The following is a 525,415-nucleotide window of genomic DNA, read 5'->3' on the forward strand; positions in this document are numbered from 1 at the left end:
AGAGAAAGTCCTTTAGGAGTGTAGTTTCTAAAATGGGGTCAGATCTCTGGAGTTAAATTTATTTTTTTTTATTGCATCTTGGAGCAAATGTCCTCAAATGTAGTGTAAATGACCAAATAATGGTGGAAACTCACATGGTGCCCTTTCATTTCTGAACCCTGCTGTATATTCAGGGAAAAGGGAATTAAATCTTGACATGCATCTCTGGGATCAAAATGCCAATTGATAAGTGTCAAAGGTTGAAGTTTCTATAATGGGGGTCACTTCGTAATTTTCACTGCACTGGCACCTTAGATGCAAAAATATTGTGACTGAAAAAAATTCTAGTAAAATCTTCCCTTTAAAAGCCTTCTCCTCTGCACCCTGTCATGTGCAGTTTTCATACATATTTCGGTATTTCAAAGAAGTTACATATATATAGTTACATAGTAGATGAGGTTGGATAAAGACATTAGTCCATAAAGTCCAACCTATAACCCTACAGTGTTCTGTATCACATTATGCGGTGCATTTTCTCCTTTAACTTTAGCCCCAAATAGTTAAAGGGTTTGGCCACTTTCAGACTAATATTGACAAACAAATGTACAATAAAAAGATATACAATTTTCCAATATACTTTCTGTATCAATTCCTCAGTTTTCTAGATCTCTGCTCACTGTCCTTCATTCTGTTACTTCTAGAGGATAAAACTCTGACCATGGTCATGTGATTTACGGTCTATGGTCATGTGATGAGTACACAGGTGCCACGCGTTATAATCACAGCAAAATAATCAGACATCTGCCTGGTAATCAGCTGTGCACCTGTGTGCTGATCACATGACCATGGACCGTAAATCACATGACCATGGTCAGACTTTTATCCTCTAGAAGTAACAGAATGAATGACAGCAAGCCAAAATCTAGAAAACAGTGAGAAATTGATACAGAAAGTATATTGGAAAATTGTATATCTTTTTATTGTACATTTGTCTGTCAATATTGGTCTGAAAGTGGCCAACCCCTTTAATTTTACAAGGTTACACTTTATTGGAATTTTTTTTTCCCATGCCTCGCCTGTGTGGCCAAGGCACTCACTATACCTCTTGATAAGTTCCTTGTTGGAAATGGAGCTATTCAAGCCAGTATGCTGAACCCATACAGTAACTGGTCTGAATACAGCCTTGTAAAACGAGCCTCACCGAGAACATGGAGGAGACTCATACAATGGACATACTTAAACTTTTGTACACAAGTCATGAACTTGGATTCTTCAGCCCAATAAGTGGGAGTCTCTCCACTAACCATTATAGCTACTAAGAAGATTAACTTATTTTTCTGTATATTACTTGTCTTGCTTATTTACACTATGCCATGGCTCTGGAGATACGTAGAACTAAAGACTTCCTTTTCTATGCACAGGTGTACATACACTCTCCTGTCTACTGTCATACACTCTCCTGTCTGCTAAACAGAGCAAAATTCTTAATTGATACAGCATATGAAGAGTTATTTCTTCACTTAAAAGGGAAGTGCTAACCAATATGTGTACACTGCTGTGATATAGTTAGCACTAACTATGAATTTACTATATCACTAGTGTAACTTAGTACTTTTGCTGCAGCACAGTCATTGCTATGAAGAATAAGAATAAAATGACGTCTACAAACTCACGAAATTTATCTTTTTAATAGGGTGGAGTATAAATAGGTTTAGTGTGTTATAAACCTTGTTTTACACATTTCTGGTTTGTTATTAAAGAAAACAAAGGTGAAAGTATCAAACATATAAAGAGAGTATTTGAGAAATATTAGTACAGTGTTTCTTTATATAATAGAGTTATATGGAATTTTATTTAGCAGCTGTTCTGTAGAACACAATACTTAAATATATCTTTCATAGTTGAAGTTCTCCATCTTCACCTTGGTAATTTTCTTCATTTCAGTCATCACCTCCGCAGAGCTTTAACAGGGCTGCTCCATAATCCCCTGAGGTATCAGACTGCAACACAAGAAATGTAGAAGTGACTTAGACCTTAATGATCCAGGCACTATGCCCACCATTCTTAGGTAAACTATCAAAGCCGATTCAGGGAGTGTCATAAGTCATCTATCTTGTATATAAGAGGGCAGACATCCATCTACTCTTTCAATGTGGAAAGAGCCAGTTAATTCTGTTTTACCGTACAATTAAATGGTGTATAAGGGCGGAGGTTGCCCCCCAAAATTTCCAAAAAGTCTGGGGTTCCTAGTGTAATACACCATTGACTGCTTAGTCCTTCTGTATGGCCCTTATGTATAATTATTGCTTAGATGAGGGACTGCCACAACCTCTACTAGGCTATTGAGCTCTGATAATTCTGTAACCATTGAATATTGCATTGGGTGGAACTGTGATATTTTCTTGCTTGTTCTTTTCTTTATGCTCTCTTACTCTACAGGTAACACTAGATATTCTCTTTTACTTGGTTCTCCAGCCTGGACTTCCTCTTGGGATATCTGCTTGTCACTGTTTTTGATACAGATACAGACTTTACTGCATAGTTTTGATTGGTTGTTTTATTTTGATTGTTTTTAGTGTATATTGTACAACCTACTGCTTGAGATCACATTGTTGTCTGCTACCCAGTATTGTATAACCTGTTCCATAATTTTTGAAGGACCCCCCTACTTCAGTTTATTCCATGAAGAGTCGCCTGAGGCCACTGCTTCATGGAAGATGCGCCGCTGCACAAATGCAGTACTGAAACTCATGTGGGTATTAGTGCCCACCACTAGCCCTTTACCCAGGCATTATTACCAAACCACACAAAACTAATGATGGCACCCAACATGATGCCAGTGCCTCCTAACAGAGGTATAAGTGCCACTTACCCCCAGTCACCACTCTACTGCCATTGTCTGTACTAAAATTCTGGAACAGACTTTCCTCTATAGCGCTTAAGCTGCTGTAAGACAATGTGTGTTCTTTTATTATCCTCCCTTCTCTTTGGTCTCCTAATCTGTGATACCAGGACAGAAGATGCACATGCTGCTGCTGCATGCATCATCAGTACACAGAATTTATAAGGATGAGCAGCAGTACTGTTGTGAGGGGAGACTGTGGCGCCATCTGGCTTAGGGGGCCTGGTGTCAAGCTCAACTGCTGCATCCCATGTACCTATGCCACTGAAAACTCTAAACTGACTTACTGATGCACATGCATGACTTGGGCAAACAGTGCATGTATACTGAATAAGAGACAGAAAGCCTATGTCAGACTGAAAGGAACAAAAGGAAGAAATACAACTGTCTGATCTTATCAACATCTGCCATTGAGTCATATATATTAGATGGTCAGCCAAACTTGCTAAAAATTGGCAGCTTTGGCTGATATACATCTAAGGTTGCTGCTTCTATTTGATGGATAGAGGTACCTTGATAGCAGAGTGTAAAGACTCCCCAGTAAGCTTCTTGTACTCCGCACAAACATCCAAAAGATCAATGTCTGACCTGGAGACCATTATCCTTGTCAAAGTGAATTCATCTGTCCCAGCACCCTTTATATTAAAAAAAATAATAATTAAAAAAAATAAAAATAAATCACAAGCATGGAGTGTGGAACAAGTTCAGCAGCAGGACAGTTTGAGAGCTGCCGAAACGCTGAAGCAGGCGAATCATCGACGGCAGCAATTTGCTGAATATAGGCAGATCATCAATTCCAACAACCCGCAGATGAAGTCGTGGGCAGAGGCTAGTATATAATATATCTATCGCTCTCTGTCTATACCAATACTTGGGCACCTACATGACCACATTCTCCTAAAATTTGGAAAACACAAAACTAATGAAAAGCAAAGAAAAATGACAAACCATAAAAAGGAACCAGTCACAAAAAAGGCATTCTAATCTGCAGGCAGCAAGTTATAAAGCAGGAGGAGCTGAACAGATTGCTGTTTATTTTTTAATTTATTGATCTAAATCTCTGCCCGTTCTGGTCTATAGGGGTCCAGTGAACTGCACCAGAAAGTCATATTAAACCCTTTAAAGCACCACCTCTGCCCAGCTCTTAATTTAATATTTATTTGCATAATTTAATAACCAATCCTCCACTGATATCGGTACAGTTGCAATTTTCTCTCTAGCCCTGAACCATTTCTGAGCAATCAGTGCTGTTAATTTTACGGCCTCATATGCCATTTTGGTTCTCTACTGTAAGCTGGAAGGTGTCAGGCAGGAGCAGGCAAGGGCTGTAATGAAGAGCTCTGACATAATCCATCTCCGAATGGAGCTCTACTCCCAAGTGACAGTAGTGAGTCTAAGCAACATATAAGGAACCAAAAGAAACCTCAGTGATTGCCCAAGAACGGAGGGAGCTACAGAGAAAATTCCAACTGCACTGGAATCCATAGAACATCACCTGTTAACAAATGCTAAGACCTGAAGCCTCTTTAGAGCCGCCTGCTTTATAACATGATGCCTGTAGAGAAGACTGCAATTTTAAATGTGCAGAACCATATTTTATACTCCTACAGTTCTCAAAATTTACAAAAATGTCAGCATGCTTTCTGAAATCAATAAATTACATATAAGATTTACATAAAATACTATTAACGTATATCTAAAGGTTACAGTAAAGGAGCTCCTAAAAACATTCACCTTTATAGCTTTGTGCAGCCTTTCAGCAAAGAAAGCAGGAGTGTTTCTTGCACATTTCACTAGAACAGAAAAGAAACAATGTTTGATCACAATATAGAACGTACCAAGAAAAGACTAATAGAAAGCACATAATGGTACTTCCCACCATTATCTATTGCTCATCATGTCATTTTTTTTCCTATGATTGCTTAGACTGGATACACTGCACATTTCAGCTGCAAGAATCATTTCTATTACACATTGTAAGACTGTGGAGAATTATGATATTTAATGCACTAAATACTAATTTGTATTAGAAATTGTCGTTTTATGCACATGAACATGGAGAACCCCTTTTAAAATCAACTGTATGCAGAGGGTGAGCAGCATTGTTCTTACATTAATGAAAGATTCAATCCCTTCATACTACATTAGTGGACCATAGTGCTCCCAAATTTTGACCCACTTGGAAAAATTTTCACGTTTGGCATACACAGAAAAATAAATAACTCCATACCCATACATTTTAACAGTTACAAGTTCATTCATGCAACTTTGCAATTAAACTTTACAAATGTACATAATTCATATTTGTGGCCCAAAGTCTGATCTGAAGTGCTGTTCTAGGCAGCCCCCAGCACTAAAACTTGCACGCAGGACAAAGCAGAAAGTTCCATTCACTCTATAGCAGCAGTGTCCGAAGATAGCTCATCAGTATCAAATGCCAGTCAGCCCAGATAATTCTTTAAAAGAGGACCTTTCATCAGTTGGGGCACATGCGGTTTTATACACCACTAGAAAGCAGACACTTCGCTGACTTTCACGATCTGTGTCCCTTGGTGAAGAGCTAGGAGTGCCGGTACCGTAGCTCTTCACCGTCAGAAGGGCGTTCCTGACAGTCAGTCAGAAACACCCTTCCTCACAGCAGCGCCTATAGCGCTATACTATGAGAGCAGTGAGGACGCCCCCTCCCTCTCCTCACAGTACTTGTCCATAGATTAGTACTGGGGGGGGGGGGGGGGGCGTTCCTCCCGATCTCACAGTACAGCGCTATAGCTGAGAAGAGCTACGGTACCGGCACCGATAGCTCTTCACCTGGGGCACAGATCGTGAAAGCGCACGGTCAGCTTTCTAGTGGTATATAAAACTGCATGTGCCCCAATTGATGAAAAGTCCTCTAACACAAAGTTCATGATGTAGTGAGGTGATACAGGGCAGCTTTAAACACATTTGTGGACCCAGTGCAAAAGTTTCATTAATGGCATCCCCATCACCACCACCACCACTTACCTGACCCTCACAAATAACGCCCCTTAAAGGCCCGCACATAGTATAATGCCTCCTTAGTTGCCCTATACAATATAATGCCCTTCAGTAGCCCATCACACATTCAAATGTCCCTGCAGTCGCCCCATACAATATAATGGCCCATCATACATTTATTTGCCCCCTCAGTAGTCACCCTTAGACATTGTATTACATCCAGTTGCTATCACAGCATAAAGTCCCCCTGCTAGTAGCCCCCAGTTTCCTGTCCCTCAGGGCTCGTTCACATCTGCGCCCTCGGTCTCCGCTTTCAGGTTTCCGTTTCCTGCCCGAAACTGGGCAGGAGACAGAAACCTGCAGCCATTTTTCAAACAAATGGGTTTGAAAAGTGTCCGGCCGTGAGTGCCAGTGAGTGTTTTGTGCTCTCCGCGGCGAAACAGTTTTTTCTTTTTAACCGGACACAAAGTCGGACACGCAGGACTTTGTGTCCGGTTTTAAAAAAAAAAACACGTTTCGCCGTGGAGAGCATAAATCGCTCATGGCCGGACACGGTCTGACAGGTTTCCGTCTTCTGCCTGCAGAAGACAGAAACCTGAGAACGAAGACCGGCTGCTGGTGTGAACCCAGCGTCACCAGTTACAAGTGTACTGTTTGCCCTATAGTTAAAGCAGCCTTGATTTGATACATACTACTTCACAAAATCAACAAACGTCAATAGACCAAAACATTTGTCATTCTTATTCCTTTCACCTGCATTTCCGTACCCTTTCAAAAGCATGAAAACGTGAAGTAAAACTTAAGTCTGCTCCCAGACTACAGAAAAGTTTTGCCCTCTGAATGTTGCAGCTATGACTGTAAAAGGATACTACACAGTTCTCTGTTCTGAGGTCCCCGCTGATCAGGAAGGCATTTGACAGTTACATCTACTCATACTGTGCATCCCAATGTATAACCTCATGCCTGATGAAGGATTAGTACCCAAACCCTTGCTATTGGATATACTTTGGTGACATTCCTGATGTGATTCTCTGATATTCATATGAAATAAAACTACAAACATATACTCCTGAGTAGGTCCATCCTTCTTTGATATTTATCAGCTCTGTAGTCACACAGATAGTATACGCTCATCTCACACAAGCTATGTTGCTTAGAAGTAGCTGTTAAGCCAATTATCCATTATCTCCAAGCATAAGCAGGTATTGCATTTCATACTGACAGCGTGAGCCTTGATATTGAAAACATGTTTGTCAACAATTAATATGCAGACAAAAAAAAAAAAAAAAAAAAAACAACTGCTTTTATGTTTCAATTTCAGAGGCAGAGCTTCACATTCTATGTACTATAGTAATCATAGCAATCATAGCTATGTAAACTTCTTATTCATAGTGCAGTAATCTTAGTACAGGTTGGTGTTCAGAAAAATGTGTAGAATGGTGCACTATGCTGTTGGTGCCTGGCGTGGCTGTTATATATCCATTATATACAATTACCATTAGCACCACTTCCTTTCAAACGTATTACCTATTGCAATGAAGAGATCTTCCAGGTGACCAGACATCTCACTCTTAATACTCTCCTCAATAGTTTTATTGCAGATGTTCTTATATTCGTCAAATGCTGTAGATTAATAAACATATAGAGGTTTCATTTAACCTTTCTCTCTTACATGTCAGACTTCATTAAAAATCAAGATAACCAGTAAATATATAAAACCTTGTAATATATCTTACAGAAAAAATGCTTCTCTCCTTAGCATAAATCACTTTAGTTGGAGCCACATCTGCCATGAGGTTGTTTTTTTTTTTTTTTTTTTTTTACCAGCTGCTACCTATTGTTTGTTTTTGTTTTTTTACGCAACAGATAGCGTTCAATATTTTACTTACTGATCCCTGCTTCTGTCCAGTCTGGCCTCCACTTCTTCCTCTAGAGGGTACTGACTGCATCAATCTTCAGCATCTACACCCCAGAGTCAGAGGCCAAAAGTAAAACATTGGCTGCTAACTGTTGGAATTCTTGCATAGGTAGTGGCTGAACTTGTGCAGCTCCAGTTGAAAAAAAACAACAAACATCTATACTCACCTCTTCTGTATATCATGACGCTTTGCATGCCGCATGTGACTGCAGAGGCCCAATCACAGGGCCCTGCTACATGTGACGTCATACAGAAACTTGAAGACATTGGGTACCAGTGGCTAATGAAGGGCGAAGCAAGGCGAGTATAAGTATTTGTTTTTCTTCACCTCCCGCATGCCTATCATTATATTCTAGGGCAGGGGTAGGCATTGTTCGGTGTGGCAATTTAAATTTGGGGAAAAAAAAAATAAATAAAAAAATATATATATATATATATATATATATATATATATATATATATATATATATATATATATATATATATATATATATATATATATATATATATATATATATATATATATATATATATATATATATCTCTATCAGGGACCGTAACAGTAGTGCTGCTGTGAGATGCTTTAGGGCAACTGTGTTTAGTGCAGTTTCCTGGAACTGGAACTTTTACTTCAATGTAAAAGTGGATGCACACTGTATTGTGTCGCATAGTGGCCCCTGCACATGGTATTATATTCCAGCTTTTATGATATTTACATTTTTTTTTTACACTGGCTAGCTATTATACTGTGGCATCACTTCAGACACAGAGGTAACGAACAAAACATAAGGTACTAAACACTTCCTGCGCTCTGCAGCGGCTCTGTTCTCTCTGGCGCTTTTGCCTGAAGTCCGCGACTACGGATTGGGTCGCAGGAGTCATGTCCAGCGTCATTTGTGCAATGACGCTGGACGTGACCCCTGTGACACCATTAGCGGTCTCTTAGTTCAAGCAGAAGCACTGAAGAGAATAGAGATGCTGTGGAGCGCAGGGAATGTGAGTAACGGTTTTTTAAGTTTGCTCACTTCCCCTGAGGCTCCACTTATTATACTGTGGGATCTCTTCAGGCCCCAGAATAATAGTTTTGTTTCGGCCGTGTTTGGTCCAATTGAAACAGCTGGGCGGGGACTCTGGTGGCCCGTTCCATGAAACCGAGCCTCGGGTGCCACTCTTGGCATGTGTGCTGGGGGATACTGACCCCTGCTCTAGGGTATCAGGAGAACCCAAGGCAGAACATTGTGTCTGTGTCTCTGCTCCTTTTCCTCTTTCCCCTCCAATGACTTCTATTAGCAGCCTGTATTTACTAAAGAAGGGTTTCAGCAGATAATGGTGAAGGTTATATTAAACTGAATTGACGGTCAAAATACTTATTTAAGTTATCATTAAAGAAAAGTTATATGCCTGCAGTTTTGGTGATCCAGGCTGGATACTATCGTTCACTTCCATTTCTCTCTCCATAGTTAACAGACAAAGTCCTTTTCCAAGTCATAATTTACAAACTGAACCCACTAAGCAAATTTGAGCACAGGACATTCAGACTGTATATATAAAAAAAAAAAAAAAAAAAAAAAAAAAAAAAAAAAAACACTTTAGGTAAAATTCCGTAAAACAAAATGCCATACTTAGCCTAAGCTGTGGAAAGCTTCTCAAACAAAGTACTTCAATAAATTTATCTTCATCTGTCCCCCATTTTTTTTCTCCAGCATTATACAGGATCTAGAATGGTGCAAAATATATAAATATATAATTTTATACAAACACTACCACCACATAGGGCTAGGCGATTAGGAAATAAATCAAAATCACCATTAACTGAATATTTATCTTCATCATCATCAGGACCTGGCAGTCTTTGGTCTGACTCCCATTTCGTGACCAAACGCCACCAGGTCACCTCGTGACTTCTTTACTAATGTAAGTGAATAGAGTCATAATGCAACCCAACTTCTAGGTGCAAAAGAATCAAACATTATTCAACTAGAAGTCACAGTCCTGGCACTATATTCGTGACATATCCTTTAGCCAATGGCAGTGTATGAATGCAAAATAAATCGGTGTACAAGTACATAAGGATTAACAGAGTTTCGGTTATTATGAGATTAATGGCCCAGCCCTATTATCATATGCTGCATCGTCATTATTTTAAGTGAATATATCATGTGAAAATGCAATTAAATCTGTGGGCAGCATGTTATAAAGTAGGAAAAGCCAAGCGGGTTGGTATAGAATTTTATGGGGAAAGTGTGCACACAAAGTAGTCATTAGCAAAGGGCCCACGACAGTCAGAAGCCAACTTATCCTAAAGAAAACAAGCCCCCATATGATAAGCAGTCTATAGATTGCTTTAACAAAAAACTTGCTCAAATTTGTCACTATGAAAGTGAAGGGCAAAGTATGTCTTTCTAATACACCATTAATCCAAATCAACAGAGATTTCATTCTTCTAGAGCCGGATGAAAGTAGGCTGGGATGGAGCAGAGGAAATTTAGATTTAAATAACATCCCAGAATGCTATATAGAATGTGAGAATGTTAGAAATGGACCTATGGACTAATGCCTTAACTAAGAATTGTTTTACAGTCTCCATGTGTTAAGTTCAAGACTCATAGCTGTGAAGGGAAATAATTTTACTTTCAGTAGTTTGCTTTAATTAAGTATATCGGTGATACAATTTATTTTTTTTTAAATGGTTTTAATGTTGTATACATTTGATTCTGGCACACACCCTGAAGACTACCATATTAAAGACACAAACTTAAGTGAGCTGTTTGGATCCAACACCCGGCCCACACTCAAGTGAGCTCAGCTGTTCCTGCAGCCTCTGGGTTCCAAAATCTGCTAGTGGACAGGGAGCGCATTGCATATAACAGTTGAATAGGAGCAGGCTGCATGTGCTCCCTTGTTCACTAGCTTCTGATACCTGAATGCTACTAGAACAGCTGAAAAAGCAATCATTTTGGGACCAGAAAACCCCTTTACTGGGAACCAGCTGACAGAACTCTTGGACTGTTAGTGTGATGACATACAGCCAATCTCCCCAACACCAGTGGAGATACATTCATATTGTGTATGCAGTATATAGTGCTGATAACCTAATAAGATGATTTTTCCCCATACTGTTGAAAATCGGGAAGATTTTGAAATTTTGAAAACCCCTCTAAATGCTTCTAACAATATATCTATAATAAACATCTGGTGTAAAATATTATAGTTTCTGATAATACATTCCCTTTCAGGCTAGAATTCAGTGCCAAACATCTGCCATTCTTTGTACCAAGTGATAAAATATTCTTTCACCTTATCAGATGGAGTGAAAAATGACTGTTTGATAAATAGGACTGTTTAAGGAGGAGAAATTACAAGTCATTAGTATGCTAAGTGAGGTCGGTAAGATGTATATATCATTATCACATGTCAGGAGCTGGGAGCTGCAGGGGAGGTATGTCTAGCTTAATTTACCTCAGCATCCTTTTTAGCAAGATGTTCATCCACTTTTGAACTTTCATCACGTCTGGCCTGGAGAGAGAAAAAAAAAAAATGAATCAATTTTTATGGATTAAGTATATAGAGATTGATTGTGTTTTTGTAAGCAAAGCTAAAGACCTCAATTCATCTACCACGGTAAATTTAGAACAACATCTGCTCAAGACTTGTGTGACTTGGAATGTCGAGCACCACAACATCTTCATTAGCTATTTAGAACACGAACACCATTCTAAATCCATATCCAAATGAACAACTCCCCCCAAAAAACAGTGAAGGCTGATGCCAAACAACTGAATACGGCAAACCCTTTGCATTTGGTGCAATTTAATGTAGCACTGGAGAAGGGTTTATAATGCACCAAATAAAAGCGCTTTATAAACAGTTTGGTTCAATAGTGAATATCAGAAAAAAAAATATATCACAGTTATCAACTGTTCAGGTACATCATATTTAAGCTAATATAAAGACATATCCTGATATTCATATGAACACATTCGACTTATTCAAGAAAATAGCGCATGGTTTGGACTATCTAAAAGCATGAGAAAGCTCAGCAAAATGTACCATGGACTGTGGCTGGATTGACAGAGCTTCCTGATGACAGACTCCTTTTAAGTAACTTTGCACATTACATTTTATTATAGTGGAGGAAAGTAAGTGTGTGATATTAACTAGCAAAAGGCTCTATAAGAAGTTTATTTTGGATATTAATTACAGCTTGGAGATTCACACACTGGTAGCGCCCATCTAGCATGTGGGTTTTGTTCATGTAATTTTCAGCACATTAGCAGAAGATGTGGAAAATAAACTAGCTTTCATATGCTGCCAAGATTAAAGAACTAACAAAAAGAATTCGATATATCATTTGTTAACATAGTCAGGAATGAGATTTTACATGCAGCATGAACTGGTGCATATTAAAAGGGTTGTCCGGGCAAAGCTGAATATTAAATTTAATCTTAAAATAGGCCGGGGCAGTGAAAAAAAAAAATAAAAAATAAAATTTAACCACCATTCCCCTATGTTTCAGTGGCTCCCAGTGTGGTCCAATCTACTCGGTCCAGCGTTAACATATGGCAGAACTCCCAGCCACACATGACTGCTGAGGTCAATCAGCAGCCTCAGCAAAAGGCATGAGATGTCAGTACCCGTGACATCATGGGTCTCTTCCTGAGGCTGCTGATTGGATATGTGACAGGCGGCAAGCAGTTTTGCCTTGAGAAGACACTGGATCAGCAGGACTGGACTGCACTCCACTGGGAGGACACTGGAGCACCAGGGGCAGGTGAGTGATTTTTTTTCCCCACTTCCCCCCAACCTATATAAAAATTATCATTCCCCAGCATTTTCTTTCAACCAATTTTTTTACCTTTTAGAAGCAGCCCTCATCGGTAATATACACTAAAATAGCTCCAATAGAGTCTCTGTAGTAGATTGGGCCAAGTGTGTGGAATCTTTCTTGACCAGCAGTATCCCAAATTATCAATTTGCCTGGACAACCTCTAACTTCAAATTACCGACAATTTTTTTTTAAACTGGTGATATCTCTAATTCTTTTCTAGCTCATACTTCAATAACAGCAGAGAAGCTCAGCTTTCTTAGGGAGCCTTCACACGGAGTTTATGCTCACTCAGTATGAACGTAAATTTGTTCAGAGTGAGCGGCGTTAAAAAAACAGATCCCATTGACTTGAATGGGTGCCGGCATACATGAAATCAATGGGAGGCTTTTTACCTATTACTTACAATGTGATACGCGCATATCACATTGAAAGCAATAAGTAAAAAAGCCTCCCATTGATTACAATGGGAAGCGGGCGTATGCCGGCACCCATTCAAGTCAATGGGATCTGGGTTTTTTTACGCCACTCACTCTGAACGAGTTTTACGTTCAGAATGAGCGAGCGTAAACTCCGTGTCAAGGCTCCCTTAGGATGCCAGAACCACTTTTCCAGGTGGCATAAAACCAAAGATACAGCCATGTGAAGAGCCACAAAAAAAATGAAGGAAAACAATTTTTTTTTTTTTTTTCATGCAGTTTTTTGCATTGGTGGGTTTTTTGGTCAGGCATTGTCTGACATGCGTTGTACACTGTTTTGTTTTCCCTATAGTGAAGTACAATATTGTGCAAGCGGCCATTTTCTCGTGGACTGTGGGCATGCACAGTCTGCTCTGCCCAAGGACTAGAAGTTACAAGCCACCGCCGGATGAAGAGGACGCTGCTGAAGAAGATGGAGGTGGCGCTGGAGTGAGTTCTCTCACAGCATTGGGGGCCCGCCCCCAGTACTGTGAAAAAGCTATTTTGCATACCAAGAGAAACCAGGATTGTAGGCGAACGGCGGGATGGAGAAGACGACGAAAGGTAGGAGACGAATAGTCTTAAGGCTATTCTGACATGGTACCTAGAAAAACTTGTGTGATTGATAGGATCCCTTTAAGAAACCAAAAATACTTGCGTATACAACTACACAAACTCCTCTCTAGAAATTATGCAGTAAAAATCTTACATTGGACAAGAACAGCAACGCTTTCCTGAAGTCACCTGATGTCTCAGAACTGATGCTATCTCCAAGGCTTTTACCATAAGCTGCAAGAAAAAAAAAAAAAAAAAAAAAAAAAAAAAAAATTATTCCCTTTTGATCTTTTTTTTTTTCCAGACACAAAAGAATGCTTTACTACACTTTTCTGTCGATGCAAAAACAATGGACAGAGTTTTTTTTTTTTTATATACATTGATAGCTAACTGGTTGTAACCATTTGCTTCCATTCTTCTCCATCCAATTTGCTGATTGGCTGTAATAAGCCTGATATGAAGAGAATATACACACACCAAAAATAAACAGTTAAAAGGGTTCTGCCATTATGTATACTTGTGATTCTAGCCACAGGACGGGGATAAAGTTATGTTATTACTGGAGCAAATGTCAAAAATTGCAGGATCTGGTACAAAACAGAATAGTCCAATAGGCTAAGTCACACATAGCAGTGAATAAATCCTCAGTCACCCGAATATCTTCACCAGTGCCAGCCACGAAAGCAGATGGACTTGAGTTGAATTTGGACCCAAGTTACCACAGAAACTAGTTTAAGAAATAAACACTCTACAAACTGAGATCTAACCAGAACCCATAAGAAAACTCACAAGGCAGATCTAAACCAGAGGAATGAATAAGAACAGTTAATGTGTCTAAGCCAAAAGGTCAATCTTAGAGGTATCATCAGAGTAAAAAAAAAAATCAGAAGACAAGTGAATTTTACAGTAGCAAGCCAATGGTCAGCAATAGAGATGAGTGAGTACTGTTCGGATCAGCCGATCCGAACAGCACGCTCGCATAAAAATGAACGGACGTAGCCGGCACGCGGGGGGGTTAAGCGGACGGCCGCCGTCAAAGCGGAAGTACCAGGTGCATTCATTCATTTCTATGGAGCGTGCTGTTCGGATTGGCTGATCTGAACAGTACTCGCTCATCTCTAGACTCAGCAATACAGCAATTGAGCACAATTGATGGGAGTTCAAAGCCTCACTAAAGTACAAACTAATATAAGGCACCTAGATTGGCAGGAACAGAGTTTAAATATCCTTCCTCAGCTGCCGATTGGATCAGCATAACAAAGCTCTGAAAACTGAAGAATCTATCTAGCTGTTTAATACAACAAGATTTCTAACAATAAGTGTCCGATCGTTGGGGGCCCAATCACTGGCAGCACCAGTGATCAGGAAGATCCGGGGAATAGAGCACCAGTGTGCTTACATGACTGGCACTCCAATCACTACTATCTCCGTAAACTGTAATTTACGGCAATGCCTGTAGCCCCAAGGAAATTTGGGGGAGGCGACTCTTGTTCCCCCATCCTCTCAATTGCTGAGGGACACAGACAGGCTTCCAGCAATCGGATGCTTATCTCGTCCTGTGGATGTCCATAATGGCACAACCCCTTTAAAGAACATGTTTTTTTATCCATTATTTTGCGCATTATAACTGCCTTTTCAATATACATAAAATGATACATATAATAGAAGGAAGTAGAGGAGATATGGAAGATATAAGGATCAGACTATATGGTGTATATTTGTAGTCTGTAATAAAGACAATGCAGACAAAATAATATGATATGAATGCTTATATTTCATATGAATTGCTGGATAGAACATCCAATGTAAATACAGGCAGGGCTACCAGGCAGTTCAAATTAATTTCCTGTGGAACGAGTCAACATCACAGCGAGTCACACTAATACAATCCACCTGTAATGTTAATGGTTGATCTATCTGCTCTCTTCCACTGGTTATCTACCTGAATAAAAAGCATCTCCAACTTCTTTCATCTGTTTGCTGGTTCGTGATGCCAGGATTTCTATTAGTATGTTTTCAGATGTTCCTGTGCCCTTGAAATGAGAGAAAAAAAAGAAAATTTACATTTTATAGTGTTTCCTCTCTGTACATACAGGCCAGACATACTAAATGAATATTCTTATTTTTAAAGATTCAGCACAGGAAAAAAAAAAAAAGATATTTTAATAATTCTTAGTCTGAAATTAAAAAAAAAAAAAAAAAAAAAAAAAAAAAAAAAAAAAAGTGTGCCTGTCCACTATTGCCCTCTGACACATACATAGACATGCGAGTTCCCCGTCATGACACTCTGGTGGGAAGATGGACAGACATCTTCCTTCAACTAGATCTACGTCCTAAGGAGAACTACTAGATTCCTACTCCATCATTCAGATCCATGGGAATGGGGCATGGCAAGTCAAAATATTTGTATGGGACACCTATGTGTGGGTTCACTGAAAACTGTTAAACACATGTAGGGACCACTGTGGACTACTGTAACACAGGTAGGGGCCAATGGGGACCATTATGTGTAAGTGAACCTAAAGAATCATGGTGAATTTACTTTTGGTGGTAGAAGATGGGAATAGTAGAATTTCAGTAAGTGCTGGGTGGTGGCAATTGGACGAGACGTATAAAATGGTGTAGCTTTGAGAAAGACCAGGTCTTGAACTATAGTACCGCTTCTCACCATCGTAGCATGGAAATGCAATTTTAACTGCAGGTCGTCTGTTATTGGGATTAGGGGCTGCAATCTTTCATAGGGTTAATTTAGTTGTATATCGACTCCTGATGAACCTGCATATCGCTATACAGGGGGAAACGTGTAGAGCCTTTACGTGATGGTGAATCTCATCTTGTATGGGTCACAAGTCACAGTCCCTCCTCCTGTTGAGGGAAACCCTGTATTTGACTGCAAAAATCTGAGTATTTAGCATGTGGGTAAAACACACTGGATATCCCACAGCCTGAGACCAGTCTTGCAATCATAAGGTGTGGGAGTTAGTTTGAGTGATGGTTTTTCCTCCTAGGGGCATGATAAAATAGGGGCATCCCATTGCTTAAAGGGTCACATATAGGAGATAAATTGTGACTGACAGTGGGGTTCATAGCCTCTTGGTACAACCTATGGCAATTAGGCGATATCCCATTTAGCTCTGTGGTGATACAACCCTTAAATTGCTTGTGTTTCTTTAGTGACGTCCTATTGACAGTTTTATATGTATTAAAAATTATGTTTTAATACATGTAGTTTACACACCACTTTACTGTGTAGCATATTATTCTGGACCAAAATCTAATGTAATGAAATTAAAACCATTGCTGTTTTCTGCCTGAAAAACCTCTCTGAGGCCAAGGCCCCACTAGGCGGAAACGCAGCGTTTTTGGGCATTGTGGAAACACAGCAGGAAAAAAAAAAGCTGCGTTTTACAGTACCAGCATAGTGAATGCAATTGTCTAATCCTAGCCCCACACTGCGGGAAAAAAAGATGCTGCGAAAAAGTTGCGTTTTTCGAAAAAGCAGCAGGTAAATTATAGTTGCGGAAACAGCAGAGTTTTTCCCTCCATACATTTCTATGGAGAGTGTGAAAACCGCAGCATGATAAATGTGTTGCGGAAAGTCCACGGAAAAGCATCAAAATCCGCAGACAAAAATTCAAAGTTTTGCTTGGTTGAGGCTAAGGCCCCGCAGCGCTAAAGCACGGTGGCAACAACCACGGCGTGAACACATTTCAAAACCGCAACTGTTGTGGAAATCACAGCATGTCCGCGCTGCGATTTTTTCCGCAAAGTGGGTATGGGATTCGCAAGTACTGTAAAATGCCGTGATTTTTCCATAGGGCCCCGGCCTAAATAGCAGAGGACCACAATTCCTTAGGATTTTCAACATGGCCTTTCAATTACCTTTATTGCACATGAGAAACTAGCAAAAATGCAATGAAAAACTCAACAGAAATCTCATATGAATTGCCGCAGAACAAAACTGAAAAACGCGATGAAAAATGCACGTACACGCTCGCTTTATTTCTGTGTCAGAAAACACAGCGTTCTCTGCGGGTTTTTACGCTGTGTTTCCGCCCAGTGGGGCCTTAGCCTAAAGTTACTGCCACTAATTGAATCTGTCTAATTTGCAGTTCACTCAGTTACTAGGCAAGCCCCATTCATAGCTACCAGATGGTCTGTTCTACCATCACACAGTGAACGCAGATGAGAGTGGTCAAGTTTCCTCACAGCTTCCACAGACGTCTGCAAACTGCTTTCTTTTACAGTGGACAAAACATTCTGCACATCTCACAGCTAACAATGGAAGAAAAGTCTTCTGTGTACTTGTATCTACTTCCATTGTCTTTTCTTCCTGTGTTAGGGATATCTTTATATGCCTGCATAGATTTACCCTGTATTTGCAGTTGAGTATTCCTGGGTGTCTTGTAATATGGTCACTTGGGCTTCTCAGCTACAGTTAGGGCCAGAAATATTTGGACAGTGACACAAGTTTTGTTATTTTAGCTGTTTACTAAAACATGTTCAGAAATACAATTATATATATAATATGGGCTGAAAGTGCACACTCCCAGCTGCAATATGAGAGTTTCCACATCCAAATCGGAGAAAGGGTTTAGGAATCATAGCTCTGTAATGCATAGCCTCCTCTTTTTCAAGGGACCAAAAGTAATTGGACAATGGACTCTAAGGGCTGCAATTAACTCTGAAGGCGTCTCCCTCGTAAACCTGTAATCAATGAAGTAGTTAAAAGGTCTGGGGTTGATTCCAGGTGTGTGGTTTTGCATTTGGAAGCTGTTGCTGTGACCAGACAACATGCGCTCAAAGGAACTCTCAATTGAGGTGAAGCAGAACATCCTGAGGCTGAAAAAAAAGAAAAAATCCATCAGAGAGATAGACATGCTTGGAGTAGCAAAATCAACAGTCGGGTACATTCTAAGAAAAAAGGAATTGACTGGTGAGCTTGGGAACTCAAAAAGGCCTGGGCGTCCACGGATGACAACAATGGTGGATGATCGCCGCATACTTTCTTTGGTCAAGAAGAACCCGTTCACAACATCAACTGAAGTCCAGAACACTCTCAGTGAAGTAGGTGTATCTGTCTCTAAGTCAACAGTAAAGAGAAGACTCCATGAAAGTAAATACAAAGGGTTCACATCTAGATGCAAACCATTCATCAATTCCAAAAATAGACAGGCCAGAGTTAAATTTGCTGAAAAACACCTCAAGAAGCCAGCTCAGTTCTGGAAAAGTATTCTATGGACAGATGAGACAAAGATCAACCTGTACCAGAATGATGGGAAGAAAAAAGTTTGGAGAAGAAAGGGAACGTCACATGATCCAAGGCACACCACATCCTCTGTAAAACATGGTGGAGGCAACGTGATGGCATGGGCATGCATGGCTTTCAATGGCACTGGGTCACTTGTGTTTATTGATGACATAACAGCAGACAAGAGTAGCCGGATGAATTCTGAAGTGTACCGGGATATACTTTCAGCCCAGATTCAGCCAAATGCTGCCAAGTTGATCGGACGGTGCTTCATAGTACAGATGGACAATGACCCCAAGCATACAGCCAAAGCTACCCAGGAGTTCATGAGTGCAAAAAAGTGGAACATTCTGCAATGGCCAAGTCAATCACCAGATCTTAACCCAATTGAGCATGCATTTCACTTGCTCAAATCCAGACTTAAGGCGGAAAGACCCACAAACAAGCAAGACCTGAAGGCTGCGGCTGTAAAGGCCTGGCAAAGCATTAAGAAGGAGGAAACCCAGCGTTTGGTGATGTCCATGGGTTCCAGACTTAAGGCAGTGATTGCCTCCAAAGGATTCGCAACAAAATATTGAAAATAAAAATATTTTGTTTGGGTTATGTCTATTAGTCCAATTACTTTTGAGCTCCTAAAATGTGGAGTGTTTGTAAAGAAATGTGTACAATTCCTACATTTTCTATCAGATATTTTTGTTCAACCCTTCAAATTAAACGTTACAATCTGCACTTGAATTCTGTTATAGAGGTTTCATTTCAAAACCAATGTGGTGGCATGCAGAGCCCAACTCGCGAAAATTGTGCCACTGTCCAAATATTTCTGGCCCTAACTGTATTTGTTTGCTATTGTACAGTTACTCCTCACAGAATTGCATGTAAACAAACTGGTAGTATTTATAACAGATAGGGGAGGGGGCAGATTCCTCCTTATTGTAACCATCTGCCTTGCAAGCAAATGTAAAATGTGCTTCAGCCTTATTATTGTTAGCAGCAGAAAAACCTGATACACCACCATTTTAGGCTTATAAAGTCATAGAACAAATTGCCCAGCAAGACTGCACATATTTCAACTTTTCAAGAAAAATACCCTTTAAATGAACACAACATAATCTGCGGCAAAAAATATAGTTTAAAACTTTATATTGACATATACAAATTTACCATAACTAGTCACAGGAGCCAGCTTCATCTAGTTATAAAGCCATTGCATTAGATCACAGTACAGTACAGTGTGACAGACATGTCCCTCACTGCCTCATTAGATGAAGCTGTTCCCAATCCTGTAACTAGTTAAGATAGTTTGCATATGAAGATCAAAAGTTTTAAAAGCTTATAACTTGACTTTTCAGCAACAGAAACCTTAAAGGGGTTGTCCCATCACAAGGATCCTATCTATACTGCTTGTTTATGTGGCTTTAAGACTTTTCCTAAATGCATTGCTTTCTCAAAACTGCTTTGTTTGGCCGCTATCTTAATTTATTCACTTCATTGTTTACACTCCGTTTCCATGGCCCTTGGCATTATCTGCTCATTTGTCAAGTGATGTAGCTGCCTGCACTCAGAGGGGGAGGGAGGGTCTGGGAACAGCTCTGAGCTGTTTGGGTCTTTTAAGTAGCGGAGATTCTCATATAGGGAGACGAGAGCTCCCTATATGAGAAGAGGGGATTTCTGAGGTCTTATCAGTCGGTTTAATTTAATTTGGCTGATAAAGGCTGAGATAGGGAGTCTGTTACCTCTGTATGTAACGCAAACTGACTCAAATCCAGCTCTGCTACATCAGCTTCACACTGTGGTAATTCATTTACAACTGATCCTGTGCAAGTGAAACCCTGCCCACCTATGTGCCGAGAGTAGCAGGAAGTGAAGAGAGCACAACAGCCTGCAAGCTAGTGAACAAGCGTCATGGGAATACCCCTTTAATAAGGGGCAACATAAGGAAGGTCAATACTTGATGCTGCAATTGGTGAATTAAGGATGGAAAGACAACCGTTTGCCTTTAAAATGTTTTATCGCTTACTAGTACCTACCTTCATTGCCTTTTTTAGCTGTTTTGCATCAAATACAGCAGGAGGAAATATGAGAGACACCATAAGATGTTCAAAATTGCCCGAAAGATCACCTTTCAAGTCATCCTTCAGTTCCTAATTATGAAATAAAATGGCAAAATAATCAAAAGTTAGTACTACCAGTTTAGGTCAATGATACAACTACAACATTGGAGTGTCCATGCAGATTATTTGCAGCAAGGTAACAAGACCTTTCATCTGTTCAAAAGGGATTCACAGTATATCCATATGCGTTCTGAATTATAAAAGTGCACCATGTCAGGTTTGTCATATACGTGTTTGGGTGTTGTGTTAAAGTCTCACCCAATGTTGACACTCTGATGAAGTCCTTCAGGGTACATTGATATAGCTATTACTGTGTATTTTTACAGTATGCCAATGCTTGAATTGAAAATAAAATAAAAATCGGAAGACCCTATGACCAGTATAAAGGGGAAGTTCACATCAAATTCTTTTACATTTAATCGCCTCTAGTCACAGCCATTTTTGAAATTTTTATTTTTTACTCCCTGCCTTCCGAAAGCCATCAGTTTTTCATTTTTCTGTACAGACCCGCAGGAGGGCGTAATTTTACGGGCAAACGTGCTTTGTTTGAATATTCTGTACAATGTTCTTGGAAGCTGGTAAAAAAAATTCAGAATGAGGTGGAAATGAGGTGGTCAACACAATTATAGGAATTCTTAGTGAATGTATTTTTTACGCAGGTCTATACTATATAACGTCAGAAAGGGGTGGGGGAGTTAACATTCAGACCATTAACTTCCAGTAGCCCAAAACCATGTCAAGCTAAGGCTGGGTACATAACTGTGTTGGACACACTGTTGCATAAACTGCCAAAAAATCAGTGGAAAGAAAAAGTTTTGCTGAGGCCACAGATTAGCCTCAGCATTGGCCAATCAGCGGAACTCAGAAAGAGACCCAAGAAAAGACGCTGGAGCAGGAGGACCAAACCAAGCTTGGAGGACACCATAGCACCCGGGACAGGAGAGTATGAAGTTACTGCCCGAAAGTTACACTGTGCTAAGAGAAGCTTTTAGGACTTTCATAATATTTAAAATAAGCAAAATGTAACCCTTTATAGTGATCACAGTAAAGTGAAACTGCCTTCCCATTCATACTGTGCAAGCAGATCTTGATCCCCTGCCACCCCCACCATCAAATACTTCCTGGATGTTTGCTATGTCTTAGCAGGGAGTGTAGATATAGATAAACACAAGCAGTTTACAGCCCTCTACTATACTAAACTAGTGGGTTATTTACACATGGACCAGGGGTCAAGAAAATAAGCCATGCTGAAAAACTATAGCTACCTCGTATAGAAAACTACATTACCCAAGTGCACCTTGCACGAATAGGAAAAATTCATGCACTGCACATGCTCACTGTCAGGATGAAACATGTATGGTTATGTAGAACTGGTCTACTAAAACAGCTTAGGCATAAGGCCCTAGTTGTGGAACAACTAAAACGCAGTGGAAAGGCACCACTTTTTTATTGCATTTTTCTTAGTGGTTTTCTTCCCTTATTAAACTTATTGGGAAAATGCAAGCATTTCTGCAGGTAAAATTGACATGCCGCATTTTTTAAAAAGAGAAACAGAATGCAACAGTGCTCGAACAGTGGTAGGGGAAGGAGGATTACTTTTACTCTAGTTACATATACAGTTTGACCAATTACAAAACATCTTACACTGTACTTTTATATGAAATATGACTGTTGTGGAAATACCCCTTTGAAAAAGTCACACCCTTGTAGTGTCCAGCTGCAACCTATTTCTGTGAAAGGTATCTATTGTCAGACTCAGAAGTAGATCTAATCCTAGAACACAGACATCCCACAACTTTACCTTCCCACATGCTGACAAATACTCTTTTGCAATAAGCTGTCTCTGTGAATTTGATCTTTGTGTAAGAATATTGATTAAGGAATCTTCATCAGTCCCTGGTTAAAAAGAAAATGTAATTATTGTTTTACAATTACCAGATCTATGTAAAAGGGTATACAAAAGATACAGTACTAGTAAAAAAAACAAAAACTACTAAAGTACATGCATAATTGGTTACAGACATCTGTCAGTTTTCTTGAAGCCTGTCTTGCTGTGATTTACACAAAAGTCTTGCAACTTTTTCCTGCAGTACAGGTCTTGATGGATCCCCAGATGGCGGCTGCCAAAGCATTGAAAAGGACATTTGTAGATGTAGTTGGGGCTGTCGCTTGAGTAGTTAAAGGAGCAACAATGGCAGACTCAAAATACAAAGTTAAACCAAAGCATTTACCAGAAGTATGTGCATTGTATGCAATTCTATAAATAAAGCAAGAGAGGTTACTAGAATCTATTTGGAATTCAGAACAAATGCTAACTGCGCCAGAACGTTAGCGATTTCTTTGGAACATTGGATTCATCATATAGAATACATGAAAGTACTCACCAAGGCCTTTGATTGCTTTCCTAACTGCATCAGCATCTCTGCCTGCGCTGAAACCTGGGAAGTCTTTCACTGTTCCTCTGTTACCAACCTGAAGATTGAGTACAGTGTCTTAAGTGACTTTACAGGCTACAATCTGCAAAAATTGTATTGATATTGTCTCTGTGGCCACACGTTATCAGAATAGAACTACATATTGTTCCTATTATGACAGCTCTTAACTTGAATTCATGTTTCAGTATTGTAAGCTATGAAACAATAGCTGACATCACTACCCACATGAACATGTTCCAGGAAATGCCGATAATGGCTTTCACAAAAGATTTCCAGTGCTGTTACATTCCAGACTCTTCTACTTCCCCCCACCAAGACTGCTGGCCAGAATATTACTAGATCAGCTATGAAATCTATTATCTTAACATTTCTGCATTATTTTGTGCAAAAAATGAACAAAATTGATTCACTATTTCACAGACTGCAAAACTTGAGGAATACAAAATTCCTGTACTCATCCTCCCATGAAAAAAAAAAGCAAAATTACAATGTAAACATATGCCAAGAAGTCCACAAACAAGGAGGACCAAGAGAGTTTCCCCCAATCTGATGGTAACTGCACATATATTTGCATAGATAGTTATTGTTCTGTCTAACATACCCTCTGCCGAGGCCTTACACCTATAAGGAAATGTACGCCAGCTCCTAATACCTGCATCATTTACCTGATTTGCGCAAAATATGCAACTTTTTGCCTTGTACAAGACATAAAATATCTACCTGATTGTCTTCACAATACCTCATCTAGAGTTGCAGTACATACTTCTTTATACTTGAAGTTCACTTACACAGCAAAAGGGATAAGCATATTATATTCCAGTGTTTATCCACTTGAAAAAGCCCAAAATATGGCACCTTACTTTGTTTCCAGAAATATGACTAACCAGAAACTCTGAATAAAGGTAGAATTCTATTTCTAAAATAAAGTCAAATTAAGCATGTGAAAACATCCAGGGAATATGCAGATCAGCGGGTGTCTGCGTGCCTACATTAAGTTTCCTCCTGTACGCAGTCACATGGATTGCTAGGGATTGGTGGTTCGTGAAAGGAAGGAGTTTGAGAGGTAGATGTCTCGTACATATGTTAAATGCAAAAGTAAGAAAATCTCAGTAAGGTATTTTCTTTAAAGAATTTTATTTAATAGCCACAGGATATGCAATAAACATCAGAGTGATGGGATCCCATTCCCTTCTCCACAAGAGAGGTCTCTTTTCTCCATCGTTCCATCTGGAGCTGTGACTGCAGTGAACAGAAAAGTGGCCATGTACGCAGGGAATGAGCCTGTCCTGCCTACAGACAGCTGTGATGTAGACAGCAGCAGAAAATGTCACTGACAGAGGCTGACAGTCATTCACAGCTAAAGGGGAGGAGTTTCCAGAAGACAATGTTTGTACTTAAATCTGCATATTCATACAAAGAGGTCTCTGCACTGCTTTTATGGGTTATGGCCACTAAGGGCTCGTTCACATCTGCGGCCCGGTCTCCGTACTTAGGTTTCCGTTTCCTGCCTAAAACACAGGCAGGATACGGAAACCTGCAGGAGTCTCTCTCACCCATTCATTTGAATGGGTGAGAGAGATGTCCGGCGGTGAGCGTTTTAGGCTCTCCGCCGCGAAACCGGGTTTTATAATCCGGACACAGAGTCGGACATGCAGTACTCTGTCCGGATAAAAAAATCCGGTTTCGCGGCGGAGAGCCTAAACGGACCCGGTCTATGGTTTCCGTCTTCTGGCATGCAGAAGACGGAAACCATAGAACGGAGACCCCAAACGCAGGTGTGAACCCAGCGTAAGGCACATTTCTTATCCTATTAAAGATCAATACACTGCACTATTATAGATTTTGGCCCTGATTAACTGCCAGAAACTGTCCAACAGTTAAAAAGAAAAAGAATACATAGAACTTCTCTGTAATAGAATATAAACCACAGTGACTAAACCACATTAAAAACAAGAGCCAAAATAAGCAAAGGAGGAGACCAAGATCCGGGAAGGTTTATATGAAGTTCTATTTAATCAATCCTTTTCTCACACATCTCAAGGACAATAGACATTTTAATGGGAGAGCTCTCTGTATTTGTCTATACACTGTTGCAGTTTTATACACACAAAGATTCTAAAATTATATATTACGCGCATGATACATTGAAAACATAGGGAAAAAAGCCTCCCATTGATTTCAATGGGGAGCGGACGTATGCCAGCTCCCATTCAAGTCAATGGGAGCTGCTTTTTACGCGCTCATTCTGAACGTGTTTTTGCGATCAGAATGAGCGCAGCGTTACATCATGTGAAGGCTCCCTTAGGATTGCCATCAATGTTAGGATCAGTGAACACAGTTTTTTGCCGAGGATTTTGACGCTGAATCCACCTCAAAATCAGCCAAAAAAAAAACAAAAAAAAAAACAACCCTCCCAATAGAGTTCATAGTTATCCACGTAGATCTGTAGGGGCCCAATTGGTCAGACCCAGCTGATCAGAACAAGGGATTTTCACTATCATTTCTGAATGGAGTGCTTGCCAATCAGCACACGTACCACTTTATTCATTTCAACTGGAGCACCAGAGATAGCTGAAGTTTTACTAAACATTCTAACTTACCCATATGGACGACATATTGAACTGCAGAGGACCTAGAAAAAAAGCAAGACAAAAGTCAGAGAAACAATGGTTTACGTATACTGCACAAACATTTACAGAAGTGTCCATCTTTACCTTACATTTTAAGGGGCTCTATCAGCAAAATCATGCTGATAGAGCACCACATATGCGTGAATAGCCTTTAAAAAGGCTATTTTACCGGCACAGATGCACAGACAACGGCACAGGTGCCTGCAACATCGCTATGCTTCTGCCCTGCATGAAGCCAGCAGCGGCAGGGGCGATGCTGCTATTCCGAGGGGCGGAGGAGCAGAACAACAGCATCGCTTCTGCCGCTGCTGGCTTCATGCAGGGCAGGAGTGTAGCGATGTTGCAGGCATCTGTGCCGGCGTCTACACTCCCCGGCATCTGCCTCTCTATTACAGCATTCACATATGCACAGCCAGCCTTCACAATGCCAATACAGACCCGACATCCGCTGTAATAGAGAGAGGCGGATGTCGGGTCTGTATTCGCATTGTGAAGGCTAGACTGGTCTATGGTCCCCGGACCGATCGGAGGCATTAACCCCTCCGGTGCCGCGATCAAAGGCGCCATTTTCCCGGCAGCGCATGGGCGCCGCCATTTTGCCCGGGATCGCCGGCTCCTGGAGCATGCTCCAGGGCCGACGTCCCGTTGCCATGACAGCTGGGAGCCTGTACAAGGCTCCCAGGCTTGTCTGCAAATCCTCTCTTTTGCAGGCTGGTCTATGCAGCCTGCAAAAGGATGATTTTTTGCAATGCATTAGCATTGTAATGCATTGCATTAGTGATCAGACCCCCTGGGGTTCAACACCCCTAGGGGGTCTAATAAATGCAAAAAAAATATAAAAAGTATTAAAAGTTCAAATCACCCCCCTTTCCCTAGAATACATATAAAAGTAGTTAACTGTGAAACATATACATGTTAGGTATCCCCGCGTCCGAAATCGCCCGCTCTACAAATTTATAAAAATATTTTTCCTGTTCGGTAAACGCCATAGCGGGAAAAATAGTCGAAAGTGCCAAACCGCCGTTTTTTCACTGTTTTGATTCCGATAAAAATAATAAAAAGTGATCAAAGCAATAACATTTCCCGAAAATGGTAGACCTAAAAAGAACACCCGGCCCCGCAAAAAAAGACGCCCTATGCATCCCCGTACACTCACGTATAAAAAAAGTTACTGCCGTCGGAATATGGCGACTTTTAGAAAAAAAAAATTTTAACACAGTTTTGGAATTTTTTTTAGGGGTCAAAATGTAAATAAAACCATATAAATTTGGTATCCCTGGAACCGTACTGAAACACAATACAGGGGACATGTCATTTTGGCTGCACAGTGAACGCCGTAAAACCAAAGCCTGTCAGAAAGTCGCAGAAATGCATTTTTTTCTTCAAATCCACCCCATTCTGAATTTTTTTCCTGCTTCCCAGTACATTATATAGAATAATTAATGGTAGCATCATGAAGAAAAATTTGTCCCGCAAAAATTAAGACCTCATATGGCTCTGGGAGCGGAGAAATAAAAAAAGTTATGGGGTTTAGAAGGAGGTGAGTCAAAAACGAAAATCAAAAAATGCCATCGGCGGGAAGGGGTTAAAGGGGCTCCATCAGCAAAATTATGCTGTATGAGCCCCACATATGTCTGAATAGCCTTTAAAAAGGACATTCAGGCACCGCTAATCTTATTTTAAACCCCCCTCTAGGTTTAAAATAAAACTATAAAAACATATATGCAAATTATACTTATCGTGGGCAGTCCTCCACGGTCCGACATCTTCTGGCACACCTTCCTCTTCTTTCAGCGACACCCTTCAGTCCTGGCTCTTCCCCGGCTTCATCGTCGTGTTCTTTCGGCGGCTCAAATCCAGCCAGATTTGATCCAATCGGATTTGAACCGCCATTAGAAGATGACGAAGCCGGGGAAGAGCCAGGAAAGGAGGGCGTCGCCGAAAGAAAAAGAAAGAGGAAGGTGTGCCAGAAGATGACGTCGGATTGTGCACGACCGCCCAGCGTGCATGTTAAGGTATGATTTACATATATGTTTTTATGGTTTTATTTTAAAACGGGAAGGGGTTTAAAATAAGATTAGCGGTGCTTGAATAGCTTTTTTAAAGGCTATTCAGGCATATGTGGAGCTCATACAGCAAAATTTTGCTGATAGAGCCCCTTTAAATCTCTGGCACTGTACATCACAGAGGGTACTAATTTATTTGGTTGGAAAAAACACACAAACTAGTAGGAATTCTAGCAACCTGTCGTCATTATGAGGGCAGAACTGCACAGAAAATCTGAGCCAAGACCAGGATTTTCAGCGCCATGCCCTGGAACATAAATCCTTCCTGTCAACTGTGTTAGCATTCCTTTCAGGATGTGATGCAAGAATTTAACCTCTCCCACACTCCTGGAGATGATACACTGCACACACCCTGAGTGATCTGACTTTATTCAAAACTACAGTTTCGTTTTGTTTTTTTTTTACTCTGCATTATGTTTACTTATATTATTATTATTATCTTGTGGTAGGTAATCCAGCGCACTGTCAGCTTTCCAGCAGTATATAGAACTGCCTGTGCCCAAACCCATGAAAGGTCCTCTTTAAATCAATGGGAGCCACTCAGATCTTTTTGCCAGGAGCCAGCTCCCGGAAAAAGCAGCGAGATGCTCATTCTTCTGACCGTTTTGCCTCACGATTTGGCCTGAAGACGCACCCTCCTCCTCATTGGGCCTAATCCGGAGCAGAGCATGCGGCTGGATGCTGGTGCCTCAGGTTCTGGTCCAAAACCCCCCGTGTGAACTTACCCTAAGGGCAGTGTCAGGCAGGGGGTTTGATTCAGTTCTCCAATCAAGGACAGCCAATGTCAGAGCTCAGAATCATACCCCTTGTCTGCTCCTGCCTGACACCACCCTCCTGACAGTATAGAGCATATCAAGCACCACAACTAACAGCAGATAGCCAAGGTATGGTTGAGCTACAGAAAAAACAAACCACCACAACACTGCCAGAATCAGTGGAGTAGCACCTACTATAGAACGCAGAGAGCTGGACTTGTTGGAAGTGGTGAAAGGTCCTCTTTAAGTTCATCTTCACACAAGAGAAAAATATGCCATGGAATCTGTGGCAGAAACCCCAAGTTTTACCCCCCCCCCAGATTTCTGCTAGTGTACAGGTCAGATTTTCTCATAAACATCAATGAAATTGTGGGAATCATCAATTTCATAAAAAGTTGTTCAAACCTGCAAATTTCAGCCAAGTATATAATGTTTATGAGGGTCCTTGTGCTCCCCATGTGGCAACAGAAAGAATGATTGGACAGTTTTCCACATGCTGTATTCTTTGTACCGGCAGGAGATAAGCTGCTGCCTGAAGGGTCTAACAGAGGCTTATTCTTCTCTGAATGAATTATACAGGGGTATTCCCATCTCAAACATCCATATTGCTAGCTTATGTATATTCAAGAGTCTTCCTAAATACATTGCTTTAGCAGTGCTGCTTGCTATGTGAAATTATACCTTCGCTCTTTAGAGCAGTGACTGTGTTCCTGCTTACCTCCTTGGACAAACAGCAGCATCCTCCTTGCTGCAAAGAGCTAATTTGCATATTGACAAAAACAAACCAGGAACAGGTCACGGTGGGAAAACACCGATTCAGGTCAACTGGTAGGGTTGATATGCTAGGTTCTGGTGAGACTAGGGCTGGACAATTAATTGCATAATTAGTAAAGACACAAGTCCGCTCAATTGATATGAACTTTCACACATTATATCAGTCATTTTGCATCCAGGCCTTCCTATGTCATACTGCCATTGGCTAAAAGATCTGTTACTAACTGGAACCCAAATTCAGTGGCATAGCATATACATAGGAGGTGTGGCACATGAAGAGGGGAGTGTCCTAAAATAGTTGTCGAGGTAAAATGCACAATTAAACAGAATTTTGATTTAGGTCATTATCGCCTAGTCCTATGACAGTTCCTTTGATACATAATTCTGATGCTTTTTCTTTTTTTTCAGTCAAGACCAGGACTAGCGACAAAATGAATGGGAAATATAAGGCAAGCTCTTATACTTCTCCTTTCTGCTTAATCCACTCCTGAATTTGGAGTAGGACCTTAGCCTAACGGTGTTGTCCAAGACTGATAGTAATCTGTCCATAGGATTGGTCACTCATACACTGAAATATGTTTAAGGCTAAGGCCCTGTGTGGGATTTTCCATTCACAAAGCTATATTTTCACTGTGTAACCACCGCTCACACTTTTCTAAGAAGTGAGCAGGAGCGTGGGAATGGGGCTGCCACATCTATTGTAATGTACAATAAATTTACACCAGCGACTAGCTCATGGACAGGCCACAATTCCTAAGGTATCTACACCTTTTCAATAGAAATGTCAGTCTTCTTGCCTATATGGCTCCATGTGCCTCTATTTCTACAGAAACATATAGACACAAAGAGGCTCTCTCAGGGTACATGAAAGAAAAAAGGCATTCCCCACGCATGCCATTAAGGCTAAGCCACAAGCTGCGACTTTGTAGTGAGATGTCTGTAGCAGCCCCACCCACAGCGAAAACCAGATGAAATCAATATGGTTGGCATTGACTGTTTCACAAGCAGCTTCCCCATCTAACTAGGCCCTGGACTAAACCTTTGCATAACCCTCAGCCAAACATGCAGCAATAAATGATTAGGGCGGGTTCAAGTCTGCACCCATGTGCGCTTTAAGCAATCCAGCTGGGTTTCTGTTTTCTGCCCCAAGAAACTAGACGGGACGGAAACCCGGTAGTCTGTTTTCAAACCCATTCAAGTGAATGGGTTTGAAAAGTAGCGGCCGTGAGTGTTTTGTACCTGTCTGCGGTGACACTTTTTTTTTTTTTAACCGGACAAAGTCCTACATGTCCAGTTTAAAAAAAAAAAAAAAAACCACACGTTTTCGCTGCGGACAGGTACAAAACGGTCACTCGCACTCATTTTTCAAACCTTGAATGGGTTTGAAAACTGACTGCCGGGTTTCCGTCCCCTGTCCAGTTTCTCGGGGCAGAAGATGGAAACCCAGCAGGATTGTTTCAAGAGCGTACTGAACTGTGCTGAAAAATTCGGTTTATACAGTATATATTAATGAGGATTTTCACAGGATTTAGCTGCAGCTTTTTGTGAAGCCAGCAAAAAAGTATCCATGTACTTAGTAAGAATCTATCAGCATGCCTTACATGCTTGTTTTACTACTCACCTCTCTGGAGAACAATCTGGATCATATTTATATATAAGGCTATGTTCCCCTCTCCACTGGAGTCTCCATCTGAAAATCAGTGGAGGAAAAACTCCCGCACAGAATACTTTTTCCGCTGCTGGTTTCAGTTTTAAAAGGAAGGACACACAATCAAGCATAATTATGATTTAATTAAGAATTATGATTAATCAGGCATTATAATTAATGCTGATTATTTAGATCACGCCCCTTTTTAAACCCTTTTAAAGTAGGGGTAAATGTTTGGATGAAGGTCACGAGATTCATCTTGTAAGGTTCACAAAGGTGGTTTCGTTCAGACTGAACATATCTGAATTAAAACAGCCATTATACTCTGGGAAAGAGACCCATATAATAGTATAATGGCAGCAGTTTTGGTTCAGACCTCAATGAAACTGCAGGTGGATCCTTTCGGATATTGTAATAATCGAACCTAAATAACAGAAGTGAACAAAATTATGTCGGTTATTGGGGTTGACGTTCCGTTTCGGTTATTTGTCAATCAATTGCCCAGGCCTACAATGGATCCCGTTATAATCAATTACTATTTTAGCAATCTGCCTCTACCTTGTTCTGGTCAGCTGATGAATCAGAACAATTAACGCTAGTGTGAACGCTATGCAAGCGCATTGATCTGTTTCTGTAACTCATTCTGGAAATGTATTACTGAATGGACAACTGGGTGTTACCATTCACCTTATCAAAGGGACATGTCAGTGCACAGTCAGCTCTGATTAGACAGGGTCAGTTTGCAGCAACATCCCCCAGCCCCCCCCCCCCCCCCAAAAAAAAAAAAAAAAAAAAACTTAAAGGGATCCTATCATACATTTTTTTCTTAACACCACTTCGGAATAGCCTTAAGAAAGGCTATTCGTCTCCTACCTTTCGTTGTCTTCTCCGCGCCACGCCCAGAAGACAACGGAAGGTAGGAGACGAATAGCCTTTCTTAAAGAGGACCTTTCATCAGATTCGGCACAGGCAGTTTTATATGCTGCTGGAATGCTGAGAGTGGCTTTCCCGATCTGTGCCCTGGGTAAAGAGCTATCGGTCCCGGTACCGTAGCTCTTTACAGTCAGAAGGGCGTCTCTGACACTCTGTCAGGAACGTCCTTCTGCCCAGCAGCGCCTATCGCGCTGTACAGTGTGAGCGGGGAGGAACGCCCTCTCCCCTTCTGATAATACTGGTCTATGGACGAGTACTGTGAGCAGAGGGAGGGGGCTTTCCTCCCCGCTCACACTGTACAGTGCGATAGGCGCTGCTGTGGAGAAGGACGTCCCTGGCTAAGTGTCAGGAACGCCCTTCTGACTGTAAAGCCCTACGGTACCGGGACTGATAGCGCTTTACCCAGGGCACAGAATTCAGCGCACTGTCCGCTTTCCAGCAGTATATAACACTGCATGTGCCCGATCTGATGAAAGGTCCTCTTTAAGGCTATTCCAACGTGTTACTAAGAAAAATGTGTCTGTATGATAGGATCCCTTTAAAACATCCAAGTATCAATTCATTCAAAAATGTCTGGCAGTAGCAAGTAAGAATATGCCTCAGAATTCTTACCTTATAGAGAATACAAGCATTTACACCCATAGACATAACAGAAGAGCAGACACATCCCCTTTAAGGCAGACATCAGTCAAACAATCCCTTCCGACCCCAGAAAGGTGTAGTCTCAGTCTATGAAACAAGTGCTCTGAGTGGGGAGAGGGAGACAAAACACTGCAGGTCTTTATGGCAGCAGCTGACCCCTGCCACAAACTAACAATCAGGCATGTTAAAATCCAACATGCCCACTCCTTATTCCCCATAGAGACTGAATACATAGTAGATGGCCCCCACCTACCACATATGTGCATTGGTTAGGAGAAGACTAGACTATGCCAGTATTAGTAAGGGCCCCTACACATTCAGGAAATGTACATTCAGCTACATGGTAATGCCTGCCACACCTAGCCATGGCATCTGTGGTTTGGTCTAATATGCTAAGTTTTCTAGTTCATGGATGCCACCACATAGGCGAGAACAAGTGTTTATAGTGGAGAACTCCATCCACTGGTCGCAACTTTTTCCTCACAGTAACAGGACGACTGACGGGACTCTAAAAAGTTCATGTAGTGTCCTAAAAGTAAGAACTCACCAGAGACAGCAGAGACAAGCAGCAGCAGACAGCCGCACCCGAGCGTCCACAGCCCCTGTATATAGCATAGGAGGGAGGACTAGCGGGCCGGCACCACACCTCCACTCTACCCAGCGTGCACTGCGCACACCTCAGGGAGGAGAGTGCTGGAGGGAAATGCGGAGTGATGGAGCCGGGGTGTACAGTGCGCGAGGCACACAAGGGACGTCTATGGGGGGGACATGTCCATGCTGACGGTGTCCACCTGTTATATACAGTACTAGGGAAGGTTGGGAGAATTGGAAGGAACAAATTAACCACATTGTAGTTCGTCATACTTGGCACTAATGTGTGTGACGGGCTGTAATCCTTCAGAGCATATCTTTCACCACATACGGTACCTCCCAATATATGCAGAGCAGAAAGAGGGACAAAATGTGCGGCGTGCTGCAAGTTTAGCCCCGCCCTCTTTTATGTTGGACTCCGCCCATTCTCGTTTATTTTATTTTTTTTCCTGTAACCCCACCCAGTGTAATCCTCCTACAGTCACCTGTAAATTATATGTCTCCCTCAGTTTAATGTCCCCCTCCATCTCTCCCTCCAGATTCATGTCCCTCCATCTCTGCCCCCAGATTCATGTCCCCCCGCCATCTCTGCCCACAGATTCATGTCCCCCCTCCATTTCTGCCCCCAGATTCATGTCCCCCATCTCTGCCCCCAGATTCATGTCCCCATCTCTGCCCCCAGATTCATGTCCTCTCCATCTCTGCCCCCAGATTCATGTCCCTCCATCTCTGCCCCCAGATTCATGTCCCCCATCTCTGTCCCCAGATTCATGTCCCTCCCATCTCTGCCCCAGATTCATGTCCCCTCATCTCTGCCCCCAGATTCATGTCCCCTCATCTCTGCCCCCAGATTCATGTCCCCCCATCTCTTCCCCCAGATTCATGTCCTCTCCATCTCTGCCCCCAGATTCATGTCCCCTCCATCTCTGCCCCCAGATTCATGTCCTCTCTATCTCTGCCCCCAGATTCATGTCCCCCCCATCTCTGCCCCCAGATTCATGTCCCTCCATCTCTGCCCCCAGATTCATGTCCCCATCTCTGTCCCCAGATTCATGTCCCCCATCTCTGCCCCAGATTCATGTCCTCTCCATCTCTACCCCCACATTCATGTCCCCCCATCTCTACCCCCACATTCATGTCCCCCTATCTCTGTCCCCAGATTCATGTCCCCCATCTCTGCCCACAGTTTCATGTCTCCCCCCCCTTCATCTGCTCACAGTTTCATGGACTCTTCATTATGTTCCCCTCAATGTTTAACACAAAAAAACACTTATACTCACCATTCCAACGCTCCCCTGCCGCTCTCTCCGCAGTCACTCACATAGTTGTAGGCATGATGTGACGTCATCATATCGCCTCTACACATGCAGAAGCCGGAGCGCAGCAGTAAGGCAGGAGCTGAGCTGTGACAGCCCCTGCTTTACTCACTTATGTGTTCAACTCATCGGCGTCCGAAACCGGGACATACCTCCCGCTGACCAGGACCGTGGGACAGGACACCAAATTCGTGAATGTCCCGCGGAAATCGGGATGGTTGGGAGGTATGTCAATGGTCTGTATACAATGCATAAAACCCAGGTCTATAGGTGCAACCACCAGGGGCGCTATTACAATTAAATGGTTAATCCCTCTCTATCCCGGATACACTAAATCTAGAGTAAAGCTCATTGTAAGAGGGGGAAAAATTTTCACATGATCATTTTCTGTACCCTTAGTGCCAGAGTGCCCCCTAAAGATTAGAGTATCCCTAAAGAAAATTAGAGTGCTCCCATAAAGATTAGTGTGCCCCTAAAGAATATTACAGTGTCCCATAAAGAAGATTACAGTGCCCCCATAAAGAAGAGTAGAGTGCCCCAATAACCATTGTCCGAGCCCTTTCAAATGATTGTTTTTTTTATAGACACCCAGGAACATGTATTACACCTATATTCTTTCCATACATATTAGTAGTAACACTTTCTATAATAATGGACTATGGGCACGGCCGGCCCTAATATAGCGGTTACTTCTTCCCCATCTACTAATAATGCAGCACTAGAAGTTGCCATAAAGGTCTCTCCCAATCTTCAGGACACTGGACTGTCCCCCATGATGCCAACCCCACAGTGTACTGTATATGGCAGTGCAGGGCAATGGAACACTGCCAGGCAGGAGCTACCTGAGGGTCTCACGGCCATGACATCACGTCACCTGCGCACGGCCAATTGACATTCAGTTCTTAACTGTCGACGGTGGAGAGAAGAAGAGTTTCTACGGATTTCTTCATATTTTATTTAGCCCTTTGGATATTTTTGGATTGTGAGAGACGACCAGAATGACGTCCATTGGAAGAGGAGAGGAGAAGAAGAGGGAAGAGGAGAGTGACGGAGAGGAGAAGAAAAGAGAAGAGGAAGAGGGAAGAGGAGAGTGATGATGGACAAAAGGAGAAGAACAAGAAAAGAAGAAGACCCCAGGATAAAGGATCGGAGGACCTGGAGCTGACCCCTGGCAGAAGCCAAGACGCTGAAACATCAGGCCCCTACCCCGGCCTTACCATCAGCCGCTTCATCCTCCACAAGATGTTGGGTAGGGGCAGCTTTGGCAAAGTAAGTTTTATCACTGCTTATTCATTTTGACCCCCATTTTATTTCCTGTTGTCAACATTGCGGGCTGGGTAGATATTAACCCCTTAACCACTTCAGTACCGGGCCAATTTGTGGTCCAGGACCAGACACATTTTAGGTTTATTTTGTATGTGCGGTTTTGAAGGCTGTAACATTTTTCTCGTATGCCTCACTCAACTAATTTTTGCGTCTTTTTTCGGGGACACATAGGGCTTTATTTTTACGTTTTTATTTTCAAATGTGTTATAATTTTTTTTATATCCGGGAAAATATAAACATAATAGGAGGGAAATTGTGTCTGGTTTTCAATTTATTATTATTATTTTTATTTAATAATACAAAGTGTCACTGAAAAACTTTATAAAATAGTTTTCCTCTCCATTATGGTAATTTTTATTTTGTATGGTGTCGTCGGGGGTGGGGCTATAACTTTTAATAACGGTGTTTTATTAGCGTATTATTTTTTTATTATTATTATTAGTTTATTTACATTTTTTAAAAAACTTTTTTTATTATATTTTTATTTTATTTTTTCAGAATGTGTCCCCATAAGGTGATAAGAGACCTTTGGGGACATCTGATCACTATTTTTTGTATTGGAGGCTGATTTCCCCTGCAAGTGAGGCTAGTACATTTAGCCTCAGTTGCAGGAGGAATACAGCCTCCTGCACGCTGTATATACAGTATACAGAGCTGATCTGGGTCCCGTAGGACCCAGAAGCTCTTGCAAGACGCTGCTCCTGGCGGATCATGTGACCGCTGGGTCAGAGGGCGGCCACATCATGGCGGTACCCATAGCCGTGTATACAGCGCTCATTGAGCGCTGTATGCACAGTGATCAAGATGGCAGGGAAGGGAATAAACCTGCCATCTCTCTGGGAGCTCCGGCTGAAGTTACAGCCGGCTCCCAGCTTCAGCAGCTGCACAATCTCCGTGCAGCTAATGTGTTCTGAATGGACGTATCAGTACGTCCTGTCAGAACTAGGCAACCACTATCCGGACGTTTATAGTCTATGGGCGGTCCGGAAGTGGTTAACCCCTTAAGGACGCAGGGTACTTTGGGCCTTAAGGCTCAGACCCTGTTTTTCAAATATGACGTCTTTTACTTTACCTATCCAGGTGATTCCAAGATTGTTTTTTTCGTGACACATTGTAGTTTATGTTGGTGGTAAATTTTGGTCATTATACTTTGCGTTTGTTTGTTAAAAAAAGGACAATGTACTGAAAATTTCATAAAATTATCAATTTTGAAAGTTTCTGTTATTCTCGTGAAAACACAGACAGTCATAACACACAAAATTCCTCCTCAGGGCTCGTTCACATCTGCGTTGTGCTCTCCGTACTGCAGTTTTCCGTTTCCTGCATAAAACAGAGCAGGAGACGGAAACCTGCAGGAGTCAAATGAATGGGTGAGAAAGCTGTCCGGTCGTGAGCGGCGGTGAGCGTTTTGCGCTCTCCACCGCGAAACCGGGTTTTTTAATCCAGACACAGAGTCGGACATGCAGTACTCTGTGTCCAGATTAAAAAATCCGGTTTCACGGCGGAGAGCATAAAACGCTCACCGCCGCTCATGGCCGGACCCGGTCTGTGCTTTCCGTCTTCTGGCATGCAGAAGACGGAAAGCACAGAACGGACAGATGAACGCAGGTGTGAACCTAGCGTAATGAACATTTCCCATATGTCTACTTCATATTGGCATTGTTTCTTCAATGTCCTTTTACTTTTCTAGGAAGTTGGAAGGCTTATAACTTTAGTAGCAAATTGTCAGATTTTCAAGAAAATTTCAAGATTTTGTTTTCTAGGGACCTATTTAGTTGTGAAGTGACTTTGAGGGGCCTATATAATAGAAAACACCCATAAATGACTCCATTTTTGAAACGGTAGTCTTCAAACTATTCATAATTGTATATAGGAACTTTATTAGCCCTTTAGGTGTTCCACAGGAATTAATGCAAAATGAAGGTGAAATTTCCAAATGTCGCTTTTGTATGCACATTTTGCATTTCAAACCACATTTTTCTGTAACAAAGAAGGGGTTAACAGCAAAACATACCATAAAATTTATTTCTCTGATTCTGCAGTTTGTAGAAATATCTCATATGTGGCCCTTCTGTGCAAAGTGACTCAATACGTGTCCTCAGAAATCAAAGGGCACCTTTAAGGATTTTGGGCAGCAATTTCATTAGGATAGTTTTTAGATACCATGTTGCATTTACAGAGCCCTAGAACAGTGGCGTAACTACCGCCATAGCAGCAGAGGCAGCTGCCACAGGGCCCGGGACATTAGGGGCCCGGTGACAGCCGTTACCGCTGCTATCATTATACTCGGGGGGTCTTTTCGGACCCCCGAGTATAATGATCGGCGGCCCGGGAGAGGTAAGAAACGTAAAAACACTGTTACTTACCTCTCCATGATCTGGGCAGGCTTCGGCCTAGTCGTCTGACGTCTCATGAGCCCGGCCTGCGTCCCAGGTCATGTGATGTCTGACGTCATTGAAGATGGACCACTCCGGAGGCCGACAGCGTAGGAGACGGGAGATAGGTGAGTAACAGAGGGGTTTTTTATGTTTTTCTCCCCCTGGGTCTCCGATTATTATACTCCGGGGTCTGAAATGACCCCGGAGTATAATAAATGTTTATGGGTGTCCACAGTGGGACATAATACTGTGTGCAGGGGCCACTATGGGGTACAATACTGTGTGCAGGGGCCACTATGGGGGATAATACTGTGTGCAGGGGCCACTATGGGGGATAATACTGTGTGCAGAGGCCACTAAGGGACATAATACTGTGTGCAGGGGCCACTAAGGGACATAATACTGTGTGCAGGGGCCACTATGGGGTATAATACTGTGTGCAGGGGCCACTATGGGGATAATACTGTATGCAGGGGCCACTATGGGGGATAATACTGTGTGCAGAGGCCACTAAGGGACATAATACTGTGTGCAGGAGCCACTATGGGAGATAATACTGTGTGCAGGGGACACTATGGTGCATAATAGAGCGCGCAGGAATGCGTAGGAGGGGGTCGGTTGAGGTCTTCATCGTCGGTGGCGGTTGGGGGGGGGGGGCATGTTCCCACAATAGTGGGAAACCCCCACAAGTGACCCCATTTTGGAAACTGCACCCCTCAAAGAATTTATCAGGGGGTGTAGTGAGTATTAGTATCCCAGACGTGAATGCACAGTGGATGGTGAAGAGGTAATATGTAAGCTGTGCGGAGGACAGTAGCTCCTATGATTGGGGGGGGGGGGGGTCATTTTGGGGGTCTCTTCTATTGTTTTTTTCTCTTGTAAGCTGCAAAACTGGTCTGTACCCTGATATACGCTTGCACCGCTTATATATTCCCCTCCTGACACATTTGGCGATTTGGGGGTTTTTTTGTCTTCAATTTATTCAAGCTATATTTCTTTATTTTTGAGTTGATGTGGCCATATGAGTGCTTGTATTTTTCCGGGATATGATGCATTTTGTAATGACACCATTTTTGGGTGCCTATAACTTATTGACTATTTTTTATTAACTCTTTAAAAAAAAAAAAAAAAATCAATCAATTCTGGCATTGCATTTTACTTTTTAAATGTTTTTCCACATGGCGTACAGCATAAGTATCATGTGAACTTTATTCTGCGGGTCGGTACTAGAGATGAGCGAACAGTGTTCTATCGAACACATGTTCGATCGGATATCAGGGTGTTCGCCATGTTCGAATCGAATCGAACACCGCGTGGTAAAGTGCGCCAAAATTCGATTCCCCTCCCACCTTCCCTGGCGCCTTTTTTGCACCAATAACAGCGCAGGGGAGGTGGGACAGGAACTACGACACTGGGGGCATTGAAAAAAATTGGAAAAAGTCATTGGCTGCCGAAATCAGGTGACCTCCATTTTAGACGAATAGTGGATTTCAAATCCGGGTCATATGAGAATGTGAACTTTGTGACTATGAGACAGGGATAGCTGTACAGGCAGGGATAGCTAGGGATAACCTTTATTTAGGGGGGAATGTTATTAAAAATAACTTTTTGGGGCTCTATCGGGTGTGTAATTGTGATTTTTGTGAGATAAACTTTTTCCCATAGGGATGCATTGGCCAGCGCTGATTGGCCGAATTCCGTACTCTGGCCAATCAGTGCTGGCCAATGCATTCTATTAGCTTGATGAAGCAGAGTGTGCACAAGGGTTCAAGCGCACCCTCGGCTCTGATGTAGCAGAGCCGAGGCTGCACAAGGGTTCAAGCGCACCCTCGGCTCTGATGTAGGAGAGCCGAGGGTGCACTTGAACCCTTGTGCACCCTCGGCTCTGCTACATCAGAGCCGAGGGTGCGCTTGAACCCTTGTGCACACTCTGCTTCATCAAGCTAATAGAATGCATTGGCCAGCGCTGATTGGCCAATGCATTCTATTAGCCCGATGACGTAGAGCTGAATGTGTGTGCTAAGCACACACATTCAGCTCTACTTCATCGGGCTAATAGAATGCATTGGCCAGCGCTGATTGGCCAGAGTACGGAATTCGGCCAATCAGCGCTGGCTCTGCTGGAGGAGGCGGAGTCTAAGATCGCTCCACACCAGTCTCCATTCAGGTCCGACCTTAGACTCCGCCTCCTCCAGCAGAGCCAGCGCTGATTGGCCGAATTCCGTACTCTGGCCAATCAGCACTGGCTAATGCATTGTATTGGCGTGATGAAGCAGTGCTGAATGTGTGTGCTTAAAACACACATTCAGCTCTACTTCATCGGGCTAATAGAATGCATTGGCCAATCAGCGCTGGCCAATGCATTCTATTAGCGTGAACTGAGTTTGCACAGGGGTTCTAGTGCACCCTCGGCTCTGCTACATCAGATTGCTACATCTGATGTAGCAGTGCCGAGTGTGCATCAGATGTGTAGTTGAGCAAAACTGACTCAGCACTGCTAAGTCTCTGCATTCGCATAGGAATGCATTGGCCAGCCTTCGGCCAATCAGCGCTGGCTCTGCCGGAGGAGGCGGAGTCTAAGGTCGGACCTGAATGGAGACTGGTGTGGAGCGATCTTAGACTCCGCCTCCTCCAGCAGAGCCAGCGCTGATTGGTCGAGTTCCGTACTCTGGCCAATGCATTTCTATGGGGAAAAGTTAGCTTGCGAAAATCGCAAACTGACAGGGATTTCCATGAAATAAAGTGACTTTTATGCCCCCAGACATGCTTCCCCTGCTGTCCCAGTGTCATTCCAGGGTGTTGGTATCATTTCCTGGGGTGTCATAGTGGACTTGGTGACCCTCCAGACACGAATTTGGGTTTCCCCCTTAACGAGTTTATGTTCCCCATAGACTATAATGGGGTTCGAAACCCATTCGAACACTCGAACAGTGAGCGGCTGTTCGAATCGAATTTCGAACCTCGAACATTTTAGTGTTCGCTCATCTCTAGTCGGTACGGTTACGGTGATACATCATTCATAGGTTTTTTTTATGCATTAGTAATTTTGCCGAACAAAAACTCATTTGGGGACATAAATCAATGTATCAATGTTTTTGCATCGCCATCTTCTGAGATGCGTAACATTTTTATTTTTCAATTGACAGAGTTGGTTGAGGGCTTATTTTTTTGTGAGACAACCTGTGCTTTTCATTGGTACTGTTTTGGTGTACATACGACTTTTTGATCACTTTTTATAGCATATTTTTTAAGGTGAGATGGCAAAAAATCATTATTTCCCATTTTTTTCCTCGACGTTTACCATACTGGTAAAATAATGTTTTAGTTTTATGGTATAAGTTAGGGGGCCACTATGGGGGATAATACTGTGTGCAGGGGCCACTTAGGTTTTTTTTTTTTTTTTTTTAATAACTCATCTGATATAGAAAAAGGGAATTTTGGGGCTTTATTAATTTATTTATTTCACACACTATTTTTTTTTTTTTACACTTTTTAAATTTTTTTTACTTGCCCTATAATTATACTTGGACCAGCAATACTCTGATTGCTGGTCCAGTACTATAGCCTACAATAGATGTGTATTGCAGACACACTTCCGGCATCACAGCAGGATCAAGCAGGTAAGCGGGGGTCACTAACCAGACCCCGGGCTACATAAAATTCATCAGGGCACCCTCTGATCTCGCCATGGGGGGTGCCCGGGGGGGGCAGACTTAGCAGGCATTGAGAGGGTTAATACCGCCGATCGGAGCGGAGCTCTGACCAGCAATTCACCAGGGCAGCTCGTCCTGGCTCTCGGCTGTGTAATGCAGCTGGGTGTAATGGCGCGGGCACAGCTTCTGTGCCCACGCCATTACTGGTCAGTAATAGTACTGACCTGAGCGCGAACGTGCTACTTGCAAGGACATATTATTACTGACCAGAGCGTTAAGGGGTTAAGGACCAGACCATTTTTTTGGTTTTGCATTTTCGTTTTTCCCTCCTCACATTTCAAGAGCCATAACTTTATCATTTTTCAGTTCACAGAGTCGCATGATGGCTTATTGTTTGCGGGATAAATTGTACTTTGTAATGGCACCGTTCAATATGCTGTGCAATGTACTGGGAAGCTGGAAAAAAATTCAGAATGAGGTGCAATTGGAGAAACAATGCATTTGCGCCATTTTCATATGGGATTAATTTTTACAGCATTCACTGTTTGGTACAAATGACATGTTACCTGTGTTCTACGTGTCTGTACAAACACGGTGATACCAAATTTATATAGTATTTTTCATGTTTTAATACTTTAAAACCTTGCAAAATAGTAAAAAAAAAAATTGTGTCGTCATGTTCTGACACCTGTAACTTTTTCATATTTACATGTATGGAGCTGGTTGTGGTGTCTTTTTATGCAGGACAAGATGACGTTTTTATTGATACCATTTGGGGAAAGATCTGATGGGATGATCACTTTTTATTCAATTTTTTATAGGAGGCAAAATGCTATTTGGCTATTTTTATTTTTTTTGCCGCTACGCCATTTGCAGTATGGGATGTTTTAATATTCTAATAGTTCGGGCATTTTGGAGCGCGGGGATACCTAATATGTTTAATCCCTTAGCGACCCTTGACGTAACTGTACGTCATGGGTCGCATGGGGATGTATAGAGCGAGCTCACACGCTGAGCTCGCTCCATACACGGCAGATGCCGGCTGTATAATACAGCCAGGACCTGCCAATAACAGCAGCGGTCGGTGCCCGAGCCGATCGCTGCTGTTAACCCTTTACACACTGCGGTCAAACGTGACCGCAGTGTGTAAACGGCGCCGGCGGCATGGGCGCCGCCATGTTTTGCCGATCGCCGCCCTCCTGAACGTCACATGAGGGCAGTGATCGGTTGCTATGACAGCCGGAAGCCTATTGAAGGCTTCCAGGCTTGTCTCTGCATGAGATCTATTAGACGATGCCAGAGGCATCGTCTAATAGAAGTGCTGCGATTTTGCTATTCACTGCAATACTGTAGTATTGCAGTGAATAGTATGAGCGATCAGACCCCCTAGGTTTCAAGGTACCTAAGGGGTCTGATCATAAATGTAACAGAAGAAAAAAAAAAGTTTTTAAAAGTATTAAAAAAATAAAAAAAATATAAAAGTTCAAATCACCCCCCTTTCCCTAGATTAGCTATAAAAGTAATTAAAGAACATTAAACATAAACATATTAGGTATCCCCGCGCTCCAAAATGCCCGAACTATTAGAATATTAAAACATTTATCCCGTACTGCGAACGGCGTAGCAGCAAAAAAAATAAAAACAGCCAAAAAGCATTTTTTTCAACACTTTGCCTCCTATAAAAAATTGAATAAAAAGTGATCAAACCATCAGATCTTTCCCCAAATGGTATCAATAGAAACGTCATCTTGTCCCGCATAAAAAGACACCACAACCAGATCCATACATGGAAATATGAAAAAGTTACAGGTGTTAGAACATGATGACACAAATTTTTTTTTCTATTTTGCAAAGTTTATCATTTTTTTAAAAGTATCAAAACATTTCAAATACTATATAAATTTGGTATCACCGCGTTCGTACTGATACGTAGAACACAGGTAACATGTCATTTGTACCAAACAGTGAACGCTGTAAAAATTAAACCCATAAGAAAATGGCGCAAATGCATTGTTTCTCCAATTGCACCTCATTCTGAATTTTTTTCCAGCTTCCCAGTACATTGCACAGCATATTGAATGGTGCCATTACAAAGTACAATTTGTCCCGCAAACAATAAGCCATCATGTGACTCTGTGAACTGAAAAATGAAAAAGTTATGGCTCTTGAAATGTGAGGAGGGAAAAACGAAAATGCGAAACCAAAAAATGGCCTGGTCCTTAAGGGGTTAATGTTCTTTATTTACTTTTATATCTGATCTAGGGAAACGGGGGGTGATTTGAACTTTTATATATTTTTTAAATTTTTTAAATACTTTTTAAAAACTTTTTTTGTCTTCTTTTACATTTATGATCAGACCCCTTAGGTACCTTGAAACCTAGGGGGTCTGATCGCTCATACTATTCACTGCAATACTACAGTATTGCAGTGAATAGTAAAATCACAGCAGTTCTATTATACGATGCCTCTGGCATCGTGCAATAGAACCAATGCTATGACAAGCCTGGAAGCCTTCAATAGGCTTCCGGCTGTCATAGCAACCGATCGTCGCCCTCTGGAAAATGGCGGAGCCCATACCGCCTGCACAGTTTTACACGCTGCGGTCGCGTTTGACCTCAGTTTGTAAAGGGTTAATAGCAGTGATCGGTGCGGGCACCGACTGCTGCTGTTAGTGGCATGTCCTGGCTGTATTATACAGCTGGCATCTGCCGTGTATGGAGAGAGCTCAGCTCGTGAGCTCTCTCCATACATCCCCATGCGACCCATGACGTAATACTACGTCAAAGGTCGCTAAGGGGTTAATTGTAGTCTAGATATATGGGGCGACTGTAAGGACACCCACAGATTTTCCTGCCCCCATGACCACTGTTGTAGGCCCCATATCTCATCCGCTCTGTGTATCACCATAGTTAGGTTTAGTGTTAATATAAAGGGGTACTCTGACTCATGGAGAATCTCAGGATCAGAGCTGTGGTGTCAGTCTGTTTATATCCATGTCCTGGTCTATGCTATACAATACATGCATCCAATGTGAATAAGGCTCTATTCTGATCATGTAATCCATATCTTGCAGTTTTTTATTTGCACAGATCTGTTGGCATCCATTAAACGGATCAGAAAAACAGATGAAAAAAAAAAACGTGATCTAAATTGAGCCGAATGCTGATGCCAAACCGATCCACCCCGCCATCTTGTGCCTATTCTGTTCATTCCCATATGGTAATAGTAGAGACCCCCTTTATGGCCTTTGCATACAGAATCCCAGAGCTGACACTACATGATGCGTATGAGCCCCTTTTCCTTTTCGATGTAACAACCATTTTCTATTTTTCTCCTTTAGGTTTTCCTGGCATCAGTCCCTGGCCAACAGACCTTCATGGCCATCAAGACCATCGAGAAAAGAGAGGACGATATGGAGACCATCCTGAGGGAGCAGCAGATACTCGCCGCTGCCAGAGAATGCCCCTTCATATGCCACCTCTATGCCGCACACCACTCTGAGCAGCGGGCATACTTCATCACTGAGTATCTGTCTGGAGGCAGCCTGATCAAGATGTGCGGCTGCCTGAACATCGGCAACGTAAGGTAAGAAAAAGGGGTAAATACCAGGGGGGCAGAAGATAAAAGCTGAGGTCGAGGGTTGTAGTCAGGGATATGCTAACACTGAGATTTCTCTTTGTTCTTCCCATGAGATTCTACACAGCAGAGATTGTTTGCGGACTTCAGTTCCTCCATGGACAAGGCATCGTCCACCGGTAAGAACTTTCTTCCATCTATGTCTCTCCTTTACATTCTGGATTTCATGCACCCAGCTTTCCTAGGGTCCTGCCTGGCTATTCTGCCTGGTCTTGTATTTACCCATCCCCCGTCTCCATTGTCACTGGGCAGATCGTCATTTTCTTCTCTTATTTCATTACAGTGATATCAAGCCAGCGAACATCATGTTGGATGCAGAAGGCCACACCCTCATCATCGACCTGGGGCTGGCTCTAGATGGAATCACCGCCTCCACCAAAATCTGTGGCATGACGGGCACCTTCAACTATATGGCCCCAGAGGTGCATTTCAAACCAGGATATGGCATAGCAGTGGAATGGTGGAGCTTGGGAATCGTGGTGTCCAAGATGGCAACAGGACGCCACCCGTTGTATGAGGGTTCAATCCGACGAGAAGCAAAAATATAAAGATTAGATAAATGTATAAGAAGAAACATAAATAGTGGAATAGAAATCTAGGAAAAAACTAAATAAAAAAAAAAAACCTAAAAAAAATAAGATAGCTTATAGTTCACACATAATCACACATATAGAATATATATACATATATGTACATGCTAGCTTAGTATAGAAAAAAATAGGATAATATGTAATTTTAATATTATAGTATAAAAAAAATTATACGGTAAGTTATAGCTCATATATGTATATATATATATATATATATATATATATATATATATATATATATATATATATATATATGCTAGCTTAGTATAGAAAAAAATAGGATAATATGTACCGTATTTTTCGGACTATAAGACGCACTTTTTTTCCCCAAAATTTTTGGGGAAAAGAAGGGTGCGTCTTATAGTCTGAAGGTGGCGCCTGGCATCCGCTGTAAGAGAGGCGGAAGCCGGCAAGTGATAGACGCCATTACAGGTGCCGGGGCCTGAGACATCGCTGCGCTCCTCTGCCTGCATAAAGCCAGCAGCGGATGCCGGGTCAGTATCCGTGGCCCCTTCTCCCCCGGGGCCGGTCCCCACCGGCCCCGTACCTGTAAAGTTGCAGGCCGGCTCCTGCGCGGCGATATCGCAGGAGCCGACCTGTTCGGGTGACAGCCGGGAGCCTAATGAGGCTCCCCGGCCTGTCACGGTTGTATTAGTATTGCGGCTGGTCTCTGTGACCAGCCGCCGTAATACTAATATACAGAATGTCCCATAGACGGCAATACAGTTGTATTGCCGTCTATGGGACTTGCGATCAAGTGACCGCAGGTTCAAGCCCCCGGGGGGAATAAAGTAGTAAAAAAAAAAAAAAAAAAAAGCTTTAAAAATATGAAATAAATAAAAGTTCTAAATCACCTCCTGTTTTTTTTTTTCAATACAAGGTGATCTAAGCAATAGATATCCCCCAAAATGGTATAACTAAAAAGTACAGCTGGCCCCGCAAAAAAAAACACTCTATGCATCCCCGTACAGCTGCAGGGTCACCTGTCAATGTGGCCTTGCAGCTGTTGCAAAACTACAACTTCCATATATTAAATATTTTACCATTTTTTGCTTCAAAATTTTTTTTCCCTATTTTCCTCCTCTAAAACCTAGGTGCGTCTTATAGTCCGAAAAATACGGTAATTTTAATATTATAGTATAAAAAAAAATTATACGGTAGGTTATAGCTCACACATGTGTATATATATATATATATATATATATATATACGCTAGCTTAGTATAGAAAAAAATAGGATAATATGTAGTTTTAATATTATAGTATAAAAGAAAAATTTTTTAAAAATAAAGTATAGGTTATAGTTCACACACACATATAGAATATCCTATTAATATTATAAAGGTGAAAGTTTGTGAGTTTGGATGTTTGTGGGTTTGTGACTTTGTATGTTTGGATGTTTGTTCCTCAATCACACAAAACCCGCTCCACCCACCGATTTGGCTGAAATTTTCCACAAACATAGTTACTACACTGGATTGCGCAATAGGCTACTTTTCGTCACAATAGCGCACATACGTTTTTCCCAGGACCCCCACAAAAACCAAACTCACATCACTATCTCTGCAATCTCACACACTTTGGACCATAGCAAGCCACAAAATTCATATTACCCTCTACAGCAGAGGTCAGCAACCCCTGGCACACATGCTAAGAGTGGCACTCCTGCCATATTTCACTGGCATGCCAGCAGCACAGGACGTGCAAGAGTTAAATGAAGTCCGAGCGTCCCTTCAGTGCTCTGCTAGAGCTGAGGCACTCCCCTTCTCTCACTGCCCTCCAATGAGAGGAGTGCAGGAAACCCAGGGGTGGAGCTTAATTGCTCAGGTCTCTGCCTGCTATAGTGATAGCTATAAAGTGAAAGTAAGAAACACACAGCTCCCTTCCTTTAGTTCCTATTCTCATTAATGTCAGGCATTTGGGGTTATTAGTTTAGTGTTAGTAACTCCATGTGCCTCACATTAATAGGAATAAACCTCATCATGTCCCTCATATTAACCCCTGTGTGCCTCACATTAATAGGAATAAACCCCATCATGTCCCTCATATTAACCCCTGTGTGCCTCATATAAGGGTTACTAATATGTGACACATACGGAGGTACTAATAAAAGACCTCAATAATGAAGATACTTAATTGTTACCTCCAAGTCTCTCACATATCAGTAACTCTTACACAAGGGTTAATGTGAGGGACATGATGGGGTTAATTGCTATTAATAAGAGGCGCATGGAGTTACTAAACTGTCATGCACAGGGCCAGACTTTTATCTACAATTGGTCCTGTACATTTCAATGGACCCATACATATAGATCCTGTTTTTGCGGCTGTGTATCCGGGACAAATTGAGCTGTAAAATATAGAGCAGGTCCTATATTTGTCCTGTACCTTTCCTACACCTGTCCGTATTTGCAGACCTGTCAATTTATTTTTAATCTATAGGTCAGTGAAAACCATATCTGTGCCATTTCTGTGCAGGAGGCCTAAGGCTGAAGCACCACGTTGCGTTAACACAGCGTTTTGGTTGAAAATTTTGCTGCGGTTTTATGAGCAAAAGTCACCGATGTACCGTTTCAACACACCACGAACACGTAACGGTCGATAATAATGTCACCAATCTGCCTTACTGTCCACCTTAGAATTACCTGGCGTCCCTTCACATAAACTAGAACTGAAGATTGGCGTCCCTGTTCTACTCATGCGTAGAGATGAGCGAACAGTGTTCTATCGAACTCATGTTCGATCGGATATTAGGCTGTTCGGCATGTTCGAATCGAATCGAACACCGCGTGGTAAAGTGCGCCATTACTCGATTCCCCTCCCACCTTCCCTGGCGCCTTTTTTGCTCCAATAACAGCGCTGGGTAGGTGGGACAGGAACTACGACACCGGTGACGTTGAAAAAAGTAGGCAAAACCCATTGGCTGCCGAAAACATGTGACCTCTAATTTAAAAGAACAGCGACGCCCAGCTTCGCGTCATTCTGAGCTTGCAATTCACCGAGGACGGAGGTTTCCGTCCAGCTAGCTAGGGCTTAGATTCTGGGTAGGCAGGGACAGGCTAGGATAGGAAGGAGAAGACAACCAACAGCTCTTGTAAGAGCTAAATTCCAGGGAGAAGCTTGTCAGTGTAACGTGGCACTGACGGGCTCAATCGCCGCAACCCAGCTTTCCCAGGATCCTGAATGGAATACACTGTCAGTGTATTCCCGTATACCCGATATATACCCCGATACCCGTTCCAACGGTGTGCCCCCCCACCTTCACCCCAGAAATACCCTGCAAGTCCCCTAGCAATAGAATTGGGGCTATATACACCCACAATTTTTACTACTGGTATACAGTGCCATTGTCTGACTGGGAATTCAAAGAATATATTGGGAATACAAATACCCTCATTTCTTGCTACTGCCATATAGTGCCAGTTTCTGACTGGTAATTCAAAGAATATATTGGGGTTACGTGCACCCACAATTTTTACTACTGGTATACAGTGCCATTGTCTGACTGGGAATTCAAAGAATATATTGGGAATACAAATACCCTCATTTCTTGCTACTGCCATATAGTGCCAGTGTCTGACTGGGAATTCAAAGAATATATTGGGGTTACGTGCACCCACAATTTTTACTACTGGTATACAGTGCCATTGTCTGACTGGGAATTCAAAGAGTATATTGGGAATACAAATACCCTCATTTCTTGCTACTGCCATATAGTGCCAGTTTCTGACTGGGAATTCAAAGAATATATTGGGGTTACGTGCACCCACAATTTTTACTACTGGTATACAGTGCCATTGTCTGACTGGGAATTCAAAGAGTATATTGGGAATACAAATACCCTCATTTCTTGCTACTGCCATATAGTGCCAGTGTCTGACTGGGAATTCAAAGAATATATTGGGGTTACGTGCACCCACAATTTTTACTACTGGTATACAGTGCCATTGTCTGACTGGGAATTCAAAGAGTATATTGGGAATACAAATACCCTCATTTCTTGCTACTGCCATATAGTGCCAGTTTCTGACTGGGAATTCAAAGAATATATTGGGGTTACGTGCACCCACAATTTTTACTACTGGTATACAGTGCCATTGTCTGACTGGGAATTCAAAGAATATATTGGGGTTATAAATACCCTCATTTCTTGCTACTGCCATATAGTGCCAGTTTCTGACTGGGAATTCAAAGAATATATTGGGGTTACGTGCACCCACAATTTTTACTACTGGTATACAGTGCCATTGTCTGACTGGGAATTCAAAGAATATATTGGGGTTATAAATACCCTCATTTCTTGCTACTGCCATATAGTGCCAGTTTCTGACTGGGAATTCAAAGAATATATTGGGGTTACGTGCACCCACAATTTTTACTACTGGTATACAGTGCCATTGTCTGACTGGGAATTCAAAGAGTATATTGGGAATACAAATACCCTCATTTCTTGCTACTGCCATATAGTGCCAGTGTCTGACTGGGAATTCAAAGAATATATTGGGGTTACGTGCACCCACAATTTTTACTACTGGTATACAGTGCCATTGTCTGACTGGGAATTCAAAGAGTATATTGGGAATACAAATACCCTCATTTCTTGCTACTGCCATATAGTGCCAGTTTCTGACTGGGAATTCAAAGAATATATTGGGGTTACGTGCACCCACAATTTTTACTACTGGTATACAGTGCCATTGTCTGACTGGGAATTCAAAGAATATATTGGGGTTATAAATACCCTCATTTCTTGCTACTGCCATATAGTGCCAGTTTCTGACTGGGAATTCAAAGAATATATTGGGGTTACGTGCACCCACAATTTTTACTACTGGTATACAGTGCCATTGTCTGACTGGGAATTCAAAGAATATATTGGGGTTATAAATACCCTCATTTCTTGCTACTGCCATATAGTGCCAGTTTCTGACTGGTAATTCAAAGAATATATTGGGGTTACGTGCACCCACAATTTTTACTACTGGTATACAGTGCCATTGTCTGACTGGGAATTCAAAGAGTATATTGGGAATACAAATACCCTCATTTCTTGCTACTGCCATATAGTGCCAGTGTCTGACTGGGAATTCAAAGAATATATTGGGGTTACGTGCACCCACAATTTTTACTACTGGTATACAGTGCCATTGTCTGACTGGGAATTCAAAGAGTATATTGGGAATACAAATACCCTCATTTCTTGCTACTGCCATATAGTGCCAGTTTCTGACTGGGAATTCAAAGAATATATTGGGGTTACGTGCACCCACAATTTTTACTACTGGTATACAGTGCCATTGTCTGACTGGGAATTCAAAGAATATATTGGGGTTATAAATACCCTCATTTCTTGCTACTGCCATATAGTGCCAGTTTCTGACTGGGAATTCAAAGAATATATTGGGGTTACGTGCACCCACAATTTTTACTACTGGTATACAGTGCCATTGTCTGACTGGGAATTCAAAGAATATATTGGGGTTATAAATACCCTCATTTCTTGCTACTGCCATATAGTGCCAGTTTCTGACTGGGAATTCAAAGAATATATTGGGGTTACGTGCACCCACAATTTTTACTACTGGTATACAGTGCCATTGTCTGACTGGGAATTCAAAGAGTATATTGGGAATACAAATACCCTCATTTCTTGCTACTGCCATATAGTGCCAGTGTCTGACTGGGAATTCAAAGAATATATTGGGGTTACGTGCACCCACAATTTTTACTACTGGTATACAGTGCCATTGTCTGACTGGGAATTCAAAGAGTATATTGGGAATACAAATACCCTCATTTCTTGCTACTGCCATATAGTGCCAGTTTCTGACTGGGAATTCAAAGAATATATTGGGGTTACGTGCACCCACAATTTTTACTACTGGTATACAGTGCCATTGTCTGACTGGGAATTCAAAGAATATATTGGGGTTATAAATACCCTCATTTCTTGCTACTGCCATATAGTGCCAGTTTCTGACTGGGAATTCAAAGAATATATTGGGGTTACGTGCACCCACAATTTTTACTACTGGTATACAGTGCCATTGTCTGACTGGGAATTCAAAGAATATATTGGGGTTATAAATACCCTCATTTCTTGCTACTGCCATATAGTGCCAGTTTCTGACTGGTAATTCAAAGAATATATTGGGGTTACGTGCACCCACAATTTTTACTACTGGTATACAGTGCCATTGTCTGACTGGGAATTCAAAGAGTATATTGGGAATACAAATACCCTCATTTCTTGCTACTGCCATATAGTGCCAGTGTCTGACTGGGAATTCAAAGAATATATTGGGGTTACGTGCACCCACAATTTTTACTACTGGTATACAGTGCCATTGTCTGACTGGGAATTCAAAGAGTATATTGGGAATACAAATACCCTCATTTCTTGCTACTGCCATATAGTGCCAGTGTCTGACTGGGAATTCAAAGAATATATTGGGGTTACGTGCACCCACAATTTTTACTACTGGTATACAGTGCCATTGTCTGACTGGGAATTCAAAGAGTATATTGGGAATACAAATACCCTCATTTCTTGCTACTGCCATATAGTGCCAGTTTCTGACTGGGAATTCAAAGAATATATTGGGGTTACGTGCACCCACAATTTTTACTACTGGTATACAGTGCCATTGTCTGACTGGGAATTCAAAGAGTATATTGGGAATACAAATACCCTCATTTCTTGCTACTGCCATATAGTGCCAGTGTCTGACTGGGAATTCAAAGAATATATTGGGGTTACGTGCACCCACAATTTTTACTACTGGTATACAGTGCCAATTTCTAACTAGGAATTCAAAATGCGCAAGGCTCCCGGAAAGGGACGTGGACGAGGCCGTGGGCGAGGTCGGGGGAATGGTTCTGGGGAGCAAGGTAGCAGTGAAGCCACAGGGCGTCCCGTGCCTACTCCTGTGGGGCAGCAAGCATTGCGCCACTCCACAGTGCCAGGGTTGCTTGCCACATTAACTAAACTGCAGGGTACAAACCTTAGTAGGCCCGAGAACCAGGAACAGGTCTTGCAATGGCTGTCAGAGAACGCTTACAGCACATTGTCCAGCAGCCAGTCAGACTCTGCCTCCTCTCCTCCTATTACCCAACAGTCTTGTCTTCCTTCCTCCCAAAATTCCGAAGCTTTACAGAACAATAACCCAAACTGTCCCTGCTCCCCAGAGCTGTTCTCCGCTCCTTTCATTGTCCCTCAACCTGCCTCTCCACGTCACGATTCCACGAACCTAACAGAGGAGCATCTGTATCCAGATGCTCAAACACTAGAGTCTCCTCCATCTCCGTTCGATTTGGTGGTGGATGACCAGCAACCCACCCTCATCGACGATGATGTGACGCAGTTGCCGTCAGGGCATCCAGTTGACCGGCGCATTGTGCGGGAGGAGGAGATGAGACAGGAGTTGGAAGAGGAAGTGGTGGATGATGAGGACACTGACCCGACCTGGACAGGGGGGATGTCAAGCGGGGAAAGTAGTGTGGATGTTGAGGCAGGTGCAGCACCAAAAAGGGTAGCTAGAGGCAGAGGCAGAGGTCAGCAGCTTAGGCGAAGCCAGGCCACACCCGGAATCTCCCAAGATGTTCCAGTTCGTACCCAGCCCCGAAAAACTCCCACCTCGAGGGCACGTTTCTCGAAGGTGTGGAGTTTTTTCAAGGAATGCGCCGAGGACAGATATAGTGTTGTCTGCACAATTTGCCTCTCGAAATTGATTAGGGGCTCTGAGAAGAGCAACCTGTCCACCACTTCAATGCGCCGTCATTTGGAATCCAAGCACTGGAATCAGTGGCAGGCAGCAACGGCAGGACAAAGGCCGACTGCCGTTCACGCCACTGCCACTGCCTCTGCCTCTGCCTCTGCCACTGCCACTGCTGACTGTGCTGGCGATGCACTCCAGAGGACGAGCCAGGACACCACTTCATCTGCCTCCGCCACTTTGTTGACTTCTACCTCATCCTCCCCTGGTCCTGTCTTATCTCCTTCTCCTGCACCATCAAAGGCACCATCAGGCGTTTCTTTACAACAACCCACCATCTCTCAGACATTGGAGCGGCGGCAGAAATACACTGCTAACCACCCACACGCGCAAGCCTTGAACGCCAACATCGCTAAACTGCTGGCCCAGGAGATGTTGGCGTTCCGGCTTGTTGAAACTCCCGCCTTCCTGGACCTGATGGCAACTGCGGCACCTCGCTATGCCGTCCCTAGCCGTCACTACTTCTCCCGGTGTGCCGTCCCCGCCTTGCACCAGCACGTGTCACTCAACATCAGGCGGGCCCTTAGTTCCGCGCTTTGCACAAAGGTCCACTTGACCACCGACGCGTGGACAAGTGCATGCGGACAGGGACGCTACATTTCACTGACGGCACACTGGGTGAATGTAGTTGAGGCTGGGACTGCTTCCCAAACTGGCCCGGTGTACCTCGTCTCCCCGCCTAACATTCCTGGCAGGGACACGAGAAGAACACCCCCCTCCTCCTCCTCCTCCTCTACCGCCTCCTCCTCCGCCACCGCCTCCTCCTCCGCCACCGCCTCCTCCTCCGCTGTTAGATTGACCCCAGCTACGAGTTGGAAACGTTGCAGCACTGGCGTTGGTAGACGTCAGCAGGCTGTGCTGAAGCTGATCAGCTTGGGGGACAGACAGCACACTGCCTCCGAGGTGAGGGATGCCCTCCTCGATGAGACGGCAATATGGTTTGAGCCGCTGCACCTGGGCCCAGGCATGGTCGTTTGTGATAACGGCCGGAACCTGGTAGCAGCTCTGGAGCTTGCCGGACTCCAACATGTTCCATGCCTGGCCCACGTCTTCAACCTAGTGGTGCAACGTTTCCTAAAGAGCTACCCCAATGTTCCAGAGCTACTGGTGAAAGTGCGGCGCATGTGCGCCCACTTTCGCAAGTCGACAGTAGCCGCTGCTAGCTTAAAATCTCTCCAGCAACGCCTGCATGTGCCACAACACCGGCTTTTGTGCGACGTCCCCACACGCTGGAACTCAACGTTTCAGATGTTGAATAGAGTGGTTGAGCAGCAGAGACCTTTGATGGAATACCAGCTACAAAACCCTAGGGTGCCACAAAGTCAGCTGCCTCAGTTTCACATCCATGAGTGGCCATGGATGAGAGACCTTTGTGACATCCTACGGGTCTTTGAGGAGTCCACAAGGAGGGTGAGCTCTGAGGATGCGATGGTGAGCCTTACAATCCCGCTCTTGTGTGTTCTGAGAGAATCCCTGATTGACATCAGGGATAACTCAGATCACACAGAGGAGTTAGGGATAGCATCCGATCCGTCACAGCTGGAGAGTAGGTCCACACATCTGTCCGCTTCACTGCGTTTAATGGAGGAGGAGGAGGAGGAGGAGGAGGAAGAAGAGTTGTCCGATGATGTGATGGTGATACAGGAGGCTTCCGGGCAACTTCGAATCGTCCCATTGTTGCAGCGCGGATGGGTAGACATGGAGGATGAGGAGGAAATGGAGATTGAACTTTCCGGTGGGGCCAGAGGAGTCATGCCAACTAACACTGTGGCAGACATGGCTGAGTTCATGTTGGGGTGCTTTACAACCGACAAGCGTATTGTCAAAATCATGGAGGACAACCAGTACTGGATCTTTGCTATCCTTGACCCCCGGTATAAAAACAACATCTCGTCTTTTATTCCGGTAGAGGGGAGGGCCAATCGCATCAATGCTTGCCACAGGCAATTGGTGCAGAATATGATGGAGATGTTTCCAGCATGTGACGTTGGCGGCAGGGAGGGCAGTTCCTCCAGTAGGCAACCAAGTTCTCACCGGTCCACACAAACGAGGGGCACACTGTCTAAGGTCTGGGACACCTTGATGGCACCCCCTCGCCAAAGTGCCGCCACGGAGGGTCCTAGTGTCACCAGGCGTGAGAAGTATAGGCGCATGTTGCGGGAATACCTTTCCGACCACAGCCCTGTCCTCTCCGACCCCTCTGCGCCCTACACGTATTGGGTGTCGAAGTTGGACCTGTGGCTTGAACTTGCCCTATATGCCTTGGAGGTGCTGTCCTGTCCTGCCGCCAGCGTCCTATCTGAGAGGGTGTTCAGTGCAGCCGGTGGCATCATCACTGACAAGCGCACCCGTCTGTCAGCTGAGAGTGCCGACCGGCTCACTTTGATAAAAATGAACCACCACTGGGTAGAGCCGTCATTTTTGTGCCCACCTGTGTAAAGCACCCCAACATGAAACTCCATGTCTGTACTCAACCTCTCCAATTCCTCCGCATCCTCATACTCATCCACCATAAGCGTTGCACAATTCTGCTAATACTAGGCTCCCTCCACCCTGATTTCCCCCAACTCTGCTGGTTAGAGGCTCCCTCCACCATGAATTTGCCCAAACTGGGCTGTTTAGAGGCTCCCTCCACCATGAATTGGTCCAAACTGGGTTTTTTAGAGGCTCCCTCCACCATGAATTTGCCCAAACTGGGCTGTTTAGAGGCTCCCTCCACCATGAATTGGTCCAAACTGGGCTGGTTAGAGGCTCCCTCCACCATGAATTTCCCAAAACTTGGCTGTTTAGAGGCTCCCTCCACCATGAATTTGCCCAAACTGGGCTGTTTAGAGGCTCCCTCCACCATTAATTGGTCCAAACTGGGCTGGTTAGAGGCTCCCTCCACCATGAATTTGCCCAAACTGGGGTGGTTAGAGGCTCCCTCCACCATTAATTGGTCCAAACTGGGCTGGTTAGAGGCTCCCTCCACCATGAATTTGCCCAAACTGGGCTGTTTAGAGGCTCCCTCCACCATTAATTGGTCCAAACTGGGCTGGTTAGAGGCTCCCTCCACCATGAATTTGCCCAAACTGGGCTGTTTAGAGGCTCCCTCCACCATGAATTGGTCCAAACTGGGGTGGTTAGAGGCTCCCTCCACCATGAATTGGTCCAAACTGGGGTGGTTAGAGGCTCCCTCCACCATTAATTGGTCCAAACTGGGCTGGTTAGAGGCTCCCTCCACCATGAATTTGCCCAAACTGGGCTGTTTAGAGGCTCCCTCCACCATTAATTGGTCCAAACTGGGCTGGTTAGAGGCTCCCTCCACCATGAATTTGCCCAAACTGGGCTGTTTAGAGGCTCCCTCCACCATGAATTGGTCCAAACTGGGGTGGTTAGAGGCTCCCTCCACCATGAATTGGTCCAAACTGGGGTGGTTAGAGGCTCCCTCCACCATTAATTGGTCCAAACTGGGCTGGTTAGAGGCTCCCTCCACCATTAATTGGTCCAAACTGGGCTGGTTAGAGGCTCCCTCCACCATGAATTTGCCCAAACTGGGGTGGTTAGAGGCTCCCTCCACCATTAATTGGTCCAAACTGGGCTGGTTAGAGGCTCCCTCCACAATTAATTGGTCCAAACTGGGCTAATTAGAGGCTCCCTCCACCATGAATTGGTCCAAACTGGGTTTTTTAGAGGCTCCCTCCACCATGAATTTGCCCAAACTGGGCTGTTTAGAGGCTCCCTCCACCATGAATTGGTCCAAACTGGGCTGGTTAGAGGCTCCCTCCACCATGAATTGGTCCAAACTGGGGTGGTTAGAGGCTCCCTCCACCATTAATTGGTCCAAACTGGGCTGGTTAGAGGCTCCCTCCACCATTAATTGGTCCAAACTGGGCTGGTTAGAGGCTCCCTCCACCATGAATTTGCCCAAACTGGGGTGGTTAGAGGCTCCCTCCACCATTAATTGGTCCAAACTGGGCTGGTTAGAGGCTCCCTCCACAATTAATTGGTCCAAACTGGGCTAATTAGAGGCTCCCTCCACCATGAATTGGTCCAAACTGGGTTTTTTAGAGGCTCCCTCCACCATGAATTTGCCCAAACTGGGCTGTTTAGAGGCTCCCTCCACCATGAATTGGTCCAAACTGGGCTGGTTAGAGGCTCCCTCCACCATGAATTGGTCCAAACTGGGGTGGTTAGAGGCTCCCTCCACCATTAATTGGTCCAAACTGGGCTGGTTAGAGGCTCCCTCCACAATTAATTGGTCCAAACTGGGCTAATTAGAGGCTCCCTCCACCATGAATTGGTCCAAACTGGGTTTTTTAGAGGCTCCCTCCACCATGAATTTGCCCAAACTGGGCTGTTTAGAGGCTCCCTCCACCATGAATTGGTCCAAACTGGGCTGGTTAGAGGCTCCCTCCACCATGAATTTCCCAAAACTTGGCTGTTTAGAGGCTCCCTCCACCATTAATTGGTCCAAACTGGGCTGGTTAGAGGCTCCCTCCACCATTAATTGGTCCAAACTGGGCTGGTTAGAGGCTCCCTCCACCATGAATTTCCCAAAACTTGGCTGTTTAGAGGCTCCCTCCACCATTAATTGGTCCAAACTGGGCTGGTTAGAGGCTCCCTCCACCATGAATTTGCCCAAACTGGGCTGTTTAGAGGCTCCCTCCACCATGAATTGGTCCAAACTGGGTTTTTTAGAGGCTCCCTCCACCATTAATTGGTCCAAACTGGGCTGGTTAGAGGCTCCCTCCACAATTAATTGGTCCAAACTGGGCTAATTAGAGGCTCCCTCCACCATGAATTGGTCCAAACTGGGTTTTTTAGAGGCTCCCTCCACCATGAATTTGCCCAAACTGGGCTGTTTAGAGGCTCCCTCCACCATGAATTGGTCCAAACTGGGCTGGTTAGAGGCTCCCTCCACCATGAATTGGTCCAAACTGGGGTGGTTAGAGGCTCCCTCCACCATTAATTGGTCCAAACTGGGCTGGTTAGAGGCTCCCTCCACCATTAATTGGTCCAAACTGGGCTGGTTAGAGGCTCCCTCCACCATGAATTTGCCCAAACTGGGGTGGTTAGAGGCTCCCTCCACCATTAATTGGTCCAAACTGGGCTGGTTAGAGGCTCCCTCCACAATTAATTGGTCCAAACTGGGCTAATTAGAGGCTCCCTCCACCATGAATTGGTCCAAACTGGGTTTTTTAGAGGCTCCCTCCACCATGAATTTGCCCAAACTGGGCTGTTTAGAGGCTCCCTCCACCATGAATTGGTCCAAACTGGGCTGGTTAGAGGCTCCCTCCACCATGAATTTCCCAAAACTTGGCTGTTTAGAGGCTCCCTCCACCATGAATTTGCCCAAACTGGGCTGTTTAGAGGCTCCCTCCACCATTAATTGGTCCAAACTGGGCTGGTTAGAGGCTCCCTCCACCATGAATTTGCCCAAACTGGGGTGGTTAGAGGCTCCCTCCACCATTAATTGGTCCAAACTGGGCTGGTTAGAGGCTCCCTCCACCATGAATTTCCCAAAACTTGGCTGTTTAGAGGCTCCCTCCACCATTAATTGGTCCAAACTGGGCTGGTTAGAGGCTCCCTCCACCATGAATTTGCCCAAACTGGGCTGTTTAGAGGCTCCCTCCACCATTAATTGGTCCAAACTGGGCTGGTTAGAGGCTCCCTCCACCATGAATTTGCCCAAACTGGGCTGTTTAGAGGCTCCCTCCACCATGAATTGGTCCAAACTGGGGTGGTTAGAGGCTCCCTCCACCATGAATTGGTCCAAACTGGGGTGGTTAGAGGCTCCCTCCACCATTAATTGGTCCAAACTGGGCTGGTTAGAGGCTCCCTCCACAATTAATTGGTCCAAACTGGGCTAATTAGAGGCTCCCTCCACCATGAATTGGTCCAAACTGGGTTTTTTAGAGGCTCCCTCCACCATTAATTGGTCCAAACTGGGCTGGTTAGAGGCTCCCTCCACAATTAATTGGTCCAAACTGGGCTAATTAGAGGCTCCCTCCACCATGAATTGGTCCAAACTGGGTTTTTTAGAGGCTCCCTCCACCATGAATTTGCCCAAACTGGGCTGTTTAGAGGCTCCCTCCACCATTAATTGGTCCAAACTTGGCTGTTTAGAGGCTCCCTCCACCATGAATTTGCCCAAACTGGGCTGTTTAGAGGCTCCCTCCACCATTAATTGGTCCAAACTGGGCTGGTTAGAGGCTCCCTCCACCATGAATTTGCCCAAACTGGGGTGGTTAGAGGCTCCCTCCACCATTAATTGGTCCAAACTGGGCTGGTTAGAGGCTCCCTCCACCATTAATTGGTCCAAACTGGGCTGGTTAGAGGCTCCCTCCACCATGAATTTGCCCAAACTGGGCTGTTTAGAGGCTCCCTCCACCATGAATTGGTCCAAACTGGGCTGGTTAGAGGCTCCCTCCACCATGAATTTCCCAAAACTTGGCTGTTTAGAGGCTCCCTCCACCATTAATTGGTCCAAACTGGGCTGGTTAGAGGCTCCCTCCACCATGAATTGGTCCAAACTGGGGTTTTTAGAGGCTCCCTCCACCATGAATTGGTCCAAACTGGGGTTTTTAGAGTCTCCCTCCACCATGAATTGGTCCAAACTGGGGTTTTTAGAGTCTCCCTCCACCATGAATTGGTCCAAACTGGGGTTTTTAGAGGCTCCCTCCACCATGAATTTGCCCAAACTCTGCTGGTTAGAGGCTCAATCCACCCTGATTTTCAAAACAAATGTTGGTGCCAACCTCAACTTACTACAAGGGCCAAATTCACTGCTGGTGACAAGCTCTCCTCACTGCAAGTGCCAAATACACATGTTTCAAGGTGTTTTCCTACTGTCAGAGAGGTGGTATTGAGTGTGTAAAGTGTGTAGTTGTTAGGCTGTGATGTTGGGGTAATAGAGGGTCTTTGGTGTGTTAGATGCCCCCAGACATGCTTCCCCTGCTGTCCCAGTGTCATTCCAGAGGTGTTGGCATCATTTCCTGGGGTGTCATAGTGGACTTGGTGACCCTCCAGACACGGATTTGGGTTTCCCCCTTAACGAGTATCTGTTCCCCATAGACTATAATGGGGTTCGAAACCCGTTCGAACACACGAACATTGAGCGGCTGTTCGAATCGAATTTCGAACCTCGAACATTTTAGTGTTCGCTCATCTCTACTCATGCGTAATCTGGATGCACCCCGATTGTGTAATGGCACGAGACTACGTGTCACACTACTAGGAACAAATATCATTGAAGCCACTATTCTTACAGGAGCAGCTACAGGTGATAGAGTGTTAATCCCACACATTCCAATTATACCAAATAATTTCCCTTTACAATTCACACGACTACAATTTCCCCTTAAGTTGGCTATTACAATGACCATTAATAAATCCCTAGGACAAACGCTGAAAGTAGCAGGAATACATTTGGCCACAGCATGCTTCTCACATGGACAACTTTATGTGGCTTGCTCAAGAGTATCCTGTGCCCAAAACTTACATGTACTGGCAGAAAATAACAAATCATACAATGTCGTATACCGAAGTATATTCACTTGAAATTCCTCTGTCCCAAAGACACTATGTACAATTTCTCAGAACAGCGTATAGCAGCTGAAATACAAATTACATCCAACACAAAAGTCTCACGTATTCTCAGAATTACAGCAAAAACAAGATACACAGTTACATTTCATATCCCATACCTTATACACTGTACTAAAACCTTACCCGCGCCTGTATAAACCCACTTCTACAATCACCGCAGACGAAGTTGCGGGTACCAGCTAGTATACATATATACGCTAGCTTAGTATAGAAAAATTGGATAATATGTACCGGTAGTTTTGATATTATAGTATAAAAAAAAAAATGGAAAAAAATTTAATAAAATATAATTTATAGATCTCATACAAATATACATTAGGTTAGTAGACATAGCTAAAAATAAAACATGGTTTAAAGATTATAGATTGGAGGGAAACATAGAAAAATTTAAATAAAATATGTTAGACAGAACACACACACATATATATAGTGGCTCAGTAAGTAAAAAAAAAAAATAGCATAATAGATTGTTTTAATGCATGGTAATAAATAGTACAATATAATAAATATATAATAATAAGATTAGTATCATACACATACATATAGACATAGTATATATAATAGGAATATAATAATATAATATGACCCCGCCCCATCTATAAATAAAATTCTCCCCTTTACCTCTAACATCTTTGTCCTTGTCTTTATTCTCATTGGATGTCCTTGTAGTAATTCTTGTACAGGCCTCAATGTCCTTTCCCTAGCACTCGGGATCTTCAGGGGTTTCCAATCTCACTTAAGTCATTTTACCTATAGATGTCTATAGGTGGTGTGAACAGAGCCCCAAAGGGTTATCAGCTCTTTACCATCCCTTCCTGTAACCTGTGGTCGGACCTGACTGCAGGCGTTCACATTCCCTACAGCGCCTCTAGAGGTAATGAAGTATAACACACTTCTCACTAACATCGCTGGGTTGTGCATGGACATGTTGGGACTTCTAGAACAAGAGGCTCTGCTTTTAATCTTTTTCCATTCTCGGTAATAGTTGGGGGTCCTGGCTGGAGGACCCCCCTCTATTACCGCAGAATTCCCTGGGTCAGTATGAAAATGGGTTTTCTACGAGAGACAGTAACTTTATTGGTTATATCATATACAGTGAGGGTTTGTTACAGCGTATAAACCCAGAAGTCACGCTGGTTCACACCAACGTCCGGTCTCCGCACTCCGGTTTCCGTCTTCTGCCAGCGGACCATGTGGACCCCATAGACTGTAAAGCCGTGACAGACTTTTCTGTAATGCAAATGTAAACCTCACCTAAAACACTTTCACCTGTAAACATACCTCCCAACTTTTGAAGAACAGAAAGAGGGGCAAAATGTGCTGCGTGAATAGCGCGCTGTGGCAAATTTAGCTCTGCCCACTTTTATGTCGACTCCGCCCATTTTTATTCATTTTTCATGTGCCCCCACACAATATAATCCTCCTACAGTCACCCATACATTATATGATCCCACATTAAACAGTGGGAGTAGTTGGTGGGGCAATAAATTAATGGCAGATGAAGTGGGACATTAAACTGGGGGCAACTAGAGGCAGACATATCCAGCTACCTTCACGATTTAATGGCCCCTCCAGTTGTCCCCAGTTTAATGTCCCTACAAGGTTAAGTACCCCATTCATCTACCCCCAGTTTCATGTCTCCCCCCCTCCATTTCACCCTCAGTTTCATATCCCCCTTCATCTGCCCCATTTCATGTCCCCCCTCCATCTGCCCCCAGTTACATCTCCCCTCTCCATTTCTCCCCATTCTGCTTAAAAAACAGTGAGACAAAAGGGTTTCCGTTTTTTAAGTGGATTGGGTTTCTGTTTTTCAAGTCCACAAGTGGACCCGAAGAACGGAAACCCGATCACAGATGTGAAGCTAGTGTTCCTTGTACACCACATCCATACATCTAATTCCCCTACCTTTCACCTGCCTATACACATACTCCAATGTAAGGGGGCATTCACACAAAATAAAGTGGTGCTGATACTGCCATGATAACTCGTGGCAGAATCAGCACTGATAAAAAGACTCCCCTTGACTTCAATGGGTTCCGTTTTCCACGTGGCTTCCCGCAGCAAAAAAGCGCTGTGGAAAAAAACGCAGCAGTAACACATCGCCGTTCTTCCCTCAGCACTTTTGACAGAAAGTTCACAGAGGTTTCTTTTGCGGACTTTCTGCGTCAATTATACCTATGGGGAAACCGCTGGCGTTTCCGTAGATATAATTGACATGCTGCGATTTCCAAAACCACAACGATTTTGGAAATTGCCACCTGTCCGCACTGCGTATTTTAACACAAAGTGGGGATGGGATACACTAGAATCCCATCCACTTTGCTATGATTATAAAACACCACATTTTCTTTCCATGGCATTTCCATCACAGGCGGATCCAAGGCCGGCTCCAGGTTTTTATGGGCCCTTGGGCGACAGAGCCTCAGTGGGCCCCCTTGTAAAGGAGGCGGGGGAGTCGAGACACTGTGCGTCGCAGATGAAGCGAGTGACATCACGCAGGAGTGTGGCGTCACCAACGCCATACCTCACCCACTTTTATGTTGACTCCGCCCATTCTCATTCATTTATCATGTGCTCCCACACAGTATAATCCTCCTACAGTCACTTGTAAATTATGTACCCCCCTCCAACTCTCCCCCAGTTTCATATACAGCCTTCCTCTGCCCTCAGTTTCATGTCCGCCTCCATCTCTGTCCCCAGTTTCATCACGTTCTCCCCCTTCATCTGCCCACAGTTTCATTTCCCCGTCTCTGCCCCAGTGTCATGCTGTTCCACCCCCCCATCTTCCCCAGTGTCATGTCGTTCCCCCCCTCCCCTTCATTTGCTCCCCCCAGTTTCATTGGGCCCCCTCCATCTCTGTCCCCAGTTTCATGCCGTTCTCTCCCCACCCCCTTCATCTTCCCCAGTGTCATGCTGTTCCCCCCTCCCCTTCATTTGCCCCCCAGTTTCATTGGGCCCCCTCCATCTCTGTCCCCAGTTTCATGCCGTTCTCTCCCCACCCCCTTCATCTTCCCCAGTGTCATGCCGTTCCCCCCCTCCCCTTCATTTTCCCCCCAGTTTCATTGGGCCCCCTCCATCTCTGTCCCCAGTGTCATGCCGTTCTCTCCTCACCCCCTTCATCTTCCCCAGTGTCCTGCCATTCCCCCCTCCCCTTCATTTGCCCCCCCAGTTTCATTGGGCCCCCTCCATCTCTGTCCCCAGTTTCATGCCGTTCTCTCCCCACCCCCTTCATCTTCCCCAGTGTCATGCCGTTCCCCCCCTCCCCTTCATTTGCCCCCCCAGTTTCATGGGCCCCCTTTATTATGTTCCACCTTAATATTTAATACAAAACAAACACTCACACTCACCTTCCATCGTTCCCCCGACGCTCCTCTCTCCGCTCTCACTCCATTCACATAGGCGATTAAAGCAGGAGCTGTGAGCTCAGCTCCTGCTTTAAAGCTGCGGCCTGGCTTGCGTGTGTAGGCGCGATGTGATGACGTCATCGCGCCTACACACGCAAGCTGGGCCGCAGCGTTAAAGCAGGAGCTGAGCTCACATCTCCCATTTAATCGCCTATGTAGTCAGCTCATCGGCGTCCGACGGACGCCGATGAGCTGAAATCGGGACAGGCAAGTGCTGGGGCGGGCAAGTGCCGGGGGGGCCCCCAGAGGCTCTGAGGGCCCCGGCACTTGCCCGACTATGCCGTGCGCTGACGCAGGCCCTGGGCGGATCGCTACGTTTATGCCACCTGGGGCAACACCAAAGGCTAAAGCCCAACACTGCAGAAAGGCAGCAGAAAAAAACAGGGCGTTTTACAATGAACATCCATATTACAGCTACAAGATCTGGACCAATCTGTACTGAACTACTGAGATCTCTATAGGGATCTATGTGAACATGTTAGGTTTAGCAGAAGCCTTGGTTGACCAGATGTCTTACCCCTCGTTCACATCTGCGTTGGTATTCCATCCAGGGGAGTCCGCATGGGGACCCCTGAACGAAATATCAAACGTAAGTACAAGCGCGGGTGCAATAGAAGCACACGGACCCCACTGTAATGGGGTCCATGTGCTTATTGCCAGATCTCCGCAGGGAACATGCAGACAGGAAAGTAGTTCATCATCTACTTTCCTGTCCAAATGATTCGTGTGGGCAGTGCGCGGCAAACACATGGACCCCATTATAGTCTATAAGGTCCGTGTGCTTTTACTGTACCAGCCCTTGCATTTGTATTCCGTTCGGGGGATCCCTATGTCGACTTCCCCGGACGGAATACCAACGCAGATGTGAACGAGGGCTTAGACTAGCCTTACCCACAATGCATCAAGGTTTTTGGCTTTATTACATTTCCAATGAACTACGACTCAATCCGTAGAGGTTTCCATATTGTGTAAGTGTCACCCTATTAGATTTGCACGGGTATTTAGCATGTGACCTCCTGCCTACATGTAATGTTTAACAATCTCCTGCTGGCTTAGGAGTTTTTTGTGCAAACAAACCAGACATGGACACCGAATGATACTAAGTAGGCGTCTGCACAGAGGTGACATAAGAAATGTGGTTATAGTGCTTACACCACAACATAACCTCCTCAGATCAGCCATATCTTTACATAGCAATAAAGTAACTTTACAGTAAGTACTCAATGTGGCCCCCAACCTCATCTAAGCTACAACCACCGTGTATCAGGCGGTATATGCATATGTATCATATAGTTCCAGAAGGGGATAATTCCCAGTGACACTATTGGCAGACACTCAGACCATCGGCTTCCACATCGCTTGTATACTACTCCAATGACTGTCTACTGAATATTCATGCAGCTTATTTTCTACACCGCAGCACTTTCTGGTTTTCATGATATTGGTAAACAATGTATTGGATGGATTTAGATGACTCAGAAACAGATTCACTCAGCAAATGTCAATCTCAATTTATGGAAAATAAGAAATTAATAAACAAGAAAAAAAAAAAAAAACAAGCCTAAAATTGTTAAAGTAGAATAAATTTCCTCTGACTTCTATAGGTAAGCCGAATTTCAATGAACCTTTAAAATGTACTTACTGCACTGGGTATTGTTCAGGTACCGTTTGGCAACAAGTGAGATTCTATCCGAAAAGGGAAAATACGGACCATTGTACTTCATATGATTTCCACGCAGAATTTTCCAGAAAGGAACTAAAATCTGTAAATAAAGTATACGACAATATTTCTTAATGTCACAAATGCTATAAAAATCAGAAGCTGGTAGAATGTTTATTATGCTTTTAAGAGGACCTTTCACCACCTCCAAAGAGTCAAATTCTTTACATCATTTAATAGCTGTTGCTTCACTGATTCTGGCAAAGTTTTTCTCTAGCCCCCACCATTCCAGAGCTATCAATGCTGTTAGTTTTGGTGGCTGATATGGTATTTAGATTCTGTACAGTCAGGGGGCGGTGTCAGGCAGGAGCAGACAAGGGGTGTGATCCTGAGCACTGACACTGGCTGCCTCTGATTGGAGCTCTGAATCACGCCCCCTGCCTGACACCACTCTCCTGCCATTACAGAGTTTAAAGGGGTTGTCCCATCACAAGGATCCTATCTATACTGCTAGTTTATGTGGATATAAGACTTTTCCTAAATACATTGCTTTATCAAAACTGCTTTGTTTGGCCGCTATCTTAATTTATTCACTTCACTGGCCCTGGGATTATCTGCTCATTTGTCAACTGACATAGCTGCCTGCTCTCAGGGGGGGACGGAGGGGCTGACAAACAACGGAGCTCCTCATATAGGGGAGGGGGAGGTGAGAGTTCCAGGATTACTGTGCTGTCTATCTTCAGCTTTTCCACTTATCAGCCGGTTTAATTGAATTTGGCTGATAAGAGCTGAGATAAGGAGTCCGTTACCTCTGTATGTAATGCAAGCTGACTCAAATCCAGCCTGCTACATCGCTTTCCACACCCGTGTCATACTGTGGATCATAGCAGATAGCAGAGCAGGTGAAACCCCGCCCGCCAATGTACGAGAAATCCAGGAAGTGAAGAGAGCACGGAGCCTTCAGGCTGCAGAACAAGAGTTATGGGAATACCCCTTTAAATATCACATAAGGCAGCAAAACTAACTGCACTTGTTACTCAGGAATGGCTGGGGGTAGAAAGAAAATTCCAACTGTGCTGGGATCAGTGGAGCGGCGCTTATTAACAGATGCTTAGAACTTGAATTTCTGGAGGTGGTGAAAAGTCCTCTTTTAAGTCTGCCATACACATAAGACATCTGTTGCCTGAACCATCACACCATCATCCCCTTTAAACTCTACAGAAAGAGGGATGAAATGTGCGGCTCCGCCCACTTTTACATTGACTCCGCCCATTCTCTTTCATTTTTCATGTGCCCCACACAGTATAATCCTCCTACAGTCACCCGCATTATATGTCCCCTCATTATAATGTTCCCTCCAACTGCCCCACAGTATTAAGTCCCTCTTTTGGTGCCCCAGTTTAAACATGAAACTGGAGCAGCTGGAGGGGGACATTAGCAGTGGGGGTAGTTGGAGGGGGACAATAAATTAATGGCAACTGATGTGGGACATTAAACTCAGGCAGCTGGAAGCAGACATTAAACTGGGGGCAACTAGAGGCAGATAGGTCCCCCTCCAGCTACTCCCATGGTTTAATGCCCCCTCCAGTTGTTCCCAGTTTAATGTCACCCCAGTTTAAGTGCCTCCTTCATCTGCCCTATTTCATGTCCCCTCCTTCATCTCTGCCCCCAGTTTCATCCCCCTCCCTCCATTTCTCCCCCAGTTTCATATCCCCTTTCATCTGCCCCAGTTTCATGTCCTCCTCTCCATCTCTGCCCCCAGTATAATGATAAACATAGACAGACAGACACACACTCACACTGTCTCCATCCTGCATCTCACCCCCCCCCCCTCCCCCCTGTCTGCACCTTAGGCTGCATTCACACGGAGTAACGCTGGCCGTAATTTAAGCTTATTTTTCCAGGCGTAGAAATCCGAGGGTCGCGTTAACGTTGCATTTATGCGGCGTTTTTTTTACTATGAGCGCATACGCGGCGTTCTTTACTCGCGTACACGCTCCGTGTTTTTTAACGGAGCGTGTACGCGAGCAAAAAACGCTGCGTATGCACTCATAGTAAAAAAAAACGCCGCGTAAATGCAACGTTAACGCGACCCTCGGATTTCTACGCCTGTAAAAATTAACTCAAATTACGGCCGGCGTTACTCCGTGTGAATGCAGCCTTAACACAGGTCTCTTCGTCTCTTCACTGCACGGGACACGGTTGTGACTAAATACTAGATGCCGTAGGGACCTGGTCCTTACCAGGTCTAGTATTTAGCCGGCTCAGTGTGAGTTGTCTCTTTCCCATTACTTATAAGGACTAGAGATGAGCGAACAGTGTTCTATCGAACTCATGTTCGATCGGATATTAGGCTGTTCGGCATGTTCGAATCGAATCGAACACCGCGTGGTAAAGTGCGCCATTACTCGATTCCCCTCCCACCTTCCCTGGCGCCTTTTTTGCTCCAATAACAGCGCAGGGTAGGTGGGACAGGAACTACGACACCGGTGACGTTGAAAAAAGTAGGCAAAACCCATTGGCTGCCGAAAACATGTGACCTCTAATTTAAAAGAACAGCGACGCCCAGCTTTGCGTCATTCTGAGCTTGCAATTCACCGGGGACGGAGGTTTCCGTCCAGTTAGCTAGGGGTTAGATTCTGGGTAGGCAGGGACAGGCTAGGATAGGAAGGAGAAGACAACCAACAGCTCTTATAAGAGCTAAATTCCAGGGAGAAGCTTGTCAGTGTAACGTGGCACTGACGGGCTCAATCGCCGCAACCCAGCTTTCCCCGGATCCTGAATGGAATACACTGACAGTGTATTCCATTATACCCTATATATACACCCCCGATCCCCATTCCAACGGTGTGCCCCCCCACCTTCACCCCAGAAATACCCTGCAAGTCCCCTAGCAATAGAATTGGGGCTATATACACCCACTATTTTTGCTACTGCCATATAGTGCCATTGTCTCACTGGGAATTCAAAGAATATATTGTGGTTACAAATACAGTGGAACCTCGACATACGAGTTGCTCCGCATACGAGTAATCCAAGTTACGAGCCTCGATGCGAGCAAAATTTCTGTTCAACACACGAGCTCAAATTCGGGATACGAGCCCAGCTTGTGTGTCACCTGACCCAGAATCCCCTTGCATCCGGTGATGTCGGCCATTTTCTTTTGCATCATGGGTCCCAAGAAGAAAGTAAGCGCTGACAAGAAGAAAAGGATGATGTCCATAGAAATGAAGCAGGAGCTGATAAAGTTACATGAGAAAGGGACTCGTGTTATAGAACTTGCTCAGATGTACGAACGGAGTACTTCCACTATTTGTACGATCCTAAAGCAGAAGGACATCATTAAAAGTGCTAAACCAGCGAAAGGCACGACGGTATTATCCCAACTTAGGACATCAGTACATGAGGAAATGGAGAGGTTATTGCTGATATGGATCAAAGAAAAGGAGCTCGCAGGAGATACAGTAACCGAAGCAATCATCAGCGCTAAAGCTCGTGCGATATTCTCAGACCTAAAAAACAATCAACCTTCATCATCGGAAGATCAAAATGAGTTCAAGGGAAGTCATGGCTGGTTTGAAAAATTTCAAAAGAGAACTGGAATTCATTCGGTGGTAAGGCATGGGGAGGCATCAAGTGCAGACACGAAACCAGCGGAAAAGTTCATAACGCATTTCGCTAAGCTAGTGGAAGAAGAGGGCTACGTCTCGCAGCAAATATTTAACTGTGATGAAACGGGCCTATTTTGGAAAAAAACGCCCCGTAGGACTTACATCACTGCCGAGGAAAAACACATGCCAGGACATAAGCCCATGAAGGACCGTCTAACCCTTGCATTGTGTGCAAACGCATCTGGTGACTACAAAGTGAAGCCACTTCCCATTTACCATTCAGAGAATCCTCGAGCATTCAAGACCCACAAGATCTTGAAGGAAAAACTGCATGTTATGTGGCGCTCCAATGCAAGGGCATGGGTAACAAGGCAGTTTTTCGTTGACTGGGTAAATCTTGCTTTTGGTCCTACAGTCAAGCAGTATCTGTTGAGTAATAATCTCCCCCTACGTGCCTTACTGCTCCTCGACAATACTCCAGGCCACCCGCCCGCTCTTCAAGATGACATCCTTGAAGAGTTTCAATTTATCAAGGTTGTCTTTCTCCCACCCAACACAACTTCAATCTTGCAACCAATGGATCAGCAGGTTATATCCAATTTCAAGAAACTGTACACAAAGCATTTATTCCGCCGATGTTTTGATGTGACAGAAAATACCAATTTGCCATTGCGTGAGTTTTGGAAGGATCATTTTAACATTGTTTCATGCCTTAACATGATTGACCTTGCTTGGCAAGAAGTGTCAAGACGGACACTGAACTCGGCGTGGAAGAAGCTGTGGCCTGCTGCGGTTGAACCAAGTGACTCTGGTGGGGTCGGGGAAGAGACCGACATGCCATTGGAGGAGATTGTGTCACTCGGCAAGTCGATGAGTCTGGAGGTAGACGAGGGCGATATCATGGAGCTTGTCGAGGAGCATGAAGAACCACTCTCTACAGAGGATCTGAAGGCGCTGCATGAGATGCAACAGACTGAGATGAGTCAAGAGATGAGCGGTAGTGAGGAAGAGGTACAGGAGCCGCAGGAATCTATTCCTACAAGTGAAATAAAATCAATGCTAGCACAATGGGAGAGTGTTGCACGATTCATTGAAAAGAATCATCCTGAGAAAGTTGCTACGAGTCGTTCAGCAGCACTGTTCAATGACACTTCATTGACTCATTTCCGCAACATTTTGAAGAGCAGACAAAAGCAAATGTCACTGGATACATTTCTGAAGAAAAGAACTGCTCCAAGTGAAGATGCTGAAAGTGCAGGCAAAAAGGCAAACACAAATGATTAGTGTAGTGATAACGTAGGCTACACATGTAAAGTTAAGCATAACTTCAGTTTAAAGTTTGGAATCATTCCCACGGAGTAACGCCGAGCGTGTATCCCAGCCATACACGCCGGAGCTACGGCAGGCTGCCGAACACTTCCCATTCACTTCAATGGGAGTGCTCGTAACACCACTGTTACGAGCACTCCCATTGAAGTGAATGGGAAGTGTTCGGCAGCCTGCCGTAGCTCCGGCGTGTATGGCTGTGATACTGTACAGCACACGCCGGCGTTACTCCGTGTGAATGCTGCCTTTAAAAGTTTTAAAGTTAGGAAAGTGTACGTTCAATATTTCTACAATTTTATTGTCATTTGTATGCAACTGTTGTTTTGTTTTGTTGACAGTTTAAGAAAGTGTTTACGTAGCCTAAGGGAGCGAGGGGGAGGAAGGACGAGTTGACTGCACAGGACAAAGGGAGCGTTCACACTAGCGTCGGTGTCCGACAGCTAGTGTCCACTGCTAATGTCCGCACAAGATTTTGCACGGACATTAGCAGTGGACACTGACGCTAGTGTGAACGCTCCCTTTGTCCTGTGCAGTCAACTCGTCCTTCCTCCTCCTCGCTCGTCCTTCCTCCCCTCCCTGACTGGGAATTCAAAGAATATATTGGGGTTACAAATACCCTCATTTCTTGCTACTGCCATATAGTGCCATTGTCTGACTGGGAATTCAAAGAATATATTGGGGTTACAAATACCTTCAAGTCCTGCCACTGACATATAGTGCCAGTTTTTGACTGGGAATTCAAAGAATATATTGGGGTTACAAATACCCTCATTTCTTGCTACTGCCATATAGTGCCATTGTCTGACTGGGAATTCCAAGAATATATTGGGGTTACAAATACCCTCATTTCTTGCTACTGCCATATAGTGCCAGTTTCTGACTGGGAATTCAAAATGCGCAAGGCTCCCGGAAAGGGACGTGGACGAGGCCGTGGGCGAGGTCGGGGGAATGGTTCTGGGGAGCAAGGTAGCAGTGAAGCCACAGGGCGTCCCGTGCCTACTCCTGTGGGGCAGCAAGCATTGCGCCGCTCCACAGTGCCAGGGTTGCTTGCCACATTAACTAAACTGCAGGGTACAAACCTTAGTAGGCCCGAGAACCAGGAACAGGTCTTGCAATGGCTGTCGGATAACACTTACAGCACATTGTCCAGCAGCCAGTCAGGCTCTGCCTCCTCTCCTCCTATTACCCAACCGTCTTGTCCTCCTTCCTCCCAAAATTCCCAAGCTTCACAGAACAATAACCCCAACTGTCCCTGCTCCCCAGAGCTGTTCTCCGCTCCTTTCATTGTCCCTCAACTTGCCCCTCCATTTCGCGATTCCACGGACCTAACAGAGGAGCATCTGTGTCCAGATGCTCAAACACTAGAGTCTCCTCCATCTCCGTTCGATTTGGTGGTGGATGACCAGCAACCCACCCTCATCGACGACGATGTGACGCAGTTGCCGTCAGGGCATCCAGTTGACATGCGCATTGTGCGGGAGGAGGAGATGAGACAGGAGTTGGAAGAGGAAGTGGTGGATGATGAGGACATTGACCCGACCTGGACAGGGGGGATGTCAAGCGGGGAAAGTAGTGTGGATGTTGAGGCAGGTGCAGCACCAAAAAGGGTAGCTAGAGGCAGAGGCAGAGCTTAGGCGAAGCCAGGCCACACCCGGAATCTCCCAAGATGTTCCAGTTCGTACCCAGCCCCGAAAAACTCCCACCTCGAGGGCACGTTTCTCGAAGGTGTGGAGTTTTTTCAAGGAATGCGCCGAGGACTGATATAGTGTTGTCTGCACAATTTGCCTCTCAAAATTGATTAGGGGCTCTGAGAAGAGCAACCTGTCCACCACTTCAATGCGCCGTCATTTGGAATCCAAGCACTGGAATCAGTGGCAGGCAGCAACGGCAGGACAAAGGCCGCCTGCCGTTCACGCCACTGCCTCTGCCACTGCTCACTGTGCTGGCGATGCACTCCAGAGGATGAGCCAGGACACCATTTCATCTGCCTCCGCCACTTTGTTGACTTCTTCCTCATCCTCCCCTGTTCCTGTCTTATCTCCTTCTCCTGCACCATCAAAGGCACCATCAGGCGCTTCTTTACAACAACCCACCATCTCTCAGACATTGGAGCGGCGGCAGAAATACACCGCTAACCACCCACACGCGCAAGCCTTGAACGCCAACATCGCTAAACTGCTGGCCCAGGAGATGTTGGCGTTCCGGTTTGTTGAAACTCCCGCCTTCCTGGACCTGATGGCAACTGCGGCACCTCGCTATGTCGTCCCTAGCCATCACTACTTCTCCCGGTGTGCCATCCCCGCCTTGCACCAGCACGTGTCACTCAACATCAGGCGGGCCCTTAGTTCCGCGCTTTGCACAAAGGTCCACTTGACCACCGATGCGTGGACAAGTGCATGCGGACAGGGACGCTACATTTCACTGACGGCACACTGGGTGAATGTAGTTGAGGCTGGGACAGCTTCCCAAACTGGCCCGGTGTACCTCGTCTCCCCGCCTAACATTCCTGGCAGGGACACGAGAAGAACACCCCCCTCCTCCTCCGCCGCCTCCTCCTCCGCCACCGCCTCCTCCTCCGCTGTTAAATTGACCCCAGCTACGAGTTGGAAACGTTGCAGCACTGGCGTTGGTAGACGTCAGCAGGCCGTGCTGAAGCTGATCAGCTTGGGGGACAGACAGCATACTGCCTCCGAGGTAAGGGATGCCCTCCTCGATGAGACGGCAATATGGTTTGAGCCGCTGCACCTGGGCCCAGGCATGGTCGTTTGTGATAACGGCCGGAACCTGGTAGCAGCTCTGGAGCTTGCCGGACTCCAACATGTTCCATGCCTGGCCCACGTCTTCAACCTAGTGGTGCAACGTTTCCTAAAGAGCTACCCCAATGTTCCAGAGCTACTGGTGAAAGTGCGGCGCATGTGCGCCCACTTTCGCAAGTTGACAGTAGCCGCTGCTAGCTTAAAATCTCTCCAGCAACGCCTGCATGTGCCACAACACCGGCTTTTGTGCGACGTCCCCACACGCTGGAACTCAACGTTTCAGATGTTGAATAGAGTGGTTGAGCAGCAGAGACCTTTGATGAAATACCAGCTACAAAACCCTAGGGTGCCACAAAGTCAGCTGCCTCAGTTTCTCATCCATGAGTGGCCATGGATGAGAGACCTTTGTGACATCCCTTAGGGTGTTTGAGGAGTCCACAAGGAGGGTGAGCTCTGAGGATGCGATGGTGAGCCTTACAATCCCGCTCTTGTGTGTTCTGAGAGAATCCCTGATTGACATCAGGGATAACTCAGATCACACAGAGGAGTCAGGGATAGCATCCGATCCGTCACAGCTGGAGAGTAGGTCCACACATCTGTCCGCTTCATCGCGTTTAATGGAGGAGGAGGAGGAGGAGGAGGAGGAAGAAGAGTTGTCCGATGATGTGATGGTGATACAGGAGGCTTCCGGGCAACTTCGAATCGTCCCATTGTTGCAGCGCGGATGGGTAGACATGGACGATGAGGAGGAAATGGAGATTGAACTTTCCGGTGGGGCCAGAGGAGTCATGCCAACTAACACTATGGCAGACATGGCTGAGTTCATGTTGGGGTGCTTTACAACCGACAAGCATATTGTCAAAATCATGGAGGACAACCAGTACTGGATCTTTGCTATCCTTGACCCCCCGTATAAAAACAACATCTCCTCTTTTATTCCGGTAGAGGGGAGGGCCAATCGCATCAATGCTTGCCACAAGCAATTGGTGCAGAATATGATGGAGATGTTTCCAGCATGTGACGTTGGCGGCAGGGAGGACAGTTCCTCCAGTAGGCGACCAAGTTCTCACCGGTCCACACAAACAAGGGGCACACTGTCTAAGGTCTGGGACACCTTGATGGCACCCCCTCGCCAAAGTGCCACCACAGAGGGTCCTAGTGTCACCAGGCGTGAGAAGTATAGGCGCATGTTGCGGGCATACCTTTCCAACCACAGCCCTGTCCTCTCCGATCCCTCTGCGCCCTACACGTATTGGGTGTCGAAGTTGGACCTGTGGCTTGAATTTGCCCTATATGCCTTGGAGGTGCTGTCCTGTCCTGCCGCCAGCGTCCTATCTGAGAGGGTGTTCAGTGTAGCCGGTGGCATCATCACTGACAAGCGCACCCGTCTGTCAGCTGAGAGTGCCGACCGGCTCACTTTGATAAAAATGAACCACCACTGGATAGAGCCTTCATTTTCGTGCCCACCTGTGTAAAGCACCCCAACATGAAACTCCATGTCTGTGCTCAACCTCTCCAATTCCTCCGCATCCTCATACTCATCCACCATAAGCGTTGCACAATTCTGCTAATACTAGGCTCCCTCCACCCTGATTTCCCCCAACTCTGCTGGTTAGAGGCTCCCTCCACCCTGATTTCCCCCAACTCTGCTGGTTAGAGGCTCCCTCCACCCTGATTTCCCCCAACTCTGCTGGTTAGAGGCTCCCTCCACCCTGATTTCCCCCAACTCTGCTAGTTAGAAGCTCCCTCCACCCTGATTTCCCACAACTCTGCTGGTTAGAGGCTCCCTCCACCCTGATTTCCCACAACTCTGCTGGTTAGAGGCTCCCTCCACCATGAATTTGCCCAAACTGGGGTTTTTAGAGGCTCCCTCCACCATGAATTTCCCAAAACTTGGCTGTTTAGAGGCTCCCTCCACCATGAATTGGTCCAAACTGGGCTGGTTAGAGGCTCCCTCCACCATGAATTGGTCCAAACTGGGCTGGTTAGAGGCTCCCTCCACCATGAACTTCCCATAGTTTGGCTGTTTAGAGGCTCCCTCCACCATGAATTGGTCCAAACTGGGCTGGTTAGAGGCTCCCTCCACCATGAACTTCCGAAAACTTGGCTGTTTAGAGGCTCCCTCCACCATGAATTGGTCCAAATTGGGCTGGTTAGAGGCTCCCTCCACCATGAACTTCCCATAGCTTGGCTGTTTAGAGGCTCCCTCCACCATGAATTGGTCCATACTGGGCTGGTTAGAGGCTCCCTCCACCATGAATTGGTCCAAACTGGGTTGGTTAGAGGCTCCCTCCACCATGAACTTCCCATAGCTTGGCTGTTTAGAGGCTCCCTCCACCATGAATTGGTCCAAACTGGGCTGGTTAGAGGCTCCCTCCACCATGAATTTCCCAAAACTTGGCTGTTTAGAGGCTCCCTCCACCATGAATTGGTCCAAACTGGGCTGGTTAGAGGCTCCCTCCACCATGAACTTCCCATAGCTTGGCTGTTTAGAGGCTCCCTCCACCATGAATTGGTCCAAACTGGGCTGGTTAGAGGCTCCCTCCACCATGAATTGGTCCAAACTGGGCTGGTTAGAGGCTCCCTCCACCATGAACTTCCCATAGCTTGGCTGTTTAGAGGCTCCCTCCACCACGAATTGGTCCAAACTGGGCTGGTTAGAGGCTCCCTCCACCATGAATTGGTCCAAACTGGGCTGGTTAGAGGCTCCCTCCACCATGAACTTCCCATAGCTTGGCTGTTTAGAAGCTCCCTCCACCATGAATTGGTCCAAACTGGGCTGGTTAGAGGCTCCCTCCACCATGAATTTCCCAAAACTTGGCTGTTTAGAGGCTCCCTCCACCATGAATTGGTCCAAACTGGGCTGGTTAGAGGCTCCCTCCACCATGAATTGGTCCAAACTGGGCTGGTTAGAGGCTCCCTCCACCATGAATTTGGCCAAACTGGGGTTTTTAGAGGCTCCCTCCACCATGAATTGGTCCAAACTGGGGTTTTTAGAGGCTCTCTCCACCATGAACTTCCCATAGCTTGGCTGTTTAGAGGCTCCCTCCACCATGAATTGGTCCAAACTGGGCTGGTTAGAGGCTCCCTCCACCATGAACTTCCCATAGCTTGGCTGTTTAGAGGCTCCCTCCACCATGAATTGGTCCAAACTGGGCTGTTAGAGGCTCCCTCCACCATGAATTTCCCAAAACTTGGCTGTTTAGAGGCTTCCTCCACCATGAATTGGTCCAAACTGGGCTGGTTAGAGGCTCCCTCCACCATGAATTGGTCGAAACTGGGCTGGTTAGAGGCTCCCTCCACCATGAACTTCCCATAGCTTGGCTGTTTAGAGGCTCCCTCCACCATGAATTGGTCCAAACTGGGCTGGTTAGAAGCTCCCTCCACCATGAATTTGGCCAAACTGGGGTTTTTAGAGGCTCCCTCCACCATGAATTTGCCCAAACTGGGGTTTTTAGAGGCTCCCTCCACCATGAATTTGGCCAAACTGGGGTTTTTAGAGGCTCCCTCCACCATGAACTTCCCATAGCTTGGCTGTTTAGAGGCTCCCTCCACCATGAATTGGTCCAAACTGGGCTGGTTAGAGGCTCCCTCCACCATGAATTTCCCAGAACTTGGCTGTTTAGAGGCTCCCTTCACCATGAATTGGTCCAAACTGGGCTGGTTAGAGGCTCCCTCCACCATGAATTGGTCCAAACTGGGCTGGTTAGAGGCTCCCTCCACCATGAATTTGGCCAAACTGGGGTTTTTAGAGGCTCCCTCCACCATGAATTGGTCCAAACTGGGCTGGTTAGAGGCTCCCTCCACCATGAACTTCCCATAGCTTGGCTGTTTAGAGGCTCCCTCCACCATGAATTGGTCCAAACTGGGCTGGTTAGAGGCTCCCTCCACCATGAATTGGTCCAAACTGGGCTGGTTAGAGGCTCCCTCCACCATGAATTGGTCCAAACTGGGCTGGTTAGAGGCTCCCTCCACCATGAATTTGCCCAAACTGGGCTGTTTAGAGGCTCCCTCCACCATGAATTGGTCCAAACTGGGGTTTTTAGAGGCTCCCTCCACCATGAATTGGTCCAAACTGGGCTGGTTAGAGGCTCCCTCCACCATGAATTTGCCCAAACTCTGCTGGTTAGAGGCTCAATCCACCCTGATTTTCAAAACAAATGTTGGTGCCAACCTCAACTTACTACAAGGGCCAAATTCACTGCTGGTGACAAGCTCTCCTCACTGCAAGTGCCAAATACACATGTTTCAAGGTGCTTTCCTACTGTCAGAGAGGTGGTATTGAGTGTGTAAAGTGTGTAGTTGTTAGGCTGTGATGTTGGGGTAATAGAGGGTCTTTGGTGTGTTAGATGCCCCCAGACATGCTTCCCCTGCTGTCCCAGTGTCATTCCAGAGGTGTTGGCATCATTTCCTGGGGTGTCATAGTGGACTTGGTGACCCTCCAGACACGGATTTGGGTTTCCCCCTTAACGAGTATCTGTTCCCCATAGACTATAATGGGGTTCGAAACCCGTTCGAACACACGAACAGTGAGCGGCTGTTCGAATCGAATTTCGAACTTCGAACATTTTAGTGTTCGCTCATCTCTAATAAGGACCTTTTTGCCCCCTAGTGGTCAGGTCCTTAACTGAGATAGTATTTAGCCAGCTAAGGGCTCGTTCACATCTGCGCCCAGGTGTCCGTTATGCAGGTTTCCGTTTCCTGCATAAAACAGAGCAGGATATGGAAACCTGCAGGACTCTCTCACCCATTCATTTGAATGGGTGAGAAATCTGTCCGGCTGTGAGCGGCGGTGAGCGTTTTATGCTCTTCGCCGCGAAACCGTGTTTTTTAATCCGGACACAGAGTCGGACATGCAGTACTCTGTGTCCGGATTAAAAAAAACGGTTTTGCAGCGGAGATCATAAAACGCTCACCGCCGGACCTGGTCTGTGGTTTCTGTCTTCTTGCATGCAGAAAACGGAAACCACAGAATGGAGTGCCGAACGCAGGTGTGAACCTAGCATCACAGTGAATTGGCTAAATCCCGTACTCCAGAGGGACCAGGTCCTCACCAGTGATAGTATTTAGCCAACTCTATGTGAGCCGTCTATTTCCCATCATTTGTAGGGACCATTTTTGCCCCTATTGGTCGGTCCTGATCTCTTATAGTATTTAGCTGCTTCACTGTGAATTGACTAAACCCGGCTCTCTGTAAGGACCTTTATAATAACTGGGCTCCGGCTTCAGTAATGTATGTAAAGCTGACTGAGAATGGGCGGAGTCAACATAAAAGTGGGTGGAGCTAAATTTGCTGTAGCACGCTAAGTGTGCCGCACATTTTGTCCCTCTTTCAGTTCTTCGAAAGTTGGGCGGTATGGCTATATATTATACTCCGTAAGGACCTCTTCTATGTATCATGTACTTACAAGGTTTCATACTGGTGAGGTCCTTTCCAGTGATAGTATTTAGCCGTCTCACACTGTATCCATGTATCATATACTGTACTTAGAAAGTTTCAGATTGTATAAGATAGTATATGGTCAGTGTATGACGAAATCTGTGAGGAAAGAGAACATGTTGTATTGTTTGACGGTCCGTGACCCGGATATGTAAATCCCCTCATTGAATGTAAGGTTGCGATGTGATGACATGACCATTATTCAGTGTGGTGTGAATGCAGGCTTATAATATGAGTACTGTATACTGCTTATATATAGTAGATAACTGCTGTATTACCTAGAAGCTGCACGGCTTGTAACATCAGCAGTAGTTTTGTGAGTGAAGTCGTTGTTTTCTGGTAATATCCAATATTCACTATACAATTGTATAGTAAACTGTGCTGAATGTATCTTAGAGCGGGTTCACATCTGCGCCCGCTCTCCGCTTTGCAGGTTTCCATCCTCTGCCCGAGAAACTGCACAGAAGAGGAAAACTGGCAGTCACTTTTCATTTGAATGGGTTTGCAAAGTGTCCGCCCGTGAGCGTCTTCTGGTCTCCATGGCTAAACTGTTTTTTTTTTAACTGGGCACAAAGTCGGACATGCGGGACATTGTGTCTGGTTAAAAAAAAAAAAAACAGTTTCGCCGCAGAGATCAGAAGATGCTCACCAGCGGACACTGACTACCGGGTTTCCATCAGGGTTTCTCGGGCACAAGATGGAAACTCACAAAGCAGAGACCGGGCACAAGTGTGGAGCCATCCTTAGATCAGTCCTATTTTGTGTGGCCTCAGCCTAGAGTTACATGAAGGTATTAATTAAAGGGATTATTGGGACTATGATATTGATTGCTGCAGTCTCTTCTCTACTTACCAAGCACAGCGCCATACACTGTACAGAGGCCGTGCTTAGTATTGCAGCTCATCCCTATTAATTTCAATTAGATTGAACGACAGCAGGCCGTGTGACGTACAGATTCTACCTGAGTAGAAGTGGAGCTCAACAGCATATTCCTAGAATACTCCTTTAGGCTAAGGCCCCACGTTGCGGAAATGCAGCTTTATTTGTTGCAGTTTTTTGACCCAAAGCCAGGAGTGGATTGTGCAAAAGGTAGAAGTATAAGAACTTCCTATATATTTCCCATTCCTCTTGTAGCCATTCTTGGCTTTGGCTTAAAAAACTGCAACAAAAAAAAGCTGCGTTTCTGCAACGTGGGGCCTCAGCCTTAAGGATCTCCATAGTAGAGTTACTTAATTACTGCTTCCAGGCACCTCACATATTAGTAACCCTTAGGCCGGCTTCACACGGACATTACAGTATGGAACGCTGAAGCTGCGAGGAAGCCGGAACTCCTAGCATCATAAACAACTATACTGCTGGGAGTCCGGGTCCTGGTCTGGGAACCACAGCTGACAACCAAATGTGTCCATGTGAAGCCGGCCTTAGGGTGCCATTACACATGTGGTCTTTATTCACGTTAGCGCATGTGCTGTTGTTTCTACTATGATCATAAACCCACCTGTGTAATAGCAGCCCTAGAGCGGGTTCAGGCTGCCCTTGTTAATGTCCGTTGATGGATGACAGCAACGAACATTAACTGTATCAGAGAAATGGACAGAGACAGTCAGTGACCATTCCCATTAACACTAATGTAAACAACATGATGGACGCTGTCTCCCGTCTGTCTTCCGTCTCCCGTCTGTCCTCCATCTCCCGTCTCTCCTCCGTCTCCCGTCTGTCCTCCATCTCCCGTCTCTCCTCCGTCTCCCGTCTGTCCTCCATCTCCCGTCTCTCCTCCGTCTCCCGTCTCTCCTCCGCCTCCCGTCTGTCCTCCGTCTTCCATCATTTATGTTTAGTTTTCTGACTGAAGAATAAGTTGTGCGCGCCGGACATTTTCCTTCCTTTACAAAAATAATGGAAGAAATACAAGAGAAAGAAAAAGAGAGACAGAAGACTTTTCAAGCGGACAGCAAAACCCGACATGTAGTTTTTTTCTGTCTGCTTGAAAAGTCGGACATCTTTACGAACAGACACTTAAGGACAGGCACGGAGTGTAAAACAACGCACCCGATCGCCATTTAAATGAATGACAAGTGTCACGGACACAGCTAGTGTCCGCTCCTAATGTCCGTGCAAGATTTTGAATGGACACTAGCAGCGGACACTAGCTGTCAGACACAGACGGTAGTGTGAATGCCCCCTAACACGTCGGAATAGCCTTAAGAAAAGCTACTCTTCTCCTTCGTTTCCTTGTCTTCTCCGTTCTGCCGTTCGCCTGAAAACCCAGCTATGATTTTCTTATTGTAGCTGGGATATTAGGTAGGGATACTACATGTCTCAGAAGACATCTCGGCCACAATAAGGACATCATGGCTGATTTTCTGACCTTAGAAAGTTTCTGCATTAGTGGTTGTATCCATGGCAACCGTTCAAGATAACAGACTCTCACCACTAAGAAAGTTAGAGAAAATCTTTAAAACTCTGCAGAATTTTTAATTACTTATATTTGCAAAAATGTTTAACTTTTAATTATCTACAAATATAGATATGATTATGTACATGGGAATACCCCTTTAAGTCACTGAGGCAACACCAAATGGCTATTTTGTGTCTTAATAAGTCCTGGTTAACCCCTTATACCACTCTGTCTACTCTACCCCCTTCCAGTGCCTATCTACCTCAGAGGGCTGCTATGTGGGTTTATACTGTAGAATACATAATGCACTCCTTGTCTTTGTGGCTTTGTACTGCCCTCCCCCATACTTTGGTGATATTTTAAAGAAGGATCCTTTGTCGCTGCGTTCCCTGGCACCCCAATACTTATTATGGGTGTTTTTAATAACTGTATAAACATTTACAGGCAATAAACAACAATGGAGCGTATAGCCCCTTTGCCCCACGTATTGCGCTTCTTTCAAAAAACTGGATATAACACACCTTGAAGTGAATCAACAGGCTTTTATTCGTGTATAGATAACACATTTCGAGGTATGATTGCCAACATGCAATGTGTACCCCTTCATCAGATCCTTGTGCCTGACGATATGAGCTCGGTATGAAACATTTCATACTGAGCTCATATATTCTCCTTATGTAAATGAGTTTTCTCGTAGCACTGGGGGTGTTCCCCTGCACTCAAACAGCACTGGGGCGACCCAAGTGCTGCTTGAAAACTCTCCAGTGATGCCTCTGTCTTCTTCTCCTTCTCTTGCCTCTTCTCTCTTAATCCTCTTCTCTTCTTCAAAAAACGCCTAATGCGGATGTCCGTCGGCCATTTTCCTGTGGCCGAAGGGGAGAGGCCACAGAAAAACGGCCCACAGACTTGCACAGTCAGCCCTTTGGAACGAAGAGAAGAGGAGCGCGAGGAGAAGGCGGAGGTGGAGAAGAAGACACAGGCCATTGCTGGAGAGTTTTGAGTGCAGGGGAACACCCCCAGTGCTACGAGAAAACGTATTTACATCAGGAAGAAAGAAGATATTTCTAAGGAACGGCAGCGCGGATCAGAATAATAAAAGGCTTAAGGCTATTCCTACATGTATTTAGTTTATAAAGGGATTCTAGTGATACAATTCCTTTAAGTATATTATTTGATGTGAGCTAGGGAGAATTATTACTTGTGAGGGTCACCAATATCTATGTGGTTGCAGTATGACCTAAGTGGAGGATAATAAAGGCACTAAGGCCTATGGGGGGACTATCACCTGTAGAGCAGGATAATTGAGACATTATTACTTATTGGGAACTATTACCTGTAGGCGACTATAATTAGGACACCATTACCAATGGTAATACCTTATGGTTACCTACAACGAGCTATAAATGTAACTACACCTAACTGGCACAGCTACATCTATACAGTTACAGAATTACTAACAGCCCTTTGAAGACTATAACTATAAGGGCTAGTTCACATGGGGATATGGAGGTGGATTTTGACAGCGGAATCCACGTCATAATCCTCCTCCATACAATGTTAGTCTATGTAGACTGCTAGCTTTGTTTTTTTCTGCTAGCAAAGAAAAAGAAGCGACATGACCTTTCTTCAGGTTTTCCGCCTGAAGAAAGCAATAGAAGTAAATGGGAAGCATTTTTTTACTGTGAGTTTTTTTGCAAAAAAACACGCGGTAAAAAACACGACGCGTTTTTTGCGGCCCGTTCTCTTAAAGGATGGGAAAACCGCCTGGAAGCGGTTTTTACATAAAAAAAAGCTCCACAAAAACTGTGCCAAGGTCAAAAAAAGCTTCCTAATTAGGAAGCATTTTTTTCCGGTGCCAAAATAAGCCACACGTTATTTACGTGTGAACTAAGCCTTAGGGTGCATTCACACTACGTAAACGGCAGCTTATTCTGACCATAAAACACGTTCAGAATAAGCAGCGTATAAAGCAGTTCCATTCATTTCTATGGGAGCCGGCATACATCTTGCGTGGTACCAGTCCCAAAGAAAGCCAACCCAATGGACTACAATGACTACCGACCTGTAGCACTGACATCCCACCTGATGAAGGTCCTAGAGAGACTGGTCCTGACACACCTATGCCCTCTAGTGTGCTCCGCTCTGGACCCCCTCCAGTTTGCCTATCGGCCGGGCATTGGGGTAGATGACGCCATCATCCACCTTCACAAAGCTCACTCTCACCTGGAGAAACCCAGGAACACTGTGAGAATAATGTTCTTTGATTTCTCCAGTGCTTTCAACACCATTCAGCCAGGACTATTGAGGGAGAAGCTGAACCTTGGTGGAGTGGACCACCACCTGTCCAACTGGATCCTAGACTACCTGACAAACCGCCCTCAGTATGTGAGAGCCCAGGACTGTGTGTCTGACACTGTGATCTGTAGTACGGGGGCACCTCAAGGTACAGTTCTTGCCCCATTCCTCTTCACACTGTACACTGCTGACTTCAGGCACAACTCATCCAGCTGTTACTTACAGAAGTACTCCGATGACTCTGCTATAGTCGGCCTTATCACTGATGGTGACGATAGGGAATACAGAGACTTAAACCGGGACTTTGTTGAATGGTGCAAGCAGAACCATCTCAGGATTAATGCTGGAAAGACCAAGGAGATGGTGGTGGACTTTAGTAAACGGAGAGGTGCTCCGACCCCGGTGGAGATCCAAGGAACATGTATTGAGATAGTCAGGACCTATAAGTACCTGGGCGTGCTCCTCAATAATAAACTAGACTGGGCTGATCACCTGGAGGCGCTGCACAGAAAGGGCCACAGCAGACTCTACCTGCTTAGGAGGCTGAGAGCCTTCGGAGTCCAGGGGACACTTCTTAGGGCCTTCTTCAACTCTGTGGTTGCTTCAGCCATCTTTTTCGGTGTGGCCTGCTGGGGGAGCAGTATATCAACCAGGGACAGAAATAGACTTGACATGCTGATCAGGAGGGCCAGCTCTGTCCTGGGGAGCCCCCTGGACCCAGTACAGGTGGTGGGTGACAGAAGGATACTGTCTGTGGTGACCTCCATGCGGGAGAACAAATCCCACCCCATGTATGGGACCCTGATGGGACTTGGCAGCACTGTAAGTGACCTCCTGCTTCACCCCAAGTATGAGAAGGAGCGCTATCGCAAGTCCTTCCTTCCACCCACAATCAGGCTGTATAATCTACATCAGACCAAGCGAAGATCACTCCGCACAGAGAACTAAATGACTATGAATGTCCTCCTTCTTTCTTCTCTGTTCCCTAGCTGCTATGGACTCCTAGTATATCTTTCTCAGCATTTGTGTGTCTACTACTTCTGTAATATATTACTGTGTATTATCCTGTATCTGTATTACTATGCAGCTGTAACATACTGAAATTTCCCCACTGTGGGACTATTAAAGGATTATCTTATCTTATCTATACGAGCGCTCCCCATAGAAATGAATGGGCTGCTTTTTCACTACAAGCAGTCCCATTGAAGTGAATGGAAAGTGCCCGCGTGTACGGCTAGCTCTGCTCATGCCGAGCCGTACACGCCAGCACTTCCCATTCACTTCAATGGGCGTGCTCGTAGTGAAAGAAGCAGCCCATTCATTTCTATGGGGAGCGCTCGTATGCCGGCTTCCATAGAAACGAATGGAACTGCTTTATACGCCGCTGATTCTGAATGTGTTTTACGTTCAGAATAAGCTGCCGTTTACGTAGTGTGAATGCACCCTAAGGCTGATTTCGAGTGTGAATGCACCCTAAGGCTGATTTCGCCCACAGCGAAAATTAATTTGACACCCTTGCTCTGGAACTATGATCACTGAAGCTTTGCTGCCACCCACAGACGCTTTTGATAATTGCAGATGTTATATAATGTGTAAGGTATTCAACGTTACCCTAGTTTACTGTTTTACTCATGTAAATGACCAGTAAGATAGTATCCTTAAAGTTAAAAGTCTTAACCGTCCAGCTAAAAGAGCTTTCTTATGGTAGAAGCTTCCGCTAGTAAAGGAGATATTCTCTGCATTCAAGAGATACATAGAATTTCAAAAGATGCAGATACAATAAGAAATCTTACATTTGACAAATCTTGTACTTAAATAAAACAGTCGAAAAACATGCTAAACATACAAAAAGGACATGTTCTTATATCCAGATATCTACATATTATATCTGACCCTTCTTTGACACTTCTTTCACATATAGAAGATATTCAGGGGATATACCATTTATTCTACACCTAACCAAACACATTTAAGAATCAAATATTGTCTTCCAGATGATTGGACTTTACAAGTATGTAAGGACACATACGGTATATTAGCCAGATAACATGGTCAGACCGTGTGCCATTGCATATTACTCTAATAGAATCTAATATCCCAGATAAAGAGTTTATATGGAAAATTATCAACTTTTTTACCAAATCAGAAGTACAGGAATCCACCTCCAAGAAGTTTAGAGAGTAATGAACAGTATTTAGACTATACTAAATTGGTCCAAGATCTACAGCCTGCTGAGATAACTGACAATCCTGTAGTAACATTTGTCACTTAAGGAAAGACCTGAGGAATCTTTTGCTATATAAATACGGAAAAAAAAAAATCTCACTAAGCTGAGAATGAAATACTACTCTTTAACCCCTTCCCGCCACAGGCATTTTTGAATTTCATTTTGACTCCCTTTCTTCCAAATCCCATAGCTTTGTTATTTTTCTATTTACAGAGCCATATGAAGGCTTATTCCCATAACTCTTGTTCTGGCGCCTGCAGGCTGTGTGCTCTCTTCACTTCCTGGTTTTCTTGGCACATTGGTGGGCGGGGTTTCACTTGCTCTGCTATCTACTATGTTTGCAGTCATTAATGAGGGATTGGTTGCACATGCATTACCACAGTATGAAGCTGATGTAGAAGCTGATGTAGCAGAGCTGGATTTGAATCAGCTTGCATTACATACAGAGGTACTGGACTCCTTATCTCAGCCCTTATCAGCCAAATTCAATTAAACCGACTGATAAGTGGAAGAGCTGAAGACAGCACAGTAATCCCGGAGATCTCACCTCCCCCCTCCCCTCTCTGAGGAGCTCCATTACTTTTCAGACATACACAGCTCAGAGCTGCTCCCAGCACTCAGCCCCTCCCCCCCTGAGAGCAGGCATCTATGTCACTGAGGGACTGAGAAGATAAGCCCGTGGTCATACAGTCCTATGAAAAAGTTTGGGCACCCCTATTAATCTTAATCATTTTTAGTTCTAAATATTTTGGTATTTGCAACAGCCATTTCAGTTTGATATATCTAATAACTGATGGACACAGTAATATTTCAGGATTGAAATGAGGTTTATTGTACTAACAGAAAATGTGCAATATGCATTAAACCAAAATTTGACTGGTGCAAAAGTATGGGCACCTCAACAGAAAAGTGACATTAATATTTAGTAGATCCTCCTTTTGCAAAGATAACAGCCTCTAGTCGCTTCCTGTAGCTTTTAATCAGTTCCTGGATCCTGGATAAAGGTATTTTGGACAAACAATTCAAGTTCAGTTAAGTTAGATGGTCGCCGAGCATGGACAGCCCGCTTCAAATCATCCCACAGATGTTCAATGATATTCAGGTCTGGGGACTGGGATGGCCATTCCAGAACATTGTAATTGTTCCTCTGCATGAATGCCTGAGTTGATTTGGAGCAGTGTTTTGGATCATTGTCTTGCTGAAATATCCATCTCCGACGTAACTTCAACTTCGTCACTGATTCTTGAACATTATTCTCAAGAATCTGCTGATACTGAGTGGAATCCATGCGACCCTCAACTTTAACAAGATTCCCAGTGCCGGCATTGGCCACACAGCCCCAAAGCATGATGGAACCTCCACCAAATTTTACAGTGGGTAGCAAGTGTTTTTCTTGGAATGCTGTTTCTTTTTGGACGCCATGCATAACGCCTTTTTTTATTACCAAACAACTCAATCTTTGTTTCCAAAATGAAGCTGGCTTCTCCAAATGTGCTTTTGCATACCTCAGGCAACTCTATTTGTGGCGTACGTGCAGAAACGGCTTCTTTCTCATCACTCTCCCATACAGCTTCTCCTTGTGCAAAGTGCTCTGTATTGCTGACTGATGCACAGTGACACCATCTGCAGCAAGATGATGCTGCAGCTCTTTGGAGGTGGTCTGTGGATTGTCCTTTACTGTTCTCACCATTCTTCTTCTCTGCCTTTCTGATATTTTTCTTGGCCTCCCACTTCTGGGCTTAACAAGAACTGTCCCTGTGGTCTTCCATTTCCTTACTATGTTCCTCACAGTGGAAACTGACAGGTTAAATCTCTGAGACAACGTTTTGTATCCTTCCCCTGAACAACTATGTTGAACAATCTTTGTTTTCAGATCATTTGAGAGCGGGCTGTCCATGTTCGGCGACCATCAAACTTAACTGAACTTGAATTGTTTTGTAGAAAGAAATGGTCCAAAATACCTTCATCCAGGATCCAGGAACTGATTAAAAGCTACAGGAAGCAACTAGAGGCTGTTATCTTTGCAAAAGGAGGATGTACTAAATATTAATGTCACTTTTCTGTTGAGGTGCCCATATTTTTGCACCGGTCAAATTTTGGTTTAATGCATATTGCGCATTTTCTGTTAGTACAATAAACCTCATTTCAATCCTGAAATATTACTGTGTCCATCAGTTATTAGATATATCAAACTGAAATGGCTGTTGCAAACACCAAAATATTTAGAACTAAAAATGATTAAGATTAATAGGGGTGCCCAAACTTTTTCATAGGACTGTATAAACGCATGTAAACAATGAAGTGAATAAATTAAGATAGCGGCCAAGCAAAGCAAAGTTTTGATAAAGCAATGTATTTAGAAAAAGTCTTAAATCCACATAAACTAGCAGTATAATAGGATCCTTGTTATGGGACAACCCCTTTAATGTTTGTGGGAGAAATTTTACTTTGTATTGGTACAATTTAATATTCTGTACAATATACTGGGAAGCTGGGAAAAAAATCTGAATGGTTTGGAATGGGGAAAAACTGCATTTGTGTGACTTTCTTACAGGCTTTATTTTTACAGCGTTCACTGTGCAGCCAACATTACATGTCACCTGTATTCTATGGGATTCCGGGGATACCAGATTAATATAGTTTTTTTTTTAATTTATTTCACTCCTTAAAAAAAATCCAAAACTTTGCAAAAAAAAAAAACAACATTTCTGGGACTCACCATATTCTGACATCCCAATCTTTTTTTTTCATATTTCCGTGTATAGGGATGCATAAAGCAGGGCCAGATGTACTCTTTAGTAATACCATTTTTGGAGAATGTGTGATCTTTTGATCACTTTTTATTCAAAATTTTATGGGAAGCAATACAGCAAACATTTTTTAATTCTTTTGTCCTGCAACTGCATTTGCTGTATGGGAACAGACCAGCCTCAATAGCCATGTTGCTATGACAGGCCTGGGAGCCTTCATGAGGCTTCTGACTGTCATAGAAACAGGATGGTTACACAGGGCAACACGGTGACTCACTGGTTAGCCCTGCAGCCTTGCAGCACTGGAGTCCTGGGTTTGAATCCCACCAGGAACAACATCTGCAAGGAGTTTGTATGTTCTCCCTGTGTTTGTATGGATTTACTCCCATTCTACAAAAACATACTTAAATAGAAAAAAAAAAGTACATTGTGATCTCTATATGGGGCTCACAATCTACATTTAAAAAAAGAAAAGAGAAACAGGTTGGTTCCAGTCCTACACCGTGGTACAGGGACAGTAGGGATCATCTCCATGGGGCATTTTTGTACTTTGGGAGTTTGCTCTGATGGCGGGCATTAGCTCTGGATCTAAACTGCCAGTGTCCATATGCAGCCTCTCTGCGGTGAAACATTTTTTTTTTTTTTTTTTGCGTGGACACAAAGTCAGTTTCTCCGCGGAGAGGCTGCATACAGACAACGGTGGTTCCCTGTCGTCCGTACCAGCGGCACAATGTGGGGTATTTCTGCCCCTGTGTGCTGGTAGGACAGGCGGATTTTTAATTAGCCAATCAAAATGCGTGGCTGGCCCTATAAGAGGGCACAAGAACCTCCCCTCTGCGTGTTTTTTTCTGTCCTGTGTGGACAGAGGACAGGTGGGAGGACTTGTGTCCTCTTATTGGGCTCTATAGAGTTACTTACCCTTTTGAGCTCAGTTCTTAGTTTTTTCCTTCAGGGCCCTTCTTGATTGGAGTCTATCCTCTGACCCTGTTGAAGGAAATAGGTGTCATTAGCCTGCGTTGGCTTTTTTACCCTTCTCTCCCTCCCCCCTCCCTTCTTCCTCCCTCCCCTCCTCTAGGCTTACCTGTCAGCCTGCTTGCGAACCTGCGAGGTTCGTCTCACGCCGCATCCCCGTCCTCCGGCTGCTCCGCTACACTTAGCTGCTCAGGGGCGCAGCGGCAGCCAGAACTAAGTTCCCGGCAGGCCGGGCTGGATGCTAGAGGTCGAGAGCCCTCTCTTACCTGCTGCTAAACTCTGTTAGCACGATAGGTCACGTTTCAAGGCAAGCGACAGCCACGTAAAAAAGTTGTGTTGCTGCGTCCGCGCTGGCCGGGTGCACACTTCCGGTTGGAGCCGGAAGTCTAGCGGCGCCATTACAAGTGCTGGCGCTGACACAGGCAGGCCCCGGCAGCGCTCTGGCAGCGTATTCGGGCCAGGAATTGGCCTCAGGAGGTGGAGGTAGGTGCCCCTTGTTGGGGCTTGCTAAGGAGGGGGACTCTTTTTTGCCAAACCCCTTTGGGATTTAACTTGGGGTTAAACTTTGGGAGCTGTAGCTCCTCCCATTTCCGGCCGGCGGGGTTAAAAGTCTGGCCGGCCAGTTATTTGATACCTTCGGTTCCTAAGTGCACTGAAGGCTGTGCATTGTGGTTGCTTAATCCCGAAAGCTCCAGTTTTGCGCTTCTAACCTTGGTTTTGTCACCTTGCTGTCCGGTCTCTGGACCTGGTAAGATCTACCCTTTTATATTTGGTAGGATGTCGTGGTGACAAGGTTGCATGGTCTATTGTCTCTCTCTAGGATATGTCATCCTCTACTACCCCCCCGGGGGATTATAGGAGGAAAACTACCGCTAAAAGGAAGCATCTTTCCTGTTTTGACTGCGACACGCCGCTCCCTGATGGTAGGTAGCGGCTTAAAGGGTTATCCCCTTCGGGGTACTACCGGTCCTATAACCCGCCTATTATTTTTAGGCTACGAATGGGCCCGTTGTCGCGGTTGCAGAGGCCCTCCACCTGAGGAGCCCTCTCCTAGAGATATGATGGCCTGGGTCAAGGAGATGGTGAGTTTGGGCATCGCTCGGGTAAATATAATTCCCTTGCTTGTACTCTCCTTTTATTTTTTGCAGGATGATTCCCTTAAAGGCATACAGTCTACCTTGTCTCAGCTCACCAAGAGACCATGCACTGAGCATCGTTCCTCGTCCCTCCCTCCCCTGGAACATCTACGGGTGGCAGAGGATGATTCCTCCGAGGACGACTCAGTAGTTTCCAGCAGACCTGTGTTCCACTATGAACAAACAGGCAGGCTGCTGAAGTCCATCCGGTTAACAGTGGGCCGAGATGTTGACGGGGAAGCCTCCACGTCTGCCTCTGGGGGACATATTGCCTTCCATGTGGACGCCACGCTGACCGACCTCATGGGGCAGCAGTGGAAGCAGCCAGAAAAGGGACATTCACTGTCCAGGATCTTTAAGACCTTGTTCCCTATGGATTCGGCTCAATGGGATTCCTGGGGGCCTCCCCCGAAGGTGGATCTAGCTGTGGCGAAATTGTCTCGTAGAACCTTGGTGCCCCTTGAAGATGGATCAAATCTTCAGGATCCTCTGGATTGTAGGGCTGACGCCACATTGAAGAAGGTTTACTCTGCTTCCTCTGCCCAGGCTTCTGTAGCCATAGCCTCTACCACTGTGGGCGATTTTCTACGTAACCGCCTAGCCACCTTGGAGCGGGATATTGATTCCGGCGTGGACAGGGATGACATCTTGGCTTCCATGAAGAATATTCATAGGGCTGCAGATTTTTTGGCAGAGTCTTCCCGCCATCAGTTAAAAATTTCAGCCAAATCGATGGCATTGTCTACTGCGGCCCGTAGACCCCTGTGGCTAAAGCCTTGGCGGGCAGACTTCGCATCCAAAGCAGCTCTCTGCGCTCTCCCCTTTGAGCCAGGAAGAGTGTTTGGCCAAGGCTTAGATACCATCATGGAGGGATTAGCAGAAGGTAAGGGGAAGTCCTTACCTCAAGCATCCAGGGGCAGACGTGCCCCCTCTAGAGGCAGGGGTTCTGCCTCTAATTATAGACGCCCGGCTCAGCAAAGGCGTCCCAGATATCGTCCTAGGGGAACTGGACGAGGCGCTTCCAGGGGGGACGCCAAGAGGAAGCCGGAGTTTTGACGCGGGGCAGCTCCCTGTGGCCCCCCTTCCTGTGGGAGGACGTCTGTCTGCTTTCTTCAGAGCATGGGTCACCCATATTCAAGATCCATGGGTGTTAAAAATTATACAGCACGGGTATCTTATCGATTTTCACCTTCCACCTCCAGATCGGTTTGTTGCCACCAGAACCCTTCCACCTTCTCAACAGGCCAGTCTAGAGGCCTCGGTCGCCGAGTATGTTATCAAAGGCGCCCTAGAGAAGGTCCCAGCCTCAGACCTCGGTCGGGGAATTTACTCCCCCGTCTTTCTGGTCCCCAAAGTCACCGGGGGCTGGAGAATGATAATAGACCTGAGGTACCTCAATCGCTTTATCAGGAAGAGGTCATTTCGTATGGAAACCGTGGATTCCGTGACTGCTTTTCTCCAGCCAGGAGACGTGATGGTTACCCTCGACCTGAAGGACGCCTACCTTCATGTCCCTATTGCTCGTTCCCACAGAAAATTCCTCAGGATTGCCGTTTCTATGGCTGGCCACAGGGAGCACTTTCAATTTACAGCTCTGCCGTTCGGCATCACTTCCGCCCCCCTGGTATTTACCAAGGTGATCGCTCCGGTCGCCGCGGCCCTCAGACTGCAGGGTCTCTTCATCGTTCCTTACCTAGACGACTGGCTACTGAAAGCGCAGTCTCCTGCTGCTCTCCTCCAGCAGCTCAACCTTGCCATCAGCTTCCTACAAGAGTTAGGATGGATCATCAACTGGGAGAAGTCCGAAATCGTTCCATCCACACGGAGGAAATTCCTCGGGTTCATAGTGGATTCAGAAGCGATGCAGATCTTCCTCTCCAGCCCAAGGAGGGAAAGGATCCAGGCCAGTGCACGTGTTCTATTGCACACCCGGCGGGTAACTATCCGCACCGCCATGAGAGTCCTCGGCCTAATGTCATCCTCGGCCAGAGCAGTCCCTTGGGCTTTATGGCATTTGCGTCCCCTGCAGATGGAAGTGTTGAGAACCTGGAACAGGTCTCCGCGGGGACTGCACAAGAAGATCTGCCTTTCTCCCGCTACCCGTCTTTCCCTCAGATGGTGGATACACCTGAAAGACGGAAGGTCCACGGTCCCGACATTGTGGACCCTGTTGACAACAGAAGCATCCCAGTGGGGATGGGGAGCCCATTGCCAGGACAAGACTGTACAAGGACGATGGAGATGTCCGGAGCTGGGGTCTTCCAATCTCAAGGAACTCAGAGCTGTGTACCTGGCCCTAGTACACTTTGCCCCGGAATTGAAAGGCAAGTCTGTCAAGATCAGGTCAGACAACATGACGGTGGTAGTCTACATAAACAAGCAAGGGGGCACCAGGTCACCAACCTTACTGAGAGAGACGAATCTCATATTCACCTGGGCAGAGAAGAATCTGGTCCAGTTATCCGCTGTTCACATAAAGGGCTCCCTGAACATAGTAGCGGATCATCTGAGTCGGGGTATTACCGTATCAGGAGAATGGTCTCTCAATCCAGACGTATTCCAACAGATCGTCCAGAGATGGGGTCTCCCGGAGGTCGATCTTATGGCTACCCAACTCAATGCCAAGGTAGGGACCTTCTGCTCTCTATACCAGGAGGACAATCCCTTGGCAGTGGATGCCCTGTCCATCCCATGGAGGTTCAGGCTGTTTTACATATTCCCTCCAATTTCAATCATACCGAAGGTATTGATCAAAATAAGACAGGACCAAGCCTCGGGAATAGCCATAATCCCGTTCTGGCCAAAAAGGGCTTGGTTTGCTCAGCTCATACAAATGAGTCAGGGCATATATTGGAGGCTTCCCCCTCTCCCAGACCTGGTAACCCAAGGAGAGCTGAGATGCCAGGTTCTGAGGAGACTCAACCTGACAGCCTGGAGGTTGACCAGTCCCTATTGAGGAATAGAGGACTGTCACAAGCCGTCTTGAAGACCCTATCCAGTGCCAGAGCGGATTCGACTAACAGGAATTACCGTCGAATTGGTAACATCTTTAATGCCTGGTGTCTGCAGCATCAAGTGGACTCCACTGATCCCCCGACGGAGGCGATCCTGGACTTCCTTCAAGACGGACTAGACAGAGGTCTTGCTGCGGCCACACTCAAAGTACACGTAGCGGCCCTGTCCGCCTATCTGGGGAGGCGTTTGTCTCAGGATCCTTTAGTGAGCACCTTTATTAAAGGAGCAACTAGGCTGAGACCGGTGGTGAACACCCCTGTCCACCAATGGGACCTTATTCCGGTCCTGAACGCTCTTTGTGACCAACCATTCGAACCCCTGGAGGAAATCTCCCTTAAGTTACTGACCGGCAAAATGGCACTGCTATTGGCAGTTACGACTGCCAAAAGAGTTAGTGAACTACAGGCCTTATCTGCTGAAGAGCCATATACTATTTTCTTTTCGGACCATGTGCAGCTTAGGTTCCTCCCAGGGTTTCGTCCCAAGATTCCATCCGCTGCAAATAGGAACCAAACAATTTCCCTTTCAGTATTTTGTCCTTCCCCCTCTTCACCTGAAGAGGAAAGATGGCACAAGCTGGATGTAGTCAGATGCCTGCAAATTTACCTGCAGCGCACTCGCCCTTTTAGGCAGGCCGAAAACCTGTTAATCAGCTATACAGGGAAAAATAAGGGCGCCAAAGCCGCTAAGGCTACGATATCCCGCTGGGTTTCCGAGACTATAAAGGTCGCCTACACCGCCCAAGGGCTGCCGGCCCCATCTTTTCTTCATGCTCACTCAACCAGGGCAGTGTCCACCTCTCGGGCAGAGAGGTCTGCGTTGTCTTTAGATCAAATATGTGCAGCTGCCTCCTGGGCATCTGAGTCCACCTTCATTCGGCATTACCGCCTGAAGGACCGGGTGGCAGATTCCTCTGCCTTTGCCCAGACCATTCTAAGCTCGGTCATGGAATAATCCCGCCCATCTTGGGGCCTACTTGCTATATCCCCACATTGTGCCGCTGGTACGGACGACAGGGAACAAGTGATTATGAAGATAATCTTGTTTCCCTTAGTCCTAACAGCGGCACAAGATTTCCCACCCTGGGAATCATATCTTATGTATAAAATTGTGTATAAATATGGAGGTACTTTTGTATCAACACGCAGAGGGGAGGTTCTTGTGCCCTCTTATAGGGCCAGCCACGCATTTTGATTGGCTAATTAAAAATCCGCCTGTCCTACCAGCACACAGGGGCAGAAATACCCCACATTGTGCCGCTGTTAGGACTAAGGGAAACAAGATTATCTTCATAATCACTTGTTTCCTTTAAAAATCCATTCAAATGAATGGGTTTTTAAACTGACCTCCGGCAAGCCGTCCCCTATCCAGTTTTTCCAGGGATTAGGACAAAAACCCAATGGGCGGACAGCGGCGCAAGTGTGAACACCGCATAAATCTGCCTTGGTGAATTTACCAGGATCTAGGTTGGTGTTCACTATTGTAGTATTTGCCGAGAATCTCAAGATCAATGTACCGTATTTTACGGACTATAAGGCGCATTGGACTATAAGCCGCATTGCCCATGAGCGCCTTATAGTCCGTCTCGGTTCATATATAAGGCGCACCGGACTATAAGCCGCAGTCCGGTGCGCATTATATGTTATTGAAAGCGGCGGCAGGCAGACTTTGCCAGCGGCCGCTTAAACCCCCGCGTGCCAGCCGCTTCTATTGGAAGCGCTCGGCAGGCGAGGAGGGGCATGATTTTGCTGATAGAGCCCAACCGTAAAAGTTATATCAAACTACCCCCCCGTTTTAAAATAAAAGCCTGAAACAGAATGTGAAACTTACCGAGCGGTGCAGGGTGGGCGGGCATTCAGGCCTCCTCTTCCTCCGATGTTCCGTCCTCCTCCTCCGGCGCTCGCTAACTGATAATTGCATGGGCGCATGCGCAGTAGTAGAAGCATTATGATATTGCGCATGCGCCCAGGCCATTATCAGTTCGCGAGCGCCGGAGGAAGTGGTCAGGACATCGGAGGAAGAGGAGGCCTGAATGCCCGCCCGCCCGCCCTGCACCGCTCGGTAAGTTTCACGTTCTGTTTCAGGCCGGCGTGACAGCAGGGCTGCCGGACACTTCCCATTCATTTCTATGGGAGCTGGCATGCGAGCGCTCCCCATAGAAATGAATGGACTGCTTTTTTCCATTCATTTCTATGGGGAGCGCTCGCATGCCGGCTCCCATAGAAATGAATGGGAAGTGTCTGTCCATTCATTTCTATGGGGAGCGCTCGCATGCCGGCTCCCATAGAAATGAATAGGAAGTGTCCAGCAGCCCTGCTGTCACGCTGGCGTGTACGGCTGTGATACACGCCGGCGTTCCGCAGTGTGAATGCACCCTTACGGTGCCTTTTATGTATGTATGGAAGCGGCACGCAGACTTTGCCGCCGCTTCCATCCATATATAAGGCGCACTGGACTATAAGCCGCACTTACGATTTCTGAGGAAATCGTAGGTTTTTATGTGCGCCTTATAGTCCGGAAAATTCGGTATAAGATTGGGATGTGCAGTCCATGTCTTTTTTTTCTTTTTGGACATATCTAGGTTGGTTTTGCCTAACAATTGTTGCAATGGCATGACTATATGTGACTGTCGGTAGGAGAGTTTTCACGCTGATTTCCTATCGAGCACAAATAAAACTATGATTGTGTAAAAATAACATTTTTACGAACCAAGTAACCAAAAATCTTTTATTAATATAAATGTGTTCAATGGCACATATCTCTCAGATACAATACATGTGTATATAAAATAACAATATATACGTTGTATATAGTATACATTGGTTTTCCTATTATGTTTACAGCACCATAAAAGGGCTACAGAGTCATCTCAAATATAGACCTGTCTGACGCACAGGACAATAAGAGAAGCTGTACATACCTCGCGTGAGCATTTTCTATTTCTACAACATCTGACAGCAGCAGCCTGCCCAACAAGTAAAGGCAACATTACATCCACAGAAGCAGATGTGGTCACTGTGAAGACTACGGTACAAATGGCAACATACAGTTTGCATGTTGTGTTGGTAGTCTCACAATGTAAGGCATTAAAATGGTTCCATCTACTCATAAAATGGAAAATATAGAATTATAAGTTCTTGTAAATAAGTACATGTGGTCATCTGTACCACATGGATCTCTTATCATGACACATGCTCTGCCACCTAATAATGACATACTGGCATATGTTCTCATGTGTGCTTTACAAAATATATATTTATTCAGTAGTTTCTGCCTTTATCATTGTAGTCACCCTCAAGCAGAGAGGTTTAAGGGGTTATATGAGAAAAAATGTTTTTCTTTCTTAGAAACGACTCTTATATATGGCCTGAACCAGTTCAGGTCCATTTAATTGAACCTCTACATTGTACTATTGAATACTTCCAGAAGAACCTTAACGTATCCTATTTCAAGTCAGTAGTAGATGGGGCAGATACATAATGCTGCACATGATATGAAGGTGGACAGTCGATGGAAATATCACTGACTCTAGAGAGCCAGCAGTTTTTACCACCCATCTGTGTATAAGCATGAATCCAGTGCATAAGGATACATACACATCTTCCTAAGAAGGTGCTAGAATTGCATAGGACAACTATAAAAATACTTTCATATCCACATAATTGTGCTCCAATTAAAAAATACAATACTGACATCTATTTGCCATAATAAAAATAGCTTTCTAGCTTAAGGGCACTAGGTGGACCTTCTCAGGACATAGGGTCTATAACAATCCATGTAGTAATCGCTTCTACTCATTAGCACTTTGCTTACTGAATTTGGTAGCTCTGTAAGTCTGCCCTGGGGAATCACTTACTGCAAGTTCTTCATTTGTACACGACAACGTGGTGAAATTTACTGGAACAATGTGATAAAAGAATACTACTCCTACCGAGATGCCCTCTCCCACATATCCTATGTCCAGTGTTGATGCTTCATTCCTAGCCTGCGATATATGCTCCCATGAGTCCCTACTTGCTATCCCAGATACAATGACATCTACTTGCTTCTTCTTTCCCTCTGTTCTACATGTTAACAATGCAGTTTACAGTATTATACCTAAACCTAAGGCCAGTAGTAGTTGCTGCCTGACAGCAGCATATCTACCTTCCATGCATATATGGTAGTTAAATATTTAATGCTATACCAGTACAAAGGAGCCTTTGTGATTTTGGTGACTTGTTTTGTTATACATGGTTAGTCTACTATTGTACAGTAACAGGGTACTGCATTGGATTTGAAGGATTCTGGCCCCTGCATTGCTTTTCCCACTATGATGTTACACATAATTTCTTAAAGAGGTTTTCCTGGGACATAAGATTGACGACCAAAAAGCTGTTTGTAGCTCAGTCCCATTCAAGTGACTGGGGTTGAGCTACAATACCGCGTACAACCAGAGTACTATGTGCAGTGCTGTGTCTGCTGTCTACAAACAGCTCATCCAGAGGTGTCCCTGGTGTTGGACCTATAAAAATCAATCTTCTAGGTCTGGAAACTCCTTTAAGCTTCCTCATGAACAAGGCAGGTGAGAAATATTATTTGTACATTGGAGATACATGGGTCACTTTCTGTAACACTATGTATCTACAATGCAGTCCTTTCAGTCTGTGCTTTAATTCTTCACACTCTTTTCATTGACATACACATTTGTCCAAAAGTAAAATGGGGTTCCACTTTATCTACTAGCAACGTTCTATTCTCTTTCTTTTATCCCAACATAGCAAACTTAAGTTACAGATATTACCAAATATTGTATGGGATTCTGACCTAGCAGTATTTCTACTACCCGGCTTGTTTGGATGTGTTGGAATGCAATAAATATGGACTGCTTATTTTCTCCTACTACTAATATATATATCTCCAATGAGTATGTAACTACAATGTACACAATGTGAGTATCATTTCTCTACTCTCTTACCCCAGAAATCTAGATAGTAGTCTCCGTATTATCATTTTGATGATACCTGTCGTATCTAAGATACAGTAGATTAAATAAAAGTATGAAAATATAAATTTAAGGACACTAAGTAAAATCATAAAACTTCTATCTGCAGTGATTTGACTGATAATTCTAATACAAATACAGTGCATGTAAAGCTAATATGTAGAATGCTACTATAGTATAGCTCTTGACCTTTGGTGGCAGTGGTTAAACTATGTGCAGTGCATCGCTGCAGGCAAATGGAGAGACCTAATATTTGCCATGTGTTTTAGCCCCTTGTATGTCACACGCGTGCGAGCATAGCGAGGTAGCTCAGTCATGAGTCACAGTAGGTACTGCACATCTGTCTGTCATTCGTTACCGTTCCCTTTACTTTCAGTGTAGAAAAATAGTGTAGTGCTGCTCCTTTCCTTTTTTACATCTTATAAAATGGTAGAACCTTTTTTGTTTTATCAAAATAAACCTAGTATGTGCTGATGTGTCATCAAACTTCTGTTCCATCATGTAGGTTATTGTGAACTTTGACTTCAAGGTTCATCTGCTTAATCCTGACACTCTTAACCTCGTAGTCTTCTTTTCCGTCATTGAGCAGGTTGATGTTTCTTACAGTGCAGTGCTGCCTGTTAAAGTTCTTTTCCATTCTGTCTAGATTTTTCCTTGAAGCATCGACCTTGGTGTTCAATGGATATTCCTCAGCAGCATCCTTAGGTGGCTTCTGCTTTCTATTTCTCCTGCACTTCTGTGTGATAAGGCACACAGACAGAAGAACAAGCATGAGTAGCATTATGGCCGCAAAGGCACTTCCAATGGAAGCTCCAGTTTGCGATGCCGCAGTTGCAGCACTTTCCATTTCCAAGTTCAAAGTCTTCATGTTAGTGCCATTCTTAACCTGATCTCCTTCATTGTCGTAAATCAAAGAATCATCCAGAGTAAGCCTGCCATTCTTGTCAACCAGATCCCTGCGGCTACGCCTCAGCTGATAGGTGAGTGAACGCTGAACTCTAGGTCCTGCCATTGTCTCGGGACCAATGATGTATATAACTTGAAGATACCACTGGTGCCCAGTTTCAACCTTTACAAAAGAAAATGATACAAAATTCATGAAAATGTCACATTGTCTATAAGGCAGAGATTTTTGCTTTAGCAATGTGCTGTACATATTAAAAAGTGAGAGTACAGGATATGATTGGTCATATAACTATGAACAGAAGTAACCCAGACATCATTGTAACAAACCTTGTAGAGAGCGTCAACTTTCATGGTAAAGCCATCTACTCCAGGCATGCTGCTCATGGCAAAGAAATCTGCTGACTCTGTAGCAAAGGCTGCATCAAATGGGACATCATGGAAGAATTTATCAGTTACTTCCGGCTGATTTCGATCCTGCGTAGTTTAAAGAAAACAAGAACAACATATGGAAGGTATTGTGAAAAACATGATTAATAATAACAGAGTAACTTAGCATAAACAGGGATAACCATCATAGGTTCATTCAGTGAACAAGGCTAAGTTAGTCTCTGCTATTTGCCACAAGATGGCATCCTTACTTTCTGTAAGGAAATTCCATGGGATTTGCATTTGCAAAAATAATATTTTTAATTTTATTTGATGGAAATAGATGTGGCTTAATTTATTTATTAGAAGATTGGTTTATGCAGAAAAATAAATCATGTCAAAATTGTATCCAGGGCTTGGTGGGTATGGTACAGGAACAGCCCAATCCCATTAGCGACAACATAAACACCATGCAGTATTTATTAAGTCCTCCTGTCACTTTTTTTTTTTTTTGCTCCAAACCATTTTTTTTAAAGGGTAATGTAAGTGCCATTGTCTAGCAGTATACTAGGTACCTGAACAGACATGCTCATGCTGGGCGATGAAGAACATAGTCACAGCACAAAATAGTGAAATACATGTTAATATAAGTGCCAGACTGTACATGCTTATTTCACTTTGTACCACCAGTAACAAAAAGACATTCAGTGTGGCAAAAAAATTAGAACAAAAAAACTTACCAAAAGGAGAAACCGATGCTTTAGGTTCTTATTAGGCTGGATACAACCATACTGAGGTCCCTCATTATAAATGGTTCCTGTGGGATCGAAGAAAGGAACATATCCATCCTTTCCAGTGCAAAGGTAAACCTTCTCCAGCTGCAGCTTGTAAGCGGAATTCAGGTTCTGGTCTGGATTCCAGAGTACCCTTCCATAAAGGGTTTGGCCTATAAAAAGATTGGATACTTAAAACCAGCTCTGGTCAAGATATGGTACCTATTTAATATACTTTACACTAAATGAACATTTACTTCTGAATTCATGATATCCCGACTCTTAGACTTGGACCAACTTTTGTCTTGTGGTTGAAAAATATCAATATTTCCTTCAAGAAGCCTTTACCTCCAGTGACAGGCTACAGTGTTTATTGGTATCATTTTTTGGTATGTACAACTTTTTTTATCTATTTTTTTGCCTTTTGAGCATTGCAGTATTTTTTATACTGTTTACCATATGGGACATATGTCATTATACTGGGATAGTCCAGCAGTTATTTTGCTCAGTAGTTTGCCAAGTACAGCACAGAAGGGGTTAAAGGGCCTAACCATTTTATTTGTTGGGTTACCAAAACAATTTTGCAGCATTTTGTTCACGACACAATAAACTGTGCAAACAGTTAAAAAAAAATAATCTTTTAATTATAGTTTTTTATTCTTTAAAGCGCAGCTCTAGTTATCAGCAACTTTTCATAAATGAATAGGGAGTTTTCATAGAAGAAACTTTGTAATAAATCTTAGTAAGGAAATCTGTTCCCATCATTATTAAGCTGTTCTCCTGCTCCTTATCTTTAAAGGGGTTGTCCCATCACAAGGATCCTATCTATACTGCTTGTTAATGTGGATGTAAGACTTTTCCTAAATACACTGCTTCAGCAAAACTGCTTTGTTTGTCCACTATCTTACTTTATTCAATTCTTTGTGGCCACAGCCCTGACCTAGCTGCTCCTGAGTCAAGTGATGTATCTGCCTGCTCTGAGGGGTAGGGAGGAGGGGCTAAGTGCAGGGAGCGAGCCTGTGTATCTAGCTATTCCTGTGTCTACACCACGTGACCTAGCTTCCTGTTAGCAGATAGAGGAGAGGAGCTGCTTTCATTTCTTCTGTTCTCCCAGTTATCAGGCTAGCTAATTCAGTTGTGTTCATTATGGCAGAGACAGGCAGTCTCTGTATGTAACACAGAATGGAGTTGCTGTTTCCTGTACTTCATAGTCCAATATGGGTGGGCGGAGCTACACACTAATTTTGGGGTGGAGCTAAACAGCAGGTTGCATGTGAAACCCCGCCCACCAAATGATGCAAGTATCCAGGATGAAAGAAGATTTTACAGCAGTCAAGACTGGTGAGTATGTGAGGTGGGAATACCCCTTTAACCTTCTTGTTTACATTATATCTGTTACTGAGCTTCACACAGGGAAGGGTAGAGCACTGATAAGAAAACAAGAAATAGCAGAGTGTAACAGCAGCAATTATATGAGTGTCTTTTCAAGTACCTGCCTAACAAAGTGGAAAAGAAAACCTATTTCTTTAATAAGATAAATTGCAAAGTTTAATATATGAACTTGTATTGTTCATTCATGACAAGTTATTTTTTTTATTTATTTTTTATAACTGGTTTTAAATTTGCAAATTGACACCAAAATTATTAGAGAGTGGGGTCCCTTTTTTGTATCAGTCGTTTTGATGCCCATGATAAATGGAGCATTCATAGGAACCCCATTAACAAAGGAAAACAACTTCGGACGGTAGATCGGATATGGGTCTGCTCAGAAGACTTGAAGGGCGCCTGCTGGACATGTGGTCACTGTGATCTGTGGAGGCAGAGGCTTCGGCGCTTCCTTTGGTCATTGCATGGAGCTCATTGAGGGATATGTACAGTGAAAATGAAGATGGCTGCTATTATAAACCACTTCTGTCTCAAGGTGTCAGGAACATTAAACCCACACTTTAAATTTACAATGGAGCAGGTTTAAAGTCCAGAACCAAGTGCCATAGATTTACAGCGAATGCTTCTTATTTGCGGAAAATATAAACATTTAAACAGAAATAAAAATACTGAACTTTACCTTTGGAGAAGGCTCCTTTATAATCCATTTCTGCCAGTGACATCTCAGTCTTTGTTGGGTCCATCAAGAAGATCTTGTCATTGTTACACAGCTGAAATTCAGTATTTAAAGAATATACAACAGGCACTGGACGGTTAGTCTGCTGAAAGGCGATGGGAATAAGAAACCTGAGAAGAGAAATATTGTGTAAGGTCTATTGTTATTGAAAAATATATATCCTACTAGTTAAAACCAAGTTTAAGTTTTGATAATGTGGAACCACAGCAAGGTAGGCAGCTTGATGCTACATAGGTAAGAGGATGGTAGCCATAATGTATCTGATGGCACTTCCAACTAAATACATAGCAAATGCTGCAAATGCACTCAGGTTTTGTGAAGACACCCACATTATCTGTTCCATCTCAAGACAAACTCAGAAGCACCTTACTGACCTTTCTGGAGCATGGGCTGTGCAGGCCAGAGGTTTATCTCCAGGGTCTACCCATGACTGAGTTGGCTGCACAGTGCAGGGAATCAAGTAGATGGTATACTCTCCAGAATAGTCTTTTCTGAAAGGAAACACAGAATGCATTAAACAAAAGCAGTCCAGCACCGATGGCTTCGATTTAGGACAGATCATAAAACATCCTAGTGACATATATGATGAAACCTTCAGCTAATATTTTTATAGCAAGAATAGTTCTGCAGAGTACAATATTTTTTTCTGCCATAAATACCAGATTCCTTGGCAGAAAGCAAATAGTTGAAATAGAACCGTATGCTAGTTATGTTCTACCTGCTGTAAGAGCTTGTTGCTCTCCACAACTGGTATGGAGAGTCAAATGTCTGTGCACTCCACAAAGGTTGAAGGTCAAACTCAATGCCACCCAAGTGGTCAGGTGCCATAATACGAGACTTCATATCTGGAAGAGTGTGATGTTCCATGACAAACTGACCTGGAAAAAATCAAAAGGGCAAATTTATTTATTTATTTTATACCTGTCCCATAAAATACCATAAAAGCATTTTTTTTTTTTAACCTTAAACAGTTAAAGACTAAATTGTAAAACAGCACTGATTCTATTACCGATTACATCCATGCACTACCAGGAAATTGGCGCCTCAGTCAGATTTGACTGAGGCATCAGGGGATTAATGCTTGCAATGAGTACACGCACTATTTGAGGCCACTACCATTGGATCTCCTGAGTTGCTGCTATATTTAAATACCTGACATCCGCTGTAATAGTATGGCAGATTTTGGGATAGGGGTTAAACATTGACATTTCAATATTTAAGAGGTGGAAAAGAAAAAAATGAGGCAGTTTCGCACAGCAACCAATCCAGCTGTGATCTGTCCAAGGTCCCTTTGAAAATGAAAGTACTAATTTGATTGTTTCATATTGATAATTGCTAATAACAGAGAATAACTGAGCAAGACAGAACAAGTCATGTAATATGATAGGGAGTAAGGTCTTTGTGGAAGCCCGCAGTGCTAGATTTGCTTTTTGTTGTTCTAGAGAGCTGAAACCTGTTCAAAAATCTTTCGTGCCTGATTTATCTGTGCCAAATTGGTCCAGTCATTTGGTCGTACATAAAGAACAGACAACAGAAATGTATTTGATAGCCGGTTGTGGGTAGGTTCAGATCGGGTTTTCTGTAACAATTTACATGTGACTACTTTCATGCAGTTTAACAGAAATAGCCTAGGCTTTTGGAATTTGGGTGTATTTGATTTTACCTGATGGTATATTAGAGTTGTTGAAGCACATCTTGTGTCTAACAAGGCGAAATCTTAGTACACTCAAAAAGTTTGCTGGATCGTGACAAGTAGCAGAACTATTAATGGTCTGGTATTGAGTGATAGGCGGAGGATGTTTAGTGCATTGACAGTTTAAGGCCAGGGCCCCATGTTGTGTAAAAGCTGTGATTTGGCTGTGGTGTAATGCAGCATTAAAAAAAAAAACCTATATGTTTTACAGTACCTGCAAAGTGGATGGGATTCTGGCTAATCCCATCCACACATTACAGAAAAACATCTTCCATGGAAAAGCTGCGATTTCAAAAACACTTGTGTTTTTGAAAATCGCAGCATGTGAATTATACTTGCAGAAATGCTGCTGTTTTTCATACAGGTATAATAGGAAAAGAAAGTCCAAGGAGGAAAACTCTGTGGACTTCCTGTAAAAAACACTGCAGAAAAAAAGGTGATGAGTTTCCGCCGCTGTCTTTTTCACAGCATTTTTTTTGTTGTAGCTCATTACGTGGGGCCTTAGCCCTAATGTGGGTAAAGAAGTGTGTGTCCCTCAAAACGGTGCAGAAGAGCTGCTGTAACAAGTCTTTTTGCCCCAAATGTTACTGGATAAATTAGATTACACTCAACTGAATCCAAAGATGGCTATATACAACTATGTGTTGACGAAGATGTGGTGATGTATATCATAAATAACTGATAACCCATTGTTGTTTTAAATCAATTGATATCACCAATGAGGTTTATGAATTGCTTAGCAACTGTCGTGTGGTCAGGCAGTCATTATGGACTCAAATATACATCTCTGGACCAGACATTACCTCTCTGCTGGCCAGAGTTCCAGATTGTTTAATGGCTGTAGCCTCCTTCCTCTCCTCCCGCTTTCTCAAACTCAATGGAGAAAACGGAGTTCATCATCTTTGCCCCACCCCGTATGGCGCCTCCACGTGACCCATCTATCAAAATCAACGGAATCACACTTACCCCTGTCCCACAGGCCCGATGCCTTGGGGTAACCCTGGACTCCGACCTATCCTTCAAGTCACACGTTCAAACCCTCAACACCTCCTGCCGCCTCCAGCTCAAGAACATCCACCGAATCCGCTCCTTCCTCCCCCTGAAACTACCAAGATGCTCACCCAGGCCCTCATAATCTCCCGCATAGATTACTACAACACCCTTCTCCATGGACTCCCAGCAAACACCCTCACCCCCCTCCAGTCCACCTTAAACTGCGCTGCTCGCTTAATTCACCTCATCCCCCGATCTTCATCGGCCTCTCCCCTCTGCCAGTCCCTCCACTGGCTACCTATAGCCCAGCGAATTGAGTTCAAGCTACTAACATTAACATACAAAGCCATCCAAAACCTGTCCCCTCCATATATTTCCAACCTAATATCCCGCTACCTGCCCACATGTAACCTCAGATCCTCCAAGGACCTCCTACTCCGCTCTGCTCTCATCCACTCCTCACACAACCGTCTCCAAGATTTCTCCCGTGCATCTCCCATACTCTGGAACTCCCTACCAAGACACATAAGACTGATCCCCACAATCACAGGCTTCAAGAAGGCCCTGAAGACTCACCTATTCAGGAAGGCCTACAACCTCCAATAACACTATCACCACACCACCATCTGTACAGTCTCCCCCTCTCCTTCTGTCTCTACCCCCTTCCCCCATAGATTGTAAGCCCTCGCGGGCAGGGCCCTCTACCCCACTGTGCCAGTCGGTCATAGTTAGTATTATATCTACCTGTATATTTTGTGTACTGTATGTAACCCCCAAATGTAAAGCACCATGGAATTAATGGTGCTATATAAATAAATAATAATAATAATAATAATAATTATTATTATTATTATGGTAACCACGGGGAACTATCGCTTTACAGGTTGTCTTACATAGATAAATTTACAATCTGCTTTGCGTCAAAAAATGTAAACATTACCTCTGAATTTAGCATGGGTTTTAAACTCAATGACCAGACGACCATCCTCCCGAATATATATTCTTATGATCTGAAGTCTGGCAGACAGGACACTGTCTGTCTGAATTCCTGCATTAAAACACACAAGAACTTGTTTCCAAAATCATATCATTCAATAATTTCAATAGACTTGAACAAAACATTACAAGTAGAAAATGTCTGGCATCTTTAGTAATGTCACTTAAAGGGACTTGGTACTTCAAAAGTTTAGGGAGGAGGCCGGGGAAGGTAAAACATTAAAACAAAAAAATCATGTCTGGCAGAGGACTTCTGCCGGCAAAGGTATGGCACGTGCTAGACTGGACAGCGGACACTGGTGCTCCTGGGAAAGTGAGTATGATTTTTTTTATGTTTCACATTCCCTAGCTTCCTTCCAGAGTTATGAAATACCCAGACAACCCCTTTAACAATATTCCAAAAGTAATGAATAGCAGAGTATCTTACCAGTTCTCCAGAGAACGGTATCATAGAAGAATGAGAATTCCATCTCTGTGTGGTGCTCCAAAGAAGCCCATCCCCTTGGTGCAGTAACATAAATGTAGGAGACATACAGAGGAACATGGACTGTCAGGAAGGACTGGGCTGAGTCTCGAACCTGCCAAAGATTAACATGTTAATAAAATGTGAATTACATATAAATACAGGGTGTCCGGAAAGTAAGTACACAAAATGAAAGGGTGGACTTTAACCGGTATATGAAGTGTTTTTTATTAATGAACATGTGACCGGAAATGCACCGTTGTGGCGCTGCAGGTAGACCGAGATGTCAGTTTCCTATCCTTCGCTGTGCCATGTGAAAGGAGAAACGAAGATTTTTTCTTGTGGAGACATATTCAAGTCCATTGTGTGCGCAACACCTGTGCCAAACCACGAAGAGCTCGTGAACCGCATCCAGGCTGTGTTTGTCACGGTGAGGGCCATGTCCACCTGTGAACAGGTGCATAAGTCCATCTCAAACAGCACTGGAGGCGTCCCCAATGCTGCAAGAGAAATCTCCAGCGTCGCCTCTATCTTCTTCTGGAACTCCCTCTCCCCTTATCTTCCTCCGTCCTGGGCTTCAATCTTCTAGGCCTCAGGCAGAGCCGACTGCGCATGCCTGGGCCACAAGAAAATGGGCGCTTACACCAGTTAATTGTGTAAGCAGCCACAAGAAAATGGCCGTTTACACAGCTTGCTGTGTAAGCAGCCATTTTCTTGTGGCCGCGGGGCATGTGCAGTCGGCTCTGCCTGAGGCCCGATGGCAGAGCCGACTGCGCATGCCTAGAAGATTGAAACCCAGGACGGAAGAAGACACAGGGAGAGGCCGTTCCAGAAGAAGATGGAGGCGATGCTGGAGATGTCTTTCGCAGCATTGGGGATACCCCCTGTGCTGTTTCAACGCTGGGACCCACCCCCAGTGCTGTGAGAGAACTCATTTGCAAATAGAAGAAAACCCGGATTTCTACAGAACGGCGGGGCGAAGAAGACATCTAAAGGTAGGAGAAGAATAGCCTTTCTTAAGGCTATTCCTATGTATTAGTCAGAAAAAAGGATATCCAATGATAGGATCCCTTTAAAGCGCTTTCTCTTGGGATAGGAAACGACATCTTGGTCTACCTGCAGCGCCACAACGGTGCATTTCCGGTCACATGTTCATTAATAAAAAACGTTTCATATACCGGCTAAAGACCTGCCTTTCATTTTGTGTACTTACTTTCCAGACACCCTGTATAACAAATTGTAGACAAGTATTTCATATTACACACAAACACAACTATAAATGCCCTTTAAAGTCCAGCCATTATTTGCATTCTTCAAGCATCCCATAGGAAGTGATTGATAAACTTACAACCTTAATTCAAGTAGCTTCTATTGCATATACACTGAACAACAGGACTAAAGGACCGGAGATTTTCTGCAGCAAAAATTTACAGGTTTTTTTTCTGTAAATTCACAACTAGAAAAAAGAAACACAACAAACGATGCCTTTGTAGAGAAGCTCGGAAAATTCTGTAGATTTTCTACAAAAAAGAAACCCATCCGAATTTGACATCTGCTTTACCGCTAATGTAAACTGCTGTATATTTGCTGGATGGAAATTCTACAGTGCATTTCAGTCCTGTGGGCACATATCCTAAAACCACCTCCCTAATAATATATAGGCTGTGCAGACCTCAGCGCACTGTAGGCTTTCTAGCGGTATATAAAACCTCTTTAAATTAGCTTAAGCTACCTAGCTTAAGTCTGAATATGATCCTTGAGATGGGAATAACCCTATAATGTATCATTTCAGCTATTCTGTGTCAACTATGATTTAACCTTAAAGCTTCATGTGTCACCTTCAGTACTAAACCAGTATACTACTATCTACCATCAAGAGAGCTTATACATTTCATTCACCTGAAAATCTGCCGTCACAGCTCCACCACAGACATCAATGAGTTCTGTCATGTCATAATATGCATCAAATGTCCATATGCAACTCTTCAGGTTGAGATGTTTGTACAATTGAACTGTCTTTGGTTCCCTGATATTGGGATCAAACTGGTAGGGACGATCATAACCTGGACCAACAGCAATACTATCATAGGTCACCTCATCCAGAAATCCAGCTTCTGTAAAGAAACCCAAAAAAATTTAAGTGTAATGTAAATGTAAAATAAAAAAGTCATTGCAGACTAGTAACCAGCCATTTGTACAAAATTTGGGTTAGTATAAAATCCATCCACCCTCTATTTGTAAATTAGATTCCAATATACCATTTTAACAACATGAAATGTAAAATAACATCATATAACAGTACTGAGTATGATCAAATCTACAGTATAAGAAAGAGTACCCGAAATGCCTTTCAGATCGCGGATAGTGACAAGATTGGAGCATACATGTTGATGGCGATAAACAGACTCGGACAGCAGGAAGTGAAGGTTATGCAATGGCATGGTAGAGATAAGGGGCAGCATGCCATCTTGATGTGGAATCTGCACTGAGATGTGAATCCTGAAAGTAGAAAAATATTGTATTTCATGCAACTACAATGTACAGAGAATCAGTACAATAACACATCAGAGTCCATGCTATTTTTTACATTTACAGAGCATTTAGAAGTTCATGTATCTTTTCACACCACATATTGCTGTTTTTTTTATATAAATTATATAGAAATAAATAATGTGCATTATTATTTAACCAACTTCACATGGGACAATATACCACACCAAAACATGACTATTTCTATGACTTTATTTTACCTACCCACTATAACATGACTATTTTTGTTTACCGAACTCACAAAGGACAATGTATCACACTATAAGATGATTAATATGACTGACGTAATATATATGGCGCACAGTTTACATCATCACACAAGACTTACCTATTTGGATGTTCTTTGTGTTTAACATCCAGATACTTCAGAGTTGCAATGAAAGATTGAGCTTGGAAGCCTCTTGCAGTGCCGGCTACGACTGGAGTGTGACATATGGCACTGTCAGTCCCTATTGTCACTATATTACTTCGCAGTGGTGTTCCCACATGTCCAACTTTATCCACTGCTTTGGCAACACAGCGTACATGGAAACGTCTGCTGAAATAAATGCTATCCAGCACCTAGACAGCACAGATGGAAAGCAATGAATATTCTTGACTAATCTATTAATGATCAGTTAAAGAGGCTATCCAGGATAAGAGAAAAATTTCGTATTAGGCCGAGGAAGATGAAAGAAAAAAATGATCTCATATTTCCCTGATGCTTTGGTCTGGTCCTGCTGCCTTGTTTTGCCAGAAGTCCCCACCGCACTGTGACGTCTAATGTCCCTTTTCTTAGGCCCCTGATTGGCCTCAGTGGTCAGATGTGGTGGGGACTTCTTCTGAAAGAACACTGGAGCAGCACGACTGGACCACACTGGGAGACATCAGGGCACCGGGGACAGGTGAATATGTTTTTTTTTTTCACATCCCCCAGCCTACTAAAAAAATATATATATCGTGGACAACCCATTTAAATGTGAAATCTGTTCCTAAATTTTAGATTTTTTTTTAACTAATGCAGTAGACATATGTTTATCTGTTAAATTATTTTCATAGGGATAACATCTGTCACTGGTTTCATTATTTGGCCATTTCAAACTTGGCTCCAGGTTTATAGCAAGTACTCACCATGTGATTGACACCAGTGAAAGGAGTGGTATCCGTTATAGTCTCAAAGGGAGACCTTGCCCCATTAGAATCTGTTGGCGCTGCGACTTCCCAGCTGAATACTATAGTGGACTGGTTAATGCCGGCCTCCTCACATCGTTCCTTCATTACAGAGTATTTTGGAAAGTGCGGATCACATGGAGTGACACAAATAAGTGGGTATCCTGGAGAAGGAGACTTCTTTGTACTCTCCGTAGTAACTTCCTCCACATGGTCATAGTCAGCCAGGGATACGACCTAAAATACAAAAAGGAAAACACAAAACCATATTTTAATGCTTCTGTTAGATATAATTGACATGGACACTTTCTCTCACGTTAAGCTGATATTTTACAAATTACAAATGGAATCAAACTTAGATTTAACTTAAATATAGAATCTGGGACAATTAAAGATTAATACAGATTGCTACACTCTGATCTACTCCACTACACACTCTGTTAGAAGGAACGACAACCATTGAGAGGAGGGTTGAGGTATGTTGTGGATCCAGTAGGTGGCGCTGCTTCGGCTTCTGCACTGACATACAGAAGACCATTCTTTGCTGGAAGAGCAGCAAGACTATGGAAATCTGCAAGTGGAAGTTATCACGGGGAATTCATTAAAAGTCGTCTCTGGATACTTTCCTTTACAGATTTCTGAAGATTGGTCATTGATCCAGGAGTTTATTCTGATGTGGAGTTGGGAAGAAATCTTTTCCCACATAAAAAGAACAATTGCCTTTTATTTCATGGGGTTTTTTCTTTCCTCTGCTGGATAATAGGCTGAACCAGACCTACATATGTACAACCTTACAAACTATGTTAGTGAATGATCTATTATGTATAGTATGTATAGTATATTATACACCACTTACTATAGGTGGCGATGGTAATATTAGACTTCCTGCTGCCTCCTGGTCCAAAATGGTCACTGTTGCAGTTGTTATATCTCCAAGCACAGCTTCAACAGGGTCATCAGGGCCAAGTACCAGTGAAAAGGATTCATGCCATTCTCTGTCCTCATTTGACAAGATTTCCACTTTGAAAAAGATGTGATTGACGCCTGCGGATAGCAATGGATGAAATCAGAACCTGTTTCATGATGTTAAAACTATTAGAAAGCCTATCACTAAGAAAATAATCAAGAAAACTTAAAACGGAGAAGCCAGTCTTAAATAAACTGGCTGTATTTCATGTTGCTAGTTTTGCAAAAACGCATTGTTAAAACAAGGCACAAACTTTTGTAATACCTTATTCACACAGTTGTCAAAATTTGTAATTCTTGCCCTTTTTTTAATAGTCATCAAATGCCTGTGTCAAAATGAATACATTTGTGTGGACCTATTCACATGTCCACCTTTTGATGGACTGTAGGAAAGGTCTGTCAAACAATAGAACATGTTTTATTTGTGGTCATTTTTATAGATCACTGAATGGACTCAAGTCTGTGAGGGAGTGACTAAGAAAATGGGTGCATGCAAATCAACCATGAAAAATGATATCTTGTCACAGAAGATAATTACTTACCAGGGCTAAATTTAAGAACTCTGCTTTTTGGATAGTAGTCAACTCCTGACTGGGCAGAACCATCTCGTGTGCTACAGCGGACTTTTGATGTCCTGTTCTGGTCTCCTCTTCTTATTATTTTGATATTTAAAATGGCTACTCCATCTAGTTCCTGGGGCTCTCTAATTTGATATGTAGACTCTTCAAATTCAATGGTGGGTGCTGTGGGGGAAGCATGACATATTATTGCTAAATCTTTATCATACAGCTAGATAAAACAAGGTTAAATATGCACTTTCTATATTACCCTGAAATATCTGTGACAGTGATAGTTTTTCAGTAACAATAGCACTTACCATCCTCGTCATTTGTAATGGTAATGCTAGCCATATCTATTTTGCCAATTCTTGCTCCACTCCAGTGATTGCCGAGAGGATTACTTAGATAGACCTTAAACTGCTCTTCTGGCTCAAACACTGAGTCGTCATTGATGTAGAGGGTACAGTTTTTCAGCTATAATGGGAGATAAGGAATAATGGGTTTAGGGATTATGAATGTAAAATGGTTTGATTTTGCATTGTTTTATACACTGTCTACCAATAAGTATTTGGACACCTGGGGTAGAATAGAAAAACAACATTTCTTCATATTCAGTAGTTGGTAGAACCCAGCAGATGCTTCCTTACAGATGGTATTGATAGACACAATACTACCGGATGCCTGTTGGTACTCCTGGTGTATATCAGCCATCAGTTGGGTGCGGTTTCTCTGGCCAGCACTCGTCGGTCTCTATCTCCCAGTTTCGGGGGTCTACCGACTTGGGGCACATTCTGACAATCACCATTCAACTTCCACTTCATAATCCCATAGATCACTGTCGATTTTGGGTAATTCAGTTCCCTTGCTATGTCCCTTAAGGATCGACCATTTCTATGGTACCCCATAATTACACCTTTCTCGAAATCAGACAACTCTACACTTCGTGGCATCTTGCATGTGACTAATGCCAATGCACTAATGCCAATGGTGTTTCCTATTTAATGGCGGAAGGGGGGACGTACATCATGACCGCAGATATCGCATTTGCATGGGTGTACAAATACTTATTGGTAGACAGTGTATTATGGGTTATACTGTATATATATAATTTGCTATATGCTATATACTATCTGACTAACCCCTACTTGCCATTTCTGGTAAAAACTTCAGACAAAATTTTGTGGCAAATCCATGATGAATTCACAGCAAAAGCTGCATACGTTAAGTATGAAATGGATCAATTCCACAGTAATTTCCATCCAAATTTTTTCCAGTATATGTGGATAGGTTATTATACAGTAAATCACTGGGGATTTACGAAGTACAGTCAGCACACGAGCACATGAATTCCAATGTGTTTGCTTCCAATCAGTAGTCCTTTAGGGACATCTGAATATGACACAAAAATCCATGACATATAGATACAGCAGGAATCTATTGTTTCTGTTGAGAATTATGTAGTATCTGAACCCTCCATCTTGCAAATTACTAATAGCACCATCCCCATCACACCTGCCAGTGGCAGTTCAGCCAAACACCACACATGCTTTTACTTTTCCGATGCAAATAATGTTGGGGACACCTTACCGCTTTCCACACATAAACCAATAGAATTACTGATTTCTTTAGTTTTAAGCCTACCCTAGGAAAATTCTGGATGTAACGTGATTGGTTGATATGAGAAGACTAGTCTCATTCATGCTAGCTTTTATAAATCGGCAGCTATGGAACATTACATAAATGAGCAAAAATGAAACCCTTTTAGTATTCTTTACAAAAACATAACCAATAAAGAAACATACTTTTTCTCCCTTAAAAAATATAACACGGGAATCATCAGAATTTCTTCTTTCTTCAAAGTCATCCATCACTTGAGCAGATTGAGACTGTGTGTAACAACGTACTGAAGACTCATAACTTAAATCTCCACTACGTATGACAGGAACATGCAGCAATCCATCCTTCTCCTTTACCGTGAATATGTCTTTACCAAACTGCATGCTGGGAACTATAGGGAAATATTAAACAGTCAAATATTTCATAAGAACAGAAGACGACATCAAATGAAATGCTTCTCAAATGTATCTAAGAAGAATTTGTCAGCACCAAACAGATGGTGCAAAGTCTATGTAGGCTTGGCCATTTAATCTCTACAACCGATTCTACTCATTGTGTGGAAAATAAGTTAGAGATAGAGAAGTAAACTTTTATTTATTTTTCCAGACAATACAATATACAATATACTTCACTAAAGAAAAGTGCTTGGTTCTTTAAGAAGCACTCCTGTAATAGGACTTTAGAGCAATGCCAGGACTGTATGTGTGATCACATGGGCGCATACAGTTCCAAGTCAGCAACACAACCTTGGAGCACCTCTTATTCTAGATAAAGGATGAATTTAAATGACAATCAAGGGAATCTCTGAACCTAAGTCAGCGTTTTTGTATAGACATTTAGCGCAGAAGATATGTTGCTTGTATCTGTCATATGAGCATGGACTACTAAATTCCAATTTTGGAATTCTTATATATTTTGTTATGGCCATCTTTTTTTTAATTTATAGTATACTAGCATCTGCCCGCGACTTCGTCTGCGGTGGCGCTGAGCCACTTATATTTAGCAAATTGTTGTTGTGGATGATCCGCCTGCTCCCGCGTCTCGGCTCTGCTACATTGCTGCCTAAGCGCAGCCTACTCAGTTGTATGTACATCTCTGTATATGGAGAGCGTACTCAGCTGTGTTACAGTGCTGCCTAAGCTCTACTACATCTGGCCATTTGGATTAGAGAGGTGTTCTTATGTCAGTGTCTGAGCAGCTTCTGTGTTGGAAACGGCTGAACGGATTTTGCAGAAATTTGCCACAGTTCGATCAGCCTGCTCCTGCGTCTTGGCTCTACTACATCGCTGCATATGCATAGGATACCCAGCTGTATGTACATGTTTGCATATGGAGAGCCTATAGAGGTGTGCTACAGCGCTGCCTGAACACTGCTGCATTGGGCAATTGTGATTACAGGGCTTTGGTTATGTGACTGTCTGAGCAGCTTCTGTGTTACAAAGGGCTGAACGGATGTTGCTGAAATGTGCCAGAGTTCGATCAGACTGCTCTGCTACATCGCTGCATATGTGTCGGATAGCCAGCTGAATGTACACGTTTGCATATGGAGAGCATACAGAGGTGTACTACAGTGCTGCCTAAGCTCTGCTACATCGGGCAATTGTGATTACAGGGCTTTGGTTATGTGACTGTCTGAGCAGCTTCTGTGTTACAAAGGGCTGAACGGATGTTGCTGAAATGTGCCAAAGTTCCCCCCCTCCCCCATCAGAGGCAGAAGAACACATTCCCCATCGTACTCAATGACACTCTACACCTGATATACTCCTCTTGCCCACACACAGCCTCCATGTTCTGTACTCTCCTGATCTTCCATGAGACTCCATTTTCTTCAGCTTTCAAACTGTCCAGCTTCATCCTATATAGCTCTGCCCACAAAATAGTGTGTAGCTCCGCCCACTGCCTAGCATGATCCTATCTGAGAATGGCTCAAGGACCTGTGATGACGTCATCACAGGTGCGTTAGTGTTTTGTGAACCTAAATTCCTTCACTTCAGTCGTGTAGTGACGTCATTTACCGGGATAAAAAGTAGCCTATGTTTTAATCGGGGTTCCTATCTATGTATGTGGCAAATTTCATGCAAATCCGTTCAGCCGTTTTTGCGTGATTGAGGAACAACTATCCAAACATCCAAACACACATAATATTAGTAGGATTTACCAAATTTACAGATAGTCATGTCACTTTTATACATATGATACCTGATCAACAAAACTGTAACAGTGGGGCAAGATATAGCTCCAGTCTCACTGATATATAACATAAAAATTAAGTTACTTTTGTACAGAAAGCATGTTGTTTAGTTCGATATCTTACATACTAGTCATGAGAATCTACAGAAGCCCACACAAAGAAATCTCATCCTCATGTATGGATTGCAAAGCCCATCTTACCATCCTGATAAGTATCGTTGATGGTGACTGTTGCCTGAAACGGTTTTATGAGTTCAGCTCCTTGTGCGGAACTAAGGAACACCACAAATGTCTCCAGTCCCTCAATGACTGGATGCTGTATATCATCAAGTATAGACAGAGTGCAGTGCTGCAACATACAGACAAATAACCTGTTAGGTAATACATCTAGTTTATTTCATTCAGTATATAACATTCATTTGAGATACTTATTAAGAGAGGTAACATATACTAGACATCAGTGACATGATTGCATTACACAAATAGCATTTGTGTGTCATATTGATCATAAATACATTGATCCATGATCCACCTCTACTGTGCAGGCATGGGAGCTGCTCGCACACCTATGCAGTAGATGTGGATTGTCAGCTGCAGAGCACAAAGCAGCGCTGGGACTATTGCACGCAGCAGCAGTCAGAAAAGAGGGAGGGGCGGTCCCGCAGGAGGATGTCTGGAAGGAAGAGAGGTAAGTATAATGGAGTGGGGTAGTAGCGACGTTCCATTTCCCCGGAAACAGATAGTCACCAGATAACCAAAAGAAGGTCCATGGGGAGGTCACATGGCCGCCACAGGGATATGGGTAAATATACATTTTTTGATAAATTATATAATTTAGAAAAAAGGCAAGGGGAGAGTGTTTAGATTAGTGTAGGAATTAGATTTTATCCTGGACAAACCCTTTAAGAAAAGTTTTTTTATATAGTGGAGACACACTGGGTGGCTGAGAAGACAATTAGGTGCAAGGGCAGTCCAACTATCCATCTGCTCTGGGCCCATCTTCTCATCCACATAGAGGCCCAAACACCAATAATCCTGCAGTGTCTTTCTGCTGCCAGAGACCTGCTACTGTGTGGGCATAGACATAAGAGGACGTTAGTGCCAGGCTGCAGACTATTGACAGAGCCCCTAGGATAGAAACTATCAGAGATAAGGGCTTGGTGACATTTTAGAGTGCAAATATATATTGAGTGTATACTGGGCCTCCAGAATGAATTTTACTGATTAGCTCTAAACACCCGAGTCTGACGCTGCCTGTACAACCCCTAAAATGACTGATTATGGTTGCCACTTAGGCTTGGTTTACGGTACATCTGTGTTGCAGCATCTAATAGGAATATACATCACAGATGAAGACAAGGTTGCTATCAATATTTGTGCAGTATGCTGCACTATTTTTTTCTGGTAAAATGATGATCACTATGATATAAACCTGAAGGACCCTATTAAAAGTCAAGTGGGTCCCTTGGCACTGTTTTCTAACCACGACACTAAATTCCAGAAAACCTGTATTCTTAATGCTTCCAAGTACAGACTCTCAGGACTTCATAAGATTTATAATTTAAAGGAAGATCGCTTCTTTATTGAGGTGGCGATACAGTCTGACAGTGCTATTATTTTTTGTTCAGATCACGTTCAGAATGCAGTTATGATCTGATCAATGAACACTTGTACGTTAAACAACTAGATCTGTCTGTTATTGTCATGTCTGTCATGTTATTCCGGTCATTAACATGCTTGCGTCATATCATAAACCTGTATTATGTATAGTATCAGTGGGAAATGAATCACAAAAGAGGAAGGGATACATTTATAGATATCTGTATTCATAGAAATGTAGCTATACTTACAGAGCATTAGCGCTAAATTAAATAGCACATATAGAAATCTGTTACTGTTATACTAATAGGCCCAGTATTTTCCTTAGCAGCATCTTAATTAGAATAATAAGGAGGATTATGGAGAGTTTCATTAACGATGGCGCAGCGTAAGAAAATGAAAAATGTCTCTAGAGGTCTTGGTAAATGTTCTCATAAAATGAAGGTTTACTAGTTGGAGAATGATTTGTAGGGGATACAAAGACTGAATGTTCAATCCTTTACATGAGCTTAATACTTTAATAGCAGCTCTGTCTTATTCAATACTGGTAGTGGTAATAATTTATTTTACAACTGCCCCTAACAGTGACAGAAATGTGCACAAGTATCTAGAGCTTGGTCAAGCATCTGCAGCCGGAGAACATCTTGGTACTTCGCAGATGGCTAGCTGGCCTCATTTACCAAACTAAAATAAAGCAGTATTTTTATATCGTTGTTCTATTGTTAGTGTCCTAACAGCTTTAAAGGGTTTGGAAATATCTTACAAAATAAAGATTATTAACTGGAAGTACCTCTGTGTAGTAGTCTGTAGCAAAAATCAAAACACCTTGCCCTGGAGTTCATAAGTCCCTCATCTTGGAACCAGTACTCTTGGTACCAATTGTGCCCCCTGTCACCCCATTCCTTGAATGTAAGGACAAATGTGTTTCCTCTTGGACAATTCCACCATTTCTGGACTGGTAATTTTGCAGTTGTAGAAAAAGAGAATTATGCTCTGGGTCACATACTCTATGAGAAAAAGTAATGGGGCTATCCTCATGCGGGGCCCTCAATGGTACCTTGGTGTGTCAGGAATATACAGTAATAATAATAATATACTCACAGTAATATACTCACCATAACATATAACATCAAGAAATAACACTGTATTGATTACTTGCCTCTACTGTTTTTCCGGCTCTAAATTCTATTTTTTTTGAGCTGGGAATGTAGTCGATTCCTGGTGTGGCAGAAGGTGGATCAGAAGGACGAGTGGCACACCATACAGATGTTGGCACTGAAAGATCTGGACCACTTCGCATTACAGGTATTTCTACAGAGCCTGTTGGACAGTATAGTACATTATTATATGGGTATAAAATGATCAATTATGTTACTGAATAATGGTGTACTAACATAATCCAACAGAAGGATCTACACAATGAAATGGTCACTAACATTTTACGGTGGACAGGGTGTTCTCCCTAGGAACTAAATGTTTAATAATGCATCAGTTCCCATAGTTAACACCCTGTCCAGTAAGGGTATATTAGAGGGAAGATGAGGAGTATCTAACCAAGATTCCATATTGCATCATATCTATGAGGGATCTTTCTTTTCAAATAGATATCACATTGAAGGTGAATAGTGTGGTTCATTTTAGTTTTCAATTCTGCAATGGATGGGGGGGGGGGGGGGGGGGCTAGTATAAAGCCAGTCAGATGGCAGCAGGTTTCTAGCCTAAATATGAATGTAATAACCGGAGGCGTGAGTGTAAATACTTTGTCATACCACTATAAGTATACTGTGCATCTATATAAGACAATAAGGAGAACACCGTACTATGTATAATTTATACCTGCATCTTCGCTGACTGTAAAGGTGGCATTGCCCAAGAAAACCGTGGAAGCATCATTGGGTCCTTCAATCACAACCCTGGCAGTAGCAATGCTTCCAAGTCTAGCATTCTCTGAAGTGTCCGCAAGAGCAATCTCAAATTCTTCCTCTTCTTCGTATTCACTGTCATCAATTACTTTAATGTCACATGTGGACATAGTGACTCCAGGTCCAAATATGATGCGATTTTCATTGGTCATTCCCCTGGACTTAAAGTCAGACCCTGATTCCAATGCGTAAAGACTGCTGCCTCTAGCTGATTTTGGGACTGTGTAGCAAATAGTAGAAACAATGCTACCTGGGTCACCTGTTAAAATAAAGCAGTGATTACAATGATGTCAATAAATGTACTTACTATCACCGTTTCTAATATTAAAGAGGATGTCTACCCAAAATGTAAGATTGTCTATACAGTATACGCATACAGCATGCAGATGCTAGCTCCACAGTGGCAGTGATAGAGAGGTATTATATGGGTGAAGTCTTTGGGTGTGTTTCTTGATTAGATTGGGCTAAGCCTTTAGACCAGGGTGGAAATGTGTGGCAAAAAAACATTGTATTTTACGGTACCTGCAAAGTGGATGGGATTCTGGCTAATCCCATCCACACACTTCAGAAAAAAAATCTGCAGCAGAAAAACTCCGTTTTCAAAGTACCCACGTTTTTAAAAAACTTGCAGCATGTGAATAATACATATGGAAATGCTTATGTTTTCCGTATAAGAATAATAGGGGCAGAAAGTCTGTGGAAAATGCTGCAGAAAAAATACATTTCCACCACGGTTTTTTCAGTAGCGTGGGTTTTTTTTGTTGCAGCGATTCACTACAAGTGAGAACTATAGTAGCTGCACTTTCTGTTTTCACTTTTGCAAAAATACCCAGTAAAACAAGAAAATAAAATGGACTGTGAATATTATTATATTATAGTTTGGCCACTTCTATAATATCAGAACTTTTACACTGTGGGAGGAAATTCTTTTTAATCTTCATATTAACATTTATAGAATATTTCAATTTTGTCTCCCTAAATAAAACTTTCTATATCATATTGTTCAGCTGTGCTTCCTATCACACTATAGAAGGTTGAAAACAAATGTGTAGAAATGAAATAAGCACAACAATGCAATGTAATTTAGAAGCAGGGCCAGATAAGAAGCTACAAGGACATAAAAGAAATTGCAAAGAAAAAAAATCATAACAAAAGCTAAACCAGTAAATATAAAGTCGTGTTTCAAGTGCCAGATATTACTGTCTAAGACCAAAGAGCGTTGTTAAATGAAAAGGGTCTCTAGCAGCAGTGCAGATATCTATAATGGGTTGTGGCTTCGAGCTGCTGCCATTTAGGTATTTCCATTAGATGTGACAGTCACTGGGATACAGATAATGGAAAAATCACACAAATAAGAAACCCAGCCAAAGCAATCACAGGACTGTTTATTAATGAGAGCTTAGCAGAAAGCGAAATTCTTGCATCTCCTTTGTCTAAAACTTTAAAGAAAATTCCACAGGAGAATTCGGAATGTCATGTCGTCCTGTTTTTATTCCTTCAGCTGGGGCATATTGTAATATCAAGTTCTGTATGTTCTGTAGCTTTTGCAGTACGTGCAACTCTGAATCGAGAGGGATTGAGTTGTGTACAAGGTCCAGCATGAGGATATATATATATATATATATATATATATATATATTTATATATATTTATGTTTTTGTGGGCTAGTAGGGCATAAAACACCAACGGAGCAAATTATTTAAAATGTTTTTTGACCCATTAGTTCATATACCGAATCATCTGTTTATTCAACCACCAAATCTACGCTAACACATAAATTTGTGGGATAAAATGTAGTTTTAACCCCCAATTCTCTCCAGGAAAAATTGTATTCAGTGTTGGACAGAAGGGATTCTTTCTCCCCACTGGTATTTCCCTTAAAGGGGTTGTCATATCACCACATCATGGCAGCCCCATTTAAGGACAAGAATGATCCTGCATCCACTTACTGTAGTATAACTTGTTATCTGAGCCCAGGAATTGTCACCTAATTGTATCTTGCCCACTACTGCAGCAAAGTAAAGTACCAGTCATTAGACTGTAAATGTTACCGAGAAACATTTAGCAAATCTAGTCATTTACATGCATAATAATGAATTTAATATGGCCATTATGGAAAATATATAACTACATCATTGGTTTCTTTAACTCACACAACACTGCACTCATTTCAGAGACTGCTAGCAAGGGAGAGCAGAAGAAATTATTTTTCTTAACTATACATTTTCTTACAATGTATTTCAAATCATACCGTGACTCTAAGAAGTAACAAGACTAATATGAACTGTGCTTATGCTGGATCATCAGATTCTAGCAGCATATCTGTGCTCATATTCTTAGAATGTGCTGACACTGAAACAAGATATTAACCATGGCCGCTATATTTCAAACTAATGTCCCTGGAACATATATTTACTCAGCATCCTAACTTAATGAATAACACTGCTGTCTTTTGTGATAGCAATGCCCTCAAACTGGTGGAGGATTAGACCACATAAACATATGCTATTTCTCCTCCAGAGCGTGTCTTGGAGAGGGTATATGAAATACTTATCAGGAGGGCTCATTTGTTACTTGTGTAGACTGCCATATGGGCATAGGGAAACTTACTGCATTCTCCACTGGGAATTCTGGGAAAATGTATATAAATTAGTTCTGCTTCCTACAAAATGGAAATTTGTGCTACTCATGCGACCACTTGGAAGGAAGCAACCCTCTAGGCTAAGACTCCACGTTGCATGTCTGACTTTGTGTCCATGAAAAAAAAAAATGGTTTCACGGCGGAGAGGCTGCATATGGACACCGGTGGTTTGCTTTAAAATCACATTGAAATGAATGGGTTTTTAAACCGACTGCCGGCAAGCTGTCCTTATGCAGTTTTTCCAAGGATTTAGACGGAATCATGGCAGACAGGTCAAGCCACAAGTGTGAAAGTGTGTCACTTCCAATGAACTATGTCGCTGAAACTGTGTGATTTTTTACAAATAAGTCAGGATTTAACCCAAATAGAAAGTAAAGTAAAGACTTCTACAGCTCCTTGTTTTAATGGCTGAAAAAACTTTAATCAGAAACAGCCACCAAAAATGGCAGATGTGCTTCCAGCCTTACAAAGCATTACACTGAGGCCTACAGTCATATCAAATTCGACTTTAATTTCTGCCATAGAATCAAAACCACATAACACACCTTTTCTTTCAATGGGTACAGACAGGACATCAGCACTCTCATTGGCACGGTAGATCTTTTTATCAAACTGAAGAGTTGGCTCATCTTCTGTGTCATTAATGTTGACCATGGCCTTTGTAATCTGTCCGAGAAGGGCATAGGCTGGCATGCTGAGCTCCACCATGAACTGTTCAAGGTTCTCATATACTTGATCATCATTAATGATGATAGTACAGGCTTTACTGTCTTCCCTCTCATCAAACTGCACCTGATTAGGAATATATAAGATACATGTTTATATGCATACAGCATTTCTCTGAAAATCAATATGCTGACGCTGAAGTGCCTCTCTAAGCCAAACTCATATCTTAAGTGTTCCTTTGCTTCCACCATGATTGTTAAGTATTCTAATTACTCCCACACAAAACCTATTATTTTCCTAGGCAACCTTCAAGGTGACTGTGTAGATGTCATATAACAGAGACAGAAAGAAAATTATAAAACATAAGATAAATCAGCAATAACTTCTAGAACTGTACGCTACATGTTATAGTAAAATTCTGTCTTTCTGTGATGGAAACACATGTGCAAGGCCATTCTTGTTCTTGAGACAGAATAGCATGCGCCAGGTACTCCACAGGCAGAATAAACACAGCTGTAAACAGTGCCTTGTATTCTGCATAGACAGCCATCACTGACAAACAGTGCAATGGCAACATGTTGTATATTCGAGATTTGCTATGTACAATCCAGAACATATAATAGAAGGTTGGACTATGATTTCATGAGAATATCTTTCCTGAAGCAGCAATATATACATATATATTTATTATAGTACATACAGTATATATAGTATACACACACACAATATATATATATATATATATATATATATATATATATATATTATATAGGTTTAAAATAAATGGACACCATTTTTTGTAATAAATTTAAAATTCTGCGGAGATAAATTTCTTAACATACTGTTATGCCTCCACCTCTAGGAATGTAGGAAGTTACTGTATCATTACTGTATATAAGACTTTGTACTACGTGTTATCTTATAAATCATTGCCTATGCTCTATAAGAAAAATGGGAGTTCCAAATATTAAAAAATGAATTTGCACATAATTTTGGACCAACAAATGACATTTTTATTACAGTGTTGGGAATAAAGATATTTACCTGCCCAGCATATTCCACATAGTCCTGCTGTCCTGGTCTAGAGCCCATACTGGAGCTTGATGTAGCAGTTCCCTGTTCTGTCCGGCATAGCACTATTGCATACTGATTCAGGTTTCCAGTCCTTTTCACAGTAACACTTATAGTTCCTGCTTTCTCACTTATGTTGTAACTGTAAAAAATATACATATACACATTGTTCATTGACATAAAAAAAATTGCAATCATTCATTAGTATGTTGTGAACACATTACATTTAGCAGTTGGTGGAACTAATTCAATGGTTACAAAAAGTCCACAAAATTATCTAGCAAATTCGCTCTGTGATAATAAAACTGTAACATTGTCTAAGACCGCCGGTTTCAGTATAAAAATGGCAGAAACCCAATGGATCCCATTATGAAGTCCATGGGGTCTGCAGTTAACTGCTGTTTTAATGGATGGTCTCTTCCTTGATCAGGTTCCCCCTGCGGACCCGAGCAATGGAGAGCCTGGCACAAGTGTGAACCTAGTCTAAGGCATTGGTAAATTCTGAATATGCCAAGCAACAATGAATGGCACTGTCCATTAAACTGATGGGAGTCAAAGAAGAGAACTATACATATGCTCACCACCTAAAGGACATCACACTTATATTTTGGGTTGGAATCTCTCTGTAGTCTTTTTAACTCCTTCACTTGTTTTATTGTCAGGTAATTAATATATCAAATATTGTTGGAATAGCTAAAATTACTTTTTATTTTTCTCAGCATACCTAGTCTAGACCAAAAATAATATAAGCATCGTCTTGAAAAAGAAATTGTTTTCATCGTACATTGCAAAGTAAACACGGGCAGCCGTACTGCATGATAAAACAAGCAGTTCTATTAAATTGTTAGTTTCTCCTCTGCATTGTCTTATCTCTTTCACAGATGACTGATGAAAGCATCAAAAACACATATTGTGATGTTGGGCTTATCAGACAAAAATGAATATTTTGGAGAGTTAGATGAAGGAGAATGAAAACAGTAATGTCCTATATTACCATAGTCATAGGGTGTTCAATAATTTGTTGACCTTTGTTAAATAAAAATCCATTCAAGTATGCATATTTTTGTATTGATGTCTCAAAGTACTGGGTGGGGTATTTATTGTGTAAAGAACTTGAACGGACAGAGAAAGAGAAGGAGACCGGCTTAGCCAATGTAATGAACCAGCCAGTCCTTCAAGTGTATCACCTACACAGCCTGTGTCAGAACAAACACAGAACTGCTGAAAAGGGAGCTCAGATAAGGGATTCTGAGCAGATCTGATAAAGTGTATTGGTAAGTCATTTTAGTTTTACATTTCAGCAACAATAAACAGATTTTGCTGTTGCTGGACATACCCCTTAACATGTTCCAGTTTGTTCTAGTCAGATGCTTCCCATTTAGTTTTAAATGGGTATTTATTGCATCACAAGCAAGTGTACATAGAGGCAAAGGAGCAAGTATTCATCACCAAAGAAATCCATACATGCAAATAGAAACCGTTACATAATGGAATTTATCATTATACAGTGCAATAGAGAAAAATTCAGAAAACCTACAACATCATCAACACAAAAGATGTGTACACATAGGGAAGGCTGAAGTCATGCTTCACATTCATACACTCCTCCCAACATTGAAATTGCAACACGCCAAAAAGGACAAGCAAGATGGTTATGTAAATCGAGAAAGTAGCAGGTGTCACTAAAATCTGCAAATGGTCACATTTTCAAGTGCCTGGCTCCAACCTGTGACATTTGGGAGGGACATAAGAGCCAGATTGAAAGGTTTGAACCTTCAAAAAATGTAATCAATTGCTGTATGATACATGTGCGATGTCTCCTGTTTGTCAACGTATCAGTTATCACCAGTGAGAGGAACAAAATCCTTGACCTGAGACACCTTGGCTTGTCACTCGAGCAGATCCCTACATGCTGAGGCTGAGGTGTCAGAAGTGTTCAATATTGTGTTTCCTAATGGCTGGCTCTTCTTTTGTCTTGGACACAATGATAGCTGGAGATAGGTCTGGAAATCATGTGGGCTGTGCAATAAAGAGTCCTTCACAAGGAAATGTCACACCAATCCTACTACTGAAATTATGGGGTAGGGATGGAATAATGTACAGTAGCCGGACCCCTGTAGTATTCACTAACAGCTCCCTGTTACATTGATTTGGACATGGAATCTTTCCAAAACGTTCTAGGAGATAATTTTCCATAAAACGACACCAGGCTGCATGTTGCTCATGCTACTGTGGGCAGACTGCATAGCTTAAAAATGCTACCATGGCCTCCTCTCGCGTCTCTGAACTTGTCTCCCATCAAGCACATCTGGGACGTCATTCATCAGCAATTGCAGAGGGATCTGTCAGCAGCCAGTGTTTGCATGTCCAAGTACATTCAGTGTGGCATAACATACCTCAGAGAGCCATAAATAACCTCACTGGTAGCATGCCAAAGAGTGTAAGTGCATGTATTTGTGCATGTGTTATTCTTTGAATATTTTGTATCTATTTTTTACCATTTGTATGTTATTATCATATCTATTGATCCTGTGATTTACATAATTTCAAGACTTTTCCTTCTTGGTGTTGCAATTTCAGTGTTGAGGAGTGTATGTAGGAAAATGAAATGAAAGGATATTTCACATTCACTGACTTACCTAACATGGGTAAAACTGATCAGTGACCACTGGATGTGAAACATGTTGTCACTGACCACATTGGGCTTACTGTCTTTTACAAGAAACTTAAAGTTATCCATGGTTTCCTTGTACTTGGCTTCATTCAAAATATAACGTATCAAGCCCAGGTTTATGTCCTCTGGTAGGTGAAAAAGAAAAGCATTTTGAATGATACAAAAAGTATGTGAATTTAAGCAAACTTATATCAAATGGAAATTATTAAAGGGGTTGTCCCATCCAGGGGTGAACCTACCCCTTTTGCCACCCAAGGCGAACTACAGAAAGCCGCCCCCCCCCCCCCCGGGAGGAGGGGGTGGAGCGAAGGGGCATGGCCGAGCGAAGGGGGTGGGGCTTAGCACCGTTCGCAGGCAGAGAGCAAGCATGGAGATGACCTGCTCTCTGCCTGAGCGTGAGGGGAGGCTGCTGGAGCAGTGCTGCTCCAGTGGCCTCCCCAAACCACCGCTCGGTGCTAAGCCAGTCCAGGACAGCTTGTCCTGGACTGGCTTAGATAATCAAAAATGCCGCCCTCCCTGGGGTCCCATCTCAAGGATCCTATCTATACTGCTGGCTTATGTGGATTGAAGACTTTTCCTAAATACATTGCTTCAGTAAAACTGCTTTTTTTCCGTTCCAAAACGAACCTTTGGTTCTTGGTTTCCATCCACTCTTCCTCCGGGTATCCAGTGTACTGTTGGTTCTGCTGCCACTCCCACCTGGATTATCAACCTCAAAAGCTAATACTTGGGGTTGTGACAATTCACAACCCCATCATGTGAGAGGCCAACCGGTCAATTTATTTATTAGAAATACCTCTTTGAAAAATGTCACGTAATACTACGCTTAGAGCGCTCGGTGTCTCTTTTTTGTGTTCTACTACAGTAAAATTGCCTATTGTATTGCCTATAGTAAAATTAAAAGATATCGGCGTATAGCTCTCGTATAAGGCATAATGAGGATTGTATTTAAACCATTTTTCAAGAGAATTAAAAATTCAATAAAAACTATTCAGGGAATGTTTATATTTTTCTATTACTTTTTTTCCCTCAGAATCCCAGATATCTTTTTTTTGCTTTTTTTTAGGGTAAGGCCGGGTTCACACGGAGTATTCTGGCTCGTCATTTGGTACGTAGATGCCGCGGGAGGATTTGCGGGCCGTATACTCTCCCATTGTTTTCAATGGGAGTCGGTACCATACACGCGGCTCTATTTTGCAGCCGTGATTTAGCGTCTACGTACCAAATGACGAGCCAGAATACTCTGTGTGAACCCGGCCTAAGAATTCAGGGAAGCCAGTTTTCCATCACTAATGTCACCATTACATATGTTTTGCAGCATTCCTACAGGATGTACAGTTTATTTAATTATTTATTTTACTCGCTTATATAGCGCAACACATATTTTGCAGTGTTTTACAGATATTTATCACAATCTAAATTCTCTATCAGTATATCTTTAGTGTGTGGGAAGAAAATAGAGTACTTGGAAGAAAGCCACACAAATACGGAGAGAACGTACAAACTCCATGCAGGTATTTTCCTTGATTTGAATAAAGCCAAAGACTCCAACGCTGCAAGTGCTAAGACATTGCTAACTAAGCCATTAACATTGAGCCACTCTACTTTTAATAATGCTTTGATGCTCTATATAACTGTGTTGGTGAACCTACAGCATGCGTGCCAGAGGTCTGCTCAGAGTCCTCTCTGTTGGCACGCGAAGCCGTTTCTCTGATCGCTCACTAACGTGGAATCTGGTTCAGGATTCCCTGTTAGTGAGTGATCGCTTCACAGAAAGTGAATCGCTTTATTGAACAACAGAATACCTTGTGTAAATGATGTGAGGAATACTCCAGGTTTTAGCTTGTTTTCCAAATAGCCATGTGTGGGCCCACTTAAAATTTCATAGGTAAGTTGCTTGTCGTCTGTGTCTGGGTCTACAGTCAATAGTTCCTTCTTTGTAATGTAATTAGAAGCCTGTAAATATTCCACAAGTGAACTTATGTTAAAGAAAAAAAATAAAAAATATTAGCTAAAACTATACAAAGCTTTCTAAGGCCCGGTTCACATTTTTGTTCGGTATAGGCAGAAGCCTATATGCATTAAAAAGCGGTTAGCTAAGAAACCACACGGACCCCATAGACTATAATGGGGTCCACGTGGTTTCTGCTCGGTATCCACACAAACCATGCGGAGACAAAAGTACTTCAAGCAGTGAAAGGATAAAATCACATGAGACAGAGTCTGTCTCTAAGAGACTGGTCAGTTTAGCTAACATTACCTTTCCATCCATGTACTCCAACCACTGAAGTCCTAAATTAGTAATGATTCTGGGTGTTCCATCATCAACTGGAAGGATGTCTACTTTAAATCTCTGAGGAGCTGCAGTTACAGTCTGAAACCAAGTAAATATATTTATTAAAAACTGCACAAATCAGCTGTTCTAGCAGGTTCTGGGCACTGGACGCTATTATAGTGGAAGGGGAGTACATGCGGGCTCTCCTATTCAAATAATAGGTGTGTTGCTGCACTTCCCTAGAATCACCAGTATAGGTGCTACTGCTATTGATCCCAGCTCCCAGACACTTACAGGGGGAGTCTGAGACCCACAGATCAAATACTATTGACCTATCTTGTAGGTAGGTCATCAGTATAAAAAATTCATTTGTTACTGAAAACCTATTTATTGTCAGTAATATATTGCAGTATCAGATAGTCATCCTTAGGCTGGGTTCACACTAGCATCGGTCTCCGACAGCTAGTGTCCGATGCTAATGTCCGTGCAAGATTTTAGCATCAGACACTAGCTGTGTCCGTTACAATTTGCATTATTTTAAATGGGATATTATGTAGTGTCCTTTAGTGTCCGTGGGTGTCCTTAAGTGTCCGTTTACAAAGATGTCTGATTCATCAAGCGGACAGCTAAATCCTACAAGTCTTTCCCATTATGGATTGCTACCAAGATGTGATGCTTGTCTGCTCTAAATACAATCATACATATGAGATGGCTGGCAGCCAAAGGCTATTTCTGCATAATATTTCAATGGGAAGAAGTGATAACACTTATTTCTAACCAATAAAAAACATAGGCATGTTTAAAATGCCTGATCCCTCTTTTCCCCGGCATCTGCTATGATACAAATTATTTCCAATACACATTAGATTGCTAACTAATCCCGTTTATCTGCAGATTTGACAGACTTTTCTCTGATGTGTTTGGTCAGCTTATTATAGATGCAATATTGTACTTTCATATTTTACCATCCTGCTATATACTGGCTTTTTCACTATTGAGGCTGAACAGAGAGAACTGCCCAGTAGATTGGGCTGATAACATTAAAGGGGTTGTCCCACGAAAAGCATCCTATCTATACTGCTAGTTTGTGTGGATTTAAGACTCTTCCTAAATACACTGCTTTATCAAAAATGCTTTGTTTGGCAGGTATCTTAATTTCATTGTTGACACTGTTGACACTGTGTTTCTATGGCCACGGGGCTTATCTGCTCAGCTCCTGAGTAGCTGCCTGCTCTTGGAGGGGGGGGGGGGGGGACTGAGTGCTTGGCAGCAGCTCTGAGCTGTGTAAGTCTGACAAATAATGAAGCTCCTCAGATAGGGGAGGGGGGAGGTGAGTGCTCCGAGATTTCTGAGCTGTCTATCTTCAGCTTTTCCACTTATCAGCCGGTTTAATTGAATTTGGCTGATAAGGGCTGAGATAAGGAGTCCTTTACCTCTGTATGTAATGCAAGCTGACTCAAATTTAGCTCTGCTACATCAGTTTCCACATCAGCTTTATACTGTGGTAATGCATTTACAACCAATCCCCCATTACTGCAAACATAGCAGATAGCAGAGCAAGTGAAACCCCGCCCACCAATGTGCCAAGAAAACCAGGAAGTGAAGAGAGCACACAGCCTGCAGGCTGCAGAACAAGAGTTATGGGAATACCCCTTTAATGCTATATTCATGTTTCTTAGACTACACAGTAGGACGGTTTGTAACCACTACTGAGACATTTTCTTCACTTTCTACTGCAATAAAAAGCAGGCCAAACAAGCGGTAGACTGTAAACCTCTGAAATCTTCAGCAGTGACAGATATGAAAGTAAATTTTAGATGGCTTACTTACTGTTAATAACAAATAATTTAAAAAAAAAATAAAAAAATCACATTCTATCAAGACAAACCTCTTTCCCGCCATCTTCTATAATAAAGAATGGGTTGGTTCCATCTGACACAGTGAAGGAAAATCGGTCCTTTAGAGTATTACTTCCGTCATGATTGTAGCTGATACGATTCTGGTAGATGTCATCCATTGTGAAGGTAGATGTCTGGCGGTAACTCTGACCATTGGTGCTACGTTCAATCACTCCATAGCGAGGTGGCTGGACAATAGTGAATGTAACGGATTCTGCCTGTTTCATAGATGAAAGACCAACTTACTTACATCACAAACAATAGCAATGCTGTTCCTTCATTAAATCATTGCCAAAAGCCTTCAATGTTATACAGGCTGTTGTATTAAAATGTCTAAGAAAATTATTTAAAAAAATAATAATAATGGTAATGCCACTGGCTGAAGAGTCATACTTTTTCTAATCATCCCAACACAAATACATTATTGAAAATGAAAGCTTGTAAATTCAAGATCCTTATACCTCAGTATCAGCATCGATAGCCTTCAGCTCAAATTCTGTAATAGTTTTTCGAACACCTTCTTGTACCCTCATTCCTAAATTCTGCACCACTGGTAAAGAGTCGTCCACTTTATTGATTGTGATGTAAAAGGTTTGAGACACCTATAATAAACAAGATATCATACACAAGACATCACCACTAGCCGATAACAAAGAGAAACTCATACAAGTTTATAAGCAAGGGAAAATTACACAAGTAATAGGAGAAAAAAGATTTGGGGAAATTTTGTTTCTTTCCAAATCCAGGTCATGTTCAGATGTGAAATGGCAATGAGTGTCATATAAACCTGGTGTAAAATATCTCTAAATATCTCTAAGGCTGCATTCACACTGAGTAACGCTGGCGTTTTTTGTGCTTATTTTTGCACATAGTGCCGCGTTAACGCCACATATACGTAACGCGGCGCTATGTGCAAAAATAAGCACAAAAAACGCCAGCGTTACTCAGTGTGAATGCAGCCTTAGGGCTTGGAGACATGGGATCAAAAAACATTCTTCAAAGATTGCTTGCCAATGCTATCATTTGACACTTAAGACCAGTTCGGGTTTTATCATAAAAATAACCAGTACTATGGAAAGTGGTGTAACTAAGAATGGTGGGGCCCTGTGGTGAACTTTTGACATGGCCTCCCCCCGAAGACCCCGACCGACCTGCCTTCCAGCACTCCTGCACACAGTATTATGCCCCATAGTGGCCCATGCACATAGTATGATTCCCCATAGTCACTATGGGGAATCATACTGTGTGCAGGGGCCACTATGGAGTATCATACTGTGTGCAGGAGGCACTATGGGGCATCATACTGTGCGCAAAGGCCACTATGGGGCATAATAGGGGGTATGTAGTGCCGTACTGCCAGAGCGTAGCAGAGATAAGTAACAGGGATTTTTATGTTCCCTCACCTCTCCTAGCTCTCCAATCATCATACTCGGGGGGTCTGAAAAGACCCCCCTGAGTATATTGATAATGTTTGTGGGGCCTGCAGCTTCACTTACCAATATCGGCTCCTGCTCACAAGTAGAAGAAGATGCGCTGGCAGCCGTGAGCAGGAACCGGGATCGGTAAGTAAATAGGGCCCGTTACCTGCTGGAATGACTATTTTAAAAGATAAATAAATCTGCAGTGGTAATGGCTGCTGCCGGGCCCCCTAATGTTTCAGGCCCTATGGTAGCCGCTACTGCAGCCACCATGGTAGTTACGCCCCTGACTATGGACAAAAGGAGGGACTTTCATAAATGACCACAAGTGTATATGTAGTTAGAGCTTCTTGCTATACTATGTTATCTCCTGCTCATATTTCAAATGGACAAGTTCTTATTACCGAAAAAAGGCTCAAAATACAAAAATAGTAACAAAGGAATATATAGCTGAAAAAGACACATTAAAATGTGGTTTATAATCTCAATATATTGTAAAAAAAAACCAAACCAACAAACGAAAAAAACAACTCCTGACTATAGGCATTAGAAAAAAAATGTGAATTGAATGAGGTTAACCTGTGCAGCCAAATAAACAATGATGAGAGCCAGCAAAATTGAAACTGTGAAGGAAATAATATGTGTGCTTTGGGAAATCTACCTCAGGCCTATTGTTTACCTCAAGACAAGCACAAATGTCTTGTAAACTGAGAATCTAAGAAAACAAAAAATTCTTCTACCTCATTGACACCATCTGAGACGGTAAAGGTGAAGTCATCGGCATGCTTTTCCTCAGCACTAGTGTGAATGTATTGGATACTTCTGGACTCCAGATCTGCCTGACTGAAGCTGCTAATTTTTATCCCTGGAAAAAAAGAAGTAAAAAAAAATCAGTCATAAAAATTCCTGCTGTCATTCTTTATTCCTTACTAGAGATGAGCGAACAGTGTTCTATCGAACTCATGTTCGATCGGATATTAGGCTGTTCGGCATGTTCGAATCGAATCGAACACCGCGTGGTAAAGTGCGCCATTACTCGATTCCCCTCCCACCTTCCCTGGCGCCTTTTTTGCTCCAATAACAGCGCAGGGTAGGTGGGACAGGAACTACGACACCGGTGACGTTGAAAAAAGTAGGCAAAACCCATTGGCTGCCGAAAACATGTGACCTCTAATTTAAAAGAACAGCGCCGCCCAGCTTCGCGTCATTCTGAGCTTGCAATTCACCGAGGACGGAGGTTTCCGTCCAGTTAGCTAGGGGTTAGATTCTGGGTAGGCAGGGACAGGCTAGGATAGGAAGGAGAAGACAACCAACAGCTCTTATAAGAGCTAAATTCCAGGGAGAAGCTTGTCAGTGTAACGTGGCACTGACGGGCTCAATCGCCGCAACCCAGCTTTCCCAGGATCCTGAATGGAATACACTGTCAGTGTATTCCCGTATACCCGATATATACCCCCGATACCCGTTCCAACGGTGTGCCCCCCCACCTTCACCCCAGAAATACCCTGCAAGTCCCCTAGCAATAGAATTGGGGCTATATACACCCACTATTTTTGCTACTGCCATATAGTGCCATTGTCTCACTGGGAATTCAAAGAATATATTGGGCTTACATATAACTTCAATTCCAGGGAGAAGCTTGTCAGTGTAACGTGGCACTGACGGGCTCAATCGCCGCAACCCAGCTTTCCCAGGATCCTGAATGGAACACACTGACAGTGTATTCCCGTATACCCCATATATACACCCCAAATCCCCGTTCCAACGGTGTGCCCCCCCACCTTCACCTCAGAAATACCCTGCAAGTCCCCTAGCAATAGAATTGGGGCTATATACACCCACAATTTTTGCTACTGGTATACAGTGCCATTGTCTCACTGGGAATTCAAAGAATATATGGGGGTTATGTGCACCCACAATTTTTAATACTGCTATACAGTGCCATTGTCTGACTGGGAATTCAAAGAATATATGGGGGTTATGTGCACCCACAATTTTTAATACTGGTATATAGTGCCATTGTCTGACTGGGAATTCAAAGAATATATGGGGGTTACGTGCACCCACAATTTTTAATACTGCTATACAGTGCCATTGTCTGACTGGGAATTCAAAGAATATATGGGGGTTATGTGCACCCACAATTTTTACTACTGGTATACAGTGCCATTGTCTGACTGGGAATTCAAAGAATATATTGGGGTGACGTGCACCCACAATTTTTGCTACTGCTATACAGTTCCATTGTCTCACTGGGAATTCAAAGAATATATGGGGGTTATGTGCACCCACAATTTTTAATACTGGTATACAGTGCCATTGTCTGACTGGGAATTCAAAGAATATATGGGGGTTATGTGCACCCACAATTTTTAATACTGGTATACAGTGCCATTGTCTGACTGGGAATTCAAAGAATATATGGGGGTTATGTGCACCCACAATTTTTAATACTGGTATACAGTGCCATTGTCTGACTGGGAATTCAAAGAATATATGGGGGTTACGTGCACCCACAATTTTTAATACTGCTATACAGTGCCATTGTCTGACTGGGAATTCAAAGAATATATGGGGGTTACGTGCACCCACAATTTTTAATACTGGTATACAGTGCCATTGTCTGACTGGCAATTCAAAGAATATATGGGGGTTATGTGCACCCACAATTTTTAATACTGGTATACAGTGCCATTGTCTGACTGGGAATTCAAAGAATATATGGGGGTTATGTGCACCCACAATTTTTAATACTGGTATACAGTGCCATTGTCTGACTGGGAATTCAAAGAATATATGGGGGTTATGTGCACCCACAATTTTTACTACTGGTATACAGTGCCATTGTCTAACTGGGAATTCAAAGAATATATTGGGGTGACGTGCACCCACAATTTTTGCTACTGCTATACAGTTCCATTGTCTCACTGGGAATTCAAAGAATATATGGGGGTTATGTGCACCCACAATTTTTAATACTGGTATACAGTGCCATTGTCTGACTGGGAATTCAAAGAATATATGGGGGTTATGTGCACCCACAATTTTTAATACTGGTATACAGTGCCATTGTCTGACTGGGAATTCAAAGAATATATGGGGGTTATGTGCACCCACAATTTTTACTACTGGTATACAGTGCCATTGTCTAACTGGGAATTCAAAGAATATATTGGGGTGACGTGCACCCACAATTTTTGCTACTGCTATACAGTTCCATTGTCTCACTGGGAATTCAAAGAATATATGGGGGTTATGTGCACCCACAATTTTTAATACTGGTATACAGTGCCATTGTCTGACTGGGAATTCAAAGAATATATGGGGGTTATGTGCACCCACAATTTTTACTACTGGTATACAGTGCCATTGTCTGACTGGGAATTCAAAGAATATATGGGGGTTATGTGCACCCACAATTTTTAATACTGGTATACAGTGCCATTGTCTGACTGGGAATTCAAAGAATATATGGGGGTTACGTGCACCCACAATTTTTAATACTGCTATACAGTGCCATTGTCTGACTGGGAATTCAAAGAATATATGGGGGTTACGTGCACCCACAATTTTTAATACTGGTATACAGTGCCATTGTCTGACTGGGAATTCAAAGAATATATGGGGGTTACGTGCACCCACAATTTTTAATACTGGTATACAGTGCCATTGTCTGACTGGGAATTCAAAGAATATATGGGGGTTACGTGCACCCACAATTTTTAATACTGGTATACAGTGCCATTGTCTGACTGGGAATTCAAAGAATATATGGGGGTTATGTGCACCCACAATTTTTACTACTGGTATACAGTGCCATTGTCTAACTGGGAATTCAAAGAATATATTGGGGTGACGTGCACCCACAATTTTTGCTACTGCTATACAGTTCCATTGTCTGACTGGGAATTCAAAGAATATATGGGGGTTATGTGCACCCACAATTTTTACTACTGGTATACAGTGCCATTGTCTAACTGGGAATTCAAAGAATATATTGGGGTGACGTGCACCCACAATTTTTGCTACTGCTATACAGTTCCATTGTCTCACTGGGAATTCAAAGAATATATGGGGGTTATGTGCACCCACAATTTTTAATACTGGTATACAGTGCCATTGTCTGACTGGGAATTCAAAGAATATATGGGGGTTATGTGCACCCACAATTTTTAATACTGGTATACAGTGCCATTGTCTGACTGGGAATTCAAAGAATATATGGGGGTTATGTGCACCCACAATTTTTAATACTGGTATACAGTGCCATTGTCTGACTGGGAATTCAAAGAATATATGGGGGTTACGTGCACCCACAATTTTTAATACTGCTATACAGTGCCATTGTCTGACTGGGAATTCAAAGAATATATGGGGGTTACGTGCACCCACAATTTTTAATACTGGTATACAGTGCCATTGTCTGACTGGCAATTCAAAGAATATATGGGGGTTATGTGCACCCACAATTTTTAATACTGGTATACAGTGCCATTGTCTGACTGGGAATTCAAAGAATATATGGGGGTTATGTGCACCCACAATTTTTAATACTGGTATATAGTGCCATTGTCTGACTGGGAATTCAAAGAATATATGGGGGTTACGTGCACCCACAATTTTTAATACTGCTATACAGTGCCATTGTCTGAGTGGGAATTCAAAGAATATATGGGGGTTATGTGCACCCACAATTTTTAATACTGGTATATAGTGCCATTGTCTGACTGGGAATTCAAAGAATATATGGGGGTTATGTGCACCCACAATTTTTAATACTGGTATACAGTGCCATTGTCTCACTGGGAATTCCACAAATAATTTGGGGATTCATTCACCCTACATCTCAGGCTCTTGCCATATTCACCCAGGTTGTCAGTGCTGCACCAGCTCGTTCCCAGACAGCTCGGCCCGAAAAACGCGTTACCTATATAGAGGATTTGGACAATGAAGACAACATGTTCTAAATCTAATGTCTGCACCTTCTCCAGAATTAAAATAAAGGCAGCGTTTAACTTTCAAATAGCACTGCACAAAGGAAGAGCTTATCAGCTTGTCTCATGACATGCTACTGAAAAGTTTCATTTGTGTATCTTAATGTAAATATAGTTGTATAAGCTTTTTGGGTTTTAGGCACTGCCAAGTTATTTATTACCACCCACTCCCTTATAATGATGATGACGCCAAAGTCACTGTGGGTGTTCAGAGCTCACAGCTTTGGGTGACATTTGTCTTGCTCTCTGTCGGTACCAGCTGTCTTTTTGGATACCGTAAAGTTATGTTGACTTTATTAACAGCTATAGAAGCTTTAGCCAGGTTGTGACGGTGTGTAACCCTAACAACACTAAGTGGGATACACATTAATAGTCAGTCTATGTACGCTAAACGTATCACTGAAGTAATTTTTTTTCCCTCTCCCCTAATATAAGAAAGGAACAGACATTAGACCTAGACCGGGGTTCGAGGCTTGAAAAAATCCAGTATTATTTGTTCTTCATGATGTGAAATATGTGTTGAAAAGCAACCCAAGATGAAGTCAGCCATGTGTGCCAGTGTGTTACTTGGCATGCCTTTGCTGGCCCCAACTGTAAGGGTCACTCTCCATTTCCTCCATTTTCCACTCCCCTTCACACCATTTGTGGTGAAGCAATGGGATGCACTGAAGTGCACCCTCTAGCCTCGTGTGGGATAGGGACATCAGATGCCACTCCAACCCCCTCGTCTTCCTCCGCCAGCCAACGGTGCGAAGATGAGAGGAGTGTGCTCTGAATGTTTTCTGCCTAGCAGAGGCTAGTTCTCACTTACGAAAATGGCCCCACTTTGACCTGTATATCAGGCACAATGGTGTAGGTTTCAAAGAAACATGGCACCAACAAGTTGGAAAACGTGGGCCATGCGTGGACCGTGTTTGAGTCTGGCAAGCTCCAGATCTGCTACCAGGTTCCAGCCATTATCACAGGCGCAAAAATGCCAGGCCCCAGGTGTAGCAGGGAAAAAAAAATGCCATCTCAGCCAGGATGGCATCCCTGACCTCGGAGGCACTGTGCTGTCTGTCCCCCAAGCTGATCAGTTTCAGCACGGCCTACTGACATCTCCCCATGCCAGTGTTACAGTGTTTTCCGCTAGTAGCTGGGGTGGAGGTTGCAGCTTCGTAGGGTTTCAGTCTACTCCTGCCATGAATTTTGGCCTGGGAGAGGAGATAGGCCACCCCAGTTTGCACCCGGGGAACAGACTCCACCACATTCACCCTGCCTGTCATTAAAGATAAGCACTGCAGCATCCCTGACCACAGGCGCTTGTCCATGTGTCGGTGGTCAAGTGGACCTTGCAGCAAAGCGCAGAGCTCTGGGCCCGACTGATGTTATGGGACACATGCAGGCGCAAGGCAGAGACAGCACACCAAGAGAAGTAGTAACGGCTAGGCCCAGCATAGGGAGGTGCCCCAGCTGCCATCTGCTGACGGAAGGCCTGGGTCTCCAGAAGCATAAACAAACACCAACATCTCCAGGGCCAGCAGTTTATCGATGAGGCTGTTACAGGCTTGGGCATGGGGGTGGGTTGTATTGTACTTCTGCCTGCAATGAAAAGCTTGGGAAATGTGGAGTGGCTGGGAAGAGGCGCATGATGGTGCAGGCCAAAAGGGCGCATGAGGGTGAACTCCCCAATGTGTCAGAGATAGGTGTGTAGGTGTCCTTGCATCATATACTTGCACCATATTTGGCTTTGGAAGTTAATTTTGTGCCAAAAAGTGGTTAAGACAGCGATCCCTCAGCTACTCCCGTTACACTGTCTATTGAAGTTACCATCTGTGGAAGTGGACCACCATTTCTAAGATCCCAAAGGAAGCAGGCAAGAGATGTGCAGTTCAGAAAAAAAGATGAGAAAATAAGTTTAGGCTGTAGAGCACAGAGGGATCGGAGAGGACAGAGCTGGTGTCGGCCAGGTATTCCCACAACATGCGCCTATACTTGTCCCTCCTGGTGACACTAGGCCCCTGAGTGGCAGTAATTTGTCCAGGGGGGCCATTAACGTGTTCCAGACCTAGGAATAAGTCTTCCAACAGGGTAGAGTTTTGCATGCCTTTGCTTCTACCCACTGTTTTTGCTGCTTAGCTTCCCTCCACATCTACTCTGCTTTCACCCCTAAACATCACCCCAGTTTATGCCTTTGCTTCTACCCAGGTTTTTTGTTGATTTAGCTTCCCTCTACATCTACACTGCTTTAGCCCCTAGACATCACCCCTGTCCATGTGGGGTCGGTGGCCTCGTCATCCACCAACTCCTCTTCCAATTGCGCACTGCCCCCTTACTGCAAACCGCACATGACCACAGCTTGCCTTGATGGCAACTGTGTCTCATGATCCCCACTTAGGTCCAGACAAGTCGGTGGCGGGTCCAAAACCCCAAAATTGGAAGGAAATGGCAGATGCTGCAGTATTTCTAACACCTGTTCCTGGTGCTCGGGCCTGGTCTGTGTTGTACCCTGCACCCTGCTTAACGCATCTGCCATATCCGAAGTTGTGCTGAGCGCATGCTAATGTTTCGTGTCCAGTGCAATGGATGGGATGGGATTTCACATAAGTCTGCCACCCATGGCCACTCATGGTTGAGCAACTGAGGGAGTTGACTTTGACGAACCCGAGGGTTTTGGAGTTGGAACTACATCAAAGGTCTGTGCTGCTCACACACTCTGCTCAACACATGATATGTTTAGTGCCAGCAGTGTGGAGACGTCGCACAACAGCCGTTGTTCCAGCAGGTACAGGCGTTGTAGGAGTGCATAGAGGCTAGCAGCGGCAACTATACACTTTAAAAACTATCCGCACAAGCGCCACACTTTCACCAGTAGCTCAGGAACATTGGGGTACCTTTTTCAAAAGATTAGCAGCAATGAGTTAAAAACGTGGCCCAGGCATGGAATATGTTGCAGGCTGCCAAGCTACAGAGCCAATCCCAGGTTACGGCCATTATCACACATGACAACATGCCTGGGCCCAGGTGCAGTGGCAAAAACCACATTGCCGTCTCATCGAGGATGGCATGACTCACTTTGTAGGCAGTGTGCTGTCTGGCCCCCAAGCTGATGAGCTTCAGCACGGCCCGCTGACGTCTCCCCACACCAGTGTTGCAGCGTTTCCAGCTCGTAGCTGGGGTCAATTTAACAGCGGAGGAGGGTGGTGTTTCAGCCCTCCTCCCAGGAATGTTGTGTGGGGAGACAAGTCAGGCCACCACATTTTGCGACCCGGTCCACGCCTCAACTACATTCAACCACTGTGCCCAAATTGAAAGGTAGCGTCCCTGTCCGCATGCACTTGTCCATTCGTAACTGGTCACATGGAACTTTAGGGCTAAGCGCTGAATTTAGGGACCGCCTCATGTTTGGGGGAAAGTGCTGGTGTGGACGGCACAGTGCGGTGGCGCAGTAGACACTCTGCCCAAAAAGGGCAGAGTGTCCCCCAGCCGGGATTCCAACATCTCCTGGGCCAGATTTCTTGAGATGAGGCCGTTGAAGCCTTGGGCATGTGGGTGGGTTGCGCTGTACTTTAGCATGAAATGAAAGGCTTGGGAGATGGGGAGTTGATGGGAAGAGGCGCATGATGGCGCGGGCAAAAGGAGAAATGGCAGGAAAAGGTGAGGATAAGGGTGAACTCCCCAAAGTGTCAGAGGCAGATGTGGAGGTGTCCTGGCTCCTGGTCTGGACTGCAGCGCCAGCCCTGTCAACAGTGGAAGAGGCAGTGGCCGCCAGGCCAAACGACGATTATCCTGCGCTTGCTCTCACCCACTGAGCCCAGGGCTTGCCTTCCAAATGATGGCACCCGCAAGAGGTGGTGAGATTCCTCTCCGCAGATCTCCAAACCATCTTGGACTTGCAAATTGCACTAAATTTGTCATGTAACTGACATGTATATGATGAGTCTATCCATTGTCTGTTCATTTTGGTGAAAGTCAGCCTGTCAGCTGACAGACAGCTGTGCTTGTCAGTGATGATGTCACCGGCTGCTTGTACCCCCAGTTTTTGCTGCTTAGCTTGCCTCCACATCCACACTGCTTTTGCCCCTACACATCACCCCTATCCATGCCTGTGCCTCTAGCCATAAGTCTGCCACCCATGGAAACTCATGGTGCAGAAAGTGAGGGAGCTGACTCTGAGGAACCCTTGGGTTTTGTAGCTGGTACTCCATCAAAGGTCTCTGCTGCTCACACACCCTGCTGAACATACGGTATCTAGGGTTAGAGCGTGTGGTGACCTCGCACAACAGTAGGTGCTTCAGGCAGATGTAGGCCTTGCTGGAGTGTATTGCGGCTAGCTCCAGGTACTGTAGACTTGGGAAAGTGGGTGTCCAAGTGCCGCACTTTCACCCTTAGCTCAGCTAATTTGGGGTATGTTTTTAAAGATCATTGCACCACTACATTGAACATGTGGGCCAGGCATGGAACGTGTTGGAGGCTGGCAAGCTCCAGAGCCCTCCAACAAGCTAAAAAACCTGGCCCCAGGGGCAGCGGGGATAAACAAATTGCCATCTCATCCAGGATGGCATCCCTGACCTCAGAGGCAGTGTGCTGTCCGTCTCCCAAGCTGATGAGCTTCAGCCCAGCCTGCTGACGTCTCCCCACACCAGTGTTGCAGCGTTTTCAGCTCGTAGCTGGGGTAAATCTAACAGCGGAGGAGGAGGAGGGTGGTGTTTCAGCCCTCCTCCCAGGAATGTTTTGTGGGGAAACAAGTCAGGAAAATTCTTGAAACGGGAGAGTTTTGCATCTTTGCCCTTGCTGCCTATGGACATCCCTTTGCCTCTAGCCACCATTTTCCCTGCTTTGCTTGCCTCCAAATCCACACTGCTTTTGCCCCTAGACATCACCCCAGTCCATGCCTTAGCTTGTACCCCCAGTTTTTCCTGCTTAGCTTGCCTCCACATCCACACTGCTTTTGCCCCTAGACATCACCCCAGTCCATGCCTTAGCTTGTATCCCCAGTTTTTCCTGCTTAGCTTGCCTCCACATCCACACTGCTTTTGCCCCTAGACATCACCCCAGTCCATGCCTTAGCTTGTACCCCCAGTTTTTCCTGCTTAGCTTGCCTCCACATCCACACTGCTTTTGCCCCTAGACATCATCCCTATCCATGCCTCTTCCCCTAGCCATAACTCTGCCACCCCTGGAAACTCATGGTGCAGAAACTTTGGTTGCTGACTTTGAGGAACCCTTGGGTTTTGTAGATGGAACTCCATCAAAGGTCTGTGCAGCTCACACACCCTGCTCAAGATATGGTATTGTAGGGTTTCAGCGTGTGTGAATGACGGACAACAGCCTGTGTTTGGACAGATGTAGGCCTTGCTAGAGTGTTTTTAGGCTAGCAGCGACTCCTGTGCACTTGCAAAAGTGGGCGCACAAGCGCCGCATTTTCAACAGTAGCTTCGGTACATTTGGGTATGTTTTTAAAAAACTTTGCACCACTAGGTTAGACGTGGGCCAAACATGGAACGTGTTGGAGGCTGGCAAGCTCCAGAGCCGCTACCAGGTTCCAGCCATTATCACAGGCGTAAAAATGCCAGGCCCCAGGTGTAGCAGGGAAAAAAAAATGCCATCTCAGCCAGGATGGCATCCCTGACCTCGGAGGCACTGTGCTGTCTGTCCCCCAAGCTGATGAGCTTCAGCACCGCCTGCTGACGTCTCCCCACACCAGTGTTTTAGCGTTTGCCGCTAGTAGCTGTGGTGGAGGTTGCAGCGTCGTAGGGTTTCAGTCTACTCCTGCCATGAATTTTGGCCTGGGAGAGGAGATAGGCCACCCCAGTTTGCACCCGGGGAACAGACTCCACCACATTCACCCTGCCTGTCATTAAAGATAAGCACTGCAGCATCCCTGACCACAGGCGCTTGTCCAAGTGTCGGTGGTCAAGTGGACCTTGCAGCAAAGCGCGGAACTAAGGGCCCACCTGATGTTGAGTGACACGTGCTGGTGCAAGGCGGGGACGCCACACCGGGAGAAGTTGAGACGGCTAGGGACGGCATAGTGAGGTGCCACAGTTGCCATCAGGTCCGGGAAGGCGGGAGTTTCAACAAGCCGGAACGCCAACCTCTCCTGGGCCAGCAGTTTAGCGATGTTGGCGTTCTAGGCTTGCGTGGGTGGGTGGTTAGCAGTGTATTTCTGCCGGCGCTCCAATGTATGAGAGATGGTGGGTTGTTGTAAAGAAGCGCCTGATGGTGCCTTTGATGGTGCAGGAGAAGGAGATAAGACAGAAACAGGGGAGGATGAGGGAGAAGTCAACAAAGTGGCGGAGGCAGATGAAGTGATGTCCTGGCTCGTCCTCTGGAGTGCATCGCCAGCACTGTGAGCAGAGGCAGTGGCATGAACGGCGGGCGACGTTTGTCCTGCCGTTGCTGCCTGCCACTGATTCCATTGCTTGGATTCCAAATGACGGTGCATTGAAGTGGTGGACAGGTTGCTCTTCTCAGGGCCCCTACTCGATTTCGAGAGGCAAATTGTGTAGACGACACTATATCTGTCCTCGGCGCATTCCTTGAAAAAACTCTACACCTTCAAGAAACGTGCCCTCGATGGGGGAGTTTTTCTGGGCTGGGTACAAAAGGGAACATCTTCGGACATTCCGGGTCTGGCCTGGCTTCGGCAAAGCAGCTGACCTCTGCCTCTGGACATGTCTCTGCCTCTAGCTACCCTTTTTGGTGCTGCACCTGCCTCAACATCCACACTACTTTCCCAGCTTGACATCTGCCTTGTCCAGGTGGGGTCGGTGTCCTCGTCGTCCACCACCTCCTCTTCCAACTCCTGTCTCGCCTCCTCCTCCTGCACAATGCGCATGTCAACTGGCTGCCCTGACAGCAACTGCGTCTCATCGTCGTCGATGAGGGTGGGTTGCTGGTCATCCGCCACCAAATCGACCGGAGATGGAATGGAGGAGACTCTAGTGTTTGAGCATCTGGACACAGATACTCGTCTGTTAGGTCCGTGGAATCGCGAAATGGAGGGGCAGGTTGCGGTACAGTCAAAGGAAGGGAGAACAGCTCTGGGGAGCAGGGACAGTTGGGGTTATTGTTCTGAGAAGATTGGGAATTTTGGGTGGAAGGAGGACAAGACTGTTGGGTAAGAGGAGGTAGAGGCTGACTGGCTGGTGGACAATGTGCTTTAAGCGTTATCCGACAGCCATTGCAAGACCTGTTCCTGGTTCTCGGGCCTACTAATCTTTGTACCATTCAGCCTAGTTAATGTGGAACTTTTGTGCAAAGCGCAGAACTTAGGGCCCGCCTGATGTTAAGGGACACACGCTGGTACAAGGCTCAACTCACCCTAAGTGCCAAAAACACTGCTGGTGCAAGGCTCTACTCATGCCAAGGGCCTCAATCTCTGCTGGTAGCTCAGCTTAAGGTCATGTAACTTTGTTTGGAAGGGCTCATGTTAAGGGCTAGAAAAGTGAATTTTGGAAGGTCTTACCACATCACACACACACACACACACACACACACACACACACACACACACACACACACACACTCAAAATGACAGTTAAGGGTGAGGGCTTTTGGAATTCCCATTGCCTATTCCATTTGTGGTTGTCATGGGGAACGTGATTTAAAGGGGTGGTTGTTACTGTTTGTTGAGCTTAAATTGGGGTTTGTGTCCATCCATTTGGGGAGTAAAGAAGGTTTCCAGGTATTTTCCCACTTTGATAGAGGTTTTTTTGAATGTGGAAAGTGTGTAGTTGTTAGGCAGTGATGTTGGGGTAATAGAGGGTCTTTGGTGTGTTAGATGCCCCCAGGCATGCTTCCCCTGCTGTCCCAGTGTCATTCCAGAGGTGTTGGCATCATTTCCTGGGGTGTCATAGTGGACTTGGTGACCCTCCAGACACGGATTTGGGTTTCCCCCTTAACGAGTATCTGTTCCCCATAGACTATAATGGGGTTCGAAACCCGTTCGAACACACGAACATTGAGCGGCTGTTCGAATCGAATTTCGAACCTCGAACATTTTAGTGTTCGCTCATCTCTATTCCTTACCACGTATATAAGGAACAAGAAATCAAACTGTGTTAACTTTAAGGCTATTGAAGTTGGGATATATGTATATATGTGCAGCACTTACAATAGAGTTGGCCATATATGTTACATTCATATGGGTCATACTTACCAGGGACCAGCCAACCATGTAATGTATATGCGAGCCTTTAAAATCTCGCCCTATGCTTTTGTTCACAGAGAATTTAATCTGCTCACAGAGAGAGCATGCACGAGTATGGCGGACAGACATTGAAAGGAACAGATTCATTTACATGAATCAATTAATGGAGATATTATCAAAAATAATTAACTTCAATCCCTCTATGACTTTGCAGTGAATTAGTCGTCTATACAGAATATTTATTCGGTCCTGCAAGTATTTTGCATACTCAAAAATCATAGACAAACATTCTGTCCAATGTCACAGACAATCTGGAGAGGTTATGGGCGATCCAATACCTGGGGAGCTTATGTGTTCCAGGTGCCCGAGGCTAGGCTGCCTAGTGATGTGGAACATTAGTTCTCTGGGCTCGCTGTCTCGATCCGTAGCTGACAGTTGCTGTGTAGTGATTTTTTTCCAAGTATTCTCATCCAAGGTGAGACCACTGTTGGCAGTAATTGATGGCGGCAGTCTGTCTTCTAAATGCAAAGTAGAATAATACTGCCTTAATGGTAATTTTTACAGCCATTTGTTTGACATCTGTAAAGACATGCAGTATATACTTACCTAACACACTAATATAGAATGATTGATCGATCAATGAGTTGTCTTCTGAATCAACTACATCAAATTTGAAAGAAAAACTTCCTCCCGATTCCCCTTTACTGTGCTTATACTGAATGTGTCCTAAAACAGAGCAAGATTATAGGAGTACTACCATATCTCATATACTTTGTTATACTTCAATAAGGCAAAACAATGAGCAGGTTAACATTGTTGTAATAAATAGACTAATAACCAGCAATGTTACCATCTAGGCATGCCCTCTAGGCATACTCTCCCACCTGACCGGACTCTGGGCATGGAGGGATACAACTGACATTGTGTGGTATTGCCGAGGCATCATAAATCTTAAAGTTATGCTAAAGTTATGATTTACCTTTATTAACATCCATCTGAGTAAAGCTGGTGACTGGTCCTCTAACAGAAATTGGGACCAGGTTATTATTCTTAGATATTTGTAATTGCCCCACAGCCGGATCTCTCTTAATGACATAACTCAGCTTGGCGTCATCTGAATCTATGTCTGTTCCCTTTAAATGCTGATCAGTGATTGTAGCTGTTGAGCCTAGATAGGAAAAGATAAAGAAGTGTCACTTGGAAACAGCTATGACAAGGTCCACACAACAAGAAATTACATAGTACTGACAAATACACACAGATGCTGCCTAGTGGTTTCTTATTATAAGGCATAGCAAAACAGCCACATAACGACAAATACTGTTCCTGCTGGTTCAGGCCACCATATTCCCTGGCTTTAGGGTATGTAACTCTGCACAGATCACCACCAGTACTATAGGGGCTGTTTCTACAGCATATACCGTACATCATAACCTATACCTAATCTGTGCTAGGTTTACAAAGATCGGTCCAGTGTATCTCTGTATTTTAAGTATAAAGGACTCAAATTGGTATCTAAAGATATTTTTTATTTACGTTTTATATTACTTTAGTTATGATGGTCTACCAAAAGAAATCAATAAGCACAATAAACTTATTATACAGGGTGGGCCATAAGTCCCGCAACACCCCTATAAAATGAGAACCGCATGAAATTTAGTAACCAAATGTCATGATATATGGTTTGTCAGTGGGGAAAAACTTTCAGGCTATGTTACCGAGTTGGTGGCCATCTTGAAATCCGCCATCTTGGATGCAACTTTACTTTTTCAAATGGGAAGGGGGTGTTGTGATACATCACATCGATAGAGAATTTGATGAGGAATTCAAAGGTGTGCTTGGTTTTGACATATCTTTATTCCCTGACATGTTATTGACATTTTTGTGTGGTACGTCTCTCATTCACGCAGCTCACAGAATGTGCTCAAAATGTTGTCCATTGTTTTGAATCAGGTGAACGTGGGGGCCACTCCACTGGCCCACGACGACCGATCCATTTCCCAGGGAATTGTTCGTCCAGGAATTCACGAACGTTACATCCATAATGGGGAGGTCCACCATCTTGTTGGTAAAATTCAGGAAAGGTGCCTTGTTCTGTGCACAGTGAAGGAAACACATCATCCCAGAGCAATTCCAGATACCCCGCAGAATTAAGATTACCCCTGATGACGAATGGGCCCACTATCTTTGTAGCCCAAATACCACACCACACCATGATTTTCTGTTTACCAACTAACTTTTAGGGATCTGTCCAATGTGGGTTACTATCCGACCAATAGCGGTGGTTTTGCTTGTTCACTTCCCCATTCACATAAAAGTTCGCCTCATCACTGAAAAGGACCTTGTGGATGAACTCTGGATCGTGCTGCAATTTCTGGGTCACCCATTGCGCAAATTCAACTCGCCGGTCAGGGTCATCTTCATTCAGATGCTGCAGCAACTGGATCTTGTAAGGATGCCAGTGCTCTGTGCTCATTTTGAGCACATTCTGTGAGCTACGTGAGTGAGAGTCATACCACACAAAAACATCAATAACATGTCAAGGAATAAAGATATGTCAAAACCAAGCACACCTTTGAATTCCTCATCAAATTCTCTATTGATTTGATGTATCACAACACCCCCTTCCCATTTGAAAATGTAAAGTTGCATCCAAGATGGCGGATTTCAAGATGGCCGCCAACTCGGTAACATAGCCTAAAAGTTTTTCCCCCACTGCCAAACCATATATCATGACATTTGGTTACTAAATTTCACGCGGTTCTCATTTTATAGGGGTGGTGTGGGACTTATGGCCCACCCTGTAGACAACACAGGAGCAGTTTTCCAATACCGTAGAAAGCTACATGCACACAACCTGTTCTGAGTTTTGCCCTGGGCTCATAGCCGATGATAATAAGCATTGGGGCCCTAGAAATGAATGTTAGCTGGATAGCACACTGACAAAACACATGGTCTTGTGCATGGAGCCTTAGAATGCCGATGATAAAACAGGTAATTCATCCATGTGCATATTACACAACCAAGTATGACACTATTAAGTGCAAAGAAAAGCAGAGATGCAGACTGATGTCTATATAACACATGATACATACATTACTACTACTAACTACAAGATTAATACCCAGTATAAACATTCCTTTGACCCACCTACCTCTTATTTTACTTTAGTTCTACATAATAGTCATACCTGCTGAGATTTGCAGGCCTCTGTTTACAGCTAACCGTGGTGGTTCCTTTCTCTGTGGCTCAATAGTAAATTGTAATCTTCCAGTATCTGTGTATCGACCGTCCGAAAGAGAGAATCTGAATTCATCCGATTGTGTTGCCCCAGTCGTTGGAACATATACAATTAACTCATCTAAAATGTCCTGATACGTAAATGATGAGCCTTGGGACAAGATCCTTCCATTTTCCAATGGTTCAGAGTAGAATTGCCTTCTGCGTAAATGACCTAAGGGCAAATACTTAAAATATTATCTACCAGCAAACACACATTTGTTGAAAACATTGTCAATGAATGCAACAATGAAAACAATGTTTATATATTAAAGTTTTTCTAATGCAACAATTTTGGACAACTGTTACTCACTCAACATGACATAATAGCAATGGATGATATATATGTGAATGATGTAAAATTAATCCTACATCTCATTTTCTTGTCTGACCCAGCACTGTGGCAATCTGCTGCTATTTGTAGGAAAATGGCAGAGGTTGATAGGACAGGGGTAAGTGAATAATAGATAAGAATGTGTCTCGTTTTTCACTTAACATGGTTTAAAAATAAATGGACTTCCATTCATATACCTCTCAGGTATAACATTCTCTTTTTTTCCTTTCCAACAGAAGCAGATTCCACTAAAATAGTGAACAAAAAAATGCAAGGATAAATGGGTTCTTATATTGTCATTCTTGATGTAGCCTAAAGCTGGCCAAACATTATTCATCATGTTTACCAGTTCGCATGATCTTGTGATGGTAGTGTAAGCTGATGGCTGGTCAGATAATGGAGGGGGTGTACATCTCACCCAGGCTACTAAGTTGGGTGAGATGAGAAAACTCCAGAAAGAATGTTTCTCAGCAGATAACTATTATCTGCTGAGGGTTATTTCAGAGTTCCGGTTACTGGGATGGATTTTTAGGAATGGCAGGTAGGTTGGTAGTGGGACCTGTTATTCCACCCCCTCCAGTCCACACTTTGGGGATGTTTCTGCAGTGACTCAGCTGTTGACAGTCTCCTCATCAAGGAGGCTTAAGAAGTCAGCTCCAGCAGCAGACTGAGGGCAACAGAGTTTGGCTGGAGTGCCAAACAGAGAGGTCATATTTTTGGAGCTGTGTCCTGAGTGATTCTACTGGCTTTTGGATTTCTGTTATTCTAGGTGAGGTAACCTATTCTATGTTTAGTTAGAGCCTAGCCGGGTGGGTATATATATTTGTATTGTTTCCTTTTGTTGCTGCACTACCCTTTTGAGTGAAAATAAACTCTACCTTTGTTTTGGACTAAAGAATCTGGACTTGTGAGTCTATGCCACCCCACCTAGCAACCCCAGACCCTGACAGTAGGAATATATGCAGTGTTAGTAAAGAGAACTTCTGATAACTAAAAGCAATTGTCTTATATTCTTATAGCTTTGTAACAAAGAGAAGTTTGCCACCGTACTTTGCTGATGGCAGACTTGTGTCCCCAGTAAAAGTCGCAAGACACTTTGGCAATCTGTTGTACTTATCTGTCCACACGACATATGATACATACTGTACTATGAAAAGTCTTTAGCATCACAAAAGATAAAAGAATTGTAGCTTCGTTATTGTTTAATTTTCAAGCTAGCAACTTTTCTGTGTATATATAGACAATTCATCCCGTCACACACAGCAGCGGCTCTACATGCATGTCTGGCCAGGACACCAGTGATTTCACTTAAGAAAGTGAAACATTAAGGGCGTTGCCAGAAACAACGGCTCTGTCTGCACGCCCTACCAGGCCAACAATGGTTTCACTTAAGAAAGTGAAACACTAAAGGTGCTGCTACAAACAACAGCTCTGGCTGTACACATGGCCAAGCCACCAGTGATTCCACTTAAAGTGTAACATTTATTGATATTGACTCATTTATGAAACACTTACCATGAGCAGGTGCTTTTGTGACAATGAAAACGAGTTCATTATCTGGTGTATCAATATCCTGGACACTTAAGGAGGAATTCCTTATAACTGCTCCTGCAGTTTCATGAACACGTACAGGCAATACAAATATTTTGGGAGGTTCATCATTTTTCCCCTGTTATAAGAAATGGAAAAAGAGCTCTTTTACTACATTCATACATGTGTACATAATAGTTTTATGCCACAAAAGGGACACCGCGACAAAAGCAAATGTCATGGACTTACAAAATCTGTGTTTTAATATATTTTATTGAATTGTTAATTTTCAACAACATAAATTCATGAATACAACAGAAAGCTATATTAGTGTTTTATGCTTTTCTAGAAACCAACTTCTTTTTCCTCTAATATTCTCATTTCACATTTTTTTATACCAGTTGTCCTGGTACACTACTGTTACTTTTCTTGTACAGTGTAGAAGGAAAACTCATGTACAACCCTATCCACCATTGCATGTTTAGGAAGCCTGCATGGAAGATAGTACAATAATAGCTGGCCATACAAATGGGATAGCTGGTTTGGGTGACAGCTATTTTTCATGACTCCCCCATAAACATGTATACTTGGCCAAGCATACATGATTATTTCAGTGTGGAGAGGAGAATAAGATGGCAGTAGTTGTTTTTTTCTGGGAACGAAGGACATGCCAACATCCAGCATACCCAATTTTTCTTTCTGAAAGTTATGGAAAAGACGAAGGTGCAATAGACAGTTAGCAAGTCCTGCCAGAAACAACATCTGCAAGGAGTTTGTATGTTCTCCCCGTGTTTGCATGGATTTCCTCCCCTTCGACAAAGAGATACTGATAGGAAAAACTAAATTTACATTGTGATCCCTAAATGGGGCTCGCAATCGACATTTACAAAAAAGAAAAAAAGAAAAAAAAGAAATTGGAAACAGAACACAAAAGCATGCACCCTCTTACAATTGAGCACCACCTCAATTGGAATACCAACCTCTATGGTGATGGTAATATTGTGTATTTCAGACTGGCTTGATCCATCGGTCATAAAGAAACTAAAGTAGTCAACACTTGGCTCCACACTGTCGTGGACGCTCTGCACATAGTAGATATAATTCTCTATGATGTCCTGAATAGAAAACGATGATTCTGAGCCCACTTGACCTCCCAGAGAAGTTCGGCCTCCTGTTTCAAAGTTTTGCAAAGAATATTTAATTTAATAGTATACCACTGTCATATACATTTATTTACTATTTAAACATATTGTGCAGCACTTTCCATGTATCTACGAAAACTGGGAGTTCGCACAACAGTAAGTGCTGGTTTATCACTAAAACATGCCCTTACTTGCTAATCAATGGTCGTTTGACCTCTGAAATTGCCACCAATCAATAGAATGAATGTGTGATATCCTTTGGCTTATCTAGACCTCTAGACATGAACTACTACACTGCTAGGTTCAAGTGAATGTGACTGAATTGCAGAATTTGCACAGCTCTTGGTCTTGGATGAAGCTGCTGTGCTTAAAGTGGTATTCCCAGCTCAAGGATCTGATCTATACTGCTAGCTTACGTAAATTCAAGACTTTCCTAAATACATATTTATAAGGCTTTATAAGGGTCCCTTCACACTACTGATACGCTGCCTGATTCTGAACGTTAAAACACGGTCAGAATCAACGCGTATAAAGCAGATCCCATTCATTTCAATGGGGAGCCGGCATACAAGCGCTCCCCATTGAAATGAATGGGCTGCTTTTCACTCTACGAGCGCTCCCATTGAAGTGAATGGGAAGCGCTCACGTGTACGGCTCGCCGTGTGAAGGGGCCCGGAGCTCGGCTCAGTCCGAGCCGTACACGTGAGCGCTTCCCATTCACTTCAATGGGAGCACTCGTAGAGTAAAAAGCAGCCCATTCATTTCAATGGGGAGCGCTCGTACGCCGGCTCCCCATTGAAATGAATGGGATCTGCTTTATACGTGCTGATTCTGACCGTGTTTTAACGTTCAGAAGCAGGCAGCGTATCAGTAGTGTGAAGGGGCCCTAAAAGCTGCTTTGTTTGACTGCTATATGAAATTATTTCTTCCGTTGTTTACACATGGTTGTCAAGACACCCAGCTTGTATCTGATAAGACAGGACAGAGGAATGACTCACTGCTCTCTGGAGAACTGAGTTGTCTTGATGTTATATAAATCTCTGTGGTCAGGAAAATCACATCAGTTATTTGCAGTTTGATGACACAGGCACAGACAATGTCCATTATATATGTCTATGTAAAACATAAGTACTGAGTAGAAACGTTGTAAGTGTTCTCTCTTACCTCATGTATTATAATATGCATGTACTGTGCATATTATTTGAAATGAATTTACACTAGATATCTATTAATCATAATAAATCTATTATGGAAAATTTCTATATCTACTGAGGTATGTCATAGCGTCCTGTTCATTAAACAGTCAAAGCTGCCCACCAGCTTGTGGAAGAATAAAGGAAGTGAGAAGAAGAGACAGCAGGCAAACTGCTCAGACAGGGAGATTGGAAAACCCCTTAAGTACTGCTGTAACCTCTTTTTTTCTATTGAACTTTGTGGTTTAGAGTTTGGACCTCACTGGTCAGTGAATGCATAATGGAGCAATAAGCCATTGTCTAATGTGTTGGGAAAATTCCTGTAACTGAAAAACCCATATGTGAAAATCTTGACTATCCCCTGGATATAAAAACAATCATTTGTTAAAGAATTTTCATTCATTTCGAGGAACACAGACCAAAGAGTTACAAAGTGAGAAGGTACAGCTGACTTCACAGAGAAACACCTATGCAGCAATATAAAGTTCTTCATCACACAGCACATTCATCTATGCGCAGCTCATTCTGAACATTAGCACATGTCACAAAAGGAATGTATAGCCTGCAGCAAGTTTGAAGCAATCTGACAGAAGAGATATGGTTTGCTTTCCAGAACTGCTACTACATCAAAAACAGACAACAGATACTAGATACAACTAAGCATCGAGAAAATCATTCAAGACTTACCGTTTTTCAAGTTCTCAAGATAACCAAACCGTGGTCCACTGGTGATATGTATTTTTAGCTGAGGTACAAATGTTATAGTCTCAAGGGGCAATACATCACGTGCTGATAGAAGGATCCTCCCTCCTTCTTCCACCTATGAATTTATCAGACTTTTAAAATGTATTTAAACATATGCACTAGTGTTTTCTTTGTCATGCATAGTATAGCAAGTAACGAAGGTTACCGTCTATTAAAAACAGTCAAATTAAATTTATAGATTAGATAAAAAAGGATTACTCCCATCCTAACAAAAGTTTGTTGAGGTGACTTCTGGTTCTAGTGTTAACACGTCATGAGAATGAAGAGGGAACTCTTGTCCTTCCTTGTTAAATATCTGGCACTATTGCTATGCATATGGCAGAGAACAGACAATAATCCCCCCCCAGCCTCTGGACCTTACTAGTCCATGGAACGATACCTACTGTTAAGAAGCCATAAAGTTTCACCACCCTATAAGAAACCAGGCCAGATACCACAATGCAGGCCTTAGGCAAAATAGCACCCGGCCTGAGGGAACCATCACTGCTTAGCTCTCAGAAGGCTCCGCTAAACCCTGAGCTTAACCCTAACATCCAATTAGATTATTAGAGGTAAGCAACAGAAGTCACAAAAAGGCTGGCACCCGGTATCCAATGTACTTTGGAAGCAACAGTCCAGGCCTCCCTAGATCAATATCAGGCAAAGTTACAACTGCATGCCACAAGATTAATTGACTTGGATACCAGGTGGCAGAAATTATGAGAAAGCACAATTGAACTGAGCACTAACAGAGAATAAGGTACTGACCGAGCACTTTGAGGACCAAGAAAATCTCATCAAGAAAAATAATATAAGAGTGATGGACCTGACACTGATTACGAAGCCAGGAGAACTGCAGATTGTGTGTGAACGAGATTTGCTCATATGAGAAGTGCTCGGTATTAATCCCCCTGCCGTATGTAAAGAGAATACAACATAAAGAACCGGAGACACCAGTAGCTCAGCATAGGGACCTACAAACCTGCTGACCTCTACAGGTTATGCTTTCTGGACTATAATGACAAAGTTCTGAGAGCTTATTGTCAGCAAATTCATCCACTCAACTTCAAAGGAGACAAAATATTGCATTGTGCTCTGTATAGGCATGTGCTGCTTAACCCTATCATATTGTTGGACCCACAAATGTTTCAGCAGTAGGAAGGCTGACTACCACAGGAGACTTAAGTTAGGGGGTATGTTTAAGGACAGTGAGTGATTCCTTGTTATTGGGTTCTGATACCTCCAATCCAATCCTTGCAGTCATAAAAAAAAAAAGTCCACAACTCACTGCAGAGTGGTACCGTTTCCGCAGTCTCAATGGCGTGTATAATTTTAGTATGATGGTGTACTCTTCTTTTGGACAGTTTACAGTTTTGTTTGGAAAGAGTGTCTGACACAACCTATGGCTTCCTGTATGTCTTATGCCTGAGTGGGTGGAAGATGTGTTTCAGACTATATGGCCAAACCCAACCCAAATGATGAAGTCCAAGCTACAATCTAATTTTCTTGCTCCTGTGATATGAAATTTAATACATGGAGTATAAAGGGACTGCATTCTCATATGTAGAAAGCAAAAGTTGTGGGTTGGTCATGTTTTTGTGTCCCCAGTCTTGGGGGTAAGGCGTGAATAATGACCTAAATTTATAAATGTTTTCTTTTCCAGGTACTATCCCACACAAATGATGTGGAGGGTATAATGTCTTATTTTCTCCAGTACAGTACTCGGGGGATATGGGGTATATCTATAATACCTATGACCTTAATGGTGAAAAAAACATTTTTTCTAAGAATTGGGCATGCATCTACATCATCAGTCATCATTGACACTGGTTGGGGGAGTTCTAAATATTGTTCTGGAAGTGGGAAAAGACCGGAAATAGATAAATCAGGTTAGAAGTAGAATCAGGACAAGTGACAGGGGCTTCCAAGCATGTGTACTCGGTGACATAAAAAAACAATACCCGCGAGAACCTTAAAAAGGTAACAGAAAAGTTTAGGAGCAGGGTAACACAGTCGCTCAGTGGTTAGCACAGTAGCCTTGCAGCGCTGGAGTCCTGGGTTTGAATCCTGCCAAGGACAAAACATCTACAAGGAGTTTGTATGTTTTTCCTGTGTTTGCGTGGATTTCCTCCCATACTCCAAAGGCATACTGATAGGGAAAAACATACATTGTGAGCCCTATGTGGGGCTCACAATCTACATAAAAAAAAAGTTTAGGAGCTCTTATGTCTAATTTCAATTATTCATTTCATTCCATTGATGACACCTATGCAACATAATGCTTGGATAATGGCAAAGCAGGACTTTAAGAGCAGAGAAAAGCAAACAGCCCCAAGTAAAGCAGGACTTTGACTTATGAGCCGAGAGAAAACAGCACCTCTCGACTACACATATCACTGCCTTACAGGATCAGATGGGCTTGATTCAGACAAAGCCAAATACATTTTTTGTGATTTCTATGAGTCTCTGTACTCAGATTCTTGGGATCAGTGTTAGAAACCTGTTGAGAACAAAACAAAACTTGATCCTTGAAGTTTACTCCATAAGTCATGGGGCTAGAGCTGCAATCTGCTTCAATGTTGGCTGAAAACCAACTAGCTATATATTTCTCATTTTTAAAGTGGATTATTCAGGGTAGAGGGAGAAGGGGTTTGGGAACTTAATGTGAATTTCTGTGTTTAAGGTTCTTTAAATGACTATGAGATTACATTTTTCACTCTTGTCAGAGGACACTTACTGTTATGTGCTCTCCAGACTGAATGATGGTAAGACCCCTGCTGGCGGGTGTAATAGTGATAGTGAATATTTGATTATCCAGACGTTCATTGTCTTCATTGTACACAGTGAAGTGGAAGAGATCAGTAAGCGGCCGGTTATCTATCTCTGACATTGTGGAATACCTACATTACAAAATAGGAAGCATGTTACAAGACATTATACAACATGTAAGAAAAAAAAAAGATAGGTCAGAGAGTTGTTATGATGTAAAGTTCTCAATTGCACTACTTGTAAATGCGATATTACAGTGCTCTGACTTTAGTCTGGTCTCACATGGCACAATGTGGCTGGTAAGGTACAGATTGGGGGTTGTCGTGCATGTTTGGTCCATGAAAGGGTGAAGCAGATGTACACCACAATATCGTCCCTCTTCACCAGAAAACTGGTGTATAGCAATTGATAAATTTCCTCCAATGTGACACTGAAGTCAACGTGAGCACCATAGATAGCCGACGTATACAGCTCACTCCTGCGATAACACTGAAGTGAATGGGAGCGCCAATGACCACCAGTCCCACCCACATTCAGCCTGGCTGTGCTCAGGTTGAAGATGGAGCTGGAAAGATCCTGCAGTCTTCTCTTCATGAGAAAACCCCCTTTAAATGGTTCAATTCAGAAGAATATAATCCAATATATTTCTACTTATTAAGGTCAAAACAAACATTCAAGTTTTGTTGATGCAGTATAGTATTTACCTTCATAATTGTGCAATTGTTGATGGTGGGGTTTTATCTGTATGCATCTGCTGCAATTTTAGAATGTTGCCTAAGAAGTTCTCCCTCTACATAATCCACATTAGGTATTGGCTTCAACCATCGCATCAGCAAACCTGAGCATATGCCCTTGCCCTATGGGTTCTGCCACCTGGTGTTACAGGGCAGAGCACAGCCACACTCCAGGCTGGAGCCGCTGGTATTTTCACTTATAAGTAAAACATTGATTAATTACACTCTCATTACTGGCTGTGCAAATTTACTGTTACCACATGGAAAGTGATGAGAAATAGCCCATAACTCATAAGTGCTCTACTTACTTATAAGTGAAAGCATCAGTGGCTCCAGCTGGGAGTGCAGCTATGCTGGAACCAGCAGCACCATGTGGCAGCACCCTTAGGCCAGTTTCACATGGGCAGTCTGTGAACTACAAACTGTATATTGGATATATTTCCCAGAATGAACATTTTGTTCAGGACTGTAGTTTTGCTGTATTATTGTCACCACTGGACTAATATTCCATACTAAAAGCATGATCACTAAGGTGAGACAGTGACTCTCAGCATCAAAAATTGACTACAATGTCAAAAAACTGGATTACCAGACCCTGTACACTCTGGAAAATACAGACAACATACTGGATGTATACAATTGTCTACTATAAGTCTATAGCTGCATTCACAAGTGCAGTTGTGGTGCAGTTAAATCTGCAAAAAAAAAAAAACTACATCAGAAAAAACTGCATGCACTTTTAATGAGGTGCTAGGTTCCATTTTTTATTTTAAAGATGAAACATGTTAAATAAAAAAAATGCACCAAAAACAGCATAAGTCCGAGCTCCATGTAGTGTAAATGCTGCTGCGGAAATACTGTGATTTAAAAAACGCTCTCGTTTTTGTAAATTGTAACATGTCAGTTATACCTACAGAAAAGCTGGCAATTTCCGTATAGTTATAGAAGAAGCAGAAAGTCCATAAGAAAACTCTGGGCCACAGTTTTTCCTGCAGCGCTTTTTGTCTGTGGCTCACTATGTGAGGCCTTAGCCTTAAAGGGGCTTTATCATTGGTAAAAGTCATTTTTAGCTAATCACATATTTACATAGCCTTTAGAAAGGCTATTCCACACATACCTTTTGTATGTAAATTGCCTCAGTAGTCCGTTTTTATTCATATGCTAATTAGCCTTCTCTGTGCACTCCGGAAGTGTCTGTGTGCACTGTCTGCTCTATATGGAGATGAGTCATCAGCACAGCAGCCTCTCTGCTCTCATACACATAGAGAATAGCAGAGAGGAGTGCACGGTGAGACTTCCAATGCACGGAGGAGGCTAATTAGCATATGAATAAAAACAGACTTGGTCAAAAACTACTGCGGCAATTTACATACAAAAAGTAGGTGTGGAATAGATTTTCTAAAGGCTATGCAAGTATGTGCTTAGATAAAAATGGCTTTTCCCAATGATAGAGCCCTTTTAAAACTGTATTCAGCTTTTTTCCCATTGAAGTTTTTAATGCACCCCCAACTGCATCTTGTAAATGTATCCTAAGAATGTTTCTCTAGTCATTCCAATATACTGTAGATGTCAAGATGTGAAGCTCATGATCATAATAAATGTTTTATGCTAAAAACAAATGGGATTTGTCAAAAGGTATACATGTTTCATTAATCTCTGCTACAGAGTGCAACTTACTTAATCTTTCTCTTGTTGATATCTTCCATGGTGAAAAGAGAGAACTCTGATAGCTCTTCGGCCACTTCTCCAAACTTGGTCTTTGTTAGAACACCATACATTGGCAGAGAGACTAGCTGGATTCTGATTTTAGAGTCCTGGGAATGACTATCCTTGTTAGGAAGAATAAAATATGTTATGTTGTGTTTGGATCATACAAGAAAGCTTGTACATGACAATGAGTCCTGGACACCTACAATATGAAACATCTACAATGATTAAGTGGAACAACATGATCTGCTTCAACCAGGAGAGATCAAAGTCTTCCTTTCTAAACCACATATGCAGTTCCATAGAATTCATCAACTTCATGAATAAATCAGTCTATTAGGTATGAACTGTAAAAAAAACCCCAATGAAATCCTCCTGCGTCATTGATATAGAAGTCATCTGAGTCAGTCCATTAACCACTGAGTATTCATTAAGTGAAGGAGAAGTGCGGATTCAGATTTTTACTCTTTCTTATGCAGCTTTGTACGCTGAGAAAAATCCCGACAACTGAAATTGATTTATACAATAGTCTGTTTTTCTATGGAACTATCTGCACTTGCCTGTGTCAAAGTATGGAAAGCAGAAGGTACTGCATTGATTAGAATGTAATTGGCAATCTCACAAGTGACAGCTGCTGTAATTGTGAGGATTATTTGCATACAACGTTACAATGATTGCATTACTTAGCAAGAAAATACGGAGCGTTCATTGTCAAACCACATTACTAAACTCCTTTTCTTCAAAGCCACTGTCAATGAATAATGACACAACCTCTAAAACACCATCATCATCAGGCTGAGCTGCCAATTTTCTCTTCTATGGCCCCTTTACTAATAACAAAATGTACTTATGTTAGGAATCAAAGATACATTTCCTGTATGCCTACCACATGCTAATGATGCACACTTCCACAATTGCTGCTAATAGGTTCTAGGCTGCCATTGTTTCACCTAGCTAGAAGGTTCATGTATATACAGTACTGTAAAACCTGGCAACTGGCTTAGAACAACTCAATAACTACCAATAGATAATACTTTTGTATAACCAGAGGTGCAGATATAGAAGAGTCTGTATACCATAGCAAAAACAGGCGCTCTTCTATGTGCTTATTCCAGCTAGCATACACCTAACCAGCAATCCAAGATAGCCTGACAGTGCTGACTCTTACACTTGTACCACCCACATTCTTTGTGAATGCTGTTTTATTTGTAGACAAACCACTAGGATCTCCTGTCTCTTGAGATCTAATTACAGATCTTACATATACTATAAGATACTAATATTGCTGAACATCTCATAATACATCACCTATTCCACCGCATGATAAATGGTAGTGTCTACACAGTATATGTCCCTCATGTCACAATGATCTTTCTCATTTCCTACCAGCTTAATATTAAAAGTATCTGGGAATGTATTTTCAAATTAAAAATATTATTACATATTAGGCCTAGAACTATTGAACTATTAGCTTAGGATAACGGCATAAAAATGTCTGCCTAATATGTGACAGTATGATTAGTTTTTATAAGAATACAATTATAAATTACTATGTAAGAATCAGATCTGCTTAAAGGGACTCTATCATTGGGAAAAGTCATTTTTAACTAAGTACATCCTTGCATAGCCTTTAGAAATGCTATTCCACACCTACCTTTTGTATGTAAATCGCCTCAGTAGTTTTTGAATGAGCCCGTTTTTATTCATATGCTAATTAGCCTCCAGCATGTGCCTGAAATTCTCATTGAGCACTGTCTCTCTCCTGTGTATACAGCACAGGCTGCTGATGCTGATGACTCATCTCCCTACTCGCACACACATAGGAGATAATAGCAGAGAGGAGTGCAGCAGCACTTCTGGTGCTTGCTGGAAACTAATTAGCATATGAATAAAAACTGACTTATTCAAAAACTACTGAGGCAATTTACATACAAAAGGTATGTGTGGAATCGCCTTTCTAAAGGCTTTGCAAGTATGTGCTTAGCTAAAAATGACTTTTCCCCATGATAGAGCCTCTTTAATAAACACTGAAAGGCTAAATGACGTAGTGTTTGTAAGGATTGCTTAAAATGCACCTATGCAGTCATCTATCACAACTAATGACCTGGGAGTGGTAACCAATGCTGTCTGCAGACTGGCTTATTCTCAGACTTTTTCCTGATAGCTTCCAGGATTGTTGTCACGGGTCCGTGAAAATCAAATGGACGGCAAACAGATGGGTCATAAAAAAATTATGTGCTAGCCATTTTACAAACAAAAATAAAAAACATACTGATAACACACTGATTACAAATATGTTTGCATACGTGAAGCCTTAGAAACATCAAAACACGAAGGAAAAATATGGCAATGCTAAAAACGTACTGGTTTCAAAATATTCACAAAAAAATAGACTTCTATATTCTTCACTTATTAATAATAAAACCTAATTCATAAAGTAAAAAAAAAAAAACTAAAAAAGAAATTACGTACTGTGTAAGCGAGATTTGAGCTTGTTAAGACAACAGAGCTTTTGCTGGGCACTGTTACGGACAATAGAGAACCTGGGACAAGACGTGGACCATTATCATTTGCCAACGTGACTACTACTTTCAGAAGAGTTGTGGTGGAAGTAACTCCATCAGTCACTGCAATCTCCATACTATCTTCTGTTGTTGCAGAACCATCATGCACGTAATGTACAGCATTTCTGTTGATATCTTCATATGTAAATGTGTCATCTGCCAAAAATTTTAAGCAAGTGTTAACAGTTTAAAATTTCTACTAAATACTCATTCACATGACAGGATTCATAGGCCTTGCGCTAGACTTTAATGGATCTATTGACACAACTGTTGTTTTAACAGTTCATGTGACCGATATGGGAGAAAAACAGAACATGGCATTTTTCTAGCTGATTTCACAGATCCCTCAAGAGACTCATGTTTATATGGGATCTGTGAAAACAGACTACTCTCGAATGGACAGCACGCTGCATGAATGAGGTATAACAGTTACAAATCCTAAACCTATTATTGTGGGTTTGTGTGTTTGGATGTTTGTTCCTCAATCACACCCGAATGGCTGAATGGATTGCTTTGAAATTTCACACACACCTACATATTGGCCAGGAAGGATACATAGGCTACTTTGAAAGTGTCTCACTCACCCCAAATCGCCACCGTGACCCTCAAAAGTTGGCTCGGGCTCCGCTGTCAGCCCTGCCATCACGTCAGCGCAGGTAGTGACACGCAGCTCCGATTGGTGCATGGCGGTGTGGGGGCGGGATAGGGAGACAGCACAGTGGACCCATAGGATACCGCCGAAATGTGGGCATGGCCAGCACGCAAGGACACTTGCCTGAACATGGAGGCTGCCTGCATGTTCCCAATGCTGCTCACATGCCGGCCGCCCACACATTACCTAATGGTGGCATTACATGCAGCAGCGCAAGCAGGACGCAACCGCACAGCCGCCTGTACCCACTGTTACCACCACTGCTGACATGCCGGCCACACATTGCCTCCTGCCGGTATAACATGCAGCAGCGCAACCAGGCCTCAAGCCCACAGCCGCCCGTACCAGCGTACTGTGCGGACAGAAACAGACAGCACTCATGCCGTCTTATGTCGCGGTCACTACAGACAGACCTCCCCAGCATATACAAGGTGAGTGCTGGGGGGTTCTGTGATTGCCAGCTTCCTTAGTGTGTGTGTGTGGGGGGTTACAAGAGTTGGTGTGTAGGGGGCTGGGGGGGGGGGAGACGTGGTGGGTAGGGGCCAGAGGGGGGGGGGGGGTGAGGTTGGTGGTTTGGAGGAGGTGCTGGGGGTTAGCGAGGGGTCCTGGGGGGTTGTTTGGTTAGGGGATTGGGACCAGAGGGCTGCGGGTGAGTAGGAGGGAGGCCGATTGCTCAGGTTGAAGGGGGAGGTGGGATGGTGACTGGGGTCACGGGTGGGTGGTGGTGGGGGCAGGGGGGAGATGTGGAAGGTCACTGTAGGCTCGAAAGGGGGGGGGCGCAGATGGGAGGTAAGGGGAGAGCCGGGGGCGTGGGTGGGTGCTAGGGGGGAGCAGGGGCCACAGCAGTGGGGCTGTGGGGTCCTGCCACACGAGGGTGTGGGAGGGACCCACGGCGGCCACAAGAAAAGGGGCGTGGGGGCCAACGGGCCGCGCTGCACATGGTTCGCGCAAGGATGGGGGGTTCGCGGACGAAGTCGCGGGTCAGATAGTAATGCAATAATGGAAACTTTATAAGAAAGGGCTGGGCACAAAGATGCACCACATTACTAGACAACTGCTATAGATGGGTTGATATATACGCTGGACACATTGAGGGGGGATTCCTTTCTTGATATTTCACAGTATATGTATGGGGTTTTTTTTTTAAATTTTACATATGCTATTATATCAAGTTTAGTTTGCCTTTACAATTTGCCATGTTTTAAATTACTTGAAGTAATTTAATACAGTAATATCTGATGGAGTAACTATTCAACAGTGTAGGGCTGCCATGGTGCCACTGGGATCCAAAGGGTTTATAAAAAAAATTGGGCTGAGGAGGCTAAAAAAAAATGCCATTGTACATGAATGGGTCAGTGTGCACATGTACAGTCACATACAGACTATTCAACACTATGAAAGAATGCTGATGACCCTTGGTTTGTCTGAAAAGGCCCTCAAAATATGGTACGCAATAGGAATGTTGTATGTAAAAGTATACATTCTGCCTGTCTACCTGCAGTCATAGGTGTCTGGATGCCATCCTCAGATTTCATAAGGACACCAAAACGAGGTGCTTCCACCACTTCATATAACAGATCTTCTGGAGCTGTGTCTGTATCGCTCACTGTCAGCTGCATTCCTATAAGTTACAAATAAAGGTGATCAGAAATCTCCGCTCTCAGGCTCACAACCTGTGATAAAATGTACAGCAACATACCTTAGTATGAGAACAGCATGTACAGAAGACTCTAACTTGACACTTAGCAACAGAATTATCAGTTTTGCCAGATTCTGTACTGCCATTATTCCCCCCCAAATGTATCACTTTATAGAATCTTCAATAAATTTGTTGCTGCACATCTAACACTTGTAGACACATGAATAACATTGCCACAGTTTATTGATGACATGAATGTGCTGTACATCAGCTAACCACGTCCACCTTCCGCAAAGTGGGGCAAACTGCATAAAAATGTAAAATGTTGAAAAATCTATTGGCAAATAACCCTCCAAAATGCAAAGCTCTATTTTACGACATTCTGATGCTAGACTTCTGTAGTGCGGGACTTGATAAATTACTCCCATAAAGTGCTTAATGTATGCTGTAGCAAATGCATGAATAGAACAAGTTTATGAGACATGTATGCTGCATGTAAAAAATGTCACATATGAACCAGTAACAAATGCAAAAGTGACCCACCACTCTTCAATAGTCAATTCCTTTGGCGGTTTTACCTGATTGTTGGGCGGTGGCACAACATATTTTTTATGTTCAATCTAAGGATTGGTCATCAATATTAGACAGTGGGAGTCTGACACCTGACACCCCTCCTGATCAGCTGTTCTAAGCAGTTGATACACAGAAAGCAGAGAAGGAAGCACAAAGTGCTGTTCTCTGTGTGGTTTACTAGAGGATGCTACTGCAGAAAAGCTAACATTCACAAGAATGAGAGCTAAGTTGCCTGGCTGGGCTTGGGGTTATTTGCTCCCTGCTGCATTTTATGTGCAAGGATAGCAGGTATGTTAGGTGTCAGACCCTTACCAATGTTATAAGGATGACCTATCCTAGGTATAGGTCATCAATATCTTTACTCCAAAAACCCCCTTATTGATATAATTTGATGGAGTCTAAGTGGTAGAATTTGATTCCCTCACTGTCTGAAGATGGCTAGGTTACTTTCAGTTGACCCTGGTGAACAACTGTAGGTTGGTGCAATTCTATATCATACATCAGCAGATCTGAACTGGCCCACCAAGGTACTGCTGGGTCCTGCACCGTTAGGGGACTCGCTTCCCTTCCTGCTTTTTTAATAGGCTGTTACCTGCTGGATTACTTCAGGCTGTAAAAACTGCTATTAACTCACTGATACCTGCTTCTGCCCACAGAAGCTTCCTCCAACTCCTCTTCAGCCTCTAGTAGGCCCTTAGTGGTAGAGGAAAACAAAAGAGACACCGAGCACACTATATAGTGTAGAATGTCTGATAAATTTTGGTGGAAATAACCAGAAGATGTAATTTAAAAGGACCAAATGGCCTCTCACCTGATGAGGTTGTGACAATCGCTCACAACTACGTTTGGTGTTTACCGTCAGGTGGAGGAGGCAGCACGTCTGATGGACACCGGCCAAGGCCGGGGAAGATAGCGTTTTCAATTAAATGGAAAGACGGTGCTCTCAGGTCACAACAGGATTTTATTGAATAAGACAATGATGCACTTAGTGGTAGAGGAGGCTTTATACGGAAGCCAGTAACGTGCTGATCAGAAGGTGAAGCAAAGCTGGAGTGTTGGAAAGAGGACTCAGAGGTTGAAGTCTGCCTCAACACTTCTTCATTTTCTGCTGCCTCAACAGGCCCTTACTGTTCCCTGATCCTGTGAAAACTACAACATCCACCAGCCACAGATCCTCAGGGTGTTTAGCTTTATTCTTGGCAACCATTGTACCAGTATGCTGCAGTGATAGTGCCTGTTCTAATGGCTGAGACTACAGCCAATAACTACAACAACTCTGAGCAACATAGAAAATACAGGGCTGGTTTATCAAGAACAACGCTTTCTAGCTGCGGCAGTTTGTACCTCATTTATAATGAAGTACAAACCTTGTCATAAATTACATCCTTCAGGGTCCATGCGCCTAAACAGAACTCCACACCAGATCCTTGCAGGCATCATTGAAGAAAACTGGTGTAAATGATTATAAATCTAACAGGGCTGCTGAGAAAGGAAGACACCTGACAATTCTTATGTAATATTTAATCTTTAGCTCCATAATAGTATACAGAATATATAGCTATGTGTAATGCTAAAGCTTAGGTAAGGAGAAGATGAGAAGAACACTTTAAAGTGTGAGCTTAGAGATAAAGGTAAGTCTTTCTATGGAATTTCTACACGTATAACTGATTTTTTTTTTTTTGTAGAAGTGAAGAGTCATCTTCTCCCATTACTTTAATTGCTCACCTATCACATGTACATCACAGACGTACCAAAATACACCCGAATGGTCATTAGAAGTAACTTGCTGATGATATCTGTAATGTATCAGACCTTAATGCCTTTAGTCGGAGGCCATTGATTTCCTCTATTGTTTGACATCCTACTTCCTATATTACACATGAAAGTGTCTGAGAAGCGAATGCTAGCTACTAACCAATAGGAACTCTTCCACCTTGTGTGACCTCAAGGAATGGTGCAGTGATCTGGAACACAGGAGGCTGCTGTTCACTTGAAAGCAAATGGATGGTAAATGGCATCTCGGCTGTGGTGAACTCCCCATCTGAAACTGCGAGCAAGAACACAGAGTAGCAGTTGGATCATTTATTTCCACAAGACAACCTGCAGACTGCAGTTTTATTTCACATACTATATCGTGTCACAACACAGTGAAGTATAAATTATTCGGCTTAAATGCAGACCAGCATCTATTAACAAAAGCAATCTCCAGTATATAGCACATCTGGCAAATGTGTAACTGACACCTTTGCATAATCCTAATTAAATGCATAATTACTGTAATGATACTTACTGTGTGCATTAATAATTTAACCCCATGTGACTGTGATATGTTAGACCTTATAACCAGAAACAATTCATTGATTTGCTGCAAGCTAGCATAATAGCTGCAAATGCTGTATACTTTTTGTGTGACGTCCAGTTGTGCACTTCTTGTGGGAGACTGTTGCAGTCACTCAACAGGAATCAATTGCAGATTTAGGCAACTACATAGGTTGCATATGTATGGTGCGTACCTTTAGCACCATGATTCACATATACAGGCCACATGTAGTGCATAAATATAAAGTGAACAGAACCTAATCTATATGTTTGGGACCTTTTAAGGTGACAATTTGCAAGTTTCACCTTATAAAAAGGATAGGTTCCAGTTGAGGTGCAATTACCATTAATAAAGGTTATCTCTGAGAGCGTAGAGATCAAGTAAAAGTGCATGTCCACTGTACTCACGCTTACAGGACTGCTTAGAACAGGGATGATTCTAAGCTATCTGCTGCCTAAGGCAAAAGTTTTAAGTACACCCCCCTCCCCATTAGAATGTTCACTTCACTAGGAAAAAACAAGTGTCCTGCTCGATATTCCTGCTGCTGATCAGCCGCACAACTCGCAGCACAAGCCTTTCCCCCACAGGTAATAGGAGGATTATAACCTTTGTAGGGGGACTATTACCTGTGGGGGTCCCTATTACTATAATAGCGTTCTAATAAAGCCGCCCATAGATAAAAGCCCTTACCACATAAGCAGTGCTATTACATGTGGGAGGCACTATTACGGTAGTGGTGCCCTAATAATGCCCCCACATAAGTAACATTATTAACTGTGGATGGGTTATATTATAGTTATAGTGCCCCTCCCACAAAAATAATGCTATTAGCCGAGGTTGGCACTATTACTGTAATACTGCCCTAATAGAGCACCCCCAACGGTAATAGTTTCCTTCCATAACATAAACAATATAATTAACTGTGGAGGGGCACTATTACAATAAGTGCCCCCCACATAAATTATTTTATTACCTTTGTGGAGCAACTATTACTTTAATAATACTCTAATAGTGCATCTGCCCCAACAGGTTGTAGTCTCCCCCAACATAAGTCATGTTATTAACTAGGGAGGGGGCAATATTCCAGTAGTAGTTCCCCACTATAGCTAATAATTCCCCCTACCTCTTCCCACATACTAATCTGTGTACTCAGGAACTATAATTATATCCTACTTACAGTTACATATGGCACACAGGATGTGAGCGTCTCTTGTACTGTCTTTGGAACCATGACTCCAGCTCTATGTACTGCTGGGACTTGGGATCCGAATAGAAGATGCATATATCCTGTGTGCCACAAATGGTTCTTGGCGCCGCATAAGTGAACTTTAAGTAGGATATAGTTATAGTTAGAAGCAGAGGAGGGGAGGGCCACCCAAGGCGTCTCTAGCACTGTGGGGATGGCAGCGGGGTACTGGTGTGCTGGTCACGGCTCAGATGCAGACAGTGATGCAGCATGCATATTCATATTGGGACTTCTAGATCTAAAAACTTTTATTTCTGAAATCATTTGTGTTACATTGATATATTTTTGTGTTGTTTTACCATTTTCTAATTTGTAAACTGGTGAAAAACAATATTTGTACATTACCTGTAAAGAAGAAATTAACTGATTCAGGGAGACCTAGAATAGATATATAATCTACATTAGCAAATGCCTGACCAAAGTATACATGTACAAGTGGTACAAGTATAAATTAAAGGGGTTCTCTAAGAATGGATACTGAGGGCCTATCCTTACGTTAAGTTATCAATATCAGATCACCTCAGTTTCTCAGTCCCTCCAGTGATCAGCTCTTCACAGCACAATGTACGGAGATGAAGGTAAATAGTGCCTTACACTATATTCTGAACAGCTAATTGTCAGGGGTGCTGGTTTTCGTCACCATACCAGTCTGATATTGATGGATATTCCAAGGATACGCCATTAATATCCAGTCTTGGAAAACACATTTAATAACTGTTAAGGACTTTTCATCACCAATAGACACATTGGAGACTACACATACCTGTAAAAGAGAAGTCCATGATCTCACTTAAGTGAGGTGCTGCTCTCGGTGGACGATAGAGAATATTTCCAGCACTGATATCAGCTTGTGTAAAGTACCTTACAGGGATACGGGGCCTGTCTTTGTGTTCTAAAGTACCTGCAATTTAAACAAAAACATAAAATCTGTTAAAACTCAATCATAGTCATTTTTTTTTTATAGTAACCTGAAATATATCTCTACTGCCCCTATCTACAATCTGGGCTGCATCTTCCTTGCAGCGACCTAAGGCCACTACTTATTGTGTTATTGCAATAGGTAGTTGCTGATAACTTTTACTCATCTTTCCATGCTCCAGTGCAGGCTGCCTTACACTGCTGCTTCTAGGTGGTGCTGCACTTACAGTATTGGCACCGCTGCAATTCTGTCAGATAATACTCATTTTCTTCCAGAAAATGATTGCAATCACAAATTCTTTGGTATTATTATCTTCATTTAATTTGTCTTCAATGGAAAACCACAAAAAGAATTGTCAAAAAGCAAAATTGGATATAATTCCACACCAAACATAAAAAAGGGGGTGGACAAAAGTATTGGCACTGTTTGAAAAATCATGTGATGCTTCTCTAATTTGTGTAATTAACAGCACCTATTACTTACCTGAGGCACCTAACAGGTGGTGGCAATAACTAAATCACACTTGCAGCCAGTTGAAATGGACTAAAGTTGACTCAACCTCTGCATTGTGTCCTTGTGTGTACCACATTGAGCACGGAGAAAAGAAAGAAGACCAAAGAACTGTCTGAGGACTTGAGAAGCAAAATTGTGAGGAAGCATGAGCAATCTCAAGGCTACAAGTCCATCTTCAAAGCACTAGAAAATAGTTTGAGAGAAAGCACTGGAGACTTCTAAAGTGGCCAGCAATGAGTCCAGACCTGAATCCCATAGAACACCTGTGGAGAGATCTCAAAATGGCAGTTTGGAGGAGGCACCCTTCACATCTCAGGGACCCGGAGCAGTTTGGCAAAGAAGAATGGTCTAAAATTCCAGCAGAGCATTGTAAGAAACTCATTGATGATTACTGGAAGCGGTTGTTCAGTTATTTTGTCTAAAGGTTGCGCTACCGAGTATTAGGCTGAGGGTGCCAATACTTTTGTCCGGCCCATTTTTGGAGTTTTGTGTAAAATGATCAATGATTTGACTTTTTTTTTTTCATTCTCTTTTGTGTTTTTTTTCATTGCAAGCAAAATAAATGAAGATATTAATACCAAAGAGTTTGTGCTAGCAATCATTTTCTGGAAGAAAAGGAGTATTATCTGACAGAATTGCAGGGGTGCCAATACTTTTGGCCAGCACTGTATGTCATGACACTGAAGTAGGGAAAAAATGTGGATCATGGGAGGCCATAAGAAAGAGGTCATATATTCTGGGGGATCATAAGAAAGGGGTTGTATACTGTGGGAGTGGCATAAAAAATGGGTCATATACCATGTGGTGGTCCAGAAAAAGGGGACTATATACCATGAGGAGTGTCAAAAAAGGTTATATACCATATGCAAAGCCAGAAAAAGCAGGTCATATATTGTGTGGTGGGCCAGGAAAAGGGGTCATAAACCTTGTGGGAGGCCAGAAAAAGGGGGTCATGTATCATGTGGTTAGCTAAAAAAAAGAGGGTTGTGTCGGGGACAAAAAAGAGGGGTGTTATACTATATGGTGACAAAATAAGGGATTTTGTGATCTCACTGGGGGCGGGTCCTAATTAGCACAGCCCCAGCATGCAAATCAAAAATAGATGGGTTGGATATCTTTTTCTATTTTTTTTTTTCAGGACGGGGGTGGGGGGTGTGTGGAATCTTTCTATAGTTAGTCTCAGGCAGCAGAGAGGTTAGGTTCGCTGCTCCCACAAAACTTGACTTGTACTTATCACTGCTATTAGCTCTAGAAGAACAGCACTGTGCTCAGTGGTGCAACTACCGCCATAGTCGGTATGACATGTGGTGAAGGGGGGGCCCAAGTCAAAAGTTTGCGAAGGGGCCCGGTCTTTGCTAGTTACACCCCTGACTGCACTATTTCATACTTTACTGACATCACTGTTCACATTACATTACTATACATCTACAAGGTAATGAAGATACACTAGATTTGTAAGTAATACATTTCACATATATCATTACTATAGTGAAGCAACAAATAAAATGCTTCTTCCTTAAAGCTAGCATTTATATCGCAGAAGAGGTATTATCTGTCTGGAATAAACTTACAATAACTATGATTAATAACCAATAGGACTGCTCTGTTTTAGGCACAGCTTGTGATACTAAATGACATTTTTCTGAATTTTCCAACAATGCACGCCTCATGTGACGTTTAGCTCAGGAGGTTCGCAACAACCAATCCATCAAGTTAAAGGCAATATTGTTTTGTTAAAGGCTGACTGCAACAGTAAAGTGTGAGGAGAATGTAATTCCGCTGACACTTGAATGACTTATCTGGTAAGCTTCCTGCTGTGATTCCCCATAACTTTATTAATCTCTAACATTTTAGGCAGCTACTTAATTAACTTCAATAAAGAATGATTTACCATAAATCCTTGTTATTAGATGGCGCTTACAGCCAGCAAGTACTGCACAACTGCAAGAAAACCTTGAGAAATGTGCTGTGCCTTAAGTTAAATTGTACATTATAAAACCCACATAATCTGGCCTTCTACATAACAAAAATGTTGTTGTAAACCATTTATTTCTTCTTCTGACAGTAAAAAGAGAAGTGTTACTTTAAAAAAAAGTTAAAAAATGCAACAAAATTTTTTTAAAGTAAAAAAATATAAATAAAAGACCCACAAAACCCCCATTTTCCCCATTAGCATGTTTAAAAAAATATAAAAATGAAAAAAAACTTACACATACTTGGTATCAGGACATCCGTCACAACCTGACATGTAATATTACAATTTTTATTTATCCCAACATCCAAAATACAGAATACAAAATAATCAATAAATTCCTTGAATCCCAAAATGATACCAATGAAAACTTTACGTTATTCCGCAAAAACAAAAAACCCCCCATCACACGGGATTGATGGAAAAAGCATTTATCAAGGAGAATAGTGTGAGCGTAGGTCTCAAAATTTGCATGCATAGCGGATGGTGTAAAGTAACTACATAAGCCGTGTGGAGTACCTTGGGTACACTAGTTCCTAGGGTTAGGAAGGATTCTGAGGGGTCAATTCTGGTGTCTTTTCTTAGTAATGTCTAAATCTGTGTACCCTGACATACGCTAACAAATTTTCCTACCTTCCACAGTCCATTTTGCCTAAAGATGTGGTGAATTTTTCAGGTTTTTGTTGTTGCATTGTACAAGCTATATATAATTTTTTGGGGGTGATAAAACAATAGCTTGATTTTTTGCAGTATGAGATGCGTTTTGTAATGACACTAATTCTGAGATGCCTCGAACTTATTGACTAAATGTTATTAACTCTTTCTGGCTGGATTAAAAATAAAATATCTTGGAATTGCTTTTTAACATTTAAAACTTTAATCCATTAACTGTTCAGTATAAGTAATAAGGTACTTTTATTCTATGGGTCGATACGATTATGGAATTACCCATTTTATATAGTTTTTTTATGCATTACTAATTTTGGCAGAATAAAAACCAATTTAGGAGAAAAAATCAATAGTTATTGCACTGCTATCTTCTGAGAGGCATAACATTTTTATTTTTCTGTTAATAGAGCTGGTTGAGGACTTATTTTTTTGCAGGACCAGATGTGCTTTGCAATGATACTATATTGGGGTATACATGACCTTTTGATCAGTTTGTACGCCATATTTTGTGAGGTGAGATGGCAAAAATTTTTAGGAGTATATTTATAAGGTATCACATCTGTTCATTTACAGTCACAAACTGAGGGTGAATTCACACTGAGTAAACGCTAGCTTATTCTGAACGTAAAACACGTTCAGAATAAGCGGCGTCTAAAGCAGCTCCATTCATTTCTATGGGAGCGGGGATACGAGCGCTCCCCATAGAAATGAATGGGCTGCTTCTTTCACTCCGTGCAGTCCCATTGAAGTGAATGGGGAGTGCCGGCGTATACGGCAAGCTCTGCTCATGCCGGAGCGTACACGCCGGCACTCCCCATTCACTTCAATGGGACTGCACGGAGTGAAAGAAGCAGCCCATTCATTTCTATGGGGAGCGCTCGTATCCCCGCTCCCATAGAAATGAATGGAGCTGCTTTAGACGCCGCTTATTCTGAACGTGTTTTACGTTCAGAATAAGCTAGCGTTTACTCAGTGTGAATGCACCCTAAGGCTGCCTTCACACGGAGTAACGCCGGGCTTGTAAAAATCCTCATTCACAGCCGTACACGCGAGCGCTGCGGAAGGCTCCCAAACACTTCCCATTCACTTCAATAGGAGCGCTCGTAAAGCCGGCGTTACGGCTGTGAATGAGGATTTTTACAAGCCCGGCGTTACTCCGTGTGAAGGCAGCCTAAGCAGTATTAAAATGACATTTAGAGTAAGGACCCACATAGTGGGCTGCAGCAAAAAAGCGGTGCAGGAAAATCCCCGGCAGCAACGCATCACGGTTTTTCCCGCAGCGGTTTTCACAGAAAGTCCACAGAGCTTTTCTCTGTACACTTTCTGCTTCTATTATACCTATAGGGAAACTACTGGTGTTTCTGTAGGTATAATTGACATACTGCAATCCAAAATTGCAACAGTTTTCGAAATCGCGGTGTTTGTACTGTGTGAATTTTATCAGAATATGTGGATGAGATTCACTACTTTACAAGGACTCCGGCTTTAAAAGGTAACAAGATGACTGAAAATAAAACAAATAGTGTTCATTTGAGGCACATCCCTTGCTATATTTGTCATTTCAAGAAATAAAATGATTTCTGGCAGCTAAGCAATGGTTCCCCAGAGCTCACATAAATAAAGGAAAACTTCCCATGACCACCAGATTATTTCCTTACCTTCATGTGTTTGTAAAGGAACAGTTACATTGTAAACTATTTTTTCACTAGGGCTTTCAGAATCAACAAAGGACAGATAATGGGATCCAATCACAGTTATTCGGTCTTCAAGAGCCTGAAAAATATGTGCATTTATTTCATGAGCATGGCACTCACTTTACCTCTTACAGACAACAGTGCTTTTTCACTAACAGGTCCAATATAAAAGGTGCACATTGTAGGTCAGTGCATAACTACAAAAGTATAACATTTATTGGTACTTAATACAGTGTTACTGTATCATTCCTGTCCCTGTATCTATAGAGATTAATCAATCAAAACAGGAGGGCATATATAACACATTATGGGACAATAGTGCAATGAGTGGACACAGACCTGAATAAACGTGCAGTAAACTATGGCTGTTTTCTTCATAAAATATACTGATCGTCTATTCCTTACCGTCATGTGGAGAGAGGATCCTGGAGAAAGTTGTGGTGCCTCTGGATGGTTAGGTAAAATGCCAACACTGAACACGTGTCTGTCCTGAGGGGCCTGATTTGTTGACGCACTAGAAATCTGTACACAAAAAGAAAACATATGTGTAATTTTTTTTATTTGTTTCATATAACATTCATAATACATTCATATTTAATAGTTTTATTTATTCATATAAATATTGTATAGTCAGTGGAATTTAACTCTTCACTTCATACAGAACAATGGCTTACATGTTCTGTGTATTACTTATTTAAAGGCCCTTTTATGCAAGTCCAGCTCTTTACATCAATTAATAGGGGTTGCTCCACTGATTCCGACACAGTTGGAATTTTTTCTCAGTTCCCACTGTTCTCAAGCAATCAATGATGTTAGTTTTTGTGCCCGATTTCATATTTAGTCTCTGTACTGTCTGTACGGCGGTGTCAGGCAGGAGAAGGCAAAGACTGCAATTCTGAATGCTGACACTGGCTGCCTCTGTTTGGAGATCTGAATCACACCCCCTGCCTGACACTGCCCACCTGACATTACAGAGCTTAAAAGGGTTTTCCGGGCGAAAAAAAAGTTTGTTGATGCTATTAATAGGTTAATAAGTGCACCCAAATACCTTTAGCAGTTTAAGTGATTTCTGAGTTTCTCTGTGAGCCACTGGCACCTTATGCATTTGTTTACATGGGAATCTTCCTGTTCGGTGTTTTACTACAAATATCATGATGCCTTGAGTTTCTTTCTGAGCTGACTCAAACCCCCTCCCTCTCTCACTCCCTCCCGCTCCCTTTATCACTCACACCCCCTCCCCGTTTCCCTATCTAGCCCGCCCACTACTAGCCCTTCCTGGGTTATTATAGCTGACATTCTGTTTCCCCCTTTTCGAAAACGGGGCGTCAACAGAAAATTGGAAAATGACTGCCCTGGCGATCTAGAAAATATAGATTTTTGGAACAATGAGTAATTTAGAAGGTAGAATGGAGGGGGGTGTTTGGCTTAATTTTAGTTATTAAAATTATTTTGGTCACACGGGTGGTCACACGATGGAGATGGACTCCCATACAACAGATACTGATACTGTCCAATCAGTGTTGGTGGTCCCAATTGACAAGAGAAATGATATCTTCCATTTATTGATTTATTTATAACTAGAGGGAGGACCCGGCTTCGCACGGGTATATTACATTTTATGTTTGTGTAGTGGCCCCATAAGAATTGTCCAGTTTTGCACTGATGTATTTTGTATGTTGTTTGTGTGTATGTCCATAAGCGTCATGTGATTATGTGTATTTCATTTTGGATGTCAGTGAAAAACCTGTGATCAGTTGTTATGGATACCTGGAGTAAAGCTGTATCTAATCCTTCCCCGTGTAGTACTGTGTTTAGATGCAAGTATCCAATCCTTGTTGGTGTGGTACTTTGTGCAGATGCACATATCTAATCCTCCCCGTGTGGTATTGTGTGAAGAGGCGCGTATCTAATTCTCCAGTAAGTGAAACTGTGTGCAGACGCGCATATCTAATGACTCTGGCTTGCGGTACTGTGTGCAGATGCGCGTATCTAATACTCTGGCGTGTGGTACTGTGTGCAGATGCACGTATCTAATCCTCCCCTGTGCGGTATTGTGTGAAGAGGTGCGTATCTAATCCTACGGCATGTGGAACTGTGTGTAGACGTGGGTATCTAATCCTATGGCATGTGGTACTGTGTGCAGACGTGCGTATCTAATCCTACGGAATTTGGTACTGTGTGCAGACACGCTTATCTAATCCTCTGGTGTGTGGTACTGTGTGCAGACGCACGTATTTAATCCTCCCCTGTGTGGTATTGTGTGAAGAGGCACGTATCTAATCCTACGGCATGTGGTACGGTGTGCAGACACGTGTATCTAATCCTACGGCATGTGGTACTGTGTGTAGACGCGCGTATCTAATCCTACGGCATGTGGTAATGTGTGCAGACGCGTGTATCTAATCCTACGGCATGTGGTACTGTGTGTAGACGTGCGTATCTAATCCTACGGCATGTGGTACTGTGTGCAGACGCGTGTATCTAATCCTATGGTGTGTACAACTGTGTGAAGACACATGTATCTAATCCTCCCCTGTGTGGTATTGTGTGAAGAGGCGCGTATCTAAACCTACGGCGTGTGGAACTGTGTGTAGACGCGTGTATCCAATCCCCCGGCATGTGGTACTGTGTGCAGATGTGCGTATCTAATCCTATGGCATGTGGTACTGTGTGTAGACGCGCGTAGCTAATCCTCCCCCGTGTGGTACTGTGTGCAAACACGCGTATCTAATCCTCCCCCGTGTGATACTGTGTGCTGAGACGCGTATCTAATTCTCTGGTTTGTAGTACTGTGTGCAGAGGCATGTATCTAATCCTCCAAAGTGTGGTACTGTGTGCACACACACGTATCTAATCCTCCACTGTGTGGTATTGTGTGAAGAGGCGCGTATCTAATCCTTTGGCGTGTGGAACTATGTGTAGACACGCGTATCTAATCCTACTGCATGTGGTACTGTGTGCAGACGTGTGTATCTAATCCTATGGCGTGTACAACTGTGTGCAGACGCGCGTATCTAATCCTCTGGAATGTGGAACTGTGTGTAGACGCGTGTATCTAATCCTACGGCATGTGGTACTCTGTGCAGACGCGTGTATCTATTCCTATGGCGTGTACAAATGTGTGCAGACGCACGTATCTAATCCTCTGGAGTGTGGAACTGTGTGTAGACGCCTGTATCTAATCCTTCGGCATGTGGAACCGTGTGCAGACACACGTATCAAATCCTTCAGTGTGTGGAACTGTGTGCAGAAATGCGTATTTAATCCTCTGGTGTGTGGGACTGTGTGGAGACCCGTGTATCTAATCCTCTGGCGTGTGATACTGTGTGCTGATCTGTGTATCTAATCCTCTGGAGTGTGGAACTGTGTGTAGATGCCTGTATCTAATCCTTCGGCATGTGGTACTGTGTGTAGACGCGCGTATCTAATCCTATGGCATGTGGTACTGTGTGCAGACGCGTGTATCTAATCCTATGGCGTGTACAACTGTGTGAAGACATGTGTATCTAATCCTCCCCTGTATGGTATTGTGTGAAGAGGCGCATATCTAATCCTACGGCATGTGGAACTGTGTGTAGACGCGCGTATCCAATCCCCCGGCATGTGGTACTGTGTGCAGATGCGCATATCTAATCCTATGGCATGTGGTACTGTGTGTAAACGCGCGTATCTAATCCTCCCCCGAGTGGTACTGTGTGCAGACGCGCGTATCTAATCCTCCCCCGTGTGATACTGTGTGCTGAGACTCGTATCTAATTCTCTGGCTTGTGGTACTGTGTGCAGAGGCATGTATCTAATCCTCCAAAGTGTGGTACTGTGTGCACTCACATGTATCTAATCCTCCCCTGTGTGGTATTGTGTGAAGAGGCGTGTATCTAATCCTTCGGCGTGAGGAACTTTGTGTAGACGCACGTATCTAATCCTAATGCATGTGGTATTGTGTGCAGACGCGTGTATCTAATCCTATGGCATGTACAACTGTGTGCAGACGCACGTATCTAATCTTCTGGAGTGTGGAACTGTGTGTAGACGCGTGTATCTAATTCTACGGCATGTGGTACTGTGTGTAGATGCGCGGATCTAATCCTATGGCATGTGGTACTGTGTGTAGACACGTGTATCTAATCCTATGGCGTGTACAACTGTGTGAAGACACGTGTATCTAATCCTCCCCTGTGTGGTATTGTGTGAAGAGGCGCGTATCTAATCCTACGGCGTGTGGAACTGTGTGTAGACGCGCGTATCTAATCCTCCCCTGTGTGGTACTGTGTGCAGACGTGCATATCTAATCCTCCCCCGTGTGATACTGTGTGCTGAGACGCGTATCTAATTCTCTGGCTTGTGGTACTGTGTGCAGAGGCATGTATCTAATCCTCCAAAGTGTGGTACTGTGTGCACACACGTATCTAATCCTTTGGCATGTGGAACTATGTGTAGACGCGCGTATCTAATCCTACTGCATGTGGTACTGTGTGCAGACGCGTGTATCTAATCCTATGGCATGTACAACTGTGTGCAGAGGTGCGTATCTAATCCTCTGGAATGTGGAACTGTGTGCAGACGCGCATATCTAATCCTCTGGAATGTGGAACTGTGTGCAGACGCGTGTATCTAATCCTATGGCGTGTACAAATGTGTGCAGACGCACGTATCTAATCCTCTGGAGTGTGGAACTGTGTGTAGACGCCTGTATCTAATCCTTCGGCATGTGAAACCGTGTGCAGATGCACGTATCAAATCCTTCAGTGTGTGGAACTGTGTGCAGAAGTGCGTATTTAATCCTCTGGTGTGTGGGACTGTTTGCAGACCCGTGTATCTAATCCTCTAGCGTGTGATACTGTGTGCTGATCTGTGTATCTAATCCTCTGATGCGTGTATCTCAGTTTGGATATGAGTATTGTATTGTGCATTTGGAGTGACCGTGTGTATTGCAGTTGGAATATGAGTGAAAGACTTGCAGGTTTGTATTGGCTAAGGCGGGGGGGGGGCACTGTGTTTGGAATGCTGTATCTCAGCAACGGTATGTCCGAGCGAGTTGGAGTCTCGTCATAAACCTTCCCTGAAATCTGAAGTATCTCTGTACCAAATTTGGTGAAGATCGGTCCAGTCGTTTGGTTCGCATTAGTGTACAGACAGACGGACAGACAGACGGACAGACAGACAGACAGACAAGAATTCATTTTTATAAGATAGGGAGATTATTCAGGAGGAGTTACAGAGAAATTGCACAATGTAGAAATAAAGTTGCTTCAGAATTATTATATATAGACTAAAATATTTACTAAAGCAGACATGTCAGGAGAAGTGGAAAGTCCTCTTCAAATAGGGAAGTAATAATGTGTGAGTTGTTTAGCAAATACTGTACCAGGTGTGTAATACAAGTTGATTTTATGTTCTTAGTTAGACATATAATTTTCCTTTGAGACTTGTGGGTAGTAAGTTCATTAACAGACAAGACAGTAGTAATTTAGCAGAGCGTTAAAAAGATTTGCTTACATCTGCATCAAATGTTCCCAGGTCACTCCTTATCTGTCTGCATTGTCTAGTGAGTTACTCTGCAAATTGCTTTAATCACCTGTACTGATGGATTGCGAGAGCACAATCATCAAGAGGTCCTTGTAATAATGACTGGGATGAACTCTGCACGCTCAGATTTCTGAAATAAACAGATGCTCATCTCCTTGGCAAAGAAACAGGCCAAGAATATCACTGTGTGAATTAATCCTTTGCCATCCTTGTAAATAGGTATACAAATACAAGTATGTGTGTGTCTGTGCATGCATAGTTAAAGAGGATGTCAACCTAAAATGTAACTTTGCCATATATTAGAACTTCTAGCAGTAGTCAACAGGCTCCAACTGAATTGAGGCTGAGCAAGTGAATTCCCTTGTGGGGCCCTGAGCTAGGTGGGCTTCCAGCTCAAACAGGCTGTGCATCAGTATAATACTGGATACATTATTTAAGAAACTACCCAGTTTATTTTAGGTAATTATGTATATCTTTACCTACAGAAATCTGACAACAGGAAGTGTATCCATAAAAGCTGGCACCTTGGATTATGTTTTTAGAAAGTCAATCAACAATATATAGTCAACTTTATCTTCAGTTTTTGAGAAGCTAAATCCATTTGAAAATGGTAAACCTCCTCCTGTCACCTGGTTGCCCACAACTACCAGATAAATTACAAAATGGCTCTTAAACCTCTAATTTACCACTACATGACTACTTTTACACTTTGGAAGGAAATCTTCAATCTAAAAATATAAAATATTAAGGGACTACAACTGCTTAATTTATTGTCATTGACAGATTAGCTCTTAGCCGCAGTAGGAGCAATCAGAAAATAGAGCATCATGCTACAAAAGCAGTCAATAGGTTTCATTAAGGGAATCCATAGCAACTGATATTCCCCCAGGTACGTATCGCAGCTCATTTTCAGCATAGAAGCATCCATACCACATTATATAATCACTGTGCAGAAAGAATTTGTTACATCAACTCAGGAGAACACGCACAACATGTCCTTAAATTCCACCATTTATGGTTGCATTGAACCCCAGGATCAAATGTTATAGAGAAAGCTACTTTCTGCTCATAAAGGAAAAAAGAACTTAAAGAGGTTTTCTGGGACTAAAAAAAAAAGTCAAAAAAGCTGAAAATACTAGTTATATGAAAGAATAAATGTAACCGAGTACCTTTTATGTGTGTTTTAGTTTTTAACATTTTTGTTTTCCTCAGGCTATCAGACTCATACTGTTTTTCCTCCTTTCTACTTCATGGTTGTGGCAGCGACAGAGTTTTTCCTATCCTATGCCTGCATTGGCTCCACATCCTAGCAAGTTTCATGCACATCCAGTAAACCCTCCTTGAATTCCCGTGTCCCTGCTCAATGCACCCCTCTGATGATAAGTAACACTCTCTCTGTGCACTTCTTCCCTTGCTACATATTATATTACATACTAGCATCTGCCTGCGACTTCGTCTGCGTGTTGTTGTTGGCGCTGATCCACTTATAAGTAGTTAATTGCTGTTGTCGATGATCAGCCTGCTCCCGCGTCTCGGCTCTGCTACATCACTTCATATGCACAGCATACCAAGCTGTATGTACATCTCTGCATATGGAGAGCCTACTCAGCTGTGCTACAGCACTGCCTAAGCTGTGCTACATCTGGCCATTTGGATTATAGGGGTGTTCTTATGTCAGTGTCTGAGCAGCTGCTGTGTTAGAAACGGCTGAATGGATGTTGCTGAAATTTGCCACAGTTCGATCCGCCTGCTCCCGCGTTTCGGCTCTGCTACATCACTGCATATGCCCAGCATACCCAGCTGTATGTACATCATTGTATATGGAAAGCCTACTCAGTTGTGCTACAGCGCTGCCTAAGCTCTGCTACATCCTGCAATGTGGATTACAGGGGTTTGGTTATGTGACTGTCTGAGCAGCTTCTGTGTTAGAAATGGCTGAAGTGATGTTGATGAAATTTGCCACAGTTCTCCCCCTCCCTCATCAGAGGCTGAACACCACATTCCTCCGTCGTCCTCACACAAACTGTACACCCGATATAGTCCTCTTGCCCACACATAGCCTACATGTTCTCTACTCTCCTGACCTTCCATTATACTCCATTTTCTGCAGCTTTTACACAGTGTCCGGTTTCATCCTATATAGCTCCGCCCACACAATAGCGTGATCCTATCAGAGAACAGCTCAAGGACCTGTGATGACGTCATCAAGGGTCCTTCAGTGTAGTCTGAACAGAAATTTGTTCATAGCGGTCGTGAAATGATCTCATTTACCAGGATAAAAAGTAGCCTGTGTTAATCGGGGTTCCAGTCTGTGTATATGGCAAATTTCAGGCAAATCCGTTCAGCGTTTTTTGCGTGATTGAGGAACAAACACACAAACATCCAAACTTTCACATTTATAATATTAGTAGGATAGGATTAGCTGAAAAATAACAGGAGGCAGAATCAGGATGGAATGTGCTGCTAATTTGGGGATGGAATCTTCCTTGAAGTCAGTGAAAGATTCCGCTGTGAGGACAAACCCTAATTAGCTACTGTGTACAAAGAAACCAATTAGAATAACAATGCCCCTGTGTACAGGTTTAACTGTTCAAATACATTGATATCAAGCAGTGAAGCTGCATGTGACTTCACCTGACTTGAACTAGATTGTAGGCCCTTGCGGGAAGGCCCTTCATCCAACTGTACCAATTGGTCACTGTTAATATTGTATTTGTTGGTATAATTTGTGTACAGTATGTAAATCTTCAAATGTACAACCATGGAATTAATGGTGCTAGATAAATAAATAATCATCATCATCATCGGGGATCCCAGGTTCCCAGCACTTTTCCCCTCCCTTACTCTCCAACGAGTATGCTCACCTCTTTCTTGAGCATCTTATGGTCACCTATATGGCCTCCCTACAGCTCCAGATATCTAGTTAAACATTATTTAGCTGTGCACCAGCGCTGATCACATTGAGCGTATGTGAAACACCTGGCGAGAGGACCATATACTAATGCGGCTTGTCAGGTGTGGTAGGAGTGCATCGCTGACATCATTAATCGCCATATTGACACTGTCCATGGTATTGACCCACCTGCTTACACACAGTTAATGTGGAGGGAAGTATAGGTTTGTCTGATGTCAAAACCTTCTGTAAATCAGCTACTATGCTGAAAACACATCAGGTGCTTGCCATGAAGCAAATTCTCCACAGTTTTGCTGAATTTACAAAATTATGACAAATGTTGATAAATCTCAATCTCATACCCATTAGAGTCTAAGGCAGGGGTGGGCAATTAATTTTCCCATGGGACCGCATAAGAAATTGAAACTATACTAAAGGGCCGTGCCATGGCAAATTTAGCTCCACCCACTTCTATGTTGACTCCGCCCATTCCCAATAATCTTTCCATGTGCCCCTACACAGTATTATCCTCCTACAGTCACCCGTACATTATATGCCCCCACATTATAATGTTCCCTTCCAACTGCCCCACAGTATTAAGTCCCTCTCCTGGTGCCCCAGTATAAACTGGTGGAAACTAGAGGGGACACGAAACTGGAGCAGCTGGAGGGGGACATTAAACAGTGGGGGTAGTTGGAGGGGGGCAATAAATTGACAGCTGGAGCGGGACATGAAACTGGGGGCAACTAGAGGGAGACATTAAAATTGGGAAGCTGGAAGCAGACATTAAACCGTAGGGGTAGCTGGAGGGTGACATTAAACTGGGGGCAACTAGAGGCAGACAGGTCCCCCTACAGCTTCCTCCACGGTTTAATGTCCCCCCAGTTTAAATGCCCTCTTCATCTACCCCCAGTTTCATGTCCCCCCCTCCATTTCTCCCTCAGTTTCATATCTCCCTTTATTTTCCCCATTTCATGTCCCCCTTCCATCTTTCCCCCAGTTTCATGTCCCCCCTCCATCTGCCATCTCTGCCCTAGTATAACATTCCCCTTCCATCTCTGCCCCTAGGTTACTGAGACACACACAGAAAGACAGACACATATAGACACACACACACAGACACACACATACAGACAGACAGACACACACACACATACAGACACACACACACACACACACATACAGACACACACACACATACAGATATATATACACACACACACACACACACTCCACCCTGCATCTTACCTTACATCTCTCAGTACCTTATGACATACACCACATGTCTCCATTTTCTGCCGGCAGTAAGACACGCCCCCTAGACACACCTCCCTAGTCAAGCTGTGCGGGCCGGTCTGAATCAGTCAGAAGGCCGGATATGGCCCGGGGGCTGGACTTTGAAACCCCCATCAATCTTCGACTGATGACATATACAAAGGTTATATACAGAAACTCTTTAACTGGATAACACTGTACCTGAAAACTGAATGAGTCTCTCCCTTGAGAATGCGAACCAGAATGTCTATACCAAAGAAGGCCCTCGTTGATGTCCTGCTGTGTGAAAGAAGTGGCTGGTGTGGCAAATCGCCCATCAGGCAGTCGCTGCCAGCTATTTGGTGGACCATCAGCAGGCATAGGAACCAAAAGAACAACGTCTCCTGCAATGCAAACCATTCACATCAAATGGATTGAAAAATTGAGATACTCCCCAGAAACGAGTCCCTAGTATTAACCCCAAAATTCCAGTGTATTAAAATATTATTAGGTATTACAAAAACAACTGCTAAGACTTAAAAGGGTTTTCTGGGCAAAAAAAAATAAAAATCCTTTTTTATTTAAATGGTCTGTTAGTGCTGTTAATGGGTTAAAAGTACACCTATATACTTTTAGCAGTGTTTTGAGTGATTTCTGGGTGTCTGTGGGAGCTCCTGGCATCTTCTGCATTTGTTTACATGGTGTTAGATTCATGCTATGTAGTTTCCTGTGTACCTTCCACACTACCTCCCTCTCACTGCCCCCTTCTGTCTCACTCCGTTACACCCCCCTCCCTGTCTCCCGAGCTAAGCTATCCTGCCCACTACTAGGCCCCCCTCCCTGTTTCCCTAGCTAAGCTATCCTGCCTAGTACTAGCCCATCACAAGTAAATAACTAAGCTGACCCCTAATGCATCATACTTACCTAGTTTTCCATCTGGGATATGGCTCCTCCTTTCTTCTTCATTGTACGCAGGCTGAAGAAGCTTCTCTTCTTCTCTCCTAGTCCGTGCAAAGACCAGAAGAACCTGTGAGGCGCAGTAGAGATGGAGTGCCATCTTTATTGCGCACGTCTTGCAGCCACCTCCAGACTGCGCAAACGTTGGAGAGAGGATAAGAGGAGGAGCCATTCCAGACAGGAAGGCTTTTGATGGGTTTGGGGAGGGGGGGGGGTGTTACTGGTGACATCCCGTTCTGGAAGCGGTGAAACGGAACATCAACCGAATTTTCAGAAAGTGTCACATGACCTCCCTAGGGACATGGGTAATTATCCATTCTGTTAATACAAGTAAATTAGAAGTTGGCGGGGGGGGGGGGGGGTAGTTTAGGGGAAGATTTGTATTTTATCCCGGACAACCCCTTTAATATATATCATAGATGAATGTGTTTTCTACATAAGAATACAAATGAATCATACTGTACTGAAAAAAAGAGACAAAACAGGCCATACAAACTAGTGCAGGGCATGCTGCATAATAAGGAGACAGAATAGAGAAGGATATTTAATAATTACCGAACTTTGGATGTTCACTTGTAATAGTGTACAGGATATCAGAGTCAGTCACACCAAAGGCCCTAGCTTGCAGGAGTCTGTTTGATATTTGAAGCATTCCTCCTTCTGGAACCCAAACAGCTGAGTTTAAAACAAGTTGTATCCCGCTGTTTTTCTGTAGTTAAAGGAAGAAAGAGGTTAAATGTGTTAGAGTACGAATCAGTACATCAATTTTTAGCACAACAAATGTGCTGATTCAGAGTATTTATATCCAAAAAAATGTAAATCATTAAAATGTTAATTACATAATCCCTGCTAAAGTAGTCAGCACATTTCCCAATATTGTATATTAATGGCCTAGTTGATTTGAAGTTGTATAGCTTTTAGATATAGAATGAGGAGATACAGTGCTTCCCTTTACTGGGACACCTCAAGCCACAAGGGAAAGCAACAGAGCCCCATGCAATTTGTCCTGTTAGGGGTTTTCAATGGTCTTACCCACACTATCTAGAATGTTAAACTAGAACTTTTGTTATTGGTCATAGTACATGAGACACCACCAGCAATTCCCTAAGAAATATGCAGTATAATATGCAGTTCTTCTCCTTCCAAGCAGAAGTTTTTCAGGGCTGCATATCATGTCTGTATACTCTGACTCAATGGGACCAAGTGCCTGTTTGTTGTAATGCTCAACAGCACATTATCAGAAGTCATCTGACAGAATATAGGCATCATAGATATAGCTTTGCATTAAGGAATTGCTAAATTGCAGACATTTTCAATGTTTCAATAATGCTTTCTAGTTGTTTAAGGAGTTCAGAGTAAATAATATTGATCTAGGAGCTGCACTGAGATCCTTGACAGTTCTGAGCAAGGGAGTTGCTGGCACTTATCTTAATAAATGCTGTAGCTAGTAAACAACACAACTTATCCTTCCTTAAGATCCACCTGAGAATTCTCTACTGTAAATAACTGCAGCTAACTTCTACAAATAATAAAAACACCAACCAAAAGTACCAAAACTGATAAAGATATGATCACATACAATTCTAATTATATATTATCCTACCTTAACTGCACCAATCTGCCCACTTTCGCAGAAAGTGGTGAGCAAGGCACAAAATGGGGATGTAGTGCAACTTTGGTAGAAGAAGGAGCTGTGCTACAAAGATGCATCATATAAATTTCCATCTAAGGCAGAAATTTGCCTCGCTATTTGTGCTTGCTTAGCAAAATTTAGATATGTTAACATGCAACAGAACCACCTTGAGATAATAAGTCTTCCCGTGTTATCGGACAGTCACCCATCAGAGGACAATGTGTATCATTTGAAGATAAGTATATACACTTTTTAAATAAATACCTTCTCACCAACTTTGACATGAAACAGAATGTTTTGGAAATAGTATCCATCATTTGCCTGGAAAACAATTATGTCCGCTTGACTTTCAGAGCCATCATGGATATAGTGAAGTGCTCCATTTGTAATGTCATCCAGTCGGAATTTGTGGATGGGTGTATTTCCAGGGGGAATCACCAGCTGTCCGCACTTTGGAGCAGTCAGAACAATAACTGTAACATCCTGTGGGTTATCATCATCTCTTAGATCAAGGACAGAGCCAGTGATAGCTCCAATTTCACCTTTGCCAACCACTAGTTCTTCATTCCTTAGGATGTATGGTGCCTGACACAGACAAAATAATAAGATACCTAACAAGGAATATCATTGGACTAAACAAAAAACTAGAGTACATCTATTGTACACATTACACCTGCTATTTTCACGATCTGCACATTTTTATGGCTTGTCCTTCTTGGAGTAAAAATAACAAAACAAAGCAAAAAAAAACAAACAACAAACCCATAGTAAAATCTGCAACAAAAAACACAACTTTCTGCAACATATGGCCAACAACTATATTTGTGTGTTATTTTTTTCTTTTTTTTTCAATAAGTGTATTTTGATGACTATGATATGAAGTGTATATAGGATTAAAAGCTATTACCTTTGTAGACACTGCTTGTATGTTGATTGTCTTTGGCTGAGAGTAGAGTTGGCCATCACTGACTTTTAGTGAAAAGAATCCTTTCCTACATAAAAATAAGAAATAAACATAAATCACATTAATTGTAAATGTTCAAGTCATTGTTATCATTTGGAATACAGTTAAATGTTGTTCAATGTGTATTTTTATTAAAGGATCTGCAATCATTATATAGAAACAGAACCTTGTTTCTTATTCGGACATTCTATTATGGGTCGGGGGGGGGGGGGGGTGGCATTTTATTAGAGACTATATAAAATCATTGGGCAAGTCTACATAACAATACAATGTATATTAACTGAGTGAGGAATGTAACGCTTTTATTTCAATTTCAGCAGAGACATTCTGCACGCTTCATAAAACAGGGGCACTGTGAAAGCTTCCTTAATTCTTTTGTTGAGTAATATTATGATAAAAGTAAAGCGCAATTAAGTAAATGTAGATTTGACAGCAATTACCGTAACATGATTAGTCATGTGCGGCCTACATCCTGCCAAACAAAATGCACGTCTCACTAGAGTCTCATTGAAGACACCTTCATGAAATACATAGGCTAATGAATGAAATTCTACAATTTAATGAGTTTCTATCATCACCTATGACATGTCTGTTTTGGATGGCTTTCTTGCTACCCCCTGTTTTCATTGAGATGTATTTTACAATATACAGGATTCATAAATAGGATCCTATTCTTAAATATGGCAAAATAGACCGTCATCATTGTTGTGTCCCTTTGCATTTTTTTAATTCTGTTTATTCAATTATTTGCTGTTTCTCTTCTTCCATTGTATATAAACTGAACTTGCATCTACATTCATTACACATAACGTTAATGTTAAGCTTAGCTTGTTTATTAGACTGTCAGAGTAAAAAGGTATCTAAAGCTGTTCAAATTCTCGCTTTTGAATATAATTGTAATTATAAATAAATAAATACAATTGTAACTATAATTTTGAATATAATTGAATACAATTATTTTTCTAGAGTTTCATATGTCAGAAACTTGCTCAGAACACTCCCTCACACAAGGAAAACATTGCAAACACTATTAAAGAAGACCTGTCACCAGTTCTGACATGTCTGTTGTTTAATCTTTTGGTGGTTACGGGTGCTAAGGAGTTTAATCCACCTTAGTGTGGTTAAGGTAATCTATGGGTCTCTTTGGCTTATGGGCCAGATGGAAGCTGCAGTCTCTATACCACCAGCGTATCCATAGGTAAAACTGACATACTTCTATTTCCAAAACCACAATGATTTTGGAAATCACAGCGTGTCTGCTGTGTGTATTTTTCCACAATGTGTAAATGGGTTTTGCTAGAATCCAATCCACTTTGAAGGAACTGTATTTTTTTCTGCCACAGTAAAAGCTCAGCTTTAGGGCCCGGCCTAAATTTTCATACCTTGATTTCTCCTTGCTGTGCTTAAATCTCACTCTTTGCTCAATCAGATCCTTCCAGCTGAAGTGTGTATCCTTGTTGAGATGGACCTCCTTGCCATGTACTATTTTCACAAGCCGACCATTGGTTGGAGCAGTCACAACATGAAATGTAAGACTAGCCTCTTCAGTATCCAAATCTTGAACAATCATAAAAGTAAGATCCAATGGTCTCATTGTGCCTATGCCCACAGTAAAAGAGCTGTTCACCAGGAGAGCAGGGGGATGTACGTTATCTGAAATGTAAAAAAAAAACAATTTAAATAATGTGTTTAAAAGAGGTTGTCTGAGATATTTTAGCACTTGTGCAGGAGGCCGAGGAAGATGAAACCTAAAAAATGATACTTCTCCCTGGTATCCCCCACCACTGTTCAGACCAGTGTCTCCATGGGCTTTTTACGGCCATTGAGGCAACAGAAAAAGACATGAGACGTCATTCACATACATCACCAGTGACGTCCTGGGCTTCAGAGGTCACATTCAGCGAGGACATCCTGTCGCTGGACTCTGACAACATAGGGTACACTGCAGAGCCAGTGACAGGTGAGTGGATTTTTTTTTTCAGGTTTCACCTTCTGAGGCCTCCTGCCCCAGTACTAAAATATCCTGGACAACCCTATTAAGGCCAAGGCTGCAAAAGACTTAGAAGAAAGGAGAAAAACAAACTCTGCAACTCAAAACTCAACTTTTCTGTAATGTGTGGTCTCAGATATGATATACAATGTTGTATCCTTAGACTATGCCATTGAGGTTAGATTGTCCAACACTAACCAGTGTAAGGTGCTGTGCTTTGTAAGATGTGTGGAGGACACAGCAATCAGTATCATAGTCCTGGAAAAGTATGCAAAAGTAGAGAGCAAAATTTTGCCTAAAACAAAGTTACATACAGAAAAAAATACCTACATTTCAGCTAGTGTTAAAGGGGTTTTCCCATCTCACTGCTTTAGAAGTTTGCCCGCTGTCCCTTCTTCTCACTTCCTGTATTTTTTCCCCCCTTCCCAGCTTGCTGAACTCGACACTATACTTATGCAGATCAGATAATATGCACATGCTTGTACAGAATGGACTCAGTGTTATCTGTGTGTTTACATAGATAGATAACACACTGGACTTTATCAGAAAACTGCAATTAACTGAACTAATTGTCCTGCTGCAGAGCTGTAGATAACAGTGAGAGCAGTGAGTGACATCACTTGTCAAAGTACACAGGTCTATGGTTATGGGAACGCGGTGTAAACAATGGGAGGGATAAGTTCAATAGCAGGAAAACAGAGCAGCATTGCAAAAGCAATATTTTAAGGAAAAGTCTTCAATTTACATAAGCTACCAATCTAGATAAAATCCTTGAGATGGGAATATGCCTTTAAGCTCACCATATACATTAATTGAAAATTGAGTCTCAGTGAGAAAAAAAATGCATTACAAATATTTGTCATCATACCCATGGTTTGGTCTTCTATTGTATTTTTTACAATGTTTATTTAAGGTTGTAGCATTAATGTCAATTTCTGCTGTGTCTTAGAATACTACTACAAAATTACTGACAAAATGATGTATATAACATTATTATATTGTGAAGCAATAAATCAAAGGCTTATGTGACACTACAATAGTTGAAGGAATGATGAAGTGAGGAAAACCCCATAGGACAGGGCCATGTTTCCCTAGTTATGCGGCCTTCATGCTTTGCTTAGGCATGTGAACTTGCATTTAAAGCAGTGTGTGCTGATACCATAAATTAAGCTAGCTCTTCAGGTATATCATCTTCTGCACTTCTGCTTTATATCAGTAAGCTTCTCAGGAACATTAACAATGCAATTAAACTAGATCGAAAACCATTAACGCTAAGGGATGTAACCGTCTATGATCTGTATATTATCTCAATTGAGTGTTCAATATTACCCCAAACAAGTGTTCAATTAGGAGAATTTCTAATTATTGCAAAACTCATTACTTTTTGATTGAAGCAACAACATTTCCTATACATGCTACTTGTCTATCTTTATCTTTCTCACATTATTCATATACTACACACATTATGGCATTTTCACCACCCATCTTCTTCAGTACATTAAAGGGGTTATCCAGCCTCCAAAAGTTATCTGAAATTAAATCCATGGCAGAGCTAAATATTCAGGTCCCTTGTGTAGCCTTCTCTTGGCTTCATTTTACTTGAGACTCCTTGAATCACTGTTCTTTACATGTAGTGAATCTCTGAAGAAAATACATTTCCCATGATGCATCTGCCTGCTCTGCCCTCTAATGAAATCACTGGTAATAAATCACTTCCACATCCGAAGTCACATGATGCTGTGATGTTTTATTTGGAAGCTCACTCGCCCTGTGAGTAGCAAACACAGGGAGTGAGAGCAGGCAGATGCACCATGGGAATTGTAGTTTGTTCACAGATTCACTGTATGTAAATAACAGTGATACAATGAGCCTCAAAGTAAAATAAAGCCAAAGGCTGTAAGGAAGTAATTGCAGATAATTTTTGGAAACTGGATAAGCCCTTTTAATAGTAGGGTTACAAATTAAAATAGAAATAAAGCCACTGGTGCCTGGGTCAAACAAATGCCCATAAGTGGATAAGTCATACAATAAGTTTCTTCTAGGAATAGCTCCATCTGCTGTGCTATTTCATAGTTAGAAACAGCTAATTTCTGGGTGGATTTAGCAGACAGCAGAAGTATAAGTACTTTCTATATATTTGGCACTTCTGTTGAAGCCACTCTTAGTTTTGGCTCAAAAAAACAGAGCAAAATTTGTAGCAGAAAAATCCAGCTTCTGCACATGTTGTCTCAGGCTAAGGTTATGGGTCTATGGTTATGCAGTTTATCTTCCCTTATTAAATCTATAAGGAAAATGCTTGCAAGAACCCAGCAGATCAACTAAGTGATTAAATGACAATTACAATATGCAAATGAGCTCTTTGGAGCAACAAGGGTGCTGTCGCTTACCTATTTGGAGAAATGGCAATGTTCTCATTGCTCCAAAGAGCTTGTTTGCAAGTTGACAAAAAGAGCAATATCTCAGCAACAGAGGCAATGAAGGATAAAATGCCATATGACTCAAGTGGCCTTAAAGAGGACCTTTCAGGTCCTCAGGCACCTGTGGTTTTATATACTGCTAGAAAGCCGACAGTGCTCTGAATTCAGTGCACCATCGGCTTTCCCATTGCTTCCCTGCAGAACAGCTATTAGCGCCGTTACCGTAGCTCTTCACTGTCAGAAGTGATGACGCTGAGCGGTGAGGAATGCTGGGTGGTAAGGAACACCCCCTCTGACAGTATAATGCTATGGACCCTACTGTCAGGAGGGGCGTTCCTCACAGACTTCTGACAGTGAAGAGCTATCGGTAACGGCACCAATAGCTCTTCCCCTGAGGCACATAACGGGAAAGCTGATAGGAATTCAGCGCACTGTTGGCTTTCTAGTGGTATATAAAACCGCAGGTGCCCGAGGACATGATGGGTCCTCTTTAAAGGGGTTCTCTGGGCAAAAGACCTCTTTTTTTTTTTTTTTTTTAAAAAAAAGGTATTTTGGTGCTTTTAATGGATCAATAAGCGCACTAAAATATCTTTAGCAGTGTTTTGAATGATTTCTCAGTTTTCCTAGAAGTTCCTGACATCTTCAGCATTTGTTTATGAGTAGCCAACTACGAGATGTCTTAGCTCTCCCTCTCTCACATCCCTTCCATGTTTTCGTAGCTAACCCATGGACTATTAGCCCTACCTACCTATCTACAGTCCTATGAAAAAGTTTGGGCACCCCTATTAATCTTAATCATTTTTAGTTCTAAATATTTTGGTGTTTGCAACAGCCATTTCAGTTTGATATATCTAATAACTGATGGACACAGTAATATTTCAGGATTGAAATGAGGTTTATTGTACTAACAGAAAATGTGCAATATGCATTAAACCAAAATTTGACCGGTGCAAAAGTATGGGCACCTCAACAGAAAAGTGACATTAATATTTAGTAGATCCTCCTTTTGCAAAGATTAACAGCCTCTAGTTGCTTCCTGTAGCTTTTAATCAGTTCCTGGATCCTGGATAAAGGTATTTTGGACAAACAATTCAAGTTCAGTTAAGTTAGATGGTCGCCGAGCATGGACAGCCCGCTTCAAATCATCCCACAGATGTTCAATGATATTCAGGTCTGGGGACTGGGATGGCCATTCCAGAACATTGTAATTGTTCCTCTGCATGAATGCCTGAGTTGATTTGGAGCAGTGTTTTGGATCATTGTCTTGCTGAAATATCCATCCCCGGCGTAACTTCAACTTCGTCACTGATTCTTGAACATTATTCTCAAGAATCTGCTGATACTGAGTGGAATCCATGCGACTCTCAACTTTAACAAGATTCCCGATGCCGGCATTGGCCACACAGCCCCAAAGCATGATGGAACCTCCACCAAATTTTACAGTGGGTAGCATGTGTTTTTCTTGGAATGCTGTTTCTTTTTGGACGCCATGCATAACGCCTTTTTTTTTATAACCAAACAACTCAATTTTTGTTTCCAAAATGAAGCTGCCTTGTCCAAATGTGCTTTTTCATACCTCAGGCAACTCTATTTGTGGCGTACGTGCGGAAACGGCTTCTTTCTCATCACTCTCCCATACAGCTTCTATTTGTGCAAAGTGCGCTGTATAGTTGACCGATGCACAGTGACACCATCTGCAGCAAGATGATGCTGCAGCTCTTTGGAGGTGGTCTGTGGATTGTCCTTGACTGTTCTCACCATTCTTCTTCTCTGCCTTTCTGATATTTTTCTTGGCCTGCCACTTCTGGGCTTAACAAGAACTGTCCCTGTGCTCTTCCATTTCCTTACTATGTTCCTCACAGTGGAAACTGACAGGTTAAATCTCTGAGACAACTTTTTGTATCATTCCCCTGAACAACTATGTTGAACAATCTTTGTTTTCAGATCATTTGAGAGTTGTTTTGAGTAGCCCATGATGCCACTCTTCAGAGGAGATTCAAATAGGAGATCAACTTGCAATTGGCCACCTTAAATACCTTTTCTTATGATTGGATACATCTGGCTATGAAGTTCAAAGCTCACTGAGGTTACAAAACCAATTTTGTGCTTCAGTAAGTCAGTAAAAAGTAGTTAGGGGAATTCAAATCAATAAAATGATAAGGGTGCCCATACTTTTGCACCGGTCAAATTTTGGTTTAATGCATATTGCACATTTTCTGTTAGTACAATAAACCTCATTTCAATCCTGAAATATTACTGTGTCCATCAGTTATTAGATATATCAAACTGAAATGGCTGTTGCAAACACCAAAATATTTAGAACAAAAAATGATTAAGATTAATAGGGGTGCCCAAACTTTTTCATAGGACTGTACCTACCTACCTACCTCAGCCCACTCCATTATACTTACCTGTCTTCTTTGTCCTGTCTTCTGTCCTGTCCACTCCTTCTGTGGACCTGTGGTGCCTGTGCAATAGAGCCAACAGAGCTCTATTGCACATACCTTGAAACCCGGCTTCTTCTCTTCGTCTGCCAGTGATTGTGCAATAGGCTCTACTGTGCAGGCAGAGAAGATAGTAGTGACGCCTTGTTCCCAGGAGAATGAAGACAGGTATGTATGATGGGGATCGGGGAGGAAGCATTGGTGACGTTCCTTTTCTGGAAGTGGGAAAACTGAAATTCTCTGGAATATCAGAAAGTATTCCTAGGGCGGTCACATGCAGGGTCGGACTGGCCCGCCGGGGTACCGGGGAATCCCCCGGTAGGCCCCAGCCTGGACTATTAAGACCTCATTATGGGGCCCTACTGGACCTCCACTGCCTTTTTTTAATAGACATTGGAGGTTCGGTAAGGCGTCTGCCCAGGGCTGCTGTCATCACCCGGGCAAGTCACTGTGAGGTATGAAGGGAGAGAGACGTGCTGCAGAAGGGCTGAAGGACCTGTGATGATGTCATATGTGGGCGGAGCTACACAGATCGTACAGAACAGTGTTACACAGGAAGATGAATCGGCCGTGAACAGACTGATGGAAGGAGGAGAGAAGAGACAGCATGGGTGGTGAGTAAGAAGGAGACATGGAGGTGCAGGCTGTGTGAGCAAGAGGGGAGACATGGAGGTGCAGGTTGTGTGAGTAATAGGGGACACATGGAGGTGCAGGCTGTGTGAGCAAGAAGGGGGGAATGGGGGGGTTCAGGCTCTGGGGGGATGGGCACTGTGAGCACATAATACTGTTTGGGGGCCCCTATGGAGCACATAATAATGTTTGGGGGTCACTATGGAGTACCTAATTCTGTTTGGGGGCCTCTGTGGTGCACATAATACTGTTTGGGGGTCACTATGGAGCACATAATACTGTTTGGGGGCCCCTGTGGTTCACATAATAATGTTTGGGGGCCCCTGTGGAGCACGTTGTACTGTCCCAGTATTGCTTACATGTGGGGCGTTGCGCTGCTTTCTCACCGTATTCTTGATAGCTGCAGTTGTGGGTACTAAAGCTGTATCTCTTTCAGGTATCTGAGATATTGCTTTAGCGCTCATAACCACCACTATCAAGAATTCGCCCTAGTAAGGGGATAGGGGACCACGGACAAAAGTTTGTACCCAGGCCCACAAAACTTTAGTTACACCAATGGCGGCTGCTCTGGGCTCAGGCATCGCCATTAATATACCTTATTTTTAACTAGATGGACTGTGCTGATACACAGACGTCCTGCGCTTGGATGTAAAGTGGGCACCTCCGTTCATCAGGAACCCAGGTAGGTGAGTATAACTCTTTTTTTAAGCTTAGGTGTGAGTATTTTAATAGTACAAGGGGTTGTTTGGAGGGGGAAATTATAAGGAGGGGGCATTATGGACATAAGGGGGGTCACTTATATAAGGGTTATTAGGGGACATTAGGAATACAAGGGGAGGTTATATTAGGAGGCATTATGAACATAAGGGGGTGGTCATTGATATTAGGGGTTATTAGGGGTGCAGTATTTGTCAGGGGGAATCAGGGGCATACTATGCGGGGCAATTAATTTAATGAAAGTGGCACTTAGGCTTTATTAAGACTAATGCCTGACGCTGCAAACTGCAACAAAATAGCGCTGCAGGAAAAACCGCAGCAGCAACGCATTGTGTTTTTTTCCCGTAGCCCTTTTCACTTTCTGCTTCCATTACACCTATAGGGAAACCATCAATGTTTTCGTAGGTATAAGTGATATTCCAGCGATTTCCAAAACCCCAACGGTTTTGGAAATCGCAGCATGTTCACTGCACATAATTTTCCACAATGTGTGGATTTGATTTGCTAGAATCCCATTCACATTGCAGGAACTGTCGTGTTTTCCCGTGGTGTTTTCGCCACATGAGGCCCCATTCACACTTTGCGGTAAAATAAGGTACATGCTGTAATTTCCAAAGCAGTCTTGGTTTTAGAGTTAGACATTGCAGCATGCCTATGGAAATTCTGGCGGTTTCAATATAATTGAAGCAGGAAATAGAGAGGAAAGCTCTGCAAACTTTCTGTGCAAAGGGCTGCAGGAAGAAACGTGATGCGTCATGGACGCGTTTTTTCCCGCAGCGCTTTTTTGCTGCAGGACACCACGTGGGGCCTTAAGCTTTAGGAGTTTTCCAGTTCATTTATATTGATAAACTTCCGAATCGAAAACTCCAGCATCTAAGTTCCTTTGATTAAAACTTAACTTTTATTGTGAAAAGTTTTTTTCTGAACATAAATGTTCAATAAAACATCAACAAGTGTTCATAATGGCAGAGTTAGATACAGCAGAAACGTCTGACTGACGCGTTTCGGGGCGTTATATTTGCCCCTTCCTCATAGTCAGACTTAACTTTTCAGAATAAAAGTTAAGTTTTAATCAAAGGAACTTGGATGCTGGAGTTTTCGATTCGGAAGTTTGTGTTTGTACCTCGGGCTGAGAGGCTGGATCTCCGTGCATCTCCCATTTTCTCAGGATTTTCCACTGATATCGCATGCGGCGGCACCCGCAGACTCTTGCATCAAAGGATACGTGAGTGAGCTGACACATTTATGTTTATTTAAGTCATTTATATTGATGATCTATTCTCAGAATAAATCATCAATAAGAGATAAGTGACCCCCTGATCAGCTGTATGAGGGGGCCATGGTGCCTGTGTATATCACACGCTATCTGTTTATAGTGACCGTGTGGTGTAATTAGAGCCTTGTCACATAGACGTGCATAGAGCGAGCCTATAGCTACATTACATGTTTACACATTATCGTACATCTCACTATGAGATGTACGATACTGTGTAAACAGAGAAGGGGTCACGGCGCTTGCACAGATGCCACGATTCACTCAAACAGCTGATTCATCCCTCATTATTACACCTCAGCCACGGAGGTGTAAAAATAAAAAAAACACACTCACCTGTCCCCAGCACCCTGTTGTCCTCCGCCTCTGTCTGTTCGGTCTCATGGCAACACCTCATTTCTGGAAATTCTGTACCCAATTCCTCTTAGCGGTCACATGAGGTGCAGGACTCCCAGCAAGAAGGTGCCGGCACGAGACTGAATGGACACTGGTGGCGGACAACGGGATGCTGAGGACAGGTGAGTATGCTTTTTATTTTAAACCTCCCGTCCGGCACATGAGTTGCTCCAATTCCTGGACAATATCTTTAAAGAATGTATCCATGTTTCTAATATTTATGGCCTGTCCTTAGGATAAGCCATCAATATTACATCTGTGGGAATCTGACAGCCAGGACCTCTGCAGATGAGTTTTTTCATTAAAGTGCGGCTACAGGTAATGGTGACAATTCTAGGAGCCACGCTGCTCTCTTGCCATACAGGATGTAGCAGTGGGTTTAGGTAGTGCAGTGGTACACATCGTATGGCAGGCGAGCAGCTGGCTCTTGATATTACCTTTAGCCATCCTGTATCTGTACAGCTCATCTACAGGGGTCCTGGCGGTGGGCCCCTAAAAACAATTCCACTGGTGGGCCCTAGACACCCCAGTCCGACCCTGGTCACATGACCACCCCCGGGATCTTCGTAATTATAGATTCATAGGTTATAGTAAGTACACAGACAATAATATCATTATACATTTCAAATGAGTCCTCAGAAGACACATGGCCTGTTAAAGAAGAGGTCCATACTGAAGAAGAAACATATTGTTGAAACTCATACAACTACGTATTTGTCTTCATACGGTAACCATAAAGTAGAGTGGGAGGAAGGGAGGGGGGGAAAACTGTGTGGGGGTAGGGGGTCCTTGATGTACTGTGCGACTCATCTCAATTATCCCTTCAAATTGTTTTTAAAAGCTTTCATGTTGGACTTTAATGTCATATTCATAGAGTATACCATAAATGTCAGGTCACCTCAGTCACCTACACTAATCGTTAGAATGGTGGTCCTCTGAGTGGAAATATGGGACTCACATTAATTTGACATTTACAATATATTCTATGGGTATGCTTCAAATGTAAGGGAGGGAAAGACACCTTTAAAGAAACACTAAGCCCTTAAATGGGTGACTGAAGATGGCTCTACATAGTGTCCCCAAGACATGTTAACAGCTCTTTAGTAACAATGTTTATTTAAAATTTTGTATGATTGTAAATGTTGTCAGGATATGTTGTTGGCTACAAAGTGCATAAAGTTGTATTTCCTTTGCAGGTGGAACATACAGAGGTGGTTCCGTCAGTTATACCTATGACACATCTGGCTTTGTAGGAGATAGGGCCATTATTACAGTAACATGGCAGAGCATTAGAGCATTGTACCAGAAAATGCAGTGATCTTGTCCACGGGCAATGTCTGAAATTCAAGTTCAGCCACATTCACTTGCACAGGGCTAAGCTGCAGTATCACAAATAGCTCATGCACAACTGTGCTACAGCTTTAGGAAGAAGGCAGACATATTTTTCTAGTCTCAAACAATCCATTTTCAAAAAAAGCAACTAGCTGATAAACAAAACATTTTATTGTGACTGCTATAGAGTATAATGTGCCGCACACAGACACAAAAGTTCTTGAACATTGTTTGCAGTAAGATCATTTCGGAAATATCTAAGCACACACAACAAAGGACTAGTAGACTTTCTTCCTACCATGTTTGGTAAGTGACCTTGTTATTGAGAATTACATAAAAAATTTTCCTACAAGCTTATGTGCTTCTTTATTACACGTGTGAATACTATTTATAGTTATGGAGCTTTGTGCATAAAACCAGTGGCACTCTATAAGTGTAGTGAAGAACATTTCATTTTATTACACAGGATGATTTATCCCTCCATGCACAAAAACAAATCACAACTACATAAATGTGGGAGTAAGTGACAAGTTAAAGAAAATGACATGGCCACTCACCATGCCATTCAATTACACAAGAACTAAATATGTATTTGTTACTCACCTTCACATGTCCTTGTCTTAGTGTTGCCTGTTAGTCCATGTCCACAATGATGCACACAGCGATAATTCTTTAAAAATGTCCGACTGTCACATCTTCTGCAATGCTGGGAATTGTCACATTCCAAACATCCAGAATGGCAGGCTACAAAGGTAATACAGTGTATCAGGCTTATGCTAATATGTATGAAAAGTTAAAGGGGTTGGCCACTATATAGGTAAAAGTCTGCAATGTGTAGCACAAACATAAATAATTAACTTACTCATAGACATTCATTAGCATTTTTGCTTCTGTCTCTTTATTTTTAAAGCCACGCCCCCACTAACATGGCTCTGCCGGCTCCCTGACATGCCTGCCTTGACCACCGTGCGCGTGACATGGAGGGACATGTGACACAGTCTGACCATGTCACGTGACTGTGTGCGCGCCTGCGCTGCTCTTATGATATGTGTTAAGGGGGGGTTCTCTATGTATCCATGTGTCCCTACACGTACCTGGTCGATCCTGCCAGGAATGGAGGCTGCCAGCCCATGTGTGTACACGGGCTGACAGCCTCCTATACACTGCAATACATGTGTATTGTATCGTATACTGCTGTGTCCTGTCCCTGTCCGGTCTCTGCGAAGCAAAAGAAGAGCAGCGTTGTCTGGCCCGCCCCTCCTTCCCTCCTGTGTTGCTTCATTGCCGGAGTGAGATATGAGAGGCATGGAAGGAGGGGCGGGCCAGATGGGTGAAGGAGGCGTGGTTTCAAGCATGCCGCGAAAACCACGCCTCCTTCCCTCCTCTGTCCCTCCATCGCTGCCTCTCAGATCTAGCTCCTGCAATGAAGCCACACAGGCAGGGAAAGAGGGGCGGGCCAGATGGGTGAGGGAGGTGTGTTTTCAAGTTTGCTTACAAAACCACGCCTCCTTCACCCGTCTGGCCCGCCCCTTTTTCTCTTCTTGCATAGCTTCACTGCAGGAGTGAGATCTCACTGAGTGAGATCTCACTGAATATATATATATATATATATATATATATATATATATATATATATATATATATATATATATATATATATATATATATATATATATATGGCATTCAGGGTCTAAACTAATGTGGTGGATCCCAGAAGAAATACTGTAGACTCAAATGTGGTCAACTCTAATTTCAGATTTCACTGAGTGAAATATATATATATATATATATACACATGCATGTTCAAATCACCCCCATATCCCTAGATTACATATAAAACAAAAACATTACTGTTGAAACACATACACATTTGGTATCCCTGTGTCCAACCCCCCCCCCCCCCCCCCGTTCTATTTACATTGGTGAAATATTATATTTTTATGTTATTAAATTTTTTACAAATTTTTTTGCTTCAAATTTTGATCACTGATTCAAAAGATCACTGCTTCAAACCCCCATGGGGACAGAAAATTAAAAAAAAACAAAAAAAAAACCAAAAACTTAAAAATATAAAAAAAATGTTAAAAAAAATAATAAAAGTCCCAAAAATCCAATTTTCCCATATAAAATGTTTTATTATGAAAAATAAAGATATATTTTCTTAAAATACATACTTGGTATCACCACGTCCCTAAAAACCCGAACAATAAAAATAAAACATTATTTAACCTGCACGCTAAACGACATTAAAAAAACGTAGAAAAAACACATAAATAATGATTATTCACCACCTAATCAGGTTATAATTGTCAGATGAAAACCAAAATGCCCTTCAACAGCTCTTTTTTTAAACAGAAAAATAAAAATGTTATGCCTTTCAGAAGATGGCGATGCAAAAATAATAGATTTTTTCCCTGAATTGAATTTTATTCTGCACAATTAGCAGCGAATGGAAAAAGAATATAAATGAGGTATCGCCGTAATTGTACCGACCCGCAGAATAAAGGTCACATGTTACTTATGTTGTATGCAGCACGGGGAAAAAAATTAAATGCTAAAACGCAATGTCAGAAATTAAAAATTTAGAAAATAAGTTACAGGCACCCCAAAATGGTGGCATTGAAAAGTACACTTCATATCGCAAACATATATGGCGACATTGCCAGGAAACAAACAAAAATTTAGCTTATACAATGTGAAGACAAAAAAACCAAAAATCGCCTAATCATTAGAACACAACTGGCTGTGTCAGGAAGGGAACGTATAAGCTGTGCGAGCGAATATCAGCGGACAACCCAGATTTACAGTTTATGAGAGAGAATACACAAGTGCTCCCCACCCCCCATCAGTGTTATAGCTAGTGGGAAATTGGGTTCAATGTCTTGTCACAGTAAGGACACATGCATTTTTATGGGCCCAGGCACACAATCGCATTTTTTGCAGCTGTGTGTCCTTGCAATCTACATGCATGTGCTATAATTGTCTGCATTTACGCATTGTCAGCACTGACGCTCCTATTCATTCGGGCCTAATCAGGATGCTGCGACGGAATGCCAGTGCTGCACCTTTTCCGCCATGTGAACATACCCTTAGGGTTCTCCGTGGGCCTCCGTGTTTTTGTAATAGGCCATCACCTGCTGGAGTAACCCAGCAGGTAACTGGCCCTATTTACTTTCCGATCCCCGTTCCTCTTCACAGCCACCTCTACTTCCTCTTGTTCCCTCCATGGGGCCCTGTGAGCTTCATATCATGTGCTGACAGCAACATGATATGGGACACACAGGGCCCCGAAGGGAACAAGGGGAAGCAGAGGCGGGCAGAAGTAGGAGTGGGGATCAGTGAGTAAGGTCATGAGCCCACAGCATGAGAATATGTTTGGAAACCCCATGAGATGCATTTTATAAGATTTGCCTGGTGGTTCTGTTTGGACCAAAGACGTTCAAACTGAAACTTCTATTATTATGCTCGTAAATATAATGATCCCTCTGGAATCCTGTATGTCTTCAGAGCTCTTTAATAATTTTACGTGGGTCAGGCCGACGTCAAAATGCATAATTATACCAGCATAACCATCCTCTGCTGGAATCCAGGAGAGGTAAGTAGCACTGTTTTATATTTTTGTCACATTCCCTGGGCCTCCAATTATTATACTCTGGGGTCTGAAAAGTTCATGGGTGGTGTACTCCAAATATCTGACATTATACTGTGTGGAAGCGCCACTATGGCCATTATATTGTGTGCAGAGGCCACTATGGAACATTATGCTGTATGGGGAGGCCATAACGGAACATTTTACTGTCTACAGTGTTTATTATGGAACATCATACTGTGTGGAGGGACTGCTATGGAACATTATACCATGTTGAGGGGTCGCTATGGTACATTAAACTGTGTGGAAGGGCCACTTTATGACGGTATACTGTGTGGAGGGGCCGCTATGACATTATACTATCTGGAGTTTGGCCACGGGAGAGGGGGGGTTGGGTGGGCTGCGGGGGGGGGGCAAGGGGCACTGGTTGCGGAAGCGAACGCAAGGAGACTTAGTGGAGGGGGGGGGAGTGCAACACAGGGTGGATTGGGCGGGGGGTGCCTTGAGAGGGGGGGGCCATGGGCCCGCGGGAGGAAGGTGCGGGGGCCACGGGAGGGGGGGTTGGGACGCGGGCAGGGAGCCCAGGGATCCGTGAGATAGGGGTGGGGCCGCTGAGGGAAATGGCGCCTGTGAAGGGGGTGCCCCAGGATGAGAGGTTGGGGGCCAGAGGCACGCGACAGTATGAAGCAGGGCCATAGGCGCGGGGACAGGAAGGGGCAGATGCGCGGGTGACAGGGGGGAAGGCAGGAGCAGGTGGTAGATATGCCGCGCGGCCCGACGAGGGCCAAGGGAGGTGAGGGTGCATGGCGGATTGTAACCAACACAACTTGGCTAAATAGAAGTGGCTCAGCATCAATGCCAACCCGCAGACGAAGTTGCAGGCAGATGCTAGTACAGATATATATATATATATATATATATATATATATATATATATATATATTTCTGTATACATTACACAGTATATGTTTGAATGTATACATATAGCTTCAGATGTGTAATAAACATTATCTAGTGTTTAGATTGGAGGCATCTGACCATTTTCAGTGTTTCTGTCACTGTCTGTGGAGGAGCTGAAGTGAATAAAGCTGTGTGATAACGTCCTATGTGTGGAAAGATGCAGAGCTGTCATGTGACCTCAGCTCCACCAATGGAATGCAGGCAGGAGCTTTACTTTCAGTTTGTTGATTGTCCCGCCCACACAAGCTGGCTGAGCTTACACTGCAAAATCTAATTTTAATGAGGAACAGGTAAGATAAAAATTAGAGATGAGCGAACAGTGTTCTATCGAACTCATGTTCGATCGGATATTAGGCTGTTCGGCATGTTCGAATCGAATCGAACACCGCGTGGTAAAGTGCGCCATTACTCGATTCCCCTCCCACCTTCCCTGGCGCCTTTTTTGCTCCAATAACAGCGCTGGGTAGGTGGGACAGGAACTACGACACCGGTGACGTTGAAAAAAGTAGGCAAAACCCATTGGCTGCCGAAAACATGTGACCTCTAATTTAAAAGAACAGCGACGCCCAGCTTCGCGTCATTCTGAGCTTGCAATTCACCGAGGACGGAGGTTTCCGTCCAGCTAGCTAGGGCTTAGATTCTGGGTAGGCAGGGACAGGCTAGGATAGGAAGGAGAAGACAACCAACAGCTCTTGTAAGAGCTAAATTCCAGGGAGAAGCTTGTCAGTGTAACGTGGCACTGACGGGCTCAATCGCCGCAACCCAGCTTTCCCAGGATCCTGAATGGAATACACTGTCAGTGTATTCCCGTATACCCGATATATACCCCGATACCCGTTCCAACGGTGTGCCCCCCCACCTTCACCCCAGAAATACCCTGCAAGTCCCCTAGCAATAGAATTGGGGCTATATACACCCACAATTTTTACTACTGGTATACAGTGCCATTGTCTGACTGGGAATTCAAAGAATATATTGGGAATACAAATACCCTCATTTCTTGCTACTGCCATATAGTGCCAGTTTCTGACTGGTAATTCAAAGAATATATTGGGGTTACGTGCACCCACAATTTTTACTACTGGTATACAGTGCCATTGTCTGACTGGGAATTCAAAGAATATATTGGGAATACAAATACCCTCATTTCTTGCTACTGCCATATAGTGCCAGTGTCTGACTGGGAATTCAAAGAATATATTGGGGTTACGTGCACCCACAATTTTTACTACTGGTATACAGTGCCATTGTCTGACTGGGAATTCAAAGAGTATATTGGGAATACAAATACCCTCATTTCTTGCTACTGCCATATAGTGCCAGTTTCTGACTGGGAATTCAAAGAATATATTGGGGTTACGTGCACCCACAATTTTTACTACTGGTATACAGTGCCATTGTCTGACTGGGAATTCAAAGAATATATTGGGAATACAAATACCCTCATTTCTTGCTACTGCCATATAGTGCCAGTTTCTGACTGGTAATTCAAAGAATATATTGGGGTTACGTGCACCCACAATTTTTACTACTGGTATACAGTGCCATTGTCTGACTGGGAATTCAAAGAGTATATTGGGAATACAAATACCCTCATTTCTTGCTACTGCCATATAGTGCCAGTTTCTGACTGGGAATTCAAAGAATATATTGGGGTTACGTGCACCCACAATTTTTACTACTGGTATACAGTGCCATTGTCTGACTGGGAATTCAAAGAATATATTGGGGTTATAAATACCCTCATTTCTTGCTACTGCCATATAGTGCCAGTTTCTGACTGGTAATTCAAAGAATATATTGGGGTTACGTGCACCCACAATTTTTACTACTGGTATACAGTGCCATTGTCTGACTGGGAATTCAAAGAGTATATTGGGAATACAAATACCCTCATTTCTTGCTACTGCCATATAGTGCCAGTTTCTGACTGGTAATTCAAAGAATATATTGGGGTTACGTGCACCCACAATTTTTACTACTGGTATACAGTGCCATTGTCTGACTGGGAATTCAAAGAGTATATTGGGAATACAAATACCCTCATTTCTTGCTACTGCCATATAGTGCCAGTTTCTGACTGGGAATTCAAAGAATATATTGGGGTTACGTGCACCCACAATTTTTACTACTGGTATACAGTGCCATTGTCTGACTGGGAATTCAAAGAATATATTGGGGTTATAAATACCCTCATTTCTTGCTACTGCCATATAGTGCCAGTTTCTGACTGGTAATTCAAAGAATATATTGGGGTTACGTGCACCCACAATTTTTACTACTGGTATACAGTGCCATTGTCTGACTGGGAATTCAAAGAGTATATTGGGAATACAAATACCCTCATTTCTTGCTACTGCCATATAGTGCCAGTTTCTGACTGGGAATTCAAAGAATATATTGGGGTTACGTGCACCCACAATTTTTACTACTGGTATACAGTGCCATTGTCTGACTGGGAATTCAAAGAGTATATTGGGAATACAAATACCCTCATTTCTTGCTACTGCCATATAGTGCCAGTTTCTGACTGGGAATTCAAAGAATATATTGGGGTTACGTGCACCCACAATTTTTACTACTGGTATACAGTGCCATTGTCTGACTGGGAATTCAAAGAATATATTGGGGTTATAAATACCCTCATTTCTTGCTACTGCCATATAGTGCCAGTTTCTGACTGGTAATTCAAAGAATATATTGGGGTTACGTGCACCCACAATTTTTACTACTGGTATACAGTGCCATTGTCTGACTGGGAATTCAAAGAGTATATTGGGAATACAAATACCCTCATTTCTTGCTACTGCCATATAGTGCCAGTTTCTGACTGGGAATTCAAAGAATATATTGGGGTTACGTGCACCCACAATTTTTACTACTGGTATACAGTGCCATTGTCTGACTGGGAATTCAAAGAATATATTGGGGTTATAAATACCCTCATTTCTTGCTACTGCCATATAGTGCCAGTTTCTGACTGGTAATTCAAAGAATATATTGGGGTTACGTGCACCCACAATTTTTACTACTGGTATACAGTGCCATTGTCTGACTGGGAATTCAAAGAGTATATTGGGAATACAAATACCCTCATTTCTTGCTACTGCCATATAGTGCCAGTTTCTGACTGGTAATTCAAAGAATATATTGGGGTTACGTGCACCCACAATTTTTACTACTGGTATACAGTGCCATTGTCTGACTGGGAATTCAAAGAGTATATTGGGAATACAAATACCCTCATTTCTTGCTACTGCCATATAGTGCCAGTTTCTGACTGGGAATTCAAAGAATATATTGGGGTTACGTGCACCCACAATTTTTACTACTGGTATACAGTGCCATTGTCTGACTGGGAATTCAAAGAATATATTGGGGTTATAAATACCCTCATTTCTTGCTACTGCCATATAGTGCCAGTTTCTGACTGGGAATTCAAAGAATATATTGGGGTTACGTGCACCCACAATTTTTACTACTGGTATACAGTGCCATTGTCTGACTGGGAATTCAAAGAGTATATTGGGAATACAAATACCCTCATTTCTTGCTACTGCCATATAGTGCCAGTTTCTGACTGGTAATTCAAAGAATATATTGGGGTTACGTGCACCCACAATTTTTACTACTGGTATACAGTGCCATTGTCTGACTGGGAATTCAAAGAGTATATTGGGAATACAAATACCCTCATTTCTTGCTACTGCCATATAGTGCCAGTTTCTGACTGGGAATTCAAAGAATATATTGGGGTTACGTGCACCCACAATTTTTACTACTGGTATACAGTGCCATTGTCTGACTGGGAATTCAAAGAATATATTGGGGTTATAAATACCCTCATTTCTTGCTACTGCCATATAGTGCCAGTTTCTGACTGGTAATTCAAAGAATATATTGGGGTTACGTGCACCCACAATTTTTACTACTGGTATACAGTGCCATTGTCTGACTGGGAATTCAAAGAGTATATTGGGAATACAAATACCCTCATTTCTTGCTACTGCCATATAGTGCCAGTTTCTGACTGGTAATTCAAAGAATATATTGGGGTTACGTGCACCCACAATTTTTACTACTGGTATACAGTGCCATTGTCTGACTGGGAATTCAAAGAGTATATTGGGAATACAAATACCCTCATTTCTTGCTACTGCCATATAGTGCCAGTTTCTGACTGGTAATTCAAAGAATATATTGGGGTTACGTGCACCCACAATTTTTACTACTGGTATACAGTGCCAATTTCTAACTAGGAATTCAAAATGCGCAAGGCTCCCGGAAAGGGACGTGGACGAGGCCGTGGGCGAGGTCGGGGGAATGGTTCTGGGGAGCAAGGTAGCAGTGAAGCCACAGGGCGTCCCGTGCCTACTCCTGTGGGGCAGCAAGCATTGCGCCACTCCACAGTGCCAGGGTTGCTTGCCACATTAACTAAACTGCAGGGTACAAACCTTAGTAGGCCCGAGAACCAGGAACAGGTCTTGCAATGGCTGTCAGAGAACGCTTACAGCACATTGTCCAGCAGCCAGTCAGACTCTGCCTCCTCTCCTCCTATTACCCAACAGTCTTGTCTTCCTTCCTCCCAAAATTCCGAAGCTTTACAGAACAATAACCCAAACTGTCCCTGCTCCCCAGAGCTGTTCTCCGCTCCTTTCATTGTCCCTCAACCTGCCTCTCCACGTCACGATTCCACGAACCTAACAGAGGAGCATCTGTGTCCAGATGCTCAAACACTAGAGTCTCCTCCATCTCCGTTCGATTTGGTGGTGGATGACCAGCAACCCACCCTCATCGACGATGATGTGACGCAGTTGCCGTCAGGGCATCCAGTTGACCGGCGCATTGTGCGGGAGGAGGAGATGAGACAGGAGTTGGAAGAGGAAGTGGTGGATGATGAGGACACTGACCCGACCTGGACAGGGGGGATGTCAAGCGGGGAAAGTAGTGTGGATGTTGAGGCAGGTGCAGCACCAAAAAGGGTAGCTAGAGGCAGAGGCAGAGGTCAGCAGCTTAGGCGAAGCCAGGCCACACCCGGAATCTCCCAAGATGTTCCAGTTCGTACCCAGCCCCGAAAAACTCCCACCTTGAGGGCACGTTTCTCGAAGGTGTGGAGTTTTTTCAAGGAATGCGCCGAGGACAGATATAGTGTTGTCTGCACAATTTGCCTCTCGAAATTGATTAGGGGCTCTGAGAAGAGCAACCTGTCCACCACTTCAATGCGCCGTCATTTGGAATCCAAGCACTGGAATCAGTGGCAGGCAGCAACGGCAGGACAAAGGCCGCCTGCCGTTCACGCCACTGCCACTGCCTCTGCCTCTGCCTCTGCCACTGCCACTGCTGACTGTGCTGGCGATGCACTCCAGAGGACGAGCCAGGACACCACTTCATCTGCCTCCGCCACTTTGTTGACTTCTACCTCATCCTCCCCTGGTCCTGTCTTATCTCCTTCTCCTGCACCATCAAAGGCACCATCAGGCGTTTCTTTACAACAACCCACCATCTCTCAGACATTGGAGCGGCGGCAGAAATACACTGCTAACCACCCACACGCGCAAGCCTTGAACGCCAACATCGCTAAACTGCTGGCCCAGGAGATGTTGGCGTTCCGGCTTGTTGAAACTCCCGCCTTCCTGGACCTGATGGCAACTGCGGCACCTCGCTATGCCGTCCCTAGCCGTCACTACTTCTCCCGGTGTGGCGTCCCCGCCTTGCACCAGCACGTGTCACTCAACATCAGGCGGGCCCTTAGTTCCGCGCTTTGCACAAAGGTCCACTTGACCACCGACGCGTGGACAAGTGCATGCGGACAGGGACGCTACATTTCACTGACGGCACACTGGGTGAATGTAGTTGAGGCTGGGACTGCTTCCCAAACTGGCCCGGTGTACCTCGTCTCCCCGCCTAACATTCCTGGCAGGGACACGAGAAGAACACCCCCCTCCTCCTCCTCCTCTACCGCCTCCTCCTCCGCCACCGCCTCCTCCTCCGCCACCGCCTCCTCCTCCGCTGTTAGATTGACCCCAGCTACGAGTTGGAAACGTTGCAGCACTGGCGTTGGTAGACGTCAGCAGGCTGTGCTGAAGCTGATCAGCTTGGGGGACAGACAGCACACTGCCTCCGAGGTGAGGGATGCCCTCCTCGATGAGACGGCAATATGGTTTGAGCCGCTGCACCTGGGCCCAGGCATGGTCGTTTGTGATAACGGCCGGAACCTGGTAGCAGCTCTGGAGCTTGCCGGACTCCAACATGTTCCATGCCTGGCCCACGTCTTCAACCTAGTGGTGCAACGTTTCCTAAAGAGCTACCCCAATGTTCCAGAGCTACTGGTGAAAGTGCGGCGCATGTGCGCCCACTTTCGCAAGTCGACAGTAGCCGCTGCTAGCTTAAAATCTCTCCAGCAACGCCTGCATGTGCCACAACACCGGCTTTTGTGCGACGTCCCCACACGCTGGAACTCAACGTTTCAGATGTTGAATAGAGTGGTTGAGCAGCAGAGACCTTTGATGGAATACCAGCTACAAAACCCTAGGGTGCCACAAAGTCAGCTGCCTCAGTTTCACATCCATGAGTGGCCATGGATGAGAGACCTTTGTGACATCCTACGGGTCTTTGAGGAGTCCACAAGGAGGGTGAGCTCTGAGGATGCGATGGTGAGCCTTACAATCCCGCTCTTGTGTGTTCTGAGAGAATCCCTGATTGACATCAGGGATAACTCAGATCACACAGAGGAGTTAGGGATAGCATCCGATCCGTCACAGCTGGAGAGTAGGTCCACACATCTGTCCGCTTCACTGCGTTTAATGGAGGAGGAGGAGGAGGAGGAGGAGGAAGAAGAGTTGTCCGATGATGTGATGGTGATACAGGAGGCTTCCGGGCAACTTCGAATCGTCCCATTGTTGCAGCGCGGATGGGTAGACATGGAGGATGAGGAGGAAATGGAGATTGAACTTTCCGGTGGGGCCAGAGGAGTCATGCCAATTAACACTGTGGCAGACATGGCTGAGTTCATGTTGGGGTGCTTTACAACCGACAAGCGTATTGTCAAAATCATGGAGGACAACCAGTACTGGATCTTTGCTATCCTTGACCCCCGGTATAAAAACAACATCTCGTCTTTTATTCCGGTAGAGGGGAGGGCCAATCGCATCAATGCTTGCCACAGGCAATTGGTGCAGAATATGATGGAGATGTTTCCAGCATGTGACGTTGGCGGCAGGGAGGGCAGTTCCTCCAGTAGGCAACCAAGTTCTCACCGGTCCACACAAACGAGGGGCACACTGTCTAAGGTCTGGGACACCTTGATGGCACCCCCTCGCCAAAGTGCCGCCACGGAGGGTCCTAGTGTCACCAGGCGTGAGAAGTATAGGCGCATGTTGCGGGAATACCTTTCCGACCACAGCCCTGTCCTCTCCGACCCCTCTGCGCCCTACACGTATTGGGTGTCGAAGTTGGACCTGTGGCTTGAACTTGCCCTATATGCCTTGGAGGTGCTGTCCTGTCCTGCCGCCAGCGTCCTATCTGAGAGGGTGTTCAGTGCAGCCGGTGGCATCATCACTGACAAGCGCACCCGTCTGTCAGCTGAGAGTGCCGACCGGCTCACTTTGATAAAAATGAACCACCACTGGGTAGAGCCGTCATTTTTGTGCCCACCTGTGTAAAGCACCCCAACATGAAACTCCATGTCTGTACTCAACCTCTCCAATTCCTCCGCATCCTCATACTCATCCACCATAAGCGTTGCACAATTCTGCTAATACTAGGCTCCCTCCACCCTGATTTCCCCCAACTCTGCTGGTTAGAGGCTCCCTCCACCCTGATTTCCACCAACTCTGCTGGTTAGAGGCTCCCTCCACCATGAATTTGCCCAAACTGGGCTGTTTAGAGGCTCCCTCCACCATGAATTGGTCCAAACTGGGGTTTTTAGAGGCTCCCTCCACCATGAATTGGTCCAAACTGGGCTGGTTAGAGGCTCCCTCCACCATGAATTTCCCAAAACTTGGCTGTTTAGAGGCTCCCTCCACCATTAATTGGTCCAAACTGGGCTGGTTAGAGGCTCCCTCCACCATGAATTTGCCCAAACTGGGGTGGTTAGAGGCTCCCTCCACCATTAATTGGTCCAAACTGGGCTGGTTAGAGGCTCCCTCCACAATTAATTGGTCCAAACTGGGCTAATTAGAGGCTCCCTCCACCATGAATTGGTCCAAACTGGGTTTTTTAGAGGCTCCCTCCACCATGAATTTGCCCAAACTGGGCTGTTTAGAGGCTCCCTCCACCATTAATTGGTCCAAACTGGGCTGGTTAGAGGCTCCCTCCACCATGAATTTGCCCAAACTGGGGTGGTTAGAGGCTCCCTCCACCATTAATTGGTCCAAACTGGGCTGGTTAGAGGCTCCCTCCACAATTAATTGGTCCAAACTGGGCTAATTAGAGGCTCCCTCCACCATGAATTGGTCCAAACTGGGTTTTTTAGAGGCTCCCTCCACCATGAATTTGCCCAAACTGGGCTGGTTAGAGGCTCCCTCCACCATGAATTGGTCCAAACTGGGGTTTTTAGAGGCTCCCTCCACCATGAATTGGTCCAAACTTGGCTGTTTAGAGGCTCCCTCCACCATGAATTGGTCCAAACTGGGGTGGTTAGAGGCTCCCTCCACCATTAATTGGTCCAAACTGGGCTGGTTAGAGGCTCCCTCCACCATGAATTTCCCAAAACTTGGCTGTTTAGAGGCTCCCTCCACCATTAATTGGTCCAAACTGGGCTGGTTAGAGGCTCCCTCCACCATGAATTTGCCCAAACTGGGCTGTTTAGAGGCTCCCTCCACCATGAATTTGCCCAAACTGGGCTGTTTAGAGGCTCCCTCCACCATGAATTGGTCCAAACTGGGCTGGTTAGAGGCTCCCTCCACCATGAATTTGCCCAAACTGGGCTGGTTAGAGGCTCCCTCCACCATGAATTGGTCCAAACTGGGTTTTTTAGAGGCTCCCTCCACCATGAATTGGTCCAAACTGGGCTGGTTAGAGGCTCCCTCCACCATGAATTGGTCCAAACTGGGCTAATTAGAGGCTCCCTCCACCATTAATTGGTCCAAACTGGGCTGGTTAGAGGCTCCCTCCACCATGAATTTGCCCAAACTGGGCTGTTTAGAGGCTCCCTCCACCATGAATTTGCCCAAACTGGGCTGGTTAGAGGCTCCCTCCACCATGAATTGGTCCAAACTGGGGTTTTTAGAGGCTCCCTCCACCATGAATTGGTCCAAACTTGGCTGTTTAGAGGCTCCCTCCACCATTAATTGGTCCAAACTGGGCTGGTTAGAGGCTCCCTCCACCATGAATTTCCCAAAACTTGGCTGTGTAGAGGCTCCCTCCACCATTAATTGGTCCAAACTGGGCTGGTTAGAGGCTCCCTCCACCATGAATTTGCCCAAACTGGGCTGTTTAGAGGCTCCCTCCACCATGAATTTGCCCAAACTCTGCTGGTTAGAGGCTCAATCCACCCTGATTTTCAAAACAAATGTTGGTGCCAACCTCAACTTACTACAAGGGCCAAATTCACTGCTGGTGACAAGCTCTCCTCACTGCAAGTGCCAAATACACATGTTTCAAGGTGTTTTCCTACTGTCAGAGAGGTGGTATTGAGTGTGTAAAGTGTGTAGTTGTTAGGCTGTGATGTTGGGGTAATAGAGGGTCTTTGGTGTGTTAGATGCCCCCAGACATGCTTCCCCTGCTGTCCCAGTGTCATTCCAGAGGTGTTGGCATCATTTCCTGGGGTGTCATAGTGGACTTGGTGACCCTCCAGACACGGATTTGGGTTTCCCCCTTAACGAGTATCTGTTCCCCATAGACTATAATGGGGTTTGAAACCCGTTCGAACACACGAACATTGAGCGGCTGTTCGAATCGAATTTCGAACCTCGAACATTTTAGTGTTCGCTCATCTCTAATAAAAATCATTTTTATAGCACATTTGTCCTATAACCATCTTTCTGAATTGTCTGGGGCACTTTGATTTTTCCAACACTTAATCAGAAAGTACCAGAATAAAACTGAATTTTTAAATCATATAGCAGGACACTCTTAAACGTTAGCAAGGAACTATTGTGTCTGTTGTCTTAGGTCTACTTACAGTGACATGTCCGGTCAGCGTGGGACACATGGTCCTGCTGATCACACTCCTTGACGCACTGTCCATCCGACAAGTAAAATGGGGCTTTGCACTGAGTACAGTGTTTGAGATCAATACAGAATTGACAGTGTATTCCACATTCTGCAATATAAAAAAGACATTGCTATTTATGGTCCAGTCTACAAAGCTGGAAATAACATAAATATTACTTTAACCCAAAAATTGTTATGTGGTCATATAATCTGTACAGCATGTCCACCTGGACTACCCCAGATACTACTAGAAAAGTGCATGACAAATTATCAACTGAGCCGTTAAAGCTTTTAATAAACGGCATAAGGCTTCGTGGCATTGTGCCGTGGCATTGGCAGTTGAGAAGATGTGATTACATTGTTGGAAGGCTCTAAAGTATGCTACTATATACCTATACAATTGCAACGGTCACCTAAATGGTTGCATTGTAAAAAAAAAAAAAAATCAAATATGTTTTCTTGCTTTTCCTGTGGTGAATCTCTGTATAGGAAAGCTCAGCCTATACACACCAACCAGCAGAAACCAAAAAGTCACCATTTGGGCTCCACTGTGTGAATGGAGCACTACAGAAATAATGAGCGTATATGTCCAGTGCTTTTCCCAGCATAAACTCTAAACATATAGCTCTACAGTGTGCCTTATGTGCTCCTCAAAATGGAAAACGCAACACCAAGAAAGAAAAGACTTGGCATTGTGGACTTGACAGACGTGTTAATGATATGCAAATGATAAAAAAAAAATGGATAGCATACTTTAATCACTATTATGTACAAGCACCACACACATAAATGCCCTAGCATGCTATCAATGAGGTTATTAATGGTTGTCTAAAGAAGGTTATCCCACACTAAATAAATTTGACCATGCAGATCATTGAGACTGGTAGCTGCCAGCTCCCTTTATAATTTTCAACCAATGACATCCCTGATGCGCTCGATGGAAGGCAAGTCCAGAGTAGCTGCAAGCTACAACAGCATGTTTAGGCCACTCAGGGTTCTCACAACAGCAAAGCAATATGTGGCCTACTTTATCATGTGAAAATTGGCTCTTGGGACACCATGACCAAATGTAATGCTCAACTGTTATTGTAACTGAAGACTAGAGGGGTCTGGCTACTGTATATTATGCCACCTCAAACTATAATCCTGGAAGTAGGACTGGTGCGACATTCCCTTGTGGAGGTCTCTCCATGGCATTGCCCATGACAGAGGTCTCCACAATCTGGGGAGACTGTGCCTATCGTTCTAGTTTGTTTTGTTGTTTCATCCACCAGGACATGCAACGTTGAACATCTCTGTTCAGGAAAGTAGTGCTTTGCAGGCATCTTAGTACAAGGTTTCTGTATCTCTCAGTCACAATTGGTAATAACAGGCACATTGATAAATAGACATCGTACAATCATCCCACACCACTTGATAGTTGATGTTTCAGATGGCTGAAAATCTTAGCTTTCTATCTGGCTTTAATGCCACAGATTGGAGCTAAGTGCTTGAAAATTTAATCTGCAATCTTGACACTTTAATTTGCATAACCTCAGGGCTTCTTGATTTCGCAATTTCAATGCTGAGGAGTGTATGATATACATTTCCAAAACTCCTTGCTTTTCTTCACACTAAAGATATTGTGAGAGAGTAAAGGGTGTGGTCTGGGAAGACAGGTATGTCCCAGCCAGGCAGCTAAAGGGTGTTTGATAAAGATTCACACCAGGGAGGTTAGCTGACTAATCAAAGTCTGATATTAGTCTGTGTGTGAAGACTAGCAGGGTGGCACCACACTGACAGAGCTGATCTCTCCATACCAAACCTACAAAGCAGGTACTATGGCACCCGTTGTTGTTGCCAAGATGGGAGCCTGGTTTGCCAGGCTTCTGTATAGTCAGGGAACAGTTTTCCTATGTTTAGTGAGTTCTCAGCCGAGAAGGCTTTTGTTTTGTTTATTTTGTGCCTTTGAAAAGGCAGTGTATGCACTACAAGTGAATAAAGCCTGAACTTGTGTGCAATCCAGTGTCTGTGTCCCTGTTTCCTGCACTGCTACAAGCATCTACCTGAGTGATTCCCCACAATATCTTTAGGGCATTGTTGCCTTACTACAGTATCAATTTGGAACCAATCATACACCCCAATGATGGAAATCCTAGAAGTGATGATATGGCCCTTACACAGCCCAGAGCGCTGATATCAGCATCAAGTCTGTCTAGGATTTGAGCAACATGGACAGAAGATCTGAGATGATTAGAACAACCTTCCTGCTGAGTTCCTTCAAAAACTGTGTACAATTGTCCATAGACGTGATGCAATAAAGCAAAGGATGGTCACACTAAATATTGATGTGATTTCTCTTTTGTTCATTCACTTCATTTTGCTAATTGACAAAAACTAAAACTATTAACACTTCTATTTCTGAAAGCATTCTTAGGCCAGGTTCACACGATGTCTTTTGGCACGTAATGTGCTACGTAGACGCCGCGGGAGCTTTTACGGGCCGTATACGCTCCCATTGTTTTCAATGGGAGCCGGTACCGTATACGCGGCGCTATTTTGCGGCAGCCGCAAAATAGCGCCGCGTATACGGCACTGGCTCCCATTGAAAACAATGGGAGCGTATATGGTCCGCAAAAGCTCCCGCGGCGTCTACGTGGCACATTACGTGCCAAAAGACATCGTATGAACCCGGCCTTACTTTGCAGTATTTTTCTCCCACACCTGGCTACAAACAAAGAATGTGAAACCAGGACTAGGGTGAAAAACATTCATTTAATGGGACTCAAGCTATTTAGTTAAATGCTTAGCAGAATGAAGTTTGTTCTAGGACGTTCTTTATATTAGACACTTGCTGAGTCCATACAGAGTACATTGCCTGTACAAGTTTAAGCACTGTTTAGCATGGATTTCACTATGACATAACAAGATGACAGAATATTATTATTATTATCAGGGCACACAAGGGATGTATTCACAGCCAACACAAAATACAACTTGGGGTAGAGGCAGAGCTAAAGCATATTATAAAATGATAAATATACAAAGAAGCAATAACCGTATGAGTATGATGTTAAGATGAATGAAAACAATAGAGAAGGAGAGGAGAAATGAGAATTTAGATGACAGTAGGATGCATTAATATTTATATAAGAGATAGTGATGACCTGATTATCTCATGGCCAGGCAGGAAGCGGAGAAGGAAGAAGTACATTGTAAAAGGTCATCAGTGAGGAGTTAATAAATAATGGATTGCCAGTCAGTCTGCATTATATCCGCAGGAGGTAAAAATGTCCATGAATCTAGTATTTCATGTTTATTTCTATAAAGGGATCACCATAACTTCTCAGTGCAGTAAATAAATGTATGCAAATTCAATTTCACAGCGTTCAGGGCTGTATAGAGGAGGTTGCTCTAGTAGTGAAATATACAGCGGGCAATGAAGGAGAAGGCTATGAAATGATGCACAAACTGCTGAAACTAAAAATTCATGTAATATTTAAACTTATTAAAGCAACACCAATTATTTTTATCTGTGTCTTTACTATAAGTATCAGTATATGTCCAAGTAGTCTGAGGCTGTTGGGCTTTAGTCACATGAATGTGAAAAATGGCTGCATGATGGATGGCTTTTAAATAGGATCTTTCTCCACCTAGTTGTAGAAATAGTAGTAGTCTCATGGTGCGGTGGCATACTCTCTACCAAATTCCCTGGCATTCCTCAGTGGCTGGTACAGTGAAGAGAGGGCCTGAACTGTGAAAGTTGATGTTCGTAATTAGAGATAAGCGAGTATATTCTATCGAATATCTCCCCTGCATAGTTTTTGGTGTAAAAAAAGCACCAGGGAAGGTGGGAGTGGAATCGAATGTTTACTACGTGGTATTCGACCGAATACACCAATAACTATGCAAAGGGAGGTATTCGATCGAATACTACTATTCGATCGAATACTATTCGCTCATCTCTATTAGTAACAGATCCCACTGGGCACCCCCTGTTCTCAAGGGTGGCTGGTGCGCCCTCGATGTAGATTACTGTCGGAATGAAGACTTAAAGGGATCGAATCATTGGAATCCCATTTTTTCTCCCTAATACGTACGAATAGCTTTAAGAAAGGCTATTCTTCTCCTACCTTTATAAGTCTTCTCTGCGTTGCCGTTCGGTAGAAATCCTGGTTTTCTTCTGTATGCAAATGAGTTCTCTCGCAGCACTGGGGGCGTCCCCAATGCTGCAAAGAGAACTCTCCAGTGACGCCTCTATCTTCATCTGGAATGCCTCTCTCTGCTTCTTCTTCTGGCCGCGGGCATGCGCAGTCAGTTCTGCCCATACCCCATGGTAGAGCCGAATGCGCATGCCTAGAAGGTTGAAGCCCAATGCCGGAAGAAGAAGCGGAGAGAGGCGTTCCAGATGAAGATAGAAGAGGCACTGGAGAGTTCTCTTTGTAGCATTGGGGATGCCCCCAGTGCTGCGAGAGAACTCATTTGCATACAGAAGAAAACCGGAATTTCTACCAAACGGCAGCGCGGAGAAGTCTTCTAAAGGTAGTTGAAGAATAGCCTTTCTTAAGGCTATTCCTACGTGTTAGGGAGAAAAATTGGGATTCCAATGAATTGATCCCTTTAAGAGACAATGAACAATGCAAATATCAGTTTTATTATATATTTGGCAGATGACCAATTAAATAACAGATCTTTGAAAACAATGGAGACACAAGCTCAGGGCTTCATTTCAGCTAGAACTGAGGCTGGTTGATACTTCCTGGGGTTGGTCTCTCATGCTAGGGTAGACTTCATTCTGTCAGTGTGCTGTATTCACTAAAACCACAAAGTGTGGAGGTGTGTGGCCTGTGACTGATGTGAACAGATGCACACAGCCCGTGCTCTGAGCTGACATCCTGATTTATATCCTGCTGATCTTTCTTAAATTGCCAAAATTCCTTATAACAGGAGTCGGCAACCACCAGCACACATGCCAAGAGTGGCACGCGAGGCTTATTTCCCTGGCAGGGGCAGCCACAGTCCTCACCCAGCTGTTTCGATCAGCCGAAATGAAACTTCTATTGTTGCTCCCTGTTAATCCCTGAAATTTTTTTCAAATATTTTTTTAAATACACAGGGATACTGAATGTGTACGTGTTTCTCATCACTTTTTTAATTATTAGACTTACTAAGAGTCTTGAATGCTAATGCATTACAGGCTGCATAGAGCAGTCGTTCCCAAAATGGCAATTGAAAATTGGCGCTCATTCAGCTTTAATCGAGGTGCCGGGGTTCTTAGTGCTTGATCAGTGTGGCCATATGTAAATGACATGCTATCTGTCATACTATTACAGCGGATGTTGCGAATGGGTTAAAACATGCTAATGTCCTATATAGTGAAGAAGTTTTGGCAATGAAAATGATTGCTATATTAGTAACTTATTTTACTACTTTTGCCACAGACAACTCACCCATAAAAACTGAACTGTTCTCTTATATGGTCCCTAGCTGTACATTATCTACAGATAATTAAACTTAACTTATGTTCTTTGCTCTAATTCCATTCAGTACGTAAAAAAGCTACATGGGAACTCTAATTCTCAAATCTACAATAAAACCACTAACAGAGGTAACCTGACAGCTGTACTCGGGAAGGAATCAAGCTGAGGGGCTGTTAACACAATAGGTGCTGACTCTCAAGCCACACTGAAGACTCAGCATGAGTAAAAACAAACAAATTACTAAAACACACACATTGCACATAAAGACCTGGAAAAAAGAAGGCACATTTTTTTATAGTCCATTACTGTGCCAGACAGACAGAGATAATAAAACCAGTAAAGAAAAGATATTTACATGTAATGTCATGAATCAATCCACACACTCTGAATAATACTGGAATAAAATATTTTTCTACACACACTCACTGCCGAAAGGCTAGTACCCTGGGGCATCCCCAATGCTGTGAGAGAACTCTCCAGCGCTGCCTCCATCTTCTTCAGGAACGTCTAGGGCATGCCGTGGCCACAAGAAAAATGGCCGCTTACACAGTAAGTAAGCGGCCATCTTCTTGTTCCCTGTGGGCATGCGCAGTCATCTCTGCCCGAGGCCTACAAGTTTGACCGCCAGCGCAGGAAGAAGATGCGTGAAGAGGACATTCCTGAAGAAGACGGAGGCGGTGCTGGAGAGTTCTCTCGCAGCATTGGGGACGCCCCCAGTGCTGTTTGAGCACTGGGGCCTGCCCCCAGTGCTGCGAGGGAACTCATTTGCATACTGAAGAAAACCGGGATTTCTACCGAACGGCAGCCCTGAGAGGACATCTAAAGGTAGGAAAAGAATAGCCTTTCTTAAGGCTAACAATTGATTTTAATGGTAGAATCCCTTTAATGGATCTGGTATATGGATTTTCTACATAACTGAATTTTGGACGGATAAGCATATACTTACATGCTTTGTTCACATGTATATTCTTTAATAAACCACATATGATTCAAGTCTTCACAAGTGTGTGCAGGGCCGGCTCCAGGTTTTTATGGGCCCTTGGGTGACAGAGCCTCAGTGGGCCCCCTTGTAAAGTAGGCGAGGGAGTCGAGACACTGTGCGTCACAGATGAAGCGAGTGACGTAACACAGGAGTGTGGCGTCACCAACGCCATACCTCCCAATTTTTAAAGAGTAGAAAGAGCGGCAAATTTGGCTCACCCACTTTTATGTTGACTCCGCCCATTCTCATTCATTTATCATGTGCTCCCACAAAGTATAATCCTCCTACAGTCACCCGTAAATTATATGCCCCCCCTCCATCTCTCCCCCAGTTTCATATACACCCTTACTCTGCCCCCAGTTTCATATCCCCCCTCCATCTCTGTCCCCAGTTTCATCACATTCTTCCCCTTCATCTGCCCAGTTTCATGTCCCCCGTCTCTGCCCCAGTGTCATGCTGTTCCACCCCCCCATCTGCCCCAGTGTCATGCCGTTCCCCCACTCCCCTTCATTTGCCCCCCAGTTTCATTGGGCCCCCTCCATCTCTGTCCCCAGTTTCATGCCGTTCTCTCCCCACCCCCTTCATCTTCCCCAGTGTCATGCTGTTCCCCCCCCTCCCCTTCATTTGCCCCCCCAGTTTCATTGGGCCCCCTCCATCTCTGTCCCCAGTTTCATGCCGCCCCCCCCCCCCCCAGTTTCATGGGCCCCCTTCATTATGTTCCACCTTAATATTTAATACAAAAACAAACATTTACACTCACCTTCCATCGTTCCCCTGACGCTCCTCTCTCCGCTCTCTCACTCCATTTACATGGGCGATTATAGCAGGAGCTGTGAGCTCAGCTCCTGCTTTAAAGCTGCGGTCCGGCTTGCGTGTGTAGGCGCGATGTGATGACGTCATCGCACCTACACGCAAGCCGGGCCGCAGCTTTAAAGCAGGAGCTGAGCTCACAGCTCCTGCTTTAATCACCTATGTATTCAGCTCATCGGCGTCCAATCGGGACAGGCAAGTGCTGGGGCGGGCAAGTGCCGGGGGGCCCCCAGAGGCTCTGTGGGCCCCGGCACTTGCCCGACTATGCCGTGTGCTGACGCCGGCCCTGAGTGTGTGCCATGATTTTTTTTAAATATATTAAATGCAAAGCAATAACACAATGAAAAATCTAATGAATGATCACCAACCTCTACATGTGTCCCCGTGCTTGTAATATGAAGCAGGACAATGCTCGACACAAGCACCGTTATGTAAACTGTAGTGTTCCATACATTGCAAGCAGTCTGTGTTCAAGGGGCCCTTGCATGCATTGCAGCTCCAGTCACATTCTGAAAGGATAAATATATGAGTCACAAAGAAATTGGAAAATACTAGAGACACAAATAACAAGAAAGAAAACAAGACAGGCTGAGGTCATATTCCAATGGTGTGCAGAATAAATGAATGGCACATAATCGGTACTGTATTAAAACTTACTGTTGGAGTAAGGGAATGCGCATAAACAACATGTGACATCTGCCTACTGAATAAACTGAAAGCTACAGCTGCATTTTTTAGGCAAACTGCAACATTCCCAAATGGTTCCCACATTTAGTCTTTTGTTTTGTTAATGAAATGTGCAGCTAAAAATGATATCATCATAACATCAACGTCAGTAATGACTGGCTCTTATAATTTTTTGGAACAGAGCAGAGAACATGGTCTATTTGGCACAGCCTCATTATTTCTTGGCTGTGATGTAATACCAACCTGTTCCCCAAGATGACACCGTTATCTATACAAACTATTGGCAGCCTGCAGGAGCAGGCTTGAGTACTACATCAGCTCATGGACAAATACGTGAAGGAATTCTGTACATCTAATCCTTGTACCAGCAAACCAACAATTAGCGAGCCCTTGTCCATGTAAGTAACAAAAGCAATACCAATGATTTCCCCAGAAAGGAATCTAAGGAAGATTGTTTGTCTTTAATAATACAAGAAATGAACTGAAGAAAGTTTTATAAGAAAAAGGTATAAAGAATTGAAATGTGCACTCTAGGGCTTTGCTCATCCTTACAGCGGTATCCTGATCGTGTCTGTGTGTTCGAGTTCAGTAGTATTCCCTACATGCAGGGCTGAATAAGACTAGCTTTTGGTCTACTGTTTGATGAACTCTGCTCATGGTGGGAAGACTTAGTCAAACTTCTAACTTTGACAGATAAGTGAGCCTAACTAGCAAGCGCTTCATAACCATCAATATAAATAGTTACACCATTGTGCTCTACAGAGTAGCACCCTGTACCTTTTGCTAGTATATTTCAGGTAAAAAAAAAAAAGTCAACCATTCACTTGGAGGGAGATGTGTTGCAGTTTACTTGCACAATGGATGTCCAGGAGAGCTGCTCCACAAAGATAATCAGTCATTATACCACAGGAAGAAAGACCAACCCGATCGGATAGGGCCAAAGGACAGCACTCATCCAGAGATTTCAGAGAACCTTCTTTATTGAACGACAATAGGTAGATAAAACACAACGCATTTCAAACCCATAGGTCCTTTGTCAAGTGCAAATGTATTTTGCCTTCTGCACCATTTACTTGGCTTTATTTTACTTGCTGCTCCTTGTATCACTTATTTATTGGCAGTGAACTGGACAAGCCACATTTCCAATGATTCATCTGTCTGCTCTCACTCTCTGTATCCCCCTCCTTTCTCCACTCTCCCCTGAGTAGAAGCTGCAGTAGAAAGGGTTTCTTGTGCCTTATAGACACTATAAAAGGCACACAAAACCCTTTCTTGTGCCTTATAGACAGCTTCTGCAGCTTCTACTCAGGGGAGAGTGGAGAAAGGAGGGGGAAACAGAGAGTGAGAGCAGGCAGATGAATCATGGAAAATGTGGTTTGTCCAGTTCACTGCACATAAATAACAGTGAGCAGCAAGTAAAATAAAGCCAAGCAAAGGGTGCATAAGGCAAAATACGTTTGCACTAGACAAAGGACCTATGTGTTTGAAACGTGTTGTGCTTTAGCTACCTATTGTCGTTCAATAAAGAAGGTTCTCTGAAATCTCTGGTTGAGTGCTATCCTTTGGCCCTATCCGGTCGGGTTGGTCTTTCTTCCTGTGGCATTCAATACGTCTGTGGGACGTCCATCAGCTGCTGCCCCCTCCCCTGGTCTACCTTCCCAGGATCATCTATGTGGTGTTACCTTTGGGTTGTTGTGACGTCCTCACAACCCCCCCCCCCACCACCACCACCCAGGTGAGCAGACATCTATCTGACTGAATTATCTCCAATATCATCTTAACATATTACACGAGGATCGGCTCGGTATCCCTTTTGTTCAATCAGCCATTATTGTCTGAGGATTGGTGGAGATCTCAGTAGTCATATCCTTACTTATAAGCAACAATTGGGTGTATTTACTATGGAAAATGTATCAAATCCTTAGCACCACATATTACAATTGATTTGACACTTACTTATCCCAGAATGGAATAAAACAGGCATGATCTAAGTTGTACCAAAAGTTTGGCACAAACTTTTAGACTAATAGTAAATCTGACAATGAGTAAAACTGTGAACTCCACATAATTTTGCTAAAAAAAGGCTTTTTTTCCCTTAAAGTTATCTTATATAATATGTTTTGGGGCCTAGAACCTTAGAACAGTGGTCCAAGATCTTCAAACTGAGTCCACAAGAATAGGCATTAAGGTCAGGAAAACTAATCTTGTGGCATTTCATCAAATTCTATTTTGGTGTCCCTGCAATTAATTTACTGTACAAACGAGTGATTATGAAGATAATCTTGTTTCCCTTAGTCCTAACAGCGGCACAATGTGGGGTATTTCTGCCCCTGTGTGCTGGTAGGACAGGCGGATATTTAATTAGCCAATCAAATGCGTGGCAGGCCCTATAAGAGGGCACAAGAACCTCCCCTCTGCGTGTAAATACAAAAGTACCTCCATTACATTTATATACAGTTTTATACATAAGATATGATTCCCAGGGTGGGAAATCTTGTGCCGCTGTTAGGACTAAGGGAAACAAGATTATCTTCATAATCACTCGTTCCCTGTCGTCCTCAACAGCGGCACAATGTGGGGATATAGCAAGCAGGTCCCCAAGATGGGTGGGACAAACCCATGACCGAACTTAAACTGGTCTGGGCAAAGGCAGTGGAATCTGCCACTTGGTCCTTCAGGCGGTAATGCCAAATGAAGGTGGATTCAGATGCCCAAGAGGCAGCTGCATATATTTGGTCCACAGACAAAGCACTTCTTTCTGCCCGTGAAGTGGACACTGCCCTGGTTGAATGGGCATGAAGGAAAGATGGAGCCGACAGCCCTTGGGCGGTATAGGCGACTCTAATAGTCTCGGTAACCCACCGGGATATTGTAGCTTTGGCGGCTTTGGCGCCCTTGTTTTTCCCCGTGTAGCTGACCAACAGGTTTTCAGTCCACCTAAAGGGGCGAGTGCGCTGCAAGTAGATCTGCAGGCATCTAACCACATCCAGCTTGTGCCATCTTTCTTCTTCAGCAGAAGAAGGGAACGGAAAAAATACTGGAAGGGAAATCAGTTGGTTCCTGTTTACAGCAGATGGCACCTTGGGACGAAACCCAGGGAGGAACCTAAGCTGTACATGGTCAGAGAAAAAGGTGGTATATGGCTCCTCAGCGGACAAAGCTTGTAGTTCACTAACGCGTTTGGCAGGTGTGACTGCCAATAGCAGCGCCATTTTGCCGGTTAGCGACTTGAGGGAGACCTCTTCCAGAGGTTCAAATGGCTGGCCACATAGGGCGTTCAGGACCGGAATAAGGTCCCATTGGTGGACAGGGGTGTTTACCACCGATCTCAGCCTAGTTGCCCCTTTAATAAAGGTGCTCACTAAAGGATCCTGAGACAAACGCCTCCCCAGATAGGCGGACAGGGCCGCTACGTGTACCTTGAGTGTGGCCGCAGCAAGACCTCTGTCTAGTCCGTCTTGAAGGAAGTCCAGGATCGCCTCCGTAGGGGGATCGGTGGAGTCCACTTGATGCTGCAGACACCAGGCATTAAAGATGTTACCTATTCGACGGTAGTTCCTGTTAGTCGAATCTGCTCTGGCGCTGGATAGGGTCTTCAAGACGGCTTGTGACAGTCCTCTATTTCTCAATAGGGACTGGTCAACCTCCAGGCTGTCAGGTTGAGTCTCCTCAGATCCTGGCATCTCAGCTCTCCTTGGGTTACCAGGTCTGGGAGTGGGGGAAGCCTCCAATATATGCCGTGACTCATTTGTATGAGCTGAGCAAACCAAGCCCTTTTTGGCCAGAACGGGATTATGGCTATTCCCGAGGCTTGGTCCTGTCTTATTTTTATCAATACCTTCGGTTTGATTGGAATTGGAGGGAATATGTAAAACAGCCTGAACCTCCATGGGATGGACAGGGCATCCACCGCCAAGGGATTGTCCTCCTGGTACAGAGAGCAGAAGGTCCCCACCTTGGCGTTGAGTCGGGTAGCCATAAGATCGACCTCCGGGAGACCCCATCTCTGGACGATCTGTTGAAATACGTCTGGATTGAGAGACCATTCTCCTGATACGGTAATACCCTGACTCAGCTGATCCGCTACTATGTTCAGGGAGCCCTTTATGTGAACAGCGGATAACTGGACCAGATTCTTCTCCGCCTAGGCAAATATGAGATTCGTCTCTCTCAGCAAGGTTGGTGACCTGGTGCCCCCTTGTTTGTTTATATAGACTACCACCGTCATATTGTCTGACCGGTTTTTGACAGACTTGCCTTTCAATTCTGGGGCAAAGTGTACTAGGGCCAGGTACACTGCTCTGAGTTCCTTGAGATTGGATGACCCCAGCTCCGGACATCTCCATCGTCCTTGTACAGTTTTGTCTTGACAATGGGCTCCCCATCCCCACTGGGATGCATCTGTTGTCAACAGGGTCCACACTGTCGGGACCGTGGACCTTCCGTCTTTCAGGTGTATCCACCATCTGAGGGAAAGACGGGTAGCGGGAGAAAGGCAGATCTTCTTGTGCAATCCCCGTGGAGACCTGTTCCAGGTTCTCAACACTTCCATCTGCAGGGGACGCAAATGCCATAAAGTCCAAGGCACCGCCCTGGCCGAGGATGACATCAGGCCCAGGACTCTCATGGCGGTCCGGATGGTTACCTGCCAAGTGCGCAATAGGAATCGTGCACTGGCTTGGATTCTTTCCTTCCTTGGACTGGAGAGGAAGATCTGCATCGCTTCTGAATCCACTATAAATCCGAGGAATTTTCTTCAGGTGGATGGAACGATTTCGGACTTCTCCCAATTGATAATCCTAACTCCTGTAGGAAGTTGATGGCAAGGTTGAGCTGCTGGAGGAGGGCAGCAGGAGACTGAGCTTTCAGTAGCCAGTCGTCTAGATAAGGGACGATGAAAAGACCCTGAAGTCTGAGGGCCGCGGCGACCGGAGAAATCACCTTGGTGAATACCAGTGGGGCGGATGTGATGCCGAATGGCAGAGCTGTGAATTGATAGTGCTCCCTGTGGCCGGCCATAGCGACGGCAATCCTGAGGAACTTCCTGTGGAAATGAGCAATGGGGACATGTAGATAGGCGTCCCTCAAATCGAGGGTAACCATCACCTCTCCTGGCTGAAGAAACACAGCCACGGAATCCACGGTTTCCATTCGAAATGACCTCTTCCTGATAAACCGATTGAGGTACCTCAGATCTATTATCATCCTCCAGCCCCCGGTGAACTTGGGGACCAGAAAGACGGGGGAGTAGACTCCCAGACCGAGGTCTGAGGCTGGTACCTTCTCCAGGGCGCCCTTGGTAACATATTCGGCAACCAAGGCTTCTAGACTGGCCTGCTGAGAAGGTGGAAGAGTTTGGGTGGAAACGAACCGATCTGGAGGTGGAAGATGAAAGTCGATGTGATACCCGTGTTGTATGATCTTCAACACCCATGGGTCTTGGATATGGGTGAACCATGCTCTGGAAAAGGAGGAAAGACGTCCTCCCAGGAAGGGGGGCCACAGGGAGCTGCCCCACGTCAAAACTCAGGCTTCCTCTTGGTGTCCTCCTTGGAAGCGCCACGACCAGCTCCCCTAGGGCGATATCTAAAACGCCGTTGTTGGGAAGGGCGTCTATAATTAGAGGAAGAACCTCTGCCTCTAGAGGGAGCACGTCTGCCCCTGGATGCTTGAGGTAGGGACCTTCCCCTACCTTCAGCTAATCCCTCCATAATGGCGTCTAAGCTTTGGCCAGACACCCTTCCCGGCTCAAAGGGGAGAGCACAGAGTGCTGCTTTAGACGCAAAATCTGCCCGCCAAGGCTTTAGCCAAAGGGGTCTACGGGCCGCAGTAGACAACGCCATAGATTTGGCGGAGATTTTTAATTGATGGCAGGAGGATTCCGCCAAATAATCTGCAGCCCTATGAACTCTTTTCATAGAGGCCAGAATCTCATCTCTGTCTACGCCCAAGTCTATATCCCGCTCCAAGGCGGCTAAGCGGTTGCACAAAAAGTCACCAACCATAGAGGAGGCTATGGCCACAGAGGCTTGCGCGGAGGAAGCTGAGTAGACCTTCTTCAGAACGGAGTCCGCCCTACGATCCAGAGGGTCCTGAAGATTTGAACCATCTTCCAAGGGCACCAGGGTTCTGCGGCACAGCTTTGCTACGGCCAAATCCACCTTCGGGGGAGGCCCCCAGGAATCCCACTGGGTAGTGTTAATAGGAAACAAACTCTTGAAGATCCTGGAAAGCGAATGTCCTTTCTCTGGCTGTTTCCACTGCTGCGCCATAAGGTCGGTCAGCGTGGCGTCCGCATGGAAGGCAATATGTCCCCCAGAGGCAGACGTGGAGGCTTCCCCGTCAACATCTCGGCCCACTGTAGACCGGATGGACTTCAGCAGCCTGCCCGTTTGTTCATAATGGAACGCAGTTCTGCTGGAATAACTGAGTCGTCCTCGGAGGAATCATCCTCTGCCACCCGCAGGTGTTACAAGGGGGGGGGGGAGACGAGGAACGGAGCTCAGAGCATGGTCTCCTGGTGAGCTGAGACAAGGTGCAATGGATCCCTTTGAGGGAATCATCCTGCAAAACAAAAAGGAGAGTACAAGCAAGGGAAAAACTATTTACCCAAGCGATGCCCAAACTCACCATCTCCTTGACCCAGGCCATCATATCTCTGGGAGAGGGCTCCACAGGTGGAGGACCTCTGCACCCGCGACAACGGGCCCACTCATAGCCTGAAAATAGGCAAGTTATAGGACCAGTAGTACCCCGCAGGGCACAACCTTTCAAGCCGCTACCTACCATCAGGGAGCGGTGTGTCGCAATCGAAGCAGGAAAGATGTTTCCTCTTGGAAGAGGTTTTCCTCCTACCATCCCCAGGAGGGGTAGTAGAGGATGACATATCCTACAGAGAGAGATAATAGACCATGCAACACTGTCACCATGACATCATACCAGCTTTTAAAAAAAGGGTAAATCTTACCAGGTCCAGTAGACCGGACAGCGAGGTGACTTGGCGCCCAACGTGCGACTCGAACCCACGACCTTGAGATTAAGAGTCTCATGCTCTACCGACTGAGCTAGCCGGGCTGGCGCTGTGAACAGGATCTGAACCTGTGCGGGGAGAAACCCTTGGATTTCGAGTCCAAAACCTTAACCACTCGGCCATCACAGCCGGTTCCCAATAAAGTTTGCAAACTGGAAAAGAGTTCAAGATCAATGAACACCACAATCGCACGCCTTCAGCAGATACTGCAGGAAGGTCTCTGACACCAGGCCAGCCAGCCTCTTAATTCTGGCCGGCTGGAAGTGGGCGGAGCCACAATCAAAGCAGGTGAGGCAACCTGCCCAGACAACTAACCCTGTAATCAGGGGTCTGCAAAGATATACATTCCCCCCCACCAAGAGGCCCTTAACACGGGCACTTACCCCCACATCTCCCCGTCTTTTCCGGCCTTTAATAAGGCCTGAATCTTCCCTGAGTGAGCGGCCGCCAGCGCCAGGCCGTTGCCATGGCGCTATGATACTTCCGGCGAAACCGGAAGTGCGCGCTTACAGCGGCCGGCGGGGAAAGGATACACAACAGTGTGGTTCCACCCGCCGGCAGTCCGTGCGGCCACCAGAGGCGGCATGCGGAGTCCCCGGACTCTCACCAAAATGTCAGGTAAGTCACAAGGAGCAGGGGAAGCGGAGGAGAGGGGGGGCAGGGGGGATAGAGGGGGGTAGCCACACATGGCTAACAAGCACCTTCTCCCCGCAGGGCACAGAAGGTGACAAGAAGAAAACAACCGCTCAGGAGGTGAGTGATCCTGCTGAGCTTCTCAAAGAGGACACAAGTCCTCCCACCTGTCCTCTGTCCACACAGGACAGAAAAAAACACGCAGAGGGGAGGTTCTTGTGCCCTCTTATAGGGCCTGCCACGCATTTGATTGGCTAATTAAATATCCGCCTGTCCTACCAGCACACAGGGGCAGAAATACCCCACATTGTGCCGCTGTTGAGGACGACAGGGAACTGATTTTTCCTCTTAGATAGTTGACAAGTTGGAAATTCTTCAATGCGCTATAATGTGTTTTACCTTCATTTAATTAAAACTGCCAACTTGTGTTATACAGCATTAATCTCATGTCAGTGCAAGGTCAGCACATCTCAACTTGCTATCGAAAAAAAAATTACAAGAAATGTGTTGCACCTTTATTAAACTAAATTTACAGGCATTAGATGGATAATCAGACAGATAGAAAGTGTTACAGATCAGTCAGCCTAACAAGCAATAGTCCGTTTCTTTCTGTGTTTAGTGAACATTGGGCAGCATGGGGCCTGTTGATTAGCACTGTAGACTCGCAACGCTGGAGTCCTAGGCTTAAATCCAACAACATCTCTATGGAGTTTGTATGTTCTCCACATGATTGTGTGGGCTTCCTCACACACTCCAAAGGCTAGGAAATTTAGACTGTGAGCCCTATATGTGACCAAAATGTCTGTAAAGTGTTGCAGAACATGGTGCTGCTATACATGCAAGAGAAATAAATAATAACATTGCCCTATATGCTTTAGTGTTTCTTTCTACCTTCTACCTGTACATGAATTTCTTTAAACTAGTTTACTGCAGATGTTTTATTCCTGCAGCTTTTGGTTCTACATATGAGACTCTTCACAGAATCTGAACACCTAAGTGCACGTTCAATGCTGCACTTTAATAAATTCCATCATCTGCTACCTTTCCCTTGCCAATGCCATAACTGTCAGGTCTCCGCTGTTTCACAAAGCAGAGATTCGTCACTAATGTCCATGATCAGGAGTCCTCCTTGACCACGGCATTTATTACATCATCATAGGGTCCCGATCTTCCCACTACGCTGACCCCCACTCTCCCACTCTATGCTGCCGACACAGCTCCTGCACAATATGATTGCTTAACCCTAAATGCTCTATTTACACATGGATAATAGTTATAGCAATGGTTTCCCTGCTTATTATTAGGCCTACATATTATTTATTTTCATAACTGCAAACTTTGTACTTATCAGTATTAAAAATATTTCTCAGTGTTAAAAATTATAAGAGCATATTTTCACTCTTAGGTAAAAATTATAATGTGACCTTTACTTCCGCAGCAACAGTGATGCACTAGCAATGACACAAACTTTGGGGTGCATGGATGAGCCACAATGATTAATAATTCACGGTAATAAATATGTCTAAGGCCACCTTCACATATTGACAGAGTCTCCAAAAATCAGCAGAGGAATGAGGTCAGTTTAAAAAAAGACAGACATCCGACAGACCCCATTATAGTCAATGGGGTGCGCCAGGCTCCACATGTAACTGTTGTTTCAAAGGTCTGCCTCTCTGTTGTCCCCCAACGTGCCCGAACAACGGAGATGAAACCTTAATGTGAACCTAGCATAGTCTTAAGAACTGCATTCTTAAAATGATATATTGTTAATAAATATTGATAACATAGACTGTATTGATAAATATGCCTCATGCACTCTGTGGTTTTTCATTGATCTAAGATTCAGCTTCTTACCTTTGCATGTACCACTGCTGTAATCCAGATAATACTGCTGGGTGCAGCTTTCATATTGGCACTCTCCAAACAGCAGAACTTTCTTTGGGTCTTTACATGCGGTACACCTTTCCGCTGAGTCACATGTTAAACACTGGCTATTGCATGCTACACAAAGGAAAATATACAAACATTGTGAGATGGACACAATATATAAAAACACACACTATCGTAAGGGATGCATATGAAGCCTATCTGGCAAACATCTAGAACTCAATGGTTATAATAAAGGCCCAACTCCATTTTGTATAAGTATATACAAAAAATAATGCACATGAGAATATCATAACTTTGTCTATCTGAAAATGGGGTACAAGCTAGACAGGTTTAAGTGTGTTAGCACTCCAGATGTAGATGTTGCATGATGTAGATGTTTTGTCTGTAGAGGATTGCTCCTGGTTCAGATTATTACAGCACTTGTAAAAGAATTGCCTTCACTTCAAGTTAAGAGTTTTCATTTTAAGAAGAGAGCTAATAGATCAGCCAAAAGGATAACTTCCTTTCTACTGTAGCCAAGAAACGCACTTAACAATTATCGCCAGTCACATAGCAAATACAATTACTGAAATCCTTTATAAGTCATCCATTGGTAATCTCAATCACGGAAACTGGCTCTGTGTGATGAAATTCACCGCAGTAAGACCTGGCAGTTCCTTTGGTATTCATACTCCATATTTCTGAATGCCAATCTAGAGTTGTTTCAGAATGAATGGTTCATGGAAGGACACCGCAGTTTAGAGAACAAACCTAAAAAAGCTTGCTCAGTAATAAATAAGTCCTTATTTCTGACAATAGACTGCACTATTCTGGGAAGGAAAAAATGTTCTCAGCACAAATCAATTTCTAGCTAACAATACTGTGTCCTTTATTGAAGTCAACTAAAGTAAAAGTTTAGGAATTTTTTTTTTACCTTTTTCTCTCTGTGTCGTGTAGTTTTATTTAGGATTGGTAGGTGGGATAGTGAAACATGGGATTAATTTGGGATTATGATTATTAATGTATTATTTTTGAAAAACTTTGACCCAATGCTTTTTTTTATTACCATCTAAAAGAAACCCTACCTTGCAAAATCATATCCCTCTCAACGGACTTTGTGCTAAAGCATAAAACCCACTAAAATGTCATTGACTGTAGCATAACAGGGGTCTCAGTGATGCACATTAGTCCTTACTGTAACATCTTAAGACTGTGATTGCATAGGGAGAAATACACAAGTTTTCTTTGACAGATTCCATATAAATGTGGCATGCTCCATTAGAGAACATATTATGGAGGCATTATCCTTTAGAAGGATCTTATTGTGCATGAATCCATATACTGCAGTTAAGCCTCCTGTATAAGAAGCTTTATCTTTAGGAAAGAATGCCTTAACAACTTTTAAAGAAAGACAAATCCCATCACATTATTTGCCACTACAAATTGCTCACACTATAGTAATAGGCACTATGTAATATATTATATATGTAGAATTTTTGGCATAACAGGGATGCAGAAATAAATGCTTACTACAAAAACAAGTACCATTGTTAGGGTTTGAGGGATGGGATTGAGGGTGGCTGGGCACCCAGTGGGGGTAGCTAATATATTATTTGAGTTACCAGGTCATGTAGAAAGGGTAGGTCACTATGTCTTATGTTTGAGAGGTCTGGGCGACGAGCATGGTGTACTCTGTGGCATTTTGCAATTCTATCCAGTTACACCAGGTCTTGGCGATTTTTTTGTATGAATCAGTAATAGAGGAGGTAAGATTTTCTTTGAGATCCAGAGAGCCATCAATGAGGAACTAGTCTGTTTCTATTTCAGGGGTATACTATATCTAGTATAGAGTTTCTCTAGAATTTCTTTCTCTCCCTACTAGCTATATAAAGTCACAATATAACAATCAAATAAAAATGTATCCATTACCTATTTATTTATAGAGTCTAAAACCAGCCCTTGGTTGCCACTGTAGGCTAATCTCATCTTTCCGAGAGTCGCAGCGCACTCCATTCATTTCAGTGGGAGCTGAAAGATGAGATTAGTTTATAGTAGCAACTGGGCACTGCCTGTGCTGCATTTTTGTTGGCTGGGATGTAAAACACCTCAGTTCTTGTGATCAGTGGTGGTCCCAGCAGGAGGAACCCACTGTTCTGCAAGTCATCCCTTATTCTGTGCATCAAAAAACTGCAGCAAAATCTGAAACCAAAAAAAGCTGCATTTCCACAATGTGGAACATCAGCCTAAAGGAGTTATGTATGAATCAGAATATTCTGTACAGTACTCAATGCATAATAGGAGAATACTAACACTGCAAGGATTTGCAGCCCCCTACTCCTCTGCTGTCATGTCACCAAGTGCTGGCTCTCAGCAGCAGAGGCAGAGCCCAGGGACTTCCAGCCACTGCAGCTCCCAATAAATCTCGGTAAGTATATTGTAAGTGGACTGAACAAAAGCGTAATTGCTAACATAACCCTTTTAACTGTACTTTCACATACTTCCCAGGTAACTGAAATATTACATTACTGTATGAATAAGCTGCCAATGTATTCTCATGGCAAGATTCACAATGACCTCCATACATACCTCTACATACATTTCCATCACGATAATATCCTTGAACACACGCCTGTGTACAAATCCCATTGTGAGACAAAACAAGACCATCCTCACAAGAGGTACATAAATTCAGACCTGGGCCACTGCAGGTTTTACAAGACAGGTGACAACCTGCAGGAAACACTTAGATTTTACCACAAGAATCTCAAGACACAGAAAGACAAAACAGTAACTTAAAATAATTCTGGAATGTTTTTCCAGTGTGATAACTAAGATTAGTTTGCTGTCAAATTCATGGATCCCTCTCTCTGTTTGTATAATGCAATATATATTTATATTACACTGATTCAGATAGTAAATTCTTGTTCTTATGCTAGAATAATTTAAGACATTTGACAGCATACTTGTCTGATCCTCAGTCATGAATACTCATATTTGTTTTATATATATTTATATATATATTATAATACATATTATACTTATATTTGTTACTGTAGCATATTGCAATGAAAAATGACTATAAAATATTACTCAGTTCAATGCAAACCACCATTATAGGTGGTTATGTATTATATTATTATTATTATTATTATTATTATTATTATCATATTCTTGTCACAAGATATGTCAGTGTTTACTTATTAAGGTGTAAGTTAAGACAATAGTCTTAAAGAAGTTATCAAGTACGATATTGATGACCTACCCTTCGTATAGGACATCAATATTAGCAGAATTGCCGAACACCTGTACAAAGAGCACTGTAGCCACTTCATTGGATACCAAGCACAGAGCCATACACTGTATGGTAGCTATGCTTAGTATTGCAGCTTAGTTCCATTAGCTTAAATGGGACTGAGCTGCAAACACACCATGTGAATGATCAAAGTGATTTCACTGGCCTGTGAAGTGAAGTGTTGTGGCCGCTTCAAACAGCTGATCGGTGGGGGTTGGACCTCCTCCGATCTGATCCTAAGTTTAGGTCATCCATATGTATGTCTCAGAACACTCCTTTAATGGCCCAATTTATTAGAAAAATAAAATAAAATCATATTTAAGAAATTAAAGTGAATGTGTATTACCTTTACAGGTTCTACCCTCTACATAAAATCCTACTGGACACTCTGGAAGGCAACGATCCCCAAGAAAATAGTATCTGGAGTACTGGCACTTTAAACACGCACTGCCTGTATCATGTAGGTTTGCTACACAATACTGACACTGGGGATGACAATCTAAGAAATAGAGGGAAACAAGAAAACATGAAATCTCTATTAAAGTAAACTGAGAACTAAACTTTGCTTCAAAAAAGTAATTTATGATTATAAAAGATAAAACTTGGGTGAATGTTCAAGGAAAATCTGATTAAATATACAATTGTAAAACTATACATAGCTAACTTTTCTAAAGACAAGCACAGTTCATGTAGTACACAACATTATTTTGCTGGTAAGATGATAACGGCTGTAGGTAATTACAGTGAGCATGAGCATGATTATGCTCATTACTTGATTGCTGCATTCTTAAGATGTCATTCTGTTGGTTACAATACATCAATGTAGAAAATATCATCTCAAGAGTTAATAAGCTGAGTACTGCATCACTACATTACCATAAAGTTCTAGTATGGAACTGCTTTATGAATTCCTTGTCCGGAGTGTAGCTAAAGGCTCACGGGCTCTGGTGCAAAAGTTTAACTTATGTTGACCCTGCACAACTTTACCTCACACCTGCCATTTGTGGCCCATTTCATTACCCTCACTGGATCCCTTAGGCTAAGGCCCCACGGGCCGTAATCGCAGCACTAAAGCGCAGCGGAAAGAACCGCTGCGGGAACGCATTGCGGTTCTTTCCGCAGCGCTTTTAAGAGAAAGTTCAGAGTTTTCCTCTGCGGACTTTCTCTTAACATTATATCTACGGGAAAGCCGCTGGCGTTTCCGTAGATATAATTGACATGCTGTGATTTGCAAAGCCGCAATGGCTTTGCAAATTGCAGCGTGTGAGCGCCGCGATTTCTTCCGCAAAGTGGGGATGGGATTCACATGAAAATATAGTAGAGGCCGCGTGCTACTGCGCATGCGCCCGGGCTATTTTTTTTTATCAGTGTCCGCGAGCAAGCGCCGGAGGAGGACGGGACCCGAAGACGTCAGATGAAGAAGAGGCGGGGAAGAAGATGAAGACACACCCAGATGCCCGCCCAGGGTGCACGTTCCGTAAGTAGAGAACATTCTTTTTTAAGTTATTATTTTCAAACGGGGGGGTAGTTTAATTTAACATTTACGGTGCCTGAATAGCCTTTTTAAAGGCTATGCACGCATATGTGGGGCTCTAGCAGCATGATTTTGCTGATAGAGCCCCTTTAATTTTTACAAAGTCTACTGCTTCAGTTTTTCTAATGGCAATTTGCATATACTCCAGAATGTTATAAAGAGTGATCAGCTTAACAACAATTACTTGCAAAGTCAATATTTGCCTGGAAAATGAACTTTATCCCCCAAAACACATTTCAACATCATTGCAGCCCTGCCTTAAAAGGACCAGGTAACATCGTTTCAGTGATTGCTCCATTAACACAGGTGTGGGTGTTGATGAGGACAGGGCTGGAGATCAATCTGTCATGATTAAGTAAGAATGACACCACTGGACACTTTAAAAGGAGCTTGGCATCATTGTTTCTCTTCTGTTAACCATGGTTATCTCTAAAGAAACATGTGCAGTCACCATTGCACTGCACAAAAATGGCCTAACAGGAAAGAGTATCGCAGCTAGAAAGATTGCACCTCAGTCAACAATCTATCGCATCATCAAGAACTTCAAGGAGAGAGGTTCCATTGTTGGCAAAAAGGCTCCAGGGCGCCCAAGAAAGACCAGCAAGCGCCAGGACCGTCTCTTAAAAGTGTTTCAAGCAAGGCCTGGTCTCAAGGAGAGCAGCAAAGAAGCCACTTCTCTCCAGAAAAAACATCAGGGACAGACTGATATTCTGAAAAAGGTACAGGGAGTGGACTGCTGAGGACTGGGGTAAAGTCATTTTCTCTGATGAATCCCCTTATCGATTGTTTGGGACATCTGGAAAACAGCTTATTCAGAAAAGACGAGGTGAACGCTACAACCAGTCTTGTCTCATGCCAACGGTAAAGCATCCTGAAACCATTCATGTGTGGGATTGCTTCTCAGCCAAGGGAATCGTCTCTCTCACAGTCTTGCCTAAAAACACAGCCATGAATAAAGAATGGTACCAGAATGTCCTCCAAGATCAACTTCTCCCAACCGTCCAAGAGCGATCAACAATGCCTTTTCCAGCATGATGGAGCACCTTGCCATAAAGCAAAGGTGATAACTAAATGGCTCAGGGAACAAAACATAGAGATTTTGGGTCCATGGCCTGGAAACTCCCCAGATCTTAATCTCATTGAGAACTTGTGGTCAATCATCAAGAGTCGGGTGGACAAACAAAAACCTACAAATTCTGACAAAATGCAAGCATTGATTGTGCAAGAATGGACTGCTATCAGTCAGGATTTGGTCCAGAAGTTGATTGAGAGCATGCCAGGGAGAATTGCAGAGGTCCTGAAGAAGAAGGGTCAACACTGCAAATATTGACTTGCTGCATTAACTCATTCTAACTGTCAATATAAGCTTTTGTTACTCATAATATGATTGCAATTCTATTTCTGTATGTGATAAAAACATCTGACAAACACACATAAAAACCAGAGGGCAGCACATCATGTGAAAATATAATATTTGTGTCATTTTCAAAACTTTTGGCCATGACTGTATATATACATATATAATTTACGTGTGTATGTGGTGAAACAGCATATCTTTATGTGATGATGTGTATAGATTCGTCTATCTGCAGGTGACTATATCAATGTGAATTTATTACACCTATATAAATAGGTTTGTGTGGTACAGATGTAGAGAAGTTTATTTTGACCCTTAATCATTTGTAGTTACTAACATATGGACCTGAGTCATAACTGCATGCTGAGTTTTTCAGCAATCCAACATTTCTATCTGGATAAGTTACTTTTTTCATCAATGAGTATATTGTTTCCAGCAATTGCAGCTCTCTATATATAAATTGCTTCAAAGCTGTTACATAACCAGTGTTAAAGGGGTTATCAAGACCTCATATCAATGACTTAAAGAGGACCTTTCATCAGATTGGGCACATGCAGTTTTATATACTGCTGGAAAGCTGACAGTGCGCTGAATTCAGCGCACTGTCGGCTTTCCCGATCTGTGCCCGGTGTAAAGCGCTATCGGTCCCGTTACCGTAGCGCTTTAGTGTCAGAAGGGCGTTTCTGACAGTTAGCCAGGGACGCCCTTCTGCCCAGCAGCGCCTATCGCGTTGCACAGTGTGAGTGGGGAGGAACGCCCCTTCCCTCTGCTCACACAGCTCGTCCATAGGCGAGTATTATCAGGAGGGAAGGGGGCGTTCCTCCCCAGTCTTAGAGCACAGCACGATAGGCGCCGTGAGGCAGAAGGACGTTCCTGGCTAACTGTCATATACGCCCTTCTGACTGTAAAGCGCTACTTTACGGGGACCGATAGCGCTTTACACCGGGCACAGATCGGGAATTCAGTGCACTGTCAGCTTTCCAGCAGTATATAGAACTGCATGTGCCCGATCTGATGAAAGGCCCTCTTTAAGGATAGGTAACTAATGTGAGCTTGGTGAGAGCCTGACACCCCTAACATTTAGATGTTCATTTATATGATATTACACTGCTTTCAGTGTCAAGATAAATCTTGCTATAACTGTACCGTACTACATACTATTATTCCTCTAATTGTACCAGCACAGAACAGTAGAGTAAAGCAATAACTTGCTCACAGCAACAATACGTATAAGCACATATATTAGTCATAGTTATATCCTTTGCCCAGAGAAAGTGTGCCACAATTCATCGTAATGCAAAGCTCACATTAGCATCATCTCTCGGTTGTTCTTCCTCCACTGGAGGATCAAAACAACTGATAATTGGGCCGCTAAAATAGCAGCTACATACAATATAATATAGTCCTTTGTTTTAAACTGAAAGTGAACATTGTGACAGAGTTGAATAATGTTACAAACTGAATGTATGATAGGTCACAGCAGGTTTACATTGTGTGCTAACAACTACTGCATTGAGTATTTTCACAGAAGCATCGCAGAAAGATCTTGATATACACTAGGTCTTAAAATATTAATAGGCAGATGACAATGTGACTACCATTGTATAAGAATGGTACACATATGATTAATTCTAAATATCCGGAAACAAAGAATACATTTATGATTAAATGGCTGACTGCAGATGCAGAGAAGAGTAATTGAATTCTGGTAATAAGTGCTACATTGTGACCTCAATATTGGAATACTGCGAGCTGAAATACTTCATCCTAGAATATTTAGCCATGTCCGTAACCACTAATATTCTTACCTAGGACTTTTAAAATTATAGCCTGTATTGATAACTTTCCATTAAAAAAACATATCAGAATTGGTTAATAAAACTTATCAGATTAGAATTATTGTGTTCGGTTGTATTCTTTTTTCCCTCCTACAGATCTAGACTGGAATAGGAATTGAGCATTTCCATTTCCTTCTAAGCCGGCATGTATTTGCAGTAATGCTGCTTATCACTAGAGGCGTAATGACAAATTTCAGAGCAGTAATGTGCAGGCATAAAATGTAAGTCAATATGCAGCCATTTAAATGTACAGTGTATTAGCAGATTGCTCATACTGGCATGTGTTGGTTTATACCCCTAGACAACTACATCAAATTAATGAAATGAAATACAAACATAGACGTTCACAAATCGGCTCCATTTGTTGTATAGAACATAAGGAATAAAGTTGAGATGGGATCCAAAGCTAAAAAATAATAGCAGTAACAAAATCTGGTTTGCCTTGAAGCATGAAATGCAATTTAGGAATTTAAACAGTGTAATTGATATATTTAATATGTAATTCAACCTATATCCAGAATTATAATCCTCTAATCTTAAAGTAGGAACTCAATTCAGAACTCAAAGAGAAATTAAACCTCTAAATCTATAGTGAATATGCGCCACCACTTCATAAAATATTAAGGGATAAATAAATAGAGAACTCTGGGTATACATAAGTACGTGACACTTCTTTTTTAAGTTTCAAGTAGAGGGTTTTTAAGGGATAGATGGACTTGGAATAAGACTTAGTAGAAAATCTATATTTAAATATATATGGCAATCAAATTCATATATATATAATTCATTCCTATATATAAATATAATTATTTATTTATGGATTATTTTGTTTTAGTTTTTTTAAAAAAAGGAAAATTACATTTTTATTTTTACTATTTCATTGAAAATTACACGGGCCTTACTTTTTTACATTCAGAAACCCAACATATTTGATCCTAATCGATGCATATTGAATGTTCATCAGAGTAGATGTCAGTTTAGAAGGTTGACGAGGAAAATCGTCAAAAAAATTTGAGAAAAAAAAATATTTTTTTTTCTAAAATGCGATATCACAGAGATTATTACTTAAGCCTGCACTGTTAACTTATACATAATTTGTTGAAAAGCAAGTGACCATTTCATCATAATTTGTAGTAATAATAAGTAATAGTCCTTTGAAAATAAAGAGCATAGTTTTAAGTCAGGATTGTAAATGGGTTTTGTACATGAGAATAAGCAGACTCATATAACATTAAGTGACTTGCTTTAAACAAGTATCATTGACAAAGCACTGGATATACTTTTAGGCTTCAATTTACACAATAAAATAAGTTACATACAAAACATCTTTTCAGATTTGTCTCGGAAAGGTTTGTCAAACTCAGAGACCGCAAAAACAAAAATGTGAATTTATGCCGCTTATTTCAAAAGAGAATGGTACTTGAAAAAACACAATAAGCAAGCTCATCTAAAAATAACAAAGAATAGGGCAAACCATTGGACAGTCTCTCTGTAGTCAGCCCCTTTAAGAACAGAAGTAAAATTAGGATTACATTTGACTCTACATTTCCGAAACACATGCTTAGCAAGCCATATAAATTGACACATAGGTAGCAATTCCGAGTGGTTGTCCATTCTGATAAAGTGCATGCTGTGACATGGATGGATATAGATTAGTGTAATACAATACATGTACCACTGCGTGCCTCTGGAGAACAAGGAGAAAGCAATACAATCAATACTTGCTGAGACAACTAGGAACTAATGCTTTACCACAATACTTGTGTATGAATACACCGGGTGCAGCGCGCAATACTGATTTATGATTTAGGTTCATTTTCATTTCCACAAAAAACCCCAAACTATTATCTGACATAATGGTGGTCACATTAGGGGCCACAATATATTAGATAATACTTCATAGTGTAAATCTGTCAAGCATTTAGTAGCAACAAAATACATTTTTAATAAGGCTACATTCACATTGTCAGAGTCTGCTGAAAATCAGTGGAGTAAAAAGTCCAGAATGGAGGACTTTTTTTCCCCCACCGTGTTCAGTATGGACCCCATTATAGTCAACGGGGTTTGCCAGGCTCCTTGTGTAACCGCTGTTTTAGCGGTCCACCTCTCATATGGACTTGAACAATGAAGACCGAGGTACTATGAACCTAGTGTCAGGAAAACGTCTTAGATCATTTTAATAGTGAAAGTAAATGTTATAGTTTAATACACTTTCTTCATAATGGTTATAAGGTAGTTGACTGTATTATATTAGTCAAAGCTGAATGGTGCAATAGCTGTGGGCTAACCTATTGAGTACCATACAGTGTAAATGTATAATTTGTCATCTTGTGCATTAAACCAAAGACATGCATTTGGAGATCTTGCAGTCTTCCCTTTTCAAAATACACACATATTTAACCTCTATTTACAGCAAATATTAAACACTGGAAGTTTCATTGCGTTGTCACACTTACATATCACTTACATAACACACTTACCAACACAATAACCCACTAAATTTAGGTATTGTCCATCAGGGCAGGAAGTCTTGCAGACTCCAGTAGTTAGAGTTGCATGAGGGTGGCATGTTAAGCAATGTGCCTCAGAAGGTCCGCTGCATTCTTTACAAGATGAGTGGCAAGCTGCAACAGAAAAGAAGGAAAAATATAATACTTAGTATATACAGGTATGCTTCATTGATAGAAACCTATGTGGCTCAAGTCATTAGAAGGAGTCTTCCCATCCTCCCTCATCTCCAGCTTATTTTGAAATATGTCATGCTGCACCCGCTACCACATGTTTAGTACAGTGATTTTTTCTAGTGGTATCACAGATAACTGTATCAAACATGCATCAGTGATGTTGAAGTCTTCCGGATTTAGAAGACTGGATGGAGGTGGGGAGGATTGCTTTCAGAGTAAGAAGGGGATCCTATCTATACATAGATAACCCGGGTTTTTCCATGCACTATAGTTGATAGCCACAGCTTGCATACTCCCTTCTATGCACATTCACCTTACACAAGTCACAGAGCATGCCTAGTATACTCTTCCATAGAAGTTGAAGAGTCATCTCTAGACTACATACTACTATGGGCCATGTGGCTGCTGTAAAGTATATCACTGAAAGCTGTTAACAGCAGCTTAAGAAAGATGGCTCCAAGCATAAACATGTGCACAAAATGTCCACCGTTAAAAAACAAATGAGGGAAAGTTCAAATTAGCATCCTTCTTATAAGGGTTACCGCTATATAGTAGAATGAGCTGCTGTACCATTTCTATTACTTGAATAGCATTAGTCTGTGGACTCCCCCATTCACTACTTTAACGACTGACACCTAGACACTGTCATCACAGATGATCTGTGCAAGGTACTGGTTTTGGGCCTCCACATCATCACTGATGACCTACCCTGTAAATAAGTCATTAGTATGAATACTCTATTTGGGGCTGATAAACACCTTTAGGTTGATGTCCCACATTGTGAAAATATAGTTTTGTTTTTTCAGATTTTGCTGCGGTTTTGAGCCTAATCTAGTAATGGCTGCAGAAGAAATGGGAAATATTTAGGAAGTACTCATATTTCCTCCTTCTGCTTAATCTAGTCCTTGCTTTAGATCACAAAACTGCAGCAGAATTGGCAACAAAATCTGCAGCTTTTACACAACATGGGGCTTTAGACTTAAATTGTTCTGTACAGTTATCGGAAAAGAGAAATGGAACGAACGGAAAAGAGGGAACTATCCAATGATAGGCACCAATCGACACCGGCAGATCCTATTCACTGTGGTGGTGTCCACCAGTTATCCAATCTGTCATTTCACCAGATACAATTTTGAAAGGACTCTGTCCTAAGAGGCTCCTGATGGAGCATCAGAGAAAGATGCGAGTGTAAAAATAATATTTGTTTATATCTGGGTTTAATATAGTGGCTTACAAAAGTATTCATACCTCTTGAACTTTTTCTCATTTTGTCACCTTACAACCACACTCTTAAATGTATTTTATTGGGATTTTAAGTGATAAACCAACACAAAGTAGCTGATAATTGTGAAGTGGAACGAAAATGATACATGTTTTTCCAAATTTTAATCATAGAAAAATCTGAAAAGTGTGACATGGAGAATTTTAAAGCAGGATTAGGTTATAAAAACATATCCCAAGGAGCACTGTTCAGCCAAAAATGGAAAAAGTATTCTACAACTGCAAACCAAGAGGTGCATGGCCGTCCACCTAAAATGAGATGGAGCAAGGAGGGCACTGGTCAGAGAAGCAGCCAAGAGGCCCATGGTCACTCTGGAGGAGCTGCAGAAATATACAGCTCAGGACAACTGTCAGTTGTACACTCCACAAATCTGGCCTTTATGGAAGAGTGGCAAGGAAAAAACCATTGTTGAAAGAAAGACATAAGACGTGCCATTTGCAGTTTGACACAAGCCATATAGAGGATACAGCCAACATGTGGAAGAAGGTGCTCTAGACAGAAGAGACCAAAGTTGAACTTTCTGACCAAAATGGAAAGCGCTATGTTTTGGTGGAATAGTAACACTGCTCATAACCATGGACATACCATCCCCACTGTGAAACATGGTAGTGGCAGCATCATGCTGTGGGAAGGCTTTTCTTCAGTAGGGAAAGGGAAGATGGTCAGAGTTGATGGGAAGATGGATGGAGCTAAATACAGGGGAATCCTGGAAGAAAACCTGTTGGAAATTGCAAAAGACTTGAGACTGGGAAGGAGATTCACCTTCCAGCAAGACAATGATCCTAAACATACAGCCTGAGCTAAAGTGGGATGGCAAAAATCTCAGTCTCTAGATGTGCCAAGCTGGTAGAGACATACTCCAAAAGATTTGCAGCGGTAATTGCAGCGAAAGCTGGCTCTACAAAGTATTGATATAGGGAGGGGGGCTGAATAGTTTTGCATGTCACACTTTTCAGATTTTTATTTGATTAAAATTTTGAAAAAACATGTATCATTTTCCTTCCACTTCACAATTATCTGCTACTTTGTGTTGGTCTGTCACTTAAAATCTCAATAAAATACATTTAAGTTTGTGGTTGTAAGGTAACCAAATGTGAAAAAAGTCAAGAGGTTTGAATACTTTTACAAAACAATCTAAGTAAAAAAAAAACAAGGCTTACATTCTCAATAAGCTAATAAAGCAGCTCTTAACTGTCCGACCCCTATGCAGTAGCAAATCCTGTTCTGTCTAGTAGCTCAAAGTGGGTATCTAACAAAGTTTTATAGTTTCAATATTTACTCACCTTGACAGACTGAATCCTTGCTAAAGAATCCTTCTGGACATTGTGGCAAGCATGCTCCATAATGCAGAACACTGGGAGCAGTGCAACCTGTGCAGTTTGAATAGTTCTTCCCAATACAACTTCCACATGTGGAATGGCATTCTGTAACCAAAGATATGCATTAAGTAACTTAAAACATAGAACACATAGGTTCAAGCTTAAAGGGGTTTTCCAGGCAAAAAAATTATTTTTTACAAAAGGTCTGTTCGTGCTATTAATGGATTAATAAGCACACCCAAATACCTTTAGCAGTGTTGCAAGTGATTTCTGGCTTTCTCTGGGAGCTCCTGGTATCCTCTGCATTTGTTTACATGCTTAGCTTCCTGCTGGCTTATCCTACAACAACCATGATGCATTACAATTCACTCAAATCCCCCCTCTCTCTTCCTCCCTCACCCCCTTCCTGTTTCCCTAGCTAGCCCGCGGACTACTAGCCCTTCCTGCCTAGCTAACTAACTCAGGATGACTTTGAGGTGCCGCTGTCCCCTCTTCTGTCTGCACCAGGGAGCCGGAGCTGGCGCCTGCACAATAGAACGCCAGGAGAAGTGTTATATTGAACAGGCGCCAGCTCTGGCTACCTTGTGAAGGAAGCAGCGCCCAGCATTAGAAGAGTATGTGAGAACTAGCAAGTATGATCAAGACGGAGGAGAAAAAAGTACTGGCGATATTCCATCTCCGGAAACAGTGAAACGGAACGTCACCAGCAAATCAGAAAATGTGCATATGGGTAAATATACATTTTTTTAAAGGGAGTAAATTAGAAGTTAGACGGGGGAGGGGGTTTAGCTTAGTGTTAAAGTTTTAGTTTATGCTGGACAAACCCTTTAAGCAGTATCGAAATAATGAGTTATTGTTCTGGTCAACTGCAGAAAATTGTTAATCAATTATTCATTACAGCAAAGTAAGACACATGATCTAGAGATGCTTTCATTCTTCCTAAAAGGGAGACGGTTAACATAATATAGCATATCAACCCAGCCCCAAGGGCACCTGTTATCTTTCCATTGGCTTACTTTTCTACCCCCAAAATTTAAACAGTCCATCTGGTCTAAAAATGTAATTATTGACAGATCTCCCACCTTTTACTATTTTAAAGGTAGTCAGTCAGAACCATCCCTGCAGATAGATACTGTAGGTTAGAGACACCTGAATCAAAAGATATTTTCCACTTGTGAATTGGTGCCTGTGTTACTGAGATATTGCCATTATTCTCAACATGTGAAAGAGCTCTTTGGAGCAATGAAAGAGTTGCCACTTACCGCTATGGAGCAATGGCAACGTCCTCATTGCTCCAAACAGCTTGTGTGCACATAGACAAAAACAGAAATACCGGAGACACCTATATAGATGAGAGAAGTACTGATTGATTCAGGTTACCCTAACCTATCTATCTACAAGGCTTGGCTCTGGTGACAATCTCCCTTTAAAGAGGAGCTTTCATATCCTCATCAATGTGAATTCAGCGCTCTGTCGGTTTTCCTAGTCTGCACCTCGATGCTGGAGATATTGGTGCCATTAGGTCCGCCTTTCTGACCTTGGAGAGATATTCGTACCAAATGGCATTAATATCTCCACCACAGGCACGTTCGAGGAAAGCCAACTGCGCTGAATTCAACACACTGTGGCTTTCTAGCGGTATATAATACCGCACATCGCTGTGGACATAAAGGTCCTCTTTAGATCAGTAAAATGTGGGAGATATGACAATAATTATATTTTGCAAGCCAGGTGAGCTTACAAAATGGGCTAAAAAGGTAATCCAATGCATAGATGTCTGGAGCACTCAAAGATAAAGGTTTAAGCGGCAAGAATCAAACTGCAAACAATGACAGAACAGATGTTTTTCCCATAACTCATGCTTTTACTATTATAAGACATAATACGCCTGTTTTAATAATAGCCATTGAATCCTCACCTGATAATATTACAAGATGTATATTGCATACTTAGCAGTACATCAGTGTTTTATAGATCACTATTTGTTCAGTAGAACATAGCCTGGAGTATAATTTCTTGCCCGTTCTGAAGATAAGACTCGCTGAGACATATTTATGAAATATACGAAACACAGCTATTTTAGTAAATGTTCCTTTCTGTTGTATCATTTTTCTGCTCTACAAGCAAGCTGCAATTAATCAAAAATGCTAATTTTATAAACTTCCATAAAGACTCAGTCATTTCCCATTTTGGAAAAGACATCCACAGATGTGTCCCTATATACAGTTCAGAAGTTTTATGGCTTTTACCATCTTTTCATTCCTGCGCACTGAAGTCAAATGAGGCGTTCAGGGTATAATTATTTCGCCTAGTATAACATTATGGTGCAGAATGTGTTGTCGTCGACCTATCATTCCCATCCTGCCATTTTTACAGTGCACCAAAATCTGTATTTCGTCAGGGTTGAGAGATTTGGACAGTTGCTCTTTTGCTCTAGTCATATAGTGTGTGTTCATTAAACTGCCAAGGCATGAACTAGCCTGCATGATATCTATTAAACTCTATACAATGCAAAACAAAACATACTTATCAAAGATGACTCATGAAAGAGTCGCTAAACGCAAGTTCTGCAGCTCATAAAAGTGCAGTGTTATAAATCAAACACCTAATATCACATACTAATATGTATGTATAGTTCTAGGAATGACATGAGATAAAGTGGTCACCATGGACCAGACCTGTCAGTGATACCTCTTAAAACACAGCAGACATTCACCAGGCTGAAATGGCAGTCCCTCCATAGTGTAACTAAGGACATAATCAGAATTACCCACATCTACCCAGGACTTGGTTAAACATTTCCATTGACTCTATGGAGTTATATCATATATATTATTTGTAGGAGGTTTTTTTAGACCCCATCCTATTAATGTGAAAGTTTGTGAGTTTGGATGTTTGTGGGTTTGTGTGTTTGGATGTTTGTTCCTCAATCACGCAAAACCCGCTCCACCGATTTGGCTGAAACTTTCCACAAACATAGTTACTACAAAGGATTGCGCAATAGGCTACTTTTCGTCACAATAGCACACATACGTTTTTCCCAGGACCCCCACAAAACCCAAACTCACATCACCATCTCTGCAATCTCACAAACTTTGGAGCATAGCAAGCCCCAAAATTCATATTTCCCTCTACAGCCTAGCCCCTAACCCCACACAATCACATTTACATACACTTTACCACTTTCACCCTCACCTTAACGATACTCCAGGAGGCTACCTCTTTAACCCTCCGGACCAGCCATGTTTGCCGACCCCCACCGCTCTGACGATCCGCGACACCGCCCACTCAGCCACTCCACTGTGTTGCCAGGAGCATGCACATCTTAGCCACCTACAGGACGTGTTTCCAGCATGCCACCATTTTGCGCCTCCACCGTAACCCGCAGCACCAGAACTACTCTCTCCAGCCCGCCACACTCCCCAATGGCACTCTCACCTCACTGCTGTTTCGTCTTCACTATCCATCCACCTTCCCTAGATCTCCACGCCAACGACACTGGTAAGTTCCGATAGCATGTTTGCATTGGGACCACTTCTGGCCTGTATACTCCGATGTACCCTTTCAACACACCACGGACACGTAACGGTCGATAATAATGTCACCAATCTGCCTTACTGCCCACCTTAGAATTACCCGGCGTCCTTTCACATAAACTAGAACTGAAGATTGGCGTCCCTGTCCTACTTATGCGTAATCTCGATGCACCCCGATTGTGTAATGGCACGAGGCTATGTGTCACACAACTAGGAACAAATATCATTGAAGCCACTATTCTTACATGAGCAGCTAAAGGTGATAGTGTGTTAACCCCACGCATTCCAATTATACCAAATAATTTCACATTTCAATTCAAACAAGTACAATTTCCCCTTAAGTTGGCTTTTACAATGACCATTAATAAATCGCAAAGACAAACGCTGCAAGTAGCAGGAATACATTTGGCCACACCATGCTTCTCACATGGACAACTTTATGTTGCTTGCTCAAGAGTATCCTGTGCCCAAAACTTACATGTACTGGTGGAAAATAACAAATCATACAATGTCGTATATCAAAGTATATTAACTTGTAATACCTCTGTCCCAAAGACACTATGTACAGTTTATAACAACACCGTATAGCAGCTGAAATAAAAATTACGTTCAACACAAAAGTCTCATGTATTCTCAGAATTACAGCAAAAACAAGATACAAAGTTACATTTCATATCACATACCTTTTACACACTACTAAAACCTTACCCGCGCCTGTATGTACCCACTTCTACAATCACCACAGACGAAGTTGTGGGTACCACCTAGTTTTTTTTTATATTTAAAGGAAACAAACAAAAAAAAAGATAAAAGTAAGCAAGAAAAATATTCCCCCCCCCCCCATTTGTCAGTCTCTACCATTTTCTATGTTCATGTTGTTCTATCATGATGTAAACAGTAAAAGTGCAATGGATAGCAATCTTTAGTTCGACTGCAGACAGGGCAGGGCATGGAAACTGCTGCTCCAACCAGTTGTTTTGCAGCTACAAATGACATAGCCAGAAGGAATGCATTATGGATGAGCTCCCAGAATACATAGACAATCATTTTAAATATTCCTCAGCTTTAATATGCATCAAAATAGGGCGAAGTATTGGGTAAGGCCACACTTACCCAATACCAGACAATACATGGCTGTGCGGGATACCAGCTAGCCTCCATTGCAAGATATGAGATAATACAAGTGGTACATGCTAATGGAACATCCACTTTCACACCAACAATTCATGATGATTGGAGGGGGTAGAGGAGGTGGAAGCCAGCCACTTCAAACGTATGAAACTTATACAAGGCACAGTCACATGATAATATGATGGAGTGGGTGGATGTGAGTAGGTACAATAGGTGTGTGAGTGGATGTTTCATTAGCATGTTGCACCTGTGCTTTTTCTATCATATCTTGCAATCAGGGTTTGGTAGCATCCCGCACAGCCATATATCATCTGGTATATGGCTGTGAAGTTTCTGTATATTATGTCTTTTTTAGTAATATGAAAATTAAATGTTAGACTGATGCATTCGCTGCTACAGTCAAATCGGCTGAAAGATGATGTGCCCTTTCATGATCAAATGGTCGACCCTTATAAACTGCCGGAGGCTTTAAACAAAGAATACAAGCATATCAAATCATCTATTTATGACAAAAATCGATTCATATTCACCTTGAGCAAACATCCTAGATAAAATAATGTAGATGGAGAATTCTATGGGTATTACTTTACAAAAAACTGACATGAAGAAAATGATTTAAAATATTGCATGTACCTGGTATTAGCCTTTAGGGAATGACATAGGGAATGACATATAGCTATCTAAATTCATGAAGAACATCTGTGATTTAAATTGATATCTCACCTTTGAATGTCTTAGTGGTATATGGGATGCCTCCTTCCAAGAAATAGCTGGTTAATACATGCACTGTATACTGAATTTACAGACTTAAGAAAAGGGAAGGAGGTGCATCTGATCAGTAAGTCCCCTATAGTTCTCCTTTAGACAAATAAGACACATATGCAAGGAAATGAGTCCAAAGTAGCCAATTCGTACACTTTTGCTATATTGTGTCCAGATTATGTCTGCTCATTTTGTGTCCATGGATTAAAACGGTTGTGTAATTTTTAGAATCCACGTTAGATGGGTCCTCTGCAAATAATATGATCACTGGGAACCCTCCAGTGATCATCGGGGACAAGCAACTGAAAGTTATCAATTGTGATGTGACCAATATCCCTACAGAGCCTCTATGGAGAAAAGAAGCATTGCATGTTTCCCACCAAAGTATTCTGCATATGTGCCTGACCTTAGAGGCAGCCTCTGGAAAAGCTATCCACCCCAGCTTAGTAGTAGATAGATGATCCCAATAATCCCCACAAACAATTTGAAAAACAATCCCTTTAAAGGCAGATACATAACTTTTAGCTCTTGGGTCCCAATGCGAAATCTATTGAATACCTTGCAAACCAGATTTGGAGCCAGACTGGGCCAAAGGATAAGTTTGGTGCCCTAACCCTGTAATTAAATACTCCGACCGAGGCAAAGTTACGTGTTGGTGCCCCCTCTAGCTTTCAGCCCGTAGTGCCCCACCAGCTACACTCCTGTTTATAATATTAGTGTTTGCTCATGTTACAAAGAGACCTCACAGAAGGCACTAGTATGACTGCTACCACTGCATCCTTATATCTATGCCTCAAGATTTGGTTAATATACAAAATTTGAGCACTCTATCATAAAGTAATATTCTTTTGCCAATATCTTCTATTTCTTCTTTATATCATGAGGTTGTCCTGGTAATTGATATTCTTTTTGCAATTTTATGCATTAAACTAGTTTGAGCAACTCCAATGGAAAAGTAGAGCTCCATTTCTGCACACTCTATAAGTGGTTGTCAAACCAAATCAGAAAATCATTAAAAATATGGCAAATTACAAAGTAACGCTTTTCGTTCTTATTCTCTATTACATTACTGATTTTCTTCATATGAACAATCACCAGAATTTATTGCTCTACATATCGACTTGGAAATCGGAGTAATTGAATAAAGTTTAAAGCTGCAAAGGAAACTTTTATAATTACTGCAGCATCGCTCTTCATTACACTTCATACCCAGGGCCTGTAAATGTGTCCGCCAAGTGTTAAATATTTGTAAATTGTTTGCCGAGTACAATTTGGCTTTTCTTCATATAGCTGTCAAACAATATCCCAGAGAAGCAGATCTTGGCTGACATACATCTCACTTGCAAACTAAACAGTGAATATACAATGTAACATTTTGTAGTAAGATAGATGCTGATACAGCGGTCCTGCAAGTTACAATAGTATTGGTTCTACTAGTGTAAGCTGAAACTATTGTAACTTGAGAACATATCTCTATGGAAAACTAGGTTCTGGGTATATTATCACTCCTTAAGGAGAGATCACCTTCACAGACGTATGGAGACTTACAAAAGCCTTTTTCACTCCACTGAGGGATTATGGGAAAAATATGCAAATCTATCTCCAAAGATGTAAATAGGAAAACTGTTTTCCTATTTACATCTTGAGAAACAGATTTGCATATTTTTCTTTCGGAAAATTAGTAATTTATTACAAAACCCCCCAAAATGTCACCAAAATATGTTGGTAGCTATAAATGACTTTCTATTATGGTGACAGGAGCTTTTCCAGAGGCCTGATAGATATACTGCACCTGAAAAATAGTATGGAGTCGCTGAACCTGGGGCAGGTAAGAGAAGTACAGCACATGTAGTATTGTAATATATTGTCAGTCATTGCCTGCACTTCACTAAGAAGTTTTACCAGTGAAATGTCCACTTTGATTTGTTGGAACCTCCAGCCAAGCATTCTATGTTGTGTCTGGTTTCAAGTTACTATGGTCCAGGAAAGACTATGGTATATTTTATAATATTGTACCATGATGCCATCACAACTTGGGGTTCACTGTGTATTCAAATATAATGAGTCATTTTACATTGGCTACGAATGTAATGTTTTGTATAAATAATGTTCATGTATGATGAAATGTTAGGCAACTTTCAAATATGTCTGTTTTTAATTCGCTGGCCACATTTCTGTTATTTTGTGCCCTGCCTTTGTCTTTGTCAACCAGAGCCATTAATGCGGATCAGTTTGGACAGCCCCATTGGCATCACCAGCATAATTTACACTTCGGGATTTACACTTATCAGCATTTCTAAAGAATTTGTGCCTTTGAACATTGTTATTTATGGAGATGTTTGATTATGTGGTAGGTTGTACTAAAAAAGTTGTATGACATTGGGGAAGGAAACGGCCAAGCTTTCCTCAAGAGCACCAGTTTTCTTAATAGGTTGTGTCCGATAGCGCAGTTTAGTCCCATTTACTTCAATAGGACTGAGCTGCAATACCACACCCAGCCCAAGAAATAGAGTTGCACTGTTTCTATAAGAAAGTAGCCATGATTTTTTAAATATTCTTTTACATGTTATTCTGTTATAAACTATATAGAAAGTTTTACACTAGCCAGACAATCTCAATAGCTGGCAGTCAATAGCTCGCTCATCAGACAGCTATTTATCCCGCTCTCTCATATATGTGTTTTCAAAGGGAGGGGTTAAACATAGAGATGAGCGAACAGTGTTCTATCGAACACATGTTCGATCGGATATCAGGGTGTTCGCCATGTTCGAATCGAATCGAACACCACGTGGTAAAGTGCGCCAAAATTCCATTCCCCTCCCACCTTCCCTGGCGCCTTTTTTGCACCAATAACAGCGCAGGGGAGGTGGGACAGGAACTACGACACCGGGGGCATTGAAAAAAATTGGAAAAAGTCATTGGCTGCCGAAATCAGGTGACCTCCATTTTAGACGAATAGTGGATTTCAAATCCGGGTCATATGAGAATGTGAACTTTGTGACTATGAGACAGGGATAGCTGTACAGGCAGGGATAGCTAGGGATAACCTTTATTTAGGGGGGAATGTTATTAAAAATAACTTTTTGGGGCTCTATCGGGTGTGTAATTGTGATTTTTGTGAGATAAACTTTTTCCCATAGGGATGCATTGGCCAGCGCTGATTGGCCGAATTCCGTACTCTGGCCAATCAGTGCTGGCCAATGCATTCTATTAGCTTGATGAAGCAGAGTGTGCACAAGGGTTCAAGCGCACCCTCGGCTCTGATGTAGCAGAGCCGAGGCTGCACAAGGGTTCAAGCGCACCCTCGGCTCTGATGTAGGAGAGCCGAGGGTGCACTTGAACCCTTGTGCACCCTCAGCTCTGCTACATCAGAGCCGAGGGTGCGCTTGAACCCTTGTGCACCCTCAGCTCTGCTACATCAGAGCCGAGGGTGCGCTTGAACCCTTGTGCACACTCTGCTTCATCAAGCTAATAGAATGCATTGGCCAGCGCTGATTGGCCAATGTATTCTATTAGCCTGATGAAGTAGAGCTGAATGTGTGTGCTAAGCACACACATTCAGCTCTACTTCATCGGGCTAATAGAATGCATTGGCCAGCGCTGATTGGCCAGAGTACGGAACTCGACCAATCAGCGCTGGCTCTGCTGGAGGAGGCGGAGTCTAAGATCGCTCCACACCAGTCTCCATTCAGGTCCGACCTTAGACTCCGCCTCCTCCGGCAGAGCCAGCGCTGATTGGCCGAAGGCTGGCCAATGCATTCCTATGCGAATGCAGACTTAGCAGTGCTGAGTCAGTTTTGCTCAACTACACATCTGATGCACACTCGGCACTGCTACATCAGATGTAGCAATCTGATGTAGCAGAGCCGAGGGTGCACTAGAACCCCTGTGCAAACTCAGTTCACGCTAATAGAATGCATTGGCCAGCGCTGATTGGCCAATGCATTCTATTAGCCCGATGAAGTAGAGCTGAATGTGTGTGCTAAGCACACACATTCAGCACTGCTTCATCACGCCAATACAATGCATTAGCCAGTGCTGATTGGCCAGAGTACGGAATTCGGCCAATCAGCGCTGGCTCTGCTGGAGGAGGCGGAGTCTAATGTCGGACCTGAATGGAGACTGGTGTGGAGCGATCTTAGACTCCGCCTCCTCCAGCAGAGCCAGCGCTGATTGGTCGAGTTCCGTACTCTGGCCAATCAGCGTTGGCCAATGCATTCTATTAGCCCGATGAAGTAGAGCTGAATGTGTGTGCTTAGCACACACATTCAGCTCTACTTCATCAGGCTAATAGAATACATTGGCCAATCAGCGCTGGCCAATGCATTCTATTAGCTTGATGAAGCAGAGTGTGCACAAGGGTTCAAGCGCACCCTCGGCTCTGATGTAGCAGAGCTGAGGGTGCACAAGGGTTCAAGTGCACCCTCGGCTCTCCTACATCAGAGCCGAGGGTGCGCTTGAACCCTTGTGCAGCCTCAGCTCTGCTACATCAGAGCCGAGGGTGCGCTTGAACCCTTGTGCACACTCTGCTTCATCAAGCTAATAGAATGCATTGGCCAGCGCTGATTGGCCAGAGTACGGAATTCGGCCAATCAGCGCTGGCTCTGCTGGAGGAGGCGGAGTCTAAGATCGCTCCACACCAGTCTCCATTCAGGTCCGACCTTAGACTCCGCCTCCTCCAGCAGAGCCAGCGCTGATTGGCCGAATTCCGTACTCTGGCCAATCAGCACTGGCTAATGCATTGTATTGGCGTGATGAAGCAGTGCTGAATGTGTGTGCTTAGCACACACATTCAGCTCTACTTCATCGGGCTAATAGAATGCATTGGCCAGCGCTGATTGGCCGAATTCCGTACTCTGGCCAATCAGCACTGGCTAATGCATTGTATTGGCGTGATGAAGCAGTGCTGAATGAGTGTGCTTAGCACACACATTCAGCTCTACTTCATCGGGCTAATAGAATGCATTGGCCAGCGCTGATTGGCCGAATTCCGTACTCTGGCCAATCAGCACTGGCTAATGCATTGTATTGGCGTGATGAAGCAGTGCTGAATGAGTGTGCTTAGCACACACATTCAGCTCTACTTCATCGGGCTAATAGAATGCATTGGCCAATCAGCGCTGGCCAATGCATTCTATTAGCGTGAACTGAGTTTGCACAGGGGTTCTAGTGCACCCTCGGCTCTGCTACATCAGATTGCTACATCTGATGTAGCAGTGCCGAGTGTGCATCAGATGTGTAGTTGAGCAAAACTGACTCAGCACTGCTAAGTCTGCATTCGCATAGGAATGCATTGGCCAGCCTTCGGCCAATCAGCGCTGGCTCTGCCGGAGGAGGCGGAGTCTAAGGTCGGACCTGAATGGAGACTGGTGTGGAGCGATCTTAGACTCCGCCTCCTCCAGCAGAGCCAGCGCTGATTGGCCGAATTCCGTACTCTGGCCAATCAGCACTGGCTAATGCATTGTATTGGCGTGATGAAGCAGTGCTGAATGTGTGTGCTTAGCACACACATTCAGCTCTACTTCATCGGGCTAATAGAATGCATTGGCCAGCGCTGATTGGCCGAATTCCGTACTCTGGCCAATCAGCACTGGCTAATGCATTGTATTGGCGTGATGAAGCAGTGCTGAATGAGTGTGCTTAGCACACACATTCAGCTCTACTTCATCGGGCTAATAGAATGCATTGGCCAGCGCTGATTGGCCGAATTCCGTACTCTGGCCAATCAGCACTGGCTAATGCATTGTATTGGCGTGATGAAGCAGTGCTGAATGAGTGTGCTTAGCACACACATTCAGCTCTACTTCATCGGGCTAATAGAATGCATTGGCCAATCAGCGCTGGCCAATGCATTCTATTAGCGTGAACTGAGTTTGCACAGGGGTTCTAGTGCACCCTCGGCTCTGCTACATCAGATTGCTACATCTGATGTAGCAGTGCCGAGTGTGCATCAGATGTGTAGTTGAGCAAAACTGACTCAGCACTGCTAAGTCTGCATTCGCATAGGAATGCATTGGCCAGCCTTCGGCCAATCAGCGCTGGCTCTGCCGGAGGAGGCGGAGTCTAAGGTCGGACCTGAATGGAGACTGGTGTGGAGCGATCTTAGACTCCGCCTCCTCCAGCAGAGCCAGCGCTGATTGGCCGAATTCCGTACTCTGGCCAATCAGCACTGGCTAATGCATTGTATTGGCGTGATGAAGCAGTGCTGAATGTGTGTGCTTAGCACACACATTCAGCTCTACTTCATCGGGCTAATAGAATGCATTGGCCAGCGCTGATTGGCCAGAGTACGGAATTCGGCCAATCAGCGCTGGCTCTGCTGGAGGAGGCGGAGTCTAAGATCGCTCCACACCAGTCTCCATTCAGGTCCGACCTTAGACTCCGCCTCCTCCAGCAGAGCCAGCGCTGATTGGCCGAATTCCGTACTCTGGCCAATCAGCACTGGCTAATGCATTGTATTGGCGTGATGAAGCAGTGCTGAATGTGTGTGCTTAGCACACACATTCAGCTCTACTTCATCGGGCTAATAGAATGCATTGGCCAGCGCTGATTGGCCGAATTCCGTACTCTGGCCAATCAGCACTGGCTAATGCATTGTATTGGCGTGATGAAGCAGTGCTGAATGAGTGTGCTTAGCACACACATTCAGCTCTACTTCATCGGGCTAATAGAATGCATTGGCCAATCAGCGCTGGCCAATGCATTCTATTAGCGTGAACTGAGTTTGCACAGGGGTTCTAGTGCACCCTCGGCTCTGCTACATCAGATTGCTACATCTGATGTAGCAGTGCCGAGTGTGCATCAGATGTGTAGTTGAGCAAAACTGACTCAGCACTGCTAAGTCTGCATTCGCATAGGAATGCATTGGCCAGCCTTCGGCCAATCAGCGCTGGCTCTGCCGGAGGAGGCGGAGTCTAAGGTCGGACCTGAATGGAGACTGGTGTGGAGCTATCTTAGACTCCGCCTCCTCCAGCAGAGCCAGCGCTGATTGGTCGAGTTCCGTACTCTGGCCAATCAGCACTGGCCAATGCATTTCTATGGGGAAAAGTTAGCTTGCGAAAATCGCAAACTGACAGGGATTTCCATGAAATAAAGTGACTTTTATGCCCCCAGACATGCTTCCCCTGCTGTCCCAGTGTCATTCCAGGGTGTTGGTATCATTTCCTGGGGTGTCATAGTGGACTTGGTGACCCTCCAGACACGAATTTGGGTTTCCCCCTTAACGAGTTTATGTTCCCCATAGACTATAATGGGGTTCGAAACCCATTCGAACACTCGAACAGTGAGCGGCTGTTCGAATCGAATTTCGAACCTCGAACATTTTAGTGTTCGCTCATCTCTAGTTAAACATAGACTCTTATGATAGTGGAGAACAAAGATATTTGGCATATTAAAATTCAACATGTCCGACTCTTTCTTCCACTGAAATCTGAGGTTAGGGAAAAGTATGCAAATTCATTAGATGACAAATGGTTCCAACAAAATTAACAGGTTCATGTGAAATTAATCTAATGGGTATGACCTTTCCTAGAGCTTAAACAAACATGGTTAAATACAATTTTTTTCTGCAAGTCTGGCATGAACTAAAAAAAGGTCCTCAGCTAGATCTCTTGAATAATCTATCTGACAAGCTAATACACTGTCTACCAATAAGTATTTGGACACCCATGCAAATGAAGATCTCTGCGGTCGTGATGTACGTCCCACCTTCCACCATTAAATAGGAAACACCATTGGCATTAGTGCATTGGCATTAGTCGCATGCAAGATGCCACGCAGTGCAGAGTTGTCCGATTTTGAGAAAGGGGTAATTGTGGGGTACCATAGAAATGGTCGATCCTTAAGGGACATAGCAAGCAAACTGAATCACCCAAAATCGACAGTGGCCTATGTGACTACGAAGTGGAAGGTGAATGGTGATTGTTGGAATGTGCTCCGAGTCAGTAGACCCCCAAAACTGGGAGATAGAGACCGACAAGTGCTGGCCAGAGAAACCGCACCTAACTGATGGCTCACATACACCAGGAGTTTCAACAGACATCCGGTAGTATTGTATCGATCAATACCATCTGTAAGGAAGCATCTGCTGGGTTCTACCAACTATTGAATATGAAGAAACGTTGTTTTGCTATTCTACCACAGGTGTCCAAATACTTATTGGTAGGCAGTGTAAAGAGCCTTTTAAAAATGATGATAAAAACAGAATTCACACCTATATAAAATGTAAAGTATCGGGAGTTTCTGCTAACATGTAAGATAAAACTGTGATTATAATACTATAATATTATAGTAAATGTGACTTAAGTAGCAGATTGTTACGCTGGGTTCACACTAGTGCCCGGACTCCGTTTTCAGGTTTCCGTCTTCTGCATGCAGAAGACGCAAACCTATCAGACCAGGTCCAGCCGTGAGCGCCGGTGAGCATTTTATGCTCTCCGCCACGAAACCATTTTTTTAAAAACCGGATACAGAGTACTGCATGTCCGACTCTGTGTCAAGTTTAAAAAAAAAACGGTTTTGCGGCGGAGAGCATAAAACACTCACCGGCGCTCACGGTTGGACATCTTTCAAACCCATTCAAATGAATGGGTATCAAAGAGTCCTGCAGGTTTCCGTCTCCTGCTCTGTTTTGTGCAGGAAACGGAAACCTGTATGAACGGAGACCGGGCGCAGATGTAAACGAGAACTTACTTGTATTATTCTATATGCATACTGATACCCTGGTTTAGTAAAAGCTGAGCAATTTTTGTGTTTTATTGGCTGTATTATATTAACAAATTGCTTTATGGTAGCAGCAAATTAAGAAAGCAAAGCATTTAAATGGCCGGAATACATTAACATTGACAAAGTGACAAGTTAGTGTGGTTATTGATGCAGCCTCTAGCACCTACCAATTATATTTCCAATCACACTTTCCAGTATACGGCTTACCCTGACATATTCCAGTAGTGTCCACATAAAAGTGTTGCCTGCACTCTGGCACACAACTCCCATAAGGCTTTCCTCTGTACTCTTGAACTGCCTGTAGTGAGTGCTCTGGATTTGTACACTGTGTGCAATGAGAGTCTTCTGGTCCCAGGCAGACACGACAAGATGGATGACAGGCTGAAGATGTGAAGGGAGGCAGAGAACAGATGGCATTATTTTTCAGGATCATTTTGTAGAAACAGCAAACGCATAGTTGAAATAACCGCATACTTTATGTAACGACATTGCAAATATCCATTTTGTTACAGCTCTGGAAGGAGCACATTTAATTTAAAGGGATAACTCAATTTTCTTTAAATATCATACAAATTCATGTATGAAATAGTAAGCCATTTTATGGTGTTTAAAGTGCATAAGTATATGTTCATATTCATTTGCATAAACAATTATTTTACATTAGATATTTCTTAACTATGTAACAAGATAACAACGTCCAAGCTCTAGTGCCTCTTATTCTTAACTCCAAGGACCAAAACTGTAGAAATGGAACAAAGATATCACAGTACTGTATGTCATAAGTGGAAATACAACTATTTCAAGGAAAAGTCCAGTTAGGATTTCAGGATTGTTTTTAAAATCCGATTTCCGATCATTTTCCATTCAAACCAGATCCCAATCCAAATTCCAATCCCAATGCAAGTCAATGGGATTTTTTTAATAATCGAAGATCGGATTTTAAAAACGATCCTATTCACTACACACCATAGAGTCTAAAAATTGAAGGCTTTAATTTTTAGACTTTAATTTTTAGACTCCACGCTGTGTAGTGATTAAAAATAAATCCTCCCCTCTGGTGTCCACTTACCTGCACAAATCGCTGCCGCTCCCCACTGTTCTTGCTTCTCTTCTCGCCTCGCTGTCCCCGCCTCCTAGGTTAGTGTTACAGACCTATTAAGAAGGTGGGGCTTGTGGCTTAGGAAAGTGTGGGCGGGTACAGGGTCACTCACGTCTCCCCTCCCAGTACCCGCCCACACTCTCCTAAGCCACAAGCCCCGCCTTCTTCCTAGGTCTGTAACACTGACCTGGGAGGCGGGGGCAGTGAGGCGAGAAGAGGAGCAAGAACAGCGGGTAGCGGCAGCGATCTGTGAAGGTAAGTGTTAGCTACTAGAGATGCTAGCTATTAACTGGTTAACGCTAGTCACTAGCTAACATTGTTAGCTTTTCCCACAATGCTTGGCCAGTAGCAAAGCATTGTGGGAAACGACCTCTGACCTCGATCCCGCCTAAAAAGATCGGGATCGGAATTTCGATCGCAATCGTGAAATTTACTCGATCGCCGATCAGAATCCCATCTTTTCCGATCCTGATCGCTCAACCCTAATACCCGGACTTTGCACAAATCAGCTGTTTCAGCAACCTCCAGGTGCCAGAAGCTGCAAGAGAATGGAAAATACATGCAGTGCTGCTCCTATACATGTAATAGGAGAGGCTCAACAGCCCTGTCCACTACATAATGGTCTTTCTGGGTAATTGCAGGGCCACTCCTATAACTAGTGTCTGGTACTCCGAAGCTGCAGGGCATGGGTGTCGGACCCTCACAGATAACATACTGATGCCTTATCCTATGCATAGGTCATTAGCTTGAAAACCCCTTTAACAATTCCAGCTTTGGTGCAAAACCAGTTTGCATTGGACAGCTTAAGGGTACATTCACACGGAGGAAAAAGGTGAGTAATTTTGTGTGGAATTTCAGGGCTGAAAAAAAGCCTCGCATTGACTTTATTGGGTTCCAACAGAAAAAGGAACCCTTAGAAGTCAATGGGAGGCTGAAATTCCACACCAAATTCCTCACCATTTTCCTCCGAGTGAATGCACCCTTAAAATCCAGCCCTAGAATAACCACACACATTAGATAGGCCAACTTTCCATGCATGCTTGGGTGAGCATGAACATGTTCTGAATGGGGAGAGAGGAGAAAGTCTCTGACAGAAAGACAAAAGGATTGGGCATGTTATATCCCAACAGCCTGAGTCTTATTATCTCCTCTGATATCAGCCATCTGGGAAAAGATGGAAGGGATCCCAGTCACATTAGATGGTCATGCCAAAATTGAAAGGTTTAGCTGACATCAATGTTTATGGCTAGCTTAAGATTTCCACAAGTTTCGAATGACATTAAAAAGAAAAATATTTTTGGTAAGTTTTAGGCATCTCATATTGTAGGATAAGCAATACAAACTTCTTTTGAAAGGTGTCCTGCTACAAGACATTTCAGGCTGCCCATAACAGCCACGTCCCTTCTTCCTCGCAGCCAACCTCATTAATTAGAAGGCGACTGATAAATGTATACCATAGTGCATTTTAATTATGTATCTCAGACTCACCTACTTTTGATAAATGGGATTCTCTGATGCTGCCAACTCATTTTCTAATCATTCCATGGGTCAGTAAAGCTAAATAGAGTCTGTCACTTTTCTTGCACAAATTGTTATCTAGGTATAGGAAATTCAATCTTTACAAGACAACTAGCAATTAAAAAATATGTAGTTTTTGGGACTTGTATTGGTTTAGGGACAATCTTCGTTACATGTTAGATGGATACGTTTATTTCACAATGTAATAGTTTTTAGTGTTACTTAGGCTTTTTAGTGCCACTTAATGTATTCATCAAGCACTTGAAGAAATTCATCTACTGATAAATGAGGCTTAATTCCTTAAATGAAGAGAAGTGTCGCTTGCCATATTCTTTATTCACACTGATTCAATAATTACTAGAAAACTCGTAGAAATGAGGAAGAGATAGGAAACAGTTTCCAAGCAAACATATTCAGAGAATTCATTGTAATGTGGAGAGTGAATTAATAATTATACTAAAAATCACAATGTTTCTTTAAAACAAATGAAATGTTATGTTTTGTTTAATATTTAGATAAAATCAATTGTGTAATAACAATGTTTAGCGCTAGTATAAAGTCATTATCATAGATGCTTCAACATGATAAAAATGAAAACTTTTTATACTCAAACAACACGACAGCAAGATAACACTACAAATGGAGGGAATTTAGGATCAATTTCTCGAATGGCATAAAATGCATAAGAATTATTAGGAAGGTCTGGTTCCTTAATAATTCTTCTGCATATTTCTGGCTCCTGTGTGTTAGAATTGAAATATACTCTAGTCAGGGTATAGATTTAAGATATAACATAGCAGTATTCTAACATGAGTTATAGGAAATCTGACAAACTGAGGCATCCCCGCCACAGGCTGTCCACCTTGTACCGCTCTCTTTCGCCAAAACGTGGTCCAGAAAAGAACAAGTGGGGAACATAAGTTTGTTGCAAATTGCTGGTGCAAAATAAAGTTGTAAAATGCCATTATAGTGGGTACTGCCTGATATTGAATTGGTGATGAAGAGGATGCAGGCAAGAACTACTTCCCTCTCTCCACGCTGATAGATTTCTCTCAAGGAACTGCCCATAATTGCCGATTATAATTAGTCAAATGACATGCATCATTGCAATATGTAAAGCATATTTCTGTTGATCGAATATGGCACTTGGATTTTTCAGTTATGTTGGTTGTCACTTTTGGAATCTTTCATTCTATCACTAACAAAGTTCCTGGAAATAATTACAAATAGAGATGAGCGAGTACTATTCGAAACGGCTGTTTCGAATAGCACGCGCCCATAGGAATGAATAGAAGTGACCGGCACGCAGGGGGTTAAGCGGTCAGCCGCCGGCAAAGTCTGCGTCCATTCATTCCTATGGGTGCGTGCTATTCGAAACGGGAGTTTCGAATAGCACTCGCTGATCTCTAATTACCAACAGTTTCTGAGAAGTTCATTGACAATCAAATTGTAAAATGGCCACCACAATAAAACAGGGAAATGTCAGTGAAGACAATATGTTTACCAAAGCTTGACTTCTACTTTATAGGGTCAGTTAGATGACAGCCAATGATGACTGAAACTCAATTGATTTAGGATGTTTTGTCTCCAATTGCAGTATGTGTAGGCTGCATTCTTAAGCCAGCTTATTAAACAAATGGCACAATATTTGTTTCTGTTTGGGCTCATAGTAGACCTTTCCTCACAATGTGCCGATCATCAGTCTCAAGGTTTTTCCATGTGCAATTTGGTAACATATTAAAAATGTTATGAACGTGTTTGGCTGCACAAGAAATCATTAAAACCTTGAAGTCAAACAGTTAGTTGCTTTCAGGGCTCAGAAGTCATAAAAATATTTGATTACTAACATATATACGAAAAAATGAAATACCATTGCAGTGATTTCCATCAAAATAATATCCTATGCCGCAGTCACTGATGCATTGTCCTTTCAGCAAGGCCAACGGAGGTGAGCAGGATGTGCACTGGTTGGCTAGTGGTCCGGAACATGATGCACAACCTCTGTGACAAGCTGGGGAAACAAAGAATAAAACAACAGATGCTTCATGGACGAAACAGCATTTCCACGAACTAAAATACAATTCTCAATGATCAAATCACATGATGCTTTAAAGATATGTTATAATAAGATATATTCCTTCATTATTCTTTTTTTTTTTTTAAATGTAGATTGTGAGCCCCACATACAGCACACAATGTACATTTTTTCCCTAACAGTATGTCTTTTTTGGAATATGGGATGAAAATCCATGCAAACACGGGGAGAACATACAAACTCCTTGCAGATGTTTTTTTTGCCCTTGGTGGGGTTTGAACACCAGGACTCCAGCGCTGCAAGGCTGCAGTGCTAACCACTGAGCCACCGTGTGGCCCTATTCCTTCATTATTCTGATATGTGAAATACATGTATAATATACAGTCAGGTAAAGGACCAGGTCACACTAGACTTGACCTGATGTATAACTGAAAGTGTTACTAATATATATATATATTAGATATAAGATATATTCAGTATACGGACACAGATCTTGTTTCTAACTAGACTGCATAGTGTATCCCAAAGAAGATCACTGCACAACTTTACAAGGCTGGACCATTAAGTGCAGCACAGAAAATCTTCTCATGTAAGACTTGCCGTTCTGCTAACTGCACATTGTCACTTACAATGTGACAAATGACATTACATTAGTGGTAATAGCTGCTGTTTATGGTTTGTCATTCATAATCATATCTCTACTGCTTTGATTTCTTCTTGCCACTTTTTCACCAGGAATGTAACAAGATGACTGTAATTGAGATGCCTTGAAAATCCGCAATTTAGCAGGATAAATAATACCACTATATAATCCCAATATGGGTTATCTGTCTGTTGGGGATACATCACAGTGAAGCCACTGTTGCTCAGTTTATAGAGTAGTTCTGCAAAATATATACACATTGTTAACATGTTGTTCCCGCTAACCCGTTGTTCTAATGAGATGCCAAAAAACCAGAAGTCTACAAATAGGCACAATTAGAAAAAGGTACGGTATTTTCACGGTCTTATGTTAGTCTTATGGAGAGTCTACTCATTAACTGCTGAAAGCTCTACAATATAGAAAGTATTTTACTTGACAACTTGTCGTTGTTATTTCCTGCTTGCTGCGTGAGAAGTGAAAATCCCACTCATACTGTACAAGAGTTCAATGTGTAATCATGGCGTACATCATAATAACCGCCATTCTGAGTGGGAAGTATGAAGGGGGATAGAAGGGTTACCATCTTAAAAATAATGATAGGATAGATCAAGGAAAGGAAAGATAGAAAAGTTATATATTCTCATTAGAAGAATGGCTCTTGGAATAAAAAGTAGAGACTGTCAAAAGGTTATAGGTCATTTTATAATGATCTATAGCTTGCTCCCATAAGCAGACTTCAAAGTAGTGTATATTTTACTAAACTGTTTTGAAGGATCTTGTTATTATTCCTGCAGGCAAATAAAACTATACTGGGAAATTGCTCATGCTGCAGATCCTCTGTATATTAGATAAAGCAGACAATATGTCAGGTGGACAGTACCTTACTGTTAGCAAATTTGTTACTATTATATATTAAGACTGACAGAGCACTGTACTCAGCTATCTCAGTCAGTCTCACAGCAGTGAATGAAATGCCTGCAAGCTACTGCTCCACTCACACAGAAGACTCAGGCCCCCATGTTCTGAGGATCACTGGGTGTCACATCAGTCAATCCCCAGGGTTCAGACTCTCTACAGTACCCTCTGTGTTAATATGGGACAAGGATTGTTAATAAGGAAAACCGTTTTAGGCTAAAGCATCACGTCGCAGAAATGAACCTTTTTTATTGCAGATTTTACAGCATTTTTTTGAGCCAAAGCCAGGACTGGATTGAGCAGAAAATACAATTATAAGAATTTCCTATACATTTCCCATTCCATTTGTAGCCATTCTTGGCTTTGACTCAAAAAAACGCGGCAAAATCTGCAACAAAAAAAAATTGCGTTTCTGCAATGTGGAGCCTTAGCCTTAAAGGGATTTTCCCCGTTCTTCTTCTCTCAGCAGTTTGCCTTCTTCTCACTTCCTGTACTCTTCCATAAGCTGGTGGGTGGGTTTTGACGGTTTGATGGACAGGACACTAAGAAATACCTCAAAAGATATAGACATTGCCTTTACCATGAGAATTATTTACTATGCTTACTAGAAATCTAATATAAATGCTGATCAAATAATATGCACAGTAAATGTATATTACATTATACAGGTTTGAAGTGAAAAAAAAAATAAAAACTTACATCAGAGAATGGACTTGCAGTAAACTCAATCTTTCTTTACTTTTGATGAGATAACAGACACAGAGCCTTTATCCATAAGCTGCAATTAGCTGACGCTAGGTTCACACTAGTGTTCGAGCCGCCATTGTTTGGGTCTACATGGGAACCCAAAAGATGAAGACCCAGTCTGCTTAAAAAGTGGTTACTGGGGTCTGCTGGATTTTTGCCAGGTTTTATACTAAAAACATTTTATACCGAAACACCGATTTTAAATGAAGGTTCCAACTCAGATGTCAATCTAGTTTGAACTTATTGTCCTGACTGCAGAGATGTACATAAGAGCAAGAGAACTCAGCTCCCCCAGAGAGCAGTGAATCATCCTCTGAATTGTGTTATCAGATATAGGCCACACACCAAGGAAATGCTGTGTAAATAATGGACAGAATAATCTAACATAGCAGGCAAACAAAGCAGCATTGTTAAAGCGATGTATTTAGGAAAACTTTTGAATTTACATAAACTAGCAGTATAGATAGAATTCTTGAGATGGGAATACCCCTTTAATGTATCTCTTGTTATGTGTTATTAAATCTGGACATCATAATAATCTATCATTGCTACTGCACACATTGTTGCATTACTAGCCTCAAACATAACATTTTCAGCCCATCATTATCGTTATTATATCAGTGATAATGCTTTTGACATAAGGAAAATAATCATTTAATTTAATTTAACATTTTCCAGGTCAAAGACAAAAACATTTCCCACCTATACACACTCCATCAGAGTCAGCATAATAACCCACTGGACACTGCAGCACACATCTGCCATGATGAAAGATTCTGCCTTTGGCACAGCTTAAGCATCTGTTGTTGTCTGAAGAACATGTTTGGCACGATGGATCACACTCTTAAAGAAGAAGACAGAGGACATTAAAAGTCAACAAGATGACTGGCACACAAATAACACACATATCTGAATGAATTAATCTATACATAATACAGTGCATAGATGTGGTATTTAATGTCCACAGGTGGAAGCCAGTATGCACTCAGAGTTCGGACTAAACTTGGCACTAAGAAACAGTGAAGCAGATGGCCGTCCCGAGAAATAGCGGGAGTAAGCCAGGTCACTGTGAAATTGAGTCATAACAGTTGTAATCCCTTTATTTTCTGTGTTTTCAAATAGGCCAAGTACCTTTCACTGTAAAAAGAAATTGTACATTTCATAAAAATGTTAAGTTCGGTTATTTGACAATATCAGTTGTACAATAATTCACAGACAACATAAGCCTAAGAAGTAGTTGCAAATCTGAGGATGAGCAATCTATGCATAGTACACCCAAAAGTAACACCAAGCGCACCAGAAGTCAAATGAACACATGTACATAGGTTCACTTAGGTAAGGTGATGAAAAGCAAGTGTCTTATTTACATTATGCACCAAAATAGTATTCCTTCGTGTTACGAAACACTGTAAGCCGATGGCTGGTCAGGTAACAGAGGGGGTGTACCCAGACTACTAAGGTGGGTGAGATGAGAAAACTCCAGAAAGAATGTTTCTCAGCAGATAATTTTGTCTGCTGAGTGTTATTTCAAAGTTCCGATCACTGGGCTGGATTTTTAGGAATGACAGGTAGGTTGGTAGTGGGACCTGTCATTCCACCCCCCTCCAGTCCACACTTTGGGTATGTTCCGGCAGCGACTCAGCTGCAGAGAGGCTCCTCGTCAAGGAGGCTTATGAAGTCAGCTCCAGCAGCAGACCTTTGGCAGAGCTTGGCTGGAGTGCCAAACAGAGAGGTCATATTTTTGGACCCTTTTCCTGAATGATTCTACTGGCTTTTGGATTGCTGGTATTCTAGGTGAGGTAACCTATTCTATGTTTAGTTAGAGCCTAGCCGGGCAGGTATTTATTTTTGTATTATTTCCTTTTGTTGCTGCACTACCTTTTTGAGTGAAAATAAACTCTACCTTTTTTTGGACTAAAGAAACTGGACTTTTGTGTCTATACCCCCCACCTAGCAACCCCAGACCCTGACAACACTGGAGTGACATGGTATTACTGATTCATGACAAGGTACTGGAGTGACATGTTATTATTGCTCCGTGACAAGGTACTGGAGTGACATGGTATTACTGATTCATGACAAGGTACTGGAGTGTCATGGTATTATTGCTTTGTGACAAGGTACTGGAGTGACATGGTATTATTGCTTTGTGACAAGGTACTGGAGTGACATGGTATTACTGATTGGTGACAAGGTACTGGAGTGACATTGTATTATTGCTCCGTGACAAGGTACTGGAGTGACATGGTATTATTGCTCCGTGACAAGGTACTGGAGTGACATGGTATTACTGATTCGTGACAAGGTACTGGAGTGACACGGTATTATTGCTCCGTGACAAGGTACTGGAGTGACACGGTATTATTGCTCTGTGACAAGGTACTGGAGTGACATGGTATTATTGCTCTGTGACAAGGTACTGGAGTGACATGGTATTACTGATTCTTGACAAGGTACTGGAGTGACACGGTATTATTGCTCCGTGACAAGATACTGGAGTGACATGGTATTACTGATTTTTGACAAGATACTGGAGTGACATGGTATTACTGATTTTTGACAAGGTACTGGAGTGACATGGTATTACTGATCCGTGACAAGGTACTGGAGTGACATGGTATTACTGATCAATGACAAGGCACTGGTGTGACATGGTTTTGGTGCTCCATGTGATGGTACTGGAGCGATGATGTTATAGTACTCCATGGTGAGAGCTGCAGTCCTACTAAAGCATTATAAGACAAAGTAGATGAAAAAAAAAAATCACACAATTTTGCTTGTCTTCATAATGTTAGCCTGCCCATTCACATAAAATAATCGCATTAACCAGCAGTAGGGATCGGCAATGGTCCTTGTTAACTGCACAGGGTGTGAAGGCATCAAGGATGATTACTAGAGATGAGAGGGCAGTATTTGATCGAGTAGGTATACGATAGAATACTGCGGTATTTGAAATACTCATACTGGATCGAATACCACTCGATATTCGCAGTATAAATTCGACTCTGAACCAGCGTTGATTGGCCGAATGCTATAGCATTCGGCCAATCAACGCTGGTTCTGCAGGAGGGATGCTGGGGATTGCTACTCAAAGGTAAAATACTATCCTGCGGGTCTATCATTCTCCCTGCGCCATGTATTGCTCTGTACGGTTCTTTATTCTGTATGTGGGCCCGGACTCCTTCCGCTTTGCTTTTACTCGCCCTAGATAGTTCCCGGTGCTGACTGCCCAAGTCACGCACTCTCCTTCGCTCCTCAACACTCTACTTCTGCTACTCGTAGACTTGGTGACTCCCATTTGTCGGATTTTGGTTTCCCTGAAACGAGCATTTTATTCCCATAGACTATAATGGGATTCAATATTCGATTGAGTAGTCGAATATTGAATCTCGAGCACTTCACTACTCACTTATCTCTAATGATGATTACCAACCCACCAATTGAGGATCTGTGGTCTAGTCATTAAAATCCAACTAGGCCTTAGGAAAACCTTTCATGGCTCCAGGTTTAGCCATGGCTTGGCTTGGATCTTTGACTAGTTTTTCAGTTATACTCTGGGCACTTCTTGAATATATGCTTTGTTTTAGCATAGACTCTCAGAGGCCTGTATTTAGCAGGTTGATATGTTTACGCCTATATATATAGTTAAATAGATTATTGTGAACATCTATTGTAAATCTCCATTAGGTTTATTTCTTCAACCTTTCATTCAGTTTTGAAAGACACGTGGCAACCTTAAAATCACCATTGCTACTTGAAAAGAAACCTAAGCATTTCTGCATTTGAGCGTCTTATAAATAGAATACAAAGCAAACTTCACTAGTATTATACAGTAATACTCAAAAGCATTTATTACACCCACAAACAAGCAGTTACAAAGGCATATAAACCTAAACACATCAGGACTGTCCAACTCGAGTTAATAAAAAAATCTGCATGTTATTGCTACATAATTGTGTTATTTCATGCAGAATAGCTCCACCCCATTGACAGAAATGTGACCACATGGATAAGTTTCAGCTATATCACAGTCTGAGCCCCCACAATGCACTTCTCTCTACGTAAGATAAAAATAAATAAATAAATAAAAATCATGGAATTTAACATTATTACTGCATATGTCATAAAAAAGACTTGACCACTATAGAGAGTCTGACACCAGAAGTAGCAGGTCAGCCTGCAGGTAGGTTAGGGTCACCTGAATAAAATAGTGCTTTTTGATCTTGTGAATTAGTGCCTCCATTGTCAAGATATCGCTGTTTTTATCAATATGCAAATGAGCTATTAGGAATAATGAGGGTGTTGCCATTGCTCCAAAAAGGTAAGCAGCAACGCCCTTGTCGCTCCAAAGAGCATATTGTCAAAAACAGCAATGGTGGCAACAATTCAAAAAAGGGAAAACTCTGTTTTATTCATGTGACCCTAACCAGTCTGTCTGTGGTGTTCTGTTGATGTAACACAAAGAATTTCCACATAGTGGGACTATTAAAGGATTATCTTATCTTATCTTATATGCTAGGTTCTGGAGACAGACTCCCTTTAAGTTACCAATTGTTGTATTTTTTGGATAACATTAATGCACGGATATGCAATGAATTTCTTGCATAAAATTTGCCAGTGATACTTATTTTAATGCCTTTCTACCTTTTACCGAGAAAGTGTGAAGAAGATTGTAACGAAGACTGATTAGAGAGCGGGACATTTTCTCTTCTTTATGGTCATTATTTGGCTCAGTAAGCAGCACGGTGTAAAACTGAAAAGATCCAGAGGTCTGACACAGCCACTTGTCTGCAGTAAAGGAGGTAGCGTGTGCTGCTTGGTTGCTTACAGCCGAGCTGTAGTCCATCAGGCGAGCGAATGAACCATGCTGCCAAAACAATAATGTCTCATACAACTACTCCATTTCTTTCTCTGTGACTAGAGATGACAGGGAAATCTCTCCAAAGTTTACAGACACAGAAAATACTTTCATAGGGATGTAATTCTGCAAATAATAAATGTTCTTGTCTCTTTCTATTGACAGTAATGAAAATGTCCAGGAAAGCATGCTATAGGCAGTAGGTTTTCTATATGAATTGCCCATGGTTATTGCATATTTGACAGGCTTACTCAATCATTGCATTAATATGCTGATTGTCTGTCTGTTCACATGTTGTTTGAGGACAAAATCAGAAGCCTGATTGACCCAATTTTAAGACAATCAGATCCACCACAATTTATTAACAGATTACTATTGCAAATTCTATTAACAAGACAAACAGAAATAAAATAAAAATGATTTGGGACACTGACTTAGCCCATCAAATAACTAAAGAGCTTTATGTCTATACATTCTATACATATAGAAATATTGGGAAAGCTGGATTTTAACCAGCTTAATGTATTTCTAAGGGATATATTGGTCCAGAGCTTTCTCATTGCCACTTGTTCCTCTGCCCCTGTTGAAATAAATGTTCTGGTTTATGGGCTCATCAGGCAGCATAGCTATACAGTTACATTAGACCTGTGACTAACTAAGCCAATGATGGTTCAGCAATCCATATTGGTTTTAGTCTGTCTAGAAATTTCACTCGTAAGTCTTTACTGCATATTTACTGCAATAATGATTTGGTTATAACCCCGCATTATGCAGTAAAGACTTGTGGGAAAGTCTGTACAATGATCCTTAGGGTCCCCAGCCACCATTTAATGCTCCTTAGTGCCTCTATGCAATGTATAATACTTTTTATTGCCCCCACCCACTGTATAGTGCATCTTAATACCAGAACACACTGTATAATGCTCCTTAGTGCCCCCACCCACAATATAAAGCTCCATGGTGACCCCCCACCCACAGTATAAAGCTCTATAGTGACCCCATTCACAGTATAATGCTCCCTGGTGTCTCCATGCACAGTATAAAGCTCCTTAGTGCCTCCGCCCATGGTAAAATTCTTCTTAATGCCTTAGCCCACCGTATAATGCTCCTTAATGCCCTCATCCATCGCATAATGCTCCAATAGAACAGTATTATGCCACATTAATATTTTTTCCCAATTTTTCTTGTATGTGTTATAGTCAGAGACATCTTTTTATCTCAAAAATACCGTAAACACTGGACATGTTGAACTGCTTTTACTTGATGGCAGACCCCGACCAATGGACCTTTAGTAAAAGTTGAGCACCCCTGGTCTAAACTGCTCAGGCAGTGAAAAAATCATTCTGGGATGAGGTATTGGAGATCACTAACACTGCCTAGGCATCTAGTAAAACAATATATGGGACACTTAGTCTTTTCCTTTCAAAAGGCAGAAGGAGAAACAGAAAATGTTTTCTATGAAAAAAAATCCTCCAAGAAGCACTTTAGTACATAATTGCTGCATCTGCTGGAAGCTCTATGGTAACACAGAGTGTAATGTTCATGTGTGATAAAATAACACCTATATTTCAAGGAAACAGCTGTACTCACTCAGACCGTAAATACATTATTTCTTAAAGGTTTGTAAGACTGAATGTGTGAAGAATAGAAATCTGCAGTTAATGGGAAATAAAACCCCACTGCCATGCCTGACTTACTGTTATACATAGCAGAGTTAAAAAGGACCATTTTGCTGGTAAAGCACTTTTTATGTCTAGTGGATTTTTAATTCAAAAATTTGTAAATACCTGTCCAGTATGGCAAAGTTTGTATATTGCAGAAGGGAAATTATAAACTGTGCTGGAATCAGTAGAATAGCTCCTATTAAACGATGCAAAGAGCTGGAGTTGGCAGAGGCTTTAAAAGGTCCTCTTTAACCCTTTCCTGAGCATCTGTCATGGCTACCAGGTCAAACATAGCTGAGGCGGCTTTGACCTGGCAGCACCACCATTTTGGGGTGGATCGAAGGACTCAAGAATGTGATCCGAGGTCAGTGATCCAATACTATCACTGTTGGAAGCCATTTGAAGGCTCCCACTCTTTTCATTAGATAGATTATATTATAGGCTGCGCTATAGATATTTCGCAGTGCATTACAATGCATTACCAATGTAGTGTATTAAATTAGTGATCGGACCTTCTGGAGCTCAAGATCCAAAGAAAAAAAAAGTAAATAACACTGTAGTGAGAGAAAAAAAAATCAAAAGAGCCAAAATGTTTTGCCTCCCATACAAATTTGGATAAAAAGAAAATCAAGACATTTCCCAAAATGGTATAAATAAAAAGTACAACTGGCCCTACACCAGGTGTAGGGAACGTACGGCTCTCCAGCTGTTGCAAGACTACAACTCCCAGCATGCATACTTGCTCTGCTGTTCTTGGAACTCCTATGGAAGCGAATGGAGCATGCTGGGAGTTGTAGTTTCACAGCAGCTGGAGAGCCAAAGATTCCCTACCCCTGCCCTACACAAAAGAAGCCTTATGCATCTCTGTGCAAGGAAATATAAAAAGTTACAGGTGACAGCATATGGTGACATGGATTTTGGATTTTTATAAGGGGTTAAAAAAAAAAAAATGCACAAAATTTAGTTTTGCCATAATCGTACTATGCTTCAGAATACAGATGACATATTATTTTGGCTACACAGTGAACTCTCCCCAGTATATCATATGTAATATTAAATGGTACCATAAGGGTCCATTCACACGAAGTAAACTATTTTGCTCATTTTGGCAAAATACACGTGTAAAAATAAGAGTCCCATTGACATTTTACATGTGTATTTTGATGTGTTTTTTTTACACGTGTAAAAAAATGTCATTACAGTCAATAGGAGTCTTATTTTTACACGTGTATTTTGTCAACATGAGTGCGCGTTTACTCCGTGTGAATGGACCCTTACTAAGTGCAATTGTTTCAGCAAAAATTATGATGTCAATAGGTTCCTTTTTCCACTAGCAGAAAAAGGAACCCATTGAAGTCAATGGGAGGCTTTTTTCCCACGTGGATTCTGACACGGATTCAGCATCAAAATCAGCGCCAAAAAACTCTGTGTGAATGGACCCCAAGCCATTACCACTAGCTTTGGGACAGGATTCCAAAGCTTCGAACTAAACTAACTTATCTGCCTCAACTCTCAGGATCCCACAAGGCATATAAACACTCCTATTTTTAGTGAGTATCCAGAACTCAGAATGATGGAGAACCTCATGCCGCAGTGTGCACAGGCTGTATCACAGGATGAGCGTAAAACACAACCCAAAGAACAAACTATAGGTGCAATAAAGTTCCGCCTGTGGAGTCATCATTGCACCGCTTCTCTTCTCAAACACGGTAGAATAAGTGATGACGACGCAGTAGCGATTTTTAAAATGACAGCAGCAGAATATACTAATACAGCTTTTAGGGTGCATTCACACTACGGATACGCTGACTGATTCTGAACGTTAAAACACGTTCAGAATCTGCGCGTATAAAGCAGATCCCATTCATTTCAATGGGAGCCGGCATACGAGCGCTCCCCATGGAAATGAATGGGCTGCGTTTTTCTCTACGAGTGCTCCCATTGAAGTGAATTGGAAGCGCTTGCGCGTACGGGTCGCCGAGTGAAGGGGCCCGGCGCTCGGCTCATTCCGAGCCGTACATGCGAGCGCTTCCCATTCACTTCAATGGGAGCGCTCGTAGAGAAAAAAGCAGCCTATTCATTTCAATGGGGAGCGCTCGTATGCCGGCTCCCATTGAAATGAATGGGATCTGCTTTATACGCGCTGATTCTGAACGTGTTTTAACGTTCGGAATCAGGCAGCGTATCCATAGTGTGAATGCACCCTTACAGTGCAAATATATAAATCATCAGAAACACATTTCCTTCAGTCACACCTAACTGGTAATGAAAAAGAACTGCATAGAAACTAGTACCATTTTTACTCTGAAATAATTTCCAAAAACGTCCACCAAGATGAGTAGTGAAGATGTAATTGTAATATAATGGTATTAAGATATAACAATTATGTAGATTGTGCAATACTCTACAAAATAAGACTCTTATTTTTTTTCTGGCCTCCATAAATCTTCTACTTAATATCTAGTTTAGTCATTCTGGCTCTACAAGACTGCAGGTCTCATATTTCAGATTTCAACTGTGGTTAGCAAAACTGTTGAGCACTACATGAAGGATCCTCAATTAATGCCAACTAAAGATAAATCAGTAGATATTTTTTTGATCCCGGCACATTAGTTTAGCTTTAATATGTTGCAACACGCTCTACTAATGCAGTTATTTATTCTTAGGATATAATCAGTTCTTGCTCAGACATACACATTTGTTGTTACTGAGGTCACACAAGGTAACTGATAACAGCTCCGTACAAGAATTACCTGCACAGGTTCTATTCTGTACATAGAATCCTGGACCGCAGCTGTCTACACAGCGGCCGGCACGATTCACTTGGAACGGATCCTTGCATGTTGTACATTCACTATCTGAAGGTCCACGACACTCTGAGCATGATTCATGGCAAACTAAAAGACAAAAAACAAGAAGTTGAAATCCATTTATAGAGACTTTAGTATAAATCAATGGACAGTTAAAAGTTGTAGAAGTGTAAGATCTTTCTCAGACCTCTACTATATTAACAAAATGCAATTACCCAAAATATTCTTGACATTTGTATAGTCCCAATGTCATGGTAGATAATTCTCATAACAGGGATACAATAAGAGTGGGTATCCTACAGCGGCAGTCCATATGAGTAAAATGAGGCCATAAATTCTCTCCATTTTGCAACTAGATGGTTCGAACCTGTGCAGGGAATCAACACCTAAACAGGCATGAGGGGGGCAATTTTATACTTTGCCAAGTGACCTCTTTTCTTCTACATACACTATTTGGACATAGTTGGGAACATGAATTTGAAATTACAAGTACCAACTAGGGCTAAAACAAAAACATAATCTCTGCCGTACTATTGATTTTCAATTGTTATATCCTAAATTATTGTAACTTAATCCTAATATTCAAACTCCAAGTCATCTTCACATGGAATATAGTTTTTTAGATGTTCTGCTTCAAATAGATTCAAAATACTAAATTAATAACCCCCCCCCTTCTTACTATCCAAGGACTTAAGCCGGGTTCACACAGGGTTTTTTTAATCGGATTTTGAGGCGGAGGCCGCCTCAGAATCCAGTCCAAAAAACGGCTAACCGAGACTAGATGCCAATGCAGTGCATACAGTGCACTGGCATACAATCGCGCCATTCCACTCCAGATCAGGCCCAAATGAATGGGCCTAGTCGGGAGGGAGTGTCGTGCCGCGGACATCAGCGGCTGAATCAGCCTGAAGAAAGGGCATGTTCTTTTTTCCGCAAACTGGAACAAACCACTCATGGAAAAAGGAACCCATTGAATTAAATGGGAGACAGTTTTTTCGCCGGATTCCATGTCAAAATCCAGCCCAAAAAAACCCAGTGTGAACCCAGCCTAAGAGGACTTACCTGCAAAGTGGATGGGAAACTAGCTAATCCCATCCACACATTGCAGAAAAATCGCAGCATGTCAATTATACGTATGGAAATGCTGAGGTTTTCCGTATAGCTATAACAGAAGCAGAAAGCCAGCAGAGGAAAACTGTGGACTTTCTGTGAAAAATGGTGTAGACAAAATGGTGATGCGTTTCTGCCGCAGTCTTTTCCGCAGTGTTTTTCTTTGCTGTGGCTTGCTACTTGGAACCTTAGCCAAATATCTGCTCTGCCTTTGTTGCCAATATGCTTAAGACACTTTGCTATTCAGAACATAAACCTTTTCATTAACCCGGGATTTGTAACCAGTTCTCGTGTCTATAATTGTAAATGAGATAAATATATTTCACTAGTTTATCCTTGTATGACCCTGTTTCAATTTTATATACAGGACATGCATACTCTTGTCATGACCCTGATGAGTAACACAAGATGGCATGTTTAAGAGGAATCAGATTGTTAAGAATTTTACACATGTATGACATAATGTAACAATTAAATACTTTGGATCAAAATTCTTAAAGAAGACCTTTCACCATCTCCAACTCTTTGCATCTTTCTGTAGCTCCACTGATTCAAGCACAATTGGAATTGTTTTCTCTAGTCCCCACCATTCTAGGTAATCAAGTCAAGTCAATTATCACCCAATATGCTAATTAGGCTCTCTACTATCAGGTACATAGAATACCTGTTGCAGCCCAGAACCAACCACCTGACAGTGGAGAGTCTAGATAGCATACTGATTTTTCAGGAATGGAGGGGAAAAAATTCCACTGTGCCAGAATCAGTGGAGCGAGGATAGAGATGGTAGAGATGATGAGGGTCTTCTTTAAAGAGGACCTTTCATCAGATTGTGACAGGCAGTTCCATATACTATATCACTCACTATAGTGAATTCAGCGCACTATCGGCTTTCCCGTTCTGTGCCCCGGGTAAAGAGCTTTCAGTCCCGGTACCATAGCTCTTTACAGTCAGAAGGTCGTTCCTGACAGTTAGTCAGGAACGTCCTTCTCCACAGCAGCGCCTATCGTGCTGTACAGTGTGAGCGGGGAGGAATGCTCCCTCCCTCTGCTCACAGTGCTCGTCTATAGACGAGTATTATCAGGAGGGGAGGGGGCGTTAGGCGCTGCTGTGGAGAAGGATGTTCCTGACAGACAGCACACTGTCGGCTTTCCAGCAGTATATAGAACTGCCTGTGCCCAATCTGATGGAAGGTCCTCTTTAAACAGATGATACCCTTCTTTCACATTCCTAAGGCAAAGTTAAAATAAATTTTTCATAATACTTAGACATCTTTGCTATATTTTATATGCCAATGTGCTCTACCCTCTGCAAGCATGGACTGACTCCAGATTTGCTTTTGACCACAAAATATAATGGATTCTTCAACTATGAATGATGCCTTCCCATGAGGAAAATTTATTTTGATGTAGGCTAAAGATTAAAGGGGCACTATCATTGGGAAAAGTCATTTTGAACTAAACAAATAGAAAGGCTATTCCACACCTACCTTTTGTATGTAAATTGCCAAAGTAGTTTTTAAATGAGCCTGTTTTTATACATATGCTTGCGTTGTAGAAGCATGCGGCTTCTACAACGACTACTGCGCATGCGCCCAGGTCATTTCTTTTTTTATCAAAGTCCATTCGCGAGCACCGGAGGAGGACGGGACCAGAGGACATCGGAGGAAGAAGAGGCGTGGATGAAGATGAAGACACACCCTGAATGCCCGCCCAGTGTGTACGTTCGGTAAGTAGAGCACATTCTTTTTTAGGTTATTATTTTAAAATGGGGGGGTAGTTTAATATAACTTTTACGGTGCCTGAATAGCCTTTTTAAAGGCTACTCACGCATACGTGGGGCTCTATCAGCATGATTTTGCTGATAGAGCCCCTTTAAATATGGGGTTAGTGGGCTTAAAAAAACCTGAAGGAGTAAATCTTGGAGATGTATACATTTTTTAATTAATATTTATGGTTACATGGTCACAAAAGTTTTCCTTTTACTATTTACGTTATTTTATTTTCTAATATCTAATGGATTATTGTCATACCTTAAAAGTGGTTGTCTAAGATATACCGTTTTTTCACATGGAGGCCAAGGGAGGTGAAAATTAAAAAAAAAAAGCATCATAATCACCTGCCCCCAGCTCTCTGGTGTCCCCTGCCGATGTCCGGTCCAGTGGTGCCCTGATGCTTCTTCCGGCAGACGTCACTCACATACATCACCTGTGTCCTGTTTTAGGCCACTGAAGCTGCTGATTGGTGGTGACATGCAGTGAGGACTTCTGCTGGAAAAAGACCCCGGAAGCAGCAGGACTGGACCGCAGTGGGAGACACTGGAGCCCGGTTTCTGTATGTCCTGGACAACCTCTAGTTTTTTTTTCTCATGACAACTACATGGATATTTGCAAGTCCCATTCAAACAAATGGGACCATAACAAAAATATATCTGTGGGATATGAATATGCCTTTATAATGTCAGTATACTGCATTATATTATTACTTTAGGGTAGTGAAATTCTCTAATTTCCTAATTTTCAGAATATAAATGAAAGTGATCTATCAAACCATTAATAATGTAACATTTTCTTATGAAATCTGCTCAGTGACACCATGTATTGTATAGACCATAAGGATCACTGCAAACAAAGATTACTTGGAATGTAGAAATAAATCAGGATGATTTGGGCTATTTTTTCTATCGTTATTGATCTAGCTGACAAGATGACCCACACTCAACTTAAAGAACACCAAGTACAATACAGTACGCTATGAGGCAGTAGTCAGAGGTCTTTTGGTAAGGATTGTTAGAAATGAATTATGGGCACTGTGAAATGTGGAGCTTTCTCCGCAAGTTCTATATTATGCAATCAGAGCAGCCAGGCTGAACTAAAGCAAATTGAATTCATTCCCATGAGAACCAATGAAGAAAATTTCCCAGAATCTTACTGTAACAGGAACATTTACCTACATAAATATATATAGTCATAAAGATTCAGTAACTCAAGTGGATTGTCCGTGTAACAAGAACAGGTTGCTTTCCTGTTATTAAAACGTAATACGTATACAACCTGCGAGGGGTGTACCAGTTCCAATAGCTAAAAAAATCACAATAAACCATGTCGAACAACAATGGGGCCAATTGATCATGGCTATTGTGCCAGAATTCTAGTGTATTCAGTATGTGACATTTTGATAACTTTGTTGTAAAACCACACTAGGAGAAAAAAAAACAAGTCAGAAAAGCGTCTTCAATAAATATCCTGAAGATAAATCGGCTCAAATGTCTAACCATTTTCCATCTACCTCACATACACCAATATACATAAGGCAGAAATGTTACGGTGGTGACTGGTAGTGTCATTTCCACATAAGAGACACGTAAGCCAATTACATAAAGGCATGACCTCATAATCTTAAATTGCCAATGTCCTTTCTCCAAGAGGTTAGCTTTTAATAAAGCATAATGAATTCCAAGCTATAATCCCATGAGTTCCCGGAAATCCAATGAAGGATGAAAGTAAATCAATAGCTATCTAGTAATTATTGGAAAACACAAATGTTAGGATTAGAGATGAGCGAACACTAAAATGTTCGAGGTTCGAAATTCGATTCGAACAGCCGCTCACTGTTCGAGTGTTCGAATGGGTTTCGAACCCCATTATAGTCTATGGGGAACATAAACTCGTTAAGGGGGAAACCCAAATTCGTGTCTGGAGGGTCACCAAGTCCACTATGACACCCCAGGAAATGATACCAACACCCTGGAATGACACTGGGACAGCAGGGGAAGCATGTCTGGGGGCATAAAAGTCACTTTATTTCATGGAAATCCCTGTCAGTTTGCGATTTTCGCAAGCTAACTTTTCCCCATAGAAATGCATTGGCCAGTGCTGATTGGCCAGAGTACGGAACTCGACCAATCAGCGCTGGCTCTGCTGGAGGAGGCGGAGTCTAAGATAGCTCCACACCAGTCTCCATTCAGGTCCGACCTTAGACTCCGCCTCCTCCGGCAGAGCCAGCGCTGATTGGCCGAAGGCTGGCCAATGCATTCCTATGCGAATGCAGACTTAGCAGTGCTGAGTCAGTTTTGCTCAACTACACATCTGATGCACACTCGGCACTGCTACATCAGATGTAGCAATCTGATGTAGCAGAGCCGAGGGTGCACTAGAACCCCTGTGCAAACTCAGTTCACGCTAATAGAATGCATTGGCCAGCGCTGATTGGCCAATGCATTCTATTAGCCCGATGAAGTAGAGCTGAATGTGTGTGCTAAGCACACTCATTCAGCACTGCTTCATCACGCCAATACAATGCATTAGCCAGTGCTGATTGGCCAGAGTACGGAATTCGGCCAATCAGCGCTGGCCAATGCATTCTATTAGCCCGATGAAGTAGAGCTGAATGTGTGTGCTAAGCACACACATTCAGCACTGCTTCATCACGCCAATACAATGCATTAGCCAGTGCTGATTGGCCAGAGTACGGAATTCGGCCAATCAGCGCTGGCTCTGCTGGAGGAGGCGGAGTCTAAGATCGCTCCACACCAGTCTCCATTCAGGTCCGACCTTAGACTCCGCCTCCTCCGGCAGAGCCAGCGCTGATTGGCCGAAGGCTGGCCAATGCATTCCTATGCGAATGCAGACTTAGCAGTGCTGAGTCAGTTTTGCTCAACTACACATCTGATGCACACTCGGCACTGCTACATCAGATGTAGCAATCTGATGTAGCAGAGCCGAGGGTGCACTAGAACCCCTGTGCAAACTCAGTTCACGCTAATAGAATGCATTGGCCAGCGCTGATTGGCCAATGCATTCTATTAGCCCGATGAAGTAGAGCTGAATGTGTGTGCTAAGCACACACATTCAGCACTGCTTCATCACGCCAATACAATGCATTAGCCAGTGCTGATTGGCCAGAGTACGGAATTCGGCCAATCAGCGCTGGCTCTGCTGGAGGAGGCGGAGTCTAAGGTCGGACCTGAATGGAGACTGGTGTGGAGCGATCTTAGACTCCGCCTCCTCCAGCAGAGCCAGCGCTGATTGGCCGAATTCCGTACTCTGGCCAATCAGCGCTGGCCAATGCATTCTATTAGCTTGATGAAGCAGAGTGTGCACAAGGGTTCAAGCGCACCCTCGGCTCTGATGTAGCAGAGCTGAGGCTGCACAAGGGTTCAAGCGCACCCTCGGCTCTGATGTAGGAGAGCCGAGGGTGCACTTGAACCCTTGTGCACCCTCAGCTCTGCTACATCAGAGCCGAGGGTGCGCTTGAACCCTTGTGCACACTCTGCTTCATCAAGCTAATAGAATGCATTGGCCAGCGCTGATTGGCCAATGTATTCTATTAGCCTGATGAAGTAGAGCTGAATGTGTGTGCTAAGCACACACATTCAGCTCTACTTCATCGGGCTAATAGAATGCATTGGCCAGCGCTGATTGGCCAGAGTACGGAACTCGACCAATCAGCGCTGGCTCTGCTGGAGGAGGCGGAGTCTAAGATCGCTCCACACCAGTCTCCATTCAGGTCCGACCTTAGACTCCGCCTCCTCCAGCAGAGCCAGCGCTGATTGGCCGAATTCCGTACTCTGGCCAATCAGCACTGGCTAATGCATTGTATTGGCATGATGAAGCAGTGCTGAATGTGTGTGCTTAGCACACACATTCAGCTCTACTTCATCGGGCTAATAGAATGCATTGGCCAATCAGCGCTGGCCAATGCATTCTATTAGCGTGAACTGAGTTTGCACAGGGGTTCTAGTGCACCCTCGGCTCTGCTACATCAGATTGCTACATCTGATGTAGCAGTGCCGAGTGTGCATCAGATGTGTAGTTGAGCAAAACTGACTCAGCACTGCTAAGTCTGCATTCGCATAGGAATGCATTGGCCAGCCTTCGGCCAATCAGCGCTGGATCTGCCGGAGGAGGCGGAGTCTAAGGTCGGACCTGAATGGAGACTGGTGTGGAGCTATCTTAGACTCCGCCTCCTCCAGCAGAGCCAGCGCTGATTGGTCGAGTTCCGTACTCTGGCCAATCAGCGCTGGCCAATGCATTCTATTAGCCCGATGAAGTAGAGCTGAATGTGTGTGCTTAGCACACACATTCAGCTCTACTTCATCAGGCTAATAGAATACATTGGCCAATCAGCGCTGGCCAATGCATTCTATTAGCTTGATGAAGCAGAGTGTGCACAAGGGTTCAAGCGCACCCTCGGCTCTGATGTAGCAGAGCTGAGGGTGCACAAGGGTTCAAGTGCACCCTCGGCTCTCCTACATCAGAGCCGAGGGTGCGCTTGAACCCTTGTGCAGCCTCGGCTCTGCTACATCAGAGCCGAGGGTGCGCTTGAACCCTTGTGCACACTCTGCTTCATCAAGCTAATAGAATGCATTGGCCAGCACTGATTGGCCAGAGTACGGAATTCGGCCAATCAGCGCTGGCCAATGCATCCCTATGGGAAAAAGTTTATCTCACAAAAATCACAATTACACACCCGATAGAGCCCCAAAAAGTTATTTTTAATAACATTCCCCCCTAAATGAAGGTTATCCCTAGCTATCCCTGCCTGTACAGCTATCCCTGTCTCATAGTCACAAAGTTCACATTCTCATATGACCCGGATTTGAAATCCACTATTCGTCTAAAATGGAGGTCACCTGATTTCGGCAGCCAATGACTTTTTCCAATTTTTTTCAATGCCCCCGGTGTCGTAGTTCCTGTCCCACCTCCCCTGCGCTGTTATTGGTGCAAAAAAGGCGCCAGGGAAGGTGGGAGGGGAATCGAATTTTGGCGCACTTTACCACGTGGTGTTCGATTCGATTCGAACATGGCGAACACCCTGATATCCGATCGAACATGTGTTCGATAGAACACTGTTCGCTCATCTCTAGTTAGGATGGAATCACATCTGCAGGTTGACTTCAAAAATAGTATCAAAGACTGCAACTAAAAGTGCAACAGAAATTGTATATATGATTCCAGCCATAAGGATGGATTCATACACAGAAATTTGCCTAGTTTCCCATGGAGTTTTTCTGTAGCATTTCTCAAAAGGTTTATTGATTAAAGTCTATATTAAGATATTGTACATTGTGTTTGGTGATTGTACAAATTCTGCGGATTGTCGAACATTTTTCCAAAATCCAGTTTTTTCTAGACATGGTGTTATTTCTTGCCTTTGGTCCCTAATCCTAGCGGCTTAATCCATTACATGCTGGCATTAACAGTAACCACCCTGTCACTCTGCATATAACTCATCTGCCCTACCACCCCTAGGCAGATCAGATCACAACCTGGTACATCTGCGACCCACATACATTCCACTGGTGCGCAGAGAACCGGCGGTTACCCGTACCGTGAAGATTTGGTCAGAGGGAAGTGTCGAGTCTCTAAGGGACTGCTTTGATATAACTTTATGGGAAGTGTTTCAAGACTCATTTCCAGAGGACATTGAGGGACTCACACATTGCATAACGGACTACATTAATTTCTGTGTGGACAGCACGGTACCAACTAGGAAGGTGAGGTGTTTCTCCAATAACAAACCATGGATTAACTCTGAGATTAAAACTCTCCTCAAGCAAAAAAAGAGAATTTTTAGGTCTGGGGACAAAGATGGCCTGGGGGCGGTTGAGAAACAGCTGAGACAATTGATCAGAGAAGGGAAAGCCAACTACAGACGGAAGATGGAGCTACAGATGGGGGAGGGTAGAATCTCTGAGGTGTGGGACAGCCTTAAGGCAATTTCAGGACACAAGGAAAAGACAGGGCACCGAACAGTAGGGGACAGGAAGTGGCTTAACGAGCTTAATCTATTCTTCAATAGATTCGACTCCAAGCAAATGCTCCCTCCACCAGCATGTCAGCCAACCGCCCTCCCCTCACACACCAAGACCCAACCCCCACCGACCTGCGGTCAACTGCAATCTGACTATCTGATCCTGCAGGAGTCTCAGGTGTGTAAGGAAATGAAGAACATTAGAGCGAACAAAGCGGGGGGACCAGATGGTATAAGCGCAAGAGTTCTTAAAATGTGCAGTGACCAGCTGTGTGGTATTATAACGCACATGTACAATATGAGCCTGAAGCTGGGGGTGGTACCTCAACTGTGGAAAACATCTTGCGTGGTACCAGTCCCAAAGAAACCCAACCCGATGGGCTACAATGACTACCGACCTGTAGCACTGACATCCCACCTGATGAAGGTCCTAGAGAGACTGGTCCTGACACACCTACGCCCCCTAGTGAGCTTCGCTCTGGACCCCCTCCAGTTTGCCTACCGGCCAGGCATTGGGGTAGATGATGCCATCATCCACCTTCTTCATAGAGCTCTCTCTCACCTGGAGAAACCCGGGAACACTGTGAGAATAATGTTCTTTGATTTCTCCAGTGCGTTCAACACCATTCAGCCAGGGCTACTGAGGGAGAAGCTGAACCTTGGTGGTGTGGACCATCACCTGTCCAACTGGATCCTAGACTACCTGACAAACCGCCCTCAGTATGTGAGAGCCCAGGACTGTGTGTCTGACACTGTGATCTGTAGTACGGGGGCACCTCAAGGTACAGTTCTTGCCCCATTCCTCTTCACACTGTACACTGCTGACTTCAGGCACAACTCATCCAGCTGTTACTTACAGAAGTACTCCGATGACTCTGCTATAGTCGGCCTTATCATTGATGGCGATGATAGGGAATACAGAGACTTAAACCGGGATTTTGTTGAATGGTGCCAGCAGAACCAGCTCAGGATTAATGCTGGGAAGACCAAGGAGATGGTGGTGGACTTTAGTAAACGGAGAGGTGCTCCGACCCCGGTGGAGATCCAAGGAACATGTATTGAGATAGTCAGGACCTATAAGTACCTGGGCGTGCTCCTCAATAATAAACTAGACTGGGCTGATCACCTGGAGGCGCTGCACAGAAAGGGCCACAGCAGACTCTACCTGCTCAGGAGGCTGAGGGCCTTCGGAGTCCGGGGGACACTTCTTAGGGCCTTCTTCAACTCTGTGGTTGCCTCAGCCATCTTTTTCGGTGTGGCCTGCTGGGGAAGCAGTATATCAACCAGGGACAGAAATAGACTTGACAGGCTGATCAGGAGGGCCAGCTCTGTCCTGGGGAGCCCCTTGGACCCAGTACAGGTGGTGGGTGACAGAAGGATACTGTCTGTGGTGACCTCCATGCGGGAGAACAAATCCCACCCCATGTATGGGACCCTGATGGGACTTGGCAGCACTGTAAGCGACCGTCTGCTTCACCCCAAGTGTGAGAAGGAGCGCTATCGCAGGTCCTTCCTTCCAACCGCGACCAGGCTGTATAATCTACATCAGACCAAACGAAGAGCTCTCCGCACAGAGAACTAATGATTATGAGGATGACCATGAGGTCTTCCTCTTTCTCTTCTGTTTTTCCTTAGCTGCCATGGACTCCTAGTATATCTTCTCTTCTCAGCTTATCTGTGTCTACTTCTGTAACATATTACTCTGTATTATCCTGTATCTGTATTACTATGCTGCTGTAACACGCTGAAATTTCCCCAAGGTGGGACTATTAAAGGATTATCTTATCTCTTTTGGTGCCCCTATGACACAATTGTAAGGCACCAAGGTCTGCTGCAATCATTAATGACCGATTGAATAATATGAATTTATTATTTATACCACATGGCACATAAAGGGGGTACAATAATGCTGTTATTCTGGATGCACACTTGGCTCCAATAAATCAATTTTCATGAGTTACCACTGTTACCACCTTCTTTGTTCTAATCTTTTGGATTGAGAAGATGAAAAAACAGCAAAACTGCCATGTTCATCAATAGGAGCTGCCTTAAAAGGTGTTTTCTGGCCCCAAATTCAATGTTTATACTTATGACCTATACGATGGGGACAGGAGCTTATGCAGCATCCCTATTATTCAAGTAATAGGATTGGCACTGCAATTCCTTGCAGTAGAAGGGGCTTCTTTGTTGTTCCTAATTCTTGGATCCTGCTGCTAGAACAGCTGATCTGTTGGGCTTCGACAGATCACATACTGGTAACCTATCCTGTGGAAAGGTCATCAATAGAAAAAATTAATTTGGGTCCAGAAAACCCCTTTAGGCTAAGGCCACATGAAGTGAAACAAAAAAATCAGCACAATAAACTGTGATGAAAACTTGCCGTGTTCTTCACAGCGGCATGTTTCACTGTAAATTTGCAGAGTTTTCCTCTGTGGCCTTTCTTCCCCTATTATACACGTACAAAAAAATGCCAGCTTTTCCGCAGGTGTAATTAACATGCTACAATTTTCAAAAACACAAGCAGATTATTTTTTGCAATGTGCGGATGGGATTAGCCAAAATCTCATGCGCTTTGCAGTTACTGTTAAATTACATGTTCAACTGTGGATACATTTGACTGCTTTATTATTTTTAAAGGAAAAAAGCATAATCTTTGTAAAATACACATTAAAAACTGAAAGACTATTTGGAGAACACGTTGCACATAGATATATGTACCTGAACAGACTAAATTGCTCTGGAAGTATCCTGGTCGACAAGATGTCACACACTGTCCTTCTTTCAACAGCAGAGATCCAATACATGTTGTACACTCAAACCCATTGTTACAAGTTATGCAGGTTTCTTTACAAACTGTTCCAAAATAAACAAAAACACAAGGTAAGTAATGTAAAAAATACTAAATTCCAAAGGCTTAGGGCTAGGGTTAAACAGAGACTTTGCCTGTGACATATATCCTACAGTGAAAGATCACAGTTTAGTAGTGCCTTCATTGCAAATAATGACCATGAAGTTTGGATTTTTTAGAACTATCATGTCATGGTTGCACCTTGAGGGTAAGTTCAGATGGGGTTTTTTGGTCCGGAACCTGAGGTGGAGGCCGCCTCAGGTTCCAGACCATAAACCGGGTAGCTGCGACTGAAAGCCGGTGCCCTGCACCAGCATCTAGTCGGGCACTCTGCTCCGGATTAGGCCCAATGAATGGGCCTGGTCCGGAGGAGGGGAGTGTCTTCAGGCCGAATCGCGAGATGACTCTGCCTGAAGAATGAGCACCTCGCTTCTTTTTTCCGGGAGCCAGAAGAAGCATTTCCAGGAAAAAAAAATCCTGAGCGGCTCCCACTGATTTCAATGGGAGCCGTCTTTTTGGTCAGGATTTTGAGGTGGATACGGCCTCAAAATCCTGACCAAAAAACTCAGTGTGAACCCTGAGAGTTACAGCATGACCACATTCACTTTCATTAATGAACTGAGGGCAGCATTGTTGTGTAGACTTTGTGTAGTAAATGCTTCTACAGTATGTAGAAATATTGGCTAGACTACTCAGGCAGGAACCTAGACATGCGACTTAGTTGCCCTGTTTTAAACACTTCTAGGAAGCAGAAATGCTGAGAAACGGTGATCCAGTGTTATGTATTATCAGGGGTGGATTTAGCCATAACACAACCCATCCAATTTGTCCAGGTCTGTCCCCACTTCAGCTCCGAGGGACATCACACATTATGTCCAGACTCTGAACAAAGTCAAGAGCTCATATGGAAGGACGCAGCATAGGCAGCCTGGCATTTTGCTGGACTAGATAGCACAGTGTGCTGCACTATTTTGGCCAGATTATTTCTACCGCACAAACGAGGGCAGTTCCAGTAAAGAGGGGGATTAGTGAGGCCTCCAAAATGCTAATTTTGCCCCTCATCACTATAGTCTTGCAAAGCTGGGTACTTTGAATCATGCCATTACCAACCACTGCATGACATTTGTATACTATCACCATATTTACATGCTCTTCCACTGAGTATTCTGGTTTTCTCTTGCACTCCAAAAAACATACTAATAAATTAATTTGGAATTTAAGAGGGACAAAGAGGAAAGTGAGTAATGTTAATCTCTGTACATTGCTGTGGAATATGTTGGTGTGATACAATATATTACATTTACTTACAAAATTAAGCACCTTATTAAGATAAGATATATTCATAAAAAAGTTGTACAATAATACTGCGTGGGTATTTTTGGAGATAAAGTACTGTATCTTTTAAACATTGTACAATGTATTGTACAACACAAGATCCTGGCAAGTTTTAAAGAGATCTCAGCCACACGCAGCTCCTGTAATAGAAAACATAAAAAAGACTCTGTTCTTTTCAGCAGTCACAACATGAATTACCTAAACATGTTCTGCCATCCAGATAGAAGCCAGGGTCACAGCTGTACACACAGCGTCCCATCTGCAACAAGCGAGCTTCATCACGGCAGATGTCACAGTGGTCAATAGACTGAGAGCAGGTTAAGCAGTCTGGGTTACACTGCTCTAGAATTGGAATAAAACAAAAAGAACAGATAAGATGTTTCATATTCTATAGTGTGAAAAATAAGACTATAGCTTCCAAGTAAATAGATCTATCCTTGTTTATTCTTATGTATTTTTCTATTATCACTGCTTCAAATGACCCATTTATACTTCAATTTAGATTCAGGACAACTTAGGCAATAAAAAAAAATTACAGAGGTTCTCCGGAAAAGTCGGGGGTATTCATATAGTAATACATGCCTGCATGAAGTTGTGCAAACAGGAAGCAGACGCACAAGTGGAAACTGAAATGGGGGCACAAGAGCCAAGAGATGTGATATTAACAGTTACCTGTGTAGGACTCCTTTTAAGGGAAATGCGCGCCTTTTTTATTACATTTTATGTTAATTTTTTTTTTAAAGAATGTATGTCATATTTTTAGAGAATTTTTTGTGAGGTTTTTAAAAACATTAATGCTAAAAAATACTACAAATTCCGCAATTCTGAATCTCAGTATGTTAAGACTTCCTGTTTCTGTAGATTTCTTTGCAGCAGCCACCTCACTTATCAGCACATCAATGTTCACAGCTATTATGAATAAATAGACAGCACAGAATCCACCAGTCACAACAGACGATTTTACAATTTATCTACACAATGATCTTTGCAGATACTTAGAAAAACACCCCCATTGAAGTCAATAGGGTCTGCTACAGACCATAGTTTTTATGGGCCATTGTCCATCTCCAGGAGACAGAGTCACAAAATACTTTAGGCTTAGTGGCAAGAATTGGAATTGCAGCATTTTTAGGATTTTTTTTTAAATATGAACGACACCATGGAAAATTTAAAAAGTCACCAAAAATTCTTTAAAAATATATGTATAATGTAAAAGTGTGATTTAAATAATAGGTCATTTCCTGGCGACACTTTCCCTTTAAGGTTGAGAAGAAGCTAAGTACTGTGTTCTCCAGTGGGATTATCGAGTATCCAAAGAAGACTAGCAGCATTATAATACGAGTATGTATATATATTTTGATAAAATATTTAAAATAATAATAATAATAATAATAATAATAATAATAATAATAATAATATAATACATATTTGTACATTGTCAAAAACACACATAATAATAGTACCTTGTCTGCACTCAGGACAGCATGCTCCACCTTCATTTACTGCCAACGTTCCGACTGGACATGATGGACAGGATGGAGAGAAACATGTGATATAGCCATTCTGGCACTCGCATTCAGTACATTCATCTTCTTTCCATTTTTCTCCATTCTTCAATGATTAGATTTATGTTGACAAAAAAAAATATTTTGTAAGTCCTGATACTTGGCTGATATCTATATTTCAGCATAACCAATACAAAGACACACTATCAATACAGCTATACTTTAAACACTTTAGACAATGAAATAAAAAAATGCAATTCTCACGTAGAAAGATGTATAATGTCGACAAGAGAGATAGCAAAAGAGTGATGTGCCCATATATCAAGACCCCTGACATCAGTCTAACAGCTTTCAAACATTATACAGTAGCTTTCAGGAGGAATGGGTAACTCCTTTGTCCTTAATCATGTTATCTGCTCTACCTAGGCTCATTTATTGTATGTAGTCAGCTGGGCCATAACTTCTCCAGGTTTCTAAAGCTATCACTCTAGTAATGTTCTTCCATAAACACTCAGAAGTTATACTGCGCACCTACGGGATTAGCAGATCATTGCTTTTCACTATAACAATGTACATAACAAAATATCGCATGTTTGTATATTGTCTCATGTTCCCTGGCAAAGTAATATACATTATCACACATATACAATGGTATTACACATGTAGAATATAGATAAATTAGGAACCTATGAAGCCCTCAACAAACTATGGTTTAATGAACTCACTCTATTAGTAACCAAAATAGGTAGGACATAGTAGTGACTAACAACTGTTAGCAACGTGTTATTGTTTTTTTCTATGCCTTTAATTTAAAGTCCTCTCTTCTTTGAGTCATTCAGTGACAAAACACAATGTGATTTATGTAACAGATGTAACATGCTGTGTAGCTGCAGTCACTATCCTCCTGTCTTTGTCTGTCAATCTCTGTCTTTCTACAGGAGCATGGAGTCCAGTCTCCTAAGGCAAGCCATACACATCAGAAACCTGTCACCAAACATTCATTCAGTCAACAGCTTTCTGCCTTGAACCCCCTTTCACATGCACACTTAATTTGGCTGGGGGAATATGTGTGCTAAATAAGGACAGTGAAGCTAAGCTAATTATTATTATTATTATTATTAACAGTGACTTTTTCCCCCAAGAACAAAAGGATCTGGCTTGTTGAAATACAACATGGCCTTGTCTCTTATACTCAACTTTTCTGGTGTGGGAGGAAAGAAATGTCAAGCACATTGTATTTCTAATTTAGAAATAAAAGCCATCCCAATTATATTAGGCTTTCGGTGACATCTACAGTGTTGGTCAAAAGTATTGGCCCCCCTGCAATTCTGTCAGATAATACTCATTTTCTTCCAGAAAATGATTGCAAGCACAAACTCTTTGGTATTAATATCTTAATTTATTTTGCTTGCAATGAAAAAACACAAAAGAGAATGAAAAAAAGTCAAATCATTGATCATTTTACACAAAACTCCAAAAATGGGCCGGACAAAAGTATTGGCCCCCTCAGCCTAATACTTGGTAGCACAACCTTTAGACAAAATAACTGCGAACAACCGTTTCTGGTAACCATCAATGAGTTTCTTGACAATGCTCTGCTGGAATTTTAGACCATTCTTCTTTGGCAAACTGCTCCAGGTCCCTGAGATGTGAAGGGTGCCTTCTCCAAACTGCCATTTGAGATCTCTCCACAGGTGTTCTATGGGATTCAGGTCTGGACTCATTGCTGGCCACTTTAGAAGTCTCCAGTGCTCTTTCTCTCAAACCATTTTCTAGTGCTTTTTGAAGTGTGTTTTGGGTCATTGTCCTGCTGGAAGACCCATGACCTCTGAGGGAGACCCAGCTTTCTCACACTGGGCCCTACATTATGCCGCTAAATTTGTTGGTAGTCTTCAGACTTCATAATGCCATACACGACGGTCAAGCAGTCCAGTGCAAGAGGCAGCAAAGCAACCCCAAAACATCAGGGAACCCCCGCCATGTTCGACTGTAGAGACCGTGTTCTTCTCTTTGAAGGCCTCTTTTTTTCCCCTGTAAACTCTATGTTGATGCCTTCTCCCAAAAAGCTCTACTTTTGTCTCATCTGACCAGAGAACATTCTTCCAAAACGTTTTTGGCTTTCTCAGGTAAGTTTTGACAAACTCCAGCCTGGCTTTTTTATGTCTCTGGGTAAAAAGTGGGGTCTTCCTGGGTATCCTACCATACAGTCCCTTTTCATTCAGACGCCGACGGATAGTACGGGTTGACACTGTTGTACCCTCGGACTGCAGGTCAGCTTGAACTTGTTTGGATGTTAGTCGAGGTTCTTTATCCACCATCCGCACAATCTTGCGTTGAAATCTCTCTTCAATTTTTCTTTTCCGTCCACATCTAGGGAGGTTAGCCACAGTGCCATGGGCTTTAAACTTCTTGATGACACTGCGCACGGTAGACACAGGAACATTCAGGTCTTTGAAGATGGACTTGTACCCTTGAGATTGCTCATGCTTCCTCACAATTTTGCTTCTCAAGTCCTCAGACAGTTCTTTGGTCTTCTTTCTTTTCTCCATGCTCAATGTGGTACACACAAGGACACAGGACAGAGGTTGAGTCAACTTTAATCTATTTCAACTGGCTGCAAGTGTTATTTAGTTATTGCCACCACCTGTTAGGTGCCTCAAGTAAGTAACAGGTGCTGTTAATTACACAAATTAGAGAAGCATCACATGATTTTTCAAACAGTGCCAATACTTTTGTCCACCCTCTTTTTTATGTTTGCTGTGGAATTATATCCAATTTGGCTTTTTGACAATTCTTTTTGTGGTTTTCCATCGAAGACAAATTAAATGAAGATAATACCAAAGAATGTGTGATTGTAATCATTTTCTGGAAGAAAATGAGTATTATCTGACAGAATTGCAGGGGTGTCAATACTTTTGGCCAACACTGTATCTTATGTGTTCAACCAGCTAAAATGCATATTCCGGTAACAAGAAGTTATGGCCATCCAACCACTTAAACTCCAGAGTGAATGAAGCGGCAGATCAGAAATACACGCAGGGCTTTTTGAATTTTAATGTGGATCACCAGAGAGTGTCAAAATACAGCGCTCTGGTATCTCCAGTATTCTCCACTGAGATGGATGGAACATGGGCATACATCTACAATTGACGGCGCCATTGAAACTGGGGTACCAAACACTCACGTTATTGTGATCATGGAGATCCTTGTAGTTGGCACCCCATTTTTTTTAAGGAGAACCTTTCATATCTTCACCAATTCCAATTGCTTGCATCACTCAATAGGCTCTGCTGCAATGATTCCAGTGCAGGTAGACTTTTTTCTATATCATCAACTGTTTCTGAGTAATCAGTGCTGTTATTTTCTGCAGTCAATAAGCTAATTAGGCCCTCTACTTTCAGATGGGCAGTCCTGGACTGGGGCAGAAAACCTGGGACCACCCACCTGACAGTAGAAAGCCTAATTACCATAATATGTGTTGAAACAAACAACACTGATTCCTCAGGAATGGTGGAGGCTAGACAAAAATTTTCAACTGCACCGAAATCAGTGGAGTGGCTTCTATTGAAGGATGTACAAGGTTTGAGTTGCTGGAGGGGGTGAAAGGTCCTCTTCAATGTTTATCATACCTACGATCTATGATAACTCTGATGATCACTAGTCTTTCCTACTTTGTACTTTTTTTCATAGCTGGTGCTTATTTATACGTGAATTTTTCAAGACAACAAGCAATGTGTTGTATGCCTATGCAATAGATCCAATCAACCAAAAATAACAATCTTTTCCTAGTCTTACAGTCATTGCACAAGTCTACACAATGATTACAAACTTTCTGATGAAAGTATGGTTACTTGCACAATAATCGCCCTATGTAAAAAAGCTCTAGCTTATTTTTGCACATAGCGCCGCGTTAACGCCGCGTTAACGCCGGGCAACGCCACCGCAAAATAGTGTGGCGTTAACGCGGCGCTACGCGGCGTTAACGCGACGCTATGTGCAAAAATAAGCACAAAAAAACGCCAGCGTTACTCAGTGTGAATACAGCCATAGGTTTGAAAACACAGATTATTTTTCCTTCAATCTTTCTTTCAATCTTCTTGATGAACAGAAAAAAATTCTGGCACCTGTGTTACATAATATATATTTTTTTCATGTGGACATATAGAAAATTGATATGTAACCAGCATTAAAATAACACCTCAATTACAGCTCTAATGGCTGTGTGTACCTTGGTGTTTCTAATAGTCCCATTTGCTCTATGCTATTTAACCAAATGTTAATTAACTCTCCTTCCCTGACTGCCCAGAACACTTTGTGACTGTCAAGAGGCAAGCAGAAAAGCTGTTAAATAAAGGAGAAAATCCCTATCAACATAATTTACAAAAAAGGAACAAAAAAAGAATATAACCGAATTAACCTCTCAGAACAAAGCTCATTTGTTTTTGATCACTTCTAAGGTTAAATGCTCCATAATGTATCAGTGTTTCTGCTGACCATATGATGTTGTACAGAATGCATTGGATTATGTATACCCATCCTGTTGTCTGCGTTATTTTCTCATGACTATAGATGGATAGAAACATAACAGCACATTGTGAGAATTGCTTGTACATTCACTTACTTACACTTTCTTATCACTAACACACAACAAAATCACTATGTGATTTATTTTTCCAATACATTTTTATACATGTGAACAGGGCCACATCCAGGACATCTGATGCCTACAGCGCTGTTTTTCTCTAAGAATCAGGAAAAGTCTAAGTCCAGTCTAATAGCAATATTTCACAAAGTTTTCTAAATAATATACAGTTAATATTCAGTATTAATGGCACAACCTCTGAGTAGCATCCTGCTCCTCTGCCATCACATTGAGTTTGGGAGCTGGTCATACAGCATCTCTATAGTGGCGCCTTATGAACTCTATTTGGTTGCCAGGACATTTTGCACTATTATTGTTTATCTGAAAAACTGGAGGAATGCTCTAATATGGTGAATAAGGGGGAAATAGCAGCCTCGTTTGTTTCATGCTTGTATTGTGTTCTCATTTGATACTTGCATAACTTACAGATAAATGTATCCAAGAAGTATCTGCACTTACCATCAAATGTTTGACGCCAGTTAAATCTGAATGAGAATCCTGCAAACAAATAGAAATACCTCTATGAGAAGAGTGTGTTCACAAAGCAAAGTTATCAGGAGTATCACAAGCATTCCAATAAAGCACATTCCAGCGTTATCTACGTCTCATTTCCATGAGTTACCAAACCCTGCAATGTCCATAACATTTAAAGCCTTGCTCTGCTAATGTTTATACAATATTCATTTCTCAGGGGTTTAACTGAATGTCATCCAATGTCAATCACATATACACACATATACACAATGTGTTCCTTCCATTTCAAGCAAATCTTAGCCAGTGTGGTAAACCTGAAATATACTTTATTAACCTCAGTCCATTCTATAAAGACATCCGATCACCTGGTCAGTTAACTAATCCCCTACACTCATTTATTTCAGATTGTACAGACAGCCTATTGTACTAGAAAGTAATACACTTGCAAACCTGTCCCCACTTCCCCAACCTGTCTGCTGCATAATGATTTACAGAAGATTCACACGTTGGAGAAGGATTTTGTATCATTTTTAGATTGCTGGTAGCGCTTCCCGATACAGTAGCACCAAAAAATGCACCAAAGAAATGGCCAATGATCGGGAATGAGAGCCCCAAGGAATGACCATTCTTGATCATTGGCCGCAGTTAAAAAAATAAAAAAAAGGTCTTAAGTTATGTTTGATATTTTTTTTTGTTAAACTAGTCATCTTAGATATGCTAATACCTAAAGGGACCTTTTAGGAGGTCAATATTGCCCCTTCTCTGCGCAGCAGGCAGTAATATCAGGCCTGCTGCCATGTGTCTTGCCAGCACTGTGAGCAACATAAAAAGATGACAATCTATTCATAAAATGTAGGTACCCCTTGACCCCTGGCCACTGGGGTTGAGCCGCTCTTGACTTTTCAGGATCGATTTTGAAATCCAATTTCTGATCATTTTTCATTCGAACCCGATCTCGATCCCAATTCAGATTCCAATGCAAGTCAATGGGATTTTTTTACTAATCAGAGATCGGATTTTAAAAACAATCCTATTCACTATATGAATGGAATGGAATCTAACAATTGAACGCTTTGTTAAAATCCACGCTGTGTAGTGATTTTTTTTAATCACTAAGTAGCCAAAGGATTTTTTATGAATCCTCTGGCTACTTAGTCTCCCCTGGTGTCCACTTACCGACAGAGATGGCTGGTCCAGCTGCCCCCTGCCTCCCAGGTTAGGAGAATGTGGGCGGGTTAGGAGTGTGTGGGCGGGTACTGAGAGGGGAGAAGTCATGTCTCCCCACCCCTTACACGCCCACACTCTCCTAAGCCACGAGCCCCCCTTCTTCCTAGCCAGTAGCAAACCATTGTGGGAAATAATCACCGATCTCAATCCCACCTAAAAAGCGTTCGGAAATTTTCCCGATCGCTGATCGGAATCCGATCTTTTCCGAACACGATTGCTCAACCCTACTGGCCACTTATTGACAGTTTTCTCCCTACTACAGTGCATAAGGAGAAACTGGACAAACAGAGGTGAGAGAGTGATTGTACATTCAACCTATGAATACAGATACTCTTACATAAATTTGGATGAATCTGGCCAAATTACATTTCATTGAATTATTTGAGACATCCCTAAATCAGGTGGTGTTTTGTAAGAGTGTCAGTGTATATTAGAAATCTGATAAAGGGAAATCTAGGGTGAAAACATAAGTCCATCTTACCTCATTGTCATAGTCTTTGTGGAGACAGTAGCTGGTACTTAGAACACACTCGGGACAGCACTTCCCCTCAAAATGTACTAATTCTTCACCCTGATAAAGAAAGGCAGGTTGCTGCAGTTAAGAAGAATACAATTTTTCTGCGGTCATGTCAGTTTTTGAGTAAACAGAAACCACACTGTGGAATTTAAAGATCTGACTTTATTCATCTTAAGGAGTAGCATTTAGAGGCTCTTCATAAAGAAGAGCAAACTCAGCACATTACTGGAGAGCCTGTTCTGTTCACTTAAGCCTGATATCTACACCAAAGGTTAATGCAAACTGCGTGTTTGATAATGAGCACCAATCCCACTAAGGAAAAAAACTTCACAAATTGCTGGATACAAGACTGTACTCATATATTTATAGAAAAACAGGATTTGTAGTATATAGAATACTGTTTAGAAATTCCAGATTAGAATGCCACACCTGACTCAATTATTGACATAAAGAAAAAGTTCTGTTTTCTGTTTTTAACATTATTTTCACCCTCAACTTAATATTTGGTTGCGCAAAACAACCCAAAACATCTTTGATCCTCCCCCATATGTGACTGTTGGTACTGTGTTCTTTTCTGTGTAGGCCGCTTTCCATTTTTGGTAAACAGTAAAATGATGGGCTTTACCAAAAAGTTCTATCTTGGTTTCATCTGCCCACAAGACATTTTCCTAGAAGTACTTTGGCTTATTCAGTACATTTTGGCAAACTGAAGTCTAGCTTGTTTATGCCTCTGTGTCAGCAGCGGGGTCCTCCTGGGGCTCCTGTCATAGCGTTTCATCTCATTAAAATATCACTGGATAGTTTGCCTTGAAACTGATGCACCCTGAGCCTGCAGGACAGCTTGAATTTCTTTGGAACCTATTTGGGGCTGTTTATCGACTTTCCAGACTATCCTGTGTTGCAACCTTTCATCAATTTTTCTCTTCCATCCACAACCAGGGACATTAGTTACAGTGCCATGAGTTGTAAACGTCTTGATTATGTTGCACACCAATGACAAAGGAACAATAAGATCTTTGGAAATTGAATTGTAACCTTGAGATTGTTGATATTTTTCCACAATTTTCATTCTCAAATCCTCGGACAGTTTTCTTCTCCTTTTTCTGTTCTCCATGTTTAGTGTGGCACACACGGACACATAGTGCAAAGATTCAACTTCTCTCCTATTTATCTGGTTTCAAGTGTAATTTTTATATTGCCCACACCTGTTACTTGCCACAGGTGGGTTTGAACAAGCAACACACACATGAAACAAAGGCTAAAAGGCTAAACTCTCCTGATGAACCCAGCATAATGTGTAATGCTGGGGGAAACGCGTAGAGAGACAGGTTACTTACTATCAGGGATTGCAGGAGCCATAGAGCAGAAGGCTGTAACAGCAGTAGCCGATGCTACATATGGGGCTGTGCGATTCCGACAGGTGTATGTAGGAATACAGACTAACGGACATCGTAATATCGTCTCTATTTAACCCCTATGTGTGTATATCACATTGCATCTTAGCAATAGTGGCCATACATGTATCGTTGTGGCTACTATACTAGAGGTTAGGAGAGGAGATGTAATAGTGCAAGGTGGACACAAGATACAATGTTACTCTTCCTTTGAAGAAAATAATAACTATTTACCAGTTGATGTATAATTGGGAACTATGAGTCTCCCTTAGAACAAATATAGCCAGATGAAATATACTACGGCTATGAAAACTAAGTGGGGGAACTAGTAGAGCTGTATCGCTGGCCTAATTATTGTTGGCCAAATATACAAAAATCATTATGATTTTTGTATATTTGCTGTCTATTTTTAAACGAAATATGGATTAAAAGTGAAGTTTTAAAGAGCACTCAAGTGTTGCGGACCCATCTATCCTACTCTATAACTATATTAGTTTATTCTCCTAAATATATTTCAGTATGTATAGTAAGTAGTAAAAAACTAGCAATACACTCACTGGAAGTGAGAATACATTTTTTATTCACTAACCTGATCACAAATCGATCAAATTGTGTATTTAAGTAAGTGATACCAACAGCTGGAACCCCTCATTATTTCCCTTAAACATTTTTTGGCATATGGGAAATTTGTGGTGTGAAAATCTCATTCTTTTTCACTACTAATACTTCTCTCTTACTAGAACTTTGCTAAAGAAATAATACACTGCACAGCATCAAGATAAACTCAAGTCTGATGCCAAGCATAATCTATGATGTTGTCTATACTAAGTTGTAACCACAATCTTACAAGATGCAAGCACTGTCTTATAAGAGAAATGAAACCTGTCAGGTGAAAAAAGTATCACACAAAAGATCAAAAAATATATATACGAAGGTCGGACACTAAAAAGACACAGTAAATTGGTAATATGTAAGATAAAAGTAATTCCGTAGAAGAGTGGGATGTGGAATGAGATAGTGGAAGTTTTCTATGTGAGCCACTTTCATTATATTCTACCAAAAGAATGTTTGTAGGAGGATGAAGAAAAGAGCTGTAGCCATAAATACTTATCGAATCCCACCATTACCATGGCACTTAATTTATACACATGTATGAGAGCCAATAACTCTGCATAATGTGTTTGACACTCCCACTATATGAACATTTATGGCATTACAAGACGTTTTCCCAGCAAGAACTTTTGAATGCAACATGGTACTTACAAGCCATAGAAAGGGAATTTACTACTTTAAGTGCATCCATTTCTCGGTTTCTGGTAGAACCCATTATGCTGGAAATAAACATAATGTAGTATATATCCTGGCTACCTACTAAATGCAGCCATCATCTAGAACAGCTCTGAGTCTGTAATCATATCACTGATATACATGATTGAATTAAGGCTTGTAAGCTCATTACTAGAATGACATATAGAGTGGCACACCAGCACTCTTCTATTATTCACTAAACCACAGCGCACTCTAGAAATATGACCATTAGCATACAGCAGATACAGTACAACTTGTGAGAGTCTGTGATTAATCATTGTGAACTACTTTCCTGTCCACATGATCCCTTCGGAGATATGGCGGCAAGCACACGGACCCCATTATAGGCTATGTAGTCCATGTGCTTTCACTGCACAGCACTTGCAATTGCGGTTGGTATTCCGTTCGGGGGGGGCGATCCCCATGCGGACTCCTTCGGATAGAATATCAACGCAGATGTGAACGAGGGGTCAGTGCAAAAGTTTCCTAAGTGGGTCCTCTACCCCCTACCCATGACCATTTGATCAATGTATTACATACAAAAAATGAAGTTATACTCAGCGAAAGGCTGAACTGTAACATCATAAGTAAACTGCACAATGTTCTGGGAAGCTAAAAAACATTCAAAATGGCAGGAATTTGAAATAAAAGCTACTGCGCCATTTTCTGAAATATTTTGGGGGTACTGCAGGGTATGATAAAAGGGCACAATTCAGGGCAAATAAATGTGAAATATGAAAGTGCAAGCTATAAAACCAAATAGTACGCTAGTACCAGATCTTGATACATGACTCATGTCACATGAGTGTCCCATTTCTCATAATGAAGGTGTCACTTTATGTAGTAATAACTTTAAAACAGTTCAACCAAATGATTTTGAGATTGTTTTATTTGTACAATGTTTTTGACACACATTGTACCTCATGTTAGTGGAAAACTTTGGTTGATATTTCTTGCATTTATTTATAATTAAAAAAAACAAAATTCACAATTTTTAATATCTGAAATGATCAACTTTTGAGACCGTCATACCACCCAAATTAGTTAACAAATATTATTTACCATATCTTTCATATTGTTGGCACAATCTTTTATAAAGGTTGTCTAGGATCAGTCATCAGTGTAAGATAGGCAGGGGTCAGACGCCAAAACCAATCAGCTGATGCGGCCACTGGAAGCCACATCCCAAGTGTATGCCCAAAACTTGCCCTTGTTCAAGTGAATGGGAGCAGGGCTGCAGTTCCAGGTACCACTGCTACTCTGTACAGAGCTCCAGAAACTGTAGCTGTGATACATGGAACTGCATACCTGCTCCCATTCACTTGAATAACAGCAGGGCTGTTTTTGGTTGTATATTTGGTATATGGCTTCCATATATATATTTATTTTTTTCCTTTTCATTCAAACCTAAAATGTACACATTCCCAAGGTCTATCGGTCCAGCACATTTTTTATTACGATTGGGCCACTCACCTGCAATACATTTCTTTCTCGTTCGCATCTCAGGCCTTTATGAATTTAGTGGAGATTGAGAAGTTGTGGCTCACTCCCGTGCACCCTAAATGCTTTCTTGTGGGTTCAACCCAACCCCCAAGACCACCCTCTCTCCATGTTAGGCCCCATATGCTTTACAAAAGCGATCTGGCTTGATTGCATTAAATTGTTCCCTCTTGCCTCACAGAATTCTTCCATGATCTCCTTTTTGTATAACCCGCTCCTCCCGAAGGGACTGTCGTCTCCTACGGTCCATGCTTGTTCTGGGGCTGGCCTCTTTGGACTAGTGGACATTGTTGACCTTGTGTCATTGCAGCTCAGGTCCTTTGAATACTTAACCACAACACTGCAACTCCGAGTCTGAGTGGTTCCATTACCGCCAAATAGTTCACTTTACTTTCTCATTATTCCACTCACTTAAGGATACGCCTCCTATGGCTTTTGAAAAGCTGTGTCGGTCAGGTACATCCATTAAAGGTCTGATCACTAAGATCTTCTATTTCTTATCCTCCCTTGAGGGCCGACCATACACCCTGGTCATAAAAGGTATATGACCCGATAAGCGGAGGATTTGGAAAGACAGATCTCATATGCTCAATGGCAGACTATTAGATAATGTCCAGCTAAATTCTCTATATGTGTAACATTTAAAGAAGGACAGTTTAAACTCCTGATGCATCGGTACCATAGGACAGCCCTCTTGCACTCTTTACATGCCACAATAACCTCAGTTTGCTGGAGGTGCAACTCGGCTGTGGGAACGCATACCACGTGTTTTGGAACTTTCCTCTGATAAGAGGTTTCTGGACTGGGGTCAAGTACATCGCCAGTAATCTTTTTCTACAGGAAGTCCCCCTTGACCATTTAACCCACCTACTTAACCTCCCGCCACAACGTGTGGAAAGGAATTCTCCAAACTCCTTCTAACACTGAAACTACAGCGTAGTATTTTAGATGTCAACAACCTTCCCATCACGATTTACATTGACTTTTTTTTTTTCATTTTAATTAATTTAACATCTGTTAAATAACACTTGTAACCCCAGTGAGAACATAATATGGTTTCAATTCATGGACTTGTAAAATCTAAAGAACAGAAAACCCAAAGACATTTAATAAAATTCCATATACTTACAACTGCATATCTTTACACATATCCATAAATATCAATAGCATTTGTCCTGTTATTCATTTGACCACCGTCATAAATAGAAGATCCTTGTCGACAGCTGGGTGGAAGTGAGTATTTTTTTTCTGTTTGCCCAAAATATATCATGGAAAGTGGTTCCAAGGGTCATTTTTCATTTTTAGAGTTACAGAAAAGGAAAGTCATGCATGTTATCCATGAAATGCCGCGTTTAGCATTAGCCGCACATGTCAGTGAAGTTTTGTGGGACAGCTAAGAAGTCTTAACATAAGTTACTGAGACAACATTTACAGAGAGTCAGAAAGCTATGCTAGAGACGTAGATATAATTATAACTACAGATTTATAACTAGCACATTCACCGTTATTTTGATGAAAAGCCTCTACAACCTAACAAGTCAAGAATGGTAGGAATCTTCTTACCCATGAACACTCTATTTGGGAGCACTGCACTGGGTGGCACAGGACTTTCCCTCTGTCACACAAACAGAATTCACAGAGACTTCCATTCCAGAGCTCTCCATGGTACTTGATGGACCCATCAACCATACAACTGTCTTTAGAGGACACACACTCTTCACAGCAATGACCATGGCGCTTGATTTTGCTGAGACCCTACAAAGAAAAAAATAACACAATTTATAACTATTGCAGTCTTCTTTAAAGCGATGCTATCATTGGATACCCCTTTTTTCTGACTAGCACGTAGGAATAGCCTTAAGAAAGGCTATTCTTCTCCTACTTTTAGAAGTGTTCTCCGTTCCATAGAAATCCGGGTTTTCTTCGGTATGCAAATGAGTTCTCTCGCAGCACTGGGGTGGTACCCAAAGCTCAAACAGCACTGGGGTTTTCCCCAATGCTATGAGAGAAATGTCCTGCAACGCCTCTATCTTCTTCTGGAACACCCTCTCCCTGTGTCTTCTTCCGTCCTGGGTTTCAATCTTCTAGGCATGCACAGTCGGCTCTGCCATCGGGCCTCAGGCAGAGCCGACTGCACATGCCAGCGGCCGCGATAAAATGGGCGATTTTCTTGCGGCCGCCGGTATGCGCAGTCGTCTTTGCCTGAATGCATGCCTAGAAGATTGAAACCCAAGACAGAAGAAGACACAGGTAGAGGTGTTCCAGAAGAAGATAGAGGCGGCGCTATAGATTTCTCTCGCAGCATTAGAGACGCCTCCAGTGCTGCAAGCGAACTCATTTGCATACTGAAGAAAACCCGGATTTCTACCGAACAGTGGTGCAGAGAAGACTTCTAAAGGTAGGAGGAGAATAGCCTTTTCTAAGGCTATTCCTACGTGTTAGTAAGAAAAAAAAGGGTATTCAACGATAGGATCCCTTTAATTTAGTTCAGAGGTCATAATTTTTCTGAAACATCCCACCTACTCTGTTTGCCAGTGATTCTGTTGGGGTCTGGGGTTGTTTACATTGTGTGATATGTTTGTTATTTTGTATTTTGTGTTAATGAAATTGATACAATTTTGATATGGTGGTTAGTTAAAGAGGACCTTTCACCACTTTTGGGCACATGCAGTGTTATATACTGCCAGAAAGCCGACAGTGCGCTGAATTCAGCGCACTGTCGGCTTTCCCGATCTGTGCCCGGTGTAAAGAGCTTACGGTGCCGGTACCGTAGTGCTCTATGGTCAGAAGGGCGTTTCTGACAGTCAGTCAGAGAGGTCCTTCTGCCTCGCGGCGCCTATCGCGCTGTGCTGTGGAGCAGGGAGGAACGCCCCCCTCCCTCTGCTGCTAATAGTCGTCTATGGACGAGCTGTGTGAGCAGAGGGAGGGGGCGTTCCTCCCGGCTCCACAACACAGCACGATTGGCGCCGCGAGGCAGAAGGACGTCTCTGGCTAATGGTCAGAAACGCCCTTCTGACCATAGAGCACTACGGTACCGGCACCGTTAGCTCTTTACACCGGGCACAGATCGGGAAAGCCGACAGTGCGCTGAATTCAGTGCACTGTCGGCTTTCTGGCAGTATATAACACTGCATGTGCCCAAAAGAGGTGAAAGGTCCTCTTTAAGGAAAAATCTTACAGAAAAACAGCTACAGTCATCTTATAGATCATCGATTCCCAACAGGGGTGCTGCGGAACCCAGAGGTGCCATGGAGACCCCCCAGGGGTGCCGTGAGAATCCAGAGCAGAAATGGTCACATGCCTCTATATAACTACATGGGCATCCTAAGCCAATGTAGATAAATAAAACAGTGCAGCTAGGCTTTAGTTTCCTGCTCTATTAACCAGGCATGAGACAGTGATGCCTGCTGAAGACCTGCTGCTTCGATCTGAAGAGGAGAAGGATCACAGATCTCCGAGGATGGGTAAGACACTGAGGAATATTATCACTTGTCTGGGGACCACTGGGGGACATTATTACTTGTTTAGAAGCTACTGGAGAATATTACTACTTGTCTGGGAGCCACTACAGAGTATTGCTACTTGGATGAGAGCCACTGCAGAGCATTATTAGTTGTCTGGGGGCTACTGGGGAGCTTTATGAGGTATCTGGGGGCCAGTGAAGAGTATTATTAGTTTATGGTGGCCATTGGAGGAAATTATTACTTGTCTAGGGGCAACTGAGGATATCATTACTTGCCTAGTGGCTACTGAAGAGCAGTACTACTTGCCTAGAGGCCACTGTGGTGCATTATTAGTTGTCTGGGGGCCACTGGAGAAAATTATTAAGGGGCTAGGGGCTAGTGGGGAGCATTATTAGGCGTCTGCGGGCCATTGTCAAGCATTGCTATGTACCTGGGAGCCACTAGCGAGTATGTACTGCGTGGTAGGCCACTGGGGAGTATAATTCTATGTGAGGCCACTAAGGAAGTTTGATGTTCATAAAATGTTTTGTATGCCCTCGGTGGAAAGTATTGGATGGTGTAGCTTTGAGGGTGCATTTACATGGTGCAGTTGTGATCCTGTTACAATTGCATCAAAACTGCAACAGAAAAATGGATGAAATAGAAAACATGATCGACACATTCTTCCATCATGTTTGCTTAATTTCCCACTGACAGGACTTTTCCTTACATCAGAAAAGTAAAACACATGACAGAAGAAAGATTCTGTCATGTATTTTTTTAATAGACATTAAATAACACTAGTGTGAACACCCCCAAGGAGTCAGTTTACTGTACCTCCATTTCCTCAAAATTCATACAATGGCAAAAAATTGTGGCATGATCCATCAGACTCTGTTATGTAGAGAAGTATATTCCCATAGAAACACGGCTTCCCAACTACACATAAGTGAGAATAAATAAAATAACGTACAGAATCTCAGCAAATCAAATCAAATGTAATATTACCTTTTCACAGGAAGAGGAGGGACACATTTTTGTATGGCACTTTGCTTCACCTCTATCACAAATACAGGTTGTACATGGATTTTTCTTCCATTGTGAGCCATGCTGAATAAACAGAAGACATATATAAATCACTAGGTGATTTTTTTTCCTGTTTTCTTTTTCAACCGATATTGAAAAACCAAACGTAGTACAAAATCCCCCCCACTACTACTATAATTCCTTATTGCCCTGTCATAGATTGTCAGCCAAAGTAACATAGATATAAAAACATTCTCATAGGAAACTATAGTATGGGTGCCTAAACGCTGTCTTTAGGGCACATACAGCTGAAAACTGCCAGTGTAGGCCTACAAGACTACAGCATACACTGACCGCAGAATGTGACCTCTGCCTTGATGCAGGTGTGATGATGGAATTTATCAGCGCCTGCAGTGATAGAAGGAGGACACTACTTACTGTATGTGCTCTTCATGGGAGTGCTGGTAAGTATCAGATTATACTGTGTGGGGGCCCACTGTGGAGCGTATAATACTGTGTGAGGGCCCACTGTGGAGGATATAATACCGTGTTGGGACGACTGTGGACTATATAATACTGTATGGGGTCCACTGTGGAGTATATAATACGGTGTGGTGACAAGTGCGGAGCATATAATACTGTGTTGGGACAACTGTGCAGCATAACTGTGGTCATAGACCAGACTCATTAGTAACATACCTATGACAAGCCTAGAAGTTGGCCTGCAATGAGGAGGCTTTTTTTTTTAACTTTGGGAGCCCCTGGAAGGTAGCAAATGTCTGCAATCAGAGTGGACTCTGATCGTGAGAATTAGCGCTGGTACTCTGTTGTACATTACAGCAGAGACATGAAAACTACAGGGGCCAGTCTACAGCAGAGGGGATGCCATCTTTAAAGACCCGGCATCCACCATCATGGTATAGCAGATGTCGGGAAGGGGTAAAAGTCCTTTAGGGAGCTGCGCAGTAGGCCTGAGCACAAGTCTAATGTCATAAGTAAGCACTTCAGGAGCATCAGTGCTAAGTTTAAATACCCAGCCCCAAGTTAGGATTAGAGGTCAGATGAAGAACAATGAATACAAGTAGGACTACAGATATTGAGATTCCTAACAGAAAAAATTTTTGGACAGTTTTTCAGTTTGTTGAACCCCTGCAACATCTGCCTTTCTAGCATACTCTATTTATAGACAGCCAAGTGGTCTAGTTGACCCTCCAGCCGTTTCAGTAGCACAACTTACATTTCCAGCATTCTGCTAACCGTTTTAACTTTTTTGAAATGTGTTGCTGCCATCAGTTTCTAAATGAGTTAGACTAGGGCTGCACAGTGATTGTAACTACGATCTCCATTGTGCAACTGAAGATAATCAGGTGCCATGTGATTCCTTCACAATGTTAGTAAACGTAGTACTGCGACTCTGAGGGAGCAGTGACAGTAAATACTTCTCGATTTTTTTTGCAACCGTTGCAGCATCCTCAGGGTTGCAGTGTGACTCTATTCAGTAACATTAGTTAGTTGCAGCCAAAATCACTCTGTAGCCCAAGGATTTTTTTTTTTCCAAATGAAATGTCTAACTTTAAATTTCTGAAATGTGTTCTGTTATGAATAGCATATAGTTATAGGACATTTCCAAATCATTGTATTCTTGTTTTCTTTTTACACAGCATCCCACCCTTTTTGTGAAATGACTACAAATTTCACAGTTGTAGTCCACTGAAATGCTAGGCAAGTATATATTGGGAGTCATTGACACCGCAAGATCGTCCAGCTTCATGACATACTAGATCTGGCTAGACAGCAATCAAGTACAAGCACATTCTGCCATTTTAGCATAAAACGTCTAATCCAAGGGTACCACTCCTGTGCTAAGAGGGGTATTCAAAGATAAAAATGTTGATGACGTATCCTAAGATCACAGAGAAAAACAGATTGTTCTGTTCTCTATGTAGTTGCTGAACTTAGGCATTGCATCTTATGCAAATGGACACTAGGTGCACTGGAGGAGGGTCTTCAGCTCCCTGGAGCACTGCTCTTGCCACTCAGACTGCCATCATCTTCTTCCTGTGCCACCTCGTGCAGTGAGAGTTGATACACTCAATTCTATGAAATTATTCATTCTCCTTGAGCAGCAAATACAGAGCTCGAGGGCACCAACTGCACCAGTGCACCAACTGCTTCTACTAAATATTACTCTATTATATATTAAATAATTACCTGTAGTTACAAACGTGACATACATAACAAGGTTGGCTCAGTTCAGACAAAGTGTTGTTTTTTTTTATATCTGTTTAGCTTAATGGATACAAAAAAAAAACCAGACACAAATGGCCATCTATTTTCAAAGATATAAAAAACAAACAAACAAACAAAAAAATTAATACATCCATTTACATAGAGATCAATGTTAAAAAAAACCAAAAACAACACATCAGTTTCTGTCTGTTTTTTGAATCGGAGAGACACAAAAACATAGCAAATAATACTTTTTAGTTCCATCCAAAAAACGGAAAGAAACTGTTACCTTAAAAAAAAAAAAAAAAAAAAAAAAAAAAAATCTCTATGTAAATGGGTGGCCATCCATTAATCTGCTAAATGGGTGTAAAAAACAGGATCTGAATGGAGCCATATATTGTTTGTCACTGTAAGGTTCCCTGTAACACTGTGCTGGTATTTGAAAATGCTTGGGGAGGGTTGTAATCTCCCTTTAAGGGGTTAAAAAACAGTACTGTCATTCATTTAGGTCAATTAATATATTGACCTAAAAAAACAGAGGTGTATTTATTCTTTAATGTTCCAGCAATATTATTAAGCGGAGCTGAGGTACAGTATGAGTCACCAAGGCAGAACACAGGTCTGTGAAATATTTTCCATTGGGAGGAATCAGCAAGAAATATGACCTTTATCAGCAAACTAGACCCAGGCCTTTGAAGATGTAAGGGCACTATGAATACCACACAGCCCCACCGCATTCCTATCTCTAGAACTGCAGCTTGCCAGGGATAGCACAGTTTCTCAAAAGACTGTCCCACTTGGCTAACCTCAAAACAACAATATTTCTAGTCATTGTTTTAGTAAATTAAGGATGACAGGATAGGACTGCTCTGTCCCAGTTTATGCATTTACAGTGATTGATCTATAAATCAAACACGCACAAACACAGAAGCTGCCAAACTTCAATTACAGGCTTAAGGGAAACAAGGACTTGAAAGTTTAATAGAAAGTTTTCCTAGAAAAAAAAAAAAGATGTTTAGTAGTTACTTATTTTCCTTTTTTTTTAGATGAAGTATATCCTTCATATGCCTCATATTAAGTGTTTTATACACACACATATATGCGTATCTACGCACTGTATAAATATAATATATATATATATATATATATATATATATATATATATTGTAAGCCGATGGCTGGTCAGGTAATGGAGGGGGGTACATCTCACCCAGTCTACTACGGTGGGTAAGATGAGAAAACTCCAGAAAGAACGTTTCTCAGCAGATAACTATTTTCTGCTGAGGGTTATTTCAGAGTTCTGGTTACTGGGATGGATTTTTAGGAATGGCAGGTAGGATTGGTAGTGGGACCTGTCATTCCACCTCCCCCTAACATTGGGGATGTTCCGGCACCGACTCAGCTGCAGAGAGTCTGCTCATCAAGGGAGGCTTAAGAAGTCAGCTCCAGCAGCAGACTGGGGGCATAGCTTGGCTGGAGAGCCAAAGGAAAAGTTCATATTTTGTAGCTGTGTCCTGAGTGATTCAACCGGCTTTTGATTTCTGTTATCCTAGGTGAGCTAACCTATTCTTATGTTTAGTTAGTGCCTAGCCGGGCAGGTATTTATTTTTTAATTGTTTCCTTTTGTTGTTGCACTGTGTTTTTGAGTGAAAATAAACTCTACCTTTGTTTTGGACTAAAGAAACTGCACTTTTGTGTCTATGCCACCCCACCTAGCAACCCCAGACCCTGATGATATATATGTTGTATGAGCCCCACATATGCATGAATAGCCTTCAAAAAGGCTATTCAGGTACCGCTAATGTTTTTAAAATAAAACCATAAAAACATATATGTAAATCATACCTATCGTGCACGCTGGGGAGTGATCCATGGTCCGACGTCATCTTCTGGCACTCCTACCTCTACCTCTTCTTTCGACAATGCCCTCCAGTCCTGGCTCTTCCCCAGCTTCATCGTCCTCTTCTTTCGGCGGGATTGGTTCAAATCTGGCTCGTGCGCAGTAGCGCTCCCTCTGGAGCTACTGCACACGCTCCGGCGCCATTTTTCTCAATGGCAATGCGCACGTGCCGGATTGGAACCAATCAGATTTGAACTAATCCCGTCGGAAGAAGAGGACGATGAAGCCGGAGAAGAGCCAGGACCGGAGGGCATTGCTGAAAGAAGAAGAAAGAAGAGGTAGGCGTGACAGAAGATGACGTCAGACCGTAAATCACCGCCCACCGTGCACGATAAATATAATTTACATATATATTTCTATTTTAAAACGGGGGGAGGATGAGTTTAAAATAACATTAGCGATGCCTGAATAGCCTTTTTAAATGCTATTCACGCATATGTGGGGCTCATACAGTATAATTTTGCTGATAGAGCCCCTTTAAGTTAAAGGAACCATCATTTCTGTCCAGCTGTCCAGGCCTGTTTCATGAGTTTTTTTTCATGAAATTCTGTTGAAGTGAAAAGCAATGTCTGACTTTCATTTGTTCATTTTCATTTAGATTTTTGTATTCATTATTACTTTTGTCAGATTCAAGTTATTTCTGTGACCGTTGTGGGTTTTTCTTTCATTAAACGAGGGGTACCAACAATTTTGTCCATGTGTGTAACAAGTAGGAGCATGCAGAAGGTAACAACGAAGCCGCAGATTTCCAACAATCCCATAAATTCTATCAAATGTAAATTGATAAAAACTGTTAAGTATTGTATTTCAAGCAATATATACTAATGTACACTTTGTTCTAGAGCTGTCCATACACAGCTCAGAAAGCAGTTAATGCTCATGCTGATGAGGAGTTTTGGCAGATATCTTGTAAGGCCAGATTAAACCTAGTTATAAAACATAAATCTCAGCTGAAATTGATGATTTGATGGTGTTTTATGCACCACAGAACAAACATTGTTACACTCAAGAGTCCAATAAATGACAATATATCACAATTTTTATCCACTGAATGTTTATTTTGTCATTTATGATAAATACAGAAGACAGCTGTTTGAACAGACATGCTTTGGACACCTGTCCTGCCTAAGGGGCACTAAGAGCACATATCCAATGTTTAGTGGACATGTTTGTTGTGGTATAGGGCCAAGTTGGAGTACTACAGTACACTGGGCAGCAGACTTAATTTAAGTGTATATGCAATTTATTTCATCTATTAATAATGTTAGCTACTTTAGAGAAGTCATATACTCCAGCATTTTAGATTATCATATATAAATAGAAAGGTATGTGTCCATAAATACCGAGCACAACCACCTAAATAAACTTCTGCTGAAGCAGGTCATCTCTGGTGAGGTCTCCACCTCTGGTTTTGTGTTCATGCCAGCCGTATATTACAATAGTAGATAATGTGAATAAAAAGAAGAGTTACCCCACAAAAGATTTACCTCATATGTCTTTCCAGATACAGCACATGACTTTGGAAGGCACTCAGGACAACACTTTCCAGGAACGACAGCCAACATTTCATCCTACAAATATAATCATGTTGCATATTGACCTGTCAGTCACAAAAAGGAAGAAATGCAGACTAATACAATTTTTTCAATCAACGACTGACTAGAAGGCCTGTGTGGACAAGTCTGGAGTAATATATTTCCTTTACTATACATGCGTTGTGAGGCAAAGCAAATTCCAAATACATCTTGTCACCCATTGTATTGAAGATACAGATCTAAAGTGACCCCACCACATTCATTTATCAAAGATAATGTATAGTATTTTCTATACACAGTCATCACCTAATCCACTTTCATAAGCTTATGGCGGAGATTCCTACATACTGGTAAAACTTTCTCCATTTAAAGTAAAGCTCCATTTCCTTGTAAGGTATCTGAACTAACTGTCAAGTGTACGCCAATGTGCCTATCATTGTGGCCATGGGAATGTGTATTCTACAAGTAAAGTGAACTAAAAAGCCAATTCTTGATTTCCTACCTCTTCCTCAACTGTTATGGGACATATTACCTTATCACATAGCAAAGGTAGACAATCAGCTGTTAGGCACTGCGTCACCCCATTCTTGCAGGTACATTTGGAACAGTGTCCCAGTTTCCATTCCTCTCCATCCTTCAACGTAAGGCCACCATTAAGAGAACAGGACTCTATAACATGCAACAACACAGCATGATAAATGCGTAGGATCTTATGAATTGAGCTGTCAATATCACATTGTCATTAGTAGACAAAGGCAAACAAAAACAGTCCTGGTTAATATGGCTGGTACTTTAGGGTCATGATGCAGTGCCTGCTGTCCATTGGTGACACAGACCACATGGTGCGACTTCAACCTGAAAAGGTCCCTATGGTAGATAACTGCAAATGGTGTTGTTTCCATTAAGGACAAGTTATCTACGGGGATAACATCCCTTGCATCGGCGACTCCTGGGTGACGTTCACCGTTTCAAGACTACGGGGCACGTAAGTGTTTTTTTTTGTCTCATTTTGGATTGCAAGCACTGCATTCATATTTTTTTGGGCTGTCTGTCCTTGTTTTGTACTATGGTAGATAAACATGTACTACATGAGCTGTCAGAGTATATAACTCAGCTATAAGGTATACTATTTATCATTCAATAACTTTCAGGTATATTTAGGTAACAAGATATACTTTCCAATAGCATTATATTAATACACACTTGGAGGTAATTACAAGACATCAGTAAATTTTAATACATAATAATGCAAAAGGTCTCAATCATCAAAATATAATGACCTGTTGCCCATAGCCACCCATCACAGTCTCTTTTTTAGACCAGCTCAACTGTATGCAGAACTCAAGACATACAGTATACTTGATAAATGGCTCAAAGTATACAGTAATGGAAAACTATATACATAAACATCAGCGAAATGTCTTTTGAATGAAGAAAAAACATCCCAATATGGTAATTTCTTTTGAATGTGATAAGTAATGTGAAAGACCATGTGGATTTTGTTTCTTAGGAAACTGACCTTAGCATGTTTGAGCATCTGGTATAGAGAATTAAACTGTGTACCCCATTGGGGCTGCAGCTACTGATGTAAGTGATTACAAAGTGTATAACACTGAAAAATATATATTTAATATGTAATAAAAATAATTAAGTTGGTGTGAAGACATTCTGGGCAAACTGTGCAGCATGCTGAGCTATATTGTCAGAAAACGTATCAGATCCCATCTGGAAAAAAAATGGTCTCTTGTTATAATAAATGGGTCTATCAGGCACTATTTGCATATGCCAATAATTCTGTTATTTTTGTTTATTCTGCTCCTAAACAACAGAAATAACACATGTGAATGAGCTTAGATAACTACATCTGAAAGATCTGTCCACATTTACTGCACATACGTCCTAGCTTGCTTCATTTTATTTACAACCAAAGCTATTTGTCAGCACAATTTCCCCACTTAGAAGCCAGGTCTGGATTATCAAGGGGAAAAAGTATACAGAATAGGTGACAGTTCCCTCCTCTATTTTAAAATCACTTCTGGTTTTGCTTCCAAAACAGCATCTAAAATCCTGAATGTGGAAAAACATCCATATTATGTGTCCTAATGTTGCTAGATGTGTTACTTGCATAGTCATGTAACCACTGCATACTGGCAGAGTGCTGTCCTTGTGTAGCAGCCAGGGGTAGAATGCAGCCTTAGGCCAGTTCACATCTACGTTCAGCAAATCCATTCGAAATCAGTGTCTGAAATCTTCAAAACTGATTTCAAGCTGTCCAGATTAAAACCCATTGATTTCAATGGGTTTTACAAGTAATCCGCATGTATCTGTTTGTGCCATTTCTGTCTGGTTTCAGCTTTTTTTGTGCGGAGAGAAAAGTAGAACTTGAAGGACTTTGTCTCAGTACTAAAAACAAGAATTGCAGACAGAACAGACAGCAACCAATCTGTTTTTGTTTTTTTAAACATTGAAGTCTATGGAGAACAGATTACAAACCGTTCCTGTCCGCATGAAAAATGTCTACCTGCAAGCAGCACTTTTCTCTCTGCATCTTTCATGCGTAAACCAATCGGACCCCATTATAGTCTATTGGGTCCGTGGGTTTCCTTAGGTAACTGCTTTTTATGCGGATTGGGTTTCCATTTGAGGGTCCCCAAGTGGATTTCCCAAACAGAAACCCATGCGCAGATGTGAACCGGACCTTAGCCATCTAAAAAAAACGGATTCAGGTATTTGTTTGGAATCCTTTTTGTACCAAACCGTTTTTCTCTTAAAACGGTTTGTAAGCGGATGGATACCAGACGCAGATGTGAACCCAGCCTCAGTTCGTATTCATACAGTCAGTGATTGGTTAGTGATTGACATCAGTGATTGTGCGCAAAATCCAGGGGCAGTTTGAAACCAAGAATGGGGGCAAATTTTTCAACTATACTCTGTGTTGTCTCCACTCTTGGCTTTGACTCGCAATTACTGATGCAAATCTTTGACCATGTGAATAAAGCTTTAGAGCTTTTGATGAATTACAAGACCACTCTGGAAACATCAAACTTAGGCCTTATTCACATGTTCACATTTCACACATGTATGGCGTCCACATTTTTCATGAATGCAATATGTACTCATTAATATCAATGAGGCCACAGATACAGACATGTGAGTGTGGTCTTACACTTTACGCTAGTTTACCCAATCTTTACCGCCATAAAGTAAGTAAAATGTTCTAAACCTATGTGACTACTTACGTTGGTGAATTAGTCCTTCACTGATGGGGAAAATCACTTTATCCTAACAGGTCCAGTTGTGAGTAATTAATGTTCCCCTGAACAATAAGCCCCAGGTACACCATACTGTAATGATGCTTTCATTAGATCCAATAGAAATAATACATGCCAAGCCCCATCACTTTCTTGTTGATAGTGAATGCCAGTAAGTGGCATCACACTAAGTGTACTTAATTGGATTCAGGGTCCCCTATGAACAATGGGGCTTTTTCCTCTGTCACTAATTACACGGAACTGTCAACGTAAACGGGCGACATGACTGCATAAGTGAGGTGAGAGAATAAATGAGTAAAATAAAACATTGCACTTAGTGTCTGCTACTTAGCATTCACTGGACAGATAGAGATGTGAGCTAGACATAAAGCTTTCAACACAGATCTTCAAACTCTACAGCTGCCGCTAAAGCTGGCCGCTTACCAGGAGATGAAATTTATCTCGGTAAACATACTGTTTTATTGTATGGAATGATAAGATTACTTCATTTCTTTAAGATTAAGTATCTAAGTTATGTGATACACGCAATTAAAATAAGTAGTCAGCAAAATTTGAAATAATGTAAAAGTACCCTGGGGAAGATTTTACATCTTTTAATGCTCCTTGGAAACTCAGATTTATTGTATTATAACATGTACTCTACTATCCTAGGTAAGCAAGTACATATTCAGCATTGAGACAAACGTTCACCCAGCAGCTACACTACAGCTATTACTTATTACAATATGCAGTGGCGTGCAAAAATCTGAGCACCCCTAGTCAAATTTACTGACAGCCTGTCAGGAACACCCTTCTTCACAGTAGCATCTATTGCACTGTAATGTGAGAGGGGGCGTTCCTTACCTCATAGCGATGACGCTGAGCAGTGAGGAACGCCCCCCCCCCCCCCCCCCGGTACTCGTCTAATGACAATTACTGACAGGAGAGGGAGGAAGCCACACAATACTTTAATTCTATCTTAGTAGGTTAAAGGATGTTTGATGACATCATGACACAGGTCCTGTAACCTACTGGGATAGATGCCGGGACAAGGTAATAGGGCTTGGGGACAGCGGGCAGGGTAGAGAAGTTTCTCCTGTTCGCTGTCACTATGCAAGTGCCAGGAGGCAGGGGCTCGAACAGCAGGCGGCCCCTTCTTGGGTACAGTAGTGAAGCCAGCAATTGCTGGCTTCGCTACTGTTAAAAGATGGACTGTGGAGGAGGCAGCTCCTCTCCTCTCCATTTTCAGGCAGCACCGAGCACTGCCTATTAAAAAAAATCTGCAGCAGTAGCGGCTGCCACCGGGCCCTCTAATGTCCCGGGCCTGGTGGCAGCTGCAACCGCTGCTACCCCGGTACTTACGCCCCTGCAGCCAAGGTTCTATTATAACCTCATGACTCCATAGGACTTGTTATCAAAATGCATCAGGCTTGTTTACATGTTCTATTGCAAACTTCTGATGCCAAATTTTATGGTGAGGACCCAGGATAGGCTTTTGTTCTGATGACTCTTCATGAAGGCCATATTTTTTCAGGTGTTGCTGAACACTAGTTCAATATATCACAATTCCAGAGTCATCTAAGTATTCCTGACGGTCTGTAGCAGCCAAGCGTAGGTTTTGATTTGCCTTTCTGGCAAACCTTCGAGTAGATCTTTCTGAAAATTATCTTGGTCTTCCAGACCTTATCTTGACCTCTTCTGTTCCTGATAACTGTCATTTCCTAATTACAACCTGAAAACATTTTGCTATCTTCTTATAGCCTTCTCCTGTATTGTGATCCTCAGCCATTTTTATTTACAGAATGATAGGCAGCTGCTTAGAAGAATCCAGGGTTGCTGCTTATTGGACAAGGTCAGGTCACTCTGGGTATTTATAAAGCATTTCCTAACCATGATTGTGAATTAACCATAACCCTAACAAGCTATTTAAAGTCAGAGGCCTCGGTTAAAGTTATCTGAGTGCTCAAATCTTCTAGGGTTCCCATACTTTTGCAAGGTACTCCTTTCCTTTTTTCACCATAAAAACGTACAAAATCCAAATAATACACTGATATTGCTTAACCCCATAAAGACTAGGCCCATTTTCATTTTTTCATTTCCGTTCACTCTCCCCACATTCCAAGAGCTATAACTTTTTCAATTTGACACATGATGGCTTATTGCTTGCATTCAATATCTTGTACAATGTACTAGGAAGCTGTAAAAAAAAAATTCAGAATGAGGTGGAATTGGTGAGAAAACATATCACATATAATGTTTCTGAACAAAATCCTTTTTTTTTTCTTTTTTTTTTAAAGAAAATGCTACTTCACTTACTTTCATAAATAGTTGAAACACACTGAGCAATATGACTTACAGAACAATATGATTTTATGTTGGTGATAACATTTCTATGCATCAACTATGAAGAAATACTAAAGATAATGTACCAGATAATGTACAAAAAAAATAAAACACATCCTATATCAGAATCCATTCATCTTCACCTTTCTTTGGGTTTTATTTTATATCTCTGAAAATTGGACATGATAAATCTTAGCAAGTACATAAGACCATACACTCACCTCCTGTGCCTACACATGCTGGGCAGCACTCCCCAGGAGCTACAGCCTCTACTTCTCCTGCTCTGCAGCTTGTCTTAGGACAGGGCTTCGAGGCACACGATACCTTTCCATGCATGCACATGCATAAAATGCATTTCGAAGGAGCCCACTGTGTACCATGCTAGAATTAGAAAATAAACAATTTTGCTTTGTTACTGTGTTGTTTGTAACAAAAAATCCTGATAATTTTCATACCTCAGCATTTCCTTTTCGAAGTACTAGTACCAATAGTATATTACATTTAGAACAAAAAAAACACTTCTACATTATAGTCTCTGTAGCAAAAAGTTAGAGCTTTTTCCATGCAAAAAACCCAATGTTAATTCAACTCTTGGCTTTGCCCCCCCCCCCCCAATCTAGTCTAATCTTCAACAAAAAAAACTGCGAATTTTCTACAAAATGGGGGCCTAACCTAAGAATCACATTTCAGATCACGTTCCCTAATTTTAAAGAAGTCTTATCTGATTTTCTCTAACACTTACAGTATATTTCTGTTGTTCAGGCTCCTATCCTTCTCTCTACAGGTATCCTAAATAATCTAAGTGACCATAAGTATGAATTGTCATTTTCTTCTTCATAACTGTTTCACAGGGTTATCAGTAGGAACTGCTTGCATTTGGAGAGCTTGTGTAGAACAGTCCGCGCAGCTTCAGTACGCAGAAAGTACGACTGAGAGCACAGAAAGAAAGATCATTCCTAACAGGTCACAACAAGATCACATACCCAAACAAAAGAGAAGGATCACATTAATTCAGACAGGGACTTTTTATATGCTTCCAAAACTGCACAAACCTGGGAACCCAGGGAGACCGATCATCTCATGTGTTGGGACTCTTACTGAACAAATCTCTGGATGGGTGGAGGGTATCCTCAAACCTTTAGTGAAGGATACAGCCAGCTACCTACAGGATACTACAGACCTATTAAACAAACTATCCACTATAGGTCCCCTTCCAGATGGAACCATCTTGGCCACCATGGATGTAGAATCCCTGTACTCCAACATCCCACACCAGGACGGTATAAATGCCTGCCAGTTTTTCATGGAAAAGCGAGTTATGAACGCTGAATCGGTGGTGAAACTGACAAAATTCATCCTCACTCACAATTACTTCTCCTTTGGTGACTGCATCTATTTACAACGGACCGGCACCGCAATGGAGAGCAAAATGGCGCCACAGTACGCTAATCTCTTCATGGCCAAGCTTGAGAGTGACTTCCTATCCACCTGTACCATTAAGCCTCGGGCCTACTATCGCTTCATTGATGATATCCTAATCCTTTGGACTGGGTCTGAGGAACAGCTGAAAACCTTCCATGAACAGTTCAACCAGTTCCATCCCACCATCAACCTGACGCTCAATCACTCCTTCTCCGAAATAAACTTCCTGGATGCAGTTATCAAGATACAGGACAACAAAATTGAGACATCGCTGTATCGGAAACCTATTGACCGCCCGACCTACCTAAGATGGGATAGCTTTCATCCTAAACACATAAAGAACTCCATTGTATATAGCCAGGCCATCAGATACCATCGCATATGTTCAAACCCTGCAGATAGAGACGAACACCTTGGGGGCCTCAAAAACACATTCTTGAGGCAGGGTTACCATCCAAGAACAGTTGATAACCAAATCACCAGAGCCACCAGGATACCAAGATCGGAGTTATTAAAATACAATACCAAACAGGAAAACAATCGGGTGCCCCTGGTTGTCACATATAACCCCCACCTGGAGACGCTGAGAGGTATCACACGCAAATTACATCCACTACTGCAAAAAGACAACTGTCTAAAATCCATATTTTCTGACCCCCCTCTCCTATGCTACAGACAGTCACCAAACCTCAGGAATATGGTTGTCAGCAGCTCACTATCACCTCCACCTAACACAGGAACATTTCCATGTGGACAGAAGAGGTGCAAGACCTGCCCGCACATACAGACCACTGACAGGATAGAGATCCCAAACTCTAACAGGGAATATAAAATCCCAGGTACGTTCACCTGTGACACACCTAATGTAGTGTATTTGATCATTTGCACCAAATGTTCCACTGAAAATCTGTATGTTGGAGAGACCGGTCAGAAACTCAGAATGAGAATTAATTCACATCGCCATACAATCAAACAACAGAGAACTGATCTTCCCGTGCCAAAACACTTCTGCCAGGAAGACCACAGCATCATCAATGACATGAAAATCTTGATCTTAAAAGGGAACTTTAAATCAAGGAAACAGCGACTGATTTATGAGTACAAGGCCATGACCCTATTCCAGACATTGGACAATGGGATGAACATCTCACTTGGGTTTATGTCTTTTTATACAAGATAAGAACCAGGGATCTGGCAATTGAATGTTTGTTGTTATAAGTATATAGTAATGAGCCTCTTCCCCCCTCCCTCCTGTAATTCTAGCCCTGTGCCCAGTCATAAATATGCAGCCTCTACTGAGTGTTTTTTAGTTATATCTGAAGAAGAAGCTCAGAGGAAGCTTCGAAACGTCATATTCTGTCATCATTATGAGTTAGCCATTAAAAAAGGTATCACCTACTGAAGACTTGCAAAGTTTTTTTGTTTTTTATATTTTATAACCACTGGCTAACACGGTACCAAAACAAACATTTTCCTTTTACCATTAATTCAGATAGAAATTAATAACTACAATAAATTAACACTAACTCAATCTTATATCTACATATTAGGGTAATAATAATAATAATAATAATAATAATAATAATAATTTTATTTATATAGCACCAACATATTCCACAGCACTTTACAAATCAGAGGACACATGAACAGTGTATATATATATATATATATATATATATATATATATATATATATATGAGACATTATAATATGACAAAGAAATAAACATACCAAACAGTAGGAGTGAGGGCCTTGCTCACAAGAGCTTACAGTCTATATATACAGTCCTATTAATCTTAATCGTTTTTAGTTCTAAATATTTTGGTGTTTGCAACAGCCATTTCAGTTTGATATATCTAATAACTGATGGACACAGTAATATTTCAGGATTGAAATGAGGTTTATTGTACTAACAGAAAATGCGCAATATGCATTAAACCAAAATTTGACCGGTGCAAAAGTATGGGCACCCTTATCATTTTATTGATTTGAATACTCCTAACTACTTTTTACTGACTTACTGAAGCACAAAATTGGTTTTGTAACCTCAGTGAGCTTTGAACTTCATAACCAGGTGTATCCAATCATGAGAAAAGGTATTTTTTTTTAAACTCGTTTTATTGAAGATTACATAACAAAGCAAGTAATACAATCAAAACAAAAGAAAAACACAGGTACAGTATAAGCACAAGAAACATATAGTTAACCAGAAACAAGCCACAGCACTGGTCCATCCCGACCCCAACCCAACCACCCCGACCACAACACAGTTCTGAACACAATATCACATGACACAACAACAAAGTTACAACAGTCACATATATTCCCCACACGAGGAGTCACAGACCTATCTGGCAGTAGCTCCCATTTATGGAGCAAAGGTGTCTAGGGCCGAACGCATCATGGGAGCAGAGTATTGGGTCACGGGAGAATCACACCACGCACCCCATACCGTAGTAAAGTTCTGGGGACAGCCCCTCCCTTTATATATAATCTGATTAAATGGGAGAACCGAGTTAACCATTTTCCGCCATTGGGAGACAGATGGGGATCTAGGGGCCATCCACCGCAAGGCGATGGCTTTCCTAGCATAAAACAAGCACTCTCTAAGAAAAATTCGAGTATGATGCTGCCACAACTCCTCCTCCAAAACGCCAAACAGGCAGACTTCGGGAGAAAACGGGACTGGGCGGCCCAGGACATCTGCCAGAAGGTCTACCACTCCCCTCCAAAAGGTGCGAACCACCGGACAACCCCACATCATGTGCCAAAAATCTGCACGAGGATACGGACACCTGAGACAAGTCGAGCTAGACATACGGCCCATTCTGTGCAAACGGACAGGGGTCAAATAACATTGGTGTATGATAAAAATTTGGATCAATTTATTATTAGCTGAAGGAGAGACATAAAGAGGAGATTCCAAAACCTCCTGAAACAGCTCATCAGTCAATTCTGGGATATTGGTGCGCCAACGCGTCAGAGCCGGGGACTCAGCCAGAGATACCTTTACATGAATTAGATGGTTATATAGAACCGAAATAAGACCCCCAGGGCCCTGAGAGCGTAGCACACCAATGAGCGGGTATTCGGAAATGGCACACGGTTGGGCAGGAAATATCGAGGAAAGAGCATGACGTATCTGAAGAAACCTAAAGAACTGGTGTCTTGGGATCTCATGTGATGCGGTCAAAGAGTCAAAAGTAACAAACACCCCCTGTGTATATAAATTCGCTAGAGTAGACACCCCATATCGTGACCAAGACCTAGCATCAGGTAACACAAATAGATCAGACAAGCCAGGATTGTCCCACAAGGGGGTCTCTGCAGGGGTGTCCGAATAAGAAGATACTTTCCGGGCCTGCGCCCAAACCTGCGCCGCCAGAGTATGAATGGGCAAAAGCCTACCCCTGAACAACCGAGACTGGTCCAGCACAGGCCACAAGATATTCAGGTCCAGATGGTGAGCCAAATGCCTCTCCGGCCCCGGGAGCCGATCCGAGGAAAGCCAGGGCTTTATAAAGCGGAGTTGACCCGCAAGATAATAAAGAAACAGATCAGGGAGTGACGCCCCCCCGAGTTGTTTCGGCCTCTGGAGAGCAGTCAATCTCAATTTGGATCTAGAATGACCCCACACAAAAGAGATCATCAAGGAGTCCATCTGTCTAAAAAATCGGAGGGGCACAGGCACGGCCGAATTACTTAAAGAGTATAAACATTTGGGTAATACAATCATTTTAATCAGGTTTATCCTGCCCGCTACGGACAGGGGCAATGCAGCTCAGGTCAGGAATTTAGAGCGGAAGTGCGAGAGAAGGGGGAAAACATTAAGGTCCAGATAACTCTTATAGTCTCTGGGAATGACGATCCCAAGATACTTAAAAGCAGAGACCACCGGCAATCCACATACTACCTCCCCCTCCGCTGCCGCCGGCACCCCACCTATATGCATATAAGAGGACTTAGACCAGTTAGTGCGTAGGCCCGAATAATTGCCAAAAACATTTACCACTTCCATGGCTCGGGGCAAGGATATAGAGGGGTCAGACATAAATAGAAGGAGGTCGTCAGCATAAAGCGCAACCCTCTCCTCGCTAGGGCCAATGGAGATACCTTTATAGAGAGGGTCGTGCCTCAGGAGTATGGCCAAGGGTTCTATAGCTAAAGCAAATAGCAGCGGAGAGAGAGGGCAACCCTGCCGCGTGCCCCTACCCAAAGTAAAATACGGAGACAGCGAACCATTAATGGACAACGCCGCCCTAGGGGAACAGTACAGAATGGAGATCCAAGTAATAAATCCATCCCCAAACCCATATTTACGCAAAGATTGTAAAAGAAAAGGCCACTCGACAGAGTCGAATGCCTTTGTAGCATCTAACGAGGCTATTGCCCAGTCCGCCGAAGTGGCTGAGCCAATCTGGGTCACCACCTGGACACGTCTAAGATTATCAGACGTAGATTTGCCTGGCATAAAACCAGCTTGATCCGAATGAACCAGATCAAGAACCACAGTGTTAAGTCTCCTTGCCAACATTTTAGTCAGTAATTTATAATCGATATTCAACAAAGAAATAGGCCTGTAAGAACCACAGTCCAGCGGATCCTTATCTGGTTTGAGAAGAACAACAATTGTGGCATCATAAAAGGACGCCGGAAGACTACGGTCCCGAAAGGCACGTTCATAACATTTTAGCAGCACTGGCAGGAGCACATCCCCATACTGAGCATACACCTCTATCGGAATACCGTCAGGACCTGGAGATTTCCCCCTCGCCATGTCCGCCAGCGCCTCCGTCAACTCCTCCAAGGTAAAGGGGGAGTCCAAAAAAGCACGCTGGTCCTCAGACAGAACGGGGAAGGGAATGGAATCTAAGTAAAGAGCCAGATCCTGATCACCAACTCCTAATTTAGAACTATATAAGTCACTGTAATACTGGTGGAAACGGGTTCTAATATCATTACTATTGGTGAGGATATCGCCGGTCTCCGAGCGTACTCGGAAAATAGCTGGAGAGGCCGTGTTTTGGTGTACCAGGTGGGCCAATAGGCTGCTAGACTGATTCCCGAGTTCATAGAATTTCTGTTTGCTAAAAAACAGAGATCTGCGGGCCTTCTCATGGAGTGCATGCAAATACTGTCTGCCTGCATGCAACCATTGGGATCTAGACTCATCCGTGGGGTTCGCAACATACGCAGCCTCCAGGGAGACACACCGGGCCGCTAGGGAAGTCTCCAGTAACGAGGATTCCCTTTTAATAAAAGAAATGGAGGACCTAATACACCCACGTAGGTATGCCTTCGTGGTCTCCCAAAGGAGAGAGGGGCATGTATCCGGGGAGTTAACGGTCAGAAATACTTGAAGCTGGTCAGGGATCCTATCATTGGGTGTAAATAATTTGAGCCAAAAGGGGTGTATACGGCAGCTCAAACTCGATCTAATCGTGTCCCCATGATTCAAGATGACCAAGAGAGGGGAGTGATCGGAAACCGTCCTAGGCAAGTAAGATACGGATTGTAGAATGGAACAGGTCTTAACATTCCCAAAGGCATAATCAATGCGGGACAGGGCATGTCTATGAGCAGAATGACAGGAAAAAACTCGGGAATCAGGGAACACCACCCTCCACAAGTCCTGCCAACCCAACTCCCGGACCAATTTGGCCATAGAGGTGGGACGAGAAGACAGCGGAGGATCCACACCAGCATGAAATCGGTCTGCAGCTTCATTCATCACCCGATTAAAATCACCCAGGCATAACACCACCGCCCCAGGAAACCTGACCACAAACTGAGTCGCACCCTGGAGTACAGACATATCGGAGGCAGGCGGTAAATATACACCTAAAATCACATACAGGGTAGAGTCTATCCATGCTTGGACAAATATGTAGCGCCCCTCGGGATCCCGCTCAATCACCCCCGGTTCCCACCTAATACTGCGATGCACCAGGATAGACACCCCCCTAGAGAAGGAGGTATGCATAGAATGAGCGGCCCACTGAACCCACGGCTTCTGAAGCCGGCTAACAGTCTCCGCCACCATATGTGTCTCCTGGAGGCAAACAATATGAGGGTGGACCTGCCTAATTTGAGAGAAGACAGTAGATCTCTTACGCGGACTACCTAGACCCCTCACATTCCATGAAAAAACATTAAGTGACGCCATAACAATACAATCTCTTATATCTGTAAAGCGTGAGCCACGGGCAGGAGGCACAGGGTAGTGAGCGGGGTCTCAGGAGAAAAAGACAATTCAGTATGTGGCACAGCAAAAAAAAAAAAAAAAAAAAAAAAAACCGTGAAAACACAGACAAAATAGAACAACACACCCATGGAGGGCGCAAACAGTCTCGAACACATTAACCAGATACGGAGTAGTACAGTCTCGTAGCTACTTTCAACGGGGGAGAAAGTGCACCCAATACAGATGGATTGTTGGGCACTCTCTCGAAAAAATTTTGCGCAAAATAAGCAAAGTACGTTCATGTAATAAAGCCGAAGGTGCAGAACCAAAGCAGTGAACACACCTTAGGCCACCGGGTCAATTAAACACTGTAACGACAAAAGCCATAAGGCCGGGCCTCCGGTCTAACAGGACCTCTCACCACCAGGATATGATGTCAGCGCCGAGGAGATCGGGGCAACAGGGACAACCAGTCCTCCGCATCCTTGGGAGAATTGAAGAAAAGGGAACGGTCACCATGGATGACACGAAGTCGGGCTGGATAAATCATAGAATATTGTATAGCCTTTTCTCGGAAACGTCTCTTGACCGCCACAAAGGATGCTCGGGTTTTCTGGAGAGCAGCCGAGAAGTCAGGAAACATCGCCACTGTAGCTCCATTGAACTTGATCTCCCCAACCTGACGCGCAGCCCGCAGCGCGGTGTCACGATCCGTACTATTAATCAACCGGGCCAGTAAGGGGCGCGGGGGGGCCCCCGGAGGAGGAGGTCTGGCAGGAACTCTGTGGGCTCTTTCAACAGCAAATATGGGAGAAAAATGAGCTTCCGGCAGAATATCACGTAGCCATTTTTCCATGAAGGATCGGGGGTCAGCACCCTCTGTTTTTTCTGGAAGACCCAATATGCGCAAATTGTTGCGTCGCAGCCTATTCTCCAGATCATCCGCCCTCTGAGTCCACAAAGCTGCCGCCCGTTCCAGCTCTTGAATTTTGGCAGGGATGGGTTGAACAGAATCTTCCACCCGAGAAACACGATCCTCCACTTCACCCACTCTATCCCGCAGAGACTGAAAGTCCTGTCGAAGCAGGCCAAGATCAATTTTAACCTCTTCAATTTTACCAGTCAAGGAAGAGGTGCCAGCCTGTATCGCTTCCAGCAACTGTGCAGTCACCTGTTTCAAGGTGGGTTCAGCAGTATCCATAGGCTCAGCCGATGAGGAAGCCGCAGGAGAAGTGGTAGGCGGGGGAGTGGAGGATCTGGTAAAGCTACGTAGGCGATCCGACGTGGAGCTCGACAGCGGGCGACTCATTTTGGAAAGTCCGCCGCCGCCCTTCTTGCGTGCCGTAGAAGTAGGTATGATGGCGGATGGAGAAGGCCCAATCCACAAGGAGCAGCCACAGCAATCACAGGTATGGAGGACAAATATGCAGGGCAACACAGTCCGTAAATATATGATGGAGAGAAAGCTGAGGCAGGATATAACAATTCCTAGGCTGAAGCTGCCAGAAGAATAACTAGGATGTGTTCAGCGCTCACCACACGCCACAGGACCACCACAAGAAGCCAGCTGAGGGAGACCAGACATCCAGGCTGGGGACACTGCTCAATCATACAGAAGAGGAAGCAGGAAATGGCTGCTGTTCAGGCCGAGGGGGGGTAGGAAGGGATCCCAGGCAATCCAGGCCCACACCAGATCTCCACTCACCAGCGTCCAGACCCACAGCAGCAAAGGAGGCACCCAGGATGTATATGGGTCGACTGGGAAAGGTCCGGAGCCCCAATTCCACCATCACCTGGGGCCACAGGCCGGGAGAGTATGCCGCGCTGCCGCTCCACAGACAGGAAGATGGCGGCCGGCTTCACACTGCAGGAGTAGGCCGCAACTACTCTCGGCTCCTCACCGCCTCCAAAACGCCACTACGCGGAAGCCAGCTGCGAGAGGACCCACTCCAGAACCCGGCCCAGTATCACAGGTACCCGGGGCTTCAGATGTGCAGGCTGGGAGTCAGGATTAATAGTGATTCGGCCCGGAGCTCCAGCTACATGCGGCCGACCCTGAGAAAAGGTATTTAAGGTGGCCAATTGCAAGTTGTTCTACTATTTGAATCTCCTCTGAAGAGTGGCATCATGGGCTACTCAAAACAACTCTCAAATGATCTGAAAACAAAGATTGTTCAACATAGTTGTTCAGCGGAAGGATACAAAAAGCTGTCTCAGAGATTTAACCTGTCAGTTTCCACTGTGAGGAACATAGTAAGGAAATGGAAGACCACAGGGACAGTTCTTGTTAAGCCCAGAAGTGGCAGGCCAAGAAAAATATCAGAAAGGCAGAGAAGAAGAATGGTGAGAACAGTCAAGGACAATCCACAGACCACCTCCAAAGAGCTGCAGCATCATCTTGCTGCAGATGGTGTCACTGTGCATCGGTCAACTATACAGCGCACTTTGCACAAATAGAAGCTGTATGGGAGAGTGATGAGAAAGAAGCCGTTTCTGCACGTACGCCACAAATAGAGTTGCCTGAGGTATGAAAAAGCACATTTGGACAAGGCAGCTTCATTTTGGAAACAAAAATTGAGTTGTTTGGTTATAAAAAAAGGCGTTATGCATGGCGTCCAAAAAGAAACAGCATTCCAAGAAAAACACATGCTACCCACTGTAAAATTTGGTGGAGGTTCCATCATGCTTTGGGGCTGTGTGGCCAATGCCGGCATCGGGAATCTTGTTAAAGTTGAGGGTCGCATGGATTCCACTCAGTATCAGCAGATTCTTGAGAATAATGTTCAAGAATCAGTGACGAAGTTGAAGTTACGCCGGGGATGGATATTTCAGCAAGACAATGATCCAAAACACCGCTCCAAATCCTCAGGCATTCATGCAGAGGAACAATTACAATGTTCTGGAATGGCCATCCCAGTCCCCAGACCTGAATATCATTGAACATCTGTGGGATGATTTGAAGCGGGCTGTCCATGCTCGGCGACCATCTAACTTAACTGAACTTGAATTGTTTGTCCAAAATACCTTTATCCAGGATCCAGGAACTGATTAAAAGCTACAGGAAGCGACTAGAGGCTGTTATCTTTGCAAAAGGAGGATCTACTAAATATTAATGTCACTTTTCTGTTGAGGTGCCCATACTTTTGCACCGGTCAAATTTTGGATTAATGCATATTGCGCATTTTCTGTTAGTACAATAAACCTCATTTCAATCCTGAAATATTACTGTGTCCATCAGTTATTAGATATATCAAACTGAAATGGCTGTTGCAAATATCAAAATATTTAGAACTAAAAATGATTAAGATTAATAGGGGTGCCCAAACTTTTTCATAGGACTGTATATATATATATATATATATATATATATATATATATATATATATATATATATATATATAATGTAGAACATATGGTAAACATATGTGAAAATGGTGCCAAACAATAGGAGTGAAACTGTTTTTCAAATATTTTCAATTTTTCCCTCACGGTTACTGTTTTTTACTTTTTTTACTTTTTTTTTCCGTTATACATAGTGCCTCTCATAAACTCATACTGGACCATTGAGGACATCTTTTTTTTTTACTGCTGATTTCCCCTGTCCGTGGTACATTAGCTCCAGTTACATGAGCAATATAGCCTCCTGAGCTACACCGCACAGCCGATCTGGGTCCTATACAAGCTTTTCCAGTTCCCAGTGGTCGTGTGACCACCAGTCTGGAATGACAGCTACAACATGCAGCTGCTCAGCCCTGAAAGGATATACCTGTACGTCCTTGTAGAGTTATGAGTGGACTGCCCAGACATATAACGGGCACTCTGAAAGAAGTTAAGAAAAAAGGAAACACACACGGCACTAGCAGCCATGTGACAGCCAATGTGACCAATTTATGAAGCAGAGTCTTGTATAGTTGGTTGCTCTCAGAAAACCCTAGGGGGTCATGTATTTTTCTTCCTACTTGTGCATGATTTTTTTTTTTTTTTATTAATAGAAACATGGCTGTCTATTACAGTGGTGTAAATATCTATACCCTCTATAGAATGAAAAGTAATGTCTGTTATACTTTTAATGGCAAAGTGCCAAGAAAGCAAAGTGTTAAAAAGCCAATGAGAAACATGGGCCGTACTGCTCTGAGGTAATTAATAGTGGCCTTTACTTTCCAGCACAATTTGTGTGTTAGGCTTCTATCACAGGAGAGAAGGTTACGTTTTCAGTCACCTTACCCTTTTATTAAATTGGATACACTTTCCCTGACAGTAGGATTAATGGCCCTTGTGTTACGCCTTCCTCAAGCTGCAGCATAGAGACCTTAACAGCATGAGGATGCCATTCACAGCAGTGATTAGGGTTGCCTCCGTGACCTGTTTGGCAACCTCAGCGGTGCGGTGCCAGGTTCCCAGCCTCACAGCTTCTGGGGCAAAATGTTCACGTGGAAATAATGACTCGAAGCTGTAATGATCTGGTCTGTATATGTCAGATAAACAAGGATGCTTCTGTAGTATTTCAGATAGTTCAAAAAACATTAATATTAACATGACATGATGAAGTCATTATTCTTATAGTTAATGAAGACTATATTAGCACTGGATAAAGTAGTTCTATGGGTGAAGTATGCAGACATAGTCACACTCACTAATGTGCACATTGTTCAGTTTGGACTGTAATATGCAATTAGCATGCTTCGTTTCTAGAAGTACCATTCAGTGTTTATACAGCAGTCACATAAGGCACACTGACGTAATGATACTTTGACCAACATCGAGCACGCCAACATCATGCCACTGGGGCAAAGCATCAACAAATTGGCCCGCCCCACTTGACCACTGAGACTCAATCACAAGCTCCATGGTGATGTTAGCCAGAGGCCAGAAGAGGACCTTGGAGACTACAAAGATGTCCAATATAGCTGAGGCAAGGCGAGTATGATAGATTGTTATTTTTCCTCACTGCCCATGGATTCCAGAGTACAATAATAGACTGAAACAAACTGGATGGATAAACCTCATGAATATTCGTGGAAACAAATCTCGTGGGGTTCACCCATCTTTACTAAGCGGTTTGAAGCTTCCAATTACTGGATTGCTTGGTGTGTGGCTACTGTGGAGCATTATACAGTGAGGGGTATTGGGGAGCATATTATATTGTGTGGGGCCACTGTGAAAACTATGCAGTGGGAAAAATTGGGCCACGGTGGAGCATTATACTGTGTGGTGGCTCAAGGAAACATATTCTGTTTAGGGCCACTGTGGAGCATTATACAGTGGGGAGAACTGGGCTCCTATGGAGAATCATACTGTTCAGGACCTCTGTTGAGAATTCAACTGTGATTCTGATGGCTACTGCACCTACATTTTATTTGCCACTCTGTCCCCACAACCTGTAGGTTACTTACATAGGACTACTGTTTTTACATGTAAAGCAGGCAGTCCTGTGTAAAGTATACTATGTAAACTTTACACAGGAATGTCTGCTTTACATGGAATGAAGGGCAGTAGTCCTGTGTAAATTACAATTTCAGTCTCACATAGGACTGCTACCTCTTCCTCCCACTAAAGAAGTACTGTGCACTGTAAGTTTACACTACACTGCTTTACTTGGAGAGAGAGTTAGTAGTCCTATGGTAACTTACATAGGGCTGCTGCTTTTCTCATATAAAGCATTCCTGTGTACAATAAGTTTATACAGGGCTGCTTTACATGGAGGGAAAGCCAGCACTCCTATGGTAATTTACATAGGAGTGGTCCTGTGTAAAGGAGTCCTGGGTACAGTTATTTTACACAGGGTTGCTTAACATGGGGAAGAGAGGCATTAGTCGTATGGCAACTTAGGACTGCTGGCTCTCAGTTAATGTAAAGCAGTTGGCCCTGCATTGAGTCCATCTATAAGGACACTTTATATGGGGCCACTTTAAGATTTTTTCCAGGGCCACTTTCAGCTCCCAATCTGCTCCTGATAACCACGTTATAAGTGGACATGCCCTTCGAAGTTGACACTACTCTTAATGGTTCTCCAAATTGTTTCACAGAAGAAGATCCCAAGCAGCCTGACACTGTTTATAATTCTTGTCACCTTTCAGTGGTTCCCTTAGGCCTCATTTCCAACATGGTGCATTAATTCTTATTAGAACAAGACAATAAAATAAAAATTTACACCAATTACCGGAGTAAGCAAATGAAGTGAACAAATAAAATGGTAATATCCTCTCACATTATTAATTACTGAATTCCTTCTGTGTTTGTTACAGGTGATAAAAGTGAACCTTAGTTAGTAAACCTTTATTGTACTTGGGTAATCTAGTGATCATGTCAGAAAATCCACTTAAGGCCGGGGCCGCACGTGGCGGAAATGCCACAGTAAAAACCATGGCGTTTACAGTCAATCCAAAGTGGATGGGATTCTAGCAAATTCCATTTACACATTGCAGAGAAAGATGTGCATCAGACATGCTGTGTTTTCCAAAACCATTGCCATTTTGGAAATAGCAGCATGTTAGTTATACCTATGTAAACGCTGGTGGTTTCCCTATAGGTATAATAGTAGCAGAAACTCTGCAGAGGAAAGCTCTATGGACTTTCTCTGAAAAGTTCTAGTTCGGGTAAAACCACCATGACACAATGATGGTTCTGCCCTGTTCACTACTTTAACAAAGGAGGGTGGAGACCAGGGTCTGGGGAAGCCTGAGAAAACTGCCCTGAATCATACTTGAAATCCATGCCAAAGTTAGGGTCCATTCACACGGAGTAACGTGCCACGTGACCAGGCATGTATACGGCGTGTGAGATTTTGAGTGCCGTAAAAGCTCCCATTGATTTCAATGGATCGTATACGCCGCATTATTTTGCGGCCCTCCTGTTCTCCATCTACACCCTTGGCCTGGGCCAACTCATAGAATCTCATGGTTTTCATTACCATTGCTATGCCGATGACACCCAAATATATATCTCTGGACCAAACATTCCCTCCCTGCTGGCCAGAGTTCCAGATTGCTTAGCGACTGTAGCCTCCTTCCTCTCCTCCCGCTTTCTCAAACTGAACATGGAGAAAACGGAGTTAATCATTTTCACCCCACCGCATATGGCCCCTCCACCTGACCCATCTATTAAAGTTAATGGAACCCCACTTTCCCCAGTCCCACAGGCACGATCTCTTGGGGTAACCCTGGACTCCGACCTATCCTTCAAGTCACACATTCAAACCCTCAACACTTCCTGCCGCCTCCAGCTTAAGAACATCCATCGAATCCGCTCCTTCCTCACCCCTGAAACTACCAAAATGCTCGTCCATGCCCTCATAAACTCCCGCTTAGACTACTGCAACACCCTTCTCCATGGACTCCCAGCAAACACCCTCGCCCCCCTGCAGTCCACCTTAAACTGCGCTGCCCACTTAATTCACCTCACCCCCCGTTCTTCATCGGCTGCTCCCCTCTGCCAGTCCCTCCACTGGCTACCTATAGCCCAGCGAATTGAGTTCAAGTTACTAACGCTAACATTCAAAGCCATCCACAACCTGGCCCCTCCATATATCTCTGAACTAATCTCCCACTACCTGCCCACGTGTAACCTCAGATCCTCCAACGACCTCCTACATCCGCTCTTCTCTCTGCTCCTCACACAACCGCCTCCAAGATTTCTCCCGTGCATCCCCCATACTCTGAAACTCCCTACCAAGACACATAAGACTGACCCCCACAATCACAGGCTTCAAGAAGGCGCTGAAGACTCACCTATTCAGGAAGGCCTACAACCTCCAATAACATTATCTCCGCACTGCCATCTGTACAGTCTCCCCCTCTCCTTCTGTCTCTACCCCCTTCCCTCATAGATTGTAAGCCCTCACGGGCAGGGCCCTCTACCCCACTGTGCCAGTCGGTCACTTAGTATTATATCTACCTGTGCATTTTGTGTATTGTATGTAAACACCCAAATGTAAAGCATTATGGAATTAGTGGTGCTATATAAATAAATATTGTTATTATTATTATTATTAATACTGTATTCCACAATTCATATACTCTGCTTGGGATAACCATACACTAATATACACCATTTCCATACCATTGTAGTACTTGTGTGCATTACAGTTAGTAAATGTCCCCAATGTATATATAAGTGAACTTTTTAATCATTTGTTTTATTTTATTTACTAGAACCTAAATAACCTGTGTAATGGCTTTTTAGGATGTAAAACTATGTTTAAGGCTGGGGTCCCACATAACGTAAACTCCGCGATGTGGCGTTTTACAGTACCTGCAAAGTGGATGGGATTCTGGCTGATGCCATCCACACATTGCAGAAAAATACCCACAGCAGAAATTATACCTACAGAAACACTGGCGTTTTCCATATAGATATTATAAGGACAGAAAGTCTGCAGGGAAAAACTTCTGTGAAAAACACTGCGTAAAAAAACATGAAGTGTTTCTGCTGAGGTCTTTCAGTAGCACTTTTTTTTTTTTTGCTGTGGCTCGCTACATGGGGCTTAGCCTAAAGCATCTTTTATGTCTTAACCAAAATATTATGCTCAGTAACTCAACCAATGCAATATAGAAATAACATATATAAATTATTAATATGGCAGCAGAGATTATACAAATGTGTGCTCTGTGGTATGGATCATTGCTACCACCAGCATGTAACTACTTCACAGGCACATGTCCAGAAGAGCGGCCTATAAACTACTCTGCTACCTAATACATTAGTACAGTTCACTGACATTGACAATTACAGATGCCTGGGTGAGGAAGTGTGTCTCTACTAATGTTTCACTGCTAGCAACCTACTCCAACAACCTGCACTGTCTCATCCTGTCTGTGTTCCTCGCCTGCCTAAGGCTGTTATGTATAATTCACAACTCCTGCTATTACAACCAGTTCATGCATCTCACAATAATTCATCCTGAGCAAATAACAAATTGTTAACAGATGTTGGTCTTTTCAATTGATAACATGAATCAAACTAGTAAAACAGCATGTAACAAATTGCAAGATCAAACTACATATTATCTTTGTATAATACACAGGTAATATTAATCAGGAATCGCTTACATAGATTTGGCTCAGAAGCTTTTAATGCGTCAGGCTTCCTATACACCAACAGCCACATGCAAACATAACACTACCCGTATATGGCCACAATCATACAACTGTTACTATATTGGAACCCAGTCTTAGGCTTCATTCACGCGGATGTGTGACGTGTTTTCACAGACTGTATTCGCGTTCATTCATTTCCTTAGAATAGGCCATATACATCTGATCAGTGGAGGGTCAACAACCATCTCCATATAGATCTGCTGTTCAGAGGTGTGTTTGGTCTGTGTATTACACAGTGCATGGAGCTGGCAGCAGATAGCTCAGTGCCCTGTATAGTGTTGTTACTGAAGCTCACATTGGCACTTCTGTCATGACCAGTTGTTTTCACAAAAAAAAAAAAACATAGTATAAAAACAGTAGTAAGTTACGTGACCTTACATTTGGTATAATAGTTTCTGATATGAAAATCCATAGTATGCCCAGAAGTCCCATAAAATTAAAGCAAATTCCTATTCCCTGTGGCTAGTTGGGAGTGACCTTATGATCCCTAATGGTTGTGTACAAGTGAGTACTCAAGTGCTGTGATCTCCCCAATTTTCCTGTAGCGTGCAATTTAAATGACACTGGTGCAACATATCTGGCATGTGTGAATATGCCTTTATAAGTAATACTCCTCCCATACCCTTTTAATGCCCCTTCTATAGGAGACTACACTGGAGTCCTAGATCAGGTTTCTAATTCCAATTTGTGAAACAGAGATCTTCACACATTCTAAAGCATGTGGAATATAGAAATATAATGTTCATTGCAGCCCTGTAAGTTATCAGGACACTTTAATGGATAGATCAGAAATAAAATTCTAAAAACAATATTATATAAGAGATCACATCCTTTTATTGAATTCTTTAAGGCAATAGACATCTATAATATGTAATGCTGCAAAAAATATACAAGGGAAAACTAACACCAGAATACTTAATAAAGCCAAAGTGGCGCTAAAAATATACTTGCAACTAGGTTCAGAGAGGAGTGTAAAAATATTCTCCATATGAAAGTGCCAGGTAAAAAATATTTGCTTAACATGGGAAATAAAAGATGAAAGAATACTTACAGCATGCTCCTTCCCTTCATGTCGGCAGAAGCCTTCTGATCTTGAAGCACATTCAGGGCAACACTTATTAGGATCTATTCGAAAAACTTCTCCCTAAATAATAAATCACTTATGAGCTTTGCATTATTATTTGAACTAGCCAAAGAAATTTTTAACAACATTTTCCTCAAGCCTTCTATTATTACTACAGAAGTGCTCAGGTGACATGTATTATTGAAGTGTAAATGTACCAAGATAGTAACGATCTAAAGTACAAAAAAAAAAGAGAACAGACTGTTCCAACTTCATACAATATCTGTGAACGGGATATATTATTATAAGGCTAACTTAAGTTTTAATCAAATGATAGCACTGTAACACCAGTGGTGCCTTCATCTTCAGAAGACCGGATCACATATGGGCTCTTATATCTAAAGGAAGCCAAACTGTCCTCCGCAACAAAATAGAGCAGCAGTGCTATAAATGGTCCTTCTGGAAAGGTGAAATCTTACATTAAAGGGGTTGTCCCATCTCAAGAATCCTATCTATACTGGTAGTTTATGAAAATTGAAACCTTTTTCTAAATATATTGCTTTAGAAATTCTGCTTTGTTTGCCTGATATGTGAATTTATTCCTCCATTGTTTACACTGCGTTGCTATAACCACTGACCTGGGAGATAGGACAAGTAATGTCACTCACTCAGTTCTAAGCAGGACAATCTGTTCAGCTAATTGCAGTTTGATATAAAGCCAAGTCTGTTATCTCTCTAAGTAAACACACAGATAACACTGAGCCTGTTCTGTACAAGAAACTGCAAATTATCTGACCTGCAGAAGTGTTCTGTGTATCAATCAGTGGGGGGTGGAGGGAGGGGAAATACAGGAAGTGAGAAGCTGACACTGCAGGCAGCCTGGCTGAAACACTGAGATGGGAAAACCCTTTAAACCTATTTATAATGTAAATCTCCCATGAATTCTATGGGCTGCAGGTGTAGTCTGATCATTCAGTTAGCTGACAACCCATCTTTACTGAAGCAAGATTTGAGCAGTGAATTAAGAGAAGGTATTCAGTTTGGGAGCAAGGAGGACAGGAGTCTGATAGGAGGAGAAAGGAGTATTTTACAGGGGGAACCCAAAAGTTTCCAGAATGAGACTGCTGCGTGCGCAGTTTTCGTAGTACGCGACCGCTTACAAGGATGATGCTATGTGTCAAGCTCAAGTTTACTCGTGGTTCACCCGCTTTAAAAATGGTGAAATGTCAATTGATGATCATTCTGGACGTCCGTCAACTTCCCGAATGGACGAAAGTGTCCAAAAAATCAACAAGCTCGTGCGTGAAGATCGACGACGAACCACTGAGGAACTTGAAGAGTTGTCTGGAGTGAGTTGGAGCTCAATTCAGCGCATTTTATCGGAGGATTTGGGCATGTCACGGGTCGCTGCAAAGTTTGTGCCGTGGCTCTTGACTGATCAACAGAAATAGTGTCGCATCGAAACATGCTGTGCCATGAAAGAACAAGCCGAAACCGACCCAGAAATTTTTTCTAAGATTATTACGGGAGATGAGTCTTGGTGCTATGCTTACGACCCGGAAACCAAACAACAATCAAGCCACTGGAAGACGCCATCCTCGCCCCACGCCAAAAAGGCTTGTCAAATGAAGTCCAATGTGAAGACAATTGTCATTTGTTTTTTTGATGCAAAAGGGATTGTGCACTCGGAATTCGTTCCAACAGGTCAGACTGTCAACCAGGTTTTCTACTTGGTGGTTCTCAAGAGGTTGCGCAACAGTGTGTGGCAAAAAAGGCCTGAAATGTGGCAGTCTGTTTTTCCACCACGACAATGCCCCAGCCCACACCGCCATCTCAGTGACCACTTTCATGGCAAGAAACGGCATGTCTGTCTTGCCCCACCCACCCTATTCATCCGATGTGACTTTTGTTTTATTCCCACGAATGAAGAAGAACCTCAAGGGGAAGCGTTTCGCCGACGTGGAGGAGGTGAAGAGGAAAACGACGGAGGCGCTTGCACACATCAAAGTAGGTGAGTTTAAAAAATATTTTGAACAATGGCAGACGAGATATGACAAGTGTACTGCCGCTAAAAGAGAGTACTTTGAAGGAGATTGAAGGAATTCTGCACAAAAAAATAAATACACGCTTCAAAAACACTTTTCTGGAAACTTTGAGTACCCCCTCGTATTTTACAAAGGTTCTTATCTTTGCTTTTACTATTCAGAGAGAACAAAAATAAATGACATTTACATTGTTAGATTGATTACCATAATATTATTCATTTCTCCATTATTAAGATCAGTAATTAACAGACAACGATCACCTGCACTGATGAAAAATCTAGTTCAGACTAATTGCACAAAGAACTTGCAAATAAAGCATGACAGCTCAAAAAGGAAATAAATCTGGCTGGAAAAATATGTCAATACCTTTGTAAAATCACATTGAGGGTCCCTACAAAGGGTCTTTTCACACACCACATTGTTGTCATGACAGGTGCAATCTTGACAAGATTCAGGCTTCCATTCAGTACCGTTCTGTAATAGAAAACATATATAACGTTATTGCTTTGTCTGTACATTGTATATGCTGTAATGCATGTTACACAAGACTTTTGTAAATGCTTTTATATATACTTTCATTATTTTACATAAATACTTGCATTATAGGTATCGTAACTGTAAGTTACTTGCAATTTTGTTGCTAAATTTACATTCTATACAAGGAAATAGACCTCGTAAAAAGGGTGTATTCCCATATGCTAAAAATAAGTTGCAAGGTCAAAAAAAGGTCGCTTTAACACTAATCGAAAAAAGTCTGATGACAATCGAATATTATAAATGGATGTGGAGGATACATTATTTAAAGAGGACCTTTCACCACATACTCCACTCAGTCTAGCCTGATAAAGAAGTTTTTCTCTAGCCCCTGCTATTCCTGACCAATTGTATTACTGTATTTTTTGAGCACCAAATGTACTAATTATGCTCTCTACTGTCGGGTCAGCAATCCCTGACTGTTTAGCCTAGCTGAGGACTGCCCACTTGACAGTAGAGAGCCTAATTAGTATATTTGGTGTGAAAACTAACAGCACTGCTTGCTCATGAATGAAAGGGGCTGGAGAAAACAAATCTAACTATGCTGAAATCAGTGGAGTGGACCAACACCTACTGAAGATAAGATAAGATAATCCTTTAATAGTCCCACAGTGGGGAAATTTCAGCATGTTACAGCAGCATAGTAATACAGATACAGGATAATACACAGTAATATATTACAGACGTAGGCACACATATGCTGAGAAGAGAAGATATACTAGGAGTCCATAGCAGCTAAGGAATGGAAGAGAAAGAAGGAAGACTTCATAATCATAATCATTAGTTTTCTGTGCGGAGTGATCTTCACTTGGTCTGATGTAGATTATACAGCCTGGTCACGGTTGGAAGGAAGGACTTGCGATAGCGCTCCTCACACTTGGGGTGAAGCAGATGGTCACTTACAGTACTGCCAAGTGCCATCAAGGTCTCATACATGGGGTGGGATTTATTCTCCTGCATGGAGGTCACCACGGACTGTATCCTTCTGTCACTCACCACCTGTACTGGGTCCAAGGGGCTCCCCAGGACAGAGCTTGCCCTTCTGATCAGCCTGTCAAGTCTATTTCTATCCCTGGCTGGTATGCTACTCCCCCAGTAGGCCACTCTGAAGAAGATGGCTGAAGCAACCACAGAATTGAAAAAGGCCCTAAGAAGTGGCCCCTGGACTCCAAAGACCCTCAGCCTCCTGAGCAGGTAGAGCCTGCTGAGACCCTTTCTGTGCAGCGCCTCCAGGTGATCAGCCCAGTCTAGTTTACTATTGAGGAGCACGCCTAGATACTTATAGGTCCTGACTATCTCAATGCATGTCCCTTGGATCTCCACCAGGATTGGAGCACTCCGTTTACTAAAGTCCACCACCATCTCCTTGGTCTTCCCAGCATTAATCCTGAGCTGGTTCTGCTAATACCATTCAACAAAAAAAGGTAGAGGTAGAGAAGGTAGAGCTGTAGTTGGTGGAAGTGATGAATCTCTTTAAAGGTGCTGCATTTCCAATTTTATTGCTGTTGTCTTTGGTCTGCCTGATATTGCAGGTCACTGCTATTCATATAATAAATAAGGCCGAGCTGCTATATCAGACACAGCTCATGGACAATAAGGGCAACGTTTCTATGAGAAGCAGACCTTTTTCTAACCTTTCATGGCACCTTTCCACAATCTTTTTGTAACAAATTAATATATTATAAGTAATAAAAAAAATCTGACACATCTGCATCTGTGGAATAATGAAATACAGTATTAAAAAATAACCAATGCTTCTCTGTGATGTAAATACCAGGTCCCTGTTCTGCACTATACTCTTGTTTAAAGGCTCCCAGGATTCCCTGTTCTAAGCCTGTGATAATGAACAATGGATTCCTGCCAGCAAAGCCTAGACTGATAGAGGCATTATATCAAATGAAGCTCCTGCCTTCAGCCCTGCTGCTACCTGAACTACATATTTTACCTCGGAATCGATAGACTTTGAGGCTCGAGTGCTTTATATGTATCGAGTGCTCTGAAGCATCAATGTGCAACACATGAGCAATATTTCACGTACAAATTGGAAACAAATTACAATATATTGTTGTATCCTGCTTTCAAATCTATTGATTTAATGTCTGTCATCGTGTAAATTCAATGAACTAATACAACAAAGTGGCAATAATAAGTGTGATCATATGAGTTAAATGAGTAAGCCATAGTTTTTTCATGACAGTGAAAGTCAGCACATTATATATTTGACTTATGTGAATTAATTAATAATAATTTGTTTGCAAAGCCATACTATAAAAAATAACAATAACTAGAAATAAATTATTTTCATGAGTTTTTAACCAAATTTAAAGTCCAAATTACTATTAATTAATTCACACAAGTGAATTTAAGATGTAAAATTCCAAAAAAACTTAACTCTCAAAGAAAAGAACGATCAATGGGAGCTTTTACGGCGCGCAAAGTCTCACACGCCGTATACGTGCCACATCATGCGGAACATTACTCCGTGTGAATGGACCCTTACTTTTACTTTCACACATTGTGCCCCCGTGTAAGGTAATAAAACACTTTTGGGGGCATTTCAACATAACATATACACTCACCGGCCACTTTATTAGGTACACCTGTCCAACTGCTCGTTAACACTTAATTTCTAATCAGTCAATCACATGGCGGCAACTCAGTGCATTTAGGCATGTAGACATGGTCAAGACAATCTCCTGCAGTTCAAACCGAGCATCAGTATGGGGAAGAAAGGTGATTTGAGTGCCTTTGAACGTGGCATGGTTGTTGGTGCCAGAAGGGCTGGTCTGAGTATTTCAGAAACTGCTGATCTACTGGGATTTTCACGCACAACCATCTCTAGGGTTTACAGAGAATGGTCCGAAAAAGAAAAAACATCCAGTGAGCGGCAGTTCTGTGGGCGGAAATGCGTTGTTGATGCCAGAGGTCAGAGGAGAATGGCCAGACTGGTTCGAGCTGATAGAAAGGCAACAGTGACTCAAATAGCCACCCGTTACAACCAAGGTAGCCAGAAGAGCATCTCTGAACGCACAGTACGTCGAACTTTGAGGCAGATGGGCTACAGCAGCAGAAGACCACACCGGGTGCCACTCCTTTCAGCTAAGAACAGGAAACTGAGGCTACAATTTGCACAAGCTCATCGAAATTGGACAATTGAAGATTGGAAAAACGTTGCCTGGTCTGATGAGTCTCGATTTCTGCTGCGACATTCGGATGGTAGGGTCAGAATTTGGCGTCAACAACATGAAAGCATGGATCCATCCTGCCTTGTGTCAACGGTTCAGGCTGGTGGTGGTGGTGTCATGGTGTGGGGAATATTTTCTTGGCACTCTTTGGGCCCCTTGGTACCAATTGAGCATCGTTGCAACGCCAAAGCCTACCTGAGTATTGTTGCTGACCATGTCCATCCCTTTATGACCACAATTTACCCAACATCTGATGGCTACTTTCAGCAGGATAATGCGCCATGTCATAAAGCTGGAATCATCTCACACTGGTTTCTTGAACATGACAATGAGTTCACTGTACTCCAATGGCCTCCACAGTCACCAGATCTCAATCCAATAGAGCATCTTTGGGATGTGGTGGAACGGGAGATTCGCATCATGGATGTGCAGCCGACAAATCTGCGGCAACTGTGTGATGCCATCATGTCAATATGGACCAAAATCTCTGAGGAATGCTTCCAGCACCTTGTTGAATCTATGCCACGAAGAATTGAGGCAGTTCTGAAGGCAAAAGGGGGTCCAACCCGTTACTAGCATGGTGTACCTAATAAAGTGGCCGGTGAGTGTATTTTATTGCCATATTACAGGGGAAAATGACAGTTCCCAGATCTTGCAGTTATCCAGCAATCACATGACCACCTGGATCCGAGCTGGAAACAGCCATGCCATGTCACTTCTTGGGCTTTATACACAGCTCTAAGCTGTATATACAGCTATCAGGAAGGCAGTAATAGGCCGTCTCTGCCTCCTATATGTCTCTAACAGCGATTCACTTCTCCTATAGCGGCAAGATCTCCATGCAGCTACAGATTTTGCAATAATGTAGAAATAATTTTCTTTACCAGTACTAGTACGAGTCTGCTGTGACAGGTATCATTTGGTTTGATTTTCAGAATCACAAACCTATTAGAATTGAATGGTACCTGTCTGAATCTCATAGAATAAGCTGCAGTACTGGCAAGGCTCTGATTATAATGAGAGCCCCAACACTAGTTGTCACAGTCTAGTTTAGCAGGTGATCTATTACGTTACGATGGCCGCAAGATACAGTGCCTACAAGTAGTATTCAACCCCCTGCAGATTTAGCAGGTTTACACATTCGGAATTAACTTGGCATTGTGACATTTGGACTGTAGATCAGCCTGGAAGTGTGAAATGCACTGCAGCAAAAAAGAATGTTATTTCTTTGTTTAATTTTTTTTTAAATTGTGAAAAGTTTATTCAGAGGGTCATTTATTATTCAACCCCTCAAACCACCAGAATTCTGTTTGGTTCCCCTAAAGTATGAAGAAGTAGTTCAGGCACAAAGAACAATGAGCTTCACATGTTTGGATTAATTATCTCTTTTTCTAGCCTTTTCTGACTATTTAAGACCCTCCCCAAAGTTGTGAACAGCACTCATACATGGTCAACATGGGAAAGACAAAGGAGCATTCCAAGGCCATCAAAGACAAGATCGTGGAGGGTCACAAGGCTGGCAAGGGGTAAAAAACCCTTTCCAAGGAGTTGGGCCTACCTGTCTCCACTGTTGGGAGCATCATCCGGAAGTGGAAGGCTTATGGAACTACTGTTAGCCTTCCACGGCCTGGACAGCCTTTGAAAGTTTCCTCCCGTGCCGAGGCCAGGCTTGTCTGAAGAGTCAAGGCTAACCCAAGGACAACAAGGAAGGAGCTCCGGGAAGATCTCATGGCAGTGGGGACATTGGTTTCAGTCAATACCATAAGTAACGTACTCCACCGCAATGGTCTCCGTTCCAGACAAGCCCGTAAGGTACCTTTACTTTCAAAGCGTCATGTCAAGGCTCGTCTACAGTTTGCTCATGATCACTTGGAGGACTCTGAGACAGACTGGTTCAAGGTTCTCTGGTCTGATGAGACCAAGATCGAGATCTTTGGTGCCAACCACACGTGACGTTTGGAGACTGGATGGCACTGCATACGACCCCAAGAATACCATCCCTACAGTCAAGCATGGTGGTGGCAGCATCATGCTGTGGGGCTGCTTCTCAGCCAAGGGGCCTGGCCATCTGGTCCGCATCCATGGGAAGATGGATAGCACGGCCTACCTGGAGATTTTGGCCAAGAACCTCCGCTCCTCCATCAAGGATCTTAAGATGGGTCGTCATTTCATCTTCCAACAAGACAACGACCCAAAGCACACAGCCAAGAAAACCAAGGCCTGGTTCAAGAAGGAAAAAATCAAGGTGTTGCAGTGGCCTAGTCAGTCTCCTGACCTTAACCCAATTGAAAACTTGTGGAAGGAGCTCAAGATTAAAGTCCACATGAGACACCCAAAGAACCTAGATAACTTGGAGACAGCGCCGCACCTCCCATGAGGCGACCTGAAGCGAGCGCTCCAGGCGGCGCTATGCCAGGGCCTCAGGGAGGGCGGCATTTTTGCTAACCTAAGCCAGTCCAGGACAAGCAGCAGCAGCCTCCCCTCACGCTCAGGCAGAGAGCAGGCAGTCTCTGGGCCTGCTCTCTGCCGGTGAACGGCGCTAAGCCCCGCCCCCTCTGCTCAGCCACACCCCCTCCGCTCAGCCTCCCCGTCTGGGGGAGGGGGCGGAGCGGGGGTGGGTGTGTGTGTGTGTGTGTGTGTGGGGGGGGGGGTGTGGCTGAGCGGAGGGGGTGTGGCTGAGCAGAGGGGGCGGGGCTTAGCGCAGTTCGCCGGCAGAGAGCAGGCCCAGAGACTGGGAGGTGCGGCGCTGCACATCTAGCAATTCTTAGTGTATGCTATCTTTCTGCTTTTGTGCTACAAAATCCATACATATTTTGGAGGTCCAGAGTTTGCCACCCCGAGCAGGTAACATATAGTATGTGTGACGGGCGGAGGTGACAGGCAGAGTGCTGGAGTCCAGATATATCAGCCTCAGGTATTTACATTACATTTTAATTAACTTCCTGTGTTAGAAGACAATATATAGTTTTGCTAAGATTATAAATCTGAAACTACAAATCATATTGCCACCAAAAACAGTATTCAGAGTCACTCTGGGAATATTGACAAGAATCACTGTGTTAGATATAGCAAACTGTTTTCACATGAAATGTACTTTGTAAGTGTAAATGGTTATTAAAGTCTACGTGGGGGTTCTTTAACTGGCAATAGATTTGGGGTCAAACAGAGTGCCACCACCTAGGGATACATAGCAATATCAGACAGTAGTGCATATTGAAAAGCAAACATACAACTAACAGCAGCTTTATAAAGTCATTATATTAACATTCTACCTAATTTCATGAACACGTCTCCCCAAGGCACATCAGCTCTAAAACTTTATGTTGTGTACAAAATCTCTGAAATTATACAATTCTACACTTTAAGTGGAGATCCAATTACTGACGGTAGTGTGAATTGGACCTTATTATGCAAGCAATAACTAAAATGAAAAATATTCTTTTGTAACTGCAAAATAAACTTGTAGATAGACGCGTAGCTGTCATGAATCTCAAACTTTCTTACTTATAATTCATCTTTAGGAATATGGTTCTTATGTTCCGGCTTTGTTATAACCAGGTTTTGTAATAATGACTTCTCAAGAGCTTACTCTTTCCAAAATAGAACAACTAGATTTATGTCGGGTAACTAACAAAGATCAACTGCTTACACTATGAAGTAGATCTCTTTTTCTTTTTCCCACCTGATATTAAAATATCCTGAGTTCAGTAAGAGACTGCTAAACTTAATCTCTACCTACCCAGACTGACAAGCATCTTTCAATATACCTCTTCCCATATATATGATAAAATTTCACATTGCTCAGTACAAGATGCACTGAAATGAATTTGGGGATTTGTCTCTAGGTGAGAAGAGATTCATTTTAGTTGGAGAATACACTTAAACTCACAGATCAATCTCTAGTCCTTCTTATAGGAGGTTCATTTGATATAAAGTCAGAAAACTCTTAGGCCATGTTCACATCTGCGTTAGGGGATTCTGTTCCCCTCTCTGCTTTTTTCGTGCGGAAACCAACACGGATCCCATTACGACATATGGTGTCTGTGAGTTTCCTAAGGTAACCACTTTTATATGTGGATTAAGTGTCTGTTCAGTCTCCAAGCGGAATCCCCCAACGGAAACTCATGCACAGATGTGAACCAGGTCTTTGGCGGCTGAGGCGCTACACTGCGGAAAAGCACCTTATAGTCCGGTGCGCCTTATATATGGATCTGTCCTACCTCTAATGGAAGTTGCAGAAACTCAATTTGAAGCTGTCTCTTCCCCAATACAACTGGTTGGGTCCCGGTCGTGCTGTCGCCGGTCTCTCCGCCGCGCCGAAGTGACCGCTCCGTGACTGCTGCACTCTGTGGCGCGATGTTAGGACAGCGTAACGGCCATGTTGGCTGCTGGCCACACCCCCTCGCTGCCTTACGTGTTCTTCACAGCAGTCTGTTGTGTGGGCGGGGCCTGAGTCGCAGCCCCGCCTAGTTTCTGTGTCACACTGGAGAGCTGGGAGCGCATCATCCCCCGGAGCTGCTGATGTTTCTGTCCCCCTGCGCCTTATAGTCCGGTGTGCCTTATAGTCCGGTGTGCCTTATAGTCCGGTGCGCCTTATATATGAACCTAGATGCCTTAGCAGGCATTTGTTGCAGGTGCGCCTTATAGTCCGAAAAATACGGTATTTTGTAGCAGATTTTGCTGTAGTTTTTGAAGCCGAAGTCAGGAATGGCTTCAAATGAAAAGAGAAGTATAAAGGAATCACTTATACTCCTCCCTTCTGCTCAAACCACTCCTGACTTTGGCTCAGAAAATCACTACAAAAATCTGCACATAAAACACTGCATTTCTGTGACATGGGTCCTTAACCTTAATGAGGATTATACAGATATTGTGAAAAAGTATGTACACCATCCTTATCAAATTGTACTGTAAAATCTAGCTTACAGATCTTCTATAAGTAAGAGACATCACTAGTTGATCTTCAACAAATCATTTATTTTTATGACCACTAGAACAAGAAAAGGACTTTGCTCCATATATTCACCCTAGTGGACAGTGCAAAACTTTAGTTAGTGAGAGAGTTAGTTTTAGTGCCTCACGTGTTGTTTAAAGTGTAACTAACCTGTCGGACAACTTTTGATTTTTTTCTGGCAGTGTTTGTGTCATTAAATTTTGTAATAAATTTTGGACCCTTTGTGTGAAATCCTACTTTTTTTCACTCTTTCCCTTGCTTCTGTTTTCAGAGCTGTTCCTGCCTCTCACTGAATGTTACTGTGTAAGGCTGCTGTCACACGGAGTTAACACTCCACTCATTCTGACACGTAAACACGTTCAGAATGAGCGGCGTAAAACAGAATCCCATTGACTTGAATGGGTTCGGTCTTACGTGCGCTACCCATTGAAGTCAATGAGAGGCTTTTTTACCTATTGCTTTCAATGTGATACGCGCGTATCACATTGATATCGGAGGAATGCTTGATTATGGTTCAAGGACCTTGTGTGACATCACACAATCACATGACTAGGTGGGCGTGTCAGTGTCCGGGCAATGAAGAGATGCATGTAAGGTACTGAGAAGGGGGGGGGGTGAGATGCAGGAGGGAGAGAGAGTGTGAGTGTGTGTCTCTGTGTATCTGTCTGTGTGTTTGTCGTTATACTGGGGGCATGGGATGGAGGGGGGACATGAAACTGGGGGCTGAGATGGAGGGACATGAAATTGAGGGCTGAGATAGAGGAGGTACATGAAACTGAGGGCTGAGATATAGGGGGAACATGAAACTGGGGGCAGATGAAGGGGTTATATGAAACTGAGGGAGTATGGAGGGGGGAGATGAAACCGGGGGCAGAGATGGAGGAGGGGACATGAAATGGGGCATATGAAGGGAGGCACTTAAACTGGGGACAACTGGAGGGAAGCATTAAACCGTGGGAGTAGCTGGAGGGGAATCTGTCTGCCTCTAGTTGCCTCCAGTGTAATGTCCCCTCCAGCTACACCTACAGTTTAATGTCTGCTTCTAGCTGCCCGAGTTTAATGCCCCCCTCTAGTTGCCCCCCTTTTAATGTCCCACTTCATCTGCCATTAATTTATTGTCCCCCTCCAACTACCCCCATTGCTAATGTCCCCTCCAGTTTCATGTTTAAAATGGGGCACCAGGAGAGGGACTTAATACTGTGGGGCAGTTGGAAGGAAACATTACAATGTGGGGGCATATAATGTACGGACGACTGCAGGAGGATTATACTGTGTGGGGGCACATGGAAAATGAATCAGAAAGGGCGGAGTCAACATAAAAGTCGGCGGAGCTAAATTTGCAGCGGTGTGCTATGCACGCCACACATTTTGTCCCTCTTTCTATTGTTCGAAAGTTGGGAGGCATGTAAAGGTAAGAGATGAATTGCCTTTATAAAGGCTAATCCTATGTGCTTTAAGTTTAAAACATGTTTGTTAATTATATGATCCATTTAATGTACGAACAACCCTGCATACTTAAAATACCCTGCAACCCTTGGAATATAGCGGTGCTGTTTATAGAAAGCAAGCAAACTTTTTTTTTAATAAAGAAAAAGAGGTGTAGCACTGGTACCTCGTCTCATTGTCTATTGTTTCGTCCTTTTTCAGACAATATATTGATGTGTTGGAATACACAAAAAGTTCATAGTAACAAGAGAAGTATACCCTAGGTCATCTAAAATAGATTCTGACTAAAGAAACACTACATTAAAAACTGGCAGTAAAAGTACAACACTGAAAATCAGAGAAAGATCCCGGCAAAGAATACATCAATACAGTCATCTTTATGTGGTCAATGCCTCTCACTTTTGGCAAAAAAAATCAGAGCTCCTGGACACTACACAATGTAGATGAGGGTGCCAGTGATTCCTCTTACTTAGCAATACAGCAGGTACGGTGACAGAGATCTGATGTTAGCCTTGAAGTTATTGTACTTTTGTAATGTGAGCCCAGAAGCTGCTGGAGGTGAAGATTAATAGTGCCATTTTAGAATAAGAGAAGGAGGAAAAGTTGCAGTAGAATTGAGCTGAGCCCCGCTGCTCATACTTAATTCATCCTTCTGCTTTCTTCTTTCACTGTCACACGATTTAGACAACAAGACTGATGAATGGAAGTCCTGGTGTTACTTGTGCTTTTCTGGGGTTATATTTAGATTGACTGGAAAATATTATAATGAATATAATAAAACAAAGACTTAACTACGGAAAATAGTAAAGGAGGCAGTGTTGCCAGAAATTAACTATATTTTACGTAAAAAAATATTGTCACCAGACAGAGGGGTTTATTTGACATATTTGGCATCTTTAAGATCTCTGAAACAGATAAGTTATAAATGTAAGTTAAAAGAAAAAAAAAAAAAAAAACACCTGCATTACATGGTCACAACAGTCCTTTTGCCATTTCTTACAGGCAGAGGGATTTTACCTGATCACTTTTTCAGAGAGCTGGAGCAGCTGAAGATGTCTACATCTTAAAGGGGTATTCCCACTTTCCACGCAGGGCCAGCGGCATCTCGCCGCTTGGCTTTGCATATGTGAATACAAACCCGGCATCCGCTGTAATAGAGAGGCGGATGCCGGGGAGTGTAGACGCTGGCACAGATGCACAGACGCCGGCACAGATGCCTGGACAAACAAAGCAGTTTTGCTGAAGCAATGTATTTAGGAAAAGTCTTACATTCACATTAACAAGCAGTATAGATAGGATCCTTGTGATGGGACAACCCCTTTAAGTGTGATCCCACTCAATGACTGACAGACTACTAATCACAAGCAAATAAAATACTATAGTCATTACACTAAGCAAATTACCAGTATAAATACAAACAAACTAATAAATTGCATATTGATCTTATCTTTTCTACCTACATAGAGTTGGCTGTTGCCAGTGAAGAAGTCAGAAGCAGCAAAGAAGACATTACAGAGCATTAGTGAACAGTACTGATGTGAATAAAGTGTTTGTGGTGAAATGCAAATTCTACTATTAGTTCCAGAAGTCTCTGTTTGTCTGTATTTTTACTTCTCTCTCACAAGGCCTTGCTCCCTCCTTCCCTCTGACAATTCAAGACAGGCCAAGATGCAATTCAGTAAACATTTCAGTTTAGATAGCGAGGGAAAGAGGAGAAAAAGAGCCTGACAATAATACATTTCTCAGACATATGTGATAAAGACGCGCATAAAAAGATGCGCGTTATACAAACATGCCATTGAACTCAATGGCTAACTACATTTTACACGTGTATTTTTACACATGTACAATGTACAGATTATACGGAGTGTAAACTCCGTGTGAAGTGGCCCTATTCTGTTTTCTTACACTCAAGAAGCAATCTTATCACAATTACATTTAAAGAGGACCTTTCACCGATTTGGGCACAGGCAGCTCTATATACTGCTGGAAAGCTGACCGTGCGCTGAATTCAGTGCACTGTCGGCTTTCCTGATCTGTGCCCTGGCACTGCTAGCTCTTTACCCGGGGCACAGATCGGGAAAGCCGACAGTGCGCTGAATTCAGCGCACTGTCAGCTTTCCAGCAATATATAGAACTGCCTGTGCCCAAATCGGTGAAAGGTCCTCTTTAAGATCCCTTCGTTGGAGAATATTAAGCATACTATACAAATCAGTCCATGACATCTATATTGCAAAAGAAATGCTGCTTTATCATTGCATGAAGCGACTAATCCTCAATTTCTTTTGTCAAACTGAAGAGACCCAAACATTGACTTAGATTTCTTTGATGTGAAATACCTTGGAAGTAATACGCATATCTGGCACAGCTCTGAGGCTAGCTGCAGCTGCTAGCACTTCTCAGTAACATGGAGTATGAGAAATAGAACAGGGTCATAAAGGCAGTGCATCGCATTAGTAGCATTTGTTGAAATCAAAGGCAGATTAGTGAATGGTGTCTAGATTATATAGAAAAATATAACCAAATGGACAGCTGCCTCATAAAAATACATTAGTGGAAGAGCATAGAATCTGTGTAATATCCATTTTTAGTATGTGGAAACAATTGAAAATAATTTCACCAAAATTATAATGTATCTTAAAAAATCTTATCAGGTTAGTTCTCAAATACAACATTACTCTTACCTCAATTTTTCATTAATGCAGAGCTATAAATAATTTACAGTCTACACTGTTAGGGTATGTTTACATATCACAGATTTCATACAGACATTTCTGAATGGGGCTTGCAGAAATCCCTGCACATGCTGCAGAAACAACTCATTCCAGATATAGTACATATACTCAATGACAAAAACACGTACTGCACCAAGAGGGAGTTGTTGGAATGACACCTTGTAAGTGTGAATAAAATTATGATATTTGTAAGGGATTATAATATTAGAGAGAAAGGTTTGGCACGGAGGCATAAAGATTCTGGTTGGCATCCTGCAGCACATTATTTCGCAGGTGTTGCAGCTGGGCCTGTAGATCCTGCACAATAGTAGGGTAGCTAAGTGGGTATGCCAGCTGGTCCCATAAACACTTAATTGGCGATAAATCTGCTGACCGGACAGGCTACGAAAGTGTTGCAATCTGGCGGACGGAGACATAACTGGGAAACAGTTGTTGCGAGTGTCCACAGCCTGTTCATCGCATGTGTGTGCAGTCATGCAACCACTGCTCCCAAAACAGCTAGGTCAGAACAGACTTGATAGTGGGAAATTTGTTGAAAAGAGCATTCAGTCAAATTAGCAAAATGTCTTTGAGTGCATTGTAGAGGCATGTCTAGCAGTCGGCAATTCTCAGCAAGAGAGGCCTCTGCGAGAATCTTTAGGCACCTTTTCACCCCGTTGTGGCAATACTCAGTGTCTAAACAGACCACACCTATAATTATTTACATATCTGCCTCAGTAATAACTGCATGCCAAGGTCTGCTGCAATCCAACATTTCTATCTAGATGTACTTTTTTTTTTTTTTTTTGTCAAGGAGTGTATTTTCAGCCCTAGAAATGTATGCAAAAATTTCATTGTATGCAGATACTCGTACCCAGAGATTATGTTAGGGCTGCCATAGAGGCCTTTGATTTGGGTTTTGAGTGCAATCAATATCGCCATCATAGTGCTACAAAAGCAGGCATCATAGTCTAGGGCTATTTTTCATGTCTTGAACAGCACATCCTAGCAACAGCACACAATGATATTCTTGAGAATTATGTGCTTTCAAATCGGCCTTTGGGAAAGGCCTTTATTTGGTTTCAAGAATTTCCAGTGGCATTGACATGATGCTGAAGGGGTTTGCAAGTCACTGTTTATTGATGGCTAGACCTATAATAGTGTATCTATAACTTGCCGAAGAATTAAAGGGGTATTCCCACCTCGTATACTCAACAGTCTTCACTCCTGTAAAATCTTCTTTCTTCCTGGTTTCTTGCATCATTTGGTGGGCGGGGTTTCACATGCAACCTGCCGTTTAGCTCCACCCCCAAATTCATGTGTAGCTCTTCCCACCCACATTGGACTATGAAGTACAGGCAGCAGCAACTCCATTCTGTGTTACATACAGAGACTGCCTGTCTCTGCCATAATGAACACAATTGAATTAGCTAGCCTGATAACTGGGAAAACAGAAGAAATGAAAGCAGTTCCTCTCCCCTATCTGATAGTAGGAAGCTAGGTCACATGGTGTAGACACAGGAATAGCTAGATACACAGGCTCGCTCCCCTGTACTTAGCCCCTCCTCCCTACCCCTCAGAGCAGCAGATACATCACTTGACTCATGAGCAGCTAATTCAGGGCTGTGGCCACAAAGAATTGAATAAAGTAAGATAGTGGACAAACAAAGCAGTTTTGCTGAAGCAGTGTATTTAGGAAAAGTCTTAAATCCACATTAACAAGCAGTATAGATAGGATCCTTGTGATGGGACAACTCCTTTAAGGACTATAATACAATCTAACTTTCATTTCTAAATAGCTGAATCATATAGATACACCTCTGATTGTTCTCAAATAGTGTGAAACATGAAGGGGCTTGTGCCAATAGTTTAGAAAGAGCACTATGGCAGCCAACAGAATGTTTGCCTTCGCTTTAACTTTACTTATACACAAAAGGTTAGTTGAGTTTGGCAAAGAGCGGGATACATTTATACACTCTCCCCACTGACAATTTATTTCTGACATTTATGCTCTGGACAGTGAGGGAGCAGTTTCAAATCTGATAATCTTGAACAAACCAATGAACCTGTATTTATAACATTTTAAGGGAGTCTATCTTTATAAAAGCTATTCTAATCCTATCTTTCTTTGTCTTCTTTTCTCTGCCGTTTTTGAATAAACCTAGTTTTTTCTTTTATGCTAATGATGCTCAGAAAGCACAGGAGGCATTCCCCCTGTGCCCTGAGCACAGCCTCGTCTTCTTAGCAATGCTACCTCTGTTTGATTATACTCTTGCTCCCTGGAACTTCTCCCATCCTCTTTGCTGCGTCAGCTGCCAACGCTTTGTTCTTCAGGATTGAAATCCCACACATGCGCTGTCGGCTCTGCCTTTTCGGTTTCAGGTAAAGCTGACAGCACATGCTCCGCCCGTCATATTGCTTCAAATAAGGATAGAGCATTGGCTGCTGACACAGTGAAGATTACGGTAGAAGATCCAGTGGATGTGAGTATAAACAAATGGAGTAGGCATTGCGGTGAAGACAAGGCTATGCTCAGGGCACAGGAGGAACGCCCCTCTCTGAGCATCATTAGCATAAATGGAAAAAACTAGGTTTATTCAAAAACGGCAGAGAAAAGAAGACAAAGCCGGGTAGGATTAGAATATCCTTTATAAAGGTTATTCCAATGTGGGGTGAGCTAAAAATCGATGATAGCAATGATAGTATACATAAAAACATTTATGATGAAGAATATTAGAGGAATCTAATTTAGATGAGAGTTAATGTAAAGAACCATATCCTCCATTCTCTAACTCGCATACATATAATTATGGGGGGGCGGCATACCTTTTTGAACAGATTTAAAAAAAAAGGGGGGGGGGGCCAAATTGCTCATGGGCAAAAGTTCTCTTTTAAGAGATGTACACTTAAGTGTTAACATTGATAGTCACCATGTTTATATGGCATTGTCTGGCTTAAACAAGTTGGCAAAATTCATTAAAGGGGCTCTATCATTGCCAAAATGTGTTTTGAGATACTGATATGGCTGAATAGCCTTTAAAAAGGCTATAGAACAGCATACTGAGCAGTATGCTGAATTCTATAGGTAGCTACAAGAAAATGGCGCTCGGGCATGCGCAGTAGCACTCAGAACGGGGTGTTACTGCACATACCTGGTATTTGAAAGTGCAGGAACAACACTGGATGAAGAATGGAGGCAGTTACAGCAAGTGAGGAGGAGGGCATAATGGAGCACAAGCAACGGAGGGGGCGTGAAAGAGGTATGACGCAGGGGGGTGCTCACTGGCTCTGGGGAACGCCCAGGGTGCTCGGTGTGCATCATTAGCATATCGGTTTTACTGATAATTAAGAAAAACAGGGGGGGGAATGTCTTTTGAAACACTAGTGGCAGCACTTGAATAGCCTTCTTAAAGGCTATTCAGGCATATCAGTATTCCAAAACATGTTTTGGCAATGATAGGGCCCCTTTAAAGCAGTTATCCAATTTCTAGTATTGATAGTCTATCCAATACGAGGAGCCATGCTGTCTCAGTACAGGTAATCTGCGGGGGTCCGAGAGATAGGCTATCAATGCTACCCCTTTAATGCACATTTTTAAAAGACACAAGCAAGAACCCCTCCGATTTAAAGGCTTAATCTAAAAGGGCTTTATTGATGGATACATTACACCATAGGGACATAGAAAAAGATTTTTAAGAAGAGTACAAACAAGAATAGTGATCTTGACCAGGAGTATAACATCAGAGTAAAGGATAAGAGAATTGGGAAATGTAAGCCAGACTGTGAGCTGATAAAGGGAACAATGTGTCTTCAGCTCATGTGACGTGTACGTGACCACAAATTCACATGTAACAGAACATTCACTAACGTGACCACAGAAAATTCTGCTATAGTACATATCTGCTATGTAAATCTGCAAAAGAATAGATTCTCATTACACACACAAGTTTTATACTGCTCATAGGCAGTGTTCACATCATCTCCGCTAAATACACTCCCCATATTTGTCTCAAAGCTATCTAGTCAAATATTGTAATGTCTCAGGAGGGTACCTATGGAAATCTTAGTATATATAACTAGGAAATTTGAAAGTTGTCTGCAGAGAGTGATGCACACCTTATACGATCTGTTGAAAGCAAGGATAAGCTTCATTATACTACTAGATATTGCCCTATAGGCAATGTCTAATAGAGACATATTAGAATGAAAAAAACAATATACCGTAAATTAACAGGCAATAAGAGTAATACCTTGCTCTATATACAAGGACAGTTCTTCTTTAAGCACGCTTTACCCATGGCAAAATTGGACTTTTTCCTTTGTTGATTTTGCTTGGTTTTTGCAAACTTGAGACTTTCTGAAATGATTGCCCTTGGCTGTCATTGGAACACACAAGCAATCAGTGTTAATGGTGTGAATTATCTTAGTCTTTTTGTCAGAAGCACGTATTTGTAGCCTTGTTAAATATGTTTTCTGGTTTATGTCTTGTTATAACAACTTTTGTTTCCCTGACATTCCTGGATGCTGTCCAAAGTAACACGTGACCTAATCGTCTTTTCGTCCCTGAGGGGATGTATACTTTTCTATCACACAAGAAAATTAGCTGCCAATTGCTCTCAGAATGACATATTGACAAAGTATGCTCCTCAGCTGCACACGCAGTGGGACAAAGCAAGTTTCATAATGCAGCGAGAATTTTTTTGGACTTCTTTCAGACCAAGTATCTGGATAAACATTACAAAACAAAGGCTAGGTATCATGTATCTTACAAGATGATCACTTGACTATTTTCACATGCCCAAGGGCAACAAAAGGACAAGTAAATAGAATTTTTCAATCTGTTACTGATCTAGTCAGTGTTTGTCAATGTGGAACCACCTGAAGCAGCAGCAGATATAAGAGTGCTGAATTATTAAAAAGTCTCTGCTCTTCACCTCTTCCATCAGAACAGCTTCAGTCTCCCTGAAGTGTTTTCATGTGATATTTTAACTTCTAAGAACATTGATACCCTAAACAAATAAGTGGAAAGAGTAAAAAGCATTGGAACAGTAGTTTGGTCATCTCCTGCATATGGGTGGCAGAATCATATCAAATATAATATGGCGGGAGGTGGTCCTAGCTATACCTGTAGACTGTGCAGAGAAGCTGCCCCTTTACTTTATTAATTAAAACCTTTACTAAGATTGTGTTGACATGGAATATACATATGCGTCTTATAGCTTGCTTGAAGTTTGCCACAATTTACATGACATTACATGTGAAAGAATGAAATGCAATATTAGGATTATATGACACAACACATCCCATAGCATTTGATTTATGTATGTAACACATATCTAACTATGTATATTATTAATATATATCCTAGAGGGAGCTATTCCTGATAATTCTTTTGTGATCAGAGCCATGTAACTTTGACTTTGGGCAACACAGTAGCTCAGTGGTTAGCTCTGGAGATCTGGGTTCGAATCCAGCCAAGGACAACATCTGAACAGAGTTTGTATGTTCTCCCCCATGTTTGTGTGGGATTCCACCAGGTACTTCGCCACCACTTTAGACACACTGAGAGGGAATTAAGATTGTGAGCCCTACTTGGAACAGTAATTGATGACAATATCTGTAAAGTGTTGTGGAACAGCTTGGCACTAAATAAATTGACTTCAAGTTTGGCTTTCAGTGACAACTGAACTTTCACTCTAGGGACAAACAATGGAGAAAACAAACAATACTGGGGCTGGGTTATTATGACCCAAATCAAAATCACAATTAATTCAATACTTTACATCGATTATGATTAGAGATGAGCGAACACTAAAATGTTCGAGGTTCGAAATTCGAATCGAACAGCCGCTCACTGTTCGTGTGTTCGAACGGGTTTCGAACCCCATTATAGTCTATGGGGAACATATACTCGTTAAGGGGGAAACCCAAATCCGTGTCTGGAGGGTCACCAAGTCCACTATGACACCACAGGAAATGATGCCAACACCTCTGGAATGACACTGGGACAGCAGGGGAAGCATGTCTGGGGGCATCTAACACACCAAAGACCCTCTATTACCCCAACATCACAGCCTAACAACTACACACTTTACACACTCAATACCACCTCTCTGACAGTAGATAAAAAAACACCTTGAAACATGTGTATTTGGCACTTGCAGTGAGGAGAGCTTGTCACCAGCAGTGAATTTGGCCCTTGTAGTAAGTTGAGGTTGGCACCAACATTTGTTTTGAAAATCAGGGTGGATTGAGCCTCTAACCAGCAGAGTTTGGGCAAATTCATGGTGGAGGGAGCCTCTAAAAACCCCAGTTTGGACCAATTCATGGTGGAGGGAGCCTCTAAAAACCCCAGTTTGGACCAATTCATGGTGGAGGGAGCCTCTAAAAAACCCAGTTTGGACCAATTCATGGTGGAGGGAGCCTCTAAACAGCCCAGTTTGGACCAATTCATGGTGGAGGGAGCCTCTAACCAGCAGAGTTGTGGGAAAGCAGGGTGGAGGGAGCCTCTAAACAGCCCAGTTTGGACCAATTCATGGTGGAGGGAGCCTCTAAAAACCCCAATTTGGACCAATTCATGGTGGAGGGAGCCTCTAACCAGCCCAGTTTGGACCAATTCATGGTGGAGGGAGCCTCTAACCAGCCCAGTTTGGGCAAATTCATGGTGGAGGGAGCCTCTAAAAACCCCAATTTGGACCAATTCATGGTGGAGGGAGCCTCTAAACAGCCCAGTTTGGGCAAATTCATGGTGGAGGGAGCCTCTAAAAACCCCAGTTTAGACCAATTCATGGTGGAGGGAGCCTCTAAAAACCCCAGTTTGGACCAATTCATGGTGGAGGGAGCCTCTAAAAACCCCAGTTTGGACCAATTCATGGTGGAGGGAGCCTCTAAAAACCCCAGTTTGGACCAATTCATGGTGGAGGGAGCCTCTAAACAGCCCACTTTGGACCAATTCATGGTGGAGGGAGCCTCTAAAAACCCCAATTTGGACCAATTCATGGTGGAGGGAGCCTCTAACCAGCCCAGTTTGGACCAATTCATGGTGGAGGGAGCCTCTAACCAGCCCAGTTTGGACCAATTCATGGTGGAGGGAGCCTCTAAAAACCCCAGTTTGGACCAATTCATGCTGGAGGGAGCCTCTAAACAGCCCAGTTTGGGCAAATTCATGGTGGAGGGAGCCTCTAAAAACCCCAGTTTGGACCAATTCATGGTGGAGGGAGCCTCTAAAAACCCCAATTTGGACCAATTCATGGTGGAGGGAGCCTCTAAACAGCCCAGTTTTGGCAAATTCATGGTGGAGGGAGCCTCTAAAAACCCCAGTTTGGACCAATTCATGGTGGAGGGAGCCTCTAAAAAACCCAGTTTGGACCAATTCATGGTGGAGGGAGCCTCTAACCAGCCCAGTTTGGACCAATTCATGGTGGAGGGAGCCTCTAAAAACCCCAGTTTGGACCAATTCATGGTGGAGGGAGCCTCTAAACAGCCCAGTTTGGACCAATTCATGGTGGAGGGAGCCTCTAAAAACCCCAATTTGGACCAATTCATGGTGGAGGGAGCCTCTAACCAGCCCAGTTTGGACCAATTCATGGTGGAGGGAGCCTCTAACCAGCCCAGTTTGGGCAAATTCATGGTGGAGGGAGCCTCTAACCAGCCCATTTTGGGATAAATATAACAGTCCATGGAGTCTCATCTTCCTCTTGTTTGGTGACAGCTGGACACGTATTGGGCAGCGATCTCCACAGTGGCCTCTTCTTCTCCCAGTAGGATGTAGAGTTTCCTCTTCTCGTCTGCAGATATGAAGTCTGGGATGTGGGCAGAGAGTCTTTGGTAGTAGACGGCCCTCATAGCTGAGTATTTGGTGCAGTGTAGCAGGAAGTGGGTCTCGTCTTCTAGGGCCCCCTGGTCACAGTGCTGGCACAGTCTCTTCTCCCGTGGCTTGTACGTCTGTCTGTATTGCCCCATCTCTATCTCTAGGTTGTGGGCGCTCAGTCTGTATCGGCTCAGGGTCTGTCTGTGCTTGGGATGGCGTATTCTCTCCAGGTAGGTGGCCATGGTGTAGTCCCTTTGTAGGGATTGGTACACGGTGAGTTTCTTGGAGTTATTTATTTCGTTTCTCCATTCTTCAATGTACCGCTCTCTGTTTGCCTCTGCTAGTATTAGCAGAATTGTGCAACGCTTATGGTGGATGAGTATGAGGATGCGGAGGAATTGGAGAGGTTGAGTACAGACATGGAGTTTCATGTTGGGGTGCTTTACACAGGTGGGCACAAAAATGAAGGCTCTATCCAGTGGTGGTTCATTTTTATCAAAGTGAGCCGGTCGGCACTCTCAGCTGACAGACGGGTGCGCTTGTCAGTGATGATGCCACCGGCTGCACTGAACACCCTCTCAGATAGGACGCTGGCGGCAGGACAGGACAGCACCTCCAAGGCATATAGGGCAAGTTCAAGCCACAGGTCCAACTTCGACACCCAATACGTGTAGGGCGCAGAGGGGTCGGAGAGGACAGGGCTGTGGTCGGAAAGGTATTCCCGCAACATGCGCCTATACTTCTCACGCCTGGTGACACTAGGACCCTCTGTGGCGGCACTTTGGCGAGGGGGTGCCATCAAGGTGTCCCAGACCTTAGACAGTGTGCCCCTCGTTTGTGTGGACCGGTGAGAACTTGGTCGCCTACTGGAGGAACTGTCCTCCCTGCCGCCAACGTCACATGCTGGAAACATCTCCATCATATTCTGCACCAATTGCCTGTGGCAAGCATTGATGCGATTGGCCCTCCCCTCTACCGGAATAAAAGACGAGATGTTGTTTTTATACCGGGGGTCAAGGATAGCAAAGATCCAGTACTGGTTGTCCTCCATGATTTTGACAATACGCTTGTCGGTTGTAAAGCACCCCAACATGAACTCAGCCATGTCTGCCACAGTGTTAGTTGGCATGACTCCTCTGGCCCCACCGGAAAGTTCAATCTCCATTTCCTCCTCATCCTCCATGTCTACCCATCCGCGCTGCAACAATGGGACGATTCGAAGTTGCCCGGAAGCCTCCTGTATCACCATCACATCATCGGACAACTCTTCTTCCTCCTCCTCCTCCTCCTCCATTAAACGCGATGAAGCGGACAGATGTGTGGACCTACTCTCCAGCTGTGACGGATCGGATGCTATCCCTGACTCCTCTGTGTGATCTGAGTTATCCCTGATGTCAATCAGGGATTCTCTCAGAACACACAAGAGCGGGATTGTAAGGCTCACCATCGCATCCTCAGAGCTCACCCTCCTTGTGGACTCCTCAAACACCCGTAGGATGTCACAAAGGTCTCTCATCCATGGCCACTCATGGATGAGAAACTGAGGCAGCTGACTTTGTGGCACCCTAGGGTTTTGTAGCTGGTATTCCATCAAAGGTCTCTGCTGCTCAACCACTCTATTCAACATCTGAAACGTTGAGTTCCAGCGTGTGGGGACGTCGCACAAAAGCCGGTGTTGTGGCACATGCAGGCGTTGCTGGAGAGATTTTAAGCTAGCAGCGGCTACTGTCGACTTGCGAAAGTGGGCGCACATGCGCCGCACTTTCACCAGTAGCTCTGGAACATTGGGGTAGCTCTTTAGGAAACGTTGCACCACTAGGTTGAAGACGTGGGCCAGGCATGGAACATGTTGGAGTCCGGCAAGCTCCAGAGCTGCTACCAGGTTCCGGCCGTTATCACAAACGACCATGCCTGGGCCCAGGTGCAGCGGCTCAAACCATATTGCCGTCTCATCGAGGAGGGCATCCCTCACCTCGGAGGCAGTGTGCTGTCTGTCCCCCAAGCTGATCAGCTTCAGCACAGCCTGCTGACGTCTACCAACGCCAGTGCTGCAACGTTTCCAACTCGTAGCTGGGGTCAATCTAACAGCGGAGGAGGAGGCGGTGGCGGAGGAGGAAGCGGTGGCGGAGGAGGAGGCGGTAGAGGAGGAGGAGGAGGGGGGTGTTCTTCTCGTGTCCCTGCCAGGAATGTTAGGCGGGGAGACGAGGTACACCGGGCCAGTTTGGGAAGCAGTCCCAGCCTCAACTACATTCACCCAGTGTGCCGTCAGTGAAATGTAGCGTCCCTGTCCGCATGCACTTGTCCACGCGTCGGTGGTCAAGTGGACCTTTGTGCAAAGCGCGGAACTAAGGGCCCGCCTGATGTTGAGTGACACGTGCTGGTGCAAGGCGGGGACGGCACACCGGGAGAAGTAGTGACGACTAGGGACGGCATAGCGAGGTGCCGCAGTTGCCATCAGGTCCAGGAAGGCGGGAGTTTCAACAAGCCGGAACGCCAACATCTCCTGGGCCAGCGTGTGGGTGGTTAGCAGTGTATTTCTGCCGCCGCTCCAATGTCTGAGAGATGGTGGGTTGTTGTAAAGAAGCGCCTGATGGTGCCTTTGATGGTGCAGGAGAAGGAGATAAGACAGGAACAGGGGAGGATGAGGGAGAAGTCAACAAAGTGGCGGAGGCAGATGAAGTGGTGTCCTGGCTCGTCCTCTGGAGTGCATCGCCAGCACAGTCAGCAGTGGCAGTGGCAGAGGCAGAGGCAGTGGCAGAGGCAGTGGCAGTGGCGTGAACGGCAGGCGGCCTTTGTCCTGCCGTTGCTGACTGCCACTGATTCCAGTGCTTGGATTCCAAATGACGGCACATTGAAGTGGTGGACAGGTTGCTCTTCTCAGAGCCCCTAATCAATTTCGAGAGGCAAATTGTACAGACAACACTATATCTGTCCTCGGTGCATTCCTTGAAAAAACTCCACACCTTCGAGAAACGTGCCCTCGAGGTGGGAGTTTTTCGGGGCTGGGTACGAACTGGAACATCTTGGGAGATTCCGGGTGTGGCCTGGCTTCGCCTAAGCTGCTGACCTCTGCCTCTGCCTCTAGCTATCCTTTTTGGTGCTGCACTTGCCTCAACATCCACACTACTTTCCCCGCTTGACATCCCCCCTGTCCAGGTCGGGTCAGTGTCCTCATCATCCACCACTTCCTCTTCCAACTCCTGTCTCATCTCCTCCTCCCGCACAATGCGCCGGTCAACTGGATGCCCTGACGGCAACTGCGTCACATCATCGTCGATGAGGGTGGGTTGCTGGTCATCCACCACCAAATCGAACGGAGATGGAGGAGACTCTAGTGTTTGAGCATCTGGACACAGATGCTCCTCTGTTAGGTTCGTGGAATCGTGACGTGGAGAGGCAGGTTGAGGGACAATGAAAGGAGCGGAGAACAGCTCTGGGGAGCAGGAACAGTTGGGGTTATTGTTCTGTGAAGCTTGGGAATTTTGGGAGGAAGGAGGACAAGACTGTTGGGTAATAGGAGGAGAGGAGGCAGAGTCTGACTGGCTGCTGGACAATGTGCTGTAAGCGTTCTCTGACAGCCATTGCAAGACCTGTTCCTGGTTCTCGGGCCTACTAAGGTTTGTACCCTGCAGTTTAGTTAATGTGGCAAGCAACCCTGGCACTGTGGAGTGGCGCAATGCTTGCTGCCCCACAGGAGTAGGCACGGGACGCCCTGTGGCTTCACTGCTACCTTGCTCCCCAGAACCATTCCCCCGACCTCGCCCACGGCCTCGTCCACGTCCCTTTCCGGGAGCCTTGCGCATTTTGAATTCCCAGTTAGAAATTGGCACTATATACCAGTAGCAAAAATTGTGGGTGCACGTAACCCCAATATATTCTTTGAATTCCCAGTCAGACAATGGCACTATATACCAGTAGCAAGAAATGAGGGTATTTATAACCCCAATATATTCTTTGAATTACCAGTCAGAAACTGGCACTATATGGCAGTAGCAAGAAATGAGGGTATTTATAACCCCAATATATTCTTTGAATTCCCAGTCAGACAATGGCACTGTATACCAGTAGTAAAAATTGTGGGTGCACGTAACCCCAATATATTCTTTGAATTACCAGTCAGAAACTGGCACTGTATACCAGTAGTAAAAATTGTGGGTGCACGTAACCCCAATATATTCTTTGAATTCCCAGTCAGAAACTGGCACTGTATACCAGTAGTAAAAATTGTGGGTGCACGTAACCCCAATATATTCTTTGAATTCCCAGTCAGAAACTGGCACTATATGGCAGTAGCAAGAAATGAGGGTATTTATAACCCCAATATATTCTTTGAATTCCCAGTCAGAAACTGGCACTGTATACCAGTAGTAAAAATTGTGGGTGCACGTAACCCCAATATATTCTTTGAATTCCCAGTCAGAAACTGGCACTGTATACCAGTAGTAAAAATTGTGGGTGCACGTAACCCCAATATATTCTTTGAATTCCCAGTCAGAAACTGGCACTGTATACCAGTAGTAAAAATTGTGGGTGCACGTAACCCCAATATATTCTTTGAATTACCAGTCAGAAACTGGCACTGTATACCAGTAGTAAAAATTGTGGGTGCACGTAACCCCAATATATTCTTTGAATTCCCAGTCAGACAATGGCACTATATACCAGTAGCAAGAAATGAGGGTATTTATAACCCCAATATATTCTTTGAATTCCCAGTCAGACAATGGCACTGTATACCAGTAGTAAAAATTGTGGGTGCACGTAACCCCAATATATTCTTTGAATTCCCAGTCAGAAACTGGCACTATATGGCAGTAGCAAGAAATGAGGGTATTTATAACCCCAATATATTCTTTGAATTCCCAGTCAGACAATGGCACTGTATACCAGTAGTAAAAATTGTGGGTGCACGTAACCCCAATATATTCTTTGAATTCCCAGTCAGACAATGGCACTATATGGCAGTAGCAAGAAATGAGGGTATTTATAACCCCAATATATTCTTTGAATTCCCAGTCAGAAACTGGCACTGTATACCAGTAGTAAAAATTGTGGGTGCACGTAACCCCAATATATTCTTTGAATTCCCAGTCAGAAACTGGCACTGTATACCAGTAGTAAAAATTGTGGGTGCACGTAACCCCAATATATTCTTTGAATTCCCAGTCAGACAATGGCACTATATACCAGTAGCAAGAAATGAGGGTATTTATAACCCCAATATATTCTTTGAATTCCCAGTCAGAAACTGGCACTGTATACCAGTAGTAAAAATTGTGGGTGCACGTAACCCCAATATATTCTTTGAATTCCCAGTCAGACAATGGCACTATATGGCAGTAGCAAAAATAGTGGGTGTATATAGCCCCAATTCTATTGCTAGGGGACTTGCAGGGTATTTCTGGGGTGAAGGTGGGGGGGCACACCGTTGGAACGGGTATCGGGGGTATATATCGGGTATACGGGAATACACTGACAGTGTATTCCATTCAGGATCCTGGGAAAGCTGGGTTGCGGCGATTGAGCCCGTCAGTGCCACGTTACACTGACAAGCTTCTCCCTGGAATTTAGCTCTTACAAGAGCTGTTGTGGTTGTCTTCTCCTTCCTATCCTAGCCTGTCCCTGCCTACCCAGAATCTAAGCCCTAGCTAGCTGGACGGAAACCTCCGTCCTTGGTGAATTGCAAGCTCAGAATGACGCGAACCTGGGCGGCGCTGTTCTTTTAAATTAGAGGTCACATGTTTTCGGCAGCCAATGGGTTTTGCCTACTTTTCTCAACGTCACCGGTGTCGTAGTTCCTGTCCCACCTACCCTGCGCTGTTATTGGAGCAAAAAAGGCGCCAGGGAAGGTGGGAGGGGAATCGAGTAATGGCGCACTTTACCACGCGGTGTTCGATTCAATTCGAACATGCCGAACAGCCTAATATCTGATCGAACATGAGTTCGATAGAACACTGTTCGCTCATCTCTAATTATGATAAATGAAAGATTATTTTAGGATAATCCCCTTTCGACACCACCTACTAATATGACATGCTGGGACATCGATTTTTAGTCTCACATATCAGCAATCCTGATTGGATAATGTACCTTTAAGTACAGATTTCTGATTTTTTTTTTGGTTAGGAACTCCTAATGACAAAAGACGTGATGACAGTTTGCAAGTTTGGTAAAAATATTGACAAATACCTCTTAGTTATTTAACCTTTTTTGCAGGATATTATATTTACAGGGTGTTAGTACTAGTGTGGTGAACATACGGAGGTGCTGGACTGTCCATCTGATCTAATATTAAGAACTAAAACTAAAACTGTGCATCTCACAGTATCATGTGATCAGCGCCTTGTATAAGTTTTATCTGTGTGCATTTGAAATGTTGACTCCACCCCCCTGATGGAGTGTGGGTGTGTGAGTGGATGTTTTATTAGCATTTTGCGCCTGTGCTCTTTCTATCAGATATTAAAATGGGGTTTGCCTGCATCCTGCATACCCATGTTATATCTAGCATTGGGTAAATGTGGACTTTTTTCTGTGATATGATTGGATAATCTACAACTAGTCATGTGTCCTCTAGCTATTGGCAGTATGAGACAGGATGGCGTAGATGTAAATTGAAATAACTGATGTGAGCAAATTCATATCCATTTACTGAGACAATTTTCGGTTTTAGTTATTTTTCAATTACCGGTAATTGTCCAGCCCTAGTCACTGCATAGTAACAAAGTACTTAATACTGGTCAGTAAAAAGATAGGATGCCTAGTTGAGCCTACATGGAGTATTAATGTAACACAAATTTCCAATTTAAGCACAAGTTACAATACTACAGCTACAGGTTACAGTACTTTGAGATGTATGCTGTCACTTGAAAATATTGAGAAGTCACACTACTAAAAGTCTTCATGTAGCCCTGTCCTAGTCCACAGTGCTTATTCAGGAAAAAAAGGACTTTAAAATCTTCACTCATGATAAAAAAAAAAAAAAAAAAAATTCCCCTGCCCTCAGTTGTCAATTTATTTAGAAGTTTCTAGGAGGAATAATATAAGCATAATGCAGAGTTAAAGAAAAAGATTTCAGGAGGAATACAGGTACCTACTAAAGCAGAAATCTCAGGAGAGGCGGTAGGTTCTCTTTAAGTTCCACTGTAGCTCATACTCCATTTACATAAGTAAAGGTTATTGACTTTTACTAAATAAATTCTCAAAAAAGTAATTTATGACGATTAGTATATGTTGTGACCTTTCTTTCTGCAAACATAAATAACTGAATAAATAGTACATTTCTGAGATTTACAGTCAGGCTATTAACATATTTGATGCAAGGACAATACACAGCCACTGATCACACATTTAGTCCCTGGTATGCTGCAAAAAGAAAAAAAGTCTACGTACTGCACTAGTAAGGAATTCAGATTCAATTTAGAGACAATCCTGAATAAATATTTGATCATTTGCTGGGAAAGTTTCCATTACTCAGACTTTGCATATGTTTATTTTACCATATAACGTGCTTTCAGCTGCCAGGACAAGCATAAATCTATCATCTTTCTGGATCTTAGGATTGCCGACAACATTAGCATTTCATATAACAGGCTGCTAAGACAGCGCAGACACCACGCAAAGCTCTGGTAATGGCCCATGTACATTCATGTCTCTGCATCATTAGGATCCAAATAAATGCATCTCAGACACCTAGCGTTATACTTAAAGGATTTTTTTTTCAGCAGAACAAACTTTTGTTATGTGACTAGGCCAAGAACCATTTCCAGCTTTTCATTTAAGCCTTACGGTATCTCTTTCTACTTCTTAGTGTTAAAAAAAAAAGTAAAAATCATCATCTCTTCTTACGACATGTCCAACAATTCAAACCAGCCTATTTTGATAAAAATGTACTTTTATTATGTAATCTATGAACATTTACCTTTTCTGCATCTCTATCACTAGAAAATCCTGTACTCTTATTTTAAGGTAAAAAGTCATGAAGCTTCACTATTGCAAAATGAATCAATTAAAGGGGCCCACCTGGGCTATAAAATGTTTTTAGACTAAGGCCCCATGTAGCAAGCTGCAGCCAAAAAGCCTCTGTGGAAAAGACTGTGGCAGAAACGCATGACTTTTTTTACACAGTGCTTTGTCCCATCCACTTTCAGGTATTGTAAACCGCTGTGATTTTGGCTGGGGAGATTCTACGGCGGCCAAATCATGAGTTTTTCGTAACTGTAGCATTTTACAGTCCATGTGGTAAATCCCATCCATAGATTTCAGAAAAGTATCTGCAGCAAAAATACTGTGATATCTAAAACCATTGTGTTTTTGGAAATTGTAGCATATCAATTATACCTACGTAGGCGCTGGAGATTTTCCATATAGATATAAGTGAAGCAGAAAGTCAGCAGAAAAACTGTGTGGGCTTTCTGTGAAAAGCACTGCGGGAAAACCTGTGATGCGTTTCTTCCACGTTTTGCTGTGGCCCGCTATATGGGGCCTTAGCCTAAAATGGTTCAAGAGCACATAAAAAAAACAATACTCATCTTAACAAGTCCCTGCTTCCAAGCTTTATTAAATATCACATGAGCCTGGTGCTCCACATGCAGAAAACACAGTATTTTGGCTGTGGCAAAATGGATGGGATTCTGGCTAATCTCATCCACAAATTGCAGAAAAACATCTGCAGCGTGTCAATTATACCTATAGTGTTTTCCGTATAGTTATAATAGAAACAGAAAGTCCACAGAGGAAAACTCTGCAGACTTTCTGTGAAAAATGCTGCAGACAAAAAATATTATGCATTTCCACTGTGATCTTTACTGCAGCGTTTTTTGTTTGCAGAAAAGTGGAGCCTTATATTTACCTAGGTATTCTCCCCTAAAACTGAATACACGATCTCCATATATATACTGTATACTAATTTATGTATCAATCACAGATACCAAATTTCTACAGCTGCTATAACATGAATCTTACTTATTGCTCTATCTATATTCTTATTTTATGGAGAAATGACATAATGTTCCACTATTGTAAAAATAAAGCAGTTAATGATGACATAGTTTCATATTAGCCCTATTATTTTATGTGTGAAAATTAAGGCTGAAAGTAAAGTGAATGGGGCTGAGCTGCAGTAATAGGCACAACTAGAATACGTGTCATGGCCTCTTTAATCCAATAATTGTTGGGTTCCCAGGGGTCAGCTTTATGGATATATTTTTAATTTAATGTTTAATTCCCGTTAAATGATTGTGGAGGATGTACCATTGAAGAAACTGCTGTATGAGTGTAGGGAGATGTAGAAGCTATGTGTGCTCCACTAGGTATTCTGGGAAAAGATATGCAAATATATGTATTACAGCTTACTTCAACCTCTAAGTCGCAAGGATGCAAAATACAAACCTCATACAGCAGTCTATGGGGTATTGAAATACTTTGTTATGTCTCCATACTTATACATAGACAAGCAGAATGTATATCAATCATTTGTGGAAAGAACCACATGTATTACAAAGACTAAAAAGTACAATAACTTTATGCTCAGGTAAAATATCAAATTCCTTCCTGACCATAACCACAAAGCAGGAAGAACATTAAGGACCACACAGATATCTCCATCTGATGTGTCACTGAAGGCAACCAGGTGGGAAGAGATAGAAAAAAAAGCTTTTGTGTGAGTAATCTGAAGAATGTGCATTCACCAGAACTGTCTGAACATCGCTGATCTGAACAGGAAACCTGTCTGTGTGTACTTAGCTGTTAAATAGAGGGGAGGCTCTAGTAAAATTTACAAATCTCTACAAGTTTCCTGCTCAGCTTAAGGCCCCACATTGCTTAAATGAAGCGGTTTACATAGCAGATTTTGCTGCAGTGTTTTGAACCAAAGTCAGGAGTGGATATAACAGAAGGGAAACGTCTAAGAGCCTCCTTTATGTTTCCCATTCCTTTTGTAGCCAGTACTGACTTTGTCTCAAAAAACCATAACAAAATCTGCAACAAAAACGCTGCATTTCCATAACGTGGGGGCTTAGCCTTAGGCAAAAATAGCAGCGTTTTACAGTTCCTCCAGAGATTGCAGAAAAATACCCACAGCGTAAATTTTGCGAAAATCTTACAAAACTGTTGCACTTTTGGAAGTCGCAGTATGTCAATTATACCTACAGAAACCTGGCAGTTTTCGTATAGGTATAATTGAAGCCGGAAATCTCTGCAGACTTTCTGTGAAAAGCGCTGCGGGAAAAATTGCAATGCGTTTCTGCTGCAGTTTTTCCCGCAGTGCATTTTCGCTGTGGCCTGAGCCTAAAAGTGGGCTCTTAGCCTAAAAGTGATTGCTAGCTTTAGGGTACATTCACACTGAGTATACGCTCAGCTCATTCTGAATGTAAAACACGTTCAAAATGAGCGCGTACAAAGCAGATCCCATTCATTTGTATGGGAGCCAGCATATGTGCTCTCCCCATTGAAATGAATGGAATCTGATTTTTTCCCTATTGCTTTCAATGTGATATGCACATATCACATTGAAAGCAATAGGGAAATAAGCAGATCCCATTCATTTCAATGGGGAGTGCACGTATGCTGGCTCCCATAGAAATGAATGGGATCCGCTTTGTACGCGATCATTTTGAACGTGTTTTACATTCAGAATGAGCTGAGCGTATACTCAGTGTGAATGCACCCTTAGGCCTTATTCAAACGAACATCAGAAACGGCTGTGTAAATTTTTGACAGTCTCAAATACTTTACCGATTTTGACATGTGATCTAATCCCTACACTAAAAATTGTTGAAGGGATATGGATCTGATGACATTCCAACCAACAAATGTGAGAGCAGAATGTAGTCTCTTAACAGTGAAACATTCCATCCCTGCTCCAAATATGACAGGAATCTTGGGACAAGTGAACATCAGATAAAGTAGACTGTTATGGAGGGGCTGCACATGAATTTATATTACTTTCTATAATTAGCCTTAGAACTGTTCGATCAGACTCTTTACATCCTCAGATCTAGTGCACATAGTATAGTATGGCACAGGAAAAATAAATATTAGGCTAAAGCCCCACGGGCCAGAAACGCAGTGCTAAAGCACTGCAGGAACAACCGCAGCAGGAACACATCGCAGTTCTTCCCGCAGCACTTTGAACAGAAAGTTTACGGAGTTTTCCTCCGTGGACTTTCTGTTACCATTATATCTACGGGAAAGCCACAGGTATTTCCATAGATATAATTGGCATGCTGCGATTACCAAAACTGCGCCAGTTTTGGAAACTGCAGCATGTTCACCCTGCGGATTTTAACATAAAGTGCACATGGGATCCGCATGAATCCCATCCACTTTGCTGTTACTGTATAAAGCTGCGATTTTTCCTGCGGCGTGGCGTATCTGGCCTTTGGGGCCCCAGCCGTACTATTGGTGAAAGTTTTTGGATCTATTTATATCCTCTTTTGCCAAGAATATAGAGATGCAGGAATATCTAGATAAGAAGACAGGGTCGTATTCATTTCAAGCAGTTTTCCTTTTATTTCTTTTTAACCATGAAGAGCAGGTGAGAAGTGTCATATTTTATTGTGTACTATTAGGTGAAGCAGTTCACTTATTTTATGGAAGGCAGGTGCAAGACTTACTGTTCATTGACATGCAGGAGTTGGTTGTATGTTGTCATGCTGAATGTGTGAAATATAGAAATCCACCTTGGGGAAAATCTGTGCTGCAACATGTTACATATATGCATCCTTGTAAACCTATCCGTATTTTTACTCTTATAACAAACTGTTTAGTGTTGAAAATAGGTCATATCTTTGGCCATTCTGTATGGTTTTATTTTACTGATTTAGATAGAAAGTCAATATCAGATTGGTGATGTCCAGCACCAGGTACCTCCAGTTAGGAGCAGACAGCTCAGTCCACTGTGTAGTGGCAGTGGCAGGTTACTGCAGCCACTTTTTAAAAATTGCAGCATGTCCATTATACCTGCAGAAACGCTGATATTTTTCATATAGGTATAATAGATGCAGAAAGTCCACAGTGGAAAACTCGCAAAAAAATGGAATGTGTTTCCGCCATCTTTTTTCCAGCAGTGCTTTTTTTATCTGTGCTTTGCAACGTGGGGCCTCAGGCTTCCTTGTTCACATCTGCCTTGTTTTTTTCCATCTGGGGGAGTGAGCATGGGGACCCCGCAAACGGAATACCAAACGCAATTGCAAGCACTGTGTAGTAAAAGCACTCGGACCCCATAGACTATAATGGGATCCGTATGCTTGCCGCGCGCTGCCCACACGAATCATTCGGACAGGAAAGTAGATTGTGAACTACTTTCCTGTCTGCATGATCCCTGTGGAGATCTGGCAGCAAGCACACGGACCCCATTATAGTCTATGGGGATCTGTGTGCTTTTACTGCACACCACTTGCAATTGCATTTAGTATTCCGTTCGGGAAGGGGGTCCCCATGTGGACTCCCCCAGACAGAATACAAATGCAGATGTGAACCAATCCTTAGCCACAACACTTGTAGCAGTATAGTTATCTATACTGCTAGTAGTACCTGCCTTTCAGCGACATATTGTCCCATACCACAGGTCAAACACGGTCATGTGTTGCTACCCTTTGGTTGAGGCCCCACACAGAAACACAGCTTATTTTGTTGCAGATTTTGCTGCCTTTTTTGAGTCAAAGCCAGGAGCAGATTGAGCAGAAGGTAGAAATATAAGAACTTCCTATATATTTCCCATTTCTTTTAAGGCTCCTCTAATACTGCAGAAAAATCATCATCATCATCATCATAATTTTAATTTAAAAAAAAAAGACACCTGTACGATTAATACTTCAGACCTGCCTGTCCTAATTTGTCCAAAATTAAGGACTCTTAATTCTTCAGATGATTTTAGCGGAAGCAGTCTACCATTTTTTGTTTATGGGGGTAAGGTACATATCATGAAGCTGGAGGTCAGACGTCCATTAATGTAGGTGTTCAGTACCCAGGCTGCCAGTTAGTTATTGAACATGCAGGAAAAGCAAAACCGTATGACCGGTAATTAAATACAAACGTGAAAGCACTGGCGGCCCAGGGACTGGATTTGGTAATATAATGCATACATCTTATGTCACCACCTTTAAACATATCGGTTTCTGGTAAAGCCAATCAGCATACAAGGCATATGTAACATCATAAATTGGTAGGTTTGCTATTCAATCCCTGAAGAAGTTTCCTATTTTTATTAAAGAGTTAATAGAAAAGTATTATGTATTGGAACAGACATATTGTACAAGCTAGCGTCAGATATGTAGTTTTATGTCTTACATAGGTTTGTAATTAATCATAAAAGTATGTAAAGTATGGTTGGCTTAGCATGACTATCTTCTGGTTCATTGAGCAAGGAACTTGAGCATAGCAAACTAACATATACATTTAGGTCATATCTGCAGATGGTTAAAGCTGGGAATCTATTGGCATGTATAAGGAGTGCTGCATATTCACATTTAGCGTCATCTGTCGGTTCTATTTCTCAGCTTTATGTCTAAAACGCAGATACAACTTGAGCCAAGTATTCTATTCATGTGTTACCCTATATATGTTCAATTTTATTATTCTCATTTTGCAAATGTTGACAGTCTAGGTAAAATAATATGATATTATGAAATGTATATCTACTTTGTTGTAACATGCTGTTATTTATACACAAATGTAGATTTTAGCCGCTATTAAAATATGTTCCTCCATATTACAATGAGACCACCCATTGCAGAAATGTAAAGTTTTTGGCCATTGTGGAAACAGGAATAACATTTCATTTCACAAATGCTGTTTTGCAAAATCCCAAATACTTTTGTAAGAATGAAGCATGTTACTTTTTCCTGCATACAGTAAATGCTGCCTGCGATTTCCATGTAGGATTATATGTGAGGTGGAAAAAAAATGCTCAGCACAGCGTTATACCAGGGCCCCATGTAGTGTGAACACTGCAATTTTGCCATGGCATTTTACAGTCATTGCAAAGTGGATGGAATTCTAGTTAATCCCATACACACATTGTAGAGAAATATGCAGCATGTCAATTATACCCATGGAAACGTTGGTGTTTTCTGTATAGGTATAATTAAAGCAGAAAGTAAAAGTCAATGACTATAGCACCTAAGGCCTGCTTCACAACTGTATTCCGTTCGGGGAGTCCATTTAAGACCCCCCAAACGGAATACGGAACGCATTAAAAAGCAGTTAGCAAAGACACCACACTGAGCCCATAGACTATAATGGAGTCTATGTATTTTCCGCACTAATCATGTTGAAAGAAAAGTAATTCAAGCAGCAGTTTTCTCTCCGCATGATTCGTGCGTACATCACGCAAAAACCACACGGACCTCAATATAGTCTATGTGGTCCATGTGGTTTCTCTGTTAACCCCTTTTTAATATGTTAGGTATTCAGTTTCAGGGGCCCCAAGCAGACTCTCCGAACAGAATATCGAATGCAGATGTGAACCAGGCCTAAGTTATTTTGCAGAAAAATTAAAAATAGACATTTTTCCCTTGCTGATGAAAAAATACAACAAAATGGTATCACAGTGTCTGTATCTACCCATAAAATAACATTTGTACATTATTGATTCTACGTTAAAATTCATCCAACAGAATTGATGTTTTCTGCTCATCTCTCAAAAACAAAGCACAATAAAAACTGATCAAAAAGTTATAAGTACCACGTACCAATAAAAATTAAAGGCATTCTAAAAAACAAGCTTTCATGCAGCTGAATCGATGGAAAAACAAGTAATACAGGTCTTGTAATTTTTATTAAAATTGTTTCTGGAAAAAAAAAGTTTCATAGAGCAAAAGTAGCAAAGAAATGGAAATGAAATAAATGTGGTATTCTCAAGACTGAAGCGACAATAAAATAACGTTAACATATTTATACAGCACTGTACATGAAATAAACAAAATCTTTAAAAAATATGGCAAAATTGCTGGTTTTTTTCACTATCCCCCCCCCCCCATTTTTTTTAGAACATTATATGCACCCACAAAATACAAGGCCTTTGCAGCGCTGGGGTCCTGGTGTTCAAATCCCATCAAGGGCAAAAAACCATCTTCAAGGAGTTTGTATGTTCTCCCCTTGTTTGCATGGATTTCCATCCCATATTCCAAAAAAGACATACTGATGGGGAAAATGTACATTGTGAGCTCTATGTGGGGCTCACAATCTACATAAAAAAAAATACAAGGCCTCAAAGCCATACTGAAATACAGTTATGAACGTAGAAACAAAGAGGGGCATAAAATGTTACTGTGTTAAGGCTAAAATGAGTTAGAATGCTAAATCGCAAAAATATATATAAATTCAAAATCTGCAAAAAATAAAATAAAAAAATCACAATTTCAGAATCAAGAAATAATGGTGGGTGGCTGTTTAGAGTGATGGGGCACACAGTGAGTAATGTTACTGTACTGGGGCACAAAGAAGGGCAATATTACTGTGGGGCACATGGGTAGGATTTTATAAGAGCACAAAAAGAACAGTTATCTCTTTGAGGTGATACAAAGCAGTTATTCTTACATAGAAACATAATTATAAGGATTAGAGATGAGCGAACACTGTTTGGATCAGCCGATCCGAACAGCACGCTCCCATAGAAATGAATGGAAGCACCTGGCACGCAGACTTTGCCGGCGGCCGGCCGCTTAACCCCCCGCGTGCCTACCGCTTTCATTCATTTCTATGGGAGCGTGCTGTGAGCGTGCTGTTCGGAACAGCTGTTCCGAATAGTGTTCGCTCATCTCTAATAAGGATAATTATTGGATAAAGATACAAGTCTATTAAGTACAACCAATAAACCTACCAAGATGATACAGAGGAAGGCAAAAAAAGACCTCATGAGGCAGATGCCAACTGCCCTATCAGAGGATAAAAATTCTGTCCCAACTCAAAATAGGGCATTTGGACTAAATCCTTGGATCAACATCCTATTCCAAAATTTCTAGTTCTCATTACTGTGAAATTTTTACTTTCAAGAGTTATTCCTCTCGCACTTATTACACACAGCCTCACAACAGTGGAAAGAAAACCTACCTATGAATATGGTAAAGCATTTTCATATTTAGATATAGACAATGCCCCCTTGTCACAGATACAGGTGTAAAAAGATGATTGAAAAGATCTCTGTACTGTCCATTTATATTTTTACAAACCTGAAAAATTCCTAAAAGGAGGAGACTACAACTATGAGACACAAAGAAAGCATTCTTATTTTGTGGTGGCCAAGATGGTGGAATAATTACTGTGTGGGGCACAGAAGGGACACTGAGTAGGGGGCTATGGGTAGCAGCAGAATGGAAGGGCTATACATGGAGTCAAGTACCGAAGGAGGTCTTTATGGTGGTTTAGGATGGAGGAAAAAAATGGAAATTAAACAATTCTAATCAGAGAAGATTCCGCTTATGAGTCAATAGATTTAACTATACCATAGTAGTTTTCACTGTGTTGAACTGGTATTTGACCTAATATTCGGTAACGGCACTACCATACATGGACCTGAGCCACTGTATCAAAACCTGTTATGCCATTAAAACTGTCTTGTATTTATGCTCTTTCCCATATATGTATTTTTAAAGGGAAGGTAGCACCCAATATCATGAGTATCCCAGCAAAAGAAAATACTCAAAGACAATACATCTTGTAATGTTCAAACACTTTTTAGACATGTTTACAAAAAGAATACACGACTATGTTGGAAAGGAACTTGGATTATTGGAAAAGGATAAGGCTTAGGAGGTGCCAATGGGTGTCAAAATTTTGAACCATTTTTTGACAGAAATTCACAGTATTGTAAGCGTCCATTTTCTCGTGGCAGGAATGCACAGTCGGCTTTGCCCGAGGCCTAGAAGTTTGAAGCCAACCCCCGGAAGAAGACACATCAATAACCTTTTCCTGAAGAAGATAGAGGCAGCGCTGGAGAGTTCTCTTGCAGCATTGGGGACCCCCCAGTGCTGTTTGAGTGCTGGGGACTGCCCCCAATGTAACAAGAAAACTCATTTGCACACCGGTAAAAACCGGGATTTCAAGCGAACGGTAGCCCGGAGAAGACATCTAAAGGTAGGAGACGAATAGTCTTTCTTAAGGCTATTCCTACGTGTCAACCAGAAAAAAATGTGTTTAAATGATAGGAGCCCTTTAAACTATGATTCCTTTACCATATGCAGTGGAATAGACAATTGAAAAGTGAAGGTAATGAATAAACCACGCGTTTACCACTTCAGCTGTCTCATCGTAAAGTAACCTAAGCAGCAATAGTCTTAAAAACATGGTGTATTGTGCCTGATCTTTTTACATAAGAATACCATAAACTGCATTTCATTCTAAATTCTAAATAAAAACCTAGTCCTCAGACTGTAAGCATGCTTTATAAGGGTGAATTCACACTGAGTAAACGCTAGCTTATTCTGAACGTAAAACACGTTCAGAATAAGCGGCGTCTAAAGCAGCTCCATTCATCTCTATGGGAGCCGGCATACGAGCGCTCCCCATAGAAATGAATGGGCTGCTTCTTTCACTCCGTGCAGTCCCATTGAAGTGAATGGGGAGTGCCGGCGTGTACGCTCCGGCATGAGCAGAGCTTGCCGTATACGCCGGCACTCCCCATTCACTTCAATGGGACTGCACGGAGTGAAAGAAGCAGCCCATTCATTTCTATGGGGAGCGCTCGTATGCCGGCTCCCATAGAGATGAATGGAGCTGCTTTAGACGCCGCTTATTCTGAACGTGTTTTACGTTCAGAATAAGCTAGCGTTTACTCAGTGTGAATGCACCCTAAATGTGGTTTCCATTGAAGAGGTGCCAAGGTGTGTAAGTGGATACCGTCCTCTGCATTCCTCAGTATGCCTCTTCGTAAATAGTTGGAATTTTGTATATGACTGTCACATTGATAGTACACCTTGTGAAAACAGATATTACTTCAATAGTTGGATAGCTTCCAAATACAGAACAGGCTCCTAAAAGTGTGTAGAGTCAATCTATAAATCCAAAATATGTTTACAGCTAAATTAGGGATTGGTATAAAAAAAAAACAAAAGACAAAAAAACAAACACCTCCATACAGTCAGCTAGAAGAAGTGGCCTAAAATGGGTATGCAATAGTATGTCTATGAGTTTTATGGGACATGTCCATCCCAACATAAATATCAAATTCTTTTTTTTTTTTTTTTTTTTTTAAATGTAGATTGTGAGCCCCACATAGCGCTCACAATGTACATTTTTTTCCCTATCAGTATGTCTTTTTGGAATATGGGATGGAAATCCTTGCAAACACGGGTAGAACATACAAACTCCTTGCAGATGGTTTTTTGCCCTTGGCGGAATTTGAACACCAGGACTCAGCACTGCAAGGCTGCAGTGCTAACCACTGAGCGACCATAAAATCCAAATTCTTGACAATACATTTTCAGTTTAACTAGTCAAGAGATTTCACATTTTTCAACCTAGAACTGCCTCAAAAGCATAGCCCCAAATTTCGGCCAGGACATCATAATCTCTGGTCATACACTTTTTATTGTTAGATTAATACTTAAAACTACTTCACTATCCCTCCCAACTCACATAAAAACACGTGTGTTTGTGTTTTCAACAGGTAGAGGGGAATAAGCTGTTGCTGTAAACTGTTTACCATTAATGATGGATTAAAGGGAGGTTTTCCATCTCCCTCTGTCACCAATTTGCCTGCTGTCTCTTCTTCTCACTTCCTGTATTGGTCCACAAGCTGGTGGATGGGCTTGACAGCCTTTTCGTTGTTACCAACCAGAATTTGTGGCCCAGTTAGAAGGAGTTATTGGAAGTTGCACAGCTGAACTGGACAGAGCGGCCATCAAGTCACTGAAGTGAGGACCGGACAGACGGTTCGAAGACAGGCCAAGTATCTTCAGGTACTGGTTATTCCTTAATACAGAAGCCAACTGGATGCAGGAAGTGTCTGGTAGATTATTATAACCAAAACTATAAGAATAAGAAGATGAGATGCTGGATTGGACAGAGCGGCCATCAATTCATTTAAGTAAGGACCATACAGACGGTTATCAGTCAGGTCAAGTCTCTTCAGGGACTGGTTATTCCTTATTACAGAGGCCAACTGGGTGCAGGAAGTGTTTGGTAGAAAATTACCACCCAAACTGTAAGAATAAGAAGATAAGATATCTGATGAAGGGGTGAAGCCACTTATATGACTTCAAATACCCTGAAACACATAATCATATTCCGAATAAAGTGTTGATTGCTATCTTATTTACTTTTCCAATTTTTGTAACCTACCTACATCTTGGATAGTTCCACATTTAAGCTTATTCGACCCTGAGTCGCATATTAGGTACGCTGCCACACAAAACTCGGTCACCTAGCAACACAATAGTGCATACGTGCCGTAAACCTGTTGGTTACCTACATTTATTATTACATTTATTATTAGATATTTTTATCCTGCAGAAGCGTGGTTACCCTTGAAATTTGTTCCATTACCATTAGATATAAACATTGCCTTTACCATGAGGTATTATTTATTAAGATTGCTAGAAATCTAATGTAAATGCAGATCAAATATACACAGTGAATGTATATATTACATTACACAGAATTGGAGAGAAAGATCATTTACATGTTCCATGCTGGCAATCAACTTGCAGTAAACTCACTGTTATCTTTGTGTTTACATAGAGAGACGTCAGAAGAAATAGAGTGTTATTACAAGCCTTTATTAGTAAATTTCAATTATCTAACCAAATTTGACCGGTCAGAAAAACAAGAGAGATAACAGCTCCTGGGAACAATAAGTGAGTCATGTCATCTGACCTAAGATCAGATAACAGGCTGGGAGCATTGACTAGAATGTGTAAACAATGGGAGGAATAATTTCACATTGCAGGCAAACAAAGCAGCATTTCTAAAAACTCTTCAACGTGATTATAATATATAGATAGGATCCTTGAGATGGAAAAACCCTTTAACTTCCATGAAAACAAACCAGTTGAGTATGCTGAAATCCAATATTGTAATATTTCCGTCCATGACATATGTCTTTAGGTAGAGTTGCAACATTGCCATACAGTACATATTGGATGGTCAGCCAACCTCGACAAAATTAGAAGGTTCAGATGACATTAAACTACTGTTTATGGCTAGCTTAAAAGTCAGATACATATACAGGGGTTATCTAGACTATATACCATATTTGGGAATTTAGAATTAACAGGGGTTGAGTGCCCTACTCAGGACTTTAAAGTATCTCCCACACTGAAAGACCTAGGATGTTTTTGCTTTACACAAAAGCCTGAGGAAGTTCATTTATTCTTATAGTACTTTATTTCCCCATGTGATGGCGCTACAGGAAACACTGGCAATTCCCTATAAGTTTTTACTGAGAAATAAGTTTTATTTGTACAATATTATTCTCATGTTTAACATAAACTGTTTTTTATTACATAAAAACTGGATAAATATTTTAACTTTTTTCAATGCACGCTAAGATATATGATTTCTATCCAGTGAAATGTTTAGTATTCTAGCTAACCATATCACCAGACATTCTTTAATTTACAGTCATGAAAAATGTTATTTAAGAAGGTGGTGTAGAGACAGTATTCATCATATAAGAGGTACTCTGGAAGCTAAGACGAGAATTTCTTGCAGATGTGAAAAGCTTAAAATACAGCCTCAAGGGAACAAGGACTCCCAAGTCACAAGCTGACAGCAAGAAGCATCCAATTAATGTATCAAGCGCACTGACAGTATCATTGGAAATGTGACCAGTCAACGCTTGATATAAACTGCTTTTGGGAGACATGGAAGGTATATAGAGGTCACCTGAGGGTAGGATGAAAATAATGTGCTGAGCATAGAGTTATGCACACAAATGTAAATCATTAGAAACTTTTTGAAAGCTGAAAACTCTTGCCAATTCTGATAAACAATAGCTTCCCCCTCCAAAAAATGTAAACATTAACCATTAAGGTGGTTAATTGAATTACAACAAATAATTGTAATTATATTTATTGGATTATAATTGTAATTGGATTTATAGTTTATGAAACTCACAGGTAACAAATCATACAACAAACAGGCTACTCAGAAGGGAAGTCTGCAGTCTGGTTGGCTCTGGGTTCCTCCTAATGCAGGACAATGCCAGACCTCATGTGGTTGGAGTGTGTCAGCAGTTCCTATAAGAGGAAGGCATTGAAGCTATGGACTGGCCCGCCCATTCCCCAGACCTGAATCCGATTGAGCACATCTGGGACATCATGTCTCGCTCCATCCACCAACATCACTTTGCACCACAGACTGTCCAGGGGTTTGCAGATGCTTTAGTCCAGGTATGGGAGGAGATCCCTCAGGAGACCACCCGCAACCTCATCAGGAGCATGCCCAGGCGTTGTAGGGAGGTCATACAGGCACATGAAGGCCACACACTACTGAGCCTCATTTTGACATGTTTTAAGGACATTACATCAAAGTCGGATCAGTCTGTGGTGTCTTTTTCCACTTTAATTGGGGGGGGGGGAGATCTGCATGCAGGGTTTTTCTGTCAGCTTGAGAAGTCGGACATCTTCTCTTGCGGACAGGAAAGGACGGGCACGGAGTGCAAAAGAACGCACCCGATGCCCATTCAAGTGAATGACAGGTGTCACGGACACATCTAGTGTCCGCTCCTAGTGTCCGTGACAGATTTTGAGCGGACACTAGGAGCGGACACTACATGTCGGACACTGACGGTAGTGTGAACGCCCCCTAATAGGGCATTTCAGGGCCATTGGAGTCATCCATGTGACAAATCTGGCACTACTGTTATTGTAACTTTTTTTTTTGTTTCTATAATGTAACAGAAAATCAGAAATACAAGAGCAGATATGAATCTAACCTTGGCAATACTACCAGCAGTTTATGCAACTAAAACCTTCTGTTTTTATCCACTTGGCCTATATGGTTGTCTAAGATAGTTTGACATTTAAAATTAATATAAAAACACAAAAGTGTCCCCTACTAAAGTACTATAAAATATAACTTTTATTAAATAAATTTAAAATGTCGTGGAAAAGAACTCATGTACTCCTTATGGAAGTGAGCACCTATGATTACAATCCACTATGGGACTCGAGCTGTAATGGAATGGTGTCTAATATTCCTGAATAAAGATTTACCTAAACAATGTATCTATGTCTGTATCTCATTTAAGACAAAGTGCAACTGTTTATAAACACAGGAGATATTGCGTCCAATTAACAGCCAGAGCCAAAGTGGCAAGTGGTGAGCTGCTATCTTACAAGGCAGCAACACCAAATAAATTGGAGTAGGCTAACATTTATCTTGAACAAGTGCTGCCCAGTTTGTGATGACCACCCGCAGCACTGGTATGTTCAAGCCCTATTCCAGCTTAACAGTCAGGGTACCTAAACATACAGGAGTGGCTGTATTGGTATATAACCTTATAATACCTTAAAGGGGTATTCCCATGAACATAATCATATCTATATTTGTAGATAATTAAAAGTTAAACATTTTTGCAAATGTACGTAATTAAAAATTCTGCAGAGTTTTAAAGATTTTCTCTAAGTTTCTTAGTGGTGACCACTAGAGATGAGCGAACACTAAAATGTTCGAGGTTCGAAATTCGAATCGAACAGCCGCTCACTGTTCGTGTGTTCGAACGGGTTTCGAACCCCATTATAGTCTATGGGGAACATATACTCGTTAAGGGGGAAACCCAAATCCGTGTCTGGAGGGTCACCAAGTCCACTATGACACCACAGGGAATGATGCCAACACCTCTGGAATGACACTGGGACAGCAGGGGAAGCATGTCTGGGGGCATCTAACACACCAAAGACCCTCTATTACCCCAACATCACAGCCTAACAACTACACACTTTACACACTCAATACCACCTCTCTGACAGTAGGAAAACACCTTGAAACATGTGTATTTGGCACTTGCAGTGAGGAGAGCTTGTCACCAGCAGTGAATTTGGCCCTTGTAGTAAGTTGAGGTTGGCACCAACATTTGTTTTGAAAATCAGGGTGGATTGAGCCTCTAACCAGCAGAGTTTGGGCAAATTCATGGTGGAGGGAGCCTCTAAAAACCCCAGTTTGGACCAATTCATGGTGGAGGGAGCCTCTAAAAAACCCAGTTTGGACCAATTCATGGTGGAGGGAGCCTCTAAACAGCCCAGTTTGGACCAATTCATGGTGGAGGGAGCCTCTAAACAGCCCAGTTTGGGCAAATTCATGGTATAGGGAGCCTCTAACCAGCCCAGTTTGGGCAAATTCATGGTGGAGGGAGCCTCTAAAAACCCCCGTTTGGACCAATTCATGGTGGAGGGAGCCTCTAAACAGCCCAGTTTGGGCAAATTCATGGTGGAGGGAGCCTCTAACCAGCCCAGTTTGGACCAATTCATGGTGGAGGGAGCCTCTAAAAACCCCAGTTTGGACCAATTCATGGTGGAGGGAGCCTCTAAAAACCCCAGTTTGGACCAATTCATGGTGGAGGGAGCCTCTAAAAACCCCAGTTTGGACCAATTCATGCTGGAGGGAGCCTCTAAACAGCCCAGTTTGGGCAAATTCATGGTGGAGGGAGCCTCTAAAAACCCCAGTTTGGACCAATTCATGGTGGAGGGAGCCTCTAAAAACCCCAATTTGGACCAATTCATGGTGGAGGGAGCCTCTAAACAGCCCAGTTTGGGCAAATTCATGGTGGAGGGAGCCTCTAAAAACCCCAGTTTGGACCAATTCATGGTGGAGAGAGCCTCTAAAAAACCCAGTTTGGACCAATTCATGGTGGAGGGAGCCTCTAAACAGCCCAGTTTGGGCAAATTCATGGTGGAGGGAGCCTCTAAAAACCCCAGTTTGGACCAATTCATGGTGGAGGGAGCCTCTAAAAACCCCAGTTTGGACCAATTCATGGTGGAGGGAGCCTCTAAAAACCCCAGTTTGGACCAATTCATGGTGGAGGGAGCCTCTAAAAACCCCAGTTTGGACCAATTCATGGTGGAGGGAGCCTCTAAACAGCCCAGTTTGGACCAATTCATGGTGGAGGGAGCCTCTAAAAACCCCAATTTGGACCAATTCATGGTGGAGGGAGCCTCTAACCAGCCCAGTTTGGACCAATTCATGGTGGAGGGAGCCTCTAACCAGCCAAGTTTGGGCAAATTCATGGTGGAGGGAGCCTCTAAAAACCCCAATTTGGACCAATTCATGGTGGAGGGAGCCTCTAAACAGCCCAGTTTTGGCAAATTCATGGTGGAGGGAGCCTCTAAAAACCCCAGTTTGGACCAATTCATGGTGGAGGGAGCCTCTAACCAGCCCAGTTTGGGCAAATTCATGGTGGAGGGAGCCTCTAACCAGCAGAGTTGTGGGAAAGCAGGGTGGAGGGAGCCTCTAACCAGCAGAGTTGGTGGAAATCAGGGTGGAGGGAGCCTCTAACCAGCAGAGTTGGCGGAAATCATATTGGAGGGAGCCTAGTATTAGCAGAATTGTGCAACGCTTATGGTGGATGAGTATGAGGATGCGGAGGAATTGGAGAGGTTGAGTACAGACATGGAGTTTCATGTTGGGGTGCTTTACACAGGTGGGCACAAAAATGAAGGCTCTATCCAGTGGTGGTTCATTTTTATCAAAGTGAGCCGGTCGGCACTCTCAGCTGACAGACGGGTGCGCTTGTCAGTGATGATGCCACCGGCTGCACTGAACACCCTCTCAGATAGGACGCTGGCGGCAGGACAGGACAGCACCTCCAAGGCATATAGGGCAAGTTCAAGCCACAGGTCCAACTTCGACACCCAATACGTGTAGGGCGCAGAGGGGTCGGAGAGGACAGGGCTGTGGTCGGAAAGGTATTCCCGCAACATGCGCCTATACTTCTCACGCCTGGTGACACTAGGACCCTCTGTGGCGGCACTTTGGCGAGGGGGTGCCATCAAGGTGTCCCAGACCTTAGACAGTGTGCCCCTCGTTTGTGTGGACCGGTGAGAACTTGGTCGCCTACTGGAGGAACTGTCCTCCCTGCCGCCAACGTCACATGCTGGAAACATCTCCATCATATTCTGCACCAATTGCCTGTGGCAAGCATTGATGCGATTGGCCCTCCCCTCTACCGGAATAAAAGACGAGATGTTGTTTTTATACCGGAGGTCAAGGATAGCAAAGATCCAGTACTGGTTGTCCTCCATGATTTTGACAATACGCTTGTCGGTTGTAAAGCACCCCAACATGAACTCAGCCATGTCTGCCACAGTGTTAGTTGGCATGACTCCTCTGGCCCCACCAGAAAGTTCAATCTCCATTTCCTCCTCATCCTCCATGTCTACCCATCCGCGCTGCAACAATGGGACGATTCGAAGTTGCCCGGAAGCCTCCTGTATCACCATCACATCATCGGACAACTCTTCTTCCTCCTCCTCCTCCTCCTCCATTAAACGCGATGAAGCGGACAGATGTGTGGACCTACTCTCCAGCTGTGACGGATCGGATGCTATCCCTAACTCCTCTGTGTGATCTGAGTTATCCCTGATGTCAATCAGGGATTCTCTCAGAACACACAAGAGCGGGATTGTAAGGCTCACCATCGCATCCTCAGAGCTCACCCTCCTTGTGGACTCCTCAAACACCCGTAGGATGTCACAAAGGTCTCTCATCCATGGCCACTCATGGATGAGAAACTGAGGCAGCTGACTTTGTGGCACCCTAGGGTTTTGTAGCTGGTATTCCATCAAAGGTCTCTGCTGCTCAACCACTCTATTCAACATCTGAAACGTTGAGTTCCAGCGTGTGGGGACGTCGCACAAAAGCCGGTGTTGTAGCACATGCAGGCGTTGCTGGAGAGATTTTAAGCTAGCAGCGGCTACTGTCGACTTGCGAAAGTGGGCGCACATGCGCCGCACTTTCACCAGTAGCTCTGGAACATTGGGGTAGCTCTTTAGGAAACGTTGCACCACTAGGTTGAAGACGTGGGCCAGGCATGGAACATGTTGGAGTCCGGCAAGCTCCAGAGCTGCTACCAGGTTCCGGCCGTTATCACAAACGACCATGCCTGGGCCCAGGTGCAGCGGCTCAAACCATATTGCCGTCTCATCGAGGAGGGCATCCCTCACCTCGGAGGCAGTGTGCTGTCTGTCCCCCAAGCTGATCAGCTTCAGCACAGCCTGCTGACGTCTACCAACGCCAGTGCTGCAACGTTTCCAACTCGTAGCTGGGGTCAATCTAACAGCGGAGGAGGAGGCGGTGGCGGAGGAGGAGGCGGTGGCGGAGGAGGAGGCGGTAGAGGAGGAGGAGGAGGGGGGTGTTCTTCTCGTGTCCCTGCCAGGAATGTTAGGCGGGGAGACGAGGTACACCGGGCCAGTTTGGGAAGCAGTCCCAGCCTCAACTACATTCACCCAGTGTGCCGTCAGTGAAATGTAGCGTCCCTGTCCGCATGCACTTGTCCACGCGTCGGTGGTCAAGTGGACCTTTGTGCAAAGCGCGGAACTAAGGGCCCGCCTGATGTTGAGTGACACGTGCTGGTGCAAGGCGGGGACGGCACACCGGGAGAAGTAGTGACGGCTAGGGACGGCATAGCGAGGTGCCGCAGTTTCCATCAGGTCCAGGAAGGCGGGAGTTTCAACAAGCCGGAACGCCAAATCTCCTGGGCCAGCAGTTTAGCGATGTTGGCGTTCAAGGCTTGCGCGTGTGGGTGGTTAGCAGTGTATTTCTGCCGCCGCTCCAATGTCTGAGAGATGGTGGGTTGTTGTAAAGAAGCGCCTGATGGTGCCTTTGATGGTGCAGGAGAAGGAGATAAGACAGGAACAGGGGAGGATGAGGGAGAAGTCAACAAAGTGGCGGAGGCAGATGAAGTGGTGTCCTGGCTCGTCCTCTGGAGTGCATCGCCAGCACAGTCAGCAGTGGCAGTGGCAGAGGCAGAGGCAGTGGCAGAGGCAGTGGCAGTGGCGTGAACGGCAGGCGGCCTTTGTCCTGCCGTTGCTGCCTGCCACTGATTCCAGTGCTTGGATTCCAAATGACGGCGCATTGAAGTGGTGGACAGGTTGCTCTTCTCAGAGCCCCTAATCAATTTCGAGAGGCAAATTGTGCAGACAACACTATATCTGTCCTCGGCGCATTCCTTGAAAAAACTCCACACCTTCGAGAAACGTGCCCTCGAGGTGGGAGTTTTTCGGGGCTGGGTACGAACTGGAACATCTTGGGAGATTCCGGGTGTGGCCTGGCTTCGCCTAAGCTGCTGACCTCTGCCTCTAGCTACCCTTTTTGGTGCTGCACTTGCCTCAACATCCACACTACTTTCCCCGCTTGACATCCCCCCTGTCCAGGTCGGGTCAGTGTCCTCATCATCCACCACTTCCTCTTCCAACTCCTGTCTCATCTCCTCCTCCCGCACAATGCGCCGGTCAACTGGATGCCCTGACGGCAACTGCGTCACATCATCGTCGATGAGGGTGGGTTGCTGGTCATCCACCACCAAATCGAACGGAGATGGAGGAGACTCTAGTGTTTGAGCATCTGGACACAGATGCTCCTCTGTTAGGTTCGTGGAATCGTGACGTGGAGAGGCAGGTTGAGGGACAATGAAAGGAGCGGAGAACAGCTCTGGGGAGCAGGGACAGTTGGGGTTATTGTTCTGTGAAGCTTGGGAATTTTGGGAGGAAGGAGGACAAGACTGTTGGGTAATAGGAGGAGAGGAGGCAGAGTCTGACTGGCTGCTGGACAATGTGCTGTAAGCGTTCTCTGACAGCCATTGCAAGACCTGTTCCTGGTTCTCGGGCCTACTAAGGTTTGTACCCTGCAGTTTAGTTAATGTGGCAAGCAACCCTGGCACTGTGGAGTGGCGCAATGCTTGCTGCCCCACAGGAGTAGGCACGGGACGCCCTGTGGCTTCACTGCTACCTTGCTCCCCAGAACCATTCCCCCGACCTCGCCCACGGCCTCGTCCACGTCCCTTTCCGGGAGCCTTGCGCATTTTGAATTCCCAGTTAGAAATTGGCACTATATACCAGTAGCAAAAATTGTGGGTGCACGTAACCCCAATATATTCTTTGAATTCCCAGTCAGACAATGGCACTATATACCAGTAGCAAGAAATGAGGGTATTTATAACCCCAATATATTCTTTGAATTACCAGTCAGAAACTGGCACTATATGGCAGTAGCAAGAAATGAGGGTATTTATAACCCCAATATATTCTTTGAATTCCCAGTCAGACAATGGCACTGTATACCAGTAGTAAAAATTGTGGGTGCACGTAACCCAATATATTCTTTGAATTACCAGTCAGAAACTGGCACTATATGGCAGTAGCAAGAAATGAGGGTATTTGTAACCCCAATATATTCTTTGAATTCCCAGTCAGAAACTGGCACTGTATACCAGTAGTAAAAATTGTGGGTGCACGTAACCCCAATATATTCTTTGAATTCCCAGTCAATGGCACTATATACCAGTAGCAAGAAATGAGGGTATTTATAACCCCAATATATTCTTTGAATTCCCAGTCAGAAACTGGCACTATATGGCAGTAGCAAGAAATGAGGGTATTTATAACCCCAATATATTCTTTGAATTCCCAGTCAGACAATGGCACTGTATACCAGTAGTAAAAATTGTGGGTGCACGTAACCCCAATATATTCTTTGAATTACAAGTCAGAAACTGGCACTATATGGCAGTAGCAAGAAATGAGGGTATTTGTAACCCCAATATATTCTTTGAATTACCAGTCAGAAACTGGCACTATATGGCAGTAGCAAGAAATGAGGGTATTTGTAACCCCAATATATTCTTTGAATTCCCAGTCAGAAACTGGCACTGTATACCAGTAGTAAAAATTGTGGGTGCACGTAACCCCAATATATTCTTTGAATTCCCAGTCAGACAATGGCACTATATACCAGTAGCAAGAAATGAGGGTATTTATAACCCCAATATATTCTTTGAATTACCAGTCAGAAACTGGCACTATATGGCAGTAGCAAGAAATGAGGGTATTTGTAACCCCAATATATTCTTTGAATTCCCAGTCAGAAACTGGCACTGTATACCAGTAGTAAAAATTGTGGGTGCACGTAACCCCAATATATTCTTTGAATTCCCAGTCAGACAATGGCACTATATACCAGTAGCAAGAAATGAGGGTATTTATAACCCCAATATATTCTTTGAATTCCCAGTCAGACAATGGCACTGTATACCAGTAGTAAAAATTGTGGGTGCACGTAACCCCAATATATTCTTTGAATTCCCAGTCAGAAACTGGCACTATATGGCAGTAGCAAGAAATGAGGGTATTTATAACCCCAATATATTCTTTGAATTCCCAGTCAGACAATGGCACTGTATAAAAGTAGTAAAAATTGTGGGTGCACGTAACCCCAATATATTCTTTGAATTACCAGTCAGAAACTGGCACTATATGGCAGTAGCAAGAAATGAGGGTATTTGTAACCCCAATATATTCTTTGAATTCCCAGTCAGAAACTGGCACTGTATACCAGTAGTAAAAATTGTGGGTGCACGTAACCCCAATATATTCTTTGAATTCCCAGTCAGACAATGGCACTATATACCAGTAGCAAGAAATGAGGGTATTTATAACCCCAATATATTCTTTGAATTCCCAGTCAGAAACTGGCACTATATGGCAGTAGCAAGAAATGAGGGTATTTATAACCCCAATATATTCTTTGAATTCCCAGTCAGACAATGGCACTGTATACCAGTAGTAAAAATTGTGGGTGCACGTAACCCCAATATATTCTTTGAATTACCAGTCAGAAACTGGCACTATATGGCAGTAGCAAGAAATGAGGGTATTTGTAACCCCAATATATTCTTTGAATTCCCAGTCAGAAACTGGCACTGTATACCAGTAGTAAAAATTGTGGGTGCACGTAACCCCAATATATTCTTTGAATTCCCAGTCAGACAATGGCACTATATACCAGTAGCAAGAAATGAGGGTATTTATAACCCCAATATATTCTTTGAATTACCAGTCAGAAACTGGCACTATATGGCAGTAGCAAGAAATGAGGGTATTTGTAACCCCAATATATTCTTTGAATTCCCAGTCAGAAACTGGCACTGTATACCAGTAGTAAAAATTGTGGGTGCACGTAACCCCAATATATTCTTTGAATTACCAGTCAGAAACTGGCACTATATGGCAGTAGCAAGAAATGAGGGTATTTGTAACCCCAATATATTCTTTGAATTCCCAGTCAGAAACTGGCACTGTATACCAGTAGTAAAAATTGTGGGTGCACGTAACCCCAATATATTCTTTGAATTCCCAGTCAGACAATGGCACTATATACCAGTAGCAAGAAATGAGGGTATTTATAACCCCAATATATTCTTTGAATTACCAGTCAGAAACTGGCACTATATGGCAGTAGCAAGAAATGAGGGTATTTGTAACCCCAATATATTCTTTGAATTCCCAGTCAGAAACTGGCACTGTATACCAGTAGTAAAAATTGTGGGTGCACGTAACCCCAATATATTCTTTGAATTCCCAGTCAGACAATGGCACTATATACCAGTAGCAAGAAATGAGGGTATTTATAACCCCAATATATTCTTTGAATTCCCAGTCAGACAATGGCACTGTATACCAGTAGTAAAAATTGTGGGTGCACGTAACCCCAATATATTCTTTGAATTCCCAGTCAGAAACTGGCACTATATGGCAGTAGCAAGAAATGAGGGTATTTATAACCCCAATATATTCTTTGAATTCCCAGTCAGACAATGGCACTGTATACCAGTAGTAAAAATTGTGGGTGCACGTAACCCCAATATATTCTTTGAATTACCAGTCAGAAACTGGCACTATATGGCAGTAGCAAGAAATGAGGGTATTTGTAACCCCAATATATTCTTTGAATTACCAGTCAGAAACTGGCACTGTATACCAGTAGTAAAAATTGTGGGTGCACGTAACCCCAATATATTCTTTGAATTACCAGTCAGAAACTGGCACTATATGGCAGTAGCAAGAAATGAGGGTATTTGTAACCCCAATATATTCTTTGAATTCCCAGTCAGAAACTGGCACTGTATACCAGTAGTAAAAATTGTGGGTGCACGTAACCCCAATATATTCTTTGAATTCCCAGTCAGACAATGGCACTATATACCAGTAGCAAGAAATGAGGGTATTTATAACCCCAATATATTCTTTGAATTCCCAGTCAGACAATGGCACTGTATACCAGTAGTAGAAATTGTGGGTGCACGTAACCCCAATATATTCTTTGAATTCCCAGTCAGACAATGGCACTATATACCAGTAGCAAGAAATGAGGGTATTTATAACCCCAATATATTCTTTGAATTCCCAGTCAGACAATGGCACTGTATACCAGTAGTAAAAATTGTGGGTGCACGTAACCCCAATATATTCTTTGAATTCCCAGTCAGAAACTGGCACTATATGGCAGTAGCAAGAAATGAGGGTATTTGTAACCCCAATATATTCTTTGAATTCCCAGTCAGAAACTGGCACTGTATACCAGTAGTAAAAATTGTGGGTGCACGTAACCCCAATATATTCTTTGAATTCCCAGTCAGACAATGGCACTATATACCAGTAGCAAGAAATGAGGGTATTTATAACCCCAATATATTCTTTGAATTACCAGTCAGAAACTGGCACTGTATACCAGTAGTAAAAATTGTGGGTGCACGTAACCCCAATATATTCTTTGAATTCCCAGTCAGACAATGGCACTATATACCAGTAGCAAGAAATGAGGGTATTTATAACCCCAATATATTCTTTGAATTACCAGTCAGAAACTGGCACTATATGGCAGTAGCAAGAAATGAGGGTATTTATAACCCCAATATATTCTTTGAATTCCCAGTCAGAAACTGGCACTGTATACCAGTAGTAAAAATTGTGGGTGCACGTAACCCCAATATATTCTTTGAATTCCCAGTCAGACAATGGCACTATATGGCAGTAGCAAAAATAGTGGGTGTATATAGCCCCAATTCTATTGCTAGGGGACTTGCAGGGTATTTCTGGGGTGAAGGTGGGGGGGCACACCGTTGGAACGGGTATCGGGGGTATATATCGGGTATACGGGAATACACTGACAGTGTATTCCATTCAGGATCCTGGGAAAGCTGGGTTGCGGCGATTGAGCCCGTCAGTGCCACGTTACACTGACAAGCTTCTCCCTGGAATTTAGCTCTTACAAGAGCTGTTGTGGTTGTCTTCTCCTTCCTATCCTAGCCTGTCCCTGCCTACCCAGAATCTAAGCCCTAGCTAGCTGGACGGAAACCTCCGTCCCCGGTGAATTGCAAGCTCAGAATGACGCGAACCTGGGCGGCGCTGTTCTTTTAAATTAGAGGTCACATGTTTTCGGCAGCCAATGGGTTTTGCCTACTTTTTTCAACGTCACCGGTGTCGTAGTTCCTGTCCCACCTACCCTGCGCTGTTATTGGAGCAAAAAAGGCGCCAGGGAAGGTGGGAGGGGAATCGAGTAATGGCGCACTTTACCACGCGGTGTTCGATTCGATTCGAACATGCCGAACAGTCTAATATCCGATCGAACATGAGTTCGATAGAACACTGTTCGCTCATCTCTAGTGACCACTAATGCAGAAACTTTCTATGGTCTGGGACTTGTCAGGAACCCAGCTATGACTTTCTTATTGTAGCTGGGTTATCAGACAGGGACACTACATGTATGAGAAGATATCCCGGCCACAATAAGGACATCAAGGCTGATTTTCTGACCTTAGAAAGTTTCTGCATTGGTGGTCGTATCCATGGCAACCAATCAAGATAACAGACTGTCTCTAAGAAAGTTAGAGAAAATCTTTAAAACTCTGCAGAATTTTTTTACTTATATTTGCAAAAATGTTTAACTTTTAATTATCTACAAATTAAAAAATAATTATTTAGATGGGAATACCCCTTTAACTCCAGTAGGTCTCCAATGACTCCTTCTCATCTGGGTCCATTTAACATTTTAAGCTGCCTCAGTGAGCTCTCACTCCCCTTTATTATTTGAGGGATGCCCTATAATTCTATACACTATGGCTAGAGATAGACGTTCACCATTTATATATAAACATTTGAAATGTATTCATTTGTTTGAGTTGTCTGTCCCTGATAAAGACATTCACATTATTATGAGAATCTATTATATATGCAGAAGGTCTGTATTTTATTATTTTTTATTTTAGAGGAATGTTTTTTATCCTCATTTACATTCTCATGTATTTATTTTTCATTCATATGACTACTATAACTCTATAGGACTACTATGTCTTCATAGATAAGCCACAATATAACCTACAGGATCCTGTATAACAAGCCCAAGTTTTTTTTGAACATTAGCTTAATTGGCATCTTTAAGAACACCCACAGAGCAGGTGAGGGGTTGACTTCTCAACGTGTGTGCACTATACCCCCATTGTATTGGTCTGGTGAACGCATCTGCGCATGTGCAAGCCGATTTCTTGACAGCCACGCTGTCTCCTGGAAGGCGCTTTGTTACAATACATGTGCAATGTAAACAGGCGAACAACAAAACAAGCAGCATCGCTATTTCAAGGTAATTACAGCAAATCATTGATATTTTAATTATGACTTTCAATATATATACGTTAATATTTAATATGTTAACCAATGTGCTATTTTTAATATTGTTTGCAAGTTTAAGTCCAAATTTGTAGTTGTAATCTAGACAATCCAAGTAGGTCTGACTGCTTATAAGACGGTTAGTTGATGCTATGTGTATGTGAACAACCACTCATATGTTTGATGAAGGAGCTGCTGAGCTCCGAAATGCATCATATGCTGTTATACAATAAAGGAACCATTTTTAAAACTAAAACATTGGGGTAAACGCTGATCTATTTTTCCATCAATTGGAAGGGTCCATTCTACTAGTTCACATTTCGCCCTCCCATTGTTGAGGATCAAGTTACTGTCTACAAACTCATCCATCATCTCTACTAACACAGGAATTTTGACCTCTTCCCCACCAACTAAGGTGAAAGTGGCCACTTCGGTGGATGCTTTTTCTATATGACCTAGATCTCTCTTAATGATATAATAAGAGGTGCTACTTGGTGCTGTGCATTTTGAACCAAATGCTTACAGCTTATTTATGTGTCACTTTCTTCTTTCCGCAAAAGCCAGATTTGCCAAACCACCACTCCAGCACTGGTATAAAAATTATGTGTGCAGAAAATGGTATTAGTCTTTATGTAAACTGAGTCAACATGTTCATGGCTCTAATCATTGTACTGACTGTGACCCACAAGTAAGACAATGTAGAAAAAGTTTTATTAAGTTCATTACTAATAGCCTTTTCATCTCTTAAGAAGTTGAGCAGTCAAAGGGTCATTTGAATCTTTTGAGGTATCTGAAGAAAGCATCACTTGACTGCCAGATTTCCATGTGCTGATAAAAGATAATATAGCCCTCTTTCTTTCTTTGAAGAAACGTAGCCGCTACTTTACCATTCAGTCTTAATAATCTGTCTTAACCTCTTAACAAGGCTTGTGAGGTTATGGGAAAACACACACATCCAGTAAATGTATGCTTTTTGTGTTTAATTAAAGGGGCTGTCTGGCTAAAAGAATCCATCTTCAAATATCTTGCAAAGGAATTTTTAATTAAAAGAGTGTTTCTTGATAAAAGACCTTCAGGTATCGCCAAAGTGGCTACATGAGGAGCCTTTCTCTTGGGTTCCCTGCACATGCACTCACTTCAATGATCATCATGCTGTGCTTCAGTTGAACATGGATTGCTAGGTTATTTATCAGGGCAAAAAAACACGAACAATGGAGATTAGTTTGCCACTCGCATTCAAAGAAATATCAGTAGCATGGAGTCCAAATATAGGGGTTGGTGTAAGAACCCAAAGTAAAAAGCTTCTCCAGCTTCTCAGTCAAATAAAAACAAATGTAGAGTAATCACAGCATACACTTGTTACTTAGCAAACTCTGTATTCTTATTATTAGATAGTTGGGAGGTGGTTTTATCCTCCATCCCGATCAGCTGCTGTAAAGAGTTAGAGGCGCAATAGTAGAAAATGCGACCATGCCACTGTAGAAAAGATCAATAGGTTGGAGAACCCTATCACCACCACAAGCAGTATGTGGTACCATTGCTATCTATCTCAAATACAAACAAAGGGAATAGGAAAGGGGATTTACAGTATCAAGATCACTGATTTCCACGTTAGTCTTGAGGCTGGGGCCCCACGTTGCAACAAAAGCTATATTTTACAGTATCTGCAAAGTGGATTGGATTCTGGCTAACCCCATCCACACATTGCAGAAATGTCAATTATACTTAAGGATACACTGACGTTTTCTGTATAACAGGGGCAGAAAATCCGCAGAGGAAGTCAATGCATTTTTACGCCTTAGTTCGAAGTTGTTTTCTCACCAAAGCAAGTTAATTTGCAAATCAGTGGGACTTTGACCACTCAAACACCTACTTATCAGGGCTTTCATTCCCCGTTATGAATGGAGTAGTGGTTGAGCAGCTAACACTTCACCCTATTCATTTCAATGGGAGTACCAGAGATAAGCAAAGTCACCGATCCCTACCACTCCCATTGAAATAAATTGAGAAGGTTATAGCTGATGTAACTCTCAGTCTTCATTTATGTCATAAACTAGCATAAAATTATGATAAAGCTGGCAGTGCTGAAATGTCCTCACCATGCTCCCTTTTTGAAAAGGGCAACATTGATGTAAAGCTTCTAATGCTGTTTAGTAAATGTGGCATGTTTAGACTGCCTACTCTAAATTTTCAACACTTATCAGTTGCACTCCTGGTTGTATCTTTGGAGAATAGCATATGCCAATAAGTCATTGTGGGAAACAAAACACTGCAGAAAAACTGTCTTTTTCAAAAACAAACAATTTTTTAAAAACACAGGATGTCAATTTTACCTCCAGAAATGCTGGAGTTTTCCCTATATATTAGAGAATAAAAAACGCAGAGAGAAACACAAATTTTGCTCCATGGGTCCTAAGCCTTAAAGAGAACTTATTAGCATTATCTTTTTTTTCTACAAATTGTGAAACATGATCAGTAACTAAATTTGCCAACCAGGAATGTGTCAGTGAGGCCACAGAGCATTCTAACTACTTTAAAACCTACAGGATTACAACTGTTAGGGTAAGTTCACACATAGTTTTTCGGTCCGGAACCTGAGGCGGAGGCCGCCTCAGGTTCCGGACCAGAAGCCAGGTAGCATCGCGAGGCGACTCGACCTGAAGAATGAGCACCTTGCTTCTTTTTTCCAGGAGCCTCAATTTCCGGACCAATAAAACGGGTAGCTGCAAGTTGATGCTGGTGCAGTGTACTGGCATCTAGTCGAGCACTCTGCTCTGGATTAGGCCCAATGAATGGGCCTAGTCGAGAGGAGGGAGTGCTGGAACAAACGGCTCCCGGAAAAAAGAACTGACCAGCTCCCATTGATTTCAATTGGAGCTGTCTTTTTGGTCAGGATTTTGAGGCGAACTCGGCCTCAAAATCCTGACCAAAAACTACGAGTGAACTCAGCCAAAGAGGGTGGCCCTTCCTCAGGTCCCAAACTTTTTCAATAGAATGAAGGATGTCCGCAGTCTTGAATTCTTAACTGCTAGTCTTAATAACACAGTAGATGTGTTCCAGTCTATTGGGGCCTCCTGGGACGCATATTGTATTTTGAAAGAATTCTAACCATGGACCTCCCCCATGACCCCTCTCTGTCTTCCATTCAACTTTTCCCCTTGCCCCTTGCCTACCTCTATCCATTGCCATTATTTACTGAATATGTCTTATTGTTCTGCATATTGCTTGGCAGCGAGCACTGTTGTACCTGTTCCTTATTTCTTTTTATTAAAAAATATTTTCAATAAAAATTACAGTTAAAAAAAAAAGTGGTAGTGGCAATTCTGAAGTATAGATTGCCTATATTGTGGGGGAATCAAACTTCTTTCCCCATATTATACAGTCTTTCTCAGTATGGTCTTCAGTATCATCTATTAAGAAAATATAGGAAATAAAACTACTGGTTACTATAGTGCGAGTAAGGCTAGGTTTACTAGAATCACCGAACCTTGGCCATAAGTTGTTTGAATAAAGCATTACAAATAGATGTTACTGGAAAGAGTCATTGGTATTCGTCATACAGCTGCATTTATCAATCAACCTACCAAAGAACCGAATTCTTAGAGGATAAAGACATGCAGCACAAAAAGCAAATTCATGTCTAATATCACAGCAAAGAATAATCGAGATCTACAAGCATGTTCCAAGTATTTATTAGAGTACGTCATGTATATTACAAGATATGGCTGGCAGATGAAGAGACAAAACACGCTGCACACCCACCCATCAACTACAGTATATGATTAGAATAGAAGTTCTGGCTTCCAGGCCATTTATCATACAGCGCAAGATGCCATTATTCGTTATTAACACATTACATTTCCTCCAAGAAATATATCACACATTAAACAAATGAATTGAGCACCCTGATAACGTGCTATGTTTATTGAGATGTTACGAAAAGAGTACTGACAGGGTGCCTTATTACCAGCATTGTTTACAGTGGGGTATAGTTTCAATGATGCACTAGGGAAATTGCTTTAACACTTATAAATCTGCAAACATATGCTTAAAATAAATGAAAACTTCACATAAAATGAAGCATACTAAACAAAATTTCTTATCTTTTGATTTCAGTAATGGTTCGTTCTTGTATTTTTCAGCATCTAAAAGCACATAGATTTGTAAATATCCTTTCTATGCCCACATACAGTATATTGCCTTACAATGCAGATTTACAGGGAGTGCCATTTAAATTGTGACTTTTGGATTACCTTCTGGTTTTACGCATATTTAATCAGTTATAAATTAGTCAGTTATTAAATTCTGAGGTGCAACTAAAATGTCTGCACTTTCTATTATAAAAATTGCTGCTACTGCCAAATGAAAGAATGGCAAAATCTCTGCTTGGCATTGGCTCAAAAAATTACAGCAAAATCTACAACAAAAAAGCAGTGTTTCCAAAACGTGGGACCTCAGCCTAAAAAAGCACAACCGGCTCCTTTTAGGCTAAGACAAGTCACCATCCAGCTTAGAGCAATATGGCTGAGAGCATTTGCGGAAGAGAGGGACATAATTTTTTTCAATCCCTGACAGTCACTCTGAAAAAAAGTTATCTCATGCCCAGGCCAATATTAAGTTATATGGAGGTAACATGTAGTATGATGCTTGGACGACAATTTGTCTTTAAATGGGTAGGACCAACCTGGTACAGGAAGTAGAAAATTGACTATAAATATTGCAAATTTCCATTCACTCTGGGAAGCACACAATTCTTGGCAAGAAGTCTGGGTTTTTTTTCCTATTTCACCTAGTTTTACACTAATTCTAATAAAGTTTATTGTTTTTATGGACTTATGCAAGAAAAAGTAATGCTTACCAATGTATTCCTTACACTAGATGAGCTTTCTTACTAATATAATTAATACATTGGGGCTCATTCCTATGTTTCCCCTACTAATGCTCCGACTCTCAGTCACATGGCCAACTCCACTCTATGTACATGCAGCATGAATAGAATGGTCGTAATGCCACAGGCAGTCAGGCTGAACACAGGGGCTTCTGGAATCCTGCTGTACTCTACACATTAGTTAGGGCTCATTCACACAGGGCAAGAGGGGGCGGATTTTGATGCCGAATCCACCTCAGAATCCGCCCCCTCACAATAGAGTTCTATGTAGACCACTAGCTTCGTTTTTTCCGTGAGTGGTATGTTCCCGCTCATGGTAAAAAGAAGCGAGCCTCCCTTTCCGCAACTGATTCAGTCTCAGCGTCCTCCTCGTGACAGCACCCTCCGGACTCTGGAGAGGGAAGCCGCAACTGTTGGAAGCCGCAACAGTCGCGGCAGGCACATTTTGGTCCTATTCTGAAGCGGCTTCCCGCATCAAAATCAGGACCAAAATAGGCGGTCACTACCCTCGTGTGAACTAAGAAAGCTTGTTAAATGGAGGGAATGCACTGGTAAGCTTTATATTCCCTGCATACCCTTTTAAACTAAATTTCAGAATTGGAGCTTGATTATTTCATTTTGCAGATCTGAAGAGAAAATGGCTCAAATCATCGGATACTTCACTACACAAGGATGCAAAGTAGTGATTAAATATCTTTCCCTAAAAGAGAACCTGGCCAAACAAATTTACCAAATCCATTCAGTTGTCCGTGTTCTTAGCACTCCATGGCCAAGAATTAGGTTGCTAAGTTTAGAACAGTACATTAGAGCACTGAAGATAAATGTTCAGGGAAACTAACTCAAATGACAGTTCCAGAAAACATGGATGCCATTCATTCCTCAATCCTAGACTACTTAAGAATATTGTTTTAAAATATATATCTGAGAAATACACTACACTATCCACATGATTATAGACAAGAGAAAGGTTTTATCTACATTTGTTCCCAAATGTCTCAGTGTTGACTGGAACAGTCATTGAGCGGTTACTTCACAAGCTATTTTGGTCCATTATCGGTTTGGAAACTGAAAGAAACTTCAATAGATTTATACTTATGATCCAGAGACCACAGAAGAATCCAATTAATGGAGATATCTTGGTCCAACTCAAAAAGTATTTTTTCTTGGATGTGTTAAAGAAGTTATAAATAGAGATGAGCGAACACTAAAATGTCCGAGGTTCGAAATCCGATTCGAACAGCCGCACACTGTTCGGCTGTTCGAACGGATTTCGAACCCCATTATAGTCTATGGGGGGAAATGCTCGTTTCAGGGGTAGGCAAAATTCGATACAATTATACTTACCAAGTCCACGAGTGACGATCGGGCTGCATTCCCCTTGAAGTCTTCTCCCGGCGCAGCGCCCCCGCGGCGTCTTCTGGTTGGAATTCACCCTGCCTAGACATCGGGGCCTGAGCAGAGCCAACTGCGCATGCGAGGGCATGCCCGCGCATGCACAGTCGCAGCGCCGCCCCTCCCATGAGGTGACCTGAAGCGACTGCTTCAGGCGGCGCTATGCCAGGGCCACGGGGAGGGCAGCATTTTTGCTGACCTAAGCCAGTCCAGGACAAGCTGTTCTGGACTGGCTTAGTGTCACCATCACTGAGCGGTGGATTGGGGAGGCCGCTGGAGCAGCGCTGCTCCAGCGGCCGCCCCTCATGCTCAAGCAGAGAGCAGATCCTCTCCCTGCCTGCTAAAAACGCTTGCTCCGTGCGGCCCTGGCCCTGCCCCCTCTGCGTGGCCCCGCCCCTCCCCTCCTCTGGGGGGGGGGGGCGGCTTTCTGACGTCCGCCTCAGGTGGCAGAAAGCCATGGTTCACCCCTGCACAGTCGGCTCTGACTAGGCCGGATGCCTAGGCAGAGTGAATTCCACCCGGAAGAAGACGCGGGGACGCAGCGCGGAGAAGACTTCGGAAAGGTAAGAGAAGAACCAGCGTTGATTGGCAGAATGTATAGCATTCTGCCAATCAACGCTGGTTCTGCATCGAACCTTAAACTTCGAACAGCTAGTAGTGTTCGATCGAGTACAAGTATTTCAAATACCGTAGTATTCGATCGAACACCTACTCGATCGAACACTACTCGCTCATCTCTAGTTATAAACAATGAAGTTGTATGTGTATGGAGTTAATACAGGAATATGTAGAATATATGTATTTTTAACACTCCCGTATAAAAGTCCAGTATTCGTGCAAATAGAGAGATTCAGCTAAGAACACTATTGTGTACTCCCATGAGCTCTCACATATTATATCTAGTATGAATCTTCATGCATGAAGCTTTGTCGCAGCCCACAATATGACCATCTTTCACACTGTCTCATAACCTTATGAAGTTTCATCGCATATTCATCATAAAAGATGTAGTGAAAATTAATCTAAAATAAACTGTGTGTATTACTTAAAGTATTATTGGTATTTGACCTTGTAAACTTTGACAATTTCTCTAAGAATAATTCATATATGCAAATTTGATAATATGGATATAAGCCTGTATGCTCAGTTGAATTTCAATACATGCAAGTCAGTAGTTGGAAATATATATGGATCCAGCACTGTGTTTCTTTTTCTAGCTAATGTGCACAATGAAAGAAGAGCTTTCAGTCTTGGGCTGTAAAGTGGGAGACCTATTGTAAGTTACAGAAGAAGTCAGAGAGGACGCTCCAGCCTTCCATTACCAAACATCATGAGAGGTGCAAATATTGCTCAAAGAAAAGGAACTGTAAAAATTTACAGCCCTAGAACAAAACGTGAAGTGTGATTTATGGCTATGTTCGGCTGAGCTGAGGAATGGTAGTATACTGTATGTTGATAGCTTGTACACTTTCTTATCCACTTCAGTACACAAATGCAGAGTTGCATTCTCAGCAATAACAGTGCAACAATAGTTTGTGCACAGCCCACATAAGCACCAGTTTTATTGGTTACATGTACAGCAGAGTGACATTGCTACTGTGAAAATATGAAGTTTAATGTAACCCCTTATGAATGCTCCAACAGCTAAACATATACATTCCTATACAGCTATGTGAAATATTTTTTTCTTATTGGCTATACATGAAATAATTCACTTTAAATGGTATGTTCATACAGAAGCAACACCATTCACACATATAGAATGGATTCAGAGTCAAACTTTGCAGCAACTTTGCAAATTGTGAACATATTATTAAACTTAAAGGGGTATTCCCACGTCGCATACTTACCAGTCTTCGTTTCTGTGAATTCTTCTGTCTTCCGGCTTTGTCTCGTCATTGGTGGGCAGGGTCACATATGCAAAGCCAAGTGGCGAGATGCCGCCGGCCCTGCGTGCGTGCTCATAGACCAGTCTAGCCTTCACAATGCAAATACAGACCCGACAGGGTGCCGGGTCTGTATTCGCATTGTGAAGGCTAGACTGGTGTATGAGCGTGCACGCAGGGCCGGCAGCATCTCGCCGCTTGGCTTTGCATATGTGACCCCGGAGCGGAATAACAGCATCACTTCTGCCGCTGCTGGCTTCATGCAGGACAGAAGCATAGCGATGTTGCTGGCTTCACCTGTGCTGGCGTCTAACTGTTCCCGGCATCCGCCTCTCTATTACAGCGGATGCTGGGGAGTGTTAGACGCCAGCACAGGTGAAGCCAGCAACATCGCTATGCTTCTGCCCTGCATGAAGCCAGCAGCGGCAGAAGTGATGCTGTTATTCCGCCCCCCGCCCCGGAATAGCAACATCGCTTCTGCCGCTACTTGCTTCATGCAGGGCAGAAGCATAGAGATGTTGCTGACTTCACTTGTGCCGGCGTCTAAGGCGTCTAACCCTGTATTGGCGGCCCCTTCCCCCAAAGGGTAAACTACCCCCCCCCCTTCAGGCTCGCTCCCGTGCACTTAGTCCCTCCTCCCTCCCCCTGAGAGCAGCAGACACATCACTTGACTCAGGAGCAGCTAGGTCAGGGCTGTGGCCACAAAAAAATGAATAAAGTAAGATAGTGGCCAAACAAAGCAGTTTTGCTGAAGCAATGTATTTAGGAAAAGTCTTACATTCACATTAACAAACATTATAGATAGGATCCTTGTGACGGGACAACCCCTTTAAGGTATGTTCATACTACCGTTATAGTTATAGTCTGAGAGCAATGGACATTAACGGTAGCAGTGTAAGCCTCCTGTCTATGTGTCTGTTTCCATTGACTTTAATGTAAACAACACAATGGATGCGGTCTTCTCTCACGTTCATTGTTCTCATCCCGTGGTGTATTAAAGGGGTATTAAAGGGGTATTGTTCACCAACCTGCAGGATGTGTGCTCTCTTCACTTCCTGGTTTTCTCAGCACATTGGTGGGCGGGGTTTCACTTGCTCTGCTATCTGCTATGTTTGCAGTCAGTAATGATGGATTGGTTGTAAATGCATTACCACAGTATGAAGCTGATGTAGCAGAGCTGGATTTGAGTCAGTTTGTAATACCTACAGAGGTACCGGACTCCCTATCTGAGCCTTTATCAGTCAAATTCAATTAAACTGGCTGATAAGTGGAAGAGCAGGAGGTAAAAAGTTCAAAAATCTCGGAGCTCTTACCTCCCCCTCCCCTATTTGAGGAGCTCCGTTACTTGTCAGACACACACAGCTCAGAGCTGCTGCCGAGCACTCAGCCCCTCCCTCCCTGAGAGCAGGCACCTCTGTCATTGAGGGACTGAGCAGATAAGCCCGTGGTCCGGGGCCCGTGGTCATAGAAACGCATGTAAACAATGAAGTGAATAAATTAAGATAGCGGCCAAACAAAGCAGTATTGATAAAGCAATGTATTTACAAAAAGTCTTAAATCCACATAAACAAGCAGTATAGATAGGATCCTTGCTATGGAACAACCTCCTTTAAATAACAGAAGTGTGTTAGATTTCATGCACATAAAGTTCAAAGTAAATCTCCATTTTAACAAAGCTTCCCTGCTTCAGAATATGTAGAGGACATGTGAATCACTATATTGATATCATTCTGAAGATCACAAGGTTTATGACTATGTCTTTTATCTCTTTGTAGGTCTAAGGCACAGTAGACACAAAGTGACACTTTAACAAAGAGTTGTATGAAAAAAGTTGCATAATTTTTAAAAAGGTTCTTCCATTCTTTTCATTTGCCGTCAGATCAACCTCCCTCACGTGCCAGCTGGTGGTCATACTCACTTAGTAGCTCAAGCCTGGTTCCTCCTGTGCATGGGTGGTGGACTGACTCCTACTTCAGTGCAGGTCAGTCAAAAACAAAACAAAAAAAACAGTACCCCCCCTCCCCCCGAACGGTCTATGTAGAAAACTCCAGGTGTTTCCATATGTATAATTGACATGCTTCGATTTACAAAAATGCTATGGTTTTTGAAATCGTAGTGTCTCTGCTGTAGGTATTTTTCTGTAATGTGTGGATGGGATTAGCCAGAATCCCATGTGCTTTGCAGATACTGTAAAACGCAGCACCTTTTGCTACGGCATTTCCTCCTCAATCAAAACGTTGAGCCTAAGGTCAGGCCCCACGTTGTGGAACGGTGCAGAAAAACTAAGGCAGCATAAAATCTTATTAAATCTATAGAGAAAATGCAAGAATTTCTGCAGGTAAAATTGACAAGTTGTGTTTTTAAAAATGCAGCTTTTCTGCAGCATTTCTTTTTCTCCAATGTGTGGATGGAATTAGCCAGAACCTCATTCACTTTGTTGGTACGATAAAAGTCAGTGATTTTTTCTGCTGCAGGAAAAAAAACTCGAGTTACCGCAGCATGAAAGCTTGCAAGCAGGGCTTCTCTTTCTGCATTTTTCAGGTGGAAACCTAGAGGACCCCATTATAGATGGGGTCTGCGGGTAAGAACTTTTTAAATGGATTAAGTTTCTGTGGAAATCCAACAGAGGTTGCGTAAGTGACTTTCTCTCACCAACACAATAGGTGGACATTCTGATTCTGGAAATAAAGAAAACACCAAGGGATGCCATTGTGAATATGTAACAGCAATATCAATATAAAGGAGCATGTTAAAATTATTCCATTGTTATGTTTGATTAATCTAAGAAAAATCTAGCTATGGAATCGCTAATAATTTTATCAGCTTCCAAGTGCATGCAATATTTAGGTAGAGACATGTACTACTAATCTGAGCTCAGGGGTTAAAGTGTCATTTATACTGAGCCAAACTGAATTTCTTCTTGCGAAGGGATTATGGTATTATCAAACAATACAATGAGAGCATTGTTAAAAGGGGTTTCAAGAATGCATTCTTCATGTTTCTCTCTCTTAGTCGTAAGGAAGGTGCTCCAATGTATTATGTTACAGACAACACTTCAGTCATCGTTACTGCATCTCGAAAATGACACCTCTCTGTCAAGCATGTGTCACTTTCGAAAATGTAGATTCAATAGAAAACACTAGAGGCTTTTTAGTTATCACTAATGTCTCGTCATTTTGTTGTTATGTTTACAGCAGTTCAGATACAGAAGTAACGCTGTCACATTTTCTCCGTAGAGTTATCATGTTCACAGTGTTAGGGTGCATTCACACGGCGTATACGTGCCAGGTCACGCGGCATGTAAGGGTGCATTCACACGGAGTAACGTGCCGCGTGACCTGGCACGTATACGCTGTGTGAGATTTTGAGCGCCGTATATGCTCCCATTGATTTCAATGGGAGCCTGGATCATATATGCCGCATTATTTTGCAGCAGTGATTTTGCGCCCGCAAATTCGCGGCCGCAAAATAACACGGTGTATGCGAGACTAACTTCCATTGAAATCAATGGGAGCGTATACGGCGCTCAAAATCTCACACGGCGTATACATGCCAGGTCACGTGGCATGTTACTCCGTGTGAATGCACCCTTACTCTGTGTGAATGCACCCTTAGCTAATAATGGCTTAATATGGAACTCTGGATAGAACCCAAAACGTCATTTTGAAGGAATTACCCTTTAGATTAAATTCATACATGGCAGATTTGTTGCAGGTATTTCTGGAACTGAAAATGCATGTCGGCAATACCCATTCAGATGACATACAATATGAAAAAGAGTTTTGACCCCTGAAACATGTCATCTGTGGGCATTCAATTTTATCTTCTAATCCCTGCCAGTATATTAGCTAGTGCAGTATGCCTGGGACTTTTTTTTACTTTAATGTACACGTTCAGAATCAGTGAGCGTATACTCCGTGTGAAGGCACCCTAATGCATGCAAATTAATTGGACAGTTGCAAAAAAAATTGCAACAAATCTGAAGTGTGTGACTTTGCCCTTATGCTTTCTTGAATGCGTGGCATTTCCCTGGGAAGCTTATAAGCAGCACAATACCTGCTTTCACTAACATCATCTATCTGACTAGTTTTATAAAGATACTTTAGATAAAACACATTCATATTCAATATTCATGTATACAATTCAATAAGGACAATATGTTCTCAAAAATTAGGCAAAGAAACCTTAAAGCAGAATTAAACCATGTGGGGCCCCATTCACATCTGTGTCGGTCATCCATTCAGGGGAGTCTGTAAGCACACAGACCTCATAGATTATAATGGGGTCCGTGTGCTTTCTGCACTGTCTCCGCACGAGTCATGCGGACAGGAAAGTAAATCAAGAACTACTTTTCTTTCCGCATGTTCCGTGCGGACAACGCACGGAAAGAACGCGATCCCCATTATAGTCTATGGGGTCTGTATGCTTTCACTACACACTGCATGCCAATGAGTGCGATAGGCCGGTCGGGGGGTCCCCATGCGGACTCCCCAAACGGATTACCGACACAGATGTGAATGAGGCCTTACTGTGTTTTCAACCAGTGATATCGCTGGAAATCTTTGAAGAACTCTTTCCTATGATACCAAAAGCAAGTTTCCATAGAGATTAATAAAAAGAGAAGCAGTTTACATCTTTCAATAGAGAAGCAGGAAAAAGAGTGAAAAAAAAGTGTAGGATTTCACAGAAAGGAGACAAAATCTGATAAAAATATATTAAAAAATGTATTAATGTCACAAATACTGCCAGAAAGATCAACAGTTATCTGAAAGTTTAGGTGCGCTATAAATCAAAGACAAGACAAGTTCTAATCCGTGAGGTAGTCGAGTAAAGCAAACCGCGGCCAAAATGTACTGTAAGTTCCATACTTTGAGGAAAAGTCTTAAAGAAAGGCATTTAACATTTTGTTATATTCTTCTCAGCTATATACTGCAAAGTGGTTCGGGATAGTAGTACTTAAGGGCATATACCAAAAATATGTGTTGTGCCAAGGCATCTGATCCACTATAATGTAGTATATCCATTGTTATGAAAGACCTTCTTGGTAAATGCATTGAACCAAGACCTGGTGTGCCTGATGATGAGGGACTTTATAGGTGCCAGCTAACACCTTTTATTATTCTCGGTTAAATTTCAATCTACTATGCTCCACAGCCGACTATTACTCTTCAACTGCATTTGCTGCTTTGGCTGCATACTGATGTTTCATCTGAAGTTCCCTCAAATCATGGATAAGAAGTAGAATCTCACTTTTTGATACTGGGACTAAAAATGAATTCTTCTCTTGAGATGCTTTAACTGAATCTGTATAATTTATTTAAATAAAATATAGTATTTTAGCAATGTGAGATACAGACCTACAATGGCTTTTAAACTTACGACTCACCCTCCCAGCAACTGGAGTCTAAATTCAGCCATTAAACAATGTCATTTTTATTGGAAAAAGGCACCGTGCAAGTGCTATGTTTACCTTATATCGGGGAGAAATTAGGACAGCTCAGCAAATCAGGGAGAAATTGTGAAGCTCAGCAAACTCGAGGAAGATTGATGAAGTTTGGGAAATCATGATGTGTTTTGAGGCATAATATTATTTGCCTAAGGTCACTCTCAGCTTGCCATGAACTGAGATCTCCTGATTAAGAGTCTGAGGACACACAGCAAGTTGTCTCCTGTGGGCAAGGAAACAGCTTGGAGAACTAGAAAAAGCAATAATATCATATAATCACATGTTAGCAATATAAAGTTTATGAATGCTGTAATGTAAAGATTTCTGTTATAAAGTTATATTATTCTACCAGTAAAAATGGTGTTTCCATTTTACATGATTCTCTATTAAAACCCTACTCATTCCTCTAATATCAGCCCAGTATCTATATGAAAACTCAATTTGCTGCTACTAGAAAATTCAAGGGACAATGAAAAACTATCACCCCATGCTATAACATAACCAATCAACCTTACAAATGTAACTGCACTTTATACAACAAAAAAATGACATAGCATAAATATCAACTCTCCACTTTATTTATACAGAAAATGTTGTTAAGGGGGTAGCCCCAGTCCTCTTGCCCTATTAGTACACATGGACATTTGGGCTCCCCTATGGGCCAGAAAGCTGATCAGTAAAAGTGGCCTCCATTCTGGCCGAGTAAAGCCATTCTTGTACTAAATGGATGGCAAGTCATCTGGCCACCATGTATAAGTCACATTACATAAATAAGCCTGGCTGGCCATGGATTCTTCTGCAGGGAGTGAGAACCAGAACAGCTGGGTAATTGCTGTGCCAAGTTCACGCCAATGGGCAAAATCCATAATTTTACCTTAGAGATGCCTAATGTTAAATATCCTGTATGTATGAAAAGGGTGCCTAAGGTCCACTAGTAAAATTAATTTTGGGGGCCCACTATAAAGCTATATGTAAATGTTTCCTAATACTCTTACACGAATTCCTAAAATATTGCTAACATGATTTTTTTTTGCCAGTAGTAGCTTACTGCAAAGTTGTTGTGTCTGGTTGTTTTTGTCCTGGGTTCTTGGATCTTGCATTAAACTAAGGCTGTCTTAACTCAGTGAGCCCACACAGTAGCAGTTGTCAGACAATAGAAAGACATTACAAGATGATTGGTGCCCGGGGCACCTGCAGAGTGATTGAAAAGATGGGGAGCAAGGGAGGAAGGTTACTGGTTGGCCCGACACCTAGATGTCATCATAGAAATGCAATGTCTCTACGGTATATAACAATAAACTGCATAATTTTTTTAAAATCATCTATCCAATACATTTTACAGGTACATCATGTTGTATGATGAGTATCTGTATGAAGTAAAGTGTAACGCCAGGGTGAACTGGGGTCCTTCTTGCTACTGGGACTCACATGTTTATATTGAAGATCAGGCTCAGACTGTGTTTTAATTGGTGAGAAGATGGAATATAATTAGACATTTTAGTTTTTTAAAATTTCTACTGTAGAGTTTGACATTTGAATACTGCAAATTTTGAAATTTTAAGAAAAGGTGTTCCTAAATTCCAGCAAATGCCAATGCAAAGATTAGTCGCCTTTATGTTACCATAGGAGAATAATGAAGATGAAGAAATACCCCTTTAACACGAAATCTGTTACAATAACCAACTGCTACAATATCACCTGATATATGTCACACGAAAGTGATTCCAAGGAATGGAAAGGAAACCCCACTGTGTACTTCATATGCCACATAGACACAGTGCAAAGCCGATTTACATAGAGGCTTCATAATGTGCACTCCTATGTGCCAAAATGAAACTCCACACTAGTTAAGAATAGACATAGATTTCCATTTTAACTTACACTAGAAACTGTGGCATCACAATAGAACAGGGCGATCATAACCAAAATCATGATTAATAAGGCATTTTAAGTCAATTAAGATCAACAGAAATGATTTAAGTCACGCCACTATTAAAGTATGCATATGTGTTGGGCAAATTGGCAGTTTTGCTTGGATCTAACACATCCAAACCAAAACTGCTATTATAGTCTGGGGTTCATAGATGAATGCATTGCAACAGTGCATGACCCATGTGACCACTGAGGCCCATGACAAGCCACAATTATCTCTGACCTCAGGCAGAAGACCAGAAGAGAAGAGGGAGTTGCACAGGAGCCAAGGAGAGGTGAGTAACACTGTTTTTTATGCTTGTTGACCTCCTCTGGGCCTCCGCTAATTACACTCTGGGGTCTCTTCAGACCCCAGAGTATAAAAATAGCAGTTTAATTTCAGATGTTTTCAGTCTGAATGAAACGGCAGATGGAACCTCACGAATAATGTAATATCCGAACCAAAAAAAAAACTGATGTGAACAAAATCACACTGGTTATACAAGCTGACGTTCGGTTTCGGTTATTTTTTGATTTATCGCTCAGCCCTACATCACCAAACCATAAATTCCCCCCACTTTGTACAGAATGACTCATTTTGGCAACACTTAGTTACAGTGTTGCTTGGGAGAAATTTATATTACAAATAATGTACCCCAAATGAAACAACACTTTACTTACTCTCTACACTTTAATTATAAAAATATGAACAGCAATAACTATTGCTATAATAGTCGGAGACCTTCATTGCTTTAGTACTGGGACAGTAAAAACGGACAATTAAATTGCTCACATTTCCTGGTAAAGACTTTTCTTCAGCAGGGCTCCTATTTGGAGGAGATATATCACTCTGTGCCAGTGAATGGTCTATTTCACTGTGTGCTCTGAATAATATTTGCCATGTTAAATGTGTGACCATTTTCTTCTGCTACAAGACGGAGAGAGCATTCTCATATGAAGCCTAGACAATTTCAGAATTAATGGACCATCAAAGTGTTTCTTCTATATTTCCTTTCCTCTGGATGATACAAGATAAAGATAAATTACTAGAAATGGTCTTGGCAGAGAAAATTAACTAGAAGCTCTAAACACAGAGGTGATGAAATCATGATTTATACTAACAAAGTCAGGCACTGTAATCCATCTATGTATCTCACATTTTTAATGTTATTAGGCAAAGCTCTGGGAAAGTAAACAACAATCTAGTATGTGTTCACGGGAGTTATTGGATTATACTAATGCAAGTTTCAAGATTACAATATGAGCAAAGCCCCCTGATATATCACAGAATAATTACACATAAACCTAAATACATATTTGCAAAACTGAGTTCAGCCTCACAATTTTTGGATACTATCTATAAATGTATCACAGTTCTATTGCAAATAAGTAAAACAAATAACGAGCACAAATTATTATGCTTTTGATGCTGTTTATAAAGAGGTTTTCTGGGCTAAAGACTTAATGACTTCTTGTTAGTATAGGCTATCAATATCAAATAGGTGGGGGTCCATCACCCCATTGATCAATATAGCCCAGAACACTTATTTAATATTCTTGCTTTTTATTAATACAGAAACAGTTCTGAACTGGAGAAAAGCACTGGGAGGACTTATTAAGAATGGCATTCTGTATGCTAGTCCTAATCAAATCCCTGCTTGCCATGGGATGCTGCTGAATTACTAATGCTAGGTTCACACTAAAGTTCAGCTTACCATCCTTGGGTCCGCTTAGGAACCTGAAAACGGAAACTCTATCCACTTACAAAGAGTCTACATGTGCAACCCCACAAATCCCCAAAAATTTAAGGGGGTCCGTCGGTTTTCCGCCAAAAATGATAGAATTGCATCCACTTTGTAGGGACTGTAAAATGTCCTGGTTTTTGCTGCGGTGTTTCTGTCAAGACTGAACAACGACGTTTACACTAAATGGGGCCTGGCCTCAGTATGTTTCTAGGCTGTTCAATATGGAAATTAATTAAAGTACAACCTACAATAAAGCTACCAAATAACAACAGAATCCTACTAATATGTGAAAGTTTGTGGATTTGGATGTTTGTTACTCTTTCACGCAAAAAACGGCTGAACGGATTTGGATGAAATTTGGCACATAGATAGTTTGCAACCCGTTTAATACATAGGCTACTTTCTATCCTAGTAAATGACATGGCTTAACGACTGTTATTAATTTTTGTTCATATACTATATTAAACTGCTCTTGCTGCCAGAATTATCAGTTAATTGCACTTTGCTGATAAAGCCTGGTCTCTTTTGTCTCTATGTAAACACACATATAACACTGAGTCCATTGTGTATAAACAGCTGCATATTTTCTGATCTGGTCCAATGCTGAGACACTGACATAGGAAAACCACCTTTAATCCAAATAGGCAGTTTGCCAGTTTTAAACATGTTGGGAAAAATATAAATCTAATTTGTAGCAAAATTCTAAAACAATGACTGCTATGAAGGTAGCCAGAAGTCATAGACTTCTCTGCAAGCGGAGTTCAGGCGGATGATCGACGCCAACAACACGCTCATTATATGGCGCCCCATCCAGCTCCTGAGATGCCAGAACAATCACAAGCACGGCGGCAGAGGCTAGTATGTTTATATTTTAGATTAGAAGCTGCCATGCTCTATTACTAGAAGCATTTAAGTATTATTAAAGGCACTATTCTGGCAATAAGAGGGTTTTTTCCAAGGAATTTAATATTGGAGACCTATGCCTAGGATAGAGATAGAGGCCTAGGATCCAATACATGGGACCTCACAGTTCTGTTACTTAGGTGCGTTCTGCTTCATTTTCACAGTCAAGTAACATCAAGTTCATTTGTCGTGTGGCCTATTTGCAGCTTGGTCCCACTTAAGTAAATGGGACTAAATTGCAATACCAAGCACAACTGCTATGCAATATATGGTACTGTGCTAGGTATTCGAGATAGAAGCCCCAGCCGAAGCTCACCCAAATGCTATAATGTCTGCAGTCAGCTGATCATTGCAGGTCTCAAGTATCAGACCGCAACCAATGTAACTATTGAAGACCTAACCTAAGAATAGGTCATTAATACTCGAGGGGAGGACGCCAAACTGCATGAAGGTGGGGCTTCATTTTAAGAAGCATTTAATTTTAATGTGTTTTATAATAGAAAGGTTAAGTAAACTTTTTCTAATGTGAATATCTACATAACCTGGACACTGCATTCTGATGCCGTGTAGACCAGTGTTCAATCCTTGTAGCAATGATTCATATGCCAGAAGGTTTATTACTCATGATTTAATCTACTCGCACATGTTAAATGTTGACTATGTCTGAGCCACTAGAGCAAGATAAATTGTCAATTTACAGAATTTGTTGTGATTTGGATAGCTTGAAGTAAAAATCATATCTCTAGTTTTAAACAAATCATAACCATTTTTGCTCTATTGTTTTGTAACAATTTCTTTTCATATACATCCTTCAGAATTTAAAAGGATTGTCCCTTTAAAGTCTGCCAGGAGTCTCTTCAAAGACACATCACTTGGGGGTCTGACCACCAGGTCTAACAGTGATGAGAATGTCCCCCATGTCTCCCTCATGTGAATGAAGACCCAGTACACTAACATGGTGGGGGCTACACACACTGCTATGGGGCTGTCAAAACTGTACATTCCAGCAGCCCTACAGCAGTGAAAGGAGCACCGGCCATGCAAATGCACTTATGTTTCAATCACATGGAGAAAGCATGGGGAACATTCCCTAAGTGATTTGACTGTGGATAGGAGATAAAGGTCTTTAATGGGACAACCCTTGAGGCTAAGGCCCCACGAAGCCAGCCGCAGCCAAAAAGTGATGCGGAAAACACCATGGTGGAAACACATTGCAGCTTTTTCTGCAGTGTTTTTCACAGAAAGTTTCTGCCTTTATTATACCTAAATGGAAAATGCCAGCATTTACATAGGTATAATTGACAAGCGTTTTTGAAATTGCAGCATTTCCGATGCAGATTTGGATGGAATTAGTCAGAATACAATCCACTTTGCAGGTAATGTTAAACGTATTTTCGCAACGTGGGGTCCTGGCCTTAATAAGGAAGTCTTAAAACATGTTTACTTTCATTATTCTTTTATAAATTTGCTTGTTTTTCATGTCAATAGATATGAAAGACTAAACACAGAAAAGATTTCTATTATAATGGCATGCAAATGAAAATAACATTATTAAACGTATTAAAAATGATGACAACGCATAACGTGGCTCTAATTCTTGTCACTTTTAACGTCTATTCGTGTTAATACAGTCAACTTGAAATAAATGTTGTTACCCTTCACTGAAAAGAAAAATAACCACAAGCAGTACATGACATTAAACGCATTTCATTTTTATTTTGCTACCATGAAACAAAATCAGTTATATTTTCAGTCTGTAAAGAGTTACAGGTGCAGAGATTGGGAAACAAGTGTATTAAGGGACTGTGAGTAAGTAAAATAAATCTTTACTGTAGGTAAATCACTATGTTAGAGGTTCTAGATAAAATATATTGTGCAAAGTTATAATAGAAATCTGATCTTTTATAATATCATTAGGGTATGCTAAAAATGATTGGGGGAGGTGTAACCTTTGGGTCTCCCACTCATAATAATCCCATGGACAATGGGTTGAAGGCACTTGGATTTTTTTTACTGCATAGGAGTGATCCCATTAGAGACCTGATCTCTTCAGACCCCAGAGTATAATGATTGGAGTTGCAGGGGAGGTGAGCAGACATAAAAAACCATGTTACTTATCTCCCCTCAGCTCTGGCACTGCTCCTGGTCCTCTTCAGGTTAGAATGACATCAGGGAAAGTTTAGACCTGTGATTGGGATCTCAGTGGTCCCTGAGATTATTCAGTAGCCCAAAAGAATATGAAGACCAGTACCGGAGCACAGGGGAGGTGAGCAACACTGTTTTGTTGTGTTTAATCACCTCCCCTGGACCTCTGATCATTATACTCTGTGGTCTGGTTCAGGCATATTCCATCTGATCGAAACTGCAGGCAAAGGCTTGCAAATAAAGTAATAACTGAACGGAAATAACCAACGTGTACATCAATATGTTGGCTAACTGGTTTGCTGGTTGGTTTCAGTTAGTTTTTGATTAATTGCCGAGCCGCAGTTCTCAGTCACTCACTATGTAGGTAGCTAACAGGACAGTATGATTCCCTCCACAGTGAATGGACATCTTTGCAGCTGAGCCTGGTGACCAAATGATGGACTAGCCTAGCAATACATCTTGATTGTACAATAACTAAAAACAGAATTGACGTACTGGATCTCAATATATATTGTATAAAATTTACTCTAGGTCTAGATGCTAATTTTATAAGCTATTTTGACTGTGGAGAATGGTGCTCTATTTGGACTGGTAATAATAAATGATCCCCTATGTGAGGAGCTATAGTGGCTACCTAAGCTTAAAACCCATGTTGCGGAAAAACTGCATATTTGTTGCAGATTTTGATGCAGTTTTTTGAGCCAAAGCCACTAGTGGATTTTGCAGAAGGAGGGGGGGGGGGGGGGGGCGCAATATGGCATATTCCTTTATATTATTCTTTTTTAGGACTCTTAACTTTAGCTCAAAAAACACATCAAAATCAGAAATACAAAAAGTTTTTCCGCAAAGTGGAGAATTAGCCTAAAATTATTTTCTTGTTTTGAATTTTTATACAGTTTGCACTTTCAACTTTAGAAAACATAACTATAACGATACTTAAAGCGTTCTAATATGCTTCAGATCCCATTATGGCCCATTTCTAACAGCAGTAATATTATACTTTTGAGAACATTTGCAAAAGAATATTAGGATAGCATTGAATAATGTATATCACCTTCATGGTTCATATCAGAAAGTGTGAATTTGGGGTTTAGTGGTCCTTTAAGGATTTCTTGCTATTCCAAGTGAAGATAATTATTCTGTAGTTCTGAAGTTGAAAATGAGTGACATCAGAGCAGGAAAAAATATAACTCCCTTGATGAAAATCAGAACATGATTGAAGATCTTAACATCCATGTAGCCAATCTGTTAAATCTAAAGTGACAGCTCACTTCGGTTATCATACCATAGAAAGTAGACTCATCTCTTAGTCCAAAGGACTGGCACATTAAAAAGATGAAACTATCTGTGAAGATGAAATCAAAGTGGTCAGTTCCTTCTATTATATCCATGGCAAGGTGCCTGGTCAGCCAATCAGATAGCTAAGTGACGCCAAACAAATCGAAATAACTGGGCTTACAGAATGGCAATGCTTAGACTCCACAGAAGGAGAATGTACAATATGTTATTCACCCAGCAGCTGAAAATAAATGGTCCGGTTTTACAGTGTTTTCATATTACATCCTAAAGTAGATGAATCGTTTAGACAGCAACAAAATCGTAATATTCTAGAATAAAAAATTTACAATGTTAAAATACATAGTAATAAAAAATGAATGTCACAGTTTCTATGACTAAATTCTTGGCTCTTACAGACAAACATTTAGAGAAAAATCGGAATTTTCAGCTTAATAGACAATGAACCGAAAATCCTGTTTTATTTAGCCTTAAAAACCAAAAGCATCATTTTACTGCCGCTTGTAAACTAATGGCTGAATAGCAGAACGCAGTCAGTCTTCTCACAATCGCATTATCAAAGTCTGTATTTCTGACCGATCCAACAAGAAGCAGATGTTACGTATTACTGGAACTGTTCTTCTCCATGCACCATCTTAAGAGGGATTTCACACATGGTAGATTTGTTTCAGAAATTTCTCAAGCAAATCTGAAATGAGCTTCACTCATCAGAATGGGTTGCTTTGATTTTCTGCAATGAATCTGCCACGTGACTATATTCTTAAGGTGGAAATCACACATTGCTAAGCAGATTTTGGGTTTTTTTTTGTACAAGTTATAATTTTCTTTTTTTTTTATCTGGACTGTACATTACTTCAAAGTCTATAGTAATAAGTGGTCCTAAAGAATCACAATGGGACATTTGTCAAGATCACTGGAGCCGCACTACCTGAGTAGACTGGCGTTCTGTGAGAAGATTCTTCAGTCCGTAAAATAATGTAAGGAGCCGGGTCAACTGCAAGATCAATAGTGGATTTTTTAAATGAACAAACTGCAAAAATCCTTTTTATTCCATCCACTGTTATGTGCACCAGAATTCTTTTCCCACCTTGCTACTTTTGCAAAAGGGGCATAGTGAGGTGGATTTGTAAAATATACCAGATTTTTTTTTTCCTGTAGTGCTCAGTTTTGGGGTGCAAAATCATGGTGTAAAATAAGCCAGCCTTGAGGTGGTACTAGAAACTATAGGTGTCTTATCCTTTGCATCAAATCTATAGAAATGTACACAAATCTGAAGCATCTTCTGATTGTTTTGTGCTCCCTAAATACAGTACTTACTGCATTAATAAACCTGCCACACACAGTAGTTGTTGAGGATCCTTATACACATGCAAATACTAACCTGGAACAAGGGCATGATCAGCAATAAAGTCTATTGGTACTCGTTTCAATTGGCCTAATACATAAGACGATGCACAGTGAATGGGGGAGGAACAACCTCTATTGCAATAATTCCTTCCTCATTTAGCAACATTGATTATTGGCAGCACATCTCTGTTCACAAAGGGGCATTTACTGCCGATATTCTGCATCCATTATACTGGATTCTAGATGTGTTCAGCTAACCAATCAGTGTTTGCTTGCTGGTCAGCTGATTAACAGTGCACTAGACAGGATAATTATTGGCAAGGACCGTTTCAATTATTCCTAACTAGCTTCTGCCCATGACTTCGTTTGTGGGTTGTTGGCGTCGATGATCCGCTCTCAAGCTGTCCTGCTGCTGACCTTGTTCCTCACATCGTGCCTGTGATTGTTCCAGCATCTCAGTGTTAGGATCGGGTCTCGCAGGGTTCCATCATGGCGCACAGCGCCACCTGCAGGTCAATCCGACTCTTGCCCTCGGCCTCATGCAGTGAGGCGACTGGAGTCTAAGTGCCATTTCTCCCCAACTGAGCATGCTCGGACCTTTTGGAGCCGCTCACAGCCTAAGTGCCAGTTCTCCCCGACTGAGCATGAGCGGTGAGGTCATGGCCACCGCCCCTATTGGGCGGGGACTTCCATTTAAAAAGAGTGAGTCGACGCCCGCCCGGCGCTCACACTTTATCTGAAATTACCAGTCCTAGTGACAGTAGTCCCAGGGAGAGTCTCCAGTGGTTAGGCAGGTTGCAGTATAGGGCGCTACTAGTTACACCAGTAAACCCTGAATGACTGACAGCTCTACACCAAGGCCTGGAGCAATAGACATTGTTCCAGCCTGTGGAGCTGCAGCAGGTGTGGTCCCCCAGTTAGCTGTGCTCGCCCTGTCTAACACTGTTGGAAGCTCCTAACTGTGTGCCGGAGATCTCCTAGCTACTGCAAGGACCTAGGTTTTTGCCCACTCCTAGCTGTGTGCAGGAGCACCCCTAGCTACTGTAGGGGATTATGTTTGTCGCTGACCTGGGGTGAGTGTTAACCCTGGGCAGCTGTCTTTTGTTTGTTTTTGCTTGTTCACATTGGGAGCTGCACTGCCATTCACTCAGTGAGTCTAACTGGTGAACTTGTGTTGCTCCCAATTCCCACTGTGCTGTACTATTGCACACAGACATACAGCCGCCCATAGGGCCTGTGGACCTCGCTGCAGTGCCTTTGCAGCCCAAGAGGTTCTGCGGTTTCAAAATATTATTTTTGTATATATACCCAGAACCATAACACTCAGCAGCTCGCGGGACACCATATAATGAGTGTGTTGTTAGTGTTGATGATCCGCCTGCTCCGGAATTTCAACAGCTGTCAAGCTGTCCTGCTGCTGAACTCGTTTCTCGCTCTGTGCCCGTGATTGTTCCGGTATATCAGCAGCTCACCGGGATGCCATATAATGAGCGCATTGTTGGAGTTGATGATCCCCCTCAGTTCCACTTGAGGAGAGCTCTGTGACTTTTGGCTACCTTCATAGCTCTCCTTGTTTGCGGCAAATTAGATTTTCTTTTTCCAGGCATGTTGAAAATTGGCAAACTACCAATTTGGATTAAATGTATTTACCCATGTCAGTTTGTCAGCAGTGCCTAGACCAGATGAGATAATATGCAAATGCATGTGCACTGAGGGTTAGAGTGTGTTTACACAAAGAGATAACAGCTCTGGCTTTTTCAGAAGCTGAGATAAGAGCAGTGTAATATAGTATGTGAACATAAATTCATAACAGTCGTGAAGTCATGTCATTTACAGGGATAAAGAGTAGCCTATGTGTTAATCAAGGTTACAATCTATCTATCCGTTTTTGCGTGATTGAGGAACAAACTCACAAACATCCAAACACACAAACTTTCACATTGATATGATAACTGGTCAGATTCTGGGTCTATATAAAAGGGCGTTTAGGATAGGTCATTGATGTCATAAGGCTTGAAACTCCTTTAGAGAACTACAATTCCTAATGTGATTCTCTAAACCAGAGTCCTTATATAACCGAGATAAAAATATGCAAACACTTCACTTTCCCCAGGAACTAAAGGCATTTAAGTACTAACCACTTCTAAACATACTCTACTAAAAATAAGCCTAAAAGTGCAATATGGCATTTATAATGCTGGAATACTTTTATATAACTTTAAAAGTATTGAACTGTATTCTTTATTATGGAGAAAACCTGGTACATGGCGTAGGCCCAACGAAGAATAAAGTAAAGAGCAATCTATACAATAATAAGCTATGAGTAAGTTCAACCAGTCATTGATGCTTTGTTCACTCTTTGTTCACTGGTTTGAAGATCTTTCTAAATATCTACAGTAATATTTTTAACAACCGGGATTTTTATTTGTTTTATAATTGGGTAAATTATGTCTATTTTGGCTTACAAAACAAAAGAGATCATTATCAATTACAAAACCAATTCATAAAAGAACCACGTATATTTATATGCAACGTTCTTTGTTACTGAAATATCTTATCTGATGAAAAAGAACAAATGCTTATTAACAAAAAGAAGGTATCAATTGCCCTCTATGTGTATCTGGGGAAATCTTTTCAATGGTAACCATAATAGGGTATGTTACACAATTTATCCTGAGGTATTGATTTGTTCAGAATACGACACCTACAACATTCTTCAGATGATGACTTTGGCAACTAAATAAAAGGGTTTGCTAAACCTTTTACAACAGGTCAGGAGAAATACTATTTTGCTTTTGGTAGTTGACTCTATAAGTACACCTAGTGCAAAGTCCCAAACATGTGAATATAGTTCTGGCACAGCTATAGAAGCTTTTCTAAATCCAATTTACAGGAATTCTAAACGGAACAATTCTTTATTTATCCTCATAAAGTGCACCAAAGCATGTGATAAAATGTCACAGGTTGTGGTGGTCTTTATATAGATAAATAAACGAGTCTTAGAAAATGGATTTTAGAGATATTGTTGGGGGTTGGGGCTCTAACCTATGTATTAAGCACTGATACAGACAACTGCTGGTCACAATGTAACCAGATGTAGCCCTAGAACACAGAAGTCCAGTGCTACAAGGCGACAGTACTAACTCCTCAGCCCTATTTATTATCTATTTATTAGTTTATCTGGTTCAATTGGCTCTGTGAAGCCCAGCTTGGCTATTGTTCTTATTTTTTAGTTAACCTTAGATTGGTATAGGTATGCTAGACGCTGAGATACTATAGTCTCAACCATATCCAATGCAAAGATGACTATGGTTTTCAGTATAATAATATAAAAAAAGACAAGGTGACCATACACAAGGAAAAGAAACGTGTAGTTCTAAATAAAGCAGCAATGCTTTGTAATACCATACTTGAGGGTCCGTCCTTTTGGTGACTGAACAATACCTACCCATCTTTTCGATGACCAGATGAACAGTGTGTTGCCTTGTCTTTAATCTAGTTATCCATCTGCCTGATTATTGTAACAGACCACTCAGTGACTGAAGAAAAGCTGGATGCAAGAAAATACTGTTCTATGCCCAATGGAAATGTACTGTACCTCATACCACGCATCTGAATAAGGAGAGCATAACATTTCATTTTGGAAGCTCATCAATTGCAAATGTTACTCCACATGTAGCACCCTCTTCCCTTTTATTTCTATTACATTGAATATAAAATAGAGACTATATAAGGTCCAGAATACAAACAATTGGACTGTTAATATCAAATGTGAATTAATGCGAACTTAAAGCATAACCTAACCTTTAAAGAAACTTTGGAGAATAACATTATTTATGGACATTATATGTCTTCTATTCAGCAACATTTAGGAGTTTTACACTCTGAAGCCCCATGTGGCGAGCCGTAGCCAAATAGTGCATCTTTTTTTTCCCGAAGTGCTTTTCACAGAAAGTCCAGAGTTTTCCTCTGAAAACTTTCTGTCCCTATTGGACATATATGGAAAATACCAGCGTTTCCATAGGTATAACTGATATGCTACGATTTCCAAAAACAGTGGTTTTGATATAGTGGTTTATCCAGAATCCCATCCAATTTGCAGACAATGTAAAACACCACCGGTTTTGCAGCGCCGTATCCACCATGGCCAAATTGTAGCGTTTTCACAATGTGGCCCCTGGTCTGAAGGATCCATCCGTAATGTGGGGTATATTAATAACTGCTTTTAGACTGGGGCTACAAGGGGAATTGTGAGCACGTATCAAAAGATCACAAATGTCATGTTGCTAATTGTAACCCTAGCTTTAAGTACAAAAAAAAGGGCTAAACATCACTTTTTTTTTTTTTTTTTTTTTTTAAATCATCAAGTGTCTCACTTTGAAGGCATTTGTTCATGTAGCCTTGTAAATTATTTACAATGATATTATGCACTGGTGTAGCTTTATGAGTTCCTCCTTAATGATACGAGAAAACGTAATATCTTAGACACTCTTACAGCATGTAATAATATTTTCTACATTAAATATTTATTTACTAAAGACCACAGTAAAATATAAACACTTTTCAAGAAAGATTTTAGCAGGATGAGGACACTGGATTTGATGGTTAAGGATCTTTTAGTGCTTGTTATAAATATTATGTCACAAAAAAAAAACCTAACTATGATTGTGTTAATAAATGCTAACTACTAGAGATGAGCGAACAGTAAAATGTTCGAGATTCGATATTCGTTTCGAGTAGCCACTCAATATTCCACTACTCGAATCGAATATCGAATCCTATTATACTCTATGGGGGGGGGAATGCTCGTTTCAGGGGTAGGCAACATTCGATCAAATTACACTTACCAAGTCCACGAGTGAGGGTCGGACTGGATCCTCCGAGAAGTCTTCTCCGTGCAGCGTCCCCGCGGCGTCTTCCGGCTCTGAATTCACTCTGCCAGGCATCGGGCCTGGGCAGAGCTGACTGTGCATGGCCGCACTACAAGCGTCACATGCAGAAGACCGAAGTGGATGCAGAAGACAGCTGGATGAAGTGAGGCTGCCTAGGAGATTTGAGGTAAGAGGAGTCTAAGTGTTTGTTATTTTCGATCTCCTCTCCTGGGCCTCCGATTATTATACTATGGGGACTGAGGCGACCCCAATGTACAATAATAGCACTAAAACTAATCAAGTGTCGAATCTCAATATTCGTTGAATTTCATGAACATCACCTGAAGTGGCTTAAAGGGGACTCTTGAAGGCATTTAATACTATTTGGGGTCACTGTAGGTAGCATATTATACTGTGTGGGGCCACTGTAGAGCATATTATTCTATATAGGGACTACTGTGGAGAATATAATACTATGTGGGGACGACTGTGGAGCATATTATACTGTGTGGGGGCTACAGTGAAGAATATTACACTGTGTGTGGCTATTTCATTATTCACATCACACCACATCTACTTTATAGCAGACGTGATATCACAGGCTGTAATTACATTGCATGGTCACTATAAAATAGATATGTACAATGTAAACAGCTAATCCCAGTTCATCAGCTGGGTGTTAGATCCCACTCTTAGATCTACCAGAACATGCAGTTCCCAGCAATGTTTCCATGCTGGCCACTGAACTGCTCACTCTTCATATTCTTGATAACCGGAGTTATCAAATTGTGAGTACTATAGTTGTATGGGCCATGTTAATGTTAACAATTCCAGGAGTCATAGTGTAGAAGCGGGTTTAGGTAGTGCAGTGGTGCATATCATATGTTGGGTAAGCAGCATGGAATTCTTAATACCTGTAGTCACGCTGTGTGGGTACAGCTGATCTGCAGGGGTCCTGGCAGTGGGCTTCTAGAAACAATTCCACTGGTGGGCCATAGACATTCCAGTCTGACACTGCCCCAGCTAACTTGGTCTAATTTAACCCCAAAAAGCCAATAGGCAATACTGTGATCTAAGTAAACGTTGGCATCCAAAAACAAGTTAATCTGCTTAGTCAGATAATGCAGTACTAGCATCTAGCAAGTCCTTCCTGAAGCAATATTCTGTTGGCGTACTTGATTGAAAATCTGAGGAGACTTTCATGCCTTCAACTTATTAAAGTACAAGTATTTATTTTGCAGAACACAATGTACCAATTTAGTTTTTACACTTGAGGTATGGAAAGATAACACTGACAATTTAGAAAGCTCTTTCATCTTGCAGAATAAAGAAGAGAGAAGTTTTAACCACAGCAATGAACAATAATAGGACATGTTCCCAAGACATATCCCAATGGATCCGATAACATTTGTTGTAAATATCAGCATGTGTGAATCTGGTAGTCAGTCTGCAGTGCGGCCCTGCTGAAATATTGTACAGTGTTGAACTTAAAGAGAGCCTGTCACATTGATAATAAATCCCAAACTCCAGGCAGCATGTTACACAGCAGCATAAGCTAAACAAATGGATACACTGTATAGTTATTTTACAGCAGTTTCAGTATAATTTATTATATACATGCATACAAGGAAGGCTGTCATTCATTGAACAGGACTGTCCACTGGACCCCCAAGCCAATGAACAGATGTTTAAATTAATACATCATGCTGGAATTTTTATTTTAACACAACTATTTTATTAAAATTCTCATGTTTTTCTGCTCCATGACATATTGTATGCACATTGCTCTGAATTTTAAGTATGACAGGCTCCCTGGGTCAAAGTGATCCAAATATACCATAAGAGCATTGAATTCAAGTAAATCTGAGGTTAACAAGCAAGCAAAGCTGCAACAGAAAGCTTTCCACTGTGGAAAGTACATGACTGGTATTTGGAGAGTAATCCGTGGCCTTGGTATCTCCAGTTTCACTGTCTGAAGGATGAACATTCAGCTATGTATTAATATGCTCCCTAGCATGCCTACAAAATTCACAAATCGTTTTACAGACATTTTATCAACAATAAAAAATAAACCCTGAAATTAGGAAAAGCTAAAATAGTGAGGAAATTATGAGCTTTCTTTCCAAGTTAGTAGTAATATTTTAATTTATATAGTGCCAACATATTCTGCAGCAATTTACAAATCAAAGGATTCACTTACAGACAAAATAAGACATTACAGAGTAATATATCAATTCACACATTAGGAGTGAGGGTCCTGCGAGCAAGAATTTACAATCCAGAGGTAGATTATTTCCAATCCTAAAGCTACAAAATAACAAGCTAATGAATAACAAAAGCCTATTAATTATTAGACGTAAAGGGAAACTGCAGATTACTTCTGTTGCTGAATAACTTCTAAACCCAAGCTGAGACACAGATAAAAATGCAAATGAAAATTGGATAATTGCCTTATAGTTATAAGGTATGTGAAATTTTAGACATAAATTTTTTTACAATGAGACCATTTTTGACAAGTTCCCTGCTTATGTGCATGTGGTATGTCAAAGGGTTGTCTAGTTTTAGGAAACAACATTATTAAAGGGAGTCTTTCAGTAAGAAAAGCTAAATTCAACCAACCACAGGACCATGTGGGGTTTCTAACATGGTTTCCAAATGTGTCTGTTATTTTGGGCTGCTTCTCAGTTCCTGAGAACTTTGGAGCATAGGAGCATATACTCTGCAATGTGGTCTTCTGTATCACTGTAGAGTAAACATCCCTAAAGTCCTTTTCAAGGGGTTCGGCAAGTGCAGCACTTGAGTGTTTTGCACAAGCCCGCTGATGTCATTCTCCGCCAAAAAGTTCTGCACTCCACTGTACAAGCTCCATTGTGAGCCTTCACTGTACAAGCTTTCGGATGGAGCATGACGTTGACAGGCATGTGCAGTACACTTGCTGAGCATTCGAGGAGCGCAAAAAACGAGAAGATAGTGTCAACCTGTGGGAAGAGCTTACAGAAGCCAGCACTGCAGAGTAAACACCTATAAAGCCCTTTATCAACTCATTAGCATTCTCAGCAATTGAGCAGCAGTCTAAAATAACACAGGTACTATTAGGGTAAGTTCACACGGGGTATTTTCGACTGGAACCTTAGGCGGAGGCGGGTCGCCGCGACTGAAAGCTGGTGCACTGCACCAGCATCCAGTCGCGCACTCCGCTCCAGATTAGGCCCAAATGAATGGGCCTAGTCGGGAGGGAGTGTCTTCCGGCAGATGTCGCGAGTAGAGATGAGCGAACACTAAAATGTTCGAGGTTCGAAATTCGATTCGAACAGCCGCTCACTGTTCGAGTGTTCGAATGGGTTTCGAACCCCATTATAGTCTATGGGGAACATAAACTCGTTAAGGGGGAAACCCAAATTCGTGTCTGGAGGGTCACCAAGTCCACTATGACACCCCAGGAAATGATACCAACACCCTGGAATGACACTGGGACAGCAGGGGAAGCATGTCTGGGGGCATAAAAGTCACTTTATTTCATGGAAATCCCTGTCAGTTTGCGATTTTCGCAAGCTAACTTTTCCCCATAGAAATGCATTGGCCAGTGCTGATTGGCCAGAGTACGGAACTCGACCAATCAGCGCTGGCTCTGCTGGAGGAGGCAGAGTCTAAGATCGCTCCACACCAGTCTCCATTCAGGTCCGACCTTAGACTCCGCCTCCTCCGGCAGAGCCAGCGCTGATTGGCCGAAGGCTGGCCAATGCATTCCTATGCGAATGCAGAGACTTAGCAGTGCTGAGTCAGTTTTGCTCAACTACACATCTGATGCACACTCGGCACTGCTACATCAGATGTAGCAATCTGATGTAGCAGAGCCGAGGGTGCACTAGAACCCCTGTGCAAACTCAGTTCACGCTAATAGAATGCAATGGCCAGCGCTGATTGGCCAATGCATTCTATTAGCCCGATGAAGTAGAGCTGAATGTGTGTGCTAAGCACACACATTCAGCACTGCTTCATCACGCCAATACAATGCATTAGCCAGTGCTGATTGGCCAGAGTACGGAATTCGGCCAATCAGCGCTGGCTCTGCTGGAGGAGGCGGAGTCTAAGGTCGGACCTGAATGGAGACTGGTGTGGAGCGATCTTAGACTCCGCCTCCTCCAGCAGAGCCAGCGCTGATTGGCCGAATTCCGTACTCTGGCCAATCAGCGCTGGCCAATGCATTCTATTAGCTTGATGAAGCAGAGTGTGCACAAGGGTTCAAGCGCACCCTCGGCTCTGATGTAGCAGAGCCGAGGGTGCACAAGGGTTCAAGTGCACCCTCGGCTCTCCTACATCAGAGCCGAGGGTGCGCTTGAACCCTTGTGCAGCCTCGGCTCTGCTACATCAGAGCCGAGGGTGCGCTTGAACCCTTGTGCACACTCTGCTTCATCAAGCTAATAGAATGCATTGGCCAGCACTGATTGGCCAGAGTACGGAATTCGGCCAATCAGCGCTGGCCAATGCATCCCTATGGGAAAAAGTTTATCTCACAAAAATCACAATTACACACCCGATAGAGCCCCAAAAAGTTATTTTTAATAACATTCCCCCCTAAATAAAGGTTATCCCTAGCTATCCCTGCCTGTACAGCTATCCCTGTCTCATAGTCACAAAGTTCACATTCTCATATGACCCGGATTTGAAATCCACTATTCGTCTAAAATGGAGGTCACCTGATTTCGGCAGCCAATGACTTTTTCCAATTTTTTTCAATGTGCCCGGTGTCGTAGTTCCTGTCCCACCTCCCCTGCGCTGTTATTGGTGCAAAAAAGGCGCCAGGGAAGGTGGGAGGGGAATCGAATTTTGGCGCACTTTACCACGCGGTGTTCGATTCGATTCGAACATGGCGAACACCCTGATATCCGATCGAACATGTGTTCGATAGAACACTGTTCGCTCATCTCTAGTCGCGAGGCGAATCCGCCTGAAAGAATGAGCATCTCACTTCTTTTTCCGGGAGCATCACACTTCTTTTTTACCCTTAGAGTAATGTGGTTTTTCTGCTAATAAGGATTAAGGAATGCTGGCTTCTGTAAGTGAGTGCGACAAAATTTCATTTGTAGTGGTATTCCGTATGATGTACTGGGAGGCTCAAAAAAACTGAGAATGTGGTGAAATTGGAGAAAAATTTGTGCGACTATCTTCAATGCTTTGTTTGGACAGTGTTCACTGTGCTGCCAAAGCATGTCACATGTATTCTATGGGTTGGTATGGTTCTGGGCATACTAAATTTATATAGTTTTATTTACATTTTAATCTCTTTAAAAATTCTGTAACTTTAAAAAAAAAAAACATTTCTTGGAGTTGCCAAGAAACCAAAGATCCTTTATACAAGCCTTTTTTTTTTAATTGGTGGGATGCAGTCAGCTAGTAATGGAATAAGCACACTTATCTATAAGCTAAGGAGACTACTGCTCACATCGATATTGTATAGCTGAAATAAATGTGTTATGCACTCAACATATTTACATTTTATGCAGATATTGTCTTGGTTAGATGTAAACCTAAGGCCGATTGTGGCCTCCACTCTACTTTATGATTACACCTAATTTATTACATGTAATGTGTTGGGTTTTTTTTCTTTACACAGTGGATATCATTACTTCCTAACCAATAGGTACCATGTAAATCAAAGCAGGAGGTATCTTTGAAAATAAAAACTATCATGACAAAAAAGCTGTACAAAGTGCCCCAATTTTTTCAGGAAGGCTTTGATTTGCTTTGTAACGAGCAGCCATCTCAAAATATTTCATTTCTAAATCCTAAATTCTAAATACATGTTGTGATTTCTCCTACTGAGTACAGTAATCTAAGCTTAGATATTGTAATGAAAGCCACCCAGCAAGATGTCTAAAGCCAATCTCTTTTAGAGGTCAGGCGATTCTTAATGGAAAACTGAAAAATAAGGTCTGTCTGCATTGTGGCAAACCAGAGAAAAATATTTATAACACTGACCACTCTGCTGCAAGGACACTGTAACAAAGTAAGAGCCACAAATGTATAAAACAGTAGTTTATTCACATGTCAACAATGTATTTATCTATTGTAGCCTAGAAAATCCAGCACACAGTGTTAGGTATTCTCCATAATTTATTCTTATGCATGTCTCCTAGATTGTAAGCTCTTGTGAGCAGGGCCTTCAGCCCATTGTGTGAAATGACTATTACTTTGTAATGTATCTTTTTGTCTGTACTTGAACCCTACAAATTGTACAGTGCTGCAGAATATGTTGTCGCTATATAAATAAAATGTAGTATTGGCTATAGCCAAATAAGGCTTTGCTATATTGCATTTCTTTAAAATTCTGTTATAACCAAAGCTGCTGTTATTTATTTAGCCCCTAATGGTATAATACAAGGAGACCAAGCTGTACACCTAGAATTAACAGTAAAATATATAACTCATCTGGTACCCCAAGGACTCAGATAAAGTTTGTTGAAAATGTCAAAAGAAGAATTCCGCAAATACAAAGAAAGACAATTGAAAAGACCATTTTCCATAGCTCATTCAGAAGAAAAATGATCAGAAGTTCATTATTATGTCTCTGTCAAAGTGGTCTCCACATATTTCAGGTTTCAAAGGCACCAGTGTAGTGTTATCTCAGGATGAATGCTTTATAAAAGGTAAAGAAAATTCTACCCTACAATACTTAAAAGCAAACAATGAACTCTTTCATGTGTACATTAATGTTCTCCTTAAGAACCTGATAGCAGTTTGTCTGCACTTTCTATCTAAGGTATAATCAGTACATAATTACTGGCTGAATCATAAGGAATAATGCCATCTAGTTGTCTTTTCCTTTAGCTTTAGCTTTCCCGATTCAACCATTAAGGTCACTTTCCAGCTGTCACAGTCTGGATGATGTTTCCCATTGTTCTTGGTATATGTAAGAGATTGTTACTATGTGTGTCAGGACCTGTCCTGGTTCCACCTGCAGAACACCACAACCCTTCATCAGTTCCAGGATCAAAGTGAGCGGCATTCAAGAGAACATCAAACATGCTTCCAAAAAAAGGCTGATAACTAAGCCTTCCTGTAGAAGTGAAGAGTGCGCTGTATCCTCCCCACCCACACATTCCCACACACACTCATGGAGCCGCTTAATACCCAAATATTTAAAGAATGTTACTACGAGGGGTCCCACCACAAGGGGATTATTAAGTCTGGGTTTTATGACTATCCCTGTTTCAACAAAAACATATAGTTTAGAATAATGCAATAAGCATTTCAAATTCACAGATAAAAAATACCGTAATTGTGGTTTCAGATCTGTGAATACTCTCGTCACTGGTCTTCTTCCTAAGCTTACAAAATCTATCAATCTCAATAAAATGTACACAATATTATCTTATTCAGGAGTTATTTCCAAATTGTGGCCTACAGCTGTTGCAAAACACTGCTGCTGCCAGAGCATACTAAGAGCTTGGTGTGTCAGGTGTATATTGCTCCCCAAAACTACAACAACCAAAATTTCTCTCAGTGGCGCTTTCAGCAGTCAAGACAGAAAAAAAAACAAAAAAAAACCTCTCAAAACATGTAACAGTTAAATAGGAAACAATTGCTGGATGAGGACATTTCCCCACTGGTGATGGAGTTTGTGTGTCCCATCATAGCACAGCGGTATGCAATTTATTTGCTGAAAATGTGAAAATGACTTCTGAGGGTTTGTGAAAATTAGTTTCAGAACTTGTAAGCTTGAAAGTTCAGTATTTTCATGTAAGGACTATTGATGAGACAGCCTGCATTGCCACTTATATGTATGATTTCTCAAGTGTGGGGGTGTGTGAATGGGGCTGAATATGGAACAGGAAGATACTTAGTGAATTGCTGATAAACTACAGATTTGTTTACAAAATAGCAATATAAGTGGAAAATAATAGTGAGAATCATGTAAATAGATCAGGCTTGAGTATAACATATATTTACTAACAACCAGTTAAACTGGTTATTTCACCAAAAATTATTTTGCTGTCTCCATAGGATACAGGATAATACTGACTGGTGTTTTTTTTCCCCTATAAATTCAGTCTGCCTGTAACCAGGCTGAATGTAGGCGTATCTGTGCAGATAAGGACGCATCCACAGTCCTATTCACTTCAATGGGACCACTGGAGAAAGCAGAGAGCTGTAACTTCAGCTATGTCCTACAGTTTTAGAGGCATCAGATCATACTAGATGCCGGGCAGGGCACTGAACATCTCTGAGCAGAAAGTCTTTCATGCCTGGGAAGTTTCTCTAGGGTTTTTTTCAGACATGGTAGTTTTAGCTTAGCTTTAATGAGACAATTTACTTCCATATGCTTTTAGGGTATAGGCATAAAAGGGGTTTTCATGCTTACGAAGCTTCCTTGAGCCAGAGTGGAGAAGGAAGTACCAGAAGCTTCTGCCCTGGGGAACACTATGTATTACATAGATAACCATGTACTTGAAACTAATATATGGCTGACTGCAACTTCCTTTTGTGATAAGAGTTTTAAGTAAGTTGGTGATGCTAGACCCAGGTGGTGAGTCTATCACAACCATCAACCCCTTTAAAAGTAACGTACACATTGTGTGCGTGCATGGTAACAAATGGAGATGAGACTCAATTACATCATATTAAAACATAAAAAAACTGTGTGTCACGGGGTCATTAGGGATTTGGTACACTAAACTATGCAGCATAAGGTCATGCTGTTATTCTAGGTCCCTAAACGTAGTGTTCCATTTAAGCTACACTTATGTTATTGCGCTAATTATGTTTTGAACTCACAAACATGAACACCATAAAAAAAAAAAAAGAAAAAAAAAAGAATAGTACACAGTAATGAAATAGGCAAGAGTTCAGAATTTCACTTTATTCTAAGGTCCGGTCTACATTCAAGAAGTTCACTTGGGGACCCCCCAAACGGAAACCCATACACATAGAAAAGCAGTTACCTTGGAAAACACACGGATCCCATAAACTATTATGGGGTCCGTGTGGTTTCCGTTCAGTTTCTGCATGAAATATGAAGAGAGAAAAGTGCTGCTTGCAGGACTTCTCTCTCCGCATGTTTTGTATGGAAACCGAGCGAAAACCACACGAACCCCATTATAGTCTATGGGGTCAGTATTGTTTCCTTAGGTAACCGCTTTTTAAAGCATATAGGTGTCCGTTTGGGGGGGTCCCCAAACGGGCTCCCCGATTGGAAACCCGAACGCAGATATGAATGGGGCCTTACAGTGGTGTTAAAAATATAGCAGACTAACGTTATTAACCTGATAAAACAATGTTTTTGGTATAAGTGATATTTCCACATAGTAAATAATTTGCTTGTAAGAGTAGTAGAAACCTCCCCCAAAGCTAACAATATGGACAATGCTGCTGAATCGTAAATTGAAAGGGTCTCATCCAAAATAACAGGAGTGAGGGGTTAAATTGATGAAGTAATTCATTCTGTCTAATAACAGAACTCTAAGCAGAAGGGTGGCAATTGTTGGTTATAGTGCATTTCCTTCTGAAATACTGGGGAACATGGCTCTTTCCAGACATTGTTCAAATGAAAAATCTACTTTGATAAAAAGAAGTTTATTGGAAATCATATAGAGAAGTGCAGCAAATTCTAGGCTGCTCAGCTACAATAATCTCAAATTCCCTGAAGTGGCAACCAAAAGTTCCATTGAAAAAAAGAGAGACATAATAAAAGGTTCAAATTTGCCAAAGACACTCTGGCCCAAAGACAAAAGGCACATTTTGTGGAGTGATGAAAAATTGTTCTTATTGGTTCTAGTGGCCACAGACAGTATACCAGATAACACAAGATCACTGAATTAAAGCCACAGTACACTGTTAAGACAGTAAAGAATGGTGGCTTATATTGTGGTGATGGGCCTATTTATCGCATACGATGATCAGGGATCAGTTTGAATTTGTCAGAATACTTGAGGAGATCATTATGCCCTATGCTGAAGAAGAAATGCCCTAAAAATATGTGTTTCCACATGACAGTGACACAAAAAACACCACCAACGGAAATACTGCCATCTCTAAAACCGTTGTGTTTTTGGAAATCGCAGCTGGTGGTTTCCCTATAGGTATAATTGAAGCAGAAAGTCTGCAAAGGAAAACTCTATGGACTTTCTGTGAAAAGCGCTGCGGGAAGAATCGCCATAATGCTATAATGGAATGGTAAGAGATAATATTTCTTCTGCTATGGTTTATAATTTGAGAAACATTACTAAAGAGCTGTCTCCATATAGTAATAGGCTCTGTTCACAATGACCTCATGGCTTTCCTCCTTACAGAAGCTGACATATACGGATGCCCTTTAGGCTTCTATTGTTTATATGCTTGTTATAGTGAGTAGAATAGCAAAGCATGCAACAGCGTTCTGACCTTCAAAGAGCAACTTAAATCTGATAAACTAAAACTGTGAACAGAAGCTCGCACTGCAAAGACATATATGCACATCATCACAAAAATATCGCCTTCTAATCTTTTTTTTTTTTTTTTGCATTTTGTTATGTGTGAAGCCTGCGAAGGCTCTGATCAGGCTGGCATATGGCTTCCATTTGTACACAATCCATAGCACATAGGATAGATCAATTAAAGGAATTGTATATGATCAATTCAAAACTCACTGCGGGCTCAGCCGCCCCATTTACCACGGTATCAATTCTTTTTTATTATTCTATACCAGGGGTCTTCAAACTTTTTAAACAGTGGGCCGGAGGCAGAGCAGGTGGCACAGACATCGGGAGCGGTGCCCTCCAATGGGTAAAGTGAAGTGCGCTCCATGGCCTGGCTCGAGCTCCCCAGGAGCTTCATTATAAATGCACGCCTGCCGGCATTGTCGGTGGGGCCAGACAGAAGTGCTTGGCGGGCCGCATGTGGCCCATGGGCCGCAGTTTGAGGACCCCTGTTCTATACCAACCCACGCCACCTCCAGCAAGTTTTGAATTTATTCCATAAAGATATTTAATATTCCAATTGCTCTGTACGGGTCTGTTGATTTTGCTGTTGTATTTATCACATTGGAGTCTGTGTGAAATAGCTTACTGCCCGCTTTTCATTGTTCCCAATGTAAAATTATTCCCGTTGAACTACAGTGTGATCTCTCATATCGTATATGTTATAAGGTGTGTTTCACTTTGAAGACCACAAAAATACTCCAGTAAAGAAGTGGTTAATAACCATAACTAAAGGGTGAACAGGCCCAGCATAGTCAGATGCCCATATTAATAAATTATCGATAACTATTTGCAGCATGTGTATAAAGAGAAACTTCGTAGCAAAGAATACCTAAACATATGTTCAGCCCTAGGGATCTATATGAAAAGAAAATAGGCCACTAAGAAAAGAAGAGTGCTGCTATAAAGATAGTTACGCTTAAAATAAAGTAACAAAATCCCATTGGTCATACTTGCAGTACAGTAATCCTGGTTTAGGATGTTCAGCATTCTACAACAAATCTTTCTTGACCACAAGCCTTTACCAGCTGTGCAGCACTGAAGTCATGAGACTGAAATATAGGAAATGTCATTTCACCATATCAACAACATAGCACCAATATTCCAAACTCAGAATCATTCAAATATATGTTTCTTCTGAATCGCACCCTTCCTATTTGCAAGCTTTGAGAAAACCACCCACAACAGAAATGGATCAATACACAAGTTCCATTACAAATACAAATATGAACAGCTGCTATATAAAAGTAATTATTTAGAAGAGATGTATGCATACATTCATAAAGAAACTGTAGCTTTGACATAATGTTATAATAAAAATCAATCTTTTTCACAGTAGAGACTCCATGATTTTTTGACTTTATAATGTGTATTCATAAAATATATTGAAAAAGTAAACTTCAGTGTGAAGACAGCTTTGCAAAATAATTGCATCTAATTCCAATGTGAATTAGAAGATGGCGGAACCATTGTACAAAACAAGCCCTCTGTCTACCTATTTCCCCATAGATAGTAAGTTCTTGTGAGCAGAGCTCTCAGTCCTGTTGCTTGATAGATTAAATTGTTGTTAATTTTGTCACATTGCATATAAATTGAAGACAAATATTACTGTGTGCCCAAGTACCCTGTGATATGTAAAGTGCTGTGGAATGTGTTGGCGTTATATAAATACAATTATTATTATTTTTATATTGGAGAACCTCCATTTATGCTATACTTTTTTCGGGCTCTGGTACCTTGGATTGCTTTGTTTCAGCGGACAAGGATCTTTTTCCTGCTGCACATGTAGCCTAACCACAGCCAGGCTGAATGTGGGCATGACTGGTGGTGGATGCTGCTCCCATTTACTTAACAGCTGAGGTTTTCTGTGGTGCTTCTATTGATATAAATGAGAGCAACCCCTTTAAGATGCAGTTTGCTACCTGCTAAGAGTATCAGATTTTTCATATATGGAAGTGTCCCTCCCAGTAATACATGCTGGAATTGAGTTTTGTGCATGACTATAATGGACCCTTCGTTAGTTCTCATGTATAAGCATAGCTTCTTTTCTGGATGGATTTTCTTTTCTACAATACATGAGGGATCTCTTCTCATGTTTGATGTTAAGAATTAACCCCTTAGCTAAACCCTGTCCCCCACCTAACTTCTAATTTACTTGAATTAAAAAAAAATCTATAATTTCCCATATTCCTTGAGCCCGCCTCAGGGACTTTTTCTGATAATCTGGTGACATTCCGTTTCACCGCTTCCGAAAAAGAACATCACTATTACTCTTCCACCCCACCCCCATCAATACTTACCAAGCCTTCCTGTGTCTGGGAATGGCTTCTCTTCTCTTCCTGTCTGCTAGTAGTGGGTGGAACAGGTTAGTTAGAGAGACAGGGGAGGGGCTAGTAATGGGCGGGATCACTCAGGTACAGAGACAGGGAGGGGCTAGTAATGGGCGGGACCACTAGGTTAGGGAGTCAGGGGACAGTGGGAGATGATCGTAATGGGCAGGATTACTAGGCTAGTGAGACAGGGCGGGGGGAGTGAGAAAGGAGGTGGGGGGCAGAGTGAGAGTGTTATGACCCGGTCTCAGCAGTCTCGGCCTGTTAGGTTCAGGCGCAGAGTGTCCGGACGGCATTCAGCGCGTGAATCACCTGATGCACGGCAGGGGAATGTTCACACCAGACATGCTGTTTCTGCTCTGGCACTCGGGCGTGGATCACGTGGTGAGTTGCCTGGTGGATCAGTGCCTGGTGTGTCTTGGCCTCTGAAGGGATTAAGTTCTCTGCAGTGCTGACTACTTGACAGGCCCTGGGCGAGGCCTTCTCTTCACTATATAAGGCTGTTGCACATGCTATCTGATGCCGGTCTTAAACGTCTGTTCCTGTTCTCCAGTAATGGTCTGTTGTCTGAAGCTGCTACCATCTGCATTCCGGCCCATCCACTTTCTTGCTCCTGTTCACACAGGACTGGTTCGTTAAGTATTGAGCTCCTATCCAGACATAGTGTTCCGGGCGCAGCGAGCCCTAGGTATTTTTTCTGTTTGGAGGTTTGGAATTTTTTTGGTAGGGGTTTTTTATAGTGTGTGATACTCAGTTCTGTTTTTTCCTATCCCTTGCTTGGTTCAGTTATTCTGTGTTTCACGTTTATTTTCTCCCTATGCTTTGCGTTACTCATGTTCACCGTTAGTCCAAGTCTGGACATCCGTGGGGGACTTGTTCTGTATCTGCCTCTCCTTCGTAAACGTGAAGCTAGACAGGGGCTCTATTTCCCTTTGTAGGTTAGTTACTTCTCCGGCTGTGCTCGTGCCCCTTCAGGCAAGTTAGTCGGGCCCACGGCTACTTCTAGTTGTGCGAGGCAGGGTGTAGGAGTATCCACACTAGAAGTCCAAACTGCTCATACTTATTATTGTTTTCTTTTATATATATATATATATATATATATATATATATATATATATATATATATATATATATGTTTTTCCTGTACTACACTGAGAAGTTATCAGTCCGGGGCCAGTCCGTGGTCAGGGATCCCCAGACCATAACAGAGAGGGAACTAGTGTAGAAGCTACACAGGAAGCCAATACCCCATAAACAAATGCAGAGGTTTCCAGCAGCTGCCAGAGACACCCAGAAATCACTCCAAACACCACTAAAGGTATATGGGTGTACTTATTAATCAATTACTAGCACTGAACCCAGCCTTTAAACTTCATCATAATATTGAAACATCCAAATCTTATTCAACAGTGACTGTAAGGCTAAGTTCACACGTGAATTATGTATGGCGTAATTTGGTCCGGGAAAAAAACGCTTCCTAATTAGGAAGGGGTTTTTGGACCTTGAGACATTTTTGAAGCTCTTTCTGGAGCGGTTTTTGGTAAAAAAAACCACTTCGTAAAATGCCAGGCAGTTTTCCCCTCCTGGAAAGTGAATGCACCGTAAAAAAATGTGTCAAAAACCGTGATTAATTTTTTGGCAAAAAAACGCAATGCGGTTTCTGCCTCTCATTTACTTCTCTTGCCTTCCTGAGGTGGAATCCGCCTCAAGAAAGGTCATGTCGCTAGCGGTCTCCATAGACCAGCATTGTGAGGGGGCGGATTATGACGTGGATTCTATAATGTCTGCAAAGTATGTGAGAAAGAGAGAAAGTTTGTGGGATATATGCTGGGACTTCTAACTATAAAGAACAAGGTAAGTTTCAGGCAGCAGTGAAAAGTTACCTTTAAGAGATCATGTCACTATGGAAACTAGTTTGCTTAAGTGTCACATCTCAGATAAAAGAGATCCAATCTTTGAATCATGCTCTACCTTTGTCTTTATGTCAAGGGACAGATGCCCAGGAGAAATATGGAACAAAGTATTTGTTTAAAGGAATTAGAAACTGTGTGAGCTGCCAGAAGCTCCAATTATATAACCAGATGTCTTATTTTATCGAATAAATTCTGTGGAGAGGAATATTTGCATAATTTTCCCTAAATGTGAAGACATCACTTTCTCTGAACAACTCCCCAATGACCATTTGAATTATATTAGTATTTGCTTTCTTTGCTGTTTAAATTTTGTTTTGCGCTTATTTTTTCTCCTTTTGTTGCAAATGACACAATAACAGCAAATCTGTATTGATTAATGGTGAAGCTGCTGGCATATAGAGGCATATGATGAGAGAAAGGCAGGAGAAGAAAGAACAAGCGCACATGTCTAACAGGAGAAGTTGGGTTTTAAATGGAATCCAGTAATTTCTCTCCAAGAAGCGGCAGGTTGGAAAGATTGCATCTTCAAAATAACTAAATAAAGTAAGCTGGACTACATAGGGCAGAACCACTAGCACATAACAGCTGTGATGAGCTATATTTTCAAGATAGTATCAGAGGACCTGGGCTACCCCCAGCCCTGCATGATATTCACATCACTCCTTAAAAACTATGTAACAATGTATTGGCATTTTTTTTTTAATATTTAAAAGCAGATATGAAAATATCAATTTTTTAAAAACTTTTTATTTTTAGACGTTAGATTTTTTTTTTTTTTATTTATTTTCGGGACAGGATACTGGGTGTTGCCATGATGCCCGAGTTTTTCTGGTGTGTTAAAGGGGTTGTCCAGGCAAAAATGTACAACATGTTTTTTTTTAAATGAGCGGGGGGTGTGGGTGTGTGTGTGTGTGGGGGGGGGGGCATGGGGGACACGCGCCATTCCACGGTGCTCCAGTGCAGTCTGGTCTTCTCAGTTAAGTTTTGATTTATGGTGTCGATGATGTGCCTATATTCAGAAAATTGTTGTCGTCGATGGTTCGCCTGCTCTAATGTTTAGGCAGTTCTCAAGCTGTCCTGCTGCTGAACTTGTTCCTCGCACAATGCCTGTGATTGTTATGGCATCTCAGCAGCTGGCTGGGACACCAAATAATGAGTATGTTGTTGGCGCCGATGAGCTGCCTGATCTGGCATTTCAGCAGCTCTCAAGCTTGTTACTCGCACTGTGCCTGTGATTGTTCCGACATCTCAGCAGCTCACTGGGACGCCATATATAATGAATGTGTTGTTGGCATCGATGATCCACCTGCTTCGGCATTTCGGCTGCTCTAAGAGCTGCTTGACGCCTAGCTTGCTCAATCCTTCTCAGTTCCATTTTAGAAATTTGCGACAAATTAGATTTTCTTTTTACCTGCAATTTTAAAATTGGCAACCTGCTCATTTGGATTAAAGGGGTTTTCCCATCCAGTGTGTCAGCAGTGGAGCAGATCAGATAATATGCATATACTTGTTCTTAATGGACTCAGGGTTATCTATGTGTTTACATAGAGAGATAACAGATCAAGCTTTATCAGCAAAGTGCAATCAGCTGATAGTTCTGGCAGAAACAGCAGTTTAATATAGTATATGAACATTAATTCATAACAATGGTGAAGCCATGTTATTTACCTATGTGTTAAATGAGGCTACAAACTATCTATATGCCAAATTTCAGCCGTGGAATCTGCCTGAAGACAGGGCAGCTCGCTTCTTGCCGCTCATGGAATAAAGAGTGTTAGCGGTCTACAGAGACCACTATTGTGAGGGGGCAGATTATGACGAGGATTCAGAGCCAAAATCCGCCCCCTCTTGCCCTGTGTGAACGGGGCCTTACTGTAGATGTGAGAGATACAGTAAAATCTGCAACACACTGCGGGGCTTCAGCCTTGCATGGCGCATCACTGCAAGCATATTTTAAAGACATATATGTCTGAGTACAGCCTGTATTAGAAGTTTACACATATATCACAGTTGGGTATAGTTTACATTTAACATATTTTAGATTTTTTTCCTGGCCAGGACCAGTGAACTGTATTTCTGTAGCACAGAAACCCATGTGCTAAGAGCCATGCTCAAATATATTGGTACTAAAGGTGGTCACTATGGTTGAATAGTTGAAATGCTGTGTTAGAAAAGAAAAGGTATTTGCCCTACATGCCCATACATAGGCAAGCACTCCTACTAATGAAATGTAAGGAAGGTGGAATTTTCCACTACGGTTTTACGATGAGTTACAAATACCAGCACAGGCACACGGCTGATACTATTCCTTTAGGCAAGCTGGAAGTGCTCAACTAAGCTTTGTGTCTGCATCCAACAACTTCTGATCTTTCTAGTAATATAGTCTACAGGCACTCTAGCATGTTATCTTTTTACAGGGTTTCATCATACATCAATCTGAAAATTAGGTGGCATAGGTCTCAAATACATTGCTCTCTGCCCAGAAGTGGAAAGTTCATGTCTTAGGCCAGGATGCAGAGTCTTGTAGAACCACAATCACAGCAGGAAATAAGTGCAAGACATACATTACATTTTATAGATTTACCTTATTTTGCTTCATAGACTGTATATGCAACTATATGCTGTGTTACTAAAGACTTTTAACTGTTGCTCCTCATAAAATGTGTATGTTCCTCGGATGTGAAAGGGGGTGGGCTAAAATGTCCCTCAATTGTTAACAATGACCCCTTTCCAGATATGTATTTAAACTGGACTACAATTGTTCTAGTAAAATGGTCATGTTAAAAGTTACCATCTTTTTGGATTATTAACTGCACTTTTTATTCTTCCTACTTTGCTATACTCTTTTGGTGCCTTAACAATCCAACAATCAGCATATACAGTTATGGCTGTATATTTAAGTATATAAGTATTTTGCCCAGAAAATTATGGCAATTACACATTGTGTTATACACATGTTCATTTCCTTTGTGTGTACTGGAACAACTCAACAAAACAGAGTAAAAAGGCAAGATGGGCATAATTTCACACAAAACTCCAAAAATTGGGGCTGCTTCGCTGCCTCTGGCACTGTCTGTAAGGCATCATAAAATCTGAAGATTACCAAAGGATTTTGGGTCGTGATGTAAACCCAGGGCACAGATGTGAAGGAGCGCTATGTGGTTTCTGGAGTGCAGATTTAGATGTTTGTTTTTGGGGCGCCATGTCATGTTTGCAAAGCCTCTAAGGTACCAATAAAGTGAAATCCCCTACAGAGTGACCCCATTTTGAAAACTGCACCCCTCAGAGAATTTACCAAGGGGCTTAGTGAGCATTAGTTTTCCCAAACATGAATTCACAGCATATGCAGAGTATAATGGGTATACAAAAATACCTATTATTTTCCCATAGCTCCTATGATACTTAATGACTACATTGTATTAACTCTTTCTTGATGGATTTAAAGGTATGTCCCGGTTTCAACTCATCAGATGAGTTGAATACATAGGCGCGTAAAGCAGGAGCTGTCACAACTCAGCTCCTGTTTTAACGCTGCGATCTGACTTCTGCATGTGTAGGCGTAATGTGATGACGTCACGCAAATCGCGCCTACAACTCTGTAAGTGAGACTGCAGAGAGAGCTGCAGGGGAGCGTGGAAAAGGTGAGTATCAGTGTTGTTTTGTGTTAAACATTGATGGGGGACATAATGAGGGGGGCCCATGAAATTAGAGGTAGATGAAGGGAGGAGGGGGGAGAATGACATGAAACTAGGGCAGAGATGGAGGGGGGGGGACATTAAACTGGGGGCAGAGATGGAGGGGGGGACATGAAACTGGGGGCAGAGATGGAGGGGGGAGATGGAACTGGGGCAGATGGAGGGGGACATGAACCTGGGGCAGTTGAAGAGGATATATGAAACTGGGGGAGAGATTTTGTCCCTCTTTCTGTTCTTTAAAAGAAGAGGTATGCAATTAAACCTACGGAAATGTGGACAGTTTTCCTATAGGTATAATAGAAACAAAAAGTCTGCAGAGGAAAACTTTACATACTTTCTGTGAAAAGCGCCAAGCGAAAAACTGCAATGTGTTTCCACTGCAACTTTTCCCGCAGTGCTTTTTCTCTGCAGCCTGCTACCTAGGGCCTTAGCCTAAGACGCCTGTTTACTTGAGCCTATTGAAATCTTCACAATGTAGGCCTTCACAGAGTCTACAGCCAATAAGCTATGTCCCCTCAGAGAGAGACTGTAAGAATCAAGTTGTATGTGTCTTGATTTAGAGATAAAAACAAAATATATGCACGACTTTATACAGTTAAAATACTGTACTTTATATCAACTGGCAAAAGGCTTAAATTCTGTGAACTGTATAGTCAAGAAAGGTGCAAAAGATATAAAATATTAATCAGGTTCAGCTGTCATTTCCCAGGACTGTAATGTGAAAATTTAAAAGGCCTCAAATGTGGTTTTCACATAGAATTATTAATGAGGTTATCTACAGCAACCTTTTATCATTCCCCAGGAATGGGCAAATATTATCCACATTTCTGAGCAGTATTCAGAATCATTCACTTTTAGGTAGGAATGTGTAAGAACACTACATACATCATTATAATAATGTACATCATTAATATTCTTAGATTTTATCTGCTGTATAAAAAACAGATAATTAGTAACTTTTACTTTTTAACTTTGAATACATTTTGCCAATAATGAAGAATCACTGGAATCCATCCAAAATATCCAGGTAGAAAATATCTAGGTTTCTGATCACGAACATCATAGAAAGCTCTAAGCTAATAAGTAGTAATAAAAGGCAACAAAGTAAAAAAATAAAAAAGTATTTTCAGAAGCAGAAATTACAAATAATCCTTTGTCAATCTTGTCCATATAACACAAACTAGATCCAATATATTAATATGAAACTATTCATGTTTCATTAGTAAAGTCTTAAAATTGTTTTAATATGCCTTAAAATTTACTATCTCTGCCTAACTGGGTATTGACAAGAAATTTTAATTTTAAACTGACGAAAAATGTAGAATTTCTAATACATATAAATAGAAATAACTTATTAGATTGACACCTAGAATGCAGGACTGTAGACCTGGTAGTCCAAACTACCAACTCTGGTTCACACTCCACAGTCCTGCTAGAAAGGAAAATGGCATCTTAAAGTGAACCTGTCAGGTGATTTATCAGTGATCAGCATATAATAGAAAGAACGTGAAACTCAGCTCTTTGATATATTACAGTCCATGATTTGGAGTAGGATTTTGAAATAAAAGTATGGTAAATCCTGACTAGACTCATTAGAGAGACAATAAGAGTACAGGCGTTTCCTGGCGTTTTCTGATCAGGTTTTTGCCAAAAATGCTTCAGGTTTTTGACCAAAAAACCGAGAGCAGGAAAAACCGGCTCACATTGACTTGCATTGAAGCCGTGAGCCGGAGAATGCTCACGGGCTTCAAAAAGAATGGACATCTTGCTTCTTTTTTGCCGCTAGCGGAAAAAAACGCTAGCGGAAAAGACTCAGAAGAATTTTGTATTTTTTGAATGGAAAGGCGTTTTTTGGTTCAAGGTTTGGAGGCGGATTTCTGCCAAAACCCTGACCAAAAAACTCTGTGTGAATTTACCCTTCACTGTCTGTCCTAGGAGTCCTATGATGATTTACTCATAGAGCTCACCTTCTCTTCTTCTATCATAAAGAACCTGACAGGTTTGCTTCAAGCTACAGTGTGAAAAAGCACTTACTGTTTATGAAATATTACATTTTTCAACAAGTTTTAGGTCATACTTCTTTACTTATACATGTCCTGCACAGATGTCCAGCTAGTCAGTGAGCTAAGAATGGTTCATTGATATCAAAGGTTCGCTTAAAGTGAGCACAAGAAAGCAAACAGTGCATGCAATGAAAACTCCCAATTTATTTAATTTTTTTTAATAAATAATGTCTGATTGTAACAAACACAACCATAAAATCCACTTTTTCTCTGCAAAAGTACCAAAATGATTTCAGTTCAGCTCGTCTCAACTTGGCTTGGGTCGTATAACTACCATGCTTACCAATGTAGAAAGTATCTGCTTCATCGCTGTGATAGTTAAATCAGCTGAATAGCATTTAGATAGGTGAACTTTAGTAACACTTTGGCTCACTTGGTACCAAACCTTATGCTAAGGCCCCACGGGCCTTGGATAAAGCGCTGCGGGAAGAACCGCTGCGTGATCGCATTGCGGTTTTTTCCGCAGCGCTTTAAAAAGAAAGTTCACAGAGTTTTCCTCCACAGACTTTCTCTTCCCGTGTCCGCGCTGCAATATCTTCCGCAAAGTGGGCATGGGATTCGCATGAATCCCACCCCCTTTGCTTGCACTGTAAAACCACTGCGTTTACGTCCCATGGGGCCCTGGCCTAAAGGAGGTACTAAAAAAGTATCAGATACCAGGTACTTTGTGTTAGTTTTTCACAGAGGAAAAAATTACAAAAGTGGTCCAAAGTGAACAGAGACGATCCAGTCTTATGCAGTAGAAAAAGGGCTATGATGTAGTCAGTTAACAGAAAAATTAACTTACCGCAAACAAGGAACCTCGAAAGATACAGGCACCTGTAAGGTACAAAAACAGAACAATTAGTACAGTTTTGTGGGGTTTTACATAAACAAAATCGAACACTAAATATAAAAGTTATTTCTCATTTCTAACTGTGACGTTTTTCTACTAGAAAGGCCGGTACTGAGAGAGAGCCTGGAATTAATAATTGGTCCATTTGTAAGGAACAGCACCTTTGACTACAGAATTGACTACAGTTATAACTACATCCAGGTACATTGTATGCTTCCCCCAACAGTAATAACATAGCCTAGAATTAACCCCTTCCCGCTGCAAACATTGTTTCGATGTTCAATATGAATTTTTGACAGAGTATTTTGATCACTACATGTTTGCGGGAGAAATTGTAATTGGTAGTTCCTATTCCATACAATGTACTAAAAAGCTGGAAATAAATTCAGACTGGGGTATAACTGGAGAAAAACTATGCTTGTGCAACTTTCTTACGGGCTTTGTTTTTATGGTGATCACTGCGCAGCCAAAATGACATGCCAACTTTATTCTATGGACCAGTACAAATCCAGGGATACCAAATTCGTATAGTTTTTTGTTTGTTTGTTTTAACACTTAGAAGAAAATCCAAAATTTTGAAAAATGTAATAAAATAACACATTTCCTCTCCTTTTTTGTTTACATGTTCTGAGATATTAAAAGAAAAACGGAAAAATAAAAAAACTACATAAAAAGAAAAATATTATAGCCATCAAAACTGCATTTAAAAAAAAAAAACAAAACCTGAGAATATATCTGGTCATGAACCCAAAAAGTCCTGAAATGGTTAAGTAAATTACTGTTGGTCAAAAAATTAATATTTGCATCAGTGTCAGGACTTAAAAGGGGTTGCCTCACAACAACAACCCCCTCCCTATGCCCAGGCCCAGTTAGGCCATATGGTCTTCCCAGTAGGGATAGTCCCTCTTACCTTTATTAAATAACCCCTACATTATAAACAGCTTCCACTGTTTTATATAAAACAAAGTTTCACCACAGCCACCGCAATCATTGATTTTATATATATTCATTCAGGTGCACGAATCTGCCCTCCGGGTCGGGCAATAGAATAGTATTCACAAGAGAAAAAGAGATCCAGCACCAAAATTTGTTTTTGTTGAATTTAAAACATGTATTTTAATTATTAATTTCTAAAAAACATTGCGTTAACACCAAAGTGCTTAGAGAATATATAAAAAATAAATTGTATAATTCATACCAGTCCACGAAGACAAAAAAACATCAGACAAGACCTACATCAAACATGGCTGCCGCTGACGCGTTTCGAGGTAGTGTTACCTCTTAGAACATGACTACTGCAAGGTGAATGTCAGAAAATGCCTTCTTTTTAATACAATCCTGTATCCTGCAATACTACATATTTGCACCCATAAGTCAAATACGTAAAATAAAAATTGCTTCCATATAATGGAATAGGTCATCCTACTAATATGTGTGTTTGGATGTTTGTGAGTTTGGATGTTTGTTCCTCAATCACGCTAAAACGCCTGGACGGATTTGCGTGCAATTTTCCACAAACATAGTTTTCCCTTAGGATTGAGTCACAGGCTACTTTTGGTGCCACTAAACAACATGGCTTCCTAGCAGGAGACTCACAAAAGCAGGACTCCTAGCCCCAGCTATAGACTCACACACACTGCCTGGCATTTCCTGCCTCAACCTGCCTGCACACTCCTTACTGTCACCTCAGGAGTAGCCCTCACTCTACTCACTCACATTTACATATAGCTTTCCAATATATAACACATCACATTGTCTGTATCACTACATACACAATACAACACATCACATTGTCTGTATCACTACATACACAATACAACACATCACATTGTCTGTATCACTACATACACAATACAACACATCACATTGTCTGTATCACTACATACACAATACAACACATCACATTGTCTGTATCACTACATACACAATACAACACATCACGTTGTCTGTATCACTACATACACAATACAACACATCACGTTGTCTTTATCACTACATACACAATACAACACATCACGTTGTCTGTATCACTACATACACAATACAACACATCACGTTGTCTGTATCACGACATACACAATACAACACATCACGTTGTCTGTATCACTACATACACAATACAACACATCACGTTGTCTGTATCACTACATACACAATACAACACATCACATTGTCTGTATCACGACATACACAATACAACACATCACATTGTCTGTATCACGACATACACAATACAACACATCACATTGTCTGTATCACGACATACACAATACAACACATCACATTGTCTGTATCACGACATACACAATACAACACATCACATTGTCTGTATCACTACATACACAATACAACACATCACATTGTCTGTATCACTACATACACAATACAACACATCACATTGTCTGTATCACGACATACACAATACAACACATCACATTGTCTGTATCACTACATACACAATACAACACATCACATTGTCTGTATCACTACATACACAATACAACACATCACATTGTCTGTATCACGACATACACAATACAACACATCACATTGTCTGTATCACTACATACACAATACAACACATCACATTGTCTGTGTCACGACATACACAATACAACACATCACATTGTCTGTATCACTACATACACAATATAACACATCACATTTGCTAGCCCACCAAACTTTTTAAAGCACTTTTACAGTTTCACACGTCTGTGTCCGCCCAATTCTCAAATCACCGCAGATGAAGTCATCAATATTTTTAGCCCAGAAATATCACTTTAACTACACTGAGTTGGTAACACTTTAAAACAATGGCCAGTACTTGGACGAAGAACTCAGCCCACCTAACTTACTTCTTCTGCTATGACACATTCTTGATAACACATAAGCCTGCAGTAGATGTTTTCCATATTTCTCCTTTGTTATGTCCCCCCAGACAGCCAGGTACAGACCACAATCAATGGGTCATTTAGAACTTGCACTGACAGCATTTATCTGGATTTAAAACGTATTTATTTTAAAGATTGCTTTCAGTTAGCCAAGTAAGTATTTGATCTCAGTTGTCACTTTAAAAAATGTGGAGTCACTGCCATGAATCAAAGAGAAAAATGCCAACAAAAACATTAAATTCAAGGTACAGCAATCTTGGTGCTCAATTATTGAAAATGTATCACAGGCTAAAGTTGACCATAGAAACAACAGATTTAAGCCACTGTCCCCTACTATCATCACTGTGGGACAGTATGCTGCTGGAGTGCAGGGACTCCTAGCACTATTATTTTATGCTGAGTCCCTTTCCTTGCACAGTGTTCAGACCTGGAAATCTGGAACTCACACAGTTTCGTGGGTGAAACTCGCTCGAGTGAATCTAAGCTAAGGTTCCATGCATGCAAAAGTGTTCTTTTTCAACGGGCTAGCCATGTTCTTAACAGCTAGCACACTGACCCGTAATATTCTATGGTCCTATAGACACGACCTTGTATTATGATGGTCCATGTATGGGGATTTGAGCAAAACTCAAGACAGTTCCTGTTCACTTTGCCACCTGGGCACAGTATGAAATCTATAGAGCACATACATGTGCCTTAGTCAATATAATCATATCAGTGTAAAAATGCAGCAGATTTATCACAATGGCTAATGCTTGATGATAAAACTTTTTCAGCTTAGGGTGGGTTCACACCGGCACCCGGTCTCCGCTTTCGGGTTTTCATCTTCTGCCCGAGAAACTGGACAGGAGACGGCAACCCCGCAGTCAGTTTTCAAACTCATTCACTTGAAATAGTTTTTTTTTTAAACCAGACACAAAGTCCTGCTGACACACGTAAACATGTGTCAAAGCGAGGCGCTTCAAAACAGATCCCATTGACTTTCCATCGCCATATTCTGATACCCATAATTTTTTACATTTCCGTCTTCAGAACTGTGTAATCTAATTTTCTGTCAGGATGCTACAGTTTCTATTTGTATCATTAGCGGAAACATAACTTTTTTTTTATTACATTTTGGGAAGGAGACGTGAAGGGTGACCAAAAATGTTGACTTGGGCATTGGGATTCATTAGTATTGGTGATACTCCATTTCCAGAATTGGGAAAATGGAACGTCACAGGAAAAAAACGGAATATGTGCCAGGGACGATCACATGACCGCCCCTGCGATCTAGGTAAATATAGCTTTTTAGTACAGTAAGTAATTTAGAATGTAGTCCATGTAGAAACTTACTTTCCTCTAAATGTACAGAATGCATCTGGGTTACAGTTCTGAATTTGAATAGATTAGATGAGGGAGCTTTTACAGATTTATACATGGTTATTAGTAGAGATGAGCGAACAGTGAAATATTCAATATTTGTTTCAAATAGCCCCTCAATATTCGACTATTCAAACGAATATTGAATCCCATTATAGTCTATGGGAAAAAAAAGTTTGTTTCAGGGGAAACCCAAATTGGACTCAGGAGGGTCACCAAGTCCACTATGACACAGTCCAGGCAGATGTCTGATTACTGTGCTGTGACTATAACGAGTAGCACCTGTGTGCTCATCACATGACCATGGACCGTAAATCACATGACCATGGTCAGAGTTTTATCTACTAGAAGTAACAGAATGAATGACAGCAAGCAGAGATCTAGAAAACAGTGAGGAATTGATACAGAAAATATAATGGAAAATTGTATATCTTTTTATTGTACATTTGTTTGTCAATATTGGTCTGAAAGTGGCCAACCCCTTTAAGGCTCTTCTGGCTCACATCGAATAATGTTTGGAAAACAAAACCATCAGTAGAACAAAAGATCCATAAATGTACCGAATCATAATTGTACTGAAAAGTTACGATCAGGTTAGTTACTGAAATGCAAAAGCTTTAGAGAACATTATGCTTATTGAATTTTCCTTTCAACTTTGTACTGCACCAATAATGGATGTGAAACATAGACTTACCAAGCAAAAGACCAATAAACAATACAGTAGTTGTATTTGGCAGATGAAGAAAGAAAACAGAATATACTGGCATCCCTTTGATTAACCTAATTTTTTAAATAGGTTTTTAGCATTCTCACGTCTTACCTCATTGTCTGCTGTGCTTCATAAGGAGACTGCCAATATATGAAACCACATTAAAAGAAAACCATACATTTATGAGCATGTACAGTTTCATGTAGTATTACACCCTTTATGATTGTTTCCTTCATTAAATTCTGTTGCGGCACTATATTAGGCAATACTGATGGAGAGAATTTGTCATGTGCAGTATTTTTTAAGTCAGTTTGGCTGGAGGCAACATTGCCATCATTTGCGACAAATTTATTATTGCTGAGAAATCTATTGCATCTTCAAACACGTCTAGAGATGTTTCTTCAATTTTATGCCACCTACAGTGTTGGCCAAAAGTATTGGCACCCCTGCAATTCTGTCAGATAATACTCATTTTCCTCCAGAAAATGATTGCAAGCACAAACTCTTTGGTGTTATTATTAGAGATGAGCGAGTACTGTTCGGATCAGCCGATCCGAACAGCACGCTCCATAGAAATAAATGGATGCACCTGGTACTTCCGCTTTGACGGCGGCCGGCCGCTTAACCCCCCATTCATTTCTATGCAGCGTGCTGTTGCAGTACTCGCTCATCTCTAATATACTGCAATGTCCCTAGGGGGGGGGGGGGGGGGCAATGTTGCAATTGATCACGGAATCCAGGAGGTTAATCTGCCAGAGTATCTTCTGACTTCAAAGACTGGTCCCGCCCTTTGGCTGTGTAATACAGCCGAGAGCAAGATATAATGCTGCAGGTACAGTACTGAGCGGAGCGTGAACTATATACATACCGCGACGTACTATCACCGTGCGGAGCAGGAAAAGGTTTTAAAAAAATAGGTCCAGGAACTAAGTCATTATAAGCTATAGGGTAGTACCTGATTAAATCATAGGAACAGTAAAACGAGGGTCCAGGTATATTAACTAAAATGTGTAGGAAGAGTACGTGACCTCTTTCTTTAATAGCTCCAGGCAATGTGACTATTCCCATGAGGTTTTCATGACTGTAAATATAATTGGAATCTTCCATTCGGCCCAGCCAATCTTTTAATATATAACATATTTAAATTTTCAGGAGGTTTATATTTAAAGGTAGACGACCCCAGTCCATATGTCCTATTAGGCATATGGCTCAAGTCACTCCCTCCATCACCCAAAATGCTGTAATAGACCTGGGCCATTAATGCATTTCATGTATAGCCATATCATGCTATACTTTCACTGGAATTCACAGTATTTGATTTTTCTATTAACTTAATCAGAGACCACTGCTCCATTGTATTTTATCTGGACTCTTCATTCTTGTGATCTTTAGGTCTAATCTTGATACAGTGCCTATTAAGTCACCACAATCTTTATACAGTTGTAATTGGCTTGGCCCTAAAACTACAGTCACTGGCACTGAGATTTCTGTAGTTACTTGTGTGAGGGAAAGGCTAATCCTCAGCAAATCAAATAGACCTCTGGTATTATATACAGCCCAAAATTTAAAAGAAAATAAATAAAAAGATACATTTTAAATGGACATGAACATAATCTAACACTTTCAGATAAGTAACATAGCACTTGTGACACCCCAGACTGCCTGCAGTGATTTATATCGATTCATATTTATACTGCTGCCTATGGTAGAGAAAAGGTTAACAGATTCAACTAACACCATTAAAAGTAATCCTTAGCTGACCACATATTCACACTGCCCCAGCAATATATACCTTTTTTTTTATCAATATGGCTCCTGTCTTTTGAGATCGTCTCATTATGAGCAGGCTTAGAAAATGATGCGGAGGAAGATTAAGCACCAGGGGACAGAGCATATATATTTACATGCTACTTAAAGTCTCTTGTGAATTAATACACTTGAGGATTTTTTTCAGTGTGTAAAAATGGGTTTACAGAAATGTACAAGAAATACATTGTAGTAAACTAAATTTTCTTACAGGTGGCTATATTTTTTTTGAGTCGTCCACACTCAATTTTGACCATTAGGCTAGGTTCACATCTGTGCATGGAGGACTTATTTCTCGGTTTCAGTGTAAAAACAGGATACCCAACAGACCCCATTATAGTCTAGGGTCCACAGATAACTGGTGTTTTAGTGGATCAGCTCTCCGTTGTTTAGGTCCCCTGACAGACCCGTGCACAGATGTGAACCCAGCCTAAGCTATGATAGATGACCAACACTATGACTCTTCAACAACTGACACCATGGAGCAGATTTACTTTTTACTGTAGTGGTTTTGAAAATCGCAGCATGTCAATTATATCTACGGAAATGCCAGCGGCTTTCCCGTAGATATAATGGTAAGAGAAAGTCTGCGGAGGAAAATTCCGTGAACTTTCTGTTCAAAGCGCTGCGGGAAGAACCGCAATGCATTGTTCCTACAGCGCTTTAGTGCGGCGGTTCCGGCCCGTGGGGCCTTACACAGAGTTTTTTTTTCGGGAGCCGGTTTGTTCCGGCTCCAGGAAAAGGAAGTGAAGTGCTCATTCTTCAGGCCGATTTGACTCGCAATTTGGCCTGAAGACACTACCTCCTCCCGACTAGGCCAAGTCATTCGCAACTACCTGTTTATTGGTCTGGAACCTGAGTCGGCCTCCGCCTCAGGTTCCGGACCAAAAAACTCTGTGTGAACTTTCCTAACTGTTCCAGATTTATCTTAGTGGCTGATGTGGGATGATAAATCTGGTGCATTGTTAGATTGTCTGGGTTACGTTTATACCTTTATAAATTGTGAAGCTTCTGACAAAAAAGTGCCACATTTTGGAGCATTTGTGGTACATCTTAGGCCCCAGCCCTTTCAAGGCAAGTCTCACCTTTTTGACAATCCACGGTCATACAAAGCTCAAAAACTGTCATGAAATATCCAAAAAAGTTAATGAATGTGATTTACAGCATGGAAAACAGTTTTTGCCCCAAAGTGTTAGGTGTTCACAGGAAATCAGCTTCTTAATTAATTCCTATGAGAGTCTTGATGCAGACATCATAGGAATGAACTAAGAAACTGATTTTCTGTCCTCACATTAGACTTTTTGTCAGTTGAAGAGTTAGAGCACTGGTGTCAAACCAAAGGCCCGTGTTTGCAATGATGCCACCTGATGCAATAGCCTCAAGTGGTGGTTCATGACACGGACTGAGAAGCGGCATTCTTATTTAATCGGCCGCTACACATTGGATCATTGCAATAGGTAGCAGCCAATAACTTATTCACCTACCAACGCTCCTGTCCAGGCCATCCTCTGCTGCCACCTCTAGGCAGCGCTGCATGTTTCATCAGAACGCTGAAGATTGCCAAGACGTTCCATCCTGCCGTTCTTCAGCGATGGGCACAGCTTGGTGTGGTAGCGGAGGCCAGCCTAAACTTAAGGGTGGATACTGGCCTGACATATACCGTATATACTGTGTGTAAGCAAAAAAAAAGGGGTCGCATACTGTGTGTGGATCAAAGAAAAAAAAGGGGGGGGGGGATTATGCATTGGGAGTTACTAAGCCATGTTATGCAAGATCACCAAATTTTGTCTTCAGCTGGAAGGTCCCCAGTATTATAGCTGTGGACTTTCCAGGCACAGATAAGACAAACAGCTGTAGGGGTCACAGTGGTTACCCTTGTGGCTTGGCCTCCAAGCAACTTTCACTACCTCTACCAGCTCGAACTCTAGTTTATGTTTCTTTGATTATCTTCTGTAGCCCCCATCATTCTAGAGTATTAAGTGCTGTTGTTTTTGGTGCCTAATATGCCAACTAGACTGTCTCATGTTAGGTGGGTGGTATCAGACAGCCGGATGCCATGTGGTGTGATTCATAGGCAGACAGCATCAGAGGTCAGAATTATGCCCCAATGCCGCCTCTTGTCTGATGCCACTTGACATTACAGAGTCTAGTTAGCTCCTACGCAGTTAAACTGCACTGATTGCTCAGGAATGGAGAGGGCTATAGAAAAAATTCCAACTGCACTGAAAAGAGCTCTAGCTGGCGGAGGTGATGAATAGTCCTTTTTAACTGTTTTAGCCTACCTTTATTATCTATCTACAGTCACAATGAATCAGTTATTTAATGAAGCTTACTTTCACATAACTGGATCATTTCCCCACCAAATCTCAGAAAGCGCTAAGATAATTTTATAATACCTCACCAAGTTAGAAAATGCCTTTGGGCCAAGCATTTTGTGGTGTCAACTTTGATGATCAAACACATATTGTGCAACTACAAAAAGTTCTTATTTGTACCTAGCATGCATAAACTAGCCAAAACAACTTATGGGATGGCCAAAACAGATAAAAGGTCTCTAAATACAACTCTCTACTACAAATATTGTTGCTTAAAGATAATTGAAAGGTTACAAGAAGCAAACAGTACATCCAGGAACTAATAGTACAGAGCAGGTGTCCAACTACGACTCATTTACATTCCACTCCACTGTGTAATAATCACAGGGCGACATTCCATAGACATCAAAGGTGCCCAAGAGCGTTAAGACAATCCAGGTATAATTTCCTGTTCACAACATTGACTGAAAACTAGCCTACAATTCACATTTCCTCCTGAGGACCTACTAGAGGAGTTCAATGTATTCTTGGTATGGGCATGAAGGAAAAAGCCGAAAATTTGGAATTAATTTTATTTTTCAATGTAGTCCCCCATAACCTCAATACACATGTTTGATCTGGAAACTAACTTTTCAATACCCTGCAAAAAATAATTTTCCTCTTTGTCCAAAAAATATTACTAAATCACCCCTATACCGAGAACACTTAAACTCCCCTTGTAAACATTCGTTCCACGTTTATTTGTTCCACTGATGTTCTTGTTATAATTATTTATTATTATTATTTCGATATACACTCACCGGCCACTTTATTAGGTACACCTGTCCAACTGCTCGTTAACTCTTAATTTCTAATCAGCCAATCACATGGCGGCAACTCAGTGCATTTAGGCATGTAGACATGGTCAAGACAATCTCCTGCAGTTCAAACCGAGCATCAGTATGGGGAAGAAAGGTGATTTGAGTGCCTTTGAACGTGGCATGGTTGTTGGTGCCAGAAGGGCTGGTCTGAGTATTTCAGAAACTGCTGATCTACTGGGATTTTCACGCACAACCATCTCTAGGGTTTACAGAGAATGGTCCGAAAAAGAAAAAACATCCAGTGAGCGGCAGTTCTGTGGGCGGAAATGCGTTGTTGATGCCAGAGGTCAGAGGAGAATGGCCAGACTGGTTCGAGCTGATAGAAAGACAACAGTGACTCAAATAGCCACCCGTTACAACCAAGGTAGCCAGAAGAGCATCTCTGAACGCACAGTACGTCGAACTTTGAGGCAGATGGGCTACAGCAGCAGAAGACCACACCGGGTGCCACTCCTTTCAGCTAAGAACAGGAAACTGAGGCTACAATTTGCACAAGCTCATCGAAATTGGACAATTGAAGATTGGAAAAACGTTGCCTGGTCTGATGAGTCTCGATTTCTGCTGCGACATTCGGATGGTAGGGTCAGAATTTGGCGTCAACAACATGAAAGCATGGATCCATCCTGCCTTGTATCAACGGTTCAGGCTGGTGGTGGTGGTGTCATGGTGTGGGGAATATTTTCTTGGCACTCTTTGGGCCCCTTGGTACCAATTGAGCATCGTTGCAACGCCAAAGCCTACCTGAGTATTGTTGCTGACCATGTCCATCCCTTTATGACCACAATGTACCCAACATCTGATGGCTACTTTCAGCAGGATAATGCGCCATGTCATAAAGCTGGAATCATCTCAGACTGGTTTCTTGAACATGACAATGAGTTCACTGTACTCCAATGGCCTCCACAGTCACCAGATCTCAATCCAATAGAGCATCTTTGGGATGTGGTGGAACGGGAGATTCGCATCATGGATGTGCAGCTGACAAATCTGCGGCAACTGTGTGATGCCATCATGTCAATATGGACCAAAATCTCTGAGGAATGCTTCCAGCACCTTGTTGTATCTATGCCACGAAGAATTGAGGCAGTTCTGAAGGCAAAAGGGGGTCCAACACGTTACTAGCATGGTGTACCTAATAAAGTGGCCGGTGAGTGTATATGCTTCTAAACCACAGCTCTGGTTAAGAGGGAGTGTAATTGTCCTTCTTTCTATATTCTCCTAAAAGATATAGAAAGTATTAGAGATTGGATCTTCTTCATTATAACCATGTGACAAAAGAATTTTATTTATCATCAGTAAAATTACAGGTAAAAACAGCAATTTTGCTGCAACTGCATAGTTGATCATCTAATGTGTATGATAGAGTCCTGACACCTTAGGGAAAAGAAAGGTAGGGTGTGTTGAATTTCAACATGCTAAATCCTTTTGTTTCCAAGCAAGATACGATGTCAGTAGAGGAGGCTGGTAGCAGCATTCTCTCTTCTCCCAATTAAAGGGGGTTTCTAGGAAAAAAATTATTTATTTTTTTAAATTAGTGTAATTCATTTGTTAATAAATGCATCTATATACCTTTAACAGTGTTTTGAGTGATTTCTGGGTGTCTCTGGGAGCTCCTGATATCTTTTGGAGCTATGTAACTTCCACGTTAACTACCACTCACCTCACTCTCCCCTCTATCTCTCTCTCGCACCCATACACCACCCTCCCTGTCTCTCTAGCTATCCAACCCACTACTACCTCTTCCCAACCTACTCAGCTTAACCCCCAACACCATTATATACCTTTCTCTTCCCTCCTTCCTTCCAGGCTTCTCCCTGTGGGATGGCTCTTCCTTGTTTTCTGGCTGCTGGTGTTCTCTCTTGTCCCAGCATTGCTCTGTGCTTTGCCGCAACGAACCACTTATGTGTTGTCTAGTGCGGTTCTTGAGTAGGCCTCAGCCCCAGGTGTGAGCCATAGGCTCATTACTGGCCCATGAAAGGCTGCAGATTCTGCACTCCAGAGCAGATCCAGGAAGTGAAAGGAGGTGTCTGAGTCTGCCCTGTTACCCTGAGTCTGGTGAAACTGTATTGAGCCTGAAGTTAAGGCTGTATATATTATATTTATATACTGCTGACTTTAGGCACAACTCATCCAGCTGTTACTTACAGAAGTACTCTGATGACTCTGCTATAGTAGGCCTTATCACTGATGGCGGCGATAGGAAATACAGAGACTTAAACCGGGATTCTGTTGAAGCTCAGCAGAACCAGCTGAGGATTAATGCTGGGAAGAGCAAGGAGATGGTGGTGGACTTTAGTAAACGGAGAAGTGCTCCGACCACGGTGGAGATCCAAGGAACATGTATTGAGATAGTCAGGACCTATAAGTATCTGGGCGTGCTGCTCAATTATAAATTAGACTGGGCTGATCACCTGGAGGCGCTGCACAGAAAGAGCCACAGCAGACTCTACCTGCTCAGGAGGCTGAGGGCCTTCAGAGTCCAGGGGCCACGTCTTAGGGCCTTCTTCAACTCTGTGGTTGCTTCAGCCATTTTTGGGACCTTGATGGGACTTGGCAGCACTGTAAGTGACCGTCTGCTTCACCCCAAGTGTGAGAAGGAGCGCTATCGCAAGTCCTTCCTTCCAGCCACGACCAGGCTGTATAATCTACATCAGACCAAGCGAAGATCACTCCACACACAGAACTAATGATTATGAAGTCTTCCTTCTTTCTCTTCTGTTCCTTAGCTACTATGGACTCCTAGTATATCTTCTCTTCTCAGCTTATGTTTGCCTACTTCTGTAATATATTACTGTGTATTATCCTGTATCTGTATTACTATGCTGCTGTAACATGCTGAAATTTCCCCACTGTGGGACTATTAAAGGATTATCTTATCTTATCTTATTTTGCTCATGTTGTGACTAAAGTCAAGGTTTATTTATTTTCCTGTTTTGTTTTAAACCTGTTTCCTTCATATTTTGTGTCCCTGTCTTTGTTTGGGTCCGCACCATTGCTGCTACCGAGCTACCTTTCCCACTATATATTATTAACTATTTTGTTTTCTATTATAATATTTAGGTCATATCTCATTTAAACAACACACCTTTCACAGTATGTGTTGCTGCTATTATACTCTGGGATCGAAGAGTCCCCAGAGTATAATGATCAGACGTCCCAGGGAGGTGAGTAACACATACCCCAGAGTATAATAGTAGCAGTTTTGGCTCAGATGTATTCGGTCCGAACGAAACAGCAAGTGGAACCCTCATAAATACTGTAATAACCAAACAGAAATAACCAACGTAAACAAAATCACATCTGTACATCACAGTGGCCTCTATTTAATGGCGACTTTATTTATATTCAGTTTGTGAGGTTTTTTCTACTAGGACAAAACAACTTAAAACACTGAAATTAGTCATCACTGTGAGAACAATGAACAATAAAATGATGACAGTTAAATAAAATTAAGTATATTAATCATAATCTAACAATGAACATCTTAATAAAAACATTAAGCTAAAGCAAAACTCTTACAAAAATCCATAAGCTAATAACATTTTTATATCCAAACTCTGACTCAATGAAAAGCAGGCTCATTTTTACAGAATGTCCACTGTGGTTACAATGGGAATATTGATTCATTCTGTACTTTACTATTCAATCATGTTTGCTTCTTTCAGCTTTTTCTTCTAAGTACAAGCATTATATTAAGTGCTTATAGAGAGCGCCTGAAATAAATTATAGTTGTGACATGCAGAAGGGGATTGCATAAACTTAAATAACGAATAAACCTGCTTGCTTCCATTTAATATTACTATATAAACACAATTTGTTTCAGTTGTTCTGTGTAAAATCAAAACCCTCCAGAACGTGGTACAAAGTGTAATTCATGAGTATTTATAATGAAATACAATTTATAATACACATTAAGATCCAATCCTTTGCAGATTTTTTATCTTGATCTCTCACTTTCGAGCTCATTTTAGGCCAGAATTTGTCAATGAATGTCTATAGATTTACTTGGCATATTCTCCATTGTATATAGGTAATATAGTAACATACAGGCTCAAAAATGACGCACAGTGGAACAGGAGAATTTTCCTGTAGGCCCCTGAGCCTTGTTTGGCCTCCATTCCCTGACAACCTGCGTGAGTGGTGCAGAGAACAGTAGAGTACTCACTATACTATGTATAGATAGGCAGGATACAGATTCCCAACCAACCTATGCATCCATACAATAAACTGAGTAGGGTATAGGAACCAAACAAGTAATGGTTACTTATCTGCAGTAGGTGGATGAGATGACATCTAACCACTTAGGCAAGACAACTCGTATCCTGCTCTGGGGCCCCAATCATCTTGCAGCATCTTCCTGCCACCTGAGGCCTGCCCCCATATCCTTGGTTTACGGTGCCCTAATTCAAGGCAAGAGACAGGCAGCAGTCTACTGATGGCGCCCTCAGGAATAGTCCAAAGCAGGGACATGGCAGCAAGTTACTACCAAAAAAAATCCTGTTTGGCACAGTTTTAGGAATTTACAAATGAGAATGAGGTAATATTTTTATGTAGCTGCACCATGGGCCCCCACAATAAATTTTACTGTTGGGTCCTATGTACCCTAGTCCAACACTAGTAATATAGAAGTGTTTCCCTTAATACATTCTTTAAAGTTAAGGCGGCGCACTTTTGACAGCACTACGCATAAAGTAATGTTAAACATATGGCAACTATTATTATGACTCCATTGAATGATCCCTATAATATCCACGCAGTGTAAGGGACGATCCACACATGCCAAAATTGCTGTAAATTTTACTTGATTTATGAAGGTAAAATCTACAGCACAATACAGAAGCAGGCAAGTGTATGAGATTTTTTTAACACCATAGAAAATTCATAATAGAAATAATAGACCAAATATGGACTCCAGCTCCATGTGTTCATAAAAGATACTCTTTTGGCATATGCTGGATTAATAGAGTCCTATAAGTGGGTGTATATGCCGAGAGTACTAACTGAGTGTATACGAATATATGAATACTATTAGTCCACAGCTTGAAATTACTGTACAGAATTGGGAAAACTGTCAGTGGTCTCTCCCCTATACAGGTGGAATAGTTTGTGCTCATATCCATGTGGCAACCACTACAATCTGAGTGTGACTGCATTCATGTAAAGGAGTATCCACATGACAAACTTATGCTATTATTATCATATTTCCAAGTAAATTATTGTTTGTTATGTGCTAGAATATGGCAGTTAGGTTAAGGTAAATGCTCTCTTTTTATTTGTAGTTTTTTTCTTTAATAAAAAAACCAAAAAAACATGGCAGATAAATTAACGGATTTGGACCTATAAGTTACTTGCCCTCATCTTTACAGAATTTCTCATGACCTGTTTATTCTATATATCTGATTTCTGAAGTCAGTGGCTTTTAATATTACTGTTATTCCTGACATGATAATGTATAGATGGATTGTGTATTCAACCTAGAATCCAAACTGCTATTAAAGTAAATGTACTCTTGTGTTAACCGTTTCTGCCCGCTAGGCCTGCACATCTGAATGATGTACTAGCAGGATGAAATATTAGCAGGCTCTGGAATTCTGGCATAATCTCTTCCTTAATCTACCTTCAATTCACAGGCAAAACAAACAACTAGAGAGAACTCCCTGGTTAACAAGGTGGGAAACAAAAAACTTGAGCACAATCTCCGGCCTGACCTTAAACATCCCCTCCCCCTCTTTCTTCTCTGGGGGATGGAAATCTTAGTAAAACAAATAGCTTGCTTAAGGAGCCGCAGGTCCTGGTAGTGCCTAATATTTAACTCCATTAATCCCTTCTATATGTGTGTGTGGAGGAGTTTACAGGGCACAGCAATAGATTCTGGAGTTGGATTGTACAGCTCCCTGCATTCCTCTATGGCTGCACAACAGGTGGGACCCTTCTTACAGGCTGGCAGCACAAATAGACTGCATCGGGAGTTCATCCAGGGCAGGGGTGTTTCCATAAAGGAAGAGCTTCAATTAACTACACTGAAGGAAAAACTTAGAAAGGACTACAGCAATTTCACTCCAACACGCAAATTTTGGGGCATGTGTTGCTGTGGCTGGCAATTTATGTGTAATATGTCTTAGCTTTAATATGCTTTATATTTCTAAATCTTGTATAGCTTACATAGTAGTTGGATTTGTTACCTGGGATTTTAGAAGATGACAGGGTAGTAGAGGCAGAGCTCACATGGTGCTTTTTTAAGGGTAAGTTCACACAGGGTTTTTTGGAACGGATTTTGACATGGAGGCCGCCTCAGAATCCGGTCCAAAAAAACAGATAGCAGCGACTGGAGGCCGATGCAGTGCATCGGCATCCAGTTACAGCATTCCACTCCAGATTAGGCGCAAATAAATGCTCGGGACGGAATGTTGAGCCACAGACGCTACGGCGGATTCCGCCACGGAATCCGCGGCAAGAAAGGGCAGCTCGCTGCTTTTTTTCCACGAGCGGCATAAAACCACTAGCGGAAAAAAGATATGAACTGCTCCCATTAAAGTCAATGGGAGGTGTTTCTTGGACCCGGATTCTGAGGCGGATTCCACGTCAAAATCCAGTCCAAAAAAACCTGCGTGAACTTACCCTAATGCAGGTCAGAGAATGTCCAATACCCAACACTCCCACCAATCCATTGTTCTCAATAGCAAATACACAGTGAATGGAATAGAAAGCAGACAGGACTGTTTTCTGCGTAGTAGCCAGACCGGGATATTGCAGACAACAGTGCTGATTTGTAGCGGATCTGATACTGATAACCTATTATAGGCTGCGTTCACACGGAGTTATTTGGTCAGGAAACTGACTCAAATTCCTCCTCCTAAAAACGCCTCACCATAGGACTGTATGGTGAGGCGTTTTTTGGAGGAGGAATTTGAGACAGTTTCCTGACCAAAATACTCCATGTGAATGCAGCCTGGGGAAAAAAACTTTTAGTCTAAGAAAGTAGCTCACATCTGCATTGTAGGATCTGGGGGGGAGAGGTGTTTAAATTTTTTGAAGGGAGAAAAAAAATCCTGCATACACAGCTTTTTTCTCCATGATAAAAATGAAACCTGACAAAAAACACAAAGGGATGACACATGAAATCAATGGGTGCTTATACAGATCCATTTTTGTGAGTTTTTCTGTTCTTTCAATGGATCAGAAAACAGGTTCCATAATGCAGAACCCAGCCCAAGGATGAGGCCACATACTGCAGAAAAGTTGCATTATTCTGAACCAAAGTCAGGAGTGGATTTAGCAGAAGAGGGAAGTACCGTATATAAACACTTGCAAGATATTTACCATTCCTTTTCAAGCAAAAAAAAAAACAAAACTAAAAAAACTTAGCTTTTCTGCAATGTGTGCAAAGCCAAAGGGCCTGTTCACATGGCAGAATCTGACACTGTTTTGGGGCATATTCCACCTTAACTACTACTACTTAGCAGTAGATTCCACTCTGATTCTGAAGTACATATAAAAAGGGTGAGCAAAAAACTGTATTTTATTTCCTGTCATGGCGTTCACTGTACAGGATGAAAACTTTTATCTTGTCATTTTCAGATATGGAAAAAAATTATTTTTTTTTCTTGATTTATTTTCATATGAAAAATGGGAAAAGGAATGTTTTGAACAGTTTTTTTTCATTTGGTTTTAAAGTATATTATTTTTAGTCCCCTGAGTGGATTTTAACAAGTGATCATTTGGAACACATGAACTAGTCTGTACCCCACAATCTCATCATATGGGAAGGGGTCATTGGGGGCCAAATTATCCTTCACTTTATTCCTCAACATAAAATTAATGACCATATGTCAGGAGGACTGAACTGCCACCATTTTCCTCATGAGATGTCTAATTATCACTAGTATCTGTGGTAGAAGTTTATGTCTCGTACCGTGGAATAATTGTGTGAGATAGTCCATGTAATTTCTGCATTCAGGGAGTTCTAGTGTCTGAGACAGTGAACACTAAAAAGAAACACAATTCAAAAAGAGGTACGGGGAATCACCATCAAACCACATGACCCAAATGAAGAGAATCCCATGAATTTCGATAAAGAAGGTAATTCTACCTGAATTATACAGTAATGACTGTAAGTGTTGGCACCTCTGAATTTTTTTCAGAAAATGAACGCTTGAAACAACGTTATTTGCCCACAATTTTGAAAAGGTGACAATTGCCCGGCCTATTTTTGGAGTTTTGCATGAAATAATGTTCAATTTGCCTTTTTCTCAGCTTTTTGTGTTATGCCAAAACACACAAAGGAAATAAATGTCTATAACAAAACATGTGTATCTGAGATAATTTTCTGAAAGAAAATTGCTTTGAGTTCTTATAAGCTAAATTATTATGTTCTAGTATTGTCTAGTCTATGACAACCAAAAGAGCAATAAAGACTTTGTCAGGATGGATTCACAAAAGTGTTTTATAGTAGTATCAATTAGTTTTTAATGCCTATTTTAGCCAAAAACGCTACACCAGATGTTACTTCAAAATCTAAATGATGGTTTGTCAACTGATTGAAAGCAAGGGGGCAGTTATTGAGTACTGCCGTTCTTGAACATGCTGGTCCCTGACAGATGTCCCAATAATTGACACCAAACTGCAGTACATGGTACCCTGAAATATCTATTGTATGTATTTATTAATAAATCTGATCTACACAAACTTCAGGACTGCCAGAGAATCTGTATTTGTATGACCCACATTGTAAATGAATGGGGCTAATTCACCCTTTTTCCATGCCAAATCTGTGGCAATAGCAAACACGCCATGGATTTGAAAATGTTACATGTTTATAGGGTATGAAATAGTCTATTCTGTGGCCTTGTCTGTAGAACCTGCACTAAAATGAACCACTCAGCTCTTTACTATGCCAATCAATTATTACTCATCAGAATAAAATTTTCCATTATTTTTTGCTCAAAAAGATGGGTTAGAGCTTATTTTAAGGGAATGTCTTTTTTTTTTTTTCATGAACAACAATCCAGGACTAACTGATCTCTATGTGAGAGCCCAGCACTAGCGCTAGTCAACCCTTATTGTTGTGGAGACCTATCTGACTAGTGCCATCTTGTACAGATAGCTCGCTTAAAGTCAATGTCCAATACATTTGAGGGTTTGATTCTTTTGGGGGTTTCTGCTTTCTTTTGGGTGGGGGGTGATTATTTTGCGGGTGTCCGCTTTCCTTGATGAAAAGTCTACTGTACAGTTCTGCTGTATTCTATTTACTTCTTTACATGTATGGACGGGTTCACACCTGCGCCCAGTCTCCGCTTTCGGGTTTCCATCTTCTGCCAAGAGAAACTGAAGAGGAGACAGAAGCACAGCAGTCAGTTTTCAAACCCATTCACTTGAATAGGTTTGCAAAGTGACCGCCCGTGAGTGTCTTCCGCCTCTCCATGGTGAAACCGTTTTTGGTTTTTTTTTTAAACCGGACACAAAGTCCTGCATGTCCCACTTTGTGTCCAGTTAAAAAAAACAGTTTCCCACGGACAGGCACAAGACGCTCACGGGCGGACACTTTGCAAACCCATTCAAGTGAAATGGGTTTGAAAACTAACCGCCGGGTTTCCGTCTCCTGTCCAGTTTCTCTTGGCAGAAGACGGAAACTCGAAAGAAGAGACCGGGCGCAGGTGTGAACCCGCCCTATAACTGCCTGGTCACTTTTTTTTAAGAACTGTAACTAGGGCTTACCAACTATAGGCAATTCAAATCCCACCTTTCACATATGGTCAAATAATTTGAGACTTTGTTGTTGAATTTTTTGCCTGCAAAGCCACTCATCCATTTTGCTAACTTTCATAGAGGTAACGAGTCACTAACAAACCACGCAGTCCACAATCCTAATAAAATCAATTATTTTTATGTCCACACAAATTAATTAATAATGCAAAATATCAAGCTACTCTTGGTAAAACAATCATAACAATAGGCTAGAAGTCACTTTCAGCTTTATATTACATTGTACAGTTAGGGCCAGAAATATTTGGACAGTGACACAATTTTCGCGAGTTGGGCTCTGCATGCCACCACATTGGTTTTGAAATGAAACCTCTACAACAGAATTCAAGTGCAGATTGTAACGTTTAATTTGAAGGGTTGAACAAAAATATCTGATAGAAAATGTAGGAATTGTACACATTTCTTTACAAACACTCCACATTTTAGGAGCTCAAAAGTAATTGGACAAATAAACATAACCCAAACAAAATATTTTTATTTTCAGTATTTTGTTGCGAATCCTTTGGAGGCAATCACTGCCTTAAGTCTGGAACCCATGGACATCACCAAACGCTGGGTTTCCTCCTTCTTAATGCTTTGCCAGGCCTTTACAGCCGCAGCCTTCAGGTCTTGCTTGTTTGTGGGTCTTTCCGCCTTAAGTCTGGATTTGAGCAAGTGAAATGCATGCTCAATTGGGTTAAGATCTGGTGATTGACTTGGCCATTGCAGAATGTTCCACTTTTTTGCACTCATGAACTCCTGGGTAGCTTTGGCTGTATGCTTGGGGTCATTGTCCATCTGTACTATGAAGCGCCGTCCGATCAACTTGGCAGCATTTGGCTGAATCTGGGCTGAAAGTATATCCCGGTACACTTCAGAATTCATCCGGCTACTCTTGTCTGCTGTTATGTCATCAATAAACACAAGTGACCCAGTGCCATTGAAAGCCATGCATGCCCATGCCATCACGTTGCCTCCACCATGTTTTACAGAGGATGTGGTGTGCCTTGGATCATGTGCCGTTCCCTTTCTTCTCCAAACTTTTTTCTTCCCATCATTCTGGTACAGGTTGATCTTTGTCTCATCTGTCCATAGAATACTTTTCCAGAACTGAGCTGGCTTCTTGAGGTGTTTTTCAGCAAATGTAACTCTGGCCTGTCTATTTTTGGAATTGATGAATGGTTTGCATCTAGATGTGAACCCTTTGTATTTACTTTCATGGAGTCTTCTCTTTACTGTTGACTTAGAGACAGATACACCTACTTCACTGAGAGTGTTCTGGACTTCAGTTGATGTTGTGAACGGGTTCTTCTTGACCAAAGAAAGTATGCGGCGATCATCCACCATTGTTGTCATCCGTGGACGCCCAGGCCTTTTTGAGTTCCCAAGCTCACCAGTCAATTCCTTTTTTCTTAGAATGTACCCGACTGTTGATTTTGCTACTCCAAGCATGTCTGCTATCTCTCTGATGGATTTTTTCTTTTTTTTCAGCCTCAGGATGTTCTGCTTCACCTCAATTGAGAGTTCCTTTGAGCGCATGTTGTCTGGTCACAGCAACAGCTTCCAAATGCAAAACCACACACCTGGAATCAACCCCAGACCTTTTAACTACTTCATTGATTACAGGTTTACGAGGGAGACGCCTTCAGAGTTAATTGCAGCCCTTAGAGTCCATTGTCCAATTACTTTTGGTCCCTTGAAAAAGAGGAGGCTATGCATTACAGAGCTATGATTCCTAAACCCTTTCTCCGATTTGGATGTGGAAACTCTCATATTGCAGCTGGGAGTGTGCACTTTCAGCCCATATTATATATATAATTGTATTTCTGAACATGTTTTAGTAAACAGCTAAAATAACAAAACTTGTGTCACTGTCCAAATATTTCTGGCCCTAACTGTATGTGTGTTCATGAGAAGTGCTACAAGTTTTGCTTGTTCTAAATTATAAACTGTAGGAGTATATATGAGAAGATACACCCCCATGTGCTCCAGCCTGACAATTCAACCTCCGCATTATGTATAAATATAGAATTCCAGAAGGCGGTCATTCAGATGGATGCACAAGATTGTTTCAGGTGCACAGACATCAACTCATGTTCATTCTGCTGATGTGCAAAGCCAGATTAATCAACATTGTCACAGGGGACAGGCTTGTGGAACTAAAATATATATCGCCTTTAAATGTCACTTGTCTTATAAATATCTACAAACTAAGGATACAAGCACACAATAATGCAATCTGCATGAGGTCTAATACTAAACTACACGAATTAAAGCCACATTTACAGTTTTGTCAGTGAGTAGGGGCTATTCACATAACATATATATATATATATATATATATATATATATATATATATTATTTTATTTTTTTCAAATAGATTTTTTATTGCATTTTCACAAAAGAGAGCATACAGTATAACAGGAAACTGTATAAAATGCTTATGCGCCTGCGCATTTTATATTTTCTAAGCACATAACTGACATTTTGTTTTTACATTGTAATGGACTGTCAAAATAAAAGTCATGTCCTATTTTTGTTTGTTTTCATGGATCCCCCCATACACTTGAATGGTCGGTCGTCTAAATGTAGCCTTAGAATACCAATACAAGTCTAGTTCTACACGCTGTTAAAGTTCTGCGTCAGTGGGACCTGTCACACTTCTACATTCAGTTTTCTGTTTTTAAAAGGGATGGTCCACCTGCCTGGGCTGCAATCTCGTGTAGTCCTATAGAAGTAAACGGAGAGCTGATCACACAAGGACACCATTGCTTCATCCACATGGATCATGCAGCGCAACTCTCTCTCCTGGTCACTCTTCCTAATGACTGGGGATCCGGTGGCTGGAGCTGGAGTCGTCATTGGGGGCTATCACTGAAACTGCTAGATTGAAAAGTCCTGCAGATGAAAGGGGCAGACCCCATTATAGTCAATGGAATCTGCCAGTAATCACTGTTTTAGTGGTACGGCTATTAGTTGTTTTGGCCCCCTTGTGGACCCAAATGATGGAGAGTCCAGCGCAGATGTGAACCTAGCCTACCACTTACTTCCCTATCTTTTAAAGGGTTTATTCATCTTTCTAGAAAGGATAGCCAATCGATTTTAGATCCATGAGGGTCTGCCTGTCAGGACCCTTGCAGATCTGCTGTTCAAGACAGACAGCAATACCCTTGATCTGGTTTTCTTATGGTTTTGTTCATGTTACCATTATAAGTTGCATTTGGCAACAAGCTAACCACACCCATGTATCATAAATGGAGAAAGTATCATAGAATGTAAAACGTCAGAAAATTTTGGTTAAAAAAAATACAAAAACCTATTTTGTGACTTTTTGCAACAACTCTTGCACACAAGGCTTGATATCTTCCATCTGTATCTTTTTATGTACCCCATAGAAAATTATTATGGATGGAACAATTCCCCCAACACACAGCCATAGTTCCTAGGCAAATCCTTGGGAATACTGACTTTACTAAGTATGCATTTAAGTGAGTTATTAGCCAGAAAAAATTAAAACGCCCCTTTAATTTCATCTTTTCCAAACTTGAAAAATCCTGATAAGATTTTTAGGCTACATGGTTGAATATCACGGACAGCACATGGATGACATTCAAGTACTACCTGTGCTAACAGGCCCCATTCACTTCTTTTAATGAGTTCAGGGCACAAAATGCACAGGTATCAGACCTGTCCTGAGTTTGTTCACTGCCACATACATGGGCCCATGATAATACATGTGTGTGTGCATGGGGCCCCACAGATGAATGGATTAGTGTGCTAGCCATAAAAAACACAGCTAGCAACCTGATAAAGCACATGGTAGTGTGCAAGTAGCTTTATCCGCAAGGTAAAGATTACAATCCGCTTTGTGTCACTGCTTGATTGAAAGCTGATGGAAGTCTGGCGGTCCTGTCCTAGGCTGTTATTGGTAGGTATTTAGAAGTTATAATTGCCAGATGAGATCTCTAAAGGTGTGTACTAAGAATGCAAGTAGTAGTCCACAGATTACTATGTATATATATAAAAATAAATGAAAATGTGTATATAAAGATATATATATTTACACACGTATAAGCCACGCTTCCTCTTTACCAGAATCCCATTTGCTTGTGAAAAAATCTGAACAAAATAAAGCACCATGTTGTACTATCTTGTCTAGTAAATTGCCAGGTTCAATATGCTGTACCCCTCATTATTTCACACAACTGCTCCTCGCAGTATAACGTCCCCTTTACTAGTGCCCCCGCACTGTAGGTAGTCCCTTCTTTTGCCCCCCTCCCCCATAGTTTGTCCCCTTTTTTGGCCCACCACATTGTATAAGGCTCTCCTTTTTGGCCCCTACACTGTATACAGCCTCCGTTTTTTTGACTCCCACACCTTATATAGCCCTCTCTTTTGACCCACCTCATAATGACCCATTAGGCTGTTACCTATTGCACTACAACAGATAACAGCCAATATTTTACTCAGCAATCACCGCACCTGCTCATGCTAACCTCTAGTGGCCACTGCACAGTATGTCCTAACACTGAATAACATCTGGACTTCATGTCTTGACGTTCTTCAGCATCAAGATGTACTGTGCGCCAGTCCCTGGAGAACTAAAGGGATACAGGCTTGAGCAGGAGTTTAGGAGAAGGTTGGTTGTTATGAAATTAAATGAGTTGAATTATGGCCAAAGCTAACCCTGATGGTCACTGCACTGACAAACAGTATGACAAATAACAAGAAATAATACATGAATAATCTCTAATATATATATATATATATATATATATATATATATATATATATATATATATATACCTATCATAGTGAGAAATGTAAGAATAGGTAAGACCCAGTCTATAGCAAAGGTAGACAACCATTGGCACTCCAGCTGTTATGTTACTACAAGCGTACTAGTCCTGCTCTTCTTGGAATTACTCACTTACTATGTAAGTAAATGGAGCATTCTGAGAGTTGTAATTCCACAGCAGATGGTGTGCCGACGGTTGCTGATCTCTAATTTATACGATAGTCAGTATCAGTATACAATAAATCTATTGACCTATAGTATATAATCTACATAACTAACTCCACTCAAAGTACAAGTGACTATTCCGCTATCCTCCATTCTTGCTAAGACAAATATTGATCTAGGAAGTATATAGTTTACCAATACTGTTAGCTGCCCTTACAAGGAAACATGGCAGTCAAAACTTATTGCTTTCTCTATCAATACCCTCATAAAGTTAATATTTTGTTGCTGTTGCAGTGTTTCTTTCAAGTAAATGTTGCATGTACCAGTACAGCTAAAACCGCACCACAATGTAAAAACCCCACCATACAACTCCCCATGTCTCAGCTATATGGGAGTGGGATATGAAAATGTATTTTTAAGCCTTAACCGATAAAACACGTCAGGTGGTGGGGTGAAACCTTGGTACCCTTTAAGACTTATTTGCATGTTTTGGGTTTTTTTCAGAAGCAGATATGGATGTATGCATGTAAAGTAGATTGGATCATTACATCTAACTACTCCAGTGTGAATGTACATAACTTGCAACGTTCTTCTCTGAAGAATAAATCGGCACACTTAGGCTAAAATTCCACTATATTTGGCCACTAGTAATTCTAATGTCCACATAGCGTTCTATTAGCCAGACATTTGCCAGGATAGCCTTTTATAGGGGTTATCTCATGTAAAGAATTTAAGGAATATCCATGGGATAAAAGTTGATGGGGGTTACAGGAACCCCATAGTTCATTGTTCTAAGGGGTTTCCACAACTCCCATTCACTTATATTGAACTTTCAGAAACAGTATAGCTCGGTGCCACACTGTTTCCACAAAGCCCATCCATAGCTCACAGTCTTCACAGTGAGGTCGCAGTCAGGTGAGCAATGAGGCATGGCGGCTGGGGGAACTAGTTTTAAGGATAGATTTAGGATCCACACGTTTCCATAACTCACTCTTTATCCTGTGGATATGCCATAAATGTCTTCCATGAGGAAATCCCTTTAAGTATAATAGACTATGTTTTACAACTGTACGGCAAAAAATATGCTGTATAGAATCCTTATTTTCACAATTTTAGTCAATAATGACAAATATATGCAACTGTGTATTTATGTACAGCAGGACATAACGTAACGCCAGGATATGTGAACCTAGCCCTACAAATACTTACATGCCACTATGTGTCACATACAGGACATGTTACTTGCAGATGGTAGGTTGTACTGGCACAGCAAAAACTTTCTTGAAAGCTATGCCATTTTATGTGACAGACGTGCCGGCGGTGGTATCACCATGGACAGCATTCTTTTTCATTCATGTACATCTGACAGCTGGAAAAATTCTATTGAAAATATGCTAGTGTTGGGGGGGGGGGGGAAGCATACAGCACGTGATCAATTACCTGAGCATCCACAAAAGCTGAGTGTACATTATCTGACTACACAAGTCTATGGGGAATGGGCTCGCCTACATAAAAGTTCTATGCTACCTACAGAAGGATCCATGAAATATGTATGTCCATTGAGTATATACAGTATACAGGGCACTGACCTTCTGAATTAGTCAAGCAGGCTGTGAATCCCAGCAGAATCACTATGATCTGATGTCTCTGGTAACTGATCCAGTCCATTGTGGAATGAGTTAATCCAGCAGGCACGATCCAAAGGTCAGCTATACAGTGAGGTGACTTATACCCGAGGGTCCATCCTGGTGCACAAGTCACAGATCCTCAGGGTCTCTGTCCATGGTGTCAGCACAATGCTGCTGCCTCAGTCACAGCAATCCCCCGGAGCCTCCAGTGCATGGTCACCGTCCAGATCCAGGAATAGACGAGCTGTGCAATGCCTGGGCTGTGTGTGGAGCCGGGAAAGGCGCTCTGTGTAAAGTTCTCCTCAGATCAGGTGGAGCTGCTGCCTGTACATACGAGTGTCAGCGGCGGCACTGGCCGGGCACACTCTCAGGGAGGGACTCCTCCTCCCCCTCCTCCTCTCAACTTTCCCTGCACTCTTCTCCCCTCCCTCTCCAGGGACTGACTGCCCCAGAAAGAAGAACTCGTCGCCTCAGGAGACTGGGACAGCAGTGACCGGCCCTCCCTACAGGAGAGGCGTGTGCCTCACTAGCAGGAGTCTGAGGAGACGTGCCCTGCAGCTACACATGCTCTCCTCACCGAGTGTGTGGAGGAGGGAGAGCTGCAGGACAAGTGCACACTCACCCACCTGGGAAGTGGCTGTATAGCTGGGAGGCGGGAGAGCTTCCACATACTATACTAGTGCTGTATTCCTCGAGAGAGATCCGCTCTACATACATGGATGGCGTGCATAGTGCACACAGGCGGCGGCAGGGATCATGTGACGCGGAGCAACCTGATCCCCTGATTCTGAGTGCGGAGTCTAAAGGGTCCTATTCAGAGCACTCCAAGGAAATAGAGACTGGTGTGAGAAGAGAGAGACAGGACCTGAGAGCTAATCCTTACACAAATAAACAACTAGATATAACTGGTTCTCTCCCCAGAGGTCAGGTATCAGGGATGTATCACTCATGTACTTGTGGTGGGGCTCCTACAACCATTGGCGTAACTAGAAATGGCAGGGCCCCATTGCAAACTTTTTACATCGGACCCCCTCCGACTGATTCCACATTCCAGCACGCACTGTTATACTCCATAGTGGCCCCTGTATACAGTATTATGCCCCATACTGGCCCCTGCACACAGTATTATGCACCATAGTGGCCCCTGCACAGAGCATTATGCCCCATAATGGCCTCTGCACATAGTATTATGTCCCATAGTGACCCCTGCACACACTATTATGCCCCATGGTGGCCCCTGCACACAGTATTATGTCCCATGGTGGCCCCTGCACACACAGTATGATGCCCCATAGTGGCCCCTGCACACACAGTATGATGCCCCATAGTGTTCCATGCACACACAGTATGATGTCCCATAGTGTCCCCTGCATACACAGTATTATGCCCCATAGTGGCCCCTACACACAGTATTGTGTCCCATTGCGGACACCCATGAACAATTATTATTCTCGGGGATCTTTTTAGACCCCTGAGTATAATAATTGGAGACCCAGGGGGCATGCAAACATAAAAAACACTGTTATTTACCTCTCCCTGGGTCCAAAGCACTCCCTGCTGATGACGGCCATCTTCAACGATGTACGGGACATCACGTTCAGTAGTTGATACCTTTATAATGGCTAACAAAAATGATGAAAGAATGCAAGTTTTCGAGACTATTAGTTCTTTTCATCAGGCATGGTGTGACACAATTTCTGCACAGGAATCAAATGTGATAGGTGATGGAAACCAGTATACACACAAATAACTAGATAAGTTAAAAAAACAAATCAGTTCGAAGGATGGACCTCTTTTGATGGTGATGTGATGTCTAGTTCTTATAGAAGGACATAAATCTATGCGACAGATTTAACCCCCTCTGCAATGTGTCAAAGGTAGTCATGAGTTTATATTCCCATATTCTCCTGTCACTTTTACATTTGAAATTACCCCTTAGAACCAGGATCTTCAAGTCTTTGATAATATTATGATTTTGATTACAGAAGTATTTTGGCACAGGGAGGTCCATTCTCTGCTCTGTAATTGTGTGACGGTGTGAATTCATCCGCCTTCTGAGTGTCTGTCCTGTCTCCCCTACATAAAGGCCCCCCATACATTTGTTACATATTATGAAATACACCCCATGAGTTGTGCTGCAGGTGAAGGTACCTGGGATCTTGTATTCCTGATTAGAGTTGGGGACCTTTATTTTATCAGTAGTCATTATGTGCTGGCATCTTTTGCACTTTTTCTGTCCTGTGTGCACGGAAATGTTCCTGTTGTAGATGGAGGTGACAGTGAGCTGCTAATCATCATATTCCTGACATTAGGTGGCTGTCTATAGCACAGGAGAGGGAGGTCTGGAAATATCGATTTTAGACGGTCGTCTTTTTGCAATAGTGGATGTAGTTTGCGTGTGATACCTCTCCGCATCTCCAGGTGTGGGTTATATGTGATGACCAGGGGCACCCGATTGTTTTCCTGTTTGGTTTTATATTTCAATAAATCCAATCTTGGTATTCTGGTGGCCATGGCTATTTGGTTTTCAACTGTTCTTGGATGATAACCCTGCCTCAAGAATGTATTTTTGAGGCCACCAAGTTGTGGTATATATCTACAGGGTCTGAACATATGCAATGGTATCTGATAGTCTGGCTGTAGACAATGGAGTTCTTTATGTGTTTCGGATGAAAGCTATCCCATCATAGGTAGGTTGGGCGGTCAATCGGCTTCCGATACAGTGATGTCTCAATTTTGTTGTCCTGTATCTTGATGACTGTGTCTAGGAAGTTTATTTCCGAGAAGGAGTGATTGAGCGTCAGGTTGATGGAGGGATGGAACTGGCTGAATTGTTCATGGAATGATTTCAGCTGTTGTTCAGACCCAGTCCAAAGGATTAGGATATCGTCAATGAAGCGATAGTAGGCCAGAGGCCTGGTGGTGCAGGTGGATAGGAAGTCACTCTCAAGCTTGGCGATGAAGAGATTAGTGTACTGTGGCGCCATTTTGCTCCCCATTGCTGTGCTGGTCTGTAAATAGATGCAGTCACCAAGTATAAACTGATGACCACCTTTGACACATTCCAGAGGGGGTTAAATCTGTCGCATGGATTTATGTCCTTCTATAAGAGCTAGACATCACATCACCAAAGGGACCATAAAAACTCAGAGGTCCATCCTTTGAACTGATAATTTGTTTTTTAACTTATCTATTTATTTGTGTATATACTGCTTTCCATCACCTATCACATTTGATTCCTGTGCCCCTTTTTTGTGTATAAATATGCATGCCTTCAGAAATTGTACATGGTTGATCTGCTGGTGGTAATGCCAGGGCTGTACATGGAGCAAACCTATGTGCCTATGGTGCCTCACATCTTCTTCTGGTAAGTCTCTCAGGCAGTGACATTGCAGGAGCTATCTGGAGCTCATTTTAGCTTGGAGCCTAATCTGGTTATAGGTCTTCTATCTATAGGTGTATATATAGTGGTTTCCCTATAAACTGTAATACAGTATAATTTACATATAAAAATTAAAATCAACCCCTTTCCCTAAATATTCAGTAAAAATAATTAAACATAAACAAATTAGGCACCCTATGTCCACAAATGCCCAAGATACAAACATAAAAATATTTATCCTATATGTTGAGTGCCATAGTGGAAAAAATGAAAGTGGATAAATTGCTGTTTTTCTTCCCATTTTGACTCTCGAAGAATTGAATAAAAAGTTGTCAAAACTACAGATATTCCACAAAATGGTATAAATGAAGAGTACATCTGTCCCCACAAAAAACTGCTTTATTTTGTCCTGTATACGGAAAAAAAAAGTTACAAGTGTCAGGATATGATGACTTCAAGAACTTTTTATAATTTTTTTGTCATTTTTGGATTTTGTTAAGGTGTTAATACATGACAAAAACAAAATTAAATTTGGTATTTCTGTAATAAGAACCTTCTTCAGAATATAGGTAACGTCATTTAGTCGTCGTAAAAAGAAAACCCATAAGAAAATGGCACAAATAGGTATTCTTCTAAATCTCCCTACTGAGGAAGTAACAGGCAGTTCCTAAATACACAGCTATCTATGATCTTTTTATACATCAGACTATTTCAGACATAGTGAGATGTCAACCCATTTACCTGGATATTAGCTTGTACCAAACCCCTGCCTGATATGCTCTACTCAGTAATCTATTGCCATTTCCGCCAACATCAGAGGAAGATCAGGAGGACAGTTATGCAAAACAACAAAGTATATCCTCGAGGATAAGCCGACCCGAATATAAGCAGAGGCCCCTAATTTTACCACAAAAAACTAGGAAAACTTATTGACTCGAGTATAAGCCGAGGGGGGGGGGGGGGGGGATGCAGCAGCTACTGGAAAATTTCAAAAATTAAACCGGAATTTTTGGGTGCAGTAGATGCTGGGGAAGTGGAGGGGGTGTTTTGGTTGTCTGTCTGCCCCTTCCCTGAGCTTGAGGACTGGGGGTTTCCCCCTACTTGGAACCTCTTCCCGACGGAATAGGAGCACAGCAGATACCCTATATTCAGTAGACTGGACACTTTCAGACACATGGATACCTAATGTGTATGTATTTCACTGTAATTTTCTACTTTGAGGGCGGTTTCACCCCAGCGCCTGATCTCCATTATGCAGGATTCCGTTTCCTGCCTGAGAAACTGGGCAGGAGACAGAAACCGGAAGGTAGTTTTCAAACCCATTCATGTTTTTTTTTTAACCAGACACAAAGTTGGACATGCAGGACTTTGTGTCCGGTAAAAAAAAACGGTTTCGCCGCGGAGACCAGAAGACGCTCACGGGCGCTCACCAGCTGACACTGAATGTCAGTTTCTGTCTTCTGCCGACAGAAAACGGAAACCTGCATAATGGAGATCGGGAACTAGTTTGAAGCCGCCCTTATATGTATTCTAGGGAAAGAAGTGATTTAGAACTTTTATTTATTTTATTTTTTTATAGCTTTTTTTTTCACTATGTTATTAGCCCCCCTAGGGGACTTGAACCTGCAATCATTTCTTTGCAAGTCCCATAGACTGCAATAAAAGTGTACAAGTGTATTGCCGTCTTCGGGAGATTCTATAAATTACTATTACAACTGGTCATAGACCAGCCACAATAGTAATATTGCTATGACAGGCCTGGGAGCCTTCATTAGGCTCCCGGCTGTCACCGGAACAAGTCAGCTCCTGCAACCTTGCCCTGCAGGAGCCGGCCTGCAACTTTAAGGGTACGGGGCCAGTGGGGACCGGCCCCAAGGCTAATTTTTTTTTTTTTTTTTTTTGGGGGGGGGACATCTCCAGAGGACATCTCCGCTGTAACTCTTATAGCGGAGATGCCGGAGTTAATGCCTGCGATCTCTGGCCACTTACACAGCTATGTAAGGGGCCATTTTCTTGTGGCCTGTGGGCATGCGCATTCAGCTCTGCCCGAGGCCTAGAAGTTTGAGACGATATAGAGGTAGATCGGCATCACTCCGGGGGCAATATTTAAAATATAGCTTTTAATCCATGTAGGTAATAAAATGAAAAAAAAAAAATACAAAAAAAAGGTGAAAAAAAAAACACATTAAACACATTTTTTCACCTTTTTTTTGTATCTTTGTTTCATTTTATAACCTATATGGATTAAAAGTTATATTTTAAATATTGCCCTTGGAGTGATCTACCTCTATACCTTCTCATCTTTGTTGTCTTGCTCCTTAGTCCAGGAAGCAGATCGTGCACCCCGAAGCGGACATTAGATTATTCACGGTGAGCTCCAACCTTTTATTATGGACTAGAAGTTTGAACCCAGCTCCGGAAGAAGACGCGCAGAGAGGCCGTTCCTGAAGAAGATGGAGGCGGCGCTGGAGATTTCTCTCACAGCATTGGGGACGCCCCCAGTGCTGTTTGACCGTACCCAGTTCTGCAAGAGAACTCATTTGCATACAGACGAAAATCAGGATTTCTACCGAACGGCGGCACGGAGGAGAAATCTAAAGGTAGGAGACAAATACCCTTTCTAAAGGCTATTCCTACATGTGATCGAGAATAAATTTGATTTTAATGATAGAATCCCTTTAAAGCAGTTGCCACTGGAAGTGCTGGAGCTGCCTTGTTAATTCACTGAATATGATGGAGTTGTTAGTATATCAGCATGTTCTGGCGCCACTGTGGGACATAATACCATGTGCAGGAGCCACTTTGGACCATAAAACCGTGTGAAGGATCTACTGTGGGACATTATACTGTGTGGAGTGGCCTCTATCAAACATTATACAGTGTGGAGGAGCCGCTGTGGAACATTTTACTGTGTGTAAATGGGGTGTTATACTGTTTGGGGGCCAGGAAAAGGGGGCGATGTGGGGTGGGACCAGTCCTTGCTAGTTACGCCCCTGCTCATATGTATGATGGATTATTATTAGAGATGAGCGAGTAGTATTCGATCGAGTAAGTATTCGATCGAATACTACGGTATTCGAAATATTCATACTCGATCGAATACTACTAGCTATTCGCAGTAAATATTCGATTCAGAACCAGCGTTGATTGGCCGACTACTATACAGTGTATAGCATTCGGCCAGTCAACACTGGTTCTGCAGCAGGCTCGTCCTTGCTAGTCAGGAGAGCTGGCAGCTTGCTGTTACGAATGAGCTTACTTTTTCTCATGGGAATGAATTGACCAACGTGGAATGGCCAGTGTACAGCATTCGACCAATCAACGCTGGTTCTGCCGGAGGCTCGTCTGTGAGGAGGCGGAGTCTAAGATCGGACCACAGCAGTCTCCATTGTCGGGGGAATCATAATACCCCAGAGATATGCTGTCTGTAAAGGAAAATTAATTAACAGGCCAAGATCGGCTAAAGCCATCCTTTGGCCTGGAGAACCACAAGACACAGATGGTAGTGTATCAAAATGGATTCTGATTTATTGTTACAGAAAGTTAGCATTTATACAGACAAAAGCAGGTTGGACTTTGACATGATTGGTTATAACATAAGCTGTGGCACATGACTATTGGATAAGGTCTGCATCTCATTATTATACTCCAACCTGGGATGACCTTTCTCATGACATACAGAAGAATTTACAATATTTATGTGTAAACCAACATCTTACACTAATTCTAGATGTATATATCACAGCAAGAGAGATAATGATCAAATGCTATCTGACCAGTCCGGTTTGTGGCTAAGGATCACCACAAACAGATAAAGAGTTATAACCCAACCATCAACATTCCACATGCCTTATCCCCTAAAGGGGTCTCTTAGACTCTAAACTGACATCCTTATGAAGCTTATATAAGAAAAAGGTTACAAGATGGATGAGAAAAATACAAGATGGAGGATGTGATCCTAACACCATTGTGATCCGATCTGTTGGGCATGGGTGCCTGGCAGATGTCAAGAAGAGGAGGTGCTGACAACCCATGTCTGAGCAATAGAGCCGAAGTGCCCGGACAAAATGACATCCTGTACCCAGAAGGTCCAGACCAGAAGACTTCCCTAAACAGAAAGTTCTAGAAAATCGAAAAATGTGCCTGGGGCAGCCACATGACTTCCCCAGCAATCTAGTTAAATATAGATTTTTGGAACAATGAGTAATTTAGAATATAGAAGGGAGGGGAGTTTTTAGCTTAATTTGTAAGTATCAAATCCCGGACAATCCATTAAGGCTTTACATTGTTCACAATGCATTCAGTTTGTGAAGTCAGTGTTTATGCCAAGAATACTCTTGATGGATTTGCTGCATGGAATTGATCTCTGTTGGCCCAGTGGATATCAAATAATTGTCCTTTTGGATTCCACAAGGTTGGTATATATTAAACAGCTTTTCCCTATATAGTCTCCTACTGCAAAAAAAACATATCGAAACTTATGATACGGTAGTGTTTTTTTTTGGGGGGGGGTTGATTGGTGTGGCTGTTGTAAGACACACGTACACTTAGTATTTTCTGTTTAGCTAGAGCTCAGATGAGCAGGATTTTGTTTGACGTTATTTTGCCTGAAGTTAAGGCTGTATTTTATTTTGTTCATTTTTTTTCTGCCTGACGTAAAGGTTTAATTATTTTGCTTTATTTTGTTTTCTTAAAACTTATGTTTAAGTCTCTGACTGGTTGCATCCGCTCCACTGCTTCTACTGAGCTACCTTCACTATATATATATATATATATATATATATATATATATATATATATATATATATTAGCAGGAGGATCTGGCTAATATTACATTTTATGTTTGTCTAGTGGCCCCATAAGAGTTGTCCAATTTTGCACTGGTGTATTTTGTATGTTGTTTTTGTGTGTATGTCCATAAGCGTCATGTGATTATGTGTATCTCATTTTGGATATCAGTGAAAAACCTGTGATCAGTTGTTATGGATACCTGGAGTAACGCTGTATCTAATCCTTCCCCGTGTAGTACTGTGTTTAGACGCAAGTATCTAATCCTTGTTGGTGTGGTACTGTGTGCAGATGCACATATCTAATCCTCCGGCGTGTGGTACTGTGTGCAGATGCGCGTATCTAATCCTCCCCATGTGGTATTGTGTGAAGAGGTGCGTATCTAATCCTCCGGCAAGTGAAACTGTGTGCAGACGTGCGTATCTAATCTTACAGCATGTGGTACTGTGTGCAGACGCATGTATCTAATCCTCTGGCGTGTGGTACTGTGTGCTGAGTTGCGTATGTAATTCTCTGGCGTGTGGTATTGTGTGCAGAGGCATGTATCTAATCCTGCCCCATGTGGTACTGTGTGCAGATGTAGGTATCTAATCCTCACCTATGTGGTATTGTGTGCAGTGGAGTGTATCTAATCCTCCGGCATGTGGTATTGTGTGGAGAGGCGCATATCTCATCCTCTGGCATGTGGTACTGTGTGCAGAGGCACATATCTAATCCTCCCTGTGTGGTATTGTGTGCAGTGGCGTGTATCTAATCCTCCGGTGTGTGGTATTGTGTGAAGACTCATGTATCTAATCCTATGGCGTGTAGAACTGTGTGCATATGCACATATCTAATCCTCTGGCATGTGGTACTGTGTGCAGATGCGCATATCTAATCCTCCCCCGTGTGGTACTGTGTGCTGAGACGCGTATCTAATTCTCTGGTGAGTGGTACTGTGTGCAGAGGCATGTATCTAATCCTCCAAAGTGTGTTACTGTGTGCAGACGCACGTATCTAATCCTCCCCTGTGTGGTATTGTGTGAAGAGGTGCGTATCTAATCCTACGGCATGTGGAACTGTGTGTAGACGCGCGTATCTAATCCTACGGCATGTGGTACTGTGTGCATACGCATGTATATAATCCTATGGCGTGTACAACTGTGTGTAGACGCACGTATCTAATCCTCTGGCGTGTGGAACTGTAAGCAGACGTGCGTATCTAATCCTACGGCATATAGTACTGTGTGCAGACGTGCTTATCTAATCCTCTGGTGTGTGTAACTGTGTGCAGTTGCGCATATCCAATCCTCTGGCATGTGATACTGTGTGTAAACGAATGTATCCAATCCCCCCGTGTATGGTACTGTGTGCAGACGCGCGTATCTAATCCTCCAGCGTGTGAAACTGTGTGCAGACGCGCATAATCTAATACTACGGCATGTGGTACTGTGTGCTGAGACTATTATCTAATTCTCTGGCTTGTGGTACTGTGTGCAGAGACATGTATCTAATCCTCCAAAGTGTGGTACTGTGTGCATACACACGTATCTAATCCTCCCCTGTGTGGTATTGTGTTAAGAAGCGCATATCTAATACTACGGCGTGTGGAACTGTGTGTAGATGCGCATATCTAAACCTATGGCATGTGGTACTGTGTGCAGAATGTGCTTATCTTATGCTCTGGTGTGTGGAACTGTGTGCAGATATGCGTATATAATCCTCCCCTGTGTGGTATTTTGTGAAGAGGTGCATATCTAATCCAACCCCGTATGGTACTTTGTGCAGACACACGTATCTAATCCTTCAGTGTGTGGAACTGTGTGCAGACGCGCATATCTAAAGCTCAGTCGTGTGGTACTGTGTGCAGATGCACGTATCTAATCCACCCCTGTGTGGTATTATGTGAAGAGGCGCGTATCTAATCCTACAGTGTGTGGAACTGTGTGTAGACGCGCGTATCTAATCCTACGGCATTTGGTACTGGGTGCAGACGTGCGTATCTAATCCTCTAGCGTGTGGTACTGTCTCCAGACGCGTGTATCTAATCCTCCCCCGTGTGATACTGTGTGCTGAGACACGTATCTAATTCTCTGGCTTGTGGTACTGTGTGCAGAGACATGTATCTAATCCTCCAAAGTGTGGTACTGTGTGCATACACACATATCTAATCCTCCCCTGTGTGGCATTGTGTGAAGAGGTGCGTATCTAATCCTACGGCATGTGGTACTGTGTGCAGACATGCTTATCTTATGCTCTGGTGTGTGGAACTGTATGCAGATGTGCGTATATAATCCTCTCCTGTGTAGTATTGTGTGAAGAGGTGCGTATCTAATCCTCCCCGTGTTGTACTTTGTGCAGAAACACGTATGTAATCTTTCAGCATGTGGAAATGTGTGCAGACGCGCATATCTAACCCTCAGTCATGTGGTACTGTGTGCAGATGCACGTATCTAATCCTCCCCTGTGTAGTATTGTGTGAAGAGGTGCGTATCTAATCCTCCCTGTGTGGTACTTTGTGCAGACACACGTATCTAATCCTTCAGCATGTGGAACTGTGTGCAGACACGCATATCTAACCCTCAGTCGTGTGGTACTGTGTGCAGATGCACGTATCTAATCCTCCCCTGTGTGGTATTGTGTGAAGAGGTGCGTATCTAATCCTACGGCGTGTGGAACTGTGTGTACACACGCGTATCTTGTCCTACGGCATGTGGTACTGTGTGCAGGCGCACATATCTAATCCTCCCCCGTGTGGTACTGTGTGCTGAGACGCGTATCTAATTCTCTGGCTTCTGGTACTGTGTGCAGGCACACGTATCTAATCCTCCCCTGTGTGGTATTGTGTGAAGAGGCGCGTATCTAATCCTACAGCGTGTGGAACTGTGTGTAGACGCGCATGTCTAATCCTACGGCATTAGGTACTGTGTGTAGACGCGTGTATCTAATCCTATGGCATGTATAACTGTGTGCAGACGAGCGTTTCTAATCCTATGGAGTGTGGAACTGTGTGTAGATGCGCGTATCTAATCCTACGGCATGTGGTGCTGTGTGCAGACATGCATATCTTCTGCTCTGGTGTGTAGAACTGTGTGCAGATGAGTGTATCCAATCCTTTGGCATGTGGTACTGTGTGCAGACGCATGTATCCAATCCCCTGGCGTGTGCTACTGTGTTCAGATGCTTGTATCTAATTCTTCGGCATGTGGAACCATGTGCAGACATACGGATCTAATCCTTCAGTATGTATTCCTTCAGTATGTGGAACTGTGTGCAGAAGCGCATATTTAACCCTCTGGTATATGGGACTGTGTGCAGACGTGTGTATCTAATCCTCTGGCGTGTGATACTGTGTGCTGATCTGTGTAGCTAATCCTCTGATGCGTGTATCTCAGTTTGGATATCAGTGTTGAATTGTGCATGTGGAGTGACTGTGTGTATTGCAGTTGGGATATGAGTGAAAGACTTGCAGGTTTGTATTGGCTAAGGGGGGTCATTGTGTTTGGAGCGCTGTATCTCAGCAACGGTACATCTGAGCGAGTTGGAATCTCGTCTTAAACCTTCCCGAATACCTGAAGTATCTCTGTACCAAATTTGGTGAAGATCGGTACAGTCGTTTGGTTTGCATTAGAGAACAGACAGACAGAAATTCATTTTTATAATATAGAGAGATATTTATATGTTTACTATGTTTGTGTAGTGACCCCATAAGAAATGTCCAATTTTGCACTGGTGTATTTTGTATGTGGTTTGTGTGTATGTCCATAAGCGTCATGTGATTATGTGTATCTCATTTTGGATATCAGTGAAAAACCTGTGATCAGTTGTTATGGATACCTGGAGTAAAGCTGTATCTAATCCTTCCCCGTGTAGTACTGTGTTTAGACGCAAGTATCTAATCCTTGTTGGTGTGGTACTGTGTGTAGATGCATATATCTAATCCTCCCCGTGTGGTATTGTGTGAAGAGGCGCGTATCTAATCCTCCAGTAAGTGAAACTGTGTGCAGACGCGCGTATCTAATGACTCTGGCGTGTGGTACTGTGTGCACATGTGCGTATCTAATACTCTGGCATGTGGTACTGTGTGCAGATGCGCATATCTAATCCTCCCCCATGTGGAATTGTGTGCTGAGACGCGTATCTCTGGCATGTGGTACTGTGTGCACAGGCCTGTATCTAATTCTCCAAAGTGTGGTACTGTGTTCAGATGCACGTATCTAATCCTCCCCTGTGTGGTATTGTGTGAAGAGGCGCGTATCTAATCCTACGGCGTGTGGAACTGAGTGTAGACACGCGTATCTAATCCTACAGCATGTGGTACTGTATGCAGACGTGTGTATCTAATCCTATAGCGTGTACAACTGTGTGAAGATGCGTGTATTTATTCCTCTGGCATGTGGATCTGTAAGCAGACGCCCGTATCTAATCCTACGGCATGTGGTACTGTGTGTAGACCTGCTTATTTAATCCTCTGGTGTGTAGAACTGTGTTCAGATGCACGTATCCAATCCTCTGGCATGTGGTATTGTGTGCAGATGCATGTATCCAATCCCCCGGCGTATGGTACTGTGTGCAGACGTGCGTATCTAATACTACGGCATGTAGTACAGTGTGCAGACGTGCGTTTCTAATCCTTCCCCGTGTGATACTGTGTGTAGAAACGCGTATCTAATCCTCTGGCGGTGGTACTATGTGAAGACATGCGTATCTAATCCTCCAGCGTGTTGAACTGTGTGCAGATGTGCGTATCTAATCCTCCCCGTGTGGGACTTAGAGCAGACACACGTATCTAATCCTTCTGCGTTTGTAACTGTGTGCAGAAGCGCACATCTAACCCTCAGTCGTGTGGTACTGTGTGCAGATGCACGTATCTAATCCTCCCCTGTGTGGTATTGTGTGAAGAGGTGCGTATCTAATCCTACGGCATGTGGAACTGTGTGTAGACGTGGGTATCTAATCCTACGGCATGTGGTACTGTGTGCAGACGTGCGTATCTAATCCTACGTAATTTGGTACTGTGTGCAGACGCGCTTATCTAATCCTCTGGCGTGTGGTACTGTGTGCAGATGCGCGTATTTAATCCTCCCCTGTGTGGTATTGTGTGAAGAGGTGCGTATTTAATCCCACGGCGTGTGGAACTGTGTGTAGACGCACGTATCTAATCCTACGGCATGTGGTACTGTGTTTAGATGCGCATATCTAATCCTATGGCGTGTGGTACTGCGTGAAGACACCTGTATGTAATCCTCCTCTGTGTGGTATTGTGTGAAGAGGCGCGTATCTAATCCTATGGCATGTGGTACTGTGTGTAGACGCGCGTATCTAATCCGCCCCGTGTGGTACTGTGTGCAGACGCGCGTATCTAATCCTCCAAAGTGTGATACTGTGTGCTGAGACGCGTATCTAATTCTCTGGCTTGTGGTACTGTGTGCAGAGGCATGTATCTAATCCTCCAAAGTGTGATACTGTGTGCACACACGTATCTAATCCTCCCCTGTGTGGTATTGTTTGAAGAGGCATGTATCTAATCCTTCGGCGTTTGGAACTATGTGTAGATGCGCGTATCTAATCCTACTGCATGTGGTACTGTGTGCAGACGCGCGTATCTAATCCTCTGGAGTGTGGAACTGTGTGTAGACGCGTGTATCTAATCCTATGGCATGTGGTACTCTGTGCAGACGTGTGTATCTAATCTTATGGCGTGTACAAATGTGTGCAGACGCGCGTATCTAATCCTCTGGAATGTGGAACTGTGTGTAGACGCGTGTATCTAATCCTACGGCATGTGGTACTGTGTGCAGACACGCGTATCTAATCCTACGGCATGTGGTACTATGTGTAGACACGCGTATCTAATCCTACGGCATGTGGTACTGTGTGCAGATGCGTGTATCTAATCCTATGGCATGTACAACTGTGTGAAGACACGGGTATCTAATCCTCCCCTGTGTGGTATTGTGTGAAGAGGCGCGTATCTAATCCTACGGCATGTGGAAATGTGTGTAGACGTGTGTATCCAATCCCCCGGCATGTGGTACTGTGTGCAGACGCGCGTATCTAATTCTATGGCATGTGGTACTGTGTGTAGACGCGCATATCTAATCCTCCCCCGTGTGGTACTGTGTGCTGAGACGCGTATCAAATTCTCTGGCTTGTGGTACTGTGTGCAGAGGCATGTATGTAATCCTCCAAAGTGTGGTACTGTGTGCACACACACGTGTGTAATCCTCCCCTGTGTGGTATTGTGTGAAGAGGCGCGTATTTAATCCTTCGGCGTGTGGAACTATGTGTAGACGCGCGTATCTAATCCTACTGCATGTGGTACTGTGTGCAGACGCGTGTATCTAATCCTATGGCGTGTACAACTGTGTGCAGACGCGTATCTAATTCTCTGGAGTGTGGAACTGTGTGTAGACGCATGTATCTAATTCTACGGCATGTGGTACTCTGTGCAGACGCGTGTATCTAATCCTATGGTGTAAGGGAATTGCTAAGACAGCAATTCCCAGAACTGTTAAACCCTGGGAGGGGCACAAGAGACAGTGAGCCCTAAGCTGAAGCCCCCCGCTCTGCCTTCCTATTGCCAGGCCCTATCCTAGGTAATAGGCGACAACCACGAGGACAGTCCCTCCCTGAGTATGTGACACACAAAACGCAGACAAGACGAAACAACAATAATGGGAAGTCAACTTAGCCAAGGGTTCGGTAACAGGAGAGCGATGCAGAGCCAAATCGGAGTCAAGAGAGAAGTCAGTGAGGAAAGCCAGAGGTCAAGTAATATAGAGTAATCAAAAACAGCGACAGTCAGAGCAGGTATGCGCAAGGCAATAACTGGCGTGTGATACTGTGTGCTGATCTGTGTATCTAATCCTCTGATGCATGTATCTCAGTTTGGATATCAGTGTTGTATTGTGCATGTGGAGTGACCGTGTGTATTGCAGTTGGAATATGAGTGAAAGTCTTGCAGGTTTGTATTAGCTAAGGGGGGGGGGCACTGTGTTTGGAGTGCTGTATCTCAGCAACGGTACGTCCGAGCGAGTTGGAGTCTCGTCTTAAACCTTCCTGGATATCTGAAGTATCTCTGTACCAAATTTGGTGAAGATCGGTCCAGTCATTTGGTTCACATTAGAGAACAGACAGACAGACAGACAAGAATTCATTTTTATAATATAGAGAGAAGAGATATGAGCTTTATGTGTGGTACATACATTGACAAAAGCCTATGTGTGCCCTTGACATAAAGTTAAAGGGATTCTACCACTAAATCGGTATTTTTTGTGCTTTAGACATCGGAATAGCCTTTAGAAAGGCTATTCGTCTCTTACCTTTAGACGTGGTCTCCACTGCGCCGTTCCTTAGAAATACCGTTTTTTACCGGTATGCTAATGAGTTCTCTCGCAGCAATGGGGGCGGGCCCCAGCGCTCAAACGACAATGGGGGCATCCCCACTGCTGCCAGAGAACTCTCTCCAGCTACGCCTCCATCTTCAGCTGCATCCTCCCCTTCTCTCGTTGTCTTCCTTCGGCGTCAGCTCCGACACCTGCGAAGTCGGCTCTTCCAGCGAGACATTAGTAGAGCATGCCAGCCTGCGGCCATATTTTCGAGGCCGCAATTGCGTGAACAAGCAGTACGCTCCTCTAAGTCTACGGTGAACAAACAATGCCCGCAGGCCGGCATGCGCTGTCAGCTCTACTTGTGTCTTACTGGCAGAGCCGACTGCGCAGGAGTCGGAGCTGATGCAGACAGAAGATGACAAGAGAAGGGGAGGATGCAGCTGAAGATGGAGACGTCTCTTGAGAGAGTTCTCTGGCAGCAGTGGGGACGCCCTCATCGCCATTTGAGCGCTGGGGCCCGCCCCCATTGCTCCGAGAGAACTCATTAGCATACCGGTAAAAAACGGTATTTCTAAGGAACGGCGCAGCAGAGACCTCGTCTAAAGGTAAGAGACGAATAGCCTTTCTAAAGGCTATTCCGATGTCTAAAGCACAAAAAATACCGATTTAGTGGTAGAATCCCTTTAAAATGTAAAAAGAGACTAATTCCACCTCCTTATAACCTCTCACTTCTGTGTTCCTTGTATTTATGTTATTACATTTTACAAAAACACCGTTCACTATCCAGAAAACTGTATTATTTACGTTTGTTTCTAATGTATCCAAACAAGAGAAAGCAACAGAAATTTAGGGATGCGAAAATCAATGTTTAAGCAGCAAAAAAAAAAAAATGCTACCGTTAGCTTTTCTTGAGCAGTAGATTTGCATTTTACAGATGGGAATTTGTATTCTCCAATATAGTTTTCATTTTCTCTGAGAATGCAAGTTAAAGGGAGTCTGTCAGCAGGAAAGTCGTAATCTGAGTAATGACAGTACTTTGTAGTGCTCTTACTTCTTCCAAGTATGCCTTTGTTATTCAGTATTGCAGCTCCATTATCAAGAAAAATCTGTTTTATTCATATGCAAATTAGATTAAAAAGGTTTGTTACCCTCCCCAGGCTTCCCTTTGTGCTGTAGATTACTTATACAACCCAGCTCTCCCTGGGGGGAACCTGTCAAAGGATGGTGGTTTGAGCTGGGGAGCAGTTAAAAGACATACTCAGACAGAGCAAAAGCTGGGAAAGAGAATAAACATGTCCTTTTCACCTTATTTGCATAGTATAATATCAGACGAAAAAGATTACCAAATATATCAGGTAAGGAAATCATCAGTACGGGAAGCCAAAGTGTATCTCTATGCAGGCAGGTCATCATTATTAGAGATGAGTGAACACTAAAATGTTGGAGGTTCGAAATTCGATTCGAACAGCCGCTCAATGTTCGTGTGTTCGAACGGGTTTCGAACCCCATTATAGTCTATGGGGAACAGATACTCGTTAAGGGGGAAACCCAAATCCGTGTCTGGAGGGTCACCAAGTCCACTATGACACCCCAGGAAATGATGCCAACACCTCTGGAATGACACTGGGACAGCAGGGGAAGCATGTCTGGGGGCATCTAACACACCAAAGACCCTCTATTACCCCAACATCACAGCCTAACAACTACACACTTTACACACTCAATACCACCTCTCTGACAGTAGGAAAACACCTTGAAACATGTGTATTTGGCACTTGCAGTGAGGAGAGCTTGTCACCAGAAGTGAATTTGGCCCTTGTAGTAAGTTGAGGTTGGCACCAACATTTGTTTTGAAAATCAGGGTGGATTGAGCCTCTAACCAGCAGAGTTGGGGCAAATTCATGGTGGAGGGAGCCTCTAAAAACCCCAGTTTGGACCAATTCATGGTGGAGGGAGCCTCTAAAAACCCCAGTTTGGACCAATTCATGGTGGAGGGAGCCTCTAAAAACCCCAGTTTGGACCAATTCATGGTGGAGGGAGCCTCTAAAAACCCCAGTTTGGACCAATTCATGGTGGAGAGAGCCTCTAAAAACCCCAGTTTGGACCAATTCATGGTGGAGGGAGCCTCTAAAAACCCCAGTTTGGATCAATTCATGATGGAGGGAGCCTCTAAACAGCCCAGTTTGGGCAAATTCATGGTGGAGGGAGCCTCTAAAAACCCCCAGTTTGGACCAATTCATGGTGGAGGGAGCCTCTAAAAACCCCAGTTTGGACCAATTCATGGTGGAGGGAGCCTCTAAAAACCCCAGTTTGGACCAATTCATGGTGGAGGGAGCCTCTAAAAACCCCAGTTTGGACCAATTCATGGTGGAGGGAGCCTCTAAAAACCCCAGTTTGGACCAATTCATGATGGAGGGAGCCTCTAAACAGCCCAGTTTGGACCAATTCATGGTGGAGGGAGCCTCTAAAAACCCCAGTTTGGACCAATTCATGGTGGAGGGAGCCTCTAAACAGCTCAGTTTGGGCAAATTCATGGTGGAGGGAGCCTCTAAACAGCCCAGTTTGGGCAAATTCATGGTGGAGGGAGCCTCTAAAAACCCCAGTTTGGACAAATTCATGGTGGAGGGAGCCTCTAACTAGCCCAGTTTGGGCAAATTCATGGTGGAGGGAGCCTCTAAAAACCCCAGTTTGGACCAATTCATGGTGGAGGGAGCCTCTAAACAGCCCAGTTTGGGCAAATTCATGATGGAGGGAGCCTCTAAACAGCCCAGTTTGGGCAAATTCATGGTGGAGGGAGCCTCTAAAAACCCCAGTTTGGACCAATTCATGGTGGAGGGAGCCTCTAAAAACCCCAGTTTGGACCAATTCATGGTGGAGGGAGCCTCTAACTAGCCCAGTTTGGGCAAATTCATGGTGGAGGGAGCCTCTAAAAACCCCAGTTTGGACCAATTCATGGTGGAGGGAGCCTCTAAAAACCCCAGTTTGGACCAATTCATGGTGGAGGGAGCCTCTAAACAGCCCAGTTTGGACCAATTCATGGTGGAGGGAGCCTCTAACTAGCAGAGTTGGTGGAAATCAGGGTGGAGGGAGCCTCTAACCAGCAGAGTTGTGGGAAAGCAGGGTGGAGGGAGCCTCTAACCAGCAGAGTTGGTGGCAATCAGGGTGGAGGGAGCCTCTAACCAGCAGAGTTGGGGGAAATCAGGGTGGAGGGAGCCTAGTATTAGCAGAATTGTGCAACGCTTATGGTGGATGAGTATGAGGATGCGGAGGAATTGGAGAGGTTGAGTACAGACATGGAGTTTCATGTTGGGGTGCTTTACACAGGTGGGCACAAAAATGAAGGCTCTATCCAGTGGTGGTTCATTTTTATCAAAGTGAGCCGGTCGGCACTCTCAGCTGACAGACGGGTGCGCTTGTCAGTGATGATGCCACCGGCTGCACTGAACACCCTCTCAGATAGGACGCTGGCGGCAGGACAGGACAGCACCTCCAAGGCATATAGGGCAAGTTCAAGCCACAGGTCCAACTTTGACACCCAATACGTGTAGGGCGCAGAGGGGTCGGAGAGGACAGGGCTGTGGTCGGAAAGGTATTCCCGCAACATGCGCCTATACTTCTCACGCCTGGTGACACTAGGACCCTCCGTGGCGGCACTTTGGCGAGGGGGTGCCATCAAGGTGTCCCAGACCTTAGACAGTGTGCCCCTCGTTTGTGTGGACCGGTGAGAACTTGGTTGCCTACTGGAGGAACTGCCCTCCCTGCCGCCAACGTCACATGCTGGAAACATCTCCATCATATTCTGCACCAATTGCCTGTGGCAAGCATTGATGCGATTGGCCCTCCCCTCTACCGGAATAAAAGACGAGATGTTGTTTTTATACCGGGGGTCAAGGATAGCAAAGATCCAGTACTGGTTGTCCTCCATGATTTTGACAATACGCTTGTCAGTTGTAAAGCACCCCAACATGAACTCAGCCATGTCTGCCACAGTGTTAGTTGGCATGACTCCTCTGGCCCCACCGGAAAGTTCAATTTCTATTTCCTCCTCATCCTCCATGTCTACCCATCCGCGCTGCAACAATGGGACGATTCGAAGTTGCCCGGAAGCCTCCTGTATCACCATCACATCATCGGACAACTCTTCTTCCTCCTCCTCCTCCTCCTCCTCCATTAAACGCAGTGAAGCGGACAGATGTGTGGACCTACTCTCCAGCTGTGACGGATCGGATGCTATCCCTAACTCCTCTGTGTGATCTGAGTTATCCCTGATGTCAATCAGGGATTCTCTCAGAACACACAAGAGCGGGATTGTAAGGCTCACCATCGCATCCTCAGAGCTCACCCTCCTTGTGGACTCCTCAAAGACCCGTAGGATGTCACAAAGGTCTCTCATCCATGGCCACTCATGGATGTGAAACTGAGGCAGCTGACTTTGTGGCACCCTAGGGTTTTGTAGCTGGTATTCCATCAAAGGTCTCTGCTGCTCAACCACTCTATTCAACATCTGAAACGTTGAGTTTCAGCGTGTGGGGACGTCGCACAAAAGCCGGTGTTGTGGCACATGCAGGCGTTGCTGGAGAGATTTTAAGCTAGCAGCGGCTACTGTCGACTTGCGAAAGTGGGCGCACATGCGCCGCACTTTCACCAGTAGCTCTGGAACATTGGGGTAGCTCTTTAGGAAACGTTGCACCACTAGGTTGAAGACGTGGGCCAGGCATGGAACATGTTGGAGTCCGGCAAGCTCCAGAGCTGCTACCAGGTTCCGGCCGTTATCACAAACGACCATGCCTGGGCCCAGGTGCAGCGGCTCAAACCATATTGCCGTCTCATCGAGGAGGGCATCCCTCACCTCGGAGGCAGTGTGCTGTCTGTCCCCCAAGCTGATCAGCTTCAGCACAGCCTGCTGACGTCTACCAACGCCAGTGCTGCAACGTTTCCAACTCGTAGCTGGGGTCAATCTAACAGCGGAGGAGGAGGCGGTAGAGGAGGAGGAGGAGGGGGGTGTTCTTCTCGTGTCCCTGCCAGGAATGTTAGGCGGGGAGACGAGGTACACCGGGCCAGTTTGGGAAGCAGTCCCAGCCTCAACTACATTCACCCAGTGTGCCGTCAGTGAAATGTAGCGTCCCTGTCCGCATGCACTTGACCACGCGTCGGTGGTCAAGTGGACCTTTGTGCAAAGCGCGGAACTAAGGGCCCGCCTGATGTTGAGTGACACGTGCTGGTGCAAGGCGGGGACGGCACACCGGGAGAAGTAGTGACGGCTAGGGACGGCATAGCGAGGTGCCGCAGTTGCCATCAGGTCCAGGAAGGCGGAAGTTTCAACAAGCCAGAACGCCAACATCTCCTGGGCCAGCAGTTTAGCGATGTTGGCGTTCAAGGCTTGCGCGTGTGGGTGGTTAGCAGTGTATTTCTGCCGCCGCTCCAATGTCTGACAGATGGTGGGTTGTTGTAAAGAAGCGCCTGATGGTGCCTTTGATGGTGCAGGAGAAGAAGATAAGACAGGAACAGGGGAGGATGAGGGAGAAGTCAACAAAGTGGCGGAGGCAGATGAAGTGGTGTCCTGGCTCGTCCTCTGGAGTGCATCGCCAGCACAGTCAGCAGTGGCAGTGGCAGAGGCAGAGGCAGTGGCAGAGGCAGTGGCAGTGGCGTGAACGGCAGGCGGCCTTTATCCTGCCGTTGCTGCCTGCCACTGATTCCAGTGCTTGGATTCCAAATGACGGCGCATTGAAGTGGTGGACAGGTTGCTCTTCTCAGAGCCCCTAATCAATTTCGAGAGGCAAATTGTGCAGACAACACTATATCTGTCCTCGGCGCATTCCTTGAAAAAACTCCACACCTTCGAGAAACGTGCCCTCGAGGTGGGAGTTTTTCGGGGCTGGGTACGAACTGGAACATCTTGGGAGATTCCGGGTGTGGCCTGGCTTCGCCTAAGCTGCTGACCTCTGCCTCTGCCTCTAGCTACCCTTTTTGGTGCTGCACCTGCCTCAACATCCACACTACTTTCCCCGCTTGACATCCCCCCTGTCCAGGTCGGGTCAGTGTCCTCATCATCCACCACTTCCTCTTCCAACTCCTGTCTCATCTCCTCCTCCCGCACAATGCGCCGGTCAACTGGATGCCCTGACGGCAACTGCGTCACATCATCGTCGATGAGGGTGGGTTGCTGGTCATCCACCACCAAATCGAACGGAGATGGAGGAGACTCTAGTGTTTGAGCATCTGGACACAGATGCTCCTCTGTTAGGTTCGTGGAATTGTGACTTGGAGAGGCAGGTTGAGGGACAATGAAAGGAGCGGAGAACAGCTCTGGGGAGCAGGGACAGTTGGGGTTATTGTTCTGTGAAGCTTGGGAATTTTGGGAGGAAGGAGGACAAGACTGTTGGGTAATAGGAGGAGAGGAGGCAGAGTCTGACTGGCTGCTGGACAATGTGCTGTAAGCTTTCTCTGACAGCCATTGCAAGACCTGTTCCTGGTTCTCGGGCCTACTAAGGTTTGTACCTTGCAGTTTAGTTAATGTGGCAAGCAACCCTGGCACTGTGGAGTGGCGCAATGCTTGCTGCCCCACAGGAGTAGGCACGGGACGCCCTGTGGCTTCACTGCTACCTTGCTCCCCAGAACCATTCCCCCGACCTCGCCCACGGCCTCGTCCATGTCCCTTTCCGGGAGCCTTGCACATTTTGAATTCCCAGTTAGAAATTGGCACTATATACCAGTAGCAAAAATTGTGGGTGCACGTAACCCCAATATATTCTTTGAATTCCCAGTCAGACAATGGCACTATATACCAGTAGCAAAAATTGTGGGTGCACGTAACCCCAATATATTCTTTGAATTCCCAGTCAGACAATGGCACTATATACCAGTAGCAAGAAATGAGGGTATTTATAACCCCAATATATTCTTTGAATTCCCAGTCAGACAATGGCACTATATACCAGTAGCAAGAAATGAGGGTATTTATAACCCCAATATATTCTTTGAATTACCAGTCAGAAACTGGCACTATATGGCAGTAGCAAGAAATGAGGGTATTTGTAACCCCAATATATTCTTTGAATTCCCAGTGAGACAATGGCACTATATACCAGTAGCAAAAATTGTGGGTGCACGTAACCCCAATATATTCTTTGAATTCCCAGTCAGACAATGGCACTATATACCAGTAGCAAGAAATGAGGGTATTTATAACCCCAATATATTCTTTGAATTCCCAGTCAGACAATGGCACTATATACCAGTAGCAAGAAATGAGGGTATTTATAACCCCAATATATTCTTTGAATTACCAGTCAGAAACTGGCACTATATGGCAGTAGCAAGAAATGAGGGTATTTGTAACCCCAATATATTCTTTGAATTCCCAGTCAGACAATGGCACTATATACCAGTAGCAAAAATTGTGGGTGCACGTAACCCCAATATATTCTTTGAATTCCCAGTCAGACAATGGCACTATATACCAGTAGCAAGAAATGAGGGTATTTATAACCCCAATATATTCTTTGAATTCCCAGTCAGACAATGGCACTATATACCAGTAGCAAGAAATGAGGGTATTTATAACCCCAATATATTCTTTGAATTACCAGTCAGAAACTGGCACTATATGGCAGTAGCAAGAAATGAGGGTATTTGTAACCCCAATATATTCTTTGAATTCCCAGTCAGACAATGGCACTATATACCAGTAGCAAAAATTGTGGGTGCACGTAACCCCAATATATTCTTTGAATTCCCAGTGAGACAATGGCACTATATACCAGTAGCAAAAATTGTGGGTGCACGTAACCCCAATATATTCTTTGAATTCCCAGTCAGACAATGGCACTATATACCAGTAGCAAGAAATGAGGGTATTTATAACCCCAATATATTCTTTGAATTCCCAGTCAGACAATGGCACTATATACCAGTATCAAGAAATGAGGGTATTTATAACCCCAATATATTCTTTGAATTACCAGTCAGAAACTGGCACTATATGGCAGTAGCAAGAAATGAGGGTATTTGTAACCCCAATATATTCTTTGAATTCCCAGTCAGACAATGGCACTATATACCAGTAGCAAGAAATGAGGGTATTTGTAACCCCAATATATTCTTTGAATTCCCAGTCAGACAATGGCACTATATACCAGTAGCAAAAATTGTGGGTGCATGTAACCCCAATATATTCTTTGAATTCCCAGTGAGACAATGGCACTATATACCAGTAGCAAGAAATGAGGGTATTTATAACTCCAATATATTCTTTGAATTCCCAGTCAGACAATGGCACTATATACCAGTAGCAAGAAATGAGGGTATTTGTAACCCCAATATATTCTTTGAATTCCCAGTCAGACAATGGCACTATATACCAGTAGCAAAAATTGTGGGTGCACGTAACCCCAATATATTCTTTGAATTCCCAGTCAGACAATGGCACTATATACCAGTAGCAAGAAATGAGGGTATTTATAACCCCAATATATTCTTTGAATTCCCAGTCAGACAATGGCACTATATACCAGTATCAAGAAATGAGGGTATTTATAACCCCAATATATTCTTTGAATTACCAGTCAGAAACTGGCACTATATGGCAGTAGCAAGAAATGAGGGTATTTGTAACCCCAATATATTCTTTGAATTCCCAGTCAGACAATGGCACTATATACCAGTAGCAAGAAATGAGGGTATTTGTAACCCCAATATATTCTTTGAATTCCCAGTCAGACAATGGCACTATATACCAGTAGCAAAAATTGTGGGTGCATGTAACCCCAATATATTCTTTGAATTCCCAGTGAGACAATGGCACTATATACCAGTAGCAAGAAATGAGGGTATTTATAACTCCAATATATTCTTTGAATTCCCAGTCAGACAATGGCACTATATACCAGTAGCAAGAAATGAGGGTATTTGTAACCCCAATATATTCTTTGAATTCCCAGTCAGACAATGGCACTATATACCAGTAGCAAAAATTGTGGGTGCACGTAACCCCAATATATTCTTTGAATTCCCAGTGAGACAATGGCACTATATACCAGTAGCAAAAATTGTGGGTGCACGTAACCCCAATATATTCTTTGAATTCCCAGTGAGACAATGGCACTATATACCAGTAGCAAGAAATGAGGGCATTTATAACCCCAATATATTCTTTGAATTCCCAGTCAGACAATGGCACTATATACCAGTAGCAAGAAATGAGGGTATTTGTAACCCCAATATATTCTTTGAATTCCCAGTCAGACAATGGCACTATATACCAGTAGCAAAAATTGTGGGTGCATGTAACCCCAATATATTCTTTGAATTCCCAGTGAGACAATGGCACTATATACCAGTAGCAAGAAATGAGGGTATTTATAACTCCAATATATTCTTTGAATTCCCAGTCAGACAATGGCACTATATACCAGTAGCAAGAAATGAGGGTATTTGTAACCCCAATATATTCTTTGAATTCCCAGTCAGACAATGGCACTATATACCAGTAGCAAAAATTGTGGGTGCACGTAACCCCAATATATTCTTTGAATTCCCAGTGAGACAATGGCACTATATACCAGTAGCAAAAATTGTGGGTGCACGTAACCCCAATATATTCTTTGAATTCCCAGTCAGACAATGGCACTATATACCAGTAGCAAGAAATGAGGGTATTTATAACCCCAATATATTCTTTGAATTCCCAGTCAGACAATGGCACTATATACCAGTAGCAAGAAATGAGGGTATTTGTAACCCCAATATATTCTTTGAATTCCCAGTCAGACAATGGCACTATATACCAGTAGCAAGAAATGAGGGTATTTGTAACCCCAATATATTCTTTGAATTCCCAGTCAGACAATGGCACTATATACCAGTAGCAAAAATTGTGGATGCACGTAACCCCAATATATTCTTTGAATTCCCAGTGAGACAATGGCACTATATACCAGTAGCAAAAATTGTGGGTGCACGTAACCCCAATATATTCTTTGAATTACCAGTCAGAAACTGGCACTATATGGCAGTAGCAAGAAATGAGGGTATTTGTAACCCCAATATATTCTTTGAATTCCCAGTCAGACAATGGCACTATATACCAGTAGCAAAAATTGTGGGTGCACGTAACCCCAATATATTCTTTGAATTCCCAGTCAGACAATGGCACTATATACCAGTAGCAAGAAATGAGGGTATTTATAACCCCAATATATTCTTTGAATTCCCAGTCAGACAATGGCACTATATACCAGTAGCAAGAAATGAGGGTATTTGTAACCCCAATATATTCTTTGAATTCCCAGTGAGACAATGGCACTATATACCAGTAGCAAAAATTGTGGGTGCACGTAACCCCAATATATTCTTTGAATTCCCAGTCAGACAATGGCACTATATACCAGTAGCAAAAATAGTGGGTGTATATAGCCCCAATTCTATTGCTAGGGGACTTGCAGGGTATTTCTGAGGTGAAGGTGGGGGGGCACACCGTTGGAACGGGGATTTGGGGTGTATATATGGGGTATACGGGAATACACTGTCAGTGTGTTCCATTCAGGATCCTGGGAAAGCTGGGTTGCGGCGATTGAGCCCGTCAGTGCCACGTTACACTGACAAGCTTCTCCCTGGAATTTAGCTCTTATAAGAGCTGTTGGGTGTCTTCTCCTTCCTATCCTAGCCTGTCCCTGCCTACCCAGAATCTAAGCCCTAGCTAACTGGACGGAAACCTCCGTCCCCGGTGAATTGCAAGCTCAGAGTGACGCGAAGCTGGGCGTCGCTGTTCTTTTAAATTAGAGGTCACATGTTTTCGGCAGCCAATGGGTTTTGCCTACTTTTTTTAACGTCACCGGTGTCGTAGTTCCTGTCCCACCTACCCTGCGCTGTTATTGGAGCAAAAAAGGCGCCAGGGAAGGTGGGAGGGGAATCGAGTAATGGCGCACTTTACCACGCGGTGTTCGATTCAATTCGAACATGCCGAACAGCCTAATATCCGATCGAACATGAGTTCGATAGAACACTGTTCGCTCATCTCTAATCATTATCAAATCAGTGGGGTCTGACAGGAAGCCCACCTGCTGCATAAAGAGACTGCAGCACCTACAGTAATGGCCAAAAGTATTGGCACCCCTGCAATTCTGTCAGATAATACTCATTTCTTCCAGAAAGTGATTGCAAGAACAAACTCTTTGGTATTAATATCTTCATTTATTTTACTTGCAATGAAAAAACACAAAAGAAAATGAAAAAAAAAAAAGTCAAATCATTGATCATTTTACACAAAACTCCAAAAATGGGCAGGACAAAAGTATTGGCACCCTCAGCCTAATACTTGGTAGCACAACCTTTAGACAAAATAACCGCGAACAACCGCTTCCGGTAACCATCAATGAGTTTCTTACAAGGCTCTGCTGGAATTTTAGACCATTCTTCTTTGGCAAACTGCTCCAGGTCCCTGAGATTTGAAGGGGGCCTTCTCCAAACTGCCATTTGAGATCTCTCCACAGGTGTTCTATGGGATTCAGGTCTGGATTCATTGCTGGCCACTTTAGAAGTCTCCAGTGCTTTCTCTCAAACCATTTTCTACTGCTTTTTGAAGTGTGTTTTAGGTCATTGTCCTGCTGGAAGACCCATGACCTCTGAGGGAGACCCAGCTTTCTCACAAAGGGCCCTACATTATGTTGCAAAATTTGTTGGTAGCCTTCAGACTTCATAATGCCATGCACACGGTCAAGCAGTCCAGTGCCAGAGGCAGCAAAGCAACCCCAAAACATCAGGGAACCTCCGCCATGTTTGACTGTAGGGAGCGTGTTCTTTTCTTTGAAGGCCTCTTTTTTACCCCTGTAAACTCTATGTTGATGCCTTTTCCCAAAAAAGCTCTACTTTTGTCTCATCTGACCAGAGAACATTCTTCCAAAACGTTTTTGGCTTTCTCAGGTAAGTTTTGGCAAACTCCAGCCTGGCTTTTTTATGTCTCTGGGTAAGAAGTGGGGTCTTCCTGGCAGGGCCGCCGATAGGCCAGTACTACCACTACTGGCGTCAGGGGCCCGGCCAAATTGAAAAATGGGGGGGGGCCCGGTTTTGGCCCGCCACCGTGTGCCGGCCCCCTGGCGCCCGTAGCAGTCATTGTATGTCCTATTTCAACTCAGATCTGCATCCAGAGGACGTAGATCTGAGTTGAAGACATACAAGGCTGAAGCAAGGAGCTGACACAGGTCAGCTCCTCGCTTTGCCGCTGCGCGCCTCTCTCGCTGACACATATGCGGCTGAAGCGAGGAGCTGACTTGTGTCAGCTCCTCGCTTTGCTGCCGCCGCTACTGGCTTGTAGACGCGATGTGATGACGTCACATCGCGTCTACAACTGTGCGCCAGTGAGAGAGAGGCGCGCAGACAGCTGCGAGGGAACGAAGGAGAAGGTAAGAGTAATGTTGTGTACGCTGAGGTGGAACGTGAAACTGGGGGCAGATGAAGGAGAGGACGGCATGACACTGGGGGCAGAGATGGAGAGGACGGCATGACACTGGGGGCAGAGATGGAGAGGACGGCATTACACTGGGGGCAGAGATGTAGAGGAGGGCATGACACTGGGGGCAAAGATGAAGAGGACGGCATGACACTGGGGGCAGAGATGGAGGGGACATGAATCTGGAGGCAGAGATGGAGGGGACATGAATCTGGGGGCAGAGATGGAGGGACATGACACTGGGGGCAGAGATGGAGGGGACATGAAACTGTGGGCAGAGATGGAGGGAACATGAAACTGGGGGCAGATGAAGGGTGTATATGAAGCTGGGGGAGAGATAGAGGGGGTACATATAATTTACGGGTGACTGTAGGAGGATTATACTGTGTGCGGGCACATGAAAAATTAATGAGAATAGGCGGAGTCAACATAAAAGTGGGTGGGGCTAAATTTGCCGCGGTGCGCAAAGCGCGCCGCACAATTTGTCCCTCTTTTGGTTCTTCAAAAGTTGGGAGGTATGGGTACAGGGGGCAATGGAAAGATGTTAGAAGGGGGGGGGGATTGTTGGGGCAGCGGGTGTGCGGCACTGCGGAGAGGGAACTGGGGCAATAATATATAATATATAAGTTTTTAGCTGGAGAACTACAAAGCACACAATACCTCCAAAGGTATGTGTGCTTTGTATTAATAATGATGTAGGCTGCTATGCTACTAGCATAGCAGCCTGTTTGGGGGTGGGACTTTCACTTTAAAGGAGTATTCACGTTGCGTTTTTGGCCTCCCTTGCTGGGATACGTTGGTAACCAGTCACAATCAGCTCCCCACTTATCCCTGCACGGAGAACTGCAGGCCCCCCTTTTTTTTTTAATGGCCAGTTCTTCGTGCAGGGATAAGTTGACAGCGGATTCTGACTGGTTACCAACGGATCCCAGCAAGGGAGGCCAAAAACGCAATGTGAATAAGCCCTGAGGATTTATTAGGAGGGCTCTTATAAATGGTGTTGGCTCTCTATAGGCGCTGTCACACGGAGCAGATTTTACCTGCAAATAGAATCTGATTAAGCCTTGTAATGCTGCTAAATAAAAGGAAATGTAATACAGAATTGGTATGTCGCAAAATAAGGTAGTTTTAAAATGGCGAGGGGGGCCCAGACACTTAGGCTGTATGGGGCCCCAAAATTCCTGATGGCGGCCCTGCTTCCTGGGTATCCTACCATACAGTCCCTTTTCATTCAGATAGTACGGGTTGACACTGTTGTACCCTCGGACTGCAGGGCAGCTTGAACTTGTTTGGATGTTAGTCGAGGTTCTTTATCCACCATCCGCACAATCTTGCATTGAAATCTCTCATCAATTTTTCTTTTCCATCCACATCTAGGGAGGTTAGCCACAGTGCCATGGACTTTAAACTTCTTGATGACACTGCGCACGGTAGACACAGGGCATAGCACATTACTGCTTCCTACCATCAAGGATGCAGGAACTGCAGTTTTAACTGCAAACAATAGCGGCTGCGATATGCATTGGCGAAACACGTAGAGGAGCTATGAGGAGTACATAGCCCACATTAGGTCAGAATAGGAGAGCAGTAATATCTATTTTATGCCAAATCCATATACCCTTTCCTTCCCCAAGTGTTTAATTAATCACAGGGGTTTAGAGTGACTGTTATAACCAGTACAGGTTAGGGTACTATATATATATATATATATATCCCCTATTAATATTATAAATGTGAAAGTTTGTGGGTTTGTGAGTTTGGATGTTCGGATGTTTGTTCCTCAATCACGGAAAAACCGCTCCACCGATTTGGCTGAAATTTTCCACAAACATAGTTAATACACCCGATTGCGCAATAGGCTACTTTTTGTCACAATAGCGCACATACGTTTGTGCCAGGACCCCCACAAAACCCAAACTCACACCACCATCTCTGCAATCTCACACACTTTGGACCATAGCAAGCCCCAAAATTCATATTGCCCTCTACAGCCTAGCCCCTAACCCCACACAATCACATATACATATACTTTACCACTTTGCCCCTCACCTTAACGATACTCCAGGAGGCTCTCTTTAACGCTCCGGAGCAGCCATGTTTGCCAACCCCCACCGCTCTGACAAACCGCGACACCGCCCACCCATGTCAATACCCCTAGGCGGTCTAATAAATGCAAAAAAAAAAGTTTACAAAAAGTAAAAAAAAATATAAAAAATAAAAAGGATTAAAAATTCAAATCACCCCCCTTTCCCTAGAACACATATAAAAGTAGTTAAATACTGTGAAACACATACACGTTAGGTATCCCCACGTCCTAAATCGCCCGCTCTACAAAGATATACAAATATTTTTCCTGTTCGGTAAACGCCGTAGCGGGAAAAATGGTCAAAAGTGCCAAACCGCCATTTTTTCACTGTTTTGATTCTGATAAAAAATTTAATAAAAAGTGATCAAAGCAATAACATTTCCCGAAAATGGTAGAACTACAAAGTACACCCGGTCCCACAAAAAAAGACGCCCTATACATCCCCGTACACGCACGTATAAAAAAGTTACGGCTGTCAGAATATGGCGACTTTTCAAACAATAATTTTTTAACACAGTTTAGGATTTTTTTAAGGGGTCAAAATGTAAATAAAACCATATAAATTTGGTATCCCCAGAGTCGTAACGAAACACAGAATACAGGGGATATGTCATTTTGGTTGCACAGTGAATGCCGTAAAACCAAAGCCCGTAAGAAAGTCGCAGAACTGCATTTTTTTCTTCAAATCCACCCCATTCAGAATTTTTTCCCTGCTTCCCAGTACATTATATAGAATAAATAGTGGTTGCATCATGAAGAAAAATTTGTCCCAGGAAAAATTAAGACCTCATATGGCTCTGGGAGCGGAGAAATAAAAAAGTTATGAGGTTTAGAAGGAGGGGAGTCAAAAACGAAAATCAAAAAATGCCATCGGCGGGAAAGAGTTAACTTCAAATACTTCTGTCCCAAAGTCACTATGTAAAGTTTCTCACAACACCGTATAGCAGCTGAAATACAAAGTAACTTCAACACAAAAGTCTCACGTATTCTCTGAATTACAGCAACAACAAGATACAAAGTTACATTTCATATCCCATACCTTATACACAGTACGAAAACCTTACCCGCGCCTGTATATACCCACTGCTACAATCACCGCAGACGAAGTCGCGGATAACAGCTAGTATATATATATATATATATATATATATATATATATATATATATAAAACTGAGGGGCAGTTGGTCATGGCTCTCCTATCTATATTCTCCTAATTGGGTCACTATCCTTCTATACAGTGACTACAGTTATGTATTGAGGAATTTATTAACGCACACGGACACCATCATTCCGTATAGTGTGTATCATTTCTCAATTTTTAGCGCACATTGGGGCTTTTTTTTTTATCTTATAAAATTAAAAGTTATGTTTTAAATTTACTCTTTCTGTGACAAAGCACGGTAGACACAGGAACATTCAGGTCTTTGGAGATGGACTTGTAGCCTTGAGATTGCTCATGCTTCCTCACAATTTTGCTTCTCAAGTCCTCAGACAGTTCTTTGGTCTTCTTTCTTTTCTCCATGCTCAATGTTGTACACACAAGGACACAGGACAGAGGTTGAATCAACTTTAATCTATTTCAACTGGCAGCAAGTGTGATTTAGTTATTGCCACCACCTGTTAGGTGCCTCAGGTAAGTAACAGGTGCTGTTAATTACACAAATTAGAGAAGCATCACATGATTTTTCAAACAGTGCCAATACTTTTGTCCACTCACTTTTTTATGTTTGCTGTGGAATTATATCCAATTTGGCTTTTTGACAATTCTTTTTTGTGGTTTTCCATTGAAGACAAATTAAATGAAGATATTAACCAAGATATACCAAAGAGTTTGTGCTTGCAATCATTTTCTGGAAGAAAATGAGTATTATCTGACAGAATTGCAGGGGTGCCAATACTTTTGGCCAACACTGTAGGAAAGCACTACAGTGTCTTTGCTGAATGCCAAGCACAGTTCTGTACATTATATAGGGGCTAATATGCAAAGAGACCATGTGACAAATAAAACATAATGTCACTGACTTGAAAGTGGAAGCAGCACTTATCTGAAAGCAGCTGCCATTTGCAGTGGCAGACGTAGGGAAGTTCAGGGTATTGGACCTAAGGATAGGTCAACAATATTTATTTCCAGGAAAATCACTTTGAGGCCGGGGCCCCACGGGACAGAAACGCTGCGGGAAAAATTACAGCGTTTTAGAGCACGGGCAAAGTGAATGAGATTCTAGCAAATCCCATGCACGCTTTGCGGTAAAAACTGCAATATAGACACGCCGCAATTTCCAAAACTGGTGCGGTTTTGGAAATCACAGCATGTCAATTATACCTATGGAAATGCCGGCGGTTTTCTCATAGGTATAATTGTAACAGAAAGTCTGCGGAGGAAGCCTCAGTGAACTTTCTGTTAAATTCACTGTGGAAAGAACTGCAATGCATTTCCGCCGCAGTTTTTCCCACTGTGCTTTATTGCTGCAGGACGTCCTGTGGGACCTTAGCCTAACTTCCCACTTCTTTATGTAAGTAATGCACTATAACTCCAATAGATGTTGAAGAAAATGCTGTAATAAAGGCCACAGATGGATGTATAAAATATAAAAAAAATATTATTTTACATTTATTTGTTGTGTTGTATATAACATATTGTGTTACAAACCAAGTTCAACCCAAATATTCCAAATTGTTTGAGTTTAAATGTTGACACCACATGTATTGCACAAGAAAAATACAGAACAGACACCTCTTTTGATTCAGTGTGACATTGTAGCACCACTTGACTTTAGCTGACAGCCTCTCAACCAATAGACAGTGATAGGGGAAGAACATTCTGTGCTGATGCGAAGGTATATAAGGTGATGGAAACTTGAACACAAAGCATTGTAGTAATGGTGGATGTGGGAAGAATCTGTGATTCATCTCAATACATCATACAGAACACTCACTTCTGAAAAGATTAGGACAGTTTAGTCAGATTTAATCAATTACAGACAGATAATAGGAGTGAGGGAGAACATCTGTGCTGCTGTTGTGAATGTAAGCTTGACAGCAGCATTTCTGCACTAATACGCAAACAAAGGACAATATACAGTCTCACAGCCTGCGCTAATCTAAAAAAAATCCTCTGTTATATAAGGATTTTTTTCCTGCTCTGCTCACCCAATACATAGTGTGACAGAGTGTGCTAATCTGAAGAAAAAAAAAATCAAAAATGTTACTTATAACACACAGTGGGTATGGACACCCTGATTCAGGGGGAAGAGTGATAAAGTATGGGAGTCTGAGAAACAAGCAACAGAGCAGTCCAAGCAGCGTAAGTTAAAAGGTCAGGAACTAGTTATGGTCAAACGCAGGAAGACAGCAGGACTAGACTAAAGAATAAAGAGACCAGCATCAAAAACAAAAAGGTAAACACAACAGCAGAGATACACACTCTTGTAGGAACTAACAAGCTACGGACCCAAATGAAGAAGCTCTCTAATAGCGTGTTTCTCTGAAAATAAGACCTACCCCAAAAATAAGCCCTAGCATGATTTTTCAGGATCTTTGGAGTATGCTTGAAATATAAGCCCTACTCTAAAAATAATCCCTACACTGAAAATAAGGCCTTCTCCAAAAATAAGCCCTATTGTTAGGGAATTGCTAGATGACAATTCCCGAGAAGCTGCTGGAGAACCCTGGAGGAAAGGGCACAAGGGACAGTGTGCCCTAAGCTGAAGCTTCCCACTGTCCCTTCCTATTGCCAGGCCCTATCCTACGTTATAGATGGCAAGTCGAAGACGATCCCTTCCTATACATGTCACACACAAAACGCAGACAAGACAAACAACAACAATGGGAGGTCAACAAGTCAGGGTTCGGTAACAGTCGAGCAATGCAGTGCCAAATTGAAGTCCAAGTAGGGAAAGCCAGAGGTCAAGGATAAGAATACAAGTAAATTAACAGCAAGAGAAGCCAGCAAGCACGAGGCAATAACAGGCACCAGTGTGAATGTGAGACAAGACTAAATAGGGGAGGATGAACCCACCCTGGACCTGACAGGAAGGCAGGCTGTGTCACGCTACTGGTGGTACGGGATCAGGAGTCCAGTCGTCGGGAAACACAGAGGAGGCTGGAGACAGCAGGTGGATGGCCCACAGGGGCTGAGGTAGTAGTCCAAGATCAGCTGAGTAAAGACCAGGTAGAAGTCTGTATTCTTTCAAGGGCTGTAGTCAAGCTATGGTGAGCTTGCAGGTGAAGTTCCAAAGAACTGAAGAAGATTTCCAGCAAGGAGGTCTCCTGGGTGTTCAGGCTGTATCCGGAATAAACAGAACACAATACCAACACAAACAGGAAGTGTCAGAGTCACCTATATATAGCCAGTCCAATCAAGGTTAATACAGGGCGGGTTCCAATTATTAGCAGCAGCTGATGAGCCTCAGCAGTAGGCTCCACACAGACGTCCAACAGGCCATTATTCCACAAGCCTGATAGCTCAGGTAGCAAGGAGACACCGGGCAAAACAGCAGGTCACAGGTTCAAATCCTGACATCACTCCCCTCCTAACGGCGACCTCTGGGCGCCACAGGACCTGCTTTTGCCGGATACTGCTGATGGAAACGTCTAATCAAACGAGGAGCATTGATGTTAGATACCGGTTCCCATGAGTTTTCTTCCACACCATACCCTTGCCATTTGATAAGGTATTGTAGTCGATTTCTGTATATACGGGAGTCCAGAATTTTTTCCACGACAAATTCTTCTTGTCCATCCACTTCCACTGAATCTGGAGGTTGAGAGGACCGTTCAGGAAATGGATTGGCTGTAGCGACTTTCAATAGAGACACATGGAAAACAGGATGAATTCTCATTGTTTCTGGAAGTTGTAGACGTACCGCCAGAGGACTAATTATTTTAGAGATCTTATAGGGTCCAATAAATTTCTGTCCCAGTTTGGGTGAAGGGACCTTCAGCTTAATATTTCAGGTAGAAAGCCATACTCGATCCCCTACTTTGTATTCAGGTGCGGGTCTCTGATGTTTATCTGCTGTTTTCTTATATCGCTCCTGAGCAGCTCCCAATATTTCTTTTAACATTTTCAGATTTTGTTGCAGTGACGCGATTCTTTCTGTAACTGCTGGGATTAGTGGAGCCACTGGATTTTTTGGGAGAATACTTGGATGATATCCCAGATTTGCAAAAAATGGTGTTTGCTTTGTTGAAGAATTTTGAGAGTTGTTGTATGAAAATTCAGCAAAGGTAATAGGTGTACCCAGTCATCCTGTAAATGGCAGATGTAACAGCGCAGGTATTGTTCTAGCGTCTGGTTTGTACGTTCCGTCTGACCATTAGTCTGAGGATGATAGGCCGTTGACAAATGAAGCTTGATATCAAGTGATGTACAGAAACTTCTCCAGAATTTAGACGTGAACTGCACCCCACGATCTGAGACCACCTCATCTGGCACACCATGAAGGCGAAAGATATTTTGGACTATCAAGTCAGCAGTCTCTTTGGCTGAAGGCAAACCGGTACAAGGGATGAAATGAGCTGCTTTGGTAAGTTGATCTACCACTACCAATATTGACGTTTTTCCTTTGGAGTTAGGCAGATCCACTATGAAGTCCATTGAGATCGAACTCCATGGTCGTGCTGGAATGGACAATGGTTGCAGCAACCCCATTGGTGAAGAACGTGAAGGTTTATACCTAGTACAGGTATCGCAAGAGAGAACGTATTTCTTTGCGTCTTCCAGACAGCCGGGCCACCAGAAGAAACGAGATAACAGCTCATATGTCTTCTGTACTCCCTTGTGTCCTGCCAATCTGGAATCATGTACGAACTGTAGAATCCTCAGACGCATTGCTTCTGGTATGTATAGACGCTGTCCATCAGTCCATACTTGATTTCTAAAGAATAGATGTACATCTCCTGACGGGTGTGATAAGAATGGATCAGTGTCATAGGCCGCTTTAAGGTTCTCCAACAGATCACCTTCATGGATAATACCTACAATTCTTGCCTCGGAGACAATGGGAGTAGGTGGAGCTGAGGGATTAATATCACAAGAAAACATGCGTGACAGAGCGTCTGCCTTTCCATTACGAGATCCTGGTCGGAATGATATTGTAAAATTGAAGTGGTTCAAAAATAGGCTCCATCGGGTCTGACGAGGGGAGAGGCACTTGGCTGCTCTAATGAACTCCAAGTTACGGTGATCAGTTAGAACTAGTATCTGTTGTGAAGCTCCTTGTAGATGGTGTCTCCACTCTTTAAATGCTGAGACGATGGCAAGCAATTCTTTATTTCCCACATCATAGTTTCTCTCTGCAGAAGACATCCGCTGAGAGAAGAATGCACATGGATGTAACAGCTTCTTTTCACCTGACCTCTGGGAGAGGATGGCCCCAACTGCACAGTCTGATGCATCTACTTCGACCACAAACGCGAGTTCTGGATCGGGATGACGTAGTACTGGAGCCGTGGTGAATTTACCTTTCAAACGAGAGAAAGCTTCCTCTGCTTGCGGAGTCCAGGAAAAGTGGGTCTTCTTCTTTGTCAGCTCTGTGATGGGGCTTACAATCTCTGAAAAGTTTTTAATAAAGCGTCTGTAGAAGTTAGAAAAGCCTATGAATCTTTGTACTTCTTTTACCGTCCTGGGAGTCGGCCAGTCGATTACCGCTTGAATCTTTCTGGGATCCATACGCAATCCCTGAGGAGAGATGATGTATCCTAGGAATTGAATCTCTTCACGATGGAACTCACATTTTTCCAATTTAATGTAAAGTCGGTTTTCCCGCAATCGTTCCAATACACGTCTTACATGCTCCTGATGTTCTTCTAGAGATTCAGAGAAAATTAGTATATCATCTAGATAAACCACCATGAATTGATCTAGTAAGTCTCTGAAGATATCATTTGTTAGGTGTTGAAAGGTAGCCGGAGCATTGCAGAGCCCGAATGGCATTACCAAACTTTCAAAGTGTCCATATCGTATACGAAAAGCAGTCTTCCATTCGTCACCTGGCCTTATCCGGATTAAATTGTAAGCACCCCTTAGGTCCAATTTGGTAAAGACCCTTGCTCGTTGAACTTTTTTTTTTTTTTTTTTTAAATGTAGATTGTGAGCCCCACATAGAGCTCACAATGTACATTTTTTCCCTATCAGTATGTCTTTTTTGGAATATGGGATGGAAATCCATGCAAACACGGGGAGAACATACAAACTCCTTGCAGATGGTTTTTTGCCCATGGCGGGATTTGAACACCAGGACTCCAGCGCTGCAAGGCTGCAGTGCTAACCACTGAGCCACCGTGTAGCCCCTTTGCTCGTTGAACTTTCTCCAACAGTTCAGGAATCAGAGGCAATGGGTAACGTTTTTTTACTGTAATTTTATTAAGTTCTCTGTAATCCACCACTGGCCGTAATGAACCATCCGATTTCTTAACAAAGAATATAGGAGCCCCTGCAGGAGAAGATGATGGCCGGATAAACCCTTTCTTCAAGTTCTCATCTATGAAGTCCTTAAGGGCATTTAATTCAGGTCCTGATAATGGGTATATAGTCCCAAAAGGTATGGGTGCTCCCGGAAGCAATTCTATTGGGCAGTCGTAAGAACGGTGTGGTGGTAGTTTGTCAGCTTCCTGTTTATCACAAACATCCTTCAAATCCTCATATACTGCTGGTAACTGATGCTGTTCCTGGTCTTGAGTAGAGACTGGATTTGTTGGTTCGGGTTGGTCTTTTATCTCATTGTCTTTTGGGGGAAAACTCAGCATCTTAGTTCCCCAATTGATGGAAGGATTTTGTGCCTGTAACCAAGGTAGGCCTAAGATGACTGGAAAGTGTGGAGAAGAAATTAGTAAAAATGAGAGAGTTTCACGATGCTGAGGTTCAATGTGAATTTCCAAAGGTACAGTTTCCTTGTCTACAGGTCCCGAACTCAGGGGAGACCCGTCCACAGTCTCCATCACAATAGGTGAATGTCTCTTAGATGAGCGTATTCCATGTTTCTGAGCGAAACCAAAGTCCATGAAATTTCCGCTAGCCCCAGAATCCACCATAGCTGATGTAGATATCCACATAGAATTGACCAATAATTTAAGAGGGACAAAGTAATGTGAATCCTTGTTCTCCTTTTTAACCTGAGAGGTCACTGATGATATATAGTGGACACTTTCTCCAGCTGACTGTTCCCCCTCTGAAGCTGAAGATTCTTCATTGGATGCATCGGGATCCATTACAGCGGCCACCGTTCTCCGGGGGCGATTCGCAGAGCGGCTTGGGCAATTTATAAGGAAATGTCCCGACTTTCCACAGTATAAACACAGATTTTCTTTGAACCTATGTTCTCGTCGCTCTGCACTCTCCCGTTTCTGAATTGCATCAATCTGCATCGATTCTGGTTGGGATTCTCGGGACTGCTGATCAGATGATTTTTTATAACCCAGCGGTGATGTGGTAGTGTATTCACTGGTCGTGCGGTTTGCATAGCCCCATTTCTCTTGTCGACGTTCTGTCAGACGAGTATCAATCTGAATGCAGTGATCAATAAATTCAGAGAAGACCGAAGGAGCTTTTGCTCGTGCTAGTTCATCTTTAATATTGCTAGAAAGTCCACTCTTGAAAAGTGCTAGTCTTGCGGAGTCATTCCAGCTAGTGTCCACAATCCATCTCCGGAATTCCATGGCATAATCCGCAACAGAACATCTGCCTTGCCGCAACGTTAATATGGTGGTCTCTGCTGTAACCATTCGGTTGGGGTCATCAAACATCCCTTTCATGGTGTCCATGAAGTCTTTGTAGTTGTTTAGGCAGACGTCATCGGTTTCGATTAGCGGATTTGCCCAGGCAATAGCTTTGTGTGTTAACAGCATAATGATGCACAGCACTCTTGATCTCTCAGTTGGATACTGGTTAGAATGTGCATCAAAATACAAATTGCACTGGTTTACGAATCCTCTGAATTTATCCCGGTCACCATTGAATCTAAATGGCGGCAATCTCGGGGATGGAGCAGAGGTGGGAATCAGGCCTTGTGCATCTAGCTGTGCAATACGTGCTGTGACCGTATTCATAGATGTCTGCAATTCCTGCAGAGCTTGGCCATGCATGTTGATTTTCCCAGTGGTCATTTGATCAAAAGTTTCCCATTGGTGCTTCATATCTTGGACCTCCGTATACATTGCGCCCAAGGCAGCTTGTACCTTTTTGAAGCGAGCCTCCCAAGCTTCTTTCCCAACGGACTCCATTGTAGGTCTTGGTATCCTGTCACGCTACTGGTGGTACGGGATCAGGAGTCCAGTCGTCAGGAAACACAGAGGAGGCTGGAGACAGCAGGTGGATGGCCCACAGGGGCTGAGGTAGTAGTCCAAGATCAGCTGAGTAAAGACCAGGTAGAAGTCTGTAGTCTTTCAAGGGCTGTAGTCAAGCTATGGTGAGCTTGCAGGTGAAGTTCCAAAGAACTGAAGAAGATCTCCAGCAAGGAGGTCTCCTGGGTGTTCAGGCTGTATCCGGAATAAACAGAACACAATACCAACACAAACAGGAAGTGTCAGAGTCACCTATATATAGCCAGTCCAATCAAGGTTAATACAGGGCGGGTTCCAATTATTAGCAGCAGCTGATGAGCCTCAGCAGTAGGCTCCACACAGACGTCCAACAGGCCATTATTCCACAAGCCTGATAGCTCAGGTAGCAAGGAGACACCGGGCAAAACAGCAGGTCACAGGTTCAAATCCTGACAGGCTGTCAATCACAGAGCAAGACCAAATTTAACAACTTCATGGACAGAGGCAACAAGGGCAGAAGACGGGTGTGGTGCAAATTCAATTACAGAACTAGAGCCGTGTTCACACAGTGCAAACAAAAACTCTAAGCAAATTATCAAACTGCACACGCCTCCTGCGCCACAGCATGTGAGCAGAGGGTGGCGCAGAGACCCGAACAGGCAGAGATGTTACACCTATTCCAAAAATAAGCCTACTCCGAAAGTAAGCCCTACCTACAGTTCATAAAACAAAGTTTCCAGGCAGCTATACATGTAAAAAAAAGTAAATCGAATACAGCAGGACAGATACAGTACACCCTTCATCAAGGAAAGCAGACACCCCTAAAAGAATTGCACCCCCAAGAGAATCGCACATTGACTTTAAGGGAGCTATCTGCACAAAGTGGCACTAGTGAGATAGTTCTCCAGAACAATAAGGGTTGATTACCGGTAGTGTAGACTCTTACACACTGATAGGGTAGTCTCGCTGGCATGTTGTGGGTGCTTCGGGTCACCAGGGAGAGCCAACTGCTACACTTGGCTGCAGTGGAATGCTGCTACAATGGCAAGGGGCTTGAGATAGGAGTGATACAGATCTGTGTGTGAGAGCCCATCCAGCATTAGCACTTGCCAACTCTAAACTGTTTTGGGTATAAGGGGTCTGGTGAGTGGATTTTTCTTCATGGAAAAAATAAGACAACCCCTCTATTGGATCAAAAAAATAATATAAGACCTTGCATTTTTAGAGAAACACAGAAGCTATACATGTAAAAAAGAAAATTGAATACAGCAGAACAGATACATTAGATCAGACCTAAGCAACATACAGCCTGCGGGCCATATCCTCACTTATTCAGTCGGGCCCGCATAGCATGACTAGGGAGGCGTGTCTAGGGAGGCATGTCTTAGTGCCGAGAGGACAGTGCAAGAAGATGGAGACACGTGTGGTGTGTGTCCTAAGGTACTGAGAGGGGAGGGAGGGGGGATGTGAGATGCAGGGTGGAGAGTGTGTGTGTCTGTCTGTGTGTGTCTGTGTCTCAGTAATCTAGAGGCAGAGATGGAAGGGGAATGTTATACTGGGGCAGAGATGGAAGGGGAATGTTATACTGGGGCAGAGATGGAGGAGGGGGACATGAAACTGGGGGAGAAATGGAGGGGGGGCATGAAATGGGGCAGATGAAGGGGGATATGGAACTAGGGGAAAAATGGAGGGGGGACATGAAACTGGGGGTAGATGAAGGGGGCACTTAAACTGGGGGGACATTAAACTGGGGACAACTGGAGGGGGCATTAAACCGTGCAGGTAGCTGGAGGGGGACCTGTCTGCCTCTAGTTGCCCCAGTTTAATGTGACCCTCCAGCTACCCCTACGGTTTAGTGGGTGGAGCTAAATTTGCCGCGGCGTGCATGGCCCTCTAGAATAGTTTCAATTTCTTATGCAGCCCAACGGAAAATTAATTGCCCACCCCTGCATTAGACCCTTTATCAAAGAGAGTGGACAACCCCAAAATAATCGCACTCCAAAAAGAATCTGCATTAACTGTAAGAGAGCTATCTGTACAAGATGGCACTAGTGAGATAAGACATCCTCTGGAAAAAAAAGTCTTTCAAAGCAAAAAATAATATAAGACTGTCTTATTTTTGTAGATTGTTTGATTATTCACAGGGGTAGGCTGAGGAAATAATTTAAGTGTGTGCACTAGCTCTTTTAAGATGCTGGAAGTGGTTGTGCAAGACGAAAACAAAGGCACAAGCATGAGCAGTGTGACAGGAGGAGCAGACCAAAGACCACAGCCTCTTCATAGATCTCTCAGTTCGTGTGCTACAAGAGCCATTTATTAAGACTGGAGTATGATATGCATTTGCCCAAGTGTTTTTACACCTGAGTGGACCACCCAGGCACCTCTTTCCCTAAAAAGCTTCCATGACTGTAGTTATACCTGTATACCTTCAAAGGCATCTAACTTAGCCAAGCAGAACCCTACTTTTTCCTGATGAGAAGTAAAAACTCTGAAACAGTGCTGTCTACAAATGTGTCTGGTGTGGCTGATATCCATAGACATGTTTTAAAGAAGATCTCCCCAAACTTTAGTTCTTTGTATCCCTCAATGGATGCCTACTCCACTGATTATGGCATAGCTGGAATTTGTTTTGCAGCCCTGCCATTACAGAGTAATCGTTTATGTTAGTGTCAATGCTATGCTATCAATATGCTGACTAGGGTCTGTACATTCAGGTCAGCGGTCCCCGATCCCTGATCTGCTGCAGCTCAGGATTGCCCACATGACAGTAAAGAGCCTAATAAGCAAATTGGGTGCTAGAACTGACAGAAACAATTACTCTGGACAGTGAGGCCCTGGAACAGCACCTATTGAAGGATGCAAAGAGGTGCAGCACTAAAGCGCTCTGGGAAAAACAGTGGCGGGAATGCATTGTGGTTCTTCCCACAGAAAGTTCACAGAGTTTTCCTCTCCGGACTTTCTGTTACAATTATGTATATAGGAAATCTGCCTGCGTTTCCGTAGATATAATTGACATGCTGCGATTTCCAAAACCATGCCGGTTTTGTAAATTGCAGCGTGTCTGCACTGCGGTTTTAACTGCAAAGTGGGCATGGGATTCACATAAATCCCATCCACTTTGCCTGTATTGTATAATTTTGCGATTTTTCCCGTGGCGTTTCTGCTGGCCCCGGCCTAAGGCTCTTAATTGTGTTTTGAAAGTGGGGACTATCAATAGTTATCTAGTTTATGCCTAGATACAGTGAAATGAACTCTGGCCATAAGTATAGCTATAGACATACTGCACAATGTCCTATTTGTTTTTATTGGTCAAGTTTCAAGCACTAATATAAGGAACTATGCCTTGCAGACAACAAAGCACAATATAAATACAATAAAACAAATGGCCCTGGTGCCCAGGACAGAAATACGTTAGACCATGCAGAACTAGAGGACAAGTGAAAATGAGTACTTAGGAGTTATTGTGTTTCTAGCTAGTAAAACCAATGTAATGTGCACTGTCTCTAATTAATGTTCACATTACTAGTAAGAAGGCATCTTCATAACTTTTGTTCACCAGCATATTAGACCTTTGTGGGTAATTACTGGGCACATACAGAGCATTCATTGAGCAATTGGTAATTATTGGGTGCATTACTTATGCTGGGCAAATTTTTGAATGTGGCATTTATTTGGTCATGGTGCAGAGGGCTGACTTCCCTACAAGTTAATTAGGGTATGTTAGCTGGACTCTCTGATAAACTTAATTTGCATTTTGCTAGAATTTTTTACTCTAATGAGAGAAATACATATACTTTAAACTATCTAAAGTCATTGCAAACTATATAAAATGTAGAGGTTATTAGTAAAATAAGCATTTCTTTGCTCTACAGTTATTCCCGTATTTTTTGGAATATAACATGTAATTTTTTACATGTGCACAGGTCTCTCTCTTCCCTCCCTGTCCCACACCAATGTATCAGATCCATAATGCTGCCATGGTCTACCAGCTGTCCAGACTCATGCCTTCTGGCCCTTAAAGAATCCTATCATTAAAAAGCAATTTTTTGTGACTAACATGTAGGAATAGCCTTAAGAAAGGCTACTCTTCACCTACCTTTAGATGTCATCTCTGCGCCGCCGTTCGGTAGAAATCATGGTTTTCGTTGGTATGCAAATGAGTTCTTTCACAGCACTGGGGGCAGTCACCAGCGCTCAAACAGCACTGGGGGCGTCCCCAATGCTGCAAGAGAACTCTCCAGTGCCGCCTTCATCTTCTTCAGGATCAGGCGTGTAACGTCTTTGCCCATCTGGGCTTTGGCGTCATCATCTGGCCGCATGCTGCGGCGCAGGAGATGTGTTCGGTTGTGATTTATTCCGTTGGTTTCTCCTTGCACTGTCTGAACACTGCTCTATTATTTCACCTTGGTAATTGATTTTTAAATGTTCTTGCTATAAATTTGAGGTGCATTTTATAGTCTAATGTTTCTTATTGTCTGAAAAATATGGTACATCTTGAAAGATCCATTATATATTTTAAGTTGACAAATCGACTGTTGTAAAATTTGAAAGCTCACTCCCAAGTTCTGCAGTCTGCGTCTTTCAGGAGATACCATTAAGATACAGCAGTCATATGTACAGTTGCCAAATATGATATGGCCCTTTATTCTTTACTAGCAGTACCCATGACTTCGTCGGCGCCGCCCCTAGTCCCTACGTAAACATGTATGTATTTCACAGTATGTAATGGTTTTTTAAAGTGTTCTAGGGAAAGTGGTGTGTTGTTTTTTTTTTTTTATTTGGGAGGTTGTTGTTTTTGTGCATGTTTGTGTAAATATTGATTCTGCATTTATTGCAGTCTGTAAGGGTCTGGAACCCCAGGGTGTGTGATTCGTAATGCGAAGCATTACAATGGTAATGCATTGTAATGCATTGCATAATAGCAGTGCTTCGATTGCAGGCCACGTAGCATAGGGTGCAGTAGAAGCGCTGGTTTTATGCAATGCATTTCATAATACCAGCGCTGCTATTGCAAGTGACGTAGCATCGGGTGCAATAGAAGTGGCGCTGTTATGCAATGCATAGGCTGCAATAGCAGTGTGGGTTTTATGCTATGCTTTGCATAATGGTGGGCGCAATGATGCTCCACATTAAACCTTGCAGCGCCTCAGTCACAGCTGACTAAGACGGCATTTCCTCCGCTGGTGCTTCTATGTTTGTTTTCCGCGCCGGCACCCAGAGCAAGCTCTGGGGCCGGCATCACGTTGCTACGGCAGCCGGGAGCCGTGTGCAGGGTCCCCGGGCTGTCGGTCTTTCGCTCCTACTGCAGCCTATGCCACATAGGCTGCAGTAGAAGCGCCAGTTTTATGCTATGCTATACCAGCGCTTCTATTGCAGGTTACTTAGCCTAGGCTGCAGTAGGAGCAAAAGACCGACAAGCCAGGGACCCTGCGCAAGGCTCCCGGCTGCCATAGGAACATGACGCCAGCCCCGGAGCTTGGTCCGGGTGCCGACGTGGAGAAGGAACATAGCGGAAAAGGAGCAGTGCAGCGCCCACGTGCCGGCGGAGGACATCAGGACAGGTCAGCTGTGACTGAGGCGGCGTTAGGGTCAATGGAGACGATCGTTGCGGACACCCCCCACCTCCACCCCGCTGGACTCACCTTGTGTATGGTGCGTAGTCCGCAACATCTGCCGGTCCTGTGTAGCCGGCCGGCATGCCAGCAGTGTGTAGGCGGCCTGGGATTTCAGCGGCGGCTGGAGCATGTGAGTTGCCGCCATGTTGACTACGGTCTCCACGGTCAATTGGCCCGCCCACACCCTGCCATGCACCAATAGGAGGTGCGTGGAAAGACCTGGGCTGGTGTAATGCCAGCTCCTACAGCAAAGCCTGAGAGAACTTTTGAGGGTCGCAGTGGTGATTTGGGGTGAGTGACCCACAATTAGAGTAGCCTATTAGCCCTTCCTGGGCAATATGTTTGTGTGTGAGTGTGAAATTTCAACAAAATCCATTCAGCCGTTTGGCTGTGATTGAGGAACAAACATCCAAACACACAAACCCACAAACATCCAAACACACAAACCCACAAACATCCAAACTCACAAACTTTCACATTTATAATATTAATAGGATATATTCAATGCAGGCAGCACCTTTTGCTATTTCCACTGTGATTTGATAAGTTTCTGTCACCCCATGGGACTATTGTCCCATAATTTAATCATGTTTTCCTGATGTAACTGTAATCCCATGGGAAAGCAGGGACTCATAGCATCATAGTGTTTGGTTAGGATAATACACCGGACATCTGGACATGTGGTTAAAGTATGCTTGGGTGAAGATGGCTAAAATCAAAAGCAACAATTATGGAAAAGTGCATTTTAAAAAAAAAAAAAAAAAATTTAACTGTAATTTTTATTGAAGTTTTAAACCAAAGTATACATCCATAAACAAAAGTCATGCAAAATACAATAAAACAGGGGAAAGGCCTAACTGGAAACGGCCTTCCATAACTTGCGGAAACCAAGAAACACATGACGACAATCAAGCTAAAAAGACTGACAGGACAGACAGGACTGGGGGGAAGCAAGACAAAAAAGAAAGGGTGGGTAAGGACGGGGAGGGGATATGAACAGATGTGAAAGCACAGAGGGAAGTCAATAACCATGCGTTATACAGTAAGCATCCCAGGACGACCTGATGGAGTCAAAACCCTCCACTGAGTGGTTCAGCGTGGCCGTCAGGTATTCAAGGCAGAAAAGTGCATTTTAATGAACTTGGACCACAAGATTATCACAAGAAAATTGTGACATGGCTAAAATCATTGAAATAATAAACTCTGGCCAAGCAATTTATTTTATGTTAGAGTTCTGCATGTAGGAAACAATAAGACCCAGTTCACATAATGTCTGACGCAAATAAATCTTATAATCCATGTGGGTAATCATTGGAACTAATAAGAGTCCACATATTTGTTGGGGAATATTTATGGTCACATGACTGGGATGCTAGCCTCATGGCCATGGGATGGGACCTTTAAGGGATTCTACCACTAAATAGTTATTTTTTCTGCTTTAGATGTCGGAATAGTCTTTAGAAAGGCTATTCGTCTCTTACCTTTAGACGTGGTCTCCACGGCGCCGTTCCTTAGAAATCCCGATTTTTACCGGTATGCAAATGAGTTCTCTCGCAGCAATGGAGGCAGGCCCCAGTACTCAAATGGTGATGGGGGCGTCCCCACTGCTGCCCGAGAACTCTCTCCAGCAACGCCTCCATCTTCAGCTGCATCCTCCCATTCTCTCGTCGTCTTCCTTCTGCGCAGTCGGATCTGCCAGCGAGACACTAGTAGAGCCGACTGCGCATGCCGGCGGCCATATTTTCGAGGCCGCAGTACGTTCCTTGAAGTCTTCGCTGAAAAGAGCGTACTGCGCATGCTCAGTAAGGTCTGTACAGCCCTGGATGACTTCACTCGCACATTGGAAGGCTGTACAGACCTTACTGAGCATACGCAGTATGCTCAGTTCGGTGAAGACTTCAAGGAGCGTACTGCACGTGCGCGCAATTGTGGCCTCGAAAATATGGCTCTACCAGTGTCTCGCTGGCAGAACCGACTGCACGGGCATCGGAGATGACGCAGAAGGAAGATGACAAGAGTAGGGGAGGATGCAGCTGAAGATGGAGGCTTCGTTGGAGAGAGTTCTCGGGCAGCAGTGGGGACACCCCCATCGCCGTTTGAGCAGTGGGGCCCGCCCCTATTGCTGTGAGAGAACTCATTAGCATACCGGTAAAAACCGGGATTTCTAAGGAACGGCGCCGTGGAGACCACGTCTAAAGGTAAGAGACGAATAGCCTTTCTAAAGGCTATTCCAATGTCTAAAGCAGAAAAAATAGCTATTTAGTGGTAGAATCCCTTTAAAAATTACTGCAGAGACAACTGAACAGTTCTACTCTTTTGGATGCTGACTCTGTACCTTGCTGCTTGACTGGTTCCGAGCCCTTGGCTATCTGAGCACCCGTTTGTTGTTGTCTGTCTTCTCTGTGTTCTGTGTTATCACTTGCATCATAGGAAGGGACTATCACCCAGTTTTCCTCTACCACTTAGGGTAGTTGAGGAAAATAGGCATGGGCTGGGTGTGGGTTCAGCATTAGGACTCAGTGTCTTGTTGTTCCTTTCCTCCCAGGTTTCACCAGCAGCTACCAGGGGATTGCTCATCCAGCAATTCCCTAACACTACCAAGACACGGCTGTCCACCTAAACTGACAGATCAAGCAAGGAGAGCACTTGTCAGAGAAGCAGCCAAGAAGCCCATGGTCACTCTGGAAGAGTTGCAGAAATCCATAGCTAAGATGGCAGAATCTGTCACCAGGACAACTATAAGTCATGCATTCCACAAGTGAATGAATATAGAGGGTGACAGAAAGGTCTGAATCCAGATATTAAAGAGATACTCCAGGAAAAAGTGACTCATTCCATTGTGGACCTTTTGCTCTCTCTCCCTCCCTACTTGATCCTATTACATATTATTCAACCACGCCTCCTATGGTGAAACACTAAAAAATCTAGTGTAACAATCTGGTTTAAAAAACTACAGTGCCTACAAGTAGTATTCAACCCCCTGCAGATTTAGCAGGTTTACACATTCGGAATTAACTTGGCATTGTGACATTTGGACTGTAGATCAGCCTGGAAGTGTGAAATGCACTGCAGCAAAAAAGAATGTTATTTATTTGTTTAATTTTTTTTTTAAATTGTGAAAAGTTTATTCAGAGGGTAATTTATTATTCAACCCCTCAAACCACCAGAATTCTGTTTTTCCCCTAAAGTATTAAGAAGTAGTTCAGGCACAAAGAACAATGAGCTTCACATGTTTGGATTAATTATCTCTTTTTCCAGCCTTTTCTGACTATTTAAGACCCTCCCCAAACTTGTGAACAGCACTCATACATGGTCAACATGGGAAAGACAAAGGAGCATTCCAAGGCCATCAGAGACAAGATCATGGAGGGTCACAAGGCTGGCAAGGGGTACAAAACCCTTTCCAAGGAGTTGGGCCTACCTGTCTCCACTGTTGGGAGCATCATCCGGAAGTGGAAGGCTTATGGAACTACTGTTAGCCTTCCACGGCCTGGACGGCCTTTGAAAGTTTCCTCCTGTGCTGAGGCCAGGTTTGTCCGAAGAGTCAAGGCTAACCCAAGGACAACAAGGAAGGAGCTCTGAGAAGATCTCATGGCAGTGGGGACATTGGTTTCAGTCAATACCATAAGTAACATACTCCACCGCAATGGTCTCCGTTCCAGACGAGCCCGTAAGGTACCTTTACTTTCAAAGCATCATGTCAAGGCTCGTCTACAGTTTGCTCATGATCACTTGGAGGACTCTGAGACAGACTGGTTCAAGGTTCTCTGGTCTGATGAGACCAAGATCGAGATCTTTGGTGCCAACCACACACGTGACGTTTGGAGACTGGATGGCACTGCATACGACCCCAAGAATACCATCCCTACAGTCAAGCATGGTGGTGGCAGCATCATGCTGTGGGGCTGCTTCTCAGCCAAGGGGCCTGGTCATCTGGTCCGCATCCATGGGAAGATGGATAGCACGGCCTACCTGGAGATTTTGGCCAAGAACCTCCGCTCCTCCATCAAGGATCTTAAGATGGGTCGTCATTTCATCTTCCAACAAGACAACGACCCAAAGCACACAGCCAAGAAAACCAAGGCCTGGTTCAAGAGGGAAAAAAATCAAGGTGTTGCAGTGGCCTAGTCAGTCTCCTGACCCAATTAACCCAATTGAAAACTTGTGGAAGGAGCTCAAGATTAAAGTCCACATGAGACACCCAAAGAACCTAGATAACTTGGAGAAGATCTGCATGGAGTAGTGGGCCAAGATAACTCCAGAGACCTGTGCCGGCCTGATCAGGTCTTATAAAAGACGATTATTAGCTGTAATTGCAAACAAGGGTTATTCCACAAAATATTAAACCTGGGGGTTGAATAATAATTGACCCACACTTTTATGTTTAAAATTTATTAAAATTTAACTGAGCAACATAACTTTTTGGTTTGTAAGATTTATGCATCTGTTAATAAATCCTGCTCTTGTTTGAAGTTTGAAGGTTCTAACTTATTTGCATCTTATCAAACCTGCTAAATCTGCAGGGGGTTGAATACTACTTGTAGGCACTGTATACTGTATGTGGATTCAGACCTTTCTGCCACCCTCTATGTACATTCACTTGCATGTTCATGTCACCTACACCTCTAAAACATCCCCAGGATTCTTCCTTTTTTTTTTTTTAACCAGTCTGATTCCTCAGTCTGTACCAGTCACTAAAGTGCCTGCCATTTCTTCATTGATTACAATATAAAATTTATCACTATTCATCCTCAACGCTTTCAACAGCGCTGCACCTCCCTACATCTTCTCATTCATCCCTGTCTAGCACCCTACCTGTGTTCTCTGTTCGGACACGGATCTAAGACTTACATACTTCATCATCTAAACCCCCCACTCTTGCCTTGATTACTTTTCTTTAGTTGCATTAGTTCTCTGGAATGTGCTACTCTACATAACTTCAATAGCTTCAACATGTCCTAAAATCCTACCTAACTTAATGTAACTTTTCTGTTTCTTCTCAATCAATTTTGTGTTTTTTCTTCCAGACTGTACATTTAATTGTACTATTATAGTTAGGTCCCCTGATGAATGGCGTAGAAGAGCCAGGAAACACGTAGGGACTGGTTATCAGGTACAGTTTGGTACTGCCCTTGTAAGGGCAGGAGTCATTTACATGGGAGACAGGGATAGACACTGAGGCGGAGAATAGGGCTGGGGCCTGTTCTCCATGGAACCATCTTCTGTGCCTTGACTCCTGCTATAACCAATTGGGTAAGAGCTACCCTTTTTTGAGTGATTTTATAGTTTGTCTGTACACTTAAGATGTGTGTTTATTTGAATTGGTTTACATTTGTGGGTGTTTTTATTGGTGACTGAACAATTTTAAATATGTTTTAATAAACGCTAGGTATTATATTGTGCATCAGTGCAGATCTTCTGTTTATTCCCCTAAACTAACTCAAACAACACTTCAGTCTAAACCCAGCCAAACTACTGTACTTCCACCAACAACCATTCTGAGCTATCTAAGGCCAACACTGAGAACGAACTGCACAGCTGTAACCTCCCTACTAACAGTAGTCTTGCAGCAAATACAATGATTTTTCTTTACGCAGTTCAATCTGATTTCTTAATATTTTCCTTTCTTTCCTATTAAAAAAAGGCTGAACAGGAAAAACTTATTCACACCAGTCCACCCCTTTACATTTATTGCCACAATTATGCACCCCTATCTTTTCATCAACAATATTTTTCCCAGGGCAACACGGTGGCTCAGTGGCTCAGTGGTTAGCACTGCAGCCTTGCAGTGCTGGAGTCCTGGGTTTGAATCTCGCTAGGAACAACACCTGCAAGGAGTTTGTATGTTCTCCCTGTGTTTGTGTGGATTTCCTCTCATTCTACAAAGACATACTAATAAGAAAAAAAAAGTGCATTGTGATCCCGATATGGGGCTCACAATCTACATTGAAAAAATAAAATATATATATATATATATATATATATATATATACATTTTTCCCGTACACTCACTGCAACACTCATCCACTACATAATCTTTGATACACTCTCTCAATACTACTACCTGCATTCAGATATTACTTCCTTGCTGTAATGGGCTGAAACAGCCCACCTATAGCACCTCAGTCATACTATTTCTGAGTAATAATTTTATCAGAAATTGAAATGGTATTTTTAGGATAACATGAAAGAGAATGCTAATTGTCATTCCTCCATAGTGTCCCCTCCATGAAACAAAATAAAATACACTCACCGGCCACTTTATTAGGTACACCTGTCCAACTGCTCGTTAACACTTAATTTCTAATCAGCCAATCACATGGCGGTAACTCAGTGCATTTAGGCATGTAGACATGGTCAAGACAATCTCCTGCAGTTCAAACCAAGCATCAGTATGGGGAAGAAAGGTGATTTGAGTGCCTTTGAACGTGGCATGGTTGTTGGTGCCAGAAGGGCTGGTCTGAGTATTTCAGAAACTGCTGATCTACTGGGATTTTCACGCACAACCATCTCTAGGGTTTACAGAGAATGGTCCGAAAAAGAAAAAACATCCAGTAAGCGGCAGTTCTGTGGGCGGAAATGCGTTGTTGATGCCAGAGGTCAGAGGAGAATGGCCAGACTGGTTTGAGCTGATAGAAAGGCAACAGTGACTCAAATAGCCACCCGTTACAACCAAGGTAGCCAGAAGAGCATCTCTGAACGCACAGTACGTCGAACTTTGAGGCAGATGGGCTACAGCAGCAGAAGACCACACCGGGTGCCACTCCTTTCAGCTAAGAACAGTAAACTGAGGCTACAATTTGCACAAGCTCATCGAAATTGGACAATTGAAGATTGGAAAAACGTTGCCTGGTCTGATGAGTCTCGATTTCTGCTGCGACATTCGGATGGTAGGGTCAGAATTTGGCGTCAACAACATGAAAGCATGGATCCATCCTGCCTTGTATCAACGGTTCAGGCTGGTGGTGGTGGTGTCATGGTGTGGGGAATATTTTCTTGGCACTCTTTGGGCCCCTTGGTACCAATTGAGCATCGTTGCAACGCCAAAGCCTACCTGAGTATTGTTGCTGACCATGTCCATCCCTTTATGACCACAATGTACCCAACATCTGATGGCTACTTTCAGCAGGATAATGCGCCATGTCATAAAGCTGGAATCATCTCAGACTGGTTTCTTGAACATGACAATGAGTTCACTGTACTCCAATGGCCTCCACAGTCACCAGATCTCAATCCAATAGAGCATCTTTGGGATGTGGTGGAACGGGAGATTCGCATCATGGATGTGCAGCCGACAAATCTGCGGCAACTGTGTGATGCCATCATGTCAATATGGACCAAAATCTCTGAGGAATGCTTCCAGCACCTTGTTGAATCTATGCCACGAAGAACTGAGGCAGTTCTGAAGGCAAAAGGGGGTCCAACCCGTTACTAGCATGGTGTACCTAATAAAGTGGCCGGTGAGTGTAGATTAATATTAATGAATGAATATTAATCTCAGTGGATATAGACATTTCTTGTAGAATATTGAACATGGCAAAAACTTTTTTTTTAAATTTGTTTTATTAAGTATAATAGAGCCATAGAAAGTTATAAACCAAAATCATGTCAGGAATGTAACATTGGTGCTATGTGACAGGAAGTAACAACATAAAAAAATAATTTCATGCACATTCCTCTCCTCTTATTATTCATAATGGTACCCGGCAGGGCTGCATTCCCCCCTCCCAATACTTTATGCCCTAGTGATGGAACACCTTTTGGTTGCAATTAGGGACAATCCGGACATTAAGGGCCTCCATGTCCACACTCTGCCCTGGAAAATTTCGGCATTTGCGGATGATGGTGAGATCTTTGTCACTTAACCAATTACGACTCTCCCTTCTCTCCTCCATGAAATCAGTAATTATTAGAGATGAGCGAACAGTGTTCTATCGAACTCATGTTCGATCGGATATTAGGCTGTTCGGCATGTTCGAATCGAATCGAACACCGCGTGGTAAAGTGCGCCATTACTCGATTCCCCTCCCACCTTCCCTGGCGCCTTTTTTGCTCCAATAACAGCGCAGGGTAGGTGGGACAGGAACTACGACACCGGTGACGTTGAAAAAAGTAGGCAAAACCCATTGGCTGCCGAAAACATGTGACCTCTAATTTAAAAGAACAGCGCCGCCCAGGTTCGCGTCATTCTGAGCTTGCAATTCACCGAGGACGGAGGTTTCCGTCCAGCTAGCTAGGGCTTAGATTCTGGGTAGGCAGGGACAGGCTAGGATAGGAAGGAGAAGACAACCACAACAGCTCTTGTAAGAGCTAAATTCCAGGGAGAAGCTTGTCAGTGTAACGTGGCACTGACGGGCTCAATCGCCGCAACCCAGCTTTCCCAGGATCCTGAATGGAATACACTGTCAGTGTATTCCCGTATACCCGATATATACCCCCGATACCCGTTCCAACGGTGTGCCCCCCCACCTTCACCCCAGAAATACCCTGCAAGTCCCCTAGCAATAGAATTGGGGCTATATACACCCACTATTTTTGCTACTGCCATATAGTGCCATTGTCTCACTGGGAATTCAAAGAATATATTGGGCTTACACATAACTTCAATTCCAGGGAGAAGCTTGTCAGTGTAACGTGGCACTGACGGGCTCAATCGCCGCAACCCAGCTTTCCCAGGATCCTGAATGGAACACACTGACAGTGTATTCCCGTATACCCCATATATACACCCCAAATCACCGTTCCAACGGTGTGCCCCCCCACCTTCACCTCAGAAATACCCTGCAAGTCCCCTAGCAATAGAATTGGGGCTATATACACCCACAATTTTTGCTACTGGTATATAGTGCCATTGTCTGACTGGGAATTCAAAGAATATATTGGGGTTACGTGCACCCACAATTTTTACTACTGGTATACAGTGCCATTGTCTGACTGGGAATTCAAAGAATATATTGGGGTTACGTGCACCCACAATTTTTACTACTGGTATACAGTGCCATTGTCTGACTGGGAATTCAAAGAATATATTGGGGTTATAAATACCCTCATTTCTTGCTACTGGTATATAGTGCCATTGTCTGACTGGGAATTCAAAGAATATATTGGGGTTACGTGCACCCACAATTTTTACTACTGGTATACAGTGCCAGTTTCTGACTGGGAATTCAAAGAATATATTGGGGTTACAAATACCCTCATTTCTTGCTACTGCCATATAGTGCCAGTTTCTGACTGGTAATTCAAAGAATATATTGGGGTTACGTGCACCCACAATTTTTACTACTGGTATACAGTGCCAGTTTCTGACTGGGAATTCAAAGAATATATTGGGGTTACAAATACCCTCATTTCTTGCTACTGCCATATAGTGCCAGTTTCTGACTGGTAATTCAAAGAATATATTGGGGTTACGTGCACCCACAATTTTTACTACTGGTATACAGTGCCATTGTCTGACTGGGAATTCAAAGAATATATTGGGGTTACGTGCACCCACAATTTTTACTACTGGTATACAGTGCCATTGCCTGACTGGGAATTCAAAGAATATATTGGGGTTATAAATACCCTCATTTCTTGCTACTGGTATATAGTGCCATTGTCTGACTGGGAATTCAAAGAATATATTGGGGTTACGTGCACCCACAATTTTTACTACTGGTATACAGTGCCAGTTTCTGACTGGGAATTCAAAGAATATATTGGGGTTACAAATACCCTCATTTCTTGCTACTGCCATATAGTGCCAGTTTCTGACTGGTAATTCAAAGAATATATTGGGGTTACGTGCACCCACAATTTTTACTACTGATATATAGTGCCATTGTCTGACTGGGAATTCAAAGAATATATTGGGGTTATGTGCACCCACAATTTTTACTACTGGTATACAGTGCCATTGTCTGACTGGGAATTCAAAGAATATATTGGGGTTACGTGCACCCACAATTTTTACTACTGGTATACAGTGCCATTGTCTGACTGGGAATTCAAAGAATATATTGGGGTTATAAATACCCTCATTTCTTGCTACTGGTATATAGTGCCATTGTCTGACTGGGAATTCAAAGAATATATTGGGGTTACGTGCACCCACAATTTTTACTACTGGTATACAGTGCCAGTTTCTGACTGGGAATTCAAAGAATATATTGGGGTTACAAATACCCTCATTTCTTGCTACTGCCATATAGTGCCAGTTTCTGACTGGTAATTCAAAGAATATATTGGGGTTACGTGCACCCACAATTTTTACTACTGGTATACAGTGCCATTGTCTGACTGGGAATTCAAAGAATATATTGGGGTTATAAATACCCTCATTTCTTGCTACTGCCATATAGTGCCAGTTTCTGACTGGGAATTCAAAGAATATATTGGGGTTACGTGCACCCACAATTTTTACTACTGGTATACAGTGCCATTGTCTGACTGGGAATTCAAAGAATATATTGGGGTTATAAATACCCTCATTTCTTGCTACTGCCATATAGTGCCAGTTTCTGACTGGGAATTCAAAGAATATATTGGGGTTACGTGCACCCACAATTTTTACTACTGGTATACAGTGCCATTGTCTGACTGGGAATTCAAAGAATATATTGGGGTTACGTGCACCCACAATTTTTACTACTGATATATAGTGCCATTGTCTGACTGGGAATTCAAAGAATATATTGGGGTTACGTGCACCCACAATTTTTACTACTGGTATACAGTGCCATTGTCTGACTGGGAATTCAAAGAATATATTGGGGTTACGTGCACCCACAATTTTTACTACTGGTATACAGTGCCATTGTCTGACTGGGAATTCAAAGAATATATTGGGGTTATAAATACCCTCATTTCTTGCTACTGGTATATAGTGCCATTGTCTGACTGGGAATTCAAAGAATATATTGGGGTTACGTGCACCCACAATTTTTACTACTGGTATACAGTGCCATTGTCTGACTGGGAATTCAAAGAATATATTGGGGTTACGTGCACCCACAATTTTTACTACTGGTATACAGTGCCATTGTCTGACTGGGAATTCAAAGAATATATTGGGGTTATAAATACCCTCATTTCTTGCTACTGGTATATAGTGCCATTGTCTGACTGGGAATTCAAAGAATATATTGGGGTTACGTGCACCCACAATTTTTACTACTGGTATACAGTGCCAGTTTCTGACTGGGAATTCAAAGAATATATTGGGGTTACGTGCACCCACAATTTTTACTACTGGTATATAGTGCCAATTTCTAACTGGGAATTCAAAATGCGCAAGGCTCCCGGAAAGGGACGTGGACGAGGCCGTGGGCGAGGTCGGGGGAATGGTTCTGGGGAGCAAGGTAGCGGTGAAGCCACAGGGCGTCCCGTGCCTACTCCTGTGGGGCAGCAAGCATTGCGCCACTCCACAGTGCCAGGGTTGCTTGCCACATTAACTAAACTGCAGGGTACAAACCTTAGTAGGCCCGAGAACCAGGAACAGGTCTTGCAATGGCTGTCAGAGAACGCTTACAGCACATTGTCCAGCAGCCAGTCAGACTCTGCCTCCTCTCCTCCTATTACCCAACAGTCTTGTCCTCCTTCCTCCCAAAATTCCCAAGCTTCACAGAACAATAACCCCAACTGTCCCTGCTCCCCAGAGCTGTTCTCCGCTCCTTTCATTGTCCCACAACCTGCCTCTCCACGTCACGATTCCACGAACCTAACAGAGGAGCATCTGTGTCCAGATGCTCAAACACTAGAGTCTCCTCCATCTCCGTTCGATTTGGTGGTGGATGACCAGCAACCCACCCTCATCGACGATGATGTGACGCAGTTGCCGTCAGGGCATCCAGTTGACCGGCGCATTGTGCGGGAGGAGGAGATGAGACAGGAGTTGGAAGAGGAAGTGGTGGATGATGAGGACACTGACCCGACCTGGACAGGGGGGATGTCAAGCGGGGAAAGTAGTGTGGATGTTGAGGCAAGTGCAGCACCAAAAAGGGTAGCTAGAGGCAGAGGCAGAGGTCAGCAGCTTAGGCGAAGCCAGGCCACACCCGGAATCTCCCAAGATGTTCCAGTTCGTACCCAGCCCCGAAAAACTCCCACCTCGAGGGCAAGTTTCTCGAAGGTGTGGAGTTTTTTCAAGGAATGCGCCGAGGACAGATATAGTGTTGTCTGCACAATTTGCCTCTCGAAATTGATTAGGGGCTCTGAGAAGAGCAACCTGTCCACCACTTCAATGCGCCGTCATTTGGAATCCAAGCACTGGAATCAGTGGCAGGCAGCAACGGCAGGACAAAGGCCGCCTGCCGTTCACGCCACTGCCACTGCCTCTGCCACTGCCTCTGCCTCTGCCACTGCCACTGCTGACTGTGCTGGCGATGCACTCCAGAGGACGAGCCAGGACACCACTTCATCTGCCTCCGCCACTTTGTTGACTTCTCCCTCATCCTCCCTGTTCCTGTCTTATCTCCTTCTCCTGCACCATCAAAGGCACCATCAGGCGCTTCTTTACAACAACCCACCATCTCTCAGACATTGGAGCGGCGGCAGAAATACACTGCTAACCAACCACACGCGCAAGCCTTGAACGCCAACATCGCTAAACTGCTGGCCCAGGAGATGTTGGCGTTCCGGCTTGTTGAAACTCCCGCCTTCCTGGACCTGATGGCAACTGCGGCACCTCGCTATGCCGTCCCTAGCCGTCACTACTTCTCCCGGTGTGCCGTCCCCGCCTTGCACCAGCACGTGTCACTCAACATCAGGCGGGCCCTTAGTTCCGCGCTTTGCACAAAGGTCCACTTGACCACCGACGCGTGGACAAGTGCATGCGGACAGGGACGCTACATTTCACTGACGGCACACTGGGTGAATGTAGTTGAGGCTGGGACTGCTTCCCAAACTGGCCCGGTGTACCTCGTCTCCCCGCCTAACATTCCTGGCAGGGACACGAGAAGAACACCCCCCTCCTCCTCCTCCTCTACCGCCTCCTCCTCCGCCACCGCCTCCTCCTCCGCCACCGCCTCCTCCTCCGCTGTTAGATTGACCCCAGCTACGAGTTGGAAACGTTGCAGCACTGGCGTTGGTAGACGTCAGCAGGCTGTGCTGAAGCTGATCAGCTTGGGGGACAGACAGCACACTGCCTCCGAGGTGAGGGATGCCCTCCTCGATGAGACGGCAATATGGTTTGAGCCGCTGCACCTGGGCCCAGGCATGGTCGTTTGTGATAACGGCCGGAACCTGGTAGCAGCTCTGGAGCTTGCCGGACTCCAACATGTTCCATGCCTGGCCCACGTCTTCAACCTAGTGGTGCAACGTTTCCTAAAGAGCTACCCCAATGTTCCAGAGCTACTGTGCGCCCACTTTCGCAAGTCGACAGTAGCCGCTGCTAGCTTAAAATCTCTCCAGCAACGCCTGCATGTGCCACAACACCGGCTTTTGTGCGACCTCCCCACACGCTGGAACTCAACGTTTCAGATGTTGAATAGAGTGGTTGAGCAGCAGAGACCTTTGATGGAATACCAGCTACAAAACCCTAGGGTGCCACAAAGTCAGCTGCCTCAGTTTCTCATCCATGAGTGGCCATGGATGAGAGACCTTTGTGACATCCTACGGGTGTTTGAGGAGTCCACAAGGAGGGTGAGCTCTGAGGATGCGATGGTGAGCCTTACAATCCCGCTCTTGTGTGTTCTGAGAGAATCCCTGATTGACATCAGGGATAACTCAGATCACACAGAGGAGTTAGGGATAGCATCCGATCCGTCACAGCTGGAGAGTAGGTCCACACATCTGTCCGCTTCACTGCGTTTAATGGAGGAGGAGGAGGAGGAGGAGGAGGAGGAGGAGGAAGAAGAGTTGTCCGATGATGTGATGGTGATACAGGAGGCTTCCGGGCAACTTCGAATCGTCCCATTGTTGCAGCGCGGATGGGTAGACATGGAGGATGAGGAGGAAATGGAGATTGAACTTTCCGGTGGGGCCAGAGGAGTCATGCCAACTAACACTGTGGCAGACATGGCTGAGTTCATGTTGGGGTGCTTTACAACCGACAAGCGTATTGTCAAAATCATGGAGGACAACCAGTACTGGATCTTTGCTATCCTTGACCCCCGGTATAAAAACAACATCTCGTCTTTTATTCCGGTAGAGGGGAGGGCCAATCGCATCAATGCTTGCCACAGGCAATTGGTGCAGAATATGATGGAGATGTTTCCAGCATGTGACGTTGGCGGCAGGGAGGGCAGTTCCTCCAGTAGGCAACCAAGTTCTCACCGGTCCACACAAACGAGGGGCACACTGTCTAAGGTCTGGGACACCTTGATGGCACCCCCTCGCCAAAGTGCCGCCACGGAGGGTCCTAGTGTCACCAGGCGTGAGAAGTATAGGCGCATGTTGCGGGAATACCTTTCCGACCACAGCCCTGTCCTCTCCGACCCCTCTGCGCCCTACACGTATTGGGTGTCGAAGTTGGACCTGTGGCTTGAACTTGCCCTATATGCCTTGGAGGTGCTGTCCTGTCCTGCCGCCAGCGTCCTATCTGAGAGGGTGTTCAGTGCAGCCGGTGGCATCATCACTGACAAGCGCACCCGTCTGTCAGCTGAGAGTGCCGACCGGCTCACTTTGATAAAAATGAACCACCACTGGATAGAGCCTTCATTTTTGGGCCCACCTGTGTAAAGCACCCCAACATGAAAATCCATGTCTGTACTCAACCTCTCCAATTCCTCCGCATCCTCATACTCATCCACCATAAGCGTTGCACAATTCTGCTAATACTAGGCTCCCTCCACCCTGATTTCCCCCAACTCTGCTGGTTAGAGGCTCCCTCCACCCTGCTTTCCCACAACTCTGCTGGTTAGAGGCTCCCTCCACCCTGATTTCCACCAACTCTGCTGGTTAGA

The 525,415-nt window shown here is 42.8% G+C and overlaps 2 protein-coding genes and 1 non-coding gene across 4 annotated transcripts; all 3 read right to left on the minus strand.

The window, feature by feature from the left end:
- Positions 1-1,663: 1,663 nt before the first annotated feature.
- ANXA3 (annexin A3) lies at positions 1,664-26,042 on the minus strand. Its single transcript, XM_075264850.1, has 12 exons — positions 26,011-26,042; positions 23,360-23,447; positions 22,777-22,871; positions 20,892-21,005; positions 15,556-15,646; positions 13,768-13,847; positions 11,235-11,291; positions 9,398-9,491; positions 7,385-7,480; positions 4,616-4,674; positions 3,394-3,516; positions 1,664-1,979 (listed from the first exon to the last, which is right to left on the minus strand). Exons 1-12 carry the CDS (start codon positions 26,023-26,025, stop codon positions 1,920-1,922), a joined length of 972 nt encoding a protein of 323 aa, XP_075120951.1. The 5' UTR covers positions 26,026-26,042; the 3' UTR covers positions 1,664-1,919.
- A 71,404-nt stretch (positions 26,043-97,446) lies between these two features.
- FRAS1 (Fraser extracellular matrix complex subunit 1) lies at positions 97,447-466,077 on the minus strand. 2 transcript variants are annotated; one of them, XM_075284497.1, is made up of 74 exons: positions 465,601-466,077; positions 439,316-439,347; positions 336,374-336,481; positions 333,951-334,043; positions 316,420-316,579; positions 311,137-311,273; positions 310,557-310,640; positions 304,923-305,024; positions 302,035-302,226; positions 296,234-296,323; positions 294,511-294,549; positions 289,368-289,515; positions 288,103-288,246; positions 286,440-286,574; positions 274,804-274,947; positions 266,231-266,371; positions 263,059-263,199; positions 258,779-258,952; positions 244,383-244,523; positions 241,614-241,757; positions 234,751-234,903; positions 233,699-233,842; positions 231,098-231,244; positions 221,262-221,402; positions 213,611-213,751; positions 199,542-199,682; positions 189,122-189,392; positions 187,683-187,767; positions 187,040-187,360; positions 185,698-185,851; positions 184,408-184,589; positions 174,918-175,034; positions 174,477-174,591; positions 169,509-169,646; positions 169,091-169,123; positions 167,095-167,226; positions 164,463-164,588; positions 162,224-162,471; positions 159,722-159,873; positions 157,279-157,441; positions 154,485-154,617; positions 152,443-152,633; positions 151,448-151,601; positions 149,510-149,773; positions 147,299-147,487; positions 146,926-147,045; positions 146,658-146,837; positions 133,932-134,056; positions 132,235-132,375; positions 131,764-131,991; positions 129,861-129,974; positions 129,406-129,556; positions 127,566-127,725; positions 124,900-125,068; positions 123,735-123,981; positions 120,463-120,807; positions 119,786-119,946; positions 117,229-117,376; positions 115,023-115,228; positions 113,538-113,694; positions 113,203-113,403; positions 112,551-112,738; positions 111,656-111,931; positions 110,874-111,106; positions 110,334-110,494; positions 109,895-110,109; positions 107,960-108,110; positions 107,477-107,584; positions 104,569-104,728; positions 104,225-104,341; positions 103,794-103,960; positions 101,696-101,901; positions 100,917-101,063; positions 97,447-100,752 (listed from the first exon to the last, which is right to left on the minus strand). In XM_075284497.1, the coding sequence occupies exons 1-74, from the start codon at positions 465,677-465,679 to the stop codon at positions 100,165-100,167; spliced, it is 12,033 nt and encodes a 4,010-aa protein (XP_075140598.1). In that variant the 5' UTR covers positions 465,680-466,077; the 3' UTR covers positions 97,447-100,164. The 2 variants fall into 2 exon arrangements, with proteins under 2 accessions (XP_075140598.1, XP_075140608.1); XM_075284507.1 differs by lacking the exon at positions 231,098-231,244.
- TRNAS-CGA (transfer RNA serine (anticodon CGA)) lies at positions 228,658-228,739 on the minus strand. The gene has a single exon. It is a non-coding gene; the product is annotated as a tRNA-Ser (tRNA).
- Positions 466,078-525,415: the final 59,338 nt, after the last annotated feature.

The sequence above is a fragment of the Leptodactylus fuscus genome, chromosome 1 (genome assembly GCF_031893055.1).
Source record: "Leptodactylus fuscus isolate aLepFus1 chromosome 1, aLepFus1.hap2, whole genome shotgun sequence".
In the NCBI taxonomy this organism is placed as follows: domain Eukaryota; kingdom Metazoa; phylum Chordata; class Amphibia; order Anura; family Leptodactylidae; genus Leptodactylus; species Leptodactylus fuscus.

Coding starts and splice junctions, on each gene's coding strand:
- ANXA3 (XM_075264850.1), bottom strand. Junction 4,675..7,384: donor AGATCTCTTCATTGCAATAG/GTAATACGTTTG, acceptor TTTCTGTTCTAG/TGAAATGTGCAAGAAACACT. Junction 3,517..4,615: donor GGCTGCACAAAGCTATAAAG/GTGAATGTTTTT, acceptor TTTAATATAAAG/GGTGCTGGGACAGATGAATT.
- FRAS1 (XM_075284497.1), bottom strand. CDS start 465,679: ATGGACTGGATCAGTTACCAGAGACATCAGATCATAGTGATTCTGCTG. Junction 241,758..244,382: donor CAAGGATTCAGTCTGTCAAG/GTGAGTAAATAT, acceptor TTTCTGTTGCAG/CTTGCCACTCATCTTGTAAA. Junction 213,752..221,261: donor GCACGGGGACACATGTAGAG/GTTGGTGATCAT, acceptor TTTATATTGCAG/AATGTGGAATACACTGTCAA.